Source organism: Gorilla gorilla, chromosome 1 (assembly GCF_029281585.2).
Source record: "Gorilla gorilla gorilla isolate KB3781 chromosome 1, NHGRI_mGorGor1-v2.1_pri, whole genome shotgun sequence".
In the NCBI taxonomy this organism is placed as follows: domain Eukaryota; kingdom Metazoa; phylum Chordata; class Mammalia; order Primates; family Hominidae; genus Gorilla; species Gorilla gorilla.
The window spans coordinates 32,476,620-32,998,353 of record NC_073224.2 but is presented as its reverse complement, the minus strand read 5'-3'; the positions used below and the strand labels follow the sequence as shown (position 1 = coordinate 32,998,353).

The 521,734-nt window shown below is 36.6% G+C and overlaps 1 protein-coding gene, 3 long non-coding RNA genes and 1 pseudogene across 19 annotated transcripts; 4 read left to right on the top strand and 1 right to left on the bottom strand.

The window, feature by feature from the left end:
- The first annotated feature begins 22,426 nt into the window (after positions 1-22,426).
- LOC134758327 (uncharacterized) lies at positions 22,427-28,098 on the top strand. Its single transcript, XR_010133392.1, has 3 exons — positions 22,427-22,478; positions 27,801-27,850; positions 27,958-28,098. It is a non-coding gene; the product is annotated as an uncharacterized lncRNA (long non-coding RNA).
- Positions 28,099-79,113: 51,015 nt separating this feature from the next.
- LYPLAL1 (lysophospholipase like 1) lies at positions 79,114-231,800 on the bottom strand. 14 transcript variants are annotated; one of them, XR_008677439.2, is made up of 12 exons: positions 231,506-231,638; positions 226,270-226,369; positions 212,269-212,438; positions 195,120-195,235; positions 194,017-194,277; positions 187,024-187,215; positions 165,896-165,977; positions 164,817-164,926; positions 134,396-134,501; positions 132,589-132,666; positions 110,949-112,037; positions 107,782-108,977 (listed from the first exon to the last, which is right to left on the bottom strand). XR_008677439.2 is itself a non-coding variant. In XM_004028416.5 (5 exons), the coding sequence occupies exons 1-5, from the start codon at positions 231,594-231,596 to the stop codon at positions 194,041-194,043; spliced, it is 714 nt and encodes a 237-aa protein (XP_004028465.1). In that variant the 5' UTR covers positions 231,597-231,800; the 3' UTR covers positions 192,911-194,040. The 14 variants fall into 14 exon arrangements, 4 of the variants coding, with proteins under 4 accessions (XP_004028465.1, XP_055235381.1, XP_018886178.1 ...); XR_008677434.2 differs by lacking the exons at positions 107,782-108,977; positions 134,396-134,501 and adding an exon at positions 98,946-100,368 and having other exon boundaries at positions 165,896-166,159; XR_008677436.2 differs by lacking the exons at positions 107,782-108,977; positions 134,396-134,501 and adding an exon at positions 98,950-100,368 and having other exon boundaries at positions 110,949-111,721; positions 165,896-166,159.
- Positions 199,093-205,653, top strand: LOC109028271 (beta-citrylglutamate synthase B-like; annotated as a pseudogene).
- LOC109027659 (uncharacterized) lies at positions 231,671-443,373 on the top strand. Of its 3 annotated transcripts, XR_008677456.2 has the most exons (6): positions 231,671-232,021; positions 319,883-320,048; positions 357,391-358,120; positions 415,317-415,400; positions 439,545-439,600; positions 442,351-443,373. It is a non-coding gene; the product is annotated as an uncharacterized lncRNA (long non-coding RNA). The 3 variants fall into 3 exon arrangements; XR_010134497.1 differs by lacking the exons at positions 415,317-415,400; positions 439,545-439,600; positions 442,351-443,373 and adding an exon at positions 255,429-255,521 and having other exon boundaries at positions 231,680-232,021; positions 357,391-359,209; XR_010134496.1 differs by lacking the exons at positions 231,671-232,021; positions 415,317-415,400; positions 439,545-439,600; positions 442,351-443,373 and adding an exon at positions 314,237-314,356 and having other exon boundaries at positions 357,391-359,209.
- Positions 443,374-492,375: 49,002 nt separating this feature from the next.
- LOC115933788 (uncharacterized) lies at positions 492,376-498,133 on the top strand. Its single transcript, XR_004069645.3, has 5 exons — positions 492,376-492,397; positions 492,588-492,614; positions 494,705-494,750; positions 495,570-495,653; positions 497,875-498,133. It is a non-coding gene; the product is annotated as an uncharacterized lncRNA (long non-coding RNA).
- Positions 498,134-521,734: the final 23,601 nt, after the last annotated feature.

Sequence of the window (521,734 nt, the reverse complement as noted above, 5' to 3'; positions counted from 1 at the left end):
CCTCCTGGAAAGTTATCTCCCTCACCTCGAACCACCCCCCCCAGCCCCTGCCAGAATCTCCTATAGGGCTGATTGTTTATCCTGCTTATTATATATTTATAAAACACTCCACTGAGTTATTAATTACCTTTTCCTTGACTGTGAAAACATGATTCTGGTTTCAAGGTAGGACCATTTTTTCTCTAGCACTGTGTCTCATACACTTCAGCACAAGCTGTTAGTGGCCTGTGCATTCAACTCCCATGCATAGCCACTTCCTCCAGGCAAACCCCACAGCCAGCATCCAAATTTTAAAAGGGGTTCTGTCATCAACCCAAAGTTTCTTCTCTCTCAAGGAACCTAGATTTAGAAGTTGAGTCTAGGCCACCTATCTAAGATACAGTAGTCAATTTAACATATTTTATTGCTCTCAACATCACAGAGAAAGAGCCTTACTGCAGATCTCATTCTTTCCTTCAAAGCCAGTTTGCCCATTCCTCTTCAGAAACCTTTAAGAGTGGTTATTGGGAGAGATGACAAGACTCCATCTGCTTAAGGAGTCCCTCTAACCCAGAATAGTAGATGTAAACACTTGACATGTTGTTATAGAGTGAATGTTTGTGTTCCCCTCCAATCCGTATGTTGAAATTCCAAGCCCCAATGTGTTCGCATTGGGAGGTGGGGCCTTTGGGAGGTAAATAGGTCATGAAGGTGAAGTCTTCATGAATGGGATTAGTGTCCTTATAAAAGAGACCCCACAGAGCTCTCTCATTCTGTTTCTGCCATGTGAGGACACAGCAAGAAGTTGGTCATCTGCAACCTGAAGTGGCTCCTCCCCAGAAACGGAATCTGCTGGGGTCTTAATGGTGGGCTTCCCAGCCTCCAGAATTATGAGTGTAAATGTTTGTTGTTTAAGCTACCCAGTCTATGGTAGTTTGCTATAGTACCCCAAACTGACTAAGATACATGTGTTTGTCATCCACTCAGTTGTTTTCCTAAAATAAAGGAAGTCAGCTCCAAAGATGAATTTTCATCTCTTTTTGTAGAGATGGGTGCTATTATGCTTTTTAATGAACGTTTATTCACAAATAAAAACAAAACATACCTCTCACATCCTCAGAGCAAATACTTACAGTAACATACATTGATGCTCACAAGCTCATTGATAACATTACATTTATTATTATCACATAAACCATACCTCCTGTTTATGAAGCACTTATGGTGTTTTAGTCAATGTTATGGTACCTGCTATATATGGTCTCTAATTTTATTTTAACTTCCTATAGTAAACAATATTAGGTGCTCACTCAATAGTCATTTTCTAACCTGATTTTTCCTTGCAAACAGAACCCCAAATTTGTTTGGAGAGAAATGTGTCCAAATCCAAACAAAGCATCACCATTTCTTTGAACCATCATAAGGATCTAATCATTTTTTTTGCTTTCCTAGCCTCCCTCTAGCCAGAGATACTGGGTAACACAGTTCTGGCTGAGAAGACAAGAGAAGAAATCTGCTAAGCATTTCTGGAAAAAGTTTTGACTTGCTGATGAAAGGGAACAGACATACTGGTTGCCTTCCTTTTCCCTTTCAGCTGCCTAGTCGCCATTTTGCAATGTGAAACATCATCATTAAGGAAAGATCAAAACAATTGCAGAGATGTCAACCATCATGCCTTTGAATTCATGCTCACATTTGTCTACCTCCAGATTCAGTTATATTTGAGGTACTCTTTGAGTTAAGATCATTCTCATTTTATACCACTTGCAGCTGAACACACTCCCCACTAATTTACCTTGTAAGGTGAATTTCACTTAAAGGAAGAACACATAAGTCAGGGAATGACACATAATAGTAAATGCAGGGGTTTTTTTCTATTTATGATATAGATTTGTACAACTGCTATGTTCTTGACATTGTACCAATTTCAAGGTACAAATAAGACATAATCCCTAAAAGCATGGGTTACAAAATCTGGGTTCAGCATAGGGTTTCATGATAAACAAACAAACACAAATTGTTTTTTATTGTATTTCCTTCTTCTTCACATCTTGTGAATCTAAGAAAAATATCAGAATGTTCATTTCAACTCAATTTTTGAAGAGTACAATCTCTAAGTAAAAAGAAACTGTAAATGTTTATAAATGTAACTAGAGCCTACTAGAAAATAAAGCCATGCAAGTGTGTTTAGGTCCTAATCTTATTAACCAGATTAGTGACACATAGTCTGCCCAAAGTTAATGAAAGCAGTGAGGTTCTTTGACTTCAGTAGATACACACCTGAACCACAGAGATAAACTTGCTTCAAACCTGTGCGATATGTTTTTCTAAGCATAAAATTGAGCATGATAGCTCCAATTTCAGTCTCAGTTTCAAAGCTTCCCTTTCCTGAATAAGAGGCAAACTGTCACATTAATTTTTAGCGAATTAAAATCAGTTAACTTGAAAAGCTCTTGGCCCCAATGCAGAGAAAATTGTTTGCATAATAATAACTTATTTTCTTTTTTAAAAGGCGGACTTCTGCCTGAATGCTTCTATAAACTTTTAAGAAAATGGGATTCTCAAATCTCAAGCATATTGGGTTGCAGTTGGCACTTGAAGCTGGGGACATGCAGAGCTGGCTAATGTCAGCAGCTGTAGGACTGTCAAGAAAAATAGGTGGAAGGGACACTTTTATTATAAGTAGACTTGCAAGGCATTCCAACTTTCAGCTGCTCAACCCAGTATACCAAACACCTCTGACTACCTCAAGTGTGGCCTTGCTGAGTGCTTCCATATTTAGGGGTTATTAGACAGGATTGAAGCAAGTGACCTCTAATGAGGAAGCAATCAGGGCAGGCTCTGAACCTCCTCAGAGGTACTGTAATGAACTGGCCTTGGAAGGTCTTTGATGCTGCCTTTGCATACTGTATATGAGCTTTCTGCTCAGTCATTTCCTCTGCACTCTGGTAGCACAGCATGAAGCCTGCTATTAGAAAAAAGGTTTATTGCTACCTTGCAAACATTTATTGGGTAATATCTAAAACATGGTGTCAAGTTATAGTAATGCGCTGTTCTGGGAAACTTTTTGAGAATTTTAGTGTTTCAGAAGATGGTCCTTTGAGAATTCTTCTGTTTCAGAAATGAAAAGTGGTAGATATATACGTGTGTGTGTATAATATGCTCATGTATCCTCTGATTACTTGCCAGAGATGTGCCATTTTTCTTTCAAGGGAAACATCTATTCCTAAGATAGATTATTCTTGAAATTTTCAAAGAGTATGCCTCAGAGAACAAATATACAAGTTTACCATTTGCCTGCAGATATTATTTGCCTGTGTTTATGCTAGGTCACTGACACCACACACATTTTAATCCCCAAGGGAATTTATTTGGTGGTGTTATCTACTCAACCAAGCTGAAGCTTATCTAGTTCACAAGAAAATAGTCAATATGAGCTCCATGCAGACTTATGCTGTTAATGCAGAAGAGGGAAAGAGAATTTACCTTTAACTGTTATGATGAAAATGTGTACAATGACACTTAACTATGGCATGCAAATCCTCTTTTTCTCCCCCACAGGTATCTGGAAAGTACCTTATACAGCGAGGTGCTCAGAAAATGTTTATTGATTAAATAGATGATGATTAACAGATTAATAAAAGGTGAAAGTTACTATCTATGCATTTTTTTCCAGTTTGATGTTCAAAAACTTACCAATGGATGGGGAGTTGCTTTTCATAAACAATTTATAAAGCACTGTCCTGGATGAAATTATAAAAAGGACGTGGTGTCAAAGATGACTTAGTGGAGTTGAGGTGAAAAATGTGTAATGAGCAAATCATGGTAATTGGGATATCCATCACCTCAAACCCTTATCATGTCTTTGTGTTGAGGACATTTCAAATCTTCCCTTCCAGCTATTTTGAAATATACAACAAATTATTGTTAAGTGTAGCCACCCTAGTGTGCTACTGTACACTAGGACTTACTTATTCCTTCTATCTAACTGTATTTTTGAACCCATGAACCAACATCTCTTTGATTTCCAGCCTGGGCTTTGGTGTCCCTTTTTTTGTGTTTTTTCATAGGGCCCTATATTTATATTATTTGGGCTCAACACATTGCAAAACTGCAGAGGAGTTTACTATTATGCACATTATTATTCTATATTCTGTCACTCTAAGAAACAATAAGTGACCATCTGAAGAGACCATCTTCTAGCACCAAAATATTTAAAGATGATTAAGAATAAGACAAGGGTCTCCTTATTTACAAAATGACATAATTGAAAGGACTGGATTATTAGCAACTCCTCTGGAAAAGGATTACTCTTTTGGATTTTAATTACATAACTAATATATCAACTGAAGTGCTATGCCCTGACATGTGTTCCCCTCAGCTTCACAATCCATATGTTGAAACCCAACCCCTTAATGTGATGGCATTTGGAGATGGGGCTTTGGAGATATTAGTTAGGTTTAGATGAGGTCATGAGAATGGGGCTCTTATGATGAGATGAGTACCTTCATAAAAAGAGACACGAGGTATTTCTCTTTTCTCTCTTCTCTCTCTCCCTCTTTCCCTCCCTCCCTCTCTCCTCCTTCTCTCTCTTCCTCCTTTATGTGAGGACATAGCCAGAAGGCAGCTGTGTCTGCAAGCCAGGAAGAAAGCCCTCACCAGAAATCAACTATATCAGCACCTTGATCTTGAACTTCTATCCTTAGAACAGAGAGAAAATGAATTTCTATTCTTGAAGCCACCCAACCTACGGTATTTTGTTATGGCAGTCAAGCTGAATAAGATATATATCTACACTGAGACCATTAAAAGTAGTTCCTGATTGGCAGAAAGGTTGTATATATAAATGGCTCATTGAAAGTTCTCACTGCATGGATGAGAAATCTCAGATTGAGGTTCTTAAATTTTGAAAAATAGAAATAAAGGAATTAACGCAACACTCTTCTAATCTTTCTGCCTTCAGTTTTTGCTCCCTTTGACTATTCTCTGTACACTGCATCCAGAGGTTATATTTTGACAGGAAAATTCAAATGATGTATATTATTTTTCTACTCAAAATCTCCCCACTGGCACCCTATTGTCCTAATGCATAAACTGCTATTGCAGTCAATTCACCTGAAATAAGCTCTCTTCCTGCCACGTCTTTTACATAGATTGTTTACTCCTCTTGTGATCCCAGTTCCCTGCTCCTCCCTCTCCTCCACACTTTTCAATAATTAAATTATACTCAGCTTTCAGAATTCAGTCAGGATATCCTACCTTCTTTGGTCAGCCCCCCAGGGTTTTCTGAAAGCTGGGAAGAGGCCCTCTTCTGCAATCCCCGTGCACTGTAGACACATCCCCTTTAGGTCCCTATGTTGTGAGTGACTGTTTTCTTGTCTGTCTCTGCCACTATATTATGCACTTTTAGAAGGCAAGGACTACTTCTCTTCATTGTATACCTAGAACTTAACCCAAAAACTGGCATGTGCATGCACCCAAGTTTTCACTGAGAAAATAATTGCGTGAGTCACTTGCTTTCCAGGTCTTTCTGACTACTATGATGGTGATGACTTGTAGTCACAGCATGAAATTGGTTTCTGCCCCAGAGGATTGTATCTCTCTACTTTGCACGACCCCTAGATTTCAATCCCTCTTTATTCTCTCCTGATCCTTGGGTTCCAGTAATTCTCTGGGTTTCAGATATAAGCACAGTGTGAGGAGCTCTTCATTCTTGACATAGAACTTTCAGGCAAGAAAGAAATAGATTCCTGGGAATATCTATATTCCCTCTGGCCCTATTCCTTACTCCCAAAACATAATAACCCTTTTCTTAGGTTTTTCCTCTCTACCTTTTTACTTCTTCCTTATTCTCACGATTACATGAATTAACTTCCTAGAGAGTATGAATTCAGACTGAATTAATATGTATTTAGGTGACATAAAAGATCTCTTTCAGTACTTCTTAATCTCACCAAATGATGCATACTATACAATAAAAAATTGCAATTTTTTCATTAGCTTTTTTTTTTTTTGGTTTCTGGTAGGGTTTTCCTTTAGTGGTATTTTGGCAAGTAAGACAATCCAGTTATTTTTAAAAGCATATTAGTAGAAACTCACCAGAAGTCAATATACTGGTCCAAGAATAATTAACTGATTGACTTTATTGTTTATGAAACTTTGTAATGTTCCTTTTGATGTGAATGCTTATCTTAGGGGGAAATGCACTTTTCAAATATAAATGATCATGTTTAAACAAACTGCTTCTAGTTTCAAATATGGCACTGAAAAACAAAACAAAATAAACACTCAATTTTTATTTAAAATGGTGGGCAATTTACTTTCTTTTTGTTTGGGATCTGATTCAAGAGCCTCAATTCAGCTTATTGCAGAACTAACTAAACTAAACCTCAAAGGAAAAATTTTAAAAATGATTTTTATAGCAATGACATCATTATATAAAATGTTGGCATTTCATGTTTTCCAAACAGAAACTTGGAAATAACAGAATACAAGTTAAATAAAACAAATTGAAACTAATCCAATTCTCTGTTTTTCTTTCCCTTTTTAAAAACCAAGCTTTTTATTGCCAGCTTTTACTTTGCATAATAATATATGATGAATTGTCCAAGAAAGACCCAGTGGGTACATTTCTCTTAGAAATAAGCCTCTCTGTGCAATAGGAGGCCAAGTTCTAGGGCAACATACTTATATAATCATGTAAGATTTTCCTTATTGCTAACAATTGACCAACCTGGGCACTTGTCAAATATGTAAACACATGGAGTTCACTGGTCACCAGAGGATTGAAAACACAAATCACTCTATTCATATCCATCCCTAGTTCTAGAAAAACAATACCAACTTAAAGCATATATCCTACTAGCAATAGGACTAGCAAAATTATTTTGTTATACCAGAGCTACATGTTATACATTTTGCTACTTATGGATTTAATTACTCAGAATCGTTATACACATGGCTACAACTGTAAACTTTATAATATTTTGCTGGCATACCTTCCAAAAGAGTTTTGAAAAGCTATGAATTTACTTCTATATTTGCATTTGACATATAAAGTACTTCATTGTAATTTGAAATAGTAGTCAAAGATATAATTTTCATTATAAATATTACTATTTTATAATTTTATAAAATTTATCACAAAAATTGAAACACTTTTATAAATAGATATCAAATAAAAAGATAAAAATATTATTGAAAATGTATCTCTTGATAGGTGTATGGGATTTCCTTTCCCCAATTATTCACTAACACATGAATGAATATGTTTTATTGCAAGAAGGAGGCAGGGTTAAGTGGAAATTAAAAAAAAGAAAAGGCATTAGGCTACTACCTAGCATGGGGCTTATAAACATTATTAAGAATTTTTGTTAAGAGCATTACTTACAGGAGAATTCATCATTTATTTGTAAGTTTTGCCAAATAAATAAACAGTATTAATCAACATACAGTAGGGATAAATTAGCAGATCAAAAATTGATGAGAGCAATTTGTGAAAAAATTATTGAAAATATTTTTGGAGCCTGAATAAATAATTAGAAAAAACAAAATGTTAACTAACCCCAATATATATTTCTTTTATCTAAAAATGTAATATTGATATATAAGAAATAATAATAAAACTTCTAATCTCTTTCTTCTTAAAATCATGTAAAATATACAACTGAGATATAGACTGAGATACAAGGTAATTGAGAATATTCATCAAACCCTTTTTTATTGGATATGGGAAAAATAAAGAGATGGTGTGTTTTGCAGTAGAGTGAAATTTTCCAGCATGCTTTTTAATAGACTTTGAAAATTCCAATCATTAGATAGATAGATAGATAGACAGACAGATAGATAGATAGATAGATGATAGACAGGCCGGGTGCAGTGGCTCATGCCTATAATCCCGGCACTCTAGGAGGCTGAGGCAGGTGGATAACTTGAGGTCAGGAGTTCAAGACCAGCCTGGCCAAAATAGTGAAACCCCACCCTGTCTGTACTAATAATACAAAAATTAGCTGGGTGTGGTGGTGAGCACCTGTAATCCCAGCTACTCGAGAGGCTAGATACAAGAATCATTTGAACCTGGGAGACAGAGGTTGCAGTGAGCTGAGATCGTTCCACTGCATTCCAGCCTGGGGAACACAGCAAGACAGACTCTGTCTCAAAAAAAAAAAGATAGATAGATAGATAGATAGATAGATAGATAGATAGATAGATAGGGCACACAACTTTGCCATGAGTTTACTGCCTGGGTGAAATCAGGCATTGGAGGCTACAGAATTTCTTATTGATAATATTTGCTTTGCTTCCATAGATTTATCCTTCTGGGTGACACATTCTTTAACAATAGTTGTAGTATGAAAAAGGAGATATTTAAACAAAAATTTACACTGAGAAAGGGCAAGATGGCCAACTAGATGCTGCCACATGGAACAGCTGCCACCAAAGGGCTGAGACAACTGGTGCACTCCTAACAGATCTTCATCAGGAAGGCACTGAGAGTGGTCAGAGGGAAAATGCAGAAGCTGGACTGAAGGGGAAGGAAGCTGGGAACCCTGCACGATGATACTGTGCATCAGGACTCATTCCTGGTCCCCAGTTACTCTGGGGAAATAGGTGAGTGGAACTGGCAAGGAGCAACATACTCTTACCTTGGGCCTCTGGAATCCCTGCAGGAAGAGACCCCTTGACCACCACAGACACTCCAGTTGGCAGGGAGAGCTGCTTAGAGAAGTGGTAGGGTCGGCAAGCCAGCTGATGTAGAGACCAGAGGGTTTGGTGTGGGAGCATCTGTAGCGGAGCATGGCTAGGGATGGCCATACCCCGGGGCTTAACTTGCTCCAATAGGAGACTTTAACCCTAGCAGAACTGTCAGACCTGAACTCTACTGGGCAGTCTTGCTCATCAGATGGGGCTGGTCTGACCAACCTGAGCACCCGTTAGTCCTGGCCTCTCCTGGGACCCCACCTTGTCTGTGTTTGCGTGCAGAGCAGCCTCGGGTGCCTGGGGGCCCACATTATAGCTCCTGGGCTGGCATACCATAGTACCTGACCAGTGGAGAACTCCATCAGGGTGGCCCCCATAGCCATGCACCAACCCGCCTGCTCCCTCTTACACTGCAGCTTTGCTGGGCCCCACAGCAAATCCCCACATTGCTTCGCCAGCACATGGGTAGATTTTGCCTTCCTTGCTCCACCAGCGTGTGTGATTGGATGCACCCTGACCTGCCACTTCTGTGGCAGGAGTGCAGTCCATCCCCCTTATCCTGGCAACTGCCATTGCAATTAGACCATTGTTTGGCACACAGCCACACCCCCACCAGTGCCCTGACCTTGCACCAACACTGCCATGGGAGTGAAACTAGGTACAGAGAACAGTGGACCCTCCCTGGACCTGAGTCACCACCCCTGTCTGTAGTACACTGAGAATGCACACAGACCTGTGCCCACCAGTGCCCCAACCCTGTGCCAATGCCTCTACCAGTGTGACTGTGTGCACAGTCACTGGGAGGGCCCCCTGCCCCAGCTCACTGAGCCATGTTGCTTCCACCACTGTGGTGAACACCCACATGGAGGCAGGCACCCCCACACCCACTAGCACCCTGCTGCAGCCAACAAGGGTGCCCCTCCCTGCACTGCTACTGCTGCTGCTGCTGGCATGTGCAAATGAGGACGGATCACACTGTCACTGCACTATGAAATGCTTTGGCTGACACCATCCATTGGAGTGTAGTGACTAGCAGTCTGGGAGCACCTCAGGCCACTCAGCACAGTGGATTCCTAACATCAAGAGGCCGGAAAACAAAGACAGGGCACAATAAAAGTCATCCAGAGTTAGAGCATGCAGTCTAGGAGTTGGGAACTGAGCACTGGCCCCCTAAAATGTTTCAGAAACTAAGCCAGTTGGATGAATTCACCTTATACCATAATCAAACCCTCAAGGTCATCGAATAGGATAATAGAAAAAAAATTCAAAGGTTAACAACTTCAAAGACTGAAGGAACATCAGCCCATAAAGATGAGAAAGGACCAGTGCAAGAACTCTGACAACTCAAAAAGCCAAAGTGCCTTCATTCCTCCAAATGACCACACCATCTCCTCAGCAAGGGTCTGAACTGTGCTGAGGTGGCTGAAATGACCAAAATAGAGTTCAGAATATGGATAGGAATGAACATGATTGAGATGCAGGAGTACATTGAAACCCAACCCAAGGAAGCTAAAAATCACAATAAAATGATGCGGGAGCTGACAGACAAAGTAGCCAGTAGAGAAAAGAATGTAACCAACCTGTAGTGCTAAAAAACTCACGGCAAGAATTTCATAATACAATCACAAGTATTAGTAGCAGAATAGACTAAGTGGAGGAAAGAATCTCAGAGCCTGAAGACTGTCTTTCTGAAATATGACAGTCAGACAAGAATAGAGAAAAAAAGAATAAAAGGGAATGAACAAAACCTCTGAGAAATAAGAGCTATGTAAAGAAACCAAATCTGTGACTCATTTGTGTCCCTGAAAGAGATAAGGAGAGAATAAGCAACTTGCAAAACATATTTCAGGATATCATCCATGACAACTTCAACAACCTAGCTAGAGAGACAAGGAATTAAAATTCAGGAAATGCAGAGAACTTCAAAGCACAAGAAGATGATCCCCAAGATACATAATCATCAGATTCTCCAAGGTCAAAATAAAAGAAAAAATATGAAAGGCAGCTAAAGAGAAGGGGCAGCTCATCTACAAAGGGAAGCCCATCAGACTAACAGCAGACCTCTCAGCAGAAACCTTACAAGTCAGAAGAGACTGGGGAGCAATATGCAACATTTTTAAAGAAGAAAAAACAAGCCAGAATTTCATATCTGGCCAAACTAAGATTCATAAGCAAAGGAGAAATAAGATCCTTTTCAGACAAGCAAATGTTGAGGGAATTTGTTACCACTAGACCTGCCTTTCAAGAGCTTCTGAAGAAGCACTAAATATAGAAAGGAAAGATTGTTACCAGCCACTATAAAAACACAAATAAGTACATGAACCAGTGACACTATAAAGCAACCACATAAACAAGTCTGCATAATAACCAGTTAACATCATGATGACAGGATCAAATCCACACATATCAATACTAACCTTGAATGTAAACAAGCTAATGCCCCAATTAAAGGGCACAGAGTGGCAAACTGGTGCACTAACAGCTGGTACCATTCCTACTGAAATTATTCTAAAAAAAACTGAGGAGAAGGAATTCCTCCCTAACTCATTCTATGAGGTCAGCATCACCCTGATACCTAGCAATGACAAAGCAACAAAAAAAGAAACCTTCAGGCCAATATCCTTTATGAACATTGATGCAAAAATCCTCTACAAAAAATTGGCAAACTGAATCTAGCAGCACATCAAAAAGATTACCCACCATGATGAAGTAGGGTTTATCCCTGGAATACAAGGTTGCTTCAACCTATGCAAATCAATAAATGTGATTTATCACATAAACATAGCTAAAGACAAAAACCACATGATTGTCTCAATAGATGTAGAAAAGGCCTTCAATAAAATTCAACACTTGTTCATGTTAAAAACTCTCAATAAACTAGGTATTGAAGAAACACACCTCAAAATAATAAGAGCCATCTATGACAAATCCATAGCCAACATCATACTAAATGGGCAAAACCTGGAAGCACTCCCTTTGAAAACAGGCACAAGACAAGGATGCCCTCTCTCACCACTCCTACTCAACATAGTATTGGAAGTCCTAGCCAGAGCAATCAGCAAGAGAAAGAAATAAAGGCATCCAAGTAGGAAGAGAGGAAGTCAAACTATCCCTGTTTACAAATGACATGATTCCATATCTACATGTCCAAACTCCACAGTCTTGGCCCAAAAGCTCCTCCAGATGATAAACAACTTTATCCTGTCTCAGGATCCAAAATCAGTGCACAAAAATCACTAGGATTCCTAAACACCAACAAGTCAAGGGGGGAGCAAAATCAGAAACACAATTTCATTCAAAATTGCCACACATACTTAAGTAAAATACCTAGGAATACAGTTAACCAAGGAGATGAAAGATCTCTACAAGGAGAACTACAAAACACTGCTCAAAATAAAAAGAAAATCAGAAAAGACACTAACAAATGGAAAAATATTCTATGACCATAGATAGGAAGAATTAGTATTGTTAAAATGGCCATACTGCCCAGAGCAATTTATGGATTCAATACCAATGACATTCTTCATAGAACTAGAAAAACCTGTTTTAAAATTCATATGGAACCAAAAGAGAACCTGAATAGTGAAAGCGATCCTAAACCAAAAGAACAAAACTGGAGGCATCACATTATGCAATTTCAAACTATACTACAAGGCTACAATAATCAAAACAGCATGATACTGGTACAAAAAGAGGTACATAGACCAATGGAACAGAATAGAGAGCCCAGAAATAAGGCCACACATCTACAACTGTCTTATCTTTGACAAAGAAGACAAAAAACATCAATGGGGGAAAAAGACACCCTATTCAATAAATGATGCTGGGATAACTGACTAGCCATATGCAGAAGATTGAAACTGGACTCCTTCTTTGTTTTTTTTTTTGAGATGGAGTCTTGCTCTGTCACCCAGGCTAGAGTGCAGTGGTGCAATCTCGGCTCACTGCAAGCTCCACCTCCGAGGTTCACGCCATTCTCCTGCCTCAGCCTCCCAAGTAGCTGGGACTACATGTGCCCGCCACCATGCCTGGCTAATTTTTTGTATTTTTAGTAGAGACAGGGTTTCACTGTGTTAGCCAGGATGGTCTCGATCTCCTGAGCTCATGATCCGCCTGCCTCGGCCTCCCAAAGTGCTGGGATTACAGGTGTGAGCCACCGCACCCAGCCAAAACTGGAGCCCTTCCTTACACCGTATGTAAAAATCAACTCAAGATGGATCAAGGACTTAAATGTAAAACCCAAAATTATAAAAACCCTGGAAGACCACCTAGGCAATACCATCTTGGATGTAGGAACAGCTAAAGATTTCATGACAAAGACTCCAAAAGCAATTGCAACAAAAGCAAAAATCAACAAATAGGACCAAATTAAACTTAAGAGCTTCTACACAGTAAAAGAAACCATCAACATCTTAAACAGACAACCTACAGAATGAAATTTTTGCCAACTATACATTTGACAGAGGTCTAATATCCAGCACTTATAAGGAACTTAAATATACAAGAGAAAAACAACCCCATTAAAAAGTGGGCAAAGGACATAAACAGACACTTTCCAAAAGAAGACATACATGTGGCCAACAAGCATATGAGAAAAAAAACACAATATCACTGATCATTAGAGAAATGCAAATCAAAACCACAATGAGATACCCTCTCACACCAGTCAGAATGGCTATTTGAAAAAAGTCAAAAAATAACAGGTCCTGACAAGGTTGCCTAGAAAAAGAAATGCTTATAGACTGTTGGTGAGAGTGTAAAATAGTTCAACCATTATGGAAAACAATTTGGCGATTTCTCAAAGTCCTAAAAACAAAACTACCATGTGACCCAGCAATCCCATTACTGGGTATATACCCAAAGGACTATAAGTGGTTATCTCATAAAGACACTTGCACACATATGTTCACTGCAGCACTATTCACAGTAGCAAAGACATTAAATCAGTTTATATGACCCTCAATGGTAGAGTAGATGAAGAAAATATGGTACGTATACAACATGAAGTGCAGCCATAAAAAGAATGAGATCATGCCTTTGCAGAAACATGAATGAGCTAGAGGCCATTATCCTTAGCAAACTAATGCAGGAACAGAAAGTCGAATACCACATGTTCTCACTTATAAGTGGGAGCTAAGTGATTAGAACACATGAACACATAATGGGGAACAACAGACACTGAGGCCTATCGAAGGGTGGAGGATGGGAAGAGGGAGAGTATCAGGAAAAATAAATGATGAGTACTAGGCTTAATGCCTGGGTGATGAAATAATCTATATAACAAACCCCCGTGACACACATTACCTATATAACAAACCTGCACATATACCCCTGGACTTAAAATAAAAGCTAAAAGAAAGAAACATTATACTAAATGAAATAAACCAGTCACAAAAGGAAAAATATTGTATGATGTCACATGTATGTGGTACCCAGTGTAATTAATTCACAGAGACAGAAAGTAGAATGGTAGCTGCCAGGGGTTAGGAGAAGGGGTGATGGGGAGTTCTGGTTTAATGGGTACACAAGTTCCATTTGGAAGATGAAAGAATTTTGTGAGTGGATGATGGTGATAGAGGCATAACCATGTGAATCTCTTTAATGCCACTGAACTGTACACTTACTAAAGTATTATGTATCTACAAAAATAAAAGGCTGGTACTCTTTAAAAAGTTAAGATTTTTTGTGATGCCACTATGTAACTGTACAAATATTTGAATTCATAACATTTTGAATTCATAAGATTTCAACAAAGGCTTAAAAAACACCTTTAAATAACTTTTATCTAGACAAAATTATTCCTTCTTTTAACAAAAACATATCCTCATATCTCATGTTCCTTTTACACTTCTATTCAGAATTGCTTATCTTATATCTAGTAGTTTTAATTAAATATATTAATTGTAATTTTAACTCTTTGTAACCATAAATTTTCATGAGAAATGTAGGAAGTAAGCAATTTTAATTAATACATATATACAAATAAGCAATTTTAATTAATACATATATACAAAAACATAAAAACATTTTATAATTTTTAGAAACACAAGTTTTTTTCTAGTAGAACATATTTTTCATGTGAATCAGTATTTACTAGCAAACCCAAATATCTTTAGTCTTTTTATAAATTTTAAAAAGCCAAAAGTGGCAAACTTGAACCTATGTTTAGTGATCAATGTTTCAGTATTTTATCTTACTTAGAAGCAACTTGGACATGTCATGATTGTCTATTGCCCAATTTAACATAATATGACTTATGATTTTAAATTACTGAAAAACAGTTTTGAAATGACACGTTTATTTGTAAGCAACTATCTCATTTACATTTACCCAGTTTACTCATTATTAACAGTTATATTTGAGTTGCTCATGGAAAACAAAGTTAGCCACTTAAGTTATTTATTTATTTATTTTTGAGAAAGCAAAGCCAGGCTAACCCTGTATCAGCCAGTCTTGTCTTAACCAAGGCATTTGGAATACTGGACACAGGTATCCTCCCCAGTGTCTTCCTACCCCCAAAGTCACCCTGGGTGTCATGTGCCTATGTGGCATCCAGGGTGGCTATGAAGGGCAGGGCATATCTGGATCCTGTGTTTACATATGAGGTACAGAGGCCAGGACAGAGGACAGAACTATGAAGATAATGCCTGGAGGATCTGACCTCTTCCAGTATGACCAGCAGACAGAGCTGGGCCAAAGACAAGGCCATTTTGGGCTTGAATCTGCCTTGCAGCTGGTGGCCCAGGTACTATGGACATTGATATGTCCCCAGGCCTCATCATGGCCATCTGTTCGACTCCAGAATCCAGAAGCTCAAAACCAAAGACATAATCCTGCTGTAAGATGTGTGCGAGTCCAGTAACCAACCCTTACAGCTTTAGCTCAGAAAAATTAAGCAAGTATCAAAAATATCACAGAAGCAACAGTTTTATGACCTTAAAATATCTAGCAGAGAAAGTATAAATCTGTCTGAACAATAGACCCAAGCAAAAATACCTAAATTAAATTCTGAGGACATTCTTATTTTATTTTTCCAACAATTTAAAAACTAGCTTTATTTTTCAAAGATTATCTTAGATTATATAAAAGGTATCTGAGTTAGTTTTATTTTATTTATATAGATATTTTATCTCCAAGAAAAATCTTGGAAATATTGTTTATTATCAGAGATCAATTTTATGGAGGCTGTGGGCTCAATTTTAGCTCTGAATGTTTCCAAAGTTCATCTGGGTAAATAAAATATCTATTTCTGTTAAAACTTGATTTTATAAGGAAATACATGGATGAGGATAGAAGAAAATTAAGAAGTCTGTTTAAAATAACCAGCTGAATATCATAAAGCCTTATTTTGGAGATTAATTTTATTTAGGTGACTTTTAATATCTGTTTCTTAACTGTATTGCTGAGCTCAAGGTGGGGCTCCCACAGCTTCCGAGTACGCATACTACACCTATCAAGAGTCAGGTCATGTTTACAGCTCCAAGATTCCCTTGCCCATCATAGCTAATGACTTTTCTTACACCAAATTGCCATTTACTGTCAGTTTCTGTTAGACTCAAGCAGAAATCTGAGACTTAAAATTTTAAATATACAAACAAATGAGGAGGATGGAAGGCTGGATTTTGCCTACTGTAGTAATAACCTTTCATTGCAACCACTGTCATTTACTTTAAAATTACAGCTCTTGCCAGTGACTCATTAGTTCCTGCACATCAAGGATCAAGTGTTGGCTCACAGTATAAAGTGACTCTTGGTATCCCCAAAAGACAAAGAGATCAGGGATCTCAATGTAAAAGACAGCAGCACCTCTGACCTGAGAGGAACCTACTCACGACTCTTGGGGCTCCCTGAGGAAGACAGATAACCCCAAACAGGGGAATCTGAGATGCTTTTTTTGTGTTTCTCAAGGGGTTTCAGTGCTGCTAGAAGGCCTCCCTAGGTACCTTTATGGGATAGCCAGAACACTGATGCTTTGTCTTAGTAATTTTATATCCAGTGACCACCAAATGAAGGAGGTAGAGGCTTGAATGGGGAACATATCAATGATTAAAGAGAACTGGATGGACAATCAAATGTGTCAAAAGGAAAGAGGTGCAGAAGTTAATAAAAGTGCAAGTCTTAGAGAAGCCAGTTTGGGGAGATCTTAAACTTCCCAAAATGCCAATGAAGTTCTAGTTGGTAGGGGTTTGAGAAAAAAGAGTTCTATAGACTGAGGAATTCCCAAGAGTAGAAACAAAATTCAACAGAAAGAAATGAGTGGCTTTAAAAATATATAGCTTGAATATCAGTTCCTATTGTGCTGACTTTTTATCACAGAACTCTTAAAAAAAATCTTCTCAAATCTCTCATTATCAGATTTCAGTGAGACAAAGAGAAAATAGTCCTGGCTTAATTTTTTTTTTCAAGCTAAATGTATCTACAAATTGACTCAGAACCAAAACCAATAAGCCTCCTTTGGTTAACCAAAAATGCATGAGATGTCTCCAAAGAGATGCAAAGACACAATCTTCTCAGAATCAAACAGCCTCCAAAGACAACTAAAAGCAAGGAAGATTCAGACAATGCCTTGAGAGATGGCAACAGTCTGTATTTTAACTTTTTATGATGGTCCCCCACAACCTTTTGCTTGGCTGTCTGCATATGCAGGCTTGACAATCTGCATGCCTATGATAGGTGGCAAGCTGAGCCAAGTTCTCAGGTCACAAAATGAGACAAACAGGAAAACGATAGCAGTCCATGGAGGAGAAAGGATCAATAGCAAATGGGTACCCACAAATGTACACAAGAGTCGCAATCCAAGCAAATAATATGCTTTTGCCAAACTGAATTTGGAAAGGAAGAAATAAAGACAAATTTTTACCTTTTATTCTTGGCCAGGCACTGCAGGTAGAGGGCTGGGAAAACTGACTTCGGTAAAAAATTTTAACCTTTTGTTGTTGGCTTTTTGTCAGTTGTCCCAGGACTTTATTTGTAGGCTCTGGAATGCATCAGGTATCCCATTCTTGTCACAAGAACTGTAGAGATTGAAAAGGGGTGATACATTTTCTCCCCATTATAAAATGAGGTGCAGAAGTTAATATAAGTGCAAGTCTTAGGCCAGTTTGGGGAGATCTTAAACTTCTCAAAATGCCAATGAAGTTGCCACCCCTATAACAAAAGACAGTTAGAAAGATAAAAGCGTAACAAATTTATTAAGGTGCATAATGCATGCAAGTCATATAAATAAATATGAAAAACTCAAGAAAAGGGCCAGATGGTTAATGCTTAAATGCCCTCTTCATTGGGAAGGGGAAATATGCAGAGATGTAAATAAATGAGCAAAAAGACCTAACAGGTTTGTAAATGATTCTCTTGATGCTGAACGGGATCAAAGGACAAACAATAGCTTGTGGACAAATTATGGAAAGGGCAAGAATAGAACTGCATTGTCGGCAAACGTCATCATATTATGCAGATACAATTCCCTAGCTAATCTTATGGAACTGCCCTCAGAAGAATAGATGGAAAATCTGTCTGGTTGTGATGATGACTCCCAGTCTCTTCTCTTCTATGGTAGTTAATCTTCCTTGGTTATTTAATGAGATTTTTAGAGAGGGGATTTTAAGACAATTGCATTTCTTTTAGAAGAAGTTTTCTCTGTCTGATAAAGGAACTTCCAGAGAGAGCCCCTCCTGGTGCTCTGGAAAAGAAAAAGGATCAGAGAGATAGGAAGGCAGGGAGAAACTTTGAGGCTGCTTGTTTAGTATAGCATGTCAAAGCGCCATATTTGGAGGCTTCATTTTCTGAGCCTCAACCCCACTTCTATCATCTACACAGTGTAGTCAGTATTTTCCTGTTTAGCTTCCAGGTTTATGGGAGACAAAATGAAGCCTAGAGACTACAAAGCATTTTGTGACACATAGAACAAGAATCAACTGTAGAAATTGTCCAATCCAATACTAATTTACTGATGAGAAAGTGGCGATTCAGGAGAATTAAGTGAATGAACTAAAATCAAATGATAAACAAGTATAAAGATATTGAGGTCTTCTAATTTCTAGTTCAATAATTTTCAATCTATGCAAATCTGGTTTTCTACAGTGGAAAATATTGCTATTAATATTGCTATAAAGGCAAATATTGCCTTTATCATCCATTCTTGATATAATAGGTTGGCACAAAAGTAATTGCGATTTTTGCCACTAAAAGTAATGGCAAAAACCGAAATTACTTTCATGCCAACCTAATATAACTGACTCAGAGAGACTATGGATGGCAAACATCAGTTATACATGGTAGATTACAGTTCTTCATTGGTATTAATCTAGCTAATGATGAAATTCAGGACATGACAACCCAAAACATTCTGCTTTAGCATAAGGGTTATTCTGAGCCGATTACTTTGGCAAATAGCCAGCCCAGGAAAATCTCTGAAGACAAGAGTAAAATTTTCCCCTTTTAAGGGGCAATTTACATTTATAAAGGCAATCTTCATTTGTAAGGGTGTCTCCTCTGCACCAGGAAGAGAAACATAACTTTAAATCTCCATCTACAACTCTTATCAATGGAGAAGGCACAAACTTCAGTCTGAATAAGAAACTCCACCCTTGTTTAAGGTGCTTTTCCTGGCCATTTCCTCATACTCAGGCCTTACCCATACTCTTGTGTTTGCTGAAGCAAACACAATGGAATCTTTGAAACTAGAAAAGACATGTATCAAATAAGCCACTTTATATTTATTCCAAGAAAAGTCTGACAAATGCATGTTAGTAATGACTTGAAATCTCACCTTTACATATTCCCTGCATGTCTGAATTATTAACAAAGATAGAGTCAGAATGAAAAAGAATGAATAAAATTCAATATTTTCAATCATATTCTCTCATTTGAGAATACATTTTATACCAAATGCATTTAAAATCAGATTTATGGCCTACTTAAATAGTGAAAATAATATTTTAAATGTGTAAAGAAACTCTTTCTCCTGGATAGATATGTGAAGAGAAAAATGTCAGGTGTGGAGTAGCTGTGTATTCTAGTCCACAATCCTATTAAGAATTTGCAAACCACATAATGAGTTAAGGAAAAACTATTAAAAATTAGAGATATTTTGAATAAAGGAGTAGTCTCATCAAGCAATAATGAACATACTCCTTATTTGAGAAAAGAGAAATGTTTGTCAATACATCTCTATAAAACCTAGATTTTCCCTTAATGTTCATCAACACCTGCAGGGAAGCCAATGACATTTTGTGCTTTTTTTGTTTTTACTGATATTTTTATTTATGATCTTATGTTCCAGAGCATTCAAGGAGACAAATGGTGTAGTAGACAACTTTTGGGGTATCTGCAGTATTCAATGCCTCACCCAAAAGCCACACAAACATCTTGCTGACAGAATCGAACCCTTCCAGTCACAGCTGATTGAAAGAGGTGTCCCACTAGTTTTGCCCAGTGATAGACAGTCCTCTCTCTCTTTTTAGAGTTTGGAATTGGATAAGGAATATTAGACTCTACTAATCCTGTGAACTGAAAACACATAAACTCCAGAGCTATAAGATAATAACCTGTAACTTATGCGTGGAGGCAGAGGAATAAGTGTACAAGGAAACATGAATGAAACCAAAACATGGAGAGACTTAAAATGAGAGAGAGGGAGAGAGAGAGAGATCTTGCCATTGGGATCTCTGAGAAAGTCTGTATTTTTAATAGTAATTTTCTTCCCTGATTGCATGGTCTTGCCAGGAAAACACTCTCCATATGAGGAAGCATTGAATTTTTTCACTCAACAAATATTTCCTGAATGCTTACTATGTCTAAGGCACTGTGCTATGTGCAGGGCATGAGCAAACGAACAAGGTAGACATGATATGGAGCTCATAAACGGAAAGACTGAAATTAATGGGGTAATTAGTGGAGGAGGTAAAACATTTGCTGTGGACATAATAATAACACCACCTGATCCAGCTTAGAGGTATTGGGAAAGCTTTTCATGAGGTAGTGGTGTTTAGGCTAAGGCTGATGGATAAAAGTACAGAAATAGCAAGCATCACCTGTGTGTGAATTAGAACCGAATCTAGGTCATTTTTCAACTGTAAATACCAAATACTTCTGGGAATGAAGCATATTAAACCATTCTGTTCCCACTCATAAATTTTCACAGGTAATTTAGACAGTTAGAAGAACAAAGAAAGAAAACCAAGAGTGGGAATGTCATTTAAAATGAAAGTGAAGAGCAACAGACATATTCCCCACTATCACATCCCAGTGATTCATGATTCTAAGCATCTATGAATTTTTTCCAAACTCAGAGTTTAAAGCAACATTTCAGGTGTTGAAGACAACCTTCGTAAAAATAATTTGACCTCAGGAGAGTTATTATCTCTATGTTGGATGAACGAAAATTATAGAAAACTGAAGCTTGCCACATGGGATACAGAGCAAGAATTAGATAGATTTCATCTTAAGGGGAACTGGCTTCAACTTGATTAATCAGCTAATCAAAGGTCTTGGTTAAATTTTAGTTTCCTTATCAACTGAAAGCAAGGCTTTTCAGAGCACACCATCTGTGTAAACACAGCAGTTACAGGTGAGGGGAGACAGCTTCCTCTCTGGGCAAGAGTCTGTTTAATTTCTATCCTTTTAATTATGGCTCAGTTAAAGGACATGTACATATAAAATTTTTCTACCTACATTTTATTTTAACAAAAATGAGACTTTTAGCTTTAAAATGCAATATGAACGTTAATAATTAGGTAGGTAAGTGTAGTCAGAGAGCATGCCAGGCAGGAACAGCTGAATGAAGGCCCCAAGGCAGGAAAGAATGTAAAATGTTATATTTGGAGACAGGAGTATGTGGGGGAGAAGGGGAAGAGAGACTGGAGAGATAAGCAGTCTCCAGATTACACAGGATTTTGAGACCATAAAAAGAATATGGAAATTTATCATAACAGTCATCAAAGATTTAAAGCAGAGAAATGGTATGATCAGGTCTGCATTGTTAAAATAGTGGATTAGGGGATAGATACAGGAATATTTGTTAGAAAGTGATAGCACTGGTTTGTATGGCTTGGGTTAGGCTAGTGATGATGGTTAAAATAGATAGAGGGAATAAATTTGAAAGCAATATCAGAGGTGGAATTTATTGATTTGATGATTATGCGTCCCAAGAAGGAGGAAAATTCAAAAAGATGGTCATGTTTGTAGGTTGTCATTTGCTTTGATTAGAAACACAGGAAAGGGGGCAGGTTTGGGTTAAGTTCACTTCTGTTTCTATTGAGCTTGAAGCTCTTATGAGACATCTAAAAGGAAGAGTCTAAGAAAGAAGATCTGGGTACAATTTTTAATTTAACATTTATTAGTATATATCCTTGAGATGTCTTAAGATTGTACAAAGTCAGAAGTGAAGAGGCCTCAAGTTGATCCAAGGTTTAAAGGTCCAGTATAGGGGGAAATTAACAAAGGAGACTAAAAAGCAACAACCAGAGAAAGAGAAGAGAGCCACTGGGAGAACTCTGGCTATATGGCCACACATTTCTAAATAATTCCTGGCAACTTAGGAGGAATCTCCAATTCCTCTTCAAATTTCAGGGAAATATATTGGTTATGATAAATCAGCCATCAGTCAGTCATACAGCTAGTTTTGTGATGGAATAGTGTTAGAATAATGGTTCACTTTCTCTTAATGCAGAACCCTCTCTTCTCTACAGTAATCCAAAGGCCATTGTTTACTGGTTCTACCCAAAGATTTGTCAGAATGTCAAGGAAAGGGTGTAACACTTTGGAAGAACAGAAATGTTAAATGGCAACTGGCAGAGGAGGTAGGCTTCCCATTTAACATTTGAGCTAGAGAAATATACCCAGGAAGCTCTGCAGTCTCCCCTCTGTTGCCCAGTGGTAATGTGAGATGACTGAATTTTTCACCTTTCCAGGCAAAGCTCCGGACATTGCATGCTTGGAGTCCCCCATCCACTAGAGGGCTCTCACCACACAGGTGATAGTTTGGAGGTCTCAAGGCCTACAACAATGTGTTTCAAAGGCTATCTGTGAAACTAGTGTAATTTTGTACAGTTCGGTCATACAATAGAGTTAGTGTTAGAAACACTGACTGAGAAAAAAAATAGATGAAGCAATTAGATTTCTCTCTGCTTGGAAGTCTTTTCCCAACTGTATGTAATTTATACAGGTTGGCAACTTACAAAATTCTTTGTTAGCAAATTACAGCGGCCAATTACATCTTAATTCTGTTTATCTTTATTTCTTTACCCTCTTGTTCCTTCAAATAATTTCATCCTTTCCCCCTTCTTTTTAAAGCTTGCAAAGAGAAAAAAGAAATTAAACTAATGCAGAATATGGGAAGCTTTTCTCTTTATTGCCCTTGCCCTACTGGTCTACCCCAAACACTTTTTTCTACAAGCTTCTTAACAAATATAGACATAATATAAAATTATTTTTTAGAGTCCAAAATGAGGACTCGTGCTATAACAGTGGAACACTGCTTTAAAAGTGAGATATATTATCACATATATTGTGCTCAAATACCTCAAGGATAGGCCAACTATTTCTAAATGCATTAGATTTTGAACCCATCTGTTGCAAACTTTTGAACAATTTTTTGAGTGGCTTTGGGATTCAGACTAAGGTATTGGGCTGGAGGAACTGCAAGAAGCAGCCCTGGAGTTTAGCCTTCCACTCTATCTCAGAACTGAACCTATTGGAATCATGCCATGGTATTCCTGGGTATAGAAGTTCGATTCTGGCAGAGTTTTTTTCTTTGCCCAACGGAAGGTGTATTCTCCAGGCATAGAGTGCTTTCTTTTCAAAATGAGTTGATTCTGCCTTGTATCTAAAATGTTTAAAATCCCCAACAGATCTCTGGAGGGCATATTTACAGCCAACTCATAGGTTTACTGACCTCCCCCACCACCACCTGCAGAACATTACTGGGAGAAAAAGCCCACCAATAGTCAAGTCATATAGTCTGGACGATCCAAGATCCGTAGAGTCGTATTTGGACCTGTTGTACAACCAAAAGTATGTGGGAGTAGAGAATTACTACGCAGTCTCTTTCCTCATTTGTTGGCAGTGAAACAGAATCACAGTAATTATATCAGAATGCTCTCTAGTCTGTTGATGAGCTATATATATTTCTGTTTGATGAATTTCTCCTTATTTTGTCAATGCCAGGTTATTTAGGAATGCTGCTTCTGTATATGTCATTTCCATACATATTTTATGACAATAAAACAGATCAAACAATACAAATAAATTCCACTGATTTGTGTTTATTAAACTCCTTACAACATGTGGTATTATACTATACTTGACAGCACTTTAAATATTCAGAAAATGTGTTTCATGTACTTTTTTTGATCAAAGATCATAATCAGACATCCGACCTAACTTGTGGATTTTATTCTATACATTTTAATTCAATCAATTGACATTACCTTTGATCTGAGATGATTCTACACTAAACAAGAATATATAAACAGAGGGATCAAATATCTTCACCTAAAAACCACTGCTGGAATGCCTCCCAAATGCTTCTTGATTGCCAACAGAGGTATCATTCAAATGTAGTTTGAGGGGCATGATGGAGAAGAGCATTTGCTATAATTGAAACTGCAAGTGGTTATTCTTTGTTAATTACAGTGCAAATACAGAATTTTAAAAACTGGCAAGAGTATCACCTCTCAACAGTTTCCTTTACCCATTAGAAGCTTTGCCATTAGGATAATGGGTGTCTAAGGAAGATTTCTCTATTTTGCCCTATCTGTTTTACTGCTCTTCCTTTTCCCATAAATGAATCACAAGAATTTGAAATCACTGGTAAAGATGAAAATGGATGTTCCCATTTCTAACTTTGACCTCACTTCTTCACAGAATTTTGTTCATTTTCAAGTGAAACTTGTCTTATAAGACATAAGGGCTGTGAAGGAGAGGAAAACAGTAGGGAAGGAGAGGGGAAGGTTGGCTGGGAAGAGGAGGGGAGTGGTGAGATACCATCCCAAGAAGCCTTTCTACTTGAAGAAAATGCTATAGCCCTAACAGAAAATGAACTATATGTAAACAGAAATGACACCATAAATCACTTCTGTTTTCAGTAACGTCCAAAGCCGCAAGGTCTGTCTGCCTCTATCTATTCTAAATCAAGCTCACATTGAATATTCCACTTGCTTTCTCTGCCAAAGAGTTAGAGAGAATCTCACGATAAATACACACTGATTTGGTCAGTGGAATATATGCTACTATGAAAGTTGAGACAGTTTGAGCAGTAATGAACTCTGGAGTTATGCCATTTATAATTCTTTGTGTTTTTATTAAATATTATACATGGGTTCTTGTATTCATTTCAATATAATGTTATGGTGAACTACTGACTGAATGTATCTGTTTGCCATGTGGGTTATAGGCATCTGTTGAATATTAGGGAATGTAATTCAAGTGATTTGCCAAGAGCTCCATCAGAGATGTGGCCTGTGCATATTTCTGAGTTGAGAAAACCACCTGAAGTATATTGACCTATGGTAGTGCAGTGATACATCTGAGCCAGGAAACACAATGACCAGCCCAATTAGTTAAAGTGTCATAAATATGCCACTACATTTCTCATTTATCACAAGTCCAATACAATTTCTTATATTTCACTTTCAAAGCTTTGAAATATCAACTCAAACTATCTGTGGATTTGGTGCTTTTCATATCTTAGGACCCAAGGGACTGACTTGAGTTTTGAGTAGAATATAAAGTGAAGAAGTAAATGTTCTTAGGACAAGTGAATATGCTTTAGTGGGAATGATCTGTAATTCAAGACTTTCCTAGACTAGAAAACAATAGTATGATAGTCTGGAAATTGACAGGAGGTCTACATGGAACCAAGTAGTGAGCAGCTATTGTTGTTTTGTTGTTGGTTTTTGACTTCATGAACAGTCCAGATCACTTTTCTAGACACATAATCTAAGAAATCTACATATAATTTGTTGATTTCATGTTTTTATAATACTATCAGATAGATGCAACTATTACCTGATCCGGACAGAAAAAATATTGCATTGAGTAGGTGGGCATTTTTATGCCATCTTTGTTTGGAGTTGGCCATATTTCTTGAAAAAAAAAAAACAAAACAAAACTTTTTTTAATGTAAATGTTTTCTATTTCTCTGATTTGTAGCTGGGCATAAATACAAGTTATAAAAATCATGTTTTAAAAATGAAATTTAATTTTTATGTGGTTTTCTGCCTGGGTGGTTTACTTAAGCATTATGTGGAATGAGATGGTGGGTAGTTTTAAAGTGTAAGGGTATTTAAAAATATGTGGCAACTTGGGCTGGGTGCGGTGGCTCATGCCTATAATCCCAGCACTTTGGGAGGCCAAGGCTGGTGGATCACGAGGTCAGGAGATCGAGACCCTCCTGGCTAACACGGTGAAACCCCGTCTCTACTGAAAATCCAAAAAAAGTTTAGCCGGGCGCGGTGGTGGGCGCCTGTAGTCCCAGCTACTCAGGAGGCTGAGGCAGGAGAATGACGTGAACCCGGGAGGTGGAGCTTGCAGTGAGCCAAGATTGTGCCACTGCATTCCAGCCTGGGTGACAGAGCAAGACCCTATCTCAAAAAACAAACAAACAAACAACAAAAAAAGTGGCAACTTGGAATGCAGTTTGCAATGAGGAAAAGCTTTTCTTCACCATGAGTCTAGCTTTCCCTGCCATGAAGAGCGGCCACAGATTGAGACTTTCCAGTTCTTTCCTGACTCTATAGAACTTTGTATTCATTTTGAAGGAAACACTGAGATGTAGAGTCAGATTCTTCATCCAGAGAGGGCAACCTTATACAAAATTGTGAAGTGGACTTCATATACTCAGACTGCTTTCCTGCCTGACTGTGTCTCTTTTTTGCACCAACACACCCTGGACAATAGGCACCTCATGTGCCAGTAAGGTATTCTTGTCAGAAAGGAAAGATCATATAAACATCCATTCCTAGCTAAGCCAGTGCAGGCTAGATCTGTTTACCTTTTCCTAGCAGAGAAGAAAGGAGTGGGGAGCTGCCTAGAAGAGGGCAATCCATACAGATCCATACAGACCGTGTGATTTCCTGTACCATAGCTCATATTGTACTGTGTTGTCTTTTCTCTGATGAACTGTGGCCTCTTCATGTGTTGAATCCATGACTTAATGTTTTTTGTATCTTTAGTATCAGCACATGATCAAGATTAAAGTGGGACTCCATTAGTATTTGAATGAATGAATGAATTATGCATAATGTTAATTTCAGACAGAAATCTTCTCAGTCCTTCTCGAATGCCTTTAAAAGGGCACTCTCCTATTTTGTGTTCTGCATGCAACCCTCCCTGTCATTCCAATGTGAGGACTCAGCAGAATTCATATCACTAAGTCACCTATGGCCCACTCTGTTTTCCTGGCCCAGGGAAAGAATGTGTCAGGAATGTGAAGAAACTATTTTGTATTTTGTCCTCACTAAGAGCGTATATATGAGTTTTCTCTTGGATAGAAAATAGAGACCTTATGTGAGTCTACATGACAGCCAAGAAATTGTTGTGAAGAAAATGGGCTGATTGGGCTTGTGTTAGTCCATTCTCATGTTGCTAATAAAGACCTACCTGAGACCGGATAATTTATAAAGGAAGAAGGTTGAATGGACTCACAGTTTCGCACAGCTGGGGAGGCCTCACAATCATGGCGAAAGATGGAGGAAGAGGAAAGGGACTTCTTACATGGCAGCAGGCAAGAGAGCATGTGCAGGAGTGCCCCCTTTATAAAACCATCAGATCTCATGAGACTTATTCACTATCACAGGAATAGCATGCGAAAACCCACCCCATGATTCATTTACCTCCCACCCGGTCCCTCCCATGATGCTTGGGAATTATGGGAGCTACAATTCAAGATGAGATTTGGGTGGGGACACAGCTAAACCATATCAGAGCTGATGCTGGGTTCTCATGTCTTCATCTTCTACAGTTTACTACTTTTGTTTCCTCTTTGATCTGGCATTTGTTTCTTGTCATACAGAGCAACGGTTGGCAAACTATGGCCCCTGGGTCAAATTCAGCCTGATGCCTGTTTTTGCATAAATACAATTTTATTAGAACACAGCCTCTCCCATTTGTTTTCTCACCAGGACCAACAGGGCCGAGTATTTGTGACAGACACCCTATATGCCCACAAAGAGTAAGATATTTACTTTATGGTCTTTTATATAAAAAGTTTGCCAACTCCTGAAATATAGCAAATACGGTATCAAGATATTTATATTGCCTTTTGACTTCTTTAACCAGATCAAGGAAGATTTCAGACCATTGCGCAATGCTCGGACAGCCCATGATCAAATCCTAGTTTCACCTTCGAGGCAAGTTACAGCGGCATCTGTGGAAATACCTGCTTAGACCTTCTCCAAGAAAACCTGTCACAACGGCATAGTTGGCTGACAGCTTCGAATCCAGCACCAGGCTGGTGTCAAGATCACACTTCCCTTGGGATGCTCCCAGCAATGACCGTACATGACAAGACTAATGGTGACAACACAGCTCTCCCTCCCCAGGACTCTTCCAATGAGCATGTTTGTTTGGGGACACCCATTGGCTTGTGTAAAGCTACGCCAACTGTGCCATGGTCTGGGGCTCTTTCTATTCATCCTTCCTTCCCTCTCTCCTTTTACAGCGTCCCACCCACCCCATGGTCTGAAGATTCTCCCTGACGACTCCTGCTCCCTTTCTTTTAGTTTTCACAGGCATTTATTCGATAAATCTCTTGCAGTTCTAAACCTGTTTCAGATTCTTCTCACAAGACCCCAACTGACACATTATTTAACTCCTCTGGGCTTTAATTTCCTCCTTATAAAAGGATGCTAAAGATGATAACTATGTCATAGAGTTTCTGTAAGGATGAAGTAAGTATGGTAGACAATATTTTTGGCATTGTTTGGTACAGTTCGTGGTGTCCATCCACATATACCCTTTACTGCCATGGCCTTTGGGATGGCCCCCAGCCAGTTCCTGCCTTTTGGGCCTCCTTCCTGCCTCTTCTTTACCACATTATGACTGCTCACTGAACCTTGTGCCTGTGGGCATGTTTTCTTCTCCTTTAAGCTTCTTTAAAAATTAACAATAGGTCTTTTCAGTGAGTGATTACAGCAACAGCATCCTGAAAGAACTGACAATGCATGAAATAATTTCTTACTTGTATAGCATGCACTTCCATTAAGGTAGTCTCAAATAATTATCTGTCTAAATGAATAATAAAATGGAATGTAAAGGGACTTCTCATCCCACTCACCATTATTAATATTATTATTTTTTCTTTCTAAGACATAAAAATCACTGCATAGAGGGCAAAATAATTTAGGTCCAAAAATGCAGTCCTGTCCTGGAACCCCTGAGAATGACTTTGATGAGACATTTCCTGAGACCCAACAGAGACCCTCCTGAGCCTATCATGAATGTCCTTAAGCTTGTCATTTCAAAGTAGTAAAACTCTATGCCCCCTTTAGAGCTAACTGCAGCAAAAACTGCTTGAAGTCTTGCCAAAAAGTGATTGAATAACTTAAGCAAGTGAAGAGACAGTTTGCTTCTCCCACACTGGGACGATGTACATCTGGTCTGAGGTGGCAGAAGCAGTGCTGTTCCAGGAGTTCTGCTTCCACCTTTCCCTCCTCGACCCCCAGGATGAAAGATTACTCTTGGGTTATGCCTTTGTATCCTACATTTTGCCTAAGGCTACTCAGCAACCAAGTTGGAGCGATGACATTGCTGATGGTTGGTCAAAAGTTTGAAAAATAGTGAATTAGAGGTTAACAGAAGTCACCAAAATCCCCTTAGGACATTTGTTGCAGACATACTTATGATTTACTGGCAAATATTATGGTTAAACTTAAAGTATAGGACAAACATACATAATATATATAGAGAGAGAAATGTTAAAATGAAATATATTCTATGTTGCTAGTTGGCCTCCAAGCAAAAATTGAAATAGTTTGAATTACGAATTTGTGTTTCCCTTTAACAGATCAGCATTTAAAGGTGAACAAGCTCTCCCCCTTGGTAAAGTGATTACTGGGCATTGGCTTGTCAAAACTACTTACTGCATGAGTTCAAAACTCAAAAGCTCTATTAAAGTTCCAATTAAAAATATATTGTCTATTGTCTATCTTTACTCTCCTCCACCTCCCCTCAGCCTTTATAACCCTTTGGGTCTCTGCTGACCAAAAGGCCCTTGTGTATATTCTTAAATATTCATGCTCCAGCACTCCACCTCTCATTACGCCCTCAGTGATTTCCAAGAGCAGTGGGCTTCATCATTTGGCCTCTGGGTCTCTGAGTATGTAGCTTCCTCAGATGGAGAACCTTCTCTCCACCTCCCCCGACCCCCATTTTCTTTTTACTCCCATCCCTACTCACCTCCACTACCTTTGCTTGAATAACATTTTTAAATTTCCTTGCTGATATGGTTTGGCTGTGTCCTCACCCAAATCTCATCTTGAATTGTAGTTCCCACAATCCCCATGTGTTGTGGGAGGTAATTTAATCATGGGGATGGTTATCCTTATGGTGTTCTTATGATGGTGAGTGAGTTCTAATGAGATCTGACGGTTTTATAAGGGGCTTTTGCCCTTTTGCTCACTCTTCTCCTTGATGCCACCATGTGAAGAAAGATGTGTTTGCTTCCCCTTCTGCCATGATTGTAGCTTTTCTGAGGCTTCCCCAGCCAAGCTCAACTGTGAGTCAATTAAACCTTTTCCCTTTATGAATTTCCCTGTCTCAGGTATGTCTTTATGAGCAGCCTGAGAACAGACTAATAATACACTTGTCCTTCCTGACTTCATCCAGCTAACACTTTTCTTGAGAACTGTTTTGGACCCTTTTTGCATGAAGTAGAGACCTCATTTGGTCTACACCAGAGGTCAGCAACCTATGGCCAAATCCTCCTCACCACCTGTTTTTGAAAGTGAAGTTTTATTGGAACATAGACCTCCCCATTAGTTTATGTATTGCCTATTTCTGCTTTCTTGCTACAGCTGCAGAATTGAATAGTTCAGACAGAGACCACATGGCAAAGCCACAATATTTACTCTCTGGCCCTTTATAGAAAATGTTTGGCTATCTGTGGCCTACACCTTTTGGAAGCTGGGTGTCTTTGAGTTTGGAACTTCATATGAAAAATTACAAATTTGTGATAGAGAACAAGATGTAAGAGTCGGGTCATTACAATTTTAAGTTTGCAGTTTCTTTAAATAAAAAGAAAAATTATTACTTAAATAATGTAATTTATAATAATTTGATTTACAATAAATATTTTAGATAAGTATCCATTATATAGAATCAGCCAAATACTAATTAAAGAAGAGGCAATCTCCAGCTTTTATTTCTACAGGTGAGTCCTTTTGTAAAAAAATAAACTAAAGGTATGTAGGGGCATTTAAAAATTGTTCAAGTATACTTTTTTACTGTGACAAAATATAAATAATGTAACATACAATTGACCATTTTAACAATTTTTAAGTATCTAGTTCAGTGACATTAAATACATTCACACTGTTGTGCAAGCATCACCACCATCCATCTCCAGAAGATTTTTATCTTCTCAAACTGAAACTCTATACCCTTTAAACACTAACTCCCCATTCCTCACTCTCTTTAGTCCCTAGAAACAGCCATTCTTGTCTCTGGCTTCAAGAATTTGAGTACTCTAGATAACTTTGTACAAGTGAAACCATACAGTATTTGTCCTTTTGTAACTGGCTTATTTTACCTAGCATAATAATGTCTTCATCATTTACCCATATTGTATTATGTGTCAGAATTTCTTTTGGATAAAGGCTGAATAATATCATATTATATTTATATACCACATTGTGTTTGCCCACTCATCTGTCTGTGGACACTTTGGGTTGATTTTGCCTGGTAGCTATTATGAATAATGCTTCTACGAACATGGGGGTACAAATATTTCTTTGAGACACTGCCTTCAATTCTTTGGGGTATATACCCAGAAATGGAATTGCTGGGCCAGATAGTAATTTTCTGTTTAATTTTTTGAGGAACCACCATATTGTTTTCCATTTTATATTTGTACTAGCAGTGTACAGAGATTCTGATTTCCCCACACCCTTACCAAAATTTGTTGTATGTTTTGTTGTTGTAGTTGTGTCTGTGTTGCTAATTGCCCATTCTAATGATCGTGAAGTGATATCTCATTGTGGTTTTGATTTGCATTTCCATAATGATTAGCAATGTTAAGCACCTTTTTATGTGCTTATTGACAATTTGCATGTATTTTTTAGAGAAATATATATCCTTACCCTTTGCGCATTTTTAAATCAGGTTGTTAGTTGTTTTCTTGTTGGGTTTTAGGGGTTCTTTACATATTATGGATGCCAGCCTCTACTCAAACATACAATTTTGTGCTATTCCATGACTTGTCTTTTCACTCTGTTGATAGTATCTTTCAATGCACAAAAGTTTTCAACAGTAATTTAATTGCCAATTTTTTTGTTTCCATTGTTTTTGGTGTCATATTCAAGAAATCACTGCTAAGGTATGTCATAAAATTTCCTCCCAATATTTTCTTCTATAAAATTTTATAATTTTTGCTTTTATATTTGTCTTTAATCCATTTTGAGTTAATTTTTGTGTATGATGTAAGATAAAGGTTCAACTTTATTCTTTTGCAAGTGGATATATAGTTTTTAAAACACCATTTGTTGAAGAAACTGCCATTTTTTTCCCCATTAAGTGGTCTTAGCATCCTTCTCAAAAATCATTTGAACATATATTTCTGGACTCTCTGCTTTATTTCACTGGTCTATATGTCCATCTTTATGTGATAAAATACACATAACATGACATATTTTACCAGTACCACACTATTTTGATTAATGTAGGTTTGTAGTAAGTTAGAAAATCAGGAAGCATAGGCCAGGTGCAGTGGCTCACGGCTGTAATCCCAGCACTTTGGGAGGCCGAGGCGGGTGAATCATGAGGTCAGGAGATCAAGACCATCCTGGCTAACATGGAGAAACCCCGTCTCTACTAAAAGTACAAAAAGTTAGCTGGGCGTAGTGGCGGGCGCCTGTAGTCCCAGCTACTTGGGAGGCTAAGGCAGGATAATGGCATGAACCCGGGAGGTGGAGCTTGCAGTGAGCTGAGATCGCGCCACTGTACTCCAGCCTGGATGACAGAGCGAGACTCTGCCCCCCCGCCAAAAAAAAAAAATCAGGAAGCATAAAAACTCCAATTTGGTTTTTCTTTTTCAAGATTGCTGTGGTTATTTGGGATGCTTTAGATTCCACATGAATTTTAGGATAAATGTTTACGTATCTGTAAAAAATGTCATTGTTTCAAATATATTCTTCCGAGACATTTGCTACATAAACCAAAACCTATCCTCTTTCTCATTCCCACTGTTGTTACTTGAGCTTCTCCTATTTGTTCCTTTTTTTTTTTTTTTTTTTTTTTAAGAAGGAGTTTTGCTCTTGTTGCTCAGGCTGGAGGTGCAGTGCTGCGATCCTGGCTTGAGTGCAGTGCTGCGATCCTGGCTCACTGCAACCTCCGCCTCCCGGGTTCAAGCAATTCTCCTGCCTCAGCCTCCTGAGTAGCTGGGATTGCAGGCATGCGCCACCACGCCCAGCTAATTTTGTATTTTTAGTAGAGACGGGGTTTCTCCATGTTGGTCAGGTTGGTCTCAAACTCCTGACCTCAGGTGATCTGCCTGCCTGCCAAAGTGCTGGGATTACAGATGTGAGCCACCACGCCCGGCCTCTTTTGCCGTACCAAAGTAATGCTTTTTTAATCTGCCTACTGTATTCCCTGTGCTTTGTCCCTTCTAAATTAGATTGGTTGACAACAGCTATTAGGCTGGCATTACTTTCCTTGAGCAGCTATGTAATGGTAGTAAGTCCGTTGCCTGATGCACACAGCAAGTAAATACGTGGAGATATTGGGATGCAGCAAAGAAAGAGGTTTAATAGTATGCTGCTGAATGAGGAGATGGAAAGGAACCTCAAATCTATCCCCCCAAGTAATTTGGGGCTAGGTTTTACAGAGTTTTGCAGTGGGCTGAAGCATGGAGATTGTTGACTGGTTGGAGAGCTCAGAGTGAAGTCATGGAACGGGGAAATGAAGAAACTGTATTCTCATGTTGATTCTATTCATCTGTGGCATTTTCAAGCTGGTTAATGTCAGCTGTTTTGCCGGAATTTGGGATGTGAAAAACATCTTAAGTAATCCTTAAACAAAATCCTTATGATTCTAATGTCAGAGATTATGTCTATAGGAACAATGAGATGCAAATCAATTCTTAAACAGTCTCATGATTCTAATGTTAGAAATCCTGTCTATAGGAACAATGAGGATGTAAATAGTCAGTATCTAGTGATTTTTGGTTACAAAGAAGTGGGTTACGGTGCAGCCTGATTAATGCTTAACTATAACAATATTTCTGTCCAGAATTCTTGTTAATCATGGGAGGATGGTTTCAGCTATTTCACAGTAAGATCAAATATCACTCCTTGGAAGTTTTTGCCTCCTTTCTGTTCAAGGACACCATAGGTCCCAGGCACTGGACGTCTCTGTGGGCTGCCAGGATGGGTTATCAGAAACGCTCACCCACGGCTGATATAAATATGGTCATATGGTTAATAATTCTTGTGTGTAGCTGGTAAGAACACAGCTGGAGAACATAAAGATTCAGCCGTTCTCTGCCAATTGGATTTTAATGACCAAACCACAAAAGTTTGGACTATTTAAATAAGACAAATGGAAGAAAAATCCAATATCCATACCGCCCCCACCAAAAAAAAAAAAAAAAAAAAAAAAAACCCACACAAAACCATGTGATTTGTAATCTGCAGAACTGTAAAACCAATGTTATATTTGAGTAGAAAAAAGTGGAAACTTCTTGGATATGCACAGCAGCCACTATTTGGAGTTTCAGTATTTGACTCAATAAACTGTATGATTAAAAATTTGCAGGCAGAAATCTCTTCCTTTTTCCTTTTGGAGGTTTGGTTTGGTTTTATTTTTTTAGCTGTCTTCCAAAAGGAATTCCAAAGGTTTTTTTGTTTTGTTTTGTTTTGTTTTTTTTTTGACAATTTTATCATTTCTGACTTAAGCCTGCTGCATATCTCTTTGAAACAACTAGGCCCAAGGGTGGCTCAGGCAGCTGCCTGAATTCCACACAAATGTAAAAAGTCTCTTCCATTTTGAGTGCTGTACTTCGCTATAATAGAATCCAGATGCTTAAACCATTCAAAGATTACCTTTTACAGTGTGAACAGAAGCATGAATGTAAGTGTTATGTTAAAATGTAGTTAGATTCCAATTGTTACTAAGCTTTTTGAGTGTGACTTCTGAAGGAGAGTTGAGGCAGAGAAGCCTAGGAAAAAGAGAACTAAAAAAATGGGCCTGGGAATGTCTTATCATGTAATCACTGGAGAGAGTCATAATTAGATTAAGCTGCTGCAGAGTGTACATAATTAACAGCAGAAGAGACCAAGACACCCCTTTTGAGACTGGGGTAATAACTCAGCAAGCAGGAGCCAGATTTCTCCTCCATGTAACTTGAAAGGAAATCCCATTATGATGTGAAACTGAGCCGCGACAACTCAATATACTGTGTTAGCTACCACGACTATCTTGACTTCACAAAGAAGTGATGGGAGCGGTTTCCTACTGTGTCTTACACGTGCATGTAGTGCAGGTGAGCTCCCAAAACCTTGTTTTATACCATTTATTATAGAAAATGCTGCACATCCCCTGCTTTCATATGTATGTTCAGTCATAGCTACATGTACGCACACCAATGTGGACTAACACTAAACTGTTATGTTGGAATAAATGACTCATTTTTTTCAGCCACCAGAATGCCTGATGGTTAAACAACAGACCAGTCTAATATTTGCATGGCACAAACAGCTAAGTTATTTTTGCCTTTAGGACAATGTTGGGGCACTGCTTACAAATTCTTAGTGATCAATCTCTGAATGTTTGAGCCAATTGCTTTCCTGGAGAAAAATAATGTAGAACAATTTTTTTTTTTTTTTGAGACGGGGTCTCACTGTGTAGCCCAGGCTGGAGTGCAGCAGCATGATCACGGTACATTGCAGCCTCTACCTCCCAGGCTCAGGTGATCCTCCCACCTCAGCCTCTCGGGTAGCTGGGATTATAGGGGCATATCACCATGCTTGGCCAATTTTTTTTGTATTTGTTTGTAGAGGTGGGGTTTCACCATGTTGCCCAGGTTGGTCTTGAATTCCTGAGCTCAAACAATCCACCTGCCTTGGCCTCCCAAATTGCCGGGATTACAGGTGTGAGCCAGCATGCCAGGGCCAATTTTTATCATTTTATATTTTCAGGCACCACCAAAAGACATTTACTACACATTAGCACTGTGTGTGAAACTTTTTTTGCTATCTCAGAATTCAGAGTTCGCATTAGAACCCAAAGGTGAAAAGTCCTACTGAAGGTCAAAAAAGGGGGCTTTCTGAATTAGGAGTTTTTTGCCGAGATCTCAATTACTTCACCTATGGGTCTTGGCCTCCTCACTTGGAAAATGAGAAAACTGAACATGATTTTTAAGGTCTTCTCTGATTCTAACATTTTAGAGGTTCTAAAATCCTCAAATCAGGGCTGACCCTTTGCATAAGAAGAGAAGTGTTTTATTTATTTATTTGTTTAATAAATATGATTGCAAAGGTTTCCTGTCTCAGAATCTTTGTGCTCTTATCACCTTGCATGCTGGATTGCCTACCTGAATTTTTGCCAGGAGGGTAGTCCTTTGGAATAAGACAGTAATTGTGTTTTCAGATTTTATTGAAAACAAAATTTGCTATGTGAGGTGAAGATGTAGCAATAAGCCGTTCTTTCCTGGTAATTTATTCACACGGAACTGGATCCCCAGATAACAGAACTGAGGGACCAGGGGAAGGGGTGTTCAAGGAACAGGGATAGGCTAGAAGGTACTTGAAGGGAAGGCTGATGATTTCAGACAGTGGGTTAGGAAGACCCTGGGAAAGTGGAGTACATTGAAATTATTATTATGTTAAAAGAAAAACCTTAGACAAATTAAATTTAACAGAGATTAGTTGAACAAAGAACAATTTGCAAATTGGGCAGTCCCAGAATCACAGCTGATTCAGAAAGACTCTAGTGCTGCTGCATAGTAAAAGATTTGTGGACAGACAAAGGAAAGTGACATACAGAGAATGGAAGTGAGGGAAACAATTGGATTGGTTACAGCTTGGCGTTTGTCTTCTTTGGACCTAGTTTGAGCAGTTGGCCACCTTTGATTGGCCAAAACTCAAAACTCGGTGATTGGCACAAGAGTAAGTTACAGTCTGTTTACACATCTAGTTATGTTATAAATATGTACAGATAAACTTTTGGCCAAACTTAAGATATGTAGGGAAGTAGCTTTAGGTGAACTTAGCTTAACAATTATTATGCTGAGACATTGCAAGTTTAATAATTTCCATCCAAAGACACCAAGAATTACTGAGAGAGTATTGTTCATTAGTCAATGACTCTGTCTTGTTCACAGAAAGAGCATAAGAAATTTATATCCCTGACCCCCCAGGAGGGCAATGCTTCCTTTGATATGATTATCTCTGTGCTATCTGAAGAAGTCTGTTCATTCCTAAGGGACACCAAAAACAAGGACTTGGTGGGGACCAGAACATGATGTAGGAGCAAACAACTGGGATCTATGCAACCTGCCTCTTTTTAGTGCCTTTGAGTGGTGACTCCAAGCAATGCATACCCACAGTTTAGTACTAGAAGGAAGGTAGAGCTTAGGAAACCAATATTTCATGACAAATATCTGCCTGCCAATGATTCTAGGTGTTTTGGTTGTAAGCGGTTAAGGTTCAGAGAAACTAAGTAATATAACTACGATGATATGGCCAGAAACAGATAGGACCAAGAATCAATCAAGTCATCTACTCATGCATATAGAAATGAAGGTTGTATGGAGAGGAATTACTTTATACTTCTTCTCATTGCTAGAAGCCTGAGTGACCAGGAGATAGAAGGGTTACTGTCTCAGCACAATCTCCTTTATTGGTGCTCTATCTTAAGTGCGCGTATGAAAAGCTAATGAGGGCCTCCTTTATTAGTGCAGAAGCCCAATTTCTTGGGGTGATTATGTCCTATGAAAGGGCCCAGAAAGACTGCCAGGGCATTGGAAATTATTGCTTTCTGAACTCCATACAGCCATGGCGTTCCTTTTCAAAAGCACATGTCTGAGAGGCTGTTCATGTTCTCAAAAGTGTGATACCAGCTTAGACTCAAGACTTCTCATAGTCTGGCCCCAAACCAACAGCTAAATCTTATCCCCAGCCTTCTATCTCCCAATGTTGTTTGGTGGTGCTTGATGCAGTTAGCACTTTCCTGCTTCCTCATGGATCAAAAGGCTTAATCTGTGAGCCCACGATCTTCTGAAGGAGGAGACTCAATATCTCTACCTTCCTGTCTCCAATTTTGTAGAATCATTCTGTTTCTGGGTTTTGGGAATGCAGAATCGAGATATAGGGAGAGAAGCAAGTGCATGTGTGGAAGAAAAGGGGATAAAGAGGAAGGTCTGAGTCACCTGAATCATGGGCCACGAGAAAAGAAAGCACAGGTGAAGAGGGTCAATATTCACAGGCTTGCAGTGAGAGGGCACGGAGAAAGCAGAACAGGGAGAGCAGGGTGAAATAAATGGAGAGGTGGGAGATCAGTCTTCTCAGATTGGAGAATCAGTTTCTTCAAGTTGTATGGAGCTGGAAAACTGGACACCCCAGGGTATTTTTTACAAGAGTTGCTGTGTACAATGTGCTTAGATCTTCATTAATGTTTTTGAAGAGCTGCAAGTCAAAAAGGCAATTCTTGCTTCTATCATGCCCCTCTGAGTGTGGCTCATCCCAGGACGGAGCCACAGAGTCACAGCTGGCCATTGCTTATGCTCCAACTCTACCTTAAACACTCTTCTTTTTTGTCCTAGGCAATAAGTTGCTTTCCCTTCAAGGACAAACTCAAAGGTGATTTCCTTGGAGAAGTTTGCACAGCATTATCCTACCTGAGTCCAAAGCAATAGACTTCCCTAATCACTCCAGAAGCACTTTTAAAATGACCTCAGTTCTAATTCATATCACAGTCTGGCACATTGTGTATGAGGATACATTTATCCTTGTCATATATCTCAGCTTGGTCATGTTTGTATCCCTAGCATCTAGCAAGGTGCCTTACATGGTGCATATGACCAGGACACATGCACAAAGTAGAATAAATTCAGATGCAGTCTGGTCCTAATCAATCCAAATATCCAGGTTTGTACTGTATACTGGCCTTGATTCATTATCATTCACATACAAGGCTTAAAATATTTTACACAACTGGCCAGGAGCAGTGGCTTACGCCCATAATCCCAGCACTTTGGGACACTAAGGCAGGCGGATTACAAGGTCAGGAGTTTGAGACCAGCTTGGCCAATATGGTGAAACCCTGCCTCTACTAAAAATACAAAAAAATTAGCAGGTCGTGGTGATGCATGCCTGTAATCCCAGCTACTAGGGAGGCTGAGGCAGGAGAATTGCTTGAACCTGGGAGGTGGAGGTTGCAGTGAGCCAAGATCGTGCCACTGCACTCCAGCCTGGGTGACAGAGCGAGACTCTGTCTCAAAAAACACAAACAAAAAATATTTTACACAACTAGAATAAAGGGTGTTAGTAAAATTCTACTTTTTTCCTTCATTTTATACACAAGATGACAGATGCTGATGTGACAATTTATAAGTCTGAAGTAGTCTTTTTTATTGTCTCTGGTCTGTTTCATACATGTCTGAGCCTGTTATGTGGGAGAGCTATATAAAGGAAACAAAAAATATTTAAAAGATATCATCCCATTTTATTTGGTTTCATTATCAAGAAGATTTGTATACCCACCCCTGTTCAAAGTTAAATGAGCTTGCTCAAATCCTTTGGGCACTTAACTGGAATATAAATAAAGAAGGAACACTCTCTCTGTTCTTGTTGGAAAAAATATTCGTGTAGTGCCAGGTTTGTGATAGTAAAATCAAGTGATTCATCAGCTCATTCATAGTTACTGCTACCCAAACTCTGCTTTTAGTTTAATGGTGTAGATAGTTCAGAATTGTTACAGTTTGAATTGTACATAGTAAAATCAAGTGATTTATCAGATCACTATACTTACTGCTACCCAAACTCTGCTTTTACTTTAATGGTGTAGATAGTTCAGAATTGTTACAGTTTGAATTATACACACGATTGCTTCAATTCTATGCTTTATTTTGGATGACAGAAAACCTTGTTTTTGACACCACAGCAGACACTGTTGGTGGCTTAGTCAATGGCCTTATCTCCATTTTTCTCTGGCTGACAGAGCCCTCCTTCGCTGTTTTTGCTTGGGAATCCACATTTCTTCCCTGAGATTATGAAAGTAGTGACTACCTCCAGTTCCAAGAGTAAATTCAAAGTGCATATGCCAGAAATTATTGGCTTTAGCATAGGTTACGGATGTTATTCTGGCCAAGGAGATACAGGAAACTGTCTTATGGGGGCTACCTAGGAAATATCACCCTTAGTCCTAAGTTGAAAATAAAAATGATGAAAAGAAGAAACTACCTGTCTCTACACATTGTAGTGCCTGTTTGTAGTTGTGGTTTTTGGAACTACCAAAGAATAAAGCTGCCATGCTGCAAATGAGAGCACAGAAAGGTGAGAAGAAACTGAATCCTTGGTATTGTCCTTGAGCCCCTGAATTATGCATTCCTGAAGTCACTCTACCTTAGTATTAAAATGCTACCTGAAATGAAGAATACCTTCCTTGTCAAAGACAAATGAGATGGATTTTTATTTTTATTTTTTTGTTATTTGCTACTAAAGGTATAATAACTCATCTAGAGAAAGAAGAATATAAAGGAGTAGCAATACATAGTTCTTACCTCAGCTTATACTTTAATTGGAGAGAGCAAATCCACATAGGAAATGACCAAAAAAAAAAAAAAATTGTAAAGCCATAGATCAAGTCGAGGTTCTTAACCATTTTTGTCCAGCAGAAAGAGGTACAAGTCTGGGGAAGTGGATGGCGCCCTTTGCAGACAAATATTTTTAATGAACAAAAGTAAAATACACAGGATCACAAAAAGAACTGGTTATACTTTAAACATTTCCTTAGGTTAGGAACTCTAGAAAGCTCCATAGTTAAATACAACACTAAGCATTCTTTTTCATGGCATTAGGCTCTCAGAGTCAACACGGCTTATGTACTCAAGCCCAATGCCAGCTTGTTCACGGGCTACAAAGTGAAAAGTTCAGTTAGATAAATTATCTTATATTTTAATCCTTTTCCCAATTGCCTAGAGAATACTCGATGATGGCCTCAAAGAGTGTGTTTATGTAAAATTAAATGAGTGTTGGCAGTGTTGGCACTTTTTTTTTCTAAATGGAAAAAGGGGTTAATTTTATGCTCTTTGAGGCTGAACCAAATCTGACTTATTTTAAATGTGAAAATAAAATATAAAAACGGTTTTTGGAGTTATTTCTAAACAGAACTACCATCAGAATAATCTGAATCATCAGAATCGTTTATTTCAGAAAAATCGGATTCATCAAAACTAATTTTTGGCTAACAACTCTTTGAGAACAACGTCAACATCACACGTAGGAATGCCATGTTTTTTAGGATTTGACATTTTCAATTTAAGAACTACTATTAAATATATTTTGTAAATGGAAATACCACTACTAAAATCAGAGTGCTATAAATAGAATGATGCCTTTTGTTTACTTGTTTCCAAAGTTGATATACTAGACTAATGTGAAAATAATAATAAAAGCAAGATATTTCGTGGCAAAGTTATCTCGGGGTAAATGCTGCTGCTGCAAGCACTACAGGCAAGTAGTCCTGGGGCAAGCGGGAAAAGGGTTAAACACTGTTAATAATAAAGTTTAACTTAAAAATAACCTGAATTTAATCAAGTTATTTTCCCATGTGGGCTCTACCAAAGTTGTGACCAAGGGATAGAAAATCATTTAATTTTTTTCATTTTTCTGGAAGTAAAGACATTCACAAACAGAAGAAGGGATATGATATTGCACACTACTCTTCACTTTAACTGAAGCAGTGGTGGAGCAGTGGACTAGAGTGTATAATTGGTCCTAAGTATATGTTATCCTTTTCTTTCATTCACGAGGCCCATCCATACAGTTTTCCTCCCCTGTGCTCTCTCTGTGGTAAGAATATGCTTCCTGCTCCAGCAGCATCAGGTTTGGCCATGTAACTTGATTTGGCCCCAATGTGAGCAGAAATGATGTGTACGTTTTCACAGCTAAAGCTTTAGAACAAGTATGGTGGTTCCACCATCATTCTTTTCTTTCTGACATGAAAATGGCATGTACCAAATAGAGGTCATCTCTTTAGCCTGGATCCCAGACAATGAAGACAGATGGAACAGAAACTGGTCTATAGTAATAAGTCACACGAGCAAGGAATACACTTTTGTATGTAAGCCACTTAGAATTCGGAGTGTTTTTTAATTAGTGAAACATAACCCAGTGAAAAATAATAAATGTAAGTTGATATTTATGGGCAAACATTCTTATTTCTTCATAATTATCCTTGTTTCTGTAACCAGATGATCTTTGTCTCATTTCTAGCTCCTTTTAATGTTAGACTTATTTCTCTTAAAATTCAGTGCATATTGGATATTTAAACATTCATTATCATTTGCAATTATTTTTGTAAGATATTTTGTTTCTTCTTGGGGCAGGTTAGTGAGTTTTGCAGTCGTGATCATTGTCAGATAAGATATGAGTGAATGGGAAATTATTCACATCGTTAGGTAGCTCACTCCCACTATAGCAACATGATGTAGACTCAGCCTGAAGCCAAAATGTCTGGATGAGGCCTTTTCAGTTGTAGAATTAGCTAACCAGAACTGAGATAAGGTCCAATACACAAAATCAAACATCTGGATTAAAATTTAAAAGGTAGTCAATCATCTTGATATTTTTTATTGTCAACACACTCAACTTTCAGATATTGAATAGATGGTCTTAGTCATGTTGGCTGAAAGTTTATGGCTTCACTAGATCACAGCTGAGGCTCCCAGAGAAGCCATCAAGACAAAGCTAACAGTTTTCTAAGAGTAGGGACAGGTTTTTATGTCAAAATTTCAGTGCTGTCCTGGGAGGTGTTGGACCCGATTCCCATATATCATGGTCACATCTGTGCTTCTGACTTATATGATAGTCTTTCCTTTATGACTAAACATAAAAGGAATTTTGGTTTTGTGGAATACTGTCAAGAAAAGTGAAGAGGGGGTTTGGTCTGGCACCATTCCCAGGTCTAAACTTTGTAGAGGTATCCAGGGAAGAGCTGTTATTAATTGACATTGACAGTCAAATGAAATGGGTCAACTCCTGGTGATCCAAGGCTATTCATGCAAGTCCCACAAAACTCAGGTTCTCCTTTTCCTTTTGTTTGAAGCCTTCCTTTGGGTTGTTTTGGTTTTTACTAACATTTCTACCAGAAAAACAGAAAGTGTATTGCCAACTTTGTTAAGTGGCTCAGAAAATAAATTAGCATGGAGGATGCTAAACCATTGAGATGTGAAGATTATAAATTAATCCACATATGAAAGTGTACATATCATTAAGCATTGGCTGAAAATCACTTAAATGGAGATCCAGTCGACCTCCTTTCACCTTGTCTGAGGATCACTTACTGATCCTTTAAAAAAAAGATTCTAGAATCACCTCCTTGTGAATCCTTTCCAATCCCTCTTAGTCAGTTGATTTATCCCTCTTCTGGACTATTTTAGCACTTTGTACATATCTTCTTCATACCTTTGCTGCAGCACTGTTGTATTGTGCTGCTGTGCTTTCAAATATAGGATATATCAATAGTATGACGAAATAATAAAAAAAACTGATGTAACTATCAGATTTTCCACAAAACACAAGGAAAAGAATCCAAATAGGTCGTTTAAATACTTCCGAATAAAGAAACACACAGTTTAACTAAATTTTTAATCTTCTGACCTATCAGGTGATTGTATCATAGTGGTTTCATAAAGACTTAGCTCAAATAGGCAAGTAACTTGACTTTTGATGGAGTGTATAAAAATGATATCCTGATTATCTAGAAGTTTAAAATTAAAGACTCACTATATTTTATGTAATTCCAATACAAATTCACTTATGAATAAATCCAAATACAGACTGTTTGATTCTTCGGCAGAAGTGATATATTTCTTTATTTTATTTAAATCTCAGATTATCTGTTTATTTCCCCAAAAAATATTTATTGAATCTGTCCTCTGTGCCTGCCACACTATGGAGTTTGCATTCTATTAATGGAAAACAAACTAAAAAGTAATCACAAAGTCAAGATCGGAGAGTGATGAAGTCTCTGAAGAGACTACAAACAACAAGATGCGAAAAAGAGTGGGGAGTAGTGGCTACATTAGAGAGATTAATCAGGGAAGGCATATTCTGGAATGATACAAAGGAGCCAGCTATGGAAACTCAAGATCAAAGGCTAGAACACAAAGGTCAAAATGCAGGAAACAGAGTGTATTAGAGAAATGGAAAATAGGCAGATTTTGGGAGTTAAGATGATTTTGACTACAAGTAACAGAACACTCAACTCACTCGACACATTTAAATACACACATGTACATATACACAGTAAGGAGCATAGATTATCATACTTAAGAAAGTAGAGGTAGACTTGGGTTATTGCATTGTTCAATAACATTACGAAGAATTGGAGTCCTTTCAATATTTCATGCACCATATTCAGCCTGTCATCTTTTTCCTTTGGCTAGATCCCCTCAGTGTCCCAAGATAAATTAATAGTTCTAGCTGGTCATCACATGCAGAGCAGGGATGTTTTGCTGAAGAAGAGATTATCTCTGCTTCTTTCTTTCTTTTTTAAGTGGGAGAATTTTTCAAGAAGCCTTCAGCAGTCTGCCCCTGTGGCTCACTGCATAGAATCATACCACATTTCAGGGCCTAAGAAAATTACTTTCCAGGAGCCTGGAATTACCATGATGAGTTTGCTTCAGTCAGAATTTTCCCCACTAAACTGTGTATATCCAGATATTACCTTCACTGAGTACTGAGTATCAGAAGAAAGTTAGACTTTTGCTAGTAAAGAAGAAAGGCAGCCTGGGCCTGGGTTGCCAACCATCAGAGTCTGCCTCAGCAGGTCAGTATGGCTAGAATTACGTGAATGAGAGAATGAGTGGTTCAAAATGACTTTGAAGAGGTAGACAAGGATCAGCGTATTTAGGGCCTTCTAGGTTCTGGGAAGAAGAATAAGTTTTACCTACTTTAAGTAAAATGGAAAGCCACTGGACAAAAATAACATGATCAGGTTTACAGTTTTACAAGTTCCTCTGCAGATCAGCACTGTTTAATATAAATATGATGTAAGCTACATAGATAATTTTCTGTTTTTAATAGCTATGTCAAAAAAAAGGTAAAAGAAAATGGTGAAAATATTTTAATATGTTGTATTTAACCCATACCCCCAAATGTTATCATTTCAATGTTTAATCAATATAAAAAATCTATAAAATATTTTACGTACTGTGTTTGGTATTAACTCTTCAAAATCTAGTGTTTACTAGGCATATTTCAAGTGCTAAATAGTGGCTGGTTTATTAGACAGTGCAAGAGTAGATAATTGATTATGAGGAGGAAAGAGAGGAAGCAGGGAATAGACATTCCTAGCAACAGTTTCAGTGACCTGGAAGATTAACTTATTTAAATACTTCCCCTCACAATAGTGCTGGATAAATTTTATTTTTAAACCTTTTTGGCCACGTTTTTAATTCTTACATAGGTAGGCTTGTTTGGTTTGTGTAGCCTTTGATTTTTAAAAACAATGAAGACTGTGGTATTGTGTAGGCACAATCGGAGTTCTACAATGAAGTGTGTTAAAAGGAAAAACATATATAGCAATAAAGAGTTTCTTTGTTATTTTTTTTTTTGCATTCATCCATCTATCCCCTTGCTGCCTGACCTCATGCCTGAGCAATCACAATAGCCTCTTGAATAAATTTTCCTGAGTCTAGTGTTTGTTTCCTTCCTCTAACCTCTCCTGAGCATGACTGGTTGATCTCCCTAAAATAAAACTTTGGTGTTACTCCTCTTACTAAAATAGAACAAAACTCACTACTTGTACAATAAAACTTAACTTTTTCACCAGGACTGCAAACGTCTTACACTATATCACTTTTCAACCATGGCTTTCATTGTTCCCTATACTCCACTTTCATTTGGTCCAAATCTAACTACTTGCCATTTCCTGCAGGTACGTTGAGATTTGCCACTTCCGTACCCCATTTTGGGGTTCCTGCTTCCATTTGTCCTCCTGTGGCAAGTTTACTTTATCCTTCAAGGCTCTGCTTAAAGATTATTTTCCTTTATTACTAACATAAGAAATACTGTCTGCACCTTGGAAATCGTTGAGTTCTTCATTTACACAACTTTTGCATGTTTTAAAATGCTTAACCTATTCCAGAAACTCTGATAAGTTCTTTCCATGGGTTATCTCACTTTAAACTCTCAGCTGAAGGAGAGGAGTACTCTATTATTCCTATTTGACAAAGGAGCAAACGGGTCTTCAAGAGGTTATTTGTCTAAGATCACACAATTAGTAAATGGCAGAAATCATAGGAAGCCTAATTGCCTTTATGTCCAAAATGTCTATATCATTTTCATCCATACCACACAGTCAATGGGCTTGGAGTAGAGGTCTATACACCATTTCCTTGCTGGATTACCTTGGACAAGTTGTTTCACATCTTTGGGTGTCAGAACAAGAAGATTTAGTAAAATTTCTTGGAGTCCTCTTCCTACCATAACATTCTATTAATCTATCAAAACGCAGAGGAGAGAGAACTTTCAAGAGGATTAACATTTAATTTTGGTATCCCCCAGTATGTTGCTGGTTTGAGAAAACTGGCCCAAACAGGGGGACAAAGCCATGCATGCTGATCTTTCCAAATGCAGGAGAGATTAAATGTTTTAGAAGGGTATGATATTACTTCTCAGAAATACAAAAATTGACACAGGAAGACAGCATTTGCCAAAACAGAATGTTTTTAAAATCAGAAGTTCTCTCCAAGCTCAATCCCTCTAAGATTCAAGTTCTTTTTCCCCTCACTTTTGTCATGAATAATGTGAATAATAATTTTCTCTTAACAACACCTTTCTTCTGGAGGTCATCGTGTGTTACTATTTGAAAAGCAACTTTTCCTGTTTCTAAGAAATAAGGCCTCACTGAAAAAGCTCCTTGGACTTCTTGGACATCAGATCAACCTTTCTTGTGCACATATTTTAAAAATATGTGGCTAAGTGGAGTGTGAAGGAGCCCAAAGCCTGGATTTAGAGCCTGAGAAAAAAAGTGCAAGGTAAAGCACATTCCTACATTCTCTGAGCTCTCCACACTGAGAAATAGCTTGGGTTGTGCAGCAAACTGAAACACAGATGCACACACTCCCTAGCAAATATAGCTGTTCCAATAGGTGGTTTGAAAGAAAGATCTACCTTAACATTTATATCCAGTTAGGCTCTTGAAGTGAAAGGAAACACATCTGACAGATAAACTACACTATGAGGGACCTAGAACAGGTCTGAAAGAATCAACTAGTCCATTCCCCACCTCTGCTCAAATCTTTACAGTCCTTGGGTAAAAGAACATAGGGCATAGGTAGCCCACCAGCTTGTTCTCTAACCTGTGCAACTTGTTCTCTAACTTGTTCTGTTAACCTTTGCAAAACAGACTTTTTGCTGGTCTCCCACTGTAGTAGGAATCAGATAATACACTCCTGTGTGCACATGCAAACACACATTTTACACACATCTCAAGACAAGCTGTTATGAGAGAAACATGTCTTTTTTGAGTATTTTGTTGTGTGTGAAGAAAGAAAAATTTGGATTTTAGTGTTAAAGAGTCTTCATAACTAGAACATTTCCCTTCTTTTTTATTATAAATTCTCATTTTGTATTTTAATCACTTTTGCTTTGTTTCTATTGATGAGGCAGAAAGAACATGGTAAGAAGCAGCTCATCTCCAGTAGATAAGTCCACCCAGATACTGGTAGTGGTGTGTTCCTTTTCCACAAGAGTTCTCTCCTCTCACCATCAGGGAGCATGCTCTTGAAACTGGCTCATTATGCCTTCATGGGAAGAGGTCCAGGGGTCTGGTTTTATTAGAAGTGGTATGAACTGAGCAGCAAGTGTCCTCTTACATCTCCCTTTCCTACCATGACAAATGTACCCGTGAGCACACATGTGCATATGTGCAAACGCACATATGCACAGACACACACAAATCCTTTTCATTCTGGCCGTTTCATTTACTCTACAAATGTAACTGAGTTTACTCTCTGCCAGGGACTTTTCTGCAAGTTGGAATATGAAGAAGAATAAAAATAATTATGGTCTTTTCTCTCATAGGAACTTACGCTTTCATATGGGAGGCAGATCTTTGTCAAATGACTACTCCGATGTCTATGAGTACGAATTTCAATAAAGATTTTGAAGGCAAGCCTGAGAGTGCTATCAATCTGAAGAGAACTATGGCAACCTCCAAGAAGAGATGGTTTCATCAATAAATTCCGGACAAATAAAGAGGGATAACTAAAATTTATCACCAAGAAGTTCTCCCGATGCAAGGCATCCAGTTCCATGCTAAAAGCATACCGAACTTGGAAGGACTTTAGATAAGCTTTCAAGATTCTAAACTTCAACCTGGTGTGGTTTGCAGTTTCTCTGTTGCTAGGTACAGCTCTTGCTGGCTACAGTCCATTCTGCATAATGCTCTCTTGGATTTTCTTAACATGTGGAGAGACAGGCTGATAATCCTAACTGAATTTCCCAAAGTTACTGATTTGTGCTGTTTCGGGATACATGAAAGTTCTGATTAAGACTTACAAGACCTTGGGCAAACAAAGATGGCTGACTATTAGAGGGAGGAAATTTTGATGCAGCTGCCTGTGTAGATACCCACATACTTCCCTTTCTATGCATTATATAACCGGATGTCATGCCCCATTCCAGTCTTGTGGACTTTTCATAACCAGTCTTTTTATGTGTTGTGTGTAAAGTTTGAAATAAAGCTGCCTTTGACTACCATGCCATAGAAATGATGGTTCTGATTCCAGGTGTGTCAGGTAATAGAAAATTTTGGACTTGCATTTTTTCTTTACAATCAGTTTATATCCCTTCAGTGACATTTTCATTACCTTTGTGTGTCTGTTTGTAGATTTTTTTCTCTGCATAAGTAGACGGATGTTATTTGCTATGCACTCCATGTTTATTTTAAGAAATTGGATCATTAAATCCACATCTCATGTTTTAGCAAATGACCTTCAAGTATAAAATGAGGTGAGGGCTGTTATTTTTAAGAAGAAAGGAAAGCTTTGTGAAAGACCATGGTGAGTGAATTTTGCTGTATCTGCTTCTGTTTTCTCCATTGTTCACAAGAAAACCGCTTGTCTGATCTCCAAAGTAATGGTTGTTTTATGCTCTAAAAGAGCTCAAGCCCCCAAATAATGAGGCTGATGTAACACTGGGAATAGTCAAAGGGGATAAATCCCTGATGTAAGAAAACACAGTTTGCTTTGTATGTTCTTTAAGAGTTGAACACTGAAGTGATCCTGGAGGTATTTGCTGCACTGCTGAGGTAAGCACAATGCTTTAAAATGGTCTGTGACACCCGCAGCAACATTAGTAATTAGCCAGAAATGTAAATGGTAGGTCAGCAAATCTCTTTACCATATTAAGAGTGATTTTAATCGCCAGGAATTTGTTTGCTTTTTTCATACTCTTAAGTACGATATAAGGTTTCTACAGCTGGAAAAAACACCTTGTTTCCTCACTTATATAGAGTTTGTAGTGTTGTCTGGGCTTTGGGTTTTGTTTTCTAGTAAACTTTTATGTCTCTATAAATTGTCTTAATCAATAAAATCCTCATCTTGCAACTACTGGGAAGGCCTAGTGGTACTGCTACTGAATCTTGTGGGCATGTTCAGTAAGTGATAACCTCTGTCTCAACTGGAGCCTGAAATAGGATGGCCCAGATGACCACACACACACACACATGCACACACACACCCACTATAATTATGTATAATACAGCAATAATACTTGATATGATTTGGCTCTGTGTCCCCACCAAAATCTCATTTCAGCTGTAATCCCTACATGTTGAGGAAGGGACCTGGTGGGAGGTGATTGGATCATAGGGAGGTTTCCCCCATGCTGTTCTCCTGATAGTGAATGAGTTCTCATGAGATCTGATGGGTTTATAAGGGGCGCTTCCCTCTTTGCTCTCACTCTTTCGCCTGCCACCATGTAAGATGTGCCTGCTTCCCCTTCTGCCATGATTATAAGTTTCCTGAGGCCTCCCCAGCCTGGTGGAACTGTGAGCCAATTAAACCTCTTCTCTTTATAAATTACCCAGTCTCGGGCAGTTCTTTATAGTGCTGTGAAAATGAACTAATACAATGATTGTTATTTCACTTAAATAGTATACATGCATAGTCGTTTCAGAATTAACTAGGATTCCCATAGAAAACAATTTTATCAACTAGAGTACAGTACTTGTGCAGTTTCTTTGGACTTTAGTTTCACAGAGTTCACTCATTTCCAAAGTTACTTAGTCAGCACCTTTCCCTTCTGCCCCTTTAGTGAGGTTACTTCATATTTTGTAATATAGTTAGAAGATTTTGTAGCATTCTGGATGCAATCCTGAAATCTCTGAACCTTCTAAATGATTTTTTTAGAATTTCCAAACACTGAAGTCCACTCTTGGTGTCATGAAGTTTCATGAGTTTTGTCAATAGCATCATGTCATGTATCCACCATTAAAGTATGATGCAGAATACTTCCACCACCCCAAAATGTCTCCTGTGTGGACGGCAAACACTGACCTGCTTACTGCCTCTACAGTTTTGTGTTTATCAGAATGCCATATAAAAAGAACATATAATATGTAGCCTTTGCAGACTAGCTTCTTTCATTTGGCATTGCGCATTTAAGATCTATCCATGTCTTTGCTTGGTTTGATAGCTAACTTCTTTTATTGCTGAATAGTATTCCATTGTATGCATGTGCCAAAATTTGCTTATTTATTCACATCTTTGTTGCTTCCAGTTTTTGGCAGTTAAAAGCAAAGCTATTATGAACATTTGCATTCAGATCTTGTGTAGGCACAAGTTTTCAAATTAGTTGGGTAAATACCTACCAATATGATTGCTAGATTATACGGCTAGACCATGTTCAGTTTTACAAGACATCACCAAACTGCCTCTCAAAAGGGTGCCTTGGGTCCACTTGGTGAGAATAAAATCTTCACTTTCATTCCCATCAACAATGAATGAGAATTTCTTTTGCTCCACATCTTTGACAGCAATTGATAATTAGCCATTCTAGTAGTGAGTATGGTATCTCATTTTGTTTTAATTTCCTTAATGATGTGTGATGTGAAGCATATGTTCATATGCTATTTGTCATCCATATATTTCTTTTGTTTTTTAAATTATGTTCCTTGTTTTCTTATTGTTGATTTCATGTCTTTTTAGTATTATTTATGGTGAAATGGGAAGCATACATAAAATGTTGCTGCCACATATTGAAGTACAACGTTTGTCTTAAGCCAAAGAACTTGTGGAATTGAGTTGCAAGCTGAAATAACTGCTTTTTTTTTCTGAGAACACCAGCTTTACTTGGGAATAAAATACACTGATGAAAAAATTGGCACATTTGGCTATTATTTTCTCAAAAATTAACAAAGAGAACCTATAACTTCAAGAAATCAACTGAAATTTTTTTCCCAATAATAACATTTGGACATTCAAGTTAAAATTCAAGTGACATTCAAGTGAAAATTAAAATTTTGGAAAACTTTATGTGCCACAGCTGGCTTGAAAACTCACTTCTTAAAGACCTTTGCTGATGACATTGACGGTGATATTAGCAAGTATAATTATAATATAATGTGTCCACATTCAGAATTGCTGCTTAATTCAATGAACCAAAATGTTCCAAATGACGAATATATGTTCCTGCAAAATCATGTATGACTAAAAGGTTTATTAAAACACAAAATAGATTAGTGGGTTTTAATGTAATTAGTTTTTAAAAAGTTCATGAATATGGCTTCAGACTTCACATTGCAAGTAATCTTTGAAACAACTACTACTTTTCAAATTCTGGCGTAGTGTCAAAGAAAACAATCTACAATTAACTTTAAATGTTACCAAGACTACAAATCTTTGTGAGGCTGGATTTTCTTCATATATACTTCCCCCAAAGCAATGTAGAGCAACAGACTGAATGCATCTATTAAAAATATTTTAATGGTAATAGGCAATGGATTAATTTTTAAATTGATAAATATTTGTAAAAATTCTATTTTCCCTTTTGTTGTTGTTGTTGTTGTTATTGTTGTTGTTGAGACGGCATCTCACTCTGTTGCCCAGGCTGGAGTGCAATGGTGTGATCTCAACTCACTGCAACCTCCGCCTCCCAGGTTCAAGCGATTCTCCTGCCTCAGCCTCCCAAGTAGCTGGGACTACAGGTGCGCATCACCCTGCCCAGCTAATTTTTGTATTTTTAGTAGAGACAGGGTTTCACCTTGTTGGCCAGGATGGTTTCCATATCTTGACCTCATGATCCGCCCACCTCGGCCTCCCAAAGTGCTGGGATTACAGGCATGAGCCACCATGCCTGGCCCCAGATTTCCCTTTTTTAAACCATTCAATCATTTTATTTATTTATTTAAATTTTCTTTTAGAGAAAACCTGCTTACATGGACCTTTTATTGCTGGATTTTCATCTAACAATTTTATTTTGTTTTTATTTATTAAATTCTCAGTTTTAACTTCATATGGGGTAAATATGACAGATACAATGCACATAAACAAAAACCTGTTAGAGTTGTCAAGAATTTTTAATAGTATAAAGAAGGCTTGAGATGAAACATTTTGATAGCATTATTCTAAGCTCTACTTCAGCATTGTTCCATATATTTATTTTCATTCAATTCAAAATATTTTCTAATTTTCTTTCTGATTTTTCGTCCTATTTATTTAGAAGTATGTAGTTTAGCTTCCAAATATCTAAGGTTTTTTTTCAGGTATCTTTCTGGTTTTGATTTCTAATTTAATACCATTGTGGTCAGAAAACATACTCTGGTTTCAATTCTTTTAAATTTATTGAGACATATTTTATGGCCTTCCATATGGTCTATCTTGGTGAATTTTCCACGTACTCTTGTAAGAGGTATATTTGCGATTTCATGTATAAAGTTCTATAAATGTCTTCTTGATTGATTCTTTTGTTATTATTTAATGTTTTTCTGTATCTCTGGTAATATTCCTTACTCTGATGTCTACTTCTTCTAAAATAATAAAGCTAGTTAGCCAGGTCTTGATTTGTTTTTTTTTGATACAGAATGACAATCTTTGCCTTTTAACAGAGTGTGTAATGCATTTATATTTAAATAATTGTTGCTAAGATTTTGTTTATTTACTTTATCTCTTCTGTTCAGTGTTCCCTTTTTATTTTATTTTTCTGTCTTTTGGGATTGCTTGCTTGTTTTTGGTTTCCCTTTTATCTCCTTTATTTGCTTATCAGTGAATATATCTTTGTATGTTGTTTATTTTGTTTTGTTTTGTTTATAGTGGTTATTGTAGGCTGTGCTGTCCAATGCAGTAGCCACTAGCCATATCAGTTCCTTAATTCAATTCCTTAGTTACGTAGGCCATATTTCAAGTGCTTGTTAGCCTAGTGTGGCTAAGGACTACTGTGTTGGTTACGTAGAGAACACGTCCATCATTGCAGAAAGATTTATTAGATAGCTCTGCTCTATGGCTCACAGTATGAATCTTTAGATTTAACACAGTCTACATTCAGATAACATTATCATCTTCAATTAAGAACCTTAAGAAAATATTCATCTATTTTTCCACTCCTGTCCTTTGTGTTCTTGTCATACATTTTATTTCTGCTTATGTTTAAGTCCCCATAATACAATATTATTTTGACTTTAAATAGTCAAATATCTTTTTTAAAAATTAATGAGAAAATATTTTATATTTAATCTACTTACTTACTGTATGTAGTACTCTTCAATTTTTTTTATAAATTTGAGTTTTATCTATAATTGGTTTCCTTAGCCTGAAAACTATCCTTTAACAATTCTTTTAGTTTATGTCTATTAATTACAAATAACATTAGCTTTAATTTGTTTAAAAAAATGAGGCATTCTTATCTTTGTTAGCCAGTACATAATGTGTTGTTTTCCTATAGCTACTTTTTACATTTCTTTATTTGTTATTTGCTTTTTGCCATTTGATTATAGTGTGCCTTGGTGTTGTTTGCTTTGGTTATACATTGCTTTAGGTTAATTGATCTTTTTTGATCTGCGATTTACTGCTTTAATCAAATTTGAATTTTTGACCAGGCATGGTGGCTCACGCCAATAATCCCAGCACTTTGGGAGGCTGAGGTAGGCAGATTACTTGAGGTCAGGAGTTCGAGACCAGCCTGGCCATCATGGTGAAGCTCGTCTCTACTAAAAATACAAAAATTAGCCAAGCTTGGTGGCGAGTGCCTGTAATCCCAGCTACTCAGGAGACTCAGTCAGAAGAATCAGTTGAACCTGGGAGGTGGAGGTTAGAGTGAGCTAAGATTGCACCACTGCACTCTAGCCTGGGCGACAGAGCAAGACTGCATCTCAATTTAAAAAAAAGTGGAATTTTTGCCATTTTTTTCTTTAAGTATCTTTCCCTCCACTTCTTTGCTTGTGAGACTGTATGATAGACTTGATATTATCCATTGGTTCACTGATGCTCTATTCATCTCTTCTCTCTTTCTTCTCTGTACTTCAGTTTGGACTGTTTCTACTTCCATGTTTACAAGTTCCTTGATCTTAACTTCTTCAGTGTCTAATCTGTTATTATGTACACACAGTGATTGTTCTAAATTTCAAACATCTATTTCAGTTCCAGAGATTTTTTTTTATAATTTCCATGTCTCTTTATTATATTCATGTTTCCATTTAGCCCTTAAACATTTATAATACTGATTTTCAAGTTTTTGTTAATTTCAATTTCTCGGTCATATTTTGATGTATTTCTATTGGGTAAAATTTCCCCTGCTTATGGGTCATATTTTCCTGTTTCTTCACATCTAGAAATGTTTGATCAGATGCTAGACATAATGATTTTTGTGTTGTCCAGTGTGTGAATTCTGTTTTCTTTCTTTAAAGAGGATTGAATTTTATTTGAGTAGGCAGTTAAGTTACATGGGCTATTAGCTGCTTTATCCTTTCATGCTTATTTTAAAGCTTCCCTCAGGTGTGTCTAACATAGCTTTCCTTTAGAGCTAGTTTAGTTTACTCCTGAAGTCCTGTCCTCCTATCAAATGCCTTTGATGTTCTAGAAAGTGTCTACATTCCAGTTGGTGAAAGCACAAACCTTTTCCAGCACTGTGCCACTTTTAGAAATGGCTGAGCTCCCCAACAGTTTATTTGTCTCCAATAGTTGTCCTTTCTCAGGACTCATGGTTTCTTACTGTGTCTATGGCATGTAAACCTGGCATTCAAGTAAACACTGAAGGAACCATTATGTAGAATCTAGTGCTCTGTCTTTGCATAGTTACCTCCTATCTGGTACTGTGCTTCACAAATTCCCATGGTTTCAGCCTCTCTGAGCACCAATCTGTCTTCTTAGCTCAATGAGACCAACATGATCTGCTTTGATTGCTCCTTCCTGTGCCAGGATCTAGTAAATGCCTCCAGGCAAAAATCTGAGGTGATAGAAAGGCTTACATCCTCGGTTTCACTTCTCCCAAACATTATATTCTTGTGCTGACAGCTTTTCAATGTCTTAAAATTGTCTCATAATTTAGTCCGGTTTTGTAGCTGCTTGCAGCAGGAGGGCTAGTAGGTACCAGTTACGCATGACAGTTGGAATCAGAAGTCAACGTTTAGTTTTGACACTACAGAAAATAAGAAATAATTGAATGTTTTTGAGCAAAAGGATAGCATGGTAAATATTTTATTTGAGAAGAATCAGTACTGAGAAAGACAGATTATATGGTAGACGAACTAGGACCAGAAAAACCATCCAGGGAGTAGTAAGCCAAACACTGGATGAACAGAGCCTAAGCTGGGCTAGTGGTGATGCAATGAACATGCAGCTACCTTGAGGGGAAACTTTGTCTCTAGGCTTATTGTTCAGCAGAAATTGGGTTGGGGAAGGTATGCCTATTAAATCGTTCCTGGAAGGACACTTGAAGAAAGGAAAAGTACTAATAAATGGTAACCTTTACTGAATGCCTACTATATTCTTAACGTTTTCATATTTCATTTTATTTATTCCTCAATATAATCCTGTGGATATTTTATTTATTCATTTATTTATTTATTTATTTATTTATTTATTTATTTGAGACGGAGTCTCCTCTGTCGGCCAGGCTGGAGTGCAGTGGCGCGATCTCGGCTTACTGCAAGCTCCACCTCCCGGGTTCACGCCACTCTCCTGCCTCAGCTTTCCCAGTAGCTGGGACTACAGGCGCCCGCCACCGCGCCCGGCTAATTTTTTGTATTTTTAGTAGAGATGGGGTTTCACCGTGGTCTCGATCTCCTGACCTCGTGATCCGCCCGCCTCGGCCTCCCAAAGTGCTGGGATTACAGGCGTGAGCCACCGCGCCTGGCCCCCTGTGGATGTTATTATCCCCAATTTATAGGTGAAGAGACTGAGGCTCAAAGAGGTGAAGTCACTGAGCTAAGTAAAATCAGTTGGAAATGATAGAGTCAGCCTTCAATTTCAGATCTGGTTGTCTGCAGACCTTAAGCTCCTTCCTTAATCATGCTTCCTCTATAGAGTGGAGCAGATGTAGCTCTTAGAAGCCATAGTTATATCAATGGAAAAATATTAGCAACATTAAAAATAGAATTTACAAAAATCTAACATGCTCTACCCCAGTAGAACTAGAATTAGAAGTTACAAAGCCCTGAAATCTCTGACAAATCTCCACCAAAGTGGAATTTGGAAGTGACTTTTTGCCATCTATATGACAGACTGGCAGTTTATAAATATTTTAGCTTAATTCCAACTACCAAATAATTTCCCATTGCCAATGGCACATTCCTAGGTGAAGTGTCTATGGTTTATTCATTCAATGCCCTAATTAATTGTTTGTATTTGTTTACTAAGAGTCTTAGTGCATCAAAAACATCTTCTGTTTTGCTTTAAAACACTGTGAATAACTTTGGGAATAAAATAGAAAATGTAGGCATGATTTGCTATTTTCCCAGATTCAGCAACAACAACTTGACGTGTTTTTATTTCCCTTACAAGAACATTCGCCATCAATGAAATGGATAGGCTGGGGATAAAGTGAACATAAGGGCATTCTCTGTGAAGTATTTGGTTATGATCAGACATAAGCCAGTGGCATTCATGACATAGACCCTGCTATTTTAATGCTAGACAGGTAATTGGATGATCCTCATGAGAGTGGGTTAGTAACATTAAGTATAGAGAGACTTCTCTTTGATGATGTGCCCTCCATAATTCCTTTCTCTCTGCTCTATTATTCCCTTTCCTGTTTTCTATACCACTTGTACTCCTAGGCCAGAATAAATATTCTCATCCCAACAATGAGCTACCAGTAAGTTATTTTAACAGCAGGATATCTGCAAATGAAAAGGTCCTGAGAGAAAGTGTATATGTGTGTAAGTCTGAGAATTACTATGTATTGTCTAATCTAATAATTGTCCAATATGTTCTGTCTGAAACTGTTAATCTATTTGGCAAATACTAGATAACAATGCAAATAAGTAGGAATGATATTACAGAAGCTGCACTACAAATATAGTAGAAAGATCTTCAGAGCTTTAGGTAGTCACAGCAGAGGTTGAACAAGGCTCCTGGTCTTTTTGTTTTCTATCTATGGTTTGTTGTAATATTTCAGAGCAAGATGAACAAATACTTCAGAAAATGGCCCCTGACCCACTGGGCTCCTCACCCTCTTGCAGAAGCCCTGCCAGGAATTGGTTTCAGCAGCAAATGCCAGAAGATGGATCAAGCTCATCCCTTTCACCCCACTTAGCTGAGCTACAGATGTTATTCATATTCATCACAGTGTCCAGCTCTTTGACAAAAGTACAGAGTTCCTTGGCTCAATAAAAATCATATGTCATCGAGTTTCCTGGGTTAAGTGCATGCTACTTAGAAAAGCATTTCCCTTGGTCTATTTGTTTGATGAGATGTTTGGAGACCTCCAACATCTGCATATCAGTTGCAGCCTCCACTGTTGCCAAATGCCCTCTTGCCTCTACTTCATTTTCCAAGGTGCTCACTGACTCTGCTCAGCTCTACACTTTGCTATCTTTTGGCAATGCTCAATGTTTCTCTGAACCCAGTGAAATGTAGATATTCTCTACTCAAAGTGCAGAATGCTGGGAACAGAAGGAGGAGGCAGTGTAGCTTCACACAGTTTTATTATTTCCTGCCCTTGGTCTCAATTCCAAAAGCTGAAGATTATTTCCAAATGTGCCCTGCAGCCAATCCCATCATTACACGGATATTAGGTCCTACAACCCAGCATTGTGGCTTAGGCATCTCTATGCCTCATGAGACCGTGTGTGGGTTAAGTTTTGACATTGAAAAAAAAAATAACAACCTTGTAGAACTGATTGAAAACATATACAGTGTGGCAGGGCATGCATGTGGATCTCAGGCTGTGGCTTCATCAATCTGAACGGAAAACATGAGCATCTGATGCTATAAAAAATCACTTAAAAAATAGACACCTTTTAAAATTCTTCACTCTATCCATCTCTATCCACACAAATTAGTTTGAAGGTACATTAGAGTTTACAGGTTAAAATTCTGCTTTGGAAAACTATTTGTTTTTAATATGCAATGGAACCTCACTCTAATCTCAGCAGTTTGCAGTGAAATCAAAGGCATCATTGAATAATGTAATGGCTTATATTACTCCAAGAAAATCCAATTGCTAGGTAAAAAGAGTGGAGGTAAAGACATTTCTAAGATCATGTTACTATTTTTCCCTGTTATTTTAGAGATTAAAGCATGATAAACATACACAGTGAGAGGTTTGAGTATAAGTGATGGGCAGAGTAAGATCGAGCCTGGAAGTTTTCCTTAGTCTAAATTTAAAAGGTGCTACTCTAAGTTTATCCGACGTACCATTTTGTTTCATGACTCTGTCCTGTTGCCAGACTGATTCCCACTCTCTCCACTTTGTTTTCATGCTGCCCTCTTGATCACCACACACATGAACACACAAGCACATACACACAAACATGCATACACACATATGCACATGAGTACACATACATCCACGCATGCATAGGTACACATGCACACACAGGCATATGATCACATGCACACACACTCTTTTCTTCTTTACTTGATGTTATCATCCCTGAGGAACTTTCCCTATCAGAGGATGGGCTTAGATACCCTTATTTTATGCTTCAAATTATGCTTCATTAACAGTCTGTTCACATCTCTCTCATAGCATTTACCTCATCATACTGCCTACACCTCTTTCCTCTCCATATATCAAAGTTTTGTGAAGCTGGGGATCACATTTCACTGTGTTATCAACTTCTAGGTTAGCTCCTAACACAGAGTAGTTTCTCAGTTCATGCTGAACTGAATGAACTATATGTCTATAACCATCCTAAAAAGGATTTCTCTGGGAATACTTTCAAGAGCACTAAAATAAAGAGGGTCAAGACGTGGGGACTGTCTAGGTCAATTATTTGTATGTAGTCAGTCCAGTGGTTATGAGCCAGGCTCTGAAACCAGCAGACCTGTTTTCACCTTTTCAGAGTGTTGAGCAAGTTACGTAACCTCTCTAAAGCCCAATTTTCTCTTTTATGAAAAAGAAATGCTGTTCCCTACTGCATGAATTGTTGTAAGTCTAAAATGAAATAATCATATGAACTACAGTAGCAGTCAATGATATAATAGCTGAGAGGGTGATAGTAGAGATTGCCTTTATATTAGAGATGATGTTTTACTCCATCACCAAGATATGTAAATTCTACAAAGTGGAGATTTTTGTCTTTTTTTCATCCTTTGCCATTAGAGACAGTTCCTAGGAAGTTTCTGATACATAGCAGGCACTCAATCAATTATTTGTTGAAAAAATATGTAAATATGGGGTTTTCTCCCGGGAAAGGCAATAGATTATACAGCTTCATGCACACTCTCTGGCTCTTCTGAACATTTACTAGACAGCTGGCTGCATATTTACCATAGGCTGTACAGTAATCAAACCTGATGATTTAACTACCTAAAATTTTAGCTTATTAGGTCAAATTAGTCGAGTATATCAGTACTCAAGAAGAATGAAATGGAGAATTTAGGAGATAAAAAAAGAAGACTGAAGACATATTCTTTCTTGAAAATCTATCAGACCTGGAAGGAAAACCATGTGTGGAAGTGACCCGGAAGAAGCTGAGGAACACACAGAATGACCTGCAGAGGCCCCTTTCAGCACTAATGATCCATGAAGGAGATTTACAGACCCATACGAATTGACCCCAACCAAGCCTTGGCTTGCTACTTTGCTCCCACGTTGGCCGGTGTTCTCACTTCACTCACTACAGCAGCTCCTTCCAACCCTGCCCTGCCCTCAGTCTCTGCTGCTGGAAATGACCACTGGCCCATGGCCCAGAGGGCGTGGCTGGCACTGTGGAAGTGGGATTTGCCTGACTTCTACATAAAGGCAGCAGCTGGGCAATACACACAACCTGAGCAGAGCTGCGTTTGTTTTATGGACAAGGCTCCCATGTGAAATTTGACTTTCCCTCTTTGCTGACTTGGCCAGGTTAGCAGTGCTCACTGCTGGATCACAGGAAGCACATATTTGCTACAAAGTCTCTTTGGAGACCCACATGGCCCTCAGATGAGCAATAATCCAGATTTCTTATTTTATTTTTTTTTCTTTTCCATGGGAATAAGAGCATTTCTCTGCCAAGGAACATATTTTAAGCTTTTCTTTTGGCTGCTCCTGTGGGGGAGCTCAAGGGCCTGGTGATTTTTTTTTTTTTTTTCCTGTGCATCAAGGAGAATCTGGAGCCTTTTGTGAAAAAGAAGGGAAAATATGCTTCATGCACCCAATTGACCTGTCTCATCCAGTGAAAGAAGTTTTTCTGACAAAAGTTGAATTCATTATTTCTTGACAGGGATGGCAGGACATGTGAGAAGAAAGTAATGGGTTATTTGAATCATTCTAGCCACACCTCTTAATAAAAAAATAAATTATGTTGTGCAAATATTTTGTAGATCACAGCATCTATTGGCAGCTACATGCTATTTTTCCTTTTGAATAAAAGGGAAAACAAAAAGTGACAGAATCCTGGGGGGTGGTATTATTTTAGTTCTGATGAGTAACAAAGCCTGGACAGTCTTCTTTGTTTCAGGACAAGGCCCCGGTGATTGTGGAGGCATCAAGAATCCTTCTCACAGCTTTTTGCAGTGACAAAGAAGGAAATATGGAGGGTTCTGACTTAAACAGTTCTTGTATCAAGACTACTTTTTAATGAAAGAATTTGGGGGTATTGGTTGTTAATTAGCATATGGAGCAAGGGAGAACACTGATACATTCAGAAGCCAAAAGCCAGACCTAACTAAAAAGGAAAAGAAAAAGAAAAAGAATGGCCAAAAAGTGAATTAATCAAAACCCTGGGCATAGCAGCTTGTCCAGAAATAAGGATAAGAGAAAGGAAAGGGAAAAGTGGTAATAAGGTAAAAAATCAAGGAACATTTTTGAAAAATCATGGTTAATAAGAGCAAAATTGATGATGTCAGTTTAAGAGAAATGTGAATAAAACATAGAAAAGAGGCTAAAAAAGAGGAAGATTAACAAGAAGCAAAATTGAAGTATTGTCAGAGGTGCTGCTGTAGTTTAAAAACACATGTTACCTACAATAAACAAGATTTGTCAAGTCTCAAATAAAAGAAACAAAATAGGGGTTTTGGTGTTTGTTAAAATACATTTCAAATTACCTTCCCCAGGCTGAGCTCTTCTCTCTCTCTGCCCAGGTTTCAGAGAGGCAGGGCGTGCTCTTCTTGGTCTCTGTTTCCCTTCTAATCAGGTGTTTCCACCTTGGTCTCCAGCTTCTAGTTAACCTTTACTTTCTAATTTGGAACTTCTTTTTTATGGCCCCCCACTTATGGGGCTACCAGCCTATATGTGCAAATATGATCACATACACATTAAGCTCTGATTCTCCCCCAAACCTTCCACCTGTCTTCACAGTCTCCTGGGGATGTTCTGGAAAGTTGGTCCAACACAGTGTCTCTCTGCCAGCATCCCTATCTTTTTATTCTTTTCCTGCACACATGTTTGTGTGCCAAATGAATGCTCAGTACCAAAGCCCTCTTATGAAACTGGCCCTATTTTCCCATAGAACTGATGTTTATGGCTTTTTTGGAGAAAAAAAAATAGAAATTGACCCTCCTGGTCTTAAAAGTTGAAACTTATGTTTGTCTTATCTGAGTTCCTTTCTCAGAAAGACCCTCAGTTCTCCCAGACGGTATCAAGGAACTGACACTCCTCTTCCTTACTTGTCCCTAATTCCTGTTTCCCTAACTGACCACCTGCTTTCTGTTGGCCACCTTTCCTTCCTTACCCTTTCTAATTCCTGTTTTCCCACACATAGTCACACTCCTTCCTTGCTGTATAAACTTTCAATTTTAGTCAGTTAGAGATACAGATTTGAGACTGATCTCTCATCTCCTTGGCTGCAGCACCCCAATAAAGCCTTCTTCCCTGGCAATACTCATAGTCTCAGTGACTGGCTTTCTGTGAGGTGAGGAACAAGCCCTAGACCAAACCCCTGGTGTTTCAGTAATACCTGGACTCCCTTCTGTGGATTTTCCTAGAGGGCAGCCTTTCCTTGTACAACTCCATGTTTCAAACATTGCTGACCCTGGGGCCAGAGGAACTGATATAAATAGAATAGGATGGAAAACACATCACAGGGATAAAGGAGAACCACTCTTTGAGTGTGTGAGAATAACATTGAGGGGGTTGGAAGACAGGGACAGCATTGGAATGAAGTAGTCAAAATTTGCCTTTGAGTCAAGCCTGCTATAGCCATGTCCTGTCCATGCTTCCTTCCTTTCATTTTCCTCCCTTTTTTCAAAAACCTTCTTCTGAACAGCAGTGACCTTTCCAATATGTGTTTGGAGGAAGCAAAAGAAAGAAAGGCGAAGGGAAATGGATGGGATTGCTCTCCACCCCACCCACCCCAGATCTCCTCCTAACCTATTAGGGTTCACCTCATGCAGGCATCAAGTTAAAGTCTGTTTGTGTTCTCACCAAAACTTGCCTTAGAAATGTATTTCCAGCAGCACACATGTACATCATTTCTCTGGATATTTAATTATAACTTACAGTTTCCTAATTGCATCTTAGAATGAGAGTTAATTCATGACTCCAAAACAAAACCAAATCCCCAAAGAACTATTCATCACAAGCAGCAGCAGCTTTCTGGTAAGGGAGAGGAGAAAACAGAGGCAGCTTCATGTGGGTATATGCTTAGGATCATTGTCATTTTATCCATTAAATTACACATTCCATTAATCTTTTAGGACATCTACTCTGTGGAAGTTGCTATATGGTTACTGTGGAGAAAAATACAAGATATTAATTCTCATGAGAGTTTATTTTCTAATAGAGGTGATTAAATATGTGTACAAACATATAATAACGATAAACAAGTGATGGTTACCTGATATATTATATTTGAAGACACTCTCTAACCTATAGTTCTATAAATACAGAAAGAAATATTCCTATTTATTAATTGAAGTTTAAGCATTACAAATCATGTGCTGAAAAGAAAGTTATCATTTCTGACTATTATGATTAGGAAAAATACAGAGGACAAAATGATATGTGAGTAGAGCTTTGAGTCACATATAGGATAAATATGGGGAGGATTTTGTGGGTGGAAGATGTTAAGAAGCCATCTCAGAAAAAAAAGTTCAGTAATAAAGACACTGAATATGTGTGTTGGGGGAGGTTTAATGTACATATAGGATACAGCGAGTTTGGAAAGAAATGAAATATTTTCAGAAACATCTCAAAGCAAGGATTGACTGGATATTTTAATGGACTCCTTGGAACAAGTAAAATAGAAGAAGTCAAGGAGAACTCCAATCATTTTATTCTAGAAACTATGTAACCATTAGGAAGTCTGGGGATGTCAAAGGGAGAGCAGGCTCAGGGGAGAAACATGAACTAGGTCCCAGACATATAGAGCTGGAGCGGTTAGGGTGGGGTAGTAATATTCAAGAGACAATGATAATTTGGGAGAGATGTCAAGAAAATGTTAAGGCTGTTGATATAAAACAGGAAGTCACTTATGCTATGGACTTATTTAAAACCATAAGATGAAGAATTCGGATAAAATACACATAAAATAGTTGCAAAGTATAAAAGGATAAATCCTGGGGGAAGACTCCCAGTTAGAGAATGGGAGGAGGACAAACAGCAAGTACAGGAGAGACAAAAGAGTTTGGAAAGGGAAGGGAGACGAGAATCGTGCAATGCCCAGAAGTCAAAGGAGGAGCCACTTTCAGAAAGGTAGATAGTTTGCAGTGTCAAATGCTATAAAGAATAAAAACTGGATACGGTCTGAGAAAACAATGGGGATTCACTGGTTTCTTTGAGTGAACAACTGCAGGCAAATGGTGTAGGGGAAGACAAACTACAGTGAGTTTACCAATGAGTACGGAAGTGTAGCAGCATGTTCTCTTAGAAGTTCCATAACTCAAAGAAGGACAGAGTGTTCATTTTGAGGGGGCAGCAGATCTCAGAAAAGATTTTCTCAGGATCCACAAGCCTTAGGCGGAGGGAAATCTTTCCTTAAGAAATGAGAATTCAAGTTGCTACAGAATTTAAAGGGAATTGCCTTTAAAGAAAAATCAGAGAAAGACAAGTGTGAATGGAAATACAATTAGCTGTGGAGATACCACCTTTAGGAAAGAAGAGTGACTTACTTTTCTCTACCATAAGTGGAAGAAAAAAAAAGGAATGCTTGGATAGTGGGTAGATATGCAAAGGCAAAGTCCAGAGAGAAGGAAGATGAAGAAGCTCTATAAAGAGAAGGTGAGATCACTAGATGAGAATAGCAAAAGAAGGTGCAGAATGATGACATGAGTGCCACAGAGTGAAGTAAAGCACAATGAAATAAGCCACCTAAATTTGCATCCTATAGTGAGAAATGTTCGTAGTTTATTTCATTCTGATACCAGAATTTTGAGCCATGGAGGTCTATCCCAGATCTCTATTTAGAATAGTATTGAAAATATTCTTTCAGCCGCAACATTTTGAAAGTGGTAAAAGAGTAACTAAAAATAATTGAGCTATTACCATAAATTTAGAATAATATACAACTTATTAGAGAGTTAACCTCAGGTTAATTAAGTACAATAAAGATACATGTTAAGATCTTGCTGTTAATTTTTAGCTAGTCCTCATAGTATTTGGTCAAGATTCTAAATGATGTCTATGGTAAAACCATAGATCCATTTCATTCTCATCTGGATTCCTAGTTTTGAGGCATTTAGAATTTGCTGACTTTCTTTGACATGTTTCTGTGCTCTGGTTCAATGAAGGTCTCCCCTAGGACCTTGGGCTCATCTTTGTCTTATTCACTTGTATAATTTTAGCTCATCATTTTCATGAATTTTGTTTCTAATAAAGTTCATTTTATTCAAGTGTATTTGCAAAATCATTGCTGATTGGGGAGGAGAAAAACAAGATTAGACAGATGTCATCACATCCTTATTACAGATGCTCCAGCTCATTCCAACGGTTAAGTTGTCGGACTTGGGCTGAAGCCCAAATCCTCAAGTGCCAGATACAGAGCCCCACCTATTGACCACTATCACATCTGTGCTCCTCCCATTAAGCATCACATAACCTCATCCATGAAATAAACAATCTATGAATTAAACTTCAATAAGAAAAAAGGGACTAAATCAATCCTGTCTGTGTTATTTCAAAACAATAAACTAGAAATTGAAAATTAAACCATTTTACTTTTTGTTTTAATCTTTAAAATGCTAACCAACTTAAACTATTTAGACATTAGAAAAACAATGAGTCAACTCAGTCACTTAATAAAATAATCTAGTTTCAACACAAATCATTCCATTGGACACTTGACTGAATTTTTCATTTTTTAACCAGCAGTCTTGTCTTTATGCAGCCTTAACTTCATACAAGTCAAAGAGGAATTTTTTAAAGCAATTCATAAAATGCAAGACTAGTGCTAAGAACTGGGAAGGGGCTGAGATTGTCCCTTACTTATAAATTAACAAATTAGGCTGCCAGTTTCATGGAGTCTGCGGAAACCACGAGACTCCTGGATCAGAGACAATGGAATTTGTTGCTCATAACAACAGCAGTAGCCAGAGCATCAGCACTTCCTTGTGCAGGTTCCTTGGGGCCTAATAGGGTGATGCAAAAAGGGCCCGCAAATGTAGTGGGTTGCATTAAAAGAGAGAAACCTTGAGCTAAGGGGGTCCCAAATCATTTTAAATAATCACTAAGCTTGTCTGTCTTTATCTCTGGAGGATTTACTATCTCTATCTCCCTCCTAAAGCTGTTCTATACTCAAACATCCTTAAAAAGATAACCCAGAACAAAGTCAGTCTGTGTCTCTGCTTACAAGTCATGCAAAACCACGAGAGACTCATGGAGAATTGTTTCTCAGCAGCTAGTGGGTAAACGTAAGTTTGAAAAGATTCATTATTGATACCCAGATGCAAAGGGAAGACCAAGATTTAGTAAAAATTATTAACCACAAGGCGGCTATGGATAAGTTGTGATTGTTGACTGTGTTACAAAAAAAGTGCATTGAAATAAACTGATATAAATACAATGTAAGTATAATAATTTTTCTAATAAAAAGTATTGAGAAGAGTCCTGTTATTCTTCCCCAGCCTGACCTTAATTTAAAACTTCTCTTCAGTAAAACAAATCTATTAGAAAGATGTCAAATGCTCCTTATTGAGAAACTGTCATGGTTCAGATTTCAATCAACTTTTTATTTAAATGGCTTCTGAATCCACTTAATTTAGTTTTAAAATAAATGTAAAGTTCATTTTTACTATAAATTCTACATAAACCTCAAGCAAGCAGCTTGTCATTCATGCTCAGACCTATAAAAACAGGTTCTTGTAAGTCCACCTACTAGAAAAAAATGATAAGTGTATTCTTTAAAATGGTTCTTTGTGAACTTTGTTTTCATTAGATTTTTAATAATAAAAAGGCCACTTGGTTCAGGACAGAGAAGTATAATAAATGCAGCACATTAAAACAAAATAAAACATATATTACCCAACTGTCTAATATTGAATCTTACAACTTATCAAGTTGACTCAAAATAATAAACTCCACCTTGAGAAATAAAATAAAATAAAATTGAACCCTTTCTGAAAGGAGAGCCATGTTGCTTATGGAACAGCCCACATTAATACAAACTGAGAAGAAAAGAAATGTGTAAAAGTTTAGAGCTGAAGGAATTTCTGCATGTGGGTATACTGCAAGTACATGTATTCTAGAACTAGCATAATATATTGTTAAAAGTAATGAAATCTGGGAATGTGTATTCAAATTATTAACTTTATGCACTCCATGAAGTATTTGAGCTTATTTAGTGAAACATATATCAGACAAGTTGGTTATTACTAACATGACCAAAAAAGGAATAATAAACAGGCTGTGTCTTGCATACGCTCCATATGCATTATAAGTCTGTGGGTTTTATGATGCATAAGCTGTTCCTATCTTTGGAATATTCAATTTGAATGGGTAGATTAGACAGATACAGATACATGCACATGGAATGTTAGTGAATAAGGCCTTGCACATTAAGATAAATGCTGAATTAGTTCAGACAAAGACTACAGCAGTTTAGAGGAAGCCCTCGGAGCTGGGAAGGGCTAGAAAAGGCTTTAACAGATAGGAGATGAGATGTATTACTCATTGCCCTCTCTTGTTACAAAACAAACGGGTTCCTGGGTTATATAAAGAAAGGTGAAGGCAGAAAGCCCTCAGTTCTAGTTGTCGTTTCACTGATAATTTTCAGACTAGTAATAAATGATGATCCTTTTAATGTTCTCGTCTCAGCCTCATAAAGTTACTCAGTGTAAATGGGAAACTCATTAGAGTTACTGAAAGAAATATATATTTTTTTAATGACCATTGATTCAACTTTGTTAAAAGCAGGGAAGAATCTGTTTAGAATTTAGATAAAAGGAAAACATTCTAAAATTAAGTGAGAAGAACAGTAAAATTCTAACTCTCAAAAGTATACGCATGGAAAACCTAACCCACCTATTATGAATAAGTAAGAAGGAGCTGCAATAAGCATTAATGTAATGTAACTTCCCCTCCCCTCACCCACACATCCATTGGTATCCCATCCTCTTAATTGGTTGGTTGTGTTCACCACTTCCATTAGATATGAACAGTTAGGACAATTCTTATTCTTTCTTGTATAATAACAGAAGCGAGATCTAGGTAGCTTAATGTGGTTTGAGCCTGGGGTTAAATCAAGAAGAGACTGTGGCACCTGTAATATTAAAGTGACCTGCTTCTATGACTTTCAAAGAACACCAGAGCTACTAAAGCTGCCCCAGACAGACTTAACTAAACTGAACATTATAACTTCTTTCCATCACTTTGTTGATACCCACAACGACAGTAATTGGTTATAAGTATTAGTTATTTTGTAAGCTGTGCATTTTGTTCAATAAATTATGTCAATTTTTATAAGATAAATATTTATATACTATACATTTTTTTCATCAGCACATAATATTTGTAAGAAATAGGTTAGGTTTTCCATGCATATACTTTTGAGAGTCTTAGAATCCTGGAGAAAACAATATAATAATTTTAAATTCCTGCATTGGAAAGGGAGAAATTGATTAACAGTACCAAAAGTCAGTGAAGAGGAAGCTCAAGTTCTTGCCAATATGTGGTGCAAAAATGCTGTGGAGTTTTTGGTTAGTCAAGTCTCTCAAGCTAGCCTTTACATATTTCAGTAAAGCCAAGTGTTTTTTTCTCCCTAATTTTTCAACCCTGATGTATTTTTGGCGAAATTTGGTCCATATGTTTCTAATTCATTTATTCCAACTCATCAAATGTTGTTTTGTAAGACTATTCATTGCCCAAAGGTTTTCTAAACAGTCTTCCAAAGACCTCTAAGCTAGAAATGGGAATAAATGCAAGTGATACCCATTGCCAAACCTAAGTTTTCTTGAACCCAGTGTTAATAGAAGACTAGCATCTATTTTTAAACTTGGCAAACGATAGACACCATTCAGCTGCTGACTCAGAGTGAAACAACAATTCGCTGCATATTTGTGTAAATTGTGTATGCAAAAGTTTTTTGTTTTTAAAAAACCCATGGAAAAGGATTTAATTCTTAATAATAATGGAGAGAACAGCAACATATTTTACTTTCTCCTAAAACTTTCTCATAGCTATTATCACCGTTGCTTCTTATTATAATACCGTGGGATAGACAAGGTAGTTACACTCATCTGCATCGCACACTTGAAGTACTTGAGGCTCAGAGAAATCAAGTAATTTTCACCATATTGCATAGGGATGTCATGGAGGAAGAGGATCTGGGACTCAGTCCTCCTAGATCTAGACTTTTGTTTTTTGGGACAAACAATGACATCTATGTCTCTCCATGACTCACGCAGGGTGAGACCATATCCTGTTTCATGGTAGCGTGGATGACCCAGTGTACAGAGCTCAATGTGGGTCTCACTAAGGGTCTTGTTAGTGCCAGGGCCGGACATGGTATGAGTTCCTTCTTCTAGATTATCTCTGACCCTAATATAGGGTGAGGCAGCCTTACTGACCGCTGAGTAAATACACATATATATTTACACATATCTAGGCATTTGATCTGATCTAATTTGGTCTAATCAACTTACAGATTTGTTGCAAAGATTATTGCAAATATTTATTGTAAAAATTAATGTAATATATTATTTTATTAAAATGATTATGTCCATGATGGCACTTAATTCATAAAACACTGAAAAAAAGATGAATATTTAGTCATCTCTACTTTACAAGTAAAAATATCTAAGCCATGGAGTTACTAAACTTTCTATATTAAGTCAAGGGGAGAGCTCAGATGTGCATTTTGTAGAATTTACTGAGATGAGGCAATGTTAGGTCTACCTTTAACATTAATCATGATGTTGATGATGAAAATGGGAATTACCACTTCTGTTTTTGTTTTTTTTTTTTTTGTACCATGTACCAGGTACATGATCTCAATTAGTTATCACAAAAGATATTGAGGTAAATATTTTCACTCTAGTTTTTAAAGATGAAGAAACTGAGGCTTAGCAAGTTTAGATATTATATCAGTTAGGTCTCTATTAGCTGCAAGTAACAGATAACCAAACCCAAACTGACTTAAGCAAAAACAGAATGTTTTGATGCATGTAACTGAAAACTCCACGCATATAGCTGGCTTCATGTGTGGTTTCATGCAGGGTCACAAATAATATTATTGGAATTCAGGTTTTTTCCTATTTTTTATTTTATCTATTCTTGGCCTCATTCCCAAGTTTTATAAGGAGTTATACAGTAAGCAGTAGCTCTAGATATTTTCTTGCCTAAATGGAATGCATCTATCCCTGGTTGACATTAGTCCATATTGGATTAAGTGTTTCTCCCTGACAAAATTCCTAAATTAGCCCTTTGGCTTCGGTCTAGGTTGCATGCTTGCCCTTGAAACTTGGGGTAGGGTAAGTTCCATCCAAACCACATAAAATGAGAATGAGGAAGGAGTGGTCCCTCATCAAAATTTAGGTGAACTATTACCAAAATAATAATAAACACAAACAGATTCTTAGAGGCCAAATAACTACAAATGCCCACAGCAAGTAACATGCCCAAGATCAAACAGCTAGCATGTGGCAGAGCTGGAACTCACATGCGTGTCTTTTTAATTCTGAAATTTGTTCTCTAACCTTGGGGTTGGTGATTTTTTTCTGTAAATAGTGAGTTAATAAGTATTTTAGATTCTGCAGGCCATAAGGTGTCTGTTGCAATACACAGTTTGGTCCTTGTTATGCAAAGGTAGTCATAGACAACACAGAAACAAATAGGCATGGCTGTGTTCCGATGAAACTTCATTTACAAACACAGGTGAACAGCCAGCTTTTGTGTGCTATGGTTTACTGATTCCTTCACCCCGCTTTTTGTAATTTTGATCAGCCACAGTCTTCACATACAGAACAGAAATGGAACAGCCTCTTTGATGTGAGTAGTTGAAAAATATTTCCTAGATGAAGTACACCAGCCCATAGCTAGTGACCAGTCAAGGTGGGGTCTACTTACTTGCAAATCTCCCATGTGCTCCTGCTTTAATCAAATGAAATACAAGAAACAGAATGTATTCAAAGAGAATATTTGTTTTATGGGTTACACTATGTGTTTTATGTTCTACACTGTGTAGATATTTTCTATATCACAATATTACTATAAACCTTCTTCAGATGTTCTTATTCCCTGAATAATTTAACATCAATTTGACAATCTTTGTGCTAGATGGAATAATAGCCCTCCAAAAGATGTCTGTGTCGTAATCCCCAGAACCTCTGAGTAAGTTATCTTGTATGTAAAAGGGATTTTGTATATGTGATTAAGTTAAAGATCTTAAACAAGAGAGATAATCCTGGTTGATCCAAGTGGATCCAATGCCCAGTGTAATCACGAGATTTCTTAGAAAAGAGAGGCAGGATATTCAGAAGTTAAGGAGGAGAAGACAATGAGAAGATAAAAGCAGAGAATGATGTAATGCAGTCACAGGCCAAGGAATGCTAGCACCCTCTAAAAACTGGGAGAGGTAAGAAACAGGCTCCCCTGGAGCCTTCAGAAAAAACAGCCCCGCTGACAACCTGATTCCAGCCCAGTAGAACTCATTTCTTGTGATGTCATAAGTCATTCAATTTATGGTAATTTTGAAAGCAGGCCTAGGAAAATAATACAGTCCTATATCTCAAAATAATATTGAGGCAGATTTCTTTTACTCTACTGAATTCAGTAGTGAAAGCACAATTAAGCAAGAAAAAAGAAACATTGCTTTCCATTTCCCAAGCTGATTGGTTATAGGTAGGTTGCACATTGCCATGAGAAAATAACATTTATGGACACTTTGATATCATTACCTCCAACAATAATTTTATGGCAATACTAGTTGTAGGAATAATAATAGTAGAAATGGCAAGCAAATTGGCTAAGGCATGTAAAGGACTTTGTACTTTTGCTGGACCAAGGAACTCAGAAAATAGTAACAATTGTTATTATCAATAGTTGCAGTGTTCCCAATGGCAACAGTGTTGGTATTGGTATCACTGCTAGTAATAAAATTCACCATTTTTGAGTGCACAACATATCCCAGGTACTGTCTTAAGTATTTTTTACTCATTATCTATTTTAATCCTCACATAACACAATAAAATAGGTGTCATTATCTTGGTGAATGAAAAATGTGAATCTCTGGGAGATTAAATTATTTCCCCAATATATCATGACAAGTAAGTAGTAGCAGTAGAATTAATTAAACCTTGGTATGCTCACTAATAAAATTCAGGCTTTTTGCAACAACTCAATTTTGAAGCCATCATCCCTGTGCCTCCAAAATTAGCTGGTGTAGCTAATAGAACTCTTGGTTGAGAGAAACTATATCCTTGATAAAAGGGGATATCATGCGGCATCAAAGATACACTTTGTTGATGTAACACCAGTGCCAAGAGTTTTTTGTCAACACTGTTTGTGAGCAATGTTGTCAAAATGTTCTCTAGGTGACCAAACAGAAAGACATTCTCCCTCTGCTGAGAATGTCTTTCTGTTTGATCACCTAGAGAACACCCAGGTATTATTTAATGTGATAATCAGGCATCACTTGCTCTGTGAAGCCTTTCTTGACATCACCTTTTCTTGACTTCACTCTTCTATGCCCCTGCTCAAATATTTTTCTGTATTAGGGTCTGTCCACAACTTACTTCGTTGTGCTAATTGGGTTTGTATCTGTCTCTCTCATAAGCTTTGTGATATCAACAAACCTGTTTATTGGCAACTGTGTATCCAGTTGTAGCACAATTCTGGGCGCATTAAAGTGTTCAGTGGATATTTAGTGATGAAGATACAAGTGAATAAATAATATGTAAATGAATAGATTAATGAATTATTTTACCATGAAGGAGCAAGGAGAGTTCTCATTCTAGAGGGAAGAGTTTTTAGTGCAGTTTTTAAAAAAATTTTATTCTGCAACACAACTACCTAAATAAGAATACAATATAAACCGCATTTTTTCATTACCAAATTACTGTTTCTAATTACATATCGCACTTTATGTTTCTTATAAATTCTAATGTTTTTTTCAGCTAAGTTAAAATGAAAGTTAAGCTTATGTGTATGTGAAGATATACCCCAGAAAAATTACATATAAATGAGAAAATGCTGTGTTCTAAAATCTGGAATATGACGCCTTTTTGAAGTAGGTCCTGATTCTTTCACTTTTGTAGTTAACTTAAAAGGTAATTCAGCAGTTCTTACCCTGAAAAATATACAGAAGTGGTAACTTGAACCAATGAAATGAGTGTGAACAGGAGGGGATAGTATCAATGGAATTGATTCAAGATACACAAATACAGGTGGTAACTGAAAATAGAGCTGAGAAAACAAAATATGAGACCTAAACTAATAAAAAATTCTTCTGCTCAGTTCTCTATTAATGTAAAAATGTAGTTGGATGAAGAAAATTTGACTTGATTTATGAGAGTTTTCTGTATATGGAGGAAATGTTTTGAGAAGTGGGTTTGGAAAGAAGGTAGATGTGGTAGAGCAGAACCATGAGTGCAAGTATGGGAAAGAAGAAATTTGGGAGCACAAACAAGCATGGTAAAAATTTGGAAAAGCATGCTATAAAGTATACAAATTCTCCTTTTCATTTATTAAGTTTTCTGTGCCTTCCATGTTACCAAGAATGCTTTTGTGAGTGGAGTATTGGTAGGTTAATACAACAAGAGTTTAAAAGTCTAAGGTAAGGTATGCAGAGGAATAAAAAATAGTCTTCAAACAGAAATGGCTAGCATAATAATAATAAGTACACAATACAAAACTTTAAGTTTTTGATTTATTCATTCTAAAAACAATTACTGGGAATCTATTTCATACTAAGGATTATATTAGATGCCGGATAAAATAGATACAAATTTTACAATTATTTCTTTATCAAAACTCAGCCATGGTGTAAAAAGTTGTTATACAAAATGCCATGCAAACGCAGATTAAACACACACACACACACACACACACACACACACACACACACACACACACCCCTCTTCATTATGATTGGGTCAGAAAGCTGTCATTTATGCTGGAAAAGTAGGGATTTCACTGAAAGAAAAAAAGGAAAATGTATTCTAGATATAGAAGAAAAAGTGGTCAATGGCCCAGGGTCATAAAAATTGGCAGAGTATCAGGGGAGGGCAAATAATCCTACAACATTAGAAGATTAAAGTATAAATGGGGAGCAGAATTGCAGTGGGAGATGAGACTGATGATCAAAGCAGTCCAACAAATTGATCAGATATTATTCTCAGTTATATCAGAAGAGAAACTCAGAGTTAAGAGGGTTGCTCAAAGTCACAAGGTTGATATAATTAAGAAATGTATTCTCTCTCCTTTTTCAAGGTTCTTTCTATTATAGTAATGTTTCCAAAACTATGATCAAAGAAGCCTTGGGATTCTGTGATAGAGTTTCAGGAGCTACAAGGGAAGGTGAAGGGGAAACTGAATAAACAAGGAAGGCTTCATTTGAAGTCTTTAAATAATAGACATTTTACATTAGAAATGTTTGAAAAATGTTTTCCATCATAAAGTTGAGAGACATTGCACTATGTCAATCTTTCTCAAGTCAATCTCATGGTTTCAAAATTAGATTGCAAAAGAATTAATAATATTACCATAAACAGAAAGAGGGCAAGTTGGCAGCTGTCTCCTGGACAAGGTGCTAGCTGGTGACATATGAGAAAGGCTGATTCAGCTGGACAGTGAGACATAGCTTAGTAAGTAGAGCTAGAATCCATTCAGGATACTATAAGAAGAAAAGCTAGACCTGAGAATGAGCTGAAGGATCAGTGATACCTAGGAGTTTTGCCTTGCTGAATAATCTGTCCTAAAACTTGTTCTTTCTGTAATTTTAAAAATTCTTATTTCTCTTATAAACATTTCTTTTAAGAACTTCAATTATCTCTTTATGTCTAAGAGAAAATCTTTCTCTTGGGTTAATAGAGAAAGGGGTTGGAAAAAGAAGGCCTACTCCAGAATGAGAGGAAGGTAGTGACCTTCCAGTTTGAGATCGGGAGCATTGGTGACACAGAAATGGAGCCCTAGACATGCAATCTCCCTTACCTCTGTTCTAATATGCTTCTAAGGGCTGCCATGTATGACTGTACAAGCTGCCTACTGTGCAACGCCTGCGAGTACTATTTACATAGATTGTGATGTTAAAGGAGCTTCTTGCAATGGAGCAATGTGGGAATATTGCTATGGTAGCCAGAGTAATGGATCTTCCAAAGACATCAGTGTCCTAGTTCCTGGAATATGGGACTTTGTTGTGTTATATGGCAAAGTGAAATTAAAGTTTCAGATGGAATAAAGATTGCTAGTTAGTCATCCTTGAAATAGGGAGATTATTTTGGATTATACGAAGGGTCCCAGTCTAATCACACGTACTCTTGGCAGGGTGAGAAAATGAGACAGAAGTAGAGAAAGGATCAACTTGAAGTGTAAGAGGGACATGACCAGTCATTGCTAGCTTTGAAGATGAAAGAAGAGAATCATAGCCAAGGAATTCAAATGGCCTTTAAAAGTGGGGAACAGCTCTTAGTTTACAGCCAGCTAGAAAACTGGGACCTAGTTTCTATACTCACAAGGTACTGAACTCTGCCAACAGCTTGAATAAACAAGAAATGGATTCTCCCCTAGAGCCTCCGATAGGTGGTAATCCTTCCATCTGGTTTAATTTGGGGGGGGCAGAAAACCAGCTAATACATTAATTTATTGAACCCCTTTCTTTAGATAATCTATCTGTAGGTTTTATGCTTTAAAAAAAAAAACACTTAGTTGCAAAAGAATAAACTAACTCTTCTCCAAACTCATGCAGTAATAAGAAATAAGTCTTCTCTTCATCATTTTTACCAATATTCTGTGCAATAAAAGTACCATATTCCATAGAAACAATGACTCAAAATGGCAAAATGATAAAGGCCAAATAAGAATTCTGTCTTTTAGAGAAATTCCAGTGAGAAGTTGTTTCAATGATCTATTGCTGCATATAAAACTACCCCAAAACTTAGTGGCTTAAAACAGTAACAATTTCATTATTTTTCAGAATTCTGTAGATCAGGAAGTCAGAAGCAACACAGCAGGGATTACTCATCTCTGCTTCATATGACATCTTCTGGGGCTGAAGAAGGCAAGATGGTCTCTTCACTCATATATCTGGCAACTCACCTGGGATGGTTTGAACAAACGGGTTGACTAAAACAACTCAACTAGTGTTACGTGTCTGGGGTCCAGGATCTTGCTGTTGGCTGGGCTCTTCAACTATCCTCCAGGTATCCTCTCCCTTATCCCACATCCCCAACTCCACCTTGTCTTTCCATGTGGTGTCTCCAGCAGGGTAACCTGACTGCTTGAATGGTAGGTGGGCTTCAAGAAAGAGGGAGCAGAAGCTGCCAGTTTTCTTAAAGTTTAAGTGTGAAATGACACAACATCACTTCTGCTTCAGTCTTTTCCTTAAAGAAATTTACAAATCTCTGTAAAATTCTTCCTTTTCCATCTTAGTGAACCTCGGGCTAGAGTTACCACAAATAGTAACTATTAGCATTCTATGCAACCTAGCATTAATTAACAAAGATTCAGAATTCCACTGTGAAATCCCTTAGTAATGCCCCAGAAGCTGTGAGACTCTCACATGATAGCAAGGTGCAGGTAAAAGTCAAGGGAAAGATGTTGTGTGGCCTTCTTCATTACCCACAAAATTGTACCTCTCCAACGCACCACTAGTAGCTCCTTGAGTTATGGCTACAGACTGCTTTTCACCCTACTTGACATTTGACAGTGTGATAGATTGGATTGTTGGCTCCAATACCTAATCTCTCATTGTGTCCAGCCCTTGGCCTTAAGACTTTGTGGTTCTTCCCACTAGAAGTGGAGTGTACTTTATCTGTACTTGACTTTAGACTCTTGCTTTGGCAACGGCATGTGTGCATAAATGACAGTTGCCAGTTTGGCAAATAGGCATTAGCATTGTTTGTTTTCATTTCCTCTCTTATGCTTCTGCCATTACTATGAGTTAAGTCCTGGCTGGTCCACCAGTCCAAAGAAGATGAGAAATATATAAAGTGGACCCAGTTTTAACACAAAAATGGAGCACTGCTTAGTGAAGACCAACCTGGATCAGCCAACCTCCACCTAATCTGCAGATGTGTGAATGAGAGTAATTGTTGTTTTAAGCTACTGAGTTTGGAATGGCTTATTATGTGACATTATTTTGGTAATAATTGTCTAATACACGTGGCAATACTAAATCACAACAGGAAAGTTTTCCTGTGACTTCAAGCAATGGTTGTCATGATGAAATTTGGGAGTCATAAAATCAAAGAGATCTAACCACCTAGCCAATGCCTGAGATATCTATATTACCAAGTGTTTTTCAAATCTGCCAGACTCAGTTAATTCCCACCTTTACGGTATACTGGCAAGAGCACAAATGACAAGCCAGAAGGATGAGAAGAACATTTAATAGATGTGTTGAATCATACCTTTACATGATAGAAACTAGCTGAGAAGCCTTTACAACAGCAGGAATACTAGCCAGATTTCTGCCAATTGCTAATATGTGACTTTGAGCAGATTTCAAAGCCAAGAGGTAGAAACAGAAACTGTGCGTTATATAAACAAGGCTTGTTACCTCAGACCCAAAGAGAGCCTTGGTCAAACAACAGTCAATCAATAGTCTTCTCAGCAGGTGGATCACAGATTCATGGTGACAGATGCTAATGCAAAGAATGAGGACATACAGCTTTTATGAGACAAACATGCATATTGCTGGTCAGAGCCAATAATCTCCCTCTCTCTCAACTGTGGAGTAAGTGAAAACATTTTGATTTGGATAAAAGCAACTATTTTGTTGAATGTATTTAGAAGTATGTGCTTATAGGTGCCTTCTTTTTAGCTTAGCATACAATTGAATCAGACATTAGTTGATATTTTTAATATATCAATCATATAAAAGCATTGCTATCTACATGGAAGACAAAATAAGAATTAGTTTGAAATGTAACTCAGGTTCAACACAGAGGCCTTGAAAAGAGCTCACAATTTGATTTAAACTTTTGCTCTAGAAGCAATTAGCATCTAGACAATTGATGTGAAAATTACAGTTTCATTCATTGTCATACAGAAGATGATTATTTCATAAAGCTGAGTCTCTGTTTGGATTTAAAATATTTTTTGCTTGTATAGCAGCATTAAATATATTGTCTGCAGTATCTTACCCTTATTCTATAGGTTATGTCAACATGAAATTCCTGAAAGTAATGTCAATGAAACATGAAATTAATTTTCTGTGGCTTACTAGCTTTTGCCAAAACAGCAGTCATTTCTTTAAAGTGGTTACTTAAAATGCAGCTATGCTCTGTCTATGGAAAGTTTAATTTTTTTTAGGACTTCGTCCTTTTATGATTACTCCTCACATGACTGAAGGATATCAAAACTCACATGCTTTTGTGACACTTGGTGCCTGAAAGGTCTGTAAGCCCATTCCCCAGTGAGGATCTACAGTAAATTTTAACATTTATCTGCTGTCCTCTGCTATATAAATGGCAACTTAGTGCTTTTTATGAAGAAAGAAAGAAGGTCAAAAGATACAGTCATAAATCAGAGGGGGTGGGGGCGAGGAGGAGATTACCAAAATGCTTTGGAGGGAGACAGTTATCCCACTTGAACGCCACAGGTTCTAGAGTTTCCTGCAGCAGTCAAAGCCTTTGAAACTCAAGTTCTTTCTATATGCTGTCATAGCTGACCGAGAGAAAGAAAATTGTTCATTGCATATCCTTTTAAGACCAATCACTTCCTCTCACTTCCATTAAGCATTGTCAGAGTTGGTTGGAGAAAAATGGGTATCACCCCAATTTCAGCAATGAAGGCTCACCGGCCATTCCAGAGAAAACCCACTCATGCCCTCTTTGAAATGCATAATAAAAAGACAAAATAGACACGGCTATTTAGAATGCTTCATTTACTCATGAAGGAAAGGATTTGTCCACATCTAAAATTTTTTGCATACCTATTTGATTAATGACATCACAGTTGGGACCCTGGTGAAATGTTTAAGCCAGAAAGAAGGTTCCCAGGAATCTTACACTGTAAGGCATGCATTGTCATTGCTAAAGGTATGACAAATATTAGATCAGGATGGAAAAAATCATATTTTATAATTCATGAATCAAAGAGCATTTATTAAGGATACAGTATGATTCAGGTATCATGTTAAGACTTTTCGTACTTATGATTTTATTTATTTGTCCCTTTGTCCTCATTATAAGGACAGTCCTCTTTTCATTAAGTAGAGTTAAGGAACATTCTGAGGTTACTGCTTCTAAGTGTCAAACTGAGACCAGTACCTAGACTTTTTTATCCAATTACAGGTTATGGCAATGGTCAGATCAAATAATTAAGACTAATTTGAAAAATGTTGAACTACAAAAATGGAGAAGGAACAAAAAAAAGAGAATAAAAGAATATTTACATTAATAAATTTACCAAATAACTTCTGCTTTGCTCCAAAAAGGATTGAAAGTTACTTATGAAAACCCCTGTGGTATAAGAAATAAAATAAATTCATTATTAGCAAGAAAAAAAGTCAATAAGGATAGAAAACAAGACACTTATTCATGACTAAAAACATTAAACATTGAACTAGTTTTGCAATTTTAGTCAATCCCAGGTATTCAAACTTAGAATAGTGGAAAGAAGAAAATACTTGCAACAAAAGTACTTTTTGTGTTGGCAAATGATGACATTAGCACTAGTAGTACAAGTGTAATTTTATAATTTTGGTTGAGGTTTCTGGCTTATTGATATAGATATTGTATATAATTTTGATTGAGGTTTATTAATGTGGCTTATTTATACAGATATTGTGCCCCAAGGTAAGGGTGGTTCCATTTGTGAGCATGTGTATATCATAATTTATTTCCATATCAAGTATCAAAGAAAATGTGTGAGATATCAGTTATGATCTGAATGATGACTCTATCAGACAAAAGAAAAAATCCACAACTGGCCAGTATTAATGAAAAGAAAATGACAATTCTTCTGGTATGTAGGATAATGGTGGGCACAAAGAGAAGGGAATTCTATTGAATCTTAGATCAGAATGTAGAACAACCAGGTCTAGACTGAAGGCTTACTATCATGTAGAAAGAAAATCATTCACGAAGGGTACATCACCTAGGAAGGCATGATAACCGCAAGAACAGCTTAGGAAATTTTTCCTAGTCAGAAAGAAAAAGTGCCAAGAAAACTGGATCAGAGAGATGTGCATGAGTGAGAAACCGGAAGTATCGCCAACCCAGATGTCAGAAACAGGAGCTCAGTTTTCATGTAAGAAAGAAGCCAACAAGAGGTATGTTTCCTCAGTTGAACAAGGAAATATACAGAAAAAGTTCAAGTTGGTCTGGGTTAGAGAAGTGAGGACAGGCATTTGGGGCAAAACATGGCATGTGTAAGACAAACCTTTAGATAACAGACAGCAAGAAGTATAGGATAAATATTCTCGTCTTGAAAGAACAGTTTTTAGTTTAAAAATCAATTTTCCTATTTATTAGTCCATTTTCAACGCTGCTGATAAAGACATACCCAAGACTGGGTAATTTATAAAGGAAAGAGGTTTAATGGACTCAGTTTCACGTGGCTGGAGAGGTCTCAAAATCATGGTGGAAGATGAAAGGCACATCTTACATGGTGGCAGGCAAAGAGAGAATGAGAACCAAGTGAAAGGGGTTTCCCCTTATAAAACCATCAGCTCTCAAGAGACGTATTTACTACTAAGAGAATAGTATGGGGAAAACTGTCCCCATTATTCAATTACCTCCCATGTGGGAATTGTGGGAACTACAGTTCAAGATGAGATTTCAGTGGGGACACAGTCAAACTATATCACACTATTCCTAGGGAATGATTATAGGGATCATCAACAACAGAATAGTTTCTTTGTTTGGTCCATTTGTCACACTAAGTCTAATAAAATTGCTGATCAGATGAAATCCACTGCCACTACCTCTCGTTCCCCTCCAAGCACCCAGTATCCCATTACTGCCTCCTGATGTTCTGAGCTGCTCCCCCATCTTCATGTGCTTCATTTCTTCAGGACCTCAATTGCCTCGCCATTTCAAATTCTTCTTGTCTTCATTTGCCTAGTCAGTGTTCTTCAACTCACTCTCAGCCTTGCAGACTGCTTGGGCCAGTAGAATACATGAGCAGTTAAAGCGAGTTGTGCTGCACCCTCTAACAGCTGGGGGTGGCTAAAGCTTTTCTGCAGCTCTCCACCATAACCCCATTCCACCCAGGCCTGAGGAGGAGAAGCAGTGATGTTGGTGAAGTCAAGGCTGGCTAATGGAGAGCACATCAGTAGAAGGTGTACGATTATGGAAAACTCCTCCGCCTCCCGCTATTTTTTTGTTTGTTTGTTTTTGTTTTTTGAGACGGGGTCTAGCTCTGTCACGAGGTGGTGTGCAGTGGTGCTATCTCGGCTCACTGCCATCTCCGCCTAATGGGTTCAAGCGATTCCCCCGCCTCAGCCTCCTGAGTAGCTGGGATTACAGGCGTGAGCCACTGCGCCCGGCCCCTGCTGTTGTTTACTGTACTTTCTTTGCTGGAGACTTCTCAGCATTTTTCTCTTTGGGCTTTGGTTCTCCTTTTACATATTCTGTGCAGATTGTCTATTTTCTTCTTTTTCTTCCCCATAGGCTGATGCAATCCCATGCCGCAACCTGCGTGGTATCCAGAGGAAAACAGACATGGAATGAGAGGCTTAGGGGGAGCAAGAGACACTTTTTCCCCTTGACACTTTTTAAAAGGCTCCTCTTTCTTTAGCTTCTCACTGTCAAATTGATAAGACTTGAGGATTTAAGTTACTAGGGTCCACACTACAGGAAAGGGGCCAAGGAGGCTACTTAATCTAATTTGAATCAAATAAGTAAAAGGAATTTTCTTGTTGATACAGGGCCTTAGGCCACTACCCTGAGTCAAGAATCCCAGAAGGGAATTGGGGATCATGTCCTATATAGTAATAACCTCCACTGGAATTATAATAGACAACAGATACAGAATGAAGATTCAGGGTCCCAGCCATCTTTCCACCTCCTTCCTGGAGGCACAAACTAATATGACATTAAGCCCTGCCAGTATTGCAATTTTCATTCTAACCTGAAGAAAATTCTTGTGGCTGTTTAGAGACCTTTTCATTTAATGCCCCCCTGCCCCCCAACCCCCCACCCACCAAAAACAAAAAACCATCACGAACTAACAAAATGGAAATTTCAGGTTAGTAGGATCAAGATTTAGGAGTCAAAAAGCCTTTAAAGCTGGGCGTGGTGGCTCACCCCTGTAATCCCAATATTTTGAGAGGCCGAGGCAGGCGGGTCACCTGAGGTCAGGAGTTTGAGACCAGCCTGCCCAACATGGTGAAACCCTGCCTCTACTATAAATACAAAAATCAGCGGGGCATAGTGGTGGGTGCCTGTAATCCCAGCTACTCGGGAGGCTGAGGCAGGGAGAATCACTTGAACCCAGGAGGTGGAGGTTGTAGTAAGCTGAGATGAAAAGCCTTTAAACCTCCCAAATTGCATCATTTAGGTGATTCTTACTTTACCTACAAATAACACCAATCCTGGATGGACATAACTTTAGGATTGTGTCATTTCTTATATTTCCCCCAAATTCTATAATCCCAAACTTCTTACAGGATTGGTCAGAAGATATGGAAACAATCACCAATGAGAGCCAACACCTCTGCTAAAACTGAGTGGATTAACAATATGTGCTAAGTGGGCTGAGGACATGACTGATTTAATTCACTCAGAATTAAATCAGAATTCATTCTGTTTCTCATAGGGGAAGGTGAGGTGAGAAGTGAAGTGATGAAGGAAAAAATATGTATGTGGGTGCTTAATTGACTTGTACTCATTTACAAGCTACAACCCATTGTCTTTATTCTTTTCATATGTTTTGAAACTCTTAGAAATTCTCAGAGGAACAAAGTCATATAAGTGTAAAACCATGATGATAGAGTATTGCTATTTCCCACTACTATGAAGTCTGCTATAGTGGTCTTCATGAGTCAAGAGAGGGACGGTGCCATTTTTCTTTGCATGGAAATTTTCAAAACATCAGGGAAGGGGTGGTTTAGACAATGTCTCAAAATTTCTTTTTCAGGAGCTATGACTTAACAATGTTGTAGCGAAGGGGAAAAAAGAAGGGGTGGGTATAGGGAGTGAGTGAATCTATATGACAAATCTTGTAGTACAAGTGTTTGTGGTTAACCGAGAAACGCATTATGAGTCAAGCCTTTGGAAAGAGGTGAGTAATTAAAGACAAATGCTATGACATAATCATTTACACGCAGCAGAAAGATTTTAGATTAAATCTGGCCTGACCCACTGCTCGGCAAGTGTTATCACGGATTCTTGAGAGGTATTCATTTATTTACTTTCTAATTTGGCCCATATGTTTTTTTGAAAACAAAGAAGTTTATATTTCCCATAGGAACTAGCCTCAGTCCAGTGAAGGTTAAGAAGGTTGGTGTATTTGGGAACACACAGATCTCCTGTGTGCACCATCAAACCCAATGAACAACATGTCAGCTTGAAAACACCTTATCTGAAAAAAGCCAAGGAGTTTTGCTATAGCACTTTTACTAGAATACATTCTGTATTTAAGGCGGTTACTCTATGCACATTTAGATGACTCAGTGAAACATCAGTTAGAGCAACAACTTGCCACAATAACAAAAATCATATGTACTGACTTTTACTTTGCAACTCTTCAACCTGACCCCAACACACACTCACCAACACACACATACACACACACTATTTGGCTTCATCCTGTATTTCACTCACCATCCATATCAATCTGATGTCAAGAAACCAGTTTTTGAAGCAAGAGGCAGATTTAGCCTTCTTCCTTCCTTAATCCTAACACTATAATACAAAACATGCTATGTAACTCCAGGAGATGGCTTCATGGTTATCCAATTCCTATTAAATTTTAGCTGCTGCCTTTATTAAATGCAGGAAACACAAGTGCAGAGGGGGAAGGGATAACAGAGAGGGCCCGAGTCACTACCTTTTGTTCTTTATATTTGGATAGATGTGGAATTGTTAAGGTCAGGTTTTCTGCAGAGTGAAAGGATAGTAAGTACTGTTTGCAGAGCTGACCCAGTTCCTCCAGGCATTTCAGAACATTCTATGAAGGAGCTATACACTCGTCTTTGGAGAAAAGGAGAACTCGTGGTCACACTTATCCCTCCAAAAAGAATGAAGCTTAAAATTCAGGGCCTTTAACCCATAAGTTACAGAGTGAGAATTAAGAATTTGAAACTGGCATCTAGTTTCTTTTCAGGATAATTCTTTCCTAGTAACAACCATCTGGTCAAATTCTATTTTCTTGTAGGGTAAAGAATAAATGCACACTGCAGGAAAAAGGAGCCTTACAGTGGGTAAGAAAGAACTACCATTTGGGAACAGTACCAGAGAGAAACGCACATTTAGACTGGGTAGTGAAGAGAGCATTGGCTTACTAGTCAGTTACCATATTCCTGGGAGCTTTGATGATCTGCCAAAACATGACAGATGTTCAGAAAGGTAAGGAGACTCAAGTCACTGCCTTTTAAATATTACTATATGGGTGTTTATGGGTGTGTGTTTTAGTATATATGCATATGTGTGTATATTTCTCTCTCAGTGTTGATAGTATATTTCCATAAATATTGTTATACTGGGGAGATTAAAGCAACTGCAGGAATCCACTGTACTTTTTTCTAGGGTTTTTATTATTGTTTTTGCTTTTGCCCTCTTCCCTTCTAAATTGCCTCGGTTATTATTCAGGCTTATACTATACATTGTTGAACAAATGCCAGCTCTATGGAAACCACAGTTCTCCCCGTCCATGGGTCACTTTGGTACATGTTTCATTTGGAGCAGCCGTAACAGAGCCCAGCTTCAAAGGAGAGAGCTCCCAACAGAGGTGGGCAGGAATTTCATTATGCCACATGTGACAGGCAGGCTGCTCTGCCCATTTCAGCAATCAACAACCTTGTGGGGCACAGACAGATGAGAAGGGATACCCTACTCCTTCCCTATTTGGCTCAGCCCCTTCCTCCCTAACCTCTTTCAAACTCACCTAATGAAGGCCACATAATGAGACTTCCCTGAGAAACCAGGACTATTGACAGGAAGTCTTTACAAGGGTCTGAATCCACCGACCTCTCATTTTTCTTCCTCCTCATGAGGTCTTTTCTCCTAGTTCATGTTAGTTTATATTTTCAGTATACTTTCAATTCCATAACTGACCTAACCTTTCCATGTGGTTGCACCTGCAGCTTTTGAAATGTGCATATGGTGACTTTTCCCCAAATGTCGCTGCATCTCAGGGAAGGGCAATTAGTTCCCATGGTTGTCCCGCTGTTTATACATTTAACAGTTCAGTTAGGTCTTGAACTGTTTAGCTAAATAGTTGTGCTTGCTTATAGAAATTAATGAACAAAACAAGGACTGGATTTCACAAGTATCTTTGAACTTCAAGTCTTGCATTTCACACCAGGAAGCCAATTTCACACAGAAATTTCCTATTTCAACCCGTAGAAACAAAGGGAAAAGCATCACTTAAACAAACTGGCATTTAGAATCCAGCCTTAAAATCTAAAACTGAAGCTAACTTTAGATTTTCTAATTTCCCTTTACTGCAGTATTTAAGCATTCAATTTTTACTTTGAACACACATTGATGCTCATGAAAGAACAGGAACAACAGAGTACTGAAAAACTGGGACAGAAAATGGGCTAAGTGAGGAAGTGAAAACACATAGGAATCTTAACTCTTCTGATTTCTTTGTTCTTAGCATCGTACAATTTAAGGTCAGAGATGACCTGTGTAAGTTATCACCTTCTTTACTTCTTAGAAGTTTCAAGTAAACAATTTCTCCTTTTTTGTTTGACTTCTGGAAGAATGCCTAAAAGCATTCAAGATATAACAATAGTTCCCAAGAAAGAAAAAATACACTTCATTATTTATATTCTATAAAATATAGAATATGTTTTATATGAGTTATCTGGTTCCAAAATCACTGTGCCTGAGTTTAATGCTTCACTAAATTGTTCGCCTCATTGTCTTCCAGAATGAATTTACCTTTGACTATTATAAACACCATGTTTATCTGTGCAAGCCAGTATATTAATCACACTGCTGCAGCTCCTACATCCCTTTTAATTAGTGTGGATACATTTATCAACTGAGCAAATGAGAGAGCTGAGAGGTTGAGTTTTAGAGTGAGCTTAAATGACAAGTATATTATAGGCAGGTTGTGTAAGCTCTGATTTTTGGGGTTTCCCAGGCAGTGATGATAAACCTGGCCATAATTGTACTGAGGGAAGTTATAAGACATTGAGAAGGTTCTAACAATGAAAACTGAAGTGAAGAATTTAGGGAAATGCCTTCTTCACAAATATTTCTAAGCCAGTTCTTGATATTCCATAAAATAAAACTAAATATAGGTGTGCTAAATATAGATAAAACTGTGCCTCCATTATGTTCCAGATTTTGTCTAGTTTTATCCAAAGCATTGGGACTCAAGTTCAGCAAGAAATTGTGCTTCCAGTTTCCAAAACTTCAAATATTTTCAAATATTTTCAGAACTGCTGCTTTGGTCTAGGGTATATTACCCAGTAAAAAAGGGTGTGCCGTTCTGTCACTCTTACTTCCCATTATAGTTTTCTCTTTTCCTCCTCCTCATGTCTTGAAACAAATCTTAACTTTTATTCCTGGTAAATTCCAAGGAATAGCCCAAGAACCAATCTTGAGAACTTGTCAAACAAATCTGGTTTATGCTATCACTACCTCCTTATTTTGATGGTGCCACTGACCATTTTGGGGTCTTCATGCTACTAAAACGATCCCTTCCTTACACCTTATACAAAAATTAATTCAAGATGGATTAAAGACTTAAATGTTAGACCTAAAACCATAAAAACTCTAAAAGAAAACCTAGGCAATACCATTCAGGACATAGGCATGGGCAAGGACTTCATGTCTAAAACACCAAAAGCAATGGCAACAAAAGCCAAAACTGACAAATGAGATCTAATTAAACTAAAGAGCTTCTGCACAGCAGAAGAAACTACCATCAGAGTGAACAGGCAGCCTACAGAATGGGAGAAAATTTTTGCAATCTACCCATCTGACAAAGGGCTCATATCCAGAATCAGCAAAGAATTTAAACAAATTTACAAGAAAAAAATCAAACAACCCCATCAAAAAGTGGGTGAAGGATATGAACAGACACTTCTCAAAAGAAGACGTTTATGCAGCCAACAGACACATGAAAAAATGCTCATCATCACTGACCATCACAGAAATGCAAATCAAAACCACAATGAGATACCATCTCACACCAGTTAGAATGGCAATCATTAAAAAATCAGGAAACAACAGGTGCTGGAGAGGATGTGGAGAAATAGGAACGCTTTTACACGGTTGGTGGGACTGTAAACTAGTTCAACCATTGTGGAAGACAGTGTGGTGATTCTTCATGGATCTAGAACTAGAAATACCATTTGACCCAGCCATCCCATTACTGGGTATATACCCAAAGGATTGTAAATCATGCTGCTATAAAGACACATGCACGTATGTTTATTGCGGCACTATTCACAATAGCAAAGACTTGGAACCAACCCAAGTGCCCATCAATGATAGACTGGATTAAGAAAATGTGGCACATATACACAATGGAATACTATGCAGCAGTAAAAAAGGATGAGTTTGTTTCCTTTGTAGGGACATGGATGAAGCTGGAAACCATCATTCTCAGCAAACTATCGCAAGCACAGAAAACCAAACACCGCATGTTCTCACTCATAGGTGTGAACTGAACAATGAGAACACCTGGACACAGGAAGGGGAACATCACACACCAGGACCTGTCGTGGGATGGGGGCAGGGGGGAGGGATAGCATTAGGAGATATACCTAATGTAAATAACGAGTTAATGGGTGCAGCACACCAACATGGCACATGCATACATAAGTAACAAACCTGCACGTTGTGCACATGTACCCTAGAACTTAAAGTATAATAATAAAATTAAATTTAATTTAAAAAAGGATCTTACTGTTTGCTTGGGTGATTAATCTTGACGATCAAGAAGAAGTTGGATTGCTGCTTCACAGTGGGGACAAGAAGAATTATGGCTGGATTCTCAGGGATTCTGAGGGCGCCTTTTTGTGCTTCCATGCCCAGTAGCAAAAGTTAATGGAAAAATGATAGCAACCAAGAGAAGGCAGGACCAGTATAGATTGAAGGTCTGTGTCATCCCAGCAGGTAAAGAGCAAAATCAGCTGAGATGCTGAATGAAAAGAAAACATGGGATGGAGAATGGAGATAGAAATTATAAACGCTTACCTACTATGACATCCTGACCACTTACAGAAACAAGGACTGTAGCAGACATGCATATTTTCTGTCTTGCATATTGTGTTGTGTGTTATCTGTGCTATTTTCTCCAGTTTCCTTTACCAATATTTTATGTAAGGGTTATTGTACAGTTGAATTATTTTAAAGATTAGTGTTTAGGTCACAGAATATTCAGGTGGGACTGTGACTGGATTATAAGACTAGTTAACCCCACACAGAGATGGATACTGTGCCTGTTGCTCAGGATGGATATGTTAACTATTGGGACTTGGTATCTTCCCTTTGTGAGAAGAGGATGACAGAGTTTTCATTTTATGAAGGATGGTTGTATCCTGATGTTATTGCTTTATAAAAGTTCAAACACATGTAGAAGGGGGTGTGTCAGTGTGAGTAAACAAAGAGTTGAACAGTCCTGCTTGTTACACTCTTGCCTCTTGCTCCAATTCACCATTCTGTGCTCTGCTCTGTGATGCTGGGTCTGGGACCCTGTGAAGCACATTTCTTTTTTGGCAGGTGGTTTCTGCCCATAAAGGGTACTAGAGATTGGGAGAGAGGAGTGCGGAGAAAAGGTTTGCTCCCTCCTATTTCTGCAGAATCCCCCAGATTTGGCCCTTCGCAGCATAGGTAGTTGGATTCTAGGGGATTTTGGGGGCATTATTTTGTGCTTCTTTTAGCATTTCCAGAATCAGCCTCATGGAATCCTCTCAGCAGTTCCAGTGCAGCCAGGAAGCACTCCCCTTTCACATCTCACAGATCTGGGTTCCAACTCGATGGGGAAGCTTCCCCAGGCACCACATTAATGGCACTCCTTCTCCACGGGTCAGAGGCTCAGCTATGGGAGGTCTTTCCTCTGAGTTTCTGAAGGGTCTACACAAGCTCTGTCCTCAGAAGTCTGAGTCCAGCTGCCCAGCAACATGCTCTGAGCTTAACTACCATCTCTTCCTTTCTCCTCCAGTCCTTACTTTCTGCAATTACTGTTTCTGTGTTACTGTTTGCTTTTTAGTTTACCAGCACCTGTTTAGTTTATGCATTGCATCATATTATCTCTGTTGAAATATGGTTTCTGTTTTCTTGATTGGACCCTGCCTGAAAAAAAAGATAACTGCAATAAAGCCTTTCATTTGAAAAAGAGAAAGAATGGGAAGCAATCCCAAGGGGTCAGTGATCCAAAGCACACACCATCTTCTCCCGGAAAGAAAAACAGGATTTCTTACTGGCGGTGGAGTAAGTTCCTTGGACAAGCCCCGTCAGCCTCCAACTCTGCACTCTGGAATATTTACCTGCCCATTTTTCTAGGGACACTTTAGGGGTCCTCTCCTTCCTCTTGGTGAGTGTTTGAGGACATGGTAATTTCATCAGGGAATGAGAGCTCCCAAGAGTTCATCACTAGCCCTTATCTTTCTCTAAACACAAAATTCCCTAATGACCTTGGTCAAATTGTGATCTTTTACTTATTTAATTCCAAGGACTAGTAATCTAGTCATTATGGGTCGTGGTCTTTGAGCCTAAAATTTGGCATGGATATTTCTATTTTCTAATCAGAGAGCTTCATTCTCTTATTATTAGTATTTATTAAGTACATCCTAGGTAGTAGAAACACAACAGTAAATGACATGTAATCCTTGTTTTATACAATTCACAGTTTGGTGGAGATGAGAAAATCAGACATTTAAATTAGGCAATTCAAGTTGCAATGTGAAGAAGAGATCATGGTTTGGTGGGATGGGGGACTGTGGGGAGGGGTGGGGGTAACACAGGTGTTTGCTTAGGGTGCTAAGGGGATATTTCAGTCTTGATGAGGCAGGGAAGACTTCCTGGGAGAGTTACACTTGAGTTAATTGTAAGACAAGGAGAAAGAGGAACACTCAAGGTGATGGAAAATTAGAGAAGCATAATAGATATTGATAATAATTGATCCACACAATTGGCCCAAGGGGAGAATCTACTTCCTTTTTTTAATCCCAGAGAAAACGAGTTCAAGCCCATACATATTAGATTAGCCCAACATTCAGTTATCTCCCACTTGCAGTCTTTCATGTTTTTGAGTTTTCTCAAACTCCAAAGGCTTGCACAATCCAACAGAAGGTCAACACTCTGACTTGAACACCCAAGAGTGAAGAGCCTGGGGTCTGATCAGTCTGCTATTGCTTTTGCTTCTTGCTGCCGCTTGGTGACACTGTTGACAACTGGACCTACAGAGTCCACAAAAGATGCTGATAGACCACAGACCTGTTGCTATGGATCTTAAAGGCTGCAAGGTCCATATCCTCAGCACAAGTCCAGTGGAGTGAAGGATGCCTAGGCTAAAAGCATGGGTCTTTTGATCTCATATAAAGTCATTCTCTGAGACGACAACTGCTGCGGGAGTATACTATCAGGATTAAACCAAGCATTTATGCCCTGCAGACCTGAAATTCCTCATCTGTTTTCTCCTTTCTAAGAATTCATACCACTAAAAGTCAAGTAGCTTATTTATTTATTTTTGATCCTGAAAATAGGTTCTTTCTACCCACTTATTCCTGGGACAATTAGGATAACTGCATACTTTCTCATCATCACCTCATTTTCTTCAGGGTTCATATATATAACTACAAATATATATAGCCCCTTTTTGTTTGGGAACACTGTGTTCAGGGCCTAAAGATTATTTGCTTTTCTAAAGATGGTTGAAGTGACTTCCCTGTACCTCTCTCAGAAGACAAAGAGAAAAAAAATCCAAGTTAAATATTCAACAGGACATTTACTACAGAAACACTGGAGGGGCTGAAAATAGTTCATGTGAATGGAATATAGCTATTTAGGTGTTGAAACATGAAATAGTGAAAGATGAGACACCAGAGATACACAGGAAAGTCCTTGCTGACATGCTAAGGAGTCTGGATTTACTTCTGAAGCAATGGAGAATGCATGAAGGATTTAAGAAAGTTGACATGAAGTATTTGGATTTTAGAACAGCCACTCTAGTGAGAAAAACTGATTGAAAAGGGCAAGTTTATAAAAATTGAACAACAAATTGAACCATGACCTTAATAATTTTCCAATTTTTTAAATTATGGTAAAATACCTATAACATAAAATTGACCATCTTGGCCATTTAAAATGTACAGTTTGGTTGTATTCAATACATTAGTAATGTTGTGCATCCATCACTACCATTTCCACAGTACTTTTCACCTTTTAAAACTGAAACTCGATAGCTATTAAACTGTAACTCCCCATTTCCTCCTCCCCCCAGCCCCTAATGATCACCATTTACTTCCTGTCTCCAACATTTTGAAAACACTGAGTACCTCATATAAGTGGAATGATAAAGTATTTGCCTTTTTGCGACTGGCTTATTTCATTTAATGTAGTGTCTGCAAGATTAATCTACATTGCAGCCTATATCAGAATTTTTTTTCTTTTTAAGGCTGGATAATATTCCACTATATGTACATACCACATTTTTGCATATACATTTGGCCATCAATGGACACATGGGTTGCTCTCACATTTTAGTTATTGTAAATACTGCTGCTATGGACAAACATCTCGTAACAAAGAAAATTCCTTGACCTGGAGGCCTTGCTAGTGAATTCTATCAGTCACTCAAAGAAGAATCAATATAAATCCTTCTCAAGCTTTTTCAAAAAATTTAAAAGGAAAGAACACTTTCCACTCATCCTATGAAGACAGCATTGCCCTGATACTAAATCCAGACAAGACACTACAAGAAAACTACAAATCAATAATCCTTTTGAACATTCATATGAAAATCTTTAACAAAATATTAGCAAACCAAATTCAACAGCATATTAAAAGTATTATACACTATGACAAAATGAGACTTATTCCTAGAATGCAAAGATGGTTCAACTTAAAAAAGTCAATCAATGTAATATACCACATTAACAGAATGAAGAGGGTGTAGAAATGGTAGTTTTAATTGATGCAGAAAAAACATTTAACAAAATTCAATAATCTTTGATGATAAACACCATGATCTTAATTTTGCTAATACCAGCCTTCATCAACTGAGCTAAATAGTCATGATCAAAATTTGGAAGCGTATCTGCTCCTATAAAATAATATTAATATTATTGGATCTTTGAGATAGGTTTGTCCTTATAGGTACATGTAGCTTTTCACCAACTTTTTTCTTGCCATGGGGCATTTTTTTTCCATTTTATTATAATCAGAAGTTTTCTTGAAATATTTAGCTATCCACATTGTCTTCTGAAATATAATAAAGAATTTAAATTATTCCATCAGCTTTTAGGGGATGGACTGCCCATCCCTAAGTTTTTGAAGAAAAACACCCTAACTTTTAAATGTACTTATTTCTAAAGTTTTGCTGTTTCCTTATTTGTCTCTGAAATTTTGCCAGTATCTGCTGATATTTTTGTAGTATTTATAATCACCAGAACTCCCAACAGTTCATATCTTGGAACTAAAGATGGGTGAAACCAGTTGTATTGGAGGGGGGTTGGTGAACATCTTGAACTATTTTTCAAATTGTGTTTGGGGTTCAAGGAAAACCAAAACATATTTTCATATTTTACCAAGAACTTTTTTTCCTCCTAATTTTAAAATGATGTCTATTTTAAGGGAAATTTAATCCATATGTTACTAAATTCCTTACACTTACCTCATCAAAATTTGTTTCTGTAAGAGCTATTTGATGTGCAAGAAGCCTTGGGAGTTGTTTTATGAGAGTTTTTTAAGAGGAGTTTTTTTTTCTTAGAAACAGGAAGTCAAATTTTCTAGGCGAAGATTGACTCAAGTGCAGCTTTTGCCAACTGTAAATTGCCTAATCAGTCAAAAGTCCTGAATTTCATAAAAATTTTTGACATCAAAATTTATATGAATCCTGATGATGTTACATTAATTTCTTGTCTTTGCTTTTGCACATCATCTTAACTATTCTTGCAAGGTACTATTTCTATAATAACATATCACGCTTTTTAAAGGCAAAGATTTCAGTTTTAATCTAAATTTGAGATTCCCAATAATACTTAAAATATCTATTATATTTCTCATTTATGCTAAGATCTGGTTATGTTACCAACAGTAAAGCTTACAGAATCAACCCCTCCTCAAAACATACACACCCATACTCACACACACACACAGAAACATCCATCCCAACATGTACACACACAAATATCAAACATATAGTTATTATTCTATTATTCAGACGCTTCTTTTAAGACACTGTTTTCCAAAGAATTTTCATTGAGTCACTTGCATCAGAATCACCTGTGGTATTTGTTAAAACGAAGATTCTAAGACCTCATCTCAGGCCTACTGAGTCAAAATCTTTGCGTTAATGGATCAATAAAGACATGCTAGCTCAAGATTCACAATATATTATCAAATGAAACAGTGTATTTAAAAACTGTCTGTCAGCCAGGCGCGGTGGCTCATGCCTGTAATCCCTGCACTTTGGGAGGCCGAGGTGGGTGGATCACGAGGTCAGGAGATCGAGACCACGGTGAAACCCCGTCTCTACTAAAAATACGAAAAATTAGCTGGGCGCGGTGATGGTCGCCTGTAGGCCCAGCTATTAGGGAGGCTGAGGCAGGAGAACGGCCTGAACCCGGGAGGCGGAGCTTGCAGTGAGCCGAGATTGCGCCACTGCACTCCAGCCTGGGCGACAGAGCGAAACTCCGTCTCAAAAAAGAAAAAAAGAAAAAGAAAAAAAATAAAAACTCTCTGTCAACCATTGCGGAAAGCAGTTTGGTGATTTCTCAAAGAGGTTAGAACAGAATTACCATTTGATACAGCAATCCCATTATTGGGTATATGCCCAAAGGAATATAAATTGTTCTACAATAAAGACATGCACATGTATATTCATCACAGCATTATTCACAATAGTAAAGACATGGAATCAGCCTAAATGCCCAATGATGGTAGATTTGATTTAAAAATGTGGTACATATGCACAATGGAATATTATGCAGTCATAAAAATAATGACGTCATGTCCTTTGAAGCAACATGGATGGAGCTGGAGGCTGTTATCCTAAGAAAACTGACACCAGAACAGAAAACAAAATACTGCATGTTCTCACTTATAAGTGGGAGCTAAACACGGAGTGCATATGGACACAAAGAAGGGAACAACAGACACTGGGGCCCACTTGAGGGTGGAGGGTGAAAAGAGGGTGAAGATAAAAAGAACTATCTATCAGGTACTATGCTTATTATTTGGGTAACAAAATAATCTGTACACCAAACCCCTGTGACACTCAATTTACCTATGTAACAGACTTGCACATTAACCTAAAATAAAAGTTTAAAGCCCGGGTGGGTGGCTCATGCCTGTAATCCCAGCACTTTGGGAGGCCGAGGTGGGCGGATCCCTTGAGGTCAGGAGTTGGAGACCAGCCTGGCCAACATGGTGAAACCCTGTCTCTACTAAAAATACAAAAATTAACTGAGTGTGGTGGTGGGCATCTGTAATCCCAGCTACCTGGGAGGCTGAGGTAGGAAAATCAGGTGAACCCGGAAGTATGTGGAGGTTGCAGTGAGCCAAGATCATGCCTCTCATCACTGTACTCCAGCCTGGGTGACAGAGTGAAACTCTATCTCAAAAAAAAAAAAAAAACAAAACAGTTTTTTTAAAAAAGAAAACTCTCTGAAAACATAAGATGCTATAAAAATTTATTTTTGAATAACTTTTCACACAGCCTTTCCCCTTCTTGCTGGAATTTGGGTATGCTGCTGAAAGAGGAGCAGCTGTCTTGTGAGTGCAAAGTCACCAACATGAGGATAAAAGCTATAACCTTAAAGGTGGCTTTTGTCACATGAGAAAAATAAAACTATTTGTTTAAGACAAACCCAACATAATCCGAAATGGTACACTGACATTAAGTAGTTTGTTGTTGGTGACTCACAACTTAGTAGTGGCGGTAGACAATGGACTCCTTTCCACTTGTCCAGAGCCCACATTCTTTCACTTATGACTTGTTCTATGTTATCATTTCCCAAGGGTCACAGCACATGGCTCTACACTGGATGATATAAAGGATTATAAACATGAAGAGACAGAACAACGAGATCTGCCTTCCAAAAACTTACAGATAGGCAGGCAAGATAAGGCATAGTCACAACAACCTACAATACTATAACCTATAATACTAAACAGAAAAAGAGATGTTAGAAGACAGGAATCATTGAAGTGTGACTGTATTATTAGTATCATCATTCATAATCATTGTAAGGACTATTATCGGTAGTTGTAGTCACAGTGATAAGACTTCTGGTTAGTAAGCTGTCACTTCAGTGCTTCCTCTCTACATCTCTGGAGGGCCCACCAATAGACCAGGAGAAGAGGAACTGCTACCTTCTCTAACGCAGCCTATCGCCTTCAGGTACAAATTCAGCCCAATACCACCTGAAGTCATATGCTTTGACTGTTGTTAGATTTGGGACAAAAATCCCGAGGAGCACTGAAAAAACAGACAAGGTGCCCATAAAAATGCTTTAGAAGAAAGAGGTAGAGAGCCCCTAGTTGCCTTCTCTTTCATGATAGTACTCTTGAAGCTGTGCCCATGAACTGTGCCCCAAGAAAATCTTTCTCCCATACACAGGTTCTACTGGGCACTCCCAGCCCCAAGGGCTCCCTGGTGTGGTTTCCCCAGGGGTCTGCCTGTATCCTCATGCAGCTGCTCATTGGACACAGCCTTCACTGAGACCTCCTCAACTCCAAAAATGATGTGATATGTGTGTTTTGGTTTTGTTTTGAGGGAGAGGAGGAAAGGAGGCACAAAGAGCCTAGGACAAAGGGTGTGCTTGATCTAAAGAAACAGGGAAAGGAATACTTGAGGTCCCTGGCAAAATTTCAAAGTGAAGTTTATCCAAGCTGTCCTCTCACTCATTCCTCTACAGCCCCCGACCCTCTCCCACCTCTCTGCAGCCCTCACTTGCCCAGCTCTCCTCAGAAGTCCAGTACCCTCCTTCCTCCTGCAATATGTCCTTCTCCTCAACTTCCCAAGGCACCAAACTTGGGAAAGCACCTTTCCCAAACTGTCCAGTGCACCAGCATTCACTCTTCCTCTTTCCTTTCACATCACAAGCTTCTTCCTTTTACAGCAGCTTGGCAAGTGCTCAGAAAGCAGAATGATTAGAGTAATTCAAACAAAAATAAGATGATTCCACTGTAACCTTCCAATGGGTTTCCTGGATCACACAATATATATTTTTAATGTATAGAATTCAAAATATTATTGGTGAAAAGTTTTTATTGGTTAGCAGCAGGAAACCTGTTATTAAAAGCATTCTATGTATTTAGCCAACACTATTTTAATAGAAAGTTACATGAAATATAGAAAAGAAAAAATGCACAGCACCAGGTACAAAATCAGTGCTTAAGAAATGTTTGTTGGATTATGTGTATATTCAAATTCTCACCATTAATATCTGATGTCCTGGTGGTATAATCATGATGCATTTCTTTAACTATGAGAAAGATTAAATGTATTTAAGCCTTTTATCTTGTTTAAAATCTGTATTAGGGAACTACTATATCCAAAACACCATGCTAGGTTGTGAAAAGAGAGTGATAGAAAGATGAAAAAGACATGGTATCCACCTTAAAAAAAAAAAAAAAACACCTACAACATAGAAGGGAAGGCAAGCCAACGTGTAAATGACATCAAAGATTGGGATTAGTGTTGGTATGGGGGGAATAATGCTGATATTGTTCCTACCAAGAATATTTGTTCTCATAGTTCCAAGCAAATATGTTCATACTGCTGAAAAATGTTATTCCAGAAAAGTAGATTGATTGCTAATCAGGAATCTGTAGATTACAGCATCCAACACAGTCCATGCATGTTCACACTTCACCATTTTTCAGGTGATATTGCTGCATCTCACAATTTTTAAACTTCAAGAACATATATTGCATTTCTCACTTCCTATTTTCCATTCCATGACTGAAAGATAAAGGTTGTGGTTAAGCACAAACTCCATGTCCAGACTCAGGGAGAAAGAAAAAAAAAAAAAAAAAAAAAAAACTCTTAGACTAGATAACTAAGGAAAAAACATTTTCTGCAATAATTTTATATGATGGATAAGACTACAGGGTGGGTAATGTAGAATGGATAAACCAAAATGATAGAATGGATAAGCCAAAGACAATGAAAGTGAATATTTAATCTCTCTCCCTATGAGCCAGGAACTGTGCTAAATGCTTCACCTTCATCAACACTTTTCTTACTTCTCAGCAATCCTTAGACATTGGAACTATTTTCACTTTACCAAGTAATTGGAGGCTACTAAGAGTTAAATTTTCCAAGAGAAGATAGAGAACATGTAGTTGAACTGAGATGCTAATTCAGGATTTTCTGGCAGCAAAATCCATTTTCTTAACCACTTTCCTACATGTATTGTTCATTTTTCCCATAGGGGTAAGGGATGTACACTCATGAAAAAATGAAAATCATGAAGACAAATTTTATTTCACTTCACTTTTTTCTCAAGACTGCCATTATTTCATTTCCCCCCTACTCTATAATTCATAGCATGGCCTTTGCTTTTAGTTGATCTGAGTCACAAAATGTGCTTTGAAGTCCAAGCTTAGACAAAGTGAGATAAGGGCAGGCTCCAACCATCCTCAAAGCGTTCCCATTTTGTTTATTTTACTCATAGGCCTTGATCTTTTGATCTGTTTGTTCCTGCTTTCAGGACACTTGAGTGCTTGCTTATGGCATGTCTTCCAACTCAAATCAGCTATTCAAATCCACAAATTCCAATCTGGGCTCTTGTGAGTTAAGGTTCCCAGGTTCTTGGAAAGCCATGGGGACCTCAGATAGGGAGCAGGCAGGGCTGACTGCATGTGAGAAAATGAGGGAGTAAAAACTATTGGATTTATTATTCATCACCCCCATAAATAGGTACAATGTTTTTGTACCTTGAAAACAGTCAAAAACATTCCCTCCCTTTCAGTGTGTGTCACTTTGATCTTCTCAACAACACAGGGAGGAGTGTTATAATCTCACTTTGGTTTATAGATGAGGTAACAGACTTGGAGTGTTCACTCCATCAGTAAATAGCAAAGCTGAGGCTCAGTCTCAGATCTTCCGACCCCTAATAATCTTATTTCCCAGAGAGCACACTATCACTACCTTTTAAATGCTAAATTTTATCTTCATTAAATAAGAAATGTAACCAGTTCAGTGTTAATGAGGGCAACTTAAGTAGATCAAAACTAAGACTGGGATTCCAACTCACTTACCATTTTGGTTTCTGTGACTTCTAGTCACTGACATGACAACACATGGTAGTAACTGGGTTCTAACAAGCTAAGATATAAGTCCTGTGTTTTGAGATGAATATTGTATTAGTCCATTTTCATGCTGCTGATAAAGACATACCTGAGACTGGGAAGAAAAAGAGGTTTAATTGAACTTACAGTTCCACATGGCTGAGGAGGCCTCAGAATCATGGCAGAAGGCAAAAGGCATTTCTTACATGGTGAAGGCAACAGAAAATGAGGAAGATGCAAAAGCAGAAACCCCTGATGAAACCATCAGATCTCATGAGATTTATTCACAACCACGAGAAGAGTATGGGGGAAATCTCCTCCATGATTCAAATTTTCTCCCCCGGGTTCCTCCCACAACACATGGGAATTATGGGAGTACAATTCAAGATGAGATATGGGTGGGGACACAGAGACAAAGCATATCATTCAGCCCCAGCCCCACCAAATCTCATGCCCTCACATTTCAAAACCAATTATGCCTTCCCAACAGTCCCCCAAAGTCTTAACTCATTTCAGCATTGACCCAAAAGTCCACAGTCTAAAGTCTCATCAGAGACAAGGCAAATCCCTTCTACCTACTAGCCTGTAAAATGGAAAGCAAGCTAGTTACTTCCTAGATACAATGGGGGTACACAGGTATTGGGTAAATACAGCCATTCCAGATGGGAGAAATTGGCCAAAACAAAGGGGTTTTGCAAAACAAAGGGCTCATGCAAGTCTCATGCAAGTCTCATGCAAGTCTCAAATCCAGCAGGGCAGTCAAATTTGAAAGCTCCAAAATGATCGCCCTTGACTCCAGGTCTCACATCCAGGTCAGCTGATGCAAGAGGTGGGTTCCCATGGTCTTGGGCAACTCCGCCCCTGTGGCTTTGCAGCGTGTAGCCTCCCTCCTGGCTGGTTTCACGGGCTGATGTTGAGTATCTGCGGCTTTCCCAGGTGTGCAGTGCAAGCTGCAGGTAGACCAACCATTCTGGGGTCTGGAGAATGCTGGCTCTCTTCTCACAGCTCTACTAGGCAGTGCCCCAGTAGGGACTCTGTGTGGGGGCTCCAACCCCTCATTTCCCTTCTGTACTGCTCTAGCAGAGGTTCTCTGTGAGAGCCCTGCTCCTGCAGCAAACTTCTGCCTGGGCATCCAGGTGTTTCCATACATCTTCTGAAATCTAGGCAAAGGTTCCCAAAACCCAATTCTTGACTTCTGTTCACCTGCAGGCTCAAAATCATGTGGAAGCTGCCACGGCTTAAGGCTTGCACCCTCTGAAGCCTCAAACCGAGCTCTACGTTGGCGCCTTCCAGCCATGGCTGGAGCAGCTGAAACACAGGGCACCAAGTCCCTAGACTGCACACAGCATGGGGGCCCTGGGCCCTGCCATCAAGACTATTATTTCCTCCTAGACCTCCGGGTCTGTGATGGGAGATGCTGTTGCAAAGGTCTCTGACATGCTCTGAGATATTTTTCCCATTATCTTGGGGATTCCCCTCCAATTTTAGATTTCTCTCAGCAGAGGAATCAGCCTTGTATTTCTTTCATATTCTCACAGCACCTGGTACAGTACCCAACACAGAGTAAGTGGTCAACAAATTTCTGTTTGTAAACGATAGGGTTTTCAACAGATACCCAATGCCCTGAATATCACATTCTGCCATTGTGCCATTATCCTGTTCAATCAAGTTGTGTGCATCAGTTTAAGACATGCACTGTTATTTCAGTGTTTTACATCAGCCATTATAGGCTTCACAATAATTTTATGGAGTCCTTGGAAGTATCATCCAATTTTGTGACCCCAAAACATCCTTTATAGATAAATGAATAGTCTTGAGGGGGAGGCATCTTCAGCTGTTTTCTTCATCAGTATGTCTCTTTTCTAACTTCTGCATAACTTTCCATCCAGGCTAAAGACTTACGAAAACAGCACCTTATATGCTTCCTACACCAATTACAGAGTACTCTACACCCTGAAAGAAAGGGAGTATATTTGTGTCTAGAGCTCCCGATGGGTTAACTACCCATGTTACATGTCATATCTCATCACCTGGCATTCCAGATAGTCTAACATTTTTCTTTTGTGATCTCTCCTTATAAGGCTTGTACCTTTCATCTCCACACTGTAAATTCTGGTCCTTCCCATTCCTAATTTCTTGAGCCACAGTCCATGTAAGAACAGACTGTGGTCCCCTCAGTGACATGGCACAACTTAGCCTAGTAGGTTGAGGGATATGCCGAACCAGTGAGTAATGTCTGGGAACTCTTTGGCTGACGTCCTCCTGTGCAAGGACAAATTTGCATTATCACAAGTTCTCAGAATGTTTCTCCTTTAGGAACAATATCTGACACTGGAATTTTTGAAACCTGCAGTACTGTGTCAAGCCAAGCCTCTTTCCTGATAGGAAAAATGAAAGCCAATTTTGTTCTTCATTCCTGTGACTGGTTCATTGTGCTATGACCTTGTGTAGACTAGCCTTTAATTCCCTCAGAGATCTTTGTAGACGACTTGGCATCTCAATATGTGTTTTCATGGAAATCTAGGGTCTGGTACCTTTCCTACCCTCCACAGCCACCATTTAGTGATCACTCCTTGGACTTCTGCCTCACTTACTTTCACTACACAATTTAGAACTTAATTATACACGACTTTATATTTTTGGACTCTTGTTTCCCAGTCTTCACTGCTAATTTGTTAAAGGAATGGATTATATTTTATGCCTCTTCTGAATCCCACCCAAAGCACCTAGCATCCTGCTCTAAGTAATCTAAGAGTCACTCACTAAATAGATGCCATGATGATGAAATCATACGAATGGCTTTTGATGACATACCAGATCTTACACATTCAAATGAATGCTTTCCTTGGCAAGACTGCCACCTGGCAGGCTACCCACATATGCCAGTGATGTTATCAATGCTCAAAATAATTTTTCAGTGACTCTGTCTGCTTGAATTAAACTGAGCATCTTGGATAATTATTTAATATTTGTTATTTAGCATCTACTATAAATGCATGGCACTGTTTTTAGTGGGTATCACAAATATATTAAGATACAATTTCCTGGTCTCAGACCTTTTGCAGTTTTATGTATAGGGTCAGAAAAGGTTGTGACAGCAATTTTACAAGGTAAAATCTGGCAAATATCATACGGGAGGTATAAAGGATTATAGGGATCAGAGAGAGAGGAGGTAATTTACAGCTGAGCCTAAAGGGGACATACATCTTCAATCTTTATGTTTGTAAATCATTGTAAATATTTATTAGATAATTGTTTTGGTCTTAAGCAACAACTAAAAACTATTTAGAAGTAGTTAGGGAATAAGTTATGTAAATAATTGGGTAATACTGTTAAAAATTGCAATGGAGCAATAAATCATATCCCTAGGCTGGAAACTTGTTTCGAAGGGAACTGTTTCTTCAAACAGAAAAACATAGTAGCCACCCGAGCCAATCAGGTATCATAAGATACCTATGATGTCATTCACACCTGTCTGGCATCTAATTTTTGACCATTCATCTCCATGTGCCATTTGTATTTGTTTCCTCATTTGTAAAAGTAAAGAACATAAGCCAGATCAAAGGTTTTCAGTGGAATTATGAAAATATCCAGGAGTTATAGGCTTCCCTATGAGATTTCACTTGAATAAATATATGGCAATAAAATAGTATTTGAGAATTGCTAGACTTCATCACTGTTGAGTTCTCTCAAAGCTCACATGTTCTATGATCTGCACATAGTAGATGAGCTCCAACCACCAGTAACACTGGGTGACAAGAAACAACCAATTGCCTGCTGCAGATCACCTGCCCCATGGCCAAAATGTCTTGGGGATTCCCAAGCCCCAGGCACAACCCTGCTTATCTGTCACTAGCTCTCCTGTCACCTGGTTTTATTTCCCTCAGAGTAGTCATGACTCTTAAATTATTTATTAATCTACATTTGTATTGTTTTTATTACCCACTAGACTATAAGATAATCCATGAAAGCAAAAATCTTGTCTATTTAGTTTATAGCTATGTCTTGAGTAACTAGATCAGTGCCTGGAACATTGTAAACATCCAATACATTGTTGTTGAAAACAAACGCACAAATAAATAAATGAATTGATTGATTAATTATTAATATTTCATGGTTTAAGATTCAAGGGAAGACCTAGGGAAGATAATAAAATATAAAAATCAATTCAATAAAGAGATAGTGGAGCATTTTCTATACTTCTGGAAATGTGTGAGGTACTGAGAATACAGAGTGAACAGACCTATTTTTGGTGAGCTCATAGTCTATTTTGTGAAACAAAGCAGGAATGCAGGGAGGACTGTATACAGGAGAATAATAATAAAACATGACAGCATATCAAGAAAGATCTCAAAGATCCCACCAACGAATGGAGAATGGCTAATGCATGTAATGCATTAGGCATTTAGAGGAAGCAGAGGAATTCCTGTGAGCTGGAATGACCTAGAAGATCTTCAAAGAGGAGAAAAACATCAAGAATAGGAGGATGTGAAAAAGTGGGCATCCCAGACAAAGACTGGAGGTGAAAAAGGGAAAGGGACAATCTGACTGGAGAGAAAAGAAACTAACTCTTAATGAGAACCTAAGGTGTGCCCCACACTAGGCAATGTATGTTTGGATACCTTTCTCATGTGTCCTCCACACGTTCCTGCAAGGTGAAAAATATTATGTTTATTCCATAAATGAAAAAAAATTGAGACTTAGAGAGATATGGAAACTTGCCTAGATTCACAACCTCTCTGTAGTGATGAAGCCAGGATTTGCACCCAGATCAGTTTCATTCTGAGGACCGTGCTCCTCCTACACCTCACCAACATAAGGAGCTTCTGGGCTGTGGAAAGCAGGGGTGGAGAGGGGAATAGTGAAAAATAAGGCTGAAATTAACTTACTATTAGAATATGCTCAGGGCCTGGAGTGGTATTCTATACTATAAGACCAGTGAAGGTAATGAAAATACGTGCCCAGAAGAGTGACTCTTGGAAAATACTAATTTAGGCAATGTAATCTGAATGGATGGAGAGAGATAGAAGCAAGATCAGTTAACAGTTATTGAAGCACCTCTGAGCTGAGGTAAGTACAAATGAAGTAGAAAGAAATAAGTATAATAGATGGACCTACATTTAAGAATTGTAGAATAATAGGATCATCACAGGGAGAAAGTCAGGAAGCATGTGCACCCTTAACACTGCTGGCAATGCTGCCTTGCTATGCACACCCCTTTTTGCTCGTTCCAGAAGTACCTTTTTCTAATTAGAGCCCCTACCCCCAGTTCTCTCTCTCTCTCTCTTTTTCATTGTCTTTTCTTTGTTTTTGCTTATCTGTATCATGTGTTTTTTAAAAAATTCAAAACAAATATGAACTATTGTAAAATCAAAAAGGAATTTGAGAAGGGAGAATTAGTTACTGGCCACTTTTTGCAAGTGATAAAAAAGAGAGGCGTTTAAAATATATCAGGTATCAAAAATGAGAAAAAGAATTAAAATGTACATTTAAAAATAACTCTGTTAGTTAAAAATAGGAGAGTATAGAAGAGCTTTTCAGAGTTGTAAAATTTTTAAAGAATCTTATTGAATAGAGTTATGTTATATTTTCTGGGGGGCAATTGAGTAACTGAAGTTAAGATACACATTTATTTATAAATTAGAAATAAAAGCACTTGCCTTCTTCCATGTCTCAGAAACACTGCAAGATTAAGAGGTATAATGCAAATAAAATTACTTTGGATTTTTTTGTGGTTTATTGAAAAATATTTAACAATAAAAGCATGGTCTAAATAGAATTGCAAATAAACTTATATTTTTCCCATGCTCTATAATCACAAATTCCTTTTATTCTAGTACAATTTTTCTTCTATATAGTTCTTATTTCTGGATAGCTTGAAATTTGGAAAGCCCAATTATGCTCCCTCACATGTTTATATGTCAGACATGAGCCTCACCATTCTGTACCATAATTATGTCTTTTTGTACCTGTTTTCTTAGATTACTGTGAATACCTTGGGGAAAAGTATGTGTTTATTTATTTTGTATCTCTTTTGCCTTGAATAAATAGGATGCTCAATCAATAAGCTTAATGAGTAGATTTATGTAATGTAATTCATGCTGTGGAATTTTACTGCTGAAGAATAAATAATGTTGAATCGTTATTGAAAAGACAACCCATTTTGATTTCATGTATGCCAACCAGTAAAATATGAATATTCTTTTTTTTTTTTTTTTAGAGGTGGAGTCTTGCTATGTTGTTCAGGCTGGTCTGGAATTCCTGGGCTTAAGTGATCCTGTCATCTAGGCCTCCTGAGTAGCTGGGACTGCAGGTGCATGCCACCATTCCTGAAAATATAAATATTCTTGAAAAGAGGAAGCAAACTTTGAAATATCTAAAAGATAATTTCCATCACTGGCTAATTCTGAACTCTCAGGACATTAGGAAATGTTAGGATAGGCCGGGCACGGTGGCTCACTCCTGTAATCCCAGCACTTAGGGAGGCCGAGACGGGCGGATCACGAGGTCAGGAGATTGAGACCATCCTGGCTAACACAGTGAAACCCTGTCTCTGCTAAAAATACAAAAAAATTAGCCAGGCATGGTGGCGGGTGCCTGTAGTCCCAGCTACTCAGGAGGCTGAGGCAGGAGAATGGCGTGAACCCAGGAGGCGGAGCTTGCAGTGAGCCCAGAATGCGCCACTGCACTCCAGCCTGGGCGACAGAGCAAGACTCCATCTCAAAAAAAAAAAAAAAAAAAAGTTAGGATAAAGAATCTCGTAGGTTCATAAAGCGTACCCCCTTTTTTTCCTCTTTTATAAATCTCTTTTCCACCTGTTCATGGGCCATAAGTAAAAATTTTTAAAAATTGATAGGAAAGATAAATTCTATTTAAAAATAACCATTATTTTCACAAGACAATCATGCTTCTTCATGTAAATGCCCCAAAAGATAATAATTTAACCATACTTTTCCTTATGATTGTATTTGTATACAAATACTGAATATAGGCCAGGGACAGTGGCTCACACCTGTATCCCATCACTTTGGGAGGCCGAGGTGGGAGGATCCCTTGAGCCAAGGAGTTTGAGACCAGCCTGGGGAACATAGATATACCTTGTCCCTGCAAAAACTAAACATATTAGGTGGGCATAGTGGCACTTGCCTGTAGACCCTGCTACTCAAGAGGCTGAGGTGGGATAGGAAGATAGCCTGAGCCCAGGAGACTATGGGTGCAGTTAGCTGTGATCGTACCACTGCACTCCAACCTGGGTGACAGAGCGAGACTCTGTCTCAAATATATATATTTGAGCAAGCCTATAACAGTGTTTGCTCACCCTGGTAGGTTGAGTCCCACATTGGCTGCTTCCGATTGGTTATCTGAGGAAACACTTCATCTATACCTATGTGTGTGTGCATATATATGTACAACCAAAAAAATCAGCTTCAAGAAAAAACTAGTCAGCTTCAAGTAAGTGAAAATTTTAGGGCAAGTGGTAGGTAGTGATAACTTTTTCCCTTCAGGCCATTCTGAACCATTGATATATTTTGCACATGTGGCTCCAGTCTTCATGTTTTCCCATCTAAACTTAGGCCAGCTCATGAAAGGGCAACACTCTACAGTGGGAAGAGAACCAACTTTACAGTCAGACATTCCTGGACTCGAGTTGCTGCCGCTCCACTATTTAAAAGTCGCGAGTCCTTGGACAAATCACTTCACCTTTCTGATCTGAACTTTCCCCATCTGTCCAATGGGGATGACTCAACACCGCCCCGTTACCTATTAGGCTCTCGGTAAACACCAGTATTCATGCTCTCACTTCCTCCACACCTAAACCTCTTCCAAAAAAAACACAGATATCTCTTTGAGTCTGTTATTTCATATGATACCTTCTTTTTTTAACCTTTCCTGTGGTTTCCAAAACCAAATGTATGTGATAATACATAGTACATATTACTACTATGTAATAACCGGTAACAGTGTTTGCTCACCCTGGTAGGTTGAGTCCCACATTGGCTGCTTCCAATTGGTTATCTGTGGAAACACTTTATCCTTTTATAAGGGTGAATCTAGAGTGCACTGAGTAACGCATAATAAAATTAGTTTTGGGGGTAAGGAACCAAGTTTAAAAGACAAAAAAAAAAAAAAAGCTGGGGGAGGGCAGATAAGCACAGTAAAATAATCTCCAATGACTTCATTGTGAAGTAATGACTTTTACCAAATAACTGCATTGTAGTTTTATCTTTCCAACCAAGATTGTGTTAATGCTCTAAAATTAAGTCTCTTGTGAAAGTTATCTGGAATTTCTCAACGAGTTTTTAAAGGGGTTTTATTTTTTCATTGGAGGTCATGCCTCAAGAATTTGTAGGAATTCCGCCTGGAAAGTAATAATCAGTGGAAACTGGCAGTCAAAGCTAATTTATATTACTCTTCCAGATAAAAATTCCTTCCGTCTTAGACCTGCATTTCAAAAAAGATTATTATCACTCTGGAGAGAATACATCAGTGTAGAAAAAAGAAAGAATGACCTCAAGGATGTCTTCACTGCCTCTGTGCAACTCCAGGTCTGCTTCTTTTTAAACCTCCTTTTAAAAATCCTCTCTTTTGAAATGTTTTGAGGATATTCAAAGCCAGGAGATGTGTCAGAGGCCTGCTTGGCGAGAACTCTCAAAATGATGTTCCCTAATTTGCCTGTTGTGGGAGTTCATGAGACATCTTGGGTGGTGGGAAAAAGACAGAACTAGGAAATATGGGGGAGAGAGAGGTTCAGTAACTGCCCTAAGAGGAAGAAGGTGGTTATCATATATTCTCATTCCCTTAGTGGCTAGAGGGATTGGCTATGCTCAAATCAGAGCCTCAGCGCCTCCTTTAGTGGTCGTGTTTTCATATGCATAACACATTCATGAGGTTCCATGCTTAATGAAAAAGCCTTGGCTTTTAAAATGAAAGACCTAAATGTATTTTATTTTATTTTATTTTTGAGACAGGGTCTTACTCCAGCACCGAGGCTGGAGTGTAGTGGCCATATCTCGGCTCACTGCAGTCTTGACCTCCCAGGTTCAGGTGATTCTCCCACCTCAGCCTCTCAAGTAGCTGGGACTACAGGTGCACACCACCATGCATGACAAATTTTTATGTTTTTAGTAGAGATGGGGTTTCGCCATGTTACCCAAGCTGGTCTCAAACTCTTGGGCTCAAGGAATCCACCCCACTCAGCCTCCCAAAATGCTGGGATTAAAGGCATGAGCCACCCATACAGGCCAGTAGATCTAAATTTAAATTTCAAGTTCTCCAATTACTAGTTCCTTCATTTACAAGTTACTTAACCTCTCTGAGTGTCTATCTATAAAACGGGTTTTATTGAATTGTTAAGGGGAGTAAGGTAGTTGTTCTGTGTAAAACATGCAGCTCAGTGTTTGAATAACTAAAGGTTTGTTGTGTTAGTGTTTTACCAAGTAAAAGTTTGTTGGTAAAACAAATGAATAAAAATACATGTTAGTTCCTTCTACCCTCTTTATCGCTTCCAGAGAATTTGGGAAATGTCACCTCCAATGTGAATAACTTGCAGTCTGTTCAAGGATCCAACCAATGAAGTACAAATGCACTAGTACTCTCTTTAGTAATTTTGAAAATGTTTTTGAATCAATACCAATAAAAATCCACAAAAGAGATATGCCAAATGATGATTTGTATGACTAAATCAGACATTCAGAAGCCTTACCCATTTCTCAAGACTAACAGCCTATACCTAAGTGGCTAAGAATAACTTTTCAGAACCACTTTTTATTCACAGGATTTCAATCTGAGACACTGCCCAAAACAGACACAGCATCAAAACCAAATGGCCTGCCTTTGTTTTTAAATCATCTGAGATACGTGTAATGGGTCAGACTCACCAAACTTCCAGCATTCAACAGAGCAAAACTGAACAGAGGAAGTATTCTATTTACTAAGAATTCAATCAGTCTTATTGAAATATTTAAAAGTTGGACCAAAATGTACAAGCATCATAAATACAGTTTGTACAATTCCAAAAAGCATCTATCTGGGACAAAGCCATTGTTAATCCTATGTGTTTTTGTCAGTGGGTAGGTAATTCTTTAACAGTAGAAACAGAAGACAGATTTGCTTCCAATTGTGAGCTCATTCCTAAGGTCGCAACTGAAAGCTGAAAGAGAAACAGAGTCCAAAATAAGCATCAGTTTGGACTATAAAGCATTTCTCTCTGAGGGTGCCCAGGTTTATATGAAGGAATTCCACCTCAAACAAGGAGAAATCTAACTCACTTTTCCCAGTTATTAGCGGGCACGTCTAGTGTCTGCCTGTTCACATTGATCCATTCCTCAACCTCAAATCCATTTTCCAAAGACCCTGGCTTAAGAACCACATGGACCCAGAGTTCTTCTGATTCGTTGCACTTTAGTTGCTTAGAGGGGTAAAAAAATAGTTATAAACTATCTGTAGGAACAGTCCCTAACATGGTTGGCCAGAAAAGCTCAGTAAGAGAGCCAAAAAGTTTAATTTGTTGTAACCTATGATTTCTTAGTAAATATTAACTAATGTTGGAAGTATGCATGGATTTACTTCCCCAGGCTGTTTGAACCTTTTAAATCATAATTTTTTTAAACAAAAAATTTAAGCAAGACCTTAAAAAAGTGACTCATAAAAGAAGGGTGTTTTGTTAGCTTCCCTCGCCTGCCTCCCAGCTACCCGTCTTCAGGGTGATGTTTTTCTTTCATGAGCTTGTCCCCTCCACTTATGTGCCTGGTTGATGGATAATTCCCTCTGCAGGTGTCTCAAAGACCCTGAGTACCCTTTTGGTTAAATGCCCAAACAAACTAACCACTGTTCACAGAGGTACTCACCTTCCTTACCCTTTGTCTCAGTCATGACTAACTGGATGCCCAGCCATATTAGGATTGAAGATTTAACCATTTATTCAGGTGCAGACCCCAGAGGCCCTGCACAGAGTGACAGCTGGAACATAACCCAGAAACCTACATATCCCCTAGCCATCAAAGGCATCTTCCTGGCCCAGCATGCAGAAGCTCGGTGGATCTAGAAATAACTGTTTATATAGGCTGGATTTTCAGAAGTTATTATTTCTTTATGATTGATTCATTTATGTGTTCATATATTGCCAAAATGTCAGATGCTATGTTCTTCTACTTCATGGGCAGAGAACTTTAAAATTTAGAAAATTTTCACCATGTATGCATTAATTTATTATTTATCAGATATTGATTTAACACCAACTATGTGCCAACGAGAGGAATGAGGGAAAAGGCGCACTTAGAAAAAGCAATTTTAAAGACAAGACAGGCTACATAATATATTGCAGGCAATGAGAAGCTCAATGTGGCTGGAGCTTAGCATTCATTGGAGAAGGTGGAAGGGGCCAGAAGGCTGGGGGATTTAGCGGAAGGTGCTGAGAAGGCCCATTGCAAAGACCTTCTGAATGCCAAAGTGAGGATTTTGGATTTGATTCTGTAAGCAAAAGAGAAATTTAAAAACCATATGATCAGATTTGTGATGAGCAACAATGATGGTGTTAGCTGTAGTTTGGTGGGTAGCTGGAGTAGGGGACAGAACAATGGCAAATAAGCCAGTAGAAAGGCTCTGGCAATCTGAAAACTCTTAAAGAAAGCAGTGAAGAGAAGTTGAAGAGAAGGGGACATTAGGGAAATTAAGGGAGATAAGTCAACATGACCTCATGGCACACCTCTTTCAGAACAGACATTTTCTGCTAACAAATATTGCTTAAAATAAAAGGTCTCAAAGCTGGGAAATGGGAATCTCTTTTCAATACTGAATTTATAAAAATAGCAGGAAAATCTGTCTTATATCTCTCCTTACTAATACATGAGTTCAGAGCTAAACCCAAAAAATAGCAAATCAAGACAAATTTACAATGACAAAATTTCCTTGTAAGGGAGGAGGTGGGTGGTATGAAGATGAAAATGATACAATCTCTTCCCTTAGAGACTTCATAACCCAGCTCCATGGTTCTCAATGGTTGTGTGTTGTGAACAATTGTGATGTGAGTCATAATTAGATTTTTAAAATGACAACAGAAGCCAGCATATGTACGTTTTTAGTAGCAGTGATGATAAGGGCATAGGCAAGTTAAGAAACTTACCTGCAATCTGTAAGTGGGAGAGCCAGGGTGAACTCACTAAGTCTGTAGTAGATGCTGTGGAGTGCTGCCCAGAGCTGCTTTCAGGACGAAAGAGGGCACTCAATTTTCTCAGGAGCAAAGAAAGAGTGTTGACTGCTCATAACTCCTGGTGCCTCCAGGAATTGCCATTGGCTGAAAGAAGCTGCCTCACCCAAGGTTCAGACTAGAGATTGAGGTGAGATACAATTCCCTTAATTGGAAAACTCTGGAAAGGTCATCCCAGCTCTACTCCCAGAAGGATTCATTGAAGCCTCTGTGGCAACTTCATTGCAGTTCAAGTTCCCTCTCTGGACAACATTGTTTCTTTTCTTCCTCCAAAGATGTTAATTCCAAGAGCACTTTCTAATAAACCTATTATGTGCTAATTTCCATCCAGAGTCTGTGCCTCAGGAACCTGAGCTGTGGGAAGGCTTGAGGTCAATGCATGTGTACTTAGCTATTAAGCCATATGGTAGAACAGTCATCACAAAGAATTTGAGCCAGACCTGAAGGAAGAGTAGATTTTGAAAGAACAAAATTTGGTGCTTAGGCCACAAGAAATAGTGGGGAAATGAATATTTGGGGAGCAATGACTAGATGAGTCAGTCTGGCAAAAGCAAAGGATTCAAATCATTACCAGAGATAAGTAAGGGAGCAGCTCAAGTTGCTCTTGGATGCCACAGTCGGGAGCTTCTGTCTTGCTCTGTTCTCCATGAAAAACAGAAGACTGAGTCAGAAGAAAATGCATCAGGCATCTGTGGAGAGGATGGAATGGAAAGTTGAGGAGGAGGGCAGATGTGAGTGACATTTTATGTTAAACATCCACAAGGATTCTTGACTAATTGAGTAAGGGAAGCCAAGGAAAGACAGAAGTCATACAGATTTGAAAGCTTTGACAAAGGCAGGCATCCTTCCAGAGAGATGTTATTTGTTTGCCCTCTCAGGAGCATCTTCAGGATAGATTGAGTTCAAGGACATCTCTCTTCTATCAAATGGTTATTACAATTCTCCTCTTCCGTGAAATGTTACTTAATCAACTTTCTCCAGCAAATTTTCCATTTCAATGGTAGCCTAAAGGAGAAGACAGTGGGAAAATAGTCAAACGGCTTTGGAGATAATCTGCAATTTGGATGTTTCCCCAGGAATTAGTGCCATAGACCACACAGGTCTATGCTGGACATGTGACACATGGGGACTGAATAAGCTTGGGGGACAAGGCAGAGAAAACATAAGTCCTGTAATGGATGTTTTTATTGTCTTTCCAAGGGCATCCTTTCTCTTCCTTAAACTTGAGGTTCTGATTAACCTCAGATGCCATATTGGAAACACAAGCTACTTCAATACACATTAATTCTATTCTGGATATATTGTGTATTAAGATACCTAAGCTATTTTTTAATATACACACATGTCTAGTGGCTCAGTCATAATCAGATACTAATCACTTGATGAAATCAGTAGGAAAGACATTACACAAAAATGCTGTTTCGTGTTTTGTAATCAGCCTTCCAAAGACAAATTCTTGCTGGCTTTCAGCCATAGGAAACAAGATGTTTAATTTCAATGTGAATTTCTTGATTCCATATTTAAATAAACAACAAATTGTGACAGATGAGAAAAACAATGTCTCCAGTGATATGATTGCACTAAATTGCCAAGTTGGGGGAGGGGAGAGAGTTGGGGGGAGAGAGACTATATTTTTAACTCTAAGCCAGGGATACAAAAACTAAAATTATAAATTTGGGGAATTGGATTCTTTCTTTCTAATATATTTTACATAATATCATAATCAACCTATTTTTTGGGGGGGAAATACCCTATATTCCTTCCCATTTCTACTATCTCTCCCACCCTTTTTATTTTTATTTTTTTCAGCTCTGTATGGTTTGTGGAGACCAGAAATGTCAAAACTCTGTGGAGAACAGCTGTTCTCATTTCTGGCTCATCTGCTAAGGAAGTGCTCAGAATCTCCTCAAAAGGCTCCTGCAAGCTATCCCATCCCAGATGTAAACTCGGAGACTGATTTTGTAGTCTTTGAAAGAAATGATCAGACGCAGTAGAACTGGTTTCCTTACCACTGAATCTACTATGTGAAAATTATTTGGAGGCCACAGCTAAAAGGTTGCAGAGCTCTCCAAAGGTCCCCAAGCAGTGAATCCACTAGTATATTAACAAGACATCAACAACACATGCCTTTGGGTGGGAGCAGAGGTAATTGCTGTTGGTAAGAATGGATGTCTCCTATCCCAGGAAGCCTCCTCTGAAGCCCCATCTGCCAGGCTAGTTCAATAGCTCTTCTATGGGTACACAGGAAGACTTGCCTCTCTATTTCAACACACTATAAAACCCATATTTTTATAATAACCTTCTTAAGTGATTAGAAACAGAGGGCCTACCTTACCTGACATTGTACCCCTGTGTAGTGCACAGTATGTAGTACATCTAAAGTGTTCAGTGAATATCCTAAAGATGAAATCAGTTTTTAAATCAGCTGGATGTAGCTACAAGACTAGATGAGGTGTAAAAGGCAGCTGTGCTGGGGAAATGAGGGCAGCGAGGTTTTAGTCCTAGTTTTAGGTTTGGGACTCTGACAGAAGAAGCATGTCCTGCAGACTGGTAGGGCACCAGCAGAAGGTGGCATCAGTGCCAAAAAGGTTGCTGACAGGCAGAGAGAGCACTTGAGCTTAGATCTTCCTAAGTTGGGCTCCCAGGTAGCATGGGCAGGACTCAGCAATTCCTATTTGTTCCAAATGGAGGATGTAATATTACCGAGAATCTAGGATTACAAGAGGGGAGTCCAGTGGTTGGTGTGAAAGTGCCTTGTGGTTGTGAACTTCAGGGCATACTATCTGGCTGGGAACCAAATTCGAGTCCCATTGAGATCTCAGGGCTTTCACATTCCCAGGAGAGGTGAAGGGGGTCAGCAGGGAGGACCACCTGTCCCGTCAGCTGAGATTTGAGGATCAGAAGGCAGCAACACAAGGTGGTGTCGGGAGAGACAAGACATTGCTGCAGTACAAGAGGAGCAAAAGACAGGTGACGAGCCCACATGTTCATCTCTATTGTGTGGGCCCCCACTGCACACCCAGGTGCCTGCTTTTGAAGAGCAGGAGACTAAGAAATATATTCATAAGTGCCTGGGATATGTAGATTATTTCAATTATTGCACTAAACTGTAATCAATCCTGAAAAAAGCAAGCAAGCTGAGTTTTTCTTTTCTTTCTTTTCTTTTCTTTTTTTTTTTTTTTTTGCTTTATTCCGCTTTATCCTGCTTCCAATGAATGGTGGCGTTTGATGACAATGGGAGCATTTGGTAACATAATAAAGAAGCTACTTTTTTTTTTTTTTTTGCACATATGAATGGAGCATGAAGGCATTTGTAACCCTGTGACGGGTGATTTTAATTACTAATCTAGGTGCATAGAAGAAAAAGACTTGGCCTAACTTGGCACCTAAATAGAGAGCTAAGAGGTTGGGGGAGAAATCTTATCTTTGAGTGGAAGTAAAATAAATCGGGGCCATATGACTGTAATCATCACCATCTCCAGTCCCTCCAAGAGTCAGGAGACCTGGTGAAACCTGAATATTAGGGAGGAGGTGGCTTAACACCCCTGAAACATAGTAAGCATTATTATTAGAGAGGAATCATTAGTGAAGTCAGCTGACATGTGTTCCCAACAGAACAAAGGACAGTAGATTGTAGAGAAGATTCAAAGCTGGCACTTATTTCAAATATTTGTATGCTTTTTACTTCTTGTACTTCCAAACCATCCAAAACAGCAAACAAAAATAAATAAGAGTATTTTCTTCCACATTTCATAGAAGCTAAAAGACTGAACTAAAACACAAACTGACTATATCTGCATCAGAGATTCTTTGGTCTTGCATTATGTAACATATTGGGAATTTATAATTATGCAAAGATTATTTGAGTATTTTCCTTTGTTGTTTGACATTTTTTTCTGTCAACAAACACCATTGTATGAAACATCATAATTATAGTTATTTGATATTTACTATATACCAAGTGTTATTTTAGGCACTTTATAGAAGCTTACTCAAGCGTTGGTTAACAATCCTTGAAGTGGGTGCTATTAATTCCCTATATTACAAACAAGAGAACTGACAGAATGATAGTAAGTAACTTGATTGAGATTTTACAGCCAGTAATAGTAGATATAGGATTTGATCTCAGGTTTTCCATGACCATAAACTGTGCTTACCTCCTACACCAGGCTGGTCTGTGAATAGAGTATATTCAACAAAACTTTGTGAATACCTGCCATGTGTAAGGTGCATGTACAGAATATAAAGACAGTGCACTTGGGTATGGTCACAAGTTATGTTAGGGGTCCCAATCCAGACTGCAAGAGAGGGTTCTTGGATGTCGCGCAAGAAAGAATTTGGGGCGAGTCCACAGTGCAAAATGAAAGCGAGTTTATTAAGAAAGTAAAGTGGTGAAAGAATAGCTATTCCGCAGACAGAGAAGGGCATTCCCGAAAGTAAGAGGAGGAACACTCCCACTCTAGGTACAATGCTTGTTTATATATAGGATAACAACAACAACAACATATCATAGGGAGATGTGCTCTGCTACAAGGGTTTGTGATAAAGGGTTACTTTTCTTAATCACTGTATTTTGTAAAAATCAATATTATTATTTTTAAAGCAAAATTAGAAATGCTTCTCAAGATGTTGGAAGTCTGGGTCTGTTTAGTAAATGTTATCAATCTGTTCTTTTAAACCTAAACATGTAGAGGGGCTAGGAATAACTAATGTCCTGGGAATGCAGCCCAGAAAGTCCCAGCCTCATTTTCCCTAGCCCTCACTCAAGATGGAGTTCCTCTGGTTCGAATGCCTCTAACAGTGAGATGGAAGCCATGGAAGCACACTAGCAGGAGAAACCAACTATGCCTAAGAATGACACAGCACAATACAGCCACAATCATGTCCATTTATTTACTTATTTATTTGCAGCATGAAACCAAGACATCACACCTGAGCATTCTGATGGGTCTTAGCAAGAGCACCTAGGTGACCTGTTGTTTCTCCAAGGCTGACATTTCTCAATCTCCTGGCATTAGAAAGGCAGAGCCAAACCTCCAGGATTTTGCTGCTTACCTGCAGCTCTCACTGAGCCCCAGGTTATCTGGATTTAGAGGACTGTGGATCAGTAGGATTGGCCATTAGACACTAATTCTCATTCAATTAAGGAAGGGATAACTAATGTGTTTCTCTGATGAAAAAAGTAGGGTGGCCAAGGGGCATTCATATCAGAGAGATCTGCTTGGGTTTAAACCCAAATTTGGTCACTTAATTATGTCATCTTTGAAATATTTATTTAACTTTTCTGAACTGTGGTTTCTTAATTTATAAAATGAGGATGGCGCGAGCAATTGTGGGCATTAACTAAAACAATACGCTTGAAAGTGTTTGACAATACCAGCAGCTCATGAAAAAGAAAAACATCTAAAACAGAATGTGGGTGAAAAGACTGAGAGTAATTTTCTACTTGAAGCAGAGTCTTCACTGAAAACCATACCTTTTTCTGCATGCCCACACTCTACAGCCTATTGGCTTGTATTATAGATTTTTATGTGTGTGGTATATTATTTTCTCACACTAGCTCTCTTGCCATGTTCTGTCTGCTATTAATCTGTAAGATCATTAGGCACAAGGATTGTGAATGCGATTTCTTTTATATTCTCTTCCCATAGTACCTAATAAAAACTCCCCACAGAGCCTCCATTCTGTGAGAAGAATATAAATATACAGCACTTCACAATTTACAAAATCATTTCACATGCATCCCCTCATTTGATCTCACCACAGCTCTCACGGGCTTCCTTGGTTCTCAGATCACGATGGTTGGGAGGTGGACAGACTAAGTAATGATCAGGTTTCGGCATTAAGCATAGCATGTACTCTGATACTTATCAAATTTTTCTCTGCCGCCTCCTTTTTCTCTCTAACCTTGCTCCCTTAGAAATGTATCTCAGTTACACATCCTCGGGTCCTGTGCCTCCAAAGAAATTTCCAAAGGCAAAAAAAAAAAAAAAAAAAAAAACAAGAGGTAACTTGTGCCAGCACATTTCTGCATGGCCTCCCTAGAAGGAAAGGAGCCTATGTTTATCATCCAGATGTATTAAGACGGTAACATTTCCTGACCAAATTCGAGCAAGATGATTTAAATGAGAGCATGCCTAATGACATTTTATGACAAATGCAATATTTTAGAGGCATGAATTAATTTTAAAGCGTACTTCTACCACAATTCTCACAAGTTAAAGTACAATTTTTAAACATGTAAGACAAGTTTTTTAAGAGCAGTTTTAAGTTTATGGCAACATTGAGAAGAAGATACAGAGATTTCTTATATACTCTTGTCTCCACATATGGTCAGCCTTCCCCACTGTCAACATCTCCCACCAGAGTGGTGCATTTGTTACAGTTGATGAAACGACATTGACACATCAATATCACCCAAAGTCCATAGTTTCCCTTAAGGTTCATGCTTAGTGTTGTATATCCTATGGGTTTAGGTAAATGTATAATAATATGTATTCATCAATATAGCATTATACAGAGTGTTTTCACTGCTCTGAAAATCTTCTGTGCTTCTGTGAAAATTTTCACTGCCCTGAAAATTTTCTGTAGATAAATTATCCCACACCTCAAACCCTGGCAGTCACTGATCTTTTTCTTTTAACTGATTCCATAGTTTTACCTTTTCCAGAATGTCATATATTTGGAGTACATTATATGGCCTTTTCAGATTGGCTTCTTTCACTTAGTAAAATATGCACTTAAGTTTCCTTTGTGCTTTTCTATGGCCTGATAGCTCATTTCCTTTTAGCAATGACTTATATCGCATTGTCTGAACATACCACAGTTTCTTTATCCATTCACCTACTGAAGAACATCTTTGTTGCTTCTAAATTTTGGCAGTTATAAATAAAGCTGCTATAAACTTTCCTGTGTAGGTTTCCATGTGGATACAAATTTTTAACTTCTTTGGGTAAATACCAAGGTGTGATCGCTGGATTTTATAGTGTATTAGCCCGTTCTCACACTGCTATAAAGAACTACCTGAGACTGGGTAATTTATGGAGAAAAGAGGTTTAACTGACTCACAGTTCCACAGACTGTACAAGAAGCATGGCTGGGAGGCCTCAGGAACCTTACAATCATGGCAGAAGGCAAAGGGGAAGCAAGCATGTCTTACTATGGTGGAGCAGGAGAGAGAAAGAGTGAAGGGGGAAGTGCTACACATTTTCAGACAACCAGATCTTGTGAGAACTCTATCACAAAAACAGCAATGGGGAAGTCCACCCACGTGATTCAAGCACCTCCCACCAGGCCCCTCCATCAAGTGAGGATGACAGTTCGACAGGAGATTTGGGTGAGGACACAGAGCTAAACTATATCACATGGTAAGGAATATGTTTAGTTTGGTAAGAAACTTCCCAAATTTATTCCAAAGTAGCTCCTCCATTTTGCCTTCCCAGTGACAAATGAGACTTCCTGTTGTTCCACATTCTCATCAGTGTTTGGTGCTCTGTTGGTGATCTGGATTTGGGCCATTCTCATAGATGTGTAGGCATCTAATAGATGTGTAAGTGTCTAATAGGTGTGTAGGCTATTCTAATAGGTATCTCATTGTTGTTTCAATTTGCATATCCCTGAAGATACACGCTGTGGAGCAACTTGTCATTTGCTTATTTGCCATCCATATATCTTTTTTGGTGAGGAAAATATGATTTTTCAAATCCTACTTGGGACCTAACTGCACCAGCATAAGGGTAGCTTGGGGTAGCAATGGAAATCATTCTTAAAGCATTTTCTGTAGACAGGTTATATCTCTGTTAAATACATTGCTAAATTATTTACGTATTGGCGGGACTAAGAAGTCTGGGCAGCAAGTCCTTGTCATTCTTCCTCACCTCTTTTCCTGCATTTGGATAAAAAGAGGATTGTTTTGGTTTTAGAGGTATCAGAGTGAGGCCAGTATCATCTCTATAGAGATTCCGAGTTAAAAAACCCAAACCCATACCTCAAGGAGCAAAATGATGAGCTAACCTAGCTGAGTAAATGCATGGTAGATGTGTTATTGTTGCTCCATCCTGCCATTCAACTGGAAAGATGACAAAGTGTGTTTTTCTCTCATTGTGTGTCCTCCTTCCATATCATTCCCTAGCTTCAATTCCATGCAGATTTTTTCAAGGAAGAAGTAAAAATGTGAATGGAAAAAAGTGAAAGCAAACCATTACAGGAAAGTGTCAAAAAGCAGAGATGATGGGCCATGAAAATCAAGATCATGAGTTGCAACTGTCACTACACAGAGGAGAACAGGCAAATCTTATGGGGCAAAAACCAAAGGCTGTTTTCGTGGAGCTGAAGCTGGCTGTGCAGAAGAAGTCAAGTATGTTTTTCAGAATTTCTGATGGAGCTCTTGATGAGATGAGTGTCATGTAACTTGTTCTGACCAGTGGGATGCAGCAGCAGTGACACTGTCCCACTCTCAGCCTGTGCCTAGGAGGCCTGGCAGCTTCTGTTTTCATTCAGGGAAGGAGACTCCTAATTTGCTAGAATGCATTTTACATAAGGATGCTGCAAAATTCAGAGAGAAAGCATTTTAAAGGAAAGCATCTTTATTTTTTTTCTTAGTGACCTTGACTGACCTCCCCTCTGCAAGCCAGGGATAGCTATTGCTATGAAATTGTGCTTGTTTTCATATCATACGAGCAAGGATGATAGATTGTTTGTTTTGAAAGTTTAAACTGAGCTTGGTTCCAATCAGGACTGAAATTCATCAATATTGTGCTTGTTGTTTAATATTAAAATAGTAACTTGCCAATTAGTAAATAGCTCCTGCTTCTAGTCCCCAAATGATCTCATGGCCCTAGGAACCCCCTAGTTTGTCACTTTAAGGAAGCCACTAGCCAGCCTATTGCAACTGTCATGCACCATCCCCATATCTCTGCTCCCCAGTGGGAGAGTCTGAATCCCTGGAACTCTAGAGGGCCAGTACCTGGTGGCCATCTAGTCCCCAAGAGCTTCAGTTATCTGCTTGCCTGTGGGACCTGCAGCCCTCAAAATGCACTGCGGCTGGTTGTTTTGTATGTGTGTGTGTATATCTCTAGCTCTATTTCTATTTCTATCTCTATCTCTGTCTCTAATTTCTATCTCTGAGTAATGTGTTTGTGTGTGTATACACAAATATATGGGAGAAGGGAAGGAGAAAAAGATGAAATTCACATATTACAATGGAAAATTGACCATTTTAAAGTGCACCATTCAGTGATATTTAGTACTTTCTCTCACTTGTGCAACCACCACCTCTATCTAGCTTCAAAACAATTTCATTGCCCCTAAAAGAAAACCTTATGCCAATTAGCATTCATCTTCCATTCCTACCTCCCCTCAGACCCTAAGGCAACCACTGATCTACTATGTTTCTCTGGATTTGCCCATTCTGGACGTTTCACATAAATGGAATCATACAATATGTGGCCTTTCATGTCTAGCATTTTTCACTTAATATAGTGTTTTCAAGGTTCATCCATGTGGTAGCTCTACGTCAGTACTCGATTCCTTTTTTGGGACTGTATAATATTCCATTGCACAGATATAACACTTTATTCATTTGTTGATGGACAATTGGGTTGTTTTGACCTTTGGCTATTGTGAATAATGTGTTAGATATTTTAAATGTTACCCTGTGCTAGTGTCCCTCTAGTGATATAAACACATGTGAAGCACCTCTCATTTATTTCCAGTGCAATTAGTGTTTTATGAGTGCTTTCAATTAACATTGTATTATACAGCAGTCTAGCTCCTTCACCAATGAAATTTTCATTAGTCAAAACAGTAAGTTTTTCAACTAATCTTTACTTTAATTCTGATTTCGTTTGTATGTTTAAAGATGAAGAAGATGAGAAAAGTGCTTTATCGATAAAGTTGATTTCTTTTCCTTAAGGAAAACCTACAACTGAAGACTTACTCATGACAAATATTTTTAAATAATTTTCCACTAATTTTGTGGTGAGTTCTTTAATCTGAATTTTCCACATAATAATTTTAGCCTTGCTTGCCTTCTTAACTGTGTAGACACTACCACTGTATAATTTTGAAGTGTTATTACCATTAATTTCATGTTAGTATTTTCAGTGGGCCATTTTTTTCTCTTGGTTGATCACTACCTGGGTTAAAATTCATATTCAAATGCATCAGTTTTCTTTATAGAGGATTCAATCCAATTTGCTTTCTGTTGTCATTGTCTCACCACCAGTGCAGTGGCACAGAGGAGTTGGGGAATGGAGGCAGGGAAAGGTTACGAGCTTGGCCTGGGAGCCAGCCCCAACTCTCCTGTGGACCATGGGAAGGTCTTTAACATCTCTTTGATATCAGTTTCGCATCTTTAAAATAAAGACAGTAAGAGTAGTCCCTACATCATAGAGTTGTTGTGAAATTAAATTAGTTAATACATAAAAAAGCACACAGAACAGTGCTTGGCATATATGTAGCATATGTATAGTTGCTGCTACTTCTTATTCTTTCTCTTTTTAATTTACTATGAGAATCCATTTAATATTTTCTTGTATATTTTTTACTTTTTGTAGGTACATAGTAGGTGTATATATTATTGTGTTAAATGAAATATTTTGATACAGGCATGTAATGTGTAATAATCACATCAGGACAAATGGGGTATCCATCACCTCAAGCATTTTTCCTTTGCGTTACTTATTATTCATTCTTGTGAATACGATGAATGAGGCAGAGTGCTCCTCTGGGGTTGTTTGATCTCTAATGATTCTGGTGATCAGGACTTTTGCTCATTAAGCCATGTGTATTAGTCTGTTTTCACACTGCTATAAAGATACTACCCAAGACTGGTAATTTATAGAGGAAAGAGGTTTAATTGATTCACAGTTCTGCATGGCTGGGGATGCCTCAGGAAACTTATAATCATGGCAGAAGAGGAAGCAAGGCATGTCTTACATGGCAGAAGGAGAGAGAGGAGAAAGAGCAGGGATAACTGCCTTACAAAATCATCAGATCTCCTGAGAACTTACTCACTATCATGCACATAGCATGGAGGGAACCATCCCCATGATTCAATCACCTCCCTCCCTCCATACGTGGGAATTACAATTTGAGATGAGATTTGGGTGGGAACACAGAGCCAAACCATATCACCATAAGAACAATTTCATTCTGAGTCTCAAATGCCTGACTAGTGCCCAGGCATAGAACATCTACATTACCCACTGCTTCCTCCCTCTTCTGATATGAACAAGATCAGACTGATCTGTACAAGGCCTTGACTCAATGACTAAGTCTCTACCCACAGATCACAAATGCAGCAATACAATCTTTTTAGTTAAAAATGGCAGGAATGCTTACAGTGACCTAACACTTGAATGCTTCTATGGTTCCTAATAAACATTTTTTTGCCTTTCCTCTGCCCAAAGGCTGTACAGGCAATTGTCAGTCACTATGATATCTCTTTTAAAAATGCTGTGCTTTAATTTTAAAATATTATATTATTAATTTTATTTTAGCCAGAGTGATGAGGGTAGAATTTAAATTTCAACTAGCACGAAACAGCTTATGATGAAAAATAGATTTTTCCACTTTCCATCCCTTTCCACACCTGGGTCCTGCTCCCCAGAGGCAAATACGCTAAACTGCTCTGCTTCTCCTTTGTACTGAGCTCCATGTTTGTGAATCATATGCATGCACTGCTATTTCTTCATCAATAATTCTAGGCATGGATGATGAAGATTTTTATCTTTGCCCCCATCCCAAACAGTACCTCTCAATAAAGTTACACCCGGATTTTCTTTTTACTGTATTATAATCAAAGTTACATCATAAATGACATGGCAAAGAACAGGCCCTGTTGTCACGTGCTTGAAAAGTCCTACTGGGTGCTGGATAAGAGCACCAAGTATGGAGCTAGATTATAAGCCCAGATCCATTGTTTACTAGATGTGTGGCCCTGGAGAAATCACTCCAACACTCTGTGCTGCCTTGTAGTAATTATTTTCCAAACATTTCATCATGTCTGCCATAGGCCTATCAATAATCCATTCACTCAAACACATTCATTTCATCTCTTCAGCCCCCACTTCTCTCTTTCTTAGAGCCCCACCAAGAAAAGGATGGATAATTTCATCCTAGAATGATAACTTTCATTCCTTTATGGTGGATAATTCTCTAGACCTACTATGCACTCTGCTGTAATCATGAACCCTCCCTTCATCTCTCATATGATAGACAACAATTTTTGCATTTTCTTTGTTGGTTTACTATGTTGTTTTCTAAAGCACTTATATTTCTGACATGACAAAATTATTTTAAATAAAAAATGCACTATCCTTATATTTGATTTTTTTGGAAAAAAATAGAATTCTCAGTTGAAAATCACTGTCACTCAGAATTTTTCACGCTTTGTTCCACTGTCTTCTAAGATTCAGTTGCTGTTAAGAAATTCAAGACCATTGTTTTGTATTTGACTGTGTTATCCCCCTCCCCTTTGGAAGCTTCTAGGATCTTTTCTTGATTTCAAGTATTCTAAATTTTACCATAACCTACCTGGAATTTTTTTTTTTTTTTTGTCATTCATTGTGCTAGGTGCTCCATTGCCCTTTCAATGGGAAGACACATGTCTTTCAGTCTGAAAATGTCTTAAATTACTTATTCAATAATATCCCCCCTTCATTTTCTCTCTTTTCTTTCTGGAACTCCTAATTAGTAGCTGGAGAGCTCACAAGATCTACGATATATTTTTTCATATCTTTTTCCCTCCCATTTCTCTCTTCTTTAATTTTTGTTCTACTTTTGAGAGTTGCTTGGCCCTATCTTACAATTTTCTATTTAATGCTTGTATTTTACTTTTTATATTTTTTATAGACAGGAGTTCCTATTTGCTCCTGATCCCTTCTCATGGTAACTGTTATCTATATTACAGACTTGTTTCCCTGTGTATCTTTGAGGACATTATGATTTTCGAAAAGTTTCTTTCAATGCCTGCACTGACTCTGATTCATCTAAGTCCTCTGTGTCTAATTGTTTGTTTGTTTGTTTTATGGGGTTTGGTCTCCATGCTCATGTTGCACATTTTCCTCTAATGTCTGGTCATTCTTCTCTGTCCAAGTGCATGTAAGAGAGAGTGGCTAAAATACTGCTGGAACTACTGTACCTATGAACAGAGGTGCTGATTCTTAGGGATCACTGCAGGGTCTGTGGGGATGACGTCCCCTTTCCATTGAGGAGCTCAAATACTTATCTAGAGACATTTTTCAGTGGCCGTTCAGAAAAAAAGAAAAAATCTAATTTCTGTCAGTTATGGAGCATGACGGTGGGTGTGGAGGGACCAGAATAAGTTTGACAATTGGCATCCTGGGAGCAGGTGAGAGGGTATGATTGAGGCGAGACAGTTTTCATTCTTCCTAGACTTCTCCCCTGTTTGGTTTTTGGAGAGAAAGAGCCTTCTCCAGTCTCACCTGCTGTGTGTATGTGTGTGTTGGGGAGGGTGGTTCTATAGTAGTTGCTTGGCTGCATGCAGTGGAGGGAGAAACTTGGTTCCAAACCTTCTCCTGAACTCCACTTTCTTCTGAAACCAAGTCCTCCAATTCTGAGCCTTTCTGGGTTTTACAGGGTAAATTAACTCACTTATTGTTTCCTTGATAGTAAGTGCTTAGATTTACCTTATTTAGATTTTTACCTATTTTCATTTACTGTTTTCCAATTTTCAAATATATCTTTAAATCTTTTATGTACTATTGTCTTTTTCCCAGTTGTCTTTGTCTTTATGGATTAATTATTGCCTTTCTCTCTTTATTTTTATTTTTTTAAGTTACTGGCACAGGGTAGATGGGGAAGATATTAATTGCATGTGTTTACATGCCAGTTTAACTAATTTCATGCCAAAGGAAAAGATACTTTCTACATAGTGTTCTATGAATCAAACTGCCAGGCCCATCCTAATCAGGGGAACATAATGGAATGTCATCTCAATCACCCTGAGTACTTCTTTAAAATTAATTAATGAAGTCTCATTCCTTTATTATCTATTTATTTATTTATTTATTTTTTGAGAGAGTCTCACCTTGTCACCCAGGCTGGAATGCAGTGGTGCGATCTCAGCCCACTGCAACCTCTGCCTCCTGGGTTCAAGTGATTCTCCTTCCTCAGCCTCCTGAGGAGCTGGCATTACAGGCGCCCGCTGCCACACTTGGCTAATTTTTGTATTTTTAATAGAGATGGGGTTGTGCTGTGTTGGCCAAGGCTGGTCTTGAACCCCTGACCTTGGGTATTTTGCCTGTCTAGGCCTCCCAAAGTGTTGGAATTACAGGCATGAGCCACCATGCTTGGCCTACTATGCCTTTTAAAAATGTTAGAGTCTTTTTGCAGAGGGTCCTAAAAAGAGCTGATGGATGTTTTCTCAAACTGGCAAAAAAAATCAATGAATATGAGAGTAGATTGTTTTCAGTTATTATTTGTGATTTGATGCTTATGGAAATCAACTTGTACCCTTTTTCCTAGACTAAACATATATGTTGTTCAGAATGCATAATTATTAATAAACAAATTGTTAATGTGATTCCAATAGATGTGAAAAAATTAGACGTTATCCCTTCATCTCCCCTCTCCCACCTGTATATATCTCAAAAAGTAGGTAAAAAAGGGGAATAAATTGGAGATTCAAATCCTGGAAAAGCAGATATCCAGTTGTCTAAATGAGCTGTCATAAGGATATTAGGAATAATAATGTTATAATAATAGCTTCTATTCCAACTCAAGTATTTTGTTAAGTTTTAAAAATACCTTCTTTAGGCATCAAAAAACCTTACATAATAGGTATTATCTGCTTGTTTACAAGTGGAAATGAGGCTTAGAAAAGTTATGAGGTTCAGTGAAGCTCCAGAAGGGTTTTGGACTGCAGTCAGCATGGCTCTAAAGCCTGCATACTTCATATTGCAGTAGAAAGCGATGAAAATGGCATTCACCTATAAACTTCCAAAAAATTCTCGGAGACTTCCCTTGAGAATTGTCTGCCTATGTAATATTCATTCTATTCTGCCACCTCATCTGGGTGAAAGAAGTTAAAACGTTTGTTATATATGTAATCAGATTTTCAATAATCTTCAGCTCTCTTAAAGATATCAGCCTATCTGTAATTTCTTCTACTCCATTTTTTTTTCTCCTTTTCTGATGTGGCTTTTAGAAACGCCTATGGATATTTTGGAGTCTTTTCCTTTATTGAAAATTAAAATATGACTGACTAAAATATGACTCAAGAGAGTTTTCATTTGAAGGACGTGTAAATCTCACTGTGAAAAATCCTTTTGACTTTGGTTTTCTCTGCATAGTTGAAAATACTGTTATGATAGGATGGCCATGCTACAATTAAACAAACATCCTACAAAAAATTCAACTTGTCAAAACTGGCTTGTTAAATAAGCTTGGAACCATTATCTGAACAACAAACTAGATCTGTACTTGGATAGCAGAGTTCAGTTTTATGGGTCTTCCAATGATCTCATTGTTATAATAAATGAGTACATCAGGTTTCCTTATCCATCAGGAAAATCCTACACTCTGTGTTTCAGATGACTCAGAAAACACACAAATGTCTTTCAGGCTGAAAGATAAGCAGGTTCTGGATTGTTTTCATCCAATGTCCTTACAGCTTCACGTCAAAGCAACATTATTCTGAAGTAAGCTCCTGACTGGGGGAAATTGCCACATCTCAGTTCATCTGGGCATTGGATCCATTACCTGATGGCATGCCCCATTTCTTTCTTTTTTCAGAAATATGCTAAATATACTGGCATGGAGTCATATAGGAGCATTGGTACCTACTATGCCATCCTCTCCTTGTCACAAATCCCCTGCCCACCCACATTCCTCTTCCCACATAGTCAGAATATTGCCTGGATGCAAGAACATTAACCCAACAAGTGTTATCTCCTAGCTGTTGGCAGAGGAGGCAAAAACGCACGAGCCCTTCATGCTCTTTTCCAGACTGCATTGGGAAAAGACAGTCACATGGGAGCATTCTTGACGCTGGATTCCTGGAAGGAATCCCCCTACAAGGCTGTACCTCTTTTTCATGCCCGAGGCCAGAAATTCTCAACCTTGAGGTGATTTTCCATCCCCCTACCCCTACTGCCATGGATAGTTGGTAATGTCTGGAGACATTTTTGATAATCACAATTGAGGGGCACTATCAGCATCTAGAGGGTAGAGGACAGGGATGCTACTAAACATCCTACAAGGCACAGGACAGCTCCCACAACAAGGAATTATCAAGGTCCAAATGTCAGCACTGGAGAGGCCATAAAACCCAGTCCTAGGCCAAAAGGCAAGTAGACAAGATGGCAGGGTGTCCGCCCTTCTTTCCCAATCCATGAAACATGTTTTGTTGTTGTTGTTGTTGTTGTTTAGTGATTTTTATGTGACAAAAGTTTTGCTCAATATTGAGAAAGATAAGAAAGAATTTCACTGACTTTAGAGAGGGAATAAAGTACAGTGGGTAAGAGTACTGACTCAAGAGCCAGACTTCCCTCAATTCAAACCCCAGCCCCATCACTTATGAGCTGTGTGTAGTTGGGCAAGTTCCATATCCTTTTTGGATATTTTCTCATCTGTAAAATACTCCCAGACAACCAGACATACATTGTAATCTTGTGATGATTAAATGAATTCTTACATATAAAGGCTTTGAATAGACCTGCTACATAGTAAAGGCTAAATTGTTAAATTGTTTTTTTCTCTCTCTCCCTTTCTCTTTCTCATTCTCTCTCTGTGTACCACTTAAGATGCCTGGGACACATTATGAGTCCTCAGACAAAAAGAGGCTTGATTCTCTACAAAGGGGAGCAAGAGACATAGCAGCAATGTGGTTTATGGAAAAGAGTCCAGGGGTAGGTTATGTTCTAGTGTTCTAGTTTGCTTTTGTTAAGATCCTTGGCAAAATGGCTTACACACAAAATGGGCCTCAGTTTTCTTAAGTGAAAAATGAGGATGTTGGCACTGGCCACATCATAAGGTTGCTGGGAAGATAAAATGAGATAATAAATGTAAAAACAATTTTTGAAATTGTGATGGGTTTGAACTTTTTGTAGAATATTTAAAGTTGCATGTTTGCCATCTTTCTGTATTCCCTCACATCTCCTCCAATACTTCAACAACAACAACAACAACAATAAAAATTCTTCTTCTCCTTGGAAACAGTGGATCTGGAAAAGCTTAACTTATTTGAAGTCCCCAGATTTGTTTTTGGACAAAAGCCAGTGAATTGAATTAATTTTCAAAGCTTTGCTCTGATATTTAAAAAAAATCACAATGACAATTTCCTGGTTTTAGGAGATGAGAGGAGCTTAGGAAAAATATGTCAATTATTTAAGCCAATTTGTTAAAATGCCTTCAGGTGAGCAGATATCTGAACATGGGTCATTTAGTGGTTGAGGGCTAAAGTGAATAAGACAAAGAAGATAGTGTGTGAGGCCATCAGATTCTTGTTGTTTTCCAGCTTCTGATCCTAAAATGTGGTGCTTTCCCTTATCTCCTAGTTATGCTTGGAACTGCTGATCCTAGTATACACTCTACTTTCCACTTCAGTTCCTCTTTGTGTCATCTGTATGGAACAAGGCCCATGTTTAGATAAGTGAAATGAGTTCTAAACCCACAGCGTCTCTCTCCCTTTCTCTCTCCCTTTCTCTCTCCCTTTCTCTCTCCCTTTCTAAGCACATGCTGTTCTATGCTCTGTCATCAAGGAAACACTTCAGCTACACCCCATTTACAACACCAAAATTGCTGATCATAATCAATGAATATTTTCAGGTCTGGGTGAAAGGTGCTGCCAAAATGCATCATAAAGGACACATCATTAAGCTCTCAATAGAAATACCACAGAAAGGGAGCATGACCCCTTGTAAAATTAATTGCTCCAATTGGGGATTACAGAAGATTAGGTGGAAGTAAATTCTACACTGTGATTGTGGTGGTCACTGTACTGCCAGGACAAAAAGAGCCCTCATCTCTAAGGACCAGCGCCCTTCTAGATATTAGATTTGTTTTTGCCAGACCTCTGATATCTACTGCTAAAATTCTGCAGTTTGCCTCTTTGGTTATCATTGTTCATTTTTCCTTGTGAACTAGATAGGGAAAAATATGGAAGTCATTGGGGTAATTTCACAAGTCCATGGCGCAACTTAGTCTTGATGTGATAAAAGCCATTCACCACCAATCCTACCATCGGGACAATAACTGGGGTGAAACATCTTAATTTCTATACCCGAGCTCTTGTAATTCTTCATAAAGAAGGTTGCGGTGTCCCATATGTGTCCTTTGGGGGAATTTCCTCCGTACTTCTCCTTTTCCATACTTCTTTTGCAAACTGATCTGTCTAGGCATCATGTAAAAATGGGGCCAAACTGAATTTCCCATCCAGTATGCAACATGATCCCCACTCAAAGTAAAGTCAATCTTTATTTGTCGTATTCCCCAAAGGCCCAAAAGACTGTATCATTACATTTGCACAATTTACACATGGCCCACCCCCAGGGGCAAAAAGCTATGCCACGTGATTTAATTCTACAGTGACTTCTCAGAGTTTCCATTATGATATGGGAAGCGTTTTTGCTCAATTTACCCTCTGGCTGACTCAATTCTATGTCTTAGACAATGGATGCTTTTATAAAGAAACGTTCTTGGCTTATAAATCTTAATTTTTAAAAGAGTCCACTGTAAATGTAAAAATTGATTTCCTTTGCTGTTTTTTTTTCCTTTAATTCCAAATAATGCCTTGTGTACCGCTGCTGCCTTGAGGAGCAGGAAGGCCATAATTTACCAGATGTGAAGCTATTAGGCCTTCATTTCCTGAAGCAATGAATTAGGAACTCTTTTACCCTGTCACAGAAAATTGTCACCAAAAGAGTCCAAGACACAATGGCAAGTCCAATTAATGTTTTTTTTCTTCAAGTGGGACCAGCTGAAAGATGAAGTGACTTGAGTGAGAGGCAAATTGATTTGGAAATTACCTCGCTTCAAAGGCTGGCTGGGAAGCAGAGGGAGCTGCAGTAAACATTATTTTTATATTTGATATCATCACTGTTTCAATAATTACATTAGGATTACCCTTTTCTACTAGTCAAGGTAAAAGATCACAGATGATAGCTTTAATTTTGTTTGCTCCAATTCTCTGGAAGAAAACACTTAAATTTCACTTTTCAAGAGTAGTTAAAAGTAGCAGCATATAAAGCTCAAGTGTGCAAGACCTGTTTTAGTTAGAGTAGTGTCTTAGGAGCAAAGAAAGAAGCTAGGGTGTAGAATCTTGAGCCTTAAGATGGGTTTAATATTTTAAATATTGTTTTTAGCATATATTAAATTTTACAATATATTTATATATTATATTTAACTCTATATTAAAGTTTTAATACTTAAAGCACTAATAATAATTTGAGATGAAACATATAATTTTATTTGCCTATAGATCACCTTAATAGATAGTACATTCTTGATCTACTCTATGGAAATATTTTTAATATTTATGATAGACTTATAATTTGCTTTTAGAAGAAAATGTTCTCTGAAATTGATTTTGCTGTTAAATATGTTCATTTGATAATGGCAAATCAACTTAAAATTTGATGAGAAGAATATAGATTAGAGTTAATATAATACAGTCTATTGTTTCTGAATATATAGAAAATTATGAATGTCTTTCCCTTGTTTGTGCATTTAGTTAATCATCATGTCTACACCATACAAGATTAAACTGGCTGTATAGGTATACATTGCTCTCCAGGAACGTGGGAACCAGTGGGAAGACTAAAGGATGTCCCTGAAGACTGATAATTATTAGGCGGTACACAAGGAAATCAGAGCCCATGTAGTTGTTACAGACATTGGGGCCAAGGACATTTTAAATGAGGGAAAGCTTGCTGTGGGGTGAGATCAGTCAGAAGAGACTTGCATTTCTTTTCCCAATAAATTTTCCTAAATACAGAAGACAAAATTGGATGGAGGCTGGGGAGGAGTTTGGGTCCCAACTGTAGGCAGGGAAGAGAGAGGAGAATAGAATATGTTGAAAACCATATTTGAGAAAAATCAGTATTTTCTTTTAGGTTTATGTTAAGATTTTCATCAGACTGAAGGGAAAATAGGAACGACTTAGGAAAAATAACTCGTATTGATTGGGTGATACTAAAGAAAGAAGAGTTACCTTTGAAGAATAGTATATAAAACTTATAATAATAATTAGTAGTAAAATCATTTCTCAAAGCCTCCTATAAGAGGAGGGCATGTAAACTTTTAACAAGTAACTATAGATGATCTCATGTGATAATGTCAGGAAAATCCATTCCTTTGACTGCTTTCAGAGACTGAATCCTTAAAACTCAGCATAGAAAATAGAACCTACTTCCTGAAATATGCTGATCAATACCACTTCAATTCTAAAAAATACAAAACTGGCCGGGGGCGGTGACTCATGCCTGTAATCAAAGCACTTTAGGAGGACAAGGCGTGTGGATCAGGAGGTCAGGAGTTCGAGACCAGGTTGGCCAACATGGTGAAACCCCGTCTCTACTAAAAATACAAAAGTTAGTTGGGCATGGTGGCAGGCACCTGTAATCCCAGCTACTCAGGAGGCTGAGGCAGGAGAATCGCTTGAATATGGGAGGCAGGAGTTGCTGTGAGCTGATATTGTACCACTGCACTCCAGTCTGGGAGACAGAGCAAGACTCCATCTCAAAACAAACAAAGAAAACAAACTCATGCTTCAAGTTTTCTTCAGTTAAAAGATTGAGGGAAGTCTTCTATTTTATCATTTCTGGGTGTCCTTTTGCACGCCCTCTAACCCCTGATGAACTAGTTGGGCTGTTGGGCCCCTACATCAGTGTGATTTCCTTCTGTTCTACCATTTGGGCATGCTGTTTTCAGTGCCGGAAACGATTGACTCCACTATCCCACTTCACTGCATTTTTGTTCAAACTTCTTTGCATTTTCAAGATGTGGCTAAAATTCTACACGCAAGTTTCTCTTCATTCCTTTACAGCTATGCCATCAGCAAAACTTTATAAAACACATACAGGGCCAGGCGTGGTGGTTCATGCCTGTGATCCCGGCACTTTGGGAGGCTGAGGCGGGTGGATCACAAGGTCAGGAGTTCGAGACAAGCCTGGCCAATGTGGTGAAATCCCATCTCTGCTAAACATATAAAAAATTAGCCGGATGTGGTGGTGCACACCTGTAGTCCCAGCTACTTGGAGGATGAGGCAGAAGAATTGCTTGAACCTGGGAGGCAGAGGTTGCAGTGAGCCGAGATCTTGCCACTGCACTCCAGCCTGGGCAACAAGAGTGAAACTCCATCTCCAAAAAATAAAAAATAAATAAGCACATACAAAAACCACTGTAGGAGTCACAGAAAGAGGACAAAATGTATGGTTTTGCTCAGAGAGAAACAATTCCTTTTGAGAAGAAAGATCATGCAAGAAAGGAAAAGTACTTTGGAGCAGAAGTTCAGCAGCATATCATGAGCCCAAAGTAAGGTATAAATATTGAAGGAATTAAGCTTGTTAGTTTAAAATTTAAAATGCCTCACCTCCTCCGTCATTAGCCATTTAATTCTATCACACCTGTAAATTGACTCTTCCTAACTTAAGCTGTCGTCATTAGGTGCCTAAGAAAAACACAAATAAATCAAAGTCAACATACTTTTATTTATTTATTCAGAGATTTAGGAAAAATTATATCACACTGAGGGTTCTGATTATGAATGAAGTTTATTGAGAAAGTCTTACATCAAAAAGTGTGTGTTAGCAATTCTGCATGACATCATCTGATAGATACAAGAAAGATTGTATGTTGATTCAAACTGCTATTTTATTGCAGTTGTGTCAAGTAAGTTAAGCCTCCTTTTAAGAACTTTAAAAATGTTTACCTTTTCCAGGCAATTACTTAACTTTGCAATTATCCAGAAAGTGAGCTCATGTGGAGAGCAAAATATAGTAAATAATCTTAACATATGGTATTAAATATAAAAATTTTTATCTGGTGCTTTTAAACAGATTTGATTTCTTTATGGATATTCTCTATATATTGAGTCATTGTCATATTCTCTGTTGGTTCTTTAATACAGTGGCTGTCTGCTAAATCTAATTTATAGGGCCTCTCAGAGTTTATTTCCATTGACTTCTTTTTTTCTCCCTTGAGTATGGTTCACACTTTTCTGCTTCTTAGCGTGTCTTATAATTTTTTATTGAAAACTGGACGTTTTTGATAATACAGCAATTCCGATTCTAATTTTCTTTTTTTTTTTGCTGAGGGTTTCTATTACTGCTGCATTTTTTGTTTACTCCTCCCACTTTTTTTTTAAGAGTCTTGCTCCGTTGCCCAGGCTGGAGGGAAATGAATGGTGCCATCTCGCCTCACCGCAACCTCTGCCTCCCGAGTTCCGAGTTTAAGCAATTCGCCTGCCTCAGCTTTCCAAATAGCTGGGATTACAGATGAGCCCTCAGTTAATTTTTTTTGTTTTGTTTTTAGTAAAGATGGGGTTTCACCATATTGGCCAGGCTGGTAATGAGCTCCTGACCTCACGTGATTGTCCCTCCTCAGCCTCCCAAAGTGTTGGGATTACTGGCGTGAGCCACCAGGCCCAGATCATTTCTCTTTTGTTAAATGAACTAACCTAGACTAAAGCAGCAGAACCTGTCACCCCTGTGGTGTATGGCTACGGACGTCTCAGCTCAGATTTTTGAAAAGAATTCTTACTTTCACTTTTCAGCCTGCTTCTTAGGGGTCATCTCTGTGTCTGCATAGCTTAGTGGTCAGCCAATGGCTGGTCACAGGCTGTGCTCCAACACCTCTAGTTGATAAGGCTTCTACTCTCTGTGGATCTGTGTTTGGTTTAGGGGGTTGCATTCTAAGTCTGGGCAGTTTGGAAGCCAGCCCCAATTCTTTCTTTCTGCTGGGCCCTCTCAGGTCTCTGCTGCATAAGTGTAGAAGCTTCCAGACAGCCAAGGATGTATGCAATGCTTATTAAGGCCCTCAATGACTATCTCGTTTCCAGGATCTCCCTGACTAACTCTCTGGTATTCTACTTACACCCCAACAGGGACTGCAACCTTAGGCTAGGAGAGTGGCAGACTTTTCTCATTTGCTGCTGGGTGTGGGTTTTCCTTCTTTCACTCCAAATAAAGTCAGTCTCCTGCAAAGCAAAGCTGCTGGTTTTCACAGACTGCCTTGGAAGATTTCCAGGTTGCTGGGATAATTGTTTTCATCAAATTTGTCCAGCTTTATAGTTGTTTAGGGGAAAATGATTGCTGATCTCTTCATTTCTTCATAGCCAAAGTTCTACCTCATTCAAGATACTAGAATCATGCCTTTTGTAAACTTAAAAAAAAGTTTACCTTTCGTTTAACTGTGGTATTAGGCATCATTTATTGGCAGGTGGCCACCCTTCACTGCACTGAGAAAATGAGTCAGCTATCAAGCCAGTGTGATCTGAACATTAGTCTGATAAGAAAGCAAAGAGATTAGCATTTCAGCCTTAGAAAATGTTAAAGATGAACATTAGCTAATCAAGTTCATATTTCTAAATTAAATGCATATTCTTTTAATTGGCAATATTCTTAAATGCTCTTCAATGCATGCAGAAAAATACAAATGCAAAAGATTATAATCCTTCAAACTCACGGAGCCAGTCTTTTAGTTAGAAATATAGAAAATGTCAAAGGAGAAAAGCCTTCAGAAAAAAAAAAAAAAACACTTCAACCAGCATGAATCAGTGAGCACACATTAATTCCCACTTGTGCTGTGGGGATTAGCACAAGCTAGCTCCCAAGAGGAAGTTTCTCCATGTCCCACAGAATCTTCACAAAAATGTCACTTAACAGTGCCCAATAGGCCGGGCGTGGTGGCTCATGCCTGTAATCCCAGCACTTTGGGAGGCCGAGGCAGGCAGATCACCTGAGGTCAGGAGTTCAAGACCAGCCTGACCAACATACAGAAACAGAAACCCCGTCTCTACTAAAAATACAAAATTAGCTGGGCGTGGTGGTGCGTGCCTGTAATCCCAGCTACTCGGAGGCTGAGGCAGGAGAATCGCTAGAACTCAGGAGGCGGAGGTTGCGGTGAGCCGAGATCGCACCACTGCACTCCAGCCTGGGCAACAAGAGCCAAGCTCCGTCTCAAAAACAAAAAAGTGACCAATAAATGAACAAACAGCATCACCGCATATGTAGAAGGCAGGATCAGCCCTTCTTTTCTTGTTTGTTTCCCCCTGTCATAGTGATACAGGAGATAGAAATAAATTATTTAGGCAGATAGTAAGGCAACAGAGTCCTCAGTGAATTTCCTTTTTAACAACAACATCAAAAAAAGCAGCCCCCAAATAATTTCTTTTCTAACAAAGAGCAGCCTGAAAAATCTATCCGCAAACATAGATAAGCAAGCTGGAAACTTGCACGGATGAATGCTGGCAGCTTGTGCCAATAGGAAAGAGCTACCTGGAAGCCAGGTATGTTCAGCACAGCGACTCCATCTTCCTTTTTCTTTGTCACCATATGTACGGTAAAAAACCAGGCAATGTGGCGCCAGCCATGTAGAGAACCCATCTGCTTAATGAAAGATTAGGGTGGGTGGCCAGCCTTTTCGTGCACTATGCATGGCACACCCAGTTCTAACCAGTTTTTCATGCCTTATGCAAATGGAACACCTGGCCCAACCAATTTTTCATGCCCTATGTAAATCAGACACCACCTCCTCAAGCTCATCCATAAAACCTTCTGTATTTCACTGCAAAAGCAGCAACACATTTCTTCAGGACCCCTGTCTCTTCAGCAGAGAGAGCACTTCTCTTTCTTTCACCTATTAAACTTCCACTCTGAACTTCACTCTGTGTGTGCCTGCGTCCTAATTTTCCATGGCCATAAGACAATGAATCTCGGATATTGACACCAAACAACAACACCACTAAAATAACACCACTTGGCATCTTTGACTGAGTGAAGTGGATACTTTGGTGTCACACCACTGCACTTCCACCTGGATTCTGCCAATAACTGGAGGGCAGACAGAATCTAGCCTTTGTGCCCATTTTCCATCATCAATATCTAAGCTTGAGATTTAGAGAAATTTGGTCGTCAGTAGGACTTGAACTCTCAATCAAGTATTATAGCCCATCTAAGCAATTTTTTTTTAAAGTTCGTTCATATTTTTGTCACTTCTGGGAAATAGCAGTTTGGTATTTTTATGATTTCTAGTCACATTCCTATTTATCTTCATTCTTCAATGTAAAATGGCAAGAATATATTTAGAAAATGATGCCTCTATATCAGAGATTTTCTACTTCTTCATAGTATGATATGTTTATAATTATGATTTGTGATATATTTATAGCCAACATGTCTTGTAAAAATAAAAATTCAGTTCATTGATTTAAATCTCTAGGAATAAGAAAGTGAATGGGGAGGTGGGATGTGTTTCAACTGTCCATTAGACTGATGTATTTATAAAACAAAATAATTATGCCACAAAGTCAGCATAGATTAATTGGCCTAGATGTAAAGCACAATGAAAAATCTTTTAAATGTGACCATTGAAATGTCCTTGCATTAAAGCATTGATAGAATATTAATCAGATTTTTGGTCCCTGCCTATTTACCCCTTCTGAATAAGAAAACTGAGGTGACTTATTCTGTTATGTTGTACATTACCACACTATTTCCACTACCTGTGAAGTCTGTGAGCTAAATCATTTTAAAAGAATTAGTCACTATGTTAAAAGTTTTTCCTTTTGGCGTGCCTTCATTCCATGTTTTGCTGTTGCTCTGAAGCATTTCCCTATTCATTAGCAATGAAGTTCAAAATATATACTACATAAGCAAAAGCAATTAGCTAACACATGCTTCCCTTCTACTCCTTAAGATTCCCAGGCATCACTGCATCCTTCTCCCATCTTCACTTGTAGGACACAGAAGAAAAACTCCTCTCTTCTCTGACAATAATCTCCAGTCTCTCCATTCATATACACTTGGGCATACAACACTTTTCTCTTCCAATAAACTTTTAGAAGAGACTGCTGGCCATGGCTTGTCACAGACTTAGAGCAGGTGACTGCCTTGACCGGCTACGTCACCTTTGACAATCAGCCACAGGAAAGGGGGTTTAATTACAATGAACGTTAAACAGATTGAGAATAAACAATTACTTCACAGGCAAGCTGGACCACATGTATTGCTACTAAGGCCCATGAGCACCTTGGGGGCCAAGTTATAAATCCCAGAAAGCCTTCTGAACTTAGCAAGCACCTTACACAGGGTAGACTGTGAAATTGATGAATATTTGGTTAATGAGTGAATTAAATGGATGAGTGACTACAGAATAATGAAGCCTGCTTTTGTGTGAAATTGACAAGAGTTTCCCTAGAGTAATGTAGAAAAACACCTGCCTTTGCAGAGGAGTCTGGATGATATGTCTTTCAAAATCTTCTTCTAGCCTTTATACATGGAATTCTTTGTTTTTTATTTATCAGAACATATAACTTCGTCACTCAGTACCTGACAGTTGTTTCCCATTTCACTCAGAGAAAAAGTAAAAGTACTTACAACAGCCTGTAAGACCCAACATGAGCTCATCTGACTGTTCCCTTCATTACCTTTCTGACTTTAGCTTTCACTTCTTTCTCCAGCCCATTTCCTCCACCTCCATTGGTCCCCTTGATGGTTCTTGGATGCACCAGGTACATGTTTAGAGGCCTTAGCACCTTTGTGCTAGCTACTCCATCTGCCTGATGATTTTACCCAGGTAAGCGCATGGCACATTCCTCGCCTTCTTTAAATCTCACCTTTGCACAGAAAACAATCTTGACTGCCTTATTTAATACATTCCCCCCCACCATCCCTCCTCATCACCTTACACTTCTCTATTGTCTTCTTAGCATTTACCACCTCCTAATATAATGCATAATATACTTACTTATGTTTTCCTCTGTCCCCTGTGAACTGCCTCCATTTCCACACTAGAATATAAGCTCCACGAGGGCAGGAATTTTTGTGTTTTGCTCACTGCCATACCTATAACAATGCCTAACACATAGTAAGTGCTTAATAAATATTTGTAAAATGAATTATTACTTATAAGGTGTTTTGGACCAGTTACTATGTTAGGAGTTGAAAAGCTACTGTGTGTTTTAGTTGTTCCTAAACCAAGCTACATATCAAAATCACATGGAACCCCTGTTAAAATAGATTTCGGTCTCAACCAAAGAAAATTCTGATTAAATGATATAGGATGGGACTCAGAAATACGTATGGGGGCCTCAGATGATCCTGATGGAAGCTCTGAATGATAGAAAGAACATGATTTTGGAGTCATATCTATCTAACTTTGAATCTCTACTCTGCAATTTATCAGCTGACTGTGTGATCTTGGGCAAATTACTTATTGAAGCTTATTCTCTAGCAGCCCGTTTTCTCATCTGTAAAATGGGAACAAATATTTAGTGAATGAATAATTGAATGAAGGAATGGATCAGAAGCCCTCAAAAGGATTTCTATAAACATTAATGAAGGTAACATAGGCCTGAAATGTGAGAGGCATTTAAGAGATATTAATGACCTAGTTTTCCCAGACGTAGTTATATTTAACAAATAAGCAGAGGAATATCCAGTCCACATTTGCATCTTTCTTGGTTTGGCAGAGGGTGAGTTTACTGGGGCTTCATCCAGGCATGAACTATTTAATGTCTGTACTTGGAGTAGATAGGGGTTGGCTAAAGCTAGCAGAATATTTTGTTGTTGTTATTGACTTTGGCCAGAGGTTCCATGTTATTAGCTCTTTGGGAAAATGTACTAAGTTTATGAGATGGGTACATTTTGATAAAAATAAATAAGGAGTGTGTTGCTGGGGGGATTAATGAGTGGTCTTGTTTAAAATGACCATGTGTTCTCTGGCTTCAATGATTGTGACACTCAAGAAGATTCCTCCTAGGGTTTTTGGAAACCCACAAAGAGAATTGATTCAGTGGCTTAAGAAATCCAGGGTTTATGAATGCTCATATATATCTACCATACAAAGGCTGAAGTTTTCCTGCAACTCTGGGGTTTATTTTCACAGAAAAATTGGGGTGGTATTTTCTAGCATTAAGTAATTCATCCATAAATTCACTGTGATCTTTCTCTGACACAACCAGTAATAGGAACAAATTTTATAGAACTATTTATCTTCTACATACTCTCAATTTGTGGTACAATTTGGAGAACAAGAAATAAAGGGAAAACATAATTTTGGGGAAAGATATCAGTGTACTTTACTGAAGAGAATATAGTCATGCACAGCATAATGACATTTCCATCAACAACGGACTGCATATAGGACAGTGGTCCCATAAGATTATACTACAGCTAAACAAGCCCTATCCTTAAGTGACTCAGCCATTATAACATTATAATGCAACGTATTACTCACATGTTTGTGGTGATGCTGATCTAAACAAACCAACTATGCTGCCAGTTGTATAAAAGTATAGCACATACAATTATATACAGTGTGTAATATTTGATGATAATACATGACTGTTACTGATTTTTGTATTTACTATCACTATACTTTTTATCATTATTTTAGAGTATACTCCTACTTATTAAAAAAAAAGTTAACTGTGAAAAAAACCTTAGGTATATCCTTTAGGATGTATTCCAGAAGAAGGCATTGTTATCATAGGAAAGGACAGCTCCATGCTTACTATTACCTCTGAAGAACTTCTAGTGGGACAAGACGTAGTAGTAGAAGACAGTGATATTGATGACCCTGATCCTCTGTAGGCCTAGGCCAATGTGTGTGTTTGTGTCTTTGTTTTTAACAAAAGAGTTTGAAAAGTACAAGAAAAATACATTTTAAAAATAGAAAAAAGCTTATAGAACAAGGATATAAAGAAGGAAAATAGTTTTGTACAGCTCTAAAATGTGTTTGTTTTTAACTAAATGTCATTACAAAAGAGTCAAAAATTTAAAAAAAGTTAAAGTTTATAAAATAAAAAAGCTACAGTTAGCAAAGTTTAATTTATTATTGAAGAAAGAAAAAATTTAAATTAACTTAATATAGCCTAAATGTAGAGTGTTGTTGAAGTCTACAGTAGTGTACAGTAATGTTCTAGGCTTTTATGTTCACTTACCATTCACTCACCTGCCACCCCAGAGCAACTTCCCATACCACAAACTTTATTACTGTTAAGTGACCTATACTGGCTTACATTTTTTATGTTATTATACTGTACTTTTACTGTACTTTTTCTGTGTTTAGCTATGTTTAGATATACAAATATTTACCATTTTACTAAAAGTGCCTACAGTATTCAGTACGATACCGTGTTGTACAGGTTTGTAGCCTAGGAGCAATAGGCTATACCTTATAGCCTAGGTGTGTAGCAGGCTGTACCACCTAGGTTTGTGAAAGTACACTCTATGATGTTTGCACAATTACAATATCTTAAGGATGCATTTCTCAGAAGGTATCTCTGTCATTAAGTGATGCTTGACTATACTACAATAGAAATGTATGATTATTAAACTAGAGAACAAAATGCTAATGTTATTAAAATAGAATTCTATAGTAGAACTTTGAAATACTTGTTTTTAATTATCATCTATAACTCAATTAAATTGGGGAAAAAAGAATTGCAGCTTATTTGACAATCAAGCGCTGTTTTACAATTTTTTCAATCATTAAATAATAGATTATTGTGTAACTCCTGAATCAGGGTTAACATGTACTTGTTTATGATTCATCTCTTCACAAATGCCTTAATGTAGGAGCAAGCATCATGTCAAGGCTTTTATGGGACCTGGATCTGTGACTTCAACATAAGAAGAATGTAATAAGCCTTTATTGTTTATGTGATTGGCTTGCCAGATATAATAACATGCTGCTTTTAATCCATGTAATCAAGGAAAGGAACATTAGCTAGAAAATTATAGAGAGTGCTATATATACCCCAGGACCACACCCATGCTGTGTCAGCCCTCCAGACATTCTTTTTCTTTAGCCCATTTATTGCCATTAATGCTCCTCATTTAAAAACAAAAAAAGTGAAATTAACACAAGTGAATGTAAACTTTTAATCTTAACTTCTAATGCAAAGACAACTGGCTACTTGAGAAGAAATATTGTTTAATATGCCCACCCTAGCCAATAATAAATAAATTAGATATTTTTAAAAAGACTGTTGGCGACGTAATGTGTATAAGGCACTGAAATCATAATTGGCACTACCGTTTTGGCCCTGTGACCAGTTTTACATCAGGGACTTATTTTCCAGCTTTTTCCTCTGAGTTGTTGTAATCATTTGCTCTAGTAGAATCTAAATTGAATGGCATGCACAATAAATGTGCTCCCTCCTGGAGCTCACACAGGCATTGTAAAATGCAAAGGAAAACAGTGGGAGGCATTGAAGTGGCTCACACACTGACCTTTTGAAAACCAAATAGGAGAGAAGATCATCTAAAAGCCCAGGTTAGTCCAGAATCCCACACACATGACTCCAGACTGCCCACCCCCAACCCAACCAAGCATTCGTCTTCACATGTCACAAAGAGACAGACCCAAAGACCATAAAGTCAGCCTAGATTCATAGGCATAAAGCCATCATGAGAGGACGAAGTCTACTTGGGAAAATCTATGAAGTTATTTTGCCCAAGTTGGTAAACATTCTTCATGTTTGGCTTTGCAATGTAAATCTAGATTAAATATAAAGGGATAACTAACCAAATATTTTTCTAGCTGTTTATGAAGTATTTTACAGACAAAAAAATATATTTTCAAATGACCAGAAACTCTATCATATATACCCAGAACAAAGAGATAATATACTTAAATTCCTCTGTCCACCCAATTGGTGGTCTGAAAATTTAATTTTTCTTTCTTTCTCTGATACCATTGCCAGTAGTAAATATTCAGCTGTTAGAACAGAGTGGACTCTTTGGTTAGTACTGTGTGATACAGACCTGAATATAGGATTACTCTGGAAAGACTTTGACACTGGAGATAGGTATAGCAGTGATTTTTTAAAAAATAAAAATTGGATTAGTTTATCAGGATTGAGGAGAGAAAATGGCAGATAGGAGACAGGACTAATGGGCAGCTCCCAGTTGGACAGACAGGACAGCATGTGAAAACTCACACTATGAACTTTTGCTCTGAGAACCGCCACAGGAACATGCCAGGAAGACTGAAAGAGTTCACAGATCCTGCGGAAGAAGTGGCTGGCCACTGCAAACTCCATGAGATAGCCAAAAAACTGTGAGTTCCCAAAGTATGAAAGGGGAAAATATGCCTCTGAACACACATCTCACTGGGGAATCTGAAAATCCAGGTCATGAGAAAAAGATTTAACCTTACGTAGAACTGAAACAAATTTAGGGAGCTGAGCAAAATATTAAAGCAGAAGAAGCAGCAGGAAGAGCCCTGTAGGCACTCCCAGGTCCCAGCTCAAGCCCAGGGAAGCCATCCCTGACTCTATCTCACAGGGGTCCTTGGAGAAGGTAGCCATCAGAAGTAGGGAGGGATCACAGGGTGAAAGAAGCTTCCCACTGAACTTCGTAATAATTTAGTTCAAGCATGAATTTTCTTGAGCAGAATCTGGGGGGCAAACAGGAATTGCTAGAGATACCAGCACAGGAGCAGTGGCCATCAGTATCGGAAGGTGGAGAGGCATGAGACCTAAAAGCCATGCTTGCTTTCTCAGTGGCAGGCTTGTAACCTGGGGCAAGATCTGAGCCCTGCATGCAGGCTGCCTGGATATGAACTTGGCACTATTGGTGGGGCACAGCAGAAGTGAGACTGGCCTCACCAGCTGTGTGGGAGCTGGGTAACACCTATAACTGCTAGGTTTCCCCCACTTCCCTGGTGACATATACAATGAAGCAGAAGCAGCCATAATCCCCCTTGAAACATAACTCCATTGGCCTGATAACCACCTCCCCGTCCCCCACAGTGGACGTAGCAAGCCCGACCCAAGGAGAGTCTGACCTGCATGGTTTTCCTCTACCTGCCTGGTAGCCAAACACAAAACACATAAATTCTTGGGAGCTTTATGGCCCTGCCCATTACCTGAGAAACTTATCCTGTCCAACTTAGGGCAAGCTTATATCCCCCTTCTACTGCCACAGCTGGTGCTCTCTTGAAAGTGCCACCTCCTGGCTAGAGGCCAACCAACTCAAACCATTACAGCAATTCATGACAGAATAATCCTGCTCCAAGGAAAGACAAAACAACAGCTAATTCCTCTGCCTGCAACATCCTGGCTAACCAGAGGTCCTGACTCTGTCCATGTGACAACTTCACTGCTAGAATAACTATCATTTGAGAAAACCAAAACGCTAAACATAACTACAACCAAGGACTCTCACAGAGTCTACTTCCCTCCTCTGCCACCTCCACCAAAGCAGGTGCTGGTATCCACAGCTGGGAGACCTGAAGATGAATCACATCACAGGACTCTTTGCAGACATTTCCTAGTATCAGCTCAGAGCCTGGTAGCCCCACTGGGTGGCTAGACCCAGAAAAGCAATAATAATCGCAGCAGTTTGGATCTCAGGAAGCCCCATCCCTAGGGAAAGTGGGAGAGCACTACATCAAGGGATCACCCTATTGGACAAAAGAATCAGAACAGCAGCACTTGAGTTCCAGACTTTTCCTCTGAAATAGTGTACCCAAATCAGAAGGAACCAGAAAAGTAATTCTGGTAATATGATGAAACAAGGTTTTATAACACCCCCAAAAGATTAATGGATCCAAACCAAGAAGAAATCTCTGAATTCTCAGGTAAAGAATTCAGAAGGTTGATTATTAAACTACTCAAAGAGATAGCAGAGAAAGATGAAAACCAAATTAAATAAATGTAAAAAATAATACAGGATATAGATGAATTATTTCCAGAAAAATAGATATCATAAAGAAAAAACAATCACAACTTCTGGAAATGAAAGACACATTTAGAGAAATACAAAATACACCGGAAAGTTTCAACAATAGACTAGAACAAGTAGAAGAAAGAACTTCAAAGCTCAAAAACAAGGCTTTTGAATTAACCCAATCAGACAAAGACAAATAAGAAAGAACAGAAAAATATAAACAAAGTCTCTGAGAAATTTGGGATTATGTTAAACGACTAAACCTAAGAATAATTAGTGTTCTTGAGAAAGAAGAGAAATCTAAAAGTTTGGAAAACTTATTCAAGGGAATAATCAAGCAAACCTTCCCCGGCCTTGCCAAAGATCCAGAACCCCAAATACAAGGCGCTCAAAGAGCAACTGGGAAATTCATTGCAAAAAGATTATCACCTAGGCACATAATCATCAGGTTACATAAGGCCTCAAGATGAAGTGAGGCAAAGGCATCAGTTAACCTGTAACGAAAAATGTATCAGATTAACAGCAGATTTCTCAGCAGAAGTCCTATAAGCCAGAAGGGATTGAGGATCTATCTTCAGCCTCCTCAAACAAAATAACTATCAGCCAAGATTTTTGTATCCAGCTAAACTAAGTTCCATAAACGAAGGAGAGATAAAGTATTTTTCAGACAAACAAATGCTGAGAGAATTTGCCACTACCAAGCCAGCACTACAAGAAAGGTTAAAAGGAGTGCTACCACCACCTCTGCCTTTTTCTTCATGAGTTAGTATTTAGTATTACATATCAGTAATATCCTAGCTCATTCTCGCTGGATCAGCTCCAGGAAATGAAGACAACTGACTATAATATTCCTTGAATTGTTGTTCCTATCCTGGAGCCCTAGCTAGTAACATAACCCCAAACCTTCCCAACTGATAACGAATCTTGAGCAGACAATCACCACCAGGTGGTGAAGAATCATACACAGGATGATGAGAGATTTAGATTTTAAAGTTGGACACCTGAACTGCTTAGATGTACAAGTTCATCCAGGTCATTTCAATAACCATATAAAAATGTAATTGAATAAATTTGAACTTTTCTTATCATTTTATGGTGAGGTTTAATGATAGCTTATTTTTTCTCTTTCTTTTCTAAAAAGATATTTAAGGCGATGCCTTTTCCTCTGAATACAGTCACTACTGAGTCTTTCGGATCTGATATAAAGTATTATCTTTTTCATTGCTTTTGATATGGTTTATATGTCATTTTGATATTTTCTTTGTGACCCAAGGATTATTGAAAGGCATGTTTTAAAATTTCCAAGTATAAATGGCTTGAAATCTCAAGTATTTTAAAAAGAAGAGAATCACATTTTAATTATTTTTTAATGACTAGGATAAAAAATTTGGCCTATAGAACCTAATTTCTAAAAACTATTAAAGGTTTCTTAGTCTTCAAGAACTTGAATGGCTTTCTGCAAATATTCCATGGAAATACAGAGAAAGGCATTCTCTATTTGAGATTATAAGACTTTTTTTTATCTATGTATATGTGTGTATTTATGCATGTGTCTGTATATATGTATATATGTGTGTATAATGCCACCTATATTATATATATATAATTTATAAATTTTATATACATATAAAATTTAATATATATATAATGAAGTTCTTTATTGTATTATTCTACCCCTCTGAATCAATATTCAATATTTTTTGGAGCCTACTAAGTATCTCCAGTTCTGAGAAGATATATTTTATCAAGTATTTCTTGTAATTCAAATCACTTTTCTTTAGTTATTTCACTGCCATTTGTTTGATGTGTTGAAGTTATGACTGCTATTTTATGCTTTATTATTTCCTTCTTTATTCTAATTAGTTCTTTTAACCATTCCACTGTATCTAATATTTATACTGGAACTCTTTGTTTCTCTTCATATTTGCCTTTTATCTCTTTGACCCTTCCGTTAATACAATTTTTTCCTCATTCAGTTTTAATTATATGACTTCTAACAGATTTTTTTTCTTTAATACCAATCTTAATGTCTCTGATTTTAATGGGAATATTCAAACCACTCACATTCAGTGTAATGATTGATATAAATGAGGTTTATTACTTCCATCTTAACCTTTAAACTTTATTTTGATATTTCCTCTTCATTTTTCTTCTTTTAAAAATTCTGCTGTTTTGTAAAATTATCTTTTGGATTTGTACTAATTTACCCTTGTCTTGCAATTTGAACAAATTCATTCATTTCATAAATTTGCAGAACACTTCCTGAGTTTTAATGAGAATAAACTTCAAATTGTTAATATTCTTCAAAAGTTATGAGTGTTGGTTTAATTACTCAAACTTCTTTTAGTCATATTCATTAATTTCCACATATTTCAATTTTTAAATAAAATGCATTTATCCATATCAGCTACTTTGTTTACTTGAGTCATCTCATGAATTTTTCTTTTTTTCTTAATTTATTTATATATTTTTTTATTTCAATAGTTTTCGGGGAACACATGGCATTTGGTTAAGGTTCTTTAGTGATGATTTCTGAAATTTTGTTGTGCCCAACACCTGACCAGTGTACCCTATACCCAGGGTATGGTCTTTTATCTCTCACTTCTCTCCAACCCTTCCCCCGGTGTCTCCAAAGTTCATTATATCATTCTTATGCCTTTGTGTCCTTGTAGCTTAGCTCCCACTTATAAGTGAGAACATACGATGTTTGATTTTTCCATTCCTGAGTTAATTCACTTAGAATAATGGTCTCCAACTCCATCCAGTTTGTGTAAATGCCATTATCTCATTCCTTTATATGGTTGGGTAGTATTCCATGGTATGTATATATATATATATATATATATACACCACGTTTTCTTTATCCACTCATTGGTTGATGGGCATTTAGGCTGATTCTACATTTTTGCAACTGTGAATTGTGCTATAACAAACATTTGTGTCCAAGTGTCTTTGTTACATAACGGCTTCTTTTCCTCAAGGTAGATACTTAGTAGGATTGCTGTATCAAATAGTAATTCTACTTTTACTTTCTTAAGGAATCTCCATATTGTTTTCCATAGTGGTTGTACTAGTTTACATTTCCACCAGCAGTGTAAAAGTGTTCCCTTTTCACCACATCCACACCAACACCTATTTTTTTTTATTTTTTAATTATGGCCATTTTTGCAGGAGTAAGGTGGCATTGCATTGTTGTTTTTATTCACATTTCCCTGATAATTAGTGATGTTAAGCATATTTTCATATGTTTTTTAGCCATTTGTATATCTTTTGAGAATCGTTTGTTCATGTCCTTAGCCCAATTTTTGATAGGATTATTTGTTTTTTTCTTGCAGATCAGAAATCCTTGTAGATTCTGAATATTAGTCCTTTGTTGGATACATAGTTTATGAATATTTTCTCCCACTCTGTGGGTTATCTGTTTACTTTGTTGACTATTCCTTTTGCTGTGCAGAAGCTTTTTAGTTTAATTAAGGCCCATCTATTTATTGTTGTTTTTGTTGCATTTGCTTTTGGGTTCTTGGCATTCCCAAAAGAAAGGAGTAATATAGTAAAGATGGCACAAATAGAAAACAAATAGGAAGATGGCTGATTTATACCCAAATATATTAGTAATGACATAATGTAAATGGACTAAAAACTGTATAAAGATAAAAACTGTCGAGATTCAACAATTTTTGAATTGTTGAAATTTAACAATATGCCTACAAAAGACATACCTTACGTTTAAGAGCATAGTATAGTTGAAAGCAAAAAGGTAGAGGAAAATATGCTATTTGTTGCAGGAAGTCAGGGACCCCGAACGGAGGGACCGGCTGGAGCCATGGCAGAAGAACATAAATTGTGAAGATTTCATGGACATTTATCACTTCCCTAACAATACTCTTATAATTTCTTATGCCTTATAATTTCTTAGGTGTAAGAAATTACTTTAATCTCTTAATCCTGTTATCTTTGTAAGCTGAGGATGTACATGACCTCAGGACCCTGTGATGATTGCATTAACTGTACAAATTGATTGTAAAACATGTGTGTTTGAACAATATGAAATCTGATTGTAAAACATGAGTGTTTGAACAATATGAAATCAGTGCACCTTGACAACGAACAGAATAACAGCAATTTTAGGGAACAAGGGAAGACAACCATAAGGTCTGACTGCCTGCAGCGTTGAGCAGAATACAGCCATATTTTTCTTCTTGCAGAGAGCCTATAAACAGACGTGTAAGTATGAGAGATATCACTGAATTCTTTTCCCAGCAAGTAATATTAATAATTAACACCCTGGGGAAGGAATGCATTCCTGGGACAAGGTCTATAAATGGCCACTCTGGGAGTGTCTGTCTGTCTTATGTGGATGAGATAAAGACTGAAATATGCCCTGGTCTCCTGCAGTACCCTCAGACTCACTAGGGTGGGGAAAAACCCCACCCTCGTGAAATTGAGGTCAGACCAGTTCTCTGCTCTCGAACCCTGTTTTCTGTTGTTTAAGATGTTTATCAAGACAATATGTGCACAACTGAACATAGACCCTCATCAGTAATTCTAATTTTGCTCTTTGCCTTGTGATCTTTGATTTGCCCTTTGCCTCGCGATCTTTATTGGCCTCAGAAGCATGTGATCTTTGTTACCTACTCCCAGTTCATACAGTCCCTCCCCTTTTAAAACCCCTAATAAAAACTTGCTGGTTTTGCAGCTCAGGTGGGCATCACAGACCTACCAATATGTGATGTCACCCCCGGTGGCCCAGCTGTAAAATTCCTCTCTTTGTACTCTTTCTCTTTATTTCTCAGACCGGCTGACACTTAGGGAAAATAGAAAGAACCTACATTAAAACACTGGGGGCTGGTTCCCCCAATACTATTCAAACAGTAACCAAAAAAAAAAAACAAAACAAAACTGGTATGGATGTTTTAAAATCAACCAAAGTAGATTTTATAGCAATTAACATATATTTCATAATGCTAAAAAGGTAATGAATCAGGAATGCTATATACAATAATTCTAGACATATATACAGCTATTAACATAGCCTCAATGTGTGTGAAACCAAACTCCAAAATATGTTAAAAATAGACAAATTAACAATCATAGCAGAGACTTTAACACAATTTTTTACAAATGATAAAGTAGAACAAGCAGATCTAAAACATAAGGATACAGAACATCTGAAAAAGACAATTAAGAAACATGATCCAATTGGCATAGTAGGATAATAACCAAATACATATTTGCTTTAAGTGCACTAAAATTTACAATATACTAGGTCATAAGGCAAGCTTCAATGAGTTTTAAAAGCTTAAAATCATGGAGTGTATTATTTGACCACAGTGAAATTAAGGTGAAAAGCAATAACCACAAAAAAAGATAGCCAGAAAATTCCCAAAAGGTTGGAAAATAAGTAGTATACTTCTTGATAACTTATGGATCAAGAATAGCCACAGTGGAAAATCAAAAATAATTTGAAGTAAAATATGACAACTTGGAGAATGCAGCTAAAGCCATGTGTAGAAGGAATCCTTTATCTTACAAACATATATTGAAAAGAAGGGTTTAAATTCAATGACTGAATATCCGTCTAAACAAATCAGCAAATTCAACATAAATAAAGAAGGGATGGAAAATAATAAAGGTTAGAGCAACAGTTAATAAAATATAAAAACTAAAGTGCAATCAAAGGATTAAGAAAGCCAAAAGTTTGTTCTTTCAAAAGGAAAAGTAGCAGCACTAGTAAGACTAATGAAAGAAAGAAAGAGAGAGAGAGAAAGGAAGAAAGGAGAAAGGAAGGGAGAAAGAAAAGAGAGAAGCAAAGCTCAAATTAGCCTTCTGGAAAAAGGGATCATTATTACATTTTGTAAAGATATTCAAAATATAATAAGAGAAAATTATAAATAATTACACTCCATTAAATCTGAAAATTTAGGTAAAATGTACACATTTCTTGAAAACCACACATTCCTGGCACTAATTCAAGAATAAATAGAAAATTAAAATAGTCCTTTACCTGTTAAGAATTGAATCAGTTATCCAATAACCTCCGCAAAAAGACAACTCTAAGCCCAGATGATTTCACTTGTGAATTCCCCCAAATATGTTATTATAAAAACTCTTCTATAGTAGAGGAAAAAAGAATCTTTCCCTAACTCACTTTATGATGCAGTTAAACTTTGATAGAAAAACCTGATGAGAATATTACAAAAAAGAAAATTATAGTCAAATGTATCTTATAAAATAGATGAAAAAATTCCTAAACAAAATATTAACCAAGCAAATCTAGTAATGCATAAAAGAAATTGTATATGGTGGTAAAATGGCTTTAAAATTAAAACTCAATCAATGTAACATCACACTAAAAGAAAAAAGAGCAAAATCATGGATATTTTTGTCTGTTATCTTTATAGATATAGAAAAATATTTTGATAAAATTTAACATTTATTCATGATAAATACTCAGATTCTAGGAATGAAAGGAAACTTTCTTAATCTGATAAAGGGTATCTACAACATACTTACAACATATTTAATGGTGATTTATTAAAAGATTTCGTCTTGATGTTAGGAATGGAGACAGGCTTGTCTACTCTTGTCACTCCTGTGCAACATTGCACAAGAGGCCCATTTAGAACAAGGCAAGAAAAAGAAATCAAAGGCATAGGAATTGGAGAGGAAGAAATAAAATTGCAATTTGGGGAGACAAAATGATTTTAAACATAGAAAACCCAAATGATTTATAACCAAACTACTAGAATTAATAAGTGAATTTAGCAAGTTTGCTGCATATTAGACCAATAAAAACATTATATTTGTATATACTTGCAACAAATAAATAGAAAATTGAATTTTAAAAATACATTTACAGGAGCATAAAGAACAGCAGACATTTCTGAATTAATATAATGAAAGATGTACAAGATCTCTACATTCAAAATTAAAACAACTAAAAAATCAAAAACATTATTGAGAGAAATTAAAGTAGTTCTAAATAAATGGTGTATATATACCATATTAATAAAAAATAAAAGTTATTATAATAATGTCAATTCTCCCCAAATTCATCCATAATTTTAATACAATTTCAATCAAAATGTCAACATACATGCTGATTCCAATATTTATATAGAAATTTAAAGAGCCTATAAAAGTCAAGGCTTTCTTTAGGAAGAAATAATTAATAGCAGAATAAACCAAGCTGAGGAAAAGAACTCAGAATGTGAAGTCTGGTTCTCTGAAATAAGACAGTCAGACAAAAATAAATAAAAAAGAATGAAAAGTAAGGAACAAAACGTTCGAGAACTATGGGATTATGTAAAGAGACCAAATCTACAAATCATTGGCATCCCTTAAAGGGAGGGCAGAGAAAGCAAACAACTTGGAAAATATATTTCATGATATCATCTATGAAAACTTCTCCAACCTTGCTAGAGAGGCCAAAAGTCAAATTCAGTTAATACAGAGAACTGCAAGATTCTACACAAGAAGATCATCCCCAAAACACGTAATTGAGCTTTCTCCAAGGTTGAAATGAAAGAATGTTAAAGGCAGCTAGACAGAAAGGGCAGGTTACCTACAAAGGGGACCCCATTAGGCTAACAGTGGACTGCTCAACTGAAATTCTACAGGCTGGAAGAAATTGGGGGCCTATGTTCAAAACTCTTAAAGAAAAAAATCTTCAACAAAGAATGTCATATCCAGTTAAACTAAGCTTCCTCAGTGAAAGGAAAATAAGATCCTTTCCAGATAAGCAAATGTTGAGGGAATTCATTACCACCAGACTTGCCTTAAAGAGATCTTGAAAGGAGCCTAAATATGGACAGAAAAGACCACTACCAGCTAATACAAAAACACACTTAAACCCACAGACCAGTGTCACTGTAAAGCAACCACACAAACAAGTTAACATAATAACCAGCTAACAGCACAATGACAGAATCAAATTCATACATTCAGTACTAAACCTTGAATGCAAAGGGAATAAATGCCCCAAATAAAAGGCACAGAGTGACAAGCTGGATAAAAAAGCAAGACCCATTGGTATGCCATCTTCAAGAGATCCGTCTCAAACGTAATGACACTCATAAGCTTAAAATAAAGGGATAGAGGAAAACCTACCAAGCAAATGTAAAACAGAAAAAAGCAGGGGTTGCGATCTTAATTTCAGACAAAACAGAGTTCAAAGCCACAAAGATCAAAAAAGACAAAGAAGGGCATTACATGATGGTAAAGGGTTCAATTCAGCAAGAAGAGTCAACTATCCTAAATTTATATATGCACCCAACATAGGAGCACCCAGATTCATAAAGCAAGTTCTTAGAGACCTACAAAGCAACATAAACAACCACACAACAATAGTGGGAGACTTCAACACTCCACTGACAGTATTAGACAAATCACTGAGGCAGAAAATTAACAAAAATATTCAGGACCTAAACTCAACACTGGACCAAATGGATCTGATAGACCTTCATAGAACTCTCCACCCAAAAACAACAGAATATACATTCTTCTCATTGCCACACGGCACATACTCTAAAACGAACCACATAATTAGACATAAAACAATCCTCAGCAAATGTAAAAGAACTGAAATCTACTAAACACACTCTTGGACCACAGCTCAGTAAAAATAGAAGTAAAGACTATGAAAATCACTAAAAAACAAGCAATTATATGGAAACTAAACAGCATGCTCTGGAATGACTTTTAGGTAAATAATGAAATTGAGGCAGAAATCAAGAAGTTCTTTGAAAATAATAAGAACCAAGATACAACATACCAGAATCTCTGGAACACAACTAAGGCAGTGTTAAGAGGGAAATTCATAGCACTTAATGCCTACATCAAAAAGTTAGAAAGATCTCAATTAACAACCTAACTGCACAACTGAAAGAATTAGAGAAGAACAAATCAACCCCTAAGCTAGCAGAGGAGAAAAATACAAAATTAGAGTTGAACTGAAGGAAATCAAGACACAAAAAGTTATTAAAAAGATCAATAAATCCAGGAGTTGTTTTCTTGAAAAAAAATAATAAAATAGGCCACTAGCTAGACTATTAAAAAAGATAATAGAGGAACTCCAAATAAATACAATTAGAAATGACAAAGGGGAACATTACTACTGTCCCCACAGAAATAAATACAACCATCAGAAACTACTACAAACACCTCTATGCACACAAACTAGAAAACCTAGACGAGGTGGATAAAATCATGGTCACATACATTCTCTCAAGACTGAGCCAGGAAGAAGAAATTTATGCCCTGAAAAGACCAATAAGAAACTCTGAAATTGAATCAGTAATAAATAGCCTACAAACCAAACGAAGCCTGGGACCTGATGGATTCACAACCAGATTGTACCAGATGTACAAAGATGAGCTGGTACCCTTCCTACAGAAACCGTTCCAAAAAACTGGAAAGGAGGGACTCCTCCTCAACTCATTCTGTGAGGCCAGCATTATCTTGATACCAAAACCTGGTAGAGACACAACAACAAAAGAAAACTTCAGGCTAATATCCTTGATGAACAATGATGCAAAAATCCTCAACAAAATTATTGTAAACTGAATCTAGCAGCACATCAAAAAGTAATCCACCATCATCAGGTAGGCTTCATCCCTGAGATGGAAGGTTGATTTAACATACACAAATCAATAAATGTGATTCATCACATAAACAGAAGTAAAGACAAAAACCACATGCTTATCTCAATAGATACAGAAAAAGGCTTTTGCTAAAATATAACACAACCTTTCATGTTATAAACTCTCAATAAACTAGGTATTGAAGGAACATACCTCAAAATAATAAGAGCCATCTATGACAAACCTATAGCCAAGATTATACTGAATGGGCAAAAGCCGGAAGTCTTCATCTTGAAAACTGGGACAAGACAAGGATGCCCTGTCCTACGACTTCTATTCAACATAGTATTGGAAGTCCCAGCTAGACCAATCAGGGAAGAGAAAGAAATAAAGGGCATCCAAATAGGAAGAGAGGAAGTCAAACTATCTCTGCAGATGATATGACTCTATATCTGGAAGATCCCATAGTCTCAGCCCAAAAGCTCCTCCAGATGATGAGCAATTTCAGCAACGCCTCAGGATACAAAATCAATATGCAAAAATCAGTAGCATTCCTATACACCAACAACAGCCAAACCAACAGCCAAATCAGAAAGGCAATCCCATTCACAAATGCCACAAAAGAGAGTAAAATATCTAGGAATACACATGAAGTGAAAGATCTCTACAATGAGAATTACAAAACACTGCTCAAAGAAATCAGAAAAGACACAAAGAAATGGAAAAACAGCTCATGCTCATGGATAGGAAAAATCAATATCACTAAAATGACTATACTGCCCAAAGCAATTTATAGATTCAATGCTATTCCTATCAAACTATCAGCTACATTCTTTACAGAACTAGAAAAAGCTATTTTAATATTCATATGGAACCAAAAAGGAGCCTGAATAGACAACACAATCCTAAGCCAAAAGAATAAAGCTGGAGGCATCACATTATGCAACTTCCAACTATACTACAAGGATACAGTAATCAAAACACTATGGTACTGATACAAAAAGAGGCACACAGGCCAATGAAATAGAATAGAGAGCCCCGAAATAAGGCTGCACATTTACAACCATCTGATCTTTGACAAAGCTGACGAAAAAAAAATCAGTGGGGAAAAGACTCACTATTTAATAAATGGTGCTAGGATAACTGGCTAGCCATATGCAGAAAATTGAAGCTGGACCCTTTCCTTATGCCACATGCAAAATCAACTCAAGATGGATCAAAGACTTAAATGTAAAACCCCAAATTATAAAAACCCTGGAAGACAACCTAGGCAATACATAGGAACAGGCAAATATTTAATGACAAAAACACAGAAAGCAATTGCAATGAAAACAAAAATTGACAAATGGGAACTAATTAAACTGAAGAGCTTCCACACAGCAAAAAACAAACAGAAAAACAAACCATCAATAAACAGAAAACCTACAGAATGGGAGAACAAATTGCACTATGCACCTGACAAAGGTCTAACACCCAGCATTTATAAGGAACTTAAACAAATTTATGAGAAAAACAACCCCATTAAAAAGTGGGCAAAGGACATAAACAGCCATGCAGCCAACAAGCATGTGAAAAAAAATTCACTATCTCTGATCATTAGAGAAATGAAAATCAAAGCCATAATGAGATACTATCTCACACCAGTCAGAATGGCTATTATTGGAAAGCCAAAAAACAACAGATGCTGGCAAGATTGCAGAGAAAAGGCAACACTTATACACTGTTGGTGGGAGTGTAAATTCGTTCAACCATTGTGGAAAGCAGTATGGCGATTCCTCAAAAAAGCTAAAAGCAGAACTAACATTTTACCCAGCAATCCCATTATTGGGTATATATCCAGAGGAATATAAATCATTGTATCATAAAGACACATGCACGTGAATGTTCATTGCAGCACTATTCACAATAGTAAAGACGTGAAATCAACCTAAACGCCCATCAATGACAGATTGGATAAAGAAAATGTGGTATGTATACACCATGGAATACTATGCAGCCATAAAAAGAATGAGATCATGTCTTTTGCAGGGACATGGATAAAGCCAGAGAAGAATATCCTTAGCAAACTAACACATGAAGAAAATAATGTCTGATGAAATAATATGTACAATAAACCCCCATGACACATGTTTACCTATGTAACAAACCTTCACATGTACCCTCAAACCTAAAATAAAAGTTAAAATAAAAATGAAATACAATGTCAAGACTTATGCCACAAGGCCTCAAGACTTATTATAAAATGATACTAATTAATGCTTTGAGCCATCGCTTCAAGAATAGGCCAAAAGAACAGAGGGAACAGAAACAAACACAGATATGTGGTCACAAGATTACAACAAGGGTAACAGGGCAGTGTGGTAGGGAAAGGGTAATCATTTCAGTAAATGGTTCTATGTAAGTTGAATATCCATACAGAAAAAAGTGAATCTTGATTCCTTCTATACCATATACAAAAATCAAATTATATAGAATATAGATCTAAAGAGTAATATACTTAAGCTTTTAAACACAGAAGAATAACTTTGTGACTTTGGTGTAGACAAAAATATTTCCTTAACACAACTGGTGCTACTCAAAAGATGCTAAACATAAACAAGAAAATTAATAAATTGGCTTAAATTAAAATTAGTAGTTTCTTAATTTATCAAGACACCACAAAGAGAGTGAAAAAGCAAAGAATGGGAGACTATATGTCACCAGTTTGTGCAACAATAAACTCAGATTATGATCTTTAAAATTCTTACAATTAAACAAACAAAAAGCAAATGGGAAATGGACAAAAGATATGAGCAGACACTTTAGAAAAGTAAATATCCCAATGTCTATCAACACGCAAATAAGTGTTCAGTTTCACTAGTTATGAGCCAAATGTTAATTAAAGCACAGTGCATACCACTAAAGCAAAACAACAAGTGCTAAAATGAGAAAAGATAGAAATTACCAAGGGTGGGCAACAATATGAAGCAACTAGTACTTTCATGCACTTTTGTATGATTTTCATGAGAGTGTAAATTGATAGAATTCACTTTGAAAAATAATTTGATATTTTATTGTATAGCCAAACATTAGCATCACCTATGATCCAGCATTTTCACTCCTTGATATTTTTGCACATCAAGAGACATGCATAAGAATATTCATGTCAGTGGTGCTCATAAGAACAACACACACACACACACACAAATCCCTAACAACTCAAATGTCCATCAATAGCAGAATGGAGAAATGGTGGCATTTTAACACTATGGAATATTACACAGGAGTGAATTACATTCAGTATTATGAATGAACCTTTAAACATAATGTTGAGTGATGAAAGACGGCCATTAACAAGATGATCCCATTTATACGAAGGCCAAATACCAGAGAAAATAAGCCACATACTGTGTGCGTCTGTGTATAGTTTATTTTTTTAAAGGGAAAGAATGATAGAAGGCCGGGAGACTTGTGATAGTGGAGGGAAAAGGAATGAAATAGGTGAGAAGCCTGAGAGTATATGTAAGTCACTGATGACCATCTAGTTCTTTAGCTAGGTGATGGTTTCATTGTGAGATATCCACATAATGAAATATGCAACCATTAATATGAATATGTGTGTGTGTGTGCAAGCCCACACACACCAGAGAGAAAAAGAGAGAGAGAAAGTGAATAATGGTCCCAATATATTATTTGAATACAACCACTATCTTGGACAATTTGTGAAGGGGTACATGTTTTTTTAAAGACATATACATATTTCTGTGTGTTTGTGAATTTGTGTGTGTAAGGAGAAACCAGTGTATGCCAAAGCGCTTGTTTCTAGATTATAGGATTTATTTTCTTTGCATTTATCTGTGGTGTCTAAAGGTTTTATAGTGAACATATAATATTTTAAAGAAGTATGCTAATTTTAGGTGTCTAATTCATCATCACAATACTCTTCAATGTTGAGTAAGCTATTTATTTTTACTATAGCCTTCACGCCCTGAAGCAACCACAAAATAGAAAATTTTACATCGAATGCAGTCTCTGTGCAAATAAGCCAGTCCCCACAATGGCTGAAATAATCGTTACCAACAATCTGAAGTTATTAGTGCCATAATGACACAGTCTTGACAACTTTCATAATTAAATTTTCAACAGCTTTAATTCCTGGCATGCTATATAATTTGGTAACTTCTTTTCTGGAAATAAAGGAGAAATCAAAAATCAGATAGGAGAGGAGAGAACCTTCACCCTTCTGATAATATATGTCTCAAATTTAAAGAAAATAAAGGCACTTAGGTCAGCATCTAAACCTGAAGCTCTATGCTAATTTCTATTTTAAAATCTGCCACTCTCATCTCACAAAGAGCCAGGTGTGGCAAACATCCTCTTGCATAAGTCTGTAAAGCAAACCTCATCACCAAGAGTGTCAGAGCCCAGAGATTTATTATAAAGTGATATATTTTCAAAGAGCAGCACAAAGAGTCTTTTAACACTGAATTTGTCAGGACCTCGTCGACATCAAACAGATGCTTTTCACTTGGAGCATTTGACTCTTAAAACTTCAATGTTTCATATGTTAAGTGATTGGAAACTTGGGAACCATGAAGTAATACTTTTCTCTGATTTGGAAAATTTGACTCTTTAACAATGAAACTTTAGATGCATATTAAGAAATACTTTGAGAAGTGGTATAGTGTTTTCTTAATAGAGAGACTATCATTTGGTTCAGTAATATTACTTTTTCAAGGATTAAAAAAATCCCTAAAGTTGATTTCATGTTTTCATGGGTTTTTTTTAACTCTCTCTACCCTTTTCCCCTGTACTCACCTACATTTCTCATTGATTTCTTCTAAAAATCAACTAAGCACCATGTGCGTGAGGCTTTAATAAAAAAAAGTCTAACATGGGTCGTTTGATTTTTGCCTTAAGAAAGAACTCATATGCCAGAAGCCAACTGCTATCATGTCATATTCTTGAATAAACATGGTGCCTCTCCTAAGCTGAAGCTGTTGTTTATTATTTTGCATACATTTTAACCCACATAGTCATATTGAGCTTTCGTGGTTACCAATCACATTATAAACCACAGAAAGCATGCAAAGTTGGAGAAGCAGAGCCTAGTTCTGGTTAATAGTCCTACTCAGCCTTTGGTCCAGCTAACTCTAACTACATCTTGAGCTGGATCATAAGGGAAAGAGCTATTGCTTTTGGATTTAAGAAGTATGCAGTGCCCAGCGTTCCTAATGAACAGGAGAAACAGCTGGGCCACCCAACATGCTCTTAAACCTGTACCATAAATAACGAAGCACAAACTAGAACTTTCTCAAGTAAAGAAACTTATGAATTTCACTTGACAGATGTTTCTTTATAAGATTTTTGCATTGCACTTTTTAATTTAACAAACAAAACAAAATTTCTTTACTTTGGATTCTATTACTCATTCGTCAGAGTGTAAGTCTGGAGTAAAAGGAATGAACATTTATTGACTATAATGTACTAGAAAATGCAACACATTATCATGAAAATTTGATTTTGCTTAAGAAGTAGTTATAATTGCTAACAAAGAATAATCTTTTGCTTAGTATCTACTGCACCAGATGTGATATTAGGCACATAATTACATGTCTATTTTAATACTCAAAATAGCCTTGCCAGAGAGATATTATCCTCACTTTTCAAATCAGAAAACAGATACAGGGAAGAAGGTGTATGTGCCCACAGTCACATCATAATGGGCCAGCAGTTTAACTTAGGTGTTTTTCAATTTAAGGTTCCGGCCTTCCCATTACATGTTTCTTTATTTTATAGAAAGTGTAAGTTAGGCCGGGCACAGTGGCTCAGGCCTGAAATCTTAGCATTTTGGGAGGCCAGTGCAGAAGGATCATTTGAGCCCAGGAATTTGAGACCAGCCTGGGCAATATGGTGAAACTCCATCACTACAAAAAATACAACAATTAGCTGGGCATGGTGGCATGTGCTGTAGCCCCAGCTACTCAGGAGGCTGAGGTGGGAGGATCACTTGAACACTGGAGATCAAGGCTGCAGTGAGCCATAATCGTGCCACTGCACTTGAGCCTGGGCAACAGGGTGAGACCCTGTCTCCAAAAGAAAAACAATGTAAATTAAGGTTGTCTACTTGTAAACGGAGCATTTGCTTGTCATAAAGGGAGAGAGTTCTGGTGTCGGCCACTCCAGGTTAGGGTGAGAATGCAGGAGGCATAAGAAGGAATCAGTAAATAATATCTTTTTTCCTCTCCTCTCATGTCCAGATACATTTGAGAAATCAGACCTAGATAAAGATAGAAATGTCAGCTTTAGTACTAATAAAGCCGATTGGATAACATGACTTTAGATATGTTAATGAAGTCTAAGTCTAGACCTTGGGCCAGCTTGCCTACAGGATCTCATTAGAGGATCCTGCAGTATCACTAGAGAATAAGATTTCTGCCTCTTATTGATCTGGGGCTTGCTGCCTTTTAGTGAGTCAGTTTCTACTCAGTTGAGAAATACGGACCACGGATGGCATCTGCCAATCAGATAACTACATTCTCCTTCATGGGGCAAGGAGAAGATGGGGCACAAAACCAGGATTGCTATGTGAACAGAAGTTTTGCAGAAAATCAGAAAACAAAAGGGAAAAGAGGTTCACTCATAATATTCTTTAGCATTTTAATTTGTTAACCATTAAACCTAACATGAACCAAAGATATGGCTAACTCCCCACATCCCCCGACACACAGAGGATATTCCCTCATGATGGTCCATCTCCTAACTTCATGAAGTCTTAGTCTCTCTGTTGTTTATCAACTCGAGTCCACAGTGTGCAGCTTAGATTTTGTCAACAGAAGCCACTGAAATGGGTCGAATTTTATATTAATCAAATTAACTCCAGGCCTAAGTTCATTATAGGATGAAATTATCTCCTTACTCTTATTTCCTACTTCAAATTCTGTTGAGGAATATAATTCAATATAGCTTACCAGAGATAAAGCATAAAATAACATGATACAATATAGATCCTTCTTTCATACATTCTCTAGTTGTACACTATACAGATCTTCCGCTTACACAGGTCCACTTCAAATTTGATTATAAAGTCTTTTTATTATCAAATCTGCAGGATATGATTAAAGTAAAACTTTTCTTGCTCTCATATAAGTTAAAATGCAGTTAAATGTAAGTTCACAATCATTTAAATCTGAAACTCATTCTTCCAATTTATCATTCTTATTTCAATGCCTGTGTTGAGTTGGGAGTTGCTAAGGGATTCCTTAGCAATCACAGCAGAGAATGGATGAGGTTCCCTTAGGACTCCAGACATAGGGCAGACTAAAACATCTCGAGGTACTCATCTTCCCTGACTAGCCTGTTTAAGCAATTCTAAGTTGCAACTTGATTTCCCCTTTTTACCCTGTAATTCTGAAATTGTAATGTGATATGGTAAATGAGCTCCCTCTAAGGATCTGAACTGTAGAAGGAAGGAAGGAAGGAAGGGATGGAAGAGGGAGGGAGGGAAGGAGGGAGGCAGGAAGCAAAAGAAGAAAAAAGAGAACAGAAGAAAGGAAGGGAAAGAAAGAGAAAGAAGAAAGAGGAAGGAAGGCAGGAAAGGAGAAAGAAAAGGAAAGAGAAGGAAAAAAGAAAAAGAGGGAGGCAGGAAGGAAAGAAAGAATAAAGAAGCAAGGAAAAAAGGAAAGAAGGAAAGAAGGAAGAGAAAGGAAGAAATTTATGGCAAGTGTTTTTTGTTTTTTTTTTTTTTTTGCAGTGGCATGATCTCATCTCACTGCAACCTTCACCTACTGAGTTCAAGCGATTCTCCTGCCTCAGCCTCCCAAGTAGCTGGGATTACAGGCATGCACCACGATGTCTGGCTAACTTTTTATATTTTTAGTAGCGATGGGGTCTCACCATGTTGGCCAGTCTGGTCTCCGACTCCTGACCTCAGGTGATCTGCCTACTTCGGCTTCCCAAAGTGCTGGGATTACGGATGTAAGCCACTGTGCCCAGCCACAAGTGGTCTTTTATAACATATATTGTGGTTTCTACCATGAAGCCTGGTTTGGAATTGTAGGAACAATGAAATCTGACTTTTAGGAACATTTTTCCTAATCCCCAAGTGTGCATCAGCTGGAGAATTCCCTTCCATACAGTCCTCACTGAGAAAGCTGATGATGCTTCCGACACCTGTCTCCTATTAGAGGCAATCCCCCTGCCATGTGCTCTACCAGGCAGTATCCCTCCTCCACTGTGGAATTTTCCAGGTCTTAAATAACTTGCACTATCTCAATCATGAGTGTTACACAATTCTACCCAAGAGGCATTCTCCTATCAGACCAACATCCAGACCTACTCTATAAACCACTGCCCTACCTGGCTTTCCTTCAGTATTTTCACTTCCCTGTGCCTTTCTTTATATTTCTTATTGGGCATGTTTTTTCAAGGCATAGGCAATAACTGCATCCCTCACTTACTATAACTATGTCATCGTGAAGGTCACTTAATAATCCTCAGTCTTTGAGCATTGGTTTTCCAATTGCATTTATGGACTCTACCAGAAACTTTTAAAAGGCTCATATCGATAGTTTTCTGATTATGGTCCCTCTGAGGGGATTCTTTTTAGGCTTCTCTCCGAGATCTTGCCTGCTTTCCTCTTGTACATTTCTGTGAGTTTTGGTCATTTTGTTGGATTTGTTAGTAACTTAAAAAAGCCCTCCCCTACCTCCCTACCTCCCAAATCCTTTTTTTTTTTTTTTTTTTTTTTTGAGATGGAGTTTTGCTCTCGTCGCCCAGGCTGGAGTGCAGTGGTGCGATCTAGGCTCTCTGTAACCTCTGCCTCCCGGGTTCAAGCGATTCTCCTGTCTCAGCCTCCCAAGTAGCTGGGATTACAGGCACCCACCACCGCGTCCAGCTAATTTTTTGTATTTTTAGTAGAGACTGGGTTTTCATGTTGGCCAGGCTGGTCTTGAACTCCTGACCTCAGGTGATCCACCCACCTCGGCCTCCCAAAGTGCAGGGATTACAGGCATGAGCCACTGCGCCGGGACCTTTTTTAAATTTTTTTTTAAAACAGCTATGTGTAGCTGGGCACACCTCCTTTTCCCTTTCCAAAACTCTAGCGTATCCTCTCAGATCTCCTTTTCTCCATCATGCTCGCCTAACCTGCCTACAACCTCAACAATTTTCCTAAGGAAATATTTCTTCCTCCAGCTTAATAAACCTGCTCTTCCTTTATTTTGTTTTTATTCTTACTGCCTCTTTGCTCCTTTCTAATAGTAAGGCCAAAGCATAGGACTCAAAGCTTCTAATCCTTCCTTCATTTTTTGATTAAAATTGATTTCTGGAGACAGTGTTCTTCTAGACATAGGCCTTCTTAATTGTCCTCTTTGTCTTTGGACTTGTGAAAATTCAATTGTTTTTAGTTTCTATTTCTTCAATTCCAAAATATATTTCCATTAAAAATTATGCATAAACAAAATTGATCACCATTCTGTTGGTAAAGCCACTGTGTTGTAAATCTCTCTGAAATCCGCAGCCGTGATCAGAACTTACTAGATTCATAAATGTAGAGTGACCTAGAGACACATGTTTGGGGAGTAAAAACCTGTGGCCAAACTACATGAATCCAAGAGGCTGGCACTCCCTTCCAGCCATTCTTTCCCCTGTTTTGGATTGCAGTTATAAGAAAAGCTAAAATGTGGAATAGCTGATCTAGCACAACGTGCGGATGCCTGGTTTGACACACACCGGTGCTCCTTAGCCCACATAGGACTGAAATGCTTTTACAGTTTAAACTCCAGTCTGCAGGCCTGACTCAGAAACACTGTAAATGCAGCCAAAAATTGTTATGCCAAATTCTTAATTTCCACTGTTATTTGCCCATCTCCAAATATCTTATAAATATCATCTGAGATTTTAGTTATAAAACTATATTAATTTTTTACAACTATATTTATATATATTAATTATATATAAAATTTTTTCAACTATTTTCTTTAGTAATTCTTATAGCAAGATTCATTGTGAGTCAATTTTGTGGCTACTACATACTCCCAACCAATGCACAATGATGGAACAGGGACATAATAAGCCATAATTAAAGTTTCCATTTAGAAAAATAAAGTGTGAGAGGCACAAAGCAGTTACTATTCCACAGCAGTGATGGAATCCAGCAAGGCAGGCATTGTAAAGGTCTCTACTGCAGGCACGTAGAAGTGCTCTGAATAGGCCCTGCTTCTGTCTCTGGAAGGGACTACTTTGTCCATCATTCTCCATGACCCCTGGCCTGTTCTCTGCTAGGTTCTTCCTGGTCTCCTTGGACTGTTTGGAGGTGGACATGGGGTAGTATGCCAACTTTGTAATAACAGAAGGTTGGAGACCAGTGGTTGGTTTAAGTCCATCTTCATGGTTTCTCTGGCAATATAAATTACTTCAAAACCTTAGTAGGCTTCTGATCTATTTGCTTCCAGTCAGTTGAATAGTCAATAGTACTGGTCAATAACCCCACTCCAAATCCCTCTCAGGACATAGTTCTTAGCCTGATATATTTTGCTTTCTCACTTTGATGCCTTACCCTCTCAACTTAATAGCATCTATTTTAAAACTACCTTTAACCAAAGGTTAAAAAAACATATTTTAAATTTTATCATAGATTGATCTCCTAAGAAAAAATAGACTGTTTTCTGTTTACTGGCCACAGAAAGCCAGTAACAACTCAAATTAGTTTTAAATCCATCCTATTTAATCAATGACAACTTTGCATCTGTAATCACACTTTAAAAGCCAGCTGGTCAACACCACCTTCACTCCAGTTAACATCCCTCTGAAAGACAGCCAGTTGACAACAGTCTTCCTCACTTCCTAGCTAAAAATCAATCTCCAAACTCTGTTTCTGAAAATCTGCCAAGTCCTTAACTCCATGGTTTCCCAAACTCTCTATATAGATTTTCTATCTCACAAGCACAGATCTCCCTTTCGTAGTAAGTAATAATTTCAGATTTTTATTTTAGGAAGTTTATTTTAGAAAGTGAGTAGTGGTCTCTTCCATTGACAGCTCTCAGTTACTTTATTAAACTGAGAAATTGTACTGGGTCAATGTGGCTCAGAAGTCTTAACTCTCATTCTTTGATGTCTAGATATAATTAGAATTTACAACCCAAGAAGGTAAGGATTTCTAGCTATCCAGCTTGCTTTGTTTCTGGAAAGCTCATGCCCAAATTCTAGGTCAATGCTGTATTATTCAGGCTTTTATTTTACCATTAACTCCACCTAATGTAAGTTTTCTTGTATATGTTAGGAAAATTAAAACTAGCTATTATAAACAAACTTCTCGCAGTGTCAATAGATAATATAATAAAATTGTATTTCTTGCTCACGTCATAGTCTTATGTAGGTTGGATGGCTTCTCCTTGTGTGGTTCTACTCCAAGTAGTAAGATCCAAGATGCTTCTATTTAGTGGCATCACCATCATGGATATCTTTTCTTCTGGCCATGTCAACAGTGGAAATATCATGAAAAATCCATATATATATATATATATAGAGAGAGAGAGAGAGAGAGATTATATATATTTATTTATATATATAATATAGATAGCTATATATAGATATATATATAGATATTTTGAGATAGGCTGGAGTGCAGTGGCATGATCATAGTTCACTGCAGCCTTGAACCCCTGGGCTCAAGTGATCTTCCTGCCTAAGCGTCCCTGAATAGCTGGACTATAGATGTAGGCCACTGCGCCCAGGTGACATTTTAAGGATCAGGCCTAGAAGTGGTGGACATCATTTGTACCCACGTTCCACTGGGAAAGAGTCCAATGTAGTCTTCCGTGTGCACAGGAAGAGAGAATGGAATTGGAAAATTTAGGCAGTCTCTTACACAAAAGACCACCCAATTTTCTTAGTTCTTGGAACTCAACTATAGTGTACTGTCCGTACATAATAAATATTACTTGAACTAATTGAAAACAATTTTATTGAAAAAGAATGAAACATGAGAATTTAGTGCTAAAGTATTCATTTTGGGGAATTTGGCTTTTATAATTTAAAATCATAGGGAGCAAAAAGTTATTTCCTTATTTTCTTCTTGATATTATAGTTCTGCTTAAATTTTAACAATATTTTCAAATAACCATAAATGGGAAGGGAAATTAGCCTATATACAAATAAACTTAAGGATCTGTACATGTTCCAGTTTAAGCGTGTGGACCATAGTTTTGTCATTATGCAATGGAATTTTATTTCAATGCATTTTGTAGAAAATCTTCCAAAATTATATAAAACCCTAGGTCTGTCACTTTGTCATGTCAGTTTCATTTTAAAGCTATACCACTGAGAATTCTAAAGATTTTTCCATGCTTGTTTAAAAGTATGTATTTTCAATATGCAGGTATTTATAAGTTATATTTCTCTAGGCCATTTCCATGACATACTTCACTAATTTACTTACATTGCCATTCTTAGGTCCAGGAGAACGTACAAGGGCACACGTGATTTCAAAGTCTTCCAGTAGCCACTCTTTCCCAGCTGGGCTATGAAAACCACACAGACATACAACTGTAGTGTAATATGCTATGAAATCAACTTTATATTTTTCCATGTGTCTTAGAACCAGGACCTCAACATTTCAGACTGCATCATATTGTCTTTTCCATTGGATTCATTGTTTGACAAGGTTTAATGATAGTAGAAATACTGTGACCTTTTCTTCACCCTAGGTAAAAACATTGCATCTCAGTGAATCTTTGGCAAATCCGTTGATTACCATCTGATGAGCAGGGAAAAGTCTAGTGATCACATAAAAATGAGCAACTGAACAGATTCAGTAATAATTATTGGATTAAATGTCTGTAAGGAAAATGCTGTAATTTAACTTTATTCCAGGCCTAAATATGGAGAGTTAAAATATTGTGATGTATTCTAGCAGCATACTTGAAGATCTGCCAAGATTGCCATTATAATCCTTACTTGTCAGGAGTTTATATTGTCACATTTAGTTGACTATAAATTGGAATATAATACCTAAATCTCACTTTGAGCTTTAGATCTAATTATGTTTAAACTATTATATGTGCTGACACAAGAAAACACACACACACATTGCAAATCACAAACATACTTCTATAAACAAAAATTTTTCTCTATATCCCGATAGTGCTTCTTCCATAAAGAAAATTTCATTGTCATCTTGACCAACTCTCTGAGGTATCTTCATATTTCTGGTCTTCCCTTCTACTTCTGGAATGCTACCTACTCATCCATTTACTAACTTATTAATTCAGCAAACATAAACTTAGTACCTACTGTGTACCAGGAACTGTGCTGGATTCTGGAAATGCACTAAGGGCTAGCAGGTTGCCGAGGCAGCACAGTAGTAACTGCACATCTGGGCTTTGTTCAGATAGCGTATGTTCAAATCCCAGCTCTCTCATTTATTTTATAATTTCCTAATTTGTAAACTGGAAATAATAATATATTTCCTGGCACAGTGCCTGACACAAAGTAAATCCTGAATGAATGTTAGCTATTATCATCTGATAGTCTCCCTGGCTATCAGAAAGGAGAGGGATAGGAGGGGGGTTATGACAGAGAAATAGAAAATAATTAAAGTAATTATCTTGATGCACAAATTTCCTGGGACAAACCCTCATCAGCACATAATCCACACATCTTTGAACACCTTCTCAAGGTCAGTCATTCTATACTGAAGATATATTTGCCATATTTTTAAAATAGTATCTTCTCTGATTACGTTTTAGGTGAATTCATATAGTAAATGCCCAAAACATATTTATCTGAACAACAGTAATGAGATCATATGTTCATCTTCACAGTCCAATTATCTTGTTTTATTTTTAAAATGGTTAATGACAATTTTAAATAAGTTGAGGTTTATATTGTTGTTTACCTGTGCTGGTATGGGTAAAGTAAGGGCCTATTTTATTTTATTATTTTCTATTTGATTTTCTCTGATGATCTCAACATTGTAGAGCAGAGAGTATGTACAAAGTCTGCAATGGTTCCAGACCTGGCCCCAGAAGCTTTGTTTAAAGGCTTTATATCTGGATTATTAGCTATCAATTTGCTTATAGAAGCAAGTTTTCCTCAACATGGTGTATGAAGTTCTAGAAAACATATCTCAGGCAAATGAAATAGTACTCTGAAGAAAGGATTATTCCAAAGGGGTCATCACAGAAACATTAAAAGTTTAGGCCGGACGCAGTGGCTCACGCCTGTAATCCCAGCACTTTGGGAGGCCAAGACGAGCAGATCACGAGGTCAGGAGATAGAGACCATTCTGGCTAACACGGTGAAACCCCGTCTCTACTAAAAATACAAAAAAAAAAAAAAAAAAAATTAGCCGGGCGCGGTGGCGGGTGCCTGTAGTCCCAGCTACTCGGGAGGCTGAGGCAGGAGAATGGTGTGAACCCGGGAGGTGGAGGTTGCAGAGAACCGAGATCGCGCCACTGCACTCCAGCCGGGGCGATCCAGCCTAGGCGACAGAGCGAGACTCTGTCTAAAAAAAAAAAAAAAAAAAAAAGTTTAGATCCACCAAGCTTTCAGAAATCATCTTGCTTGCACTGCTCAGTTGGAACTTGAGGAAACTAAGGCTGAGACATATTCAGTGATTTGCTAAAAGCCATGCAATAATGGCAAAGTCTAAAAGCCAGGTGCATAGATGTCCCATTCATTTATTTTTCCTTCATTCATGACTTCAGTCATTCAATAAGCATATATTAGGCAACTTGTCTAGGCCAGGGATTGTGCTAGATGCTGGGGATAAAGTTACCAGTGAGACAGTCCTGCCCTAATGGAGCATAAATTGCTGAGGTGACCGTGGGACAAGTGAAGAGAATATTAATAAAGAATTATAATGTAGGTGCCATAAATCAGGAAGCATAAGGTGCTATGATAAAACCCAGGGGAGCCTATCTCAGTCTTGGTGTTCCCAGAAAGCTTCCTGGAGGAAGAGAAGTCTAAGTTGAAATTTGAAAAAAACAAAACAAAACAACAACAACAAACCGACAAAAACTAGACAAAAGGAGAAAAGAAGAAAAGTAGAAAGTTCTTTATCAAAGTAGACCGAGCAACAAGATAACAAATATAACTCTATACAAAATGGAGTCACCATTACTGCTCTGAGATGGTGTCATATGTTGTAATTACTAATACCACCTATCTGGTGAAACTTTGTATCACATTATCCAATAAAATGTGTTGACAAAATCTTTGGTAACTGTTGAAAACTTTTCCCCAGGCTTTTTTCTCCCACACACAGAGTCTGAGTCTTTGTTGAGAGTCATGGCTTGGTTAATATATAATCCACATCAATGTTACTTGAAAAAGAAACGGATACATTTCCGTTGCACTGAAAATAAAGTATAAAATATTTAAACAGTGAAATTTGAAACATATAGTAATCCATGTATTTTATTCTGCTGATGACTTATTTAGCACAATAGCTCACTAAAATATTCTCAGCCCCAAATGTGTAGTAGGAAATTTCCAATGAGTGTGCATATTCATTTGTGCTGAGCTGACTTTTTATGTTGTCTTAACCATTAATTTCTTCTTGTCAAAATACTCAGTGGGAAATTTTAGTTAACAGAATTATTTTTTATTTAGCATTTTTATGGACCAATACAATTTTAGCTGCTACAACAATAACAAAAAAAACAACTGAAGTGCTTTCTCTTACACATGGACACAGGGAGGGGAACAACACACGCTGGGGCCTGTCAAGGGGTGTGGGGGAGGGAGAGCATCAAGAAAAATAGTTAATCCATGTTGGGCTCAATACCAAGGTGTTGGGTTGATAGGTACAGCAAACCACCATGGCACACGTTTACCTATGTAACAAACCTGCACATCCTGCACATGTACCCCAGAAGTTAAAATTTTTTTAAGGTGATTTCTCTTATAGGCAACTGGTATTTCACTGTTTTTAAAATTCATAAAAAGTTCAAGTAGACTATCCAACTATAGTTCACTATTTTGATACTTTACACTGTCACAGAAGACTAGGAAAACTCAGAGGTATATGAAAATATTGTTTCTAGGATTTTATGAATGAATGGACTGTTTTGGTAGATAAAGTGATATACTTTTATTTCTTAAGAGAATGTCTTATTGACAGTTAGGGATTCCATAAAGGTTGTGAATGACTTAATGCCTGAAAGTAAAAACGAATATATGAAATTAACAAGAGGTCTGATACAGACAACTAAAACCATGCAGATATTTGTAAAGTCACTCTTTATACAAAATGGAGGTATCATTACTTGCTTTGAGATAATAGCTAAGGCTGTAATTACTAACACTGCTTATGTCATGACACTTAATATTACACTATCCATTAAAATGTGTTAAACCAAAGTGTGGTAACTGTTGAAAACTTAGCCTCTCCTCCTCCGCAAGAAACCACATCTTCTCACATCCAACACTCCTAGATAGTAAGAGCAGTCTCCTGCCTGAAATAATCTAGTGCTCCTAAATGTATAGAATCCAGATGTTAGTGGATGGCTTCAATCATCCCACATGGGACCCATGTAGTGAACATTTTCCTTTTTTTATTTTTAATGTCCATATGTTTGTTTGGCTAGAAATCAAGTTTCATTACATGCTCCTATTATTCCACTGTATAACAATTTTATTTATAGGTCCTTCACATAAGGACTAATTTCTTTGATAGAAAGGCTGCTAATGCTTATTTAAGCTCACTATAATGAAAACAATATTGTTGAAAAACCAAACAAATGCCCGACCTCAGAACCATGTCTTTGGTCCTCTCCTGGATAATGGAACTTCACAAGGTCAACTTACTCTCTGGGCTCCTTACAAAAATGCACTGAAGGTAGACAGGAACTTTATTAAATGCTGGAAATTCATGTATAAAGCAAGCATAGTGTACTTAATCTCCATATTGGCATCGAAAAATCTTCCTCATGCCAAGACTATACTTGAATTTAGGGGCTCACATACATAATGAATGCCTTAGAAAACCATGTAGGAAGTAGGCAATTCTGTTTTTGAATACACCCTATATGTGCGTACGCATGTAGTAGAAATGGCAGTCTTGATTTCTGTTCTACTCTGCAAAAACATGTTTGGTCATGGCACATATTCCAAAACTGAATGTAAAATACATTATCTGAAATATTAAAAGTGCATTGATATCAAGTCAGATCCCAGCCTATTCTTCCACATTGATCCATAGGTAATTAAATTATGTCCTGTAAAAAATGCTTGGCTTGACAGCCTCACTTTCCCTTTCAGAGGGGTCTGGTAGTAATCAAGGATCCCTTGTTATTAACTTTAGAAAGTTATGTTCTCAGTGCAAAAAGTTTTCCGTTTTAAGAATGTCACCTTTATGTTTCAGATGTTTACATTTTTGCTTACCTATGCAGCCATGAACAAATACATTGGTTTGTATGTGATTTGATAGTATGGTTATCTCAAGCTTCTGCAAAGTGTCTTGTCAGCCATCTCAAAGCATGTGTTCTGCAGTCAAGCCCCAATAATATTTTAATTAAATCAATCTACAATTTTCTTCAGGACATCTTGGTCAAAGTGAATTATAATGTAAACAAATGACAGATCTTGTATTATGTTATGCAAGATATACATAGTAAGCCAGTGTGAAAAATTAATGCTTTAGTAATCATTTTAAGTGGCTCAGATTGTTGTCATATTCTTATTTCATCAAATACAGGGATAAAGAAATGAATAAACTTAAAAAATTTTTAAAAGATGAAATTCTTAGTTTGCCTCCAAATTAGAGGCTGCATATACATTATCCATTGTTTGCGATTATAACTTGTCTTAGGGACTGCTCAATGTGCACTCAATTGAGTGAACATGAATAAATGTTCCTAAGTGATAAAAATACCAGGTCAGCAATCACATGTTATGTTATATAAATGACCTATATAAAAGATATTTCAAAACTTAAAATTCTATAGGAATGGCATGAATGTCTCAAGGTGTTTTACAGCACTAGATAGAAAAATAAGTTTTTGGAGTGATGGGCAATTATTAATATAGAAGCAATAGTTTTCTTCTAGTTTGACCTGCAGATTTTCATTATTATTTTATATAACTTTCAATATTTTCTCTAAATATAAATTTTAACTTTTCTAACTAACATTACATTATCTTTTGTGCGTAAATAAGTATGGGAATCCTTTACACTTAGTATTCTATGAGTATTGTTTATTTGGTTTGGGAAAGAAACTATTACTTAAGGAAGTTATCTAATAGAGACAGGTTTATTTGGTTTTAGGCTCTATAATAATTTGATTCAATAGCTTATGAATAAGAGTTACATTCATTAAGTATAACTTTTAGTATATTACTACTTTGTTTTGCAAAGCTGAAAACAATTTTGATTTGAAGCAAAAATATTTTTATTTGAAAATAAGCAATAATTATGGTAATGATTTATTAGTATATTCTTTGTTCCAGGCTGTGTATTGGATACCTAACAAACACACATACATAAATTCATTCTCAAATGATCTTATAAGGTTTATACCATCATCACTTAACATGGAGAAGTCAGGCACCAGGATGTTTAATGAACTTGGCCCAAAATAGCAATACTTAGTAAGGTTCAAACCCTAATGTAAATGACCTAAGATGCTACAGTCTTTCTGATGTTTTCTTTACTTCTCCTCCTCTGCCCCATCACCCATACACATTACATCTCTTTTTTCAGAATCCCTATCACAGCTTCTTTTCCCTGTGTATGGTCATACTTAGAGGCAGAGATTATACTACCTTGGAAAGCATTTCTTTATTATTATTGATATCTGACTGCATTTTGTTAGGCCTTTTTTATTTAAAGTGCTAACATGCACATAACACAAAATTTATCATCTTTTTTTTTTTGAGACAGGGTCTCTCTCTGTCACTGAGACTGGGGTGCAGTGGTGCAGATCACAGCTCACTGCAGCCTCGACCTCATGGTCTCAAGCCATCCTCCCGCCCCAGCCTCCCAAACTAGCTGGGACTACAGGCTTGCACCACCATGCCCAGTTATTTTTTAAATTTTTTTGTAAAGACAAGGTCTCCCTATGTTGCCCAAGTTGATCTTGAACTCCTGGGTTCAAACAACTCACCTGCCTTAGCCTCCTAAAGTTCTCGGATTACAGGCGTGAGCCAGCATGCTTGGCCAAAATTTACCATCTTAACCATTTTTAAGTGTATAGTTTAGTATGTTAAGTATATTAATACTATTGTGCAAACAATCTCCAGAGCTTTTCATACTGCAAAACTGAACCTATACCTGTTTTACAATTCCCTATCACTCCCTCCTTTATCCCCAAGCAACTACGATCCTATTTTCTGTTTTATGAGTTGAACTATTCTAGATACCTCAAATAAGTGGTTGTCCTTTTGTGACTGTCTTGTTTCACTTAGCATAATGTCTTCAAGGTTCATCCATGTCGTAGCATGTCAGAAGTTATTTCATTTTAAAGGCTGAATAATATTACACTGTATATGTGCCACATTGTGTTTATCCATTCACCTATTGATGGACATTTGGGTTGCTTCACCTTCTGGCTATTGTGAATAATGCTGCTGTGAATATGGGTGTACCCTGCTTTTAACGTTTTTGAATACCAAGAAGAAGAATCACTGGATCATAAGGTAATTCTATTTTTAATTGTTTGAGGAACTGGAATATTGTTTTCCATGGTGGCAGCATTATTTTACATCCTCACAACAGTTCACAAGGGTTTCAATTTCTCCACATCATCACAAACACTTGTTATTTTCCTTTTTTTTTTTTAAATAGTAGCCATCCTATCAGATGGGCAGTGATATATTGAGGTTTTGATTTACATTTCCCTAATGAGTAGGCATGTTGAATATCTTTTCATATGCTTGCTGGTCATTTATATATCTTCTTTGGATAAATGTCTATTCAAATCCTTTGCCAATTGTTTAACTGGTTTATTTGTTTTCTTGCAGTTGAGTTGTAGGAGATCTTTATGTATTCCAGATTGTAATCTCTTATCAGATAAATGATTGGCAAATATTTTCTCCCATTTCATAGGTGCATTTCACTTGTTGATAGTATCCTTTGACATACAGAAGTTTGTAATTTTGATGTAATCTAATCCATCTATTTTTACTTTTGCTGCTTATGCTTTTGCTGTCATACCCAAGAAATCATTGCCAAATCCATTATCATGAAACTTTCTTCTTATGTTTTTTTCTAAGAATTTTATAGTTTAGCCCTCACTGATCCATTCCGAGCTGATTTTTGTATACAGTATAGGGTAAGGGCCCAACTTCATATTACACTGTTTTTTTAAAAAGTATGCATATATGTTTGTGTGTATGTATGTATTTATATTTTTAAATGAACTGCACTGAGTCTATCTGAGCTCGGGCATTACTGTTGAGTTACAGAAGAGCTAAGTTGTTTGGGGGTCTCAAATCTATGTGATAAATATCTCCCTTAAAAACTCACAGACTTTAGGTGAACACAGGTAGTACAAATACCCTTTCCGAAACAAACACAGTATGAACGCTAAGATAATAAAATGTAGAATTTGAAGAGAAAACATGTCTCCTGAAATCCAAAGGCCAGTTGTATGAAAATGACTGTGGCAGAAACATATATAATTTCAATTGTATAGGAAGGGACAATAGTCTCAAGACATGTGTCATGGAGAACACAGAAAAAATACAAAATGGTCCCTATTTCTGAAAGCGTTTATTATTAAGTGAAAATATGACAGCTAGTATATGCCACATAGAAAATAATTACATATACATATTGGTAGTTATTTGACATAGCCTTTACCCTCATGAGAACATATATAGAGTTGTCTATAGATATTGATGTTCAACATGTAAGGGAGGCACGCCGAGCTTGTCAAAGCATGGCAGACGGTCTACAGGGAAATTGATGCAGACAAAACATCAGTCTGCTTGGACTTCCCCAGGGAGTATTTTTGCCATCTGCTTAAAAATGAATGATCCTTTTTATTTTCTAGCTTTAGTGTTGTTGTTAAGAAAATTAGGAAATAAAGGTTTAATAACATACATTTTCTACCGTTTACTAGTGACATTTGTTCTCTGAAAAACCTCAATACATGGAAATACACACCCACATATACATATATATACACAATATATGTATATTATATACATACATGTGTGCTTATTAATATGCACATTTGCATGAATATATTTATATAGAAAATACAAATATTTTTAGTCCGGAGAATGACTAAATGAACATACCATGGGCTTTGACATCTTCATGTTCTTGCATTGTTTTACAGTTTAGGACAGTTATTTCCATTGCTTACAATCACAGTGTTTGATGTTTCCAATGTTCTCCTCTAACATGTTTCAAACAACCCTTTCTACATTCTTGTCATCTGGATCTCATCTCCATGTATGCAAGGTATTCACCCACATGGCCCTCCATCTGTATGGAATTGTTAAGGGGTCTTAAAGATGATTTACTTAAAATTCTAAACATTTCAATATACCAGCAAGAAGGACTAATTTAAAAGTAACATTCTATTTTTTTAGAAATGCCCTATGAGTTAGCTGTCATTGTTAATGGTTTTTATTAGCTATTTGCAAAGATTTATATAATTACATTTTGACAAGTAATTTTTTTAAGAGAGTCTCTAAAAATGACTTCTGAATCAGAACAATGCCCACGTGGGTGGGTGGTCAAGTGGGATTCTGTGAGTCTGGCACAATGTTGGATGGAGGACTGCCCTGGCATGGTTGTCTTAAGAATTCAGCTCTTGGGCTAGAACGGTGGCTAGTAAAAACAACTTCCAATCAGCACTCTAAAAAGCTGTTTTGCATCAATCCATGAGTATTTAAGTTGAACAAACATTTTGAATTTAAATATTCACTGAGCATTTAGATAACACTTTAGGCATTAAGAACCAACTGAGTTAATAGAATAGGGTTAAAGGAGACACAGATGGAGGCAGATTGTTATACTTGGGGATAGGAGGTTGTCTGCTAATCTTTAATTATAATTACATTTTAAAACTTTAATGCCATAAGATTAGCTTGATACATATTTTTTTTGTATCTTTCTTTTAGACAAGATTGAAAACATTATGAATCAGGAAAATACAATACCACAGAAACTAATTTTCTCTTGATACAGAAACTAATTTTGTCTTGACCAATGAATTGACTTTGCTAAGTCAATCAAATTGCAAGATAAACCTACGGCCGGGTGCGGTGGCTCACGCCTGTAATCCCAGAACTTTGGGAGACCGAGGTAGGCGGATCACAAGGTCAGGAGTTCGAGATCAGCCTGGCCAATATGGTGAAACCCCGTCTCTACTAAAAATACACAAATTAGCCGGGCGTGGTGGCAGGCGCCTGTAGTCCCAGCTGCTCGGGAGGCTGAGGCAGGAAAATTGCTTGAACCCGGGAGGCGGAGGTTGCAGTGAGCTGAGATTAGGGGAAAGGATCCAAGTGAAAGGGGAAAAGTTCCCTTGTCCCCCTCGCAGGGCATGCGATGAGGGTGTGGCTCGTTTCTTTAGTGTCCCACTGCTCAAACCTCTAGGAGAGCATTCAGACGGGCAGGCAGTGGGGCTCCGACCCCACAGCAGTGTCTAGCGGTAAATACTTACAGCTGAAGCCCTAGTGGGCGCGTATTACAGTGTGCTCTTTTAGTTTTGCCATCTATAGGCGGCCTGTGTTAACCAGCTCAATTGGACCCCGTACCTTGTCGCTAGGACAGAGAGATTTCTGTATCCCGGGATTTTGCCCTGGTTTACCGGAAGAATCGGATGATACATGGGCTTGGAGAATTAGTGCAAGGTTTTATTGAGTGGAAGTAGCTCTCAGCAGATGGGGGAGCCAGAAGAGAGATGCTTTTCGCCGGGAATCAGGCCACTCCCTGTCCCTCCTCCAATTGCCCCAGCCAAGCTCTGCGTGGTTCTGCTGGTCGGTAGCCTGCGTGTCTCTCTCTCTCTCTCTCTCTCTCTCAAAATGCTTGTCCTCACCTATGTCCATGGGAGTTCAGCCCTAGTCAGGGACCACACCCTTCCCCGCTTCCGTATCATTTAAAGGGACCACGCTCTTCCCTTCCCAACACTTCCATATCAGAAGAAATATTTACATACCTCTCCTTTTACTTACTCTAAAGCTCAAAATGCATTCACTTGCAGGTGACTTTAGGCAAATTATTTATCCTTTCTGTCTTTCAGTTTACTCATATATAAAATGGGAATACTAGTAATATCTATTTCAAAGGGCTGTGGTGAAGATTAAAAGAGTTACAATACATATAAATTGCTTATGGCCAGACGCAGTGGTTCACGTCTGTAATCCTAGCACTTTGTGAGGCCTAGGCAGGCGGATCACCTGAGGTCGGGAGTTCGAGACCAGCCTGACCAACATGGAGAAACCCTGTCTCTAATAAAAATACAAAATTAGCCAGGTGTGGTGGTGCATGCCTGTAATCCCACCTCCTCAGGAGGCTGAGGCAGGAGAATCTCTGGAACCTGGGAGGCGGAGGTTGTGGTGAGCCAAGATCGCGCCATTGCACTCCAGCCTAGGCAACAAGAGCAAAACTCCGTCTCAAAATAAATAAATACATACAAAATAAAATAAAGTGCTTATAATTGTATTTGAAAAAATATATTTCCAGATAACTACTTACCACAGTGATACAATGAGCCATCAGGCATATATTCCACATGGGAAGCTTGAGGAAATACACGTAATTGTAGTAAACAAAATAATAAATTATGTCACATAAAAAAACATATTTACTTGAGATAAGACATAGCAACATTTAAGGGGAACGTTTTCTATATTGGAGATTGCCGCAGGAATTCCAGTTGCCTACCCAGCATTGATTTTTTCACTTTCCAACTTTTTTTTTCTTTCTTTTAGCAGAATCTAATTACATTCAGGTATCTGCTCTCCATAAAGACATGTGCTGCATGAAAAGGTGATTCTATCCCCAATTGTAGGTAATAAACTCTAATCTGGCTAAGCAAAGCATGATAATTCCACTTCTCTCATCAGTGATTGGTTTAGAAATGGGCATGTGACCCACATCTGGCCAATAACATGTGAGAGTTGGTTTTACGGGAACCTTTAGGGAAGTTTTCTCATTCTCAAGAAACAGCCAGGAAGAGATGGTTTCTCTTTGTTCTCTTGATGACGTTACATCTGAATGTGATGCCTGGAACCGCTGAAGCCGTCTCTCTACCAGAGAGGGAGTCAGTCTGACAGCAAAACCAGCCCTGTTAGCATGGCGGTGCCAAGTGATGGGATGAACTTGGGTCCTGAACAGCCTGGCTGCACTGTGGAGGGCTCTAGGCTTACCCAACCTCTGGACTTCTGTTTGTATGAAGCAATATCTTTATTGCTTAAGTCAGTTTGAGTTAGTATTTTCTATTACATGCTGTTGCAAAGCATCCAAGCTGATAGAATATCCTTTTAAAATAGACAATATGGAATAAGTTATTATTTAAACATATACTGTTCTCCGTTAAGAAAACCATATCATGGAGAAAGGGTGATATAATAACATTCCCTCTTTTCTTCTATAAGGTGTTAAAATCCTAAGATTAAATTTTTTAAATGTCATTTTTCAATTATTTTTTTTGCCAAGTCCTATGCAATCTAAAAACACTCCTGTGGCTGTTTTCCAAAGTCATGTTGTACAGCAAAAGTTTCCATTTAAACTACAAACTCCTTCCCCAAATGGGACACACTAAATGTAAGGAAAGCTGGCATTTAAAGTGCAAGACTACAGAATTTTCAGCACTATAATTGATCAAAATGAAAAAAAAGATGCAAAAATAACCTTGCAAGTGTTAATACTTATAAGTAGGAAGAAGCCCAAATTGATTTCATAAACTAAGAAATATTAGCCAGGAAAAACACAATATTGAAACAGACACCACAAATCAACATCCAACTCCTGTCTTTGAAAGAGGAAAGCAAAGTGGTGGGAAGTAAGTAAAGACAATTCTGAAAATCTTCTGAACTCCTCTGATTTAGACTTTTTTTCTCGAATGGAATATGGATGTGCTACTAGAATGTAAACTCCTCACAGCAGAGATTTTCGTCTGCGTTGCTTACCAAAATCTCTCAGCATTTACAATAATGTTCAATAAATGTTCATTGAATTAATTCATACATACACTGTCATCTTGGCAGAATTAGGCCCCTGCATAGGGGTGTGAACAAGTTCAAACAAACAGATGCAGTTTTTTCCACATATCACTCATTCAGTACAAAGAAGAGCTGAAATTATCTTAAAGTATACGTTGGTACTTTCTACTTGCCTGGTTGTTATAACACAATCATAAGATATTGAATTGGTTTTGCAAGTAACTTAATGAAGTACATAATACTTAAACTTAATGAGACTATCTTTATATATGATTTTAAACTTTTCCCCTAGTTAATTCACATTCCTCATTATATTCATCTTTACAACAACTACCAACAGTTGCTTGAAAATTAACTCTTCTATTTTTGAATAAAGAAAATGAGGCAAAATAGTTTGGCAATAAATATTAACTAATAAACAGTTAACTGTTGAATATCTATTGCACACAAGATATCAGAGTACCACGGCATGCATGTTAGAGTTGTTGGTCAGCAACAAAGCTGGATCAGAATTTGAAGTCATTGAGTATTCACCTTTTTTTTTTTATTATTGACTATGTGTTATTCCAAAGAGATTTCACATCAGCTACCAGTTACTTTCAGCTGATAGCAGCTATCTATTTGATGTGCTGTGTTGAGAAGGGTTAAGAACCTACGTGGCTTCTCAGGGAAGAATATTTTGACCGATGATCAGTGTCTTCCAAGGACAGAGTGGGAGCAGAATGCATGCTGTATATTTGGCAGCATTTTATAGTCAAAAACAAAATGTTGCCTTTATAAAAACTAAATCTAACCTCAGGGAAAACAAAGGCAAAAAACAGAGGATCAGATCCCTGGATTCTTATGAAATAAATATAAAAGAACATCCAAATAAACTAGCAGTTAAAAAAGCCAACCAGAAATGATAGTTATGTTATTGTTCAGTATTGCATGTCAATTGTGTGGCAATCACTGTACTAGGCACTAAGAGAAAAAAGAAAAGATAAAGGGATAGATAGCCCTTAGCCTTGAGTTCAAAATATGTAGTGGGTACAGGACCAACATGTAAAAGATGAATACAGAAACATGGAGAACAGAGAACATGAGTGACTTCTTCTACCATAGACACTTGGGCAAGGCATTGCGTCACTCAAAACTTGTGTCTAAAACGTTTAGTTTGTCAATTGAGGGAGAAGGAAAGAGCATTCCAGGTAGAAGGAATAATATGCTACACACAAAGTCATGAAAAGGTTTGGCACGTCCAGGAAATACTGGCATGGCAGAAGCATCAGGTGTGTGTGTATGTGTGTGTGTCTATCTGTCTGTGCATATGCACTGTAACATGGGAGACGAGAGGCAGGAGGTGAAGCTGTGATGAAGCTGGTAAGGACCAGATTGTGAAGGGATTTACTGCTGAGCTAAAGAATTTGAATGTTATTCTGAAGACAGACTAACATGAGGAGCCAGCAGGGCTTATTAGGTGGTGGAACAGACCAATAACTCTCAGGGCACATGGGAAATAAATAGGTGGAAGAGAGGAGAAACCAGAGGCTGGGAGATCCATCCAAACTGATTATGAGGAGGGTAGAACTAAGAGGGAGTCAACAAGGATGATTTAGATGTCACAATGGAAAGATGTTGCTTTTATAGAACATCAAAAGCATCTGTTAACTGACAAGTGAGAAGATGAGAGGGGGGATGAATAGATGCTGACATAATGATATTATATGGAGAAAAAGTCATTTTTTAAAGATCACAAAAGGAGAAGCAGGTTCCAGGATGAACCACAAAAACAGTAACTCAACTTCTGTCCTGGGCTCTTTATATTAAATCTCACTAGAAACCCATTTTACAGGTAAGGAAACAAATACTTGGAGAGATTAGCATTTTTTCCCCCAAATCACATATTTGGTAAATGTAAGAATTTTGCATTGTTTTGAACATATTATGGCTGGTGAGCAACCAGGAGAGGAGGCCCAGCAGGAAGTTAGAAACATGAATCTGGAACTAGGATGAGTGCTTAGGGCCAGAGGTATAGACATGGACCCAGTAGTCTGAAGCCATAGAAATAGCAGCTCAGCCAGAGAGAGAATAAAAAGAAACAATAGAGTCAAAAGGACCTTCCACATTAAGGGGCTAACAATGAGTGGGTCATTGAAAGAAACAGGAAAATAGCTGAGAGAGACAAGAAAAACTAGACTGCAAGGTCCAAGTTTCTAGAATCGGAGGTTAATCAAACCCTATAAAGATATGGAAAAGATAAGGACTGAAGCAGGCTATGGAATTAGAAAATTAGAACTCTGAAGGAAATGATTAATAACCTCCAAAAACTCCTAAATACACAATTCTACACTATGACTATAAACATTAGATTGGGCCTGCTATCACACCGAGGCAGAGGGAGAGACCAATGCATTCCTTTAGCAGAACAGTAAAAACTGAGCTAAAAGCAGCATGAATATTAAAATGTCTACAAAGGAAATAGTTCTGAATCTAGAACATTTGAATGTTATATGAATTTTCAGCCATATTTTTTTCTGAACACTACCATTATGGCAGTGTGGCACAGTGACAATAACATCCATAAGGAGAATTATGTTTTCGTCCTGCATAATCAGAACCATGAGTACGTCACCGCTGTTCTTTGGATCTCTGTTTCCATATGTATAAAATGATAATCTCTGAATTCCCCTCCAGTAATAAAAGTTCTTTGATTCTATGGAAGAACTAAGACAATGTTAACCAGCTGACCCAAAACACACAACACTTCATAGGGTAAAAGTAAGAAGTCCCCCTCAAAAATGCATTTTAGCTACTATTTGAAATTGATATTTTTTCTCTTGCCACTTAAAAATACTGTTGTTAGACTTACCTAGAGATTTATTGCTGTTGAAGTAAAATATTTTAAAAGAGTCATATATTTGCTCTTGCCAGTTAGTTCATGTTGTGAACTTTCATTTTTAACACTTCTTTCTTTCTTGTTACATAATCAAGAAGCTGGCTTAATACCGAATGCCCAAAGGAAAGACTTCTGTCTCTCATGGACACCCCCACTCAATATTTCAATTTCAGTAATTTCATTGGCAAAAGAACACATACCAGAAGTTGCCAAAATTAATATGTTAAGTAACTAATATGTCAAGTATATCTCTAGTTTCAATTGGACAAGCCAACAACTGAACAGGAAAAATCAGGGTAGGGAAGAAAGGGAGAGACAAAAAATGGAAACAGAGTGATTTTTAACTAAAGTAATACTATGCCTTTAAGAGTAGAAAGTGAAACAGCAAAAGAAAAAAACAAAACAAAATACCAATTATGAATTTATCACAATAAAAACTGAAGTAACAAGCTATTTTGTAATTACCCCTAAAACAAATTTAAAATAAAATGCAAAAGCATCAAACTTTCTCATTGCTTCCTAAGAAAAAAAAGATCCCAGAAGCTCTGAACCAAACTATTGGCAAAAACATAAGTCTCTTATGGGCATTTTGCCCAAAATATGATTTCTTCAGAACAAAACATCCACTATTCATCATGGAACCATTAATTCTATTCTTGTTATAAAAATCACATGACTTTCAAAACCAAATAGAAAACTAAAGGCTTAATAATATCACAAAGAAAAAGCACATAATAATGAGAGGATAGCACAAAAATATATTTTGAAGTAATATTTTACATTTTTGAAAAGTCCACTCAATATTTTGAATATAATTTCACACTTATTTTCTAAAGTACTCAAGGGCTAGAAAACAAAGAATAAAGGTTTTGCAGGAGGATTATAACAGGATTCGAGGGAAGTCAATGGCAAATGTTGAAAATGTTGATCAAATTGTATGGTTTACTGGGCAATAAATTATTTTTCACTTTATTTCCTCTTAATGAGGAGAAATTATGGAGGCAGGTGACTGTAGGCTGAGGGAAGACATCCAAACAACTACCCAAATGGTGTCCTATTTGTTGCTACTTCTCTTTCAGGTGGGAAAAGCTTGGTCCACCTCAGCCTTGGGCCCATGCTTTTATATCTAGTATTAACATTCATTCTGGATGTGTAGAAGGCTCTGCCCTCTTTCAGACAACAGTTACTGCTATGGTTTGAATGTATGTGTCCCTCCAAGATCCTCATGTTGGAATTTAAACCTCAAGGTGATGGTATTAAGAGGTGAAGCCTTTTGGAAAGTGATTAAGTCATGATGGCTCTGCCCTCAAGAATACATTAGTGCTCTTATAACAGAAGTTGAAGGAACCCCCCTAGTGCTTTTTGCCTTCCCCATTCCACAATGTGTGGATATAACATTCTGCCATATGAGAATTTAGCAAAAAGACACCATCTTGAAGAAGAGACAGCCTTCGCCAGACACCAAATCTGCTGGCACTGTGCTCTTGGACTTCCTTATCAATTAATGATTCTATGATATTTTGTTATAGCAGTGGGAACAGACTAAGACAGTTAAAGAGACACACGCTTGCATTGAGTGTAAAAGGAGGGAAACTTATAGTCCTTTTAAGCAGAAACCAAGCAAGTTGCTAGACAGCTGGCTGGTACAACTGGAAGATGATGGGGGTGGTGTGCATGATGGTTACTACAGAAAAACCAGCAACAGAGGGACTTCTCCTAAAGTCCATCATGCCAAACTTTGATCCATTTGAAGATGGCAGTGAACCACCTCAGAACTTTGTTTTGTTTTCTTTACAACTACGCATGCCTGCTTTCAAGAAGCTTTGGCCCTCTCAGGGAGATTTCCCTGAGACAAACAATTTCCCATGGGAAACCAAAAATGGGCCTTGATTAGTATTCAGGGTCTTATTGTTTAGATTGAGTTTACAAAGCTAAAGAGGTTGATGCCCTGAAGTGTGAGAAGCTGACCCCTCAAAATCAAAATAAATTCTTGCAAGCAGCTGCCACATTAACTCAAAATTGAAATGTGGTTTGCTTACTGCATAGTGCCACTCTCCTTCATGGAGAGCCCTTTGATCCATCCCTCCTCCTCTCACTGCCTTAAGTGGCATGAGAAGGATGATTTGAGATAGGACAACATCTCCCTGCTCCCAAGAGGGATTAAAAGCCATACATCTATTGAATATTTTGAAGAATGTCAGGTAGGGAAAGGATTCCAACTTTTGTGGCTCTGTTGGATTCTAGCACGTGAGTTATCATCCTACTGGGTCCCATAGGGCGAGGATATGTCCAAATTTGAGTTGGGGCAGAGATCATAGTGGGGAAGGGAAGTCACCATAACCTGAGTGTTGAGCCCTCTATTGTTTTAACATATTGTTGTTTTGGCTTCCACTACTGAAAGTATTAGTGGTGTTGATGTTTTACATGCCTATACTGTGAATGCTTGCAAGTACCAAAAGGGATTTTACTGATTGGAAACAGCCAGATGTAGAGAGGTGCTAATACTTCTGCAGTCCCACATCTTCAATGATTCCTTTGAGTTACACATCTCCGTGACTCTAATGTTGCCAATGGGAGCCTCTGGCAAAGGAAGGTGGCCTCCACTTGGAGGTGCCCCTTAGACTTTGGGCTTTGCCTCCTTGAAACAGCTATCAGCAGATAGGCCTCTTTTGAAAAGCAGCTATTAGTTTACTATTGGGTGGGTTCTTGTTGAAACTGAGCACCTGACCCCCAGGGGAACTGTAACTCTTTGACTTGATATTTCAGTTTTGGCAAGATCAACTCAGACTCCATGACTAACAAAGTGAAAAGGGTCCAAAAAAGCTCACTTGTCAAATAGAAATGGTAAATCAAGAACACAGCCAGCCTGGCTTTGGTGACATCTAGGTGCTACATGAAAAGATGCAGCTTTTCTTCTCCACCACCTATAGCAAGATGCTGGCTCAGTGGAGCCCCTGATTCATAGAGGTTCCCCATAGTCACTTGGCCTGCTTCACCAATGGTTCGGCTAAGCTGAAATCTGCTGGTGTCCACTGGGTGGCTTCAACTGCTCAGTCTCAGGCAGGACCAACTATTCATAACTGAAAATAGACACAGTCATCACTGCACTTAGTGGTCAGAACTGAAGGCTGTTCTCACAGCTCTGGCAAATAATACTCTTGATGCGTAGGCTACAACAACTGCATGCTAGAATTTTGATTCCTGCTAAAAGTTGACCTGGTTGTCTTGCAATGAGGGCAGCCACACAGCATGGGTCATTGACATTGACCATATGTTTCTGACACATTAATCACATCTGCCCTGTGACGTCTCCTAGGGGTTGTAAATGCTGCCTTACTGCAATTAACACTTTTTCAGGTTGTGTATTGGTGTTCCAGTCTCATAAGTTTACTCCGGGCACAACATTGTGGCCCATGAAACTAATCTGTTGTATTTTTGACTTTATGGGCCACTTGGTATCTGATAATAATGTGCCTTTTATTGCAAAACACTTCAACAATGGGCTAGTAGTCAGATTTGATGGATCTTTTATGCTATAATTCTCAAGGATCTAGAATTGTTTAATGTTGGGCGTTCTCCTAAAAAATCGACTCCAGAAATGTCATGTCTGGCTGTACCTCCCGCACTTTCTTCTGGTTCACATGCCTTAGTAAGGCAGTTTGGTCAGTAAATGAAGGTGTTCCCAGAAAGAGATCATCTCCTTTCAATGATATTCCAGATAACGGTCAGAAGGAAAGTGCTGGGAGCTACTTTGAAAATCTGGCATTCCACCTGACAATTACTGGGCATGATGATGCTCTTTTACCTAATGGGTAGCCCTAGGGAAAAGTCCTTCTTTTCCCTAATGGTAGTTGGTACTAGTAGATGGCTGGCCTGCTTGATACACCTTCTGAGAGGCTGCTTAGTAAAAAAGAGGCAGGATATTTAAACTTAATTCTGGTTAACAGATATGGATTTACTTGTTGCACTGACAAGATCTTAGATCAAAAAGATAATGGCTAATTGGTTGAGTACATTACTCGCCAAGTGCCCCTACAGTGGTCCATGTGGGCCAAAGTAGGGTGGCATAATGGGTCTCTTGTACGTTTTTTAAATGCTCTAGTCCCTTTTGTATCTAGCCCTTCTGGAAGAAAGCTCTGGATTAGGGCTGACTGGAAAAAAGATGAAGTTATAGCTTCTGAAATGGGACACAAAATTATTATAGGGAAAGCAACAATTCTAGGACCTGAGAACACTCCAGTAGCTACACAGAAGGGAGAAACTTTAATCATTGCTATCTTCCACAACAACCCCTGGAGCTTTCCTTGCAAAGGAAAACATGATGTTGTCCTCCCAAACTGTTGCAAGCACCTTAAATTTAAATTAAAGTTGAAATTAAATTTGACTGCTAGGCCTGCCATACCTCAACAGAGGACTCACTAGTTTATCACTATTCTCCTTTACCTTACTGAGAAGTTTATGGAAATAGCAAAAGAGAGCCCCAGCTCCTGTACCACACCTGGGCTTGTGTGTTTGTGAGTTTACACAGACACACGCACGCACACACACACACACACACACACACAAACATGAACCCACCTACCAATACCCCCAGGATCTTCTCCATTTCTCATAGAATAATAGTTGCCACTATTCATTCTGTGGTATGGACAGATGCCACCCAGCTGGTGGTGCAAACAGCACAGGAATGCCCCTGGGCATCCCCTGCATAAACCAAGAACTGCACTCAATTGTTTTAACTAACTGGGAACTCAAAGGCTTACCAGATGGCCAGAAGACCACACAGAGGACATGGTCACCTGTTCCTGTGACTGATATTGGTCCTGTTTGAGGTGGCCTAATAAGTGTTAACTTGTCTCTAGAAAACATGGTGACTTTCACCTTTTGTAAGAAACTTTGGCATTTAAGGAAATAACACAAATCACTCTTGTAGACTTCAGGTGACTGCAGGGATCTCTCCAAAATGAGGCTTACCTTGGTTATTCAGGAAAACTTTCTGGAGAGAAAACTGATTTGTTATTAAGCACAGTCTGAGGGCCCATGATCCCTACAATGGGAATAACTATGAGAATAATTAGAAAAGTTGGTATGAAGTTTGTGCCAGTCTTTAGCTAAAATGATTAATGATACCATCTTGGCCCTGGAAGCATTCAGGTCCACCTCAATTCACTAGCTATGGATGCTGTGAATGGCAACACTGTCCTAGACACTTCCTCCTTGCAGGCCAAAGTGGAATCCGTGTACTTGCTCATACATCCTACAATGCTGGGACTAATGTTTTGGACAAAGCAGGAAGGTCAATACAGAAACTTAAGGAGGAGGACAGCTGGCCTCCTAATGCACACCCTTAATCATGGGATTTGTTTGGCTGGATGGGGCCAAGACCCCGGGAGGCACAGTTGAGGTTAGTATTTCAGGTTGGCCTCATTCTGGTACTTACGTTCTTATTCATGGTTGTCTTAATTCAATGCTACATGAAACAAATTGAACTGATTTCATTGCAGCTAAATGGCAGAACTGAACAAATATGAAAAACATAACACATGCATGGGTCTGTATCTTACCTTCAATATAGGAATATGCTTAGTCTTCCCTTCAGAAGGCTGGTGAATCAGCTGTCTTGAGTGATCATATAGTCTGAATTTTCTTGAAATGTTTACATCAAGTGTGTCCAATTTTTTGGCTTCCCTGGGCCACACTGGAAGATTGTCTTGGGCCACACAAAAAATACACTAACACTAACAATAGCTAATGACCTAAAAAAAAAAAAAAAAGGCAAAAAAAGTCTCGATGTTTTAAGAAAGTTTATGAATCTGTGTTCATTCAAAGCTGTCATGGCCCACATGTGGCCTGTGGGCTGCAGGGTGGACAATCTTGGTTTACATGCTTTTGGCATTTTCTTGAAATAGTTGGTAATTTGTAATTACATGGCTTTGCTAATTCTGTGCTCTTGTCATATGTCAAGAAATTCTTTTCATCTAATGAAGACATTGTTTAAATATGTTCTTGGTAATAATAATCTGGACATTTTATTTTACATATCAAAGTACTACACATGCTCAATTATAACCAGTCTGCCTCCTATTTTTTTCTCAGTTCATTTTGTTATACTTCAATTGAACTATCCAATTTCCTATAAACAATATATTTAATTTCCTTACTACTGATGGTCGTTGCCTATTCAGTTTTCAGCTGAGAAAAAAATCCTATCAATAAACATTTTACTTCTCTTTAAGGATTATAAAGTAATAAAGCCTGTTATAAAACTTCAAGCAGAAGAACTATATAATAAAAAATGAAAGTCCCCCTTTACTCACATCCTAATGTGTCTCTCTCCTCCTTTGCAAAATTCCAGTTCCCCCAACACACAAATGTAATTTATTGTGATACTGATTTATGCTTTCTTCTTGCTGCAATTTCTCCTCACTCATGTAAGAAAGTATCAAGGCTACGTCAACTTCCTGGCCTTAGGAAATGTTTATATGTGTAAAGCAACAGAAAGTTTTGGGGTGGGGGGCATGCAGAGAATGGTTGAGTGGTTTCTTAGGAGAGTATGAGTGGTTTCTTAGGAGAGTAAAGCCTTAAACTCCAGGGTTCCCAGCCTTAGCAATGATTTGTCAGGCTCAAATATTTGGCTTTAAGAGACCACACATATGTAGGCAATCACCACCTCAAGGTGAATGAGGAGTAGATAATTGAAGGTCTCCACTGAATATTGCCCTGTGTAAGGGGCCCAGACCTTGCATGATTTAGAATGAAGAGTTCATAACTAAGACTGAATATCCTAACAGCTAATTAGATGGAGGACCAGGATTGAAGATTATATAAAATATTTCGATATATCTTCCACACATAACTCAGTCTGTGAAGATTTACAACCATCACACACACACACACACACACACACACCCCCCACAAACCTGGCAAAACAATACTAACGATACCTTGAATCTGTTTAACTTTTCATTTTGTTAAAGACTTACAGAACAAGCATTCATTAAAAAATCTGGATTTCTTTCCTTTAAATTATATTTGGTATATATACGGAACATGTCACAGGCATGATATCTATGACACATTCATATAACATGTATGCTACTCTTAAGGCAAAATGCATCCATAAGGATTTTAAACATGAATGGCACAGAATATGGTCAAGATAAAACATTCAATATTTCAAAGTGAAGGTCATTAAAAGCTTTAGAAAATTAAAGCACTGCATGAGCTGAGTCTTCTCTGAAGGGATTTTATTAAATTCTCAGTCTTAGAGGAAGGAAGAGACTTCTACTTTTGACCAATATGATCAAGATGGAATAATGGGGTCCAAATTAATTCTACTTGAAACAACTAGAAAGCTGTACTGCATATATGTTTTTACATATTGTACTCTGGCAGTCCAGGACAGTCATTCCTTAAGAAAGGAAGACAAACGAGGTAAGCTCTAAGGAATGCCCCGGCTTACTGTCTGAATCAGTTTTCAGATTGCAGCCTGGGGAGGGAGATCTAGCTGGGGCCATGAGGATACTGAGCTGGGAGTCCACAGAGGTTAAGAGCTTAGAGTTCACAGAGTAGAGTACTGCACACAGAGTGCCAGAGATCTGCAGAGGCGCCCCCGCAATTCTTCAGTAGAGTACTAGTCATCAGATATGTGTGAGGAAACCATGAACCTCCTGAAAGGAAGAGGAGCAATAGGTGGGGCTCACATGAGGATGAGAAGTTTGTGTTCCCACTAGCTATAGCGTAAAAACCTCACAATCCAGACAGTATCATATAGAGTATGACAAAATGTATTGCTTGAGTAGTGTGGCAACATTAGTCCTGAAGTAAACACTGCTCTGCTACCACCACGAAGCCACAAAAGAAAGTCTGAAAGGATAAAACAGTTTTTTATACTTTTCAATAATTGTATTCCATGACAAAACTTGTGAATATTTAGAAACGCAAAAATACCAAGCACTTAACAAGATAGAGCTCACATGTCTAGAATCCAATCAAAAGTCACTAGATATTATAAAGGGACCAACAAAATACTACCCTTAATGAGAATAAAAATATATACAAACTCAAAAATGATAGACTCAGAAAATATTAAAAATTGCTATAATTATATTCCATATATTCAAAAAGGCAGAGATTAAGCCTATTATATAGAAAAATGTAAGAAATAAAACAACTAGAGATGAACAGTATCTGATATGAAAAATAAGTGCATTTTAGAATAAAAGATCAATGAACTTCATGAAGTATTTCACGCAGAAGGAAAATGACACCATATGGAAATTTAAAGCTATATCATGGAATGAAGAGCAATAGAAAAGGAAAATGTAAGGGTAATATAAAAAATTTTAAAATCTTTTTAAAGGATCATTTAGCTTCTAGCTGTGAGGTAGTAACAGGGAGTCTTATTCTTTCACCTGAAACAAAGAAAGAAAGAAACACATGGCAAAATAATGGAAAAAATGTCTTTTCAAAAGCAGTGGACATTGGGTAGTAAAGGACAGTGAACCCTCAGAAATGGGAAACAAACAGGGTGAGCTTTATGACTACTCTGGCTTACTGACTTAAGTGAGTCCCAGTCCACAGTACAGGGAGGGGAAATCCATGCAAAGCCTGGTGGACTCCCTGAGATGAGACGCAGTTATGAGTCTGAGTAGATCAAGCTGGCTACATTTGACAGGGCAGAGTATGAGAGACAAGTGAACTGCACAGAGAGAGAAGTCCTCAGATCTAGAGATGGTCTATCTTGAGTATTAAGCAGACTACTGATCACCATGGGTGTGAGTAAACACCCTCAGGCTGGGGAAAGAACCACCCACAAAGATCAGAGGGCACTCCAAGCACAAGACATGTGAGAAATTATACCAAGACACACAATAATCAAGTTGGTCAAAATCAGTGATCAACAGAGACTACTAAAATCAGCAAGAATAAAAAGACACAATAGATACAGAAGAACAGAGATAAAAATGACAGAAAATTTATTGTCCGAAATAATTCAAGTAAGAAGATAGGAAAACAACATGTTTAAAACACTAAGAGAAAACATGTTTATCTGGAATTCTACACTCAGTGAGAACACCTTTCGAAAACAAATGTAAAATACAGACTTCATCAGACACAAAAGCTGAAATTTATCACCAGATTTGCACTCCAAGAAATATTAAAGAATGTACTTCAGTCACAATGAAAATACCAGAAAAAAAATACAGGTCTACACAAAAAATTGAGGAGCACCAGAAATGGTATCTTCATGGGTAGATAGGTAAGATTTTTTCTCATTATATAATTCACTTTAAAGAAAAATTGCCTGGGCCAGGTGCAGTGGCTCAGGCCTGTAAATCCAGCACTTTGGGAGGCCAAGGTGGGTAGATCACTTAAGGTCAGGAGTTTGAGACTAGCCTGGCCAGCATGGTGAAAACCCATCTCTATTAAAAATACAAAAACTAGCTGGGGATAGTGGCAGGTGCATGTAATCCCAGCTACTTGGGAGGCTGAGGTACAAAAATCTCTTGAACCCAGGAGGTGGAGTTGTAGTGAGCAGAGATCACGCCACTGTACTCTAGCAGACTAGGTGACAAAGCAAGACTCCATCTCAAAAAAAAAAAAAAAAAAAAAAAGAAAAGAAAAATTGCTGGTTGAAATAAAGTAATATGACGTTGATGGTACATGCAACTTATATTTATAAGCAAAATAACACAAGTAGCATACAGGCTGGGAAGGGAAATATGAAAGGTTATTATAATAAATGTGAAGTGGCATAATATTGCTGTAAGAAGGTAAAAAGTTATAGTACACAGAAATCTCTGGGCCCAGATGATTTCACTAAAGAAATCTACCAAACAGTTAAGGAAAAATTAATAGCAATACTATATAATTTCTCCCAGAAAACAGAAGAGGAGAAAATACTACCCAATCTATTTTATGAAGCTAATACTGTCCTGATACCAAAACCAAAGATAGCACAAAACAAGCAAAAACTGCAGACCAAAATCTTTCGTGAACATAGACACAAACATCCTTAACAAAGTATTAGTGAATACAATTCAGCAATATATAAAAATTATACAATATAACCAAGGGAGTTTATTTCAGGAATGCAAAGCTAACGCAATATACCAAAATTGAGCACCACAGTAACAGACTGAAGAAGAAAAATCACAAATATATTAATTGTTGCAAAAAAATCATTTGACAAAATTCAACAGCCATTCATTGTAATAACTCTCAGAAAAGCAGGAACAGAGAGGGACATCATCAATTTGATAATGGACATGTATTAAAACACTACAGCTAACATATTTAATGATGTAAGACTGAATGTTTTCTCCTAAGGCTGGGAACAAGACAAGGATGTCTGCTCTCACCACTCTTGTTCAGCATAGTACTAGAAGTTCTAGCCAGTGTAATAAGCAAACAAAAGAAAATAAAAGGCATATATTTGGAAAGGAAGAAATAACACTGTTTCAGTTTGTGGATAACATAATGATCTTTGCAGACAATCCTAAAAATCTACAGAAAAACTCCTAAAATTAATAATTGACCTCTGTAAGATCAAGACCAACATATAAAAATTGTGATTCAATATGCTAGCAAAGGGCACTTGGAAACTGAAAATAGTACAAACCACTTATAATCAATCGCAAAATAAAATACAAGTATAAATCTAACAAAATAGGTACAGAACTTGTATGGAGAAAGCCTCAAAAATGCTGATAAAAGAAATCAAGTATCTAAATAAGTGGAGTAACATATCATGTTTGTGGATTAGAAGATTCAACATAGTAAGGATGCAAATTCTCCCCAAATTGATGTACAGGTTTAAAATAATTCCTATCAAAATCCCAGCAAGAATGTTTTTTTTTTTTTTGTAGATACAGACAAGGTTGTTTATGTGGAAAGGAAAGGAACAAAAACAGTCAAAAGCAATCTTGAAAAAAAAATAAACTGAGAGGACTTACTCTACCTGATTTCAAGACTTATACAGTTATAGTAATTAAGAGTATGTGATGCTGGTTGAAGGATGGATACATAAATCAATGGAACAGAAGACAGAACCCAGAAACAGATCCACAAAGGCAAGATCTAGCTGAATTTTGACAAAGGTGCAAAAATATTTCCATGGTTGATAGTTGTTTTACCAAATAGTGCTGAGACACTGTTAATCAGCATATAAAAATTAACACATTCATTTAGAAAATGTAAATTAAGCCACAATATATTACTACCATATACTTACTGAATGGATAAAGGAGTCATAATGAGTGTTGGCAAGGATCTGGAGCAATACTACTCTCATACACTGCTGCTAGAATGTAAAATGGCACAACTATTTTCTCAAATAGTTGGCTATTTCTTGGAAGGTTATAAGTATGCCTAAAATATAACCCAGCCATTCTACTCCTACTTATTTACCAAAGAAAAATAACATAGGTTGACGCAGAGACTCTTACATGAATATTCATAGCAGCTTTATTTATAACAGCCTCACACTGGAAGCAACTTATATATCTGTCAGTGGTGAATGTGTAAACAAATAGTGATACATCCACACAATGGAATATTACTGAGCAATAAAATAGATGAACTACTGATGTACACAACATGGAAAAATCTCAAGATAATTTTGTTGAATGAAAGCAGGCAGGTATTGTATGATTCTATTTATACAAATAGAGATAATGTATATTTAATAAAACTTAAACAGTTGTGAGGATCAAATAAAATTAGATTACGTATGCATGAGAACCAACTAACATATGAAAATGTTATTATTTATAGTATTTTCATTGAAGTAATACAATTTTTCAGTCATCTAACAATGTATTCCTGGAACCAGATCATGACTCTCCTTATGGTTAATCTTTATTGAGTGTTTATTATGTATTGGCTTTTGGCTATTTATTTAAATCTCAACAAAAATCCAATGGGATAAGTACTATTAGTATCATTTTACAGATGACATTGAGACCTAAAACAGAGCAGCAATTTGGGTTAACAGAAATAGAGCTCCACTGAGAATTAGGAGACCTGAATTTCTTGTCTTGACCTGCAAGCTGTGGGAAAGTCTTTAACTCCTCTATTGCTATTATTAAATACCAGTAACAACTTCTCGGCTTACTTCACAAAGCTCCTGTGATGATCAAATGAAATAATGCGAAACCGCTTTATAAACCTAGAGTATTAATGTTATTCCATGGAAAATTACATAAACACAAATATCTTTGGAAAGGTAATTTAAACAAAGTTGTAGAAAAGATAAAATAACACTATGCTAAGTCCTTTCATGTTTTTTCATTGTCCTTATTTATATTAGTTTAGAATACTTTATTTCAAAAATTTAAATGTTTAAATACTTAAAAGGTTTCCAAATATTTACAGAATTGTGTCTGAAAAATTATGCACAGATGTTTGTCTATTGTTTTTCATTAATAAGATTAGCTACTGTCTACTGTGATAAGCATTTTAATAATAAGTCAGGAAAGTGTTATTTCTTAATATTTTAATTATCATTATAATTTGGCAGTAAAAATCACTTTTCACAAAGACATTACACTTACATTAACAAATCACTCTTGATTCATTCATTTTTGTTTTTCCATTTCTCCTGGAAGCTTTGTAAGAATCCATAACTTCAATACGTCTAACTCAGTTTTGCTTAGCTCATGGTAAACATCTGGAAAACTATGAAACTTCGTGGTCACTCCTAGAGATTTTAACGTTGAGTTTGTCTCTTCTGCCCAAGAATGAAGAACTAACTCATCTGCAGTACCATGACACTGAAATAATTCAGGAAGTACACCATTACTCTTCTGAAGAGCCTAGAGAAGAAGATATAAAGACAGAAAAGTTTAAGAAATTCCATTTAAGATCATTCTTAGAAATCAGAGAGAACAGGAAAATTCCAATTTTACCAAGGCTTCAATAACTAATGGGAAAAAAAAGACAGAGGGAGTGCTGTCTGAGGTATACATTGGTGGGCCAGGCCTGGGGACTTAGCTGGTTCCTGGCATCAATTTGTAACTGTGTGTCACTTACATTTATTCTATAGAGGACGTCTTAAAAATGGCCAAAGCATTTCCTAAAGAAACTGAGTGACTTGGGAAGACAGACCTCTTCATACAATGTGGAAGGAGGGAGGAGTACGGAGCTAAGGCACAATCAAGGGGACAATTACATTTTAGTTCTCTATTCTGTATCTGCTTTATCATTTCCACTTCTGGTACTGAAGCTGTAACATTATAATTGAAGCTGCATCATATTCATAGATGAGGATATTGCTGCATAATAAGTATGTGCTATGTAATTGATTTTTGTTTTATGTTCATGATGCAATAAGCAAACCCAGCTATAACCATCATGCAGTTTTAATATGTATAAAATTTACATATATGCTCCCCCCACAACCACACACATGATTATCCTTTCCTCCTTGACATTTTGCTTAACAATATTTCTTGTACAGGGGATTTCCAAAACATTAATGATCAGCTGGAATTTAATCACTATGACTCATTTGGCCATGAATTCCAGGAATGGTCAATCCATATCAACTGTGCATCAACTGTGTGTGTGTTTTACAGCTTTATTACTGATTTTGCTTTAGTTTCAACAAGTATATATTTCATATTTTTTTCATTTTTTTTTTAAATCTGGAACTTACCTGGTAAACAGCAGATGCTTTATTCAGAAAACTAGAAAGAGCAAATACTCCTGCCACATCTTGATGATTTCTATATGCTAAATGCATTGCCATGCATCCTCCCATAGAGAATCCTCCTAAAAGCAAAAACATACTTAAAAGAAAAAGTAGAATACGTAAAATAATAATTTAGGATATGATATATAACAATTTTCCATATTTTTAAAATATCTGGAGACCTTTAAAGAGAATGCTAAAAAGAAATTTCATCTACTCTAAGTTTCACAGACAAAGGCCTGCGATACGTAAATAACCCTGTTCCCTCTATGTCACCACTGGTAAAGAGAGCTGTGCTCTACAAGGAGCTAGGATTAAACAAATATATCATGTTCACCAAGTAAAATATCTATCGTAATTCAAAATGAGTCATATTACAAGCATTACTTAAATTCTCAATATTTACTTATATTTTGTTTACACGTACAGAAACCCTCACACTGCAACACAATTAATAATTTGCACCTTTTTGTCTTACTTGCTAAGCTGTGAGCTCCATAAGGAGTTATGTATCTGGTGTCTGCTACATAATAGATGCTTAGTGAATTCTGAATTAAGAAGAATGATAAAAAAAATTTGAGGAGCTAGTTAACACATTTTTGGATTACAGTATTATTTTGGAAACTAATTTATGGTGATATAATAAAAATGAAACATGTATGCCTATATGTAGTTTTTAAAACCAAAGTTTGAAAAAAAAACAACATTAGTCAAACTGTTATTGTCTCTTTAATGTACCAATTCTATGCCAGTCACTGGATATATGCAGATTAAAATACACAGACCCTCCTGTTCAGGGGAACTTTGACAAGGAAACACATCCAACACAGAATATGGAGATAGGTGTATGAGGTGACGGCAGCAGAGAGAATGGTGATTCCAGGCCCGACGACAAGTCAGTGACTCAGTGTGACATTCCTAAGCTTGAGAGAAAGCTAAATGACATCTCATTATATTCCATGAGAAAATACAGAATGTAAATCATGTAGCCACAAACTCACAGAAATACAAAAATATACTTTGATGTAGAATTCAAATCTCCTAATTTCAAGTCTGCTGCTTTATTTCACTTAACAAAGTGTAAAGCTGAGCTCTTAAGAGACCATAAATTTGAATTTACTACAATAATCTTTCATACATGGAGGGAACTGAGGCCCAAGATTAGGTACATATTATTTTAGATATAAAACTATTAATAGCAATTTTGGAATTCGGATCTTTTGCAATAGAGTTTAATATACTTTCTACCATCCCTTGATATTTATTAAAATAGGACTACTTTATCTGGAATAGGCAGGTAATATTATTTTGGACTCAGAACACAAATACCCGAGAGAGGATTACCAGTCTGGCAAAGTTTAGATTTTTTAAAAAAGGCACACTATGTAAATAATGAATAAAAGTTATCTGTGATTTTCAACATACCAGCAAGAAATAATAAGGTCTTATCGTAGCAGTAGCCCACCATGGACAAGAGCCACCTGAAAGGCTCTTTCAAAATACCCTCAATAACTCCAGATGTAGATACATCTAATTAGAAGTTCATAAATGAGCTTGGTGGGGGAGAAAAAAGCATAAGCATCTTAACACTGTATGTAAAATCTGCAAATGTACATTAGATTCTCCAAAAGGTTAAAAGCCACTGGGCTACATTATCCATGAATTTGTGCATTAATAAATCTTTGACATGTCCCATTTAGATATGAACAGCTTACGTAAATACACAAAATTAGTATTTCTGGTAAACATTTATTGTAAGTACACAGAAAGAATTCTCAATTTTATTGTTTTTTGCCACAATTCTAGTTACAGATTTCTCTCTGCTTATGAAGTTTTCTCTTTAATAACATCATGAGGGTTGTAAAGCAAAGACATTTTGAAATAAAATTCTTATCGATTTAATTTATTGAATATAAATTATTTAGATTTTGACACCCTTAAGGGTAAGAAACAGTTTTTCTTCAATAATCATATTTTCATTGAGTGCTTATGATTAGCTGAACAAAGTGTCTCTGTGGTGCACGCATACTAATGAGTCAGTTTCAACTTTACACGTTCAGTGGTAAGTATAGTGCTTTGCACATAGCAGTAACTCAATAAAAATTTAACTGAATTTTTAGAAACCGTATGGGTTTCTAAGGAAAGTAGTAAAAAATTTACAAATATCTCTTAAGCTTATCAAAGAGACAACATTAAGGAAACTAGTTCTAGTCCTGCCTGTCATACTCCCAAGCTGAATATCTTTGTGTAAATTATTTAAAATGCTGGATTTCATTTATAGTAAAACAAGATAGATGGACTAATCTCTAGATTTTCCATCAACCTTTTAAATACAAATACTTAATCAGTTATAAAAACTAAAATTGCGAGAGCTTTTAAAATGTACAGTTACTGTAAATACAGAAATTACTTTCAGTTTAAGAATCCCTCTCTCTCAGAACACAATTCTAGCTTTCCTAAAAGTTCACAGAATAGATCTTACCAAACACTCACTTCCTTCATCTCTTCCAATTTCCCCTCTGTTCTTTACAGCCCATTTACTTACAAAGGAATTTTGGGTTGCTTAAAATCAAACACACTGTTAATAATAAAACTACATCTCTAAAGTAGGAGAGAATGTGAGAGAGGAAGAGATGGGATTTGAGCAAAGAGTGAGACACGGAGAATAAAGAAAGAGACTTACAGACCATGATGTTAGGGTGGGGGCAGTAATTACGTGTGCAACTGGGCATTTAACAGTTTCTCTGTAGCAAGGCAATAATTCTTTAACAGAAGAAATCATAACAAGTCATACTAGAAATTTTTCTTAGCATTGAATTCCTTAATGGAATTTATTAAATGGATCTTTATTAAACATAAAATTCAAAATCAGACATTCTACATACTGCCACTTCTGTTGCTGATTCTTCTCATAAAATTCTGGGACATAAAGACTTAACTTTCACTAGAATTTAAAGATGATGGGAGCTGGGATTTTTGTGTTTTATTCACCAATGTATCCCTCTATGCTTACAACAGTGCCTGGCACACAGAAAGTGCTTATACTTATTAAACAAATGAACAATGTAACTGTAACTCAGTAACAATATCTCTGCAAGGAGACAAATTTATCATCAGAAAATGTAGGTTTTTGGTGATTTAATTTGATATAAAAATAAAGCTTAAAAAAACCTACAAAATCTAGGAATGAATGATTAGTGTGCTCCAAGCCCATCATTCCTAAGCTGACCTCTTAAAGATTTTAGACCCAATCCCAGACCCACTAACAAAATCTCACTGCATATGTCTAATTTTTAAAAGCTCTTATGCCATAAATCAGATGTCTGAGAATCACAGCTGTGTGGCAAATAATTCAAAATTAAGTAAAATGGGTAAAAACAAAAAGTTAAAATATGGTCACCATTTAAAGAAAAATCCACACGCGATAGATAACAAGGCTGCAGGAGCAAATTTATTATTTTTTTCTGAGAAATTCAAGAGCCTGAATTATGTGTCTGCCAAATGTAACTAATTAATATTTGAAATATGCTAGTGTGACCAAGGAACCAATTCTATATTTTATTTAACTAAAGAGCCACATGTAGCTAGTGGCTACCATAGTTCTAGATCATCTAAGCTGTACGAATGATTGAAAAAAGCTTCAAAATTTATAAATGAAGCAAAAATAAAATTAGTATTTCATAGATAATTTTGAGGGTAAGATAAAGATCATTAAAAGATAAAATGTAAATAAAAGATTAGCAGGCAAAAACTTCCATTAAAAAGAGATTTTAAAAGCATAACTATCAAGAAAATTTTACATATGAAGTGACAAACACTTCATTTTTGTTGACCAGGGAATGTAATCACTTTATGTAGTTTCAGAGCCTTTTGATGGTAACAACTTAAAAAAAAAAGAGAGAGAAAGAAAACATTTACCCGCACATAAAATGTCATTATGAATACACATAAATGCATCCTGCAGACATTTAACTTCATGTTTAATTCTCGTAAGTTACAATGAAGAAAAATATACTCATTGAAATATTATTATTTTAAGATTTAATCGAAGTCCCTTTCCCATTTATGATTTTGTGAGGTAATCTGTAATTCCTCACTAGCCGTCTTTGACAATACAATGACCTTTAGCATAGGACACTACCGTGAAAAGGGACTTTGTGTATTTTTTCCTAACAGAAGAAAATTTAACACAAAGAACTAGTTATTCGAATTCAATTTTCCACCTAAGAGTCTAAAAAATGATATAAAATCTACTGTTCAATAAGTAAATACGAAAATAGTAAATCCATTGTAGGTAATGGTTATAACGGGTATTTACGGTTGCTGGCAAAGTATTTAAAATGTCAAGAGTTAACATTTCAACATACACTTAAGATTAACAAGCTGAATAAAACATGTTAAAAAATAATAAACCTGGCTTTATGAACTCTTTATATAAAATAAAACAGAAACAATCTATAAAAAGACTATATTAGGAACATTAAGATAATCAATCTGAAAGTAAAATCCTTAAAAAAGTCCACTTACAATTAAAGTGTGCTATCAACTGAAAAGAACTTTAAACATGCAATAAAGTCCATTACCATTCTAAATTTCAACAGCTCTTCCATTTAACTGGTATACTATTATAATTATTCTTCAGATTTGGGAATACAGAAATTATGACTATTACATTTATTTGTATATCTCCTCTCATACAAAACTTGTGGGATAAACAAAATATTTATTTTCCTCTATGGAAAACTGTTAGAACAACAGTCCAGAGCCATTAAAGTCCTACTAGTTGTTGAAGAAACATAAAATGTTTAATTAAAATACATATATGTTCAAAGAAAGTAGAAGAATGCTATCATTCTGAAGTTTTAGCTCCCAGCTGGGCTATAGAGAAAACGTGTACAAGTTCAGAAAAAGGCAGGCTGGAAATTTTGATGCTAGACTTAATCTTGGGAATTCTAACTATCCCTTCATTTATTTTTAATCTTATTGCAAAATTAATATACACCCATTGTACAAAATGTTTCTTGTACAAAAGTTTCTTGTACAAAATTTTACAATATTTTGTACTGTACAGAATTTTGACATGTTCTTTTAAATTTCATTTTTACAGTTAAACTAACTCTACATGTTCAATTTATCTTATTTTTTTCATGTAATACTAATTTGGAAGTCTTTCTACAGAATTACAAAATTTTATAAGTATTTTTAATTGAACACATACTTACTGAGTGCTTTTTATGTGTGTGTGCATGTAGTACTTAATGGTTACATAACACTCAGTTCTATTAATAGGCCATCATTCCCTTAACCATTCCTGTCATGATGGATATTTAGATCATCCACGTAAATTACTCCAGTGTAGTTCCAGAAAGACTTGATTCTCTCTGCTTCAAAATTCTGATAATATGCTTATATTATCAAAATTCTGATAAATCTATTCATATCATTTGTCAGGTTCTATATATCCTAGATCTAAGTTAAGCCTAAATTGTAACAGTATTCTCTCTTAACAACGAATTATCACCACCTAGTGGCCAATAAAGGAAGGTATTATGGGGACCCGGGTTCTAGTCCCAACTCTGTATTAGCCAGGAACACTTTGAATTTTAGTTTCTTCACCTCTGAAATGAAAATAATTATATCCTACTTTACTTTCACCTACTGCAAGGCCCAGGAGATCTAATGTATATAAAAACAACTTCAGAACTTAAAACATTACCTAAATATAAAACACTGACATGTAATGGCAATTTTAAAACTATCCAGTGCAATATAGATGCCAATTAATTTAAAGCTATCTCTACCATATGTACTTTCTAAGCACAACAGTACACAAGGGAAAAATGATATACCTTTCTCCAGTTTCCTGTCTTATACAGAAACAAACTAGAAGGAAATGAAGAGTTCAAGACAGGCTTTAATAATGATGGAGAATGTACTGACAATAAAATGCTTATATTCTGCACACTGGACACTGTTAATATGTTAATAAAGCCAGAAGAAGGCAGGACAATCTATTATTAATAATTTTCTCAGAATACAGAATTTGAATCCTGGTTCTGTCAATGACTATACTGCCAACTTTCGAAAAGTAATTTAAAAGTCACTATTCTATTGCCTGTTTTCCCTAAGTTTTATCTTAATGTCTGGTAGAATCATATGAAACATAAATATGCAAAAATAAATTTTAAAAAATCAACATTTTTCTTATATTCCTAATGTACAGAGTCAGGATCCATGAATGTCTCCAAGGAACCCCCTTTAATTGAACATCCCCTGTAATGAGCCTTTTGCTGAGTTCTCCCTATCTTAACAAAGTTTACTATTTTTTCTATTAAGAAAGCAGTGCATATCCATTGCAGAAAGCTTAGAAAACAAAAAATTTTCATAGCTAAACCCCACAGATGATTAAAATTTTAAATGCAGTTTTACTCATCCTGGTATTCCTGAAGTCTTAAAATAGTGTGTCAGTTTAGCATTTCATCATTCTACTAGATCTATTGCATTTGCTTTCTTGCTGTTTTTCTGACCTTCACACTGACTAGTGAGCCCTCCAGAGTTGTCAGCATAATCTTTCTAAAATGCCCATTTGATCACATCATTCACTCCCTGTATATAATTCAATGATACTAGGATTTGGGATGTACACCAAACTATTTCCTGGATTTAATGTGTCCCTTGCTTTCTTTCAAGAACATGTTTCTCTCCTTGTTTACCAGTCACATTCTCAATTATTCTTTAAGACTCAGTTGCCACTTCAACAAAGCAGTTCCCAACTCCCAGAAAGATTTACTTCTCTCCTTGCTGCTTACGCTATACCTTCTACATTGTTCTTCAATACTACCTGTACAGTATTAGAATACTTTACTTCCCTCTCTGCCTTACTAGACTGTAAATTTCTCAGTTTCTTTTATACTCCAGCACATAACATTTTATTGACAATTTGAAAATAAAATTTAGTGAGAAGTATCATTTTTGACCTGTCCAAGCTAGACACACTACCTAGAAAAGGTAGAAGATCATATACTGTAAAAAAAAAAAAAAAAAAAGTTTCTAAAACTGAGTTCAACATAACAAAGTACCACTAATCAAATAAAACCGCAAAGAATGGGCTCCTATCTACATCAAATACAGAGAGTAGTTTTGTTTTATAAAGTTACACAAACACAACTACACTCTCAGAGATTGGGTCCCATTAGGACATACTGTCTTACATTAAATCAGAAATCTGAACAGATTATTAAACAAAATAAATAAGGTTAACAACTTTTGAACCTATTACCTTCGTATTTCTTTTCCAATCTTACATTTTGCTAGTTTTTCCCATTATAATTCATTTTTAAAAGAAACCTAGCCTGGGCCAGGCATGGTGGTTCACAGGTGTAATACCAACACTCTGGGAGACTGAAGCAGAAGATCACTTGAGGTCAGGAGTTTGAGACCAGCCTGGGCAACATAGAGAGACTCCATCTCTACATAAAACAAGCAAACAAAAAAAAAACAGCCAGGCATGGTGGCAAGTGCCTATCATCCTAACAATTCAAGAGGCTGATGCAGGAGGATCACTGAGTCCAGGAGTTTAGGTTGCAGTGAGCTATGATCACGCCACTGCACTTCAGCCTGGGCAACACAGCAAGACCCTGTTTCAAAAAAAAATTACCTAACTTCATTCCTCACTATGGGTTGTGTGTGCTTAATAAAAATTGTTTGGAATCTCAAATGCGTTTTTCTTTTATTTCCCACTGAATCCCTCCTTCATTAAAACGTTATGAATAGCACTTAAATCTGACCTAACAACTTAAATGTACCCTAATAGACACTGTACAAAAGTATAAAAGCTAGTAGAAAAATACTAAACAGTAACTCTCATTTAAATAATCTAGGAACAATGAAAAAGAAAGAGGGAAGCAGAGCTCATATACCACTGAAGAAAAAGTAAGCAGCTGGTAGGGAAGAAACAACTAAGCTACCTGTAAGTCTCCAAGCGGTACCACTGTTCCAGTGTGGCCTTTTGCTATCCAGGTGACCATAGGATGGGTGGTATGAAGTATGTAATAATGGCAAGAAAACTTTTTCAACATTATATGTCAGACACATTTGTATTTCACATGAACTGACTAGGTTCAACTACCACAACTCTAAAAGGTAGGTATTATTACTATCATCCAAGACACAGATAATAAGGAGACTGGACACCTACAAAGTGAGGAACATAGGATTAGAACTCAGCACTCTGAGTCTAGAGCCCAAGTTCTTAACTATGTTATATGATGTCAGCTTAAGGGCATTTGTAATTATGATGTTTCTAACTCAGGGAATACATACATGAGAAGTTCAGCTAGATCACTAAGGTAAACAACAAATATATACGAGAGGTTCAGCTAGATCACTAAGATAAACAACAACCACAACAAAAAACTGCAACAAAAGACTTGAATACTATTTGCTCTATGAATCAATAACTAATGTATGTGAAGAATCCAGCATATCAAAAGTGGGGTAATAGGACTAATGTTTTGTCACAGTATAAGAGGTCAGGAAACGTGTGTTTTGTGGCATGTGTATAATTCCATAAAACTTAGTGAAGATTTATTTTCACTGGCTGGTTAAAGAACTATACAGTTAACAAAAACAAACATGTCTGCATTTGCACTTTTGTGGTCTCTTTCTGTATCTCAATGTAGAAAAAAGAGGCTTTATAGAAATTAATTAGCTCATCTCACAAAAAATGTTTTTACCCCCACTTTAATTTGGTATATTATATATTATAATATGAAATTAATAAATCTTAGATTTTATAATTTCATAATAGTCAACATATCTTCCAAAAAGAAATTTTATTCTCATAAACCCAAAAGAGGCTTAACAAAATACTGACCATATAACTGTTGCTTTAGAATTATAAATAAGACTGTCTTTTAACAAGGTTCTCTTGGTACTTCAGAAAATAGTCTTCCATTATATGGTAGAAAGAAACAAAAATAAACTCCAGATGAGTCAAATAATTCAGCGTAAAAAAAAAAAAAGCAACACTAGAAAAACCAGTAGAAAATTTATTTTATATTCACCCACGTTCTAATGAGAAAACTTAAAATTCAGAAATTATTTCAAAAAAATTATAAAAGATTTTTAAAGTTTTTTTATGTCAAACTATAATGGAATTGAAAATAACAAATTAAGCACAAATTAAAATTAGTTACCACTTCCTGTGTACTTATTTTGAGAAAAATTTTTTCAAGACCATATTAATCAATGTAATAAGGTTCTAATTCTTCTAAAGATGGTTGGAAGTATCAACTGGTACACTTTTTTTGTGACAGGAATTTGATAATACGTATTAAGAATCTTAAAAAAGTTCAGCTAAATGTAAGAATCTTTGGCTTTAAAATGAAATGAAGTTAGATTCAAAATTCATATTGGCTCTCAGACCTTAAGAAAATCCAGAGATTCCAGGTTAGTGGACTGCTTCCTTGTACCAGGAGGCAACTCCGGGGAGACAGAAGCTCCTGTCCTCAGGACCCTTCCAGACCTTGCCATATATATCTTTTCACCTGGCTGTTCCTCTCTTCTTTATAATATCTTCTATAATCAAGTGATAAACTTTATACTGAAGAGGAAATAATCCAAGCAAGGAAGAGCAAGCAGATCAAGATGTGTAGCTCTTTTGGCTGCCGAGTTGTGGTTTTTGACAGATCATGGCATCAGGAACACTACCCCCAAAAGAGATCTTGTGAGCACGGAAGGCCGAATGCTGTGAAGGCCAAGGGTTGTGGTGATGGATGAGGTGGTATCAACAATCCAACAAGGAAAGCAAGTCTACGGATCAACTGCTTATCCCACGTGGTGGCAGTGACAGTCCAACCCTTGGGTGATATCAATGTTTTGCACCATCTAGAGAAGATGGAACGCCAGTTGATGAACTGACCTCAAACCATCCTGAAATGTGCTAATAAGTGGTGGGCATTTCAAGAGTTGGTTGGCCATGGTGTTCCTCTGTCAGATACTTTTTCTTATGATGGCTATAAAAATTTTGCTAAAATGATTGATGAAACAGAAGTACTGGAGCTACAAATGGTAGTGAAGAATACATGGGGTCACAGACGTAAAGCTGTTTTCTTGGCTCGAGATAAGCACCATTTATTTGGCTGATCTAAGCCATCTTATTCATCATGAAGCTCTATACCAATTCCAGAAGCATGTAGAAGAGATTCAGGGACAGGATATATGTTCCATTGTCATGGGAGGCTGTATGGTTGGCACCATGTTATGTTGTTTAATAGATGGAAGGATGCAAAGCAACTGCTCACTAGGTGGTGTGGGGATAATGGGCTCACTGAGTGAACAAAGGAAGCAGCTAGCTGTCCAGGTGTCTAATATCCTGGGGATGGATGTGTGTGGCACTCATCTCTTGATGAAAGATGATGGCTCCTTCTCTGTGAGGCCAGTGAAATTTGCTATTTTCCTTCAGATGGACCTTAAATTTAATTTCTTGGACACTTGAAGGCAATAATATTCGAGACCAGCCTGGGCAACACAGTGAAACCCCGTCTCCACAAAAATACAAAAAATTAGCCGGGCGTGGTGGCGGGCGCCTGTAGTCCCAGCTACTCGGGAGGCTGAGGCAGGAGAATGGTGTGAACCCAGGAGGCGGAGCTTGCAGTGAGCCGAGATCACACCACTGCACTCTAGCCTGGGCGACAGAGTGAGACTCCATCTCAAAAAAAAAAGAAAAAAAAAAATTAGCCGGGCGTGGTGGCGTGTGCCTGTAGTCCCAGCTACTTGGGAGGCTGAGACAGAAGAATTGCTTGAACCCAGGAGGCGGAGGTTGCAGTGAGCCGAGATCTTGCCACTGCACTCCAGCTTGGGTGGGCCATAGAGCGAGACTCTGTCTCCAAAAAAAAAAAAAAAATCAGTATTAACCAGCTTTAAGAGAGGTTTGATCATGCTTACTTGTACAATTCTTCCCCATTTTAAAAAGAAGTGTTATAAAATTTTTTTCCATACACTTAAATAATATTAAAATTGAGTGAAAGGTTGATTATTCATGAACAGAATAATACTTCTTGTCTATACAGGATCTCATTTCACCTCATAAAAAAGATACAAAAGAGGAGTTTCTAACTTATCTTCGGATATTCTAATCATACCTAAAAGAATTTGTCTTGCACAGGGTAACTGAGGGACTCACATACATATATTAGTACCTCCAACTCATTAACAGAAATACTAAATGCTTTTTTTCACTGAATGACCATACTTTGGAGTACACATACTACTTGGTATTGAGAAATAAATGGGGAAGAGAACTGCTTAATTAAATCATCATTCTTATGTTCACATATAGACCTTCTGGTTGCCACATATATTATGATATATATACTTTGAATAGTTATATGTCATGTGTAAGTAGACAAATGCATTTAAAAACACAAACAGAACCACCTCTGTATTTGATGAAAAGCTCAAGTTTGTGTTGGTGGGGTATGGGAACCACGAAAAATGTACATAGCTTTTTTTCAACTTAACCAACTATATCATAGGAAATGTCTGAAATTAGTTCACTTCTAATTTTACTTACCATCTTTTGTGCATTCACGTAATATTAAAACATAGCTTTAGCAACCTATTTCTGGGCTGTAAACTTATACATTAGAATGAAAAGAGGAGAAATGGTCAACTTAGATTTTATAAACATGGAGATCTTCTTGAATACCCTTAAAAATTAAGGTAAAGAATAAGAAAAAATTATTCTGGAAGAACCCAAAAGAAACAGCAATAGATATTTAAGTGAATGTTAAATTTATTTTCATAAATGTTTAATAACTTATGTAATTTCATTTCCATTATGAGAAAAAAATATATCAAATGTGTAATCATGACAAAATCTTAATTACTGTAAATTTTTTATGTCAAAATTGTAATTCTAAACTATACTTTAAAAACATTTCTGATATTGTTTTTATATCACCCATGAAAACTGGATTATATATAGCATATATAATATGTACATATATGCATATATTATAAGTATAAGCTATTCTACTTAAAATTTTTAATAATAGTTTTTTTTCTTTTTTGGTGCCTATAATTGACTGGTCATTTCTGCTAGCTTTTCTACAATGAACGCTGAAATACTTCTGTATATGCTGTCAATCAGAAAACTACCCTGGAGCATTAGAAAAATTCAACAAGAGACTTGATTTAATCAATCACAATGTCGGACTTTGAAAAGATACCAAAGGCACTGATTTTTAAAAATCATCTTTTTCTCAAGAAGAAAATGGAAAAACAAATTATCTTCATTCAGTGAGCCCCAAGTTTGGGGTCTGAGCGGGCTTACAGACATTGCAAAATCAAGTCTTGTGTTATATTTTTCTCCCAGGTGACTTTTTTTGAGGTTTATGGGCAATCTGGCTGGTAAGACATGATTCCCTCTAAGAAAATATAGGTGCTCAAACAGGTAACCTCTCCTGCTACTGTTTTTATATGTGTGTTTAACTTCATTTAAGATTTGTTTCTGCTTTGAGAAGCATCTGTTCATGTACTTTGCCCACCTTTTAATGGGGTTTTCTTTTTCTTGTAAATTTGTTTAAGTTCCTTGTAGATTCTGGATATTAGACCTTGGTCAGATGGATAGATCGCAAAAATTTTCTCCCATTCTGTAGGTTGTCTGTTCACTCTGATGACAGCTTCTTTTGCTGTGCAGAAGTGCTTTAGTTTAATTAGATACCATCTGTCAACTTCTGCTTTTGTTGCTATTGCTTTTGAAATTTTCATCATAAAATCTTTGCCCGTGTCTATGTTGTGAATGGTATTGCCTAGATTTACTTCTAGGGTTTTTATAATTTTTGGTTTTACATTTCAGTCTTTAATCCATCTTGAGTTAGTTTTTGTATAAGGTGTAAGTAAGGGGTCCAGTTTCAATTTTCTGCATATGGCTAGCCAGTTTACTCAGCATCATTTATTAAATAGGGAATCCTTTCCCCACTGTTTGTTTTTGTCAGATTTGTTGAAAATCAGATGGTTGTAGATGTGAGGTCTTATTTCTGAGATCTCCATTCTGTTCCATTGGTCTATGTGTCTGTTTTTGTACCAGTACCACGCTGTTTTGGTTACTGTAGCCTTGTAGTATAGTTTGAAGTTGGGTAGCATGATGCCTCCACCTTTGTCCTTTTTGCTTAGGACTATCTTGGCTATATGGGCTCTTTTTTGGTTCCAATTTTAAAGTAGTTTTTTCTAATTCTGTGAAGAATGTCAATGGTAGTTTAATGGGCATAGCATTGAATCTATAAATTACTTCGGGTAGTATGGCCATTTTCATGATATTGATTCTTCCTATCCATGAGCATAGAATGTTTCTCCATTTGTTTATGTCCTCTCTTATTCCCTTGAGCAGTGTTTTGTAGTTCTCCTTGAGGAGGTCCTTTGTATTCCTAAGTATTTTATTCTCTTTGTAGCAATTGTGCATGGGAGTTCATTCATGATTTAGCTCTCTGCTTGCCTATTGTTGGTGTATAGGAATGCTTGTGATTTCTGCATATTGATTTTGTATCCTGAGACTTTGCTTAAGTTGCTTATCCACTTAAGAAGCTTTGGGGCTGAAACGATAGAGTTTTCTAGATATTGGATCATGTCATTTGCAAATAGACACAGTTTGACTTCTTCTCTTCCTATTTGAATACACTTTTTATTTCTTTTTCTTGCCTGATTGCCCCAGCCAGAACTCCCAATACTATGTTGAATAGAAGTGGTGAGAGAGAGCATCTTTGTCTTGAGCTGGATTTCAAGGGGAATGGTTACAGCTTTTGTCCATTCAGTATGATACTGGCTGTGGGTTTGTCATAAATGACTCTTCAGACATTTCTCAAAAGAATACACTTATGCAGCCAAAAAACATATGAAAAAAAGCTCAACATCACTTATCATTAGAGAGCTGCAAATCAAAATCACAATGAGATGCCACCTCATACCAGTCTGAGTGGCAATTATTAAAAATTCAAGAATTTTTGAATTTTGAATTTTTAATATGCTGGCGAGGTTGTGGAGAAACAGGAACACTTTTACACTGTTGGTGAAAATGTTAATTAGTTCAAGGATTGTGGAAGACAGTGTGGCAATTCCTCAAAGACCTAGAACCGGAAATACCATCTGATCCAGCAATTTCATTACTGGGTATATACACAAAGGAATATAAATCATTCTATTATAAAGATACATGCACACATATGTCCACTGCAGCAGTATTCACAATAGCAGACATGGAATCAATCCAAATGCCCATCAATGACAGACTGGGTAAAGAAAATGTGGTACATGTACACCACAGAATACTATGCAGCCATAAAAAGGAACAAGATCATGTCTTTTGCAGGGACAAGGATGGAGCTGGAAGCCATTATCCTCAGCAAACTAACACAGGAACAGAAAACCAAACACTGCATGTTGGAAGCTGAACAATGAGAACACATGGACACAGAGAGGCAAACAACACACACTGGGGCCTGTCAGGGAAGCGGTGAGAGGGAGAGAATCAGGATAAACAGCTAATGAATACAGGTCTTAATACCTAGGTGATGGGTTAATAGGTATAGCAAAACACCATGACACGTTTACCTATGTAACAAACCTGCATGTCCTGCACATGTATCCTGGAACTTAAAATTAAATTAAAATTTTTAAAAGATTTGATTTTGTTGTACTAGGATTTTTAAAAATGTAATATACTGCAGAAAATCCATAATATCTCTAGTACTCAAAGATGAACTAGATAAAGTAATGGATCTGGGAAAGGAAGAGAGAGGATGGGGCAAGAGACAAATGGACAGCAGTTACCATTCAGTGTGATAAACTCTTCAATACATACTCATTAAGAGTACTACTCAGAGTATTTTCTCCTTTTATCTATTTTTTTGCTTATGAAGAATGTACTTTCATTTTTTAAAGCAATTTCTCATCCTGATCTTTTCTTTTCCTATTGCCACCACACCACTTCAGACTTTCATTATATTATACTGGTTTCTCCATGTCAGACTTCTCATCCTTTTACTTACCCCTTCTGCCAAATTAGTTTTTCAAAGTACAATTCTTATGACTTGAAGACATTATTTAATGATCCTTTACCAATTATTACATGTTATTATACCTACAAAATAAAGGATTAAAAACTGAACAGAGTATTTACTGAGAGTCTGGAAGAAACCAAATAGTTTGTTCATCTCTCAGTAAACAGATATTATATTATTATTTCCACTTTACAGATTAGGTAGCAAAAATTAAGTGTAGGTAATAAGTGGTGAGCCAACTAGGAAGTGGTGGACTGTAGATTTGAACTCATTTTTGTCACCATTATGCCATCATGTTCTAGTCTCTTACTGTGGCTATCTGAGTCAACAGGTACTTTCTAGTTAGACACAAACTTTGTTACAGCCAACTACTGTCCAGACAGACAAAAACAAAAAGCATTACTCTGTCCACTTCTACTTTACTGTACAAATCATTCCCTCTACCTAGACTTCTACACTGTAATAGTTAAAATTTTAATAATTTGTGCATCTTAAATGCCACTGCCATCTTTCTATTAAATCTTTCTCTTACAGCCCCAAATGCATGTGACTACTTCTTCCTCTCAATTCCTATAGTACTAACTGACAATTTACTGATTGGGTAATGTTATTCGTTATAGATTTCCTGAGTATTTGCTCTGTGCCAGGCATCGTGATAGGTTCTGGGAAATAAAAAGAAATATACACTATCATTGGCTTTAAAAAGCTATTAGTTATACCACATTAGAGCACTCATCACAGCTTGGCTGGCATTACAGTTACCACTTTAAGAATCTCATTGGCCCTTTCAGGTTGTAAGAAATATGTAAGGCAGATAGATCTTGTTTTACTTATCTGCATGTCCCCGTGAACATCTATAATACTGCGTGGCACATAGTGGGGACTTAAAAAATACTTGCTAAAGATTGAATGATGACTGAATGATACATGATTCACATGTTTGGAATTCTATCTTCTAACTACTTCATAATCCCCTAGACTAAGTTGGGAATCCCTTCCCTACACTCTTCCTAGTCCTCCCATAATGCTCCATGTTTATCTCTATTAAAGTTAAACATCAACGTTAAACATGGAAACACAGAAATATAGAGTTAAACATAATGAGGAAACTAAGGACCAGAAAGGTGATGTTATTATGCTAGAGGCCACGCTGCTTTCAACAAAGTGGAAACTAACGCCAAGACAGAATAGAATGGATTTTATCCATTATATCATGTTGTCTCTCGTGACTCAACAGACAGTTCAGCACTTCAATAAACACAAAGGAAGTTTATTAGTTTACCCAAATCCCATCCATAAAGAATTTCAACGTGCATTTTAATGTTATTTAGAACATAATGGGGATACTTAATTTGCTTTTTAATTTCATCATTAAATACAACTCATTGTAAGTTAAATAGTTACATTTGGAAATAAAACCCTTTCACCAAAATATGTCGTGTACCATTCATATTCTACATGCCCCATCTCACTTTTGCATGTATTAGAAAAAGATTTTAATAATTTATGTATATGCTAAGTACAGAAACAGAAAAAGGTATTAAGCAGAATAAAGAGCTTATATAAAGCTACTTATATTCCCTTAGGAACAGGGCTTGCTAAAGACAGTCTAACGAAAATTTATAAATATTCTTGTGAGATTAACTCTGAAGATTATAATTTTCATAAATGTAGTGGTATATTTTGACTGTATATCTTAATAATGGCAATAGATGTTTAAACTTATATTCATAAGACTTAAGGTAACTGAAGTAAAATGTTTTAAAAATTGAAATGAATAATCTCTTAACTGAAAATTAAACTAGAAGAAAAATTTTAACTGCCACAAGATTCTCAAAATCCGTTATTATTCAAAAAGAAAATCAATTAAAGTTTCATGCGCTGCTGTTTATAATTCTAATATCTTTGAAATCCTCAATATGTAAAGTTTATCTGAAACTATGAATGCATCGAATGATATACAAATGCTTCTAAATAATGTTCCAAGTAAGATTTGATGTACAGAATTAGACAAAAATGAACAGCTATAAATTACCAACATTTAAAGGTCTTACCTATTAATATCCTGTTCTTCTTGATGCCACTTTTTACTTCTTCATCAATCAAATCAGTAAGCATCTGACACATGACATCAATTGATTCAAGGTGTTCTGGGCAGTCATTGGTTATTTTAAATCTGTCAAACCATACATTGGAGATTCCTCCTTTCATAGGAGTATATGATCTGTTTAACAACCGCCCCCCCCCAAAAAAAAAGAAAGGAAAAGGGAATATGAAAATGGATGCTTTAATTACCAAAATAATAGTGTTTTGAATAAATGATTTCAATTTCTTCTAAGTTTTGTAAGTTAAATGCATATTAAAACTACTCTCATGTATATTGTATTAACTATCCCATACTTATATTTAATCCATTAAAATTTACTAATGCCAGTTCATATCCTCTTTACCTACTCCCTCCATCTTTTAAGAGGTAGAACAGTTACAGTACCAGTGAATCTTAATCCATTCATTGTATATTCATGCTCTGGGATACTATGTTGGTTAAAAAAAATACACACACATACGTGCACAGGCACACACACCATCAAGATATTCCAAACTGTAATGGAGTAAAGGGGGTCCTGTATTCAAGTATTATGTTGGTAGATGTAAATGAAAGGGGAACAAAAAAAAAAACCTTAGAGATTTCTGTGGGCAAACACAGAGAGGGATGGGGGCTATATTAGATAAACACAGAGAACAAATGTTTTCCAAATATGAAAAACGGAAGAGTTGCACAGAAGATAATGCTTATCCCTTGGCATGCCCTGCTTTCTCCTCACGTAATGAGAAACAGAGTGCCAAAGAAAACATAGCCAGTGACAAAAGTGCCTATAGTAATTTGAAAGAACTCTAAACCAATGACAAGTAATATTTCCCTTTGATGAACCCAGACACAGGATTCTTTCCACACCAATACCTCCTCTACTTTGCCATCTCAAATTTAGCTGTATACTGTCACCCACCAAAGTTAGTAAAGTAAAAGCATGAAATGTGCAGCTAAATTGAAAAACAAAAATAGACGGCTAAAAGACAACAGGTGAGACCTGAACATGCTTTTGTACTTCTTCTCTAGTGAAAAACCCAAGTAGAACCTCAGCATATTCAAGGAGCTAGAAATATTCAATTGTCATTGGCCTTGGGATGCATACAATCTTTAGGACCAGTGGGTGGTGCTGGAAGGGAACAAAATTACACCATTTTTCAATATTGATCATACCATCCCAAAATAAATGGACATCCACTTAAGGAGCTTGAACATCAAGGTTATATTTGGAAAGTTTCTCAGAGAAACTAAAAAAAAACCTGGAAACAAGAAAGTTGAACTGACTAAAATTTAACAAAAATTCATATACGGGGATCTTTTATTTACTCAAATAGAATCATATAAACATTACTTTGTAACACGTTTTCTAAAATTTAAATGGATACGATGAATACCTCTGAAAGTCAGTACATAAAAACTTAAATGTTTTTCCTAAGTTTATGCAGATACATAAAATTTTTAAAATATGAGATTATATATATATACATTGTTAAGATGTTTTTCATGTAAATCTTATTCATTTTTTACCCATCCCTACATTCCTCCTCTTCTCTCCAACTCCCTCACACATCTTGTTCTTTACATTTGGTAAACTGTGTAAATGATCTGAAATATATCCTTCAATGTTATTCTTATACATTAAAATATGCATATTTACTGGCTATTTCTTGGCACACTATTTCTTTTCAAAAATAAAGTAGTCTAACTGATTCTATTATGTGCATCATGCTTTTTTCCTTCAACAATATCTCATGGAAATCCTTTCATCAGTTACAGTTCTAACTTACCCTTTTAATGGCTATATTATATCCTACGATAAGCATATTCTGCAATTTAACCAGCCATTCCCCTAATAATGGGAATTAATTTGGTACCCAGCTTTTAGCCACTAAGAACTATGCTTCATTAAACATATGTATACATGTTTTTATCTACTGGAACTTTTATTCCTACGGAAAAGAGTCAAGAAACAGGTTGGATTAAAAGGTACAATTTTTGTCTTAATAGATGTCTCAAAGTCGCTTCCATAAAAGTTGTAAAAATTTACCTTTCTACAGGAAAGGTAGGAAAATATCCTTTTGCCCACAGCAGTAATAGCAGTATGTGCTGACATACATTAAAATGTTACCATTTAAGAGTATCAATTGAAGTTTTAAAACCAACTTTATTGAGGTATAATTTACATATATAAACTATATTGAACTACACACATTTTAGGTGTATAGTTCAATTAATTTTTTACAATGCAACCACCATCTCCACAATGATACAGAACATTCCTTTTCCTTGGAAAATTCCATCATGCCCCTTCACAAGCAACTCCCGTAACCTTCCCAAGCAACTACTGAGTGAGTCTATCAATATTGATTTCTTTTGCTTGTTCTAAAACTCCACATAAGTGGAATTGCTGACTGATGTCATTTGCTATTATTTTTTCCTATTGTCATTTCAATTTTTTTTCTTGTTTAAAAGAGTACTTTGTCTATTATTGACAAATATTTGTTGCATTTATTTCAGGTATTTTCTTCCAAGACTATTTTGAATATTGATATTACGTTATTATGTACTTAAGGGTTTTTTTTTTTTACTGGATAAAAGACTCTACATTTGATATAATGTCTTTTTTAAAAAAATTTAAATTTCTGGGTCTCTAGATTTGCTTAAGAAGCTCCTGCCAATCCATACATTTTTTATATATAGTAGCCCAGATTTTCTTTCAAGACTTTTGTTTTCATTTTTACACCTAAGCCTTGAATTTTGGGGGAATTTCATACATGGAGTAACCTAAGGATTCAAATTCATTTTATCCCACAGGATAGTCAATTGTGCTTGTGCTATTAAAAAAAGGAGAGAGAAAGGGAGGGAAGGAGGAAGACACCCTTCTCAGCAAACAGTTAAATTTTATCTTTGCCACATATTTTATAGTTCTGCATTATCTAGTCTCTCTAACCCTGATTTCTGTAAGACATATGCTATATATAATGAACTGACTTCCCTCTAATACATCTAGAATGGTGCTAGTTCTATATCATACATGCAGTGGGCGGGGGAACAGTCACTCAAATAATTTTCTATGTCTTGTGATTCAGCTGAAGAGCTTTAGTTGAGAAAGGCTCTATTTTGTTCCACTAATCTATTTATCTATTAAGTTAGTTTCTATTTAGTATCTATTAAGTTAGTTATTAAGTTAGTATATAACGTTAATCATATTATAGTGGTTTTAGAGCATATTTTGAAGTTGTGTAAGGTAAGTTCCCCTCTCCTTACTATCATTACTCTAGTCTGTGTTTTCATACTTGTCCTAGCTATTCTCAGGCATCTATTGTTCTTGATTATCCAATAAATTTATCAAAAAATTTAGTAAACTTTAAACTATTTTCAAATAATTATCCTTAAAAAATCCTTTTGGAATTCTAATTAATATTGCATTATTGTCTGAGAATTACATTTTATGACATAAACCTATGAGGAGGGCAGATTTTTGCAGACTGAGCTTTTCCTTCATTGCTCTTTATCCAGGCTCTCAACTGGTGCAGAAAAGATAAAATCTTGCACCACCTCTATACTAGGACTCCAATACAGCATAAATTATCTCACAACCCCATATGCCTTCTGACCCCAGAAGCTGTGTGGCTCTAGAAAGGTAGATAAATTGGAATCAGAAGGGGAGGGAAGGCAGAAAGCATTCAAACCTTCCTCCTCCCAGAATCCCTTCTCAAAACTAGCTTCTTAACTAGTTTTGAGTTACTCATTTTCATTACTCTGAAAATGAGAGTAGGTGCTTTCCAAATAGTCATTGTCAGACAAAATGAAACCTCAAATTGTAGTCAAACTGTCACTAAAATCACAGTGAAGTTCTAAATCAAAATATCAAAAATACAACACTCACTTTAAAATTCAAATGAGCCTATTACCCTTCTGAATTGTTCTACTTCCCTTTTCATTTTACTCTGCTATTTCTGTGTTTATTTGTCTGTCTAAATACTTAAATACGGATGATATCATAGGCTAAAATGTGAATCATTCTGGGAACTCAGCCATTAATGGAAAAAAGTGGCATTCACTTAACTTTTTTCTTTGACAATGCCTTAATTAGAGATAGATGCTCAGTAGAAGTAGAATCCCAATGTAAGTATGTTACTAATGTGGTAGCTAAGAAAATTAAAATTCTGTTCAAACAGAGTAATTGAGAAAATTTAACGAGACAAAAATAATTTAGAACTTTCTTGCTAAGAAAGCATAAACAAGAATGTATAAATCTCCTAAAATGTTAGAATAACATTTAAAGAAAATATAAAAGTTTGGTTTTTAAACAGCTAAAAACTATCACATATGTTATACTCATTCACCTTCTTCCTCAAATAAATCACTTTATTAGCTGGTATAAAACTCCTCAGACATTACCACAATAAATAAATATGTTTGGCAAAGAACATCTGTGTGGTTCCTAAGTTAATCAATCAACCAACCCATTACACATTGGTAAAATATTAAGCTAGAATAAAACGTCTAAGGTTAAAAAAAAAAAAAAGTTGACATTCAGCTTGATACCAAGTTGTTTTTGATCTGTGTTGCCTTAATGTCATAAAATCGAAAGTTCATTCATAACCTTTAAATTAACAAATGGGCACCAGTCTTCCTTTTTATCCTCATTTCATACCACTTCTCTCTCCCACCCTTCACTAGGTTCCAGTCACATTTGTCACTTCCTTTTCTTCAAATAGTACGAGCTTATTATTAGTTGAGTGGCTTTGCATCTGATATCCCCACTACTTAGAGGGCTCTTTGCAACATTTCTGCATGGTGGGCTCTGACTGTTCATTTAGGTCTCAGCTCAAGTGTCACCTTCTCAGGGGAGCTTCTTTTGACTCTCCAACTGAAAGTATACCTCCCTTTTACCCTGCAACACACACATATACTCTCTATCACCAGTCTTAATACCATTTATCACTATTTGAAATTATTACATTTAATTTCCCTTTTATTTTCTGTCTCTACATGAGCTCATTGAGAGCAGGGACTTCATTCTTTCCACAGATACATACCCAGTGCTAAGAACAAAGCCTGACATAGAATAGATGCTAAATATTTGCTGAATAAATTTCAGTAATCATTTGTGTCACTTGGGAATAATTTGTGCCAGCTAGAAATAACAATGTCTAAAATTATTTTATTTTTGCTTCAAACATATTTTGACTTTAACTCATAAAATCTACACTGTGATTTGTAGAAAACAGTCCATTTTTGTTTCTTTTTAAAAAAATCATATCTAAGAAAACTTTTCCATACTAGTACGTATTTAAACATACCTAATACTTACCAAAGAAGTACATTATTTCTTCAAAATAGCTGTTTTTAGTAGGGTTCCTTACTAGCATACTTGTAGTACAGATCTACTGTTATCAGGAGAGGGCTCTCCTACTATCATGCTTCAGATAGGAATCCTAAGTGATGGCGTAAAGAGGAATTCACGGTTTACTATGCCTAAATAAAAAGTGCCTAGTTTATTTTAGAATACATATTTACTGAAAAATACAAACATGGACTTTGTGTGGAAAAACAGTGAATCTAAAAGTATAGGCGCTATGCAAATCTTATTACTTTTAGAATTTTTTAAAACACCAAAAGAAACTATATTATCATATAAATCATAAATGGCTTGTTAAAAATTATTTTTAAATGGAAATTCTAATAATAAACACAAACTAAGAAAATCTCTAATTGTAAATATAGCTAAAGCATGTCATAGAAATAAAAATCTTTATTGGGCACTTCATTTAAAGAGTCCAAATTACCACAGTGAAAAAAAAAAAGCAGTATTTTCCATCTAAATCAACACAGCAAACTAATTGCTGACTTTTACTGACTATGCCCCTACCTTAGCTGATTTAAAACATCTATTAAATATAGTTGAGGAAAAGGGATACCTTATAATCAAAATGGTAATTCACAATTTAATCAAAACACACTTATATGCTGTAACAGACCACAACTGAGTATATACAATAAACTATTGTTCTCCTCTTAAGCTGTTTAAAATATGGTTGACTGTTGAAAACAAAAATTATAACCTTGTTTGATACAGTTTTCAATGTATGCAGACGAAATACATATGAAAACTATAACATACACAAGATGGGGATAAAGGGACCTATATAGTTACAAGGAAAAAAAAAACAACAAAGAACTCTAAGTAGGTAAAAAAGCTTTGCTATGTATATCATAATCCCAATGGCAATCAGAAAAAAAATAAAGTAAAATGGTGTATTAAAAAACGAATAATTCAGTAGAAAGTGTGAAAGGGAAACAGAGGAATGAAAAGCAGTAGACCTAAATTCAAGCATATTAATTGTTACATTAAATGTAAATTGCTTAAACAAATCACTTAGAAGACAAATTATCAGTTTGGTTAAAGATGAAAACAAAGCCCAACTACGTGTTGTCTATAAGAAATCCACTTTAAATACAATGATATAGGTAGGTTAAAAGCAAAAGAATGGAAAAAGACATACCGTACAGCTCTAATCAAAAGAAAGTAAAAGGATGAAAAATGAAGTGCCTTGTAAACAGTAAGCATAGGGAAGCTGAGGTATACTATATTTTTATTAAACACAGTACACTTCAGAGTATTACCACAAATTAAAAAGGAACATTTTATAGATAAAAGTAGCCATAAAAAAGACAATACTACTACATGAATATGCACCTAATAATATAGCCTAAAAATACATAAAGAGAAAACTGACAGAACTAAAGGGAGAAACAGACCAATTTACAATCATAGCTAGAGATTTTAATACCCATCCCTTGGTAACTAATAGAACAACTTAGAAAAATAATCACTAAGCATATACAGAATTTGTGTAATGCTTTCAAATACCTTGAACCATTAACATTTATAGAACGCGACACGCAGAAATGCACAGTAGCAGTCACCAAGATAGACCATATGCAAAGCCATAAAAAGGTCCCAATGAGTATCAAAAGAAGAAAATTATACAGGATATTTTCTCTAATAATAATGAAATGAAACTAGATATTAACAGTAATAAGAATATCTAGAATAGCTCCAAATATCTGGAAACAACATGTTTCTAAATAACTCATGGGTTATTTAGGACCCAGAACTTATGGGTTATTTAGGTCCCATGGGGTTATACAGGTCCCAGAACTATATTTTCCATAACTGGCCAGAAAAATACCTTCCATCCCACATGCCCTTCTTACAGCGTAACTCTGTCTGACACCTCATTAAGTAACAGAAGTCTATGTTTTCTCTGCTTGATTCTAAGCAGTCTTTTAACTAATGAGGGAAGAGTACTATGTTACTGTTAACACTAGGTCTTTACATCTGGTATACTTGCTCTTGGAATCCAGCCTCCATGCTGCCAGGAAGCCCAAGATACTACATGGTGAGGTCTCACATAGGTGTTACGGTAGTAAGACCAAAGGCAGGTCCCAGTTAATATCCAGCATTATGCCATATATGTGAGTGAGCCTTCAGATAATTCCCAGTTCCTGGCAATCACACGACGAGTCATTACCAGTCTTCAAGTTTTCCCATAGGAGAGGCCCCAGATCAAGTCATAACCACCATCCCCCTTCTGAATTCTTAGCCCACAAAATTTGTGAACATAACAAAACTATTATTATTTGGGGTGGTCTGTTATACAAGTACAGCAATGGGACCATTTAGATTTGAAAACATTTCAACATAAATAAAAAGAAAGAAAAAAATTAGTGGAACTTAGCTAAAGTAATGATTAGTGAGAAATGTATAGATTTAATGTAAATAGAAGAAAATAAGAAATATAAGAATAGACATAAATGAAATAGAAAGCAAATAAGAGAGAAAATAAGAAAGCCAAAGCTGGTTCTATAAAAGATTAATACAATTGGTAACTTCTTGGTAAGATGAACCATGAAAAAAAAGAGAAAATATACAAATTATTACCAGCAATGAAATAAAAGTTATCAACAACAAATCATAAAAGCATTAAAAGGAAATATCATGAACATCTTTGTGTCAATAAATTTGACAAATCAGAAAAAAGATACAAATTTCATGAGAAATACAAATTATCAAAACTGGCCTAAAAATAAATATAAAATCTGAATATCCTGGTTCCATGAAAGAAACTGAATTCATTACCAAAACCTTCATACAAGGAAATCTCAGGTCCAGTTAATTTCAATAGTGAATTTTATCAAATATTTAAGGAAGAAATAACATGAACTCAGACACAGACAAGGGAATCCTTCCCAATGCTTTTAAGTGACTAGCATAACCCCGATGATAAAGTTTTTCAAAGGCATTAAAGAAAATCACAGAACAATATTCCTCATGAACACAGACATAAAATTCTTTACCAAAGTATTAGCAAAACAAATTTAGATACATATAAAAAGGATAATACGTTACAAAAGGGTTTATCCCAGGAATGTAAGGTTGGTTTAAGACTTGGAAATCCATTAATGTAATTCACTGTGTTAACAAAATGAAAGATAAAAACCATGGCTATTTCAAAGGACACAGAAAAGCATTTGATAAATTCACAAAGAAACCTCTCAGCTAATTAGGCAAAGAAATGCCCTCAATATAAAAAAAAGGCATATATACAAAAAACCCTAGAACTAACATCACACTTAACAGTGAAATACTGAACACTTCCCCTCTAAGATTACACAGGAAGGAAGTACTCACTTCTATTTAACATTGTACTGGAAGTTCAAACAAGTTCAAAAAAGCAAGACAATGAAATAAAATGCACACACAAAATTCATAAGGAATACACTAAGTACTAGAAATAAGTGAATTTAGAAAGATAGAAGGATACAAGGACAAAATAAAAAACTAAAATTTATTTCTCTGTACTAGCAACAATTTGAAAATTAAGTTTTTTAAAATTCCATTTACAATAACATGAAGAAACAGAATACTTGTAAATAAATTTAGCAAAAGACTTCTACACTAAAAACTCCGAATCACTTCTTAGAGAAATTAATAAAGACCTAAGTAAATGGTGAGACATACCATGTGTATGTATTAGAAGGCATCTATTTTCTCTAAATCAAACTAGATTCCACGCAATTTCAATCAAAATCCAAACAGGTGTTTTGTAAAATTGAAGAGCAGGTTCCAAAATTTACACGTAAATGCAAGTAACATAGAATGAGCAAAACTTACACCACTTGGTTTCAAAATTTTCTATACAGCTGTGATAATTACAACAATTTTGTACTACTATAAGATTAGACCAACAGACCAATGGAATAGAGTCTAGATAAGAATTCAAATTATGCTCACAAAAAGATGTGTAACAAGAATATTTATGGTAGCATTGTTCATTAGATCTCAAAACTGGAAATGATCCAAACGTGCAACAACAGTAGATAAATAAACTGTGTTATATTTATATAATACCTACTTAGAATTTTAAAAATTGAACTATTGATACACACATATAGATGAATCCCAAAAATACCAATTTGAATAAAAGAAGCCAGACACAAGATTCCATTAAGTCACTCATTAAATGACTCAATTTAACTGAAATTCAAGAACCAACCAAACTATGCTACAGTAATAGATATGCAAACAATAATACATGAGATGGGAATTGACTTGAAAGAAGCACAAGGAAACTTTCTGGGGTGATGAGAATATTCTCCAACTTAATTGAGGTAAATAGGTGCATAATTTTACCAAAATTCTCTGTACTATAATTTATCAAAATTAACTATGCACATACAATTTTTGTATTTCACTGTAAATTTTAAAGAAACATGTTAGAACTTATGTCCACAAGATGTCATTAAGAATGTGAAAATGCAAACCACAAAGAGAAGGTATCTGTATTCATATATCCAACAACAATAATAAACTGTATCCAAAAAACTACAGAACTCCAACAAATCAATAGAAAAAGATGACCAAATAAAAGAATGGGCAAATAATCTGAGTGGGCATTTCTTTTGAGGATATTTAAATCCTCAATAAGCACATAAAACAGTGTGCAACATCATTAGTATTAAAGAAATATTAATAAAAAGCACAATAAGATACCATTACACATCTACTAGTTTGGCTAAAATTAAAAAGACAATGGAAAGTGTTCAGGAGGATGTGAGACAAATGGGAATCTTGAATACTGCTGGTGAGGCTGTCAATTGTTACAGCCTCTCTGGAAATATGCCTGGCATTGTATACCAAAGTTAATAAAGCTTAACCTGCTTTTATACATTTCATTTTCACTCATTTCTATAAATACTGGCTTGGGTAAAGCCACATAATAGTAAGCATCACTTCCATGTAACAAGAGATTAGATACATTCTAGGACAAAACTGGCCAACTAACAGGCAGGTAAACCCTGAATATCATTTACATGCTATCAATGGAATGATTTTACAAGCCAAGTGATATCTTCAATATACCTTATAGGAATAACATAGTCAATGAAATATCCATAGTACAGAAAAACTTATGGGTTTACAAGTGGTGAAAGAAAAAAATCAGGAGAGAGAATAAATACCAGAAATGTGGACAATATCGGAAAGTATGTAGCAACATGTTAAAGCATGAAACCTTGATAAATTTTTAAAAAGGTTATTAAAATTCATTTTTATCCTGTACCAATCACATTAAAAAGAGTGAGAGTTAAGGAAGGCACATATCTATCACATGCCTCCTTTTGACATCACCGGAAAGGTAGCAAGCAAGGTAGATGACACCAGAATCTCTCTTATTAGCAGCACAAGAAACACTGCCATAATAGATGGAAGGTAGCAACTATCCTTAAAACCCCAAATGAAGCCATAATATGCTACAAAAGCAACGACAATAAATCTATGCCCAAACTGCTTGCCTAAACAGGGTAATGTGTTAGGAACACCAGTCAGAAGTCTTAAAACAGCAAAGTACACCATGAATGCCAGAGCATTCTAATAAAATACTATCAAACAGCATTCTGAAGTCTGGAAACCAGTTAAAAGCTACAGGCTTAATGATACTGCAGTGCTCCTCAATTTGAGACTCATTAGTTAAAACTGGCCCATAATCTGGTGGTCACTCAATTAATCTACTGCAGGGTCAAGTCTTAGGACAAGTAATTGCAACCCCTTATGAACAACAATTCTTAGGTTATTTACCACAACAAAATACACTTTTTAAAACCTCACATAGGCATAAACTATTACACAATTAAAATATTAGTATTTTATAAATACCCACAATTACTCATTCCTATTACACTATTTTAAATTATAACAACAAGCAAATACTGCAAGATATTTATTCGATATTCACTAAACATCTATTTGTCAGGTTCTATGCTAAGTGCTTAGAGATACAGTATCCCTCAGTGTCTGTAGGGATACAGAAGTAAGTATCATATAAACTGCTCTAGAAAATTAGTCCAGCACAAGGTAGGAAAAAAATCAGCTAATTATAATATACTAAGTATGATATTATCTCTCTTAACTGACCTCCACTGAACTGCCTCATAGTATTAACCAAAGCCATGTGTTCCTATATCTAACGCCCATGGAAGACCAAATGGTCCAGATCAAGAGGCTTCATTCTTGCACACCCTCACACTTTTGCTCCCACAAACTGAGCCTTATGCTTTTTATGCTTATTAAGAGTCAACTATGTTTGTTCTCAAATTTGTTTATGCCAGTTTCATTTTCTATTGCAATTAAATAATTTAATATTTAAAGTAATGTGTTGGAAATCTTCTATGTTTTGCTACTAATAGTGAAAACTTGAGCAAACCAATAAGTAAAAATGATGACTTGATCTAGAACAGTGGCTCCCAATCTACTGTATATGGGAACTCCTCCTTAAGTTCTAAAACTAAGCTGTAGAAAATGGCAGCCCCTAACCACATAAGGTTATGAAGCACGTAAATGTAGCCAGGGCAACTTGCGGAACCTAATTTTTACTACTATTTAATTTAAGTGTAATTAGTTAGCATCAGAAGTAAGATGTGTCGTACATGTAAAACATGCCAATTTTCAAAAATTTAGTGTGAAAAATATAAAATATCACTTTAATAATTTTATACCGATTACATGTTGAATATTTTGAATATACTGGGTTAAATAAAATATATTATTAAAATCAATTTTACATATTTCTTCCTTTTTATAATGTGGTATCAAGAAAATTTAAATTTATATGTAGCTCATATTACATTTCTATTGGTGAGTATGGTCTAAAACGTTTGATGATCTGTTCAAATAGCTATTGGTTATAAAACTGTGTAACAAAAAGTTACCATGAAGCTGGTCCAATGATTTCATATTTTACTAAATCACAACAGCACCCACAAATAATGCTTAGTGCACATGGAGATTTTTGGATTTTCTGAAATAACTCTGGCCTAAAGTTTGAGAAATACTGCCTAGAATTCCTATCACAATTGGTAATGACATGAAATTCTTAAGATAAAAAATATTAATTCCTAGAATAAGGTTTTCAGTGGTCTTATGATTAATCAGACAATTGTATTTATATTTAGGTAGAAATGAACTTATCTTTCATCCCTGCAGAAATACCACTATGTTTCTTCCTTCCAACTTCAACTATCCTAAAAATCAGTAACAAGAAGCTTTTTTGACATTTTCAAAGACATGCAATTTATAGCACAAAAATAACCACTGGTGATTGGGTCTTTTAACTACATTACCAAACTTTTAAACTCTATTAAAATTACATTTAAATAATAACTCCTTTGAGTCTTCAGTCTCACATTATCATTTTGTTCTCCCTTTTTCAATTCTATCAATTAAAGTAAGTAAATTCTTATTAGTACATATAAAAACGTCCTTGAAGTTCTGGTTTTATTTCTCCTTAATACTAAGTTAATGGAAATATAAAGCAAGGCATTTGCATAGTATGCCTGATAAGAAAAAAATCAAGAACAGGCCAGGCACAGTGCCTCATGCCTGTAATTCCAGCACTTTTGGGAGGCCGCGGTGAGTGGATCACCTCAGGTCAACAGTTCCAGACCAGCCTAGCCAACATGGCAAAACCTTGTCTTTAAAATTAGCTGGGCATGGTGTCACACGCCTGTATTCTCAGCTAGGCAGGAGGCTGAGGCAGGAGAATCCTTTGAACTTGGGAGGCAAAGGCTGCTGTGGGCCAAGACTGCACCACTGCACTCCAGCCTAGGCAACAGAGTGAGACTCTGTCTGAAAAAAAAAAAAAAAGAAGAAGAAAAAGAAACAAAAAAAATCAAGAACAGATTATGAGAAAAATCAGATTGGGGCGTAGCTCCACACATCATTTCACTTAACCAAAAAAAAAATCCCAATCCCTGATTTACGGCATGTGTTCCGAATAAAAGACTATGCAGATGTTAATTTAATATTTACAAAGAGCAGTTTGACCTCAAAACTATAGCAGTTTTATTACTGTGAATTTTTTGCACACACCTACAGGTTATATAACCTAAATATTTATTAAGTAGTCAATTCTATCTTCCTATTCTGGTTTACTGATTAAAAAAGCATAACATTGTTTCTTAATAATCCTTTTAAATGTGGAAAGAATGCCATAAAACCCTTTCCCAGAGATTATGAACTCTGGCTTAACTAAATTATTAGAAAGATTATACTTGTTGGAGTTATTAAGTTTCCTTTTGGGGTGAATGTAGGGAAGAAGTATGAAAGTTGAGCAATCTGCAGGGCAAGAGGAAGCAGAGTTACATAAGCCATGCTTGGGACACAGTTTAAATTCAGAGCTTTAGGGAATGCTTTACAGAAAGGGAATAAATTACTCACCTGGCAAAACTTGGTCCAACAGTGTAACTGCAATAAAGAATACATTCTGGGGACAAAGTACTCTAATTTAAAGTATCTTAAATACAAAATTAAGCTTAAAGAACATCTAGCTGGCACATCTCTTTATATATATTTTATGCCACAGAGTTATATTGACAAGTGAGATAAATTACTGCATACCTGGGAGGAGCTGTTGGATAAATAATTTTTATGTGTTGGAATGTTAAATCTTGATTTAAAACCTGCTTGATCCACATTCTTAATCCTTGTCCAGAATCACCTGATGAATCACAAAATCTAGATTAAAATAAATATTTTAGTAATACAATGCATTTCAAAGCAGTCTAAAACTCTTATGTCACACAGAGGATGGAATAAGGGATTTAAAAAAGCTCCATACATCATAATAACCATATAGAAACCGACTTACTAATATGAATTAACTAACTAGGTCTCAATAACTGCAATAATTTTGATTATTTTACTCCTGGCTTCACCATTGATTACTCTGAAGATCTTGTTTAAGCTTAAGTTTTAAGTTACCTAATTTGTTTAGTGGGTAGTACAGGAATAAATAAATAAATTGATTTTTCTAAAAAAAATTTTATTTCTGTATTTATATGTGACTTTTAGTAGTCATTTCTTATCTTATTCTTAATAGTGATAAATTCCTAAAGTGACTGTTAAACTTCTGTAGTTAGAAGAACCTAATTTAATTTTCTTGGTTAAAAAAAGTCCAAAATGTATATTCAGTGTAATTTTATTTTTAACTTGAAAAAATCATAATTTAATTTTGACATGTTTACATGACCTAAAAGAAGAATTATCTACTCCAAAGCTGGTAAGTAATAAAAAGCCATACAAATATTAATGTGTATGTATTTACAGAAAAAAATGGAATGAAATATAAGTCCATCTTATGGAGTCCTGAGGAGGAAATTAAGGTCACAACTTTAATTTTTTAATCAATTAACCCATTAAGGTATCAGTTCAAAAACTGCCTATTGAATCCCTGTTAATGCGTCAAGCACTGTGTTCACTGCTAGAGAGGCAATGATGGCGGGGTGAGGGAGGAATAGGGTCCCTATTCTTATGAAGTGTGTAGCATATTGTGAAAAACAGAAATTAGTAAAAAAATCACACAAATAAATGTGAAAGGCAAATGTACCTGCTTCAAAAATGAGACACTTGGTGTTGCAAATATTTATTTTATTCACAACTGACTGGGTTTATGGAGTTCAACAATAAATGCACTAGCCTATAAACTCTGCAAGAGGAAGTTTATTATGTATTTCATCTGAGTTATTTGTTCACATAGTGCCTAGAACAGGACTGACAAAAACTGGGTATCCAAAGATAGTTGCTGAATGGTTTGAACTAAAGTCTACAGGATGGTGAGAAGTGCAGGGCAAAAGAAAAAAGTATCCCAGGCCTAGGAAAGGGCAGGTGCCAAGATTCTGGATAAGAGGGAGCAGTATGACATGTAAGAACTGAAAAGCAAAGAATGAAAAGAGCAGTGTCTATAAAATGAGACCAGAGAAACTGTAGGAACGTGACAAATCTGTTCACGGAGAAGTCATGAATATTTCTGACAGAAAGGTTGGCATGATTCTAAAGGATCAATCTGGAAGCTGTGTCAAGACAGAATTGAAAGAGAGCAAAAGTAGATGTACAGAGATCAGTCAGGAAACTACTGTTCATGCTTAGACTACAGCGATGATGTAGGTAGAAACAGATACTAGAGAAATTTAGGTGGTAAAATTAATAGAGATTGGCAACGGATTTGTTATAAAGGGTCAACAGTAAAAGGTTTCACGGATGACTAACAGGCTTTTGGCCAGAGTAACTGGGTGAACAATACTAGACACCTGCCTAGACAGGAAACATAAGCAACAGGCATACACAGGTTGAGTGTGAGGTGCCTCTTTGTAATGCATACAAGGTCTTATACCATGGGTTGATTGAGCAACTATGGACAGCTAGAGGGGAGGACAAAATCCAGCCTAGGGTCCTTAAGGAGGATAAGCTAAGAATGAGTTTTACATTATTAAAGACTCCTTTCTCAAAAAGAGAGAGAAGGGAAAACTATGGGGAAGAGACCTTACATGGCCCACAAAAGCTAAAATGCCTACCTGACTTTTTGCAGAAAGTTTGCCAACCCCTGCCCTACACTACCTGGATGCCAGTACCCTCTTGGATATCCCTTCCTATTCTTCTCACTCCAGACACACTAGCCTTACTGCTGTTCCTTGAACATGTCAAGGACCCTACCCTGGAGCCTCCGACTTGGCTTTAAAGCCAAGTCTAAGTCTAGCTGTGAAGTTTCATCTTCTGTCATCTTTGCAGTGAGGCATAACCTGACTACTTTATTTAAAATTGTAACACTGTTCCAACTTCTCATCCATGGAAGTCCCCTTATCCTGCTTTCCTTGTTTCCATAAAACTTACTACCTTCTACTATAGTATTTATTTACTTCATTAGAACATAAGCTCCATGAGAGCAGTGATTTTTTTCATTGCTGTATGATCAGAGCACAGAACAGTGCCTTACACATGGAGGCTGTGATATATTTCTTGAATAAATGGATTCATGAACGAATGTCTATCAGGCAGTTAGATGAACTTGTCTAGAGCTCAAAAATAGAATCTATGAATCTCCACAGAAATTCAAAGGTTCTATTTTTACCTATACACCAGTGACACAAATGGGTATCTCTAGGAGACTTCTGTGATTAGCCTAGGGAGAAAAATGTAGAGTGAAAAGACCTTGGACCAAATTTAGAGAAACCCCATCATTAATGGCCAGGTAGAGGAGGATTAGTCTGCAAAAGAAACCAGAAGGAGCAAATCAAGACAGAAAAAGAACCAGGAGAGTTTTTTGAGAAGAAAGCTGAATGCAGATGACAGTTCACGTAAGAGGACGACTGAAAATGTCCATTACATTGAGCGACATAGAGCTTGAGCTTACTGGTGACTTTACCAAGAAGCTACTCAGTCAACTTGCTGAGCCTTACTACACAAGAAGAAAGCCATAAACAAGACACATGGTTTGGGCTTTGCAGACCTACTAGCTTAGTGTGAAATACAGACATTACATTACATAATTACAAGTATGATGACTACCACTGAAAAAAGAACCAGTGTCCTATGGGAGCAAATAAGAGTGAATTAATCTGATCTGAGAGACTGAACAAAACTCATTAACCTATCATTTATTTTTATCATCTTAAAAGAAGGTCCGTCTTTAGTACTTTATTAATAGAAAAGGCTCAAATTAAGTTGGCTACATATAATTTACACTCCCATATGTTCTTCTATGGCTGCTATCTCCTAGAAGAAAATCTCAAGCTTTTAAGGTTTTTTATTTGAAAACACAAAATCTGTCTTTAATAACATTTTTTCAGCCTCGAAGAGTAAGAATGCAGCTGCAAAACAACATCTATCCATTCACAATGTCCACTTTTTAAAAAGCTAGTACCTTATTCCATAGTAAAACTGTTAAAACTGGTTAACTGTTAAAATTGGTTTGCCCATATTCTAATTAAGCAGAAACCAAACATCTCCTATAACATAACCACATACATTAAAGGTGAATGTAAAATCACTAGCTGCTAAAGACCTACTGGACGATAAAGACCTACTCCCAATGATAAAGATGATAAAGACCTACTCCCAATAAGGTTTTATTTACTTCAGTGGAGATTTAAATATATAGGAATCACATTATACTCGCATACTTGGCAGAATTCTTTGAATAAATTCTTAGTTCAAAGTACAAAGGAAAAAATACATACATACATGACTCTGAATTTTAGAGACATACCCTTACAGGTTATAAAAATGTAATCTGAAATTCAAAAAAAGGATAGTTATTTTAAGCAAAGAGGTCCAGGGGAAAAAAGAACATAGTCTAGGAGTTCTTCCTAAAGATAATGAGAATTGATTATGAGAAAGGGTACAGTGTTGGGGAATTTCTGGGTACTTATAAATGAACACTCTTGGAGCTCTAAATAGTACTACCAGTCTCCTAGTTATTAAGTACCGCTGTCATCTTACACACGTCACCTTCTAAATATATGCCAAGTCTTTCCCTTTAAACACTATTGGACCTCTTCTTCCCTATCTCCAAAACAATACATCCTAGTTCAAACTTTTTCACCTTACTCCACCAAAGCCCTGAGTTTGAGGTCGGAGAGCTTTGGGTTCTAATCCCAAATCCGCCACTACTCACAGTAACAGCTAAGAGACCTTGACCAAGCTGCTGAACCTGTCTGGCCTCATTTTCAAAATAAAGAGAATACCTCCCACAATTGCCCTTTTCCAGGTCTCTGCCCAGTACCTTTCCAATTCCCTTCCAATCACCGTCCCATTTAAGCCTACCCGTCTCGGCTCAAAGACCACTTTCTTCGAAAAGTCTGACAAGCTTTTCATCTTCCAAATGCCTTAATAATGCCTAACCACATTTTTTTCTCTTACAATTCACTTGGCAGGAAACCATGCACCGTCTTGTGATCTTCCATGCACTGCTGACTCAAACTAATTGGATTGTTTTTGTTTTTAACTTTAGGTAGGCCCCCTGAGGACACCGGCTGCATCTCATTTCTTTAAAAAACATTTCCTGAGAGCTTACCCTGGGCCAAGCACTGGGGGTGCAAAGGTTGACACAAGGGCCCTTACTCTCATAATCCAGTGGGAAGCTCACAATCCAGTGGGGAAGACAGACAAAAGTGATTACAGATGAGTGTTAAGTAACGATACAGCATTAAGCACACGTTACTAAGGGCAGGCAGTGGAAGATGCCTGTTGGGGCTCCTGCCGCTGTAGTCTATCTTGGAAGTTTAATGACACAGGCGGGAAAGGGAAAGGAAGGAAAGAGAAGCAGCAAAAAGGAAAGTGAGAGAAAGCACTCCAGCCATGGCACAGTGGCTTACAGAAAAGAGATAATCTGTAAACAGTATCTAAGTTAACTGTGAATCTCAATTGTCTACATTAGTATGGGAGCCTGGAAAAAGCAATGGGCAATTACGACTGAAAAATCACTAGTAGCTGATAATGAAAAACACTAAATAATTTCCCTCTAGCAGAAGACTTACCTTACTAACTTGCTCTGTTTAAACTTGGGGCGAGGAATGGGGAGGTGTGTTGTGGGGATGGAGGGCTGGCTGAGCGGCGGGACACAAGGCCCCAAAGCGAGGGTGGTGGACCAGTGACCGCCCGATAGAAAGAGGAAGACTAACTGGGGAGGCTGGGGGCAGGTGGCGCTGCCCGTGCATCTACAGCCGGGGCTGGCGACGGGGGAGCCACCTACTGGGCCCTATTTGGGCCCGGCGACACCTCCACTTGGGCAATACTGGGGTAACCGAGGGGAGGATGTTTCCCGAGCTGTAGAAAACCAGGACGTAAAATTGAAATCCACCTGAGCCATGCAGGAAGATCAGAGAGGCGCTATGCCTCCCTGCCGGCGACACGATACAGCGCTGCAGAACCGACCGCGACGCAGCCGCCATCGCTGATACCACTGCCAGTCATGCGGCTCCGCCCCTGCGTTGCCACGCGGGGCCGCGCACGCAAATACGCAGGCACGCGCGGGAGCACGCCCGGGAGCGCGCATGCGCAGCGCTGCTGGCCCGCTCTCTGAGGAGCTTTCAATACTTTGGGGTCAAGTTTGAGGTAGTTGTAACTGTACTGAGTTTAGTTTTGCTAATAATGGTATTCTACGTGTGTCAGCCTCGTGTGGACTTCTGTAATGACTAATGGATATGTTTATATCCTGAGCATTTGCTGTAGGAATTTTAAATGCAATCCCAAAACTCAAGATTACTTTATTTGGAGAAATATTAGTGTTACTATGTTTAAAATTTAATAGATAGAACCGTATTTTACCTTTCACTTTGGGACTCGCACAGGATGTTTGCAGCTCTTGATATACAGGGTAAGCGAAGCATATAATAATAAGTTCTCTTCGTGTCTCTTATTTTTAATAAATAGTTTACAAAGCAAATCTAATTTAATGAGATTCTGCTTTATATACCCATTAGAATGGCTCTTATCAAAAAAACAGAAAATAAGTATTGGTGAAGATGTGTAGAAATTAGAAACCTTGTGCATAGCTGATGGGAATGTAAAATGATGTTGCGGCAATAGAAATAATTTGGTGGCTCCTCAATAAGTTAAACATTGACTTAGCATAGGATCTAGCAGTTCCACTCCTAGGTATATACCCAAAAGAGATGAAAGCAGGGACTCAAATACTTGTACTTCAGTGTTCTATAGCAGCCTTATTCACAAGTACCAAAAGGTGGAAACAACTCAAATGTTCATCTACAGATGGAGAGATAAACAAAATGTGCTATGTACATATTGGAATGGAATATTATTCAGCCTGTAAAAAGAATGTGATTCGGATACATGCTACAACATGGATGAACCTTGAAAACATTATGCCAAGTGAAGTAAGCCAGACACAAAAGGACAAATAATTGTATGATTCCACTTACATGAGATATCTAGAATTGGCAAATGCATAGGGACAGAAAGTGAAATTAGAGGTTACCAGGGACTAAGGGAAGAGGGAGTTGGGAGGTTGTTGTTTAATGAGTGCAAGAGTTTCTGCTTAGATAGTGAAACATTTTTAAAAATGGACAGTGATGATGGTTGTACAACAGTGTTAATAACTGCCAGTGAACTGTACACTTAGTAAATTTTATGTGTATTTTACCATAATTTTAAAAATACTAAAAAATGGAATTATTTCCTCTATAAAGGCCAAAACATAGGTATCTTTTAATACTGAAGGCAGTGGCCCCAGCAGGTTGCTCTTGCCTCATGTAAAATTCAACAAAATAACCCAGTAAAAGCTTAAGTACCATTAAACACTGGCCTTCCATTCATTGTAGTCTGCATTACATTTTAGCAATTACAACTTACCTTTTATTTGTTCCAGGTAATCACCCTACTTACAGGTAAGTAAACTGTTTACTATCAACATTAGTTGCCAAAATCAGCTCTAAGCTATCATGGTGTTATATTAGTAACAATACCATCAACCAGAATGGTCCTACATGCCATTAGTTAACCAGATCAAAAAGAAATTCTGAGTCATTTCTCCAAAGCCCATAGATCTGCAGCAGAGAGTTGTATAAGTGAAGTCCCTGAGGAGGACAAACTAGGGTAGGCTGAGCTCTGATAGCCAATTCTTAAAAAAAAAACCTCTGTCTTTTGACCTGCCTTCCCCATGTGAGTTCTAGATAACCTTCCCTAGCCAGGTGAGAAGAGGGCAGTGCTACTAGGAAAGACCACTTGGAGATAATACAGGGAAGGCTTTAAGTTCTACTCTTAGAACTCCATTTACTACCTGAAAATCTTACTGTACACCACCCCACGCTTTTGAGACAGCAAAAAAATCAGAATATAATTATTTAAGAGTAATGATTATTAATAATAATAAGGAACTAATATTCATGGGATTCACTAGGTGCCAAAAACTGTCATAAATTAATTCCAATAAAACTCAGTACTATTACTATCTGCTTTTGTCAATGAGGCTCAAAGAGGTAAGGAACCTGGCTCAAAGTCATAGTGCCAGTCAGTTGTAGAACCTGGATTCACATGCTGGGCTTGACTCCAGAGCATAGGTTCTTAACTATTACCCACATTTACACATGAGTGCACAGAAATAAAGCAAGGGCATGTCCCAACTCTTATTTCAGAAACAAAAGTCTGGAATTTGTATTGTGGCCCTTTAGAGTCTCTATTTATTAGGTGTTCCTGTGCTTCTTTAGTTTTTCCCAAGTCTACTGCTATTAGTTCCTGATTTGTTCTTCCAACTATTCTACCAGTTTAAACAGGTCGATAAGCAGGTGGTAAATACCAGAAGCAACCTTCTGTATTCTGAATTTCACTGAGAACTCCAGCCTTCCCAGATTCATTATTAGAATGAGCCAGATTCTTCCAAACTTAACCAAAGTGCTATTTTATTTCCAGTGATTTAAATGCTTAGCTATTGTTGCTATTCCTTTCATCTTTATTTGTTTATAGGACAAGCAAAGGTTTTACATTACCTATATTTAGAGATCCCATCTGGTAGGCAAACTGTTGAACAAAAATGTTTTGTTCCTTTCATGTTACTGTACTACTTTGAAATGTAATTAAGTTTCAAGATGACTATTTGCTTCTTTTGTGGTGGATCTTTTGCCCTATTGAAGGTGGGGGAATATTATCACTGGAAGATTCCTATTCATACATTCTTTTACTCTTTATATAGCTCCTAATTATTTTTTGTTGCTACTCATTTGCTTTCTGCCAATCTATATGCACCTCCTTTTGGTAACTTCAGTTCTAAACTTAAAAAAGCAAGTAAACAAAATAAAAGAAAAAGAAAAAGTTCTCCTGTTTTGCAGGGTTTCAATATCAATTAGGATCTAACGATATAAATGGCAAAGTCGGAGTTTAGTTTACTGTTCTTCAGTGTGTTGAGAAATGCTTTAGGCCACACTTAGTTTTCAAAACAGAAAAGCAATTGAAAGTTCAGCCATTAAGATTGGTATATTTTGCCTGGGTGCAGTGGCTTACTGTAATCCCAGCACTTTGGGAGGCCAAGGCAGGCGGTTCACTTCAGGCCAGGAGTTTAAGACCAGCCTGGCCAACATAGCGAAACCCCATCTATACTAAAAATACAAAAAAACTTAGCCGAGCATCATGGCGCATGCCTGTAATCCCAGCTACTACGGTGGCTGAGACATAATAATTGATTGAACCCCGAGGCAGAGGTTGCAGTGAGCCAAGATCTCACCACTGAACTCCAGCCTGGGTGACAGAGCAAGACTCTGTCTCAAAAAAGAAACAAAAACAATGAACAAGATTAGTATACTTGGTATTTTCAAATGATAACAGTTAAATGAAGTTGCATTAGTCACGCAGACAGTACACAGTTACCCGTTGGTTGTTTGGCTCATTCTTAAACATCAAACCATATCCTCTCTATTGGTTAGTTTTCATCTGTTGCATCATTCAGAGAGAGAGAAACACATACACGCACACATGCACACACACACACACACACGCACACATATATATAAACAATATATACACATTGCACAAAATGCTTCAGCTTTAGGTAATTTAACATTTTGTCATAGATAAACAAAATGATTTCTTTTATACATTCCCCCTGTCCATTCATGAAAGAAAAACTAGAAACAAACTTAAAGGTCCTGAATTCTTACAAAGCAGCAAAACTATACTTTTTAAAAATGAGATTATAAACTTTAACATAATCATTGCCTCCGTTCTGGGGACCTTAATCTTTTTCAGTCCAGTCTTTCCAGATACAGATATGGGTCATTCCTCTACTTTACCTTACTACTAGATGCGCATGGTCTCATTCTCTTTTTAGAGCAGATGGGTCACCTGGGGCATTGTGAGATGGACTGAGATGGCATTGGCAGTAGGGGTAGGGGAATACATGAGCTCCTCAAACACAGACCAAACGCAGCCTTGGAGAATGGATAGTGATTACTCTGCTGGATTATTAACAGTCAACATGATACACACCAAAGCAGTGTATAGGCCCTAGAGGAGGAGAGTGAACTTTCCTCCCTTGGGTGCAGGCTACAGGGTCAGTGTTTATGCTTGGACACCAGAACAATGTTCTTTGCATTGCCATTTGTCTCCTCTTTTCTGGGAAATGGGTCTTCTTCCATTTGGACACCTTTCATGGCCAGTTCTGAAATTCCTAAGTTACCCTCTGGAAACACTTCTTATTCAACTTCCACTCAGTGCTTATATGAGTCTGAGGAATCCCTCCTGCAATCTTCATATTTGTCTGTGTACTCTAGAACCTATTACTTTTTTCTTCTATAACAAATTTTGAGGCTTTTGAAATCCAGGGCAAGAATCAACAGCAACCCCTAATCAGGTTTTGGGCCCTTGAGGGCAGGGAATTTCAAATCCTACCATGAGATGAGGGGAAGTGATTGCATTGCATACATCTACTACAAAGAAAAGAAATAAAAGCCAAAAGAGTAATTTCCTTATGAATGCAGTCAGAATATCTACTGTATTTTGCTACATTCATTTAAGAGAAGATTAGATAGGTAGATATAAAAAATGTTGAAGTAATGAAATGATAGGAGTTCCTGTTCCAGCTTCAGGGATGACAAGCTATGTAACATTAGACAGGCCATTTAGTCTCATTGGACACGTTTCTCCAATTGTGAAATAAGGGAGCAGGACTTGATGGAGAAGCCCCAGGTTCTGTCATTCTGAGATCCTGAAAGAATTTAAATATGTGACATGTGCCACTCATTTATGAATATACCTCTGATGTTTAACTCTACTTATAAAATAATGGTTCAAAACTCTTAATTGCACTACATAAACTTTTAGTTAGTAGTATGAGAAAGATCAGCACATGTGATTCTCCTTCCTCCTTGTATGGCTGAGTTTAGCAGCCTTAATCTCTTCCTACTCTTTCTGTGATTACTTTTAAAAGCCAGGAAAAAAAATTTAAAAAGACCTTTAAAAAAAGATAATTAGAAAATATAAAGTCAATTTTTGCAATTTGAAAAATGGAAGTCCACTTTATTCTGAAGTAGACTATTTTCAGGATGTGTCTGTGTATGTGCATATTTCTCTGTGTGTATATATTTATGAATATTTTCTATATATGTATAATTGGCATCAAGGTATGACAATGGATTTTCTTTTATTATAACTATATATGAAGAAAATCGAGAAGCTTTGAAAAATCTACCTTAGTTTATATTTGAAAGGCAAATTAATACAATTATTTTGTCTTATCATATTTCCGAAGAATTTATTTTCTTATAGATTGATGGCAAAATGTCAGTCTTCAAGAGCAGATATTCTTTGTGTAGGTTAAAAATGGATGCAGGTGTATATACCCAAAAGTATTGAAAGCAGGAGCTCAAAGATGTATTTGTACACTCATGCTCATAGCTGTGCTATTCACAACAACCAAGAGATGGAAGCAACCCAAATGTCCATCAACAGATAAATGGATAAATAAAATATTATATATACATGTAATGGAATATTATTCAGCCTTAAAAAGGAAAAACATCTTGTCGCATGCTACAACATGGATGAATCTTGAGGACATTATGTTAAGTTGAATAAAGCAGTCACAAAAAGACGAACACTGTATGCTTTCCCTTATATGAAAGATCTGAAGTAGTCAAATTCATAGAAAAAAAAAGTATAATGGTGGTAACCAGGAGCCGGAGAGAGGAGGAAAAGGGGATTAGTAGTTTAATGGATATAAATTTTCAGATTTGCAAGATGACAAAGTTCAGGAGATTTGTTTCATAACAATGTGAATATACTTAACACTACTGAACTGTACACTTAAAAATGGTTAAGATCATTTTACATTATGTGCTTTTTATCACAATAGAAAAAGGATGCAAGTGACAACAGAAGTTTAAAGCAGTGATTATTCAAAATGTTAGTTTGTCATTCATTATATATTTTCATTCATATGCATTTATTTAGTTTTCTTTCACAGGGGTTAACAAAATAAAATAATATAAGTGAAAACAAATATCTTTATTAGACACTCTTGCAAACCTGAAATCACATACACAATTTCAAAATAATTATAAACAAAATTGTCATTGAGCTGTGGTAGAAGGCGCGATGGATTTGAGGTACGAAAACCTAGGTTTAAGTACTTTTCCTGCATGGCTAGCCCTGTGAACTACTAAATTGTAGTTGCCTTAATAGCAAGAACTGTTTTATTTCTTTGTATCCTCCTGAAATACCTAGAACAGTGTCTCAGATATTACTTGTTGGAGTTAAATTATGCTTTTAATTGAGTTATATTCTGAACAGGAAGGATGAACAAAGAGGGAAGCACTACACTCCTCTGGCATCTACTTGTTACTCTGGCACGTAAGCAGTAACCAGAGGTACACAGGTGACAGGCCACCTCTTGGAGAAAACCAGCCAAGGCCAGGGTCAGGATCACAATATTAGGACTGGTTTTCAGCTTAGTATGGGGAGCAAAAATTTTGAAAATTACAAAGCCCAATGTCAAATCTTGTAGTGAGAACCAAGCAAAGCTAGAACATGACCATGAGCAAGAAATAACTAGGTCATAAAAGACAAGGAAACAGAAGAGCCATGATACAGGAAGGCTGGTAGCTTAAAGTGTGGCATGTGTGATTGGAGTACTGAGGTCAGTCAGCCAATGAAGAGACTCTGTACTATGGCAAGGCAATTAAATTGATGGTGACAATGGCGGGGGTATTTATAGTCTCATTTAAGATTTAGCTTAAAGTTACAGACTCTCTCAAGTGAAAGGGAAACCAATATACAACACACACACACACACACACACACACACACACACACAGTACTCTGAATGCCCATTAGAGGGTTTGTGAACCCACCAAAGCTAATGAGTAGACCCCTTGAAATTGGTGGATCTCAGAGTGTGGCTCACCTGCCTCATACTTTTATGCTTTTGAGGGCAGAAACACATAAAATTAATGGCCACAGGTCCGTTCCAGTTCCCAACAAGGCAAAGCTTATGAGAGGTCCTGTGCTTTATGTCCTCAACTAAATCAAAGCAGTACTATTTACCTGGTGCAAGCTACAACTGTCCAGTTTAGTTGGTATAGTAAAAATAGTTAACTTTTATGGTGGTTGTCTCAGAAATTTGTCTATTATATATACCTATCAGTAAAAAGTTTTTAGAACATCTCTTATAAATGTGTATTTTTTATTTATAAATTATATGAATGCACTATTGTAGTAATGCATTATGTGCATACTGAACATAGAAAAAAGTAGAAATGTAAAACGGAAGAAAAGTAAAATATAAACAAATTCTAATATTTTCTTTCCACATGCCCAAACAACTGTCTTGTACACCCGTAAGGTGTAGTAATCCTATTTAGAAAATAACATTCTTTAGGTTAATTATGCAAATCTAAGCATTGAAATAAAAGCAAATAATGTCATTTTAATAGGAATGCCTCATTTTAAGAAAGTATAATTTATATCCCAAAGTCTAAATTTACAAGATAGAGTACGTATAACTTATATCTCAATGAGTGTCTGTTTCTGTGACCTTCTTGCAGGCAAACTGGATTTTTTTTTCATTTTCATTCCTCAATGTCTATAAAAGCATTCTTCACAGAGTTGTCTTTTTAAAAAGATGCTTTTACAGTGCATCTATTAGAAGGATTGATACCAGTTTTCCTAAAGCTCTTTAGGAACACACCTCTACTTATGTTCCCAGTTTTATATCTGGAGACATCCGGTCTTATATTCTACTCTTTTTACCATGTTGAACACCAAGAGTGTTAAAAATGTGCTGTGCCATCTCCTGTCCCTTCAGCTTTGCCCATTCTAATCTCAGCCAGGCTTGTAGCCCTCCTCTATTTACTTCTTCAACTGCCTACTCATTCTTCAAAACTCAGGTCTGCTGTTTCTTCCTTTGATCAGTCCTCTTCTACTGGCTTTTAGCAAGCTCAGCTACCACGAACATAGCCATTTGCACATTTGACTGTTTACTTTTCTGCCTTTCCCTCTTTATACCAACATTGTGGGCCTGAGAAACAATAATATCAACAAAAATAAAGAGCTTCCCTTTAGTGTTGGCTCTGTGCTAAGTCCTTCATCATTCTCTCACTTAAAAATAGGATGCAGGTGTGTGTGTGTGTGTGTGTGTGTGTGTGTGTTTGTAGAAAGAATTTTTGCTTATTTTTTTCTCATATTACTTATTAATTTATGCTCACATGGTCATTATAGAATGCATAATACACAAAGGACATTCACAGATTATATTAACCACATCTGTTTCAATAGGAAAAGTATAAAAGACAAGCAATTTACTCAATAATTTAGATTAAAAAAAACACAGTACACACCGGTGTTTGGAACCTTAACTGACAATCTCAACTGTTGCTTTAATATGTACCAATGACAGTCTTTGAAAAACTATTTATCCAGGTATTTTATTTCTCTTTTCTAACAATTTGTATATTCTTCTTGCTAGCATTAAAATCAAAATGGAAAAACATTAATAATATTTTATTTATGAAGACAAGTGAGTTGACTGTAATAAAAATATTGATTCATGTCTTGCTTTTCAGTAAGAAATACCACCCATGAAGTCTGCTGGCACTTGCTAATAGTAATAATATAATTTCAAGAAAGCCAGAAAAAGTGCATACCTTCCCTTTCAAAAGTGTGGATTATTTATTTTTCTTAATAGAAAATGTAAAGTGCATCAATGTTTGGCTGAAAACAATTTAACAGCATATTTTTACCTAGAAAATGGAAAACATCGAAAGGACTTGTCATAAATTAACATAAACCATAATAATTTATCTCCCTTTCTATAGAGCGTAGGCATATAATTTAAAATCAAAAAACAATTAAAGGATTAGATAATAAATTACGTTCAGCTGTCATTAATTTAGCTATTCTTTTTTTTTTAAAGGGAAAGTTCACCTATGTTATACAGATTTAAGTCTTCCTCTTCTTCTCAAAAAAGTATCCTATTTATGTAGGGTTTTTACATCATGCAGATGGATGTGATAGACAAAAAAGATATTTTTCATGGTTATTGAAATCATCATATATACTAACAATTTCCCTCTCTTGCCATGCTTGTTAGAGAATAGTTGAGTTCGGTCACATGGCATGGTTAACATCTGGAAGTCACTCCAGGTAATAATTACCACGGATTTGTTGCTTATTCAGAGGAAACATACCAGAGTGGAAGTAAAGAAGGCGAATTTTATGTCTCTTTTGACACACAAGGACTCAAATCCCATCATTGTCTTTACGTCATCCATTACGCCAGTAAAAAGATTGAACCGTCAATAAATACGTTCTTTGTCTTAAAACAAACTTCCAGAAAACGTAAAAATGCACTGCAAATGAAATTTCTTGATTATTTCAGTTCAAACAGGACATGATTTTCATTTTGACCCATGGCCCTGGCCATAAACACAAGGTGCATGCATTTTTTTCTACAATTTGTGCTTTGTGTAAAGCACCAAGTTTCTCTCATAACATTATTAACCAGACTTGTTCATTTCTGAGTATGGAAAAAAAATAGAGTGTAATATAAAAAGTTCAGCCATACTCTTTATACTGAATAGCAATCATTTAACTGTGTTCCACAGATCTCCAAGGCATTTTCAATAGTATCAATCTAAGAAGCTTCTCTAGCAATTTGTTTAAATCTAGTTTAATAATGATATTTTCATTTTGTCTCTAAGGCTATTCCTGTAGATTCTATGGCATTTAAAAGGTACATATGAGCTCAAAAAAAAAAGACACAAATCTTGTAGAGAATCAGTTTTTTTTTTTGTTTGTTTAAATAGTGGCCTACGTCACAAGTTAGAAAAAAAGTAAAGGTTTTTCTTTACATACAAAGCTTATGCTAATTATGGCAATTGTTTTGGGATCTGTAACTTAAAATGAAGCTCTTTGAAAGCAGAACTTTAATTTGCTATGGTTCTTGTTCTCAGAAGCTGTATGTGTTTTTAATTATTGTCTTTATTGACCAGTGATTGGCTAAATCCTTTTCTCAAAAGACATCACCACGTTCCACATTACTATGTTCCTAGCTGTTCTGCTGATGTTTCTTGCCAGCCTCCCACGTTGTTTGAAGAAGTACTTACTGCATCTGTAAGAGTTTGTCAGGATCTTGCTGTTTGCAGTTCATCCACTTAAACTCATTAAAGCCTTTAGGGTGTTTTGTGCCTAGACCAGTGAAGTTGTATTGTGATCAACATAATTTGAATTCAAGTGGATTAAAATCTCGTTGTAAGGGATACAAAATCAGCAATAACTCACATACCCAGATGTCTCATTCTAATGCAAAACTGTCCAGTATTCACCACTTGCCAATGTGAGCAGGAGAGTCTTAAAAAGTTTTTAATAATCTTCCCTTCCAGAGTAAAATCAGGAATCAGTTAGTTTCCCAGAGATTATGTGGAAATGAGGCAAGCTTATCTTCACAGTGTTAGTCATCCTCAAAGTTCAACTAGATACCAAAAATTTAGTATCTATTATCTCAGGATGGATGACTACCTGAGGGTCAGTAATAGAAACTTTTCATCAAACTTGATCAAGTTTATTAAAATGTTAATAGCACTGGTAGATTGCCTGCTACCTTGAGCACTGTTACAGAAGGTAATTGATAAGTCTGTACTCTTGAAAAACTTGTTAGAAACTACTGCAACTAACCAAAATGGTTGTTTTTCCATTTCCATGATATTTAACATTGGTAACACTAAGTGTAGTAACAGGCTGGGCGCAGTGGCTCATGCCTATAAACCCAGCACTTTGGGAGGCGAGGCAGGTGGATCACCTGAGGTCAGGGGTTCGAGACCAGCCTGGCCAACATGGTGAAACCCCATCTCTATCAAAAATACAAAAAAAAAAAAAATTAGCTGAACATGGTGACGGCGGCCTCTAATCCTAGCTACTTGGGAGGCTGAGGCAGGAGAACCGCTTGAACCCAGGAGGCGGAAGTTGCAGTGAGCCGAGGTTGTGTCATTGCACTCCAGCCTGGGCAATAAGAGCGAAACTCCGTCATACACACAGACACACACACAAAAGAATAGTAACAATAATGGGAATGAATTTGTTCCTGGAAATCATCTGCTATTTGCAGAATTTGCATTTGTTTGTGAGGGAAAATACTCTGGTGGTACATTTTATTGAATTGTGGAACATAAAAATGGTAATATCACACAGCTTATGTAACTGCATTCTTTTATTGTGGCCTTTAAAATACACTCAATACACTCACATACTTTTTGGGAATTTGAAAAGTCACTTTTCAGTGGCTTCTTCATTTAATTCCACATTTTAAAAGGTGCAACCAGAATTTCCTTATTTGGTTCCATTATTTACTAATCTGCACATGATTTAGACTACCAAAATTGTACTTCTCTTAAATGTTAGTTATGCTTTTTGGGCTTCTAAACTAATATTTATATTTTTTGTCATTATTTATTACTACAATGTGTTATTCAGATGCTATGAGTACTTTGATCATATATTGGTTGAATTCATTGAAAACTTTATCCAATGAAATAGTATAGAATGTTCATAATTGTAATGTACTGTGCAAAATGAGAGATAAATCAGATTTTAGTTCTACCTTTAAGGAGTTTACATTTAGTAAGGAGATATGAGATGTACACCTATAATATAAGGTAACTAACAACAACTGCTGTAATAAGGCCATAGCAATTTTTTTTACAAGTTCAGAGGAGAGACTATATTTTTAGCTATGTAAATTCAAGGAAGGCATCTATAGAACAGACAGTCGCAGTTCTCTAAATACTCTAATCAGAAATTCCCAGCCACTTGAGTCAACAGCACCTAGGAGCCTTCAGGTAGGACTTAGAGCTACTCTGTGTCCTCTCGTTTGACCGAAGTTTAGTATTTCCCTACGGGAAAGGAATGTACCCTACCAATGCACCCTTGTGCCTCTCTTTTCTTGCTTACCTTGTTCTGGCTGCAGCTCATTTATTTCAAGCCCCTGTGTAAAGAGTTTTTTTTTTTTTTTCTTCCACAATTGATTTGGGATCTTTTGCTAAAATAGCACGTTCTCTGTGATTTATTAGGCCTGTGTGACTTGGATATAGTAAACTCGCAATAGACATGTACTGATTGAATGTTGAATGAGTGACTAGTGAGTGATTGAGTGAGAGGGTGAATGAGTGGGTGAATGACCATCAGCTGGGAAACAAACCAGCCCAAGAAAAACAGCTGGGCCCTGACTATATTATGTCGTGTAAATTTCACAAGAACTCTTAGCATCATTCTTTGAACTCTATTGTAGTTATTCAATAAATATTTGTTGGACATGATGTTCCTCAAAATCCTGAAGTTGTACACTCATATTACAATATTTACATTGTTAGGGAAAGCTATCTCCTTGTAAAAGGGATAATCCTGTTTCACTACTGCATAAATAGATCATTATGTAGTGTTTCCAACAGCTTTTCTAGAAATAACCCCTTTGAGGTTCAAAAATGAACCAGAAGTGATTAGATTTTACAAATGTTGTGCCACTTCTTATTACATGTAGTATTCAACAAAAAGAAAATCCCACAAGACAAATCTGTTTGCCCCATGGGCCAACTATCATAAAGTCTCATTGTTACAGCATCTACATTCTGGCATTTGTTTGTCAAAAATGGGGTGGAGGTAAAAGTATTCTTTTTGCCAGTTAATGTGATGCCATAAAGCAGCATTTTTCATTTTTCAACACTTATTAGCTCAGCTCCCCAGCTGTGTAGCACCACGCCCTGGTGTGAAATTGAGAGAGAGAACTCTGAAAAGTTTATATTGGCTTAAATTTATAGCTTTCTTTTGAGTGGGGGAAGGGATTTTTAAAAAGGACATTGTAATTTTGTGATGTTGTATTACAAAACCTCTATAATATGAAATAATAGCTATGGGAATAATTATCAGTATATTGTGTTTGGCTCCCCTAAAGCAATATTAACAGCTCTGTATTTAGAAGAAGAGTGAAGTAGGAAGTTATTAATTATTAATTGATTGACCCATTTAATCTAAGCACTTTTATATCCTGCAAAATGTACAGCTGAGTGTCTTGTATGAAAAATATGTTCAAATATGTGAGCCAATAGAGAAAAATACAAGCTCAAACTCCACTTAAACGGTTGGATTTTGACATAATTATTTGTATAATTGCTTTAAAACTTTATATCTCTTGTTTTCTGGAGAGCAATTTCAAAACGACAAAATTAAATTGATTTCACTGAAGGTTTGGTATGGTCACCAGAAAATGGGTTAAAACAATTATTGTAGCATGATGTAGCACATTAAAGTGAAATGATTGACTACAAGCTAAAAGTTTTAAGACAAACTTAATCCTTGGCTGCTTCTTTCCTGCTCTCACACACACTCTAACATGTGACAAACAAGGCGGAGATTTTTTAAAACACTTTAAAAACTACATCTTGAGTGAGACAGTACAAGTAAAATTGATCAAACTCCTTATATTTATGTTGTGTGAAAGGCTTAACTATCAACACAAAATCAGGTTTTTAGCTTTCTTCTAAGTAATACTTTATATTGAAATTAGAGTGGACGAAGAAAGAGCCTTTACACACCCTAAACAAGCTTGAAAGAGATGCACAGATATCTTTCCAGCCAGGGCGGGAGGGGAGATCTACGAGTCAAGACTTGCACGCTGCCCAGGCTGGCACTGACAGTACATAAATACCTTCCTGTACTATCAGAATGAACTGAAAGCAGCCTTAATTGGCTTGATGGCTTTGTTTGCACATGTAAAATGCAAAGTAGCAATTGCGTGTCTTCTAAAATAATCTTGAAATTCCAGGGCTGTCTTCAATTCAATGAGCTTTTTTAATCTCTGTAATCATAATCTTATTCCAGATAGAAGACCAGGACATTGGACATTTCAGCAGGCATGTTAAAAAGTAGCAACACTAATTTTTATGCCAAGTGTAAGGATTATTCTTTAGAAATAAGTGAGACATCTTAAAGAGAACTCACTGATGCCCAAATTCTATCTTTTTGCCATGGTTGTGAGATACAAGGAAAGAGCAGCAGCTGGAAAATGAGGCTGGTATATAGCCATTTACAGAGAAAGACTCATTTTGAGTACAAAGAACTGCATCTGGAAAGAGGATAAAGTGGTTTCACAGACAGCACCCAGTAGTTTGAACAATAGAAGAAAATAGGTACCATCACTCAAATAAAATCCACATGGGCAAAAGTTATACATTGGACTTCTTGACCAGCGTTAATATGTAGCCCACACTTTTACTTGGGAAGACACAAAAGACAGGCTAAGATTTAGAAACTCAGATCAGAGGCCTTTTTTCTATTTTTTTTTTTTTAACATAGGAGTGACATGTTCATATACGTAACAGGCTAGCTGTGGCACATAGAAATAACAATAAGAGTGAATGAGAGGCTATAAGAAGACACTCATTAGTAATCTTTTTCTTTTTCTTTCTTTCTTTTTTTTTTTTTTTTGAGACGGAGTCTTGCTTTTTTGCCTAGGCTGGAGTGCAGTGTCTCACTGCAACCTCCACCCCCCAGGTTCAAGCAATTCTCTTGCCTTAGCCTCCTGAGTAGCTGGGACTACAGGCGTGTGCCACCACACTCAGATAATTTTTGTATTTTTATTAGAGATGAGGGGGGGGTCTCACCATGTTGGCCAGGCTAATCTCGAACTCCTGACCTCGGGTGATCCGCCTGCCTCAGCCTCCCAAAGTGCTGGGATGACAAGCATGAGCCACCACACCCAGCCCTTCAATAGACTGAGAAGGATGGGAGAGAAGGCAGATTGGAAAGGTTGAATGGTTTAGGACTTTGTTATCCATTTGACTTGGGGATGAGGTATAGGAAATAATCTAAAATGGCTATTTTAAAGTGTTCTGGTGAAGATATTAACAAGTATAAAGAATACAGACGAAGAAGCAAGTGTAGAATGAAGATAATTAGTTTAACTTTCGATGGGTTTGAGGTGTTAATGGGAATTTGGTGACAGCTGGGAATTTTGGTCTAAAGCTCAGTTTGGGGATAGAAATAAATTTTGGGAGTCATTAGCATATAGGTATCAGAGAAAACTACAGGAATTGAAAAATCATTTGGGGAGAAAATTTGTAGGAGAAGAAAAGATAACTTAGAAATCATTTTTTTTAACCCACATTTAAAAGCTAGATCAAAGAAGACAAATTAGTGAAAACCTCTCAGGAGGAACCATGAAAGTAGAAGGAAATATAGTGGAATATCATGAAAGCAATGGAGACAGTTGTTTTGAGATGTAGGTAAACAACTGTGGGGTGCTATAGAAGGATGAAATGAATCCATTGGATTTAGCAGGTAAGGAAGAGGTGACCAGAAAAGTTTCTGAGAGCAAGTTCAGTAGAAATGTGGGACTCAGGGTCAGATTGCAGTGACTCAAGTTGGGAATCTGGAATGAGAAAGCGTACACAGCGAGTGTAGTCTATTTCTTTAAATAGTTAACTTGTAAAGCCAAGGAACAGACAGGGCTGGAAAAAAAGGTATTTTAAAATATGTGGATGATGCTAACTTATTATAAACTGACAAAAGAAGGCAAAGGAGAAGAATAAACAGAACAATCATGTGCAGGAACTCAAAGATGAAAGGGGAAGGGAGCCAGAGCCTGGAAGAGCAGGGCTGTGCTGCCTTTAACACTAGAAAGGGAAGGATGGGTCAAGAAATAGAGGTAAATCTGAATGTGAGAATAGATTATACCCTGCAATGGCCATTTGCTAAGAATAAAAGAAACAGAAAACAGATTAGAAGCTTAAAAACATAGAGGTTTAAAGGAAAAGAGAACTGAGTAAGAATAGGGAATAATTGCTAATTCACTGTAAATACAAACAGAACATTTAAAGGAGCTAATCAACATTGTCATCAAATTTGTACCAATAGCTTCTGGGAAAAAAAAAAAGAAGAAATAAACAACGTATTGATCTGTTTTTGGAAATAGCAAGGCAGGAAGTCAAGGTGGGTTGGAGGTATTAATGAGACTGGCGAGGATGTAGTACTGTATGGTTTAAATAGGAAGAGAATTAAAGCCAGAAAGGGCAAACAGACAGGAAAAATGATGAGGTAATAAAGTGTGTAGATCTTCAATGGGGTCTCTGAGCCAATTTAGTGGAAATGAAGGAATAAGAGAGATGAAAGGACAAGAAATGACATATTAAAACATTGAAAGTTAATTATTTCAGAGGTAAGATATTATGATGCAGAGTATGGTAGTGTGAGAATGCCCCAGACTGTTAGGGTTTTAAGGGTGGGGAATAGCAAGGATATTCTGTGTCCAAAGTCAAAGAAATGGGGACAGGCTTGAATAGCGCTCATGAGGCCCAGAGAAAGGGGAGGTCCAGCTAGAAAGGAAGCAGTGATCTGTCTGGAACAGTAGCTGTGTGCTGAAATTTAAAAGAGAAAGATATCTGTATTTCTTTTTTAAACTGATAGAGAGACTGAGCTAATTACAGAAGGGTTTGAAAACCTATTGCAGGATGAGAGCTTTTGTCTAGTGGACAATTGGAAACCATAACGAAATGTTAAGCAGCGGGATGCCATGAAGAAAGTGATGTTTTTGACACATTTACCTGAATGGAGGCTGTGGAGGTGATTTCAGAGAAGAGGAGTCTATACCTTCAGGGTGTCATCAAGAGGCTCAGAATACAGGAGATGGGGGGGTCTGAGCTTGGGAACAGTGGCATGAATCTAGACAGCCCCAGCTAAGAGATGACAGGATTTCATGACAAATTGTATACAGGGGAGATACAGAAGAAAGAGTTAAAGTGGTTCTAACGTTTCCGGGCTGAGACACCAGAAAACTATCTTTCTATTAAGAGATGTGGGGAAATTAGGAGAGGGTGGGGGTGGAGAGAGGGAGCCGGGGAATCAGAAGATCTGCTCCGATGCTTCTTGTTTGTGCCATGAAAAAATTAATTTCTTATGAATCCACGGGATGTCAAAAGCTCATAAACAGAGTTATCATCATGTTGTTTTATTTTATTAAAACTGATGTGTGACAGAGCAGTACACTGCTGAGAGATTGTCAGTAGCAGATATCAACCTGGTGTGAAGAAATCAGAAGTTGGGTGCCTCATTTGGTAATTTGGAGAAAATACTTCTGGTGAACAGACTCTGTTAATGATGTCCGTGTTCCAGTTAAAAAACTTCTTTAATGGAGGATAATATGAAAAAGACTATTTAATCACACCTTGATTTTTTTTCAGTCACAGCTGCATATGGGTAGCAGGCACCATGCTGGGAGCACTACCTTTGATTGCAAAGCATAAAATTTTTACAGGCTTTTTTTCCCCTAATAAGTTAAAATTTGGGGTCTCCTCTATGTTGCATTTGGGTAATAATCTTGGACAAAATATTTGAAAGTGTGTAAGTGGGCCTAGTTCAAATATTTTTTAAAAAATCATCTTTGATGGTTCCTAGTTACTTAGGTTGTGGAAAAAAGTAGATTAATGAATATTGTAAATGAACTTTACTGTGTAATAGATTTAAAATTGGGCTAGATAGATCTGTAGTAACTAAGAGTAATGAAAATATTTCTTGAATTGGTTGTTTCATAGCAGAAAAATGACAGCATTTTATTATATTTTTGGAATTAATTTTTTTCTAAAATATTTCCTTTAAGTTTATTTTTATAGAACTAGAACGTGTCTTTTAAGAGCATGCGGTTTTATAATTATGTGGAAGTATGCTACGCAAGGGAAAAAAGCCTCTTGCTGTAAGTAAATTTTGCCCTAATTATTGGACCATCAAAAGTGAGAATAAATGTTGCCAGTATTGGCTTGTGTTTTCCTCGTGTGGAGTAAGATTCATAATTTTCCCCACGTAGAGTGTGATTTTCAGAATTTTTACTTTAGTTTTATATTTTGAATCTCTGATTCTTCAGGGATTCAGAGAGTCATTGAAATACCTTTTCTAATTATTTCTAGAATAAAGAGTAATAGTAGTGGAGTAGTAATAGTCGATTTGTTTTCTAGGGCTGTATCAAATCACTAAAACTCGGGTGGCTTAAAAAGAGAAAAAATTATTCTCTCACAGTTCTGGAGGCTGGAAGTCTGAAAGCAAGATGTCAGCAGGGCCATCCTTCCTCCTAAGGTTCCAGGGAAAAATTCTTCCTTGCTTCTTCCAGCTTCTGGTGGCTCCTGGCAATCCCTTGTGTTCTTTGGTCTGTAGTAATATCACTCCGGTTCTTCTGCATCTATGTCTCTGTGCCCAAATCTCTCTCTCTCCTTTCTTCATAAGAACACCAGGCATTGGATTTAGTGCCCACCCTAAATCCAGGGTGATTTACACCTGAAATCCTTAACTAATCACATATGAAAACACCCTATTTCCAAATAAAGTGACTTTCTGAAGTTCTGGGTAAACATGAATTTTGGGAGGACAATGCTCAACCCATTAAAAGTAGTAGTAATCATGTGTTAGGCTTGTATTATTTTATGTTTTGAAAGTTATCAGCCAGAACAGCTGTAGAGGGGAGGGCCTGCAAGGGTGAGTGGCCAAAAATGTGGAGGCTTCAGGATATAACACAGGAAGTGGTCTGGCAATAGAGCCGTCCCTCAGGCCTTGCATGTTCCATAGAGGATTCACCAGATGGACCTGCAGCAAGATCCTTGGCCTTGCATATGTCTTCCAAGATCCCCTGACATTTCTATATGTGGAAATACAGTCAGCAAGTTCTACCCTGATACCTAAACTGAATTCACCACATACTAGACTAGACCAAAAAAGGGGTAAAATGAATGTAGAGCTTGGAAGCACACCAGTTTAGCCACTCATTCAAGTGTCACTGTTTTTCTTAACAAATATGCTAATAGCACCTAACGCTTGTGAAGTACATGTTTTCTCATGGAGTGTCACATGTATAAGCAAGGTGGAAAGGTGAACTGGGACTCAGAGATTGGTGAAAGAACATGTGGCTCATCAATGAGTCCAGTGTTTCCTTAGCATCTGCTTGGTTCTAGGCTATGGCTAGGAGGTCCCTGAACCAGAAACAGATTAAAGGTTGGCTGATTAATGGTCCAATGGCCATTCATTATATCGTATGCCTTATGCAGTAGTGGCCATGAAATGGGGCTCTGGGGTTGGAATCTCAGTTGTTCTATTTGCCTCTCTGAACCTCGGATGTTTCATATGTAGATTGGGAATGATAATAATAACTACTTCATAGTCTTGTGGTAAAGATTAAATCAGTTTATAGAAGTACAACATTTAGAACGGTGCCTGATACATAGCAAGTGTTCAACAATATTCAATTATTATTACTGCTCTATATGAGGAACAAGAGCATGTATATCTTCCTTTACCTCAGGAAGGTGATTATTATTATCAATACTAACATATTTGCATAGTGCTTACAATTTGCAATCATTTTTATACAATCCTTTTAAAACCCATTCAATTTAATCAATACAGTTAAAGGCTAAAAAAACTGTATTTCAGAGAAGTCAAGTGACTTGCTTAGGTACATTGAGTTAGTAACAGTTGTGGACTGAAATCTATGTTGTCAGCCCCATAAGCTACTCCTTATATATTAGGAGAGAGGGAAAAAAGTTGGTGAATATACAGTAACTCTAACCTAGGCTCAGTGATATGGAAAATTAAACCGAGAAGCATCCTATGAAATAGAAAATGAACCGATTTCAAAGTCAGAAAACTTGCATTGTAGCTTCTTCTCTGACATTTGAGCTGGAGAATGATGTCCATGCTTTTGCAAAGTCAACTGACTATTAATGAGATGAATCCTCACTCCTCAGGTCCATGTGATATATTTCAAATGGTAGAGCTCTGAGTTGTTAACATGCAAATCCTTCATTCATTTGCTGAGTTTGTATTTTCTGGAAAACGGCAGTCTGGCTTGTGGAACAAACATATTTGTATAATGTGCTGGTTGCCACGTGTTTGGGAGAGGTTCCCATGCATTGCTGTTGATGCAACAAGGATGGGGCTTTTAAATGTTGATACTATGAAAATGTAATGTGATTGGACTTGGACAAGTGCCTGAACAGACCACCCATCATATTATTTTGCTGCCAAGCAAATTCAATTGAAGAGCTTTGAAGTTTCTTGATAGCGAATAATTCACCTTTCATTTTAAATGCATGCTGAGTTGTACTGAGATATTCATGCTGAAAAGTACTTTTTGTTGCATATTTTTTCAAAGAACTTTCCCTTTTTTCACTTTTATTTTTAGGATTTACTTTGAAAAAAATCCTACCTTGTTGAGGGAAAGAGAATACTTGGTTTTAGGTGTACCATGAGACTTTAATCAGTGTTTGAAGGTGATCTCTCAGAAGAATGACCTACTTTGTGACCCTTCCTGTGTTTGTTCACCAGATCTAGTGACTGGAATTTGCCTTATTCCATTACTTCTTGCCCTGCTAGATACTCTTCCATATTCAGAGGAAATTCTCCCACTGGAGACTAGCGTTATACCTGACATATAGCAGGCATTTAATACATGCTTGATCATTTGAATTGTGTGTCCCATCTCAGTAACACAGGTAGTTCTGGGTCTTAGCTCCCTTCTTAATTTACTTGTGCCCCTGACTACTGAGAACAAAGTTTCTATTTTGAGAACATTCCCATTGCTCTCACACTTTCCTTCCCCCACATTGAGAACCCTGATTCCCTGAGTGACAGCTCATACTAAGATTTACCAGAGCCACCTGCTCCAATAAGTACAATTGTGACTGGAGTGTAGAGGGTGTGAGAGCAACTAAGCAACTGTTATTTGGGAAAATGCTACAGAAATATATCTTCACAGTTGCTTACAGTAACTCACAGCTACAGAAGCACATCACTAGTTTCTCAGTTGGAAGTCTTCTTGTGGCAACACATGATTTCTTTCGCCCTTGAACTCCCTAGAGGTTTTTTCTTTACTATCTTTTCTTGTTAGGCAGTTTTGCATAGTGGTTAAACATGTGGATTTTAGAACCACATTGCCGGGATTTGAATGGCTTTACCACTTACTGTGTGATCACAGGCAAGTTACTTTCCTTTTTTTCCTGCTCCAATTTTCTTATCATAATTCTTATTATGGACCTAATAACATTACCTAATAAATAGGAATTAATGTGAGATTATATAAAGTACATATTTATATATCTATAAAACAAAATGTAGCATAAGTACTCAATACATTGTAGCCATTATTAGTCACAACTTCCAAACAGCCCTTAATCCTCCACCACTACAATAAAATCTCTGCTGTTAAATTCCCACAAACATGCAGCCTTAGAGGTACAGATGGGATGCTGAACAAAGTTCAGAAGCAAAGGAAAAGTTTAGGTCTCAAGAAATCTTTGTATAGAAGCCATCATTCATGTCCCTGACATTCACTGGAAATAAAAGGGGTAAAATACTGATAATTCTCTTAATTGGTGATTCCAAACTTTACATGCACAGAATCTCTTGGTGAGCTTATCAATATGTGAAGGATTTGATATGTTTGAAGCGGGGCCCAATAAAGTGCATTTGAAACAGGGTCTCAAGTGAGTGAATGATGCAAATAGTCCACAGATCGCATTTTGAGAAAGCTTTTCTAGATTTTGGTAAGGTACCGCTCTCCTCTTGCTCATTCATTCATTCATTTGATACTTGTTCTGAATACCTGTGATGGGCAAGAAATATCATGCCTGGAGCTTTGGAGGCTCCAAAATGAATTAAACACTGTCTTTGTTTTCAAGAAACCAAAAATATAGTGAGGAAGATACATCACACATATTTTTTAATTTTGTAAGGAAATGAATGAAATGCACTACATATATTCTATAGCTAAGCTGTGTGATTAGAGGGCAAAACTTGATCAGTTGGGTTAACGTAAGAATGGACTCCCTAAACTCACAAGGGACACATTCGAGAATCTTGATTTAAGAAAATGAATCGTAATATTTTAATCAAATGGACCTAGAATAAACCATAAGATCTAAAAAGTGTTCTATACTAGAAATGTGAGAATGTAAATAGGGAAGCCTTAGAAATACCCATCAAAGCGGACTCTCTATTAGCTCAACCATTTTCTTACTTCATCTTTAACAATTGAGTTAGTATTTGCTCCCAAAGTATGACCATGAAGAATTTTCCTTCCCTGTGTGCATAAATGATTTCGTTCCTAAACCCACCACCAGGGAAATCCTGAGAAGGAGAAAGCGTCACATCCAACAGTCATGTACAGTAGGATGGTGCTGTTTCTGGCAGCCTCACTGTAACAATTAAAATAGAATAAACCTTTTAATTTCTCCTTCCACCATTATTAGATCCTCAGCTCTTTGATGAAAGTCTTATTTACCTTTGCAACCTGTTCATTTGCAAGTCACTGTGGAAGTGAAATTACTGGCTGGGCTCAGTAGCTCATGCCTATAATCCCAGCACTTTGGGAGGCTGATGCAGGTAGATCACCTGAGGTCAGGAGTTTGAGACCAGCCTGGCCAACATGGTGAAACCCCATCTCTACTAAAAATACAAAAATAAGCCTGGTATGGTGGTGTGCACCTGTAGTCCCAGCTACTCGGGAGGCTGAGGTAGGAGAATCACTTGAGCATGGGAAGTGGAGGTGGCAGTGAGCTGAGATCATACCACCGCACTCCAGCCTGGGCAACAGAATAAGACTCTGTCTCAACAACAACAACAACAACAAAAAGAAAGTGAAATTGCTAATTTTAACAATCATGTGTAAAAATGATGATTGGCACTTTTCCTGATTGGGACCTCAGGCAGTATCTAATTTAACTATAAAACTTGAAATGGAAATTCAGAGAACTAAGTGACCTGGGTAAGGACAAGTAGCTGACTGGTAACAGGTCGCAGTGTCTCAAATCCAGGATTACTGATTCATTATTCTTTGTAATAGGTCAGTGGACCTATTACATATTTATGATCATGCATCCCTACTAGTAAAACAAAATAAACATTTTGAGCCAGTCCTTCCAACATCTTTGTACTTATGTGTAAAATGTTTCCATGTGCTACTAACTAGTATATTAATCGTATTATAAAATATATTTTGAAAATAAATTTTTAAAGGATGAAATTGAAAATAAATAGTATACAGAAGATGTAGAAATTTTTTCATCTCCCTGCTTTGGAGCAAGGCCACTCAGACTTTTATCTTAATAGGGCAAAATGATTTATGTCATTTATGTCAGGGAAATAAAAAGTCCTTAATGATTATAAGCAAGGGGTAACATACTTCCATCCCTAGTGCCTTATTTCCATAACACCTTGGTCCAGGAATGTTTATTAAATGACTAGCTCAGGACTCATTTCTGCACATTTTTTTCACTGTAGTTTTGTTGTTGTTGTTAAGTTATACCACTCTAGTTTGATAAAAGAAAAGATTAAGACCTTTATTTGTGAAACTCAGAAGGTAGATTTTATGCTGTGTATTGAAAAGTGCATTTTTTTCTCTAAATACCACACATATCTGTTTCATCTCTCTTTAATTCCTGGGAGAGCTGATGAAAGAGAGCTGTTTTTCTCCTTAGGAATTTCCTTCAGATTATTCTTATTTCAGTACACTAATCTTCTGTTTTTAAGTTTCTTCTACAGAAATTACACATATCTCAAAGCCAGAGGATTTTTATTTCGAATTCTCAAAGGGTAGCAGAAGGAAAGGAATGCCTTTAGACCTAAGATCTTGTTTCCAAAGGAGTCCTTAGAAGTAACAGGGAAGGCTTGGAGTTTGGTAATGAAGGAGGTAGTGGGAGTGGGTGGAGGGAAAAGTAGATATCAATATAAGCAGGTTATCTCTAATGTTTTTACAGAGTGTTAAGGGTCTTTATAAACAGAAACCGCAAGGAACCTGGGATCTGACAGCTGTTGGAGGAATGCCTGTGAGGAAGGAGGAGGAACAGAAGGTATGGTTGCTAATTTCCAAAAAAAAAAAAAAAAAAAAAATGAGATGTCAGACATTTTAATGGGAAAAATAAAGCCCCACCGGCTGATAGATGACAGAGCACAACTAGCCATCATTCATGATGCTGGGACCAAATATCTTTCATGAAACACTCAGACACAGATCTTTAGTGTATGTTTCCCTGAGTTGGTAGAGAAAGGGAATGGATTGATCCCATGCTTCACCAAAGATGCTGGAGTTAGACTGGAAAGTGAAGGAATAATTAGCTTGTGGAAATAATCATTAAACAGATAACCTTATACTTGTTCACTCAGACCCCAGAGAGAGCCAGGTAAAAATTTCCATCTTTTCTTTCTCTCTCTACATAAACACATAAACAAATTATAGTCGGTAGGTCATGGGAGATTACTGAATTGCACTGCTTAATTTACAACTGGGACTGATGGGTGGCAGCTAGTCCTGACTCATACAGGTTTTGCACCATCAAAGGTTTATATCCTCTAAAATAAAAGTGACAAGAAAGAGAGTGAACTACCAGAATAATTCCTCCCAGCTGCAAGATTTGGAGCTAAGCACTGTCAAAGGCAAAGTGTGCCTGATCCAGTTAAGAACTCCCTCATTCTTTATGGAATTTGAGTATTAAATGAAGCCCCAAGATTTCTGGGTTCAGGTTCCAATTGTTTACTAACTAAAATAAAAGAGCCCACAAAACTGTTCAGGAGGCATTGTGCTTCAAATCATTCTTACCAAACATGTTGATGAGTTAAGTATAAATTAATCAGAAACATATGGTTCAAATTTCTGTGAAAATCCACAGGGTATATTAAGGGAATTAAAGGGAAATGTGTTAGGCCAAACATATTTAAGAATTTAGCAAAACTGAAATCTACCAAAATAGTTTAACATTTTCTGGTGCATCTATTCCAGTTTATTCTTTTTTAATAGTGTGTTTTCTCAATTGCCTTAAACTTGCATTTTTATGTGATGTGATACATCCATAAATAATTGTAACATATAATAATGAAGTTGCCAATCTAGTTCTTTATATGAATCTGAAGTAATCAGATTTATCACAGCAAAAGATGCTATAGTTAGAAAAAATTCAAATATATAAAAAAATTAAGGAATTTGGACTAATCACAAATAAGCTAAATTGTGAAATGGTGAACTCAAAGTTATGTAATATATTGAATTTAAGTCATTTCAAGTGTATACATTATTTTAATTTATTCATCAAAATTTAGTATTGTTTAAAGCACTGTCCATAGGTGTTTTGGAGCAAGGAAGATTTTTTAAGAATAAATAAATCAAATGTGGCTCATGCCTTCAAGGAATATAGAAGACTTTAACTCAAACTATGCTAAATTATCATAAACTCAGAGATATGATTACTTGCTACATAGTTTAATTATAAATAATATTATAGAATTTCTTTTTAAAGTGGCTCTTCTAAAGTGGGGAAAAGTCTATTATTCCCCAAAGAAAACATTCATAGAGTTAATATTCATGTAACTTAGCATATTACAGAAGACAAATTTTTCTCACTGTAAAAACAAATGGAAATTATCTTGTACATAAAATGCTTAAGTATAGTCCAACTTTTTAAAATTCACAGTGCTTCAAGCAAAAGAAGATTGGGTTAATTAGATTTTGTTATTGTCAGACCCTATGATATTTTAGGGTCCTTCAGTGACTCCTTCTAATTTTACTAAAGAATATTATGCAAAAGTGAATGTATAAAGCATAGCGGGGAAGAAAATTTCTTATTTGTTTTCTACTATCAATATATCACTCAGAACCATAGTTCATGTGAATGATAAAAAAAAGAAAAGGAAACTTGAGCTTTAGGTGTCAGAAGATACCTAAGGATAACTCTCAAAAAGCATCTCACCAAACTATATTTCTGAAGGAAACATGAAGTTTTATGTAAGGTGTATGCACTGAGGCACTTACCTCCATACAAAAATATAATTGTCATGGTGTTTATCATTTTCAGACTTTCCAGGTGTCCTGGAGAGATTATTTTCCTTCTTACCTCATCTTTCTTGGAAACTGCAACATGTTAGGCTGACAATATCTTTCAGCCAATGGCATTTGATAGAGGCAACTCCCTGGATCTTAGCCTTTTTTGGGGCTGTGGTAATTTAGGATCCCTGCTTAAAATGGACCCCTTCCCTGACAGAGAACTAAGGCATGGGTGAGGCTGCTGCAAAGAGCCAGGCAAGCAGGACCCAGCCAAACTGTGTGGGTGACATTGCCACCCCAGTGTGTCTGGAAGGCAGAACATTGAGCCAAAGAGGACTGTTCTTGAGGTTTAAGGTTTCATGGAGCTTGGCTTGGTAGGTTTTGGACTTGCTTGAGATCTGTCACTCTTTTTTCTTCTTTCTTATTTTTCTCTTTGGAAATTGGAATGTCTACCCAATGCCTGTCACACAATTGCATTTGGAAAGCAAATAACCAGCACAGCTGGAGAGGAATTTCGCCTTAGGATGAATTGTACCTTGAGTTTCACCCCTATCTAATTTAGATGATATTTAGATGCTAATTTGGACTTTAGACTAGAGTTGATGCTGAAATGAGTTAAGATCTTTGGGGCTCTTGGAATGGAATAAATGTATATTGCATGTAAGAAGGATATGAATTTTGGAGGGCTAAGGTGGAATACAGTGGATTGAATGTTTGTGCCCCCCATCAGAAAGTTAATATGTTGAAATCCTAACCCCCATTGTAATGGTATTAAGAGGTAGGCTCTTTGAGAGGTACTCAGGTCATTAGGGTGGAACACTTATTAATATTAATGTCCTTTATAAAAGGGACCCCAGACACCTTTTTCTCTCTCTTCCTGCCATGTAAGAACATAGCAAGAACAAGCTGTCTATGAACCAGGAAGCAGGCCTTCACCAGACACCAAATCTTCCAGTGCCTTGATCTTAGACTTTCTGAGCCTTTAGAACTATGAAAAATAAATTTATGTTGTTTATGAGACACTCAGTTTATAGTATTTTGTTACACCAATCCAAGCTAACTAAGACACTGCCATTAGTTGGCATCTAGGCAGTTATGGTCCTTGAAATATATGTTCTGATTGAGTCCAATCCTATTGGAGAGATGATTATGTCATGGAAACCTCATTGTTGGAGCTGTTAGCTTGAAGTGTAAGGGTGCTAGGAGGGTAGAAAGCAACTGCAGCACTATGGGCAGCTCTGATGAGTGGAGGAGCGGAGCCTTAGAGCTCCCAGTCTGTGGAGAAATCAGACAGTGTGTTTATTATTATTATTATCAGTATGTGGGCAACTATAAAGTAGATCATTTGGTGCCCCTGTGGAGGTGTTTAGAGGCATTTGTGGCGAATTATCTGTGCATCAGGAACTGAGGGCTCTCTAAAGACCATGACTAACTCAGATTCTGGCTTGTCTGGCATCAGTACCTGAGATCTCATCAGTGAGTGTAAGTACAGGAGCTGAATCTTCAAAGAGCTTTGGTTCTTAATGGGGATAGGAGGCTGGGAAGTAGTGGAAACAATAGCAGGAACTAAATGAAGACACCAGAGTCACAAGAATGGCTTCAAAATTAAGATACAGTTTTATTCCAGGAAAAATGCAAGGAATTCAAATAAGAGTGAAGTAGGGGTAGAATATTGGGGTAGTAGTGAGAAGTAGAAATGAAATTTGGTGAACCTCAAAATCAATTGTCTAATTTAGTTAACTTGGGACACAGATTATGCACCAAGAGATTAAAGATTAACTTTTTCTTAGAGGCAATTCCAAAGCAGCTCAAGAAACCTATTTCATTGAGAATATGATTCAGCATTTCAAAAATTTTAAAAAAGACTTCAATGATTTTAAGTATGAGAGAAACTGATAGAACTAAAAATTTTTCATAGCCTAATCTGTCTTAATATATGGCCATTTCATCATATTATTTTCTATATTTGTCTATATTTTGTTTTTCTTTCTTTCTTTCTTTTTTTTTTTTTTTTTTTTTGAGACAGAGTCTCACTCTGTAGCCCAGGAGGGAGTACAGTGGCATGATCTCAGCTCACTGCAGATTCAGCCTCTGGGGTCAGGTAATCCTTCCACCTCAGCCTCCCGAGTAGCTGGGACTACAGGTGACGTGCCCGGCTAATTTTTTGGTTTGTTTGTTTTGTTTTGTTTTTGTAGAGATGGGGTTTTGCCATGCTGCTCAGGCTGGTCTTGAACTCCTGGGTTCAAGTGGTCTGTCTGCCTCAGCTTCCCAAAGTGCTGGGATTACTGATTGAGCCACTGCACCTGGCCAGATTCTTATAAAATAAAGATTCCAGGAAAAAAATAGACCAGATTGTGGTATTTCAAAAATCGCTCAAATAGTTTAAAAACCGAGATTGCAAAAACAGACATGTTAATGGTAATAAAGAGAGCTCTGTTATTAGGAAGATAGAGTATCTTGAAGACTTATTCTACAGATAGAATGTAAAAGAGAAAAAATAGTTTTTTGGAATAGTATCTATATAGTTTAGATTGACCAATCAATTACATGAAACATTTCATCTATTTTGCTTTTTGGTAGAATCACAATACTTGGAATTTGAAATGATGAGGCAGTCACTTTAGCTATCCTAATGAAATGTAATCTACCTTCAGCACACCAATGAATTGCTTAGTTATTATCTCTTAAAGTTAATATGGAAGTCTACTTCACTTGAGGGGAATACATTTTTGGCTTCAGATTAAGCAGGATGAATTTAGCAAATGAATATTTACTTCCTCTGCAGTGAAGTGAAAATAAATTAATGAGAGTTAGTGACTGTACATACTTCTGCTTCGTGTTGTCAGCAGCATTTATTTGTCATCACTCTCTTCCTCAAATGCATGATCTCTCACACCTGTCTGCAAGAATGTCCTTTTCCACCTTACCATCTCAGCAAATTCTTAACTTTCATATAAGAAGTTCCTAAACTTCCCTCCAACTGCTCAGAATTAAGTACATCCTGCCCTGTTCTCAGTATGTGTTTTTTATACTTTTAACAATAATTTCAAAAGTATACATCTACCTCCCTGTTTTTGTGATGGTTGCATAACACAGTGGTAAAAAGCCCATGCATGGGCACTAGAAAACTTAGACTCAGATAAAAGGAACTGGCTCTGGGATCTTGGGCAAGTTCCTCAAATCTTGAGGTCTTTGTGTTCTCACCTTACATAATGAGGACGATAATTTAATTTACCTTACAGGCTTTTTTAAAGGAATAAATGAGTTAATATATGCAAAGAACCCATTTATATTAATATATGTAAATGAGTTAATATATGTAAAGAAGATTTGTATTTTCTCATGTATTATATCTATAGATTTACATATATATAATTCTATAGTCTATGTTTATCAAAAAATGTATTGGTATAAATATTTCTGAAAAATCTTAAGTTGTATACTCGTATTTCTCCATGCTGATCTATATAGCACAAAGAGGGCACTTGACAAAACACAGTTAATGTTATAGAAAGTTAATTCTAATAGTAAAAGTTAAAAAATACTTTGAAGCTATCCACATTAAAAAAATTAACCAGAAGACTGCCAGATCTTCAATACATACTGCCTGCCCTCCTCTGAATTTAAATTCTCAACCTTACTTTAGAAAAATAATGTTTACCTCTGTTTTGAATTTTTACTAATCCAACCAGGCAGAAGAGACCTAAATAAGCTTACATCTTAACTAATTTTTTCTTCATTTCTTCTAAAACATGTGGAATATGTTTGCTTTAGTGTTTAAAAGTGTTGTTTTATTGATCTTTTTATATGATCCCTTTACAGCAAGAGATTTTGATGTAGTCAAATAGTATGCTATAGATTGTGTAATAATAATGATATGTTATTAAGACCTGGTGTATATTTTCCCTTATCACTTGCCTGCCTTTCCATTGATGTTTTAATTTCTATCATCCTACTCTCAAGCCTTTTTCCAGTTATTCCAGGAAGTGGGTTCCCAGTGCTAGCCAGCTGCCTTTCTCTTGGCATTGCTTCTTCAGGAAGTAACAATCACGGGGTCTATTACTCATGTCAATTCTTCTTCCCATCTTCAAATTCTGATTTTGATAGAAGAACAGCTTTTTCATTTGCTCCTTTATTCTGATAATATATTTCAAGAGCCTGTTATTTTCAGCTAAGATACTTTTCCTGTGGTTTGGCACTCATTTCTTTCACCCATCGCTAAAGCTAAAATCCCTTATCTTGCTTCTAGTTATTTTTACATATGGCACCTCCAAGTTCACATTACTAGATTTCTTTATATTTTTTGAAGGATTTCTGCATATAAAAGTTTTATGTCTCTTTCCCACTTTAGTGTAGTGGCCTATAATTTCCTTGTTCTAGTTGGTTTTAACTTGAAACATTTTCAATTGCTGAATCTTGAGCTCTTTCTTAAATCTATTTAATCTTCCTACAGTAGGTTTCCCAGAAGCCCTCAGAAAACCAAATTAAAATGTTTTTTTCTTTCTTTCAAAGTCAGTCCTCTAATTATTCCTATCATATTCTAAGCTGGATTCATACTGAACTCATATCTGGTCATCTTATGTATAGTTTCCTAAAAGTTGGATAAAATATATTTATGTTTCCTGCCCTTTTCATTGTGGTTTGTTGGCCTCAAAAACTCTTTATGTAATGTAAGATTGGGCTTCTGAAACCCAAAAATCTTGCGTCTTCTCAATCTAGCTGTCACCAATGGCTCTCTCAATCTTTTTTAATTAAACAAAAAGATATGGGCTTATCTCTTACTTCAGAGATATTTTTAAATAAAAGAAAATGCAATCAGATGCAGAAAGAAAATACTATCTTCCTATGAGGCAGTTGGGAGGGCTATGAGCACAGAGCAATTTCCCAGTAATATGGGGCCTCTGATGTAGGCTAAGAAAGCATGGAAAGCCACGCAGGAATATAATTAAAGAACTTAAAAATCCAGAATAGATTCTCGTACTTCACTAAGAAGATCTCCACCATCAACAAACAAAGCAACAAAAACAATAACAAAAAACACTGTTTCTTTAAGAAAGTCCTCATCCTGGTTCTGCATTAGTCATGGAAGTTACTATATTATTACAGTACTTTTACTGCTAAAAAAACATTCCCGTGTCAAATTCTTCTGCTCTCCTTCTCTCTCTCCTCTACTGCAATTTTAATGTCTATTCATATAAGCACACTTTACATATTATTTCATTTAATCTTCACAACAATTTACAAATTAGACATTAGTACCTCATTTGCCAGATTCTCAAAACTTCTCAAACTGATTCAGCTAGAAACTTATTTGGGACAAATACTAACACATATATATTACATATACCCTCTATCCCCTTTCCTGCCCCAATGCATTTTTTTTAAGTGTAGAATTCCATAAAAAAGTCAGAGACACGGAAACTCAAACTGGTGAGCCACGGAAGTATTGGCTATAGTTTAGTATTAAAGGGCTTTCCTGATGGCCAGAGATTTGGGACTCCAGGAAGTTTCTTTTTGTAGGCCTATGTGAACAAAAACACCTGAGTTACCATAAAGAAAGGATATAAAATATTGTGAGGGGCACCATGCCAATGATTCCTAAGTAAGATAGGAGGAACTGCAGACCAGAGATTCTATTTTAACTATCATTGTATCCTCCCACTAAGCACATTAGCTGATGCTACCCAATAGGTACTTAGTAAAAGTTGAATTAATTAATAATGAGTGTATAAAACAAGGTGAATCAAAGAAAAAAGAATTGATGATTGTTATGGAATCAGACAGGGACACTGAGAACATCAACATCTGATCTAGTATCTGACACATATTAGTGGTAGCAATTGAGATTGAATACATGCATGAGCTTTGGTTAAGTCTGCTTTTAGGTAGACACCTGAATTTACATCTGCCCATCAACCAGTGATGGCTTTTTTTAGCCACCTGAATGGGATTCAGCAATTTACACCTGTGCTTTTTGTTCTTCAGATGCTTCCACAGCCTTTGAGAACTGAAGGAATGGGTAATCGCAGGGGAGGCAGGGACTCCATGGCATTATCCATGCTGGTCCTGAGTCTGTTGTCACAGCTCCATAGAATTCATTTGTGACCCCAGGCCCTGGGAAGAGAGGAAATCTTCAAGCTCCCTTCATGCAGTAGAGAATCACTATTCTAGGACTAAATAAAAACCAGCAGAGAAAACCCCCCAATAATATGCCAAGACCAGAGGTATGCACATCGCTGTAGCAGGGTCTGCTGAGAAGTAGCGGGACACAGCAGTTATGATCACAGGCTCTGCAGCCAGGCTACCAGATGCTAATAGTGTGACCAATATTAGCATCCAGTGCACAGTGCTTAAATAAGGATCAAATGAGCCAATGTATACAAATTGGCTAAAACAGCGCCTGACACTTATTAAGCTCTGATTCCATTAGCTGTTAGTAGTAGTAAGGCAACTATTTGTAAAACAGAGAAAAGGAAACCAATGTGATTGGGGTATACGAGGGATGTGAGATAGGAATTAGAAGTGTGTACATAGAAAAGAGGCAGTAGTAGGAGAGAATGGAATGTAGCCAGATGTGTGGAGACATTATTGTTCCTGATGCTGTCTATATTGCCCTGTTGGCTTGCCTTTGTATTAATTCCAAGCAGGGCCAGGCTGGGGAGTTCATAGTTTATACTGGAAGAGGGGAGGAAGATAAATGTCAAGAATAGGGAGAAGGGCAGTTACTCAGAATTTCTGCTTGATTCTGGCTTTCTAAATAGGCCTACTCAGCTGTTGGATAGGAAAATAGCTGGTAGGTTTCCAGATGTGTGTCAGGAAAAGGAGGAAAAAAAGTAATGACCTAGCAACCTGACATTAGGATCATGACAGGGACATGAACTACGATAAAAAAGCTGAAAGAGCTCACAAAATTATAATAAACAGCCCAGCACTCTTTCTCCTCAACCCTCGACTCCAACCACATTTCTGGCCAAATAAGTTGTTAAGAGAAGATGCTGATAATTCAAACACAGAAAACTCCATGGCTACTTTAATTCTGTTAGAATTTTATAAAGCCACTTTCATACAATTAAACTGAACTCTATGTACCCAGTGCAAACAAGGGAGAAATTTTACAATTACCTGGTTTGCTTGATCGATTCAGACAGCCAAACTGGGTTAGTCATTTTGGTATGATTACTTGATCCAAAAAAATCCACTTGGAGGCTTGAATTATCTAGTTTAGCTGTCTAAATTGATCAGATTAATCAAATTTTAATGAAGTTTTGGGTTGAATTTCATCCAGGTTTGATTTTTTATTCAATCATTGTCTGCATCTCTAGCTGAAAATAGCAGTACAATCAAAGGGAGTTAAAGCAATCTGAGATAATTTAGTAATACTATAAAGCACTTTATCTTTATTCACTTATTACCAAAAAAATGGCAGTGATTATATCCGAAATATACCCATATGGTCTGTCCCCTATATCTACAAGCTAATCAAATCAGTGTAGTCAGAAATCTGTTTTCCTTGAACAGCCATATTCTTGCATGCCCTTGATCAAGCTTTTGCTGCTGAGACTAAGAGCATCACAGAACAGCAGCTGTGGCAATTGCTGTGACACTTAAAATATTTTCCATGCTTATCTTTTTCTCCCACAATCCCTTCCTTCTTTGCTGTCTCCTCCATATATTCCTTTTCTCTGTTTTTTTCCTTTGTTTCTCTTTTTAATTTTCCTTTCTATTCATTCTCTAATTTTGTAAGAGTTCTTGTGGACCTATTTATGTCCAACTGCTAGGGGCATTCAGTGCCTGGGGTCAAGACCAGGGTGCTGACATTCAAAAGCAGTGCAAATATTCAGAAGACTAACAAGCACTGCTCTCACACATCTCCTAGGAAAAACTTCAAAGTGGCCCTTTTTTTCAATTTTTTTTATTGTAGTTAAATACACATATAATAGTTACTATCATAACCATTTTAAGTGTACAGTGTAGTGGTATTAAATACATTCCTAATAATTTGCAACCATTACCACCATCCATCTCCATAACTCTTTTCATCTTGTAAAACTGAAACTCTATACCTATTAAGCCAAAGCTTCCCATTTCTGCCTTTCTTTAGCCTCTGGCAATGACTATTATATTTTTTGTCTCTATGATTTTGACTACTGTCAGTATCTCATATAAGTGGGTTCACACAGTACTGGTCTTTTGTAACTGGCTTATTTCACCTAGCATAATGTCCTCAGGGTTCATCTATGTTTTAGCATATGTCAGAATTTCCTTTCTTTTTATAGGCTGAATAGTATTTCATTGTATTCGTATTACCACATTTTGCTTATCCGTTCATTCATGATAAACACTTGGGTTGCTTCCACGTTTTAGCTATTGTCGATAATGCTCATATGAACATGGATATATAAATACCACTTCAAGACCCTGCTTTCAGTTTTTTGGGTATATACCTAAAAGTGGAATTGCTAGAGCATACAATAATTCTATTTTAAATTGTTTTAGGAAATGCCATACTGTTTTCCACACTTGTTATTCTCTGTTTTTGTAAATAGTAGCTGTCTGTATTAGTAAGGATTTTCCAGAGAAACAACCAATGAGAGAGAGAGAGAGACAGAAATTTGGAGATTTGTCATAGAAATTGGCTCATGTGATAATGGAGGCTGAGAAGTGCCACAATATGCCATCTGCAAGCTGGAGGACCAGGAAAGCAAGTGGTGTAATTTAGTCTGAATCCAAAGGTATAAGCTTCAGAGTCTGAAGTTCCCAGAATCAGGAGTTTCTGTGTGTGACAGCAGGAAAAGAAGGATGTGCTAACTCAAGGAGAGAGAGAAAATTTACCCATTTGACTACCTTTTTGTTCTATTTGGGCCCTCCATTGATTGGATGATGCCTACTTACAATGATAACGATGGATCTTCTTTACTCAGTCAAATACTATTAATAATTACTTCCAAAAACATGCTTAATGACGTATCCAGAAGTAATGTTTTACCAGCTACTTGAGCATCTCATAGTCCAGTCAAGTTGACACATACAGTTAACCATCATACCAACATAATGGGTGTAAAGTGTAATCTTGTTGTGGTTTTGATTTGCATTTCCTTAATGATTACTGATGTTGAGGATTTTTTCATATGCTTATTGGCCATTTGTACATCTTTTTGAAGAAATGTCTATTCAAGTCCTTTACTCATTTTTCAATCAAGTTTTTTTTTGTTGTTGTCGTTGTTTTTTTTTCTGTTGAGTTTTAGGAATTCTCTATATATTCCAAACATTAATTTTTTATAAGATATTTGATCGTAAATATTTTCTTCCATTCTGTGGGTTGCCTTTTTACTTTGTTGATATTGTCTTTTGTTGCACAAATTTTAAAAATTTTCATGAAATCCAATTGGTCCATTTTTTCTTTTGTTGACTGTAACTTTGGTGTCATATCCAAGAAGTCATTGCCTAATTCATTGTTATAAAGATTTTGCCCTAGGTTTTCCTCTAAAAGTTTTATAGTTTTGAGTCTTACACTTAGAATTTTGATCCATTTTGGGTTAATTTTTTGTATGTGGTATTAGATAAGGGCCCAGCTTCCTTCTTTGGCATGTGTTTACCCAGTTTTCTCATAACTATTTGTTGAAGAGACTGTCCTTTTCCCATTAAAAGTTCTTGCCACCCTTGTCAAAAATTATTTGGCCATGTATGTGAGGGTTTATTTCTGTGCTCTTTATTCCATTCAATTACATGTCTGTCCTTATGCCAGTACCACACTGTTTTGATTACTGTAGCTTTGTAGTAAGTGTTGAAATCAAAAAGTGTGAATCCTTTAACTCTGTTTTTCTTTTTCAAGATTGTTTTGTCTATTTAGGATCTCTTGAGATTTCACATAAATTTCAAAATGGATTTTTCTATTTATGCAAAAAATATTATTGGAACGTTGACAGGCATTACATTGAATCAATAAATCACTTTGGGTAGTATTGGCATTTTAATAATACTAAGTCTTTTGATCCATGAATATGGAACGTGTTTTTATTTACTTACATCTTTAATTTCTTTCAGCAATGTTGTGTAGTTTTTATTGTACAAGTCTTTCATCTTTAGTTTCTAAAGTACTTAGAAATTGACTTTTCAGTGCTATTATAATGGAATTTTAAATGTTATTTCCTTTCAGATTGTTCATTATTGGTGTATAGAAATGCAACCAATTTTTGTGTGTTGATATTGTATCCTGCTACTTTGCTGAATTCATTTACTAGCTCTAATAGATTTCTTATGGAATCTTTAGGATTTTCTACATATAAGATCATATAATATGCAAACAGAGATAATAATTTTACTTCTTTCTTTCCAAGTTGGATGTCTTTTGTTCCCTTGTCTTCACTAATTGCTCTAGTTAAATCTTTTAGTACTATGTTGAATAGAAGTAGTGAGAGTGGGCATCCCTGTCTTTTTTTCTGATCTTAGAAGAACAGCTGTAAGTCTTTCATCATTGAATACAATGTTTGCTGTTTGCTTTTTATGTATGACTTTTATTATGGTCAGGTCGTTTCTTTCTATTCCTAGTTTGTTGAGTATTTTTATTGTAAAAAGGTATTCTGCATCAATTGGGATAACGATGTGCTTTTTGTTCATTCTGTTAATGTGGTATGTTACATTGATTGATTTTGTATTTGAATCATTCTTGCATTCCCAGATTAAACCTCACTTGGTTATTGTATATAATTCTTCTAATATGTCACTGAATTAAGTGTGCTAGTATCAATGTTCACGAGAAATATTGGCTTGTAATTTTCTTTCCTTGTAGTATCTTTATCTGGCTTTAGTATCAGAGAAAAGCTGGTAAAGCTGGCCTCAGAAAATAAATTAAGATGTTTTCTCTCTTCCTCTTTTTTTCTTTTTTTGGAAAATGGTAAGAACAATTGGTATTCATTCTTCTGTAAATGTGTGTTAGAGTTCACCAGTGAATCCATTAGGTTCAGAGCTTCGCTTTGTTGGGAGATATTTGATTACTAATTCAGTTTCCCTACTAGTTATAGGTCCAAATGGATTTTAAATTTCTTAATAATTTAGTCTTGGTAGATTTTATGTTTTTAGGAATTTGTCAATTTCATCTACTGATCCAATTTGTTGGCATACTATTGTCCATGGTATACTCTCTTGTAACCTTCTTGTTTGTGTAGAATTGGTAGTCATGTTTTCATTTTCATTTGAGTAGCTTCTCTTTTTCTTAGTTCAGCCAACTAAAGTTTTGTCATTTTTGTTAATCTTTCCAAAGAAACTAATATTGGGGGGCTTATAATTTTCTCTATTGTGTTTCTATTCTCTATTTCCTTTATCTCTGCTCTAATTTTTATTTTTTGCTTTCCATCTGGTAGTTTTGTGTTTAGTTTGTTTTTTTTCCTAGTTCCTTCAATTGTAAAGTTAGATTGATGATTTGAGACCTTTCTTGTTTTTTAATGTAACCAGTTATAGCTATATGTTTCCTCTTTAGCACTGTTTTTGCTGCATCCCATAATTTTTGGTATATTTTCATTTTCATTCATCTCCAAATATTTTCTTCATTTTTTGATCCGATGGTTGTTTAAGAGCATGTTGTTTTATTTCCACAAAGTTATGAATTTTCCAGTTTTACTTCTGTTACTCATTTCTAACTTTATCCCAGTGTTGTCACAGAAGATACTTTGTATGATATCTATCTTTTAAAATTTACTGAGACTTAATTTGTGGACTAATATATGGTATATCCTGGAAAATATCCCAAGTGCACTTGAGAAAAATATATATATGTCTGTTAGATGCGTTGGTGTATTGTGTTAAGTTCTCTGTTTTTTTACTTTTGTCTGGTTGTTCTATTCATTATTGAAAGTGATGTATTGAAGTGTTCAATTATTATTGAAGAACTGTCTATTTTTCCCTTCAATTATTTCACATTTTCCCTAATATATTTTGATGGCCTGTCATTAAGTGCATAAATGTTTATGTTATTATATAAACTGTTATATCCTCTTGATAATTTGACTCCTTTATCATTGTATTATAACCTTTTTGTCTCTTGTGATCTTTTTGACTTAAAGTCTATTTTGTCTGGTATTAGAGTAGCCATACTTGCTCTATGTACTATTTGCATGAAATGTCTTTTTCCATCCTTTCAGTTATAATTTTTGTGTGTCTTTGGATATAAAGTGAGTCTCTTGTAGACAGCATATAGTTAGATTGTGCATGTTCTTTTTAAATCCATTTTGCCAATCTCCCTTTGATTGAAAAATCTAATCAATTTATATTTAAAGTAATTATTGATGAGAAAGAATTTACTTCTGAATTTTGCTATTTGTTTTCTATGTAACTTTTGTAGTTTTTGTGTCACCCATTTCATGCATTGCTGTCTTCTTCTGTATTTAGTTGACTTTTTGTTTAAACTTCTTTCTCATTTCCTTTTGGATATATTCTATAGCTATTTTCTCTGTAATTGCCAGGGAGATTATATTTAACATCCTAATGATGTAACACTCTGATTTGAATTTATACCAGTTGACTTCAATAATATACAAAAACTCTACTTCTTTAATAGCTCAGTTCTTACCCCATTCAATTGTTGATGTCATGAAATTACATCATTATAAATTGTGTGCTGAAAAATATGAAATAGGAATTTTTCTAAATACATTAGTCTCTTAAATTATGTAGAAAACAAAATGTGGGGTTACACATCAAAGTTACAAAATATTGGGTTATAGAGCAATACTTTTTAAAATGTCTCTTAAATAAAAGTAGAGTTGCAAACCATCATTACAATAATATTATACCAGCTTTTATTATTGCCTGTATATTTACCTTTATTGAGATCTTTATTTCTTTATATGGCTTTGCATTACTGTCTAGTGTCTTTTTTTTGTATTTTTTTATTTTTTTGAGACGGAGTCTTGCTTTGTCACCAGGCTGAAGTGCAGTGGTGCGATCTCGGCTCACTGCAACCTCCGCCTCCTGGGTTCAAGTGATTCTCCCGAGTAGCTGGGACTATAGGTGCATGGCACCATGCCCAGATAATTTTTGTATTTTTAGTAGAGATGGGGTTTCACCATGTTGGCCAGGATGGTCTCGATCTCTTGACCTCATAATCTGCCTGCCTTGGCTTCCCAAAGTGTTGGGATGACAGGTGTGAGCCACTGCGCCTGATCCTGTCTAGTGTCTTTTTATTTCACCCTGTAGGACTCCCTTGAACATTTCCCTTAAACATTTGCAGGGCAGGTCTGTGTTTATCTGGATATTTTAAAACTTGTCCTTTATTTTTGAAGGACAGTGTTGCAAAATACAGGATTCTTGGTTGACAGATTTTTTTTTTCTTTTTCTACTTTGAATATATCAGCCTGATGGCTCCTGGCCTCCAAATTTTCTTATGAGAAACCTGATAATGTTATTGAGGTTCTCTTGTATGTGATGAATTGCTTTTCTTTTGGTGCTTTCAAAATTCTCTCTTTGCATTTGTCTTTCTAAAGCTTCATTATATGTCCTGGTGTGGGTCGCTTTGAGTTCATCTTACATGGAGTTTGTGGAGGTTGAAGTACCTCCATCTTGGATGCTAATCTGCCATGTTGACTTCTGATGAACTGCAATTCTGAGAATGCCTCTTAGATTTCTACTTTCACATGCTTACTGCAAATCCTGTCCTTAGGTCAAAACAACTTTGATATTATCGTAAACGTATACTTACCATAAATGCTGCCTGTCCTTAGACAGATTTTCTGTGGTATGTAAGTCCCGGGTCTAGGGGATAATGACATGAGGATCCACCGTGTCGTTCTGTGGCCTTCTGAGGCATGCCTTCTGTTTCTAAGTCCCTAGTAAGTGTTCCAGCCACACTACCCTCCTAGGTGCTCCTTTGACACACCAGGAGCTACTTGGAGCTTGCTGTATTCCTGTCCACTCTTCCCATGCTGTTCACATGGCTCACTCTTTCACATCTTTCAGCTCTTTCCTCAAATATCTTTTTAGTTAGACTTTCCCAAAAACCTTAATTAAAATTGCTACTGAAATCAGTTTTGCAAAAATTACAACAGTGAGGAAATTATGATGGTGAAAGTGATCTAACCTAACCAACTCCATCTTACTTTTAATCTTCAAACTGCCCTTTGTCATTCCTAGGCATGGGCCAAAGTAACTTTGGGAGAAATTTATAGTTTAAATAATAATAGCCCCTCCTCAAACTAAACTGCCTTTGTAAAACTAATGAAAGGCCACCAGGTTAGGAGGATGAGAGGGGCCTGAATTCTGCTAAGATGTAGATGTAGTTAAATAATTACCAGCTGTTATTCCAGAGGTCACAAGATTCGCAACTTCTTCAGTTACTCCTATAAATAACATCACTATTGTAGAACCTAAAATTGGCCTTTTAAGATGTTTATTCAGGCTTCTGCCTTTTTGACAACCAGATGGTTCCATCCAGACTAGTGACTCCTCTGTGGCCCCCACCCACAAGGGGACTCAGTGCACAATGACTCTTTTCCACACCCCTATGATTGTATCTCCAACCAACCAGCAGCACCCATTCCCTATCCTCTTACCCGCCAAATTGTTCTTGAAAAACCCTAACCACTCGATTGTTGGGTCAGCTAATTTGAGTCATGATAAAACTCCAGTCTCCTGTTTAGCGGACTGTATGTGTATTAAACTCTTTCTCTATGCAATTCCTATCTTGATAAATAGGCTATATCTGGGCAGCAGGCAAGACTTACACATTTGGTGGTTACACTACCCACTCAACCCTTCCTATCCTCACCTGCTTAATTTTTTTTGATACTCTTTGTCACCTTCAGCACACTGTATTTTAGACTTAGTTATGATGTTCAATGTCTATCTCTCCCTACTAGAATATAAGCCCTGAGGACAGAGATTTTTGTCTTTGCCTTTTTTTCTCCCTGTTTATCTCCCCAGGGCACAGAGCAGTATTTGGCAGCTTCTTGATATATAATAAATATGTGTTAATGAGTGCCTATATAATTAAACTAATTTGCAAATGCATTGGCATGAAGACAACTGCATATATAGGAATTTTTAAAGAGATGTTTATTAATATTTTGAGGATGTGTTTTTTGAATAATGCTTAAAATAAGTACTTCTTTTGCTAACAAATAGGCATCTAATGAAAAAAGAAATTGTCATTTTCTTTTCTGAATTCCAGTCACCTTCTTTCTTCCCTGCCTGGGCCAGCCAGAAGAAAGGGTAGCATTTTGCTAAGTTCTAAAAAATTCTTCATTCTGCTCTATGTCATTTAGTGTTAAATTCAATCTGATTATTGTCTGTATATTATAGTTATATTCTTATATTATGAATGTCTTATAGAAATGCAGTTACTAGGAATTAATGCTGATCATTTCAGAAAAAATACAAAATTAATGAATAAATACATGTAGACCTGGTACACCCTGTGTAATAAAGCAATTATGCATATCCTTCAACTAAAGTTTGCCTATGTTCACAATAATCACTTCTGCCCATTTGAGGATATATGTGCTTGCACATCTTGAAGCATTTAATGTTATTCACATCAAGTTTTGGCACCTCATAGAGCATAAGCCATGCCTAGGATAGTTAATCATGGGAGCTGACATTCTTCATTTTCTGTACCTTAAAGTTAAAACTTATTTAAGGTAATCTTTTTTTTTCATATTTTTTCACCAAAGTAAAACTTCCAGAGCATGAAATAATGCAGTTAGTGTAACAGATTTAAAAAAAAAAAAAACTACAGTAACTTTTTCTTGTGGTTATATAACGGCAAGGTCAAACTAAGGTGCCATCTGTCTAGATTCCTGTCTCAAAATTCAAAAGGAATAACTGAGCATTGGGAAGCCTGCCTCACTGATAAAAATCAGTGACCAACACAAGACAGGGAAATGACGAAAATCCTCATCATTGGCCTGTTTTTTTCTGTGCAAATAGGTCATCAGGAGTAACTATGTATGGTGGCTATCTGGATGTTTGTTTCCTAAGAGCCCAGTGGGAGTTTCTAGTGCCTTCCCAAACTTCCTGCCTCGATTTGAAGTGTCTCTACAGTCTGATTCTCTTCATCAGCTATCCAAACTTATTTCCCGGTAATTTCATTCTAAAGCTTCTGTTTCTGTCATAATGATCCTGACTGTCTCCAGCCCTATTGCACTCACAGCTGTTTCTGTGCCTTATTTAAGTTGTTCCCTCTGCTCATATTCACCCTGTGTTCCACCCTGCCACAGTTTTAGAAATTTTAAAAACGCATTTAAGATTTACCTCCTCTAAGATACATTTCCTGGAGAAACCAATTCATACAATCACTTTTCTCGTTCTTTAAAAAATTCATTAATTAATTCATTCACACTATACTTGAAATCTACCCATGTGCCAGATCCTGCTGGAAGTAATGAGGACAAAAGTGAATAAGAATTAATAAACTCAGCTAGGCACGGTGGCCCACACCTGTTTTCCCAACAGTTTGAGAGGCCAAGGCAGGTAGATCACTTGAGGCCAGGAGTTAGAGACCAGCCTGGCCCACATGTGAAACTCCGTCTCTGCTAAGAATACAAAAATTAGCCAAGTGTGGTGGTGTGCACCTGTAATCACAGCTACTCGGGAGGCTGAGGCACGAGAATCACTTGAACCCAGAGGCGGAGGTTGCAGTGAGCTGAGAATGCTCCACTGCACTCCAGTCTGGGTGATAGAGCAAGACCTTATCTCAAAAAAAAAAAAAAAGAAGATTAATAAACTCACAATTCATGGTGAACAATGATGGAAAATAACAGAGTGTTGTATAAGTACTCAAGAGAAGTCACTGATTCCTGTCTGCTGCTCTTTATATACTTTACCCAAATTCACCAATTTCAACATTTTGTTACATTTGTTTTTCTTGCTTGCTTTTTCTCCCTACATTTCCTGAACTACTTGTGAATAGAATGCATATATTATTTCCCTTTACTCTTTAATAACCTGTGTATTATTTTCAAAGAACATTTCTCACATAACCACACTCAAATGGTCAAATTCAGAAAATGTACAATTGATACAATATATACTTTTATGCTTTGCTATTTTCCTTTGATATATTATGGAAGTAACTCCCTACTGCTTCAGTGAATTCTTCTTCATTTTCTTTTATAGCTACATAATACTATACTATTGTATTGTGTGCATGTAACATAGTATATTTAACCAATCTCCTATGCTTGGATATTTAGGTAGTTTCCAATATTTTGCGATTACAAATAATGAGGTAATGAATAACCCCTTGCATGTATTTTCATATTGTTCAGGGTAAATCCCAGGAAGTGGAATGGCTGCATGAAAAGATAAATACATACACAGTTTTGTTAAATATTGCCAAATCTGCACTTCCATAAGAGGTAGGCCATTTTGCCTTCCTTTCAGCAACATATGAAAGAATCTTGCCAGTAGTGTATTTATATGTTTTTGAGGTTTTGCCAATATGATGGATAAGAAAAGTTATCTCAGCGAGCTTTAGTGTACATTTCTACTTCTGTGAGTAGAATAAGCTTTTCATGTAGGGACCACTTGGTTAATTATATCTTTATGCTTTTGCTCATTTTCAACAGGATTTTAAAATCTTTTTTCTCAATTTTCAAAACTTTTTACATATTAGGAATATTAGCATTTTTATTTCATATTTGTTGCAGTAATTTTTTTCTGTTTTCCATTTATCTTTGAGTTTACTTATGGTAATTTTTGTTTGTTCAATTTGTTTTGCCATTCAAAAGCTTTTTAATTTTTTTTATATAGTTAAATTTATCAATCTTTCCTTTTATTGCGTCTAGATTTGGGGAGCATAGTTACAAAGTTTGGCTCTATATCAAGGTTAATAAGGAAGAATTCACTCGTGTTTCCTTTTAGTACTTGCATGATTTCATTTATTACATTTAGATTGCTGGTAACATTTGTAGTTTATTCTTGGTAATGGTGCAAGGAATACATCTAGTTTTATCTTTTACTAAATGATTACCTAGTTGTTCCAGCACCATTTATTAAGGAGGTCTTCTTTGTCCCATTGATAACATCTTTTACATAGCATGTATATATACACACACACACACATATATACATGTACATATATGTGTACATATGTATATGTATATGTACATATGTATGTGTATGTGTACATATGTATATGTACATGTGTGTGTGTGTGTGTGTATATATGTTGAAATTGGTGAGTCTGGGTAAAGTATATAGAGCAGCAGGGAGGAATCAGTGAGTTCTCGTGAGCACTTATAACACCCTCCGTTATTTTCCATCATTGTTCATCGTGGATTGTGAATTTATTAGTTCTTATCCACTTTTCTGTCCTAATTACTTCCAGCATATCTGGCACATGGGAAGATTTTGTTTATAGTGTGAATGAATTTTTTATAGGTGTGTGTGTGAGAGAGAGAATCTAGTTTTAGACCTAATATTCTACTTAACTGGTCTGCTTATTCTTGCATCAATTCCATACTTAATTGCAAAGTTATGCTTATTTAATATAGTAGGTCTTAGCCACATGTGGTTACTGAAATTTAAATTTATTATAATGAAATAAAATTAAAACTTCAGTTGTTTAGTTGCACTAGATATCTTTTAAGTGTTCATTTAGCCACATGTGGCTATTTTATTGGACAGTGCAGATACAAAAAGTTCCATCATCACAAAAGGTCCACTGGATAATGCTGTTAAAGAGGTTTTTTAGTATGTTCTAATATCTGGTATGGTTAGTACTTTCTTATATCTCTTTAATAAATATTTTTTCTGGCTTTCCCTTTTGGTCTATTTAATTTTTATTTTTTGAGACAGGGTCTCGCTTTGTTGCCAAGGCTGGAGTGCAATGACATGATCATTACTCATTCATTGCAGTCTTGACTTCCTGGGCTCAAGTGATTATTCCACTTCAGTGTCCTAAAGTGCTGGAATTACAGGCATGAGCCACTGCACATGGCTACTTTTTAATTTTTTTTACAGAAACAGGGTCTCAATATGTCGCCCAGGTTGGTCTCAAACTCCTGGCTTCAAGAAATCCTTCCCCCTTGGCCTCCCAAAGTGTGGGGATTACAGGTATGAGCCACTGTGCCTGGCTGTTTATTTATTTTTTTACATGAATTTTGTTATCACCTTGCCTAGCTCAGGGAAAAAGCTCCTTGGTATTTTATTAGGAATATATGTAATTTATAAATAACTTTGGGACAGCTGATACAATTGATGATGTTGAGGTGTACTTCCATTTGTTCATGTCTACTTTTGGTTTTTCAGAAGTGTTTTATACAGTAGTTGCCCCTTATCCACCGTTTTGCTTTCCGTGGCTTCAGTTACCCAAGGTCAATTGTAATCTAAAAGTATTAAATAAAAAATTCCAGAAATAAACAATTCATAAATTTAATTTAAATTGTGTTTGTTCTGAATAGTGTGATGCAGTTACACACCATCTTGCCTGGGATGTGAATCAGCCCGTTTCCAGCATATCCACACTGTCTACACTAGCTGCCAAGGAGTCACATAGTAGCCATCTTGGTTATCAAATCAATTGTTATGATATCGCGATACCTGTGTGTTCAAGTAACCTTTATTTGATTTAATAACGGCCTCAAAGCACAAAAGTAATGATATTGGCAATTCAGAGATGCCAAAAGGAGAATCCAGAAAGTGTTGTTTTTAAGTGAAAAGCTGAAATCTTTGACTTAAGGAAAGAAAAATATTGAATACCACATCTAAATCTTCTATCCATGAAATCATGAAGAGGAAAAAGAAATCTTACATAGAAGAAAAAAGAAATCTGTGCATAGTACATGTAGGGTTTAGTACTATCTGCAGTTTCAGACATCCACTGGGGTTGTTGGAATGTAGTTTCCATGCATAAGCGAGGACTACTGTAACTTCCTTCATGTCAGCTTCACACATTTCTTGTAAGTTTATCCCTCAGGATTTTACTCATTTTTATGAAAGCGTTAATGGAATTTTCTCTTCTATTATATCTTCTACCTGCTTCTTATTTATTTACAGGCTTTAATGTTTATCTTATATTCTGCTATGTGACTGAATTATTTTATTGTTTTAGTTTTATTATTCATTTTCTATTGTTATTGGATGTTATTAAAGGCTTTTTCAGCATCTATGGAGATGATTATGTGATTTTTCTCTTTAAGTCTATGAATGTGATAGATTATATTATTTAGATTTTTCAATATTAAACAATTCTTACACTTCTTATATCAATCCTTCTTAGTCATGGTAATGACTTCTAAGATCCCTCTAAAGTTACTTGCTTGCCTGTATTAATGAACATTTTCTGATCTAAATCTTCTTTTTACCAGGCTCCCATCTGCCAACAGAGGTATCTTCTGTTATCTCAGCTATAGTTTTTGATACCAAAAATTTCTTCTGGTCACGACATCTGCCACTCATCAGTGTCTGAACTTAGTGTCTTTACTGGTTCAATGCCTTTTCCTATCCTCCCCCACCTTCCCATTATTATCCCACCATAGAGAACACATCTAGTCTGAATCAGCTCCGTGTACATACATATTGTCATGTCTCCTGTGTACAGCTACCTCATATATAAGTGATAGCAATTACTTTTGTCCATTCATTTGCTTAACAAATATATATTCAACATGAACTAACTACTGCATGCTGTACCATCTGCTCAACTATCTAAACTCACATTCCCTGTCCTAATTGAATTTAAAGTCTTGTGGGAGTTGCAAACAAACTAACAAAAATTATCTTTAATGAGAGGAGCACTGTGTGCAATTAGGAAGTAAAAAAAAGACTTCCTACAGTTAATGATATTTACCCAAATCTGAAAGACAAAAATATGATGAGGGGAAAAACAGGGGGGAGAGTATTCTTGGCAGAGTTTATAGTAGGTGCAACAGTGTGAGAAGACCATGACATGTGTGTGGAACTTGGAAAGGTCACTATAAAGAAGGGGGAGGGATGAGGAATGAGGTGATGATTAAGGTATTTCCATGACTGTACCTATTGTGGTCATCTTTTTCACTGAGTAAATTAATATCTGAAGTGGTCTTCATTTTTACATTATGTCACTTTGGGTTTCATCTGTGGAACCCTTTCCCTGGCTAGGAATCATGTGTTGCAGAGCAGATATCTTACACTCTACTTTTCAAAACATAAACCAGTAACTGCTCCTAATGAAGAAGAGGCCATTGTTCTCTTTCACTAGGAAAAACTTTATAAACCTCAAATATATTTATTTATTTTGTCAAAACTCACTGCCTTGACAAATAGGACCTAACTCAGAGTCCCTAGAGACTCGGTTGGACACAAACTGTGTGTTTCTGGCCAGAGCATGTAAGAGCAAGGAGCTCAAGTAGATCTAAGGATGCAATTGAAATTAAAAGCCAGGGAGACAGTTTAAGGGCTCAACCTTAAGAAGCAAGGCAGAGGGGGCAGAAACTATCAGTTTATTCAGGAATAAGGCATTTGGAACTAAGGCAAGTGAGTATTAGACTAAAACAAGGGATTTGGACAAAAGAGTGGGAGTGGATTCTGGATAAACTCCATGAAATGTTGGAGTAGCCCCAGGGACATTTTTATAGGGCACATATGGTCTCAGCTGTGAGTGAGGAAGGAGCTGTTAAGGGCTAAGCTAGATCTTGAGGAGGTCTCAGTCTTTTGTGGATGAAACAATAGCAATGCAGTCTGAGAAGTTGTATGCTCAAGGCATGCTCCAAGTAGGAGAAAGCTTTAGGATTTTAATGAGGACTTTATAGGAGTGGCATTTGAAAGATATAAGTTGGATGACTGGACGAACGTAAGGAAAGCCTAAGAGGAGCAAATAACATGGGTCAGGGTGGATGTAAAAAGAGCATCATGTTGCATTTAAGAATCAGTGTCTAGACTGTAGAACAGTAACTTATGTGGAATATGCCAAAGGTATGTTGGGTCCTGTTAGGTACAAACTGGTTAAAGATGCAGTAATCCTAGAAGAGTAGGGCTAGGATTAGGACAATTAACTTCAGCATACACTGGCTTCAGATGGCTCATTTGGCACTATTTCGATTGGCATTGATGGGCTAAAGTTCTGACCTATTGCATACAACACAGCTGTAGGAGTCTCAAGATGATGGTGATAACAAAGTCTCACCTCATGTAAGTGACCATTTAAGTTGGGTCAGATCTCCAGCCAGCTGTGAAGGTCCAGTGATATGACTGTTACTCTAGTTATGTAGCATGCTACAAACCTGTTCAAGCAGGCTAACTTTCAGTACAGAGCTAGAATCCTGGTGTTAGAAGTGGAGGGTGAACAAGGAATTAAAGCCTAAACATGTAAGAATTAGACAAACATTGAAAAGTCAGTGAGACAGCTGAATCTTGGTGGGCTTATACATGCTAAGGGTTAACACACAGCATAACAATGACCAGTCTAAGGGCAGGAAAACTGGACTCTATGGCTTGATCTTCCCAAAGAGTTTAACTGACTCAGGCAGAATCTGTTCCAAACCTTGGTATGGGCTGGGCACAGTGGCTTACGCTTCTAATCCTGGCACTTAGGGAGGCTGAGGCGGATAGATCACTTGAGGCCAGGAATTTGAGACCAGCCTGGCCAACATGGTGAAACCCCATCCTACTAAAAATACAAAAGTTAGCCAGGCATGGTGGTGCACATCAGTAGTCCCAGCCACTCTGGAGGCTGAGGCATGAGAATCATTTGAACCTGGGAAACGAGGTTGCAGTGAGCCAAGATCTTGCCACTGCACTCCAGGCTGTGCAACAGACCAAGACTCTCTCAAAAACAAAAAAACAAAAACATATCAAACAAAAAAACCTTGGTATGGTTGTCTTCTGAGTGAAAATCTTTGGGGTCCATAGCTGAATAGGTTGTAGTTGTATCTAATCAGTGAGTTTTCTATGTCTCGCCAAGAAGTCTGGGCTTTATCCCTTAGGTAACTGAGGATCCTTGAAGAATTTTTGGAAGTGAAGTAACCAAACATAATTTTTCTTTTGGAAGATGACTCTGGTGGTAACATGGAGGACCGATCTGGAAACTTGTAATCTCATCAGGAGACTTTTTTCCTTAAGACAGGTTACATAGTAATGGTTTAAATTGAGTCAATGACGATGAGCATAGAAGTAGATATAAGGGAATGCCAATTTACTCTTTTATGAATTGTTTCTAACAAGATGTGGCTTATGACTCTTTGAAAAGGCAATTAATTTACCTGTGTTGTTTTGTAAACACTGCCAACCTCACATGTAAATGGAGAGAGGTAGCCTTTATATGTGTGTCCACCTTTCTCCCAAATCCACATGACGATCCTCCTATTTATTGGGTGATAGATACCCTAGACTGACATTAGTGTCTTTTTGTAAGTGCAAGGCTTGACTCTGTTAGTTCCTAATAAGGTATTGAACCTTAAGCTATCACTTATTTTTTTTTCTGCATCTGAATAAAATCAAAGAATATATTTGGAACAAGGGGGTCAATAGATATAAAAAGTCTCGGTCTGCTAGGTGAGAGCAAAGGAGCTACTTATGTTCCCAGATAGGAAGACCGAGTTCACTGAGAATAAAGATTTTTGGCAGCTTCACAGCCTTGACCAGGTGATGCAATAAAGAAATAGAAACCTATCACCAAAAATGGAGTTCAAGCAGATTGGGTTTCACGAGATGATTTGGAAAGTTTTCATCGGGCGCACATGCAGAGATTCCAATAGCAAGTGATAATGGACTCTGAGAAGCTCTTCACATGCATTGTATTTGTACTAGATAATTCACACTAGAGAGAGGCAATGAGCTAAGCTCAGTATTAATTTCAGGCCTCCTCCCTTCTTATTTAAAGGAAACCCATGCTGTTTTACAAAATTGTCAAATTTGGCTGCATTTTGTCTGTTACTGTAATTGACCTTCATCCCAAATGTCAGGTGGCTTTGTCTAAACCAAAGCAAATGGCCTTTTTTTGGAGTGTTTTCTTTCTTTCTTTGTTTATTATTATGGATCACAGTTGTGTGCTAGGTAACTATAGGGTAATATTGGCAAGCATGTCACATTTTGTCCTCTTTGCTATAGATATGCATTATAAAACTAAAGAAAAAAGACTTCATTGGCTATTCTATCTCCATCCTGACCCATGGATAATTTTTTTGTCCCATACTTCTTCCCCCAAATTAAACATTTTAATGTACTCTCAATTTACAAAATAAGAAAAAAATCTATTTACTTTTCAAAGATGAAGTACCTGTCTAAGCTGCATCTACATGGAGCCTCTGGCTTAAACATTTCTATCAAAATCTATTTTGTTACCCATTCAAAACCGGAATATGTGCATCTCCAAGGGCAAATAAACAGCCCAAGTGAAGTTTAAAATTTTGCAATTATTGATTTCGAAGTAGCCGAAATGCTTCAGAAAATACCTAGAAACTTTTATGCTTAATTTCAGGACACTCAAGAAACAGAAAGTTATTTAAGCATGTATCAAGACGCAAAATGTTGTAATAACTAGGTACAGTGGGCATCAGCTATCCAATATCTTTGGACCACCATCTTCTACATTTGTATAGTTCCCTACAGTGTAAATCACACTTTCCAAGGAAGAATCCCTTTCTCCTGAAACAAACATTTAATTTGGTTTCTATAAATAAAGTACACCTGGGGAAGACTTTGCTTAGAAACTGAATCAGGCAGACAAAACTGAAAGATACGATGCCTTCCTTTCTCAGGGTGGACTGTGGCAGAGCTGTAATCACAGCTTTCTGAATCTCAAGCTTCCTTATTTTGGCAGAGGCATCAGCTTCCTTGGTGGGCCAGTTGGGAGTGTGATTCTGGGAGTCATTCCTGGAACTTAGCCTAATGTCTGTTTCCTCAGCCTCACGATGACTCTGTGAGCCACCCAAATCTTGTAACAAAATCCTTTCTTCCTAAAGAAGGTAGAGTGAATTCTGTTATCACAACTAAGAATACTAGCATATTTGATAATTGCTCTGCAGGATGGATGATACTAGCAGCCAGTTTGAGCTGGGAACGAATCAAATTATATAATAGCAAGAGCCTTGGCATGAAGGAACATGATATTAAAAGTGGGAGAGATCTAACTAATTTTGACTGTGTTAATTTAATCTTGTGTGGTCCACAACATGATTTGAGCATCTGAACGACCATGTCTTACATTTATTTAATATAAAATAAAGCCCCTAATGTGATTTAGAATATTGATCTTGAAAATATTTTACCATAAAAAGTAGTCTGATATTAATGTAGTATTTTCATAGTGCCATTTTATTTTTTAAATGATAATATTTAATTGTATTTTCACAACACATTAGTTGGAACTTGGAATTGTGTGTAGAAAATAAAACATGCTTTAGGCATAGAAAAAAAAATACCTACCTACACAAATGCCTTTGTTTCACTCCAGACCTCCTGATTCTGAAATTCTAGTAGTAATCCCTAGTACTTTGCAGTTTTTAATAAACTTGCGAAATCATTCTTAAGCATAATAAAGTACAAGGAGCAGTGTTTTAGAATACCAAAAGAAAATTAAAGAATTCTAATAAATTTATTTCAAAATTGTTGAAATTTGTTAATAAATTGACCACCCAGTTTTCAGTTCAGTGACTTTCACTCTAAAAGTTAAACACTGCATAAGAAAAAGTTGTTCTTAGAGATGAAATTTAAGTAGTTTTTTTTCCAACTATCTTCTAAAATTCACAGCCAACAGTTTAAATACTCAAAACAAACAAAAGTTCAACTTTTACCCAATCATCATTTCTCAACTACTTTTTAGCCTTTTTTTCTGATCAGTATAATAAGAAAAATGATCCAGGGGAATGTGGAGCAGTGTACAATTCTCTTCCACTTAATTCAACATTTATTGAACACTTATTGTGTAGTAGTCATTGTGCTAGGCTTTAAACTTGACATAAAGTGAAATAAAATAAATCAAAAGGCCGTGATTATTGTGTCTGAGGAATCCAGTCCAGGAGGAGAGATGGACATGTGGACAGTTTTGGGGTGCACACATGGTCTTTAGGAACACAGATCAACGATTCTCATCCTTGGCCACACACTAGAATCCCTTGAGATGCCTTAAAAATACTAATGCCTGGCTCCCACTTCCAGAATTTCTAATGTATTTTTCTGAGATGTGTGGCCTGGACATCAAGATCTTAAAAAGCTCCCCTGCTGATTCTAATGTGCAGCAGCCAATTGAGGATTAAGGTTCACAGTTGGTTCCTAGAGGAGATGATACATAAGGCAAGCCTTGATGTAGATGAGGTAGCTGTCATTAATCAATTGGTAGGTCTACATCATAATCTAACAAGTCATTTGTTCAATTTATTGTTTACCAGATTAATAAAACTATTTCAAATAAAAAGCCATAATAAAGTTATCTCCCGTCTAAAAAATAACTATCTTTATTTTTTATCCTTCCACTTTATTTTAGTAGATAAGCAATTTTACCTATTTGATCTCATTTGATTTTTTTCAACAGCACCATGGGAGTGAAAAAAAAAATTAGAGGGGCTTTTTTCAAGAATATGACAGTGAAGTTGCTGTGCACGTGAGGGAGTTCTGCTACCCAGATTTCACTGTGTAAGCCTGGGCTTTTTTCCAGCAGCTGTTCTTATTCTTGGGAGAAGTCAAGAAATTCAAGTTAAAATACCTTGGACTTGAATCAAAAAAAGTAGAGACATCTGGAGAAAAGAGTGATGCAAGGCTATATACTTGGGTGGAGGTCAAAGGAAAGGCAAGGGATTCAGTGGCCAAAAAGCAAGCAAAAGGGGTTGATGGGCCATGCTACCATGACTCCGCAATAACAGATAGCACTTGGGAAAATCAGCAGGTCATGTTGAAAACAACACATTCTGAGAAATGATGACAGATCCATTTATTTGCGACTTGGATTTAACTCATAAAAACGAACAAAGGAGGCTGCTGAAAGAAAATGTTCTACAGGAAGAGCCCTCAGAAAATCAGAAAATGTGAACTCAGGTTTTACTTATCAAAGAGCATGCTCTTAGTTTTAAAATAAGTACGGAATCTAAAATCCAGCTGTCAGATGCAGTTTGCATGTCATTTAGCCTTTCTTTTCACTGGTAAAGATATGTATTTTTTGCTCTATAGGATATGAATTAGCTTTATTTTCTATAACTTGTTTGTGTCATAAAATTATCAGGCTTCTTTAAAAAAATTAAGGCTGCAGAGTCATGCTAAGTCATTCATCCAGGCAGAGCCTGGATTACCTAATCAGAAACAGATGGTGCAAGGGTGGTGCCATCAGTGCACATTTAGTTGCACACCCTTTCAGATTCATATAGAAATGAGTGGAATATTAAAATTTGGACACACCTATATGTCAGGAAAATAAAATAATTTAAAGTAGGAAATCATTATTTTCCATAAATGTCTCCAAAGACTTTATGGAGAAATAACAATAGAAACTATGATCTCCTCCTTCTTTCTTATGTTAATACTTTGTTTAAGATGGATTGCTTCTCTGAAATTTCCTCCCTGACTCCACCTACCCTTCCTCTATACCTGAACTTACAGAGTTTCAGATTGATGTCGCTCTTCTATGCTCTCTCAGTGCCATATAATTATTACTATTATTGGTTATCTCTCTAAATTTTAATTATATGTTTATATCTTCTCAACAATTAAATTTATCCTTTATGACAATTAGTAACAGTGTAACTTCATAGTTAATCATAAAATTAATAAGCTTTATTTGCTTCTCCTGCTAGAAAGCTACATGTAAGCAAAGACTATTGGTTCTGTTCATCGTATAGTCCTATACCTGCTTGGATCCTGCATATATTAGACACTTAAAACATGTTTGGTGAATTGAAGAATGAATGAATGTGAGTGAGCTATTCAAACACAAGGACTGGATCTTATTTCTCTCCATTCGCAGTATTTAATTGTCTTCTTGGTAGAGGGACTGAGAATCTTAATACTTTCAAAGGCTAGGCAGATGACATAAATGTGTGAAGCAACCCTGCCCCTTGTAAACCTGTCAAGAGTGATGAGCTTGCAACAACCAGAAAGGCAAGTATTGCTTAAAATCATGCACACTAAAAACACTTTTCTTGCTGAAACAAAAAAAATGTCTGCAAGCTAGATTTTCAACTGGTCCACCAGTTTTATTGCTATTTCTAGGTTTTTAGTAAATACTGGTTAAAAATTAAATATTTTTGTTAATTCTTCTCTGTAGTCTTTGCTCAAAGTATTATTTCTCCATGTAACATTTTACTTTCAAAAACTCATTTATTCCTCTTTGTCATCTGTCTTGGCATATGCCTATTCTATATAATACTACTGAAATCTATCTAAAATGCTGTCATCCCTATCAAAATATTCTTTCTCCAGGAAAGCACCAAAAAGTAGAGGTTTCAATAATGAGCTCTAGTGCCAGCTGTTCACCTGCCATGAACTAGCTATGGGAGATCTGGACAAGTATCCAATCTGTCTGTATTTCACTTTGCCCACCTGAAAATAGGGATACTTTTAGATCTCATAGGGTTACTTTATGTATCTCATAATATCATTATGAGATACATAATGCGCAGTGTGTGGCACAAACTAAGTGCAATAGAAGTATTTGTTAAATAAACTTTTTAGAAAATAAAATGAATTAGATGTAATCTTGCCTCCTTTTTTTATATGTATGACTTCTGTGAAATTGTTGACTATGGATTGTTCAGTACATATTATTCACATTGCTGTAAAAGTGCAGTAAATTAAAAAATTCAACTGGGGTAAAAGGATACTGAATCCAGATGAAAATCTGGCAGTGGGGGGAGGGGGTGGTGTCAGGAGAAAACATTCTGCTTTATTTTTCTCTTTAGCACTTATGACATAATACATATTTATTTATTTGCTTATTGACCTCACTCCACTAGGATATGTTCCATGAAAGCAGGTAAATTGTTTTGTTCACTGTTATATCTCCAGTGCCTTGCATATACTGAGTGCTTAATAAGTAGTTCTTGACTGAATGAATGAATAATACATTTGAAAGGCAGTCATATTCTTAGTTGAATTTTAATGAATATTGGATAGCTTGGAGTTTGAGGTTTTCTTCTTTGGACAATATCTAAAATGGAGTTGTGATATCACTCCATTTCTCTTTTCTTTATGATATAAAGTAATTAATTTTTCCTGCTCTGAGGGCCTAGAAGATGCTGCCATGTATTTATTTTTTATTTTATTTTATTTTTTAAAATTTAACTTCTATTTTAAGTGCAAGGGTACATGTTCAAGTTTGTTAAATAGGTAAACTTGTGTCATAGGGGTTTGTTTTACAGATTATTTGGTTACACAGGTATTAAGCCTGGCACCCATTAATTACTTTTCCTGACCTTCTTCTTCCCTCTTTCCCTTCACCCTCTGACAGGCCCCAGTGTGTGTTGTTCCCTTCTTTGTGTCCATGTGTTCTCATCACTTAGCTCCCACTTATAAGTGAGAACATGTGGTATTTGGTTTTCCATTCCTGAGTTAGTTTGCTAAGGATAATGGTCTCCAGCTCCATTCTTTTGCTTAGGATTGCCTTGGCTATTAAGGCTCTTTTTGGGTCCATATGAATTTTAAAATAGCTTTTCTAGTTCTGTGAAGAATGTCAGTGGTAGTTTAATAGGAATAGCATAGAATCTATAAATTGCTTTGGGCAGTATGGCCATTTTCACGACGTTGTTTCTTCCTATCCATGAGCATGGAATGTTTTTCCATTTGTTTGTGTCATCTCTGATTTCTTTGAGCAATGTTTTGGGGTTCTTCTTCAGAGATTTTTCACCTCCTTGATTAGCTATATTCTTAGGTATTTTGTGCATGTGTGCATGTGTGTGTGTGTGTGTGTGTGTGTGTGTGTGTGTGTCTGGCAATTGTGAATGGGACTGTATTCCTGATTTGGCTCTCGGCTTGACTGTTGTTGGTGTATAGGAATGTTAGTGATTTTTACTGTGATACATTGATTTTGTATCCTGAGACTTTGCTGAAGTTGTTTATCAGCTTAAGGAGCTTTTGGGCCAAGACTATGGGGTTTTCTAGATATAGAATCATGTCATCTGCAAACATGGGTAGTTTGACTTCCTCTCTGCATATTTGGATGACCTTTATTTTTTTCTTTTGCCTAATTGCCCTGGGCAGGACTTACAATACTAGGTTGAATAGGAGTGGTGAGAAAGGGCATCATCATCTTGTGCCAGTTTTCAAAGGGAATGCTTCCAGCTTTCGCCCACTCAGTATGATTTTGGCTGTGTGTTTGTCATAGAGAGTTTTTAACATGAATGGGTCTTGAATTTTATAGAAAGCCTTCTCTACATTTATTGAGATAATCGTGTGGTTTTTGTCTTTAGTTCTGTTTATCTGATTAATCACATTTATTGATTTGCCTATGTTAAACCAACCTTGCATCTCAGAGATAAAGCCTACTTGATTGTGGTTGATAAGCTTTTTGATGTGCTGCTGGATTTGGTTTGCTAGTATTTTGTTGAGGATTTTTGCATCGATGTTCATCAAGGATATTGGCTTAAAGTTTCCTTTTTTGTTATGTCCCTGCCAGGTTTTGGTATTAGAATGATGCTGGTCTTATAGAATGAGTTAGGGAGGAGTCTCTCCTTTTCAATTGTTTGGAATAGTTTCAGCAGGAATGGTACTAGCTCTTCTTTGTACCTCTGGTAGAATTCAGCTGTGAATTTGTCCGGTCTTGGCCATTTTTTGGTTGCTAGGCTATTCCTTTCTGAGTCAATTTCAGAGCTGGTTATTGGTCTGTTTAGGGATTAAATTTCTTCCTGGCTCAGACTTGGGAGGTTATGTGTGTCCAGGATTTTATCCATTTCTCCTAGATTTTCTAGGTCATGTGCAGAGAGATGTTCATAATATTATCTGATGTTTGTTTTTATTTCTCTGGGGTCAGTGGTTGTATCCCCTTTGTCATTTTGGATTGCATTTGTTTGGATCATCTCTCTTTTCTTCTTTATTGTCTAGCTGGTAGTCTATCTATTTTAGTATTTTTTTTTAAAAAAACAGCTTCTGGGTTTGTTGATCTTTTGAATAGTTTTTCATATCTCAATCTCCTTCAGTTCAGCTCTGATTTTGGTCATTTCTTGTCTTCTGGTAGCTTTGAGATTTGTTTGCTCTTGGTTCTCTATTTCTTTTAGTTGTGATGTTAGGTTTAACTTGAGATTTTTCTAACTTACTGATGTGGGCATTTAGTGCTATAAATTTCATTCTTAACACTACCTTAGCTGTGTCCCAGAGATTCTGATATATTATATCTTTGTTCTTATTAGGTTCAAAGAACTTAATTTCTGCCATAATTTTATTATTTACCCAGAAGTCATTCAGTGGCAGGTTGTTCAATTTCCATGTAATTGTATGGTCTTGAGGATTTTGAGTGAATTTCTTAGTCTTGATTTCTAATTCGATTGTGCTATGATCCATAAGATTATTTATTACTATTTCAATTATTTTGTGCTTGCTGAAGAGTATTTTACTTCTGATCAAGTGATCAGTTTTAGAGTATGTGATCTATTTTAGAGTATGTGTCATGTGGCTACGAGAAGAATGTATATTCTGTTGTTTTGGGGTGGAGAATTCTGTAGATGCCTATCAAATTTATTTGATCCAGTGCTGAGTTCATGTCCTGAATATCTCTGTTAATTTTCTGTCTTGATGATCTGTCTACAATTGTCAGTGGGATGTTCAAGTCTCCCACTATTGTTTTTTTTTTTTTTATACTTCAAAGCGGATTTTATTAAGGTACATATAACTATACTATACAAGATTATCTGCAATTGAGACTTCATAAATTACATTATTAAAGCATGAATCAAAATTGTTACTTTCACAATAACATTCTTAGTACATTTATTTTAAGATACACCCAAAAATGTGGTTGTTCCAACTTCAAAATTATTATTATTATTTTTTTAATTAATTCGTTTATTTATTTATTATTATTATACTTTAAGTTTTAGGGTACATGTGCACAATGTGCAGGTTAGTTACATATGTATACATGTGCCATGCTGGTGTGCTGCACCCACTAACTCGTCATCTAGCATTAGGTATATCTCCCAATGCTATCCCTCCCCCCTTCCCCCACTCCACAACAGTCCCCAGAGTGTGATGTTCCCCTTCCTGTGTCCATGTGTTCTCATTGTTCATTTCCCACCTATGAGTTAGAATATGTGGTGTTTGGTTTTTTGTTCTTGTGATAGTTTACTGAGAATGATGATTTCCAATTTCATCCATGTCCCTACAAAGGACATGAACTCATCATTTTTTATGGCTGCATAGTATTCCATGGTGTATATGTGCCACATTTTCTTAATCCAGTCTACCATTGTTGGACATTTGGGTTGGTTCCAAGTCGTTGCTATTGTGAATAGTGCCGCAATAAACATACATGTGCATGTGTCTTTAAAGCAACATGATTTATAGTCCTTTGGGTATATACCCAGTAATGGGATGGCTGGGTCAAATGGTATTTCTGGTTCTAGATCCCTGAGGAATCGCCACACTGACTTCCACAATGGCTGAACTAGTTTACAGTCCCACCAACAGTGTAAAAGTGTTCCTATTTCTCCACATCCTCTCCAGCATTTGTTGTTTCCTGACTTTTTAATGATTGCCATTCTAACTGGTGTGAGATGATGGTATCTCATTGTGGTTTTGATTTGCATTTCTCTGATGGCCGGTGATGGTGAGCATTTTTTCATGTGTTTTTTGGCTGCATAAATGTCTTCTTTTGAGAAGTGTCTGTTCATGTCCTTCACCCACTTTTTGATGGGGTTGTTTGTTTTTTTCTCGTAAATTTGTTTGAGTTCATTGTAGATTCTGGATATTAGCCCTTTGTCGGATGAGTAGGTTGCGAAAATTTTCTCCCATTTTGTAGGTTGCCTGTTCACTGTGATGGTAGTTTCTTTTGCTGTGCAGAAGCTCTTTAGTTTAATTAGATCCCATTTGTCAATTTTGGCTTTTGTTGCCATTGCCTTTGGTGTTTTAGACTTGAAGTCCTTGCCCATGCCTATGTCCTGAATGGTAATGCCTAGGTTTTCTTCCAGTGTTTTTATGGTTTTAGGTCTAAGGTTTAAGTCTTTAATCCATCTTGAATTAATTTTTGTATAAGGTGTAAGGAAGGGATCCAGTTTCAGATTTCTACATATGGCTAGCCAGTTTTCCCAGCACCATTTATTAAATAGGGAATCCTTTCCCCATTGCTTGTTTTTCTCAGGTTTGTCAAAGACAACAGAAAGCAGGAAAGATCTAAAATTGACACCCTAACATCACAATTAAAAGATCTAGAAAAGCAAGAGCAAACACATTCAAAAGCTAGCAGAAGGCAAGAAATAACTAAAATCAGAGCAGAACTGAAGGAAATAGAGACACAAAAAACCCTTCAAAAAATTAATGAATCCAGGAGCTGGTTTTTTGAAAGGATCAACAAAATTGATAGACCGCTAGCAAGACTAATAAAGAAAAAAAGAGAGAAGAATTAAAGTCTCCCACTATTGTTGTTTGAGAGTCTAAGTCTTTTTGAAGGTATCTAAGAACTTGCTTTATGAATCTGGGTGCTCCTGTGTTGGATGCATGTATATTTAGGATAGTAAAATCTTCTTGTTGAATTGAACCCTTTACCATATGTAATGCCCTTCTTTGTCTTCTTTGATCTTTGTTGTTTTAAAGTCTGTTTTGTCTGAAACTCAGGTTGCAACCCCTGCTTTTTTTCTGTTTTCCACCTGCTTGGTAGATTTTTCTCCATCCTTTTGTTTTGAGCTTATACATGTCATTGCATGTGAGATGAGTCTCTTGAAGACAGCATACCAATGGGTTTTTGTTCTTTATCCAGCTTGCTTGCCATTCTGTGTCTTTTAATTGGAGCAGTTCGCCCATTTACATGCAAGGTTAATATTGATATGTGTGGATTTGATCGTGTCATCATGATTTTAGCTGGTTATTTTGCAGACTTGTTTATGTGGTTGCTTTATAGTGTCACTGATATGTGTACTTCACTGTGCTTTTATAGTGGCTGGTAAGAGTCTTTCCTTTTCGTAGTTAGTGCTTCCTTCAGGAGCTCTTGTATGCCACATCTGGTGGTAACAAATTCCCTGAGAATTTGCTTGTTTGAAAAGGATCTTATTTCTTCTTCACTTAATGAAACTTAGTTTAGATGGATATGAAATTCTGAGTTGGAATGTATTTTCTTTAAGAATATGAATACTGGCCCCCAATATCTTCTGGCTTATAGGTTTTCTGCTGATAGGTCCACTGTTAGTCTGATGGGCTTCCCTTTGTAGGTAGGTGACCTGGTCTTTCTATCTGTCTGCCTTTAGCATTTTTTCTTTCATTTGAACCTCGGAGATTCTGATGATTATATGTCTTGAGGATAATCTTCTTGTGAAGTATCGTACTTGAATTCTCTGCATTTCCTGAATTTGAATGTTGGCCTCTCTAGCTAGTTTGGGGAAGTTTTCATGGATGATATCCTGAAATATGTTTTCCAAGTTGCTTATGCTGTCCTCATCTTTTTCAAAGACACCAATGAGTCACAGATTTGGTCTCTTTACATAATTCCATATTTCTCAGAGGTCTGCTTCATTGAAACATGTTTTCCAAGTTGCTTATGCTGTCCTCATCTCTTCCAAAGACACCAGTGAGTCATAAATTTGGTCTCTTTATGTAATCTCATATTTCTTAGAGATTTTCTTCATTCTTTTTTATTTTTTTCTCTATTCTTATATAATTGTCTTATTTTTGAATGCCAGTCTTCAAACTCTGAAATTCTTTCTTCTGCTTGGTCTATTCTATTAATACTTGTGATTGCATTATGAAATTCTTGTAGTGTGCTTTTCAGCTCATCAAGTCAGTTACACTTTTTTCCTATACTGGCTATTTTGTCTGTCAGCTCCTGAATTGTTTTATCATGATTTTTAACTTCCTTGAATTGGATTTCAATGTACTCCTGTAGCTCAGTGATCTTTATTCCTATCCATATTCTGAATGCTATTTCTGTCATTTCCACCATCTCAGCCCAGTTCAGAATCCTTGTTAGAGAGGTGATGTAGTTGTTTGAAGGAAATAAGGCATTCTGGCTGAGTTTTCAAGGTCCTTGCACTGATTATTTCTCAACTTGTGGGCTTATTTACCTTCAATCTTTGAGGCTGCTGACCTTTGGATTTTTTAAAAAATCTTTTATCTTATCTGATGATCTTCAGGATTTGATTGTCATATAAGGTGGATTCAGCTGACAGGCTTCATTTCTGGAAAATTTTAGGGGCCAACCCTCAGCTCCTAACTCCTGGATTAAGCGTTCTTACTCTGGGAGACTTGTATTGGTCCTCAACTTTGTTCTCTTGCTCCTTGAAATTAGGAATCCACTGCACTTGGGGAGCTAAGGTGTTCCCAGTGTTGGGTTGGTTGCTACACTCCAATGGGTGGTGTCAGGCAAAGTGTTTCATAGTGCAGTGACAGCAGGCTCTGTCCACATTAGCCTGTGCCAATAACAGCAGTAGTGGCAGCTGATGCAGAGTGCTAGCAGGTGCCTGGGTGCCCTCCTCTCACTTAGGGGCAGGGCACTGGTAGGCACAGGTCTGGCTTCCTTCTCTATGCCCTGTAGGCAGGGATGTTCACTCAGCATAGGGTAGGATCCATTGTTCTCTGTGTAGTGTTAGTGCAAGGGCAGAGCACTGGCGGAAGTGGGGCTGGCTGGCTCTGTGCCTTCCAAGGCTCAGTCTCCAATGGAAGTCTGTGGGTGATGTGGGAATGGACTGCATTCCTGCCCACTGGTGGAGCAAGGAAAACAAAACCCACCTGCACAGATATGCACCAGCAAAGTGATGTGGGAAGTTGCCATGAGCTGGGAGGAAGCTGCAGTGTGGGGAAGGAGCAGGTGGGCTGGTGCATAGGGGCTGCCTTGCTAGAGCTCTCTGCTGGTCAGGCACAGTCTGCAAGTGCAAAAGCTATGGCGTGGGCTCCTCAGGCACCTAGAACTGCCCTGCAAGCAGGCATGGCCAGGGTGGGGCCTGGGAAAGGCCAGCACACCAAAGAATGCTCAGGTCACACTGGCCCTGTCTGATGGGCAAGACCACCCTGCAGAGTTCAGGTCTGATAGTTCCCCTAGGTCTAAAGCCTCCTATAGGAACAAGTCAAGCTTAGAGGGATGGTCACCCCTGGCTGTCCTCTGCTACAGTTGCTCCCACACCAAACTCTCTGGGCCCTACATCTGCTGGCTTCCTGCCCCATCACTTCACTAAGCAGCTCTCTGCTAACCTGAGTGTCTGTTGTGGTTAAGGGAACTTCTCCTGCTGGGATACAAGAAGCCCGTGGTGAGAGGGGGTTTTTCCTTGGCAGTTCAACTCACCCATTCCCCTGGAGCCACTGGGGACTGGGAATAAGTCCTCATGTGTGGTAGGCCCATGCAGGGTTCCCAGCTTTCTCCCCCTTCAACTCAGCTTCTGTGTCTTCCATCTATCCACTCTCAGATCCTTCCCTCTGAAGATCTATTAGGAGCATGCCAGTTATCTCAGTCCCTCAGTGGGAGCTCTTCCACTTGGTTGTGTCTAGTCAGCTATCTTGCCCTCCTTCTCAATTATTTTTAACAGCATCATTGAAGTATAGTAAAAATACAATAAACTAAAGGGATTTAAAGTGCAATTTTATAAGTTTTGTCATATGTATACACCTGTGAAACCATCACCACAAGCAGGGTAGTGAACATAATGTATTCATTATTCCCAAATGTTGCCTTGTGCCCTTATGTAATTTCTTTATCCTTTCTCTCCTGTCCCACACTCCCCAGGAAATCATTGCTCTGCCTTCTGTCGCTATAGATTAGTTTCCATTTCTTATAGTTTTATATAAATCAGTAATTCAGTATCTATTCTTTTTTCTTTCTGATATTTTCACTCACCTTATTTAGAGATGTATCCATGTTGTTGCATGTATCAATAGTTTATCCATGTTGTTGCATGTATCCATGTTGTTGCACATGTCATTCCTTCTTATTATTAATTAATATTTAATTGTATGGATCATTCATAATTTGTTCACTCATTGACCTGTTTATGAACGTATAATTGTTTCCAGTTTTGAGTTATTATGGGTAAAGCTGCAATCAACATCTTATACCAGTCTTTGCATGAATATATTTCTTCTTTTCTTTTGGGTAAATGTGTAGGAGTAAAATGACTAGATCATATTGTACCATTTTACATTTCTACAAGTTCTTCCACGTCCTTACCAATACTTGGTATGGTCAGTCTTTTTAATTTCAGCCATTTTAATAGGTATGTAGTGGTATCTCATGAAGGTTCTGATTTACATTTTCCTAATGAATAATTACGTTGAGCATATTTTTATAATTTTCCTGACAAATATATGTCTTCTTTGGTGAGATGCTTCTTATAATCCTTTGCCCATTCAAAAAACTGGGTAATTTTTCTTTTTGTTATTTAATTTTGAGAGATCTTTATAGACTCTGAATATAAGACTTTTATCAGATATTTGATTTGTCCTCGTTTGTGTCTTGTCTTTTTATGTACTTCACAGTGCCTTTGAGAAGCAGATATTTTAAGTTTTGATGAAGTCCAAATTATCATTTTTGCTTTTTTCATGGATTATGCTTTTGATTTCATGTTTAAGAAATATTCAAATGTGGTGTGTCTCATGGCAGCAAAGATGTTTTTGATAAGCAAGTATTGGTTTCAGAGAGGCAATGGGAAGCAAGAAGGTCAAGAACACAATCCTGAGATATAAAGGCAGGAAAGGATCAATAATACTCAATTTAGAGGTTTTAATAGAAATCTAGTTTTTTTGTTTTGTTTTGTTTTGTTTATTATTATACTTTAAGTTTTAGGGTACATGTGCACATTGTGCAGGTTACTTACATATGTATACATGTGCCATGCTGGTGTGCTGCACCCACTAACTCGTCATCTAGCATTAGGTATATCTCCCAATGCTATCTCTCCCCCCTCCCCCCACCCCACAACAGTCCCCAGAGTGTGATGTTCCCCTTCCTGTGTCCATGTGATCTCATTGTTCAATTCCCACCTATAAGTGAGAATATGCGGTGTTTGGTTTTTTGTTCTCAAATGGGATCTAATTAAACTAAAGAGCTTCTGCACAGCAAAAGAAACTACCATCACAGTGAACAGGCAACCTACAAAATGGGAGAAAATTTTCGCAACCTACTCATCCGACAAAGGGCTAATATCCAGAATCTACAATGAACTCAAACAAATTTACGAGAAAAAAACAAACAACCCCATCAAAAAGTGGGTGAAGGACATGAACAGACACTTCTCAAAAGAAGACATTTATGCAGCCAAAAAACACATGAAAAAATGCTCACCATCACCGGCCATCAGAGAAATGCAAATCAAAACCACAATGAGATACCATCATCTCACACCAGTTAGAATGGCAATCATTAAAAAGTCAGGAAACAACAAGTGCTGGAGAGGATGTGGAGAAATAGGAACACTTTTACACTGTTGGTGGGACTGTAAACTAGTTCAACCATTGTGGAAGTCAGTGTGGCGATTCCTCAGGGATCTAGAACTAGAAATACCATTTGACCCAGCCATCCCATTACTGGGTATATACCCAAAGGACTATAAATCATGCTGCTATAAAGACACATGCACATGTATGTTTATTGTGGCATTATTCACAATAACAAAGACTTGGAACCAACCCAAATGTCCAACAATGATAGACTGGATTAAGAAAATGTGGCACATATACACCATGGAATACTATGCAGCCATAAAAAATGATGAGTTCATGTCCTTTGTAGGGACATGGATGAAATTGGAAACCATCATTCTCAGTAAAGAAATCTAGTTTTAAGTGAAGAGAATAGCTACTACCTATAGTTGCTCATTCGAAATTTCTAGTATGCTTTAGCCAAATCCCAATGCCTGATAGACCCCACCCCCAATACATTTAACTATAATATCTATGAATCAAATGCAGGCATTATTATTTTAAATTTCTCCAGACAATTCATTTATGTAACCAGGATTGAGTATTATTGAGTTGAAGCAAAAAGATAAAGGAATATTCTGGAGTTACATCAGCAAGATCATGGAATAAGAAGTCCCAGAACTCATTCTCCCATATTTAACAACAAAATGCTAAACAAAATCCCTTTATAAGAGGTTTAGAATATAGTTAAAAGTTTGCAGTATTCCAGATGAGCACAAATCTGAGAACCTATCAACATGGGTAAAAAGAACAGTTTCACTTTACCCATGCCGGTCCCTCCCACAAGACAGCACAGTTCAGTGTCAAGAGAGCTCATCTGGCCCATGACTTCACTCTTGAGGGGAAATAGTGAGGCTTCATGTCACTCTTCTTTCAGTCTGCTGTCAAAAAATCTGGTTTTTGTCTCACCTCATATATAGTGTTTATGGATCTGCCATAGCTCAGATGCCTTTGGGAAGTTAAGAACAAAGAAAAGCAGAGAGCTTCTTGCTATGACTGGTACAGCACTGTGAGATTGAGAGAAAGTGCAGAACTGAGGAGTTTTCCACAGCAGGAAGGAAGAGGCAGAGTACATGAACATCTATGGAAACAGTTTAAGAGGCTCCCAGAATCTCTAGCAATAAAATTTGGTTGATGAAAATCTTATCTCATCTAAGTTAGTCTATGAACACTGGGAAAGGTGGCTGATAACTCTAATGTGCAGACACCAAGGCAAAGCTACAAGGATCATGATGAGTCAGGGAAATGTACCATGACTAAAGGAACAAAATAAATCTTCAGTAAGCATCTCTTAAGAAGTGGAGATCTATGAATAGCCTAACAAAGAATTAAAAATAATTATTTTAAAAAAGCTCATTAAGTTATAAAAGAATAAAGACAGACAACTAAACAAAATCAGGAAACTAACACATGAACAAAATGAGAATATTAACAAGGAGATAAAAACCACAAATAGAAAACCAAACAGAAATTCAAGAGCTAAAGACTGCAAAAACTGAATTGAAAAATTAAATAGCTTCAAAAGCATACTTCAGGAAATAAAAGAATAGCAAACCCAAAGACAAATCATGTAAAATTATCTGTCAGCGAATCAAAAATAGAAAATGAAATGCAAAAGAGTAAAGAAAGCCTAAGGGACTTATAAGAGACTATAAAAAGAAGCAATATGCATTATGGGGGACTCAGAAGGAGAAGAGAGACAGAAAGAAGAACAAAATTGATTTTTTAAAAAATGACATGTTTTAGTAAGAGATCTGGGAAATAAAAACAAAACAAAACAAAAACAAACAAACAAAAAAAGAAATAATGACTGAAAACTTCCAAAATCTGAAAATGTAAATGGACAACCAGATTCATGAAGCCCAAATAATGCAAAAAATAGTGAACCCAAAGAAGTGTACACAGAGACACATAGGAATCAAATTATCAAAATTCAAAGACAAGGAGAATTACGAAGGGAAAAAAAGAAAAGTGACTTGCCATGTACAATGGAAACACCCTCAAGACTAGTGGATTTACCAACAGAAGCCTTGCAGGCCAGGAGAGAGTAAGATGATATATTCAAGTTGCTAAAAGAAAAAACAAACAAAAATCTATCAACCAGAATACCATATTAAGCAAAACTATCCTTCCAAAATGAGAAAAAGATAAAGACTTTTTGAGGCAAACAAACCTGAGAGTTCCTCACTACTATCACTGTCTTATGAGAAATACGAAAGGGAATTTTTCAAGTTGAAATGAAAGGATGCTAAATAGCAACACAGAAATATAAGAAAATGTAAAACTTATGGTAAATGTAAATATAGAGACAAATACAGAATATCATGATATAATGTTGGTATGTAAATTGCTTTTAATTTTAGTATAAAAGCAAAAGACAAAAGTATTAAGAATAACTATAAATACAAAATTTGTTAGCAGATATACATAAAAAAGATGTAAATTGTTTCATTTATAACATAAAGTGTAGGGGGTTGCTAAAGTGTAGGTCTTTTGTATTCTATTATATTAGGTTGGTTCAAAAGTAATTGTGGTTTTGGACCATGGATTTTAAGTCTTATAACTAGGCTCAAACACATCTTTATTAATCAAAATAGGAACCATTACAATCAACACATTTTTGCCAATGACAAATAAGTTTGTTTATTCCCGTAGCATAAAATTCCATGCTTTGGGATTTGATGAACTCTTGGAAACCATTTTCTGCATCATGCTCATTGTGGAAATGTTTTCCCTGCAAAATGTTGTAGAGATGCTTGAAGAAGTGGTAGTTGGTTGACAAGAGGTCAGGTGAACATGGCGGATGGGGCAAAATTTCATAGCCCAATTCTTTCAACTTTTGAAATGTTGGCTATGCAATGTGTGGTCAGGCATTGTCATGGAGGAGAATTGGGCCCTTTCTGTTGACCAACGCTGGCTGCAAGCATTGCAGTTTTTGGTGCATCTCATTGATTTGCTGAGCATATTTCTCAGATGTAATGGTTTTGACAGGGTTCAGAAACTTGTAGTGCATCAGACTAGCAGCAGACCAGCAACCAGTGACCATAACCTTTTTTTGGTGCAAGTTTGGCTTTAAGAAGTGCTTTGGAGCTTCTTCTTGATTCAACCACTGAGCTGCTCACTGCTGGTTGTATAAAATCCACTTTTCATCGCACATCATAATCCAACCAAGAAATGGTGCCTTGTTGTTGCATAGAATAAGAGAAGATGACACTTCAATACGACAATTTTTATCATTTTCGTTCAGCTCATGAGGCACCCACTTCTTGAGCTTTTTCACCTTTCCAATTTGCTTCAAATGCTGAACAACCATAGAATGGTCGATATTGAGTTCTTCAGCAACTTCTTGTGTAGTTGTAAGAGGATCAGCTTTGATGATTGCTTTCTGTTGGTCATTGGCAACTTCCAATGGCCAGCCACTATGCTCTCATCTTCAAGGCTGTCATGTCCTTTGCAAAACTTCTTGAACCACCACTTCATTGTACATTTCTTAGCAGCTCCTGGGCCAAATGTGTTGTTGATGTTGCGTGTTGTCTCTGCTGCTTTAAGGACCATTTTGAACTTGAATAAGAAAATTGCTCAAATTTGCTTTTTGTCTAACATCATTTCCATGGTCTAAATTAAATATAAAATAAACAGCAAATAATAACTCATTAACAAAAAAGAAAAGCAAAAAATGCACATTAAAACAACGTATAACATAACCACATTTACTTAAAAATGTATTCCAATATCAAATGGCAAATTTCAACAATGCAAAAACTGCAATTACATTTGCACAAACCTAATAGTTATGTTTCTAATGAGCTTAGACTGTTATACCTATAAGATGTTTTATGTAAGCTTCATGGTAACCACAAAGAAAATATCTATAGAAAATAAACAAAATAATTAACCAGGTAGGGTGACATGAGCCTGTAATCCTAGCTACTTAGGAGGCTGGGGCAGGAGAATCACTTGAACCTGGGAGGCGGAGGTTGCAGTGAGCTGAGACTGAGATGGTGTCACTGCACTCCAGCCTGGGCAACAGAGTGTGACTCTATCTAAAAAAAAAAAAAAAGAAAGGAAAGAAAGAAAGGAAGGAAAGGAAGGAAGGAAGGAAGGAAGGGAGGGAGGGAGGGAGGGAGGGAGGAAAATAGGGAAAGGAATCAAAGGCTATCACTAAAAAATCACCAATGAAACACAAAAGAAGACAGCAAGAGAAGAAAAGAAAAATGAAAGAACTACAGGACACTTAAAAATTTAACAAGATGGCAATAGTGAATCCTTCTGTATTAATAATTACTTTAAATGTAAGTAGATTCAGCTGTGTAGTTGAAAGATATAGTAACTGAAGCCAAATGGATTTTAAAAAAAAAAGACCCAACTATATGCAGTCTATAATAGACACACTTTAGATTTAACGACACACATAGGCTTCAAAGGGGAAGGTTGAAAAAAGATATTCCATATAAATGATTAACAAAAGAGATTATCTATTGCCTCTAAGGGTGGCTGCCTTTGAGACTTCATCTACATAATAAGAACCTTCATCTGCACAACCATTCATCTTAACTCAGACGCTCCTTTCTATTGTTTTCAGGTCTTTAAATAATGACTCCATCAACCAATTTCCAATCAGAAAATCTCTGAATCCACCTATGACCTGGAAGTCCCTGTTTTGAGTTGTTCCACCTTTCTGAACCAAACCAATGTATACCCTACATGTATTGATTGATGTCTTATGTCTCCATGAAACACATAAAATTAAGCTGTAACCCAATCACGTTGGGCACATGTTTTGAGGACCTATGTCTTATACTTAAATAAAACAAAATATACTTTAAGTGGAAAGATCCAAAATTGACACCCTAGCATCACAATTAAAAGAACTAGAAAAGCAAGAGCAAACACATTCAAAAGCTAGCAGAAGGCAAGAAATAACTAAAATCAGGGCAGAACTGAAGGAAATAGAGACAAAAAAAACCCTTCAAAAAATTAATGAATCCAGGAGCTGGTTTTTTGAAAGGATCAACAAAATTGATAGACCGCTAGCAAGACTAATAATGAAAAAAAGAGAGAAGAATCAAATAGACACAATAAAAAATGATAAAGGGGATATCACCACCGATCCCACAGAAATACAAACTACCATCAGAGAATACTACAAACATCTCTATGCAAATAAACTAGAAAATCTAGAAGAAATGGATAAATTCCTCGACACATACACTCTCCCAAGACTAAACGAGGAAGAAGTTGCATCTCTGAATAGACCAATAACAGGATCTGAAATTGTGGCAATAATCAATAGCTTACCAACCAAAAAGAGTCCAGGAACAGATGGATTCACAGCCGAATTCTATGAGAGGTACAAGGAGGAACTGGTACCATTCCTTCTGAAACTATTCCAATCAATACAAAAAGAGGGAATCCTCCCTAACTCATTTTATGAGGCCAGCATCATCCTGATACCAAAGCCGGGCAGAGACACAACCAAAAAAGAGAATTTTAGACCAATATCCTTGATGAACACTGATGCAAAAATCCTCAATAAAATACTGGCAAACCGAATCCAGCAGCACATCAAAAAGCTTATCCACCATGATCAAGTGGTCTTCATCCCTGGGATGCAAGGCTGGTTCAATATACACAAATCAATAAATGTAATCCAGCATATAAACAGAACCAAAGACAAAAACCACATGATTATCTCAATAATTGCAGAAAAGGCCTTTGACAAAATTCAACAACCCTTCATGCTAAAAACTCTCAATAAATTAGGTATTGATGGGACGTATCTCAAAATAATAAGAGCTATGTATGACAAACCCACAGCCAATATCATACTGAATGGGCAAAAACTGGAAGCATTCCCTTTGAAAACTGGCACAAGACAGGGATGCCCTCTCTCACCACTCCTATTCAACAAAGCGTTGGAAGTTCTGGCCAGGGCAATTAGGCAGGAGAAGGAAATAAAGGGTATTCAATTAGGAAAAGAGGAAGTCAAATTGTCCCTGTTTGCAGATGACATGATTGTATATCTAGAAAACCCCATCGTCTCAGCCCAAAATCTCCTTAAGCTGATAAACAACTTCAGCAAAGTCTCAGGATACAAAATCAATGTACAAAAATCACAAGCATTCTTATACACCAATAACAGACAAACAGAGAGCCAAATCATGAGTGAACTCCCATTCACAATTGTTTCAAAGAGAATAAAATACTTAGGAATCCAGCTTACAAGGGACGTGAAGGACCTCTTCAAGGAGAACTACAAACCACTGCTTAATGAAATAGAAGAGGATACAAATAAATGGAAGAATATTCCATTCTTATGGGTAGGAAGAATCAATATCATGAAAATGGCCATACTGCCCAAGGTAATTTGTAGATTCAATGCCATCCCCATCAAGCTACCAATGACTTTCTTCACAGAATTAGAAAAAACTACTTTAAAGTTCATATGGAACCAAAAAAGAGCCCGCATCGCCAAGTCAATCTTAAGCCAAAAGAACAAAGCTGGAGGCATCACACTACCTGACATCAAACTATACTACAAGGTGACAGTAACCAAAACAGCATGGTACTGGTACCAAAACAGAGATATAGATCAATGGAACAGAACAGAGCCCTCAGAAATAACGCCGCATATCTACAACTATCTGATCTTTGACAAACCTGAGAAAAACAAGAAATGGGGAAAGGATTCCCTATTTAATAAATAGTGCTGGGAAAACTGGCTAGCCATATGTAGAAAGCTGAAACTGGATCCCTTCCTTACACCTTATACAAAAATTAATTCAAGATGGATCAAAGACTTAAATGTTAGACCTAAAACCATAAAAACCCTAGAAGAAAACCTAGGCATTACCATTCAGGACATAGGCATGGGCAAGGACTTCATGTTTAAAACACCAAAAGCAATGGCAACAAAAGCCAAAATTGACAAATGGGATCTAATTAAACTAAAGAGCTTCTGCACAGCAAAAGAAACTACCATCAGAGTGAACAGGCAACCTACAAAATGGGAGAAAATTTTTGCAACCTACTCACGTGACAAAGGGCTAATATCCAGAATCTGCAATGAACTCAAACAAATTTGCAAGAAAAAAACAAAAAACCCATCAAAAAGTGGGCAAAGGATATGAACAGACACTTCTCAAAAGAAGACATTTTTGCAGCCAAAAGACACATGAAAAAATGCTCATCATCACTGGCCATCAGAGAAATGCAAATCAAAACCACAGTGAGATACCATCTCACACCAGTTAGAATGGCAATCATTACAAAGTCAGGAAACAACAGGTGCTAGAGAGGATGTGGAGAAATAGGAACACTTTTACACTGTTGGTAGGACTGTAAACTAGTTCAACCATTGTGGAAGTCAGTGTGGCGATTCCTCAGGGATCTAGAACTAGAAATACCATTTGACCCAGCCATCCCATTACTGGGTATATACCCAAAGGACTATAAATCATGCTGCTATAAAGACATATGCACATGTATGTTTATTGCGGCACTATTCACAATAGCAAAGACTTGGAACCAACCCAAATGTCCAACAATGATAGACTGGATTAAGAAAATGTGGCACATATACACCATGGAATACTATGCAGCCATAAAAAATGATGAGTTCATGTCTTTTGTAGGGACATGGATGAAATTGGAAATCATCATTCTCAGTAAACTATCACAAGGACAAAAAACTAAACACCTCATGTTCTCACTCGTAGATGGGAATTGAAAAATGAGAACACATGGACACAGGAAGGGGAACATCACACTCTGGGGACTGTTGTGGGGTGGGGGGAGAGGGGAGGGATAGCATTAGGAGATATACCTAAGCTAAATGACGAGTTAATGGGTGCAGCACACCAGCATGGCACATGTATACATATGTAACTAACCTGCACATTGTGCACATGTACCCTAAAACTTAAAGTATAATAATAATAAAAAAATAAAAAATTAAAAATTAAAAAAATAAAAATAAAAATAAATAAAAGTAAAAATAAAAAGGATCACAAGAGACTCCAATTAACAATTATACACCAATAATTTGGATGGTGTTCAAGTTAAATGTATAAGAGTTACAGGAAATAAAAACAACATACAAAAATTATTTGCATTTGTATATACCAACATTAAACTCTCTGAAAAGGAAATGAAGAAAATGATTATATTGATGAAAAAGCCAAACTCTGTAAAATACCTAAAGAGATTTATTCTGAGCCAAATATGAGTGAACAAGGCCCAAGACATAGTCTCAAGAGGTCCTGAAAACATGTGCCCAAGGTGGTTGGGTTACAGGTTAATGTATATGTTTCATGGAGACATAAGACATCAATCAATACCTGTAGGATATACATTTTTTTGGTTCAGAAATGTGGAACAACTCAAAACAGGGACTTCCAGGTTATAGGCAGATTCAAAGATTTTCTGATTGGCAATTGGTTGAAAGAGTCATTATTTAAAGACCTGGAATCAATAGAAAGGAGTGTCTGGGTTAAGATGAGTGGTTGTGGAGATGAAGGTTCTTATTATGTAGATGAAGTCTCAAAGGCAGCCACCCTTAGAGGCAATAGATGGCAAATATTTTCTAATTCAGTCCTTTTAAGGGTGGTAGATTCTCAACTAATCTCCTCAGGCTCAGAAAGAGACCTGGAAGGGGAAGGCAATTCTCCACAAAATGTAAATTTCCCCCACGAGAGAGCTTTGCCAGGCCGCTTCAACATATGTCAAATAAGTATATTTTGAGATTAAATACTCAATTTCCTTTAGGGCCTGCTATTTGTCATGTGATGCTCTGCTAGGATCGGATTGAATTTGGTATCATATTGCTACAAATAATCAGTTTGTCAGTGTAAAGATCTCTGTTTTAATGTTAATGCTGGTCATTTGTGCCTGAATTCCAAAGGAAGGAGAGTATAATGAGGCATAACTGAACCCCCTTCCCATCATGGCCTGAACTAGTTTTTCATATTTTTTTTGGAATCTTCTTGGCCAAGAGAAAGGGTCCATTCAGTCAGTTGGGGGGCTTAAATTTTTACTTTTGGTTTATAATTCCATTTATGATAGCATCAAGAATAATAAAATACTTAGGCATAAACTTAAACGAAGAAGTGAAAGACCTGTACATTGAAAACTACAAAAAAATGCTGAAAGAAATTAAAGAAAACCAAATAAATGGAAAAACACCCCATGTTAAAACCTATCAAATTTTATATATTAATTATGTGCAGCTTTTTGTGCATAACAATTACACCTTAATAAAGCTGTTAAAATAAAGGGAACATTCTGAACAATAGTAGAGGATTAAGAGAGTTGGCTGACTGCAAAGGAGAAGATTCAGGAGTTTCAGAATTCAGTGGAGAAATAAGAACTGGATCAAGGGTCAGCAAAGTCAGTTAAATGAAATAAAGAAAACATATAGAATAAGCTTTGAGATCACAACACCTTTGAGGAGATGAGTACAGTAGCTGTTGACCAAATAATGTAATTACCCTGGGATGGAGTGATGCCAGTGCCCGTTCACCTCTTTGTTGGCAACCGGAGACACTGTCAGTTGGATTGGATGATCACTATGCTTAAAATGTTTCTACTATTATTACTGCAACTGCTGTGACTCTAAGGACAGACATGACAACAATTACAAAATACCTCTTGAATCTTTTCATTTTCCTCCACATTTACCATTTTATTCTACTCCAGGCCACCATCATCTCTTACCTGGAACATTGCAATAGCCTCCAGACTGTAATCTCTGCTTTTGATCTTCCCTAGTTCTAGGATGATTCACCAAAAGTCAACCAAATGTGGGATGGTTTATTTGCTAACTCTCTTTGAAGTATTTGTTTCTTTTTTTATTCTTTTTTTACCGTTTACAGTTATGTTCACCTTGTCTCTGCCTCAGCTTCCTGGTGCAACTGTAGCCAGAAGAGGAGCGAGAAGAGGACATTGGAGTGCACGAGAGGAATATATTATAAAAGAATATTGCTTGATTAAAAAGCATTTTTTACTGGATAATACTTCTTAATTTAGAAAAATACCAAGGAGGGCTTTAAAATTGTATCTACACGTTGTGGATCTCTTTCACAGTCTCTGCACTTTCCCCACATTCCCTGTGAATTTTTTGTTTCTTCTTCCTTTTGACTTATTTTTTTTTTACAGACAGGGTCTTGCTCTGTCACCTAAGCCAAACTGCAGAAACATGACCATAGCTCACTTTAACCCCCAACTCCTGGACTCAAGTGATCCTCCAGCCTCAGCCTCTGGAGTAGCTGGGACTACAGGCACACACCACCACAACCAGCTAATTAAAAAACAAAATGTAGAAACAGGATCTCACACTATTGCCCAGGCTGGGCTCCACTCTTGGCCTCAAGCAATCCTCCTGCCTTGGTCCCCCAAAGTGCTGGGATTATAAACATGGGCCACCATGCCCAGCCTCTTCATCCTCTTTAAATAGTATTGTTATCACAAATGCATGTATGCCTAAAGTAGCTGTATATTTAGTTGAGCTTGTTTTACATTTCTACACACATAATATTGTTACTGAAAAAGCAGAGGTTCAGTTTAGGTCCTGTCGCTTGCCACACAGAAAGCCATTCACTGAGATGCCAATTATTGACAAGGAAGAACGCTTTAATTGGATGCTGCCGCTGACGAGATGGGAGCTCAGTCTCAAATCCATCTGCCTGACTGACTAAAACTACGGGTTTATATAGTAGGGAACAAATGCAACAATATGCAAGAAACAAGAACTAGGAAGGGCAAGCAAGCAATCATAATGAAGGAAGGATCTGGCATCTCATTGTCTGGATGTGGTGCTCTGGTGAGTTTCAGTTCTTTGGTACTTTGAGAGGCTTGAAGGTCATTTACTGAGGAAGGAACTCAGATCGAACAGATGTAAGGTTCAAGCTTTAAAACCATAAGAGTCAATTTCTATGTTTACCCAAACAACTATCTATGGGACTATTGGGTTGATTTCAGCATTATATTGTATGTAGTCTTCTGGGTCTTGATGATTTTTATTCAACATAGGCTTCTGCGGTTTATATATGTTACCGCACACAGTAGAATTTTTTTTCATTTTCACTGTCATACAATATTCAAATATGTGACAGCACCACAATTTTTCATCTATTTCCTGTTAGACTCTGGGTGACTTTCAGTTTTCTGATAATATAAAGAGTACTGGTATACACATTTTACATATCTTGCAGTCATTTGAATAGTTTTTCTAGGATATATACCTAGGAGTGGAATTTCTGAGTTATGGTATATACAATGCTCAACTTTGGGACATAATGATACACAGTTTACCAATGCAGTTGTACAAATTTATGCTTTCAAAAGCAATGTATGTAAATTACTCACTCCAACACTAGATGTAGTCAGACTTCTTAATTTTTGCCTATCTCTCAGATACAAAGTTTCTCATTCTTGTCTTAATATTCATTTCTCTGATTGCAAATGAGAGGAAGCATCTTGTATATCTAGCAATTCCTTATCCATGAAATATATATTTGTGTCAGTTTATCTATTAACTTATTTGTTTTTATTATTAATTTGTGGGAATTCTTTACAAATACTTAATTTGAACTCTTTGTTAATAATGTATGTTACAAATATTTTCCCTTGGTTTATGGCTGGTTTTTTACAATCTTTCTTTCACTGACATATCTTTTGCTGAACATATGTTCTTAATTTTAATGTAGTTAAGTTTATCATATTCTTTTGATTAGTGATTTTTGTATTTTATGTAAAAAGCCTTCCTTAACCAAAGGTCAGAAAGATATTCTCCTATATTTTCAACTTAATGCTGTTTTTCACATTAAATTTCTTACCTACCTAGATTTTTAAAAAATATTTTCCTTTCTGGATAATGACAATCATACTACCATTTACTGATGAGTCCCTTTCTCTACTGACCTGCAATATGTATTTGTCATATATGAATGTTTCATAAATATTGGGTCTGTCTTGTATTTAATTTCATTTCATTGGTAAAGTTTTCTTTCTCTGACTCGCTCAGCGTCCTACTTTGTAGTTTTAAAATAATATATCTAAATATCTGCAGGGTAATTTACTTATTTTCTTCTTTTGTTTCAGAATGTCTTGGTTATTCTTGATCCTTTGCTCTTTCACATAAACTTTATTATTAGCCTGTCAAGTTCCACTTGACTCCACTCTAGATTTGGCAAGCATTAATGTCCTTACAGTTTTAAGTCTTCTTATCCCAAAACTCATGTCTGTCTCCAAGTTCTTTTTTTTTTTACATTTCTTTAGAAGATTTTTATAATTTTCTGCATATAGGTACTGTCTACATTTTATTAGATTTATTCTCAGGTTTTATATAGTTTTCATTGCTGCTATGAAAATGTCACCTTTTAAAATTGTATTTCCTACTGAGGACATATATTGATTTTTGCCTATTGATCTTACAGCTAGCTCTCTTGCTAAACACCCTTATGATTTCTGATTATTTGTCTTTGGATGTATTAGTCCATTTTCATACTGCAATGAAGAAACACCTGAGACTGGGTAATTTATAAAGAAAAAGAGGTTTAATGGACTCAGAGTTCCACATGGCTAAGGAGGCCTCACAATCATGGAGGAAGGCAAAGGAGGAGAAAGACATGTCTTACAAGGCAGCAGGCAAGAGAGTATATGCAGAGAAACTTCTTTTTATAAAACCAATAGATCTCATGAGACTTATTTACTATCATAGAATGGCAGAGGATAACCCAACCCAATGATTCAATTACCTCCCACTGGGTCTCTCCTATGACACCTGGGGATTATGAAAGCTACAATTCAAGATGAGATTTGGTTGGAGACACAGCCAAACCATATCATTACAACCCTTGCCCCTCCCAAATCTCATGTCCTCACAATTCAAAATACAATTATGCCCTTCCAACAGTCCCCCAAAGTCTTAACTCATTTGAGCATTAACTCCAAAGTCCAAGTCCAAAGCCTATAAAATCGAAACAAGTTAGTTACTTCCTGGATACAATGAGGGTACAGGTATTGGGTAAATAGACCTGTTACAAATGGAAGAAATTAGCCAAACCAAAGGGGCAACAGGCTCCATGCAAGTCCAAAATCCATCTGGGCAGTAAAATCTTAAAGCTCCAAAATGATCTCCTTTGACTCCATGTCTCACATCCAGGTCACACTGATGTAAGAGGTGGGGTCCCACAGCCTTGGGAAGCTCCACCCTTGTGGCTTTGCAGGTTATAACCCCACTCCTGGCTGGTTTCACGAGCTGGCATTGAGTGTCTGCAGCTTTTCCAGGTGCGTGCATGGTGCAAGCTGTTGGTGAATCTACCATTGTGAGGTCTGGAGAATGGTGACCCTCTTCTCACAGCTTCACCAAGCAGTGCACCAGTGGGGACTCGGTGTGGGGGCTCCCACCCCACATTTCCTTTCTGCACTGTCCTAGCAGAGGTTCTCCCTGAGGGTTCCTCCTGTGCAACACACCTCTGCCTGGACATCCGGCCATTTCTATACATCCTCTGAAATCTTGGAGGAGGTTCCGAAACCTAAGTTCTTGATTTCTGTGTACCCACAGGGCCAACATGACGTGTAAGCCACCAAGGCTTGGGGCCTGCACCCTGTGAAGTAACAGCCTGAGCTGTACATTGGTCCCCTTAAGGCATGGGTGGGACACAGGGCACCAAGTCTTGAGACTATACAAACCAGCAAGGCCCTGGGCCTGGCCCATGAAACCATATTTTCCTCCTAGGCCTACAGACCTGTGATGGGAGGAGATGCTGTGAAGACCTCTGACATGCCTTAGAGGCATTTACCCCAGTGCCTTGGCAATTAATAGTTGCTTTTAAGAGCACCAAAGTCACCTCTTGCATGCTTTGCTGCTTAGAAATTTCTTCCACCAGATACCCTAAATCATCCCTCTCAAGTTCAAAATTCTACAGATCTCTAAGACAGGGAGAAAAATGCCACCAGTTTCTTTGCTAAAGCGTGAGAAGAATCACGTTTGTCCCAGTTCCCAGTAAGTTCCTTATGTCCATCTGAGACCACCTCAGCCTGGAATTCATCGGCCATATCACTACCAGCATTTTGGTCAAAACCATTCAACAAGTCTCTAGGAAGCTTCAAACTTTCCCACGTCTCCCTGTCTTCTTCTGAGCCTTCCAAACTGTTCCAACCTCTGCCTGTTCCACATTTTCTGTTATCTTAATAACAGTACCCCATTCTACCAGTACCAATTTGCTGTATTAGTACATTTTCATACTGCTATGAAGAAATATCTGAGACTGGGTAATTTATAAAGAAAAAGAAATTTAATGGACTTACAGTTCCACATGGCTTGGGAGACCTCACAATCATGGCAGAAGGCAAAGAGGAAGCAACCACATCTTACATGGTGGCAGGCAAGAGAGTGTGTGCAGGGGAACTGCCCTTTATAAAACCATGAGATCTCATGAGACTGTTTCGCTATCACAACAACAGCATGGGGAAACAAGCCCCCTTTATTCAATTACCTCCCACCAGGTCTCTCCCATGACATGTGGGGATTATGGGAGCTACAATTCAAGAAGAAATTTGGGTGGGGACATCGCCAAACCATATCATTGGATAATCTGAGATTTTGAAAGCAACCGATATCACTTGAAAATTATGATAATTTTGAATTTTTTCCTTTCTAATTCTTACCCATTTATTTGCATTTTCTTGAATTACATGCTAACTAAACTTAAAGGAGAATGTTGAGTAAAAATTGTAATATGAAATACACTTGTATTAATTCTAAAGGGAACTCTTCTAATGCTTCTCCATACTGAAAGATGTCTCATTTTTGGTAGACATACATTATAAGACTAAGGAAGTCCTTTCTTGCTACTGTTTGGTAAGAGGTATCATCATGAGGGTAGGTTAAATTTTATAAATTATTATTCTTCATATAGAATAAAACATTTCAAAATTTATTCTGTTTATTTGCTTAATGGCATTTATTGATTTTCTGATTTAAACTGCCTTGCAAGTTTGTGATAAACCCCAACTTGGTTATATGTGCTTGTATTTTTTTTAGCTTGTTAAATTTAGTTTTGTAGTATTTTTAACAAAAACTTAAATCTTTTTGTGAGTGAGACTCACCCACAATTATCTTCTCTATTGTGTTTGTGTGGTTTTGATACTAGGGGAATACAGATCTTATAGAATGAGTTGAGAAATAGCCCCTCTTTTTCCATATTCTAGAATTGCAATACAATAGAATGGCTGCTCCTTGTAAATCAACTAAACAATCTTAGTGTGATATTTTCTTTTTAGGAAGATTTTCAACCCCCAATTCATTCTCTTCAGTATACACAAGATTAATACAGGCTCTCAGTTTGTGTCTTGAGTAAGTTTGGTATGGTTTTATTTTTAGAAATTTTCTTTATCTAAATTGAAATTTATTGTTTTTATGTATTTTATTTTGCTTTCATATTTTAAAAATCCCTGTTATGTTTGTGATATACCTACATTTTCATTTTTAAAATTTTTCATTGAGATTTCATCTTTTTGATTAAGTTATCAGAGGTTTATATTTTTTATTTCAATGTAACCAACTTCTGATTTATTTATATTTCCTATTATATCTGTTTTCTGTTCATTGATTGGCATTGATACATTCATTCTATTTTTTTTAACATGACAATTACATCATTAATTTTCAGCATTTATCTTTTTCAAAAAATAAGCACTTTAAAGCTATAAATTTTTCCTCAAAATATCAATTCTGCTTTATCTCTTGCTTTGATATTTTCATTCTTATCTAAGTATTTTATAATTCCTATTATGGTTTATTTTTTATGAGGTATCTTATCAATGGTTTTCTATTTTCTATTTTTATTTTTTAGGAATGCATAGTAGGTATATATGTTTATGGGGCATATGAGACATTTTGATAAAGGAATACAATGGGTAATAATCACATCAAGGTAAATGGAGTATCATCATCTCAAGCATTTATTACTTTGTTGTGTTACAAACATTCCAGTTATACTCTTATGATATTTAAAAATGTACAAATTGTTGACTATAGTCATCATGTTGTGCTATCAAATACTAGATCTTATTCATTCTAACTATATTTTTGTACTCATTTCCTTCCCAACCTCTGGTAACGATTATTTTACTCTATTACCATGAGTTAAATTGTTTTAAGTTTCAACTATCAAAAATAAGTGTGAACATGTGAAGTTTGTCTTTTGGTGATTGGCTTGTTTCATTTAACATAATGTTCCATCCATATCTTGGCAAATGACAGGATCTTATTTTTTAAGGCTGCATTATACTTCATTGTGTATGTGTACCACATTTTCTATGTCCATTTGCCTGTTGATGGAAACTTAGGTTGCTTCTAAATTTGAATATTGTGAATAGTGCAGCAATACATATGGGAGTACAGAAATATCTTCAACACACTGATTTCATTTTCTTTGGATAAATATTCAGAAGGGGAACTGCTGGATCATTTAGTAGTTCTATATTTAGTTTTTTGAAGAACCACCATACTGTTCTCTATAGTGGCTAAACTCATGTACATTCTCACCAATGGTGTTTGAGGATTCCCTTTTCTTCACATCCTTGCCAGCGTTCATTATTGCCTTTATTTTGGATAAAAGCCATTTTAAGTGGGATAAGATGATATTTGATTTGCATTTATTTGATGATCAGTGATGTTGAGCATCTTTTCACATACCTATTTGCCATTTATATGTCTTCTTTTGAGAAATGACTATTTGGATATTTTGCCCATTTTTAAATTGGATTATTAGATTTTTTTCCCAATTGTTTGAGCTCCTTATATATTCTGGTTATAAATTCCTTGACAGATGGATAGTTTGAAAATTTTTCTCCCATTCTGTGGGTTGTCTCTTCACTTTGTTAATTTTTTTTTCTGTGCAGACGCTTTTTAACTTGATGTGATCCCATTTGCCCATTTTTGCTATGGTTATCTCTGTTTTTGAGGTGTTATTCAAGAAACCTTTGCCCAGACCAATGTCTTGTGGAGTTTTCCCAATGTTTTCTTTTGATAGTTTAATAGTCTTAGGTCTTAGATTCAACTCTTTAATACATTTTGATTTGATTTTTGTAGATGATGAAAAATAGGGTTCTAGCTTCATTCTTCTGCCTATAGACGTCTAGTTTCCCTAGCACAATTTATTTAAGAGATTGTCTTTCTCCAATGTATGTTCTTGGCACCTTTGTCAAAAATAAATTCAACATAGCTGTATGGATTTGTTTCTGATTTATCTATTCTGTTTCTTTGGTCTATGTGTCTGTTTTTATGCCAGTACCATGCTGTATTGGTTACTATAGCTCTATAGAATAATTCAAAACCAGAGAATGTGCTTCCTCTCATTTTGTTCTTTTTGCTCAGAATGACTTTGGCTATTCTGGGTCTTTTGTGATTTCACATGAATTTTGGAATGATTTTTTTCTATTAATGTGAAGAATGTATTGGTATTTTAATAATGATTGCACTGAATCTGTAGATTACTTTGAATAGTGCAGACATTTTAACAATATTGATTCTTCCAATCCATGAGCGTAGAGTATCTTTTCATTTTTTTGTGTTCTCCTCAATGTCTTGCATCAATGTTTTATAGAGTGCATTGTAGATATCTTTAAATTCTTTAGTTAAATTCATTTCTAGGTATGTTATTTTATTTGTAGCTGTTGTAACTGGGATTACTTTCTTGATTTCCTTTTCAGATTGTTCACTGTTGTAATATGTAAATACTATTGATTTTTATATGTTGATTTTGTATCCCTCAACTTTGCTGAATTTGTTTATTGGTTCTAATAGATTTTTAGTAAGGTCTTTAGGTATTTTTCAGATATAAGACCATATCATCTGCAAACAAAGATGACTTACTTCTTTTCAATTTGGATGTTCTTTATATCTTTTTCTTGTCTGATTGCTCTAACTAGAACTTCCAGTACTATGTTGAATAATAGTGGTGAAAGTGGATGTTTCGGTTTGTTCCAGATCTTAGAGAAAAAGTTTTCAGTTTTTCTGTATTCAGTATGATGCTAGCTGTGTGTCTGTCATATATGGTTTTTATTGTGTTGAGATATATACTTCTATACCACATTTTTAGGGCTCTTATTATGAAAGGAGGTTGAATTTAATCTAGTGCTTTTTACCGTCAGTTAAAATGATTGCATGTTTTTGTCCTTCATTCTTTTGAAATGATATATCACATTGATTTATTTGCATTTGCTGAATCATTCTTGCATCCCTGGCATAAATCCCTCTTGGTCATGATGAATTATCTTTTAAATGTGTTGTTGAATTTGGTTTGTGAGTATTTTGTTGAGGATTTTTGCATCAGTATTCATGTGGAACATTGGCCTGTAGTTTTCTTATTTTGATGTCTTTTTGTCTGATTTTGGTATCAGGGTAATACTGGCCTCACAGAATGAGTAAGGAAGTATTTGCTTCTTTATTTTTTTGGAATTGTTTGAATAGGATTAGATTAATATTAGTTCTTTAAATTTTGGGTGAAATTTAGCAGTTGAAGGCTTTGGGTCTCTGATTTTTCTTTACTGGGATACTTTTTATTATGATGTTGAACTCATTATTTGTTATTGGTCTATTTAGATTTTGGAAATCTTCATGATTTGGTCTTGGTAGGTTGTATGTGTCTAGGATTTAATCTATTTCTTCTAGGTTTTCCAATTTACTGGCATGTAGTTGCTCATAGTAGTCTCTAATGATTCTCTGAACTGCAGTATCAGTTGTAATACCTCCTTTTTTATCTCTTACTTTATTTATTTGGGTCTTCTATCTTTATGTCTTTGGCTAAATGTTTATCAATTTTGTTTATTTTTTAAAAATAAGCCACCTTTTTGTTTAATTGATATTTTGTATTGTTTGTTTTGTTTCAGTTTCATTTATTTCTGCTTTGATCTTTATTATTTCTTTTCTCCTACTAATATTGGCTTTGGTTTGCTCTTTGTTTTCTAGTTCTTGAAGATGCATCATTAGGTTGTTAATTTGAGGATTATCTGCTTTTTTGATGTGGAGTGCTTATTGCTATAAGCTTTCTTCTTAGTATTGCTTTTGCTGCATTCCATAGGTTTTGATATATTGTGTTTCCATTTTTGTTTGTTTCAAGGAATTTTTAAATTTTATTCTTAATTTCTTCATTGACCCACTGGTCACTCTAGAGCATATTGTTTATTTTCCATGTGTTTATATAGTTTCCAATATTTTTCTCATTATTTATTTCTAGTTTTATTCCATTGAGAATAAAACTGGAAAGATGAGACACTTGATACTTTTTCAATTTTTTAATTTTTTAAGACTTGTTCTTTGTTCTAACATGTGATCTATCCTTAAGAATGAGCCATGCCTTGAGGAGAAGAACGTGTATTCTGCAGCTCTTAAATGAAAGATTGTGTAAATATATATTAGGTCCATTTGGTATATAATGTAGATTAAGTCCAATGTTGTTGGTGGTGGTGGTTTTCTGTGTAGTGGTTCTGTCCAATGCTGAAAGTGGGGTGTTGAAGTCTCCAGCTAATATTGTATTAGGGTCTATCTCTCTCTTTAGCTCTAATAATATTTACTTAATATGTTTGAGTGTTCCAGTGTTGAATGTATATATATTTACAAGTGTTATACCCTCTTGCTAAGTTGACCTCTTTATCATTATATAATGACCTTCTTTGTCTCTGTTTGTAGTTTTTGTTTTGAAATCTATTTTGTCTGATGTAAATATAGCTACTTCTGCTTTTTTGTTTCCATTTTCATGCAATATTTTTCAGTTCCTATATTTTAAGTCTAAGTTAGTCTTTATAAGTGAAGCGTGTTTCTTATAGTTACCAGATTGTTAGATTTTGTTTTTTTATTGTTGTTACTGTTCAGGCTCTCTATGTCTTGTGATTGGAGAGTTTAGTCCATTTACATTCAATGTTATTATTAGTAAGTAAGGACTTACTACTGCCATTTTGTTATTTGTTTTCTGGGTGTTTTATGTGTGCTCTTCTCTTTCTTCCTTCCTTCTTCCCTGTATTCCTTTTTGGGAAGTTAATTTTTTTTTGGTGGGTTGTTTTAATTTACTGATTTTCAGTTTTTTGTGTATCTGTTGTAGGTTTTATGATTTGAGGTGACCATGAGGTTTGGAAATAACATCTTAGAACTCATTATTTTAAATTGATCACAACTTAGCACTGGATACAAAACAATCCAAACTCACAACAAGGAAAGAGAAAACTAATAAAAGCTCTACACTTTAACTTAATCCCCCTGCTTTCTAACTTTTTGTTGCTTCTATCTACGTTTTATTATACTATGTCTTAAAAGTTGTAGTTATTATTTTTGATAGGTTTATCTTTTAGTCTTTCTATTCAAGATATCAATAGTTCACGTACCACAATTACAGTGTTATAATATTGTGTGTTTGTTTGTGTACTTACTATTACCAGTGAGTTTAGTACGTTCAGATGACTTCCTATTGCTCATTAGTGTCCTTTCATTTTAGATTGAACAGCTCCCTTTAGCATTTCTTGTAGGGCAGTTCTGGTGTTGATGAAATCCCTCAGCTTTTGTTTGTCTGGGAAAGCCTATTTCTTCTTCATGTTTAATGGGTATTTTCACTGGGTATACTCTTCTAGGATAAAAGTCTTTTTTCCTTCAGCACTTTAAATATGTAATGCCACTCTCTCCTAGATTGTAAGGTATGTTATTTGTGTCTTTTCTCTTGCTGCTTTTAGAATCCTTTCTTTATCCTTGACCTTTGGAAGTTTGATTATTAAATGTCTTGAGGTAGTTTTATTTGGATGAAATCTACTTGATGTTCTACAACCCATCTATACTTGAATTTTGATATATTTCTCTAGGTTTGAAAAGTTATCTGTTATTATCTCTTTGAATAAAATTTATACCTTGATCTCTGTACCTCCTCTTTAAGGCCAGTAAATCTTAATTTGCCCTTTTGAGATATTTTCTAGAACTTATAGGCAAGCTTCATTCTTTTCTATTCTTTTGTTTCTTCTGACTGTGTATTTTCAAATAGCCTGATTCTTTCTTCTGCTTGATCAGTTCTGCTGTTGGGAGACTCTGATGCATTCTTCTGTATGTCAATTGAATTTTTCAGCTCAGAATTTCTACATGTTTCAAAAATTATTTCAGTATCTTCGTTAAATTTATCTGATAGGATTCTGAATTCCTTCTCTGTGTTATCTTAAATTTCATTGAGCTTCCTCAAAATTTCTATTTTGAATTTTCTGTCACTCTTGGATTGATCAGTGGTGACTTTTTCAGTTTGTTTAGTGAGGTCATGATTTCCTGAATGGTCCTGATGCTTCTGGATGTTTGTGAGTGTCTGGGCATTGAATAGTTAGATATTTATTGTAATATTTGCAGTCTGCACTTGCTTGTACTCCTCTTGTAGAGGGGTGATCCAAGCTCCGCTGTGTCTACCACACTGAGACTGTGCTGAGTCACACCCAAAGATAGCACAGCACTGGGTCTTGCTCAAGACCCATGGTGACCACTGCCTAGTTACTGCCAGTGGAAGGAAGGAGTCTCCCCCAGGTTACTGAGCTGCACTGCCTGGGTTGGGGGAGGGGTGATGCAAGCACTCCCTTGTCCACCTGGCTGGTGTCTCATTAGGTCAACCCAAGTCTACTGCCTTCTAGCCCAGTACGCACCAAGACTTGCCCAGGAATTGCAGTCCTTGTCACCTAGACTGCCTTTGAGGTTTATGTAGTATCCCAGAGTGCTTTGGCCCATGGTAGTGGGGCTAGCCAGAACTCTAGTTCCAACCACTGGGAAGGGCAATTCCTCTCTTGCTGGGACTGATATAAGGGCTCCCTCCATGGGCACTGGCTGAATTCTGCCTTATCTTGTTTTCTACTGTGGCTGGGCTGCACTGAGTTCCAATGCAAAGTCCCACATCACTGCACTCTCTCCCCTACAAGAACACAGATCCTCTCTGCAGCATCAGCAATTCAAGACTATCTTTCCTAACCTCTTCAATGCCTCTTTCTTTGATATGATGTTAGAACCTGGTACTGTGATCACTCACTTGATTTTTGGTTCTCATAAAAGTGCTTTCTTGTGTGGATAGTTGTTCGATTTAGTGTTCCTGTAGGGGGACTATTGTTGGAGAGTTCTATTAGGCCAACCTGCTCTGTGTCTTCCCCTATAGTTTCTTTTTGACTGAGTTACATTCAAATTTATTTTTTACACTTTATAGAAATATTAGGGAGGTTAAAATTTATCCTGTATTTACTGAGCTCTAATTTAACAGAATTGAAATTGTGGTCAGAGGATGTATTATGTTTGACACTAAGTCTTTGAAATTTATTGAGATTTGCTTTAAAGCCTAGTGATATGCCTAATATCCCATTCTATTCCTATGTGGAGGAATCATAAGGTAAGAGACAGACCCTCTCTTTCAATATGTAGCACAAGGGTTCTTATTTATCCTCTGGACAATAGCATACAGATACATATCTCAAGTTTACCTAGTAAGATTCTCTTGCCTGTAGCTTCGAATAATGAGGGTTAGAGATTTTCCCCAGCCAATGTGGAAGGTTTGAGAGACTACTGGTGTGGCAGCAAGAATCCAGTAGCAGCAGTATCAATTCCTATGTCCTAAGCAGACTTCAGGCTCATAACCTGCTTTCCTTATTTTTCTGCCAGAGTCTAATTCTCAACTCTTGATTAATTCTCTAAGTTATTGATATCTTGCCAATACATTCCTTTTCTGATTAATGTAACCAAAGTCAGTTTCTGTTGCTTAGAACTCAGAATTCTGACAACTGTGAAACACAATGCTTCTGAGGAAATTACAGCATATTACTTTTTGCTTTATTTTATTTAATCTTCTGTTTCTCTCCTCAGGAAGTGTTATTTATTATCCTCATTTAACAGATAGGAAAACTGGGGATTCAATATTTGAAGCACTTTATTCAATACCACACAGCCTGTAAACTGTGAAACCAGAATTCAAGCCAGCTCTGCCTGATTCTTGAACTGCTACTCTTTAAGCCTTCCAGATATTCAATGGGTGATTTTAAACCTTTCTTCCTGACCCTAATATTCTATGAACTGAAGAATAAATACAGATTGCCAAGTATAAATCAGGAATAGCTTAGGTACTGAGAGGTCAAACTCTAGAAGCCACAAATATTCATATATTCTTAAGTTTTAATTGAGAAAAGTACTTCTCCTAGGCTTTTTACTTCATATACTCTGTGAGATGAATTTTTAGAAACTGAGCTTCTCTTATTCACTGCCCCAACTCTGCAAATTTGCCATACGTGCCTTGGCAACATGAACCACCATAACACAGAGGGGCTGGTGACTTAACATACTTTGTCATCCCCCTGGCATAACAGAGGGGTTCTTTTAGGTCATGGGCCACTTTTCTTCTTGTAGGTTTATTGAAAGTTTGTGTGTTCATGCTCATTAAGTAACTTCTAGCAACCTTGGCTAAATAAGTTGGTAAAAGGCTGAACTCATAGTCAGTATTGCTTCATAATACACACATGCAGAGCTCATAATATATGTGACAGTTGACTCACTTAAATCACCTAATTAACTTTTTGCAGTCTTGTATAAATATAATAAAGTAGCTATAGAAATGAAAGATGTTTTCAAGTTAAATTTAACTCCACTGAACTCATAGAATCAGAGTTAACTTATATTTCATTTTAGGTGATTTTAGAGAAAGTTGTTTTAAAGGCAAAACATTCTTAAAAGACTGAATTTGTTTCTACCCCCATTTTTCTTAATTACTTTCATGAAAAACCTATTGATTTTATAATCTATTAATTTGCAGTGGAGAAACTGTGCTCTTTTGTTGATGTAGAACTAATAATGTACATAAATGTTTATAACTTTTAACCTCATCTTAAATATTTTTTGTTTTAAATCACACATAGCTGGCATTTTAAGGTATTTCTTGTTTTTTTTTTTTTTTCCCCCACTTGCAGAATACTTCGATGTCTTAAATGGTACATACAAACTTAAGTGAAATAGAGTTGTGAGGACATTTTGGGGAGAAGTGACCTAGATAAGCACTGACTGTTGCATTCATCTCTCTTCTTGCTGATTGTGATGATTTCCTGTGCCATAGCCATTCAAAGTCTGCCAAAAAAGGTAAGTAATTAGGGTCTCACAAATAGTATCCAGGTACAAAAATGAAATTAAACTATCTCTGGGAACAGGAGTTTGCTTGTTGAGAGGAGCAGAATAAAACAGAGTTAAGGAAGAAGTGTTAATTTTAGCTGTCACATACCGGTTGAATAATTCTGATAGTGATACTGTTGTTTTCCAGGTGAGTAAAAGAGTCATGGAAATTAGCATACAACATAAAAGTCTGTAGAAATCAAGGGAGATATGTTACAAGAGTGGCCTAAGGAAATCCATCTGGGGATGAACAACAGGAATTCCTCATTTGGACTGCTTCTGTTATTACTCACTCAGAGACTAGAGCAAATTGTTAGATTGTCTATGGTGTCCTTTATCTATCCTAAAATGTAGAAAGTGAAGTAGGGAAGGATGAGGAGTTGATATGCAGAAGAGGAAGCTGAAATAACCTTCCCTCAATTATTTTTCTTAAAATTGGCCTCTGAAGGGAACCCGAATGTTTATGCATTATTTCACTCTGTCTTACACTCTATTTGTGACAGATAAATGAAATGGTAGACTGTCCATTCTTTGGCTAATGTCAGCAGCCAAATTAATCAAACTGTGGGAAGTTGCTGATATATTTACATGAAAATAACTTTAAAAAAGGCCCAATTGTACACCTGATTTGTTTCATGGTTCAGGCTGAATATATTTATCTGATATATCATGTGATAATATTAGTAACGAAAGCCCCTAAATTAGCAAGTGGTTTGCCTACATCTCCAAGTCCTTTTTCTTTCCATCCTATGCCACGATATTCCACCTGAATTGGGGAAATTAATTATCAAAAAGTGCCTATTTGTTTCCATCTTCCTTCTTATTCAAATACTATTTATTTTAAATTACTGTTTACTAATTAATGCTAAATAAATGTAATGCACTGTTAGCTAACCAGAGATTTATAAATAACTTTATTTCTTCATTTTCTCCCTGGGTTTTCTGCTACTTATTATTAAAGTTTTAGTGCTTTGAGAGTACAGCTGGTAGTTCAACAGCACTTTCCCCTAATGCTTAATCCTAACTCATAACAGAAATATGTATTAAAAGCTTGAGTACATGCATATAAAGAGAAAACATTTTTCTCAACCATCAACACTTCACATTAAATCTTTGGAATATTTAGTGCCTTATCGTCATTTTAATTCTTATTCTGAGTCACAGGCAGCATGAACTGAGTTTACAGGGTAATCACTGCAGTAACATTTTCTTCCTCTAGATTATCTTTCCTGGGATTAATTATATTGAGATCACTGCCCTGAGTCATAGTCTTCTGTATTTTAATAGGGTATCAGGCATGGTTCAGATAAAGAAACTTTATTGGGGCTATTTTTGTATCCTCTGTGGATTGGATGAAGATGGAATGTTTTGAAGAAATTGTGAAGAAGAAAGAACACAGTTTTCTCCATTACTATTTAACTTAACAGAAATTTTGATCAGTTGGATTTTAAAATCCATATTTCAAAACTTTCTTAAAAGTTTGCATACTTTAAATTCAACATTTTAAAAATTAAAATTAAAAATAAAGTATGTGTGTATGTATATATTCCTTAAATAATTTTAATAAAATTTTTGTTTATATTTGTCTAGGTTTTTTGAAGTATAAATTATATTATAGTATTATTTTAATCTCTCAGATGAATGCTTTTTTATGTACCAGGTAATTTTCTCGGTACTGAGATACATCAGCAGATAAAAAACCAAGAACATGTTAAATATCTGTTCTCCTGAAAGGTATAGTCTATGACAAATTGGGGAGGCTGAAAAATAAATAAACAAGCATATGGATATTATGTCAGATGTTAATGAGTGCTGTGAAAGCAGGAGAACCCAGCAGGGTTAGAGGAATAGGGAATGTGTACGTGTGTTTTTTTATTTTTTCTTTTTTGTTGGGTTGCCATGGAAGGTAACAGAGTACTAAGGCAAATTAGAGAGTGAATGGTTCACGTAATACACACAAAATGGAGGAAATAGCAAGAGTGAAGTGTCTGTGGTGGTATCTTGCTTAGTATTCCAAGGAACAATAAGCAGCCTAATATGACTGGAGTGAAGTGGGCTAACAGGAAAGTATTAATAGATAAGAGATGAGGACAAAGAGTTATCAGGGGGTCAGATTTGCAGGCCCTTTTAGGTGCATGTGAAGGACTGGGTTCTGTACTTAATGAGATGGAAAGCCATTGAGAGTGACATGATCTGATTTAAATTTTAAGAGAATCACTATGGCTGTCTGCCATGGGGAAAAAAGTGGTGTATGTATCTTTCTATATTTTGGTATGATAGGGAGTTAGGTGCTCTAGAAAATGTATCTTAAAATATAAAATCAGAGAATGAAATAATTACTCAAGCCAGTCCTCTTATTTAATGTTCTAACCTAAATCACTACTAATTACAAGCAGAATTTATTTTTGCATGAAGCCTTTTGTATGATCACTCTTCAAATATAAACACAGAAAAATGCCTCATATAATACCATGTAAATTAATTAAGGAAAAATATAGTGAATCTCAAAAGGAAGAAAGGAAATCACTAAGTGCCAGAAACAAATAAAGAACTCAGTTCTAAAAGGAACCTTGAAGTGATACCCTAGCAGTTCATAAGACTGTCAGATGCAGCCTTGAGTCCCTCCAGGATAGTGGATTAGAAAAAATATCTTTGAAGATTTTGAAGACAGCCCTAGCGAAATGCAAAAACAATCTTACAGACTTCCCAGGCTCTGGAAGTAGCTATAAATCATCTCCTGAGAGAAAAGTCAAGAACCCAAGCTGCACCAAAAGTATGTGGTCGAAATTTGTAGTAATACATAAAGCAGGAATAATAAGCTTTGAAATTCATTTTTAAAAACTGGTCTGATACCAGAGGAATCTTCTGTACTGAGGCATAAACAATAAAACCTCAATAACTCTATAAAGAAAATTCTGCATCCCCGGATGTTTGGGACACACAAAGGAAAAAATAAATCACCCACTGAAAGTGATCTCTCTTTGTGCATATACAACTTATTTATTTTTTACAAAGACACAATCTATAGAGAGAGTTAACAGAGGAAAGCAGTCACCAACTAAAGATAATATGTCACATGTATACATATACAGACACAGATGCGCATGCACACACACACACACAATTTTTTTTTACAGAGACACAATTTTGAGAGAGAGAGTAGGCAGAGAAAAGCATGAAAATAACATACTAAAAACAGAGATAATAGAACAATTTGGAAGAGATTAATAAGTATGTTCATAGTTCTTCAACAAAATATAAAATTATCAAAATATTTGAAGAAGAAATAGTAACCTAATGTAATGACAGATCATAAACACTAAAGAACAAAATGAAACTATTAGAAATAAAAGTAATATAGTCATTGCTAAAACAAAACCCTGGGGAGGAGGTGGAGTAAGATAGCCGAATAGGACCCTCCAGCAATTGTCTTCCCCACAGGAACACCAAATTAAACAACTATCTACACAAGAAAAAGTCTTCACAGGAATCAAAAATCAGATGAGTGATCATTGTACATAGTTTTGACATCATATCAAGGAAAGAGGCACTGAAGAGGGTAGGAAAGACAATCTCGAACGGCCAACACCACCCCAACTCCATCCATCAGCAGCAGCTATATGGAATGGAGAGAGAATATGTGTGCTTGCAGGAGAGACAGCTCAGTGATTGTGGGACTTTGCATTGGAATTCAGTGCTGCCTGCCACAGTGGAAAGCAACATGTGCAGAACTCAACCAGCAACCACAGAGGGAACATTTAGACCAGCCGTAGCCAAAGGAAAATAATCCATGCCAGCGTTTGGAACCTGGGTTCCTGCTATTACCACCACTGCAGGCTAACGCTCTCTGGAGTCCTAAATAAACTTGAAAAGCAGTCTAGGCCCCAAGGACTGCAATTCCTGTGCAAGTTTTGGTGCTGTGCTGGGCTCAGAGCCAGTGAAATTGGGGTGCACACAACCTAGTGAGACACCAGCTAGGGTGGCTAAGGGAGTGCTTGTGTCACCCTCCCACAGCCCCAGGAAGCGCAGCTCACAGCTCCTTCTTCCCACTTGAAGAGAGAAGAGAGAAGAGAGTAAAGAGGACATTGTCTTGCAACTTGGATACCAGCTCAACTACAGTATAATAGGCCACCAGAGAAATTCCTGAGGCACCTATTTTAGGCCCTAACTTCCAAATGACATTTCTAGACACACCCTGGGCCAGAAAGGAACCCGCTGCATTGAACGGAAAGACCCTGTACTTGCAGGATACATCACCTGCTGACTAAACAGCATTTGAGCCTTGAAAAAACATGAGTGGTAACCAGGAAGTACTCACCACAGGCCTTGGGTGACACCCAATGTCATGTTGGTTTCAGGTGTGACCTAGTATATTCCCAGCTGTGGTGGCCATGCAGAGAGACTCCTGCTTGAGGAAAGGAGAGGGAAGAGTAAAGACGAGTTTGTCTTGCATCTTGGGTATCAGGTCAGTAAAAAACAAACAAACAAAAAAAACAACGGGCTTCTTTTGTCCCAGGCCTTGCCTCCTGGATGGCATTTTTGAACCCACCCTGGGCCGGAGGGGAGCCCACTTCTTTGAAGACAGAAACACAGGACTGGCAGCATTTACCATAAGCTGACTGAGCAGCCATTGGGCCTTGAGTGAACATTGGTGGTAGCCAGGCAGTACTTGTCTCAGTACTTGCCTCAGGCCTGGGGTGTCAGTGACCACAGGGAGATCATCCATCTGCTTGAGGAAAGGAGAACAAAGAAAGTAAAGGGCTTAATCTTGCACCTTGATTGCCAGCTCAGCCATAGTAGAATACAGCACTAAGTAAATTCCTAAGGATCCTGATTCCAGGTCCTGGCTCCCAGATGACATTTTAGGACTTGTCCTGGGCTTAGGGGGAGCTCGTCATACTGAAGGGAAAAACACAGGCCTGGCTGGATTTGCCACCAGCTGAATAAAGAGTGCTTGGGCCTTGAGTGAACATTGGCAATAGCCAAGGAGTGGTCACCATGGACCTTAGGCAAGAAACCCGGTGCCGTGCTGGCTTTGGATCTGACCCAGCATAATCTCACTGGTATTTTACTTCTTGTCCATTTACTTTTTAGTTTATCATACACACCATGTTTACTAGTACTAAAACTGTCTTAAAATATTGCAATTTTGACCCTTTTTCTAATTGAACTTTATGTTTTTACAAGCACATTTTATTGCATATGAATGAGACTTTACTATGTTATATATAACTCTTAATTCTGTAAATAATATATTGCTTATCTGAAATATAGCTGATATTTGTTTCTTAATTATTTGGCTATTCCCTATATGTTATACTGTACTAAAGATCATGGGATTTAGATTCAGAAAACTTACTTCCTAGCTCTTATTATTTCTGTGATCTTGCAAAAGAAAACAAAAGTGAACCATTGTTTTTTTATCTGTAACAGGAAATGTACTTCACAGGATTGTAATGAGAATTAAATTAGATAATATACTAATCACTTCTGAATTGTCAAGTAATTTGTTAATACTGTCACTATTATCCAGATATTTGGTAGACTTAAATGGTTTGCCTTTGCCTGTATACTGAGTAAAGAAGCAGCATTTTGGCATTACCAGTTCCAAAACCCAAAACGATACAGAAATCCCGTAACAGAAAATTAAACAGTCTAACCTGGATTCCTCCTACCCCCCTGCCCACCACCTTCATGCTGTGATTCCCAAGATGATTGGAGGGAAAATGCCAGAAACAGATTCATAAACTGCCCATGAGACATAACTATAAACAGAAAATGAACCCGTCTTATGTCAGGGCAGGTGATTGAAAAATTAAAAGAGCTTAAGAATAGAAAATTCTGCAATTCCAGATGGTCTCCCTCTAAGGAGTGCACAGGCGATAAGTGACTTGGGGAATCTGTGATGAACATGTGCGAGTCATCTCTGAAAACGGAGGACGCACAGGTGGCTGGTTTTGAATTGAACACCACACCTGTCTTTGTAATAATGCTTGCAATTCGGCACTGCCTTTCATCAGGGCTTCTTGACAGGTTTTGCAGATATACCACTGCAGCTTTTAGAAGGGATGTTAAACCCATTTTGGAGAGAGAAATCTTAGAATTGTATGATAAAATAAATGAAGGTTGCAGAGTGGGCTAGAATAGAACAAAGAAATCCTGATAGCCCCCTTTAAGGAAATATGTTGTATGGTTTCTTTTTTTTTTTAATCAAAGCTGATCTCTTTTAAAATTTCACTCAGAAATTAAACAAACATTTACAAAGCACCTACTCTGGGACAATACACGAGGCACAAACAATATACAAAAATGAGTAGAGATTAGTCCCTGCATACAATAAATTTATATTTAAGGGCTAGAGAGGCATTCATTTATAACATGGCTATAGGCCATCATTTTTAAGTAGAATAATATTGGCATAAACAAATGTTAGGTAATCATGGAAGACAGTGATTTTGGTGGAGTAATTGTGGAAGACTTCACAGAGTAAACGGCAATAGTGTAGTTAATCGCATTTTTACAGAAATGTAAATAAGGAGAGAATGGTCCAGACAGAAGCAGTGGCTTAGGTAAAAGTACATGCATGTGAAAGTTTCTGACAAGTTTATAAATGTTCAAATAGTCTGGGATTAACAAGTATCTAACAAATCTGTATCGTCTAGATTATAGTGCAGGCATGTATGGCTGTGTAGATGAGTGTGAAAAAGAGATAAGAATGATTGTGGGAAGTAAGCATGATTGTGAGGGTAGGCTCTGGTTATATTGTGGAGACTTTGAAACTATGAATAGGAATTTGTTTTCTATAGAAAATGGGGCAGGGATCAGGGATAGGAGGGGAATGTGAACATAATAATGCTGGTGGAAATGTGGACAGTGAATTAAGGAGGGAAAGGAAGAGGGTAGTAAAATGGCTATTAAAATGAATCAGCTGAGAGATGGGGCTTGAAAGGAGAAGACGGAGTCAAGATATTTCAGACATAGAATATATTTTATCTCTGATTAAATGCTGAGGGTTAGGGAAGAGAAAAGTTGAGAATGACTCCAAGACCTATAGCTAGAGACTGAGTGGATAGTGATGGCATTAACTAAGAGAAGACACAAACATAGGCAAGTAGCTTTAAGATGAGGAGGAGAATATCAACTCAGCTTTTGATATTTTAAGTTAGATATGCGAATGAGGCACCCTTAAAGAGAAGACCAATAGGAACTCAGAAATTAATCTGGCCTTAGAGAGAAAAGACCCAGCTCTTTCTCTAAGATTAGTAGGTCCTAAGACAAGACTGCAAATGGAGGACTGTGTACCATATGTTAAATATTTAAAAGTTATAAATCAAGCCACAAACTGTTAAATAAAATATCTAACCTCCTACCATGACAAACATGCTTTCATATCAACCTCAAAAGCCAAGTTCGAATTACAGTTCCATGATGAAATATAGTGGCAGTAACTCAGAAAGGACCTCTTCTCCTCCCACTTTACCCTCCTTCCCACTAGCCCTATCCATGCACAGGCCTCAGGGTCACACATGGAAATCCCAGGCTTAGGAGCTATATGAAGCCATTATGAAGATCTTGAAACTATGAGAAGAAATTTGTTTTCTATTCTATAGAAAATGGGGCAGGGATAGGGGCAGGGAAGGAATGTGAACATGATGATATCTCCACTTCATCCCTGCTTCTCACAAACAACCACTCCTTGGTCACCACTTGGATCTTGGGATACACTGGATGTTTGGAAGTATAGTCCTGAAGTCAAGAAGCCACTAGGCCCTGGAAGTAGATTCAACGAGATAGAGAATGTGAATAGGAATTATGATGGTCCCAGGTACCCAGCGTCTGAATCATAAGGGAGAGTGTGGGCTGGGAGACAACTGGCCCTGGAAGGGGAGGATGGGAGATAGAGCAAATGTCTAAAGCTTGGAGTCTAGAAGGGGACTTCTCTTGCCCTGGTCTAAAAGTGTTGATGAGAAGAGACTCCTAGAAAAGTAGATTTGACAGTCAAATATTTATGGGAGTGAATGAAATAAAGAAAGCATGGAGGAATAGGAAAGATAAAGTATTAAAAGGTAACTTAAATTACAAATAAAAGGTCATTACCACTTGTTTTAATTTCAATTTTAAGTTCTGAAGTACATGTGCAGGTGCAGGATGTGCAGGTTTGTTACGTAGGTATACGTGTGCCATAGTGGTTTGTTGCACCTATTAACCTATCACCTATGTATTAAGCCCAGCATGCATTAGCTATTTTTCCTAATGCTCTTCCTCCCACTTTCCCCCAACAGGCCCCAGTGTGTGTTGTTCCCCTCCCTGTGTCCATGTGATCTCATTGTTCAGCTCCCACTTATAAGTGAGAACATGCGGTGTTTGGTTTTTCTGTTCCTGTATTTGTTTGCTGAGGATAATGGCTTCCAGCTCCATCCATGTCCCTGCAAAGGAAATGATCTCATTCCTTTTTATGACTGCATAGTATTCCAAGATGTAGCTGTACCACATTTTCTTTATCTAGTATATCATTGATGGGCATTTGGGTTGATTTCATGTGTTTGCTATTGTGAACAGTGCTGCAACGAACACACATGTGCATATATCTTTGTAATAGAATGATTTATATTCCTCTGGGTATATACTCAGTAATGGGATCGCTGGGTCAAATGGTATTTTTGGTTCTAGACCTTTGAGGAATTGCCATACTGTCTTCCACAATGGTCGACATTACCACTTTTAAGAAGTAGATCATATAGTACCCAAATATGGAGCTGGGAGGGGAGGAAACAAAGGTAGCAAGTGCAGTGTACCCTTACAAGAAATGTATCAGAAGAAAGAAGCAGCTACAGGAAGAACTTACAAAGATCAAGAATTAGGGATTTTTAAAAAAAAATAATAAAGGGTTAGTTTTTCTTGTTAAAATGTCTCATTGCAATAGTGAAAGCTACCCAAAAAGCAGATTAAAGGGTTAAAAACCAGGTGTCATTTAGAACAAGGAGTTTAACTGATGAAGCCTAGGTTTGTATACATGCGGGAAAAAATACAAATGAGGCAGAAATATTAATTTTTATGAAAAATGTAGCTGTACGACTACCATTAATGCCAACATTAATAAATAGTTTCTGTGAAGGATTTAGTTTATGTTATTTCAGTCGATACATGGAGTTGATTGTCTAAGTACTGGCGTGTCTAATTTTATGTATGAATCAAGAATGTCTATCCTGGGAAGAAAAGTTAGCAATCATACTGTGAACCCAGTTCTCTGCTCAGAGAAGAGTGGAAGAGCATAAATTACACCCAGCCATGGAACAGCCACACTCAGTGTATTAGACAAGACACATATGTGTAAATAACAAAAGACACTATAGAATCATCAATAGGAAATTGTAATTATTTTGGTGATAAAGAAAATAGGGATATCAATGTAGCTGGGCTGGCAGTCCAGAGATCCTAGGGTTTTAGCTTAGTTTGCTAGATTGTTTGTGAATCAGGATAAAATATTCAACTCAGCCTTAGTTTCTTCATTCATCATGTTGAACTGTGGATTTTTATGATCTAAAGCTCTGGAAACTTTTGTTCAAACAATGTCTTTCTGGGAAAGGTAAATAATTAAAATGATGAAAGCAGTGCTGGATTAAAGTAGGTGAGAGCTCCAGAACTCTGTTGCCCACTTTACTTCCCTTCCCATTTCTAACTCTCTTTCAAAAGCCTTCTAAGTGTCTCTATGTTGCACAGTTGGAAAATATTTGAACTAGATAATCTCTAAGAGTTATTCCAAGTATAAAATCCTGTGACTCTACTAAGTCAGGTACAGCTTTGCAGATGAAGTGGCGCTTGAGTGGGCCTTTGAAACTAGGCCATATATTTGGATTAGTGGGTAGGAAGAGTGAAGATATTTAAAACAGGAAGAAGAGCATAATAAAAGAAATAGTGAAAGGAATAATACTGGTTTCCTTGGCAGAGGATGTGTGGAATAATAAAGAGACTTTTCTAACTGAACTGCAGGGATTGTAAGGTAGAGCTGTGGGAAATAAAATTTAAGTGCAGGGCACTTGCTTTTCATATGAGAGAAGTGTTATTCCTGGATACTCTGCATAACTTAAAACTCAAATAATTCAAAACAAATTTTCCCAAAGGGGGAATGCATTTTTGGAACTTAAGAATTTCTAATTCTTTAGTATATATTTAGTATATATTTGCTTTGAAATTGCTTTTTACATTTTCTTTATTATTTTGCTGAGGACTCTTTCCTACATTAATATTGGTGATTGTTTGCTTTTCTTCATAGTGCTTTATCACATCATATGTCTATTCCAGAGTTATTAACTTTATTCTTTTTTTCTCAGCACTAACTTTAGCAGCAGCATTTAATGAACTTGAGTAACACTGTGCAAGGATATGAAAAACAAGATTAGAAATGATAATAACAGTGCTCGCTTAGATTCTAAAACCAAGACTCACTTTCAGAAATTCTGATACAAAAAGTAATCGATAATGGTTCTCCTAATACTGACAAAGGAGAGTTTGTGTTTCATTTTCCTAGTGGTGTGGGTGATGACAATAACATAAACACAGTTTGTAATTAACTATGTTTTCAAATTATGCTATTTTGCAAGAATTATATAAATTGGATTTCTCATCAGTTCAAATTTGGCATGAACATTTCTTTAATCCCACAGTTTCATAATTTACAATCTTACTTCTATGTATCATGAAAATGGTCTGAGCATAGGGAATGTATGCTATTTATCTTTGTAATCCCTGAGGTATCTTAGCACTCTGCCTCTCAAGAAATACAGCATTTGCTAAATGGAATTGATTTGTTCCACAGATAGTTTGCCCTGGTCAGAGGTAAGATTAGGGAGTGGAAATTCATAACTTAGGTTCTCCAGATCTGGTTGCACGCTAAACATAAAGGAAACACAGAGTAAATGCTTATTGATTTCTGAACTAGGAGGGTGGGTTTTTCTAACCACACCAATTTTAGCCATTGCTATATCTTGTAAAGCTATAAAGGATTGATTAAACACACTGACTTGTTACTGAGCAAGATTCAAGGAAGATGTGTGTCTTGGACAGGGAACAGCTAGAGACTTTGTGCTCAGTTAGGCTGGGATGACACATGGAGAAAAACATATGGAGTCAAGGGTGAGTGTAGCCAAGAAGAAAGGTGAAGCAGAGTGTGGAGCAAAACATGCAGCTGGAAGCAAGTGGCTGACTACAGCCCAAAGTGCTATAGCTCTGTCTAGGCAATGCCAAAAGTCTAGGTGAGGAGTGGAAAAATCAAATCAATCATCAGGATGGTTCGAAACATCCCGATGTGTGTTTTCATCAGGGCCATCACTAGGGGTATGTGGGGATAAGGCAAATAGTCTTCCCACACTCCCCCAGCCCAGATATTTTTATTCAGTTGAAATCATCCTGGAAATGGAGGCTTAAATAAAACTAAGGCATCAAAGAGCTCTGCATATTCAATCTACAAAGAGCTTATGTAAAGGTGGGGAGTAGTAATTCGTCTTAGTGCCTTAGGGGCCCTAAGAACCATATCAGGGTTTCAAATTGTTAGATTCTAGTGATAGAATCAGATATGGTACATTAGAAATGGTTGAATAATTCATTTTTAAATATGAATGTTATCTAGTACTTTAAGCCTATTGTCTGAAAGTCAATTAAGTGGGTTTATCCAGTACATAATGTCAGCAGAAATATAGGAAAGCAGCTATAAATGAATGGAATTATTTGGAATAGTTCAACATAGGCCTGTACAATGTGATAATTAAAAGTAAATCTTAAGGTCAAACACAGAGAAAATAAGTACACCCTCAGAAATGAGGTGACAGATTTCTTTTTTTTCAGAGATCTCTATGACTAGTTTTCCTGAGGCCACAGGCTGTGACTTGCATATCCCTAGAATATTTGGTTTGGCCAAAATATGCATTTGGAATGAACAGTAGTAGATAAGAGAAAGACCTTTAGCCTTTGATTTGGCCACTACAGCACTCATAATCAGAATTTATTTCCAGGTTAGAGCCTAGATTCCGAAGCCAAACTATCCAGCATACATTTCAATTGGGAATAAGGGTTACATTTCTAGGCTTTCGGAAACACTTGACGAGATCTTTGAGTGAAGCGGATACAGAAAGCAGAAGATGAAGGTGGGAACACTGACATTTAGAGCGCAGAGGGCCAGGCATGTATAAGAGCTCAGTTTCAGAGGCCACAGGAATATGTGCAAGTCCCTATCAGAAATGAGAGGGTTCAGGGGAGAACTTGACACTCTTGGCTTTAATTATTGGATGACTCTATTTTTTTATTATTATTATACTTTAAGTTTTAGGGTACATGTGCACAATGTGCAGGTTAGTTACATATGTATACATGTGCCATGCTGGTGTGCTGCACCCATTAACTCGTCATTTAGCATAAGGGAGGCACTGAAGAAAAACTTGTTAAGTAAGAAAAATTTGAGCATGTGCTTTTCCTCAGTGGGAGATGGGAAGGAATAAAAATAATAGAGTTAGAGAGAGAGAGGATAACTCTATTATTTTTATTCCTTCCCATCTCCCACTGAGGAAAAGCACATGCTCAAATTTTTCTTACTTAACAAGTTTTTCTTCAGTGCCTCCCTTGCCCTGCACCAAGTATTGTTCCAGGTGATAGGAAAACAGCAAGGAACAAAACCAGCTTTTCTGTTCTGTGGGACTTAAATTCTAAACAGGGAGATAGGCAATAGATAATCAAATAAAAATGAAAAGACACATGATATGTCTCATTTTTATAGAAGAAAAATCAAGAGGAGTAAGCCAAGGAAGAGTAAAGGATTGTGTACCTGGAAAGGTGACTGTTAAATTGCAAAATGGTGATTGTGTACACTGGTATGTACTACTCAGATTGTATCCAGAAACTTTTTCTAGGAACCATTTTGACCTACTAGGTACACGAGGCATTTCTAGATACAATAACAGATAAAGATATCACTCAATTGAATCCTTATTTTGCATTGAATCAGACCTGGTTGAAGAGGGAATTGCTAGTTTTGGTCTAGATGGGTTGAGACATGGAAATGGCAACTAGTATTTTTAAAAATGCTTTAAAAATTGTGATCTTATACACTTCTAGTGAGAATGTAAATTACTACAACTTTTATGGAAAGCAGCAAGGAGATTCCTAAAAGAACTAAAAATAGATCTACCATTCGATCCAGCAATCCCACTACTGGGTATCTACCCAAAGGATAAGAAGCCACTATATGAAAAAGATGCATGCACACACATGTTTATTGCAGCCCAATTTGCAATTGCATAGATATGGAACCAACCTAAATGCCATTGACCAGTGAGTGGATAAAGAAAATGTGATATATATATATATATATATATATATATATATATATATATATATATATAAAGGAATACTACTCAGCCATAAAAAGAAATGAATATGTCTTTTGCAACAACTTGGATGGAGCTGGAGGCCACTATTCAAAGTGAAGTAACTCAAGTAACTCAGGAATGGAAAACCAATTATTGTATATTCTTACTTATAAATGGGAGCTAAGCTATGTGTATGCAAAGGCATACAGAGTGATATAATGGACTTTGGAGACTTGGAAGGTGGAAGGTGGGATGTGGGCAAGGGGTAAAAAAACTACATATTGGGTACAATGTACACTACTCAGTGACAGATGCACTAAAATCTCAGAATTCACCACTACATAATTCATCCCTGTAACCGAAAGCCACTTACACATTAAAAGCTACTGAAATAAAATAAAATTCTTAATTCACATATCATAAAATGTGTACATTGCTTGGTTTTAAGCATATTTACAAAGTTGTGCAACCATCATTACTAATTTCAGTACATTTTCGTTACCCCTGCAAAAATTCTATACTCATTAGCAGTCACACTCCAACATCTACTCCCCTCATCTCCTAGCAACTACTAATCTACTTTCTTTCTCTATGGATTTTTCTCATATCAAAGGAATTATACATTATTTGGCCTTCTATGTATGGCTTTTTTCATTTAGTATAATTGTATTAGTAAGTTTTCACGTTGCTGATAAAGACATACCCGAGACTGGGCAATTTAAAGAAGAAAGAGGTTTAATGAACTTGCAGTTCCAAGTGGCTGGGGAGGCCTCACCATCATGGTGGAAAGCAAGGAATAGCAAGTCATGCCTTACATGGATGGCAGCAGGCAAAAAGAGAGAGCTTGTTCAGGGAAACTCCCCCTTATAATACCATCAGATCTCGTGAGACTTAGTTGCTATTACGAGAACAGCACAGGAAAGATCTGCCTCCATGATTCAATTACCTCCCACTGGATCCCTCCCACAACATTTGGGAATTCAAGATGAGATTTCGGTGGGGACACGGCCAAGCCATTTCTTTCCACCCTTGGCCCCTCCCAAATCTCATGTCCTCATGTTTCAAAATCAAACATGCCTTTCCAACAGTCCCCCAAAGTCTTAACTCATTTTAGCATTAACTTAAAAGTCCACAGTCCAAAGTCTCATCTGAGACAAGGCAAGTCCCTTCTGGCTATGAGTCTGTAAAATCAAAAGCAAGATAGTTACTTCCTATATACAATGGGGGTACAGGCATTCGGTAAATACAGCCATTCCAAATGGGAGAAATTGGCCAAAACTAAGGGGCTACAGGCCCCATGCAAGTCCGAAATCCAACAGGGCAGTCAAATCTTAAAGCTCCAAAATGATCTCCTTTGACTCCATGTCTCACATCCAGGTCATGCTGACGCAAAAGGTGGGTTCTCATGGTCTTGGGCAGCTCCACCTTTGTGGCTTTGCAGGACGCAGCCTGCTTCCTGGCTACTTTCACAGGCTGGCATTGAGTGTCTGTGGCTTTTCCAGGTGCACGGTGGAAGCTGTCAGTGAATCTACCATTCAGAGGTCTGGAGGATGTTGGCCCTCTTCTCATAGCTTCACTAGGTGGTATCCTAGTCTGGACTCTGTGTGGGGGCTGCAACCCCACATTTCCCTTCTGCACTGCCCTAGCAGAGGTTCTCCATGAGGGCCCTGCCCCTGCAGCAAACTTCTGCCTGAGCATCCAGGCATTTCCATACGTCCTCTGAAATCTAGGCTGAGGTTCCCAAACCCCAATTCTTGACTTCTGTGCACTGGAAGGCTCAACAGCACATGGAAGCTGCCAAGGCTTAAGGCTTTCACCCTCTGAAGCCACAGCCCAAGCTCTATGTTGGCCCTTTTCAGCAATGGCTGGAGCAGCTGAGACACAGAGCACCAAGTCCCTAGGCTGCACACAGCATGGGGACCCCGGGCCAAGCCCATGAAACCATTCTTTCCACCTAGGCCACCGGTCCTGTGTGGGAGAGGCTGCCATGAAGACCTCTGTCATGCCTGGAGACATTTTCCCCATTGTCTTGGGGATTAATATTTGCCTCCTTATTACTTATGTAAATTTCTGTAGGCAGCTTTAATTTCTTCTCAGAAAATGGGATTTTCTTTTCTATCACATTGTCAGGATACAAATTTTCCAAACTTTTATGCTCTCCTTCCCTTATAAAACTGAATGACTTTGACAGCACCCCAGTTGCCTCTTGAATGTTTTACTGCTTAGAAATTTTTTCCGACAGATACTCTAAATCGTCTCTCTCAAGTTCAAAGTTCCACGATCTCTAGGTCAAGGGCAAAATGCCACCACTCTCTTTGCTAAAACATAAGAAGAGTCACCTTTGCTCCAGTTCCCAACAAGTTCCTCATCTCCATCTGAGACCATCTCAGCTTGGATTTCATTGTCCATATCATTAGCAACATTTTGGGCAAAGCCATTCAACAAGTCTCCAGGGTGTTCCAAACTTTCCCACATTTTTCTATCTTCTTCTGAGCCCTCCAAACTGTTCCAACCTCTGCCTATTACCCAGTTCCAAAGTCACTTCCACATTTTGGGGTATCTTTTCAGCAGTGCCCCACTTTACTGGTACCAATTTACAGCATTAGTCAGTTTTCATGCTGCTGATAAAGACATACCTGAGACTGGACAATTTAAAAAAGAAGAGGTTTTATGGAGTTACAGTTCCAAGTGGCTGGGGAGGCCTCACAATCATGGCAGAAGGCAAGGAGGAGCAGTCACGTCTTACATGGATGGCAATAGGCAAAAGAGAGAGCTTGTTCAGGGAAACTCCACCTTATAATACCGTCAGATCTTGTGAGATTTATCTGCTATCATGAGAACAGCATGGGAAGACCTGCTCCCATGATTCAATTATCTCCCAAAGGGTTCCTCCCACAACATGTGGGAATTCAAGATGAGATTTGGGTGGAGACACAGCCAAACCATATTAATAATGTTTTCAAAGTCCATTCATATTACAGCATGTATTAGTGCTAAATTTCTTTTTATGAATTTTATTCAATTATATGGATGTATCATATTTTATTTATCCATTCAGCAGTTGATGGAAGTTTGTTTCTACTTTTTGGTTATTATGAAGAATGCTGGAATGAAAATCCATGTACAAGTTTTTGTTGTATATATGTTTTCAATTATCTTAGGTATATTGCTAGGAATGGAACTGTTGGGTCATATGGTAACTCTGTGTTTAACTTTTTGAAGATTTGCCAAACTTTTCCAAAAGCAGGTGCAACATTTACAATCCTGATTGCAATGTATTGAAGTTGAAATTTCTCCACATCCTCCTCAACTCTTGGTATTGTTTGTCCCTTGATTATGGCCTTCCTAGTGGGTGTGAAATGGCATCTGATTGTGATTTTTAATTTGCTTAATGACTAATGATGTGGAACATATTTTCATGTACATGTTGGCTATTTGTATATCTTTGTAAAAATGTCTATTCAAATTCCTTGTCCATTTTTGAATTGGCTATTTGTCTTTTTATTAATGCATTGTAAGATTTCTTTATATATATACTATACATATAAAGTATATATAAGCTATATGTATACATGTATATTTTATATGTGTGTATATATATATCATATATATTTTTAAAAATCATGATTATAAAAATCCTGACTCCAGGTACCCAGAGGTACAAATATATACAAGATATAATTGGCACCAAGTGGAAGAATAGGCTAAAAATGAATCTACCTAAAGTCAATTAGTCAGGATAGATTGCCAATGCTGTACTCTAACAGGTCAAAAGGATCTCCCTGGCTGAATCCTTGTCAAAATTTACTAGTTGCACCCACAGAATGCCAGAACATATTTCAAATCATATGTCTGATAAGCCTAACGTCCAAATACTGTCCTGCACCAAATAAGGACATTTCAGTCATTGACTAACCACATATAAGACAATGGTCCCATAAGATCATAATACTGTATTTTTACTGTACCCTTTCTATGTTTAGATACACAAATACCATCGTGTCGCAATTGCCTAAAGTATTCAGTGTAATAACATGCTATACAGGTTTGTAGACTCAGAGCAATAGGCTATACCATATAGCCTAAGTATGTAGCAGGCTATACAATCTAGGTTTCTGTAAGTACATTTTATGATGTTTGCAGGAGGATGAAATCACATAACAATGCGTTTCACAGAATTTTCTCCATCATTAAACAACACATGACTGCATATATCCTATTCTCGTTGGCTTTGTCCTGATCACAATTATGAGGAAACTTTGGAGGACACCAAATTTAAATGTGAATGATGACATTAATAAATAGCATTTTGGACAGGTAAGGTGGAGCAAAAAGGAGTTAAGGAAAGAAAATGGCAAGGAGAAGGGAGGAAAGAGCAGCAATAAAGACAAACCACATTTCTCTTATATGTTTACTTAGGATGCAGCTTTAACCTTTCTTTGACCATAAATTAGATCCACTATTCATGACTTTGTTTGCAAAATTACTTCCATGCCACACTTACGATGCATGGCATTGTGATTACATATAATGCTAGATGTGTCTTTTTTTACAGACAGCTGAAAGATGTAATAATTTATTTTGTTCATGGAGAAAAGTCTTTCCTTATAGGTGCAGAGGAGGCCATTTCCCATCTAATTTTCTTATTTCAGATTAATAAAGGAGAGTATTTATATCCAAATATATATCTACAATTTAACCTAATACGCATAGACATTGGAGTCTTTAAGATGATTTTGCCTGAGTGTCATAGTTAAAAACAAAGCACAATGAAAATGGGGAAATTGGCCAGGTGAGGTGGCTCACACTTGTAATCCCAGCACTTTGGGAGGCCAAGGCGGGTGGATCATGAGGTCAAGAGTTCAAGACCAGCCTAGCCAAGAGGGTAAAACCCCGTCTCTACTAAAACTACAAAAATTAGCCAGGCGCGGTGGCAGGCATCTATAATCCCAGCTACTCGGGAGGCTGAGGCAGAGGAATCGCTTAAACCCAGGCAGCAGAAGGTGTAGTGAGCCGAAATCACGCCACTGTACTCTGGCCTGGGTAACAGAGTGAAATTCTGTGTCAAAAGGAAAGAAAGAAAGAAAGAAAGAAAGAAAGAAAGAAAGAAAGAAAGAAAGAAAGAGAGAAAGAGAGAGAGAAAGAGAGAGAGAAAGAGAGAGAGAAAGAGAGAAAGAAAGAGAGAAAGAGAGAGAGAGAGAGGAAGGAAATGGGGAAATTGACATTTGTTGATTATTTCTTAGGTGGCTGGGGTCTGCCTATCCTGTAAAAGTGGCACTGACGCTACACAATCTAGTTTAATCTGTATCCCTGTATTATCAAATCAAATCATTCCTCAATCCACTAATAAGATAGTCAAGCTGGTAGTTAGCTTTGTGAAAATAATATACCTTCTGCTTGACTAAATCATAGAATTTTTAGATGAAATACATTCTGAGGAGATAGATGTGTTCATAATAGGTAGTCAAAAACAGGGTATGTTTTTAAAGGTAAAATGCTACTTTAAATACATGGGATTATTGAGAAAATTCAAAGAGATACTGTGTCCACTCAGAGCTTTTTTTAAAAAGAGAGATAATAATAAGACTATATTGATTTTATAAAATGGATGACTAAAGAGTAAAAATGAAGATTCTATAGTATTGACTCGACACAGCAGAGGAATCAAGATGGTCTCCCTGAACTCCTTTTATCTGATAATGTTCCATAGCACTTACCCCAAATCACCAAATTTTTAGCCAGTTTTTAAAAAACGAACTTTGACACTTGGCAAATTCATGAGGAAGACATGTATCCAGGTCTTATGGCCCAGCTCAACATTGGACTGTCTTGGGCCTAGCACTCTTTCGGCTCTCTAATTCTCTGAATAATGTCCGCCTATACAGCTGAGAGAAATTTGTCATCTTCTCAGTTGTTGTAAGTCATCACTTTCATGCCCTACCTACAGCACATGTGAATTGTGGGGGCTTAAGGGAAAGTGCGCTTGTGCATGTCAAATTGCCTACAAGAATGGACATGGGGGTTGGAGGCAAGCCCTTTCCCACCTCTCCAAAGAGCAGCAGAGATGAGATTCCTATAGTTATTTATTGAACTTGGATTTTCAATCATTGCTGAGGTATAATCATGCCTTCTCTTGTTTTGTTTTTTTTCTTTTACCATTACAGTACTTCATTATTGCCACAGGGGGAACTGTTGGCTTAATTTTGCTTTGGAGACACTGCTGCTGAAATTATTAAGCTAATGATTTATGCCCTGTGTGATACAGCAATCTCTTGTGCTTAAAATGGTTACTATGTTTTGTTTACTGTTTATAACTACCAGTGGTTGTGCCACAAGAAACCTCTGCCAGCTTGCAGAGTTTATTTATCCCTGTGGATCTTTAGAAACCACTGATTAATATAGAAAAAATTTGAATGGTTTATATTAAAAAAATCCCATAAGCTATGAATTAAACCACTGTGCTCTGCTATATAGGAAGAAAAGTTAAGTGAGAATGAACAATGGATGTCAAAACCTACTGACTCTCATATTTGCTTCTGATTTTATCAAAGTGGAAAATATGAGTACTTTTCAGGAATACAGTGCTGTAACTCCATCAGTTTTGGGCAATGAGATCACCAGTATTTCCCCTTGGGTGCTGCACATTTTACCATATTAAGGAACCAATTTGCTTAGAGAAATGTTGCACATGTTTAAAGGCTGTTAAATTTGATGGCTGGCAGAACTCTCCCATTTAGCCCTGAGGCTGGGCCTTCATGAATGAAGGCTTTACAACTGGCCTGCATTTTTTGTTCTGAGGGCTTTTTGTAACCAAAAGCTTACACGGGGCAATCATAGGGCAGGGAGGGACATGGTTTGCAAGTGTTGATTTGTTTAAAATGGCAAAATGGTTCTTATACAATGTTTAAGTCTTGACACTGCTCTTTCACCAAGAGAAGCAAAGAAAATATCACTGTTGTTTTGGGCAGCTTTAGCCCAATTCCACACCTTCAGTCTTAAGCATCACTTGCTTACACTTCAAGTATACCTTCCTGCTGGTTTCTTAACCTCATCAGTTCTTTTGGCTTGGTTTTGACTTCAAACTAGTTCTCCACCTCTCCCTTTTGGACAGCTCCACATTCCTGTTCCTCCTCTGATCAGCCAGTTCTGATTATTCCCAGGGCACCTTTTCTCTATGGTCTCAAGTGATTCAGTCAAACAAAGAGTACCCTTCCCTGAGCAGACCTCGGCCATCACACACAACCAGCCATCCCAAGTACAAGACAATGCTGACATTTTTGCAACAAAGCTGAATGTAACGCTAAAACTTTTCTCAGTCAGGGACCTGTAAATGTGATGAATGTAGACAACTCTGCCTAAAAGACAGAACTTGAGCAATTCAGTTTCTAAGCTGGAAAGTGAGGGACAGACCTTAATTATGGGAACAAAACTGTCCTTATGTTTTAATTTCATAATTTGAGCATCTGTATATAGCTTTAGCCACAGATATTCCCTTTATATCAGACTTCCTGTACTAAAGTGCTGTCAGACATTTAAGAGGAAGATATGGGTAGATGGTTAAAACACCAAAGAATAATAACATCTGTTTTATTTCTCCTCAGAACCCATTAATTTTCTTCACAAAGATGCACTCTTTGGACATAAAGAATATTTACAATATTACAGTGTGTGGGAGTATGGAAAACATATTAGCCAAGTGGCAACTTTAATTAAGTATACCTGCCTAATTTCATAGGGGTTTTCATTCAGTGTGTGTTTTCATCTAGAGCCTTAGAACACTTCCCTTCTTGTATTAGAAAAATGAAATTAAAGAAACTCTGATGTAATTTAATTTAAGTTACATCAGAATTACACTAAATGTTTTTTGATGAATTCTGTTTAAATTTTAACACAAATTTAGAAACTAAAACCTATACAGCTTAAGTGTCTTGCAGATTATTTTTAAAAACTCAAAAAATGTAATTTAATTACAGATCTTTAAGTCACAAAATCTAAAACCAGTGTGGTATATGATTTGAAATTTTATACTAACCACAAAACAGATTAAAATATAATGCTTAATAAACATGGCAGGCAAAATATCTATGATATGTAAAATTTTATAAAATGAAAAATTCTAAGCTATAGTAGATAGATACGGAGATTAGACTTCTTAGTGTTAACCAACTGAATAATTTTCAAGTATCTCCAGTGAAAAATATTGAAAAGAACTGGAAAACCAAATGCTTTTTCAGGGAAACCAGAGACCAAGAATTAAATATATCAACAAAAACAATTGATATTATATTTTTAAACATTATGCTTGATGGTACATTTTCTGTCCACAAAATTGTAATATTGGGAATCATTTTGTGAAATTACCCTATACATAACCATATTAGGAATCTATTTGTACCCTAGCCGCTCCTCTTGTTTTTTGAAGGCTACATTCTGAGGGTTGAAGGGAGATTGTGCAGTCAAAAGTTACCAGAAACACCTCAAGATTTTAACTCAACTCCAGAACACACATGAGACTTCCTTTACAAGAAGAGTATTAAAAGTACTCCACTTACTTGGTTATTTTGAGGGATTTTAAAGTAAATAGTACATGACAGAGTAGTGATCCTACTCTAATTTGTTCATGTAACTAGCTTTTATTGAAGTATAATATGTATACAAAGAATGTACCAACCTTAAAGGAGTAACATTTGGTTAATTTTGACAAAGTAAGTTGTGTAACCACCACCACAATGACATAAAACGTTTCCATCAATCCAAATTTTCCTTCATGACCCTTGCAGTCAATCTTTACACCCTCAATCCTTTTTCAGCAAACACTGATCTCCTCCTTTGACTCTAGTTCTGTCAGAATTTCATATAAATGGAGGTGTATAGGTCATGTAATATTTCAGTAGGCAGTCTTTGGTACTGGGTTCCTTTCATTTATCATAATGCTTTTGAGATTCATGTATCGAAAGTTTAACTTCTTTTAAACTTCTTTTTTTAAATTCTTGAGCCTATTATATGATTATAACAAAATGAGTTTATCCATTCACCATATGATGGACATTTTGTTTGTTTCTAGTTGGACCTATATTAAGAATAAAGCTCTATGAAAATTCCAAGCACACATTTTTCATGGCTATATGTTTTCCTTTAAAAAAAAGTAATACCTAGAAGTAGGATTGCTAGAACATATAACACCTTTCTAAAAAACTGCCATATTGCTTTCTAAAGTGGATGCAATATTCTGCAATATACTAGCAATATATGCAATATATGCAATCTCCAGTCACTTCGTATCCTTTTCAGCCCTGGGGATTATCAGCTTTTAAAACTGTAGCCATTTTAGTGGTCATGTAGAGATATGTCATTGTTCTTTTAACTTTAATTTTTCTAAACATTACTGATATTAAGTATTTTTTTGTGTGCTTATTTGCTATTTGTATGTCTTCTTTGGTAATATGTCCATATATTTCTCCCTTTTTAAATTGCAAATTTTTTATTACAGAGTTGTGAGAGTTCTTTATATATTTAATATATACCTCCTTTATCATATTATGTCATGAACATACTACCTCTTAGTATGTAACTTACACTTTCATTTTTAAAACAGTATTCCCTAAACAACAATTTATAAACATTTTGATGAAGTTCAATTTATCATTGTACGATTTGTGCTTTTCATTCCTATCTGAGAAATCTTTTCTACTCCCAGCTCAGAGGAATTTTATGTTTTATTCTGAAAGTTTAAAAATTTTAGCTGTTCTATTTAGATCTAGCATGCATTTGAAATTAATTTTATATATAGTATTAGGTAAGGGAGGTTTATTTATTTTCTTGCATATGAATATCCTCAATTGTCCTGAAACATTCATTGAAAAGACTATCTTTTCCCTTTTGAATTGCCTTGACACTTTAGTTGAAATTAATTGCCATATTTGTATGTGTCTATATCTCTTTTCTGTATTCTGCCCCATTGATCTGTATATCTTTGTTCATACCGATAACCAGTATCTTGATAGCTATAGCTTTAAAGTCTGAAATAAGATAGCGTAACTCCTCCAGATTTGTTCTCCTTTTTCAAAATTGCTTCAATTATTCTAAGTCTTTTGCATTTCCACATAAAATTAACATCAGCTTGTCACTTTCAACAAATAAGCTTGTTAGAATTTTGTGATTGCCAATTTTAATGAATAAGTTCATTGACCAATTTGAGGAGATGAATTTGAGGAGAGAATTTGGAGAGACATCTCAACAATATCATGTTTTCCAATCAACAAATATGGCATATACCACGCTTTATTAAGTCTTCTTTAAATTGCCTTAGTAATTATTTATAGTTTTAAGTGTAGAAGAATTGCATGTATTTGGTCAAGTTTATCCATAATTCATACTTTATGCTATTGTTAATATCCTAATTTAATTTTTAAGATACAAGTGTTAGCTCACTTATTAGTTCTACTAGGTTTTTGTTAGACTTAAAATTTTCACCATAAACAGCCATGGCATCTATTCATAAAGAGATTTATTTTTCCCTTTCCAATTTGTATGTCTTTCCTTTCTTTTCCTTGCCTTTTGCTCTGGCTACAGCTATCAGGATAATGTCAAAAAGAGCTGGTGAGAACAGTTATTCTTGCCTTGCTCATGATCACTCAGTGTTCCACCCCTAAATATGATGTCAGTAGTTGTTTTTTTGTAGATTTTTTTTTTCAGAATATCTAAGTTGCCTTCAATTTTTGGTTTGCTGAGAATTTTTATATTATGAATAGGTGTTGATTTTTGAGGGGAAGCTTTCAGTGTTTCACCATTAACTATTGTGTTACTTGTATAAACACACACACACACACACACACACACACACCCCAAAAACCAAAAACCAAAAAATATATATATAATTTGTTTAAATTGAGGAAATTTCCTTCTTCTTTTAGTTTGCCGAGAGTTTTTAACATAAATGGGTAATAAAAATTGTCAGATACTTTCCCTGCATATATTATGGCTGATAAAAGAAAAACTTCAGCCAAATTAAATTTAAAAGAGTTTGATTGAGCAATGAATGATTCACGAATCGGCAGCCTCCTGAGTCAGAGTAGGCTCAGAGACGCTAGTGCAACCATGTGGCAGAAGAAGATTTTATGGAAAGAAAAAGGAAAGTGAGGTACAGAAACAGCTGGATTGGTTATAACTCAGAGTTTCCTTATTTGAAAATGGTTCAAAGAGTTGGCTACATTTGATTGGCCAAAACTCAGTCACTGGCACAAGGGTAGGCTAGGGTCTGTTTACACCTCCACTTGTTATAATTCAAGATGTACAGATAAGTCTTTAGGCCGAACTTAAAATATGTAAGGATGCAGCTTTAGGTCAAACTTGATTTAACAGGGCTTTTCTCCTTTATTGTAATAAACAATGAGATACATGGATTGATTTTCCAATGTAAAATCAACCTTGCATTCTTGAGATAAAGCCAGTTGGTAATGATGTGTTATCTTTTTAAATATTTTCCTTAATTTAATTTTCTGAAAGTAACAATTGTTGTGTCTGTGTTAACAAGGGATACTGGTCAGCAATTTATTATTTTTTTGTAATATCTTTGACATTTTTGACATCAGGGTACTGCTTGCCTCATAAAAGGAGTTGGGAAGGTTTTCCTTCTCATCTATTTTCTGGAAGTTTGAGAAGAACTCCTAGTATCAATTTTCTACTTAAATATATTTCTTTAAATTCCCCAATGAAATCAACTGGACCTGAAATTTTCCTTGTGGGAAGATTTTTATCCATAAATTTAATTTCGTTAGTAGTATAGGACTATATTACTAACATTCCCTTATTATCCTTTTAATTCCTGTAGAATCAGTATTAATGTTCCCTCTTTCATTCCTGATATCTTTTTTGGTATGTTCAGACTGACTAGTTGTTTATCAGTTTTATTGACCCTCTCAAGGTAGCGTCTTTTGGTTTTATCCGATTTTCCCTTGTTTTTCTGTTTCCATTTTCAATTATTCGCATACTTATTTTTATTTTTTTCAATTTTATTGCATATTTTGGTTAAATTTCCTCCTTTTTTTCCTAAGGTGGAAAAATATATCACAGATTTTTTTTTAAGAACTTAAGGATGACATATTACAGATTTGAGACCTTGTTTATCTTCCTGATACAAGCATTTTGTGCTATAAATTTCACTCTAAATCCTACTTTCTTGCTTCAGTCTATAAATTGTGATATGTTATTATGCTGGTTATTAATTGATTCTCATCTCACATCCATCTATTTTTGTCCTGATTTGGGAAACTAAAAACAAACCCTGTAAAAATTTCTCTTTAGACAGCTGCTTAATGTTAGCCTTAGTGGTTGCTGGGGGATCACTGCAAGACAAAGCAAAGGAAGAGACTTCTTTCTGGTGTGATTTTTCTTTTTCTCCCATAGTAACCAGTGATGTGCAGGCGGCTCAACAGTACTCAGTCAGTGAGTTTCTCCAGCAGTTCAGAGGGCTGCTTCTGGTGGAAGAGCTCCAGGAAGACAGTGCTACATGAGGACCCTTTTTTTTTTTTTTTTTTTTTTTTCTGAGACAGAGTCTGGCTCTGTTGCCCAGGCTGGAGTGCAATGGTTTGATCTCGGCTCACTGCAACCTCCACCTCGTGGGTTCAAGTGATTATCCTATCTCAGCCTCCAAGTAGATGGGATTACAGCCTCCAAGTAGCTGGGATTACAGGCACCCGCCATTAGGGCCTGTTTGCATAGTGGCCGTGGCCCTCCATTATTTCAGCAATGGATTGTTTGTTTGGACCACCTTTGACCAGCCTGTCACTTCATGGACACTCTGCAGGGAGTTTCCATAGAACAGCTCCAGCCGACCCGACCCTCTGCTGAATTTTCCAGATACCCAGTGGATTCCTCTTATGAATGAGCTCTAGCTGCAACCTCTGGCAAATTTGTTTGCCATAGGTAGATTGTAGTTGCTTGTAGTAGTTATACTCTCTCAAATAAAGTCTGTAACTTAGACAAGTAAGGGGAGGGGAATATCTTCCAACTTCTAAACTCCTTTCATCTGTATTCTTACTCACCAGAAATAATAGATGGTTTCTGCATTTATTACTCCTATATTCCACTAGTTACCTATATTATTAACCCTTTACTAGTTAATAGTTCTTCACCCTAAAATGTTCGTGTTGAACATATTGCTGTGGTTTCTATCTACTGATTGGAACCTGACTAACTTGTGTTTTTATTTACCTTTAGTTCAAAATATTTTCTAATTTCCCTTATGAGTCCTTTTTTGACCCAGAGGTCATTAAGAAGTATGTTAGGCTGGGCGTGGTGGCTCACACCTGCAGTCCCAGCAATTTGGGAGGCCGAGGTGGGTGGATGACCTGAGGTCAGGAGTTTGAGACCAGCCTAACTAACAGGGAGAAACTCCATCTGTACTAAAAAATACAAAATTAGCTGGGTGTGGTGGCACATACCTGTAATCCCAGCTACTCAGGAGCCGGAGGCAGTGGAATCGCTTGAACCAGGGAAGCGGAGGTTGCAGTGAGCTGAGATCGCACCATTGCACTCTAGCCTGGGCAACAAGAGCAAAACTCGTCTCAAAAAAAAAGATGTTGCAAAAAAAAAAGATGTTGCCTTATTTCCATATATTTTAGTATTTTCAGGATGAATTCACGTTATTTAATTTTAGTTTAATTTTGTTGTGGCCAAAGGTCATACTTTATATGATTTATATTTTTTCTTTATTGTGGTAAAAAAAAAACACACAATATGACACCTACTCATTGTTGTACAACACATCTCTAGAGCTTTTTCATCTTGTGTGACTGAAACTCTAGATTCATTGCATAGCAAATCTCCATTTCCCCCTACCCTGAGTCACTGGCAGCTAACATTAAACTTTCCATTTCTATGAGTTTTTACTACTTTTGATACCTCATATAAGTAGAATCATGTGGTATTTGTCCTTCTATAACTAGCTAATTTCACTTAACATAATGTCCTCAAAGTTCACCCATGTTATGGCATAGGATAATTTTTTTTTCTTTTTAAAGGCTGAAAAGCATCCCATTGCATTATTATGCCACATTTTCTTTATCCATTCATCCATCAAAGGATTTTAGTTGTTTTTACATCTAGGCTATTGTGACTAATGCCAAAATGAACATGAAAGTGAAAGTGCACATATTATTTCAAGACCCCATTTTGAATTATTTAAATAAATACCTGGAAGTGGGATTGCTGGATTGTATGATACTTCTACTTTCAATGATGAGAAAACTCCATATTGTTTTTCATAAAGATTATACAAGTTACATTTGTACCAATGGTGCACAAGGGTTCCCTTTTCTCCACACCCTTGCCTAAACTTGTTATTTCTTGTTGCTCTCTGTTTCATTTTTGTCGTTTCTTTGATAATGGTCATCTTGAGAATTATGAGGTAATATCTCATTATGGTTTTAATTTGCATTTTCCTGAATATTAGTGATATTGAGAGTCTTTTCATGTACATATTGACTACTTGTATGTCTTCCTTGGAGAAAGGTCTATTTAAGTTCTTTGTTTATTTTAAAAATCAAATATTTCATTTTTTTTCTTATTATTTAGTTGTAGGAGTTCTTCTCATGACTGGATATTAAGCCCTTATCAGATATGTGGTCTACAGATATTTTCTCCCATTCTATGTGTTCCCTTTTCACTCTGTGATTGTTTCCTTTGCTTTACACAAGCTTTTTAGTTTGATTTAATCCGGCTTGTGTGTTTTTGCTTTTGTTGCCTCTGCTTTTAGTGTTATATCCAGGAAATCATTGCTAAGATCAATGTTATGAAGCTTTCCTTCTATGTTGTTTTCTCTGAGTTTTATAGTTTTAGGTATTACACTTAAGGATTTAATACATTTTGCGTTGATTTTTGTGTAATGTGAAAGATGAGTCCAGTTTCGTTTGTTTGCATGTGGGCATCCAGGTTTCCTAAATTCATTTGTAAAACAGACTATCATTTTCCCATCTGTGGTCTTGGTGCCCTTATCAAAGATCATTTGACCCAGTATGTAAAGGTTTATTTCTGTACTCTCTATTTTCCTCTGTTGTCTATAGATTTGTCTTTATGCCAGTACCATCCTATTATGATTACTCTACCTTTGTAATATGTTTTGAAGTCAGAAAGTGTGAGGTGTTTTTAGCTATCTGGGTTTTCTTTTTTTGTGGTTTCATATAAATTTTATAATTTTTTTCCTATTTCTGCAAAAAGTACTATTGGGATTTTTATGGTAGTTGCATTGAGTCTGTAGATCACTTTGGCTACAATGGACAATTTAAAAACATTAAATTTTTTATTCCATGAACATGGGATATCTTTTCACTTATCTGAATCTTCTTTAATTTTTTCATGAATAAATTGTGTTTTTCAGTGTACACATCTTTCATTTCCTTGATTAAGTTTTACCTAAGTATTGTATTCTTCTTAATAGTATTGTAAATGAGATTGTTTTCCTTATGTCCTTTTTGGATGTTTATTATTAATTAATAGAAATGCAATTGATTTTTGTATACTAAGTTTGTATTCTGCAACTTTGCTGAATGTGTTCATTAGCTCTAATAGGTTTGTTTTGGTGGACTTATTCATGGTTTATATATATAAGATCATGTCATGTGTTAATAAGGACAATTTTATTTCTTCTTTTACAATTTGCGTGCATTTTATTTGTCTTTCTTGCCTAATTGCTCTGGCTATGACTTTCAGTACTAGAAATAGTACTGAACAGAAGTGGTGTGAGTGGGTATCCTTGACTTGTTCCTGATCTTAGTAGAAAAGCTTCCAGGTATTTTTTAAAGCATTGATTATGATATTAGCTGTGAGTCTTTCACATACGGCTTTTTTATGTTGAGGTAATTTCTTTCTATTCCTAGTTTGCTCAGTGTTTTTGTCTTAAAGAGGTACTAAATTTTTTTCAAGTGCTTTTTCTACATCTACTGATATGATCATCTGGTTGTTATCACTTGTTCTGATAATGTGAAGTTTCATATTGTTTGGTTTTCATATGGCAAACTATCCTTGCATTCCAAGGATAAATTCCACTTGGCCATGGTGTATATCCTCTTAATATGCCACTAAATTTGATATTAAATTTGGTTTGCTACTGTTTTGTTGATTATTTTTGCATCTATATTTATCAAGGATATTGGTCCATAGTTTCATTTTCTTGTAATCTTTGTTGGCTTTGGAATCAGAATTCTAAATTGGCCTCATAAGTTTGGACTTCCCTTTTCTTCAATTTTTTGAAGAATTTGAAAAACACTGATGTTAATTCTTCTTTAAATGTTAAGTAGAATCCTGTAATGGTTCACTTGACTGTATTCTGTAAGTCCCTTAGGCTTTACTTACTTTTTTTTTTTTCTTTGCTCCTCTGACTGGTTAATTTCAAGTGACCTGTCTTCAAGGTTGCTGATTCTTTCTTCTGCATAACTGAGTCTCTGTTGAGCCTCTCTAGTAAATATTTCAATACAGTTATTGTATTTATCTACCCCAAATTTTGTTTCAATGTTTTCTCATGTTAATTTCTCATTTTTTTGATTCATTGCTTTCCTGAGATCATTGAACATTTTTATGGCAGTTATGTTGAATTATTTGTTGTTTAATTTAGACGTCTATTTCTTAGAGTCATTAGCATATTTAAATTGAATCAAATTAGAGTGCCAATTCCAGAAACCCTTGAATCAATTCAGAAAAGTCATCTTTAAAATTGTGTTCCCCTAAAACCACTCTTAGTACCAAAATCTGTGTTAGTCATGGTTCTCCAGAATAACTGAACCAGTAGGATATATGTATATATTTTATATATATTTCATACATATATTTTATATATATAGATATAGTGTGTGTGTATATGCTTCATATATGTTCATATTATATATGTGGAATTGGTTCATGGAATTATGGTGGCTGAGAAGTTGCAAGCTGGAGAAAGAGGGAAGCCTGCTCTTTTGCAGCTGTCTGGCTAGATTGCTTTAAACAAAGTCAAAACTTAGACACACATACACACATAAAACAAACAAAAAACAAAAACAATTGCTTAGGTAAATGTTTCATAGTAAATATAGGATGCTTATCCCAGTGACTTCTGGCCTTTCTGGGTAGAATTGCTGAGTATGCACTGCATATGTTTGAGGAGAGTTGGAAGATCTAAATATTCTTCCATAATCTTTCTTCCCTCTTTTTCCCTATCTTTTTCTCACTTCTCCACCTCCTTTTTCCTTCCTCTAATGTTTGGGTTCTTTTCTAATTCTTCTCTGTGGCATAAATTGCTGTTCCCTTAAAAACAAAAAATCAGATGCAAAAAAAATACTTTTAAAACACATGTCACTCACTCTTATTTGTACAAATCTGAATAAAGTATGTGCTTTTAAATGTTTAAATGGTAGTGACTAGAGAATATGCTGGTAGAAAATGAAGGTAAACTATAAATATATCTCTTGTTGATATTTTACTTTAATATTTTAGGTGAAAACAGTTACTATAAACACAAAATTATCCATACAATCACTTAATTCCTTTACATCATTTGCTAATATATCTCTTGTTGATATTTATTTTGCCTACCATCAGGCTTGCCAATCTAAGCTCAAGACTGGTGTAGTTTATCATTTAACATAGAAGTTGACACATAGTCCAAATCTAACAAACAACTATTGAGAGAATAAATATAACTTTTAACTCTAGAATTTTTCTTCCATTTCTAGCGTATTCAGCTACCCCATTCATTTTATCTCATGTTCTAAAGATTTTTGTTGGTTTGAGTCCCACCTTTGAAATATTCTTTGGGTTGGTATTGTGAAGCTTGTCAAGGTAATATGGGCCTGTCACGATTCCATGATCTCTATGTATTTTTACAATGTTTCTTCAACGAATACTATAGAACCTAGCCTTCTAACTGTCTCCTATCTCCTCCCTACTTTTCTTACACAACTCCACAGAAGGAAAAATGCATGCTGTGAAGATGAACATTTAGTTGATTGCTTTTTTACTCTCAACTTTGTGTCCTCAGGAGGATCTATTAAGGACCTGCTCTCATGTCAGTTGTAGATGGGGCTCATTTCCAAGAGTTAAATAGAGTTAGACTCATCCTCTAGCAATATATTCTCTGATGATTAATCAGAAATTTAGAATGAAAACTTACTTTCTTACCATTTTCCTCAGTTCTGTAATTATAAGCAAATCAAGAAAATGCTCTCCATGGCTAGAAGAGAACATAACCTAAGGTACCTTGTAAGAAGACCTCATGGCATTTTTTAAGAATCACGGACAACCCCGCCTCTACTAAAAATACAAAAAAAATAGCTGGGCGTGGTGTCATGTGCCTGTAGTCCCAGCTACTCTGGAGGCTGAGGCAGGAGAATCGCTTGAACCCGGGAGGCAGAGGTTGCAGTGAGCTGAGATCACACCACTGCACTCTAGCCTGGGTGACAGAGCAAGACTCTGTCTCAAAAAAAAAAAAAAAGAAAAAAGAAAGAATCACAGACAATTTAGACTACCTGACTTTCCTTATAAAAATATAATAATGCCATAGGGAGGCTGCTGAGCATAATTCATGCTCATCTGAATTGTCTTGTTAATATATTCTTTTCAAAGGATAAGTCAGAACAACCTGCCTGTAGGTTTGTACTTAGTGCCTATATTAGTCAGGGTTCTCAGGGAAACAGGACCAGTAGGATATTTATAATATTCCCTGGGTTGGCATTGTGAAGCCTTTCAAGATAACATGGGCCTGTCATGATTCCATGATATCTATGTATTTTTACAATGACGTATGAGTGCGTGTGTATACATATATACACATATATACACACATATTATACATATATACACATATATATACACATGTGTATGTATATTAGGGTGGTACAAAATTAATTGTGGCTTTTGCCATTGAAAATAATGGCAAAAACCACAATTAATTTGCATCAATCTATATATACACATATATATACACAATATATATGTAATGTGTATATATGTATATATACACACATACTTATCATAAAAATATTTATTATAAGAAATTGCTTGAGAACAAATTGTGAGACCCGAAGAAAAAAAATTGCTCACATGATTGTGGCGGCTGGCAAGTCCAAAATGTGCAGGGTGGACTGGCGGGCTGGAGACCCAGGAAAGCTAATGCTGCAGTTCAAGTCTAAATGCTGTCAGCTGTAGAATTCTGTCTTGCTTGAGAGAGGCCAGTCCCTTTGTTCTCTTAAGACCTTCAACTGATTGAAGGAGGCCCACTCATGTTATGGGGGGCAATCTGCTTTACTGAAAGTCCCCCAATTTAAATATTAATCTTATACAAAACCACCCTCACAGAAACACCCAGAATAATCTTTAACCAAATAACTAGGCATCCTGTGGCCCAGCCAACTTAACACATAAAGTTAACCATCACCATGCCCAGGAAAACTTCAGGAAAATTTTCTTTGCCAGATACACATTCAGAAGACAAATCAAATGTGAAATGAATTACTTATTTTACAAAGAATGCTCTAGTATAGAATATTCTTCTGGGGGATTTCAAGGATAAGAAATTCCTAAATGAAGAGAACTTATAAGAGAAGTATACCTCATGAGTAAATCACAGTAGTGAGAAAATCTCCAAAGAGCTATAATTATAGCTAGATGTTTCTGTGAGGGTGTTTTTGTATAAGAGATATATTAGCAAATGATGTTGTCAGAGATAAAATGAAAAGAAGCTGTCAGCAGGCAGACTAGATAATTTATACTAGCACCCCCAAAATTCCTTTATCCTAAGTTTTGTGATAGCTCATCACACAGATCTCTTCTGTCCAGGTAACAGCTGAACTTAGCTCTGCAATTCATTTTGCAAAGGTATTTTTAAAATATTTGAGACTGAATTACTTTAATATTTTAGGTGAAAATCGTTATTATAAACACAAAATTATGTACACAATCACACAACTCCTTCACATCATTTGCTAATATATCTCTTGTTGTTATTATACCAAAGCATTTTTAACTTTAAACAAAGTAGCAATTCCTTTTACACACTTTTTTTTTAAAGTAGATCATTGTTATTCAGGTAGAAAAGGACTGTAAAAATTCTCTAGTGGCATGTTTTGCTACTTCTGTTGAACAGTATAAAGACTTAGCACAGAGCAGTGTTTTTATTTTTCAAAATGCATTACTCTTTTAAAGTATTAATATGTTTTGTCCTTTGTTTTTTACTTCTGTCTGTAAAATCCAAATTTTACATAAATAATGGTACCTTGGGCTTTTCACTAAAATATCAGGGCCAGGACTCTTAGCTTCCTGGAGTCCTATTATAGTACATAAATAACTTTGCAAATATGGCTCTTAAGACTTTTAATTGAATAATGTCATAAAAATACACCTGGCATACTTATTTTCAAAAAATTTAGTCTCGAACACTAAAGTCACCTTATCCATTGAGACTTTCAGTATCATTCCCTTTATATTTCTTTTTCCCCTAAAGGCGTTTCTGTACTTTAGATTATAGGACCATTATAGTCCCTAAAGCAAATCTTTGGTATTTCAATGTCTGCTCCTAAAAGCTTCAAGACATACAAATCAACTTGTATGTCATTATTATGACTTTAGTCCTTGACTTCTCATTTTCTAGTCCAGTGTTTTGTTTTGATTTTAAATATGTGCTTGGGCATTTGTGTAGGACAATGAAGATCTTCGGTTCTTTTGATAATTTTGTATTTGGATTTTATCACTACCTTTTAGATGTCTAAAGTATAAAACATCCTTAAAGAATTTTTCGAATAAAGTTAACAGTGTAGCCTAATCACTGTGCATTTATCTTTCCACTCAACTTAAAACCACTAGTGACTCAAGTAAACATGAAATAATAGGATAACATATTGTGTAATAATTATAAAAGGAAAAACAATACTGAGATAAATATTAAACATTGAGGCATTGCTGAAATGTAAGAGAGGGCCCCTGAAGTGTGCAAGTGCCACACGGTGGCATCACCATTCCTACCTGCATCATAGTTGTTATTTCAAAGGGTCGTTTTGTATTCTGCATCCTCTAAAGAGAAGAATCAGCAGAAATTTACTCATTGTGTTTATATTTAAATGTTTAGCTCCAGCAAACAGTCCAGAGTGTTAAGACCATATAGTGAATATACCCTTCAGATAACAATAAATAATGCCAAAGTGGACGTAAAATACAAGTACTATGGCTAAGAAACAACCATGGTGCCAGGCTGGAAAATTAAGACAAAAGAGGAATGAAATATTTTTTAATTGAGAGAGCAGACCTCACTGCCATATTAAGGAATCGGAATAACATGATTTTATGCCCATTACCAAGGAGCTATGCATCATTTTGGTCACTGCAGTAATGAGGATTATGCTAGGCAGTATTACAATAACAAACTACACATTCTCAGTGGCTTAACACAAGACAGACTTTATTTCGCATTTATGAAAATTCTGATGCTGGGTGGAGGGCTCTCCTTCATATGGTCACTTCACCACTAGCTGCACATTGCCTTCAGGGCTGTGGTGGCTGAGGAAGAGAGAGCTGAAGGCTTTATAGGTGGGCCTACAAGTGTCATTCATCACTTTCTCCTGTGCAGTGACCAGATCACAGCTACATGGTCTCAATCTAACTGGAAGGGAGGCTGGGAAATATAGGGAATACATTTGATCTATTGCATGAAATATCTCCGGCACACAGACTACAATTAGATAGTAAGACAATGTTGTGCTTTATTAATATGGGTACAGGGGAAGCAGATTCAACCAAACTTTATTTATTCATGTGTGTTCTTCCACCACTTACATGGCAGAAGGTAATCATAACAATAGCCATGACTTACTAAATTCCCAACACCGTTCTAAGGACTTTACTTGTGTTATCTCATTTAATCCTTATTTATTACCTTCTGGTAGGCATTAGGATTATTATCTCTATTGTACAGGTGGGGAAATTGTGCCAGGAGATGTTACATGACTTGTCCAGTGTCACATGGTGGAGTAAGTGGGAGAGCCAATTTTGAATTCAGGAAGTCTGGCTCCCGAGCTAGGTGTTTTGCTTTTTGTGTTTTAAGGTGAAGAGTAATAGAGAGCCACCAAAAAGCAAATCAGCTCAGGTCAGTGGCTTTATTCTCACTAAAAACTTGCCATTTCTGCAATTAACAACATCTTATAAAAACAGCCGTACATCAGTGGACAAGTTAGTGTAGATGGTAAATAGGGAATGAAGAACACATTACAGCTGTCTCCACCATTAACTGTCATCTCTCTAAATAAGAACATGCAGTCACCTGGGAACTCAGAAACAACTTTTTGTACACATTTTACCTGTATGCCTTCCACCTTAAGTTATTTCTAATGTCATTAGAGAATAAAAATTTACCATCAGAAACTGCATCGTGACACTCTCAAAGTTACTGTTGAATAGAACAAAAGGAAAATAAAGTTAAAAACCTCTCCCCTTGGTCTTCTGTATTTCACTCTTTATTCATTGATCTTTTTCTTCCTTCCTTTTCCTCCCCTTCTTTTCACTCCCCTCTTCTCCCCTCCTGTTTTCCCCTCCCCTTTCTCCCCTTCCCTTCTCTCTCCTCTCCTTTCCTCCCCTCTTCTTTCTTCCTTTCTCCTGTCTTTCTTTTCTTTCCTTCCTCCCTCCATCTCCCCCTCCCGCTCTCTCTTCTTCCTTCCTTCTTTCTTCCCTCCCTTCCTTCTTCCCTCCCTCTCTCCTTCCCTCTCTCCCTCCCTTCTTTCCTTCCTTCCTTTCTTCCTTCCTTCCTCCTTCTCTCCCTTCTTTCCTCCCTCCTTCCTTTCCTTTCTTCCTTTCTCTGAACTCTTCATTTTTGCTAACACTCTGTTTCCTATGTGCTTGCCAAATTTTAGTCTATTTTAATAGTCTAGTGTTGGTTGCACGTAGTTTCTGACTTTTAAATCAAATCTTTAATGAATTTTGTAAAACCCGTAAATCTCACATAATGAGTTTTTGTAATTGTGTTTATGTGTTCAGAAGGAATAACAAGTGTAATTAAGGTTACTATTATCTGTGGAGAATTAAACCCTTCTTTTAAAAGCAATGGAGTTCCTTCATCATATTAATTAAAAAGACTTAAATACTTTCTAAAATAATATATTTTCTCACAGCACATCATAAGCAGGTCTGTTAACTAAGATAATTGTAAATATAGCTTTTCCATGAAAATAACAATTTCTTTAATCCGGGACCATTTCGGTCTATGCTGTGATTTGAGCCATGTTTCACTTGCATTTCTTTGTCCAAACTACAATGTTTACATTTATTCTTTAGTATCTTACTACATCATGTTTAAATGTAAACAATTGAGATTTGTTTCTCTGTTGGAATTTCTAAATAACAGTTCTGCATATTACAACGTTAAAGATGTGTCATGGCAGCTGCAAATAACTTTTAAAAAGAAACTTTGTGCAGCAAACTATCACATTTCATCTGCACTCTGGCAAATGGTGCTTTCTTTTTGGCTCCAATTCAGCCTTCATTTTGCAAAACCAACTTCCTGCGGCAGAGAATATACATTTTCTTGGGCCAAATATTCCAAAGTGGACACCAATTTGGTACTCCCAGTGTTTTTCAGCTCTCCAGCTTTGGGACATATGAGCATTGAAAAATGCCAGATTTCTATATTCGTGCCAAACATTTAGGCTTTGGAGGCTGAAAAGTCAAGCATCTCTATTTTAGTATAAAATGCCAGAAGCAAGCTGTCCTTATGAAACAATTACTTCCAGGCAATGGATCAGCAAACAGCACCATGTTTTCAGGCAAACTTTATGTTGTCTGCTCAGCACCCCCAAAATAGTCAGTTACTTCTAGCTCTGGAAGGGAATTTGGATCACATGATGAGAGATGAAGAGGTTAATGGATGTCAACAGTGTGGAAATTTGATAAAATGGAAGTTAGGCTTTCTACTTTTTCATTTTTGTTCTATTTTTCTTTTTCAGCTAGCATGTAATTTTCCTTCTCTACTTCTCTACATTTGGAGGATGGAAATGTAGATGCTCTTCCATTGTGCCAGCCTCCTCATTCTTCTTTCTCCAATGCCACATCTTCCTGCAAACTTCCTGCCACAACTCAAACAACAGGAAAATAAATGATCTGAAATCCTCCTGAACTGCAGCCTACCTATCGTGGTCTCTATGGGTGCAAACTTCCTTCCAGAAGCTTGTTCAGCTGGCTAAAACAGGACATTTGCCAATGCAGCCAAAAGTTGGGTCTTATACTGGCTACCTCCTTTGCAGAGTGAAAAACTTTTCTTTCTCCCACAGCCACAGACATCGCTCCTCTTCCAGCTCAACATCTTTCAAAGGGATGGCTCTCAGTCCCGAAATGAAAAGAAAAGGTGGCTTGGTGCAAATCATTCTCTGTATCAGCAAAAGAAATACCAAAGTCTGTGTCCTTCTGACATAGTGAGCTGTCGAGGTAGTCCAGGGAAAAGATGAAAGTGAATTGAATTATGGGATGGCAATGGAGACTGAAAAGAATCTGTATTTAATATATGTATATATATCATTAAGGTAGAACTAGTGGATTTTCTCTGGCACTGCACATGGGAAGCAAGGGAAGGAGAGTGATCTAGAATGATGCCACCATTTTTGCCTGAGAAATTCAGTACTCAGAGGTGTCATTCAGAGAGATGGAGGAAACAAGAAGAGGAGCAAGTTGGGGGAAAGGGTAAGCAGAATCAAAAACTGTGTTGATACCTTAACTTTAGGATGCATAGTAGACATCGGAGTACAGATGGAGTTTAGGAGCAAAGTTATGTAGAGAGATAAATTTGAGAATCTGTAATTCTTTTATTTGTGGCAGATAATTAGACAAATGATTTCTAAATATTCCCATGACTACTACAGAACATCGGTAAATTCCTTAATAATACTAGAAGGAGAAATGTGGTTTAAATTTTCCCAGGGGTTTTCTAACCTTTCAGCAATTCTCTTTCTTTTCAGCAAATGTTTGGTAATTTTGCTGGAATATTGGGGTGGGGCTGCTTTCTTTTTAAGGCTGCTATTTCTTTATGTATTTCGCTGGTCTTTAAGCTCTCAAGTAGAATCATCTGATGTGATTTCTCAGCTAATATAGGCATTTTATAACTTGCCCAGAGCCTCATTGTTTTCAATTCTGTTTTTTTTCCCCCTATTAGTTCTATAACCATATTTGTGACTTTGTATTTTGAGACATTCTGGAACATTCTCCGGTAGAATAAAACTATAATACTATGGGAATAACAAATACAATACTATACTTAGAAAACAACCATAGGGCTGGGCGCAGTGGCTTACACCTGTAATCCCAACACTTTGGAGGCCGAGGCAGGCGGATCACAAGATCAAGAGATTGAGACCATCCTGAGTACAGAGTGAAACCCCATCTGTACTAAAAATACAAAAATTAGCTGGGCATGATGGCACGCACCTGTAGTCCCAGCTACTCGGGAGGCTGAGGCAGGAGAATTGCTTGAACCCGCTCTTTTTTTGACATGACCACACCCTGCAGCAGCTCGCCCACTTACTCCACTATGTGACACTGGACAAGTCATTTAGCATCTCCTGGCACAATTTCCCCACCTGTACGGTAGAGGTAATAATCCTAATGCCTACCAGAAGGTAATAAATAAGGATTAAATGAGATAACACAGGTAAAGTGCTTAGAATGGTGTTTAGAATTTAGTAAGTCATGGCTATTGTTATGATTATCTTCTGCCCATATAAGTGGTTGGAGAACACACGTGAGTAAATAAAGTTTGGTTGAATCTGCTTCACAGTTAGAAGAGTGTTATTATAATCTCAACAAGATGCTTAGGGTGTAACAGTGGGAATATACACAAATATATAGGAACCAATATTCAGCATGTGATTAATCTTTCATCCACAGCATGAAACACAGAGCCTGGCACAAAGTATCTTCTCAATAATTAGTGTTAAATGGAAAAGCAAAGTAGATGTAGAGAGATAGGAAAATAAGAAACTTAAAAAGATTCCTAGTTTTCTGGCTTGAATCACTAAATTGATGCTTCTGTCATAACACTTTGGGAGGCCGAGGCAGGAGGATCACTTGAGCCCAGGAGTTCAAGACCAGCCTGGGCAATATGGTGAAACCCCATCTTATACAGTTTGGCTCTGTGTCATCACCCAAATCTCATATCGAATTGTAATCCTCAATGTTGGAGGGAAGGGCCTGGTGGAAGGTGACGGATCATGGGGATAGATTTCTCCCTTGCTGGTCTGATGATCGTGAGTGGGTTCTTACAAGATCTGGTTGTTTAAAAGCATGTAGCACTTCCTCCTTCACTCTCCCTCTCTCCTGCTCTGCAATGTGAAGATTGTGCTTGCTTCTCCTTCACCTTCTGCCATGATTGGAAGTTTCCTGAGGCCTCCCCAGCCATGCTTCTTGTGCAGTCTGTGGAACCATGAGTCAATTAAATCTCTTTTCTTTATAAACTACCCAATCTTGGGTAGGTCTTTATAGCAGTGTGAGAATGAACTAGTACACTATCTCGACAATTTTTTTTAAATTAGTTGAACATGATGGCACCTGTGTTTACTTCCAGCTACTCGGGAGGTTGAGGCAGCGAGATTGCTTGAGCCCAGGATGCTGAGGCTACAATGAGCTGTGATCATGCCATTGCACTCCAGCCTAAGTGACAGAGTGAGACCCTGTCTCCAAAAAAAAAAAAAAAAAGAGAGGTATAGAAGGAATTATGTATTTCAGGGGGATGAAACACATGAGATTTGAGGTTATATTTAGTTTGAAATGCTCATAAGACATTCACGTCTAGATAGATGTTAGGCAGAAAGTTTGAGATATGGCACTCAAAATGGAGATATAAATTTGGGAGTGTGAAAAGAAACAATTACAATAATTGTTGTAACAATAATTACAACAGTTACTACAAATTTGGCTCAAAGATCTTAATTGACTTTTATATGCAATTCTAGAATCATAAAACACCTCCTTATATAAAATAGAGAACAGAGATTGGTTTATAGACAGAAAAGGGCTGAGGAAAGCAGAAACCGAGAACAAAAAGTGGATTGGTTGTTTCAAAGTTACTTTCCTTGTAAAGGTTAATGCAGAGGGGGCTTCCTTATCACACTGGCTAAAATGGCCTGTTTGGGGATTTGGCTATTTTCTCTCATTCTTTTGATTTCTCAGGTCAGATAAACAACTTAGTTTTGACATGGAGGTGTGGAACTTTAGCATGAGTGCCTCCATTTTGGTTTGGTCTCTTGGGCCTAGGTGAGAGTGTGACCAAAGCTTAGGGCATTATTGCTACTCTCAGTTGTCAAAATTCTGAGTTTCCATACTCAACATGTCTATAGATTACAGTATCCTTATGATGATGCATTTATTTGAATTTTTGTTGTTCCGGCTAAAGAGAGATCGTTTGACATTAGACATATGACTGCATGCAAACATTTAAAATATTTGAGAGAATACAGCACACCAGGGAGAATACTATTATGGCTGTCTGGATAATAATATTAGGAGTTTGGAGTTTGTCACTTAGCTAGGATCCCCATAAACTAAACCAACAAAAATCAAATAGGTGAAAGAATGAACCAGATGAGGAATCTACCCATTTTAGCCAAGCAGCCTGTCTCTTCTTCTTATTCATGTGCAACAAGAAGTGTCAGCTACTGTGCAGATTCCTTCTTGTTCAGCCAGTAGGTAGCGATTCCATTATCTAGTATCCCACGACTTGGTTACGTTAAAGCAGGGAGTCAGAGCAAGTGGGTCCAGAGGTCTGACTCGATAAAAAGGGGCCACTGGTACAAGTCAAAGGATAATTGCATTGGAGATATTGCTACAGTTTACCCACTGAGTGGGCTAAAAAGTCACTTAGGTCATGTAAAGATCTGGGTTTGGCATGACAGATCTGACATTTTGTCAAATTGCCTGCATAAACTACTGATTCTGAAATTTTAACCACAGCATTATCCTGCCAAGTGAGAAAGGTAGGCATAAGCAAGGGAACATTAAGAGAGGTAAGGGTTTCGTTATTGATAGGAAGTCTTAGTTCAACATCTTGAGAAAAGCTGTCCACCGCATGAAGTCATCAACTTCTCATTCTGGGTTACAGTTTAAATGTCTCTGGTTAGGACATCAGGCATTTTGATGAACTATCTGTGTATCCCATACATCAGGCATGAGACTAGTTCCTTGAAATTTACATTGAGTTGTCCAGCTTCAGCTTACAGGGCTTCAGGAACAGAGCAGTTCTTGTTCTTAGTTGAAGAGTTGTAGCCAGACATTGGAGAAAATGAAAGTAATTCAGAATCTAGTTCATTCTATAGGTAGGTGTTAAAAACTTGCAAACAATTAACAGCTAGATTGTTTTAAAGGTGAACTATAATTTTTATTTAGAAAAATATTTTTTCTCCATAGTCACCCCTATTCCTACCAAAGATAATCAGAATAAGACAAATTTGTTTACAAAATATATCTAGTTGACTAAACTTGGCCTGATTATTTATGTAAGCATGCCCAAAATAGCAATTGACCACATAGACTCTTTTTAAGTTTGCTTCATTGGAATGTTTGACAAAGAATCTCAGATTGGACTTTGAAAAACCTCTAGAGGTTAGGAAGCCAAACCAAGGCCGACTTCAGACTTCACCTGTAGTATCTGTAAATTCATCCTAGCCACATTCACAAATGTGTCATTCTAGCCTACGCTTTAATATAATCAATATTTCCAATTTTATTCTGTTAAAAAAAGAACATATTCTTATTGAACTTATGCAAATAACTATATTGCCATAAAAGTAAAATACTCAATGATTGTTTCCAAATCTTGGAAGGAAGGGTCAAAGGGAGAGGAAAAAGTAAATGTTTTATTCTGTTTAGAGAAGTATAATTTGCCAAATTATTCTAAGGTATAGACAGATAGCTTAAGAGAAAAAAATGTTAATTTAGATCTGGAAATTTTTTCATTTTCCAGCAAGAATGAGCAATGTTTCAAATTAACAACATAAAACCCCATAATTCTTCATTTTCTCATTTAATCTCATATAATTAATTTTTGTTCTGCTTGATCTTAGCAGTTTCCCAAACTTATCAGTTTCCGCACTATAGTTCTAGAAATTCTTACCCAGTCCCATGGTATGATCTTAAAGTTCTCAGAAGCCTGCACTTATAATTCCATTCTAACCTTTTCATGAATCTACTTGAAAATATAGTACTATAAATCTATAAAATCTATAGTACTATAAATCTATAAAATCTATAAAAGTATAGATTTACATATCATGTATTTAGGAATTTCATACAACTTTTGAGACAGTCAATCAATAATGTATCCATAAATATAACCTAAGGTTTAGCATCATGTATTATTTTACAATGCTTTCTATATCAAGTAAACCTAATTAGTCCAATATTTCTCTTTTACAAGGTGAGATATCCTTTAAGGTTTTTCAGGGGTACAATTGGAAAATACAAAAGTTATTCAAGGTTGAAAAGGCCTAAGTTAGAATTTGATTTTGGGAGATTTGTCAAAAATATCAACAGCTTTAAAACACTTGATCTAAATAGGATTACAGGTTACTATGAAATAACAATCATTCATTTAGCCATAGTGACAATTTTAAAAGCTCCTAAAGGCAAATTTAAAAAGTTAGATAGTTGTCGAAAACCTTAGCTCTTTAGTAAAGAAGACTCAGTTTTATTAAATAATCAAAGGCTCAATAAATTCAACATGAAGGATGAGGAATCATCTTGATAAAACACAGAATCTTTGTTTCCTAGGCCAATTATCTAAAAGGTAAAGAAAGACCTTCTGCTGTTTCCTATTAAGAACACATCAATACTCCAAGAAAACTTTATTGTTTTAACTCAGAGAATGAAATTCTAGTTTTGCATTAGCATTTGATACTAATGGTCAATTTTTAGAAAAACTTATATAAATGTCTTTGTGATTTTTGCCAGCTTGATCCCAAATAAAATACATTTTACAGGATTAATCTTTTATAAACCTACAGCATTCTGATTCATTCAATTTTTGTTCTTTATGTTTCCCCTTTTCAAATTTTGAAACAGCTAGTCACTCTACTTTAGGAAAAAAACTACTCTCTCCCTTAACAAGAACATTCTTATACTTTATAATATGCTGTATAAACATGCCTTACTTCCCTCACACACAGAGTTGTTTCCTTATTATCCCTAGGTTTACTTACCATATACTAACTAAAATTTTTAACACTTAGTGACCTTAATTTCAGTGAAAACTAGCAAGTAAGCAAATTTCAACTATTTTATATCATGATTTTTTTAGATGGGCACCATTTCATAATTTTTACAAATATGTTTTCTTATAATACTATTTTTAAACGTTTATTAACAGAATTAAAAATACTTAGATTTTCTATATCATATAAAAACAAGATGCCAAAATTTATATTCAGGAATTAGTGTTTCAGTATTTTACTTAGAAATGACCAGAAATTTCATGTATGTTTTTTATTTTGCATGATATGACATTAAGATTTCAAGTGACTGAAAAATATTTTTGAAATTATGACAAGTTCATCTATAAACTTTTACAGTAGTGTAATTGCCTGATGGGTTCATCTTGCCCACTGCCCAGAAAAGCCAATGCACTAAGAACAGCAGATTTTTGCAGCCAAGAATGAGTTTAATAATTGTAGTGCTGGCTAAGTGGAAGATCAAGAATGTATTATTATTCAAATCAGCCTCTCTGAGAACTCAGAGGCTTGGGTTTTTATGGATAATTTGGTGGGCAGGGGGCTAGGGAATGGGTGCTGCTAATTGGTTGGGGATGAAATTATAAGAATGTGGAAAATGGTCTTCAGGTGCTGAGTCAGCCTCTGGGTGGGGGGTCACAGGACCCATTAAGTTGTGGGTCAACTGTCCAGGTGGAGTCAGTTGTGTCTGGAAAACATCTCAGAAGACCAATCTTAGGTTTTACAATAGCAATGTTATCTATAGGAGCAAGTGGGGAAGTTACAAATCTGTGACCTCAGGCTTCATGACTCTTGAGCAGTGAAGGATTACAGGAAAGCAGGCTATGAAACAATGTCTGGTTATCATTTGACTACACACGCCAACATTTTATCAGAATTCAGGCTCCTTGCATAATCCTAATCTTGTGGCCTTTCATTAGTCTTACAAAGGCAGTTTCAGTCCCCAGACAATGAGGAGATCAGTTTTAGGGAGGGATTATGACCATTCTTGTTTCAAAGATAAACTATAAGCTAAATTCCTCCCATGGTTACCTTGGCCTATGTCCAGGAATGAGAAAGGACAGCCAGCCTGTAAGGCTGAAAGCATGATAGAGTCAGCTATGCTAGACCTCTCTCTCTCACTGTTATAATCTTTGTAAGGGTTATTTCAGTAGCCACTCCTTATCCACAAGAGATATGTTTTAAGACCCCCAGTAGATGCTTGAAACCACAGATAGTACTGAACCCTATGTACACTATACGTAAATTTCTTTTTTCTTTTTCACAATTTCATAAATAGGAGATTTATTATTGTCATAGATCTTAGCAACCTCACACACATTTTTTTTCCTTAAGTCAAAAACTTTTACCTTCTGATCTTTCAAACAGATATGCTTCTCGTTGGCATACCTGAATTGCCGACATCACTACTCTTGCCCTTTGGGGCCACTATTAAGTAAAATTAGGGTTACTTGAACACTAGCACTGTGATATGAGAACAGTTAGTTGATTTGATGATTGAAATGGCTACAAAGTGACTCACCAGTAGGTAATGCATACAGCCTGTTTATGCTGAACTAAGGGGTGATTTACATCCTGGGTGGGCTGGAACAGAACAGCATGAGGTTTCATCATGCTACTCAAAATGGCAGGCCATTTAAAATTTATAATTTGTTTATTTTGGGAATCTTTTATTTAATATTTTCAGACTGCAGTTGACCTTGGGTAACTAAAACCACAGAAAGCAAAACCTTGGCTAAAGGAGGACTAACGTATCCCATAATGTCCACCTAATTTCCTCATTCTTAACAATTATACTTGAATTTCTTCTTAAACAAAACTAGCCATTGAAGGAGCTCAGGGCACAGGACATGCCATCCCAAAATATATTGCTTTGATATATTATTTTGAGCTAAACGCACTTGGAAGATAGTACAATGCAAGATGAGTCTTTCTGAATTTCCCTTATCTGCCTAAAGACAGATTTTCCCAAAGGGCCTCCATTGTCATCAACCCTTTCCCCAGGGAGTTACAGCAAACAGAGAAGAAGAATTTTATCACAGGACAGGAGACTTCATCACACTTGCACAGAACTTGTTAAAAATTATGATCTATTATTTGAAGGTCCCATTTATCCTAAGCAAAGAAAGGTGTTGGTAGAAAGCCTGGTTAAGGCAAAATGGTCAAAATTGAGGCTTGTTTAGATCCAGGTTCTCTCTTCAATGTAAAAATTTCCAGGAATTTTCCTTTATAGATGTAAATTTTTACAAAAACCTTCAGAACAGCCAGCCAAATGCCAAAAAGGTGTATTTTGGAGACTGACTTCATTTCATGAGTGGTCTTTTCAATTTAGTTTATTTCTTTACTAGATTAATGACTCCAGGGAGGAGCCCATTAACAAACAGGACAAAGAAAGCATTCTTTATGCCTGGACTCAGCATGGATAGCTCTGATAAAGAAGCAAACCCACTTGACCTGAGAGCCTAACCTTTATAAACACTTTAGCATTCTTTTGGCCTTCTTCTTCGATAGGATACTAACTAAGCAAAAGATTAGCCAATTCCATTTTTGTTATCAGTCACTTAAGCTTTTCATTTGCTTTTGAAAAGCATTCTTTAAAAGACACAATAAAATATTTGGAAATCTTTTCAGAAGCTTCCGCACATCAATAGGCGTGACCCCAGATGGACCTAATTTGGGAACCCTCGTTTTTAGAGTCACTTCTTTAAGTGCAATGTTCTTCATCTGGATTATTCCACCTAATGGCCATGGTAATTTTAAATTATCTTTAGTAAAATTTCATCATTTTTGTAAGTATTTGCATTTTCTGGTACCTAATACTTTTATATGTGAAGGCAGAAATAGCTGGAAAGTGTAGTACTCAGTTCTTTAGAAATTAAGGATTCTAATTTTTCACTGAATCTTGGATCTCTCAAAGCCAAGATAAAAGCCTGAGAGGAAAACCCCACTGGGTTGGGTTGTGTAATGCTTTCACAATGTAGTTTGTTTAAAGGGCATTTTCTTGAGCCTCACAGGCAGTAACCCATTCTGTGTCCAGTTTATCCTAAAACGGGAGATTTATTTTTTGGTGGTAAGCACTCTATAGCTATTAAGTGCCCAACTCATGTCTACCAGTCAAGTTGTGGTTTTGGCTCTGAGATCCCCTTGATCCGCTTAGCCAGTAATTTTTCAGTTTCCATCTGACCCAGTCAGACACCTGAAGACTCCCTTACTTAAGTGTGCAATAAAAAGAAACAAACAAATAACACCTGTATTAGTCCGTTTTCACACTGCTATAAAGATACAACCTGAGACTGGGTAATTTAATTACAAAAGAGGTTATTTGACTCACAGTTCCACATGGCTGGGGAAGCCTCAGGAAACTTACAATCGTAGCGTAAGGCGAAGGAGAGGCAAGCACCTTCTTACATGGCAGCAGGAGACAGAGCACGTGCTGCAGTGGGGGTGAGGAGTGCCACTTTTAAAACCATCATATCTAATGAGAATTCCCTCACTATCATCAGAACAGCATGAGGGAAACCACCCCCATGATCCAATCACCTCCCACCAGGTTCCTCTCTTGACACGTGGAGATTACAATTTGGGATAAGATTTGAGTGGGGACACAGAGCCAAACCATTTCAGTACCCAAATGCCTGCAAATTCCAAGAGCTGGTGTTTGTGCCTCCTGAAGTAAAAACCGCTTACTGCAATTGCTGTCACTTACCTTTAAAACTGCAATTCTTGCCAGTAATTCATTAGCTCCTGCAAACCCAAAGGTCAAGTACCCTCTCACAACACAAGCTAACGCTGGATTTGAAAGCCATAAGATCAAACAGCTCAATGAAAAAAGGGCAGAATTTGACCTAAGAGAAACTTGCAATCCCCAGGCTCTGTGAAGACCGAGAACCTCAAAAGGGGTCAGCAGTGTCTCTCTTGTGTTCCTCAAGGGACATGTCATTGGGGTCCCTTCATGGTTGCCAGAACTATAAAAGATAAAATTACAACAAATGTAGTTTCAAGATCTTAATTGGCTTTTGTAATTCTAGAGTTAGAAACACCTTATTCTATAAACTAGAATGAGTGTTACAATGGGCTTAGTAGAGGAGATTGGTTTTGTAGAGAGAAATGGGTTGATGAAAGCAGAAACAGAGAACAAAAAGTGGATTGGTTGTTTCAAAGTTACTTTTCTTGCAGAGATTAAAAGCAGGGAGGGCTTTCTTATCATGCCAGTTAAAACTGGTCGGTTTGGGGTTTTGGCTATTATCTCTCATGCTTCTGGTTTCTCAGAACGTCAGATGTGAAGTCAGTTTTGGCTTGGGGTGTGGAACTTTAGCATGAGTGCCTCCATTTTGGTTTGGTCTGTTGGGACTAAGTGCAGGAACTCAGTCCAAACCAATGGCTTCCTATGCATTTTATTTAACAAGAGTTATGAGCATATTTGTTGACAACTTACTCCATAGCAATAGACAAGATGTAGAGAGAGAAGAAAAGTGAGCCAAATGGTATACAAAGCGTACACCAGTCTCCAAGTCTTTTCAGATGCTTTCTCTTTGCCTGAGTGGCCTTCCTTCAGATAGCTCTTTTTTGTACCCTCACTTCCTTAAGTTTTAATTACCTGCCAATCTTACTAATACTATGCCCCTTCCCAGGACTTTCTTTCATCCCTCTGCTTTAGTTCTCCACATAGCACTTAGAGCTATCTAATATATTAAATATTTAAATTATTTGTATTGCTTATTTGTATTGCTTATCTGCTTACTCCCAATACGAGTTGTGTTTCATGAGACCAGGATTTGGGGTTTTCTTCCTTTGTTTATTGCTTTGAATTCGGTGCATGTAACAGTGCCAGGCACACAAAGTGTGCTCAATGTACATGTACTATGTGGATGAAAAGTCTGGAAAATACCAAATAATGCAGGATCATTCAGAGTAAACAAAGGTCAAAGCAAAAATTGATAATATGTAACTGCAACTGGAGCATCAAGAGATGAAGTATTTCTAGATGGAGTATTGAGAAAAACCAATGCCACAGAGGATTAACAAAGAAAGAGCTTCTAGGAGAGAACAGCGACCAAAACTACTAGAACATAATAGAGATACTAAGCTTTCTTCAGGTGAGAAGATAAGTTCAGATAAGAACTGAAATTTCAACTGGGTAAAAACAATATCGAATTTGAATTTGAATGGATAAAAGTCCCTAGGCATCATGCATTCAGACTTAATGCGTGTAAAAACTTCTGTGGAAACCTGTTTCCCACAATGGAAGCAGGAACTAAAGAAAACCTACAAGAACATCTGTTCTCATGAGATTTTCAGGCTTGAATCACAAATTAAAGGAAGTTTGGATAGTTCGAGTAAAGTTCAGATAACAAAGTTCAGATACTTATCTGAATTTTGATGGGAGTTACTAAAACCAAAATATACAATATACTACAGTTTATCTCCTAAAGATAAAAATTTATTTGAGAGCACTGACCATAATGGTAGTCACATCGAACGTGTAGTTACAAACCTTTCATATATGCTCTACATACTATAGTTGAAATGGAGAAAACACATAGGATTTTTTCTATTGTTATAGTTATTAGAGGCAAAATTAAACAAATCACATTAATCCGTTTGCCTGATATTTAACAAGCCAACTTGTTTGTATACTTTTTAGTTTTAAAGTAACATTTCATTAGCTGTAATATAAGTGAAATTTGAAAGTAAGATCAAAGGCATTAAGACAAATGACACTGAGAATAACTTAAACCTTTTACAGATGCACATCAATAGAGTTTTTATTATAATACAAAACAATAGCTTTTTAGGTACTAAAAAAAAATTTTTTTTTACTACACAAAAAACAAGCCCAATGATATAGAGTATAAATTATATGTTAGATTGCATTTCAGTTTTGATGCAGAAGAACAAAATATTCCTTTCTGTTTATATCATTTTTTGCTAAAATCGATCTATATTTCAAAGCAATCAACAGATAATACACACTCTGGGAAGCAACCCAATGGGAAGAGGACTTAAATCCTTGGTATAAACCAGAATTGGGTAAATTTAACTGAATTTTGGTTTGGCTAACACTTTAAGCCATTTCAAAATTTCTATATTCAGCAAAATCTGAAATGCATATTGTACAGCCCAATTCTCTCCTTTCTTTTAAACTTATGTGCAGTTAATAGGACATAGAATCCATAAATCCTTATGCTTTTATAGCTAACTCATCGTCATGCCTCATGAAATCTATGCAATCTTCAGAATGCCGAGAGATCCAAACTTTCTCAAAAAGTGACTCTCATAAGGAATACCCCAAACTGAAACCTTAAGCTCTAAATATATGAAATGTTCAAACCTAAATTGATTACTAGGGCATTATGCTCTAAGTAACACTCTTCTATCTTGAACTGAAATATGTTACCTAAAGAAGGGACCTCTGGCAGAAACGCCAACCTAAAAAAGATGTCTTTCAAAACAGTGCTACACTATTTTTTTTCACTAGTCTCTAGGCAGCTTTTTTGAGATGGAGTCCCACTCTGTTGCCCAGGCTGGAGTGCAGTGGTACAATCTCAGCTCACTGCAACCTCCAACTCCCGGGTTCAAGTGATTCTCTTGCCTCAGCCTCCCAAATAGCTGGGATTACAGGTGCCTGCCACGATTGCCAGCTAATTTTTTTTTTTTTTGGTAGAGACGGGGTTTCGCCATGTTGGCCAGGCTGGTCTCAAACTCCTGACCTCAGGTGATCTGCCAGCCTCGGCCTCCCAAAGTGCTGGGATTACAGGCATGAGTCACTGTGCCTGGCCTTTAGGAAGCTTTTTATCTTGGTTCCTAAAAAGCTCATTTCAAATAATTTTGTCACAGACAAATTAAAAATTAGGATTACAGGCAATGGCATGATTCTGTTCTAATGGAAGAGGCTTTAGTACATTTTAGTTTGTCCATGAGAGGTCAGGGAATGGCTAATGCTCCACTTCCTCACTGTTCTAGTGAACTTTTCATCTCAAAAGATCTTAGGGAAAGAGGGTTTAATAGGAAATGTTAAGAGAAAATGTGGAAAAGAAAAGGATTGCAAACAGGAAGCTGTGGAAATCAGTTAGGCAAAGAAAATAAGGCTGTGAATTCATCTAATTAATGACATTTTTCTATGATTCTTTTTTAAGCACTTATTAGGAAGTGAAGGTTAAAAAAGTGTGGGAGCTCTAGAGATTCAAGAAGGGGATTGAGGACATTACAAATAATTAATTTGTGAGCATTTGTGTTGAGGCTTTAAAATATCTTTGAGCGATGACAAGAAGCTTGCTGTTAAAACTGCACTTTGAGTAGTTATACAGCTGTATTAAGTCATGACGTTGTTCTTTGATTTTCATGAGCATACATCTCTGAGGATTAAAGAGTAAGAGAAGGTCACCAATATAAATGAAGAATGGAACCTAATGGTTAGCCAAAAGTCTCAGCTTCATATTTCTTCTAAATTACTACAAATACTCTGATACATCTTCCCAATTAGATAGCATTGTCGTAATCAGCAATGAAGCTTAGTTGTTATTGATAATATTTATGAGAAATATTTTAATATAAACTATACCCTCCCAATTCTTCCTTTAAATAACTAATCTATTTAGTTATTATTTCTATAATGTAGTTAGCCATATACAGCTAAAATATGCTTAAAGGATGAAAAGTGATAGAAAATTAGGTGGTCTACAAAATTTAAGAAGACAAATAGGGATCATTTGAAGGAGAGATAATAATTTAAAAACTAGTTGAAATAACTCTAAACAAACCCCCAGAAAGCTACCTGCTTGACATTCAAATTTCCAAAAGGAGCACTCAGGTCAATTTTCAACTCAATTTTGCAAAATTCTGATACAATATCTTGCTTTATCTTTTAGCTGTAGCAATTACTGCTATTATATGTACATATTTTGTTGTTTTAAGTCATTAATTTGTCAGTTATACAATCACATAATATGAAGGATCACATAATTTTACTAGCTTTGTTAAGAAAAAAAGAAGCAGCTACCCAAACTCACTCTCCTTGCTCTCTTTTTCTCTTCCAAAAATAAACACCTTCATTTTTTTAGATAATTCTGTTGTCATGCCTGTATCCTGTGTCATTTAACATGACTATAGGTGCATGCCACTGTGCCCAGCTAATTTTAAACTGTTTGCAGAGATGGAGTCTTGTTTTGTTGTCCAGGCTGCTCTTGAACTCGTGGGCTCAAGTGATTCTCCTGCCTCAGCCTCCCAAAGTGCTGAGATTACAAGTGTGAGCCACTACTCTCGGCCAGCACTATATCTTTAATCAATATATACACTCTTGATTTTTAAATTATTTAATCACCTATTGTATTCCCATGATTAAAAAAATTAAAAATCAAGGAGCTGGGTATGGATGACTATTTTTTCAGATTGCTCAAATAATACTGCACAACAAAGGACCCCCTAAATATTAGTGGTTATATAAACAAATGTTTGCTTCTTGATTATAAGTCTACAGATTGGTGTGAGGAGCTCTGCTTCAAGATGTGGAGTTATTTTCAGATCTGCTGCATGGGTCATGCTGGAGCTAGTAAACTACCCAGGCCATGCTCTGCTTATGAGGAAATACATGTGACAGTCAAGTCAAACCACACAGGCACCTAGAAAGCCTCTGCTTACATTGCTTCTATACATGTTGCACTGGCCAAAGCACATGATATGCCCAAGGCTACATCAAAGGGACCAGGCAACAAGAAAAGTGAGTATTTGCTGAATACTAATATAATTTACTGCAGAAGACCCTCCCTGCCAAAATACATACACACTGGCCTCACCAAACACTCTCTCAATTTCCCTATCCTCTTGTTATCATTATACTAAAATAATTTTAGTGAGACCAGTATTATTTACATTTTTATGACTATGTAAATGTAGTGAATGTTTCATAGCTATACCACTTAGTATACTTTGAGTACTCTCTTTTGTGTACAGATTGTTTTCTTTTGTAATTATTAATTTGTTTTTAAATTTGCTTACTTTTTGTATATTTTTAAATTGCTAAATCATTCTCATACACCCCACAGATTGTCCATATCTTTTTGCAGTGCATTCAGGTAAATCAGTTATTCTACCAATGTAATCTTAGAGTTTTCTGATCTGCAGTTATCCTCAATCTGTTCTGGTACACCAGCTGTCACCTGTGATCTTGCACACTCCCCTAGGAGTTTCTTTGACTCTTTCTTCTGAAGTGGATCTTCCATTTCCTGTATCCATGCATTCCTCCTTCTTGGTTTACAATATCATTTTAGTAGATAACATTCTCTGGTAAATTCCTGAGAAAAGGTGAAATAGAGATGTACTTTTGAGACCCAACTTGTTTAAAAATATCTTTATTTTCTTTTTCTAAAAGTTTTTAATATTTTCTAAAAGTTTTTAATATTTTGTTCGACAGTTCCTTTTTATATTGTTATTTTTTATTATTTCTCTGAATACTATATATTTCCCTTATCTCCCTGAGAATTTATTTATGCTTCAGAGCCTTTCTTTATAAAATTAATATGTATTAATAATTCACATACCATAAAATTCACCATTTAGGAGTGTACAATTCAATGGTTTCTAGTATATTCACAAGATTGTGCAAACATTACTAACTCCAGAAGATTTTCATGAACCCAAAAAGAAACCTTATGTTATCAGTCACACCCCGTTCCTACTTCCCAAGTTGCTAGCAAATAATCTCCTATCTCTACAAATGTTCCTATTCTATACATTTCTTACCAATGGAATCATACAAAAATGGACATTTTTCATGTAAACTAATATTTTTGAGGTTCATCCAAGTTGTAGCATATATTAGTACTGTATTTCTTTTTTTGTGATCAAATAATGTTCCATTGCATGGATAAACAGTCAAGCAACATTTACTAATGGGATGCATTGAAAAATGCATCATTATGTGATTTTGTTGTCCTGCAACACTGTAGAGTGTAGTTACACAAACCTAGATGGTATAGCTTACTATACACCTAGGTTATATGGTATAGCCCATTGCTTCTAAGCTACAAAGTCATACAGCATGTTACTGAAGTGAATACTGTAGGCAAATGTAACACATTGCTAAGTATTTATGTATCTAAACATAAAAAAGGTATAGTGAAACTACAGTATAAAATATAAAAAATGATACCTGCATAAGGCACTTACCATAAATGGAGCTTGCAGGACTGCAAGTTGCTCTGGGTGAGTGAGTGGTGAGTGAATATGAAGGTCTATGACATTACTAAACATCACTGTAGACTTCAGAAACACTGTACACTTAGGCTCCACTAAATTTATTTAAAATTGTTTCTTTCCTCAATAGTGAATTAACCTTAGCTTACTATAACTTTTTAACTTTATAAGCTAATTTCTTAAAAGTTTTTGAATCCTTTATAATTATAGTTACCTTGAAAACATTGTATAGCTATACAAAAATATTCTTTCTTTATATTTTTATTCTGTAAGCTTTTTTCGATTTTTAAATTATTATTATTTTTTTACTTTCAAACTTTTTGTTGAAAATGAAGACACAAACACACACATTTGCCTAAGCCTACACAGGGTCAGGATCATCAATATTACTGTCTTCCACCTCCACATCTTGTCCCACTGGAAGGTCTTCAGGGGCAATAACACATACGGAGCTGTCATCTCCTGTGATAACAATGTCTCCTTCTAGATACCTCCTGAAGGACCTACCTGAGCCTATTTTATCTTAGACTTTTTTTATAAGGAGAAGGAGTACACTTTAAAATAATGATAAAAGTATAAGATAGTAAATACATAAACCAGTAACATAGTTGTTTATCATCATTATCAAATGTTATATAAAGTACATAATTGTATATGCTAGACTTTTATATGACTGGCAGCACAATAGGTTTGTTTACACCGGTATCACCACAAATGCATGAGTAATGCATTGTACTATGATATTACAACAGCTACAGTGTCACTAGGCAATGGGAATTTTTCAGCTCCATTGTAATCTTATGGGACTATTATCATATATATATGTGGCCTGTCATTGACAGGAACATTAGATGTTTCATGACTGTGTCACTTTTATTTATCTGTTCATCAACTGATAGACAATGGAATTATTTCTACTTTTTGTCTATTACAAATACTGCTGCTATAAACATTCTTGTACAGGTTTGTATATTAATATATGTTTTGAGTTTTCTTGGATGTATACCTAAGAAGTGAACTTGCTGGTTTATATGGTAACTCTACATTTAACTTTTTGAGGAACTTCCAAACTGTTCTCCAAAGGTTGCACTATTTTTCATTCCTACTCACAAATGCATGAGGTTCTAATTTCATCACGATTTCACCATTTAAAAAAATTATTGTAGACATTTTACTGTGTGTGAAGTAGTATTTGATTATGGCTTTGATTTGCATTTTCCTAATGAATAATTATGTTGATCATCATTTTACATGGTTATTTATCATTTTTACATGTTTAGAGAAATATTTGTTCAGATCCTTTGCCCATTTTAAACTGGATTATTTGTTTTTTTTAAATTGTTGAGTTATATAGAGTTCTTTATATATTCTGGATATTAATCCCTTATCAGACATATGATTTACAAATATGTTATCCACTTTGTGGGTTTTTGTACTTTCTTAATAGTGTCATTTGAAGAACAAAAGTTTTGGATTTGAAGTCCAATTTATCTATATTTTATTTTGTTGGCTGTGCTATTGGTGTTATGCCTATGAAATCATTGCCAAATCCAATGCCATGAATATTTTCCTCATTGTTTTCTCCTAAGAGTTGTACAGTTTTAGTTAATAGTCTTAAGACTCTGATTTATATGAAGTTTTTTTATACATTGTGAGGTATGTGCCCAAATTCATTTGTTTTCATCTGGATATTCAGTTGTCCCCAAACAATTTGTTGAAAAATATTCTCTTTTGATTAAATGACCTTAGTGCCATTGTCAAAACTAAATTGCACAGGTTTATTTACAGACTTTGAGTTCCATTCCATTAAGTGGTATGTCTATCTTTATGTCAGTATCACACTGTCTTAATTACTGTAGCTTTGTATGATAGTGTGATACCGTCATAAAGATAAGATATGTCTATCTTTCCCCAAGATGTTTTGGCTATTTTGGGACTCTTGCAGTTCCATATGGATTAGGATCAACTTTTCCATTTCAGTGAATAATACAGATGGAATTTTGATAGGGATTGCATTGAGTCTGTAGATTAATTTGAGAAGTATCACCATCTTAACAATATTTTGTCTTCAAATCCATGAACATGTGATGTCCTTCTGTTTATTAGGTACTTTTCAATTTTTTTCAACATAAATTTCAACAATGAATTGGGGTTTCCAAAGTATTAGTTTTGCAATTCTTTTTTTAAAATTATTCATAAGCATTTTACTTGTTTTAATAATATTTATATATGGAATTGTTTGCTAAATTTTATTTTCACATCATTCATTGCTAGTATATATACAACTGACTCTGTATATTGAACTTGTATATTACAACCTTGCTGTAAATATTTATTACTCTAACAGTTTTGTGTGTGCGTGCATGTATGTGCATTATTTAGGATTTTTATATAACACGTCTCTAGCAAATAGAGATAGTTTTGTTTTTTCGCTCCAATCTGGATGCTTTTGGGTTTTCTTTTTTTTTTTTTTTTTGTCTAACCTCCAGCACAATATTGAATGAAAGTGGCAAGAGTTAATATCTTTCCCTTTTCTCATGATCTTAAGTGACAAATGTTCAGTTTTTTCATGATTAAGGATAAAGTTAACTGTGGGTTTTTTGTAGATGAGATTTATTAGGTTAAAATAGTTTCCCTCTTTTTTTGATTTTTAAGTGTTTCATCATGAGGAGTGTTGAATTTTGTCAAAAGTTGTTCTGTCTGTTGAGATGATCATGTGTTTTTCCCCTTTTTTATATTATTATGTTACATTATATTGATCAATTTTCATATATTGAACTATGCATACATTCTGAGATAAATCTCATAGTTTATAATTCTTTATATGTGCTGATAAATGTTTGTTTCATCTTGATTATCTAATTTGTTGGCCTATAATTGTTCATAATATTCTCTTATTTCTGTCATGTTTTTAGTGATGTCTCTTCTTTCATTCCTGGTGGGAGTAATTTCTCTTCTCTCTTTTCTTCTTGGTTTGTATTGCTAACATTTTGTCAGTTTGTTGATCTTTTCAAAATAATCGGCATTTGGTTTCATTGATTATTTGTCTGTTTTCTTATTGTCAATTTTGTGTATTCAGAATCTAATCTTTGATGTTTTCTTCCATCTGCTTTAATTGGGTTTAGATTTTTTCTTTTTTTTTTTGTTTCATGAGGTAGAAGTGTAAGTGACTGATTTGCGAACTTCTTTTTAATGTAGGTGTTTACAATGAGAAATTTCCTTCTGTGTCCTACTTTCACTTCATTCCTCAAGTTTTGATATGTGGTGTTTTTGTTTTATTCATCACAGAGCATTTTCTAATTTACTTTATGATTTCTTTTTTGACCCATTTGTGGTTTAGAAATGTTATTTAATTTCCCTGCATTTGTGAATTTCTCAGATTTTCTTGTTATTTACTTTAAGTTTCCTTTCTTTGGGGTCAGAGAACATAATTTGTATGTTTTCAATTCTTTTGAATTTGTTAGGATGGGTTTTGTGGCCAAACATATGGCCTGTCTTGGAGAATGTTCCACGTGCACTTGAGAAGAATGTGTATCATGCTGTTGTTGATGGAGTGTTCTACAGATGTCTTTCAGGTCTAGTTCATTTACAGTATTGTTCAAATTTTCTACATCCTGGGATCTCCTGTCTAGTTGATTATCTAGTATTGAAGTCACCAACACTGATTATTGAGTTGTCTCTTTCTTTGTTCAATTCTATCATTGTTTACTTCATGGATTTTTGGGGCTCCATTGTTCTGTTTATAATTGTTATATCCTTTTGATGGACTGACATTTTTATCATTATAAAACACCCTTTGTTTCTCCGGTAACAATTTTTTTTTGTCTTAAAGTCTATTTTTTATTTTTGATATTAGTATAACCACTCCAAACTCTCTTTGTGTTACCGTTTACTTGGTATACATTTTTTCTGGCCTTTTATTTTCAATCTGTTTGTATCTTTAAATCTAAAGTATCAACAGCACATAGATGGATCATTGTTTTAGCCATACTTTCAATCTCTAACTTTAATTGTAGTATTTGATCAATTTACATTTAATGTAATCACTGACATGGTAGAATTGACATCTACCATTTTGCTATATGCTTTTAACCTTCCATGTCTTTTTTTGTTTCTTATTTTCTTCATTACTGCCATGTTTTTTGTTAAATTGATTTTTTCTTTTTGACATTTAATTCCCTTATCATCTTTTACTAAATATTTCTCAGTTGTTTTCTTAGCAGTTGTCCTTGGAATTTCATTAAGGATCTTAACTTATAATAATCTAGTTTGAATTAATACCAATTTAATAGTACATATTATGGGCTTATGTTCCCTAAAATTAATATGTTGAAGTTCTAACACTCAGTTTTTCAGAATATGATATATTTGGAGATGGGGTCTTTAAAGGGGTAATTAGGTTAAAATGGGGTCATTAGGATGGACTCTAAATTAAGATGTCATGTTTTACTATTAGAAGAAGAAATGTAGACACAGATACGTATAGAGGGAGAAACATGTGAACACACAGGGAGAAGATGGCAATTCACAAGCCAAAGAGAGAGGCCTCAGAAGATACCAGCCCTGCTGACACCTTGATCTTGGACTTCTAGCTTCTAGACATGTAAGAAAGTAAATTTTATTTGTTTAAACCACCCAGTCTGTGGTGCTTTATTATGGTAGCCTTAGCAAACTAATATGCATACAAATATTTTGCTTCTATATTGTTTTGCCCCCCCTTAATGCTTTATTGTTTCAAATTACATCTATATACATTGTATGTCCATCAACTTAAGATACATTATTAAGATAGGAAGCAAAAGTTACAAAGGATATATTTATACATTATACAAACAGAAGATATATTTCTATATTCTTTGATATTTATCTATGTCATTACATTTACTGTGCTTTTTAGTTTTTCATGTGGTTTTGAGTTACCATTTAATATGTATGATGATTAATTTTGTATCAACTTGACTGGGCTAAACGATGACCAGATAAGCTGTAAAACGTTAGTTCTGTGTGTGTCTGTGAGGGCACTTCAACAAAATATTAGCATTTGGATCAGTAAACTGAGTAAAAATGTTCTGCCCTCACCAAAAGTGAGTGGTCGTCATCTAATGTATATTGAGGGCCCTAATAGAACAAAAAAGTAGAGAAAGAGCAAATTTTCTGTCTTCTAGAGCTGGGACATCCATCTTTCTCCTGCCCTCAGATGTCAGAGCTCCTATTCTTAGGCCTTTAAGCTCCAGGATTCACATGAGTGCGCCACCCTGCCCCTTGATTCTCAGGCCTTTGAATTTGGACTGCCTGGTTCTCAGGGCTTCAAACTCAGACTGAATTACGCCACTGGCTTTCAGCTTATAGAGAGCAGATGGTGAGACTTCTCAGCCTCCTAATTACAAACATCATATTCCATAATAAATTACACACACACACACACACACACACGTAGGTCTTCTACTGGTTCTGTTTCTGTGCAGAATGCTAATACAATGTGCTCTCATTTCAGTGTGAAATACACTCTTTAGTACTTTTTATAAGACAGGACTGCTAGGGACATATATCAGTTTATATTTATCTGGGAATGTATTCATTTCTTCTTCATTTTGGAAGGATAGTTTTGCTAGATACAGAATTCATGATTGTCAGCTTTCTCTTTCCTCACTTAGAATATGTCACCTCACTGCTTTCTGACCTCCATGGTTCCAGAAGAGAAAAAAACTTGTCAATCTTATGAAAGATCCCTGTCCATAATAAATCATTTGTGGCCTTCAAGATTTTATCTTTGGCCGGATGCAGTGGCTCATGCCTGTAATCCAGGCATTTGAGGATGCCGAAGCGGGCAGATCACTTGAGGTCAGGAGTTCGAGACCACCCTGATCAACCTGGCGAAACCCCATCTCTACTAAAAATACAAAAATTAGCCAGGAGTGGTAACACATGCCTGTAGTCTCAGCTACTTGCGAGGCTGAGGCAGAAGAATGGCTTTAACCTGGGAGGCAGAGGTGGCAGTAAGCTGAGATCATGCCACTGGACTCCAGCCTGGACAGTAAAGTGAGACTCTGTCTCAAAAAAAAAAAAAAAAGATTTTTATCTTTGTTTTTTTTTTGCTTTCCACAGTTTGATTGTGATGTATCTAGGTGTGGATTTGCTTTAGTTTGTCTTACATAGAGTTTGTTGAGTTTTTTGGAGGTGTAGACCAATGTTTGTTTATTTCTATCAAAACTGGGAAATTTTTAGCCATTATTTCCTCAAACTACAGACTAATTCTACGTAGTCTCTACTGCCTGACCTCTACTACCTCAAACATTTTTATCTTTCTGTTCTTCTGGGATGCGTATTATGTATATTTACATACTTTTGATAATGTCCCATAGTTCTCTGAAGCTCTGCTCTTTATTGCTCCTTCCTTTTTGTTCTTCCTTTTTTCCTTCCATTCTTTTTGTTGTTGACATTGTTTCTTATGCTAGATAATCTTAATTGATCTATATTTAAATTCGCTGACTCTTTTGCCTGATCAAATATGCTGCTGAAGCCCTTTATTGAATTTTTCTTTTTATATTTTACTTTTATTTTTAATGTTTATGGGTAAATAGTAGGTGTATAATTTATGGGGTAAGTGAGACATTTTGATAAGGCATACAGTGTGTAACAATTACATCAGGGTAAGTGGGATGTATATCACCTCAAACATCTATCATTTCCTTGTGTTACAAACATTCAAATTATACTCTTTTCATTATTTATTTATTTATTTAGAGACAGAGTCTCACTCTGCTGCCCAGGCTGAAGTCTAATGGCTTGATCTCGACTGACTGCAACCTCTGCCTCCCAGGTTCAAGCGATTCTCCTGCCTCAGCTTCCCAAGTAGCTGGGATTACAGGCATCCACAACCCCGCTCAGCTAATTTTTGTATTTTTAGTAGAGATGGGGTTTCACCATGTTGGTCAGGCTGGTCTCGAACTCCTAACCTCAGGTGATCCACCCACCTGAGTTCTCCCGAAGTGTTGGGATTACAGGCGTGAGCCACTGCACTCTGCCTTTTTTAGTTATTTTTAAAAGTACAATAAATTATTCGTGACTGTGATCATCCTGTTATACTATCAAATACTAGATCTTATTATTCTATCTAACTATACTTTGTCATCATTAATCATCCCCATTTCTTCTCTGCCTCCCACTACTCTTGCCAGCTTCTGGTAACCATCATTGTGCTCTCTATCTCCATCAGTTCAAGTGATTTAATTTTTAGATTTCACAAATGTGTGAGGGTGTGTGAAGTTTGTCTTTCTGTGCCTGGTTTATTTCACTTAACATAGTTGATTTACAGTTCCATCTATAATGGTGCAAATGACAGGATCTTTTTTAGGGCTGAATAGTACTTCATTGTGCACATATACCACATTTTCTTTATCCATTTGTCAGTTGATGGACACTTAGGTTGCTTCCAAATCTTGCTTTCCTGCAGTATTGGTGAACAGTGCTGCAATAAATATGAAAGTGTAGATATCTCTTCAATATACTGATCTCCTTTCATTTGGGTATATACCTATCAATGGATTACTCGAGCATATGGTAGTTTTATTTTTAATTTTTGAGGATCCTCCATACTATTCTCCACAGTGGTTGTACTAATTTACACTCTCACCAACAGTGTTACAGGTTTCCCTTTTCTCCACATCCTCCCCAGAATTTGTTATTGCCTTTATTTTGGATAAAAGTCATTTTAACTAGGGTGAGACAATATCTCATTGTAGCTTTTCTTTATATTTTTCTGATGATCAGTGATGTTGAGCACCTTTTTATATACCTATTTGCCATTTGTATGTCTTCTTTTGAGAAATATCTATTCTGATCTTTTGCATATTTTTGATTAGATTATTAGATTTTTTCCTATTGAGTTGTTCGAGCTGCATATGTATTCTGGTTACTAATCTTATATGAAATAGATCATTGGCTATTGCATTTTTAATCCATCCAGCCACTCTATGTCTTTTGGTTGGAGAGTTTAGTGCACTTATATTCAATGTTATTATTGATAAGTAAGGACTTACTCTTTCCATTTTTGTTATTTGTTTTCTGATTGTTTTGTGTTTTTCTCTTCCTTCCATTCTTTCTGCTTGTCTTCCTTTTAGTGAAGGTGATTTTCTCTGGTGGTAAGTTTTAATTTCTGGCTTTTTATTTTTTTATGTATCAGTTGTAGGATTTATTATTTAAGGTAACCACAAGGCTTGCAAATAACACCTTAAAACCCATTGTTTTAAATTCTTGACAACTTACCACATTGCACAAACAAACTAACAACAGGCAAAGTGAAAACTAATAAAAAATCCACCTTTTAACTTCATGCTCCCACTTTTCAACTTTTTGTTGCTTCTATTTATATCTTATTATACTATGCCTTGAAGTTGTTGTAGTTGTTATTTTTGGTAGGTTCATATTTCAGTCTTTCTGCTCAAGACATAAGTAATTTATATACCACAATTACAATGTTATAATATTCTGTGTTTGTCTGTGTTTACTATACTTACTATTACTAGTGAGTTTTATACCGTCAGGTGATTTCTTATTGCTCATTAATGTCCATTCAGATTGAAGAACTTGTTGTAGCATTTTCTGTAAGACAGGTCTGGTGTTAACAAAGTCCTTCAGCATTTTTTTTTTTTCTGGGAAAGTCTTTATTTCTCCTTCATGTTTGAATGATAATTTTATTGGATGTACTATTCTAGTATAAAAAGTTTTATTTCTTCAGTACTTTAAATATGTAATGCCTCTCTCTCCTGGCCTGTTAGGTTTCCACTGAGAAGTCTGCTGCCACATGCATTTGAGTTCCTTTGTATGTAATTTATTTCTTTTCTCTTGCTGCTTTTAGGATCCTTTCTTTGTCTTTAACCTTTGGGAGTTTGATTATTCAATGTCTGAGATAGTCTTGTTTGGGCTCAGTCAGCTTGGTGTTCTATAATCTTTTCATACTTGAATCTTGATATCTTTCTGTAGCTTTGGGAAGTTCTCTGTTAGTATTTCTTTGAATAAAATTTCTACGTTGATCTCTCTCTCTACCTCCTCTTTAAGGCCAATAAGTCTCATATTTGTCCTTTTGAAGCTATTTTCTATATCTTGTTGGCATGCTTCACTACATTTTTTGTTTTTCATTTGTCTCCTTTGACTGTGTATTTTCAAATAGCCTGTCTTCAAGATCTTTAATTTTTCTGTTTGGTCCATTCTGCTGTTGAGAGTCTCATTCTTCAGCGTGTCAGTGGAATTTTTCAGCTCCTGACATTTCTGCTTGATTTTTAAACATTATTTCTATCTCTTTGTTAAATTTATATGATAGGATGCTGAATTCATTCTCTGTGTTATCTTGAATTTCACTGAGCTTCTTCAAAACAATTCATTTGAATTCTCTCTCTAAAAGGTCACATTTATCTGTAACTCCAGGATTGGTTACGGGTGTTTAATTTAGTTTGTTTGGTGAGGTCTGTTTTCCTGGATTGTCCTGATGCTTGTTGATGTTCATCAATGTCTGGGCATTGAAGAGTTAGGTATTTATTGTAGTTTTTGCAGTTTGGGCTTGTGTGTACCTCTCCTTCTTGGGAGGAGTTTCCAAGTATTCAAAGGGAATTGAGTGTTGTAATCTAAGTTTTTGGTCACTACAGCTATATATGCATTAGGGAGCACCCTAAACTTAGTAATGTTGTGGTTCTTGCAGACTCAATTAGGTACAACTTTGGGGGGTCTTAGATATAATCTAAGAGAATTCCTTGGATTACCAGACAGGGATTCTTGTTCTCCTCCTTATTTTCCTCCAAACAAATGAAGTCTTTCTCTTTGTGATGAGCTGCCTGGATCTGGAAGAGGGGTGACACAAGTACCCCTGTGGTCACTACTACTGGAACAGTGCTTGGTTTAACCTGAAGCCACTACAGCACTGAGTTTCAACCATGGCCCATAGGAATCACTCCCTGGCTACCACCAATATTCACTCAAAGCCCAACGGCTCTTCAATCAGTACGTGGCAGACCTAGCCAGGCTTGTGTTCTTCCCCATCCAGGTGGCAAGCTTTTCCCTGGTTCAGCACAGATCTAGAAATGCCATCCAGGAGCCAAGGCCTGGAGTGTGGAACCTTAGAAATCTCCTTGGTGTTCTATTCTGTTGCAGCTGAGCTGGCATCCAAGCCACAGGATAAAGTCCTTCCCACTCTTCGCTCTCCTTTTCTCAAGCAGAAGAACTCTCTTCCCATGTGCACTGCCACCCCACGCCCATGGCTACCACTGATGTTTACTCATGGCCCAACAGCTCTTCAGTCAGCTTGTGGTAAATGCTGCCAGGTCTCTGTCTCTCCCTTCAGAGAAGTGGGCTCCCTTCTGGCCCAGGTCAAGCCCAGAAATTTCATCCAGGAGCCAATGCTTGTAACTGAGATTCCCAGGAGCCCGCTTGGTGCTCTATCTCACTGTGGCTGACCTGGTGCCTAAGCTGAAAAACAAAGTCCCCTTTACTCTTCTCTCTCCTCTTCTCAAGCAGAAGGAGGCTTTCCTCATGGCCACCACAGCTGGGAAAGTGCTGGTCACGCCTGAAGCCAGCACAGCACTAGGTCTTACCCAAGGCTCACGGTGAACACTGCTTGGCTACTATTGGTGTTTATTTAAGGCCCAAGGGCTCTTTAGTTAGCAGATGATGGATACCACCAGAACTGTGTTCTTCCCTTCAAGGCAGTGTGTTCCCTCTTGGCTCACAGTATGTGTAGAAATGTCATTCAGGAGGTAGTGCCTGGAATGGGGGCCTCAGGAATCCACCTTGTCCCCTATTCTACTGTGGCTGAGCTGGTATCCACGTTGCAAAGATAAATTCCTCTTTACTCTTCTCTCTTCTCTCTCAAGTCCAAAGAAGGTATCGCCCCCAAAGCTGCATTGCCTGTGGTTGGGAGAGGCATGATGCAAGCACTTTGTTGGCCACTTTAGCTTGCATCTCACTAGGTCATGTGTACCCCAAGATTATTGGATCCCAGCCCAGCACAACTTCAAGACTTACCTAGGAATTACAGCCCTTGTTGCCTAGACTGCCTTTGAAGTTTATTTATGTCCCCAGAACAATGTAGCCGGTGGTGGTGGCATTAACAGGAACTCAGGTTCTGACCACTGGGATGGACAATTCTCCTCTGGCTTGATCCAGTCAAAATGCTCTTTTCTGGGTGCTAGCTGAAGTTTGCCCTGTGTTGCTTTCTGCTGTGATAGGCAGCACTGAGTTCCAATGCAAAGTCCCAAAATTACTGAACTTTTCCTCCTCTAGACAGACAGATTGTCTCTCCATGCCATTGCAGCCACTGCTAAGGGATGGAAGAAAAGTGGTGTCAGCAATTCAAGGCTTTGTTTTCTACCCTCCTTGGTGACTCTTCCATTGATATGACGTTGAAACCAGGTACTGTGATCATTCACCTGATTTTTAGTTCTTATGAAGGTGCTTTCTTATGTGGAAAGTTGTTTAATTTGTTGTTCCTATACGGGGATGATCACGGGAGAGTTGTAATTGGTCATTTTGCTCCATCTCTGTACCTGAGTTTTTCATAGTGGTATATTGTATTTTGCAACTCCAAGTGTTTATTTTTTTAAAAAATTTCCATTTCTGTATTGATATTTTCTCTTTAGTGTGATATCAGTCTTAAAAAAATTTTTTAGAACTAGTTTTCTCTGGGTCTTTGAATATAATTATAAATGCTGACTTAAGGTATTTGTCCAATAGGTCAAGAATCTGGGCCTCCTCAGGCACAGTTTCTAAGAATTGCCTTTTTTTCTTGTCTATGGTTCATATTTTCTTGCATTTTTGGCAAGTCTCATTTTGTTGTTGTTGTTGTTAAAAACTGAGTATTTTAAATAATATAATGTGGGAACTCTGGAAATCAGATTCACCCTGTTCCCCAGAGTTTTTTTATAGCTACTTGTTTAATTGTTGCTGTTGGTTTGTTTAGTGACTTCTGAACTAATACTATAAAGTCTGTTCTTTCTCATTTGTGGCCACTGTAATCTCTACTCGGTAAGTTTGATGGTGAGCTAATCATTAGAAGAGGTTTCCTTACTGCCCTGGAACCAATAAATCTCACAGTCTTTGCTAAGGGCTCCTATATATATGATGAAGTATGCTTTCAACACTCAGACAGACAGTTTACAACTCTGCCTTAGTCACCACTTCCTTTGCTCAAAGACTCAAGGCCGCTTAGAATGTGAGGGCTTAGGGCCTTCTCAGATGTCTAATGAGCTTGGCACAGTGCTACATATTCACACAGTCTTCTACGTTCCCAAGTTTAAGTCAGAGCTTTTCAAAGCTCTTGTATACATCTCACACATAAGCTTTTCCTTTAAGGTTTTTGGCTACTCTATAGTTTTTCCCAACTGTTGTCTATTGTCCCAAGCAAAAATGGATGTCAAAACATTCCACAAACACTTCCCAAAGAGAGGCTTCAGTACCTCATAAGTTTGAATAGGGTCAAATAAAGACATGGCTTGATTGGGGTCATCCTAAGACCCACGAGAGAGACCTGATAATCATTCTTTGAAAAAAGAGTCTTTTAAAGGGTTCTAACTTTGTTTTACTCCCTTAGTTTTTAGGAATCTGGAGTGTAATTTTCAGGATGACAGATAAGCTTGGGAGCAGAAATGAGAGGAAGGTTAGTTAGAGTAGCACAAATCATTTTGGCATATTTTTATTAAATCATTGTCTTCTTTTCTTCCAAAGTGTGATTTTTTTATTTTCTAATATGTACATTCAAAGCTATGCACTTCCCTCTAAACACTGTTTTCATTGCATCCTAAAATTGTATTAATTTGTGTTTTTATTTCCATTTAGTTAAAAATATCTTGTTTTATTGAATATTTCTTCTTTGACCCATGTATTATTGAGAAGTGTGTTGCTTAATCTCCAACTATTTTGGAAATTTTCTGTTATATTTCTATTACAGACTTCTAGCTTAATTCCATTGAGTTCTGTGAGAAGATACTTTATGATTTCTTTTTCTTTAAATTGGTTAATGTGTGTTTTATAGCCCAGAATGTGATCTATATTGGTAAAGGTTTCATGTGAGCTTAAGAAGAATGTGTATTCTGCTGCTCTTGGATAAAATACTCTATAGGTGTCTCTTATATTTAGTTGATTGATGGTGTTTTTCAGTTCAGTTATGTTCTTACTGATTTTCTCCATACTGGATCAGTTCATTTTTGAAAGAAGTTTTGAGGTCTCCAACTATCACAGTGAATTAATCTATTTCTCTTTGCAGTTCTATCAGTTTTTGTTTCATTTAGTTTGGTGTTCTGTTGTTAGGCATATATACATTTAAGATTATTATGTCTTACTGAATAATTGAACCCTATATCATTATGTAATAGTCTTCTTTATTCTTGATAACTTACATTGCTGTGAAGTCTGCTCTGTCTTGAATGTATATACTCTTGTTTTCTTTTGATTAGTGTTAGCATGACATATTTCCACATCTATTTACTTTTATTCTATATATCTTTGTATTTAATGTGGCCTTCTTGTAGACAGCACATAGTAGCATCTTATTTTTTGTTCTGTTCTGACCATCTCTGCCTTTTAATTAGTGTATTTAGGTTATTGATATTCAAAGTGACTACAGATATATTTGGACTAATATTTACCATATTGTTACTCTTTTCCCTTTGTTACTCTTATTCTTTGCTACTACATTTCTACTTTTGTCTTCCACTCTTTTTTCTTTGCTTTTTGTGGTTTTAATTGAGCTTTTTATATAATTTTGTTTTATCTCCTGTTTTAGCATATCAGTTATGTTCATTGTGTACTTGTTTTAGTGCTTGCTTTATAATTTGTAAAAAAAAAACCCTAATCCAAGTCCACTTTTAAATAACAGTATACCATTCACAGTTAGTGTGAGTGCTTTATGTTAACCAGATACATTTAATGCCCCCATTCTTTGTATGATTCTTATTATTCATTTCATTTGTATGCAAACATGCATATATATGTATATGATGTATACGTAAGCATACCTAATTGAATACATTGTTGCTATGACTCTTTTGAATAAGTTGTTATGTTAGAACAATTAAGAATAAAAAAAGGTTTTATTTTACTTTAACTTATTTCTTCTTTAATGCTTTCTTCATGTAGACCAAGTTTCTGACCTATAAGATTTTCCTTCTCGCTAAAGAATTTTGTTTTTAACATTTCTTGCAAAGCATGTCTACTGTCAAAAAATATTTTCATTTGGGTTTGTCTAAGAAAGACTTTATTTCTCTTTCACTTTTGAAGAATAATTTTACATGATATAGAACTATAGGTTGGCAGTTTTGCTGTCAACACTGTAAATAGTTCCCTCTACTCTCTTCTTGCTTACATGGTTTCTGAGGAAAGTCATGCAATTCTTATCTTTGTTTCTCTGTAGGTAAGGTGCTTTTTTTTCCCCTCTGATCTCCTTCAAAAATTTTTCTCAATTGTTTGGTTTTATATAGTTTAAAAATGATATGCCTAGGTGTGGGTGTGGGTGTGTCTGGCATTTATCCTCCTTGTTGTCCTGTGAGCATCCTGGGCTTGTGGTTTGGTGTCTGACATTACTTTGGAGGTCATTTTCAGTCATTATTGTTTCAAACATTTCTTCTGTTTCTTTTTCTGTTTCTTCTCTTCTAGTATTCTCATTATGCGTAAGATACACATTCTGTAGTTGTCCCACTACAAAAGTCCTTAGATGTTCTGTTATTTTTTTTCCCTCAGCCTTTTTTCCTTTGCATTTCAATTTGTATGTTTCTATTGACATATTCTCAGAAATTCTTTCCTTAGCCATGCCCAGTCATCTCAGGAGTCTACAAAAGGCATTCTTCATTTCTGAAACAGTGTTTTTCTTCTATAGCAATTTTGGTTTCTTTCTAATTTTTCATCCCTCTGCTTACATTACCCATTTTGTTTCGCATGCCATCTACTTTATCAGTTAGAGCCTTTATTGTATTAGTCATAGTTGTTTTAATTCCCAATCTCATAATTCCAACATTTCTCCTATGCCTGTTTCTGATATTTTCTTTGTCTCTTCAAATTGTATTTTCCCTCTTGGGTATGGTCTTAAATTTTTGGTAAAAACTGAGCATAATGTACTGGGTAAAGTGATCTGTGGTAAATTAGGCCTTTAGTAATGTGATGGTAAGCTTTGGGAGTAGGGGAAGCATTTTATAGTCTTACGATTAAGTCTTATTCTTTTGGTGAGCTGATAAACTGATAATTCACCAGTTCTCCTCATTTTCCCACCCCACCCACCTACCCCTTATGTGAGATAGGATGGCTAGTAGGGGCAGAAGTTAGGTAGTTTTATCCCTTTATGTGAAAAGCTGGTGTAAGCTGGACTTGGGTATTTTACATCCCCCAGATGGAAAGAAGGTGATACTGGGCTAAAGTTGAATATTTTCCTTCCTCCAAGTCAGTTATGTGCTGATAAAAACACAGTAGGCTAGGCTCAGGTAAAATAATTTGTCTTGTGGTCAGGCCTTGTTAAAAAGAACAGAATACTCTGCCGTATCTCAAAATAGTTACTTTTCCCCTCCCCTTTTTGGAAGCATGATGGAATTTTTCTCTGGTATTTACAATGAAAACCTAGTAGTTTCTGTAGGTAAAGCTCTCGAAAATGTATTGGCCCCCCCATTACCAGGTCTTCCTGGAGATTGTAACTCCTAGAATTGTCCTCATGAAATCTCTATTTCTCAATTACAGTTCATATTTTCCTACTTCAGTCCTCGTTCCTGTGAGGTTCCAGCTCTGGTCAGTTGTGATTCTCTGTAACTTCCTGTCTGTCTCACCAGTTTTGGGGGAAATAGTTGACCCTGTGACCTCATTTCTGTGAGGTGTAGATACCTCTTAGAAGAAGAGTTATTGATTTTGCAGTTTGTTCAGATTTTTACTTGTTAGAATGGAGTGACAGCTTCCAAGCTCCTTACATGCCAATCTGGAAACCACTCTCTGTCCTTTTATTTCAATGATTAAAATGATCGTTTTCGTAATCTCTTATTGTTTTTTTCCAAGGTTTTGCTCAGTTATGCCTATGCTGTGTAATAAATGTTTACCTTTTTTGAATATAAATTATTCTTTAATTATTGTCTATGAGGATACTAATTAATTTGTCTCAAATTATTTGCTAGACATCTATAAAATCAATTTCATTTGAAGTGAAATATCTTTTAATTATTGATTCTGATACTTCTTAACTTTAAATTTTGTTCAATTCTTCATGTATTTTGGAATTTTTGTTTGCAGGTTTATTTTTTGTGGAAGATATCTGTTGATTTTCTTAATTTCTCTGTGTGTACTTTCTAACAACTTTTTGGTTACCTTCCTAGTTTGCAGTGCTGCAAGTCCAAACTAGGTAATATAAAAACACTCAGGACTATTACTTTATGATATTAAATATATTAAAAATTCAATTACCCTGCCAGTGGGTCACTGTTCAGTTCCTGAGGAGGAGGCTGTGCATTTCTTCTACACATTTAGATATGCAGCTTATTAAAAGCTGTAGCCTTAGGCAGTCGTTAACACTTTTTGTTTTAGTCTACTTTTCTTGAGATAGGGCACATAACTCAGTTCTTTGATCCAAGTAGTAAGCCTCATTACTCCCAACTTCTGTACGTTAATTCTATCATCTATATAGTTTTATCTAAATTCACCAACTCCATAAAGATGTTAATACTTTGAGCCACTCTATGTCTTTTTTCTCCCATATTTTCCTACTTCATTAGCTACTGCTTGGCATTTGGGTTGAAGGAAGTGAGTCAAACATGAATCCAAGACATCGTATTTCTAACACACCTTTTGACTAGTTACCTAACACATTCTTTTACTCCTTAACTCCTGGTTCATCATGCTCTTCCATATGTTTTTATTTTTTTTAAAAAAAGAAATCCTTGAATATGTCAAGCTCTTCTTCATCTCAAGGTCCAAATATACAGTTTTCTAGACCTAAAACACTCATATTCAACTTCATTCCATGGCTGTAATCTCATCTCCCAGGTCATAGCTCAAGTCACCTTGCCAGAGTGGCAGTCCCTGATTACTAAATACAAGTGGATCCTCCTCCTCTTCCCCATTATTTTTTTTTTTACCTTAGAATCTTGATAGATTCCCTGGGAACGTTCCTTAAAATGCGTAATTAATTTATTTGCTGGTTATTGGCTGGTATGAACTCATCCCCCTATCAGAAGGTGGACTGTATAGAGGGCATTTCCATGTAAGTTCTGTGGTTCAGTCACTGTCTGGCATTTGTTGAATGAACACATAGAATATGGCTTTTTAATGTATTAGGTGGAGCGCTGCTAAATGGGGATCTACTTTAAATACACAAACATTATAAGACCCTAAATCATTAAAATACCCTTTTTTAACTCTTCATAAATCTAAAGGGCCTATTAAATTCTAAATTAGTAAAGTCTATAAATAGTGTAAGGTAAAGAGATGTACATTTATAGATTACAAATCAGGCATAATTATTGAACTTTTATTTAAAATTATCATAAGAAACAAATCTTTGCTTCCAAAGGTAATTCCTTAAATTGTTTACACTGAAGTTCTCTGCGTGCTTTAGGTTTTCAAGAGAACTCTATTGTGTCAACTCAAGGACAGTCAACTTTGAGGGTGGGTGATAGAAAATTATTGTCATAGTTATTTTAAGCTCAGAAGCAAAACTCTAGACATGTGCTCAAGCCTTATCTTCATTAATGAAACATATCACCTTAACCTGAGTAAAAGCCTGCAGTGACTAATTCCCACATGAATTTTCTATTATTCTTTTACTTCAGAAATATTTTGAAGCCTCTTAAAGGTGTAGACTAAGACAAAAAAAAAGGAGTAAGTACTTAGAACTTCAGTTTCTGAGAGCTTCATAGGAAAGAGTTTGATTTTCAGATCAGTCAATACTTAAATATTATTCAATTGCATCTTTTCCTGTTGACAAAAATAATTGATGGAAAATATGCTTGTTCTATTTTCTTACCAAAATATGTAAATTATTAGTGGAATTCTATGGTTTGGAACAAGCACAGACTTGAATAAGGAAATTTAATTAAATGTGAGGCTGTGGGGAAATTGTGTGTGGGACAACCAAAAATCTAAACTCTTTCAGCGTATGCAGTATTTACTAAAACCTGCCAAATTTTGAATCCCTGTATAACCTGTGATGAAGCACAATAGAAAAATTCAGCTTCTGTCTTAGTCTTCTATTCATACACATAATATTAGCTTGGGATGTTAAAGAAATATTTTAGTAACACCGCAAGAATTGCAGCCAACAATCTTTTCTGGATTATGTACAAAACAATAACTAAAAGGAAATCTTACTCAGTAAGGGCACTTCTAAATTTGATAGCCATCACTTTTGGTAAAGGGCAAGAAATAAAATTAAATTTCTAGTCTGTCAGTGAATTCTGGTTTTGCTTCAGCCTAGTATCATTTCACCATGAAGATATGCTGCATATCCTTTAGCATGATAACATCACAGAAAAAAAAATCAGGGTTGTTCTAATTTGAGCAGGAACATTAAACAAACTATTTGTGGATTGGCAAATGAAGTATTTGCACACCAGGAAATGGATTTCTTCGAAGGCAAGGTGGTTTCAACTCCTTTCTACTATTAAGAGGAGCCAGTGAGTAGATTTTGCACCAAGAGAGATTTTACAGAAGAACTGGACATTTTAGTATTCCATGTTATTTTTGCTCATATATTTTGAAGATAATTTTATGTTTTCATGCCCTCTTGTAGGTTATCTGTGTCATTGCTATTTTAGGCACTGAGAATAGAAGCTTTATTTAGTTATTTTTGTAAAGCACCTAGTAGTGTTGTCAAATAAATTATGGATACTTTTTAAATATCCAAAAACGTAAAAAGATGATCAGATTCTTCATATGTTTGTATTGTTTTCTTTAATTTTTCAAAATGTTGTTTATATTCCCTACTGAAGTTGAAGATATATCAGTCCAGGAGAAAATGTTCATTGTCACTGTTATTATACCCCTATATTGTAAGCTCTTGAATTTCATTAATACCACAGTAGCCATTTCCCTGGAGGTCTCCCTACATTTCATATATGCTGGTGTGTGTGTGTGTGTGTGTGTTTGCATGTGTGTGTGTATAGGTAGTACATATATAATATATATGATATCATATAATTATATAATTATATGTAACTATACGTATAATAAGAAAACATGCTGATTATATTTCTTCAGGTTTTCCACTCAGTACTTAATATTTATGTTGCTTCTCATTGAGATAGATATTATTGTAATAATTTTACGTATCCAGGAAAAAAAAGGTAGACTCTAAACAGCTTCATTGTTGATATAGGATATTTGCCTCTGTGCAGGTCTCTGATGTTCTGAACTTCGGTGTTATGATTTTTTTTACATTATTATCCTGATTTATTTTATCTTCACACTCACTCTCATATCTGTGGATGCTCGTTTCTAACAAGAAAGGCTGAATGGAAGTCAAGAAAATATTTACCTCATAACCAAGAATAGAATTGGCTTTCACTCTGAAAACCCATCACATATGGGACCAGAGAAAGACAAATAGGCCATGGGCATCAGTAGTAGTCATTTAACCTTGTTGCCCCAAACCTGGGAGGTAGCATAGCCAAGTAGTTGAGAACTCAGATTATGTACTATTTTGATAAATGAGAATTTAATCTTGTCCCTGCCACTTTTTATCTGGATAACCTTGGACTTATGTTGTAGTTTTAAAAATACAAGGGCCTGCTTACAGGATTCCTTACAAAAAAAGAGGGTATAGCATCTCTTCTGATGAATAATTATCAACTCTCCTGATTAATGATTAGCTTCTCTTTACATCTTCCTAAACTGAGCCTTCATAACCTGTACTTTAATATTACATCTCTTTTCTGTTTTTGTACTAGGATTGTTTTGCACACACACAGACACACACACACCAAACACAAATAAAAACTAAAAAGCAGATTATGAAAGAATATTCTTTGTATATATGAAAAAACAGCTAAGACCAGTTAAAACATAATATGCCACAGGAAAAGTTTAAAAGTCTTACTTTAATAAGCAAATCGAGAAATTAGAAATATTGAAAAATCTCATTGAAGAGAAAACTATGGGATGTAATCATATATATATATGTTATGACAAGATTCTAAAGGAGAAAATCAAGAGAAAAAAAGAAAGACAAATAATATAGTTATATGATTGAATACTGACCTTGTCTTAGGTTTAGATGCGGTGATTGCAAATGTGTAAAAGACTGAAAACTTAATCACAATAAAAATCTCAGTCATAATTTTGCAGGAAATGATGTTATCTTGAAAAAGACTCCTCTAGCCTTGAAGTTTTAAATTGAAAATATCTGTTGTCTTCCTGCCTGAACATTTAGCTTCATTATTGATTAAATAATGAGTAAATATAGTGGAAATAGATGCCTGAAACTTAGATTTTCATTATGATGATAGGTAATACTCCTAATGTTAACTCTGTTGTCTGAAAAAGTCAGAAAAAATTAATGAAGAAATGTTTTTTTCTGAATGTGTGTGAATTATTAGTACTTTATTTTGTTTGAGAATATTGAGAATAGTTGAATTTACTCATACTTTAAAAAACTTTTTCAATCAAAGCATGAAAATAATTATAATACTTTTAACATGAAAATAAACCAAAACAGCCAGTTTTATGCAATTTGGCAAATGTGTTATAAAATCACAGGTGTAAGAATAATAAACCTTATTCTGAGACATCAGGTATCATTTTTACTGATATTGGCAGCTGTTCTCAGTCCAATACAATTTTATAATTGTGAATTTTTAAGCTGAGTGCTATGGTCTAATAATCTTGTGTTTCATTCTTTTCTCATAGTATTTTCTGTAATAATTAAATTCAAAACACAACCAGATCCTAAAAATTAGCACTTAGTTAAGTGATAGGAAAATACAATCAACCCTAGAGGACTTTTTTTTAAACAAGATAATTTCATCTGGGTTTAATTTATTTCTCATTGATGAGTGAATACAATTGAATCAACATGTATTTCGCTCATTTAGTGATCAGAATTTTAATATTTGAATTACTTAGATTTATGAGAAAGAAAATGTTCCCTGACATCCCATTTATTCTTGAGGTGCGATTGTTTACCAAATCGCTCAGTGTATGACTATGAGATCACAGTACCCTGATCTGGCATCAGTAGACGGTAATAGTGTCAAGAAGGAGGCCAGAGGCCATTTGCCACTAACCCTGCAACTTTTGGAGTCTTATCCATGTTTCCACTGGCAAAAACATTTGCTTTTGCCTGAAGATACTGTTTAGAACTAAAAGAGAAAGTTTATGGACACAAAGTCAACTGGCGAGCAGTCGTAGATCCCTCAGAGAAGTGAGGTCACAGGGCAAACCACTGCCCCCGGAATGGGAGCATCAGGTGAACGTAGAGAGTCACAAGGTACTGCAGCAGAAACCCATAAGCAGAAATCTCCATGGACGAGGGCCAGAGTTAAGAGCTCCTAAATGGTAAATGATGAATTTCTGTAGGCTGAGTGTGGACAAGTTTGAGTTAAAAACTTCAAGGGACCCAGTAATAGGGGTGCCTTCACAGTTTTTGTGAGTTTTACCTCTGCAAGCTTGATTAGATTCTCACAGAATATTTGGGAGAAAAATCCGCTTATAGCACAAGCAGAGGGAAGGAGAAAGTGCTCAATTTGAAAGACTTCAGATCACTCTGTTTTTCACAAGGCCTGTCTTCAAGAGAAACTATTTTTACCAAAACCTAACCTACTAGGGTTTTTTCAGAGCCTAACTGACCTGAGGGAAGGGAAGTACCCAACTCCAGCCCACTCTAGTCATCCTGTTCCACCTAAGGTGAGGCAAATAAATTGAAGTACTGGTGAACTTGACAGTCCAGGGGTACAGGCTCACCAATAGACTGACACTTAGTCGTAGGACTATAGAATTCTCCCCCAAACTTACCAGACATTACTAAAGACCTGTTTAGCACAGTTATTTTTACACAGTACATCATGCCCAGCTTTTAAAATATTAAAAGGCATAAAGAAAGGAGAAAAAGCCCAGTGTGAAGAGACAGAGAAATAATCAGAAACAAATATGGAAGGAATGTTGAAATTATCAGATCAGGAATCTAAAGAAACTATGGTTAATATGTTAAGGACTCTGAAGGATAAATAGACAACATGCATGAACAGATGGGCAATATGAGGAGAGAGATAAAAATTCTAATGAAGAACCAAAAAGAAATGCTAGAGATAAAAAAACAACATTACACAAATGAAGCATGCCTTTGATGAGCTCAGGTTTCTGGATATGGCTAAGGAAAAGCTCTCTGAGGATGTATCAGTTGGAACTTACAAACTGAAAAGCAAAGAGAGAAAAAGACAAAAACTGTGAGAGAACTAGAAAAGGTGTAACTTATGGATAATGGGAATACCAGAATAAGAAGAAAGAGAGAAAGAAACAGAAGAAATATTTAAAAGAACAATGACTGAGAATGTTCCCCAAATAAAGTCAGAAACCAAATCACAGATGCAGGAAGCTCAGAGTACGCTCGTTATTTTTGTAGGAAAAACAGCAAAAAGAAAGACAAAAAAGAAAAGAAAATTCTAGGCATATCATTTTCAAACTACAGAAAATCAAAGATAAAGAAAAATATATTAAAAGATTCCAGGGGACAAAAAAACCTTACTTCTAAAAACCTTACTCCTAAAAACCTTTTAGGAGCTGGCTTTTGGTTTTGTTAGTTTTCTCTCTCTCGATGTCCTGTTTTCAATTTTATTAACTTATGCTGTAATTCTTATTTCTTTCCTTCTGCTTACTTTACATTGCTCTTTTTATCTAGTTTTTAAGATGGGAGCTTAGATTATTGATTTTACATTCTTTTTCTTTTGCAATATATGCATTCAATACTATAAATTTCCCACTAAACATTGCTTTTGCTGCATCCCCCAAATTTTGATGTTACATTTTAATTTTAATTGAGTTCAAAATGTTTTTAAATTTATCTTGACAGTTTTTTGACCCATGGATTATTTAGACATGTTGCTTAATCTAACTGTTTGGGGAATTCCCAGTTATCTTTCTGTTATTGATTTGTAGCTTAATTTCATTGTGGTCTGAGGGCAAACATTGTATGATTTATATTCTTTCAAATTTGGTAAGATATGTTTTATGGCCCAGATTGTGGGTTATCTCAGTGAATGTTCCAGGTGAACTTGAGAAAAATGTGTATTCTGCTGTTGTTGGATAAAGTAGTCTAGAGATATCCATTATATCCCACTGATTGATTATGTTTGTTAGGTCAACTACGTCTCTACTGATTTAATGCCTGCTGGATCTGTCATTTCTGACATAGGGGTGTTGATGTCTCCAACTATAATATTGAATTCAACTATTTCTCCTTTCAATTCTATCAGTTTGCCTCACGTGTTAAGGTGCTCTGTTGTTTTACATTACAATACATTTTGAGAAACTTTTAAAAACACAACCTGTAGCATGTTATAAATAGGTTTTCAATTTCTCTCCCCAACTTCTCAATAAAGTATGGTCAATAGGCATTTATACATTTTCAGAATTATTTTCTTAATTCTGCAACTCTAGTCAAATACAAAAGTAACTACCTAATGAATATATTATAGTAACTTGTAAACTATGCTAATACTTCATTTACACATTTCACAGTGGTAGTAAGCACAGTACTTTCTACAGTTAAATACATTGTGTTTCAAATAAAATATAGTAATTTTCTGTGTATACAATTACAACAACACTCTCATGGCAATAAATCTGTCATATTTACTACACAAAGAAAGCAATAGTAAGTTCTAGCTTATATGTACAATAAATTTATATTTAAATTACTACAGAAAAGCAGACTGCTATATTTTACATGCACCACAATTCTAATTACAGGAAAAGTTTTTGTTTTATCAGGTATGTTTGTATATTTTCCAGTTTGTTCAAACAGCTAATTATCACTGGAATTATTTAAAAATTATAAAAAATCAGTACTTCTTTTAGGTGATGTAAGATTCAGCCAAAAACTTAACTTTGAAAATTTACATTGATATATTCTGTATGTATCATATTCTAATGATGCAGACTGACTTTCCTCATTTTACATAAAGTTGTGTATTGGTTATAAAACACTAAAATCTCAAGGCAAAATTAATTATACTTGAAATTGTCATATTCTTCAAATATATGATAAAGTAAATGTGTATAGCCATTTTCTTTGATTCTCAAATAAAGGTAATAATGAATCACTATTTGTATCTCCGAAGTGATAACAAAACAAGAAAAATTGGGTTCGTGTCAACTCTTTAGCTTGAGAGGTTAGTATCTATAGCAAAGGAGAGTTGACAAATTTTATATGTGAGCCAAAAGTATGAATTTTTTACTTATTTTAGAAAAACAAATAGCTAACAGCAGAAAGCTTGTGTCATATTCCATGTAGATATTTCTCTAAGAGTTGTAGGTATTCCATTATCCATTCACTTATTCATTTACTAACATCTAATATGTACCAAGAACCATGGTAGGCGCTATAAAAGTTTTTTTAAAAAGATCTTCAGCTTCTAGTAACCTTGCTGATAACAATTACAGACTCTAGACAAAGTGAAACAAAACAAAACTCTTTGAAGGAATGGAAGAGTGAATGAAAAGGCAGAAACTTGGCCAGGCACGGTGGCTCACACATTTAATCTCAGGACTTTGGGAGGCCGAGGCAGGCAGATAACCTGAGGTTCGGAGTTTGAGACCAGCCTGACCAACATGCAGAAACCCTGTCTCTACCAAAAATACAAAAATTAGCCAGGTGTGATGGTGCACGCCTGTAATCCCAGCTACTTGGGAAGCTGAGGCAGGAGAATCACTTGAATCCAGGAGGCGGAGGTTGCTGTGAGTCGAGATGGTGCCATTGCACTCCAGCCTGGACAACAAGAGTGAAACTCTGTCTCAATACAAAAACAAAACAAAACAAGGCAGAAACTTGAAGGAGGGGAGTTACACTAGGTGAGATCCACATTTAACCAGCTTGTCAATAAGAACTCTCCTGGTCTATTCCATGTGTGGAGGATAGAGCTAAAGGAAAAAGTGTCATTCTTATTGGCTGACAATCCAGAGATTGGAATATGGTGCTTCCAGAATGTCTGGAAACAAACAAACAAACAAACAAAAAATCCCTGCAAAGAGGAATTCATAATGTTATGAAGCTGAAAAATCTGCAAGCAAATTTTTCCAAGTTTTATTTTGACCATTAAATAGTGAATGCACATTACAAGACCAAGGAGCCTACATTAAAAACAAAACAAAGCAAAATAAAAAAAAAAAAACAGCTGGAAGGTTAATAGAGATGAGCAGACAATTCAGTAGTCACAGTCACATACTATAAAGAGTTTGGAATTAATTCCAACCAAGTTAGAGGGACTTGGAAAACACATCACACTTTTGTAAACTGATGTGTATTAGGAGCAAGAATTATGTCATGTTCACTTTTAAAGTTTTGTCCTATAAAGTAAGGAAAATATTAAAATAGATACATTATATGAGAGTAAAACAAAAGGTAAGTTAAGGTACATTTATTTAATATACAATCAAAAATTAGTAGATATATGAAGAAGCAGAAAAATGTAACCAATAATCAAGATGACCATTAATCTTTAGATATTAAAATAATTAGTTGACAAAGAATCTTAAATACCTATGATGGCTAGAGGTTCTGCAGGGAAAAATTGAATAACATGGGTGAAGTGATGGGTAATATCAGTAGAGATAAAAAACTCAAAATGAATGAAATGGAAATAATAGGACCCAAATATATATATGATATGGTTTGTCTGTGTTCCCACCCAAATCTCATCTTGAATTGTAGCGCCCATAATTCCCACATGTCATGGGAGGGACCCAGTGGGAGATAATTGAATCCTGGGGGCGGTTTCCCCCATACTATTCTTGTGGTAGTAAATAAGCCTCACAAGACCTGATGACTTTATAAAGGGAATCCCCTTTCACTTGGCTCTCATTCTCCTCTCCTGTCTGCTGCCACGTAAGATGTGAATTTCACCTTCTGCCATGATTGCGAGGCTTCCTCAGCCATGTGGAACTGTGAGTCCATTAAAAGTCTTTTTCCTTATAAATTACCCAGTCTCAGGTATGTCTTTATCAGCAGCATGAAAATGAACTAATACAATATATATAGATAAAATTTGTGTTAGATTAAAAAATGAAGAAGAAAGGACCAGTGAACTTTAAAAGAGTTAAACAGAAAGCATTCAAACTGAAGAAAAAAGAAAGAAAATTTACAAATAAACAGCACTTTATGACCTGTGTGACAGTATCAAGTGATCTAAAAACACTTGATTGAAGTCCTAGAGGCAGAGGAAGGTATGTGTCAGTTTTTATGCCAGTACTGTGCTGTTTTAGTTAATAGAACTTTGTAGTATATTTTTAAGTCTGGTAGTATGATGGATCCAGTTTTATTCTTTTTGCTGAGATTGCTTTGACCTTTGAGGTCTTTTCTGGCTCCATACAAATTTTAAGATTTTTATCTATTTCTGTGAAGAAGGCAATTGGTATTTTGATAGGGGTGCCTATCTGTAGGGACTTTGATAGGGACCCAATCTGTAGATTGGGTAGTATGGTCATTTTAACAATATTATTTTTTCTGATTTATGACCATTGGGTGGATAAATTAATCTATGTGTCTACAGCTAACTAATTTTTGACAAAGGTGACAAGAACAGTCATCAGGGAAAGGATTATCTCTTCAATAAATGGTACTGAGAAAACTGGATATTTCATGCAGAAGAATGAAACTAGACCTGCATCTGTCATCCTATACACAAATCAACTCAAAATGGATCAAAGACCTAAATGTAAGACCCCAAACTGTAAAACTACTAGAAAAAAATATAGGAGAAACACTTTAGGGCATTGGTTTGGGGAAAAATTTTAAATAAGACCTCGAAAGTACAGGCAACAAAAGTAAAAATAAACAAATGAGATTGTATCAAACTAAAGAGCTTCTGCAGGACAAAGAAAACAATCAACAACAGAGTGAAAAGGCAGCTATAGAATGGGAGAAAATATTTGCAAGCTATTCATCCACCGGGAAATGAATATCCAGAATATAGAATAAACTCAAACATCTCATCAGTGAAAAAAAAACCCAACAATCTGATTTAAAAATGGGCAAATGATTTGAACAGACATTTTTGAAAGAATACATACAAATGGTAAACAAATATACGAAAAAAGCTTAACATCACTAATAATCAGGAAAATGCAAATCAAAACCACAATAAGGTATCATATCACCCCAGTTCGGATGGCTATTATCAAAAAGACAAAAAAAAAATCCACTAATGTAAAGGAAAGGAAGTCAATATTTCAAAGAGACACCTGCACACCCCATGTTCATTGCAGGGCTACTCACAATAGTCAAGATATGGAGTCAACCTATGTGTCCAACGACAGATGAATAGATTTTTAAAAACGTGATATATACATCATGGAATACTATTCAGCCATAAAAAGGCTGGAATTATGTCATTTGTAGCAGCCTGAATGGAACTGGAGGACATTGTGTTGAGTGAAACAAGCATGTTAACAGAAAGCTAAACACTGTATATTTGTATTCATATGCAGAAGCGCAAGTATGTGGATCTCATAGAAGTAAAAAGTACAGTAGGGGATACTAGAGGCTGGGAATTGCCAGGAGAAGGGGAGACAGGGAGAAATTTGTCAAAGGATACAAAATTATAGCCAGGTACAAGAAATAAGTTGTAATGATATACAGCTCTGGAGGATGACTGTGCTATCTATCTATCTATCAATCTACCTATCCATCTAGTTTCAAATAATGAGAAAGAAGATATTGAATGTTACCAACACAAAGAAATGATAAATGTTTGAGATAATGGATATGCTAATTACTTGGATCTGATCACTATACAAAATATGTATCAAAACCTCACTATGCACCCCATAAATATGTAGAGTTATTATATGTCAATTTAAAAAGAATAGAAAAGAAAAGAAAGTAGCCAGAGATAGTGGGAGGTACTTATTTCATCCTACCTGCAAGGGAACAATGGTAAAAAGTTGGCTGATCTCTTATGAGAAACATTCTATTCAGAATAAAACAGAGCTATATTTTTAAGCTACCACCCTCCAAAAAACAAACAAACAAAAACCCAAAACAATAAAAAACCCTGTCAACCTATAATTGTATATCCAGCAAAAATATCCTTCAAAAATGAAGAGAGGATGAAGTACCATGTTTACATTAAAAGAAAAAAAAATAAAGAATTGTTGCAGACTTGTACTATAAGAAGTGCTAAAAGGAAATTTTAGGTTAAAAGGAAATTATATCAGATAAATGTACCAAAAAAGTGAACACTGGAAAGAAATAAAACATTTTTAAACTACTATTTTTTGTTAAATGTCTTAAAAGTTGATTGGCTTATTAAAGCAAAAATAATAACAGTGTATTTCTAATAAGGTATAAACAGAAAAATATGTATATATGTAACACATATTTATATATCTGCATATTGATATCTGTATATAGTACAAAATATATAACAATAACAGTGAGAATTATGAAAGGGACTATAAATTGATTTATATTGTTTTAATGTTTTTATGTATTTATGAGGTATTATAATATTAATACTGGGTAGACTGTGATAATTTAAGTATGCATATTGCTCTCCAAGAGAAACTGAAAATATAATACACAGTGATATGTCTAAAAAGTCAATAGATGAAAAAGTGGGATTCTAAAAGATGCTTGATTATCTTAAGAAAAGAAAAGAGAAAAAGATTAAAAAAGAGAAGGACAAATTGAAAACCAAAGGCAAGATGTAGATTTAATCCCAATCATATCAATAACTAACTAATAACCAAGGTAAATTAATAACTAATGTAAATAAATTGTTACAATTAAAAGAGATGTCAGTCTGAATATGGGAGCAATATTCAGCTGTATGTTGTCTAAAACAGATGTCCTTTTTATATAAAGACATATATAGGTTGAAAGTAAAAAGATAGTAAAATAATTACCATACAAATATCAAGAAAGAAGGAGACATTAAGACAAAAGTAGTATCAAAGATAAAGAGAGTCATTTCACAATATTGAAAAGTTCAACTCAACAAAATTATTGCAATTTTAGCTTGAAAGATGCGGGTTTAAACTGTGTGGGTCCACTTCTATGCAGACTTTTTTCCCTCCTCTGCCATCTTTGAGACAGCAAGACGAACTCCTTCTTTTCCTCAGCTGACTCCATATGAAGATGATGAGGATGAAAACCTTTCTGAGAATCCATTTCCACTTAATGAATAGTAAATATGCTTTCTCTTCCTTATGATTTTCTTAATATAATTTTCTTTTTTCTAGATTACTTTATTGTAAGAATACAGTTTATAATACATATAACAGAAAAAATACATGTTAATAGACTGTTCATGTTATTGGTAAGGCTTCCAGTCAATAGTAAGCCATTAGTAAAGTTTTGGAGGAATCAAAATTTATACATGGATATTCACTTGTACTAGGAGTCAGTGTCCCAACCTTCATATTGTTCAAGGGTCAACTGTATAACAAAATAATAGAACTTAAATATATATGAAACAAAAGTTTACATATCTACAGTTAAACAAATCAACCGTATCTATTAAAGACTTTAGCACCCTTCTCTAAGTAATTAGTAGAACTAGAAGAAAAAAGTGATAGGAATATACAAGATTTGAGCAATGTCATCAACTAATTGAGAATTCCAGAACACTATTGCAACTTTCTTTTTATGTAGATATAGAACATTTGGCAAGAAAGACTATATTTAGCTGTTTCAGTAAAATTCAAAAGACTCAAATCATAGACAGTGAGTTCCCTAAGTTAATAGAATTAACTTAGAATTTAATAATAGTAAGATATATAGAAAATCTTCAAGTATTTGCAGATTAGTCAACACACTTATGAACAATTTACAGATAAAAAAGAAACAAGAAAGTTAAAAAATATGATTAATGGAATAATACAAATATATCAAAATTTGCAAGATGAAGCTAAAACATTACTTAGAAAAAATGTATAGGTTGAAATGTGTACGTCTGAAAAAACAAATGTTTAAAATCAATAATATAAGCTTCCAGCTTATGAAGCTTGGAAAAAAGGAGCAACTTAAACTCAGAGTAAGTAGAAAGAAGGAAATAAAATCCTCACACTAAAACCTTATTAACCTCTATCTCTATTACCTGAAACAACGTATCTAGTTTAAAAAAAATATAAGCATGACAAACGGGAATAAATAAAATGGTCTGAAGAGAAATCAAATATCAGAACCATGCTTTATTATGAAACAGATGTTGCAATTTTCCGGGAGGGAACAAAATAACTAAAGTTAATATAATAAAGGATCTAGTGAAAAAAGTATACAACATGTAAGAACAGGTGGGTAATGTAAGCAGAAATATGTAAACTCAAAGAAAGAATTTTTTAAAATGCTAGAAATATAAAACACTGTAACAGAAATAAGCAAGGATGAGGCTGGAGGATTACTTGAGGCCAGAAATTTGAGACCAGCCTGGACAACACAGCAAGACACCATCTTTACAAATAAAAAATAAATTTAAAAAAGTAAAAAATTTAAAAAAAATTTTAAAAAGAATGTGTTTGATAGGCTCCTTAATAGACTGCACATGGGCAAAGAAAGACTCAATGAGTTTGAAGATATATTAATGTTAATAAACACTTCCTAAATTGAGAAGGAAAAGAGAAAGAAAATAAAACCAGAACAGCATATCCAAAAATTATGAGGCAATTTGAAAGTATAACATATGTATAGTCGAAATACCAAAACAAGAGAGAAGGAGCAGAGTACATATTTGAAGTAAAAATAGATGACAACTTTTCAAAACTAATGATAGACAAAAAACATGGGTGAAGTATAGGAGATTTTTAAGGGTAGTGAAACTCTTCCGTGTAATACTATAATGGTGAATAAATAGCAATATGCATTTGTCAAAACCCGTATCAGCTTAATCTGTGCAAACTTTCAAAGAATCGTTTGATAGGTTGGAGGATACCAGAATGAAATGCAGAATGTGACAAAGCAATCCAACTCTATTGTAAATGTATAAGACAAACTTACTGAAGTGGGTAAGCAAAAAGGTGCTGACCTGAGTAATTTTGCAACTGAGTAGTGTGTGAGAATAAGAGCTAAAGAAACTCTACATAAAGCACTGTACTCTAGTTGATGAAGTGGTTTCCTAGGGAAATACAAATGATGAGTTCTGATACTTTTATACATATACATTGTAATTGAACAATTAAGTAAATGGATAGAAGAGAGTAGGAGCCAGGCTTCTTGCTGTTGGAGTGCAACCTTAAAAATAAGCAAGAGGATGAGGATATAATCATCCCTGTGGTAATGGGTTACAGTTGGAGACAGCAGTATGAAATCATGATTAGCTAATTACAGATACAGATGGTTACACATAGAAATATATATGGGTTGGGGCTAGGCGCGGTGGCTCATGCCTGTAATCCCAGCACTTTGGGAGGCTGAGGCACGTGGATCACGAGGTCAAGAGATCGAGACCATCCTGGCCAACATGGTGAAACCCCATCTCTACTAAAAATACAAAAATTAGCTGGACATTGTGGCCCGTGCCTGTAGTCCCAGCTACTTGGGAGGCTGAGGCAGGAGAATTGCTTGAACCCAGGAGGTGGAGGTTGCAGTGAGCTGAGATTGCACCACTGCACTCCAGCCTGGTGACAGAGTGGGACTCCATCTCAAAAAAAAGAAGAAATATATATGGGTTGCTATACACACGTTTCTCTTACTTTTTCAGCTAAGAGGACTTAGAAGAAATGACACCCCAGTAGAAATAAGCATACCATCTAGTACCCAGATTTTGTTTTTTAATAGCAATTTCCAGTAAAAAGGGAACAAGGTTTCTTGGTGAAATGACTGTTTACACTGGTGATTCATTTACATTGGTTATTCATAGGACTGGGGCAGAAAAATGTGCAAGATAAGCCTGGAGCATTTTGTAGTGCCAGAAACAAAAAAGTCCTAAACAAAAGAAAATCCCACAATGATGGAGATATGTCAATGGAGCACAGAAGCCCACTGAGAGAGCTCCAATGGCCAGAGCTGGAACAATTGAAGCAATGAAATAAATGAAAGAGTATTGAATTATCAACAAAAGTATAAGATAACTATCTATGAGTCTATACTAATATAAATACATAATTGAAAAAATAAGGAACTGGGGAGATTAAACAAACCTGCCATGCAGAATAAGACCAAATAATTTATATAAAGTAGTTACTCTGACCTCAAGGAAGTGGAGCTTAACTCCCCACTCCTACAGTGTGGGCTGTACATAGATACTTTCTTCTAAATAGTCTAGTATGGAAAGGGGAAAAATATTAACTTTACAGTGAAAAAGGCAAACTTTACATCAGCCAGGTGGTCAAGATTAACATCAACAGTGATAATTCACATTAATAGTATATACACTTTATATGATGTAATGAAAAGAAATACTTAGCTTTTTAATTGTTCCTGACAAATCACATAGCGTCAGTCAAAGCATGAGAAAAACAATTTAAACCTTGATTGAAGGACATTCTTCAAATGCCTTCTCAAAACTGTCAAGGTCATCAAAAACAAGGAAAGTCTGAAACACTCTAGAAGCCTAAGGAGACATGATAACTAAATGTAATGTGGCATCCTATATGGGATGTTGGAAAAGAAGGAAGAATACTAAAATTAAAGAAATTTAAAAATGAAAGCTGAATAAAGTATGGACTTTAGTTAGTAAAAATGTATTAATATTGCTTTATTAATTGTAATAAATCTACCATTCTAACATAAGATGTTAATAATTAGGGGAACGGCGTGTGGAGTACATTGAACCCTCTCTGTCCTATCTTCACAATGCTTCTGTAAGTTCCAATCTATTATAAAATAAAAAGTTTATATAAAAGTGAAAATAAATTATAAGAGGATCTCGGTATCTGGAGTAAATTGATTTTTAAAAATAAAAATTTGAATACATGTATATTATGTTAATCTGTCAGGAGTTATATACACATATCATTTTGGGAATTTCAGGGGATATGAAATCCAACAATAATATTACTTTTACTGAGCACAATACTAGAACTTTGCAGGCATTATCTTACATATCAAAAAAGCCTGCAATGCAAATGCTCTTATGCTAAACAAACTGAAGTTAATTTTATTGGTTCTAATTTCAAAATTAGTGGGAATATACTCACTTCTGGTTTCCTTTATCATGCACCATTTCCAGTTTTGGTTTCTTTTATCCTTGTTTTTCTCCACATAGTAATCACCTTATAGATTATATTATGCATCTGAGAAATATGTAAAGCCTCTATGATTTCTAAGATCAACAGTAATATAATTCAACTCAATTAGAATTATTGTTCACTACAAATAAAATGTGCTTCCCTTCTTTAAAAAAAATCTAATTTTCTTTCTCATTCGCTATCCAGTTATATATATTTTATATATATATATAAAACAATACACCTTGCCATCAGTGGTTTGCAATAATGCCTTTCTTGATTGCATAAGTGATCAATGTATTGTTTTTTTCTGTTACAATGGTCTGTGTATTTATGTAGTGATACTGCATTATTTTAACTACAAAGCTTTTGTGATATGCTTTAATATCTGGTTAAGTATTCTTCATTTCTTGCTTTTATTTTTCTGGGATTTCCTAGCTATTCTTGCTTTTTTATTCTCTCTAATGAACTTTATCGTTTATTTGTCTAGCCCCAAAGGGGAAAAATAAGCCCAATGGCATGTTTAAGGTTGTGTTAACAACAATTTGCTGCATATTTCAAAATAGCAAGAAGAGATTTGTAGTGTTCCCAAAACTAAGGTAAATATTTGAGGCAACACTATCCCAATTATCCTAATTTGATAATTACACATCCTATACATGTATAAAAATATCATGTGTACCCCCAAAATATTCACACCTAATATATATCAATACACAAAAACTACCAGTCATGGGAAAAGGCACAAAATTACAACATTTAATGAAGATAAACATCAATAAATCAAACTGATAGAGAAAAAATATTTCATTAAATTTGTAAATTAGGAAGACTAGCCTGACCGACATGGAGAAATGCCATCTCTACTAAAAATACAAAATTAGCCAGGCATGGTGGCACATGCCTGTAATCCCAGCTACTCGGAAGGCTGAGGCAGGAGAATTGCTTGAACCCGGGAGGTGGAGATTGCGGTGAGTCGAGATCATGCCCTTGCACTCCAGCCTGGGCGACAAGACAGAATGGAGCATTTCTTCCATTATATCTTCTTTCATGGTTTTAATATATTGAAGACTATTCATTTTTATAATTTTATAACTCCTTATTTAACTATATTATTTTGCTTATGTTAGTACTGAATTGATACTTTCAGGTTTTTCTATATATGCCATCATATCATCTGCAAGTAGAGATAATTTTACCTTTTTCTAACTTTTATGCCTTTACTTTCTTTTGGCTATTTGCATTGGCTATTACATCTATACAATATTAAATAAAAGTAAATATAATGAACATCCTTATTTTCTTTGACGTTATTGGAAAAAAATCCAGTGTCTGTATATTAAATAAGATGTTGGCCTTGTGGTTGAAAAATACATAAATACGTACATGTACATATGACACACTGAATGGCACAAAGTAGGCTTGAAGAAATAGAAAGGTTAAATATGTTCTTGCATGGTAATACTCAACATCATAAAGACAAAAATTCTTCCTAAATTAATTTACAAATTTAACAAAATTTTTTTTCTGGATCTCTTTGACTTATTGATGTTTATCCTCATTAAATGTTGTAGTTTTGTACCTTTTTCCATGATTGGTAATTTTCTTTGGTATTGATATATATTAGTTGTACATATATATACATATGTGCACACATACATAAAATATGTATACACACAAATTAACTCAGCATGTTAAAAAACAATGATATATAATTGAACTGAATGCCCTTTAACATTGATGAATATTCACGTTAAACTCATTTTACATTGATATGTAAAATATATATTGCATTAATATATGATTGAATTTTTAACATGAATGTGTATTGAATTTTTGTTAAATGCCTGTTCACATTTACAAGTATATCATATGATCTTTATCCTTGTCTCTGCTAATAAAATTGATTACATTAATGAATTTCTTTAGTTCAAATCACCTTTGCTTTCCTGGAGTGAACCCTTCTTAAGTAGAATATGGGATTCTTGATGTGCTGCTAGTTGTTTGCTAATATTTCACTTAAGATTTTCAAATTGATATTCACATGTGAGACTGGCCTGTAGTTTTCTCTTCCTCAAGGAATGTGTCTGTCACCTTTACTAAACTGGAAGCTCTTGAGGGTACGTTCAACAGTAATTTTCTTATACACGCTGAGTGTCCAACAATTCAATTCAATTCTAACACCAACTACCTGGAGTCAGCACAGACCCCACAGGTTAAGGGGCTCAGTCCACCATAAGACTGTCCTCACTTCAAATACTAGCTGCAAGTTCAGCGTCTTTAGGCTATTTTTCATTCTGACCATAGTCAAAGGATTCCATGACCTACCTTTGGTTTTGATGATCTTCTACAATCACTCACAGAACTTACAGAAGTCACCGAAAGCGCTATATCATATAACCAAATGGAAGATACAGATGCGGCAAGATATTTATTGAGGAAACAAAGGGGATACACAGCTTCCATGTCTTCTGTAGGCATACCACCTTCCTGGAACATCAATGATTTTACCAACCCAGAAGCTTCCTGAACTTAGTTGTTTCAGAGTTTTATCTGGATGTTTGTTACGTAGGCATGGTTGGCTAAATCACTGGCCATGTGATTTGAGATCACACCAGCCCCCTTCTCTTTCCTGGAGGCCAGAAAGTGGTGCTGAAAGTTTCAACTCTATATTCAAGTGTTTGGCATTATTTCTGGAGTGGCCAGTTTCTCCCTGGAAACTGTCTAAGACCCCACCGTGAGTCAGCTTGTTAGCCTAAGCTCAGGTATGTTACAAACAGGGTCACTATGAATAATAGAAGACACTTTTATCACTCAGAAAATGCCAAGTGGTTTAGAAGCTCTGTGCCAGGAACTAGAAACAAAGACCATATATATATATTTTTTTATTATACCACAGAGATCATACTGTGTATTTTTTTAGTGGCTAGCTAATATAGTGACTAGCACCAGTAGTGGGTGCAAATAATTATATATTAAATGAGTGAATACAAGAGTGAATGAGCTATATTAGTTTCAACTAAGCTGTGGTTTATTTCAGGGAGGAAATTTGAACTTGCTCTGTGTACATGATATTTGGGAATGTTAATTCATTGAATATCCTTTAAGAGTTCCCCAAAGAATAGGTCACTGCAATCCAAGGACTTGCAATCCTGATTTAAGAATTACCAATATGAGGCTTTTCATCAAAGTTTTCATTGTAACTTATCAAGTCTACAGTTATTTGAAAGCATGAATCTTGCATTGATTCAAGTAAGAAGACATTCGGGATAGGTCCAAACATCACATTTTCTTACTGCTTTCTTCTTACACAGGTACAGATTAAGAGGGTTTTTTAAATTCTATTTTATTTTATTATTTTTATTATTTTAGAGATAGGGGTATCAATATGTTGCCCAGGTTGGACTCCAACTCCTAGGCTCCAGCAATCCTCCTGACTCAGACTTCTGTATAACAGACGTGTCACTGCACCCAGTGGACATTTTAAGCGTTTTTAAATGTGTTGTCTTTAAAGGTTTTAAATTCTAGATTATCTCTCTTTCTCTCCCTCTCTACGTGTATGTATATGTATATAATCTCCCATGTATACCAATGTGAAAAGTTCTAGTTTTCAGATAAGTTTGAGAATAAAAACCAATTCAATTTGACAGCCATATCTGATACTCAGTTTTTCCTCCACATTTTTAATCATCTGGATTTTGTAATTCTGTTGTGTTTTGCAGGAAAAACAACTGTGTTATGTGAGAGATAAAAACTTTTCAGTTTTCCCATGTTTTATTTTTTCAAGCCTGTCAGAATTTTTCCATCTGGATAAGTAATGCAGAGGGATTTTTTTCTTCCATTGCTATCATCCCTTATGTGAATTATTAATGTATGTTTTTATTTATAATCCATTATCTTTTTTTTAAAAAAAAAGAGTCATGGCTGAGCAAGATCCAGCTGCACTTGGGCTCATCAAATGTCCCTAAGTATTTTTCAAAGTTTTAGCATATTCCCAAACGTGTTTCCATGAACATTTTCCCTTTATTTACAATCTCTTGTGTGTTTAAGGGAAATGTAAGCCTTATGTTTCTATTTCATTTATATTTAACTCATCAAAATGTTTTGTAAAGCAATTTAAATGTCCAAGAAGATTTTTATTGCTGATTTTCTAAGAAACAGAAAGTCCTATTTTGCCAACAAAACCAATAACTACAATTTGGGCCAGAACTTGAAGTCAACAAGGTTTGAGTAGGTTCTAAACTTGGCGAATGTTTCTCTAAATCACTTGTTAGGAAATCTTCATTTGATAACTACGAAAAGGCAGTTTCATGAGCAAACTGGTCGTTACAAGACTTACTGCTCAATTTCCTTTTGCTAGTATCTAGCAGTGGGCCAAACTATAGTTTTTCAGAAGTATAGAATGACATACAAACCATGTGGGCATATCGTAGAATGCACCTATCAGCTGACATGGAATGAATAGTATTTAAATTCTAGTTTGTGAGGAAACATTAAGGAACTAAATTATTCCATGTCTTCATAGAGTTTTCCATGCTAATTCAATAAGCGAGTAAGATTGAGGCAACTTACAGATTCTTCACTTATTTAAAAGCTCAAAATGCTTCTCAAATCTTTTAGCAGATTTTACATAGTCAATCAATACAGCAACTCAGATTAGTCTAGTCTTGGCTAGTCATTAAAGTAAGCTAAGACTGATTTTGCCACAATATTAACAGGTCAAATGAGTATATTGGAGGGTAAAGTAGAAACACTTCCTGAGCTGATTGAAAATAAAAAAAAAACTGCCTTTTATGAAGCATAATTGATTTATCTTTCAGTTTATTCAAATCAGGAAAATAAATTTTGATTTATTGAATGAGGTTCTTAAGCAAATAGAGAAGAAATTTATTCTTTCATAAATTTGGGGGTTCAAGTTTGTGGTAACACTGGGAGCTACAGCATCATTTTTTAATGTTGTACATACTTGATTTTAAATACTGGTTCAGCCATTTGGCTACTCTGAGCTGATTTTCCCATCTTTAAATAGGAAAAACATATCCCCTTTTCAGGGTTGCTGTGTAAAGGCAGGTGTTTTAGAAATGCAAGTTCTCATAGCATGAGAGCTCATAGTATCTGGTGGTGTTCAAGCCTGGGGGAGACCACTACCTGAAGGAGATATTGTAAAGATGGTTTTAGCATCATCTGGGCATCATACTTGATTTCAAGGCATTTTCCAACACTAGTCTATTCCTTTCTGACTCCTTCACCCAGGGATGTGTCTATTTTTTTTTTAAGTGTGCCCTAGACTCACGTAGCATCATTCTGACATATGATCTGTAATCTAACAACCCACTAAATAGCTACTAAAATTCATTTGAGAAACTGCATTTGCCATTTTGACAGAGAAGTTAACACTTCAAGTAAGGGAGTCCTTGTTTTAATAAGACCTGAAAATATGCAGAAGGAGGCTTAGGGAAGTGTATCAGTCTCAAAAAGCCACATATTGAGTACCCCAATGCTGGTTGGAGAAGAGTATAGCTCATGGGAGCTTTTTGATTGTTTGTTTTTGTCTAGGATTCTTAAAAGCATTAGTTCATTATAAAACAAAACAAAAAAACATTTCTTTATAAAACCATAGAAATAGAATAGATTCTAAAAGGAACCAATAAGAGGATATCCACTGGGCACACATGCCACTCCCTTATTTCACATTCCCAGGACAACCTTGACAAGTCAGTCACAGCTGTTTTCGCCATTGAACTCTTGCTGAGCCTCAACGTTATTTACAATGTCTCATTCCATTAAGTTATTATAAATCTATTGGTGCTAACAAGTGCACTTTTGTTTTTAATCTAGGCCATTCTTTTATTCAAGAACTATTCTTAGACATACCATTATCAACTTCATCCCTAACATTATTAGAAAAACAAATTGGGGTCTTTCTTTATTACAAAACTTCTCAAAGGAGAAATTCTACAAAGAAATTTATATTTGGAAGTGGACATAGTTTACTCTAATTGGCCACCATAACTAGTAAATATCATGAAGATACTAGCAAGATGAAAGAAATCCTGGATCTGTCTTGCCAAATATGAACTTACTAATGGAAATGTATGCTTTCTTATTTGTATAAAAATGAAAATTTCTTGTTATATTTGTTGCACGAGAAACAACTCTTCATGACACTGATGAATTGTGTTGGTTGTTTCTGAGAGGTGGTTAAAAGAAGTTTGATGAAAAAGGCCACTGAAGCGTGGAAAACAGGAAGAAACCACAAAGGAAAGAAAAAAAAAATAGTTTTAACTACCTGAAAATCTAAAACTCACTACCTCAAAAAAACCTAAATCAAAGTTTAAAGACAAAGAGCACTAAAAATATTTTGTAGTATTTAATTGAAAAATAGAAATACGCTTGCTTAATAAATGTCACTCAACAATCAATAAAATAAAACAACACTACTACAGAAAAATGAGCAAGGAACACGAATGACTGCACAATTCACAAAAATACGTGATAGAAATACACTCTGAAGTGATTTAACATGTCTAGTTTCTTTAATAATAAAATAATTTCTAATTGAAAGATCAGTAAAATACGTTTTTCACATATGCAATCAATCAAAAATGTTGACATGATTGTCACCAGCATTGTTAAATATGGTAAACCAGGCCGGGCGCGGTGGCTCACGCCTGTAATCCCAGCACTTTGGGAGGCCGAAATGGGTGGATCACGAGGTCAGGAGATCGAGACCATCATGGCCAACACGGTGAAACCCCGTCTCTACTAAAATACAAAAAATTAGCCAGGCGTGGTGGCGGGCGCCTGTAGTCCCAGCTACTCAGGAGGCTGAGGCAGGAGAATGGCGTGAACCTGGGAGGCAGAGCTTGCAGTGAGCCGAGATCACGCCACTGCACTCCAGCCTGGGTGACAGAGCGAGACTCTATCTCAAAAAAAAAAAAAAAAAAAAGGTAAACCAGAGACTGTACAGCTTACTGGAGGGAAGGAGAACTTACTTTTGAAAGTCACTTGAGAAATATGTGTCAAGGAGCTTTAAAAGTTTAATCCTTTTAATTCACTATTTCAAAATATAATAAGTGCCCTTATAATCAGAGATGATAATCATTAGAGGTTCACAGCAATACTATTTATAGAAGTGAAAAAATGAAAACTATCTAAAATGTCCAATAAGGGAAATTTTCAACACAGAACTCCCGTGTAATAGGATATTATAGACCTATTTAAAGTGATGTTCTTAGCATTTTTTAGTCACAGAGACAATGACGGTGATATGTGTTCAACTGGAAAAAAAATCAAATTAAAAAGCTTTACTGTAGCTGACATTTGCTGACTGTTTATTACCTGGCAGATATTTATCTTATTCATTCTGTAAAATATCCTCATGTGATATGTGCTATTTTTATTACCAGTTTACAAGTGAGGAAACTGAAGCTCAGAGAGGTTAAGTGGCTGGCCCAAAGACACACATGTAAAAAGAGGCAGAATCAGAATTTTTCCCCGTGCAGTCCAATTGTAGAACCTGCGTGCTTTTCAACTCACAATCTTGCCTCAATTTTCTAACCATTAACAAAATTGTATGTGTATGTTTAATACAAAAATATGGGCGGGGCATGGTGGCTCACACCTGTAATCCCAGCACTTTGGGAGGCAGAAGCGGGTGGATCACCTGAGGTTGGGAGTTTGAGACCAGCCTGACCAACATGGAGAAACCCCATCTCTACTAAAAATACAAAATTAGCTGGGAGTGGTGGCGCATGCCTGTAATCCCAGCTACTCAGGAGGCTGAGGCAGGAGAACTGCTTGAATCGGGAGGCGGAGGTTGTGGTGAGCCAAGATCGTGCCATTGCACTCCAGCCTGGGCAAACAAGAGCAAAACTCCATCTCAAAAAAAAAAAAAAAGATGTAAATATAGCAAAAAGAGTGAAAGAAAACACAGTATACTATTAATAGTGTATACCTCTCTGCAGCAAGGCTTTTTACTTCTTCTTACGTATTTTATATTTTTCAAAATTCTCACATAAATATGTATTTTATATTCAAAGACACAATTAATATTAAATATAAAGAGAAAATTATAATTCCATCCTAACATATTTAGACATTTGTGTAATTGTGTATGTCACATGCTCATTCTTATTATTTAATTTTAGAGTGGAGAAGGAGCAGTTTTTCCATTTCCCTGAAAAGAATTGAGTGAAGTTGACAGCAGGATTGCAGAAGTGGGAGGACCCAAGGTGAGGGAAGCATGGTTGGGAATTTCTGCTATCTGTTTATCATTAGGATTTGTTTTTCTTTCCCTCTAAGACTTAAATGTCTTTTAATTATAGGTCAGCTGATTCTGTAACTGAAGAGTTGAGTAGCAGATTAAATACAGCCTGCTGTTACTGTAATAAGGAATGATTAGGATCTAGAACAGTTTTCTCTCTTGCATGGAAAAAAAAGCACCAATTAGTATTAATGAATCACTGCTTGTATAAGGCAGCCAGGTTTCTAGTTTCCCCAAAATATGAGAGTGACCTAATTTTGCCCAAGAAATTTTGTTTTCTTATTATTATTACTGTAGTTGCTCTGTTTATAAATGAAATCTTTGTACAAAGGACTATCTAAAGTTTTTAGATATACTGTTTAGAAATAATGATTAAGAGTATATTTAAATTTCTTACATTAAATATAAATGTACTGAGGCTGAAAACAAGAGCTTATTTTTGGTTACATATCTGAATTAAACCTGTGTACTCTTATTTTGGTAGCTTAGTCAAGGATTGATTTTATTGTCTTAATGAAAGGAGAAAGGAGGATATTGTTTGTCAGGGACTGTTGAAATAGTCATGCTGTTCATCTGTGGTGTGTGATATAAATGTAAACCTTTCAGAAGGTAATTTGGCATATTTGTCCAAAAGCCTGAAAAATGTTTGTACTGTTTGATAATATACAAGCATTTCTAGGAATATATAACTAAGAAATAATTATAGGCACAGGAAAGATTCACAGTTACAATGTGTAAAGTTGGAAACAGCCCAAAATGATCAACTAGGGATTCCTGTTACAGAGGAAGAAACTTTCTTCTGTCTTGTTCAGGGCAGTATCCCAAGTGTCAAAAACAGTGGCTGACCTGAACACATGCATGGAGGGTGCCAGCCCCATGCCTGCCAGTGCTCTGCCCCCGTCCCACCACCACTACTGGTGCAAACACACCCATGGATGCCAGAAGCCCCACACCCCTCTCCCATGTCACTCTGTCACCACCACCACTGCAAACACCCTGATGGAGGCCAGCACCCTTGTGCCTGCCAGTGCCACACCTCAGTCAACAAGGGTGCACCCTGCCATGCTGCTGCTGTTGGTGGTACTTGCAAATGATCACAGATCTCACTACCATCACTCAATGAAGCACTTTGGCTGGCACCACCCATCAGAATGTTGTGACCAGTGGTCTGGGAACACCTCAGTCTCTACAGTACAGTAGATCCCTAACCTCAAGGGGTCAGAGGACAAAGCCAGGGGCCTGATACCAGCTCCCCAGAATTAGAGGATGCAGCCCAGGAATCCTGAGCTGGGGCTTGGCCCCCTAAACCATTCCGGAAACAAATCCAGTCAACCAACTCACTTTATACCACAGTCAAACCCCCAAGGACATAAAAGAGGTTAAAAGAAAAAAAAAAAAAAAAGAACCCATCCAAAGGACAACAATTTCAAAAAATAAAAGAACATCAGTCCGCAAAGATGAGAAAGAACCAGCACAAGAACTCTGGCAACTCAAAATGCCAGAGTGTCTTCTTACCTTTAACAACTGCACTAGTTTCTCAGCAATGGTTCTTTACCAGGCTAAAGGGGCTGAAAGGACTGAAATAGAATTCGAAGTATGAATAGGAATGAAGATTATTGAGATTCAGGAGAAAGTTGAAACCCAATCCAAGGATTCTAAGGAATAAAAATAAAATGATACAGGACATGAAAGACAAAATTATCATTTTAAGAAAGAACCAACCTGATCTGATAGAGCTGAAGAACTTACTCCAAGGATTTCAGAATACAATCAAAGAATTAATAGCAGAATTGACCAAGCTGAGGAAAGAATCTGAGAGAACAAACACTGGATCTCAAAAATAACTCACTCAGGCAAAAATAAAGAAAAAACAGTAAAGAAAAAGGAAAAAAAACTCTGAGAAACATGGGATTATGTAAAGAGACCAAATCTATGATTCATTAGTGTCCCTGAAAGAGAGGGAGAGAGAGCAAGCAACTTGGAAAACATATTTTAAGATATCATCCATGAAAATTTCCCTAATCTCACTAGAAAGGCCAACATTCAAATTCAGGAAATGCAGAGAACCGCTGAAAAACTCTTCACAAGAAGATCATCTCCAAGACACATAGTCATCAGATCCTGCAAGGTCAAAATGAAATAAAAAATGTTAAAGGCAGCTAAAGAGAAGGGGCAGGTCACCTACAAAGGGAACCCCATCAGGCTAACAGCAGATCTGTCAGCAGAAACCCTACAAGCCAGAAGAGATTGGGGGCCTATATTTAGTATTTTTTTTTTCTTAAATAATATCTTAAATAAAATAATTTCCAGCAAATAATTTCATATTCATCAAAACTAAGCTTCATAAGTGAAGCAACAATAAGATCCCTTTCAGACAAGCAAATTCTAAGGAAAGTTATTACCACTAGATCTGCCTTAAAAGACATCCTGAAGGAAGTACTAAATATAGAAAGACCATTACCAACCACTACGATAACACACTTAAAAACATGAACCAGTGAAACTATACAGCAACCACACAAACAGGTCTGCATAATAACCAGCTATTAATAATAACACAATGACAGAATCTAGTCTTCATATATCAATACAAACCTTGAATGTAAATGGGCTAGCCCCAGTTAAAAGGCACAGTGTGGCAAGTTGGATAAAGAAGCAAAATCCAATGGTATGTTGTCTTCAAGAGACCCATCTCACATACAGTGACATGCATAAGCTCAAAGAAAGAGATGGAGAAAAATATACCAAGGAAATGGAAAACAGAAAAAGCTGGAGCTGCTATTCTAATTTCAGGCAAAACAAACTTTAAAACAATAAACGTAAAAAGACAAAGAAGGCCATTATATAATAATAAGGGCTCAATTCAACAAGAAGATCTAACTATGATATATATACAATCTTATATATATTATATAAGATCTTATCTATATGATATATGATATATATCTTCCATATAATCTATGATATATAATATATAATATACCATATGTATTATGTATATAATACATAATATATGTATCTTATATAATATATATTATATAGCTGATATATAATATATTATACATTATATATCTTATATGTAATATCTAATATATATCTTATATATAATATATAAGATATAAGATATATAATATATAGATCATATATAATATATAGATATATTATAGATCATATATAATAGATAGATATATTATAGATCATATATAATAGATAGATATATTATAGATCATATATAATAGATAGATATATTATAGATCATATATAATAGATAGATATATTATAGATCATATATAATAGATAGATATATTATAGATCATATATAATATATAGATATAGATCATATATAATATATAGATATAGATCATATATAATATATAGATATAGATCATATATAATATATAGATATATTATAGATCATATATAATAGATATATTATAGATCATATATAATAGATATATTATAGATCATATATAATAGATATAGATCATATGTAATAGATATATTATAGATCATATATAATAGATATATTATACATCATATATAATAGATATATTATAGATCATATATAATAGATATATTATAGATCATATATAATAGATATATTATACATCATATAATATATAATATAATATAAAATATAAATATATAATATAATATATATCTATATAGATATATATGGGATATATATATCATATATATGAATATATACGATATATATGAATATATATGATATATATACTATATTATATATATCATATATACTATATTATATATGATATATAATATATCATATGGTTATTTCTTAAAATGATAATATATATATATTCCTTAAAATGATATATATATATATATATATATATATATATATATATATATATATCCCATATAGGAGCACCCAGATTCATAAAGCAAGTTCTTAAAGACCTAAGAAGAGACTTAGATAACCACATAATAATAGTGGGAGACTTAAACACCCAACTGACAGCATTAGATCATCAAGGCAGAAAACTAACAAAGATATTCGGTGCCTGAACTCATCACTTGGCCAAATGGACTTATTACACATTTACGAAACTCTCAACCCCAAAGCAACATACTATACATTCTTCTCATCTGCACATGGCATGTACTCTAAAATTGACCACCCAATTGGTCATAAAACCATCCTCAGCAAATTAAAAAAAAAAAAAAACTGAAACCATACCAACCACATTTTTGGACCACAGAGCAATAAAAATAGAAATCAATGTTAAGAAAATCACTCAAAACCATAAAATTGCAGGGAAATTAAACAACCTGTTCCTGAGTGACTTCTGGGTAAATAATGAAATTAAGGCAGAAATCAAGAACTTCTTGGAAACTAGTGAGAATGAAGAAAAACATATCAGAATCTTTGGGACACAGCTAAAGTAGTGTTAAGAGGGAAGTTTATAGCAGTAAATGTCCACTAACCAAAAAGTTAAAAAGATCAAAAATTAAGAACCTAACATTTGAACTAGGGGAACTAAAGAAACAAAAGCAAGCCAACCCCAAAGCCAGCAGAAGAAAGTTTAATATCCAGAATTCATAAGGAGCTTAAACAAATGTATAAGCAAAAAAAAAAAAAAAAATCCCGAAGCATGTGACCAACAAGCATATGAACAAATGCTCAATATCACTAAACTTTAGAGAAATACATATCAAGATCACAATCAGATTCCATCTCACAGCAGCCAAATGGCTATTACTAAAAAGTCAAAATTAACAAATGCTGGCAAGATTGTGGAGAAAAGGGGACTCTTATATACTGCTGTTGGGAATGTAAATTAGTTTAGCCACTGTGGAAAGCAGTTTGGCAATTTCTCAAAGAACTTAAAACAGAACTACCATTTGACCCAGCAATCCCATTGCTGGGTATATATCCAAAGGAATATAAATTGTTCTACCATAGAGACATATGCAAGCGTATGTTCATCACAGCACTTTCCAGAATAGCAAAGACATGGAATCAACGTAGGTGCCTGTCAGTGGTAGACTGGATAAAGAAAATGTGGTGCATATACATCATGGAATACTATGCAGCCATGAAAAAATGAGATGACATCATTTGCAGCAACAAGGATGGAGCTGGAGGCCATTTTCCTAAGCAAAGTAATGCAGGAAAAGAAAACCAAATATTGAAACTTCTCACTTGAATAAATAAATAACATATAATTAATAAAAGTAATTTTATCTGAAAATATTTAAGAGAAAATTAAAAATTAAGTTAAAAAGGCAGGATAAATCAGTATGTGCAGTATATTAAGTTTATTTAAAGTGAATTTATTTCTACAATTTGCATACTTTTACATGCCAGTGAACATTTGGAAGGGTACAGAATTAAATGCTAACATGGGTTGCTCCTGGGAAACAGGATTAAGGTTGTGAGGCAAAGGAGATAGATTTACTTTCACTATATAACTTTTTGTATTATTGGTCCTTAATCCAGACATATGCTTTTCAGTTTTAAAAGGCTAGCTAAAAGTGTATGTATATTTTTCTTTCTGTGTAATGTTTGAAAATTAAAAGTCAATTTGAAAGCCTCATACCAAAATAAAAATATTTCAGTTTCTGTTTTGTAGAATTACTGTAGGATTTTTTTATCATGCTCTTTTTGTATTTTTCTAATTTTCTTAATAAGCATGCATTACATTGTTGTAAGCCTTAAAAGCAGTTAAAAGTTACAAAGATATAAGCTGAAGCAAATGATCTCCTTATAAAAGTTTGTCTGAGCTGTGGATTATAATTCCTGGGAGGTGCAAGTATGATACAAAGAGAACATTGGTATTCTTGAGATTCAGATATCCTGGCAACTAAAACTAGGGATTAATAGAGAAAGTTTCTCATGCTGACAAAATGTGATATATCTCTAGGTTTTATTGGAGAATAGAGAACTGAGGGAAGAGAAGAGATTAAAAAAAAAAAAGGTTTTATAGCTTCATACAGGTTGGTATCTCTACATCCCTACTAGATCCACAGCACTTAAGGAACTCTGAACTCTTTGCTGAATGCTGTAACAAATGTAGCAGAGTCTGAGCAGGGGACTGAGATTGAGCAAAGTGATGGGAGTGAAAATGGAAATATGGAAGCAGAGTGGGGGTGACAGAATGGTCTGTGGGGGCCATGACCCTAGGGAGACATTGTGACCTACTACAGAATTAGTCCATTCTTACACACAGTGATTTGCAAAAGTGTTTTCATTGATGCTTTTCCAAAATTTCATGCACTCCAGAGTAATGCATACCTTTGTGCTTCTCTTCTCTAATTATACCTTGATTTATAACATGATATTCAGGCAGGAGGAAATTGGCAGCCTAATTCCCTCGTGGGCAGCAAAGTTGCCCTTATGCAAACACTTTGGTGACAGTAGAAATGCTAAATGTTTGCAGTTGTAAATCAGGAAAAATGCAATGGGCTTCGTTATTGCTAAGCAAGACCTTCATTGCCTCACCTTTGTCACCTTGCCTTCACTGCTCTGCCAAATGCACTCTGGCTTCTGGCTTCCCCAAACATCACTCAGCTGCAGCTGATCTCATCCTGGTCTCAATCACCTCTAATTTTCAAGTCAGGAAAATGGCATTTTAAATTCTTCATCTTACTGGATCACTCTGAATAATTTGGCACCACTGACCACTTTCTCATTCATTATATTTTCTTTTTTGAAAATTAAAGAGAGATATTCCCAAGTGGTCCAATACCAGTTCTTTTTCCATTGCAGATACTTACTCTGGGAAATCTCAAACACTGAGATGTAACTCCTTTATATCCTTTCAAATCTCCACGGAATCCTAATATCTCTTCTTAGTGCAAGGCTCATAGTTCTAAACACATTCTGACAGTGTGATCCAAAAACCTTATAGACATTCAAATCTCATATTTTTAAATTGTGCTAGTTATCTTCTAGCAAACATGCTCCTCTATCTTTATTTCTCTTAATAAATGTAAAAATAATCTAGCCATTCTTCCAAGCTAGAATGGTAGAGGCTTCCTTCTCTCCTCTGTTCCTTTTATCCACCTGCCTTACTCTAACCCACCTGTATATCACAAGGGTCACCATCTGGCCTCAAACCACATCAGCTTCCTACCACTACTCCTCTCATGAGAGTTTAAGATTCAGCCCCCCGGAATATCTCTCTGGCCCCTGAAAACAGCACATTTTGTAATGACACATGATGCCCTTAAATATGTTCTTTTTTCTGCCTAAAATAACATTTGCTGACTTGTTCAACTGATGGAAACATACTTGTCTTTCCAGAGCTATGCCACGTGTACCTCCTGCCTGATGTCTTCCCAGATGTATACTTCAGGAAGAATTAAATATTCTTGCAATTCTGGTTTCACAAAATATTATATGTAGTTCCGTTAATTTCCATTCCATTGTATTTTCATTGCTCTTTTCATGACTTTATTTCCCATAGTTTCATGAAAACAGGAATTAAATCAACTTGAGAGGTTTTCCAAGAATATAAAATAAAACAAATAGATGAAAGTGATGAAAGAAAATATGAAAGATGTGGAGGACAGAAAACACACATCTAATATAAGGATTCTGGGGTTTTTTTTCTGGACAAGAAATCAAAATAACAGGAAGAGAAGAAATAACATAATTACAGAAAATTTTGTGGAGCTGAAAAATGTTTACTTATGAAATTGGAAAACCTCAGCAAATTCTTGGCAATACTAATAAAAAAGAATTTGCATGTTATTTGGGTAAAAATATAAGACAGCAAGAAGAAACAAAAAACAGGCTGGATTTTCATTTTTCTGCCATAGTTACACTTTTTCAAGGAGAAATGTTGAGATATAAGCATTTTATTCACAAATTAGTTTTTCCTATATGAAAGCAATAGAAAACTATCACTAGATAGGCAAGGGTTCAGAAAATACGTCATAAACATTTTGAAAAAAATGTCCTAATATGTAGTTCACCTTAACTGTGCTATGAATGAAAATAAATGCTCAAAATAGGATGAGCAATGACGGCAGGTGGTCCATCAGAAGAAGCCACTAGGGGGACACCAGCTGCAACAGGGGAGGTGTGGGCCAGGGCTGCATACTCAATGGAGCTGGCAGGCCAGAGACAACACTGCTGAGTTGGTGGGGTGGGAACCCTACTCTCCCAGCTGGGTGGCTGCAGCTGCAGACCGGGAATCTGTGTACTCCCAGGGACCCAGAAAGCCCCCCATTTCCTGTAGGCTCAATAGTGCCTGCTTCCACTGTCTGGCTTCTCCCTGCTCCTGGCACCCACTCCAATTCTGGAGCAAAATTGAGGCCAGTCCAGGTGCTGTCATGATCTGACCAGGTGTATCTGTGCTTAGGGCAGTGCTGACACGCCAGCCCCCTTCCACCTGGGACCCCTCTGGACTTTGGGCACTGATAAGCATGGGAGGGAGGCTGAGGGGGTGCTCAGGGCAGCTCAGCGTAGGCCTGCATGTGCCCCTCAGCACAAACAGCCTGGGTGCCATTCGCGTCATGGATGGCAGGTTGATGGCAACAGGAGGCAGGCAGGCTCCTAGCGGAAAGGGGCAAGTCCCTGGTCAAGCCCCACCTTCAAGCCAGGGACGGCCTGAAGCCAGGTGGCTGGACTGCCAGTTTCATGGATTGCAGTGAGAACTTATGGTGCTTTTTCCGGGCTGCCCAGGAACCAATCAGCATCCACTTCCTTCCTTCTGAGCCTGTAAAAACCCTAGACTTAGCCAGACTTGGACAGAGATCAGGACTACCAGCTGCGAGAAGGAGCTACCTACTTTGGGTTTCCTTGACTCATCAGGACCAACTGCCTGTGGAAAGGTGCTAGAAGCTACAGACTAGAGGTCTCCTCTCTGCTGAGAGCTGGACACTTTTTGGGACAATCTGCCTGTGGAAAGGAGCTACCCACTTCAGGTCTCCTGAGAGCTGTTCTGTTCCTCAATGAAGCTCCTGTCTGCCTTGCTCACCCTCCAGTTGTCTGCAGAACTTATTCTTCCTGGATGTGGGACAGGCTACGCATGTTAAGGAGAGAAGAGAAGAGTTGTAGCCCTTTGGGGAGCCCAGACCTTAGGGGCTCTCCAAGCCAGAGTTGTGACACCCTCTTTGGGGCTTTGTGGTTCCTGACATCTCCAAGTTTCCAGGCGCCACTGCATTCCCCTCATCCAGATGCGGGTGCCCACAGCAGAAGCTGCATGAAGTACCTCTGGTCCAGCCACAGCCTTGAATGGAGCTGGCACCTGGAGCTGACAACCTCATCGCAGCCACTGGTGTGCCTGGTTGTGTGTAGTGGCAGGACCCTCCCCTGCCGTACCCACACACCCCTCACCACTTTGTGCCTGCTAGCCCTTGGCAGCTGTGTGATCCCAGCCAGTAGCACGAGCCAAGTGTAGCCTGCCAGGCTGAGTGGGTGGAAGGAGTCCAGCAGGTGTGAACAATACTCAGGCAGAAGGCACTGCCAGCCACAGAGGTTTCCAGTTGGCAAAGCAACACCACAAGGATCTCATGACAGTAATATTATAAAAGGTGATAGATTAACCTACAAGATTATTGCCAACTATGATGCACTATTATCACAAAAGTTATAATAACAATTTGTACCTCAGAGTCACAAATCTTTTAAATGATCACCGAAATGAATTTTAAGAAAGTATATAGCATGTTAATGGCTTTCATAGTGGTACCTGGATAAAAATTAAACTAAAACAATTGTAATTTCTTTAATTTATTATTGAAGTAAACTGGTGATTTGGTGCAATTATTCCCAATGTAACAGAAACATCTCTGTTAGTCAGAATGTATCTCCAGATCTATGATTTCTACTAAATAATATTATTAAATAATATTACAACTATCTATTTTTTTGTGCTGTGGTAGAGACTGTTTTGCTCAGTAAATCCATAATAACCTTTTCTTAGTCACACAGCAAGATTGTAGTTTCCAGGTTCCTTGCTTTAGGTATTGCCACAAGACTGGGTTTCAGAATAAGTAGAATATTCTGGAGCCTGTACTGACATACAGCTGTTCCATGTCAGATCCATATAGAACATGCAGTCCTCACTTTCTTTACTCACCTACTGGCTGAATGGAGAGGAATCTAAGCATATAGAAGAGGAGAGAGCCTCAAGATATAAGGAAACTTTGTCACTGAATGACTGTGTAGAACAAAGTCCCTCATTCGACTGTGAATTATTGAGAGTTAAGCCACTGAAATTATGGAATCACTCGTTAAAGTTTCTGTTTATTCTTATAAATACAAACACCTGAAAAAAAAAACAATAAAAGTAAGATACCAAGGTGTCATGGTTGTGGGGTTTTTTAAATGCTTTTCTTCTTTTCATTTGTTCTCTATATTCCATAGTTCCTTTTATTAGTAATTTAAGTGAAAAAGTCTAGAGTCTTGCGTACGGTAATAAACTACATTTATTTTATATCATCTCAATTGCTCCATGCTTGAACTTCTTGTCATATGTTTTTCCCATTCTTTAGAGCTCTTACTACAGTGCTAAATATGTGGTAGGAGTTTAGTAATTGATGTTAATTTATCTTATAATTGTCTGTATGAAAGACTTACATTTTTTGTAACTTGATATCAAAGCTTTGTTTCAGGGATGATAAAGTTTCAACTAACATGTTGAGTGTTCACTTTGGGAAAGTACAGTTGTGGCACTGGAGATATGATAGGAAATAAAACAATGTCCCTAATGTCAAAAAACTTAACATTCAATGGGGAGACAGAGAAAGGACAGACAAGCAAATAAACAGATAGCATAATTTCAGGGAGCAATAACATCTATAGGAAAGAAAAATAAAGCAGAGTTAGGGCTCGGAAGAATTCTGGGTGAGTGACAGAGACAGTTTTATTTTAGGCAGAAGTTATGTCTGAGCAGAGACTGAAGGGTGATAATTGAGTGTATCTTGTGAATTTTGGGAGAAGAATGTATCAGGCAGATGGAGCAGCAGGTGTAAAGTTCTCCAGGCAGGAAGAAGCTCAAAATGTTCATAGTAGAATGAGTTTGACCATAAGTTACGAAAAGAATGGGAGGAGATGATATCAGAGAGACAGTGACTTGTGGGCCATATCAAGGAGTTCAGACTTTATACAAGTACAAAGCAGCATTAGAGTTTCTTTACACATAAAACCTCATTTGATTGTTACAACATACCTGAAAGTTTCAGGTTACAGTTTCAAATACAAAGGAGAAGGTAGGAGAATTTAAGTAACATACCCCAAAGAAGAAAATAAATGAGAAACAGAATCTGGATTATATACCAAACCTGATTGGCTCCAATGCCTGTTGTTCAAATAACTGCTAAGAAATACTGCCTCCAGAATTTGGCTAAGCCTTTCAATGTATGTAAATGTATGTCACACAGCACCTCACATATTCAAGATTGTGAGCAATCCCCTTCTAAATCTTTCTGGTACTCTAAACATTTATTCTTCCTTGAGGAAAGCCAAAAGTTTCTACAGAAAAATACAAAAAATTATCCGGGCGTGGTGGTGGCGGGCGCCTGTAGTCCCAGCTACTCGGGAGGCTGAGGCAGGAGAATGGCGTGAACCCGGGAGGCAGAGCTTGCAGTGAGCCGAGATCGCGCCACTGCACTCCAGCCTGGGCGACAGAGTGAGACTCCGTCTCAAAAAAAAAAAAAAAAAAGTTTCTCCTCCACACAAGAAGGTTGAAGGAATCTGCTGTGAATCAATGACACCCAATTTCTTTGCCTTTTTCACTAGGGCATACGGGGGTTTAGGGGGTGTATTAGTCTGTTCTCACACTACTATACAGAAATGCCCGAGACTGGGTAATTTACAAAGACAAGAGGTTTAATTGGCTCATGGTTCTGCAGGCTGTGCAGGAAGCATGGTGGCATCTGCTTCTGGGGAAGCCTCAGCAAGCTTTAACTAATGGTGTAAGGCAAAGCGGGAGTAGGCGTCTTACATGGCAGGAGCAGGAGGAAGAGAGAGAGCGGGGAGGCATCACACACTTTTAAACAGCCAGATCTCATGAGAACTCTATCACAAGACAGCACCAAATGAATGGTGCCAAACCATTCATAAAGGATCCACCCCTTACGATCCAATTACCTCCCACCAGGCCCCACCGCCAGCATTGAAGATTACAATTCAACATGAGACACAGATGGGTAGCGACACAGATCCAAACAACATCAGGGAGTTTGTTACAAAACTTTAAAAGTTTACATTTTGTTTTTGTGCTATTTTTTAAAAAATAATTAACTATATCCTGGGTTATATGACCTCCTTAGACCCAAGAACAACCTGGTGAATTCAGTGCCTACATTTGCATTTATATTTAGGATGATGCTGGCACCCAAGCTAAGTTGTGCTACTTTTTCGTTGGGTTAGTGGAGGTTGGGGAGTGAGTGGCAGCCAGTACTCAAGTGATGAACACCAGCAAAATGAAGGCTAAGCAATGTTTAGGTGGCTTGTAGGAAAGAATGTTTTTCAGTACTTCAAGCTGAAAAAAGCTTGAGGAGAACAAAGCCATCGCAGGATACACACAGTCTTCCAAGTCTGCCTAGTAGAAGGCGAACTTGGCCATCACTCTACAAGCAGCAATTCACTTGTAGCAAAACAACACCAGGTGGCATATTAAATAACTTTGTTTGAATTGCATTGGTCCTGAAGTTTTACCTATTTTGTAAATTCATTTTGGTTTTATAGTTGTATAGAGCTGTAGCATTAATAATTTATACCTACTTTATGTTACTAAATATTAAGAAGGCACTTGATTAAAAAAATTAAACACAAATTGAAGTCTGCAGAAATGTTTTCTTTAAAAGAGATTCACATATTTTTTAAATTTAAGAAATACTTGGCCGGGTGCAGTGGCTCACGCCTGTAATCCCAGCGCTTTGGGAGGCCAAGGCGGGTGAATCACCTGAGGTCAGGAGTTAGAGACCAGCCTGACCAACATGGAGAAACCTCATCTCTACTAAAAATACAAAATTAGCCAGACATGGTGGCGCATGCCTGTAATCTCAGCTACTCGAGAGGCTAAGGCAGGAGAATCGCTTGAACCCGGGAGGCAGAAGTTGTGGTGAGCCAAGATCGTGCCGTTGCACTCCAGCCTGGGCAACAAGAGTGAAACTCTGTCTAAAAAAAAAAAAAAAAAAGAAATACTGATTTATATTGTACATCACATGTAGAGGAGAGAATTGTGAATATACTTTGATGACTTTGTTAGCGTCCAACATATATACAAAAAACGTAGCTCAAGCTAGATGATGTGCAAATTTAACTACAAGGTTGTTCATTGCAGTGCATTTTATGACAATAATGATTAAAAACATTTTAAAAATAGAAAATTTAAATATTTATTATTACAGAATTAAATAAATGATAAACATTACACAGTTGAATACATTTTACACTTCAAAATGATACTATAGATACATTTTTGTTGACTTGGAAAAATGTTCAGTATATATTGCTAAGTGAAAAGACAAAATGTATAGGTAATATAATCCTATTTGGTGAAAATATGTATGTTTGTGTGTGTGATGTGTGGTGAAAATTTATGCATGAGAAAAGGCATAGATATACCATGGGATTTAGAGTCATCCTCTCTGGGTTGTGGGATTATGGGATGTATTTTCTTTTTTGATTCACCTGTGTTTTCTAACTTTTCCACATTGATCAGAAATTGATTTTGCCATTAAAAAGAATTAAATTTTAAAATGTAGTTTAAACGTTCCAAAGAAATATTCAAAATAACCATATCGGTTTGGAAAGAAGCATCAAGGAGAACTTTCAACAGATTACATATGAAAGATTGAAGAGTGGGTGAGGCAAAAGATGGTTCATAGATTGTGATAATCCTTTGAGAAATATGAAATAACATCAGAAATAGTCATTGGAAATAACAGGATGGGGCATCACAAACCCACCCCTGGGAATAACTCACTTAAACACTGAAATGTGGATAGTTTCTCACAGTTCTAGGATGTAATTGTACTCTTTTATCTTTCCTAAATGAAAATAACAGATACCACTGGAGTCAGGTTGTACTTTTCTACCAAGAAACTAAAATTAAAGAGTAAAACTTTAACCATGATTTCCTGATGATTCATGGTTATAAAAAGAAAAATTATAATCATTTATGTACCTTATCATTTTGAGAAATTAAATGACATGCATAACTCCAAAAAACTAAAACTTGAAAGGATTATACATTTCCTCCCCAATTATTTCTGTAGAAAATTTAGAAAGTATAGAACATTTCAAAATACAAGCCAAAATATTTGCATTTTCCCCACCCAGGGAAATGACTATTAACATTTTAATGCATGCATTTGGTCTTTCTCATCATTATATATATTTTAAAACTATTTGGATGTAGTAAACATACCATTTTATAAACTATTTATGTAAAATATGCTCAGGGCACTTTTCTTCATGAAAAAATCTTAGCAAACAAAAATATTAACTACTTCTAGTAATCTTTTATTAAATAGTTTTCAGGTTGTTGTAGAGTATTCTAATTTTTATTTTTCTATTACAAACAATACTGAGAGAAACATAACACTTTGAGCTTCTCTTTAATTATTACTTTTTAGAATATAGTCCAGAATTAGAGTAAATGGTTTAAGATGTAGACAGTTTAAAACTACTTTAAATGGCAAGAAGGTCATTTTTAAAGAGAAGAATTGGCTTGAGATCATGGAATTAAAAACATCCAACACATCAGGTTAATCTTCATATTACATTATAAATATTTACAGTTTCCTCTTCTTAACAAGAAGTGGGAGTAGTTTTATACTTGTTTGTTTCTTTATTTTCAATGCTGAGAAAGAGAAAACATGTTCCTCCATTCCCTAATCCTGATTCTGGCCCTACCTGTGGGATGGTTTTAATGAGAAGCCCTACTATGGAAACATACCTTGTGTGCCACATGCATTCCAAAAGACTGGATTCTGGCCTTTCTAGCCCATGTCTACACCACAGGGTTCAGATGAAGAGTTGGGTAATGAATGTGGGTTCTACCCGACAGCTACACCCAAAATCCACCCTGACTATTTTATTTCTATCTGTGTTTGTGATGCTTTCCCCACAGACCTTGAGTTCCATGGGGGCTGGGTCTGTCTTTCTCGTTTACTGTTGTATCCTCTACACAGAAATACTGACGAACCAGCAGAGTAGAAGAGTGTCTGCTTTCCCATAATCTTCCATCACAGGGAATTCATTTCAGTTTTTAACCTTCACCAATTTGATAGCCAAGAATGGAACTTACTGTGTGTTACTGGTACAGTTGAATTTAAACTCCTATGTTTATTTTCCTTTTGTAATTTGCCTCTTTGTATTCTTTTACTATTTTTCAATTAAAGAATTCTTCTTTTTCCTGTTGATGTAAAATAACTTTTTTATGTATCAGATACTAACTCTTTGTCTACCATGTACGTTGCAAATATTGCATCCTGGTTTCTTATTTATAGTGTTTTTAATATACTAATAATTTTAATTTTTTTCTCAAATATATGAATGTTTTCCTCAATGGTTTTTGCTTTTTACTTAGAAAGCCTTTCTCTAATGCTTGTCAAATTTTTTGTGGCTTTATTTTTAAAAATTTCAAGCTTGCTAATCTGCAAATGTCATTATGATGAGCATTCAGTAGTGGAAGTTCTTCTTATTGGTCCCAAATGCTAAAGAAGAATAACTCTACTTATTGTTACTGGGACCCTGCATGACTTCCTCCTTGCATGGAGTTACTTCAAAAAAGCCTTAAAAATAATGTTGATTTTTTTCCTATAGTTTAAAAGAGTGTAAGCCAGGGGTTTTACTCTGTGCAATATGAGAAAAACTTCCTATAAATACTCCAAATAGTTTTTTCTTTCCCTGAAATTCCATACTCATAGTGATAGCTCAAAGTAGCTATCACAGTTGTTCTTATTCAAATAACCCCCTATATTTGCTGTATCCCTGTTCCTTTGAGACTAGGTGCCAGAGAGCCAACTTTCCACTCTGCCACTCACTGACTACCTGGAGAATCTTTTTGTTAGCCAGAACTCAGTGTGACAAAAAAAGCATAAATTATGACATAGCAACCTACAACTCTTCTTTTTGGAGAAATTTGGAAGAAGGAAATCTGCAGATATTGATCCAGTAATAATTTTCAGTGCCACCACAAAGTAAAAGCTACTATTCTTACACAGAAGGTAATGGCCATTTAATGCCATCTATGATAAAAATGGTAAAGCTCATAAGCTTTGCTTGTTAAATCATTAGCTAAAGTCTCTTTAACTCTGATTCTCTTACAATGTCACTATGACCCTTTCCCCAAAGGAAATGCTTCACAATAAGTTTATTAATTGTTTTATAAGCTTCCCTGATATCATTGTGCTCAAAGGTGAGTTTACTCAGAGGTGGGCCAGGCCCCAGCAAGCTCATACAGCTCCTTTGATCTAACGAAACAAAAAGGAGCTCTTCTTCCAGATGAGTGCCAGGTGAATTCCAGAGTGTAGGACAGATTTCAGCCTCAAGGTAGTCTTCAGCCTGTCCCTCTTATGCAGGGCACAACCTATACAATTGTACAGAGTGGCAGGGTCTTTGATGCCTTTTATTAATATATATGGCATACAATTGAAAAGTGGCAACATGGAGAACAGCCTCCATATTCCTCCATGAAGTTCCTATGCCAGGATCTTGAGCTGGATGAACCATGGCTCTGACGAACAATTTGGTATACTCTTCCATAGAAGACAGATACTTTGAAGAAATTAAATTATCATTAAAAACTAGTGGTGCCATTTAGGCCCCTCTTTTCCTCAACATGTAATTAAAAGCAAAACAAAACAAGTTTCTTGTGAATGTAGTACAACTTTGGTTTTATTTTGCCTCTGATGTGCTTTTATATTGAGAGACTGAAAGAGTTGACATTTATTTTTAGTGAGTGTTATATGGATTGGAGCTCTACTCATATTAAAATGTACAAAAAGACAATTAAAAATGTTTATATTTTTGCTTTCTAAGGGAGATGCATGGAGCACCATAATTAATGCGAGTATCTGTGGAGGCAGTGCTCCTAAGACTAGTAGAAACATCTACCTGAGCTGGAACCAGGGTCTGGTTACTGAAGTCCATTAATTTGGGATGAATTTCTTTGATGCCTGACTCCTGTCACATGCCTTTTGCTTGAGATTTGGATAGACTTTGTTTTCTAGGACCATATAGTCCAAAATCACTCGGTAAATGTTCATGGAAAGAAGATATTCTGCATTACTACAATTTTGTCTTTAATATTTTGGGGCAGGTTGATGGGGCAGAGAGAAATTGGAGACAGGTGGCCGAGGCACCAAGCACAACTGTGAGGTATAGGCTGCCTGGGAGCAGTGGGAGGAGCTGGCAGTGGGACGTGCTGTGCATTGGATGAACTCAGTCACAAGGAACTTTCTTGCATGACTGATGGAAAGACTCTGCAGGTGTGTGTGCCAGGAAGAGCCACATCTGTGCCTCTAACCAAATAACCTTTCTCTTGGGCTTCACATTTAGTGTAAACTTTATCCTATTCACTGATGTCTTAATGGAAGTGTGTGAGTCCTCTTAGGCAACTCACAGCTTTTTGAACCCTGACTGATGGCTATGGCAGAACTTCTGGTTAGCAGTGCCTAATTAGCTCTGCTGCAGACTCATCAGTAAAGATAATCATTCCCACACAAGGTTTGAAGGGACCATTTAAAACATTTAATTATACTAGATTGTATTTCCTGAAAGAAGCTTTATGTTCTCAAGGTATTTATTAATATAATCCTTGAGAATGACAAGTATTATCTGTACTCCTCTCACTCTGTCATCAGAGTATGTCATGGTCTCTTAGTGGGTCCTGATCCTCAGTTTTAAAAACAATGCAATGCATCTGCATCTCCAAACTTATTTTCTTTGAGGTTTGGGTTTGGGTGGGAAGGGTGTATCAGTCCAATATCACACTGCTATAAAGATACTATCCGAGACTGGGTAATTTATAGAGGGAAGAAGTTTAATTGACTCACAGTTCTGCAAGGCTGGGGAGGCCTCAGGAAACTTTCAATCATGGCAGAAAGGGAAGCAGGCACCTTCCTCACAAGGCACTAGGAGAAAGAAGAATGAGTGAAGGAGGAACTTGCCAAACACTTATAAAACCATCAGATCTCCTGAGAACTCACTCACTATCATAAGAACAGCATGGGGGAAACTGACCCCATGATCCAATCACCTCCAATCAGGTTCCTCCTTCAACACCTGGGGATTACGGGGATTACAATTCAAGATGTGATTTGGGTGGGAACACAAAGCCTAACCATATCATTCTGCCCCAGGCCCCTCCCAAATCTCATGTCCCTTTTACATTTCAAAACCAATCATGCCTTCCCTGCAGTCCCCCTAAGTCTTATTTCATCCCAGCATTAATCCAAAGTCTAAGTCCAAAGTCTTATCTGAGACAAGGCAAGTCCCTTCTTCCTTTGAGCCTGTAAAATCAAAAGCAAGCTAGTTACTTGCAGGATAAAATGGGGGTACCAGCACTGGGTAATGCTTTTATTCCAAATGGAGACATTGGCCAAACCAAAGGGGCTATAGGCTTCATATAAGTCCAAAACCCAGCATGGTAGTCATTAAATCTTCAGACTCCAAAATGATCTCCTTTGAGTCTATGTCTCATATCTGGGGCACACTGATGCAATGGCTGGGCTCCCACAGCCTTGGACAGCTCTTCACAGGCTAGCATTGAGTGCCTGTGGTTTTCCAGGTGCATGGTGCAACCTGTCAGTAGATCTACCATTCTGGGGTCTGGAGGATAGTGGCCCTCTTCTCACAGGTCCATTAGGCAGTGCCCCAGTGGGGACTCTGTGTGGGGGTTCCAACCCCACATTTCCCTTCTGTACTGCCCTAGCAGAGGTTCTCCATGAGGGCTCTGCCCCTGTAGCACACCTCTGTCTGGACATCCAGACATTTTCATACATCTGAAATCTAGGCAGAGGTTCTCAAACCTCAATTCTTGACTTCTATGTACCCACAGGCCCAATACCATGTGGACGTCATCAAAGCTTGGGGCTTGCACCCTCTGAAGCAATGGTCCAAGCTGTACCTTGACCCCTTTAGCCATGGCTGGGACACAGGGCACCAAGTCCAGAGGCTGTACATAGCAGCGGGGTCCCTGGGCCTGGCCCACAAAACCATTTGTCCTCTGAGGCCTCTGGGCCTGTGATGGGAGGGGCTACCACTAAGCTCTCTAACATTCCCTGGAGACATTTTCCCCATTGTCTTGATGATTAACATTTGGCTCTTCATTACTTATGCAAATTTCTGCAGCTGGCTTGAATTTCTCCCCAGAAAATTGGTTTTTCTTTTCTATCACATTCTCAGGATACAAGTTTTCCAAACGTTTATGCTCTGCTTCTCTTGTAAACATAAGTTCCATTTTCAGATCATCTTCTCAAGTTTGAACTTCAACAGATCTCTAGGGCAGGGGCGAAATGCCACTAGTCTCCTTGCTAAAGTGTAGCAAGAGGGACCATTGCTCCAGTTGCCAATAAGTTCTTTATTTCCATGTGATACCACCTTAGCCTGAACTTCATTGTCCACATCACTATTGGCATTTTGGTCAAAACCATTCAAACAAGTCTGTAGGAAGTTCCAAACTTTCCCACATCTTCCTGTCTTCTTCTGAGCCCTCCAAACTGTTGCAACATCTGCCCATTACCCAGTTCCAAAGTTGCTTCCACATTTTCAAGTATCTTTATAGCAGTGCCCCACTACCTCAGTACCAATTTTCTGTATAAGTACAATTTCACATTGCTATAAAGATACTACACAAGACCAGGTAATTTATAAAGGAAAGAGGTTTAATTGACTCATGGTTTCTCATGGCTGGGGAGGTCTCAGGAAACTTAAAATTATGGAGGAAGGGAAAGCAGGCACCATCTTCACATGGCAGCAGGAGAGAAAGGAATGAGCAAAGGAAAAGTGTCAAACACTTATACAACCATTAGATCTCATGAAAACTCACTCACTATCACAAGAACAGCATGGCGGATATCGCCCCCATCATCCAATCACCTCCCACTAGGTTTTTCCTTCAACACCTGGGGATTATGGGAATTGCCATTCAAGATGAGATTTGGGTGAAGACACAAAGCCTGACCGTATCAGAGGTGAACCTGATTCGTGATTAATTCTCTGTTCTAATGATAGCTGCTCATTTTTAATAGTATGTTAGAATATTTATCCCAGTTTAGGTAGTCACATAGGAACATAGATCAATATTGAGCTGGGTGTCAAACGATGTTAGATCTGATTCTGGCAAAGTCTCTAATAAACCTTGAGAAAGTCATCTGGCTTTTCTGTTTCAGTTGCTTCACGTGTTGAAGAAGGAAAAGAATGCTTGTCTTACCCACTTCAGAGGCTTATCCTGAGAATCTTAAATGTGAGAGTACTTTGCAAACTACATAGCACTCCCTAAGTGCATGGTTTTTTATTAGGAGGCCCTGCTACCTCCCTACCTGAGGGAGTCTTTCCAGAACCTCCCTGCTCCCACCCCTCACTGGCACTCCTGCTGCTCTGTTTGGAGAAACACATTTTATGGCAGCACAGATACAGACCTGGATCATGGGGTCACTGCTGTGTTTCCATTACAAATACACAGGCTTCAAGCTTCAGCCCTTTCCACATGCTGAACTTCATCGGAGTCCCATGTGTTGAGAGCCTTCTGGAAGAGACCCAACAATTACAGAGGGCTGCATCATACAGACTTGGCCTGCACGTAATTTCAGCCTGAACTTTTGGGGGATTGTTATGGGGTCCCATCCTGCAATCTTTCAACATGGAAAACTCTCCTGGGCCTGGAAGGTTTGGAAATTCTTCAAGAGTGGGAGGTATAGCCTCTAGGATTGAACATCAGGGAGGACCCTGTAACCAGAATGGAACTTAAATCTTGTTTCACGAGCCTTCTAATTTTCTGTGTCTGTGTGGCCTTTTACTTGAAATAAATAAGCAAAGGATATAGTTTTAAGTATAGTGGTTTCCACGCTCCTGGGGCTGATTTCTCCTTTGCCCCCCAGGTTGATAGTAGATCACAGTTGTAGGAATGGATCCAAATGGATTTTGCAGAGACAGTTGAAAGCCATGCCAATTTGGCCTCTTTTGTGCAGTAAGTACAGTGTGAGTAGCTGCCAGATAGAGAAGAGAGAACCCCAAGTCAATTATTAATTACTTTAGCTCCCCTTAGGGTCAGCAAATCGCAGCTGCGCCATGTGCTACAGCACCTAAAGTGTGACCGTGGAGAATTAGGGGCACATGTATATACTATTCTGCAAAAGCAAGGGTGTTAGCCATGGTGTCGAATGAATAATGGAAATAGTCTTTAATCCATGTTTCCATGAATCAGTCTGTTTTTGTCACATTGTTGTCCAGTATCTGTAAGTGGTAGCATTATTCATGAGGCTTAAGTAGACACACAGGCCCAGGGAAAGGCTGGAGATGAAAACAAAACTAGTATTCATTCATCAGCTTGTGGTGACAACACTGCTGTCAGTATACTGAAAGTCGGTGTGGAGGGGCTGAGACCAGAGCCCCTGGTTCATCGCCTCCATTATAGTATCCTTTGCTGATCTGTTCAAAGTTCCCACTGTGGCTAGCAGCGTGTCTCTGTACCTCATAAGCACCCATTCTTTTTCATTTTTAATGAAATCAGTTTCTTTTTCTTCTTTTTTTTTTAAAAAAAAATCAGTACACCAATATCTTCTGGGGGAAAATGGAGCAATCACATTAAAACATACTCCTCAAAGAAGTCCATAACACCTGAACAAAGGAGTTCTTCAGGAAACCCTGTCCTGAGGCAAGAGTAAACAGGAACTCAATTTTGTAGGTCAAAGGATGGCAAATTTTTCTGTGAAGGGCCAAGACCAGATAGTAACTATTTTTGGCCTTGTGGGCAATAAAAGGGTCTCTGTTGAAAATACTGAACTCTTCATTGTAGCACAAAACAGCATAAACAATGCTTAAACAAAAGGGCGTGGCTCTGTCATAATAAAACTTTACTTATAAAAATAGACAGTAGTCCAAATTTGGCCCACAGGCTGTAGTTTACTGACTTATACAATAGGCTGCTGCTATGTACAATGTTACATGTGTTGACAGTAAAAAAATTCTGCAGACAATAATTAGTGTCTCTTATGTGCCACAGTAGATACCAAAATGAGTTAAGACTCAGTTTTATTCATATACATTGCCTGTTAACTATGCAGTGGGGGCAGAGAATGGTGTTTTTATTCTTATATTAGACAATAGATATATTAATATATGTAGCTTCAATTCACAGTATGTGAGGCACTGTTATATGCCTTCTCTTACTTAATCTTCAAAACAATATAGTGAAGTAAACTCCATTATTCCTAGTTTACGAATGAGACAAATATAAGCCCAGAAAGGTTAAGTCATGTCCCCCATTAATTTTATACTAGTTGGTAGTGGAGCAAGGGTCCAACCCAGACCACAAGAACATTATCACAGATGTCCTAGATGACAGATTTTCTTTGAGCATAAATAGTTTATTTTGAAAAAGAGGAGAAAAGATAGGAAACATCTTGAATCCAAATAAGGGAGCTGAGAGGAGGGCTGGGTGTCCAAGACCACTTTTAGGGTGGGTTTTTGTTTTGTTTTGCTTCGCCTTAACATTAACATTGTGGCTATGTACTGGAAAGGACATGCATTCTTCATTCTTTTTTCATTACTTGAGAATTGTTGCAACCATTATGCAAAACCAATAAAAGGAAAACTTTTCAAAAAACATGTCCTTTGGCAGGCGATGCCCAGCTGAGGAGCAGCACAGGTCTCATGGGAGAACAATATGCATTTTGTAAAATTTCTTAAGAGATGATTTATGGTTTTGAGAAAACAAAACAGGAAATTGAATTAAAAGGAGAAACATATTTAAATAATGCTCAAGTGATGACATAACCAACTAAAGTCCAAAAATCACAACCTGGAGTCAGGCATTGTGAGCTACAAGAATTTTCTGGCATCGGCTGGTAGTGTCCATAAATGAAGAGAGGTGTTTCATTATTTAATTTGTGCTACATCATAACTTTTGAGTAGATAAAAACTAACTTCTTAAATTGGAAATATGTCCCTAAATACAAGGCTCTTGGCATATCTTTGCTGAAAACACTGAAATATTACCTCTATTCTGATGTCACGAATTTTGGTGCCTATCTCTGGATTGACAGAGCTGCACCGTAGGGCACATCAAATGGGTATCTTTCTTCCATGCTTAATACCTCTTGGAGAGTTAGGAATTTAAAAAATGACCACTATAAGAAAACAGTTTCTATCAGAAAGAGAATCAAGAGTCATTTGCTATCAGTAGTAAATACATACATAACAAATACACACTTTTTGCCTCGTATTGTGTTCAGCTAATCAAGTTTCAGGTAGAGAAAATGGATTCCTAATTTGAATCAGTATACTATCTCTACCACCTTCTCGTTTGTTTGTTCAAGATTCTTGAATATTAGGAGGTAAAAGAGAGAAACTCTGGGTACCTGAGTACGTTCAAATTCTGAATCTTCGCTCAAACATTTCTGAAGAGGGTTTATGTTTTTCATTAGTTATAAAATAATGCTTTTATATCTGAAGAAGATGATTTTTACACACTTTGCATTTTGTTCTCTGTTCTAAAGTATAAGTAAGTGAGTTAGATTATAAAGCCTTTATTTTACAGTGAGGACACTGAGACACTAGGCTATTTTTTAGACAGCCAAGCTCTTAACTACTACCCTAATCTGCCTCTAAAAAGGGACCTAAAAACTGTGCTGTCATTCAAGTGTGATGACATTGTCACTGATACAATTTCAGCAAGAAATGTATCTTGACTTACTTGATTCTATAATTTTGTTGCAATGGGGTTGGGTTTACAAACAACACACATAAACTTTCTTGCTCAGTCCATTTTGTGATGAATGACACACATTTCTGGAATGCCTCACCAGATTCAGCAGTTCAGCTGAACACAACTAACCACATCACATGGTTGTTGAGCCACTAACCATCTAGGAAGTCTATTTATTTTTTATCTTTTCTATCAGATATAAAATCCCCTAGAGTAAGAGCTGTGTCTTTTTTCTTTTGTATCTCTAGCACCTCTCATACAGTATATAGTTTAAAAGAAAAAGTCATCTAAAAGAATCAGGATGGTAAGTAGAAATTATACATGACATGATTTATTTTTATAAAGTTTTTATGTGATATGGTAGATTATTTGCAACATAGCTACTATAATTCTCCTCTAAGTATGCATGCCTCTAGGCTTATCCAGCTGACTTTCATTGACCAATAGAATGCAGCAGAAGTGATGGGATGTGATCCTAAGTCTCAAGAGGCCTTGCAGCTTTTGCTCCTGCACTCTTGGAAACTGGCTACCCATCCAGACTATTCTCTTGGAGACATGTGGCCCCGCTGATAGTGACCACAACTCTAGAGACATCTTTGAAGCCAAGTTAGCCCATAAAGCCCCAATTTAGCCACTGGATAACTGCTAACTGCAGCTTTAGAAGTGACCCTACATGATATAAGCAGAAGAACTTCCCAGCTGAGCCTAGCCCAAATATGAGCAAATAAAATGGTTACTACTTTAAGTCATTAAGTTTTGGGGTAGTTTTTTTTCATAGCAATAGATAACTGATACCTATGAGCTTATGAAAGCTGAATATTTTCATCTATCACATCCTCAAAGTGAATAAAACCACACAATTTAATCATAAGAAACCAACTGGAAACACGCACTTGAAAAACCTCTTACAGCTGAAAACATCTCCATCCCATGAGGTTCATCAAAACTAAGCAGCAGGGATGCTGTTTCTCTATTTTTATTTTTCTTAGAGGAGTCACTGATATGAAATTAACTTTACAGGTCAACCTACAGGCATTTCTTCAAAGACTGAGGACGCTTGTTTGGTTAGGCCTATGTTTTATATTGTTTGATAATATATTTAGTGATATCTACTGACATTGTTTTTCTTTGGAATTTGACTTATTACAATAATAGTTTCATGATAATAAACTTAGATTTGAAGAGTTTATGAGCAGCAACCATGTGCTGGAAAGCTAAGGGTCTTGTCCTGAGGGGAAGAAGAAAGGGGTATCCACATTTTACAAAGTTTTATAGGTTTTCTTATCATGATTACTAAAGGCAGCAGAAAAATCACTCGCTTATTATAAAAACATTAAAAAAGTTGCCAATATAACCGTAAATATAATGCAATTACCTTATCATTGGCAGTGAGTAAAACACTTTGGATGTAATTATCTGCATTTTAGATTGATTTTATGCCAGAAATATTGTCACAATTTTATAGATGAGTAAACTGAGGCTCAAGAAAGTTGAGTGACTTGCTAAGTTCATACAAGTTGCCAAGGGATTACTCAAGGACTGAAACCGAGGCTGTCTAACTTCAGAGCATCTTCATTTAACTACAATACTAAATTTATTACATTCCTTAGAAACTAAAATACGATGAAAGACATGGGGAAGGAAAACGCCCAATGAGCTGTGACATCAAGCCATTATAGAACAGCAAGAAATTGTAACTAAAAATTATTTTGCTCATATCTTTACCATTATGCCACCTAAATCATTTCAGATGAAAATGTAACTTGTTATGAGGAAGAAATTAATTCTCTCTAGTACCATTTTTTTCCCCTCACAATACCAAGTGGATAGCTTTACTTGAAAAAATCATTTTTCCCAAACTAAAACAATATTATTTCCACTTAGGATTTGCCGTTGTATAGAAATATGTTTTGTTCATTGTGTAGACTGTAATCAAGATTGAAACAAATTCAAAAATCTGTCCCAGGGATATTGTTCGAAAGTACCAACAGATGTGAATTCTCTAATAATGCAGGACTACTGTTAGATATGTTTTCTGCTTCCAGTGAAATTGGGAAGATTTTATAACTGAGAAAGCAAATTAAGAAAATAAACCCCTTCCTGAACTATCTCCACTAAGAGAACTCTCCATGGAATACCAAATATGTTGAATTCTTTTTGTAATTCAGCTGCAAGGCATAGTGTTCTGTTATATGCCTCTGGAATAGAGAATCACATACATAGAAATACAGAGCTGTTACAGATGTCAGATGAATGAACTGGGTAGAAAACCTTTCTGAACCCCTGTGTACACACCACCAAATAAGGTTGTGAAATCAAACCGCTTTAGAGCTCATGAATGAGAATGGAGTTTGGGGCGCTCTGAGAAGTTTTCCCCTAAAAATTTCCTTTTAAATTGACATTGCCCACAAAGATAGGAAAGGTTTCCAATGTGAAAGCAGCTACTAATTGAGGTGCTCATGCCCCAACCTGAAAGGAAATCTCTGCTGTAATAGATCCTAAGATATAAAAGGGATAGGATCTATGGAGTCAGGATTCCCCGCTAGCATGCCTTTGACATCTACTATCTTTTTTTCTCTCTCTCAGTTTCTTTAATTTCTCCCCTAGGCAAGTACAGACAACTATAGACACGAAAAAAGTAGAGAATAGAACTGAGGCCATTTGAAAGTCTTGCGTCATGTCATGAAGTGACATCTGTATGATTGAAATAAACCAGACTGCTATTCGTGCTGTGACCACTTCAAGTTACCTTAATAAAAGGAGATTGCAAAGGGGTCTTTCAGTACCAGGTGTACCCGACAACCTTGACTGTGAACTGGCCGACCCAGCTCAACTTCTCAGTTACTGTCTCAGCTGGCTTTTAAATTTTTCTTACCAAATTTTGTTTCAGTTTGAGTAATCTTTGATCATTTAGAATATACTGTTTAAAGTGTTCCTATCAGACAGGAAAACATGTTTTGGGAACACCTTTCTCACATCATGTTCTCTTTGGTGATTGTTTGATAAGGAAAGGAAGAAAGCAAGCAATTTGAACATGGACTCTCTCTGTTCCAGGTTGAGGGGGTGTGAAACTCAGAAGAAAGGAGATGAAAGCCTAAGATGCTGTGTTTTCTCACCAGCGTGGATAGTGAAATGCACAGAACACCATTGTTTACAGTACCTCTGGGCTGTGAAGCCGCCATGATTGCAGCTGGCTGGGGCAGACTGAAAGGGTAGCATCACCAAAACCCAACTCATTTTCAAAAAACACAAATCCTTTTCACTGCCTGTGGACAAAATTACTGACTGACATGCTAAACCTATTAAATATGTATTTTGCAAATTTTGAAATGAGGAAAAATGCTACATAAAAATTTTTACAGATGCTGAATGATTGTAAATGTGGTTAGAGATGTGGGACTTGCTCCAACTTTGTTCTTTCGTGGATTGCTATTAGCTTACATTTGAAATCTCTGTTGGCCACGTATTTCACATTGTTCTTCCAAATGTAATCATTTCTCTCTTTTATCTGATCTCCTACAGTCTCTCTGTTTTCATCAATATCTGACAGCAATTCCCAAAGATCCAATATAGTCCACTCTAATATCCTTATGTGTACTCTCTTCTCTCTTTGAAATCTAATACCTCAGCAGTGAAATAATTTATTGTGCTTTATTTAGACTTTTATTTTTTGCATGTGCTTTGATATTATCCTTTTGAAAGAAGTTATTTGGACATTTAAACCAACTGTTCACCAAAAGTTATGAAAGCATGATTAAGAATTTTTCTCTCTTTTTAAATCCCCTTTAAACCTTCATTTTTTGTGTGTGCTATGGCAAATGCCACAAAGTCCATGGGTCTGGCAATGATGGGAAAATGAAGATGAATACTTTTTAGAGCCCCAGCTAATGGGTAAAGCCATACAGAAGATCCAATGAGCCAGAAAAATCAGTGACATTTTATTTTTCTCAGTAATCCTTAGTTTATGTGGTTGTCAGAACCTGGAGATGTTTAATTCATTGAATATGACCTTCTGGTGAAATGACTATGCCACCAATGTACTTGCTAATAAATAAATGAGAGCTACTTGGTTCCAAATTGCATATACTATATTTCTGTTTATCTTGAGTCTTGAAGACATGCATCTTATAAGCACTATCTCAGAATAAGTTTTTGTGGGTACAGTACAGTAATATGTGCACTGTTAAATTAAAGGGAAAGCTTGTTCCAGTGAAATAGTTGGCAGAAAATTATAAAACTTGATGGATAGAAAAATATGCCTTTCAGTGAAAAAGAAAAAGCAGATACAGAAAGCAAGCAATCAGGCCTCTGAACAGCATCTAGCAATATTCATCCCTTTCCAGTGTTTAAGATCAGTCCACTCTCATATCACCATTTTCTTCTTTGCTCTTCCCTTTTACTCAAGAAAATCGTCCCTTGGTTGTGCCAAAAATTTGAGGCAAGAATGAAAAATATTTTGCTTTATTGCTAACCTGTGAAAATGTGTTTTTTTGCCAGTGTTGTGGTGGTTGGGATTTTTTTTTTCTTTCTTTCTTACATAGCTCTATTCCTGGCAGGATACATCTTGACGTACAAATAAAATTCCATCATAAATAAGTAAACTATGGTTAGAATAAATAAGTAAAATTGATTTGGAGTCTGGAAAAAAATCTATTTCTTATTCTTCTGCTCATGCAAGATATACTTTTCACTGCTTATTACTGAAGATCATTCCTCACGACCAGAGTGAGCAAGCAAAGGGAATACCCAGAAAAGAAAAGAAGCTTTCTTTTTTTGTTATGGGACAGAGCCTCGCTGTGTCACCCAGGCTAGAGTGTAGTGGCATGATCACGGCTCTCTGTAACCTCGACCTTCTAGGTTCAAGTGATCCTCCCACCTCAGACCCCCGAGTAGCTGGGACTATAGGTTTGCACCACCATGCTCACCTAGATACTCAAACTGAGGGAATGGGGGAGTTTCTTTCCTTTTTTGGAAAGAGGAGTTCTCACTATGTTGCTCAGGCTGTTCTTGAACTCCTGGCCTCAAGTGATCCTCCTACCTTGGCCTCCCAAATTGTTGGGATTACAAGTGCGACCCACTACACCAGGCCTCCGTTCTTCTCTAACCAAGATATGAACATATGAATCAAGCAGTCTCTGTAAGTACTGCCTGCAGTCCTGAGCATCTTGAAGATAGCTACAGGATGCTCACTCTGTCAATAGAGTTTTATCTGTAAAGACCATGTCTTTTCCAATATACATGAGTGACCATACTAATTCATTCAATAGAAGCATATTAAATGTTTTAGGTGCTCTGGATACAAAGAGTGTACAAATCAAAGATAGCTGTCTTCCCTCAGCTATTCACATTTGCATAATGATTAGTGATTTTAATTGTTGAACCAACCAATTAAATATATAATGTTGATTAAATCTGAATTATATACCAAAGTTGTGTTACTCTATTAGGCATTAAGACACAAAGACTTGATCCTAATTCGCAAGGAGCTCTCAGTCTAGCAGTGAAGAAAGACGTCTAAGCCAATACATATGGTAAATTACTATAATTGCCCTGTTGAACCACGGTAGAGCGAATGCTCAATACTAGTGGGCCACGTAATTTTGGTAGTCAGTGTTTTTTTTTTATCTCCAATAGCCAATATTTTCTCTAGACTTGCCATATCAAAAGTTGGCATCAACTAGATGTGACCTCCCTTTTCTTATGTGTTTACCTACGTTTACTAAATCTGCACTATGAACATTAGTGGTTTGTCTATGTCAAATTTAATTCATCGCATAAATTCAGACTTTGCCAGTTCAAAAATTGTGATGCACCAGATACTTGCTATCACAATTACTCTGGAGATTAAATTAGATCAATCTTGGTCCTCATACACTAAAGTTTAGTTATTAAGGGACAAAACTGGTCTTAACAGATATGTTTTTAGCAGCATGGAACTCTCATAATCTGGAGCCCAGAGATGGCTTTGTTATGTGAATGCCAGTATAAATTAGACATAGGATATATTGATGCAAGCAAGAATTAATATTTTAAACAAACAAAAATCAGCAAGTGTGATGACAATTCTTAAATGTAAGCTATTCTGAAGATACAAACTCTTCTGGAAAAAGTAAAACAAGATTAAGATTCCTTTTATGGCATTTGATATGCAGCTGTACAAAGATCTCCCTGATCATATCTGGATGAGATACTCCTTCTAAGAGCTATTATGGCACCACATGTATACCTTAGACTAATACCACATGACACTGAAATTCCCTGCTTCAATGTCTGTGTCTCCAGCTAGAGTACAAACAATGAGGGACCAGTGATATCTGGTTCTGGCTGTGTGCATAGTAGATACTCAATATTTTTTTCATTTTGAATTGATTCACAGGCACAAGTTCCAGCCAAATGTTTAATTATCATTCCATCAACCTATATGGCAATTTCCTTAATCATGATAAAGAAAGGGATAAATTGGACTCCAAGGTTATTTTGATAAGGGGTGGTACTACATCAAAAAGTCCTGCTAGGGCATAACATTAAAAGGAGTTTTAGTATGATGAAGTCTATTTTTTTTTTAAACAGATATTGCTTAATCTTCATGCTTGTCAATTTGTAACTAGAATGGCCTCAGGAGTTCATGCTAAAATTGAGACATCAAGGAATAAATCTGAGATGTTTGCCACATTTGAGGCAAAGTGAATGTACCAAGCATTGACAGGGAGGAAACGCCGTCTCTGGTCACCTGGTAGGCTACTGACCTCTCAAGATATGTCCAAGGATAAAAATTAAAAGAGTTTCCAACAGGGCTCTGTTTAGTGGTCACATTCTTGAATACTTCATCTTGTCACAATTTTTATCCACATTATATCTAGAAAGTGATCTCAAAAGTTTTCTTTTTTTTGTTTGTTTTTCTTTCTGCAAAATGGCAGATTATTTTTGCTCAACTTGGAGTGGCACAACTTAGTTTTCTTCCTTAAACTTTTTGATAGGCTTTTTAAAAAGTTTCCTTTGTAATGGCCTTATTTTCCTTCAAGTAAAGTCGATGGATAAAGGAATAATAATTTCTACATTTATTTATGAAGAAAGAACTGATTGAATACATACTAGTTATGAGAGAGCAGAAAGAATTTCCATAGTAAAAAAGAATCTAAAATGAATAAAGCAGGAATCTTTCATAAGAGGCTCACAATGTAATCAAGATGATATACAGGCAAAAGTTGTATTGCAATATTATTTGTAATAACAAATAATTATGGTTATTCTAAGTAGCTACATTGCAATTCATTTAGTCAATAAATATTCAGCATCTACTTTGCTAGACATGAGGCTAGGCACCAGGAATGTAATAGTGAACAAGACTCAGCTTACTACCCTCATGGAGCTTGCATTCAAGTGGGGAAACAGACAATAAACGAATGAATACATTAAATAATAAAATATCTACAATAATAAAGAAGGTGATTTGCTCTAAAAAGGAAAGAAGAGGGAGCTGTGATAGAAAATGGCCACGTTTACCATCACAGAGGGTTTACCATTACAGACGTGTGATCATGAAGACCCCTCTAACTGCGTAACACTCAAACTAATACCTGAAGAAGAGATGTCAGTCATGCAAAAGTGTTAGGGAGAGGATGCCACTGGAAGAAATAATTGCTAATGCTGAGGGTTACAGGTGTAATTCCATTCAAATGTTACATCCTAGGGACATAGATGGAGCTGGAGGCCATTATCCTAGCAACCTAACGCAGAAACAGAAAAGCAAATACCACATGTTCTAACTTCTAAGTGGGAACTAAATGATGAGAACACATGGACCCATAGAGGGGAACAACACACATAGCAGCCTATCGGAAAGTGGAGGGGGAAGAGGGAGAGGATCACGGAAAAAAAACTAATTGACACTATGCTTAATACCTGGGTGATAAGATAATCTGTACAAAACCCCCCATGACACAAGTTTACCTATGTCACAAACCTGCACTTGTACCCCTGAACTTAAAATATGAGTCAAAAAAAAAAAAAAACTCGCCTGAAACCCTCCAGGCAAAGCAGCAGAATGAGTGCTCCTTTCCTGGTACTTGATTACATCATAAATCATGCTGCTTTGAGCCATTCCACATTATGTTGAATTATTTGTGTAGCAGCCTGATTTATCACTAGGCTGAGTTTTCATTCACCATTGTTTTACTGTACCTATGGCAATACTGTACCTATGGCAATATGTGTCACAATGTTTTTTTGGGTTTTCTTCCCTCTCCTTTCTTCTCTCAGGTTCAAACACATACCAAAGGGAGGATATGAGAAGGATGCAGACTGTTTTGCATAATGCCTATCTAATAATTAATCCACATAGTGTGAACGTTTTCTCATTTATCCCACATGCTAAGAGTAGAATAGCTTACTTTTCCCATCTACTCTTCTTCACCAAAAAAGAACCTATCATAACCTGGGCCATCGCAGTAAGGAGCCATGGGGGGCAGAACTGATAACCACGCAGAGAAGAACATGGGAACTCAGGGATGAGAAACAAAAAAGGAGCTAGAGTAGGTGAAAGAATAGAGGAAGAGATAGGAGATAAATGGGAACAAAGCTTCTCTGTACCTTAAATGACGAGAAGGCCTTTGAGGATGGAGGACTGAGGCTCTGAATACATAAAAGAATCTGATCAGTTACCCAAATCCCCAAATTGTCTTGAGAATTTTGTTCTACTTTGTTATATATTTGTTATAATTTTGCTATAAGAATTTTGTTATATACTTCCCAATTGGAGAACTTACACAAAATTCTTATATCAAAACTTTTTTGTTATAAGAATTCTTCTTTTGTTGTAAGAATTTTGTATAAGTTCTCCTATTGGGAAGTATATAATCCCAATCTGAATAGTTGGACAATTTTATATAATTTTCTGAACTCTGTGTGTGTTTTCTCTATTAATAGTTTGGAATATTTGAGCCTCAGGTAGCCCTACTCTTGCTTATCAAAGATAGAAGCAAAATGATGGGTTTGTAAATAGTAGAGGTTCAATGATTTCTCAGTGAATGTTAATTAAATAAAATTCAAAGCAAAATCAATTTCATTGTTATTCTAATTCTATTGTATGATATGAAATAAAATTAGCTCTCTCAATCCAGACTCCTGCAACTGGAGGGAGTAAATACACATGGACTATAAAAACACAGGGGAGAAAAGGCAGACAATAGTCTATAATAACATAAAACTCATATACAAAGAATTAACTACTTTGGATACAATGTTTAAGTCTTAAAAGCACAGTATGGGGAAATATAAAATGTCTAGAATAATTTAAATTGTGAGGAAAAATTTTCTTTAGGATGTCTCAAGGGGATCTTCATAGGCAGGAGGGTATGGTACTAATATTAGGAAAACCAGTGATCAATTATATAATTTTTCACACTTTGCAAGGGTTGCTCTTCTAAAAAGTATCATAACTGACAAAATTTATTTTTTCAAGATCAATGCCCTACAGAAAATTTATGAAAGTCAACAAAAATAGCATTGTATTTTTATACGCCGTCAGAAAAGTTCAAGAGGCTCTGCTTCTAAAACAAACTATTTTAAAATCAAAACAAATGCTTCATTTGGTAACTAATGTTAATCAAGATAGGCTAAATCATGCTGTAGTAACAAATCACTTCCAAATACCAGTGGCTAACCACATAAAGCTTATTCCTCAATTATGGTGGGGTTTGGTTCTGGTAATCGCTCCTGTTGGACTAATCCTCCAGCAGGTAATATTTGCAAACACAAAATATAAAGAATAAATACCTGGAGGCCTTTGAAAGTGACCAAACCAGGCAAGTACCCGAGAAAAGTCAATAGTAGGAGAAGGGAACAGCACTGAGTAAGTTTCTGAATTTTAAAAGCACTGTAGCCTGATGACAGGCCCCAATCTGATCTCTCAGGGCTGAGAAAACAGAAAAAGCATTCATCTACGTAGCTCCAAGAACTACGCTCCAAGCAGCATAGCAAAGGCTAAAAGAACAGAAATGAGAGTCTGCTATTGTTAAGTACAGGGGAGGCAGAGTTTGTATTTTGAGTTCAGCCAACTTAACTGTCTTCCATAAACAAATGAATACTCTTTGAAGGAAATAACAATTGAGTGTCTCCACAACAAAACAGTCACAATATCCAGAAAAGATACAAAATTATTTTACATTCAGATAAAAACCAGAAAACAATCCAAATTTAAAATTAGCAGGCAAGCATTTTAAAATAGCGATTACAATTATGCTTAAGAATATAAAGAAAAGTAGGTTGAGAATCAATTAAAATGTTCAAAATTCTAACAGAGAAATAGAAAGTGCAAAAAAAAAAAGAAAAGAAAAAACAAATGGAACTTCTGGAACTAAAAAATACAATATCAGGGGAAAAAAGTTCACTGGCTGGGCTTAACAGCAGATTGGAAATGATAGAGCAAAAAGATAGTAAACATGAAAATAGATTAATAGAAATTATCCAAACTTAAAAACAGTGAAAACAACATGTTTTAAAATAATTTAAAAAAAAAGTCTTAGGGACCTTTTGAACAAATTTCAAGCAGTAATTATAGCCCCATAAGAAAGGTAGGTAATAGCAGAGAATAAATTTTTGAGGAAATAATTACTGAAATTACATGTTAATAAAAATTAAAAGAAATTAATTTCAGATTCAAAAAGTTCTATGTTTAAGACAGATATATATATATATGTAAATAAAATTGACTAGGCACATTATAGTCAAACTGCTCAAAGCCATTTATAAAGAAAAAATCTTGAAAACAGGTGGAGGAAAAAAGTCACATTACATGTAAGAGAGCAAATATTTGATTAAAGCTATTTGTAACTTCTCATCAGTCACAATGGATGCCAGAAAATATTGGAACAACATCTTTAATGGCAAAATAGAAAAAAAAAACCAACAACCTCTCATCCCAGAAATTTTTATATAAGAAAATTTTTATTTAAAAATATATATTAAAAATTTTTATAAGAAAATAAGAGAATTTGTCACCAGCAAACCTATACTATAAAAAGTAATAAAGGGGATACTTCAGGCTAAAGAAAAATCATGCCAGCTAAGAAGTCAGACCTTTATAAAAGAATAAAGAGCCATGGAAATCATAAATATAAAACTCTACGTTTTACTCTTAATTTGTTAATACAATTTTTTAAAGCAAAAACAAGAATAATTTATTGTGGCATTTTATAATGTATGTAGATGCAATATATGTAACAAATCTAGCATATATAGGAGAAGAAAAGAGGTAAATAGACATATATGGTTGCAAGTTCGTTATATTTTGTAGGAAGTGATGCAATATTAATACTAAATAGACTCTGAAACTGAAAGATATATATTACAATCTCTTAACCCTTAAAAATTAATGCAAAGGAGTATAGCTAAAATGCCAATAGGTACGTTAGAATAGAATTTTAAAAACACTCGGTTAATCTAAAATAACTCAGGACAGGAGAAACTGAGGAACAAAAATTGAAGGGACAATTATAAAAAAATAATGTTAGACCTAAAGCCAACTATCTCAAAAATGATATTAACTATAAATGCTCTAACACTCCAAGCAAAAGGCAGAGATTGTTTGATTAAATTTTTAAAAGGAAGACTCAACTACTACATTCTATCAATAAGACATGTTTTTTAAATATAAATGCATAGATACATTGAAAGCACACAAGAAGGCCAAAATGGCTATATCAAGATCAGACAAAGAATATTTCAACACAAAGAGATAACCAGAGAGAGGGATATTTCATAATAATGCAAGGATCACTTCCTCTGCATAATACACCAACACAAAAATCATAGATATAGGCCGGGCGCAGTGGCTCACACCTGTAATCCCAGCACTTTGGGAGGCTGAGGTGGACGGATCACGAGGTCAAGAGATCAAGATCATCCTGGCTAACATGGTGAAACCCTGTCTCTACTAAAAATACAAAAAATTAGCCGGGGGTGATGGCAGGCGCCTGTAGTCCCAGCTACTTGGGAGGCTGAGAGAGGAGAATCACTTGAATCTGGGAGGCAAAGGTTGCAGTGAGCTGAGACTGGGCCACTGCACTCCAGCCTGGGCGACACAGCGAGACTTCATCTAAAAAAAAAAAAAAAAAAAAAATCACAGATATATATTAATATCTACCTAATTATAGAACTTCAAAATACATGAAATGAAAATTGGTAGAATTAAAGGGAGAAACAGAAAAATCCAAAATTGTAGTGAGAGACTTTAGGAGCCCTCTCTAAGCAACCAATAGAACAACTTGAGAAAAAAAAAATTAGAGATATAGAATATTTCAATGAAGAATGCCATCAACCATTTTGACCTAATTGGTACTCATAAAGTGCTCCAGCCAACAATTACAAAGTGCATTTTCTTTTCAAGTGCACATGGAACATTAAGTGCTTATACTCAGAAAAAGGCCTAAAATCAATGACCAGAATAGTCCTTAAAAGCTTTTCCAATTCAGGAATCTGGAAAAAAAAATACAAATCCAAAATAAGTAGTAAGGAAAAAATGATAAATATGAGTAAAAATCAATGAAAAATATGAAGGACTGAAAACAGAAATAAATTAACAAAGTTCCTGTATAACCTATTGGTTAGTGACTGACTGAATTAAGACTTGTTGAGACAAAGTAAGCCAGAGAATGAAGTCCTGAAATACACAGTGTGAACATCAGTAATACTTTAATTTCAAGAAATTCCTATATCTGACCAAGTTCAGATATATCTGACCAAGTCCTTTCGAAAGAAAACAGCAGGACCAAATGGCTTTCCTATTGAATTATATTCCTCACTAACACAAAACCTGCTGTAGGTTTAGGTGACTCTCCAGGATGACTTTTTCCGTGACTCAACAATGCAGCCTATTTTATGTCTCTACCATCTCAATAAGAGACCCCCTGGATCACTGAGGTAGGGAATAAAATCGAATTTCCTTTTCATAGTCTCATTCTGGAAGTGACTCATCACTCCTATTCACAGTTTATTGGCTGGAACTGATCATTTGACTTCACTTACCTTCAAAAGATTGAAAAATGTAGCTTTTTAAAAAATATTTCTAGGAGTGAGGACTATGAAACAGGATTTGGTGAACATTTAGCACTGCCGCTTACAAAGAGCTCTTTTCTATTATCATTTTTTGTTGGTTGGTCAGAAAGTATCATAATAGGTCAAATCAACTTTTTTATAAAAAAATTTTATTTGGATTGGACTCTGAAATTTTTATATTGCTTTCCAGTTGCCTTCTTACTATTTTTACTTTTGTAAGTTTCTACAAAATGTCTGATCATTAAAAAAAAAAAAAAACGTATTACTTAGGGCAATTTGGCTGAGTTTGAACTTCTAGTCTTGTATCTACATTCTGAAAGAATGAGGCATAAAAAATATCTACTCTGTGTTTGCATACTTCCAGGGACTTACTCAAGTTCGGCGATGAAGAAGGGAAGGATGTGCAGCAATCATTTTTCCCTGTTCTTTTGAGTAAATAGAATAAAATCAAATTTTAATATACAGATACAAAAAGTTTTGTCTTTAGCTGGTAAATCTAGCCATATTTGCTATAGTTGTATTTGCTATTTGCTATTGTTGTATTTGCTATTTGCTATAGTTAACAAATGAGTCCTGTGTTTTGCAGATTGAACAGGAGCCTTAGCGGAGAGTTTGTGCAATCACTCTGCTCTGAAAAGGCTGCAGGAAAAACCATTGTTTGCTGTTAAGTACAATCCCACTGGAGAAGGCATTGAAATCAAATGTGTGTGTGATTAAGCCCGGGTTGCATTTTGTGATTTGATTCTTTCAAAATCTTTAATCTGAGAAAAATAAATCTATGCAGCTAGTCCTCAATACATTGAAACTACATCTACAGAGTAGTAACAAGCACTAAGTGGGAGGAAAGACATTGAGCAGGGCAAGGTGGACATCATCAGCTAGAGGGGTCAAATACAGAGGGGAAAAGTAATGTGGGAACTTTCAAGTCTGACAAACAGCAGCTCAAATCTTGTCCCTTCCTCTGAGTAGCTTTGTTAGCTGGGAACAATTATTCCACTTGTGGAAGCTCAGTTTCTACCTCTCCAAAATGGAAATAGTCATATTTATTTTATAAAACTATGATAGGGCTTGACTGTAACTGTGTCTGGGACATAGGAAATGCTCAAAAATCTAGTGATGGTTATTGCCAAGGAGGTAGGGGGTTTCAGAAAGCTTTTGGTGAAAAATGTTTTAGAGTTGTGGTGGCTTAATTATAGTCACAATTTACTTCACTTCACTTAATATAAATGGGCATGACCAGAAGCAAAAATATTATGTTATACTTTTTGTACTTTTTCCTATTTCTAATTTATTTACACTTTTAATGTACACACACACATGCAGAGAGAAAGAGAGAGAGAGAGATCTCCATCTTTTTTACTTTCTCTTTGCTGGTTAGCACATGATTGAACTGAGACTTGTTGAGACAAAATGAGACAGAGTGAAGACCTGAAATAAACAGTGTGAACATCAGTAATGCTTTAATTTCCATGTTTCATGGTTACGCAAGCCCACAGCCTTGGAATTTCAACATAACCTTGAACCATCACCAACTTTAATTTTCTTCACACTTCAACCAGTAGTAATTGGGCCCTCCCTCCCTCCTGCTGCTGCTGCTGCTGGCATTTTTGTTGTTGCCTTTCCTTTGCTTTCATTGACTTTGTTTAATTCTTTTTGGCAGCTGTGAGAGCTGGATGCCAAACCCCTGTGCTTGTCACATCAGAGCTGTGATTCCCACTCTTGCTGCACGGCGGGCTGAATTGCACCTCTGATTCCTAAAGAAAGATGCCTTGGTGAGATCTCTGGACTTACCAAGAGCTTTTCTCTCAAGCTGCCATTGGGAGCAGGGGCTTTAGGGTCCAGTACAACTGGATTCAAATTCTGGCTCAGTTTCCCATTGTTGGAGCAATATTGGGCAAGTTATGTGATCTATGGGAGCCTCAGCTTCCTCTTTTCTAAATTGGAGATTAAAATAGTATTTGCCTCAAAGGGTTGTTTGGGATTAAACTAACTAGCGTAGGTAAAGTGTGCCTGGATGGTATTAAGCTCAATAAATGTTAGCTACTACTATTTCCGTTTTCCATGCTAGCTTCCCCCTTTAATTCATCCTTAGTTGCAGTGTTTGGACACCCATGAATAGCTTTTCATGGTGGATCTAGAGGGCTCTGGGGTCATTCTTAGCACAGTGCTGAGACTTATTCCCATATGTATAGTGTGACCTAGGTTTGTCATAACAAGGTACCACAAACTAGGTGGCTTAAAACAACAGAAATCTAATTTAACAGTTCTGAAGACACAAGTGCAAAATTAAGATGTCAGCGGGACCACACTCCCTCTGAAACCTGTTGGAGAGACTCCTTGTCTCTTCTTAGCTTTTGTAGTTTGCCAGAAATCCTTGGTGTTCTTTGGGTTTTAGCTGCATCACTCCAATATTGGTTCCTATTGCCATGTGGCCATCTTCTCCCCATGTGTCTCTGTGTCATCATATGGCATTCTCTTATTTGTGTCTCTCCCTCTCCTCTTCTTATAAGAACATTCGGCCAGGCACAGTGGCTCACACCTATAATCCCAGCACTTTGGGAGGCCAAGACAGGCAGATCACCTGAGGTCGGGAGTTCAAGACCAGCCTGACCAACATGGAGAAACCCCGTCTCTTCTAAAAATATAAAATATTAGCTGGGCTTGGTGGCGCATGCCTGTAATCCCAGCTTTACTCAGGAGGCTGAGGCAGGAGAATCGCTTGAACCCGGGAGGCAGAGGTTGCTGTCAGCCAAGATCGCACCATTGCCCTCCAGCCTGGGCAACAAGAGTTAAATTCCTTCTCAAAAAAAAGAAAAAAAATTCTTCATAACGGATTAAGGGTAAACCCTACTCCAGTATGACCCTATCTTAACCAATTATATTGATAATAACCCTATTTCTATTAAGGTTACATTCTGAGGTTCTGGGAGTTAAGACGTCAACATATCTCTTTTGGGGAGAAAACTCAACTCATGATATGTGGGCTCCTTTTGACCAGTGCCAGTTACCATTTGCATCTGCTCACACCTCATGGTAGGTGAGTTGCTGTCAGGATGTGGTAATGGGAAGTGGCTGGTGTGGGCTTCTGGTTGGCTCCGCTAGAAAGGACTGCATTGGGTTAGCACCAGAACAGTTATTCTTAAACTTGGGAAGACGTTGGAATTGGCTGCGGAGTTTACGATGCCTAGGTCCTATCCCGAGTGATTCTAATTTGGTCTGAGATGAAGCCTAGGTATTAGGATTTTCAAAAGCTTCCTAGGTGATTGCAATGTTCAGGCATGTCTGAGAACCACTGGACTAGAAAAACTCAAAGCTAGTAGTGACAGCTTTTCTGCTTGATTTAAGTAACCCAAATTGAAAAAAATAGGCCTGTATTTGCTTATCCAAAATCCTTAAAGTCATATGTATTTGAGAATTCATATTTAAGATTCTCTGTAGAATTTTAAAAAGTAATACAGAGCATACATAGCATAGTAGCTTATATAGTATATAAAACTCCTAGTGGGGTCAGGATAGCACCCCTAATCAAACAATACTTTTGTAGTGAAACATGTAAACATTTACACTATAAAGAAAGCTACATCAGTTCAAGTCAGACACAAAGAATTGGTGTCATGTTTAGACAAAAAAATAAAATAAAATAAATCAGTTCTGTATAGATTCTGGAACTGAGGATAAGGAATTGTGAATGTAATTATAAAACTCATCATTAAAGAGTCCAAATATTATGTATCAACACTGTATTCTTGGCTGAAGTAGTCGTAGGTGTAAGTAAAGAAAGAGTTCTGCTGTAGGGCCAGAAAATCACTACTGATCATCCGCTTCTTTCTAGCAGGACCTACTCCCAAAGCCATTTTCACTTCTGCAGAGTTATGTTAGTTATTTTCAAACTGACCCCCAAAGCAACAAAGAAATTCCAGGTGTTCATTTCTGGCTGCTGCCTCATTTGAAACCCGTACTAGATTGAATTATGCTGCCCCAAAATGTATGCCCTTCCCCAAATTTGAGAATGTGAACTTATTTTGAAATAGAGTTGTAGAAGGTATAATTTAAGATGAGGGCATATTAGAGAAGAGTGAGTCTTTAATTCAATATAATAATCACCCTTATAAGAAGAGGAGAAAAGACACAGAGATAGACACATACAGAGGGAAGACAAGGTGAAGACACATGGAAATCACCATATGATGATGGAGACAGGATTGGTTTACACAGCTGCAAGCCAAGGAAGGCCAAAGATTGCTGGTAGTACCGGAAACTAAGAGAAAGACATGGAGGAAGTTCTCCCTTAGAGCCTTCAGGTAAAGCATGGCTCTGCTCACTCAGAATTTGGACTTCTATCCCCTTGAATGGTGAGAGAATAAATTTCCATTGTCTGAAGCCATCAAGTTTGCAGTAATTTGTTATGGCAGCTCTTGGGAAATAATATAAAACCCTAAGAATAGTACTCATGAGAGAGAGAAAACCTAGCTTGTGCTTTGTTTGATAAGACTCTTCTTTACTATTATTCTTTGATGAGCTGCACAATGAGGATAATCATAATACAACTATTATTTGTGTATGTGGAGTGGGGGTGGGAGAGAGAGAATGGGAGTATGTTTTCCTCCAATAGGGAAAAAGGGGGTCTTAAGGGAAAAAGGGGGTCTTAAGGCACACTCGGACACTAGAAATATTTATTACTCCAAGACTTTTTTTTTTTTTAGTAGTATTTCCCTTAGTTTCTAACTGCAAAACCAGAAAAGGGACCATAGAAATGTTTGTGTAATCCAAGAAATGAATTCATTCAAAGGATGTTTATTGAACTGATCAGTATAAGCAAGTCACAGGGACAGATGATTGTCAGTGTAGAATGTATAAGAAGGGGAACAGACAAATAAGTCAGAGAAGAAAGCAATCATTTGCTGTGCTAATGATTATGTATCTCGGGAACATTGGACAGGTAAAGTGACTAATAGAAAGGGATGGATGAAAATAACACAGATAAAGGAAAACCTGGTCATGTATTTATTTTAAGAGACATAAGTCAAAGCTACATCAGTTGGCCTTCCCACCTTCTTCAATCCGTGCCTCTCAACAACACATACACACCTCCCTACACATTCTAGAATTCCTGTCAGCAACACCCAGCAGTCATAAACTCTAAAATTCTCCACTGCCTTCTCTCTCTAAGGGATGGGAGAGTGCACTAATCATGTAAAATATGTATGCAACATGAATGGGTGGATTCGGGTCAGGAAGGTCTTTTATATCAGGCTCAAGTTGAGTTATGAGAGTAAGGCACTCCAATAAATGATAGGCCTCATTTCCACCCTTAAGGAGCTTCTATCCATTTTTAGACATATTATTTGCATTAAAAAGTGACTTAAGAATGCTTACAAAGTCACATAATGCCAAGTATTTAACTGTGCTTTGCAGCTTTGCAAACATTTCCCATGTTATTGAATTTGATTTCTGATAAGAAAGGTAAAGTTATTGTTATTAACATCCGCTTAATATATGAGGAACGTAGGTCACTTGCCGCAAATGGCAAGTGAAAGAGGACAGTCTTAGAACCAGGTCTTGTGACTTCAGATCCAAGCTTTTAGCTTTTAGCTCTTTTACCAATAACACCACACAGAGAAACGCCTTGTAGTATAAGAAGTGAACTCTATAACTTTGAATTTAAGGGGTTGGACTTTACAATTAGACACATGTACGGTTGAAAAATAGTTCAATCTCTTAACTTCCTGGGTAACTTCAAGTAAGTTATTTAATTTATTTCAGCCTCTGTTTTCTCAGCAGAAAAATGAGGTGTCTTTTATCTACCCAAAGATGTTGGTAAGGATTAATGACCTAATAACCACAAAGCGTGGTGATTGGAAGATGGTACAGTATTAATAATTGAAAAATTACACAGAAACTTTTTAGAGGCATTGAGCATATACAGAATAGCCAGGTGAGATACACTGGGACAGAAAGAGGATTGCTCCTCCTTCTGTGGCATCCATGACCAGATATTTGCTTTCATGTTGGCCACAACAAATGCTCTCTTGCCCACTTTACCATCCAATTTGGAGAGAGGAGGGGGTTTGAGGTAAGACATATGAGTAACTCTATAGAGTTATTAAAGTGCTGTTATTGTCATCCCCAGCCCTGTAATCATGTGTAGGTGACCAATAAATAGCAGCTCTTCCAAGGTAGCATCAGAGTGGATGCCCACAATTTCGCCAGTGACTTTTGTAATCAATAGCTCCGTCTGAAACTGACGGTTATGACCTTTGTTATTTTGGTGAAAGTTACTCTCTAATTGCTAATTTCGCAACTTATCACAGGATATGTGACTTGCTCACAGGAAATAATAAATAACCATAGTCATGAGAAATAATTTCCTGAAACATTAATTGCAACGAAGAAACACTGCCCAGTGAAAGGAAGTGATTTACTCAAAGAACAGGACTGTTCCTGGCCTAATGATTAACTTGGAGTTTCAGGAAGTGTAGTACCTATCTCCAGCAGGTAGAGGAAAGCATTCCACAGATGCCTTCAAGGTGGAGACCTCCATTTTGGGGCTAACAAAATTAATGATCAGGAGATTTCCAAGGGCATTTAACCAGTCTTGGTCCATGAAAAAAAAAAAAGTGAACATAGAAATGGAAAAGTAAGATACAAAGTACAGCTACTACATAGTTGATGAAAACGCAAAAAAAAAAAAAAAAGGTTTAGGAAAAGCTGCCAGAGTATTTTTTGGAAGCTAAAGACAAAAAATTAACAGTATTTTATTTTTCTTTTTTTGCTAGCGAGGGGTAACCAGTACAGAAGAAATCATGATATGATTCAGGTCAGGGAAAAGAAGGCTAAGGAGAGGAAGGGAGTCATTGATATTATCTGTCGGCAGAGTGAGGTATGAAAGAGCACAATCTCTAGACTCAACACTGTTTTGAGAGGAGGATTAACTAGGAGGAAACATTTCCGAGAGAGCCATGAGGCCTGTATCAGCAGGAAGAAAAGGAGGTGGTTCTGGCAACTGGAAGAATGAAAAGCTAATTATGCATTTAACCTACAGTAATCTCTGTTTTCATCTTTCAATTAAAAGGAGGAAAAACCTTTTTGAATTGTTGGGATGTGTGTCTTAAAGGATGTGTTTAAAGATACAGAGATGTTTGGGCCCATGAACAGCTTCTAGGATATCTTTGTGCAAATGTGAAGAAGGTACCTCTTCTGGGGGGCCACAGCTCCATTGGCACAGGGTTGGCTTGGCTAATCCTTGGCACTCATGCTCAAAGAAGACAGAAAGGTGCCTTTGCCTTGGGAAGGGCACAGCTTCACACTGGGACACATGGCCTGGAAAGTGGAGTGTGGGATGAATTGCAGTCCCCAATGTCCCCTCTGTCAAGCACTTTGATGCAATACACAATCCATACAACCGCATGTGGTAGCCCTGGAGATGTGTCATTGTCAGTCAACCAAATGACACAAAAAGTAAAGCTTCTGCTTTAGCGAGTCAAAAATATTTATTATGAGCACTGTCTGTATACTGGAAACAAACAGGCCAAAACCATTTAACTGTGTGTTTTATACAAACTTGTTCTGCAACTATGTTTAGACTGTACTTTTACCCTGTTACCCATAAAGAGTTAAAAGATAAGCTTCAATCTAAGTCAAAAATAATGTGTGTGATAATTAATTTTTGTGTCACTTGGGTAGGCTATGGTGCCCATTTGTTTGATCAAACACCAGTCTAGATGTTGATGTAAAGGTATTTTTTTAGAGGTGATTAACATTTAAATCAGTAGATCCGTAGTAAAGCAGATTACCATCCAAAATCTGGATGGGCTGTATCTGATCAGTTGTCTTTAAGAGAAAAGACTGGTATTTTCCAAGGAAGGAATTCTCTTCAAGACTGAAACAGAAATCTTGCGTGAGTATCCAGCCTGTTGACACAAAATGTACATTTCAAACTTGCTAACCCTCACAACTGTGTGAGATAATTCCGTAACATTTCTCTGTGTCCCTCTGCTCTCTCTCTCCATGTCTCTCTGTCTCTGTCTCACTTTGCCTCTCTCTCTCTAAATATATATATGGATGGATATGTATGTGCATGTATGTATGTATATATCTTACTTGTTCTGTTTCTCTGGAGAACCCTGAATAACACAATGAATTTGTCAAATAGGAGAAACATCTTCTATTTTGTCTCTAGCTAGTGTTCACCAGGATTCAGAGCCCTGGCTGAGGACATGGTTGGTTTAGCCAAGGTTCAGGCCCACTAATTAAATATAAGTAGCCTTTCATTCCTGGAAGGAAATATCAATCTTTCGATTTGATTTCTGATCTGTCTCTCTCCTGGATGAAGAGCACTCTCAAAAACATTGGCTTCTACCAATACTAGAAAAAAAAATAATTGAAGCAGGTAGTCATGACATATTAGCAAGATTGCAATGCATGCCGTAGACCAGGATAATCTATTCCTTGTTAAAATGTGTGGTACATTTTCCACTTTTTTTTTGTTATTCCAATATACCCACCCTGGGATGTGCTTGTGGTATTTTGGGATCCTTGTAGTAATTTGGTCCTAGGTAAGTGTGGGAGGTAACAATGCTTAATTTGCTTGAAAATGGAAGGGATCTTGACTATTCAGTGCCCTGGGTTATCAAGGACTCTGGAAGATAAACAGCAACAGGTAAAGACCATGTGTGTTAGTCACTAAGTACACTGTCATTTATGGCCTAATTTAATGTGCAAAAATGGGCAATACCCTCTGCTTACCCTAGGAAGTGGGAGTTCATTACAAGGTCATTTGAGAAGAAGGAGAAATGACTGGTCCTCACAGAAAACAGGACACAGCAGGAGTTCTGAATTGACAGTAACCTTAATGACCAATAGGAACTCTGGTGGTTGCTTTCTCAAATTTTTAAAATTTACCATTGTTGTTACTTAATCACTTAATTTTTGCTTTCAAACTAACTCTTTGTATATGTACATATTCCCAAGATATACTCTATGAGTTCATACTGTGAAGAAATCCAGTGAGTGCAGCCATTAATAATCCAAGAGAAAATGTATGAGTTCCCCAAGCTCTCATGTCATCCTACTTAATAGGTTACTGACCAACCTTTATAGTTGCTTTTATTTTGGGCCCAATCAATAATGGACTGATAGTGCATTCTTTTGGTGACCTGTGCGTAAGGAGCCCCTCAGAAGGGGTATCTGAATGTGGTAGATATTTGGAGATGTATAGAAAATATGCCAAAATAATGCAAGATAACTTTTTTTTTGGATATGGCCCTAAGCAATCTATTATGGGCACACTAATGCTGCCATCTTTATGGTACTGTTTCAGGCTGAATTATAAGTTATTTCTAAGGGTTGCCATGAACAACCGCTTCCTTTCTGATGGCTCTGCTGTTCTTAAGGAGTCTTATTCTTTCTTTTCTGGCACCCAGTCTTCCAAAATGGAATCAGCCTTCAAAACTCAATCCACAGATGGAAGAGAAGTCACCAATGATATACACCTACACTCCAAGCTTCTATAACCTCTCTGTTCCAGCCAGCTCAGTGATTCCAAGCATGGTCATAAGGGACCCAGCCCATGACCATTAGGTTACAACGTCTGAGCTGTGGGGACTGGGGACCAAGGTGGTGTGAGAGTTATCACATCTCCAGCCAGAAATACATGGTCAAGTCCTGCTATGCCTACTGAGCTTTCTTCAGGCCACGTCTTGCTATTTCCACTGGAAAAATAAATAGGAGGGAGGCTGAGGGGAGAAAAACAGCATTTTTATGCTAAGGAGGCACTAATAAATTTGCTGATGCTGAATCACATAGCTCAATGTTTTTGGCATCACATGAAAAGTGATGAGTCATCACAAGAAACAATGAACACTATATTAGCCAATACCTACCTTTATTTGTAAGGCAAAACAGAACAGTTTGATAAATACTGTATCATCACTTCCAATCATACTGGATACATTTTGTAATAAGTTATATACGAAGGAACAATATCCATTTAGCTTTAGTCGTGCAAGGATAAATGATGTGTGTCTACAGGAATAGTACACAAATATACCCACATAGGATATTACATAGACTATATAAATACATACATATATGAATGCATACATACAGAGACATTCCCGTATAAATATAATACATAGATAGCTAAACTTTTTTAAAAAGTATAAAGCTGTCCTTGATTAATTGAGACACTCTAGTAGCATAGTTGATATGAATCATAATGCTCCACCAGGATGTAGCCAAGATGGGCCAAATGAAAGGCAACTGAATTGTTCTCTAGACAAATAGAAAAGGTAATATAAATATTCAAAGATATACTCACTTCAATCCTATTATTCTTTGTATTTTACCAATGAGAAAAATAAAATTTTAAAAAGTTGAATGACAAGTCCCACATGTTTACTTAATCTTCAAACATATATTGCCAGGCACTAGAGATCCTACCCTCATGAAGCGTATATCTACAGGGTGGACGGGAATGAGGGGACAGAGCATGAAAAGTAAATAATACAATAGGTAATATAATTTAAAGTGAACATAAATGCTATAAAGAAAAAAATTAAGAGCTAAGAATATAGAACATGTGTACATTCTAGTTTAGGAAAATCCAATTGCTACCAACTCCCATAGTGTGGATTAAAATTAATCTTATTATGTTAAAAAATTGTTAACTAAATTACAGACAATAGAAAACTGATGAAAGAGCATTCCATGTAGACTAATGTCAAGTACTAACATTACTGTCCTGAGACGGAAGGCGCTTGTTGCGTTAAAAGGAGAACAAGAAAGCCATGGTTGCTGGAGCTTGAAGAAATCATGGAGAACATGACGGGAAGTGAAGACAGGAAGGTAGGTAGGTGAGGGCGAGGTCATTGTGGACCATGTACACGAAAGAGTTTGAATTTTATTGTGTGTGCAGGTGCCATGAGACAGTTTAGAATGTGACAGTGACATGATTTGACTGATGTTTTGGAGCATCACAGTGATTTTTGTGAAGAGATTAGAATGTAGACGCAAGCATGGAACAATAGACAGTAAGACAATAAGACAACAGACAATAAGAGGCTATTGCTGTTGTCAAGGTGAGGCACTATGATGGTATCAGAGGGAGTGAAAAATGGTTGAATTCAGTATTTATTTTGAAAATAGGGCAGACAGGTTACTGGGTATGTGAAAAAAAAAAGGAAAGTCAAAGATGACTCTGGGTTTTTAGCCCCAGGAGCAAGGTGAATGGTAGAATCATTTTCTGAGTTGGGGAATATTTCAGAAACAGGTGTGGAGTGGGAGACAAGTCCAATTTGGGGTACTTTAAGTGTGAAATGCTTGTTAGATATTTAAATTAAGTGTTGAAAAGGCATTTAGGAAATTTATTCCAGAGCTCAAGGAGGAGATCAAATCTGGGAGTCATTGGTGTAAGTGCAACGTAAAGAAGAAAGCAGCCTCTAAGACTCAGAACGTAACCACAGCAGGAAATTGGAGCACAAGAGGATGAGGCATGGTGACTGGAAGAAATACAGCCTCCCACTCCATCCCACCTGCTCCCTCTCCTTCTAACACCCTTGGAGATATCAAGAGGAACACTATGTGGGATGCAGTTTTCAGCTTTTCTTCCTCTTTAACTATTAAAGAATTCCAGGTGCCTGGATGTTTGGAGGCATTCAGGTGGCAGACACTTGTGTTATGAATATAAAAGCTAATTTAAGACATCTGTAGCAACATACTCATGCTTTTTATTAAAGAAACTTTACACAAATGTTTCACCTAAGGTGTTTTGAACAAGGTTCATCTAGATAGACAGAGTATAGAAGTTATAATGTTGATAATTGAAAATATGGACCTGGATCTCAGAAGAGAGGTCAGGGTCAGAATGAGAGTTGGGGAACTATTTATGTAGACATAGCAGCTGAGATTAAGTGTGATGTCGAGGGAAGAGCTGATATGGAAAGAAAAATAAATGATGGCCTTTGGGGAATTCATGTGCCTAGGGTCTGAAAACAGCAAAGAGTTAGAGAAAATGTCAAAGAAGAGGACAAACAATAAGAGTGAATAGTGTAGTTTAGTAAGGCAAGAGAGAAAAGATTTCACATTCTACAGCAACAGCTCTAATCTGATAAATATTTTCTGCACTGGAGCCCTGAATGATCTTGAACTATGGAAGGTTTTATTATGCTCATTTTTTCTGTGTTTGCTGGCAAAGCACAGTGTCAGGCTACACCTTCAGATAATGTTTTCACAGTAAGCGCTAAGGTGCTTTTTCTGGTAAAGCTTCAGTGTAAAACTCACTTAGAATGCGATCCAGATGCCAGATCCCATTTCTGGTGACCTTCATAATAGCTTAGAAATGGCATCCACCCTAAAGATTCCGTGCAAGGGATCTAAAATAGAAACTCAGAAAGTCAGCAACCCACAGCCAGCCTCCACCCTTTTCTCATCTTCCTTTGTTTTCATTTGGTCGTTACTGGGAGCCCCTGTTCTAAGGAGGGTTCCCTTCCTTCCTGCCAACCCCTGAACTCCGGCATCCTGCCCAGTGCTGAATAATAATCCAGAATTCTTTCCCCAGAGAGACAAAGGGGAGGTGACAAATCATGGACTGCTCTTTGGTATCCTGGCTCATCATTCGTAAATAAAGCCAACAATAGATACAAATGGAGTCATTTGTGTAGAAGCAGTTCTGATGCACTGGAATTCTCCAGAGTTTTCTGCTTAAATAAAATCTTCGGGGTATCTGCTTTTTGATGAAGATCACTATCTGTGTAAATTTTAAAAAAAATGAGTAAAAGGAAATTACATTTTGGATTCAGAAAAAAAAGTGTTTTCCAAATAATAAATAACTTCCAACCCAATTTTTAGCTGTTTGGGTCTTAAATAAGTTAGACCTCAGTTTATTTTCAAGCATCTAAGAACACTGTAGCATATTCTTTACTGTTTAAAGTGAAATGGATTGTTAATAATGTGACTTGATTATTCTCTCACTGGAAATTTCTGTTTTCACCACCCCACACCCAGCTCTTGCAGAAAGAAGCATGATTCTAAAATGAGAAGATGCTGGGAGAGGAGAGTGGTCAAATATGGAAAATGGACAACCTTAAGGCACAGAAGAATAATTGTATCTTTGATACTTTCCCATTTCCTTTTTTGGACCATATGGAAACCTCTGCTTCCAACACAGCATCCTAGAGGCATGCTTCCTTTGGTGGCTTAAAGTGTCACATAGAAATATTCAGTCCCCAAACTGCCTTCTGTAGGCAATACACAATCAATCAAATGAAATTCATAGGTTTCCTTTCCCTTTGTCTTCAGTCTCTGCCTCACTTCTACTGCTAAGTTATTTAATTAAATTCACTTATACCCCCTCTTCAAAGCATATTACCAATGGCTCATGGAGAAATATCAAATCAATATTAGAACGTACATGATGTATTAGTCTGTTTTCATGCTGCTGATAAAGACATACCCGAGACTGGGCGTTACAAAGAGGTTTATAATGGACTTACCGTTCCACATGACTGTGTAAGGCTCACAATCATGGTGGAAGGCGAGGAGGAATAAGTCACATCTTACATGGATGGCAGCAGGCAAAGAGAGAGTTTGTGTAGGGAAACTCCCCCTTTTAAAACCATCAGACCTCATGAGACTCATTCACTGTCACAAGAATAGTGCAGAAAATACCTGTCCTCATAATTCAGTCACCTCCCACAGGGCACCTCCCACAAGATGTGGGAATTGTGGGAGTTACAATTAAAGATGAGATTTGGGTGGGGACACAGAGCCAATTCCACCCCGTCCCCTCCCAAATCTCATGTCATCACATTTTAAAACCAATCATGCCTTCCCAACAATCCCCCAAAGTCTTAACTTTTTTCAGCATTAACTCAAAATCCACAGTCCAACGTGTCATCTGAGACAAGGCAAGTACCTAATGCCCATGAGCCTATAAAATCAAAAACAAGTTAGTTACTTCCTAGATACAATGGGGTACAGGCATTGGGTAAATACAGCCATTCTAAATGGGAGACATTGGCCAAAACAAAAAGGCTTCAGGCCCCATGCAAGTCCAAAATCCAGCAGAGCAGTCAAACCTTAAAGCTCCAAAATGATCTCCTTTGTCTCCATGTCTCACATCCAGGTTATGCTGATGCAAGTGGTGAGTTCCCATGGTCTTGGGCAGCTCCTCCCCTGTGGCTTTGCAGGGTACAGCCTCCCTCCTGGCTGCTTTCACAGGCTCTTGTTGAGTGTCTGCAGCTTTTCCAGGTGCACAGTGTAAGCTGTCAGTGGATCTACAATTCTGGGGTCTGGAGGATGGTGGTCTACTTCTCACAGCTCCACTAAACAATGCCCCAGTAGGGACTCTGTGTGGTGGCTCTGACCCCATATTTACCTCCCATACTGCCCTAGCAGAGGTTCTCCAGGAGAACCTTGCCCTTTAGCAAACTTCTGCCTGGACTTCCAGGCATTTCCATACATCCTGTGAAATCTAGGCAGAGGTTCCTAAACCACTGACTTCTGTGCACTGGCAGGCTCAAGATCACATGGAAGATGCCAAAGCTTGAGGCTTGCACCCTCAGAAACCATGCCGCAAGCTCTACATTGAAGTCCCTAGGCTGCACACCGCACAGGGACCCTGGATCTGGCCCATAAAATCATTTTTCCCCCTAGGTCTCTGGGCCTGTGATGGGAGGGGCTGCTGTGAAGACCTCTGACATGCCCTGAGACATTTTCCCCTTTGTCTTGAGGATTAACATTCAGCTCCACGTTATTTATGCAAATTTCTGCAGCCAACTTGAATTTCTCCTCAGAAAATGGAATCTTCTTTTCTATCACATTGTCAGGCTGAAAATTTTCCAAACGTTTATGCTGTTTCCCTTTTAAAACTGAATGCCTTTAACAGCACCCAAGTCACCTGTTGAATGCTTTGCTGCTTAGAAATTTCTTCCACCAGATACCGTAAATCATGTCTCTCAAGTTTAAATTTCCACAAATCTCTAGGGAAGGGGCAAAATGCCACCAGTCTCTTTGCTAAAGCATACCAGCAATCACCTTTGCTCCAGTTCCCAACAAGTTCTTCATTTCCATCTGAGACCACCTCAACCTGGATTTCATTGTCCATATAATTATCAGCATTTTGGTCAAAGCCATTCAACAAGTCTCTAGGGAGTTCCAAACTTTCCCACATTTTCCTGTCTTCCGAGCCCTCCGAACTGTTCCAGCCTCGCCTGTTACCCAGTTCCAAAGTCACTTCCACATTGTCGAGTATCTTTTCAGCAACGTCCTACTCTATTAGTACCAATTTACTGTATTAGTCCATTTTCACGCTGCTGATAAAGACATACCTGAAACTGGGCAATTTACAAAAGAAAAAGGTTTATAGTGGACTTATAGTTCCATGTGGCTGGGGAAGCCTCACAATCATGGCACAAGGCAAGGAGGAACAAATCACATCTTACACGAACGGCAGCTGGCAAAAAGAAAGCATGTGTAGGGAAACTCCCCCTTTGAAAACCACCAGATCTCATGAGACTCTTTCACTATCATGAGAATAGTGCAGGAAAGACCCATCCCCATAATTCTATCACCTCCTACCAGGTTCCTCCCATGACACATGGGAATTGTGGGAGTTACAATTCAAGATGAGATCTGGGTGGGGACACAGCCAAACTATATCACGATTTCTTCTTTTTTTCAAACTTTTAAAAAATGTTTTATTGTTTTTCTTAGAGTCCTGCTGTGGATTTTACAAAGTAAAGCCCATGCTAACGATTTATAGTTAGGTGAAGAAGGTGACCGGGTTTCTGTGTAAACAGTGATTCATATTGTTCTTGGGGAAAAAACACAAGAATGCTATTATTGACTTTGACTATTCTTCTTTCATTATTTTCTCTTTATTGATTTTAGAAATATCTTGTCTAACTACAAACAAAATTAGTATTATAATTGAGATCATGTAACATTTAAAAAATTAACTCAATGAGAATTACATCTTTTTTGATGATGAATCTTCTTCTTTAAGACCCCGGTGTGGCTGTTCATTAACTCAAGTATATTTTTGTGTCTTTTCATAAGCTTTGAAAGCTTTTATTATATAGTTTTCAACATTTTTGATAATGTTCACCACAAAGTATGTTACTTTTATGCTATTATTGTATACTATATTCAATTATATTATGTAACTGATTATTGCTTTTATACAGAAGGCAGACAGATTGTGCTAATTCATTTATATTCTGCCTTTCTTATTATTGTTTAGAAGCTTTTTCATTAGTATTTAGAAGCCAAAATTTTGAGTGTTCAATGTACTCATTGCAAATATTGTGTGATTGCTTGTAAGCCCTACAAGCAAAGAACTAGTAAAATTATGTAATTCTGCAGACACATACAATTATGCACACACAGATACCTATATGTATTTCTCCAACATCTGAATATAATCAAGGTGATTGGGTCAGAATTTGGCAATTGAACTCCCATCTCTGACTATGTTAACAGGAATCAGACATGCCCTCTCACCATAAACAACTATAAAACTGGGCAAAATATATAAGAAACCTGTTTTAGATATTAAAAACCACAGTCTGGAGACTGTGATCTTCGGAGAAAGTAAATACATGAGGCAAACCCTACTCTCACCCCTGCTAATTGCCTAAGTACATACAAGCAAAACCCAAGAAAAGATTTGTCATCATGCTGAGCTGAAGAAGCAGAGATGAAAATTTTTGATGACATTAGTCCTGGCATTTCCAGAGCAGAAAACTATGGAAAGAGAGCTGTGAAAGGGGTGAGAACGGAGAGAAGGATAGCAAAAGCAGTTTATACAGGGATTCACCAGGTATTATTGGCCAACTCCTAAGCTATGTACGCCATAGAAAAGTGCTAAAACCAAAGAAAGAGAAATTTCTCAAAGAAGCCAGAGAAGAAAGACATATTAAAGTCATTGGAACAACTATAGAAATGATACATTCCCTCTCCTCAGGGACAATAAATGATGGACTATAATACACTATAATAAAATATGTGATGTATAACACCATATAGTAATACACATTATATACGATATATAACATATTATATTTAATTATATGTCATATAATAGGGTATAATATCTTCAAAGTGATAAAAAAAAAACCCCTGACAACCAAGAACTCTTGGCTAGTCAGAATAATCTTCAAAATGAGAATAGAATTAAAGAGAATTCATTGCCCTAAAACTGAACTAAAAAAAAATGTTCAAGGGAGTTTTTCAGGTTGAAGAGAAATGACACTAGTTGGATACTCGGATATACAGAAAAAGAAAGAATACAGGGAAAAGTGGCAAATAGGAGGCAGGACTAACTTGCAGCTCCCACTCGGATGGACAGAGTAGTGTGTGGAGATTCATGTTGTGAACATTTATTCCAAGAACTACCACAGGAACGTACCAGGAAAGCTGAGAGAATCCACAAACCCTTTGAAGGAGGTGGATTGCTGCTGCAGGCTCTGTGGGACAACCACGGAACTCTGAGTCTGCTTGCTTTCTCAGCTGGGAGGCTTGTAGCCTGGGGCAAGCTTTCAGCCCTGCTCACTGGCTGCCTGGAAATAAACTTGGTGCTGTTGCAGGGAGCACAGTGGGAGTGAGACTGGACTTTCAGGCTGCGGGCTGAGTGGGAGCTGGGCGAGGCATGTGGCTACCAGCTTTCCCCCACTTCCCTGGCAACCTGTGTGAGGCAGCAGAGGCAGCCTAATTTCCCTGGGAACATAACTCCATTGGCCTGGGAACCACAGCACCATCACCCACAGCATCTGCAGCAAGCTCCACCTAAAGAGACATACCTAACCCTGCCCTACCAGATGATCTTTCTCTATGTGCCCTGGTAGCCAAAGACAAACAAAGTAATCTCTTGGGAGCTCTCTGGCCCTGTCCACTACCTAACCTTAGGGCAAGCTTATATTCCCCTATACTACTACAACTGACACACTCTTGAAAGCACCACCTCCTGGCTGGAGGCCATCCAACACAAAACCAGAGCACTTAAGAAAAATACAACCAAGGACCCTCACAGAGTCCACTTCTTTCCTCTGCTACCTCCACTGAAGCACGTGCTGGTATCCAAGGACGAGAGACCTGAAGACGGGTCACATCACAGGACTCTTTGCAGACACCCCCCAGTACCAGCCCAGAGCCTGGTAGCTCTGCTGGGTAGCTAGATCCAGAAGAGAAATAACAATCACTGCAGTTTGGCTCTCAGGAAGCCCCATCCCTAGGGGATGGAGGGGAGCACCAATCTAAGGGAGCAACCTATTGGACAAAAGAATCTGAACAGCAACCCTTGAGTCCCAGATATTTCCTCTGACACAGTCTACCCAAATGAGAAGGAATCAGAAAAACAATTATGGTAATATTACAAAACAAAGTTCTTTAACACCCTCAAAATATCACACTAGCTTACTAGCAATGGATCCAAACTGAGAGGAAATCTCTGAATTGTCACAAAAAGAAAGTTGATTGTTAAGCTAATCAGAGGCACCAGAGAAAGGTGAAGACCAACTTAAAAAAAATAGCTTTTTTAATGATACACAATGTGAATGGAAAAATCTCCAGTGAAATATGTAGCACAAATAAAAAACAATCACAACTTCAGAAATGAAGAAATACATTTAATAGAATACAAAATGCACTGGAAAGTTTCAACAGTAGACTAGAACAAGTAAAAGAAAGAACTTCACAGCTCAAAGACAAGGCTTTTGCATTAACCCAATCCAACAAAGACAAAGAAAAAAGAATTTAAAAATGAACAAAGGATCCAAGAAGTTTGGGATTATGTTAAACAACCAAACCTGAGAATAATTAGTGTTCCTGAGGAAAAAGAGAAATCTAAAAGTTTGGAAAACATATTTGAGGGAATAATGGAGAAATACTTCACCAGACTTGCTAGAGATCTAGACATCCAAATACAAGAAGCTCAAAGAATACCTGGGAAATTTGTTGCAGAAAGATCATCACCTAGGTTCACAGTCATTGGGTTATCTAAATTCAATACAAAGGAAAGAATCTTAAGAGCTGTGAGGCAAAAGCAACAGGTAACCAGTAAAGGCAAACCTACCAGATTAACAGCAGATTTCTCAGCAGAAAACCTACAAGCTAGAAGAGATTGGGGGCTTGTCTTTGGTCTCCTTAAAAACAACAATAATCAACCAAGAAACAACAATAATCAACCAAGAATTTTGTATCCAGCAAAACTAAGCTTCATAAATGAAGGAAAGATACAGTCTTTTTCAGACAAACAAGTGCTGAGAGAATTTGCCACTACCAAGCCAGCACTACAAGAGGTACTAAAAGGAGCTCCAAATCTTGAAACAAATTCTCAAAATACACCAAAATAGAACCTCCTTAAAGCATAAATCTCACAGGACCTATAAAACAATAACACAATGAAAAAAACCAAACATACAAACAAAGAATTCAGGCAACAAATAGCGTGATGAATAGAATAGTACCTCAAATCTCAATACTAACATTGAATGTAAATGGCCTAAATTCTCCACTTAAAAGATACAGAATGGCAGAATGGATAGGAATTTGCCAACCAAGTATCTGATGTCTTCAAGAGAGTCACCTAACACATAAGGACTCACATAAACTTAAGGTAAAGGGGTGGAAAAAGATATTCCATGCAAATGGACACCAAAAGCAAGCAGGAGTAGCTATTCTTATATCCGATAAAATAAACTTTAATTTAATAAATAGTATTTACAAAAAAACCGTATAATTAAGATTACAATAAAGTGAATACTGTCCTCTTGAGATAGTAAGCAAGGCAAAGATGTTCAATTTCATCTTTTACATTCAAAATTGTGCTGGAGATTCTAACTAGTACAATAAGGCAAGAAAATAAATAAGAGGCACACGAATTGGAAAGGAAGAAATAAAACTGTCTTTACAAAATGACAGCATTATAACATACATAGTAAATTACAAGGAATCTACAAAAACAAAAATTAAAAAAATCTACTAGAATTAAGTGAAGTTAGGAAGGTTGTAGGACACAAGTTCAATATTCTAAAATCAATTATATTACTATTCATTAGCATCACTATATGTAACAATGTAGAAATAATAGTTAAAATATTATTTACAAAGGTATCACAAAAATATAAAAAACTTTAGAATATATTTAATAAAATATGTGCAAGACCGACATGTTTTTTGCATAGAACTTGACAAGCTGACTCAAAAATTTATGTGAAAATGCAAAAAATTCTACAACAGCCAAAACAATTTTGAAAAAAGGAAAAATGTTTGTTTCCCACGCTTAATATAAAACTTGCAATTAAAACAATGGTGCATTGAAAAACAGATAAAGGTTCAATGAAACAAAATTAAAAGCATAAAAATTGATCCAAAGATACAAGATAAATTTATAATCTGAATTATTTGGGTCATAATTCAACAAATGGTACTGGTCATGTACCTAGAAAAAAATGAGTCTTCATTTCTACTTAACAATATTAGAAAAAAATAGTGTAATAATTTTGTGTCAACTTGGCTGAGCCATTTGGTTCCCAGATATCTGATTAAGCATTATTCTGTGTGTGCCTGTGAGTGTGTTTCTGGATGAGATTAACATTGGAATCAGCAGACTGAGTAGATTGCCCTCCCCTGTATGGGTGGGCCTCATCCAATCTGTGAAGGTCAAGTAGAACAAAAGCCTAAGTAAGGGAGAATTTGCTCTCTGTGACTGTCTTTGAGCTGGGAAACTGATATTCTCCTGCCTTTAGACAGACTCAGACTAGGACTTACACCATTGGCTCTTCTTGTTCTCTGGCCCTCAGACTCAGATGGGAGCTACACCATTGGCTCTCCTGGGTGTCCAGCTTGCCAACTGCACATCTTGAAACTTCTTAGCCTCCATAACTATGTAAGCCAATTATATATATGTAATATATATATACAAAATATATATATAATATACATACAAAATATATATATAATATATATATACAAAATATATATATAATATATATATACAAAATATATATATAATATATATATACAAAATATATATATATAATATATATACAAAATATATATATAATATATATATACTATATATATTATATATACAAAATATATATAATATATATACAAAAAATATATACTATATATGTACAAAATATATATATAATATATATACAAAATATATATAATATATATATACAAAATATATATATTATATATAATATACACACACACACACACACACATTTTTTCATGTCCTTGGGATAGGCACAGTTTTCTTAAATAGGAACAAAGAAGGGGCAAAAACTATATAAACAAAAATTTAAAAATTTGACTTTATCATAATTAAAATTTTGCTTTTCAAAAACAGTTAAGAAAATAAAAAAAGCAAACCACAGATTGTGAGAAAATATTTACTCTCTATATATCTGTTAATAGACTTCTACCCAGCATGTAATAAAGACTCAAGAACAAGAAGGCAACCATCTCTATTTAAAGTATGGGCAAAATGTTTGAGTGAATGCTTCACAATAAGGCACCCAATTAAGCACATGAAAAGATGCTCAACATCCAACAATGACTCAACGTTGTTGAGTCAACAGTCATTAGGAAAACACAGATTAAGAACACATTGAGATACTACATATTCATTAGAATGGCTAAAATCTGAAAGACTAGTTATGCTGTGGAGCAACTGGAACTCTTGTACATGGCTGAAGGGAGTTATAAATTGGTTAAAACTTTGAAAAACAGAGTTTCTTTAATATTAAACATGTAAGTATCATATGACTCAGGAATTTTATTTCCAAGAGAAATGAATGCATATGTAATATATGATCCAGTAATTCATTCCAACAGGTGAATGCATACAGACATAAAGACTTGCACATAATTACTATGAACACTACTATGTTCATAGCAATTTTGTTCACAAAATTTACAAATTAAAAGTAAGCCATATGCCCATCAACAGGTTAATGAATAAACAAACCATAGTATAGTTATGCCATGGAATATTAACAGCAATAAAAATGCATGAACTGCTGATACCTGCAACAATGAGGATGAATTTCACCAATATTATAGTGAGTAGAAAAACCTAGATTTTAAGTGTTCTCACCACAAGAAAAAGTGACAAGTATATGAGGCAATGCATATATTAATCAGCTCAATTTGGCTTTTCCACAATGTATACATATTTTAATGCATCATGTATATAATAAATAAACTCAACTTCTATTTATCAATTTTTTTAAATATATATAAAAAAATTGAGATCCAGCCTTCCCCACCGACCTCTACAAAGAAAAAGAAGAAATCAAGTCTAAATAGGTAACATTTATCTATGGTGATAGAAATCAGAACAGTACATCCCTGTGACGAGTAGATTAATTACAAGAGGATCACGGGAGAAATTTATTGAATGCTGGGAATGTTCTATATCTTGATTAGGTTGTTGGTTATTTTAATGCATACATTTGTCAAAAGTCACTGAAATTCTTTAGTTTAGAAAAATTTTATTTCAATAAAATTAATTTTTAAAAATTGAATCACCTCCTCAACAATGCAGACTGAATTATTAGTTTGGTGCAAAAATAATTGTGGTTCTTCCAAATGATAGGGTTATTGTTTTTTTTAAAAATGCAGTTCTCTACTGCTCTTTGTCTACTTTTTATCACCAAAAGAACATAAAAGTTAGCTTCTTTGACAAACGTGACTAACACTTGGAGGTTTTAGAGATGCAATTAATTGGCTGCATCTTGAAGATATTTCATTCTGAATATGAATTCATTTTAAATTCATTCAGTCTCACTGAAATTACTGAAATAACATTCTTTTATCTTTGGGATATGTCATTTGCTCCTGTAAACATATCTGGAGTACCATATGGACAGAAAATATACATGTGGCCTCATTTACTTTCTAGTAGAGCAATAGAGCTTATAAGAAAGAGAACGTTCGTTAGACAACTACTGTGTATCCAGTCCTACATACATGACCTAATAACAATTCTAAGAGTAATTTTGTCATCTACTTCAAAGATGAGGAAACCAAGCTTAAGTCTAAGATGAATACGAGAGGCAAACCTATTCTATAACTAAAAGTCCTCAAAAACTGTGCTTCTTATTTACCCAGAAATTCTTATTAATAGAATTTGTTTAAAACAGAAATAGACAAACATTCCATGCTCATGAATTGGAAGAAGCAATATTGTTTAAATGGCCATACTGCCTAAAGCAATCTACAGATTCAACACTATTTCTATCAAACTACCAATGTCATTTTTCATAGAAATAGAAAAAACTGTTCTAAAATTCACACAAATCAAAAAAGAGCCCATATAGTCAAAGCAATTTTAAGCCAGAAGAACAAAGCCAGAGGCATCACATTACCCAACTTCAAACTATATGATAAAGCTACAGTAACCAAAACAACATAGTGCTGTTACAAAAACAGACACATACACAAATGGAACAAAATAGAGAACTCAGAAATAAAGCTACACACCTACAGCCATCTGATCTTTGACAAAGTAGACAAAAACAAGCTGGGGGAAAGGACTCTATTAAATAAATGGTGCTGGGATAAACTGGCTAACCATATGTGGAAGAAAGAAACTGGACCCCTACCTTTCACATATACAAAATTTAACTTGAGATGGATTAAAGATTTAAATGGAATATCTCAAACTGTAAGACTCCTAGAAGAAAACCTAGAAAACTCCATTCTGCATATTAGCCTTGGGAAGTAATTTATGATTAAGTCCTCAAAAGCAATTACAATAAAGACAGAAGTAGACAAGTGGGACCCAATTAAACAAAAGAGCTTCTGCACAGCAAAACAATCAACAGAGTAAAGAGACAACCTACAGAATGGGAGGAAATATTCTCAAACTATGCATTCAACAAAGATCTAATATCAAGAATCTATAAGGAACTTAAAAATTCAACAAGCCAAAAACATATAACCTTATTAAAAAATGGGCCAAAGACATGAACAGACACATCTTAAAAGAAGACATACAAGCAGCCAATGAACACATGAAAAAATATTCAGTACCACTAATTATCAGAGAAATGCAAATCAAAACCACAATAAGATACCATCTCACACCAGTTAGAATGGCAATTATTAAAAACTCAAAAAACGACAGATGCTGGTGAGGCTGGAGAGAAAAGGGAATGCTTATACACTGTTGGTGGGAATGTAAGTTATTTCAGCCATTATGGAAAGCAGTTTGAAGATTTATCAAAGAACTTAGAACTATCATTTGACCTAACAATTCCATTACTAGGTACATATTCAAAAGAAAACAAATCTCTCCTACTAAAAATCTTTCTACATGTGACAAAAAGACACATGCACTTGCATGTTTATCACAGCCCTATAGCAAAAACATGGACTCAACGTAGGTGCCTATCAATGGTCAATTGGATAAAGAAAATGTGGTATATATACACTGTGAAATACTATGCAGCCATAAAAATGAATGAAATAATGTCCTTTGCAGCAACATGGATGCAGCTGGAGGCCATTATCCTAAGTGAATTAATGGAGGAACAGAAAAGCAAATACCACATGTTCTCACTTGTAAGTGAGAGCTAAACATTGGGTATTCATGGACATAAACAGTGGAACAATAGCAACTGGGAACTACTAGAGGGAAGGTAGGGGTAAAATGTTGAAAAACTAACTATTGAGTGATATGCTCAGTACTGGGTGATGAGATTATTTATGCCCCAAACCTCAGCATCACACAATATACCCAAGCAAAAAACCTGCACATGTACCCCTGGGATCTAAAATAAATGTTGACAAAAAAAAAAAAAAAAGAATTTGTTCAAGAGAATATCTGCACAACCTAGAGTGTTTGATTAACATGCAAATATATTGGTTCCCAGACCTACTAATCAGAATTTCCAAACATGGGAATTCGGAATTTGAATTTCTGACAAATTTTCCTGGTGGTTTCCAACTAGCTGTAAAGTTTAAGAGCTACAGTTACACACAGCACTCAAAGTGTAGTCAACGTTCAATAAATGCCTGCTAATTCGGAATTGATTACAAATGTTTACAGATTTTTCACCTGAGTTTTGGATGAGAATTAATTGCTTCTCTTAGTGTCCAGTAGTGTATATCTGGGATTTCTCAGTCTTGGATTCAAAAGTTCTTTGCTTTGGTTTGCAGTCTCTGCTGTCTCTACATACATTTTATTCACAATAATTAAAGATCAGAGAGCTTTATTATAGTTGTGAAAGGAGCTTGCAGCTTATTAAGTGCAAATGACCCCTACAATCTATTAGGTCCAAGTTATTTACAAACATCACTGTTTGAGGTGCTGTGGCTATTTTTTAACACCTGTAAAAAGACAAATAGTAAACTCTCAGGAATTTCTATCATCCACTCTTTATTGTGGGTTTTGTTTTATTTTCGTAGTTTGGCTCCAGATTTTGTTCCAGTTCATAATCAGAAAGGTAATAGACAGGTTATATTTTTTTCATATGGGATTTTCCTCAGTCTGTTTCTATATGGAGGAGAGCAAAAGGGCAAATGAACATTGGATTCCAAGCATATTTGTTCATCCTTACTGAATAAAATAGTTTTTAATTTTCTTAAATGTTCATCTGTTCTGATTTTCTTATCCTTGCAGACAGTAAATTCATTGGCCCAGTACATTTTTATTCTGCTCATCTAGCTTGAAAAAGTTATTCAGTCTGTCATTTGTTCTCCTTTGCCACCAAAACAACATATCCACCAAGAGCTGCAGAGCCAGGGAGCAAACCTTTGGACATGTGTATTTGCCTTGACCTTTGACATAATCTTCACAAGACCTGTCCACTTTTCTGCTGCAAGAATGTTCTAAATGCATTTCGTGTAAATCATTTGTTTGTCTAATTTGGCACTGAAGGTGAAGTAAAAGAAGAAACTATTTAATGCATAGGCTACATCTTAATAATGATAAAAGATGTAACCTCAAAATTCTCCAGATTGCTTTTGGAAGAAATCCAAGATCAAATGATCAAATGATCAGTTGCTGGGTGCGGTGGCTCACACCTGTTATCCCAGGGAGGCTGAGATGGGAGGATCACTTGAGCTCAGGAGTTTAAGACCAGTCTAGGCAACATGGCAAAATCCTATCTCTATAGAAAATACAAAAATCAGCCAAGCACGGTGGTGTGCACCTGTAATCCCAGCTACTTGGGAGCCTGAGGTGGAAGGATGGCTTGAGCCCAGGAGGCAGAGGTTGGAGTCAGCCTTGATCATGCCCCAGCATTGCAGCCTCAGTGACAGAGCCAGACCCTGTCTCAAATAAAATAAAATAAAATAAAATAAAATAAAATAAAATAAAATAAAATAAAATAAAATAAAATAAAATAAATATATAATCAGTTGGCCTTTTACTTCCAACAACTAATTCCTCTGTGTGTGTTTCTATTTTTTTTGTAGAGATGGGATTTTGCCATGTTGCCTAGGCTGGTCTCAAACTCCTGAGCTCAAGTGATTTGTCCACCTTGGCCTTCCTGCGACTACAGGTGTGAGCCACTGTGCCCACCAACTGACCATTACATCTTTATGGTTTTCTTCCAAAAGCAATCTGAAGAATTTCGGGATTACAGCTTTTATTGTTATTAAGGTATAGCTTATGCATTAAGTAAGTTCTTTTACTGTGTGTGTATACGTGTTTGTGTATGTGTGTGTTTAAATATGGATGATTAAAAAAAAGCTGTAGCACTTAAAACAGTGATGTTTGTAAATACCTTGGACCTAAATACTACCTAACTAGCGTAGGAAATTTATCCCCAAAAGTGAGAATGATCAGTCCAGTTCTACATGTCCTTCGTTTAAGAGGCTGCAGTGTTTGAAGCTTATATTGCAGCAAGTTTTAAAAGTTTCCTTGCCAAATCAAATGGATACAATGTAATTATTCTGTCATTCCAAAAATCTCTGAATGTGACCTTAGGTTATTTCCTAAGGCCTCTAATGTATTTGTTTAGGGATCATCAGTTCTAATAAAAATTGTGTTTGGGGAAATCTGGATGATTGCTACATAGCTTTTGAGCTGGGTTCAAAGAGACTTCCAGCCTCCCCTTTAGATTCTTCCATTTATTCTTTCTACTCATTCACTAATCTCAGGTTTTTTTAAAATGTAAAATGAAGATAATAATTGTTGCAATCTCCTTAGGGAATTTGTAAAGATTAATTTGTTAATTAGTCAAAGTATTTTGAGATCTTAGAAGAAAGAGGTTTCCTAGTTAAAGTAAAAAGATATCACCATAATTTGTGTGACGTTCTGCTTTATGGGTGGGATGATCCTCTTTTAAAAAGGTCACAGAAATTGCCCACAGGCATGTAGAATGACAACAATCTAATCTTCTCTATTGCACGGCTCTCTATCCTGACACCATTGTTCCCTGTTTCCTGGCTTTCCACCGGCACAAGCCTTAAACATTGAGCAACCTTCTGGCTTGGAGAAAAACTAAGTGCATATTTGCCTATATTCCAAAACCAAGATGACGTATACTTCCAATTAAACAGATGTGGTCAGCCGTTGATCGGACCCAGAGGAGAAGAAAGTAAATGCATCCAAAACAACAATGAGTAGGAAATAGGGGTGAGCAAAGGTGAGTGGATGCACCATGTTTCTCTTTTCCCATCATTGTGTTTCCTTTCCTCTTACTTGTCCAAGTTTCCCCTTTTTCCCTGTAAGAAAAATTTTCCAAGATTTTTTTTCCTCCTGGCTTTCTTTGCATGGACATAAGCAAAGGTATGTCCAGGGTTAGCAAATCTTTCCCATTACCTTCCAAACACTGACAGCTGAGCAGGAATTTTGAATGATGCTCAATATGTACTGCCAATTTCAATAATTCAGTGACTTAAAGATCCACTGGTAGACTCTCCAGGCTCCTGAGTGTTTCTCTTTGTGCTTCTGGTTGCTCCCTGCTTATATGATAGCCATTTCATTCAAAATTGCCAAACAAATTTACAGAACCACGGAATGATTAAGTTGAATGGAGATGCAGAGTCCCCACTCCAAATTCCCTCTCTTCTGTATTCTAAACAAAAATCCCCTCCACAGCATCTCTGGAGAATTTCATCCAGCCTCAGGTCAGACAACTCCAAGCACTTCTTTAAAAAAGCATGTGTCTGGCATGAATGATCAGAAAGTTCTTCCTTACCCTGAGCCAGAATCTGCCTTCCTGTACTTTTTACTCTTTTTATTTAGTTTTCCCCTTTAGAGTAATATGAAATGAATATTATCCCCTTTCACAGTCTTTCTCTCCTAATTCTTTCCTGGTCTGTGTTAGGCAGCTTTAGTTCTTAACTGTCTCTCTGTGTGAGGTCCAGCGTACTATCGAGTTATGGCATAATTGACTCATATTGAACTTGTGTTAACCACAAGGCCTTGTCTTTTCCATATAAATTGTTGTTAATCCCCCTCTTCCTCATGTCACACCTATCCAGATGATTTTTGGAGGCTAAGTGGGAGGGCTTTATTGTATCCCCATCAAATTTTATTCTGTTAATTTGAGTCTGTGATTCAAAAACGCTTTCCAGTCTTGATCTAACTTAACTATTCCTCCCTCCTTTGAGTCATCCACAGAGTTGAGATCTGCTGTCTAAATAGCTTTCCAATAGCTGGTGAGAATCTGAAGAAAGAGAGCCCAGGCACATGTGAGTGCAAATCTCCTCTGAGGGAGTGTAGCAACGGCTTCAGTGCTTGGCTCACTTTCCCTCAAATCCATTTCCATTTTCCTGCACACCAACCACAAGGGTGCTTTCCCATTCTCATCCAGCAACCATTTTTCTGGAGGGCTGCCTCAGGTGGCTAGAGCCACATTGCCTATGCTCACGGAGAGCCTTTCTGGGAATAAATGGTTTCCTGAGGGCAGCCCTTAACCAGTGATGGTTGGGGACACTAGTGTAGAAGCACTCCAGCTCTCTTTTAACTAATATTTCTGAGGTGCAACCTCTACTATACTCAGATCTCTCCTGCAGGATTCAGTCAGTGTAGCCTCTATGAGTCTTTTCCAGGTAACATATCCAAGGGCTTGGCCTCCCAGTGTGAATGTGTGTGCATGTGTGTGTGTGTTTATGTATTACATATAAAATCAACATCCATCCCCTAATTCTATTTGTTTGTAACGGCTCCTATATACACATATAGGAGTGTGTGTGTGAACATACATATTATTACATGTAATAATATATAATTATATATAAATACGTATCATATATTATAAAATTATGTTATTTAATATATTATAAATTATATAACATAAATTTAAAATGTTTTTATAAATATATAATTATATATTGTATATAATATATAATTTATAAATATGTTATATATTTATACATTTAATGTATCTATAAATATAATATACACTATCATGTAATATATAATAGTATATATTATAGCATATATAGTATATTATACTATTATATAGTATATATTATAGTATAGTATATATTATGTATAAAGTAGATATTATAGTATTATATATACTATGTATAAATAGATCAAGCTATAAAAGAAATAGGTTATACTAAGTGCAAAATATATATATGTATGTACTTACATACACGCACACGAACACATAATATATATACTTCTATAAATTTTTGCTGTTAGTATAATCTATCTATATGTATATATTGCACTTAGTATAATCTATTTCTTTTATAGCTTGATCTGTTTATTATATCAGTTTATACTGAGAGAAGAATGTCTGGTAGAAAAAGTTCTTTTCTCATCCACATTCTTGCAGCAACAGTAATATAGATGTCTTCTTAATTGGAAGACTATTCTCCTTATTAGAGAATTGAACAAAAGTGGAATAAAGAAACTGTGACTTTTTATTTCGTGCTTAATATTATAGTATATGCCCCTATTATTGTCTCCTTCATGATTGTTTTTTGCTCTGAACGGCAATAGTCAACAATAGTCAAAACGGCATTTTGACTATTGTTACAAACTGAAGTCATTCTGGAATATATCATTTCTGACTGCTTTTATCATCATGTGATAGGTGAAATGTCCATCAGAGCAAGTATCTAAGAAATTCCAGGTGTTTATTAGGATAAAGTGGTAGGAAGTTGTGTGGCTATTTGTATTATAGTTCTCTATTTCTACTTGCACATGCTCTGTATTAAGAATGTAAAAGTAGAAATAGAGCTTATAGACTACTTTGATAGAAATAACTGTATATTCCTATAGCAAATGCTCTCTATCTTCATATGAAATATTCCTGCCTCCCACGAATGCTTATACACTTGAGTGCAGGGGTTTCCAAGCATTGAAACAGTGTTAACTCCTTCATCTGTTTACCACATTTACCTGAATTAACTTAGGGAAGTCTTTTCTATTGTCCTATGCTATCTCTGAGTCCAGTATTTATGATTTTATTTTTGCCTCCCTTTTGATCCTCAGACATTTTTTTATTCAATGAATCTAAGTATGCTTTCTTTTGCTCTTCCTATTTCTAGATGATCTCTCCTCTATTTTTAAAAATTACTTATTATCTTGTGGGATCATATCAAAAAAAACAATTTCAATTTTGTAAATGTAGGTATAAATATACATATACATATATACATGGATAACTAAATAAGTTTTATATCTGTGATCTCTATTGTATTCAGACTCATAGTGGTAATGTGTTACTTTCATCTTGTTTCAAATTTAATTTTATCAGATAATAGGATTCTAGGCCTTAAAAATACTTCAGATAAAATCTCATTCAAACCCATACTTTTGTAGATGCAGAAATTTAGAATAAAAATTTACATAACTTATGAAACTTCACAGAGTTAGGTATATTAAGTGGTCTACACTTAAAATGCTGGTTTCCTGTCAAATATTGTTAATTTATCACATTGTTCATCCCACTCATCACCCGAGGAAGCAGGTAGTCATGAGAAGGAAAAATGAAGAAAAAGAAAATCAACTATTTTATCTTCCTGGTTATAGAGATACTGAAACATGGAGCTGTAAGAAAATATATATTTTAACTGAATTCAGGAATTGCCCAGTGATTTTCAGTATTCATACAACACTTGAATACTGTTAGGTTAAAGAATAAATTGAAAATGGCAATCTATCTTAGAATTAAAACATTTGCATTTCATATACACAAGCATCACCAGAGTAGCAGTATTATGATTCCAGCAGCACTAGGTTGAGCATGAATGTGTTTGTCGTATTCTCTGTTTCTCTTAGCTCCTTTTGGTTGAATTGGCAAATTAACCAACCACCAGAGAAACAACAGGTCTGAATGCATGGGGAAACCTGCTTGCTCAAGCTTATCAAAATGCATATTTTAAAAATATTCAACAATTCACTTTGAAAAATGCTCTGGAACCTAAACCCAGCATCAGTGAGCTGTAGCAGATGCACTCGGTGGTGACTTGTAAAGGTTTGTAGAAGACGTGGAAGTAATTCAAAGAAAAGAGAGACTTTCCTTTTTTAGTGGAGGGAATGAAGAATAAATTTTAGAAAGATATACCATTTATGTTGAATTTGAAAGGAAAAACATTTAGTGTTCATGCCCAGGCTTGGGCTAAGCCCCAGAAACCAGACTGGACTAATGGCAATCCAAGCACCATAATTAGGCTGAGACAAAAATAAAAGAAGAATATCCTTTTTTTCTTTTTCCTTTTTCCAGGTGACCTGAGACACTGTGTATGCTTGAATTCCCCCATTGATCTTAATAACATGTATGTCTTTTTGTTTTCAGCTAATGAGTGGAATAGCCTGACAACACTCCAAGTTGTTTCTCACATTTCCACTGGGTATTTTTCCAAAAACTCTGCATGTATTTACTCGTCAAATATATTTAACACGATAGAGTGTTTTTCCATCTAAACATACTCTAGTGAATCCTTCTGATAACCAAGAGTAATTCATATATGTATGCTTTAGATAAAAATTTTCAGTATAGAGTTGGTTTGAAAAGTTACTCAGCTTCAATCCAGTGGGATTATTTTTAACCCTCTTAGAGATTACTAGTGGAGCAACTAATATAAGGGAACAGAAATATAAATGGTAAAGAACAAATATGATTTCTACTCTAAGGGAGATAAACATCTACTAATGTATGAACAGATCTCAGTTGATATCAAAGAGGTTGTGAACAATGCTAGTTTCATCTCATTAGTTAAGGAAAAAATTAAAGAGGAGAGAGGATAAAGTCCTGTTTTTTCTACTTGGTTGGGAGACTATCATCAACATTGGCTTTAATCTTTGGTAATCAACTTTTCTAGCCACTGAATAGAGAGTGAAGGAGGGTTTGTTAGTGATTTGAGTGATTTGAGTGACTGAGCGTTTGTTAGTGATTTGAATGATTCTCAATCTGGAATCAACTGAGCTTTTTCTACTTCCTGACGTACTGGCAAATCATTTTTATGAGCCCTTATATGATTCATTGGGCCATTTGGGGAGGGTCAGAGGGCAAGAGTGCCATTTACCAGAGCAAGTTTAAGTTGGGGAAGGCAAGGTCAGAGGGGAAGAGAGACCCTCATTACTCCAGGAAGATTCTGGGGCCAGCTCTGCGCCTGCCCAATTGTGTTAAGCTCACACTGGGTGTTTGTTAACACAAAGCATTAGGCTGCAGGTGTTCTGCACTCTACAGAGTCTTCAAAGATCAGCTTCAAATGTTTCTGTTACTATAAAGAGGATTAAAAGGACTTAAAAACATAGCAGGCCTATCCAACTGCAAACATATTTGCCAATATTTGCCAGGAGAGGGGAAAAGGGGGTAAGTTATATCAGCTAGAAGTCCTAGTAGTTGAGGAAAACACACTTTTTAGGTTTCTTTTTCTTTTTTCTTTTTTTTTTTTTTTTTGCATTTCTCTCTCTTTTTTTTCCTTTAATAGCCTGAATGGGGAACTGTAGCACTTTCAACTGGAACTCGTTAAGAATTCATGGGGCAGAAAATGTAAGGGGTTCTGGAACCAGAGACTTTGGAAGTCCAGAAATAAGCTATAAATAAACTGCTGCTAATATTCATCTTTTTTCTGATTTTTAAATATGCGTATTACACCAGAATGCAAATGTGGAATAAACCAGGTGATTTTTGACTTGAAAGCCTAGTTTACGTTAAGAGACACATTGACATTTATGGACTTACTTAGCACATATAGGTATCATAACAGTCATTACACCTTCTCGAAAAGCACTTTTGTTATCCCATATGGGTTGCATGTATTGACCAACATCACCTGCAGGTGAAAGCATGAAGGCCAGGCATCTGGAATCATGGTTAAGGTACTATTATTACTAATTATTGTTAATGGTTTTTAACATGAATTTCCAATTTCTTTGTTTTCAACTTAGCCCTCGTTCAATAACCTGCCTTTAGTAGTACTGGTTCCTCTACAGAGAATGTTGATTTTCAATAAGGTCTAGTGAAGAGACAGAAAACTGAGTCAGCTGTGTAATCTTAGGTAGATCAAATACCTTTTCTGACTTTAGCTTCTTTGTTGATCGAATGGGGGTTATAATAATCCTATGAATCTATCCACCTCATAAGACTTGATGTTTTTATTATAGGAATAAGGCTGAAACTAAAGATGACTTCTTAGCATGTTTTTATAGATAACATGTGAAGGTATACACAAGCACACACACACACACACACATGCTCGTATCTCCCATTTGCATTACACCAACTCTCGAATTTCTAGGGTAATATTATACACATTGGCTTGTTTAATGGAATTTGCTTCTGGAGGACACTGGAAAAAACTTTCATTTAAGTATTTTAAAATCACATAATGTGTGTTGCAGGAATTCCTGACATGGGCTCATAGACACTGCAGACTCAGAGATAGGCCTCAGAGGTCCTCCCCTCAAGGACTGCATGCAGACATTCAGTGTGCAATACATGCATTTTTGTGGAAAGAAGTTCTATAGCTTTTATCAATTCTTGAAGGAGTCTGTAGCCTTGAAAATATTTAATAACCACTCTTCTACAAGCTCTAAGAATGTAATGCAGTGGATGAGCCCAGAGGTTGTCTCTCCAAAGAGACAGATAGCTTTTGTCTGATTTGATGGCTCTCTTTTACTTCTCTTTCTTCCATTCCATCATCTGTACAGAAAGTATAAAATAATACATGTTTAAAAATGAAATTAAATAATGCACTTTTAACACAGCTTTTGGTAGTGTTCAGCAAATATTAGCTATTGTTTCCACAGGGAAATATCAGATAGCACCCTGAGAGGCAGGAGGGGTGTATTAGTCCATTCTCATGCTGCTAATAAAGACACACCTGAGACTGGCTAATTTATAAAGAAAAGAGGTTTAGTGGACTCACAGTTCCACATGGCTGGGGAGGCCTCACAATCATGGTGGAAGGCTAAGGAAGAGCAAAGGCATGTCTTACATGGTGGCAGTCCAGAGAGCTTACTCAGTGGAACTCCCCTTTATAAAACCATCAGATCTAATTAGACTTATTCACTATCAGGAGAACAGCATGCGAAAACCCACCCCCCCACCCCCTAATTCAATTACTTCTCACTGGGCACTTCCCATGACATGTGGGGATTATTACAATTCAGGGTGGGATTTGGGTGGGGACATAGATCCAAACCATATTAAGGGGCACACAGGAGACCTTGCCCTTGATTAACTTGCCTTTGAATAACTTGAGGAGACCGGATACATTAATATGAAACAGTAAAATAACAATGATGAGGATCTGTGGAAATTTCAAATAAATGATGCAGGCAATTTTACATGTGTTCAGCTTGAGGAGGAATCTGTGTAATTTGAGATATGAAGAATAGATGAAGAGTACTGAGCAGCATATCAGGAGGTTGAGGAGGCATGAGTTGGCTTCAAGTTGAGAAGCACCCAGAGATAAGTGTGGTCAGACAGGTCGAAGCAAGATTATTGAGAGTCCAGAATGGCATGGTGTGGAGTTCAGATTTTACCCGTAGGGGATAGTGGCCTTAGGTTATTTTGAGCAAAAAAAATTACATAATGAAAACAATATATTGGAAGTATTAATTCGGCATATGTGGGCAGGATGGAGTAGCGTGAGGAAGGACTGGAGTCAGGGAGCGAGCTGGGAGCCATGGCAATAACCAAGGTGTGAAGTGATGAGGGCCTGCCCCAGTATGGGAATATTTGTAGAAGGTGTATGGGGACATTGTATCCACCTTAATTGCTTATTTGCTACAATTTCAGCTTCCAACCACAGTTTGCCTTGGCTATGAAACCTTCCTGACTCTGAAAATACTCATTCCAGTCTTCCAACAGTGAAAGGGAGCAAGGAAGGAAGGTGGGAAGGAAAGAGGGAGGGAGGAAGAGAATTCTCGGAGCAGGCAGATTGGGCTTCTGGTGTGAAGACGGGGTTTTAAGCAACAGTAGTTTCAGGGAAATAAGGAGAAAAAGAGGTATAGATGTTCATTTGAATTTATCTAATTCAGGAATAACTTCCTTTAAAAGAACCAACATCACTGCAGAATGAGTGAATTTAATCTCCTATTTACACCAGAAAGGACCAGAAGATGCAGAGAAGAGGCATTACTCTTCTTATTGGGCTGCAGGGCCACCTAAGCTTGGGCTTTCAAACTTTTTTGACCATCAGCCCATAATAAAAAAATTAATTTTGCATTGCAATCAAACACATACAATGATGAATATAAACATAGTTGAAATAAGTGTTCTATAGAACATTTCTACTCTGACTACTTGTGATATTTTTTGATTTTTTTCCTAATCTATTTATTTTGAGATTTTTTACAAAAGTTGGTTGCGGCTACTTCAGATGATTTCCTGAACAATTAATGGATCACAAACTGCTTTTTACAAACCACAGACTTCTCAGAACTGGTGACATCACATCAGGATCTTCAGATTCATGGATGCACAGACATACGGGAATGTTTTACTTCTGTTCCCTACCCACCTGCACAACCCAAGCCTTTCTCCTCTGAAGTTTCATGAACTGACAATAAATGGAGGCAGTTGCTCTAGTAAGTTTAAAACTCAGTTTCAGAATATGATCTCAGATTCAGAGCCTGCCTGCAAACCTTCTGGCAATGCCAACTCATTCACTGGCTTGATGGCCCTCACTTGGGACACAAGCCCACACACAAAGATCCATCAACAAAGATTGCTCCTACTGAGTCCTGAACCCCGACACAATGACCACAATTGGTGCAGACATTTTAATATCTTGGGCTAGTTCCTTATATTATCCTTGGCTCTAGTGGACCAAGGCACACATAGTAACATTCTTTACCTGTAGTTAGCTGTAATTTCAAACTAGGTGGAATTCTTTCCTAGCTTTGAAACCACAAAATAAAATCAAAGAAATAGGATCCTTTGCAAACTGTGGCTCTGCATTGATGAGGAGGGGTGAAAGGTAAGCACATGGCCTCAGGTTGAAAATAACTTCTAAAATGTCTGATTTTAATCATGGGTCCAAATTATCTGGGCACACGGCGGTCATTAAAGCCTCCTGTCTAGAAGTCCCTCTTGTGTGTATGTGCATACCTGTGATTTAGCATTCTGGCTCAACAGTCAGTAGGACATCAAAGCAGAGAAGGAAAAGTGAATTAAGGCAATGAAAATCAATCTGGTTTAAGAGGATTGGGTCTTTCTATGCACTCAGCTAGTTATCACTATTCTGGAAAGAAAAATGTAGAGTGTCAATTCTAGGAGGCATAAATCAAAATAGGATACACAATTACTCCCACTTATGTGCTCACCTGGTTAAAAAAGAAAAAAGACTAAAGTTGTAAGAATAATTCTGGTAGAATGAACTCTAGTATTCCTCACTGGCCATTCTTCTTTTTGGAACGCTGGTTAACTTATAACCTGATTTTGAATATTTCCCTGGATAGTTGAGTCTATGTAGTAGACAGTGGTGAGTATTTTGGTAGGCCCCTGGTTTCCTTTACAGTTTAAAGATTGGGTAGATATGTTGTCTGCTCAATCTTCAAGTAAAGCTCCTAATTAAATGGTTCTAGAACTGTGGTGCATTAACCCCCTGAAAGGAAGTCAATGGATACAATTTTAAATTTTTATGGAAAATTTTGTGTGTAAAGGTATACCTCATTTTACTGTACTTCACTTTTTTTTAAAATTATACTTTAAGTTTTAGGGTACATGTGCACAACGTGCAGGTTTGTTACATATGTATACATGTGCCATGTTTGTGTGCTGCACCCATTAACTCGTCATTTAGCATTAGGTATATCTCCTAATGCTATCCCTCCCCTTTCCCCCCACCCTACAAAACTTTATTCTGTTTTGTAGATGTTGTGTTTTTCACAAATTGAAGGTTTGTAGCAACCATGAATTGAACAAATCTATTGGTGCCATTTTTCCAGTAGCGTGGGCTCACTTTTTGTCTGTGTGTCACATTATGGTAATTCTTATAGTATCTCAAATTTTTACTATTATTGTATCTATTATGGTGATCTATGATAAATTATTTTTGATATTACTATTGTAGTTGTTTGGGGGCACTATGAACTGTGCCCACATCAGATTGGGCACAGATTAAGCAAACTAAATCAATAAATGCTGTGAGTGTTCTGACTGCTCCACTGACCAGCTGTTCCCCTGTCTCTCTTCCTCTCCTTGGGCCTCCTTATTCCTTAAGACACAAAAGCATTGAAATTAGGCCAACTAATAACCCTAAAACAACTTCTAAGTGTTCATATGAAAGAAATCGTTGAACATCTCTCACTTTAAATCAAAAGCTAGAATTGTTTATGCTTAGCAAGGAAGGCATGTTGAAAGCCAACATAATCTAAAAGCTAGGCCTGTTGCACCAAACCAGTTAGCTAAGTTGTGAATACAAAGTAAAAGCCCTTGAAGGGTCCAGTGAACACAGAAATGATAAGAAAGCAAAAATAGCCTGATTGCTGGTACTGGAGAAAGTTTTGGCTGTCCAGACACAATATCAACCAGCCATGACATTCCCTTAAGCCAAAACCTAATCCAGAGCAAGTCCCTCACTCTATTCAGTTCTGTGAGGGCCGAGAGAGGTGAGGAAGCTTCAGAAGAAAAGTTGGAAGCAAGCAGAGGTTGGTTCTTGAGGCTTAAGGAAAATGCCATCTCTGTAACATAAAACCAGCAAGGGCTGACACAGAACCTGCAGCAAGTTATCCAGACATTTTGACTAAGATGAAGGTGGGTACACTAAACGACAGATTTCTGATGTCAGCAAAACAGCCTTCTATTGAAAGAAGATGACATATAGGACTTTCCTAGCAAGAGAAGAGAAGTTAATGCCTGGCCTCAAACCTTCAAAGGACAGGCTGACTCTTGTTAGGGGCTAATGCAGCCGGTGACTTTAAGTTGACGCTAATGCTCATTTACCATTCTAAAAATCCAAGAGTCCTTAAGAATTATGCTAAATTTATTCTTCCTGTGCTCTGTAAAAGTAACAACAAAGCCTTGATGACAGCTTATCGGTCTACAGCATGGTTTACTGAATATTTTAAGCCCATTCTTGTGACCTACTATTCAGAAAAAAGATTCCTTTCAATATATTACTTCTCATTGACATTTTGCCTAGTCACCCAAGATCTCTGATGAAGATGTACAAGGATATGAATGTTGTTTTCATGCCTGCTAACACAATGTGCCTTCTAAAGCCAGCAGATCAAGGAATAATTTTAATTTTCAAGTTTCATCATTTAAAATACACATTGTGTAAGATTATAGCTACCATAGGTAGTGATTCCTCTGATAGATCTAAGCCAAGTAAATTGAAAACCTTGTAGAAAGGATTGACCATTCTAGATGTCATTAAGAACATTTGTATTTATAGGAGGTCAGAATATCAACATTAACAGAGTTTGGAAGAAGCTTTTTACAACCCTCAGGGATAACTTTGAGAGATTAAAGTGCTGGGTGCCTGGATGATATTTCAGATATGAAGGGAAACAACAGTTAGCTACTTACCATTTTCTTCTTTTTTTCAAGGTGGATGGAGACTTGCTTACTAAGTTAAGTGATATGTGTGAGGATTCACACTGGAGAAAACCAGAGGGAGATAAATGATGCCACAGAAGAATGGGCATACTGTGTGGCTGAGAGGCAGGAGGCAGAGTGGATCCAGAGTGGCCAGAGTCTGCATAGATGGGAATTTCCAGGAGAAAGGAGAGAAGTGGGGAGCTGAGACTAGGAGAAGAACATTAATGGATAACGGGGGGAGCACGGAGATGGCCAGTAGGTGCTAGATAGGCTTCTCCTCTGTGATGTACATGCACCTCTCTTCAATAATTCCCCATTAAATTTGATTAAACATTTTATTTCTCATTGTGGAGTTAAATTTATTTCAGCAATGCATCAAAGTTCAGTCTTAAGGTGCAAGGCAAAGACTGAGTACCCAGGCTGAGACCTATGACATCTGGGTTACAAGTGTGAGGTAGCATATCTGGTAGCTGTGGATACTAAGTGGAAGAGTAGCCAAGGCTGGATCTTCTAAGAAATGTGTGGCTTCTTCAGAGAGCAATAGATCTGGCTTTGTATTTCTGATAGACAACTCTTACCACTTGTGTTGTTACACTACTGTGAAACTCTCTGGTTTCTCTAAGTATAAAAGAAACTCCTGTCTCTATTCGCTGGTCTTAAGAAAGTCAACATCTGGCTTGGTTTGTGACCAGCCTTCCGTGATCTTTCCTGGGCCAAGGGTTTTCCTCCCAGTCATTTGACAATTTGAGACACTGATGATGCTGTTTCATTTTTCTGGTTTAAGGAATGGTTCCAGATTAAGATTCCACAGTTGTCAGGGATGCTATTGTACTCTATTATCCTTTATCAGCTAGTGTATGCATTTGACAGCTACCCAGTTGGCTCTGATGAGGTGCAGAGAATCCAATCGAAGATAGGGCACATTAGCATACTGAGTATTTTATGCTGAAGGAAATTGAGAAAACTGCGGAAGCAGAAAGTTACCTCTGACCTTCTCTCTTAAAGACCCGCATGTGACAAGTGTCCTGCTCTATACACAGAGGGAAGGAACTACACAAACAGGCCAAGAAGAATCTGGAGAAACAGTCTTTTCTAAGCTCTCCCCAGTTTACTGACACTAGGTCATACCTCCTTTTTGTTTAATTAGACCTTTACAGGACTATCTATTCTTCATCAAACCTAAGCATAAAAATATACAGTTTTCCCTGGGTCTTCATTTCTGCAAGTTGTCATGTCAAGGAAAACTTATATTAAGCTTATATTAAATAAATTTGTCACACTTTTATCTTGTTAATCTATATTTTGTTGTAGGAGTCTCAGCCATGAACCTAATGGTGGGTAAGTAAAGAAGATATTATTTTCTCCCTTACAGCTGATAGCAACTCAGAGTCATCGTCTTTTCTGCATTACTGCCCTCAACTAAAGGGAATGTGCTTGGCCCAGGGGGATACAATCCCCAGACTTTGGCCAATCATTGGCTGACATGGGGGTGCAAAAGTCTAACCCCTCTAACTCAAAGTATGACCAGCTCTGTGGTACAACTTGTGCTCCAGAGCTCCTAGGGGGTCAGACTGAAGCAAGTCACCACCTGACACTAGGTGTTCAGCTTTTCTCCCCTTCCATTTCTTTTTCCCTTACTCTCCTTCTCTTGAGACTACTCCCCTAATAAATTACATAAACAGAATGTCTGTCTTAGGCTTTGCTTCCAGGAGCTCTATCCAAGACAATAGTTGAATCCAATCCCAAAGTATCAGCTGAATTCAAATGAACCTTTAGTCTTGATGTTCTCATTTTCAGATAATGGAAAATCTTTATTCATTCAAATATTCAAGTGGGAAAACATGAGTCATTCTGGATTTTCACAACTCATATCCAGTTACCAAATTCTGTTCGCTTCCTCTCAAAAATATACTTCAAAGATATCCACACATCTCCATACTGTGCTCTGAGTTCAAGGCTCCATAATCTCTCATCTCTGAAACAGACTTTGTGCCTCCAAATATGTTCTCTATACTACAATCATAGTAGCATTTCAGAATTTGGTGCATGCTTATTAAAATCCTTCAGTGACTCACTATTGCCTATAGCAGTGGTTCTCAGTGGAGTTTATTCAAAGCTTCATGAAGTGAGATATCATAGTCAAAGCAGATATGAAAATCCAGGTGTCTTCTAGTAAGCAGATATCTTAGAGACATTTGCAACAATGTAAAATAATGACACTCCTTCCTAAACTTTCCTTGTTTTGGAAGACATATAGTTATTTTTCCTAAAAGTATTTTATCTAAGTTTGCATATAATGAGCTTATTATTTTTAAAAAGTAAGTTAATAAATGTTTCTTAAAATGCATATTTCTCAGGTTTAAATTATAATATGATGAAATAAATAGCTGTGACTCATATAAACAAAAGCTCTTTAGGGTTCTTAATACTTTTTAAGTTTGTAAAGAGATTTTGAGATGGAAATGTTTGTGAACCACTGGCTTACACAATTAAGTCAAAAGTACCTAGAATGTCATCCAAGATTAGCCAGGACTTTGATCCCACCTTTCTCTTCATCCTCCTCTTTTGCCACTTTCTGCCTTTACTCTATATCTTGGTGTAATAGATGCTTTGGTAGCTGCAAACCCTGTGCCCCACACCCTTTAAGCCTGAGCATTCATTCTCCCAGCTGCTTGGAGTGCTGGCTTCTGGTAGATCTCAGATGAATTCCTTTCTGGGAATCCCTCAGTCACAGCATGCAGTCTCAACCAGGGTTTACCCTCCCTGGCTGAGGACAGCCTGAATTCACTTACTTGTCAAGGCAAGAATACAAAGGCCTGGACCATTTGCATCAATTTCCGATGCTGACTCTGCAGGACCATTCCAGCTCCAGAGAGTCCCACAAGCTTGGTCAAGGCCTGTGCTGCAACTGTGTCTCACTTTTCCCTCATTCAATCCTGAATCCTCGCTCTCTCACAGGTGATTTTTCCAGAGCTCCACTCAATAAACCTCTGCCTCAGAGGTGAACCCCTGCCTCATTCTGTTACCCAGGGAATCATCCCTTAAACTTCTGGTGACTCTGAACTGTTTATAAATCCCTGGACATCCCATTCTCTTTCATTCTACCTGATATTGTTTCCTTTACCTGACTACATCCTTCAATCTATATATCTAGATAACGTCTACATAATCTAGATCTCAATACTTACCTCAAATACTGTCTCTTCCAGAGGGTCTTTCAGGAGGGCTGCATGCTCCTAATTTGTGCCTGTGCAGTAATTTGTTCCTCACTCTATCAAAGACATATCATATTACATTGAAGTAATCTGTCTCCTCAACTAGCCTGGATGTCATAATGCCCAGGGCTTGCGTCTGATTAATTGTATGTCATTTATATGGCCTTCCTTGGAGAAGACACTCAGTAATCCTATATTAATCTCTTTTTTGAGGCTTGAAAAGTGGAGTACAGCTTCTGCATTTCTATACAACATTAAGGTCAGTAAAGAAGCCTTGTGTGGCCTTTCAGTTGCTGTTGCTTATGAAAATATTCTGCATTTAGAAGATATTTAGCCTGCTCTGTGCCAGAAAATAAAGTTTCTCTGAATCATAAGTCAGGGTTCTTGAGACCTATAATAAACTACTGAGGCAGATTTATTGAGCATTGGGGCCAAACTTGGGAATACGATGAGAACATACGTGTGAGAAACCAGCCGAGGAAGAAAGATTTGCATCTTGTGGGAATATGGTTATCCTACAGCAGCAAAATTTAATGAAAGTGTTTCAAGAGTCTCAGAAACCTTCCTGTAAGGGATCCCTAAATAATCAGGAAGTGCTCCTGGGAGAACTCAGAAATTTCCATATGATGGCATGTGTTGGCCAACGATATGTGTTCATGGCCAATATCTTAACTTTATCTTTTTGAGAGACCCTGAGCCATATCCAAACAGCTAAGCCACTCTGGAATTCCAAAGTTTTAAGGCAGTTTTTGTTACACAGCAATAGATAACTAACACATGTATCCAGTAAAATAAGTGAAATCTATTTCCATCATGTGCTTTACATTAAGATTCAACCAAAAATATGGATTGTCTAATATAACGTCACATCTTTTGTGAAGTGTTTCAAAATAAATTATCTTATTCACATTGTATAACCCTATTATGGGTGTATAATTAGGCAGATTTTTACATAGTAGAAAGCTAGGTCTCAAAGAGGTAAGGTGACTTAACCATGTTTTCACATCTAGAAAGTGAAGAAGTCAGAACTCACACCCAGTTCTCTCTGACCAGAAATCCCATTTTCTTCTTGCTACAGTTTCAAAGGACAGATGAAAGCAGAAGAGCAATAGAAGAAGGCTCTAGGTGCTCAGTTACTGCTACATCTTTACCATCCTACACGGTACACTCATTATGTTAAACCTTGATTGAAAATATGACATCATTGCATAATCTATATTTCTTTATGTTTGATCTAATTTTTCCAGAGTTCCTTTTTTTTTTTTCCCCCCGAGATGGAGTCTTCTTCTGTCACCCAGGCTGGAGTGTAGTGGCGCGATCTCAGCTCACTGCAACCTCTGCTTCCTGGGTTCAAGTAATTCTCCTATCTCAGCCTCCTGAGCAGCTAGGATTACAGGCACTCGCCACTGCGCCTGGCTAATTTTTTTGTATTTTTAGTAGAGACAAGGTTTCACCATGTTGTCCAGGCTGGTCTCGAACTCCTGACCTCGTGATCCGCCTGCCTCAGCCTCCCAAAGTGCTGGAATTACAGACGTGAGCCAGCGCACCCAGGCCAGAGTTTTTCTTTAGACAAAATATCAAGTGAAAAATCCACATATCGATTCTGGCTATTGTGAAGAAATAGGCTTTGTGAACGTCAGTTTGAAAACTATGATTATGTTTTTTATCTGGGTATTCAGACAGAAGAATAATGAAGATTATACCTCTTTATTATACTCCTGCCTACAGAATCACAGAAGAACAGATAAAATGCAACATTAAGGCATAAGCCATACTTCATGTTTATCCCTGTATCCTGAATACCGAATTCCATGTCTGGTCTATGTTAGATAATTAATAAGTAAATGTTGATTATTATAACATGTGATAGATGGGCAGCTTTATAAAACAAATAGACTCTTACCTTCTAGCCAACGTTGGTTAAAGATATATATAGCTGTATAGAAAGAAATGCATGAATCTGACAGAAAATAATTCAAACATGAAGACATTTCTTGATGGAGATTATTCAAGTTTTATACAATAGTACCAGTGAACGATGTCTGAACCTCATTATATTTAGTTATATTAAAGAAAAAGCTGTTACATTAAAGAAAATACTGAGCTATCACTTTTTCATTTTATCCAAGGAATATGTGGCATTTTTCATGCCTCATATTGAATGAAATTACTTGCTTTCTACATTTATTCTCTATTAGCATTTTGCCATTTGGGGTAACATTATGATTTTGATGAAGATAAGCATTTCATGTAGGAACATTTAAACAAGTTGAATTGCAGTCCATGTAAAAATTATACTTGTTTGCTTCATGAATACTTAATAATTACTTAATTATAAAAAACAAGCCCCAAAGTCTTTTATTAGGTTAAGGTAGAGAAACTAGCAGATTTTAGACTGTATGCTTAAGGGTTATAATCATTCTTATTGTTCTTTCACTCTTTTCCACTATAGTCTATCACCTGTCAAATTCTATTTGGAATACAGGGATTTTTTCGTTGTTGTTGAGAAGAAATTAAAAACAGATTTGTTTAGCTTACTATTCTACTTCCAGTGACTAAAATTGGTATCACTGTATTTGACAATGATGATGTCATTTCTGCTGTCTTTGAGGAATTTCAGCTCACACAATTTGGCATTGCAGAACCAGGCCCTACTAAGGGGATCCCATTCACTGAAAAATAATTAAGGAGGAAATTTCAACAAAACAACCAGTGTTGTATGCTTAAACACATTTATAGGAAGACAATAATATTGTTCTGTGCTAACAGTTGCTTGATTTCTGGTCTTTCAGGGAAAAAAAATGACAAATAGGTTTTCTATGTAGTTAGAGGGGTCACTTTGCTCAGTTTAGGCCACTTAGTCTTCTTCAATACTGAAGACGAAAACTCGGAGCTACACTGCCTTAGTTAAAATTCTGGCTCTGCCACTAACTAGTGTGTGATATTCAGCAAGTTGCCTAACTTATCTGTGCCCTGTCCTTAACAGAAAGATGAGGTTAATAATAGTATTTATTTCAGTAAGGGTATAATGAGGATTAAATAAACCAAGCTTACTAAGTGCTTACAATAGAGCCTGACACATAGTAAGTTCTCAGTCAAATTTAGCTACCATTCATTTATTCAACAGTAGTTTTATTATCATTTTTCTTATATAATTCTACTACAGTGTCTGTAACTCATGGAACTAACAGCAGTAACTCTTTCACAGAAGGTATTTTCTCAACATTGAATATGGTCACACCAAGGCTTCAGATTGCCATATGGGTTACCATCTAAAAAAGAAATTTATAATACATTCTCATAGAATTTCTCAAGAGGTCATGGAGAAAATTCCTCTCAATTCCATACGATTGATAAAATCATATTTCTTCTCTTCTCTGCAGCCTCTTTTACTTATGGCTAGATTCCCACTAACAAATGTTGGATAAGAAATACTATCTGAATCACAAGAACAGAGAGGTTAGGAGAAATAGTTTTGCTCACTCCTTCCATGTGGTGAAACATCTACTAATGCAATACTCCAGTCCTCTCTCTATCCTTACTCACATGAAAATGCAATGGTTCGATTTGTAAAGGTAAATAAACAGATGTGTTGTTTTGCGTGTATCTACATTATACTTGATATTTGAAATCTGCTGTCAACTCTTTGCCTCAGTAGTCTGCCAGTTTTACTTAGTAAGTGGGTAGCAGAGAGTCCAAGTCAAAAGATCTACAAGATTCTTTCATTTCATTTCAAAGATGGGAAATGACAGACACTAAAGCTCACAGAAGGCAAGTAATTCTCTCAAGAGTAAAGAATATATATGTTAATAATGCATTAAAATAATATTCCTTACATTCTGGTTATAAGTATACTCTCCAAATTGATTGTTTTAGTTTTTTATGCAGGAAACACTCTTAACCATTTATTCAACTTACTCCCCATAAGCATCTGTTTTTACATCTGCAAAGCAGGGATGTTCATAGAAAACAGTAAATCAAAAGACAATAATCTGTGTGAAGTGCTTAGTACTTTGTACTACGTAGCAAATCCTTGATTAATGGTTGTCACTATCATTATTAATAATATCATTGTCATTGTCATTATTAGCATGACAGAGGCAATACCATATGCAAAGGAATATTACTACCAAAAAACACAGTACCTCTGGAGACCAGAAAATTGTTGGTTGGTGATATGGTTTGGCTATGTTCCCACCCAAATCTCACCCTTGAACTGTGTCAAGGGTGGGGCCAGGTGGAGATAATTGAATCATTGGGGGCGATTTTTTCTCATGATGAGTAAGTGAATAAGTCTATTGAATAAGTGAATAAGTCTAGTGAATAAGTCTCATGAAAACTAATGGTTTTATAAATGAGTTCCCCTGCACAAGCTCTCTTTTCTGCTGCTATGCAAGACGTGACTGTGCTCCTCTCTTGCCTTCCACTATGATTGTGAGGCCTCCCCAGCCATGTGGAACTGTGAGTCCATTAAACCTCTTTCCTTTATACATTACACGGTCTCTGGTATGTCTTTACTAGCAGCATGAGAACAGATTAATACAGTTGGACTGGCATGTTTTATGTATATCTTTCAGTGTCAAGAATTGGGGCTGTAAAACTGACATTGATACATGTTAAAAACCTTTTAAAGTGTTAAAGTTTTATCCTATAGGCAAGGGGAATCCACTGATATTTTGATGTCAAAGCATGAGAATTGGGTGTTAGAAAGATAATTCTGGCAGCAAGGTGGAGCATATACTAGAAAGTGTAATAGTCTGTAGGCACTGGCCCGCAGGCTCAAAAGATGAAAGACTGAGTTCTAATTTAGGAGCTATAACAGGCAAAAGTCTTAGATTCTTCATTTTTGGAATTGAACTAACTTTTCTGGTCAGCTAAGCCATAACATCCACATTCTTTTTTTTTTGAGACGGTGTTTTGCTCCTGTTACCCAGGCTGGAGTGCAATGGCACGATCTCGGCTCACTGCAACCTCCACCTCCCGGGTTCAAGCGATTCTCCTGCCTCAGCCTCCCAAGTAGCTGTGATTACAGGCAACCACCACCACGCCCAGCTAATTTTTGTATTATTTTTAGTAGTGATGGGATTTCACCATGTTGGCCAGGCTCTTCTTGAACTACAGACCTCAGGTGATCCGTCTGCCTCAGCCTCCCAAAGTGCTAGGATTACAGGCATGAGCCACCGCCCACTGCCAACATCCACATTCTTTTAAAAAATGCACTAATATAAGACATGCCATCCAAATTTCCAAAATCCTTTACAAATTTCTAAATTATTTAGGAACCAAGACAATATGACAGATTAAATTATGAAATGCCTAGATGTTGTTCAGAGAGATATTTTGGATGTTTACGATCAATATTTTTAAAGAAAGAAATGAAATTTTTAAGCAAAGATTTTCTAATAAGGATAGAAATTCTGGTTATATTTAACATACCAAGAATCAGATAATTTAAACATTTTTCATTATCATTCATAAAATATAAGTAATGACTAATTTTCTGTGAGTTCACTTCTTTTCTCAAATATCCAGAATGATGGGCCTAATCTCTGGAATAATGAATCCTTAACAACTTATTCTGTAAAGAGAAGTTTGTGTGTGTGTTGAACTATTGAACTATTTTGACTTTTGGTATGATTTGATTGAATCAAGCATTTGTTTATTTTCCTTTACCCCTTAGATTTCTTAGCTTGACTTAGACGTCAAAACATAGCCAACCATGCATGAGTTATTCCTTCCAAGGCCCTGGTGTGCTGATATATACCTATCATTGGTACTTAGCCACATTTCTTTATAGTCTTTAGGTGGCAGCTCCTGGTATGTAAAACTCACCAAAATTAGATGCCAATCTCTAACTGCAGCCTCAAACCTGTCTAACAATTAAGACACTCTTCTCTGTTAACAAAATGTTTTGAGAGTAAGAAGATATAATTTGTACCAAATCTTTAACCAAAAAATATATAATAATAATAATTAGTATCATCATCATCATCATTATTACCACTGTATTTACTCTGAGGGAATGTCAAGTTTGTTTTTGTATTTGATTTGGTTTGGCTTTATTTTGTAAATCTCTAAGAATCAGAGTTTAACCCCTTGGATGAAGTAAATTCCACTTCATCCAACAGTATTTGTTGGATGGAACTGTATTTGTTTCAGGTTCTAATATCAAGACACTTGTTAGTTTTGAGAATTAATAAACATTTTTTGAAAATCATTACCACCCAAAAAAATGGATGATTATTTTCTTCTCCTTTAATTTTTCTTTATTTTCTAAAATTCTATAAAGACTAAAAAAAACCATCATAATATATATAGCCCAGAAACTTTTGAGAGGCTTTTTCGCGTATAGAAAATTTCCTATTTTGAATCCCACTTCACTGAGGTAGAAGCCAGACACTCCCTGTTCCAGTCCCTCTTGCAGCTGGGGTACAGGCTCTTTCACTCAGATGTACTCATGCCACATTTTAATTTGGAAGATAGTGATGTGAAGGTGATGCTCCCTGGAACTGGTTTTGTAGGGAGTAGTGGCAGAAGTTCTAAAGGTACCCACTTGCCCACATCTGCTAGGAAAGCTGCAGTCCTGGGCCTACCTACTAGTGGCAGCAGCATTCATTACTGGAGCTGCCCAGTTGTGTCACTGGATACAAATCTGGTGGTCTAGCCTCCACACCAGATCCTCTGACCATCACAGACATTCTGTGAGCTAGTCAATATAATTTAATACTTATTTTCTGTTTAAACTAGCCAGAATGGCTTCTGTTCTTTGCAACCAAGGGCCCTGATATGTATGTGTGTATTTTTCTATACATACATGCAAACATCTTTTAAAAAATTTTTTAAAAAGCTACAACCACCACTATCTCAGTCTCCTGGGATAGTATTTATTTATTCATTCATTTGACAAAGGACAAAAAAAATATTGAGTGACTATTGCCTGAGGCACAACACTAGGCACTGATATCATAGACATGGTCCCAGCCCTCTTTGGCATGCAGACAGTAGCTCTTATATCCACTTTCATATTGGTGCCTACCTTTAAAATACAATGTCACTACAAGTATCATATCACATAAACCATGTTTACTGCTTTAGATGAAATTGGTCCTTCACTCTTCCACAGCTGAAGAAACCATGGAGCGCCACCATTAAGATAATATTCTAACACAAGGGAAAGGTGAATTTATTATATTTCCAAAAATATCAAATTTATACATTTATGAATAAAAGTAAAGGACTTTTAAAAGAGCAAAGTTAATTAATGTATACACATCAACTAGCTATTTGATACCTAGCAATATGTTAGATGCTAGAAGAGGAGTAATAATTAAAACTCTTAAGTTGCTGGAGTGCAGTGGCGCAATCTAGGCTCACTGCAAGCTCCGCTTCCCAGGTTCACGCCATTCTCCTGCCTCAGCCTCCCAAGTAGCTGGGACTCAGGCGCCTGCTACCACGTCCGGCTAATTTTTTGTATTTTTAGTAGAGACAGGGTTTCACCGTGTTAGCCAGGATGGTCTCAATCTCCTGACCTCGTGATCTGCCCTCCTTAGCCTCCCAAAGTGCTGGGATTACAGGCATGAGCCACCGCGCCCGGCCGGTTATCGGTTTTTTACTTACTCTATCACTAGAGTTGAATAGACAATTTGAGCAAGCATGAGACTGTCAGAATAGAAAACTATATATAACAAAGCAGGTTAAGGATAACATACTATAAAATGTTAATTTTATTACAAATTAATGATAATAACATGAAGTATACAATGAAGAAATAAATGTGGGCTGGAAAAGGCAGGGATATCTTTACCATGACATAAGATTTAAGCCCTTTCTTTGGCAATGGTAGTGTAGGTTTAAATTCTAGTTTTGCACCCCAGTTAAAATGGCTTTTATCCAAAAGACGGGCAATAGCAAATGCTGGCAAAGATGCGGAGGAAAGGGAACCCTTGTACACTGTTGGGGGCAATGTAAATAAGTACAGTCACTATGGAGAACAGTTTGAAAGATCCTCAAAAAACTGAAAATTGAGCTATCATATGATCCAGCAATCCCAATGCTGGATATATACCCCAAAGAAAGGAAATGAGTGTATCAGAGATATCTGCACTCCTATGTTTGTGCAACAGTCTTTACAATAGCTAAAATTTGGAAGCAAACTAAGTATCCAACAACAGATAAATGGATAAAATATACATATACACAATGGAGTACTATTCCATCATAAAAAAGAATGAGATCTAGTCGTTTACAACAACACAGATAGAACTGGAGGATGCTTTAAGTGAAATAAGCCAGGTACGAAAGACAAACATTTAATGTTATCACTTATTTGTGGAATCTAAAAATCAAAACAATAGAGCTTCTAGACATAGAGAGTAGAAAGATGGTTACCAGGCACTGGGAATGGTAATGGGGGGCTAGAGTGAGGGGCGCTGGGGATGGTTAATGGGTACAAAAAATAGAAAGAATGAATAAGATCTACTATTTCATAGCACAATAGGGTGACTATAGTCAATAATAGCTTAATTGTAGATTTGAAACTAATTTAAAGAGTGTAATTGGATTGTTTGTAACTGAAAGGATAAATGCTTGAGGGGATGGATACCCCATCCTCCATGATGTGCTTATTTCATATTATAGTCCTTTATATCAAAACATCTCCTGTACTCCATAAATATACAGACCTACTATGTACCCACAAACATTTAAAATATAAAAAATAAGACATTCTGGTTCCGGCATTTACTTGTCGTAAACCTTGACTAGTTTCTTAGCCTCTCTGGCATCAGTTTCCTCATGGATAAAATGGGGGTAGTGAAAGAATCTACTTCTAGTGTTGCCAGGATTAAATGATTTCTTATATGTAAAGTGTTTACAGTAGTACATACTAATACATTTTAGCTAATAGTAGTATGCTTTAGCTTTTAGTATTATTAGTATGTAATTAATTTTAGCTATTAATATTGCTTATTAATATCAGTAAGGAGGGTGCATTTTTTGGAGGTGGAAGGCAAACAGTAAAAATATGACTTAGGACTGAGCATCACACCAACGTGTTAAACTGCCCCATACCATCAGATAATATTGCTCCCCAAGTTCTGTCTTTAAACAACGAATTGCTTCATTATATGTATTACCAATCTCATTCTTCTTTACTACTTCCATTATTCTGTTTCATACACAATTGTTTTTATTACCTGGATGACCATTGTATATTCCTAGTAGTAAACGGCTTGCATGGGATTTTATATTCTTTAATGGATACTAAGGAATGTAATAATCATATATTCTTTTCATACCACCTAGGTGACATTACTCTTTTCTTAATAGCTTCTCTGAAAAACTACTAATAAGCTGAAGAAATGTGAGCATATAACATGCAGAACTAGTGGTGCAAATACAGAGTTTGTAGTGAAGATCTGTGATTTTTGTCTCATGCTGCATCCTTATCTGAAAATACATTGACTTCCCATGGGAATTCATGCTTACCACTTCTCAGACCATGACCCCATCCCCTGATATCAAAGGTGAACATGTGACCTAGGCCTGATCAATCAGTCCAAATGAAGGGATCAGGAATGGGCTTAAGGCTTATGGTGTATGCCTTGTCAATAACAGTCTTCCCAGAACTGTTGCTAGATCTGGGGTTAGAGGGTGGAGGAAAGGACTCTCTTGTTGCCAACAGAAAGTAAGTTTATAGCTCCTGGTGGCAGCTTTTGTTACCTCTCAGGGGAAGACTCTCCCTAAGAATACACATATAAAAGCAGAGACAGGAAAATGAAGGAAGATAGACTGTTAATGACAACATCAGGGCATTCTCATCCAGTCTGATAATTGGACCTTCCAATTGTGCAACAAAATAAACTCTTTGCATAAGCAGGTTTCAGTTTGGTTTCTGTCTCTTATGACTAGAAGGGCTCTAACTAATATACCTCCATACCCTTTAAAATCTCATTGGTGGTTCTCTTTGGCATTATTTTAATAAACATTAATATATTCATTATTTTAATAAAAATTAATATATTCGATATCTGGATCATGAACTCATAAGTGGCAAAAATCTATATCTTGGTCATTGTTTTTCTTGTTAATTCTTAATTTAGTCCCAGGCATATGTAGTAATTCAACCAATGTATTTGACATGAAGCAAGTACTCAACAATATTTATTTCCTGCTTTTTCCATCCTATTTTCTTCCCATTTTAATTTTCAAACACTGTTCTGGTGGCTGCGGGAGCACTGTGTACAGACAAAGTCTATCATCTTATAAGTGCACTTCCTAGTGGGGAGACATGAAATAAACAAGGAAACAAACAAATAAATAAACATAGCTTCAGGTATCCTTTTTAGGTGTCCTTAAAAAGAATAAAGCAGGATAAAGAGGCAGAGAATGGTGCTGATGGGATTTAAATAGTGTGAAATCCAAAGGTCTTTCTGAGGCAATGGCAATTGAGCAGAGACTTAACCAAAGTGTGGAAAGGAATTATGGGGAAAGAGCCTTTCAGGAAGAAAAACCAGCACATTCAAAAACACTGAGATGAGAATATGCCTGATCGTCTGAAGAACAGCAAGATGTTGGCATTCTCCTCCACTAAATTAGCATGCTCATTTTTATCATCTTATTTGCAAAAACAAAGTATGCTTATGGCAATGTGAACCATGAAGTGGGGAGGAGGTGCAGGATGCATATTTCAAACAGAGCTATTTAGCAACTTATTAAAAATGGTTATTGGGCTTCTTGTCTTTTATACACCTTTGCATGCTCAGGTTAATGAGGGAATAAAAAGTGTGTTAAATAATCCTTTGATAACATAATTGCATATTATCCCTTTTCTTCTATGAAACTGAAAATAATGTGGCCTTGGAAGGAAAATGAATGGAGGATCATTAAGCTCCCTTACTTGAGACTTGAGAAAATTAAATAACTTGTCAAACTTATACAAGTTTTACACTGTTAAGCTAAACATTGCAACTTAAAGTAGAAACAATTCTCGACCAATTCCCATGACATTTCATTAACTATTTCAGTCAATTCTATCAGTCTATCTCTTTGTGGGGAACAAATGTTAAGTAGGAGGGATGATATGATTGGGCATTTTAGCAAAAACCAAAATATGACAAAACAAACCCTAATTCTGTTTATGAGACTCTTGGTGCTTTACATGGCTTTATGTGGCAACAGAATTTTTTTTTAAACTGTCCTTTCCAGAGACTATCATTTAGTTTGTAGTACCTAGTTTAGCCTTTAATGTTGCTAAGCTGTTAGAATTAGATGAATAAGTAATATATTTTAATATTAGCAAATGAAAAAAACAATGCTGATAATTCTTTAGCACCTCTCAGAATAAATGTTGTATAAAGACAGTGTAAAAAAGTGAGTATTTGACAGTTAATTTTTAACGAATTAGACACCTGCTATCTCCATTAGTATTCCATTTACTACATATAATACATATTTTTTAAAGTATGAGTTGTTGTGCTTGCTCTATAGATATTTATAGTCTAGGTGAATGAGCCAATTATTAAGCTATCTATTGTCTCTCAATTTCAAGCCACCAACCTACACTGGCTTTATGATGCCAGAGCTGGGACTCTGTAAACAACATTTTGGCATTGCCAGCTGCATTCTGTTAGTTTCTTCTCATAGGAAGCACTGGACAAAGAATCCAAATCTGGAGGAGGAAGAGGGGATATATTTTCCTGTTTCTGATGTTGCTTCCTGTTCTTGGTCGGTGACATCCTAGCAACATTTTTTCACCCTGGAAGCGGCAATTCATTCAAGTTGCAGTCACTGATTCTATTTTGTGGCTTTTCCAGCATTCACAGAACCAGCCTTCTCATGCCTCTCTAGAGACACCAGTATCAGCTGGACAGGACTCCTTTCTCAGGGATTGGAATATCAGTTCCGCTGGGCTCCTTTCCCAAGAGAAGTCAGGGGAGCTATTTCCTGTACTTATTGACTCCGTGATATTTTAGTGTTCACTTTTTGCCTTTTCGGTTTTCAATACCTGTGTAAGAGTTGTTTCCTTAGGGATTTGAAGATCTACACATATAAAACTATACACAACACCCACAAGTACAACAGATTTGTGAAGACAGAGAAATCAATGCAAAGTTGGAAGAATAATTTTTGCTAAAACACGTATGTACATGTCTGATAACAATATTTAAATAAAATGTTTATAGCTCTAAGTATTATAATTCATCATTCACATTTTCACAGGTACCAAAGAGCATGAAATAGTTTAACAGGAGCATTTAGTGAGTTGCTGCTGAGCTAATAGTTAATGTATTTCAGGAAATGTCAAAATCTGTGTTGTTTCTTAATGTATGAAGCCAGTTTGCTCAGTTTATGCCTCTTTCTAAAAGATTTAAAATATTTCCTATTTTTCTTGTTGAGTAAGGAGAACATGACTTGGAGATACATCAGCAGTTAGATTTTGGAGAGATTTGTATTTGTTTTTCGTATCCTTCTGTATTTAAGAATGTTTCATAAGTGGAATGTATTATTATTATGTTTTATATTTTAAGCTCCGGGATATGTGTGCAGGATGTGCAGGTTTGTTACATAGGTAAATGTGTGCCATAATGGTTTGCTGCACCTATCAACCCATCACCTGGGTATTAAGCCAAGAATGCATTAGCTATCTTTCACGATGCTTTCCCTCTCCCCACCCTCTGGGCAGGCCCCAGTGTGTGTTGTTTCCACTGCCCATGTCCAGGTGTTCTCATTGTTCAGCTCTCACTTATAAGCAAAAACATGCAGCGTTTGGTTTTCTGTTCCTGTGTTAGTTTGCTGAAGATAATGGCTTCCAGCTCCATCCGTGTCCCTGCAAGGGACATGATCTCATTCCTTTTTATGGCTGCATAGTATTCTATGGTGTATATGTATCACATATTCTTTATCAAGTATAGGACATTTGGGTTGATACTATGTCTTTGCTATTGTGAATAGCGTTGCAATGAACATACATGTGCATGTATCTTTATAATAGAATGATTTATATTCCTTTGGGTATACACCCAGTAATGAGATTGCTAGGTCAAATGGCATTTCTGTTTCTAGGTCTTTAAGGAATTACCACACTGTCTTCTACAATGGTTGGACAAATTTACATTCCCACCAATAATGTAAAAACATTCCTATTATATTTCTCCACAGCCTTGCCAGCATCTGTTGTTTCTTGACTCTTTAATAACCACCATTCTGACTGGTGTGAGATGGTGCCTAACTGAAATGCCAGGTCACCTGCAAAGGGAGGCCCATCAGAATAACAGTGAACCACTCAGTGGCAACCCTACAAGCCAGAAGAGATTGGGGGCTAATATTCAACATGTATTGTTTTATAAATGAAAATAAAACATCATTTTAATAAAAATTAGTGAATAAATAAAAGACAGAAGGATAAGAAGAGGAAATAAGACGCAGAAGGGAGAGAATTTAGATGGCGCAGATTGGCAATGAACACAAAAAAATTACATGACATAAAAAATATCATCAGAATCAGGAAAAGAGAAGTACAGACTAGACCAGAAGACAGCGATTATTTGTGTTATACTAGCTAATACTTTTCACAAAAAAACCTGGTGAAAAGAAGTTGTAAGTTTCTGTCAAAACCCCACATTACTGTGTTTATAATTTGAAGTTTGATGAGATGTAGGGAGATTTAAACTAACGGATTCCGTTTCCTCACTAAGTCATGTTATCTGAAAACACTTGCCTCTAAGTCTGAGCTAATGGCTTATATTTTAGGGAAAGAGGGGCAGGTACCACCTCTAACGATGAAGTGAAGTTACCAGTAGTCTATGGGTCTCAATGCTGACCTTTTGGAATGCCAGTTGTTGGCAGGGAGAAGATTCTTAAATATCTGTAGATCCCTTCATATCAGAAGCCTGGATGATTTCGTTATAACATTTTTACATAAGAGAAATCCATGCCAAACAGAGAGAAATGAAAATCCCAACTCTTCTACCCAAGCACTTTGTGGAAAGAAAGGCATGGAGAGTAGAATGCAGAAGGGTTTTTATATCCTTGCCTTCCCTTTCTTAAGGTGGAAACCCAAAGTGGAGCTGTGGCAGAAATATTCAAATTAGTAAGAAGGTGACCAAGAAGAGAAGTAAGGAAAAGGAATGTGTGGTGAGTTTCTCAGAGTGAAAGAAGGGAAGGTTTCAAGTCTTGAAGAGGTCCCCTGACTACAAGGAAAATAGAACAACTGGTAGGTGGCAGTAGCTAGATAGATCAGCCTCACGCAGCACCCTGGCTCCATGTGAAACGTGCAGCACATTAGAAATCTAGAAGTTCCTATGTGCTCCCCTACGTGAAGGGGAACAGAGTGCTGAGAGGTCCAAATAAAGCAGCATGACCCTGAGGATGGAAAGAACAGGCTGCCATGGATGGGAGACTCCATGGCTGGGGCAACTGGCTGGGACTACATACTTCTGAGGTGTTGCCAACATGTCAGGCAGGATTGATTTTTCTTCAGCCATCACAAGTCCAAGGAACCAAGCAGAATAGTCATTTCACTCAGAAAGTGTGAGGACTCAGCTTTTAAGGCCTCTGTCTTTTTCCACAGCCCAGAAAAAGGGTTCCATAAAGCTCCTCCACTTATCCACCAAGTGTCATCTTGGAGGAGCAGTGGAAAGGAGAGGCTATCGGAAACACTGAAATTAAATTATTGGGTAGAGCATATTTGTGAGATTGGATAACAGTTTTTCCCTTATTTACAAGAGATAGAGACTCCTGAGGGAGATTAGAGTCAGAAAAAAATATAGAAATTAAATTTTCTTTGCACATCTAAGAGTAATATGAGTGAAATTTTCACCTGTCTACAACTGTATGCAAGTGTGCCTCATAAAAATGCATATGTTCTTCATTATTGGTAATTAACCTAATAATATTTATAAGGTCTCATGGTAAATAATTGCTCAGATAATATTTTATCTATTGATTGGGTTCTCCTTAAATATTCTTTTCAAGATTCTGATTTTCTCCTAGAAGGAGCAAAGTCAGGTAAGTAGCTTTCATTAATAGAATGCTCTTTTATCTGGGTTTATTCTGAATTCCTATGTCTATAATCAAAAGTTTCAGTGGTCTCTCCTACATCCTACCTATTAGACACTTCTGTGTTTTGTTGTCTCTTTCTTTCGTAATCACTCAAGTCTTGAAGGAATTGTTTAGTGGTTTTCATAAAAGTAGTTCTTGGAATTAAATTATTAATACGACTTAAAATTGTCATTCTTTAACAACCATTTAAAACAGTAAGCTCCTTTTAGACAGTTAATATAGTGCATGTTGATGTTTACAATATGTGGTAAGGCTAAACCACAACCAAAATTCCTCTGTATCCCTACCAAAAATCAATCAAAGGAACAATAATTGAGGTAGTCTCTTTGTGACTTAACATGACATGTCCATATTAACAAATTTGCTAATGATATAGTCTCACATCATTCCTAGGACGTGGGGTAATGCTTTCATAAAATGAAGCAGACAGAATAAGCTCAATGACTAGCACATGGCCAGCTGTTCATGCCAATTGCTTAGTGTTGAGAAAAATAGCCAGGAACTTGGAATCATAGGATCTGGATTTGAGTCCTTGCATTTCCTGTTTGTGTCGTGTGGCTTGAGTAATGCACATATTCCTTCTGAGCTCCAGTTTTTTTCATTTGGACAATGGAAATCATCCCTCACAGGACTGAAGGGATAATAATCTAGATCATGATTTGGAGAGTAGAGGCTCTGGTGCTTTAAAATGCTTCACCAAATATCCAAATGCTCTGTTCATAACACCCTTGCATCAGATAGGAAGAGGTTCTATTGTCCAAAGTGAGGACAAAAGCTCTCTTCACTTCCATAAAATACTGATAAACACTTCTTCCTGGGACTTAAAAAAGCATACTATTCGAAAGCCATAAAGCTACATTTTGCTCAAATGCCTCAAAAGCACTGTATGAAAGAATGGCATGACCATATAGCGGTGACATTGCTACATAGAGGACCATTTTCTTCACCAGTCACCAGGAAAGGATCTGTGGACAGGATTATGGTAGAATGAGAAGAAATTTTAAATGATTTTAAAAACACAGGGAAATTTCGTTTATCTCTTTGAGTTGGAAAATAGGAGGCCACCTGAATTTCACAAGAGTATTCTATTGTTACCAGACCTGGTTCTTCAGATATCTTACAGGCAAAACCCTCTTCTTTGGTCCCACACACACACATTCTCAAGGTCATTGTTCTCAATATTTTAATCATCAAATTTTCTTTCTTGAGTCCCCAAGAGAGTTTCCAATTCCATGTTGAATCAAGTTAAAATTTTCTGATTATTCATAATGAATGGTGCCCTCTTACCTTTACCTCCAAAGTAGTTCTGATTTCTTGCTAGAGATTGATTTACCACCACTAAGTCACTCAAATGTCCTCCCTTAATTGTCATGTCTCTTTCTACCTGTCAGACTTTTTTTTAAGACTAAGTATTGCTCTATCGGCCAGGCTGGAGTACAGTGGCGCAATCTCAGCTCACTGTAACCTCTGCCTCCCAGATTCAATTGATTCTCCCACCTCAGCCTTCCCAGTAACTTGGATTACAGGTGCATGCCACCGTGACTGGCTAATTTTTGTATTTTTTGTAGAGATAGGATTTCACCATGTTGGCCAGGCTGGTCTCGAACTCCTGGCCTCCAGTGATCCTCCCACCTCGGCCTCCCAAAGTGCCAGGATTACAGGGGTGAGCCACCACACTGGCCCTCTCTCCGACATTTTACATGCTGTTCTCACTGCTTGGAAGGCCTTCTCTCATCCTCTACCAGCTGAATTCTGCTCAAGTTTTATTATCTCCAAAACATTTGCCATATCCTTCCTTTTATACAGTTAGCCTCTCCACTCCTATGTACATGGATGTATTCAGTTATGTCTTTTTATTCCTATATTATTTGTAGTATTATGTGGGGTTTTTCTGCTTTTAATGCCAATGCCCTTGGTATATGGCAAGTGCTTTCATAACAAGGCTTATATTGTCTTCTGTTTTATTTTCTTTATTTTCCTCTTCTTCTTTCCCAACTTAATATTACATATGAAACATTGGGAGAGATTCACCAAAGCAGAAGAGAAGGTCTCTGCTCTCTGATGTTCACAAATGTTTTCATAAAAGAAAAAGTCATTTGACAAATCTGCCAGGTGCTGAGAGTGCACAGCTGTCTCATATAGTCCCGGCTTGTGAGATCTCTCCTGCTCAAGCACACACAGCCTCTTTACTCCTTTGCTGGAGGGTCCAATCATGGGCCAATCAGGAGCGAGAAGAGCAGGGAGAGAGAGGAAGGAGCATACTTTCTTTATGCAGTGTGTCACCTACAGCAGGACCAGCTGGGGGAGTGGAGAAAATTTAGATTTTAAGAATCTTTGAAGTTTTGACTATTATAAGGGACTATTACTAGACACAATGAATTACTGAATTGAGATTGCAGTTTTATCTTTCTCTTATTTCCTAAGAATAACCAGGAAATTATGAGGCTCTTCAAGTTTCTATCCTATGGGAAGGGAAGGAATATCCCCACTAAGCAGGTTTAACAATATTGTGGGAAAGAGAAGAAAACCGACTTTTATGATTGAGTCCTCATGAGTCCTGCTTGTATAGCATGATGTGATTTTTCCACTTGCAGTAGAATTTATCTTGATAGTATAGGTTAAAGAAATGCACCAAATCTCTCCATTCGCTCCTTCATTGTTTCTTTTGTGACTAGCAATGTCTATTTTTGAGATATCTGACTTAAAGTTAGTTGCTGAAAATTGAACCATTTCCAACTACAAACTCAATTTATACAAAGTTGGAATGAACTTCTGATCTAATGAAACTTGAGCTGAGCATCACTTACCAAGAAGTAACACAACCATTTTTTTGTTTTAAAACCTAGTGAGAACTTTTGAACAGACACCAAACCTGTATTTTTGAAAACCACTGAACCAGAATGAAACTAGAGCATCAGAATATTTTCTGAAATAAACTTGAACCAAATTGATATTTTATTTGGCCCAAATCCCCGGTTATGATAAAGTATGATCACGTAACAGAACAAAGTTAAACAGCCCACCCAGAGCTTAAATATGTGGCCTTTCACTCATTAGTACCATGTTTTAAAAACTAAAACAACTGAAACTTAAACTAATCACTATAATATGCATGAGTAGAGGGCTTAATGATCATTTTTCTCAAAAGGAAAGTCTGAATTTATAAAGATTCATGACTTACCCAAGATCATGTAGAATATCAAGGAAGAATTGGGATGTTTCAAACTCTGTTTTCCCTTGGGTTTTGCATAAGAAGAGGCAGGTTCAAAACTGTAACCTAATTCATATACACTGATTAACTTGGGGAGTACTTCAAATAATTGGCATTGATATTTGCCAGTAGTAGAAGCTGTCAAAAAGAGAATTGCCATCCTCATTGCCAAAGCTGGTTCTTTTTCCTCTAAGAACAATTCAAAATGCACATAGCAATTCCCCGTTGTGTTGGTTGGTATTATCTGTGCCCGAAATTTAAATGTTTCCACACTGGACTGACCTATGTATATCAGAATGTCACTATTCTCATTGCCTTGTGACTCACTGAACTGGAACCATGACCAAGTTTAACTAGAAAAGGTCTTAGGCAAGGGTTCCAGCCCAGAGACATCTCTTGGGGGGCTTCTGTGTGGACAAGAGTTACATTTGCCACCACTCCTTTAATTTATTAAAGGAAATAAGGAGTCCTCTACATGACTTGGGCAAGTGACTATCTGTGTCTTATTTCTTACCAGCTGCAATTACACACTGGGGATTTATTCTTCTCAGTATTTTTCTGCACATAATATTGAAAAGCAAAGGTTGCTTTTTAAAGATATGCATCTATGGCTGGGCGTGGTGGTGGACGCCTGTAGTCCCAGCTACATGGGAGGGTGAGGCAGGAGAATGGCATGAACCCGGGAGGCGGAGCTTGCAGTGAGCGGAGATTGCACCACTGCACTCCAGTCTGGGGGAAGAGAGCAAGACTCTGTCTCAAAAAAAAGAAAAAAAAAAAAGATATGTATCTACGGAAAACAACGTCCCAAATTGCTTTAATAAACAAAGTGTGTTTTTTCTTCTCTGGGACACTTCAATGTGTAATATCAAAAGGATAGCTCTGATTACTTTTGCATCAACCTAATAATAAATTGCTTGACACTAAAACTGTTTCCAAGTAGGGGTTAATTATTTTATCTCATTTTATTTTATTTATTTTTTCAGATGGAGTCTCGCTCTGTTGCCCAGGCTGGAGTGCAGTGGTGTGATTTCGGCTCACTGCAGCCTGTGCCCCCCGGTTCAAGCGATTCTTCTGCCTCAGCCTCCTGAGTAGCTGGGACTACATGCATGTGCCACCATGCCCAGCTAATTTTTGTATTCTTAGTAGAGGCAGAGTTTTGCCATGTTGGCCAGGCTAGTAGAGATGGGGTTTTGCCATGTTGGCCAGGCTGGTTTTAAACTCCTGACCTCAAGTGATCTGCCTTCCTCAGCCTCCCAAATTGCTGGGATTACGGGCATGAGCCACTGCTCCCAGTGGGTTAATTATTTTAAATGGACAAGAGGCAAGCATCGATGCATCATTTTCTCTTTAATAACAGCTCATTTGCCAGTTTTTTCCTGGTAACTGCTGAACGGTTTTGCGGAAAGGTGTTTCAAACAGGCTTTAGCGAGCCTATGGATTATCTGTAGAAAAGCTACAAAACCCTTTGGTGATGGAAAACAAACACTATCTAAGCTTGAACCTTATTTTGTATCAATGCAGTCATTAAAAATTCACTTAACATTTTTATTATGCCAATAGATCACAAGTCTAGATAATGGCACAATAGAATGTATCCCTTTCTCTTCTGGTGCTCAAGTGTGATGTATTGCTAATCCTGTAAGACGTTTCAGGGCCATGTTTTATGGGTTTAATCTCCTAGGACAGCACCCTGGTACTTATATCAACTCACATGCAGGCAGTTTTACATGTGGCGCAAGTTATTGCCCATCTGAGTGCTGTGCCTTCAGGATTTCCCAAGCAGGGTCAATTGCATCCACTTGCTCTCCTTCCCTCTGTCTCCTAACTAGATGTCTACTACTTATAATTACTTTACCAATAGACGATGAATTTTCTATTGCTTGCCTAGGCAAGTATGCTTCCTATCAATTTGGGAGGTTGCCTGTTTAGTACATCGTGTGCTCATCCTGTTCTGTCTTTGCAGCACAACCACGGACTCGGGGGCCAATCTGTCATTAAACATAAGTAAATAAGAAGATCTAGATCAACAGGATGGAAAATTCCTTTTCCCTACATCATATTCACTCATCCCACCTGCAGAGTCTAAGCCAGCCACTCTTGGGACATAGTTCCTGTCTTAACAATAAGCATACAAAAACTAAAGCAAGTTACTGATTAAGGAGGAAATAGGTTTGGATAAAGGGTGATCTTGATTCTGTGCTTTCCTTCTATGGCCTAGACTCTCTGCCTGAGTTCCAATGCTCTTTTGCCTGATTTCTAAAATATTGCAATGCCCAAACTCCCAGAATGACAGTTACTGCTTGACCTTCAAAATTGACCTTGTCCTTCATGATATATTAATCCTAACATGCACATTATTTAAACTTCCCACCTACCACTTGTTATTCCTGTGTATCTTACCTGCACCTGTCTCATCTGTTTCTGATACTTAACACTTCTCTGACTTCAGATTCATGGTTACACCTTCACACTGGAGGGCCTACCTACTAGGTCCAGACATCTACATCCATCATACCTACTGCTTTCTGAGATATGCCATGATTGTGTACCCCTCAAATTCAGCGTTTCAGCCTCCCTTGATCTCCAGACCCCTAAGCTCCTAGTCTCAAATCAACCATAATTTTGTAGTAGTCAGTGCGAAGAGGGAAACATCAGGTTACAACAACACATACTAAATAAATGAGATATAACTCTCATTGTAATATTTGCCTTTAAAATGAGTAAGCTTGTTAAGATGAATATATTTGTACTTGGTAGAATTTCAGCTGCAGTGATAAAAATAATTTTGGACCTTCATAGGGAATGAATCCAGAGGCAAGGGACTGAGTCATTCTTAAACACCTATGCTTCATTCCTGAGTTTGGATCAGCCCTTGGCTACCAGCACTATCCACTCCCTGCCCTGTGCCAAAAAGACAAACGTGGGGTCCTATGGAAGCTGTATTTGCAGGGTTCCCAGGCTTTGATTCTTATTAAAATACAAAAAAAATACTCCTCAAAGAAGTGACTATTCAAATTTATATCTGCTTTTCGAGACTTGGATAGAGTTTCCATTTATGTTCTCCAAGGCAAGAGAAAAATAAGTAGATTTTACACTTAGGATGGGTGTAAAGATAAGAAGGGGTATAAAGTGGAGAAGATGAGGCAACCAACAATAAGCTTAATCACCTTTGCAACTTTGCAGAGGGTTGGTTTGGGTTGCAGTAATAAATTATCTGGAAACAGTTAACCAAGTGTCATTCTGAATCTATCTAAGTCAGTGATTGAGGAAAGATGACTTAGGGATTGATAAGCATTGTGTAGGAAACTACTTTTCTGTCCTTAGCATAGTTATGGCAATGGGAAATAGCTGGCAACCATTGCTTAAAAATTTATAGATCAAATATTTTTCCCCCACTTTCTAAAAGTATTTGTGTGTCATTTATAACATTGGACCTAGAGTTAACGATATTTATAGTGCATTTAAACATTTGTTAAGAAGGAAGATCTCATATTAAGTGTTCTTATCACAGTTTTTAAAAATTAAAATAAAATAATAAAAAATCCTTCTCGAATATACAGTTTGGTGGTATTCATTTTAGCTGCATTTGGACTAATACTCGAAATTAAATTCTGAGGTATAATATTTGGGATTTTTAATTTGGTTATTAACTTGAGATATTTAATAATTAAAGCACTATGCTTTGCTTCTCCTAATTGTTTTACTTTCTAATAGAATTCCCTATTTTGGACAAGTCTTATCAATGTCAATTGCCCATTTATTTACCTTGCTTTTTTGAATACCAAACCTGGTTCTAAATGGCTTTTATTTTCTCTTGTTATTTCTTACATTTCTACTGATTTGTAAGCATCAGGTAGTGTACTTACCCACTTTTGTCAAAAGGATATTGTCTTCCAGCTATACAGGCTTCTCTCTCTCTCTTTCACACAAACACACACACACACACACACACACACACACATACACACAGAGAAATTATAAAATTATTGACAAAATTGCCAACAATCCTTAAATAACAGAGCCTGGTAGTACAACTATGTTAATGACATTATACACTCCCTGTATCAACTAACACAAGACACAAATATTGTTATATGCTTTATGCTATCACATATGGGTTAACATTAAGGTTTTTATTATAAAAATAATAATTTAGCTATTTTCCACTTACAGAGCCTTTCACATCACCTCATTTGACCCTCATTATAGCTCAGTGATATACAGAGGGCAAATTATTCTTCATATGCACAAGCGTGTGCATGAATATGCATGAATACACACACACACACAGACACACACACACACACACAGAACAGATGGTCACCAACTTACAATGGTTTAACGTAGGATTGTTCAACTTTATGATGGTGTAAAAGTGATACACATTCAATAAACACTACACTTTAATTTTTGAATTGTGATATTTTCCCAGGCTAGCTATATGTGGTATAACACCCGCTTGCAAAGCTGGGCAGTGGCAATGAACAGTTCCTGGTCAGCCACGTGATCACAAGGGTAAAAAACCTAGATTTTACAGTGTACGGTGTTGCCAGTGTTTTTTGGATATCCTGTTTTGTGTTTTCACATCCCATTATGTCTACAAAATGCTCATCTGCATACAGCATTCCACACTTTTTTATAAAATAGGCCTTATATTAGATGATTTTGCCCAATTATAGACTACTGTAAGTGTTCTAAGTACGTTTCATATAGGCTAGGCTTAGCTATAATACTGGGTAGGTTAGGTGTATTAAATGTATTTTCAACTTATGGTGTCTTCAACTTACCATGAGTTTATGAAGACATAACCCCACTATAAGTGTAGAAGCATCTGCATCTTGTCCAAGTTCATGCAATTAGATAATGGCAGTGCAGAAATTCAAATCCAGTTTTTCTAACTTTCATTCCAATGATCTTTCCATTCAATAATATATCCATCCAATTTTCACCAATATTATTATTGTAGTTATACCCCAATGGATCTATAAGTATAATATATTTCATTAAAAATATGTGGACAATTTAACAAAACTAATTTTATTTTAAAATACATTTGCTGAATTTACTATAAAGATATATTTATAAATGTAAATAATTTCCACTTAATCTATCCTTTGCAACAAAAAACAATGAATTTTCAAGCATTGGGTTTTTAAGAATAAGTCAATTCATATCTATTTTCTTCTCGTATTTCACATCCATTTGATACCAAAAAATGAGTTGCAGGCTAAGTTAATCGTGGAAATATTTTAGGAGACAGGAAAACTAAAATGTATTCTTGATTTTCTATGTGACCTTACCTACTGTACTTAACCTTTTTGTTGAAACTTCATCTGCAAAAGATTCTTCATAATTGTACCATCATAATTATACCAGATAATAATCTCATCAGTATGCAAGAATTCTAAGTTCTTCTGGAAATAAGAGAATACCATAAACTCCAGGACTCTCTCCTAAAACATGGTGATGAGATTCTGTCATGACTGTCTAGGAGTGGTAAAAAAAAAAACCCTGACATTATTGCTACTGCCACCATCACCAAGGCAAAGTTCACTCATAGATGACATCATTCTTTCCCAAAAAGTGAGAATTTAGCTTCAGAATATTCTTTTCCACATAAAACTCCAGGTGGCTACCCCAAAGTTGTTGCTTTTTATGCTCAGATCTCAGAGTATGGTCAGAGGACCAGAAGCATTGCCCAAGAACATGTTGAAAATGTAGAATCTCAGTCCCTGTCCTGATCTCTTGAATCAGAATCTTTATAAAACAAGATCCCCAGGTGGTCCAGATGTGCTTTAATGTTTGAGAAGCACTCTGTGTGTGAAATATGTGTTCCATTCTGGACCCTCTGAGATGTGTTAGCAGGAATGCGTGGAAGTCTTCTTCTGATTGGGGGCTATTTGCATGGACTGAAGTTGGAGATAGCCCCCCAGAGCCCCATGGCCTCTGTATTTAATTATGATAGAAAAAAAATAAGAAAAGGGACCATCAAGAGTGGCCCCTCCTGGGACTCTTCAATTGTCCTGGTCTTTGTAACCTGTATGGAGTAACTCTCCATAGTTACAGAGAGAGTAGCTCTCACTTACTTTCTTCGCTGCAGAAGAAAGTACTTGAAGTTGACACAGTTTTGGCTGTCTGTTATGTACAAAAATACTAATGGTTAAAATTATAAGCATCTTTTTAAAAATGTAATTCTGTTACAAGATAAATTATGATCTAAACTTAGTTCCAAATGGAATTAAAACTGGGGTGTTTCTTTTCAAACCGTCAGTTTGTTTACGCAGTGGCTTCAGCCCTTAGCAGAATCACCTTCAAAGTGAAAACAGTTCTGGCTTAGAACTACCGGTTCCTGTGAAGCAACCCTAGGTACCAGGATGCTCCAGGTCCTGATTTGTTTGTGTAATGTAAACTTAAAATTATGCAGTAACGTATAAATAATATATACGCAACATCTTCCATTAATTAAAAAAAAGGGCAAATGGGTTAAGAACCTTTGCAGAGCCAGTCCCTCTTCTGACCAATGTGTAAGAATCTCCAATTCCTTCCAAAATTATTTGTCAGGCCTCATGGTGCATTATGAGATATTCTGGAAACTTTTGATTCGAGTGGAAGAGTATTTTAGATACTAGGGCAACATTTCTTGGCTCTCCTATCATCATAGTCTGGGAAGACTTCACTTATCACGATGGATCTCTCACTACATGATTAGGAGGCAGACAAAATTTAAGTCTAATTTCATCTGAAGTAGCATAGGTGCAAGTGTTAGAGAGAGAAAGAAATATTTTCATGTTTTCTGCTGAAAAGGAAATAATTCCTTTTGCATTTGAAACCATTCCTCTTTTTGACATTGCCCATCCACTTCCACGTACATGAATGGGAATTGAGCCTTTGGGAATCAGAGCCCAGATTTTTCCAGGATAATCCTACAGTCATGGTGGCAACATCAATACTTGCTAAGAGTTGTATATAGAATTGAAGAAAGGTTCAATGTAGGGAGCAAGTATTGAGGACAACCTGGCCTTACCACATGTGCTCTGAACCAGTGAGAAACGCTGCAGGTCTATAGAGGAGGAAAGCGTGGAATCTGTAGTGTCTTTCCTCATACATTTGTGTTGGGATCATTTAATGTTTGTAGTATGAGAGAACAAGCATGGATGTTTCAAAATTCTTTCTTTTTGTACCTGTAACAGGGGTATACGTGAAAGCCAAATAGTCCATCAGCTGGCTGTATTGCAAATTTTAGGACATTTGAGCAGTAATAATGGCTAAATCCCTTCTTTGCACAACTCCTCCTCTCCCCCACAGAATGTCATAGTGCGGATAGGAAGCGTGTGTTAACTGACCTGAAAACTTGTTTTCAGCTTGGTTTGATTTGAAGAATGAGAACTTTGTAACCTCATGTTTCATTAAAAAGGGTTACATTTGAAAAGCAAGTTGATTAAGTCTTAACTTGTTCCACTAACAAGGAAAGGAATAAAATGAGATTAACTGCTTCATTTCCAAAATGCTGTGCTGACCAAGAGTTTGCAGATTTTTTTCCCCTAAGCATTTTCTGATTACAAAGCAGCAAACATCAATAGCCCACTCTCTCTTTCAATGTTGAAAAGCAAATGAAAAGAGCACATTGTGTTGGTACTTTATCACTGGTATTTTTTCCAAGAAAAAAATTTGTTGAAAAATTATAAAGCAAACCTTCAGTTTGGGGTTTAGATTGTTGTTTTGTTAAGCATGGAGGGGCAAAACACACATTTCCAAGAACATCAGGCGTGAATGATGGCCAGGAAGTGGAGTTGGTGCATGCTTGTTGCCAGGGGTTACGATGTAGCTCACAGATTTCCCTGCTACCATTCTTTGTTAGTTTTTTTTTTAATTCATATGAGTTTCCTTTTAAATGACACTGTGAGAGTGTCATTGGCTTTTTCCCCTTGAAAGCATTGAATTCCTGAGGGTTTTTTGTTGTTGTTGTTGTTTGTTTGTTTGTTTGTTTGAGATGGAGTCTCGCTCTGTCGCCCAGGCTGGAGAGCAGTGGCATGATCTCGGCTCACTGCAAGCTCGGCCTCCCAGGTTCATGCCATTCTCCTGCCTCAGCCTCCCGAGTAGCTGGGACTACAGGCGCCCACCACCACGCCCGGCTAATTTTTTGTATTTTTAGTAGAGACGGGGTTTCACTGTGTTAGTTAGGATGGACTCAATCTCCTGACCTCGTGGTCCACCTGCCTCAGCCTCCCAAAGTTTTGGGATTACAGGCGTGAGCCACCGCGCCCGGCCGAATTCCTGAGGGTTGTATCAGCATTTTGACTTAGTATGATACGGGAAGGTCTCAGGTCTCTCCCGTTGTCCTGTATCCAGGGCTTACACCAATCAATCAGCACAGGGTTGGGATTTGGTGTTCCCACCCTGCCTCCTGTGAATAGCGCTACAGACGTGGAAAATGTTCTTAGGTTTTGGCTTGTAAAATAACTCAAATGTGATGAACACAGAGAAGATGACTCTCATAATTCTGTCCCTTGTCAGATTTCCCCAAGACTGGGAAGTCTTTTGATATTTTTGCGAGGGTTGGAGGTGACTGGAAGGTGATAGCATGCATACACATGCTTCTGTTGTTCTTTCCAGGATGGGAAGAGCCCAGTAGAAATGTCATTGGCAGCTCCAAACAAAGTCAATCTTAAGTTGTATTATGATCATCTTGGCAGGCTAGCATTTTATTATCTACTTGTTCAGGGACTTCTGGCTGCTGTTACTGACAGCCTAAATTTCATAAATGGACTCGTAAGCAGTTAGTAACAGACAGGTGAATAGATCTGTCATTCACTATGTGGTTCAGTGACCAAGAAGGATAACATATCCATACCCCAGTCCATGAGAACACTTGAGATAGGACAAGGAGGCTACAGGAAAGTTTCTATCATATTTTATGGGTAGTGAGTGTGTTATTCAACTATGTTACTTAATGCACAGCTACTGTATATAAT

Excerpts from the sequence above, each read along its gene's own strand:
- LYPLAL1 (XM_004028416.5), bottom strand. The coding sequence starts at position 231,596 with ATGGCGGCTGCGTCGCGGTCGGTTCTGCAGCGCTGTATCGTGTCGCCG. Across the intron at positions 226,370-231,505 it reads GATCTTCCTGCATGGCTCAG|GTGATTCTGGACAAGGATTA; the intron begins GTGGATTTCAAT and ends GTGATTCATCAG. Across the intron at positions 194,278-195,119 it reads AAGCATCTGCTGTTTACCAG|GCTCTTCAGAAGAGTAATGG; the intron begins GTAAGTTCCAGA and ends CTTCTTCTCTAG.